Here is a 576,716-nt window from a genome sequence, read left to right as displayed (position 1 = left end):
TATCCACATTGAACTTCATTTGCCATGTCGATACCCATTTCTCGAGCTTGATTATGTCACGTTGCAGATCTTCGCAATCCCCCTGTGTCTTCTCTCTCTGTATAACTTCGTATCGTCCACAAATTTAATCACCTCATTCATCGTACCAATGTCCAGATCATTTATAAAGATGTTGAAGAGCACAGGTCCAAGCACCGAGCCCTGCGGCACCCCGCTGGTGACATTCTTCCAGTTTGAGAATTGTCCATTTACCCCCACTCTCTGTTTCCTAAGCTCCAGCCAGTTTTTAATCCACGTGAGTATTTCACCCTTGATTCCATGACATGCAATTTTCTGAAGTAGTCGTTCATGTGGAACTTTGTTGGACGCCTTCTGAAAATCCAGATATTCAATTTCGACTGGGTCACCCTTGTCTATCCGCCTGTTTACTCCCTCGAAGAAATGCAGCAAGTTCGTCAGGCAAGATCTGCCTTTACTGAAACCATGCTGGCTGGTCCTCATTAGATCATGTCCGTCAAGGTGATCAATGATGCGGTCCTTTATCAGCGCCTCTACCATCTTTCCCGGTACCGAGGTCAGACTCACCGGTCTGTAATTTCCCGGATCTCCCCTCGAACCTTTTTTGAAGATCGGCATAACATTTGCCACCTTCCAGTCTTCCGGAATCTTTCCAGATTTGATCGACAGATTGGCTATTAGCTGAAGCAGTTCAGCTATAGTCCCTTTCAGTTCCTTGATAACCCTCGGATGGATACCATCCGGTCCTGGGGATTTATCATTCTTAAGCCTATCAATCTGCTTGCATATCTCATCTAGACTGACCATCAACCCTGTCAGTTTCCAATATATAGCCTGATGGGTTCTGGTATGCTGTGTATTTTCTCTTCGGTAAATACAGATGCAAAAAATGTGTTCAGTTCATCGGCGATTTCTTTGTCCTCCTTTAGCACTCTCTTTATTCCACGGTCATCCAACGGCCCCACCGCTAGGACTAGAGGTAGAGCGATTAAGCTACTAAGTAGTAGATTTAAAACATACCAGAGAAAATATTTATTATACAACGTGTAATTAAACTCTGGAATTCGTTGCCGTAAAATGTAGTGAAATCAGTTAGCTTAGAGGGGTTTTAAAAAGGTTTGGCTAATTTCCTAAAAGAAAAGTCCACAAACCATTATTGAGATGGCTTGGGGACATTTCCTGCATATTCCTAAAATAAACAGAATAAAGTCTGTTTTACTTCTTGGGGTCTAGCTAGGTACTTGGGATCTGGACTGGCCACTGTTGGAAACAGGATACTGGGCTTGATGGACTGTCCCAGTATGGCAATTTTTATGTTCTTATGTAGTTTATGGAACAAGATAAGGTTGTGTAACAAATTGCATTTGTTGCAAATAGAACGACAATTCAGTAAAGTAGCTGAAACAACAGTTGAGCACTTCTCCCTCTGTATTCGCGGTTTCAGTATTCACGGTTTCGATTATTCACGTTTTTAGCTTGCTGGCTCCTCCCCCAAAATTACATCAGCTTGCATAGAGAAATCACCGATTCCAAGCATTTACAGAGAAAATCGCCGATTCCTAGCACTTTCTTCACCGTGTTTTGCCTCTCCTTCAGGAACAGGCCAGGTTTCCCACCATGTTATTCGCAGTTTCACCATATTCACTATGGTTTTTAATAGAAAACAGCGAATAACATATGAAAAAGTTATTTGCGTTTTTTCTGTATTTGCAGTTCTGTTAATCCCCTATCACTGCGAATACGGAGGGAGAATTGTACAGAGAAAGGAGGGGAAGGGGTCTGAGTAAGGCAATAGTAACTTAAGATGTCTTAGCTGTAGAGCTTGTACAGAGGGATTCGGTGTAGATGACCAGGATGGGTTCAGCGTGACAGATAGTAAAACAGAGAACTAAATATACCATGTAAATCATAGAGATAGTAAAGATTGGCTCAGCATGGCCAAGTATGGAGTGTGCCCTCAGGGAGCGCACTGAGGAGCAAGTATAGCACTTTTATTTGTAAGGTGATGGAACTGCTTTAGAGACTTCCCATGTAAAGGAAGTAGGGAGTCAGCAGAAATACAAATATGCAAAACAGAATCATGGTTTAGATCATTTCCTGTTATGCTATGCAGTGAAATACAGAGGAAATGATGCATTCTTTTGGTATTTTGGCCTCCAAGCCTTCTAAGTAGGCTCTGCCAAATGTCAGCTGTCATTCAACAGAACTCTCAGTGGCAGGATTGCCAATTCTTTTTGGACCAGTTCGTACAGGTTTCATGGCACGATGTAACGAGATTGATGACCAAGCTTGCTGGAACATACATAGCTTGGAGAGCTAAGTTTTCTTTAGTTAAAAAGTATTAGTGCTTGTCAGCTTTTTCATGTGGAAGCAAAGTTCAAGTATTACAGAAGATTACAATATTAAAAAAAAGATATATCAGTCCTATTAGGTAAAGTTTGATTGGATCTGGCATGCTTTTTATGTTTAACAGCCTGTCTATTAACAGGCACTAGTGGTAATGCCAGTATTAAACCTAATTTGAAAGTATCCCCTGGATTCTATATAGGTCGCCCAAAATTGGGCACCCAGATTAATTAAATAACAAGGTGTTATCAATGGCATGCATTTGAATTTATGCATGCATCTGCCTATAGGCTATTCTTTAATGCTGTGTGCTCAAAATGTCTCATATGCAACTCAAAAGGAGGTGTGGCTAAGGGGAGGGACATGGGCAGTGTTATAGAATTCTCAACTGCCATTGGTTGGGTGCCTGCATTTATACCAAGTTTCAGCAGGCATAAGTCATGGCACCCAAAGTGAGTGTGGAAATCTGTGCTAGTCTATAAAGGGTGCTCAGAATAGCGCCAGGTGTAGATTCTTTCTGGTGGCTAACTTTGAGTAAGAAGACAAAGAATAGTATTACCACAAATAAAATCTCTTTGGAATATGTGATCCTTTATTATAATCTGATATGACCTGCTGCATCAGGAGTACAATGATACAGCAAATCCCAGTGTCAAACACGAGGTTATTTGAGCTATAGAACACAATAAAAATCTAAAACTGCTCTTTCAATATCCAAGAAAAATCTAAAAAGGTTGCAGATTATTCAGAATACTACTGTGCGTTTGATTTTTGGACCAAAATGATCCGATCACATGACGCAGTATTATCATAAACTGCACTGATTGCCAATAGAGCCAAGAGTGATTTTTAGGTTCAGCTGTATCTATTTCAAGGCTCTCAGTGGGTTACTACTACTATTACTATTAATTATTTCTATAGTGCTACCAGGCGCATGCAGCGCTGCACAGAGTCACAAAGAGTAAGAAAACAGTCCCTGCTCGAAAGAGCTTACAATCTAAACAGGCAAGACAGACAAACAGGATGCCATGGATACAATTAAGGGGAACCCAATTATCTCATGGAAAACATCTATGTGATCTTCAGCTCTTTGATTTTTCTTCTGTAAAAGGATAAACGCTTCTTTTGTAGGATCTCAGCATATCAGGAAACATTATGGGATAAACAAATTAGTATGTATCTTTCTATTTCTACTTATTTGGCATTTAGAAAATTTATGAAGACTGATCTATTTGGTAAATATTTTAATTACTGTAATTAATTGTGTTTATACCATGCAGTGGCGTACCTAGGGGGGGCGGGGGGGGGCGGGCCGCCCCGGGTACCAGCCCTGAGGGGGTGTTCCCGGCCTTGCCGCTCAGTCCCCCCCCACGCCCGAAGGACCGCTCGCCCCACTGACCTTCCAGCACACCTATGAAGCAGCCCGCAGCAGGATCGCGACGTCAGCAATCCCTCAGCTGCTTGGGCGCTGCTTCCTGCGCCGCGGTCCCGTCCCTCCTCTGACGTCAGAGGAGGGGGCGGGACCGCGGCGCAGGAAGCAGCTCCTAAGCAGCGCAAAGATAGCTGACGTCGCGATCCTGCTGCGGCTGCTTCATAGGTAGTGCGGGGAGGCCAGGGGGGCGAATGGTCCTTCGGGGTGGGTCGGGGCATCAGGCCTTCAGGGTGGGGCGGGCGGGCGGGCAGGCAGACTTTCAAGGGGGAGAGGGGTGACAGGCAGGCAGGCAGGCCTTCAAGGGGGGGTGCAGGTCTTCGGGGGGGGGGGGTGCAGACCTTCAAGGGGGTGCAGGCCTTCAAGGGGGGGACAGGCAGGCAGGCCTTCAAGGGGGGGACAGGCCTACAAGGGGGGGGGACAGGCCTACAAGGGGGTGCAGGCCTACAAGGGGGGGGGACAGGCCTTCAAGGGGGGACAGGCCTTCAAGGGGGGTGCATGCCTTCAGGGGGGGTGCCGACCTTCAAGGGGGTGCAGGCCTTCAAGGGGGGGACAGGCAGGCAGGCCTTCAAGTGGGGGGACAGGCCTTCGGGGGGGTGCAGGCCTTCGGGGGGGGTGCAGACCTTCAAGGGGGTGCAGGCCTTCAAGGGAGGGGACAGGCCTTCAAGGGGAGGACAGGCAGGCAGGCCTTCAAGGGGGGGACAGGCCTACAAGGGGGTGGGACAGGCCTTCAAGGGGGGGACAGGCCTACAAGGGGGTGGGACAGGCAGACCTTTAAGGGGGGACAGGCCTACAAGGGGGTGGGACAGGCAGACCTTTAAGGGGGGATAGGCCTTCAAGGGGGGACAAGCAGGCAGGCCTTCAAGGGGGGAGGACAGGCCTTCGGGGGTGCAGGCCTTCGGGGTGGGTGCAGGCCTTCGGGGTGGGTGCAGGCATTCGGGGTGGGTGCAGGCCTTCGGGATGGGTGCAGGCCTTCAGGGGGGGACAGACCTTCGGGTGGGGGGTACAATCCTTCGGGGAGGGTGCAGGCCTTCAGGGGTGGGGTTTAGGCCTTCAGAGGGGGACAGACCTTCGGGTGGGAGGTAAAGTCCTTCGGGGGGGTGCAGGTCTTCAGGGGTGGGGTGTAGCCCTTCGGAGGGGGGACAGACCTTCGGGGGAGGGGGTCCTGGTGTAAAAGTACACAGAGGGAGAGAGGGAAGGGGGGGTTCAAAGATACGTGCATATGCCAGACTTTGGGGGTTAGAAATAATGGGTCTAAAAACAGAGGAGTGGGAGAGAGATGGTGCATAATGGGATTTAGGGAGGGAAGGAACAGAAAGGGAGAGAACTTGGAAACAGGGGGTGGTGTGGAGGGGGGATAGAGATACTGGATAGGAGGATAGTTGGGAACAGAAAGGGAGAGATGGTGGATCCTGGGGTGGTGGGGAGTTGAGAAAAGGTGAATCTGTGGATGGAGACAAAAAAAAGGAAAGATGCCAGATCTCCGGGAGAGGGAAGGGAAACGGAAGGGGAGAACAGAGATGGCAGACGGATGGTTAGCACGGAGAAAGGAGACCCTGGCAAGCAAGACAACAAGAGCCTGGGACCAACAAGATTTGAATATTGATCAGAGAACAAAAGGTAGAAAAAATAATTTTATTTTCTGTTTTGTGATTACAATATGTTAGATTTGAAAAGTGTACATGAGACAGCTTGAAATGGGAACTTTTCTATTTTTGTGAATGGCAAGGCTGAGTTCAGTTAAAATATATGCTTTATAAGAAAATATAATAATGTGTTTTATAAAGTTTATAAGCATTGCTGGCATACTCGGTGAGGTGTTCCTAGTGTTGGTGGTGGTGGTAGCATGTCAGTGTGTTGAGAGGAAGAGGTAGTCTGGGAAATTCTGCTGAGCAAACTCTGGGCCCATTTCCACCCCCAGTTAGTCCACTCCACTCAACTGGTTCACACACTGAGTGGGTCTTTGGGTGTTATTTCTGGGTAGTTGTTTTAGAATCTCTTCCAGTGGTTTGTCAGTATCTCCTTCTGGTCCAAGGAAGGAAACTTTGTCAACCTTAGCATTGACCTTCAGAATATGTTTGTAACAGCGCTGCTTGTGTGGCATTAGGCTATGTAGTGATCGAAAGAAAAAAACAGACCTTTGCACATTTTTGCACTATATGGTGGGTGTATGAGGAGATTCATTTCCTGCACAGTTAAGTCCATGTGAAGTTACCTTGTGCTGTATTTGACATCTAGCAAGGTCTCTGTTATTCAGTAGAAAAAATATGGTTTGTTCAATCAAATCCTGTGTGGACATTGGACTTCTATGAGTGAATGTTCTGCTTGATTGAACAAACTAAATTTTTTCTACTGAATAATAGTCTAGGTACAATGAAAGTAAATAGCAAAAATGTTTGAGTAGATAATTAAGGAAATCTTTTTCATATTGCTTGCTTATGGACTGGGAAAAAAGACTGTTCAAGCAAATGTCTCCAGAACTGCTTTAATGGAAAAATGTGATTTTTTTTTTTTAAGTACTTTGTGAAATTTATTGTTGTTGTGAAATTTATTGTTATACTTTGTTTAAACTTAAAAAGCGGTGTCATTAACAGTGAATCTAATCGAAAAATCGATTCAACAGGGTGAATCGAATCGAATGAAATATTTTTCTCTGAATCGGGCAGCACTATTGGCTACCATGAGAATGGGCTACTGGGCATGATGGACCATTGGTGTGACCCAGTTAGGCTATTCTTATGTTATGTTCTCATCTGTAGGGGCCTTTGTTTTCACTTCTTATTTTAATGTATTTTTTTCCTGGGAACTTATCAGTGTTTTTTTATAATGGGAACAAAAATGGAAGAGAATTAATGTGTGTGGAATGGGGGGGTAACTAATTTATTCAGCTAAATAATTCAATCCACTTCAAACAGACATAGGAGAACTCACGCACCATTCACACACCCTCCAACCAAAAACGTCAAAGAAAAAAACTGTTCGACAACCTCCTAGCCATTCGAGCTGCAACACTTGACCCCCAACTCTACAACCTATTGACCTCGACCACAAACTACAAAACCTTAAAAAAAGAAATAAAAACCCTTCTATTCAAAAAACACATAAAACCAAACTAACATAATCAGAACTGTCCCAAGCATCACCTGCAACTACTCCATATGTACTTCTGATGTCATGACAATTCAGACATAATTTATGTTATGTTATGTTTGGAATAATGGTTACATAAATGAGGTTCAATAAAAGAAAATTTTCACTGCCTGTTTCTATTCTGACCATTTATTCCATTTCATGGTTATTGCAAAAAAAAAAAAATTTTACATGGGGGGGGGGGGTGTCAAAAAATGATGGGCCCCGGGTGCCACATACGCTAGGTACGCCACTGATACCATGTATACTTATATTTTAATTTTTGTTAAATAGATGTTTAATTTTTGTTATATAGCTGCGGTATATAAGAAATTTTGTTATGCTATGTTATAATATTCCTTGCAGAACATTACAGCATAAGTGAAACTATCAAAAGAAGCTTTGTGTAGTATTGTGAGCTGCCACAAGAGCTTGTGGCAGCCATTTTCTTAGAGAAGGTACAGGGGCAGGAGTGATGTGGCTTCCTTCCTGCCTCCAATGTCCCTGATGGATCACCTGGCAGGGCCTATCTAGCTGTGGGAGGGGGGTGGGATAGGAGTGTGTTCCAGGGGGTGAGGGATTTCTCCATGGCAGCAGGCTGAATATTGGCCAGGATCTACATAAGCCATGGTGTTTAGCATTGGCCAAATTAGCCCCTAATATTCAGTACCAGTGCCTGGACATGGCCTAATACTGAATATCCAGGGCTAATGTATCTGGTGACAGTTAGAGTTTATATACAGAAACCAATATTCACTCCATGACAATCAGTGGTTTTTAAGTCACTGACTGCCACAGGTAGAATTAAGCCCATATAACCTCTGGGTCCAGCGTCCAGATGTGGCCCAGCATTGATTATGTGGGGACCAAGTGATATTCAGTGCTGTCACCTGCATAGTTAAGTGGCAAAAATAGGACTTCCTTTTGTGCGATCTTATGTGCCTGTTTAAATATGCAGACACAGGCTCTGGCACTGAATATAGCTAGTATCTACATATATACTGGCTTCTCCCCGACTCCAACCACATCCTGCCTGGTACTAATCATGCAGTGCACTGACAATGGAGAAGGAATCGAAATCGCACAACACAGAGGGTGAAGAGAAAAACACCAAGGGCCTCAAGGGTTGCAGTAGTAAATTGATATGTATTGCAAGACCTGACACAGGCCGTGTTTTGGCATGTAAGTATGCATCAGGGTCAACCACTATGATACTCTAAAGATGAATACTATTCAGCAAATACAAAACAATCACTGTGAGACAAAGTCTTTGAGCCACAACTTGCTTCCAAACTGTGCCACAGCAATCAGAGCCAATATTCAGTGACACTGCCCAGTTATACTTTCAATAGGACATACGAAGGGCCACTGAAAGGTTCTCAGCCCAACCAACAAAGTTGGGGCAGTCTCCATCGAGGGCAATTTAATTGAATAACGAGCCAACTAATGCCAATAATTGGGCGCTACCAATTATTGATGCTAAATGGCAAAAATTTAATTTAGATTTGCATCTTCCTGTCAGTATTCTATTAACAACGCATGCCTAAATTTTTAAGCGCAGATACAAAAAGGGGGCAAGGCCATAAGAGGGTGTGGGTGGGTCAGGGGCATTATACAGTAGATTACAGCTGATCCATGCCTAATTTAGGTGCAAGGATTTACACCAGGTTTCACTACTACCACTAGCCATTTAGTCGTGTCCGACCCTTGTATACTCTGTAGGCCAGTCCTCGCCATGCTTCCCTGTTCTCCACAGCTTCTTTCAAGGTGCACATAACTGAACATGACCAGTTTATGGATGTAAACTTCCTCTTCAGAAAACATGGCTTTGGAAACGCCTCCTGAAAATATGACTAAAATTACATTCATTGTTAGAGAAAACCCAGACTGAGGGTCAACAGTTTTCAAAAATTAAAATTTATGTAAGCTAAGAAGCATCCTACCTGTGGAAATCAACTTTGAAAATTATCCACCTTTCATGTTCTGAAAATTAATGCAATACTGTTTGGGTGTGGTGCATTTATTAGGTACACACCTTCACTCACTGCAGAGGTTTATAGATTTATCCGGACTTTCTGCATAGAAACCAAATGTGAGAAAATAATAATAAAGAAACAAATTAGGAAAATGTATTGCACAAGCTCTCTCCCACTAAGCTCTATTTCACAAATACTGGTGGACCACAGGTTAATCCTGTTAGCAAACAAAAATCTTTCCAGAACAGCATATGCTTAAGTTTCCCCTTCACTGAAGCCTTTTCAAACTGTCCAACTTCTGCATGTGTCTACAAGTTCCAAATGATGTGTGTTTAAGGCATTTCTTCCCAGAAGATTAACTTCAGAAGCCAAGAAGTCTCTTTCCCTTCAGAAAGATGAATATAGAAAAATAAACTATTTAAAAAAGTGGCTTCTTGTTACCTTTAAACATCAGAGTCCATATGTTTCTATTGATAGGGTCCAGAGTAATCTAAGGAAATACTTTTTCACAGAAAGGGTGGTAGATGCATGGAACAGTCTTCCAGAAGAGGTGGTGGAGATGGAGATTGTGTCTGAATTCAAGAGGTCCTGGGATAGGCATGTGGGATCTCTCAGAGAAAGAAAGAGATAATGGTTACTGCGGATGGGCCGACTAGATGGGCCATTTGGCCTTTATCTGCCATCATGTTTCTGTGTTTCTATGACAGCTCTCTCTCATGTTTGAGCCTGTCTCTTAAGGTTTTCAAAAGCACACCTTAATCTTTCTTCTTCTTTCTCCCTTTTTGCATGGCTGTATTCTTCATATATGGAGAAATTTAATAATAATCCTAGCTGAATAGCTCATTTACAGTAAACCTGTGTGTAAAAATACACTCTGGGATCCCAAAACACATTTTCCATTCCAGGCAAGGCTGGCCCAACCACAAGGCATGACTAGGCAGTTGCCTAGGGGAGAAGCTGACTGTATTTGGGGGTGGGGCAGCAAAGAGCATCTGCAGTCAAAACAAAATAGTAGATTCTGAGAGCCACACAAACTCAAAGAACCATCTATGTGGTTTTACCTGCAGGAAGGGTGAGCAGTTTTCAAATAACCCATTTATTTGGGCAAATGACTTTTGGAAACTGTTCTCATCTCATTATTTGTGTGTGCAATCTATCTATCTATACATACACACACACACACAAAACAAAATTTAATGTTTACAAGCATGAGTCAAATTATTAGCTGCCATTGACTTGTGTTTGAGTCCTAGCAACTTCATGAATTACATATCTAACAAGGAATTGGTTTTCTGCTAGTCCGGTAAGATCCTCCAGCTTCATTCCCATGGTTGCTTTCAACGTGTCCAGCCATCTGGTTGCAGGTCTCCTTCTTCGCCTTGTTTTTTCAATCCTCCCAAACATGATATCTTTCTCCAGTGTTCTTTCTCTTCTGGTAGAGTGACCAAAATAAGACAGTCGTAACTTCATCATTTGGGCTTCAAGTGATATACTGTAGCTGGTTTGATCTCTTCCAGAATTGATGTTAGTTCTTCTATTAGTCCTTGGCAGGCATAAAATCCTTCTCCAGCACTCAAGCTCAAATTAGTCAGGTTTCTTTCTGTAGTGTCCAACTTTTGCATCTGTAATTGACCACTGAGAAAATGAATGCATGGACCAATCAGAATTTAAATGAACCTATCTCAGGGGAATATAGGTCGAAGGCATCATTAAATAGAAAGCATTTTAGATTACTTTTTAATCAGTCAAGTGAATGTTCTTCCCTTAGATAAAGTGGTAGAGAGTTCCAAATCTGGGGTACATGAATGTCTTTGGCAATTATCAGATTGGCTCATGAAATTGAATAGGTGATGCATTTAATAATCATTAGAACTATTATTCTTTTTCTTCCTTTTCATAACAATCTCTTTGACAAAGCAACCCTTCCCTTTATGTACTACCCAACCCCTACTATCTCCTTTCTTCTTCTTTAATATGTAACTTTACCCATCCCATTATTCTACCCTCACATTCCAGTACGTCTGGTAATTGTTTGTTCGTTTGTTTGTTTGTTTTATTATATGTTCACACATTTTTATTTTTCTCAGTTTTCCCTATCTTTTTAATTCATTGTTAACCAGCTAGATATTAATTTGATGGTTGGTATATCAAAATCAATAAAACTTAAAACTTGAAACTTGAATAAACAATAAACAAAGGCAAGTACTAATGATCATGGACAACTCATCCAAAAATAAAGAATATGGACACTGTAACACTGAATACTATAATCACACTTACAATCATGTGATATGGGAGTAATAAAGAACCTCAAAGTGAATATTCTTGATGCAATGCAAATGCTATGTTCAGCATGGAACTCTGTTACTCCACAGACAACTGTAAACTGCTTTAGTAAAGCTGGCTTTCATAAGACTTTGTGTGCCAATCATGATGCGTGCATGCTGAAAATTCGATTGGTGCAGAAGATGTTGACAGATGCAGAAGATGACTTTCCTCTATCATGTTTCTTGTCTGAGAACAGTAAGTTCATGGATTACATCAGTAGTCCCCAACCCTGTCCTGGAAGACCACCAGCCAGTCAGTTTTTCAGGATAGCCTGAAAACCTGGAGCATATTTGCATGCCTGACATCTCCATTATATGCAAATATCGCTCATGCATATTCGTTAGGGCTATCCCCAAAATCTGACTGGTTGGTGGTCCTCCAGGACAGGGTTGGGGACCACTGGATTACATCACTGTGAATGACATGGTCAAGACTTGTGAACATCCAGCTGATGACGACATCATAGCTGACATTGTATCAGCAAAGGACGAATCCTCTATTGCCAAAGAACTTGAATCAGATGATGATATGCCTGAGATTACTGAAAGTGAAGTGGAAGCCGTTCCCACTTTTCTAAATGTTGTATCAGGCCTTGTAACCATTATAGCGCTATCTTTACACTGTCAGGGGCAGCGAAGTGGCTTTGCATTACACGTTTGACATTGACTTATTCCTAAGCACAAGCATTGTCTTAAACATTTCTATTGTACTATACTACTAATTCTGTAAACCTCCAAGACCTGCTTGTTCAGACTGGGTATTCCACATTAAAAATTAATATAAACATTCATTCTACTATATTTCAAGGATATATTTTATTTATTTTTAAAATTTCTATACTGTTTTTATCCAAAACGGTTCACAAGGGGTTACATACATAAAATGTTAAAAATCTATACAAAATAAGAAAATAAAAGACATTCAGTGTAGCATAAGTTTAATGTATTATAAATCAATTGCTCAGAAAAATGAATTAACAAATACTTGAGTTTTCAACATTTTCCTAAAAGAATTCCTCTCCACATTTTCGAATCTGACCAACAAGGCCGTTCCATAACTTAACTCCTGCACATGTAAAAGTCATAGAGTTCGTGTCTACATGTGTAGGATTGGTCTTTGTTTTCAACAATGCAGCACTTGCAGAACTCAGGGATCTTTGTGGTTGATAACGAGACATCATGTTATTAAAAATTTCAGGGATCGTACCATATAAAAATTGATGACATAACATGATTGCCTTATACTGAATTTGAAACGCAACTGGCAACCAATGCAGTTGAAGGTATGGAGTAATAGGCTCATATGTTGATGTTCCAGTTATCAACTGGCTACAGCATTCTGGACAACCTGCAATGCCCTACACCTGGTCTTTGTTATTCCCAGGTACAGGACATTGCAGTAGTCCAGCTGTGACAAGACCATTGTAACAAGCCGTTTTTGAATTACTGTGAGAATGGCAGCTTTTTACATTTTTTCCATTGACATGAATGGGTGAAATCTGATTTTCTGTTTGTAGCTCCGCCCATGTGTGCAGGTGGGCCGCGAGACCCCCACAACATATCACCCCAGGTAGTGAGGGATCTGCATACCAAGTTTCGTTCAAATCGGTCAAGCCGTTTTTGAATTACAGTGAGAATGGCAGCTTTTTACATTTTTTCCATTGACATGAATGGGTGAAATCTGATTTTCTGTTTGTAGCTCCGCCCACATGTGCAGGTGGGCAGCGAGACCCCCAGAACCTATCACCCCAGGTAGTGAGGGATCTGCATACCAAGTTTTGTTCAAATCGGTCAAGCCGTTTTTGAATTACTGTGAGAATGGCAGCTTTTTACATTTTTTTCCATTGACATGAATGGGTGAAATCTGATTTTATGTTTGTAGCTCCGCCCACGTGTGCAGGTGGGCCACGAGACCCCCAGAACATATCATCCCAGGTAGTGAGGGATCTGCATACCAAGTTTCGTTCAAATCGGTCAAGCCATCTGATTTTCTGTTTGTATCTCCGCCCACGTGTGCAGGTGGGCCGCGAGACCCCCAGAACATATCACCCCAGGTAGTGAGGGATCTGCATACCAAGTTTTGTTCAAATCGGTCAAGCCGTTTTTGAATTACAGTGAGAATGGCAGCTTTTTACATTTTTTCCATTGACATGAATGGGTGAAATCTGATTTTCTGTTTATAGCTCCGCCCACATGTGCAGGTGGGCCGCGAGACCCCCAGAACATATCACCCCCAGGTAGTGAGGGATCTGCATACCAAGTTTTGTTCAAATCGGTCAAGCCGTTTTTGAATTACTGTGAGAATGGCAGCTTTTTACATTTTTTCCATTGACATGAATGGGTGAAATCTGATTTTATGTTTGTAGCTCCGCCCACGTGTGCAGGTGGGCCGCGAGACCCCCAGAACATATCACCCCCAGGTAGTGAGGGATCTGCATACCAAGTTTTGTTCAAATCGGTCAAGCCGTTTTTGAATTACTGTGAGAATGGCAGCTTTTTACATTTTTTCCATTGACATGAATGGGTGAAATCTGATTTTATGTTTGTAGCTCCGCCCACGTGTGCAGGTGGGCCGCGAGACCCCCAGAACATATCATCCCAGGTAGTGAGGGATCTGCATACCAAGTTTCGTTCAAATCGGTCAAGCCGTTTTTGCGTGATCGCAGCACATACACACATACATACCTCCGATTTTATATATATAGATTTTGTGATTAGAATACAGTGGAACCTTGGTTTAAGAGCATAATTTGTTCCAGAAGGTGCTCGTAAATCAAATTGCTTGTATATCAAAGCGAGTTTCCCCATAGGAAGTAAGGGAAACTTGCTTGATTCATTCCACCCCCAAGGCCACCGGCGCTGCTCCACTTCACCCCCAACCCCAAGGCCACTGGCGCTGCTCCACCGCCCCCGAGAACCCGCATCGCTCCCTCCGCCTGCGAATACCCCTCCTGAGAACCCGCATCACTCCCCCACCCACGAATGCCCCCCCAAGAACTGGCATCGCCCCCCCTGCTCAAGAATGCCCCCCTACACACATGAACCGGCATCCCCTGCCCAAACAGAAGCCCCTACCCCATCTGGCACCGGCACGCAGCACCAACCCACAGGATGTGCCAGTGCCGGTGAATAAAGATCCTGCTTCTTGCCTGGGCTGGACCTTGAGCATCTACGCATGCTCAAGGTCTTCTGGCTTTCACTCTCAGATGCTCAAGGCCCCTGTGCCAGACCCCCGCCCCTGCACCACCAACCCCCCATCCCCAAACTCCCCATGGGATTGGCAAAGGGTATGCTCACTCCATCCTTCCCATACTTTCTAATGAAGTTTAGCAGAAGGGATGTCCCCTCTCTCCTGCTGGCAGGCCCACCTCTTCAAAATGGCAGGCCTTCCCCTTTCTAGTGCATCCAGAGATGCACTGAGAGCTGCCTAAAACCCTGATTGGCTCAAGCACCTAAGGTCTAGCGTGTGCGGCAATTCAGCGCGTGCTATTCCGCGCATTAATGCCCTATCACAGCTTAGTAAAAGGAGCCCTTAGTGATAGTACTATGAGACTTTAGAGGAGGTGCAGATTGGCACAGCAGTGGAAAGAGACTGCTGCCACTATCTTGCACATTTATGCAGCAACAAATCCCCTGGTAGATACTATGGAGGGTGAAGGGGTGGGGAGGGGTTGGAACTGGGTTTGGGGTTTAAGTTTATTAATGATCATTAAAAAGAAAACCCAGGTTTACCTTGTATCTTTAGTAGTGTGCTGGAACTATATAGTCTAGACCAGGGCTGCCCAAGTCCGGTCCTCGAGATCTACTGGCAGGCCAGGTTTTCTGGATATCCGCAATGAATATGCATGAGAGAGATTTGCCTGTACTGCCTTCTTGGTATGCAAATCTCCCTTGTGCATGTTCATTGCTGATATCCAGAAAACCTGGCCTGCCAGTAGATCTCGAGGACCGGACTTGGGCAGCCCTGGTCTAGACTCAGGAATGAACTACAGTATATCAGACTCGTGTTTGATGAAGTCGTTGTATGAACTGATAATCTACAATGGTAGAGCAGCTTCAAAGACTGCAATCATTCAAAGAAAAAAAAGAAGAAAACCCTCTGCATGATCTTTCATCTGCTTTTTTTCCCCCCCAGCAAATATTATTGCAATGGTTTCCGTTGACTCTTAAATTTGTCCCTGTGTTGTAAAAATGATTGGTGGTATTTAAACTAGTCAAGATTTGAAATAGCATTTGTTCTGAGCATGCATACAAATGGAAATCTGACCACAAAATGTGCTATATTTAGCCCCTCACATGGCAATGGGGGTAGACCTTTGCTTAAAGTTACCAAATGGAAGTAACTAGAGATGAGAAATTATAAAATGACTGGTATCCGTTTGGTAACCAAGATGTGTTTTATGGAGACATAAAACAGAAGCACCAGACAGTTCTTTGGGAATTATTGTTCGTCTTGGACAAACTTTGATGAGCTTTCAGGAGAGGAATTATGTTGGGGGGGTTTTCCCGGCAGACTGTTTGGAGGAGAATTGATCAAAATAAATTCTAGATAGTAGAATGTTTCTTCTTGCATCATCGGACGGGAAAATGAAGCTGCCTGGAATCCCAGATGCAACTTGCTCACGGAGTGATGATTAATGCTTCTTATCATACCAACCCTCTAGTTTGTGTGCCTACATGAGTCTTCTCAACACTCAAGTACTATTCATTAGTTCTCATTATTCTGGGAAAGTTCCTTTTTTTATCTTGTAATTTGTGCAGTAAGTTCTTACGCATGCTGATTTATTTGATGCAAAACCAAGCTGCATAAACAATGTGAGAGAGGAAAGTCTTGCTAATGATACATGTTTTTAGAAAGGGAGGTAGAAAGTTAGAATTGTTCCATTCCTCCAACAGCAATGTTAACAGTCTGTCTATTGGGGAACCAGTGCTTTATGATGACTGACCTTGCTACCTGTCCAAATTTGGAAAAATGTTACAAACCTTTTAAGGGGGAGCTGATCTACTGAGATCTCTGAATGAGGAGTGATGAGAACATGATTTCAAGTTCCAAATCCTTTCCCATTTATTGTGCAGGTCATCTTCACCTTTTTGTGCTGCAGTTTATCCCCTGGGAAACAACAATATTGTCGCGCCTCCCCACCCCCCCCCCTATCTGTTTTGGAAGCTCTTGTGGATCTTGGATGCCAAAACCTGCTGTTAGGCCATCTGTCACAAAGGTTACTGCATTTATGTTTCTGAAGTATCAAACTACAAAGTGTATTAGGTTTCTGATTAGATTAAAAAAACATAGGGCTCCTTTTACGACGGCATGTTAGCGGTTTAACGCACGTAACAGCGCACGCTAAACCGCCAGCCACACTAGCCGCTATCGCCTCCTCTTGATCAGGCGGTAGTTTTTCAGCTAGCGTGGGGGTTAGCGCGTGATTAAAAATCACGCGGCTTCGTAAAAGGAGCCCATAGTCTACCTAAATTCAGATTAAAAGTGATATTCATCGATGCTCCAGATATACATATACCTTCAATATAAAATTAATTCTTATAAGCACTGTATTCTGCAGGTTTGTAAAGGAGGGAAGTTTATGGTTTATGTATTTACTAGTTTTTTAGCCCGTTACATTGACGGGTGCTAGAACAGATGTGTAGACTTAGGCTTTTCTTTTCTTTCTTTCTCTCCTCCCTGTCCAGCAGCATCCATTCCCTGCTCCCCCTGTCCAGCAGTAGCCCTTTGTCCTTGCTTTTACCTCCTCCTGTCCAGTAGTACCCTTTCCCTGCTCCCCCTGTCAAGCAATAGCCCTTCTCCCTTCCTTTTACCTACCTATATTCAGGCTCCCATTTCCCCTTTTTATCTTCCCTATTTCCGTCTTGCGTTAGTGGGATTTGGGCTCCAGAGCAGCTGACTTGTACATCAGGTGCCGACGCACCCTGGCACAGGGCCTCTGCTGGGCCACGGAGAGCTGGTTGAACTGGTTGAGCTTGGTGTCCGGAGTTGTCGGGTAGGTCTTCCGGGCCGTGGGAGAAGTAGGTTGTGTCTGGGAGCCGACAGGATAGCCTTTATCACCATGAGAGAAATTTTTAAAAAACCATATCAAGTATCAGCTTTAATGAAAGCTTGATATGCCACCTATCAATAAGCTGTCTAAGTGATTTACCATAAAATAAATAGGGAGAAAACAGTGACAACATCGAATATATACTGCACAGAAGAAATGCCCGGCAATCTACTTCTGTATTCTGCCAGGAAAACTTGATGATGTTCATCAGGTTGCTAGGACTCGAACACGAGTCGATGGCAGCTAACCCAACAATTGCTCATTAACTAATTTAGGCCTCCTTTGGCAGATGCTCCAATGCTCATTCAACCCCTATGCGCTTCAGAATATTTATCACACTGGAGTGGCTTTGTAAAATAGGCCCTTAGTTGCACATGCAACTCGGAATCATGCCTAAATTTGGGCCTCCAAGTTCAGGCAACCTTTAGAGAATCTGGAGGGTAAGCCCTTAATATGTGGTTAATATACAGAAACAGGTTACCACGTGACTGTATTAAGAGATTTCAGGGTAGGGTTTTCTCCCCTTCATATTAAATCACAAATTACTGCATTTTTCAGATTTGTTTTCCCTCAGAGGCTGTGGATAGAGAATAGGTATGGAAGGGTTAGCCAGCTAGTGCATTGTACTAATTCAGAGTTAACCTGGGACTACTTATTGTCTCCTAATTAGGAGGTGGAAAGTGCTCTTATGTGAACTCTCAGCAATGACAGCACTGACATATGACTTGCAATAAAAATAGTACAAATACCCCCAACAGATGCCATGTAAAAAAAGTTGATACATTTGCTGGGGAATTGGAATAAAGGAGGGGGTTAGGTTTACCGGATATGCGGATTTATAATTATGCATGTCTGCTTCGTCATTTGGGAGATTGGATTAATGAGACAAGTATTTACAGTCCTCTTCGGATGGAATGGGAGTTTTATGCTCCTTGTGATATGTTTGCATTATTACATAGTGCACGGAAGGCATTGCCTTCTCATATTTTTTCAAGTTTATTATTCAACACATTACAGATGGCATGGTGTTGGCTTGAGCGACTCTTAGGTGGGAATCCGATGATTACTGTTCTTTTGCCTTTAATCTGGCCTTTCCTCCGGGACGAGACTTTAGAGAGTATAGGTTATGGGGACTGAGAGGAGTTAAAAATTTGGAACATATTTTAGGGGATGAAGAAAAAATGTTAACCCATGCTGAATTATTAGCTAAGGTGGGGGTGACCTGGGGAGCGCAGTTTGCCTGTTTTCAACTGGAGCATTATGTAAGATCCCTTGATAGAGCACAATTGAGTTTGCATTTGGGGGTTAAAATGCGAGAGTTGTTCACTCGGGAGGAGAGATTATCTCTTTCAGTGTCAAGCATTCATGCTAGCTTACAAACATTACAACCAGATAAGGACTACCAGAATATTTGGGATAAATGGGAGAGAGAATTACAGCTTAATTTGGGACATTGGGATGTTGCCCGTTCTATAAGGGCTACACCTGGGGTGATACAATGTGCATGGTTAAGAGAAACATATTACAGGGTAACATTAAGTGCCTATTATACTCATACACAGTTGTTCTATGGTGGAGTTCTTCCTACTCCATTATGTCATAAATGTGGTGTGGGGGAGCACACTTTGGGACATGCTTTTTGGTTTTGCCCCATTATTCAGCATTTTTGGAAGCAAATAATATCTTATATGTCTGAGTTAATTGGAAGATCTTTGCGCTACTCTCCATCCCATTTTATTTTGGATTTGCCAGAAGCTTTTAGTCATTTGCCTAAGGGGCATAGGGTGCTGTGTAGGAAAATGAGTCTACTGGCCAAAAAATGTATTCTTCAATATTGGACGATCCCTGACCCTCAAAAGTTTTGGCATTGGCAAAACCAGTTGCATCAGTTGGCCAGCTGGGAAGCTAGAGATGCTGGAAGGATGAGGAAGTGAAAGATGTTGTTTATGCAAATATGGGATCCATATTTGCAAGCCTTATTTCCTAATGGTCGTAGTGCGGTTTTAAGATGGGTGTCCTAACTGAGATTGAGGAGGGGTAGAGAGTAGCATTAGAAACATAGAAAGATGACGGCAGAAAAGGGCTATAGCCCATCAAGTCTGCCCACTCTACTGTCCCACCCCATTAAGTCAGAGTGCTACTCGACCTATGTAGAGATCCCATGTGGATGTCCCATTTATTCTTAAAGTCGAGCACGCTAGTGGCCTTGATCACCTGCACCGGTAGTTTGTTCCAGTGATCCACCACCCATTCTGTAAAGAAGTACTTCCTGGTGTCACCACCAAATCTCCCTCCTCTGAGTTTGAGCGGGTGCCCCTTTGTGACTGAAAGTCCCTTAGGAAAGAATATGTCATTTTCCACCTCGACACGACCTGTGACGTACTTAAATGTCTCAATCATGTCACCCCTCTCCCTGCGCTCCTCCAGAGAGTAGAGCTGCAACTTGCCCAGTCTTTCCTCGTATGAGAGACCCTTGAGTCCGGAGACCATCCTAGTGGCCATTCGCTGGACTGACTCAGCTTGAAGTATATCTTTACGGTAATGTGGCCTCCAGAACTGCACACAGTACTCCAGATGAGGTCTCACCATGGTTCTGTACAGTGGCATTATGACTTCAGGTTTACGGCTGACGAAGCTTCTATTGATACATCCCATCAAGCGCCTTGCCTTGGATGAGGCTTTCTCTACTTGTTTGGCAGCCTTCATGTCTGCACTGATGATTACTCCCAAGTCCCGTTCTTCTGAGGTCGTAGCTAGTGTTTCTCCATTCAAGGTGTATGTTCTGCATGGATTTCTGCTGCCGAGATGCATCACCTTACACTTCTTTGCGTTGAAGCCCAGCTGCCATGTTGAGGACCAGTTTTCCAACTTGATCAGATCCTGCGCCATACCATTCGTGAGATCGCTTTCACCTACTATATTACACAGTTTGGCGGCGTCGGCAAACAGCGCTACTTTTCCCTGAAGCCCTCGGGTCAAGTCCCTTATGAATATGTTAAAAAGGGATGGTCCCAGGACTGAGCCCTGCGGCACTCCGCTAGTTACCTCCAATGTCTTAGAGAGGGTGCCATTGACCACCACCCTCTGAAGTCTTCCACTCAGCCAATCATTGACCCATGCCGTTAGTTTCTCACCTAACCCCATCGATTTCATCTTGTTTAATAGTCTACGGTGTGGGACACTGTCAAACGCTTTACTGAAATCCAAGTACACTATGTCCAGAGACTCTCCCGAGTCTAGCTTTCCTGTCACCCAGTCAAAGGTTGGATTGGCATGACCTGCCCCTAGTGAATCCATGTTGACAGGGATCCCTCAGATTCCCTTCATCCAATATCATGTCTAATTTCCTTTTAAGTAGAGTTTCCATGAGTTATCAGAAGACAACCAGAGCCTTGGACCAACAAGATTTGAAAAATAACCAGACAACAAAAGGTAGAAAAACTAATTTTATTTTCTGTTTTGTGATTACAATATGTCAGATTTGAAATGTGTATCCTGCCAGAGCTGGTGTTATTAACTGCCTAATATGTGGGGGCCACTGGAAAGTTCCCAGTCCACCAACAAAGTTGGGGCAGTCTCTGTCAAGGGCTGTACACTTAGTCCAGCAATTTTCCATTTTTTCCTTCTGTCAGAAAAATAGAGCGCGAAAAAGTGGAAAATCACTGAACTAAGCATAGAGCCCTCGCTGGAGACTGCATCAACTTTGTTGGTTGGGCTGAGAAAATTTCAGCGGCCCCTCGTAAGAGGAAAGTTTTGCACTTGCTCCATAGCAAGCTGATATAATCTCATAAAAATGTTCAGAGTTCTAAGTAATGACAGTTTTAAGAAATACTGCTCAGGAGGTATGCACTGCCAAATTTGTTCTAAATTAGGACAGCAAGGCGTTCTGTTGCTGAAAGATGAACTTTGGACTTCTGACAACCTATTTCTGAGATGGTTCAGTAGATCTGTCTTATAAGGAGAAGTTTTTGCCATCTTGGTTTGTAGGATCTCTCTGTACGCATTTCTTTGGGTTAAATCTGGAATTATATGTACAATTTAATATATGTGTACTTCCAGAACATATTTCTGAGACTTCAACATGCAGGTGTAGCTTGTTTAAAGGAGACCTGAACAATTTGGAATTCATTCCAGTTAACTCAGTAAATAGTGAATTGGCTCTCAGATGATTTATCAGTGCATCATAGCAAACTGGATACTAAACCCTATTAATGGTTCTTACTAATTAACCATATCTCTTCCATGTCAGTAAAAGATCTTCTGAGAATGATATGACAAGTTATAGTTGGGGACAGAAGGATGTATGCAAGAGGCAGCCCAGGAAGGAATCTGGTCATATCTAAAGTGACCATTTATTTATTTTTTCATCAAAATGGGACAAGATGAGATGGGTCCCTCCCCCTGGATCCTCTCCCGAACCCTCTTCAGATCTTCCTCCTCCCCACCTCCGGATCCTCCCCGAAACCCGTTAAATGTAGTGCAAAATATAGACAGCAGATATAAACTCTCAAAACTGACACATTTTGATCACTACATTGAAAATAAAATAATTTTTCATACCTTTGGTGTCTGGTGATTTCATGAGTCTCTGGTTGCACTTCCTTCTGATTGTGCATCCTTTCCTTCTTTCATTTCTTTCTTTCTGTCTGTCTTTCTTTCTCTCTCCCTGCCCCCCTTTCTTTCTTTCTCTTTCCCTGTCCCTCCTCAGCCGCCGCCGCTGCTGACCCCCAAGACGCCACCTCCTCCAAGCCACTGCCACAGCTGCACCAACAGGCCAGGTGTGTGCAACAACTACACAAGCCTTCCCCCCTCCCCCCACATCAATTCTGACGTCGGAGAGGAAGTTCCAGGTCAGCCAGGCAGATACATATTTTTATTTACAACTTTAAAGTCATAGAGGACTATTTATGAAAAAGACGACTAACTCCAATTTGGACTTTTCCTGCTAAATGTCCAAGTCAGAAGCACCGAAATGTCCATTTTCGACAGTTGAACCACCAGACTTCAAAAAAAATTTTGGGGGAAAATCACCTACTTGGATGTCTAGGCCGACGCGATATCCAACCCTCAGGATGCTTATTATACCCCATTTTTGACTAAACAAAACGTTCAATGCAAAACATCCAAATCCAGACTATTTGGACTTGGGAGTGGCAATCATTGTGATGGACTGGCCACACAGACATGCCAACAGAGCAGTGGGACACCTTAGAGGGTGAACTTCACATAAAGGATGCCAGAAGTACATCTCGCCATACACCCCTTATAATTTTTAGTGAGCCCTCCAAAACTCCCCCAAAACCTACTAGACCCACCTGTCTACCACCCCAATAGCCTTCATGGCTACAGGTGGCACCTATATGGTAGTAGAGTAGGGTTTTTGTGGGCTCACATTTTCCACCATAAATGTAGTGGTTAGAGTAGCTTATGAGCCTGGGTTCTCCTCTCCATGGGTTACTAGCCCATCTACCAGGTTACTTAAGACACCTGTCTACTAGGCTTTCCCATACCAAGTGCTGCTGTTCTAAAGACAGCTATGTACTCTTGCATTCAGATTTTTGGTGCATGGGAGGGGGTTAATGTGCACTGGGGGAGTGTAGACGGGTCCATGCCTTAATGTATCCACTGGTCATCTGGTCAGTTTGGGTATCTTTGTAGCGCTTAAATGCTTCTAAATCAGGTCTAGCTCTAAATGTTTAAATTCTGTTCAGGATATTTTGGGAAAGGTTCGATTATCACCACAAGACATCCAAGTTAAGCCAGTGCTTATGTCTCTTCTTATTTTCTTCATTGGGATCCTTTTTCAATTCTTTAAAGGATGTTTGCTTGGCTGTAAAAGCCTCTTTCTTTTCACCTTTTAACCACGCCAGCTCTCGTTTTCTTTCCATCTTTTTTAATACATGGAATACATCTGGTCTGGGCTTCCACAATGGTATTTTTAAACATCCATGCCAGGTTTACCCCTCTTGTTGGTTCAGTTGCTCCAAGAAGCATTCGATTTTCTGTTTTGCTTGAAGAACTGCAAATAAAATTGATTAAATTTTGTTTCCATCTCAGCCTCTTGGTCCTACTATGTTGCGTCGAGGCAGGATTACCAATTACTGGGATTGTGGGAGAGAGAATAGGCCTTTTTTCCCATACCTTGTCATACCTCAGGCAAGAAGAACAACAATACCATTTCTTTATATATATATATATATATCTTTATTGAATTTTCAAACTACAATTGTGCAACAAGTAATTCATACACATATAATATTACAAGAAAAGCACAATAAACTTTTCATACATTAATGTACAATTATATTTACCCCCACTCTCCCACCTAATATTCAAATAAAATAAAAACCTTCAAGAAACTATCCATAAATTCCCTTAATCAAATTCCAGTACAACTCCCTTCCCCCTCCCTCCTACCCACCCTGGATGTGTATGTTTACAGGTCAATGAAATAAAAACAGTTATTATTCCTTACAAAATTTAGCCAATGGCTCCCAAACATCCATACAATTCCTATAACGTCCTTGCTGTATGGCCATGAAACGTTCCATTTTAAAAATATAACAAAGGGATGCCCACCAGAATGTGTAATTTAACCTATCCCAGTTCTTCCAAATCTTCAAAATAAGTTGCATGGCACCAAGACGCACCGGGGAGGGGAAGGCCCATTTTAGACAATGCAGGAAGCTGGGAGGAGTGGCTCCACGTCCCTCTGGCTCATCAACTTTCAGGTAAGTGGGAGCGTGCAGTGGAGATGGTAGCGGAGACAGCTGCAATGGTAGTGGTTACTTGCCAGAGGAAGAGTGGGCATCTCTCCTGCTGTGGGAGTCGGGTCAGGTCAGAGATTTTTGTGCAGCGTGAGAGTGTGGACATCTCTCCCGCTGCTGGGGGGCATTTGTTGTTTGACAGTGAACTGTTATGTTTTGTTTTGAGGGACATGTTTCATGTCTAATAATATTTTCAGTAAATCAGAATGGAGAAAGACAAGAACTTTGTGTAGGGAGCTACCCTCGACCACAGACTACAAACCTTCAAAAAAGAAACAAAAACTCTACTCTTCAAAAAATACATTAAACCTCTATAGCAGAACCAGACCCGCCCCAAGCTTCACCCAAAACACTATTTACATAGAAAATCAAAAAATATTCAAATTAGGCATTTATTAGTATCATGACAATTCTCATGTAATCCAACAAATTTATTTCATACCATCATAACAATTCTTATGTAATCCGCCTTGAACCGTAAGGTAACGGTGGAATACAAATCACTAATGTAATGTAATGTAATAGAGAAATTTGGATATTTAGGGTCAAGTATTTGAAATGAGGCTATCTTTTTTTTTTTTTTTTTAAATAAAAAGTTCAGCAAACACTGATCCTGTTTGCAGAGACATTCTGGGGCCCAGGGCAGAAATTAAGGAGAGGGCCCCCAATTCCTCTCCTCCCTCCCCCGATTTCTCCACTCACCAAATGCCCTCCCATCCAGTATTTCTCCATCCCTCCTCCTCTTTCCTTGCCTCCCTCCTGCTGATCTACCTCATTGCCTCCCATCTAGCATCCCTCCATTCATTAAAAAAAAATCAGCTGCTCCAATGTTCTCTTTCTCTACCCCCCCAATCCCCCATTCCGAAGTCTCCCTCACCTTTTAAACTGCAAAGGGGTCACCAGCGCTACTTGCAGCTTCCTCGGAACTGTTCCTCTGCTGTAGTCCACCCTCCTCTGATGCAACTTCCTATTTCTGCTTGGGCAGACCGCAGCAAAGGATAAGCACTGAGAAAGCTGCAAGCAATGCTAGAGAAATGCTGCCATGCCAGTGACTCCTTTGCATTTTAAAAAGTGTGGGGTTTTTTTTGGGAATGGGGTGGGGAGAAGGAGAGAACATCTAGGCCTATGGGGGCCCCATGGAGCTGTGGGGCCCAGGACAGTTGCCCTTTTTGCCCTCCCTCCTCCAATACTGGCCTTACCTGTTTAGAAAGAGAGATGGGTTCCAATGCCATAGAGATAAGCAGATCCTCTCTGCCCCCCACAAGCTCTCTTCCACACCCCCAATCCAAAAGAGAAGATAGTTGGAGTTATACATGACTCAAAGTAGGTTTAAATGTCAATGTGGAAACTTTCCTAGGTATTTTGAATTGCTGTTCTAAAATACATATACTGACTGTATACTTTGAAGGATTGCCAATTCATGCCCACAATCCACCTCCTTTAAATCTCTGCAAGCTGATATATATATATATACATATATATATATACATACATACATACATACACACACAGTAGAGTATCTTTTCTAAAATTGCTGCTTATATGTATAATGCCAATTTGCATATGAAAAAACACTGTGGTGCCTAAAGTTTCTAAACTGAACTCCAGATAGCTGAGAGAAAGATAATAAAACATCTTGTGTATTTTAAAAAACAGCTGTTATAATATTATTGTGCAGCAGAGTGACCATAGACCTTTGTGCCAAAAGATACCAGCTGAGCCACTCCTGGTATTTCCACATTACATGCAAAGACTTGCAGTTCTAGTTTCTCAAGAAAACGGAATGACGGGTCCATACAAGCAATAAGGATAAAATCCATTGTAGGAGACTGGAGAGTCTTTTGCAAAGACTAGTCAGTACATGGAATATTTATTTTGTCGATGGTGGTATGTAAGACAATATGACAGGCTATAGGAAAGATGGATGCTAAAACTTGACCAAAGTCAGGTGATTTATTTATTTTTTGTAAATGTTTACTCATTTTAAAGCCAAAAATAAGTGCAACATATTATACAATCATTTACACTTTAACAGCACTTAAATTCAATCAGAATTATATTCTATGACAAATACATATATCATCCACCTTTCTACTTATCCAAAAATTTGCACTCAAAATTAAAAAAAAATCTACCCACTCACCCTGGACGTGTATTATCAAAAGGGGAATATCAACAATCACTCCTTACAGAATTTTGTCAATGGCTCCCAAATATCCATAAACTTCCTATAATGTCCCTGTTGTATGGCTACCATAAGTTCCATTTTAAAAGTGTGATTTATTTTTACTTGTAGTATTTTCATGTAACTAGGAATTTATTTGTATCATCCACTGTAGAGGAGAATGTGGTTACAATAAATTGATAGTACTTTTGACATACTCAATTAGTTCATGTAAATTTGAATATAATAAACGCCTAGATCACAACTCGATTTCATCATAATGCTTCAATATAAGTGTTATACTGGAACTGCCATTCTTTTCTTTTTATTGGTTCTCTTCAGTAGTTTCTTTTTTTTCTTTTTTAAATTTAGCACATCTCACAGAGCTGGATTTAAGATGTTGACGCCCATATACAGGACTGGAGAGCAGAGGGTAATTATACAACATGGTCCTAAAGGAAGCCGAATTGGGATCCTGTATAGCCTGGATATGTGGAGCCTTCGGAATTTAGTACCCGAAGCATTGGGAACAGCATGGAGCATTTAGCGCGGCTCCCTGCGCTAATAATCGCTATTGCACTTTGGTAAAAGAGGGGAATATTTGCCCGGTGCCGGGCAAAATGGTAGAGACTACTATAAAGAACAAAATGACAGAACATATATGTAAGCATGGAATAATGAGAGAAAGCCAAGGGAAATCTTGCCTCACTAATCTACTGCATTTCTTTGAAGGGGTGAATGAACATGCGGATAAAGGTGAACCAGTTGATATTGTGTATTTGGATTTTCAAAAGGCATTTGACAAAGCACCTCATGAAAGACTTCTGAGGAAATTAGAAAGTCATGGGATAGGAGCAGTGGCGTACCTAGGGTATGTGATGGAGAGAGATGATAAACACTTTCAATATAGATAAACTGTAGTGTCCTAAGGTAAAGTGTAAGGACAGCGTAGGCTACACACCAATTAAAAAATGAAGGAAAAAGCCTCAGAACAGGGAATGTGACACTTGGGGCCCATCATTTTTTGACACCCGCCCTTGGTACACCACTGCTATGATTCTTCTCTTCAATATAAGCTTCTATAAAACACAGCAGAAAATCCGGTGCTAGAAAAAGGCTAAGAAGCTGGGGGGAGCGGCAAAAGCGTTCTTTAAGGAACGCCCTCCAGATCTGACTCTATCCTGACCAATGGCTGAGAACGCTATCCGGTGGCATCACGAAGGGGGCGAGATAGAGCCAGATCGGGAGGGCATTCCTTAAAGGATGCTTTTGCTGCTCCTGCCGGCTTCTTAGCCTTTTTCTTGGCTGCGGGGTGGACCGGAAGCCGCACTGAACTGAAGGTCCTAGGAGGTTTGTGCACCCCTCTAGGGCGTGCAGCCAGGAAAGTCTGCCCCCTCTCACCCTGTCATCCATTTCAAGACTTTTGAAGTAAATAGTGGGGTTCCCCAGGAGTCTGGGACCGCTGCTTTTTAGCATATTTATCAATGATCTAGAGATGGGAATAACTAGTGAGATAATTAAATTTGCTGATGACACAAAGTTGTTCTAAGTTGTTAAATCGCAAGAGGATTGTGAAAAATTGCAAGAGGACTGGGCATCGAAATGGTGGATGATGTTTAATGTGGGGCAAATGCAAAGTGATGCATGTGCTAAAGAGGAACCCAAACAATAGCTCTGTTAGGAGTTACTGCCCAGGAAAAGGATCTAGGTGTCATTGTTGAGGATACATTGAAGCCCTCAGCTCAATGTGCAGCGGCGGCTATGAAAGCAAATAGAATGTTAGGAATTATCAGGAAAGGAATGGAAAGCAAAGATGAAAATGTTATAATGCTCTATGATAAGGCAGCACCTTGAATACTGTGTACAGTTCTGGTCACCATATCTTATAAAAGATATAGCAGAATTAGTAAAGATACAGAGAAGGGCGACAAAAATGATAAAAGGGATGAGATGACTTCCCTATGAGGAAAGGCTAAAGTGGCTAGGGTTCTTCAGCTTGGAGAAGAGACGGCTCAGAGGTGATATGATAGAGGTCTATAACATAATGAGTGGACTGGGAAAGGTAGATGTGAATCACTTGTTCACTCTTTCCAAAAATACTAGAACTAGGGAACCTGCGATGAAGCTACTAAGTAGTACATTTAAAACAAACCAGAAAAAAAAATATTCCTTCACACAACATGTAATTAAACTCTGGAATTCGTTGCAAGCGAATGTGGTGAAATGAGTTATTTTAGCGGGGTTTTAAAAAGGTTTGAATAATTTCTTAAAAGAGAAGTCCATAGGCCAGGGGTGCCCACACTTTTTTGGCTGGCGAGCTACTTTTAAATTGACCAAGTCAAAATGATCTGCCAAGAATAAAATTTTTAAAAACACAAAGCACAATGTACGCAGAGAAAATGTTAATTATCATATATATTTGGGAGTTTTTTCAAAGAGGTCAAGGCAGATGATTTTAAAATAGGCAATGTCACCTTAGTAACAACTACACTTCCCCCTCCCTATTCGCAGTTCCGACGTTCGCGGTTTCGCTTATTCACAATTTTTTTTTTCCCAGCCCCCTCCCCCTGAGAATTGAAAAAACAAAACAAAACAGCCCCGGGACTTGGATTTGGGGCGAGGAGGGAGGCAATCAGAGGCAGAGGGGGGCCTCATCACAATAACAGACTGGTTCATCTTCACGGTGATGTGAGAGAAACGAAGAGCACCGAGGAGCCGGACCCTGGAGAGAGCAGTCAGGGCCTGCACAGACCTAAACACATGCACGCAAGCAGTCTCCAGCCACTCCCTGGCCATTCCCGACACAGACTGCCCTGCCCAGGTCCTATGCACTCAGAGAGGAATGATCTCCGCTCTCAGCATCCTATAACTCCGGCTATCAAACCCCCCCCCCTGCAAGCGCCTCTTACCTGCATCCTCCTGCCGCCGCATCTTCGCTCCCCCAGCCCAACACCGAAGCTGGGAAAGAGGAGACCTAAGCACCTGCACTGGCCTCCCACAAACACGCAACATGCACAGATGGAGGCGATCGGAAGCAGAGACCACCATTGTCACGTCATCCAACACTGCCCATCTGCTGCTGCCCAGATGGGTGGTGCTTAGTTAGTCTGACTTCTCCGCTGAAAACTGTCCACCTTGGGAGACCCTACTGGTAATGAAACTACTGACGGCATAGCTTTTAGCTTCACAGATGCGAGCAAGCCCTAGTGGCAAGACAAGCCCATGTACCATAACTGGAGGCTAGTATTTTATAACATGCAAATTTGCCATTATAGAATACTAGTAGCATTCAGATTTTTGTGACTTTTAGTGCCCTCTATAGATTTATCTTCTATGTGTATTATAACATTCCCCACCTAACCTAATCCCAGGAATATGAGTCAAAGCCTGCCATTGACAAGATACAAGTGTTGGCCTTAAACTTAGGCGTGCAAATGCTGACGTAGGCTAGTATTCTATAATGGAATCTTGGCGCCTTGATGCTGTTATAGAATTGGCGCTCACCATGGGGCATTGGAGCACCTAAAATGAAGCTCCAAGTTATAGAACTGCTCCCATTGTGGATTTATACATATACTATACATATAAGGTCTCCACACATGCAAGACATATAACTACTGTTTGAATATTGACCTTACTCTCTATGGATATAGATATGGCTCGATTGGCTCATGTACTGTAAATATATTTGACAGATATATTTTTTTTATTTGCAAATTATGAAATCTACCAGACTTTACTTGAGCCAAATTTTCCTGTTTGCTTATGCCAGAAAAAAAAAAAAAGATGCAGTGGCAAAGACAGATACGTCAACAACCTTAACAAACTCTGTTCTGGTACAAGATGTTGGCAGGCATCACACTAAGTCTCTCATTTTTACCACTTCAAACACTTTTTCCAAGTCTCAAAAAAGGCCTGAATTGCATTTACATTATGAACAAATATTTGTTTATTTTTCTTATATAGCCAGCATGTTATCTTTTGTGTCCACATAATTACTTCCATGGGGAGAGTTTTTAAAAAGTGACGCAACTAAGATGTCAAAGCAAATGTAGAATGAATCTAGCAAGATGAGTAAAGACTGTTCTTCAGTTGCATTTATGGCATTCTATTTGTTTGATTGTACCCTGTGCTACCCATGACCCTAATTCTTTAACATTTGGAAACAGAAAATTCCAGAAGCTATTTAACAATGTAAATTTCTATTTACCCTGGTAAGAGAGCTATTTAAAAATTATCCACCCTATACGAGACACCTACTTTCTGCAGATGACCTATTCTGAAAGTGCGCTGCGTGTGAAAGTATGGAATATTAATGCAAACCCAGATCAAAGCATCTACATTTCGAGACGTGCATTTAGAACAGTTGTATGGCTCATGTAAATTTGAGTGCCTAAATACAGCCTTTATGTGTATAAATTACAGTATTCTTTTAACTGTGCATTTAAATGTCATCCCTTCTCATGTCTTCTCATGCCCCTCCACCATAAACGCCCGCCTTGCAAATACACGCTAAGCCATTTGCATGAGTACATTAAGGAACAGTGCTTATCACTCTGTTGCTGTTTGTGTGTATCAGTGTACACTTACTTACATGGATGGAAGTTTTCTATAAATGTAAGCACACAAAAGGTCTTACATTAAGCTCAGCTGTTATAGATTTAGAAAGATAATGCTATAGAGCAAAAAGGGTGAGCTGAGGGCATTCTGGAGGCAGGGCCACAAATCTATATAGATTTTACATGTAGATCTGTATACTCATCTCCTTTATGTATAGATTATACTGTATGTATGAGCCAGATATGGGAAAATCAGGTATACTTTGGACCATCTGAGCTAAACATATAACACATACCTGTGATGGGGGATTCTATAATTTATTGCCCACATGTACCATATATACTCAAATATAATCTGAGATTTTGGGGCCCAAAAAATGGCCCAAAAATGGGGGTCTCAGTTTATATTCGGGTCAGTGCTGCCCCCCCTCCCTGGAACCTATTACAAGCCTCTGCTGGGCCTGCCGTTAGACCTGGTGGTCCAGCGGTGGGTTGGGACAGAAGGGATCCCTCCTGTCCCAGCCGACTCTACTAACTTTTTATCTCCCTCCCCCTCCACGGTATAACTTTTAAATCCCTGGTGGTCCAATGGTGGGCTGGGACAGCAGGGATCCCTTTCGTCCCTTATCCCAGTCAATTCTAAGAATTTTTACCTCCCTCCCGCCTTCCCCGCATACCTTTAGAATACCTGGTGGTCCAGCAGTGAACCTTGGCAGGGGTGACCTTCCTTCACTCCTTCCTGTGCAGAGCCGCTAGTTGAATGGCTACCATGAACTCACAACAGCCAATCAGCTTGCGACTCTGCACAAAGTAAAAAAAAAACAACCCAAAAAAACAGTATGGAAAATAAGGTGGAATGAACAGGCCACCTACTTGAGTGCAACCAGTACTAACACTTGTGGAGCTGTCATGCTTTCATTTGCCTCTAAACTAGAGAGGCCTCGTTACTCTTCAGATGTCTGACAGGTGAAGATCCCAACCTTTGGAAATCCATACCTGTCTGAGACAGTAAGCAGGCAAAATTGTCAGGACTGATGTACCTTTTACCAGAAAGAAGTTTATTTATTCATTCAATACCATTCTCTCAGGGAGCTCAGAGCAGTTTACATGAATTTATTCAGGTACCCAAGCATTTTTCCCTATCTGTCCTGGTGGGCTCACAATCTGTCTAATTAATGTATCTGGGGAAATGGGGGGATTAAGAGACGCCCAGGGTCACAAGGAGCAATGTGGATTTGAACTCACAACCTCAGGGTGCTGATACTGTAGCTTTAACCACTGCACCACACTCTCCTCTAAGATTATTGAGGTAAGAACCTAATTTTTCTTTCTGATGCAAAAGGTATATCAGTCTTGAGCAGTGGGACATACCAAAGCAATCCCCTGAGACTAGGGTGGAGCAGATGAGCCTGCTGAGAGCAGAGGACCCAAATGTGGCATCCCTTTGTGCTGCCATGTCCACCCTGTAAAACTTCGTAAAAGTATGGAGGGTGGACAATGTAGTTGCCCTACAAATCTCCTTGGGCAGTACTGTATGAGAGCACCTGCAACTCTTCTCACCGAGGCAACAGCCATGAGAAAAACTGTCTTATCAGTATGATCCATTAGGGACGGATCGAACGGAGCCTTATTGAGGCTCCGCAAACCAGTGTTAAAGTTCCACAACAGAAAGGGCTGCTGAACAGGAGTTATGCAGCCCAAGTACACCCTTCAAAAATCTAGCTACATCAGAATGGGAAGCTAGTGTATATTTCTCCACTCAAGTCCTGAAGCATGAGAGAGCTTCCACCTGCACTTTGAGGGAGCCCACCACTAGACCCTTCTTGACTCCAGCTTGGAGAAACACTAGGACTATCAACAATGGAGCTCTTAAAGGCTCCGCATTCCAAGTTTCCAAGTTTATTAAAAATTTGATATACCACCTTAAAATTGTCAAAGCGGTGTACATTACAATAAAATTAGCTTGCTAGTTCTTAACATTTCATATGAGCGTTTGATGGGTTGATATTCTGATAAGCACTACCTGTTTCGTTGCAAAATAGGATGCATTAATCAAAAGACTCCTCATGCAGGCCATTTGAGCCGAAACATGTACGTGTTGAGTCATTTGAATGAATAAAGCAGAATTTTGAAATATATCAGCACACATATTTCTTTGGACTTTTTCACTGTCTGATTGTTTGCTACTGATTTGTGGAGGTGACTTTCCTGTTTTCTATCTCACTCTCAAGAGCCATGCCACAAGCCCAAAGCATTCCAGCTTCTTCATGGGAAATGGATCCTGTTTCAGAAGAGATGGATGAATTGGCAGTCTGAGATCATTGTTCATCTGCATGTGTACCAGATCCACGTACCACAGCCAATCTGGGGCAACCAGGATTACCAACCGCAGGTGATTTGCTATTCTGCAAATGACTCAGCCTATCATTTGCTACAGGAGAGACACATGCAACAGCTCTCTTTCTGGCCATGGTTGGATTAGTGCATTCAACCCACCACTTCCAAACTTGAATCTTCATCTGAAGAAATGCTCTACTTTCTTGTTGACTGCTGATGCCATCAGTTCAAACGTCAGTCATTTCCATCAACCCATAATGATGGTAAAGGCATTCTAGGACAACAACCATTCCCCTGGGTCCAGTGTCTGCTGGCTAAGATAGTTGGCCTGCACATTGTCCACTCCTGCTAAATGCGCTGCCAAAAGAGCTTGCATGTGGACTTCCATCCAACGGAACAACAGGGCCTCTAGGCGCAATGGTGCACTTTTGGTACTTTCCTGCCTGTTAACATAGGCCACCACAGTGGCATTGTCTGAGAAAACCATGACCGTTTTATCTTTCAGGGAGTTCTCCAACATCTGTAACATTAGCCAAAAGGCTTGCAGCTCCAGTCAGTTAATCAATAATGATCTCACCGCATACCTACATCACCGTGCAGGCATGCAGCAATGTTTGAAGCCTGGCCCAGGCCTCAAGACAAGTCTGGGCCTCTCTTAGCTGCTCTTCCTGACCCCTTCTAATCCGCCAATGACCAGAACAATTGCAAAGTCCGTGAATTCGGCACAATCACCATATCTGGCATTGGACTCACAATTGAACAATTGAGTCAAGAGCTGCTTCCCTGGCTTCCAGGAATTATCACAGCCCTCCCTCCCCCCCCCCCCCCGGTATTTTATTTTTTTCTAACAGTGGGGAAAGAGGCGTGCCTAGTGGAATGCAGCAAGGATTATTCCACAATCTGATCTCCCAGTCCCACCTCTCACACTATATGAACACAATTTCAGTAAATTCTAAAACCACTCATATACTAGGTCTGATGTCCATCCCTGGGTCCTCTAAGATTTACAACAACAAGTCACGGTCCATCAGATCGAAGGCTTCTGTTAGATCGAATTGCAACAGCAGCATCTTCTTACTCTTGCTTAAGAACTTATTCAGGTTGTCCAACAAAGACCTCACCACAATTTCAGTACAAAATAGTGAATGATAGCCCATCTGGGAACGATGTAATATATCATAAGACTCTAAAAAACCTTCAAATCACCATCCCCTCCATTAACTAACAGGTATGTGTCTTGAGGCATGGAGAAATAAGTGTTTGGAAGGGGGGAGGTGTATATGGGGGGGAGAGAGGGTATTGGGTGTACACCATAGAAACATAGAAACATTATGACAGATAAAGGCCAAATGGCCCATCCAGTCTTATCATATAAGCATTTTGCCCCCTGTCCCCATGCATTCTACCCTATCTTCCCATTCATTTCCTAATCTCACGTTCCTTGCTCTCCCCTTCTACATGTTTTCCTTCTATTCCCCTCCTTTCATTCTCCTTCCCTCCCCTGCACTCTTCCTATCCATCTTCTCTCTATCCTCCTTTTGCTCTTTCCGTGTCTTCCATTCCCCTCCCCAACACTGTTTCATTCCCCTTCTACTCTCTCCTCTTCCCTTGTCCCTCACACTTTCTTCCTTTCTCCTCACTCATCTCTATTTCTCTTCTTGCATTCTGTTCCCTTCTCCATTCCCACTGCACCTTTAACTTATTTCTCCTTTCATTTTCTCAATATTTATAATTGATTCTCTAATGCCACACCTTGTTGAAGATGGTGTAATACACCAGCAGCTCTTCCATTCTTCTACTATTGGGGATTCAGGTCCCCACCAGCAGACATCATATTATATGTAAGTGGCTCTTCAGTTTTTCTGCTTGCAGGGATTGGGACCTCTACTAGTGAATAATGCAAAACATTAGCCATGGCAGCAGCTCTTCCATTCTTCTGGTGAGAGGGGTTGGGTCCCCACCAGCAAACACCACGCTTTCTGGTGTATTAGCACAGTGGCTCTTCAACTCTTCTACCAGTGGGGTTTCTGCTTTCTGTTAACAATTCTGATATGGCAGAGGCTCTTCAGTTCTTAAGTTGGTGAAGCTTGGGATCCCTGCTTGTGAGTTCAAAATAGTGCCATCACCTTCTCTTCTCTTTTGCTTTCTGTGGCACTGTGACTGGGCTTCTTCTAGTGGCAGGATCTGACTTCTCCATTGCCTTGTGCAAACAAATCTGTGAGTTCAGAGAAAGCAGGAAGAGTTAGGCCTACCTGTCTATCTGTCCATTTACATCTAAATCCTCCTCAATAGGTACTATTGCTTTACTGAAACATGTCTAAGACGTATATTTTCATGTTTCAAGGGGATGCTTTGCTACGCTGAGCTCTAATAGGTTTTCATTTATGATGCTTCACACTTGCCTAAGGAAATCTTTTTAGTAAAAGTGTTACTAGAACTCTCTGCCCCTATTACAGGTACTAACAAGTAAATCGGTTAGAAAACAAGCACCAGTATGACACTAATCATATCTATGATGGTTTCTTGTTTGTTTGTTTTTTGTGCTACTATTGAATAAAGCAATTGAAAATCCTTTGAACTGTCATTGGCTCTTAGCTGCCAGTGAAGGAAGCATTTTTGAAGTCTAACCAGCAGTTGAAATGAAAATATGAGTAGATAAATGTTGAGGAATGGGAAATTTGGACATTCTTCAAATTATTCTGCATACATTAGATTAGATAGACCTAAATACAGTATAACCTTTGGAAAATCTGTGCCTTCCTGCAAATAGGCCAAGATTGTCACAAGAATTAATAGTACTACTGCTGTGAGTGATGCTGTAACATACGAGGTCTGTTCAAAAATTTCCAGGACAGTTTGAAGTGCACACCAACACGAAGTTCTTTTGGGACGTGCTTGGCTGAGTTGAGTAGTTTGAAACCTCATGAGTAATCTCCTTTTTTCCGTTTGTTGATATCTGTTTTTGTCTCTGAGCTACAGCAGTTTTTGTGAAAGTGTGTTTTCGTGATCAACTATATTTCATCATGTGTGACCTCAATGAGAAGCCTACAGTGTAAAGTCCTGCTTTACATTGGGTAAGACTGCTACAGAATCTTATCAAATGTTGAAAGTGGCTTAAGGGAAACATGTCATGAGTTGTGGAAGGTCTTTTGAATGGTATTCATGCTTCAAAAGTGATTGTGAATCAGTGGAAGATGATTCGCAAACTGGAAGACCATCAACGTCAATTGATGAGGGTTCTTGTGTGCACTAATCAGCGATTAACTGTTAGAGAATTGGCAGAGAAATGCAACATCTCCATTGGTTCATGCCATAACATTCTGACAGAGAAGTTGGGGATGTCTCAAGTTGTGGCAAAGTTTTTTCCATGGATGATGACCGACGACCAGAAGAAAACCTGTGAATTTTGTGCAAAAAAATGTGATGACAGTTCTTCCCCAGCCACCTTACTCTCTTGACTTTGCCCCCATTGACTTCTTCTTGTTTCTTAAACATAAATCCATTTGAAAGGAAAGTGATTTGACACCATTGAAGACCTAAAGCAATATTTGACGCAACAACTTTTGGCGATTCCTGAAGATGCATTTAAGGACTGTTTCCAGAAATGGAAACAACGTTGGGAAAAGTGTTTGCATAGGGAAGGGGTGTGCTTTGAAGGGGATCCAATGGAATAAGTTGTAAGATTGTTTAATAAATGTTTATAAAATCGGTCCTGGAACATTTTGAACAGAACTCGTTTTGCTGTAATAACTTATATCTTATCGATGGCAGCCCTGCACATTGTCAGAACATTACAGCAGTTGGTATGCTGTATGCTCTATTCCATTTGCATTATGGATGTCTTATCATGTTTCTGTAATAATTGCTTGAACAAAATTCTTGTATGTTAAGCCATAGGGTATGGCCTTAGGGATCTGGCCAATCAGAGTCTTAGGCCACTCTCAGTGCATCCCAGAATGCACTGGGAAGGAGGCCTAAGACTACAGTTGGCCCAGGTGCCTAAAGCCCCTCCTATGGGAGGGGCCTTAGACGCCTAGGCCAATCAGAGCCTTAGGCCCCACAGCGATGCATACCAGGATGCATTGGGAAGGGGAAGACCTTTTTGAAGAGGTGGGCCTACCAGCTGGAGGGAGAGTCCAGATGGGCTGGTATGTTCGGGGGGTGCTGGCAGGGGATGTTGGGGGGATACTGGCAGGAGGGATTGGGCATCCCTCCTGCCATGGACAGTGTGTGAGGGGGTCGTGGTGGCAGGAGGGAGTGAGCATCCCTTTTGCCAGCTGACTTGCTGTGAGGTTCGGGAGTTCCCTGCCACTGTCACTCAACTGATCGCAGCAGGGAGATTCCGTTGCCGCAATCAGCACAGTGGCAAAGCGATTCTCTAAATGGCATCTATGACATGGACGCTGGTTAGAGAATTTGGCACTCAGAGAAATTGAAAGGAGACAGGTTTAGAACAAATGCTAGGAAGTACTTTTTCACCCAAAGGGTGGTGGATATGTGGAACGCACTTCCAGAAGCTGTGATAGGCCAGAACAAGTTACATGGCTTCAAAGAAGGTTTGGATAGGTTCCTAGAGAACAAGGGAATTGAGGGGTACAGATAAGAATTAAGGATAGGGATAGGAGTAGAGATAGATTATAAAAATAGTCAAGGACCACTGCTCAGGCAATGGGCCTGATGGGCCGCCGCGGGAGCGGACCGCTGGGCGAGATGGATCTCTGGTCTGACTCAGCGGAGGCAACTGCTTATGTTCTTATGTTCTTATGTTCTTAATTGGGGTGGTTAGGCAGGGTTAGGCGTCTGTCCATTAGGGCAGACACAATTCTATACAGGACCCCGTGTGTGATTTTCAAAAGCCGCTTAGGTGGCTGCTGAGACTAGAAGTCCTATACAGAATCAGGCCCTGTGTGAACAAGGTTTTGGAGCAAAGGCAATAATATCTCTGTATCATCTTAAGAACCAGAAGTTCAGCACTGAAGAAAATTTGTTGGTATGACTTCAAAATTCTGAACCATCGTTAATTGTATCATTTGAATGATATTATTGTACTATGTTTTAGCTCAAATATTTTTAATGTGCAAAAATTGTTAGGTAGCACTAATATGCCAGTAACATCAACATAGCTTAAGATAATTAAATATTATTTAATAGTAATACATAAGTATAATTAAATTAATACATAAAATTTCTCATTGAAATTCAAATTGATTACTGAGAAAACTGCAAAAACTGTAGGGGATAACATTTTTTTTTGCTTCACTTTGTATAAGAAGCCACGACTGTAACAGCCTCATGCTTGTCATGGGGCCAATATGTCACTTTCATAGTGTTCAGGACCAACTGACACTGTCCTGATGTGAAATCTGAACTCAGATCTCTGGCGCTCCAGCACAGATTACTACATCTCATTTAATAGAATTAAACCAATGAAAAAAGTTTAATTGTGAATTAAAATGTAATTTTATATTTAATAGTAATGTTCAGCTCACAAATATGTACAAGGGGCTAATGAAAAGCTGTCAGCCCAACCCAAGAAGAGAATGATTTGGAGCCATGAAACCTACAAGTTATTCCACAGTTTTCTTGACACTTTTTATTACAATGATATGAAATGAAACAAAACGTGTAGAATAACTTGGAAGTTTCATGGCTCCACATCATTCTCTTCTTGCTTGGGCTGACAAATTTTCAGTGGCCCCTTGTACAGCTGTGAAAGTTTAAAGTACGCATCAGATTTAAAAACTGATGGAAAGGTGGTTGAAGAAATGTTTTAAAAGCCTGCAAGTTAGCTTGCTTACTGAACTTTGAAACTGCACCTTTCCACAAAGGCTTTAGTTTCCTGCAACTTACAAAAGAATTCCACATAAAAAAATTGAACGAGTAAAGACTTGCAAGTGGCACATACACATGAAACCTTTGCCCAGTTTTTAAATGTAGAACTTCTGGTGAAGTCTCACAGCACTATTTGGGTTTTTTTGTTGTTGGGCATTTTCTTATTAACCTAGCGATTGCTTCCTGCTTCTTTTGAATTTCAACTTGCACAGCATTAGCATCTAATGAAACTAAGCAATACTACATCAGACTTTAACTCAAAAGTGGTCAGAGAATTTCTGGAACTATGCCCTGTGTCTGGCCACAAGATGTCATTGTTTAGTGATAGAAACATAGAAACATAGAAACATAGAAAAAGCGGCAGAAAAGGGCTATAGCCCACCAAGTCTGCCCATTCCAAGTATCCCCCCCCTGAATTTACTCCCTTAAAGATCCCACGTGAGTATCCCATTTTTTCTTAAAATCCGTTACGCTACTGGCCTTTATCACCTGGGGTGGGAGTCTGTTCCAATGATCCACCACTCTTTCGGTGAAGAAGTACTTCCTGGGATCGCCATGAAACTTCCCTCCCCTGATTTTCAGCGGATGCCCTCTGGTGGTTGAGGGTCCCATGAGCCAGAAGATATCATCTTCTGACTCGATGCGTCCCGTGATGTACTTATACGTTTCAATCATATCTCCCCGTTCTCTTCTTTCCTCAAGTGAGTACAGCTGCAACTTCTTTAGTCTTTCTTCATACGTGAGATCCTTGAGCCCCATGACCATCCTGGTGGCTGTTCGTTGAACCGACTCGATCCTCAGCACGTCCTTTCGGTAGTGTGGGCTCCAAAACTGAACACAGTACTCTAAGTGAGGCCTCACCATGGCTCTGTACAACGGCATCAGAACCTCAGGTCTCCTGCTGACGAAACCTCTACGGATACACCCCATCATTTGTCTTGCCCTGGAGGAAGCCTTCTCCACTTGATTGGCAACCTTCATATCCTCGCTAATGATCACTCCTAGATCGCGTTCCGCCGTAGTTCTAACCAAGGTCTCACCATTTAGTACATAAGTTCTACGGGGGTTTCTCCTGCCCAAGTGCATTATCTTGCATTTTTTAGCATTGAAGCCTAGCTGCCAAGTTTTTGACCATTGTTCCAGCAGCAGTAGGTCGTGTGTCATATTATCAGGTAATACGCATCTGCCTACTATGTTGCAAAGTTTGGCATCGTCAGCGAACAGTGATACCCTTCCTCTAAGTCCTTTCGTCATATCTCTTATGAATAAATTGAATAGGATCGGACCCAGGACCGATCCCTGCGGCACTCCACTGATCACGTCCGATGCTTTGGATGGGGTACCGTTTACCACTACCCTCTGTAGTCTACCGCTCAGCCAATCCCCAACCCATGTAGTTAGAATGTCTCCTAATCCCATCGATTTCAGCTTGTTCAGTAATCTTCGATGAGGGACGCTATCAAATGCTTTACTGAAGTCCAAGTATACCACGTCCAGTGACTCTCCGGCGTCCAGTTGTCTGGTAACCCAGTCAAAAAAGCCAATCAGATTAGATTGGCAGGATCTACCCCGGGTGAACCCGTGTTGGTGTGGATCACGCAGTTTTTCTTCATCTAGGATTGTGTCAATATTCTGTTTGATCAGTGTTTCCATGAGTTTACACACTATAGACGTGAGACTCACTGGTCTGTAGTTTGCTGTCTCTGTCCTGCAGCCCTTTTTGTGGAGTGGGATTACGTTGGCTGTTTTCCAGTCTAATGGGACCCTTCCTGTGCTTAGGGAAAGATTGAAAAGAACAGATAATGGTTCTGCCAGGACTTCCCTTAACTCCCTGAGCAATCTGGGGTGTAGGTTATCTGGTCCCATGGCTTTGTTTACCTTGAGTCTTAAAAGTTCACCGTAGACACTACTGGGCGTAAATTCGAAATCCTGAAACGGGTCTTTCCGGTTATCTCTCGTCTGCAGTTGTGGACCAGCTCCCGGCGCTTCGCGGGTGAACACTGAACAGAAGTATTGGTTTAGTAATTCTGCCTTCACAGAGTCTGATTCTGCAAAGTTACCGTTCGATTGCTTCAGGCGTACTATCCCATCTTTGTTTCTTTTTCTGTCGCTAATATAGCTGAAGAAAGATTTATCCCCTTTCTTAATTTTCCGAGCTAGCTCTTCCTCCATTCGGAGTTTGGCCTCTCTGACTGCTGTTTTGACAGCTTTAGATCTGTCTAGATAGTCCTCTTTTGCCCCCTCTCTGCCTAAATGTTTGTAGGCGATAAAAGCGTCTCTTTTCTGTTTAACTAGGTCTGAAATTTCTTTACTGAACCATTGGGGTCTTTTGTTTCTCCTGCGTTTACTTACAGTCTTTATGTATCGGTCTGTTGCTTCGTGTAGTATGGACTTCAGAGACGACCACATATCCTCCACATTATCAGTTTTTGCTTGTTTATGTAGCTCCTCATGGACGAAATCTCCCATGCGGTTGAAGTCTGTGCCTCTAAAGTTGAGAACCCTTGTTGCTGTGTTTGTTTTCGGGAATCCTTTCTTGAGGTTGAGCCAAACCATATTATGGTCGCTGGAGGCCAGTGTTTCTCCTACTGAGACTTCCGTGACGCTATCTCCGTTGGTGAGAACCAGGTCTAGTAACGCCTTGTCCCTGGTGGGTTCCAATACCAATTGCTTGAGACGTGCGCCCTTTATGGAGTTTAATATTCTTCTGCTGCTACCCGTAGTCGCGGAGAGTGTGTCCCAATCTGCATCTGGCATGTTGAAGTCTCCTAGCATTACAGAGTCCCCGCGCAGTGTGATATTCTCTATGTCCTCGATTAATTCCATGTCTTTGTCCTCCTGTTGCCTGGGAGGTCTATATATCACACCAAGGTATAGGCATCTTTCATTCCCTCTGGCCAGGTTTACCCAGAGGGATTCCCCAGTGTATCTAACATCTGTGATTCTGGTGGTTTTGATGCTTTCCTTAGTGTATAGCGCTACTCCTCCTCCCAATTTACCCACTCGGTCGCAGCGAAGTAGGTTGTACCCTGGTATAACCATATCCCACCCATGCGATTCCGTGAACCAGGTTTCAGATATCGCTATCACGTCAAGATCGGCATTTGTTATTTAAGTCTCTAATTCTAGAATCTTATTGCCTAAGCTGTGCGCATTAACATACATGGCCCTCCATTTCTGTGAAGAGTTTACTTTATGAGTTAGTGTGGCTCCCAAATTATCAGTGATATTTCTCCCTGAATTAATGTGGATGTCATTGGTACTTACCTTAGACTTGGTAGTGTGAGTGCGACTTGCCTCCTCAGGATGGTTTCTTACTGCTCTTGGATATAAGTATGTACCCTCCCCCAACTTACCTAGTTTAAAGCCCTATGGAGTAGGCGGGCCAATCGATGTCCAAATACGTTTCTACCTCTTCTGGTTAGGTGGAGTCCGTCTGGTCCTTGTAGTCCCTGGAGCGTCTCGCCGTGGTTTAGGAATCCAAAGTTCATTTCTCTGCACCATTCTCGGAGCCATTCGTTAGTCCGTTGAATACGCTCTTCTCTAGCTCTGCCTTTGTTTCTTACTGGAAGAATTGATGAAAAGACCACCTGTGCTCCTATCTGCTTCAACTTCTTTCCCAGCGCTCCAAAATCTCTGGGTATGTTCTCTGTGGTATTTCTTGCAGTGTCGTTTGTGCCTACATGGATGAGAAACATGGGAAAATGATCATTAGGTTTTAGAATTTTGTCTAGGTTAGTGGTAATATCCTGGATCTTGGCTCCAGGGAGACAGCAGACCTCTCTTGACTGCAAATTAGGCCTGCATATTGGTCCCTCGGTGCCCCTTAGCATGGAGTCACCAATGACTACCACTCTTCGTTCCTTCCGACGGGGCTGGTCCGCGTGCTCTGGAAATGATGTTGTGAGCTGGGCATCCTCTTGAGCCTCTTCTGTTATTTCCTCGGTGGCTTCTTCCTGTAGGATCTGAAATCTATTTCTCAGAGTTAGCTGTGGTAGTGATGAACTGCTATCCTGTTGAAGAGAAAAAGAAGAAGAGAGTGAGAATGAGGTGGGTTTATTTTGCTTGCCTGTAGAGGAGGTTACTAGCTGCCAGGGGCCTGCTTCTCCAATCATCTCCTGTATTCCAATCGTTGTGTTTAGCGCTGTAGGTTTGGGCGTGTCGAGGATGGACCTGTTGTGGGCTCCCTCTGTGAGGTGCGACAGTTCCAGGATGGCGTCGTCGATGAAGGCCTCGTCATCCCTTATGCTTCTCAGGCGCTTTACCTCCTCCCTGAGGCTCAGTAGTTCCTGTAAGATATCCTCGCCTAAGCTTCCCAGCTCCTCTGTCTGTGTAGAGACTGTAGTGCACTTTGAGAGGGGGGGGAAGGTCTCGGTCTGCACTGAGACCTCCGCCCTCTGATCCATGTCGCTCTCTGCCTTCTGTGTACAGACCTCGACCATCCCCAGGGTCCCTCCGGATGCTGGAGTGTCGATCTTGATTGTAGCTTTGGTACCCCGTGTCCTTCCTGCCATTTCCAAGATTTATTTCTGTAAAGAGAAAGGTTGAGATGTCAGAGAGTATGTGAGGAGAAGGATGAAGATAGAGAGAGAGATTTTTTTTTTATTTTTTTTATTTTTTATTAAATAAAATATATATAGGGTCTGAGAGGTTCAAGGGAGGACTAACTATCAAGCTAAGAGTGCAAAAAGTGTATGGGTGTGAGAAGAAAGTGTATGGGTGTGAAAAGAAGGAAGAGGAAGAGTGTGATTGATTGAGTGGAATGAAGAGTTTAGATTAGGCCCTTCTCAAGGCCCTTCGCGAAGGCGCTCTCGCTAAGGCGAGCGCCTTTACCGCTCGCCTTCGCCGCGCGCCGAACGGCTGTGCGCCGTTGGCACGCCCCCTTTTAAGGGGGAGTCCGGGCTCCGACGCTACTGATGACGCGGTGCGGGTGGGCGGAGCTAACTCTCGCCGCTACCCGCTCCTCACCGCCGCTATCCCCTGCTTCCTCCGACCTCCTCCGGCTTCCTCCCTGCTTAGCCTGCCTCCTCAGCCGCTGCTGCACTTTCTCCTCCACGCGGCTGCTGAGGATTTGGCGCTGCTGAATCGCCCCCTTTTAAGGGGGAGTCCGGGCTCCGACGCTACTGATGACGCGGTGCGGGTGGGCGGAGCTAACTCTCGCCGCTACCCGCTCCTCACTGCCGCTATCCCCTGCTTCCTCTGACCTCCTCCGGCTTCCTCCCTGCTTAGCCTGCCTCCTCAGCCGCTGCTGCACTTTCTCCTCCACGCGGCTGGGACTCCTCAACATCTTCAAACAATTGAACCCTAAGAGAAGATTGTGCAATACACAAAGCTGCCAATGAGCCACTGGGCATGCCCCAGGTGCTTTTTTAAAAATATATATATATTTTTGTTTGTTTGGTTACATACTTTACACTAATTTAAATCAACAAATAGGATGGTAATATATTAGCCAGTAAATGTTAGAAAACGTAGAATCAAATGTTTTCTGGGACCGAAACTCTGAACTAATAAAACAGGCATCCCTCCAGACAGCTTGACATGTTCAAATTTATAGAAATTACTGCCTTCTTAGTGTAATGGGTATCAATATGAAAAATGATACCTATAAATATTGCAATGAATTAAGGCCCCCTTTTATCGATCCACATTAGGGGTTTTTTTTGCCAGCCCCTGCGGTAAAAGCGCCAATGCTCATAGAATTCCTATGAGGTTGAAGCTTTTACCACAGCAGCTGGCAATAAAAAAAACCCTAACGCAGCTCGATAAAAGTGGACCTATATAAGGAAAGCATTGTTTAATCTGAAGTAAGAAAATATAATTTTATTTCATTATATATATTTTCTTAGTTCAGATTAAACAATGCTTTCCTTGTATAATTTCATTACAATATATTATAAGTATCATTTTGCATATTGAGGCAGTAATTTCTGTAAATTTGAATATGTCAAGCTGTCTGGAGGGATGCCTGTTTTATTAGTCCAGAGTATCAGTCCCAGAAAACATTTGATTCCATATTTTCTAACATTTACTGGCTAATTTATTACCATCCTATTTGTTGATTTAAATTAATGTATATACATTATATATAGCTTTTGATTAATCTGTCTGGCTTATGACTGCGTCCAAATTGAAATTAACTTTACAGAGACATTGGCATGAGTCCCAGTTCCTGATTCAATAAAACATATTCTTTAGTTTTGACTGCCTGACATTTCTCTTTGTTTTCTTTCTTTCCTTAGCGATGATCTTTTCAGACTCAAGTCTCTCCCATGTGGAACTCAGTATACTAGCTAAAAGTTATTTAACAGTTTTAGGTGCATAAAAATGATCATATCCTACCTTTATCCAAGAAAATGCTTACATATTTCATGCTGTCTAGTTTTCTTTTCTGATGTAGAAATTTACATATACCTATTATGAATATTAAGGTGCGCCCCCCCCCCCCCCCACACACACACACACCTGGAATACTGCATCCAACACTGGTCGCCAAACATGAAAAAGGGCATAGTACTACTCAAAAAGGTCCAGAGAAGAGCGACAAAAATGCCGTACAGCAAGAGGCTAGAGAAACCGGGCCTCTTCTCCCTTGAAAAGAGGAGACTGAGAGGGGACATGATCGAAGCATTCAAGATAATGAAAGGAACAGACTTATTAGAGAAAGAGAGATTGTTCACCCTCTCCAAGGTGGAGAGAACAAGAAGGCACTCTCTAAAGTTAAAAGGGGATAGATTCCGCACAAACATAAGGAAGTTCTTCTTCACCCAGAGAGTGGTAGAAATCTGAAACGCTCTTCCAGAGGCTGTTATAGGGGAAAGCACCCTCCAGGGATTTAAGACAAGGTTAGATAAGTTCCTGCTGAACCAGAACATATGCAACCTAAGGCTAGACTCAAATAGGGCACTGGTCTTTGACCTAAGGGCTGCCGCATGAGCGGACTGCTGGGCACGATGGACCACTGGTCTGACCCAGCTGTGGCAATTCTTATGTTCTTACTGAACACTGCTTTGGGTGAATCTCTTCATAAAGGTAGTTAATAAATCCAAATAAATAAATAGATATGATTAGAGAATGACACGGTGACAAAATTCATCACCGTTCCCATCCCCGCGGATAACCGCGGGAAACCATCTTCATGTTATTCTTTAAGGAGAGAGGGAAGAATCAGAGTATGAATGGCCACAACCACTGACCCGCAAGCTTTGCTTTGAAGAATGCTGGTGTAGAAGGATTGAAGTTGAGATAGACACTACAGAATGACAGTCTCTGGTATCCAGAGCAGATATTGTGATGTCATAATGCCTCATTCCACCAGTGCCTAAGAGCCAATCACATCAGTGATGTCACAATGGCTTCATTATCCTTGGCTCACATAAGAATAAGAGTATGAATGGCCACAACCACTGACCCGCAAGCTTTGCTTTGAAGAATGCTGGTGTAGAAGGACCGAGGTTGAAACAGATACTAGAAAATGACATGGGATTATTTCCCACGGTTATCTGCGGGGACGGGAACGGTGATGAATTTTGTCACCGTGTCATTCTCTAGATATGATCTTCCCTATAGGAACTGGTATGCAGCCCTAGAGATGGAAGAGGAGAGATCATCCCAAGAATAGGAACCAGCATCTAAAAACTCCAAAGTTGATGGTGCAGTGACCATTAAAAAGTGACGAGTAGTGGTGGTTGGAGACTCCCTCTTGAAGGGCACATGATCAAGCTGACTTATCTGATGCTGCCCATCCATGTTGGCAATATTGATACTGCTAGGTGTCCCTCTGAACACACAAAAGAGTGACTTCATGGCTCTGGGGGAGAGGGTGAAGCAGATGAGTGCACAAGTGGTATTCTTTTTGCTTCTCGTGTTCAAGGGTAAAGGCAAGGGCAGAAAGGCTTCCATCCTGGAGATGAATGCATGACTACGTGGATGGTATCATTTAGTGCAGGGGTGTCCAACCTGCGGCCCAAGGGCCACACGTGGCCCCGTGAAGTATTTTGTGTGGCCCCGGTTGAGGGCGATGCAGTGTTTTCCTCTGTTGCCCCCGGGTGTTTACCGTCTTGCCGGCTCCCTCCTCTGTCTTGCTGCAGCGTTTGCGCATTTGTGCGACCCAGAAACATTTTTTTGGCCAATGCAGCCCAGGGAAGCCAAAAGGTTGGACACCCCTGATTTAGAGCATTTTGGCTTCCTGGACCATGTGAGGATTTTCCAAGGACTGCTGAGCAAAGATGGTACCCACCTATCAAAAAAAGGGGCAAAGTATCTTTCACACCAGACTGGTTAACTTACTAAAAATATATTTTCCAGAGTGGAGGAGTGGCCTAAAAGTGAGTGCAGTGTCCTAAGAACCAGGGGAACTGGGTTTGATCCCTATTTTAGCTCCCTGTGACCCTGGGCAATTCACTTAACCCTCTGTTGCCCTAAGTATTAAAAAGGCATCCCAAAAGCTTAGATTGTGACCCCAATAGGGATAAAAAAAATATCTTTATAAAATATGTAAGTTGTACCACGAAAAGCAGTATATAAAACCCTTCCCCCTTTAAACTAGAATCAGTAGAGATGGGTGAACAAAGCCCTCAGATAATTCAAACATTATGAACTATACCTGTACACAAATGGGAAAATTGTTATATAAAGTACAGGTTCTAGATGCTGGGACAGCAGATTTGAACTTAGGGCTCCTTTTACTAAGCTGCGATAGCGGTTTTAGCGGGCGCTTAACGCACACTGAATTGCCCCATGCGCTAGACCCTAATGGCAGCATTGAGCTGGCGTTAGTTCTAGCTGCGTAGCCGCTAAAATTCAGCATACGCTAAAAACGCTATCGTGGCTTAGTAAAAGGAGCCCTTAATGGTAGTCATGAAGCTATGGGTCACACAGAAGCATGACTGGGATATAGTTACACCAGGGTATAATATATTTAGGAAGGACCGGATAGGAAGAAAGGGAGGAAATATGACACCATATGATAAAGATTATATTAAACAACAGAGTGCAGGACTCCAAGTTTCCAAGTTTATTGTAAATTTGATTGGACGCTTATCAAAATACTATGAGGGGCATAATAAAAAAAAAATGTCTAAGTCCCCTTTTAGCCTAAGGCCTTAAACGTTGAAAGCAGAAGCAGGGAAAATGTCCACTATCAAAAAAAATGTCCAAAAGGAGGTTTTTTAAAAAAAATAATGGCCTGCCTCTACGTTCAGCTGTTTAAATGCCCAGACCACCGCTACGTCTAAACTTATACCCTATAATCAACCTAAAAAAAGCCTAAGCCCCAAACGTCCAAAACTAGAGCTTTTAGGCGAAGAAGGAGCCAGTCCTTCGCCTAAAAGCTGGATTCTGCAACCGGTGTCTGTCATAAACAACACCGGTTACAATTAAATATAGCAAATACAATGAAGATGAGGACTTTTTTCTATTTTATAGATATCTTGATGATAAAAGTGCAAAAGCAGCACTGATAGACTGGTGAAGGGAAGAAATAAGTAAAAGCTGATAATAATAAAAGAGAATTACTTAATAGATACTTCTATTCCAGGAGCAGGACTGCAGAAAACAAGCCTAGGGGCGGATTCTATAAGCAGTACCTAAACTGACCGGCACCTAGAAAAATGGCGCCGGGCGCATGTCATCGCAGACACCATTTACAGAATTGCGGTTAACAGCACCTATGTAAAAGCTTAGGTGCCTGAAACGTAGACCAGGGTTTTAAGGGCCTATATTTCAGGCGCCTAAGTTTTTGGAGAATCGCACTTAGCAGTGCCTAAGTCACACTCTGCCCATAGACATGATCACTTAGGAATTAAGCACCACTAACGGCCTCTTTTACACAGCCACGCTAGGGGCTGTGCTGCGAAGCCCACAGAGATTTAAAGGGCTTCGGGGCTGTTGCCGCGTGGCAGCCACTAGTGCGGCTATGTAAAAGAGGCCGTAAGTGCCATGCAATAGGCGCCTATCGCCCAATTAAATTCTTTTTCCTAATTATAGAGATATTAAGGGGGTTTTTTTGCCAATTAAGTTAGGCACCTAAGGGGCTAAACTGCCTAAAATAAATGACAAAGTACTGACAAGTTTTAACAGCTGCCAAAAAAAAACAACAAAAAAACAATTTCTCCCAATGCATTGAACAGGCTGCTAATTCAACCAAGTACCTATTCAGCACAATAAAAGGCTTACAGCAACTCCCACAATAAAAGCAGCCTGCCCATTCAGAACTGAATTGCAATAATTTTGCTGCCAACAAAGCTAAAGTCTATCAGGATTTATAGGCAGTCTTCCTCAGTCTCCCATCAATTAATCAGGAGTACACAAACTTGCCCTCTCCTTACACAAACATACTGGACTCTGACCAACCTCCTGTTCCCTCCAAAAATAGTGTAGCAGGCAAGTGGTAGCTCCACAGAACATGTTACATGGGCAACTAGCAACAGCATTAAGAGCAGCAGTGCATTCCCTGTCAAAGCAAAACAATGTTGAAAGTTACTGGCCAATATCTAACATCTCGTTTCTAGGAAGATTTATAGAACAGTTGGCGTTCAACTTATCGGTTGGCTAGAAGAGAGAAGTGGGCTAGATCCATGCCAATCTGGATTCAGATCTGGTTAAAGAACAGAGGCAGTCCTCGTATCCATAGCAGAACTTCACAGAAACTGAGACGGAGATTCGCCTCAGTGTTCGTGCTACTAGATTGTTCAGCTGCTTTGGACAATGGATCACAATATCATACCAGTATGATGAGCTGAAACAGGTATCAGTAGCACAGGAAAACAAAGATGAAAATGTTATAATGCCCTTGTATAGCTCTATGACATGGCTACACCTTGAATACTGTGTGCAGTTCTGGTCAACATATCTCAAAAAAGATATAGCGGAATTAGAAAAGGTACAGGGAAGGGTGATAAAAATTATAAAATAGATGGGACAACTTCCCTGTGAGGAAAGGCTAAAGCAGCTAGGGCTCTTCAGCTTGGAGAAGAGATGGCTCAGGGGTGATATGAATGAAACATAGTAACATAGTAGATGACGGCAGATAAAGACCCGAATGGTCCATCCAGTCTGCCCAACCTGATTCAATTTAAATTTTTTATTTTATTTTTTTTTCTTCTTAGCTATTTCTGGGCAAGAATCCAAAGCTTTACCCGGTACTGTGCTTGGGTTCCAACTGCCAAAATCTCTGTTAAGACTTACTCCAGCCCATCTACACCCTCCCAGCCATTGAAGCCCTCCCCTGCCCATCCTCCACCAAACGGCCATGCACAGACACAGACCGTGCAAGTCTGCCCAGTAACTGGCCTAGTTCAATATTTAATATTATTTTCTGATTCTAAATCTTCTGTCTATAAACCGCTTGTTTACTCTTTACAAAAATACTAGGAGTAGGGGGGTTATGTGATGAAGCTATTAAGTAGATTAAAAACAAACTGGAGAAAATATTTCTTCACACAACATGTAATTAAACTTTGGAATTCATTGCCGGGGTTTAAAAAAGGTTTGAATAAATTCCTAAAAGAGTAGGCCATAGGCCATTATTGAGATGGTTTGGGAAAATCCACTGCTTATTCCTAGGATAAGCAACATAAAATCTGTTTTACTACTTGGGATCTAGCTAGGGAACAGGATACTGGGCTTGATGGACCTTTGGTCTATCCCAGTATGGCAATTCTTATGTTCTTATGGGGGGGGGGGGGTAGGTTTATAGTGCCGGTGCCAGTTCGTCAACTAGGGCTGTCATCATGTGTAACATGCACAGCATCTGTGCCTATTAAAAAAAAGGGGCTAAACAGGTAAGCGACGGACTGATCTTAACCGGTCGCATTTTTTGGATCGCTAAAAGCGATCACTTTTTTAATGCATTGGGAAGCCATGTTAGAGCATCAATCGCTCTACTAGTTTACATGGCATTTTTATTTTATTGAGCTTATTTGCATGGTTGGATCGGGGAATGAGAGCGATCATGCGGAAAACCACGCAGTGAGCCATTTTCTGCATTGGGTCAGTAAATGTCAAAACGATGATCACTGGCTTTAACAATGATCGCTGGCTTTAACGATGATCACTGGCTTTAACGATGATCACTGGCTTTAACGATGATCACTGGCTTTAACGATGATCACTGGCTTTAACGATGATCGCTGGCTTTAACGATGATCACTGGCTTTAACGATGATCACTGGCTTTAACGATGATCGCTGGCTTTAGTGCATCTGGGCCCTTGTCTGTTTGAATTCTAATTTTCACATTCCTTAGGTGGGTTGGGAAGTATGTCCAAATGGTTTGGGTCTGTTCCATCAGGTGCTGTTCCTGGGATGAGATTCTGTTCTCTATGTGGTTCTGTGGGAGGGAAGTCAACTTTTTGTCTTTTTAGTGTGTTTGTGGATAGCAATGCATTGTTTCTTTACTTGGATTTCTTGTTGGTACTTATGCAGTTGGCTCCTGTTTGGAATTAGCTCCTGTGTGTTGGTTATGATTTCTTTTCTGTGGGTTTTTATCATTTCCTCCTTCTTGTAGAGCTGATGTATAAATTCTTTCCTCAGTTTTTTGATTAGTGCGTTTGCAGCATTATTCTGCTTAGTCCAAATTATAAGTTGTTACCAAAGGACTTTTGATCTTGAGTCTTTTGGGGATGATGTCATTCTTCTTGCAGATTGTCAGAAAATAAAGGTGACTGTTCAGTTTGGTTTCTTTTTCCATAAATTTCATGCTGCCATGGAAACTTAGATTGATGGAGAGCAACAACTGTGATGTACTTCAGTTTTATCAAAGCCTTTGACAGTTCCCTGCAGTAAACATACCAATAAGCTGAGCGCCTTTGGTATGGGCCCTAAAGTGACTGACTTGCTTAGAAGCTGGTTGAGTGGGAATTAACAAAGTATAGTAGTAAGTGGTGTTCACAAACTTCACTCTGAGAATACGTGTGTTACCAGTGCTGTGTTGCAAAGATAAGAAAGACTGTCGGGTAGTATTTGCTCCTTTCGGAATAGTACCAAAATCTGCAGTAGGTACACACCCTGGAAGGTGTTGATAACATGAGGAGAGACCTAGTGAAACTTGGTCTACAATTTAGCTGTTAACATTTCATACTAAAAGAAAATGCAGGATCATGCATTTTGGTTGCAAATCCTGAAGGAGTGATATAGAGAGTGGATTACAGACAGGGGTACAGATAGAACTTGAGGTAGGTTATAGAAGTGGTCAGAAACCACTTCACAGGTCGCGGACCTGATGGGCCGCCGCGGAAGCGGACCGCTGGGCAGGATGGACCTCTGGTCTGACCCAGTGGAGGCAACTTCTTATGTTCTTATTACTTCTATGCGTGAAAGCAGAACAAAAAATGGAGATAGGTATTGGGGGGGGGGGGGGGGTGAAGAGGGAGGGCTTGGATCCAAAATCTTAAGGTGGCCAAAGATATAGAAATGGTAATTGCAAAATCCAGAAGGAGGCATGGGTGAATAGGGAGAAGAATTGCAAGCAAGAAAATGGAGGTGATAATGCTTCAGTGTCTCTGGTTGGACCTCATTTGGAGCAATTTTGGAGAGTGCACCTTCAAAAGATATAAATAGGATGGAGTCAGTTCAGAGGAGGCTACTATAGTGATCGATGGTTTCATCATAAAGAATGAAAATGAAAGAGGACAGACTTAGGAATGACCTAAGGGAATACTTCTTAAAGGAAAAGGTGGTGCATGATGCATCAAACAGCCTCCCAGTGGAGGTGATAGACAGAGCATCTGAATTCATGAAAGCACAGAAGATCTGTAAGGGAAACTGAGCAAGGAACAGAGTCAGTTGGTGATGACATCTTAATGTGTTCTAACCTGCCTGAGATTTCAAATGAACCGAATTAGCTCCATTCCCTTATAGGAAATACATTGAAAAAGGAATTTGAAGTGTTAGGGATGTTTAAAAAAAAACCAACATAAAATTTGAACTGGGAATCATTAGTCATCTTACTACCTGTGTGGGAAATTTGAATGAAACTGGATGAATAGTTCAAAGGTTATTGAGGAAGGATGGCCAATCATGATCCTTTATCTAAAATTAAAATCTAAAATGAATCTAAAATTTTTTTTAAAAAGTCTGAAGGTTTATGCATATATTGGGATGCAACCGCCTCTACTCAAGACTTTTTTAACATGTCACCTTCTCTGTATCATACTGTATCATCTTCACTACAATATTCATGACCCTTATTGTTTTCCTTTGATATGCAGAATTGCTCTTTTGGCATCACTGACATCTATAATTGGGTAAAAGCAGCACATGCTTTGTTGAAGGAGTCAGTTCAGACTAAGACACTAGCAGACACTGAATTATCACATGGCCTTATTTAAATACAGTCAAAGCATTTAAATACCCAGCTGCCTAACAATTAACAGAGAACAAGGAGAACTGAATAAAATTTAGGAGGTCTACCACATCTGGTATGAAAAAAATAATTTCTGATTTCAATTTCTTTATTGAGTGTTTAAACAAATATACAAAATCTTGACTCAGAGTGAATCTGTCCAAAAGTACAATGTTGCAAACAGAACAGTAAAGCAGAAAAGCAAACAAACGTTGGGAGGAGACCATTAGCCAACTAGATAAATTTTAGAAAATATTAAATATTAATTTGACCACAGAAAACCTTCTAGAGCAGCAGTCTCAAACTCATTTCCCGTGGGCAACATGCAGCCCGCCAGATACTTTTCTGTGGCATGCCGTGGATGCGATGATCAAGTGCTCCCTTGCTGCAGTCGGTTGCTCCGTTCAAAACTGCGGGCCACTCCTCGCACAATCCGTGCCTGCATCGAAAGCCTCTCTGCCATCACAATGTCAGACAGAAGGCTTCCGATGCAGGCGTGGATCGTGCAAGGAACTTCCATCCGTGGCTTTGAACAGAACAACCAACTGCAGCAAGGGAGCCATCCAGAAATGCTACTGCTGCACAGGGAAGGAGGGGGTGGAGAAAGAGAAATTGGGGAGAGAGGGAAGGAGGGAGATGGAAGACAAGGGACAGGAATGAGAGATGTCAAGTTCATGGGAGGGAGGGAAAGAAAGAAGGAAAGGAGATACCATGCCATGGAGGGGTAGGGATAGATGGAAGGGCATGGGGGGAGGGAAGAGACAGATGCCAGACCAGGGGAAAGGAAGGGAGGAGGGAGAGAGATGTTAGACCATGGAAATAGGGAGGGAAGGAGAGAGAGAGAGATAGGAAGGGAAGGTAAGACATGGAAAAGTAGCTTTTGAAAAGAAAGCAGAAAAATTGAATGTTAAGTTAATGCCAAAGATGGATGCAAGTTTGATCCAAAGAGACCGGGGATTTTAAATTACAGTCCACTTGAGGGAGCGATACTTTCAAAATAGAACAAAACACAAAAGACCCCCTCTCATCAATACTGGGCGGTTTCTCAAATAATATGTTCATATAATATTTAAAGGCTTTTAAATATTTAAATGTGCTCATAAGCTCTTCAGCAAGGCGCCACAGCAGCAGTACAATGTCGCTGGAAAGGTGCTTGAATTTTAATCATAACACATTGCATGGAGCAAGGATTCTTATTTCTCGCTTCTATTGGAGTGGCAAATGTTATGGCTTTACAAAAGTTGTTTAACAGTAGACCACTTATCTGAAAAGGTCAGTTCACGGCTCCAACACAGTCTGTGTTTCGCTACGCTACATCAGGAAGCCGAAAAGATGAGCTTTTTATATTGTTTTTATTTGCAATGTGCAGTGCCTGAGTCCTTTGGTCTACCTGTAAGGATATGGATCTTTACCTGCCTCTTGATGTAGAGATAGTATTGAGTTAGGCAAAGCTTTTCAGTAAGTGTGGGATCTACAGTACTCTAGTAAAAGTCATCACTGCATGTCACATTGTGTGATTTCTTTAGGGCAGAGTTTGGTTAGGGATACTCTTCAAGAGGACCTTAGAGAGCCATTTTCGATAGTACGTCTAAGTCCGACTTTGGACATCTCCTGCAAGGCATCCAAAAGTCAGCGCAGGGGAACCACCATTTTCAAAACTGGAAGAGGTCCAACCTTTTTTTTTTTTAAATGACTCATCTAAATGTCCTGGCCTTTAGGATGTCCATCTTTTTGGGCCATTTTAGAAAATCAAAACATCCAAATGCAAAATGTCCAAAACAAGCCCATTTGGATATGAGAGGGGCTGACATTTTAATGGACTGGCCACACAGACATGCCAACAGAGCAGTAGGAACCTTAGGGGGCACTGGTGTGAACTTCACGTATAGAGTGCCAGGTACATATGTCACCATAACCCCCTTATAGTGTATGGTGAGCCCTCCAAAACTCCCCCCAAAACTACTATACTCACCTGTCTACCACTCCAAGGAAAGATTAGGTACTTGCCACGGTAATCTTTTTTCTAGTAAATAGGCATATCATTCCTGAACTCTAGTGTAGTCAATCGCTTCCCATAAGAATTGTACAGAGATCCTCATTAGCATTTTCTTTGCTCCACCTCCCATCTCTCTGGGCTGTCCTGTGATTCCTCAGTTATATCAAAGCAGATGGTCAGCCCTAGAGAGGAACAAAAGAGGGAGGGTTATGAGGATACTCCCCCCAAAATGAGTCTGTTCTGCTCCAATTACATAATATGTAAAACTTAGAACATGAATCATTGAAACATATAAACAGTTAAACCTATAACGAGGTTGAACTAACCACCTACCTGAGTGCAATCTGCAGTAACAGTCTTAAGAGGTCTGAAGGACACTCCTTGAATGCACTGAAATAGCTGTGTCATAATCTAACCTTTTTCTACTGAATAAAGAAATGAAACAAGCAATCCAGACGTCCTGGTTTGTTTGAGGCAGTAAGCAGGCTAATGAACAACTGACAGAGAAGGCATCAGGCATGATATGCCTATTTACTAAAAATTAGATTACCAAGGTAAGTACCTAAGCTTTCCTTCTAGCGCAATAGGCATATCATTCCTGAACTCTAGGGATGTAACAAAGCATCTATGGTGGGACAGATGAGCCTTCTGAAAGGATAGGCAATCCAAATGCGGAGTCCAATGTGGCTGCCATGTCCACTCTTTGCAATTTTGTGAAAGTATGAAGGGAGGACCATGTGATCACTCTACAAATCTCATCAGGGGAAACTGCTGAAGCCTCTGCCCAAGAGGATGCTGCTCCCCTAATGGAAAGCTCCTTTAAGGATATGGGAGGTTGCGTTCTGTTCCTGATATATTTACAGCTGCTGCTGCTGGTTTGAGAAGCATACAGCAGTGGTGGGGAGGTGGGGAGGCAAGATTCTGGATGCCATTGAGGTGGAGGGAGAGAGAAGGGAGCAAGATACTGGTATGAAAGGGTGGTGGAGGGAGAGAAATGGGGCAGATGCTGATGGAATTGGTATGCAGGGAGAGGGAGACAGAGACAGGGGGGAAGGATACTGGATGAAATTGGGTTGAAAAGGGGGAAAATGATGATGGAAGTGGGGTAAAGGGAGAGAGAAGGAGCAGATGCTGATGGAAGAGGGGTGGATGGAGAAACAAAAAGGGCAGACATTGGATGTTAGTGGGGAGGGGAGAGGGGGAGCCTATGCTGTATGGAAATAGGGATGGGAGAAAGAAGGGAGCAGATGCTGGATAGAAGTAGGGAGGAAAGAGAGAGAAAGAGGGGCGCACATGGAGGAAGGAAGTGGGGAGGAGAGAAAGAGGAGAACAGACACTGAATAGAAGTGAAGAGAGGGGGCAGACAGTGATGGAAGTGGACAGAGAGAGGAGAAGATGTTGAATGAAAGGAGTAGAAAAAGAAGCCACCTGAGCATCGGAACTTTTACCACCTAGGCCGACAATAAAAAATGCTAATGCGGCTTCATAAAAAGGGGGGAGGGGCAAATGTTACTAAGATTCCCGTATATCATTTAAAGTAACACAAAGGTATTGTCATTAAAACAATAAGATGAGCTCCAGAATAAAATCCCCAAACAACAAACAGTCCAGAAATTTAAAAGGGGCCACAATAAAATTGTGCTGTGGCTGTGTAGATCCTATTTGTAATTTTGAAAAGCGCATTTATTACATATATTATGTTATATTATATGTAATCTTATATCCCACCAAATCCTAGCCAAACAGAATTGAAGGTGGGTTACAATCGGCATTATCGCTACAGAAAGGTAAATATACAGTGCAAAATCAAAAACAATCTAAATTCCTATCATAGACTTCTAAGATAGCAGGTTATAAACAGCAATTTTGTTACACAAAGATATGTAGTACCAGACACAAAAAGGAACTGAATTAGTTTCAAACTTTTCTAATTCTTAAAGAGAGAATGTTGTGGTAAAAAAATAAAATAAAATAAAACTTGCCAAATAATGATGGCATCTATTTTAATATAGGATATCTATTTATATGCCACACATGCCTTTCTTCCCCTGAAATCCCTCCACTCAATCTCCGCCCTGTGAACAGTTAGTATACTTTTAGCTGCTGGGTGGGCAATTTGCAAAAGGGGATTTTTCATGAGTAAAGTCAAAGTCCAGCGTCCTCTCTTTAAATCCCTTCCACACAGCTACTTCTCATGTTCAGCTTCACCATATTAATCACGTAGAATGGATTTAAAATTTGGATCAGCCCTAAACTTCCATTTTTAATTTACACTTTACTGTAGGTTTCACGGCAGTGCTAATACCGTTTTGAAAGCCATGCTGAAATGCAGCAGCTTCCTGATTAACTCAGGTTTATCGCAGCAGAATTGCCACCCCAAATGACCTTTGGGAAACAAAACTTCAAACGCTTATTCACTCTCAGAACTTATATACAAAGAAATACTTTAATGATTAATTCATGACAAATTAAATTCTAAACTAATTAAACAAACTGTTGATTTCAGGTCACCACATCTGTTATGGTCAATAGTCTTTATTTGCAAGTTGCACTGTATTCACCATTAATAAAAACATCTGGGTTGGCCTACCTTCACAAAATAAATCATTTGACATCATTCTTGATCATCCAAATATAGAATAAACATCAATGGCATCAATAATGTCACTGAAGTACAGGAGGAATAGCATAACTAAGGAGTGGTGAAGGCTTCATCATCTGTTGAAGTATGATAGAAAACAGATCAGTCTCCTGTGCCTTGCATGGCTGCTATGAAATGCTCATTTTATTTCCAGTTGTCTAGCTCCATACAGCCACGTGTTTAATCTGGGTGGGCTGGAAGAATACTCTTTGAGCCCACACACATTTGTAAAGTTACATGTGTTGCACCGATGTTTAAAGCTACGAGGTGGTGCCGAAAAGTTCTCAGCCCAACCATGAAGAGAATGATGTGGTCAATGAGCTGAAACAATGTCAAAACATAGAATTTCATTTCTGCAAACCGGCATTTAATGACATAAGAAAGTACTCTTTTCAGCCACCGTGACAAAATAACGCTTAGAATTTAGGAAGTTAGTTGATAGGGCTGAGAACTTTTCAGCACACCCTCCTAGTTTTGCAAACTAAGCACAGGCTTTTCTTGTTACTAGGATGCTATGGTTCAGTCCTTTGCCAAAATCTAGACTGGTTGTTGTACTGTGCTGATAAATCTTAAGGGAGAATATTGTTGACGTGTTCTGTTTCTATGCAAGGCTTAAGAGCTACAAGAATCATTACACTTGAACAGGAAAATTTGCTTTTAATGTAATCTGCCATGAAAAGGAGACTGTTCTCCTTGATTTGTGGCATAAATGGTTTTTATATAAATAGACAAAGTGGGCACTAATATTTACCCTTTATAGAATTATCCTCTTAATTTTATAACAGGGCTTGAAGATATCCATTTTTAGCCTATTTAATAAAGATCTATAGGTATCTCTCGCACTTATTTTCAAAGCATGTGGATGTTCCAAAATGCCAAAACAGATGTCCATGTGCTTGAAACATCCAAATCCCGATTTTGCAAATGCAGGATTTGGATGTCTGACACAGCTGTAAATCCAAATACAATAGTTTATCTACTTCAGTAGGAAAGAAAAGAGTTTTCAAAAAATTTTTGTTGTATTTTTTAGTATAGTCCCCTGATAGCTCCATACACTTCATTCACTTTTCCTGCAATAACTTTAACCCCTTTGAAAACAATTCTTCTGTTTGACCTTCAAACCAGACCATCACAGCTTCCTTGGTGTCTTCATCGCTTGATTTCTTCAAAACTCGGAACAGGAAATAATCCGAGGGAGCCAGGTCAGGACTGTAGGGTGGATGGTTCAGCTGCTGAAACTCACATTCATTGAAGACAGCCTGTGATTGTTGACAGATGCACCAATTCATTTTCATGAAGAAGCAGCACACCTGCTGTGAGTTTTCCTTGTCTTTTCTCCATAATTGACTCCCACAAAGCGATCATTGTGTTGGCGTAACTCTCACCAGTTATGATTGTCTTCTGTGGCATGAACTCCAGAAGCAAAAGTCCTTCACATCCCAGAAGAAAGTTGTCATGACTTCTACTGCAAATTTTTCTGTCTTGAACTTTTTGGGGATAAGGAATGACTTGTGCTTCCACTGCATTTACTCTGTTTTGGACCCAAACCTTATCTCTAGTCAACAAATGATGAAAAAAATTTCACTTGGTCTTCACTTAGCATCTCAAAGTTCTGACAGTACTGGAGCCTCATGGCCTTCTGACATGGCGTTAGCATTCTTGAAATCCATCTTGCATTAACCTTGGACATGCCCAACTTTTCATGAATTATTTTCCAAACTGTACCTGATGAGATGCCCTTTTCTTCAGCTATTAAATCCTTGACTTTCTTGCACATTTCTGTTGAGGTTGCTTCAACAGGTTGTCCAATGTGAGGGTCATTTTCAATGGACTTTCTACCCCACTTAAATTGCTTGCTCCACAATTTTACTTTGGAGGATGATGGGACAGACCTACCATAATCTACAGTCATGTGCTCATGAATCTCCTTAGGCTTTTTCCCTTCTATTGTAAGAAATGTTATCACTAAACAATGGTCTTAATCTAGCAGTTTCTTAATTGATTCTCATGAAGACTCTTCTGACATGCTGTCTCTTGGAATGTTAGACTCACACTGAGCCGCAATTGTGCATGAGTAATCTTGAGACATGTCACATCATGCAGAGACTTCTTTCAACATGTGTGGTACTTAGGTAGATAAATTATTGAACACCCCTTGTAGCAGGTGAGAGTGTTGTGTGTGTACTTTGGGTGGGAATAGGGAGGGCCCAATATCAGGACATCCAATAGCAATTACCCCTAGGGAAGGAAACATCCATTTAAAAAGAAGCACATCGTGGGTATACAAAAGGTGTTCTGACTGAGGTCCTTCAAGCAGATATTCGTTATAGAGTGATTGCAGTTGTACAGGACTTTTTAGATTTAGTAAACATCAGTTTATAAATGGGACCAAATCAGTTTGAACATCTGCTTTTGGTAATGTTGCTCTCCTTTTACATTTATTATTATATTATGATTTTGACATACATTCATTTTATCCCTCATTTGATGGGTCCTTCTTTTGATAGTTTGACTTACTGTCTTGTATTTTCATGTTAATGATACATAAAATTATTATTTTTATTGGTTAGCATGATACATTATGTTTTTACGTGTTTTTTGTTTTAATGTAATCATTAGGTTTCAGTATTGATTTACATTTTGTATTTCTGATTTTAGACTCCTGATGCAGGCCTTTGGCTGAAACATGACTCGTGTCAAGTCAGTTTGTGACAATGAGCGACAGCACTCAACTTCAAAAAAGGGAATTATGATGGCATGAGGAAAATAGTGAGAAAGAAACTCAACGGCAACACAAGGAAGATGGAGTCCGTAGAAAAAGCCTGGTCCCTACTCAAGAGCATGGTGCACAAGGCACAGAACCTGTACATCCCCAGGTTCAGGAAGGGGTGCAAAAAAAATCGAGCAACAAACCTAGTGTGGATAACAAATGCAGTGAAAAAGGCGATAAGTGACAAGAAAGCATCGTTCAAAAAATGGTAAAAGGACCAAACAAAGGACAACCAAAAGGAGCACAAAGAACACCAAAGGGAGTGTCACCGTGTGGTTAGGAAAGCTAAAAGAGAATATGAGGAGAGACTGGCGGGAGAAGCAACAAATTTCAAATCGTTCTTCAGGTACGTGAAGGGGAAGCAATCGGCAAGGGAGGAAGTGGGGCCATTGGATGATGGAGACAAAAAGGGAGTGATAAAGGAGGAAAAAGAGATAGCTGACAAGTTGAATAAGTTCTTCACGTCAGTCTTACATAAGAACATAAGAACATAAGCGTTGCCTCTGCTAGGTCAGACCAGGGGTCCATCGTGCCCGGCAGTCCGCTCCCGCGGCGGCCCCCCAGGTCCATGACCTGAAAGTGTTCCCTACCTAACCTAAAATATCCATACCCTATTCGCTCAATGTCCTGTAAGGTAAACCTCTATCTGTACCCTGTTATCCCCTTTGCTTCCAGGAAATCATCCAGTCCCTTTTTGAACCCCAGAATTCTACTCTGTCCTATCACGTCTCCGGGGAGCGCGTTCCAGGTGTCCACCACCCTCTGAGTGAAGAAGAACCTCCTTGCATTCGTTATGAATCTGTCTCCTCTCAGTTTTTCTGAATGACCTCTTGTTTTAGTTGGCCCTGCTAGTCTAAAGAATCTGTCCCTCTCCACCTTCTCTATGCCTTTCATGATTTTATAAGTTTCTATCATGTCCCCTCTCAGTCTCCGCTTCTCCAGGGTAAAGAGCCCCAGCCTGTCCAACCGTTCGGCATATGAAAGTTTCTACATACCCTTTATCATCCTCGTTGCCCTCCTCTGGACCCTCTCGAGTGTTGCCATGTCCTTCTTGAGGTATGGCGACCAGTATTGGACGCAGTATTCCAGATGTGGGCGCACCATTGCTCGATACAGTGGCAGGATAACTTCTTTTGTTCTGGTAGTGATACCTTTTTTAATAATGCCCAACATTCTGTTCGCTTTTTTTGAGGCCGCTACACATTGTGCCGCCTGCTTTATTGTGTTATCCACCAATACCCCCAGATCTTTTTCTTGGCTGCTTTCCCCGAGTACCCTCCCTCCCATCGTATAGCTGTACATGGAGTTCCCCTTCCCTATGTGTAAGACCTTACATTTCTCCACATTGAAGCTCATCTGCCATTTTTTTGCCCACTCACTCAGTTTGTTCAGGTCGCTCTGCAGTTCTTTGCATTCCTCAACAGTTCTGGCCCTGCTGGAGAGTTTTGTGTCATCCGCGAACTTGATAACTTCGCACTTTGTCCCCGTTTCTAGATCATTAATAAATATATTGAACAGCAATGGTCCCAGCACTGACCCTTGCGGAACACCACTTGTGACCCCTATCCAGTCAGAGTAGTGCCCCTTTACTCCTACCCTCTGTTTCCTGTCCGCCAGCCAATTTTTGATCCACGAGGGAGGACACATCCAATATTCTGGAACCCGAGGAGATCGTAAATGGGGATCGGGATGAAAAGCTGGTCCAACTAGAGGTAAGCCAAGAGGATGTCCTAAGGCAGATAGACAGACTAAAGACCGACAAATCTCCAGGTCAGGACGGCATTCACCCAAGGGTATTCAAGGAACTAAGGAACGAAATAGCAGAGCCACTTCGCCAAATATGTAACCTATCCTTAAAAACTGGAGAGATCCCGGAGGACTAGAAAATAGCAAATGTCACGCCCATCTTCAAGGAGGGTTCAAGGGGTGACCCGGGAAACTACAGGCCGGTGAGCTTGACCTCAGTCCCGGGAAAGATGATGGAAGCACTGATTAAGGACAGCATCTGAGAACACATAGAAAACAATGGACAGCTAAAGTCGAGTCAGCACGGCTTCTGAAAGGGTAAGTCATGCCTCACAAACTTATTGTACTTCTTTGAGGGGGTAAACAGCCAGGTGGATAAAGAGGAATCCATTGACATCATTTACCTTGACTTCCAAAAAGCCTTCAACAAGGTACCGCATGAACGACTGCTTAAAAAGCTGTGGAAACACGGGGTGCAAGGGGAGGTCCACCGATGGATCAAAAACTGGCTGGCAGGCAGGAAACAGAGGGTTGGAGTAAAGGGCCATTACTCAGACTGGCAATGGGTCACGAGCGGAGTTCTGCAGGGGTCGGTGCTCCTGTTCAATATATTTATTAATGACCTGGAAGCGGGAACAAAATGTGAGGTTATTAAATTTGCGGATGACACCAAACTCTACAGCAGGGTTGAAACCACGGAAGACTGCGAAGATCTGCAATGTGACCTGACGACACTAGAAGAATGGGCCAATAAGTGGCAAATGAGCTTTAATGTAGGGAAATGCAAGGTTATGCATGTAGGGAAAAAGAACCCGATGTTCAGCTACAAAATGGGGGGATCACTGCTAGGGGTAACTAACCTTGAAAGAGACCTGGGAGTGATGGTAGACACAACTTTGAAGGCGTCGGCACAGTGCGCCACAGCCTCAAGAAAAGCAAACAAAATGTTGGGTATCATTAAGAAGGGTATCACAACCAGGACGAAGGAAGTCATCCTGCCACTGTATCGTGCAATGGTGCGCCCGCATCTGGAATACTGTGTCCAGTACTGGTCGCCGTACCTCAAGAAGGACATGGCGGTACTTGAGGGAGTCCAGAGAAGAGCAACTAAACTGATAAAGGGTATGGAAAACCTCTCATATACTGACAGACTGAAAAAGCTGGGGCTGTTCTCCCTGGAAAAGCGGAGACTTAGAGGAGACATGATAGAAACCTTCAAGATCCTGAAGGGTATAGAAAAGGTAGACAGGGACAGATTTTTCAGATTATGGGAACCACAAGTACAAGGGGGCACTCGGAGAAATTAAAAGGGGACAGGTTTAGAACAAACGCCAGGAAGTTCTTTTTCACCCAGAGGGTGGTGGATACATGGAACGCGCTTCCAGAGGCTGTGATAGGCCGTAGCACGTTACAAGGCTTCAAAGAAGGTTTGGATAATTAAGCCCGTACTGAAACCTCTTAGTTAATTTTTCTCCTTTACTCTTCGGAGTGTTTCTTTGATTTCCCCTGAAGTGCCACGTACTTTCCAATAGTGATTTATCCAAGACTTTATTAATTTTATCAGCTATTTTTATATTATATAATTTTTGTTGATATATTGGGGCACCTAAAATGAGGTGCTAGTTTATAGGACTGCTCTCCTTACAACTTCTGAGAACAAACTAAAAGGGGCTGACGTGGATACTGTACATATTTTTTCTTTATTTTTAATACGTCTCTATTCTGAATGGCATTTGTTAAATGTGACAAAATAATTCTATCATGTGCCTGTCTGTACAACTCCTTGCTCAGATATGCTAAGTTTTCTGAATAAACTTTCTTAGTTATTGCTTAACGAACATGAGCCACTCAGAATATCATAAAACAGCTCTATTATTCTAAAATCAACCTTAAGAGATAGTAGCTCAGATGCTAAGAACAGCAAATCCAAGTTAATGATTAAATTGGATGAAGATATAATTTCCTGCAATTGTGTTCTGCTATTACAAGCCTTTGCCAGTCATGTCCCTGGTCAGGAAGCATCATGTCTGCCAGCCCTGTGGTTTCTTCAATTTTCCTTTGAATCACTAGAGATAATATGTGGTTTTGATGAATGGCATGTCTAAGTGAGGCACTCTTGGTCAGCTTAGATTCAGTTTTAAAACTGATTGCTGCGATTACATGTTTCTGAAGATTTATTTATTTGGGAAATGTACTGCCACAACAGTTGAGCAACAATCTTTAGAATCACTGAATATGACTAGAACCTGCCTGATGGCCTAGTGGTGGTATACCTAGGTCTACTTCCTGGATCAATGCCTGGTTTCTGCTCATTTAATCAGCTATGGGGACAGCATTCCCAACATCTGGAGGAGGAGGGGAATGGAATTCCTATTATTACAAATTTAAAAAGTAGACTGTCCACTTTTTAAATTAAATATGCTACCATTAATGGATTTGTTATATATTCTCATTTTAATGTTATTGTTTTATCCTATCGTTACCTCATCTGTGGGTGAGTGTTGCAATGCTATCTATGGCAAGATGGAAAAAAGCAAAGGCTTTTCATCAAGGAGCATATAAAAATATACATGTCTATTCTCAGAAACCAGTAAACTAGAAACATAAGAGGGAGGGGTTTGGGCACTAGGGTGGGGACAGGCTAGGGTAGGCCCGAAAATGGAAGTACAGTAAAACCTTGGATTGCAAGTAACTTGGTTTGCAAGTGTTTTGCAAGACAAGCAAAACATTTTATTAAATTTTAACTTGATATACAAGCAAGGTCTTGCAATTCAAGTACATATAGTATACACACATAACATCATTGCAACTGAGCCGATGGTTCTTCTCTCTCTCTCTGACACTGCAGGAGTGTAGTGGCAGTTATAAACAAGCAAGGTCTTGCAAAACGAGTACATACAGTATTTTGTATTAAAGTTTTTGGATTGTGGAGTTTCCATTATTTCTTATGGGGAAATTCGCTTTAATATACGAGTGTTTTGGATTACAAGCATGCTTTCAGAATGAATTATTCTCACAAACCAAGGTTTTACTATATGACTAAACTGTCCTTTCATACACAGCTGCTGGATTCCCTCAAGTGGCTAAGCAGTTCCATTCTTCATAAATTTTCAGATGAAGGGCTCTTCTACTTTTGGACATGCAGGCTTCAAGTCTTCTCCCTCTCTGAGATTCAGGTACCTTAGACACTGCTTTGATTGCTAATTCCTTTCACATTGTCAGGTTGGAGCTTCAACCCTAGGAATCCCTTATGATACTCGTACAGACAGGTTGGCATTTTCCTGTTTATTCAAAGGCTGATTCCTACATGGGGCTCTTTTCATAGGCATAATATCAGCTTTGTCTTAAATAATTCAGCCTGTCACAGTGGAATTCACAGTACACAAGTCCCATATATTAGAGGGAGTTCTGCTCTATGGATTCTTCTTCTCCCTGAAAAAGGCAATGATTGGGAGATAGAGACTGGTAGATGAGGGAATAGAAAGCGGAGGAAACCTATAGATGTTTATGATTGAAGGCTTAAGGTATTATAGCTCTGGCTGATACAGGTTCTAATTAAGCAACTAAATAATCAGAAAACAAATTATATGTATAATATATACGGTATATGCATACTATAGAACTTGCTAGACTTGAAAAGGGGGCAGTCTGATTGTATAAAGCAGGGGTGTCCAACCTTTTGGCTTCCCTGGGCCGCACTGGCTGAAAAAAATTGTTCTCGGGCTGCATAAATGCGCAAATGCTGCAGCAAGACAGAGGAGGTAGCCGGCAAGATGGTTAACACCTGGGGGCAGCAGAGGAAAACACTGCATCGCCCTCGACCGGGGCTGCACAAAATACTTCATGGGGCCGCATGGGGCCCTCGGGCCGCAGGTTGGACACCCCTGGTATAAAGCCATTTGTCATATTTAAGGTGAATGATTGATAAATTGTTGGTTTAATAAATCTGTGGCCCTGTTTTGTCAAAATGTCTTGTCGGTTGTTTTATTAGCTGGGAGGTGGTATATGAATGCCCTTACTAAGCTAAAAAGCAAGCAGGCCAATATGTTGAGCAATCTGTCTTGTTTAATAAGTCATTCATTTAAAAGGCCATGTAAAAAACAGATTTTTTTCTTTTCTTTTCTATAGATTCTTTTGTTTACTAAGTCATTCACAGACTGATTGCTCAACATATTGTCCTGCCTGTTTCTTAGTTTAAAATGGGCCTTTGCAGAGCACCCACCCTCTTCCACGCCAATAAAGCAACTGCCATGTCATTTTGGCAAAACTGGGCCACAGCTTTATTAAATCAACAGTTTATCATCATGTACCGTAAGTGTAACTAATAACATTGTACAATCAAACACATCACCCCCATAGTATGCATATACCAAATACCACTTGATGAAGCCAGATGGTTTTGTCCTAGTCATTATCCCCTTGATTCTGTATAGGTTGTCCAAAGTCAGGTGCCAGAATTTGCACGCTGACCCATGATCTGCGCATAATGTAACAAGGAAATGGGCATCAATCGGCACCTGATTGAAGTTGCGCACGGATGTCCCCAGTGTTCCATTCCGTATCTTGCCGCCTAACGTTCCCACCCACAATTCAGAAAAGGACATGCCCACCGGGAAAGCCTAGGCAAATCATGGTCATTTTCAAAAGTTAGGCACAAAGTTATAGAATAATGCCAATCCACAACAAACTTTGGGCACTGGACTTATATCTGTTTCTACCAGGTGTCCAAAGTTAGGCATGCTATGCCAGTATTCTACATAGGGCCTCAGTGTGGATCTTTTCAGCACCTAATTTATATAGAATCCCCCCATGAAAACACAACTAGTCAATCTATCTTGCCCTACCAAAGCTCCTATGGTGATGCCAAGCCGTTTAGGGCAAGGCCTTACTGATTTGCATAAAGAGCCTATTCAGCCAGTGACGTAGTATGAAGGGGGGGGGGGTCCTCCCTAGGAGCTATCTTTGTGGGGCCACCAAAATCCATCCTCCTCTCTGTCCCCCCCCCACTACCGCACACACTGTTTCCCTTCCCCGTACCTCATTAACATTCGCAATGCGAGCAGCAACTCCAACTTGCTGCTCACACCAGTGTCAGCTCTTCCTCTGACATCACTTCCTGGACCTGCATCTAGGAAGTGACATCAGAGGAAGCGCCAATGCTGGCACGAGCAACAAGTTGGGGTTGCTGCTCACGCCAGGGTTAGTCTGGTCTCATTTGGATTTTCCTGGCCTCCTCTCTCTTTACCCTTCAGTAGGTCTGGCTCTTTCCCTGTCTGCCATTCACAGCACCCAATGGGCTTACGAAGTTGAGTTTTCCCTTCAATGATTCATCTAGGCTTCTTCCGGCCACCTCAGGGGCCTTCTGTCTTTGCATTCTTCCATGTGGCAACAGGAAGTTGCACCAGAGGGAAGGACCCTTGGGTGACCGGAAGAATCACAAAATCTGATCATCAGATCTTGTGAATGGCTGCCCCACTGAAGGAGAGAGGGGAGAGGAGGCCTGGAAAAATCAGGCGGTACCGGTTAGAAGAGGAACAGAGTTGCCAGAATCACACAGTAGCAGAGTGAGCAATTGAGATCATGGTTGGGGGAAGTAGGGAAAAATATTGGAATTGCAAAGGGGGAAGGAAAGGAGTGCCAGGAAGGAGAGAGATTAGATCATATTGGGAAGAAGAGGAGAGTTATCAGACTCAAGGAGAGAGGACCATAGTGAGAGATGCTGACCCACAGTGGATGGGAGATAAGGATTGCATGAGGAAAGAAATGAGGCTGGATATGGGGAGAGAAATGCTGAAGGAGGAGGGAGCATAGGAACAGGGATATGGGGTAATGTTGGAAAGGGAGAGGAATGTGATACTGGATGGAAGGTAAGAGAAGAGAGAGGGAGGAAGGAAGGAGATTGTACACATGGATAGAGGGGAAGAGAAGAAAGAAAATTTTTTTGCATATGGATGGAGGACAAGGAATTGGAAAAGATCTGGAGATGTGCACATGGATGGAGGTCAAGAGAGAGAAAGAGAGCAGGAAGAGATGGTGCACATGGATGGAGAACAGGGAAGGGAGGAGAGTGGGAAGAAATGGTGCACATGATGGACAAGGGAAGGGAAAGGGAGCAGGAGGAGATGGTGCTCATGGATAGAGGGGAAGGGAAGAGCTGTGGGAGATGGTGCACGTGAATTAAGGGCAGGGGAAAAAAAGAGAGCAAAAAGAGATGGTGCACATGGATTGAGAATAGGGAAGGGAAGAGAGTGGGAAGAAATGGTACATATGATGGACAAGGGAAGGGGAAGGGAGCAGGATGAGATGGTGCACATTGATAGAGGGACTGAGGAAAGGATAAGAGCTGGAGAGCAAGAGGGGATAGTGCACTTGGATGGAGGTCAAGGAAAGGGAAGAGAGCGGGAGGAGAGGAGCACATAGATGGATGGAAGGAGAGGTAAATGAAGAGGATGGGAAGAGGTGGAAAAGTAGATTTTGAAGAGGCTGAAAAATAGAAAAAAAAACTGTGGGCTCCTTTTACTAAGCTGCACTAGTGTTTTTAGTGCGCACTAAAGATTAGCACACACTAACCCCGCCCTACACATAAAATACTAATGCCAGCTCTATGGAGGCGTTAGTGTATAGCGTACGCAGCAATGTAGCATGCGTTAAAACCACTAGCGCATCTTAGTAAAAGGAGCCCTATAAGTGAAAAAACAGTGCCAAAGAGCGACGTAAGCCAGAAAGAAAAAAAATAGCAACAGGAGGTTCTGGAAAAGAATAAAAAGCAAAGACAGAGGGAAGTGCAAACAGAGACTGAGAGCAAGATGATAAGAAAAATAAAATCATCAGACAAAAAAGGTAGGAAAAATTATTTTATTTCCAGCTTAGTCACAATAAATGAAATATGTTAGTTTTAAGTATTTATATCTGTTGTCTGCATTTTGGACTGTACACAAAGAAATATATATTTTCTATTTCTCTGGTGGTGCAGTGCATTGAGTCCGGCATCTTAGGACAAGGCCTTACCTAACTATGTGCAACCCAGAGCCACCCATTTCATCAAACTCATTTGTATTTTATAGTAGGGCTGCATGTTTAGCGTGTTTAAAATATCTTACCGATTAATCGTGAATAAAATTTTCCTGCAGCTCTAATTAATACCCTTTAAGCTTTTAAATGCCTAGATCAAATCTCCTTTATCCTTTCTTTCCTCTAGAGCAGTGTCTCTCAAACTTTCTTGATCCGGGACACACTAAAGGTAGTGGCCACGGCTTGAGGCACCCAGAAATGCGCGGACGTCGCCGTGATGACATCACGTATATGCGTGACATCATCAAGTCGACGTGCATGCATGTACAGAGGTCCTCCAGATGGGCCCTGAGACGCCAGTAGAGGGTGCCAGCAGGGAAGAGGGCCGGAGAGAAGGAAAGGCACTGGCGCCAGCTGATTGCCCTCAGCAGTGTTTTTTGACTACTTCAAGCTATGTATCCCCTAAGTCTAACAAATATCAACTGAGTACCCCAACCACTGACCACCTTAGGCCCACCCAAGCTCTGCCCCAGATCCCATCCCCTTTACTAACTGTAATGCTATTTTTTTTCTATTCATTTTTCCATATGCACACACAATATACATAGCAGATATAAATTCTCAAAACTGACACATTTAAATCACTATATTGAAAATAAAATTATTTTACCTACCGGCGATCCTCTGCAGGCTGCTGTAATTAGCTTTAAAAGGTGAGACCGGGAGGTCAGGGGGAAGCCGGAGGACGCTAGAGAGAAGGGGGAAACATGCAGGCCTTCAGTGAATCGGCCAGCGCTGGCGCTGTACCGCATAGGGAAGTCAGCTGGCAGGCGCCTCTCTTCCTCCTCCGTGTGCCACGGCAGACTTGGAATCTCAGGAGGCACACAGTTTGACATACACTGCTCTAGGGCATACATATTCATGTGTTCAAGCCTCTTCTCATATGTTTCTCGGTGAAATCCAGATATCATTTTTGTTGCCGTCCTCTGAACCGCTTTAAGTCTTCTTACTTCTTTAGCAAAATTTGGCCTTCAGAAATGAACACAGTATTCCAAGTGGGACCTCACCAATGACTTGTACAAGGGCATTAGCACCTCCCTTTTTCTGCTGGTGATTCCTCTTTCTATGCATCCTAGCATCCTTCTGGCTATGGCCACCGCTTTGTCACATTGTTCTACACTATCATGCCAAGGTCCCTTTCCCAGTTCATGCTTTTCAGCTTTTCACCCTGTAGCATATACAGCACAGCTCCTTTGGATTTTTACTCCCCAAATGCATCACTCTGCATTTCTTTGTGTTAAATTTTAACTGTCAAATATCAGATCATTCTTCTAACATTCACATATCTCTTATTATGTTTTCTACTCCCTCTGGTGTGTCCATTCTGTTGCAGAGGACTAAAACTGTGGTCAAAATTCCCATCAATTACATTCCTAGAGAGGTCAAACAAACAACACACTTCTCTGTAGAGTAACAAGTGTGAGGTAGTCGGAAAAAGTCCAACACATGAATTAGCAATTTGAGTCTTTGTCAAAATAGCACCATGTAAAAGCAGACAGAATCAGATTACATATCTAGAGAGGTCAAACACAAGATATACCTCTCTCTAGTACACCAGCTCAATAGCAGTCTGAAATAATCCAGCACATCAATCAGCAAAGAGGTCATATTCCAAATAGCCTTCAAAAAAGCACTTTAAATGAGGCAAAAAATACTCACAGTCCTACAATGGCTCTCCACAACTATCTCCTGCAAATCAGCTTTATCTTCTGACAGCTGAAGTTTGTGTTATAAACTGTATGGTATATGGTATGGTAACAAGGAAGTTTATATGACTGGTGGGGGGTCAGAGATCACTAATACCACAATAAATTTAAAACGGTTGATTTTAGTTATCAAAACCAAAAAGCCACATAGTAAAAGAACCAAAAATAATTCTAACTTCAAATTCTACATAAGTAGATCAAATTAAACACTCCAAAACAACCCATGTTTATTCTCAGTGGAACTATTTTCAGACCGCCTGAAAAATAAAAAAAAAATAAAAGAGAGAGAGAGAGAGACAAGATGACTTCATAGTTAAAGGAAGCTCAGAGTTCTCCTCCTGGCAGGAAAGTTTTTCCTTCGTGCTACAGCTCTTTGAGCGAAATTTGTTATGCCTAAAAGACGAGACAGGATGGCTGCTTCAGCCCGACAGCCAGAACCTGCCTTAACAAGGCAAGGAGTACTCACGAGTTTCTTCACATCCTCGCCTTGGGGGCACTCCTGCTGAGCCAGACACGAAGGAAGCGTCGGCACTAGGAAGCGAGATTTCGCTTAGTCCCGCGGGACCTGTGCCTCCCTTGCAGCCACAAGAGAGGGGAACTTCAGCAGCAATGTCGACAGTGGACTCCCCGCTGCCTCCGGAGCTATCGGTCTCACCGGCTTCACCAGAACTCATGGCTGGAAGATCTTGAGTCATCGGAGCTCCAGCAGAGAGAGGGGAATTACCAACATTATAGCCCCTTGTTAGACCCCCTAAGGTCACTTTGGACACTATATGGACTGTGTTAGATTCTCTTTACAAGGTATGTCTGGGAATGTTTCCTCTTGTTCAGGCTCAATATTTGAGGTTAGAAAAATTTGAAGAGGACTTGAAGTCCCAGGGAGAAAAAGTCAATATTTTAGAACAGTCGATGCAGGGAATAAAATCTACTACTGGAATTGTTCTACAGGATAAACTACTGATGTTGAGAAAAATAGAAAAATCTGAGAATTATACAAAAAAATTGAATTTAAGACTGTTGGAGTTCCCTAAGACACTGACTATGACACCTAAAGTAACTTTTTATAAGTTTCTGAAAGAAGTTCTCAAATATCCCGCTAATGGACTGCCTCCTCTACATAAAATTTATTTTTTTGCCAGCTTCTCAAAAAAAGCCTTCCTCTTCTGACCCTGAGGTTATTCCTCAGACAATGACAGCAGGTCCACTGGATATATCAAATATACTGGAGAATACTCTATAGGAAGTCATTTTGTGTTCAACGCTTCTTGTAACATTTGTATTTCATCAAGATAAAGAAGCACTTTGCCTTTTTTTTAGGCTGATGGAAGTAAAATTTCGATGTTTGCAGATTTATCAAGAATTACACAGACAAGAAGAAAAAGATTCCTGGAAATGAAAGATAATGTGAAAGCATCAGGAGCAAAATTACGATACCCTTGTAAATTTATGATCTATTTGGATCAGAAATCCTATATATTTTACGAGCGCTCCCAATTGCAATTTTTTTTTAGCGGGGAAAGGGGTAACATTCCCAAGAGTGTGCCATAGTATGCAAGTCCATATTATAAATGGGGATGTGTCACTACCTTTCCTAATAGCTTTTTGCTTATAGTACCTGAAGGGGCACATATATTCTTTGTAAGTTTTTCTATTCCTGCTTGTGTAAAAGGAATTGCTGAAACAGTTATCATTTTGCCAAGAAACCACAACATTATAGCATATAGTATTATATGCTATAATGAAAACTTCCCACTATTCTCCCCCCCCCCTTATGTTTGCTACCTCTTTCTAGTTGCTTTTATGTATCCTGTTACCAAATATGGTCTTTCCTACAGTCATATGCTGAGAAAACTGACCCATGTGAAATGCTATAAATATGTGTCAGTGCTCTGAATAAAGAACACATTTCTTTGGCCAAACAACTGCATGTGTGATTTCTTTCTAAAGAGGTGTCCCCGGATGCATCTGTAGTGAGGCTAATACAAATTGGGACCTGGTTGTTTCAGTACCATTCCTTCTGATTGTGAAATTGTCTCTCTCCATAATGATATAGAGTACTGATATAGTGAAAGACTGTTGAATTGTTTATAATTTCTTTTTATTTTAGGGCTCCTTTTACGAAGCCGCGTTAGTGGCTTTAGCGCACGCACATTTTTAGCATGCGCTAACCCCCGCGCTAGCTGAAAAACTACTGCCTGCTCAAGAGGAGGCGGTAGCGGCTAGGGCGGCCGGCAAATTAGCACGCGCTATTACACATGTTAAACTGCTAACGCGGCTTCGTAAAAGGAGCCCTTAATGTGTAAGACTCTTGTATTTGTTCAATATGTATCTTATTGAAATATGAATAAAATGATTAAAAAAGGGTCAAAACTCAGAGGTTCTGACATGTTTAAGATTTTAGAAATAGTTTCCCATACTTTATTCCAATAACCTACTAAGAGCGCACAATCATGGATCATATGCGTTAAGGTGCCCTTCTGCAAATTACAAGCCCAACACATGGGAGAAAGACCAGTTGAGATTTTTGCTACCTTAATAAAAAAATTTTGAACTAAAAAAAAAAGGGTCAAAACTGAAAGATCATGATGTGCCCTCTCAGAATTGCTAAAAATCACTGCAAAAAATATCCAAACATTAAAACTAACTATGCATTCTAGCATTCCACTGTGGGAATAATAGTGACTTCTGACCCCCACCAGCCATATAAACTTCCTGGTTGGGAAGGTAAAGTTGCAGGTGCTTTTTTTTTTTTTACCTCATTTAAAGTGTTGTGTTTTTTTTATGGCTGTTTAGACTACGACCTCTTTGCTGACTGATGTGCTGGATTATTTCAGACTGCTACTGAACTGGTGTACTAGAGAGAAGTATATCTTATGTTTGACCTCTCTAGGTTTGTAATCCAATTCCATCTGCTTTTACATAGAGCTATTTTGACAAAGGCTCATATTGCTAATTCATGTGTTGGACTTTATCAGACTACCTCAGACTTGTTACTCTAGAAAGAAATGTGTTGTTCATTTGACCTCTCTAGCTACATAGCTGATGGGAATTTTGATCATAATTTTAGTTAATGGCTTTTTGTGTTTGTCTTGTTGAAACATGTTTAGCATTTCTTAAATATGTATGCATGTAATTTTGTAAACTGCATAGTTTTTATGCGATATATAAATTTTTAATAATAGTCCCCTTGATCATAGTATAAGTCCCCTGCACTTATTATTGTTTAATTGAGTTTTGTGGGCTCACTTACTGTATTTTCTCATATATACTCCATGGGTAATTAAAGATTTTACATTTTGAGTTGTCATGCCTTGAATGCAGGCAATACAAGCATTTACATGCAGAATGATGATTTTTAACAAATATGGCTCGACACTCACCAGTATTTTTAAAGTTGCTTTATTTCTGCAACAAAATACAATGGAAATCAACAAAATGTACCCAAAGGTGTCCTCAGGGCACAGGTGAACATATTTTTAAATCTTCAAAGTATGAGAAATAAAAATAACACGAATAAAGATTTGTCATTTTGACACTGTTCATCACCTATGGCTGGTGTTAGTTAATCCTCTGTGCCCAGAAATATCAATTCACTATTTATTTACCCCTCCCCCTTTTTTAGCGCAGGCCAGTGCCCTAAATGTTCTGTGCTGCTCATAGAGTTTCTATGAACATCGAGAGCAGCGCAGAGCATTCATTGTGCCAACCTGTGCTAAAAAACGCTTCTACAGTTTTGTAAAAGAGGGAGGTTAGTGCTCAAAAGTTGCTATCAGAATAATGGAAAACCCCCCAAAAACATAAAATACATGACAGCCTAATCCAGTCAGAAGTGAAAAAAGTTACAGGGTCTCAGAGGAAACTGTGGAGTTGTGACAAGAACTATCTGTATCAGACTCATCAGCTCCATCATCAGTGGAGAACTATTCAAATTTCGAGTCATGGCAAGAATCTGTGTGTGTGGTGCAGTGGTTAAAGCTACAGCTTCAGCATCCTGGGGTTGTGGGTTCAAACCCACGCTGCTCCTTGTGACTCTGGGCAAGTTATTTAATTCCTACGTTGCCCCAGGTACATTAGATAGATTGTGAGCCTGCCGGGACAGACAAGGAAAAATGCTTGAGTACCTGAATAAATTAATGTAAACTGTTCCCTTGAGAGAGTGGTATAGAAAATTGAATAAATAAATAAAAGCTGCTGAAGAGCTGTCATCGAGTGAGCATTTATTTTTGAGTGCCTTTTCGAATCCTTTGACAATCGTGGAGGATTTCACCGCTTCTCAGGCCATTTCCACCCATGAACGCATCTTTGCACAAGCGGTGCGGCGTTGTTTCCCAGCTGGATTAAACGAATGCTTACTCATGCAGGCCTTCATGCATCCACATTTACCATTGTTGAAAAGGTATTTGAATGCTTGATTAACAGAAATATCCAAAGGCTGTAGCTTACTGGTAAGTCCTCCAGGTAAAATAGCGATATGTGCCCCCGAACTATTTAACAGCTTCGGCACAGATTCTTTTTTTTCTTTTTTTTTTTAAATCATTTTTATTAGAAAGGGTGCAACAGGGTAACAGGAACAACAGAGATACCAAAAGCTCAAATACAAAGAAGCAGTCTGAGTACAAGATAAGTACAAGAAAAATACACTCCCCATGGATAATTACACGGAGGGTACCGGTATAGAGAGCGACAAAGGGAAACCAGCCCCACCCAGCAAGCTATCTTTTTTATTTGATGCCACTGAATCAAATATGACTAAAGATATAGGTACAAAAAATCTTCCAGGTCTTCCTCGGAAGCATTCATAAATCCACTGTTTCATAACCTCTTCTTTCATCCATCCTTCCTCTCAATGGCTTTTTGGCACATTCTGTCCACTGTCTATTCTATTTTATATATGGCTTTCTTACATATGAATGCTTCTGTATGCATGCAATCATTTGATAAGATTATGATTTGAATTTTATTAGTATTCATTTGAGTTATATATGTTGTTATTGATTTTTCTGAATGTTTGTTTGACTTAGATTTTATGGTTTTACCCACAGTTTTTTTTTTGCCTCTGACAGCCTTCAGGCGATGTTAATGGTATCTTATATACCACTGTATCTCCTACAGGATTCCAAGTGATTTACAAAAGATTACAAAAAAATTACAAAGGGTGATTAAGAACAAAAATACTGAAAATTATAAATAATATTGTTAAACATCATGGCTTGAGTGAAACCCATTCTTCAAAGAGAGAGGTTTTCAGTAATTTCTGAAATAGGCAGTAGGTAAGTACTCATATAGTTCTAATTACCGTTGGAAGATCATTCCAGATTTTAGCACCAGGTATTGAAAGATGCGTTCATGATGTATTTTATATTTGATAGATTTTAATGATGGGTATAATAAGACTTTGCTCTTGTGATGTCTCATGGTGCCTACATTATGAATTAGAAGACAGCTTCCACTTAGGGCTCCTTTTATAAAGGTGTGTTAGGGCCTTAAAGCGCGGAATAGTGCACGCTAAAATGCCGCACATGCTAGCCGCTACCGCCTCCTCTTGAGCAGGTGGTAGTTTTTCAGCTAGCGCATGCTATAGCGCATGCTAATCTGGTGCACCTAAAAACGCTAGTGCACCTTTGTAAAAGGAGCCTTTAATGATGACAATCTTTGAACAGCCAGGGTCTTAAAATAATACAAGCAAATTTGAATTTGATCCTAGATTGTACTGGTAACCAGTTCAGATCACTTAGTGCAGGAGTGATTCTGTCAATTCGTTTTAACCCACTAATTAGTCTGGCTGCCGTACGTTAGGCACATTTTTTAATTAAATTATTTTGCTTCACATATTTGGTTTACATGCATTTGTGCACACTTACAGTACATGTGTAAATATTAGTATGTTACCTAAGCACTATTCTGCTTAATTTACATAGCAAATAATTCCAATGGGGGTGTACAAAGGGTGGAGCATAGTGGGGCTCCCATGGACACAGGTGGGGATCCCATTTATTCATAAATACTGCTACACTGAAGTATGTGCACTTACATTAGCTCTACAGCTCACATAACAGTGAGTGCCTAAATGTTAGGCACATTAATTGGTAGTATTCTATAACAGAACTTAGATTCAGTAGAATCTCAGTTAACTGGCAATCTCACCCCACCGGCAAAAAAATTGCCAGTGAAAAAAAAAGTTCCCTGAAGCACCAACAGTCCTGAGCTGTGAAGTCTCCTCCCTCCCTCAAGCCCTGAAGCAGTAGAAGCAGTGGCAGTCCCGAGCTGCGAACCCCCCTCCTTCCTGCCCTGAAGCACCAGCATGGCAGTGGTCCTGAACCACAACCCCCCTCCCTCCCTGAAGTCCCAAGGCAGCAGAAGCAGGTGGTGGTTCTGAGCTGCGAACCCCCCTTGCTCCCTCCCTTCCTTACCTGAAGTGACAGCCAGTCAGCAGGAGGCAGCGCTCAAAATAGGCTGCTTGAAGTCAGCCTCAACAGGGCCTTTCCTCTGCTGCATCAGAAGTAACGTGTCAGAGGAAAAGCCCTGCCAGGGGTGGCCACGAGCAGCCTGTTTATAATGCTGCCTTCTTCTGATTGGCTACCACTTCGGATAAGGAAGGAAGGGAACAAGGGAGGGAGCAAGGGGGTTCACGGCTCAGGACCACTTCCTGCTTCTGCAAAGCTTAAGGGAAGGGGGTTTGTGGCTCAGGACCACTGCCATGCTGGTGCTTCATGGTGGGAGGGAGGGAATTGAGATCTGGCATTCATTTCTTGTACAGTACTGTATTATACAGTGACTCTCAGGAATCCAGAAAAACAGTTATCTGGCATCCACCAATCCCCATGGTTGCCGGATAACTGAGATTCTACTGTACCTAGGTTCTATTATACAGTAGAATAGGCTCCCATCTTGCATCCTCCACATTAGAGCAGAAAAATGAACTTGCAGATCTACTAGTAATTTGTAATTTATATTTAAAATCCAGCATGGTACCAGAAGACATTTGATTGGATGTAAGTGCTGTTCATTGTATTACGTGTTTGTATAATTTTTTGCACTTTTATTCAAATTGAATATCAATAAAGAATTTTTTTTAAAAAGGTTTCCAGAGGTGATCTAGGAAGTTATAGACCAGTGAGCCTGCTGCCTGTGGTAAGCAAAATGACAGAGCATATATAAAGATAGTAGTGTTAAATGGTCAGTATTCTCAAAGGAAAAGGGTTGATGGTGGCGTTCCCCAAGGGTCTGTGCTAGGACCGTTGCTTTTTAACATATTTATAAATGATCTAGAGATGGGAATAACTAGTGAGGTAATTAAATTTGCTGATGACTCAAAGATGTTAAATTTCAAGAGGATTGTGAAAAGTTGGTCTTCCGAGACTAGGCATCAAAATGGTAGATGACATTTAATATGAGCAACTGCAAAGTGATGTATGTGTGAAAGAGGATCCCAAATTATAGCTATTGTATGTGATGCAAGGTTCCACATTAGGAGTCACAGCCCAGGAAAAGGATCTAGGTGTCATCACTGAATATGTTGAAACCCTCTGCTCAGTGTGCAATGGTAGCTAAGAAAGCAAATAGAATATTAGGAATTATCAGAAAAGGAATGGAACACAAAAATGAGAATGTTATTATGCTTTATATTACTCCATGGTGCAACTGCACCTCAAATAAGAACATGAGAACATAAGATTTGCCGCTGCTGGGTCAGTGGTCCATCGTGCCCAACAGTCCGCTCACACGGCGGCCCTTAGGTCAAAGACCAGTGCCCTATTTGCCTTACTTGCATACGTTCTGTTCCAATAGGAACTTATCCAACCTTGTCTTGAATCCCTGAAGGTGCTTTCCCCTACAACAGCCTCCGGAAGAGCGTTCCAGGTTTCTACCACTCTCTAAAGAAGAACTTCCTTACTTTTATACAGAATCTTTTCCCTTCTAACTTTAGCGAATGCCCTCTTGTTCTCTTCACCTTGGAGAGGGTGAACAATCTCTCTTTCTCTAGTAAATCAATTTCCTTCAATATCTTGAATGTTTTGATCATGTCCCCTCTCAGTCTTCTCTTTTCAAGGGAGAAGAGGCCAAGTTTCTCTAGCCTCTCGTTCGGCAACTCCCCCAGTCCCTTAACCATTTTCGTCGCTCTACTCTGGACCCTTTCGAGTAGTACTATGTCCTTATCATGTACGGCGATCAGTGTTGGATGCAGTATTCTAGGTGGGGGACGTACCATGGCCCGGTGCAATTCTGGTCACCGCATCTCAAAAAAAAGATGTGGAGGACATTTTCAATATGACGTCTAAATCCAAGTGTAAACGTTTTACAGAACATATACAAAAATCCAGTACTGAACAAGGCTATTTTCAAAACTGCTAAATGTCTTTCTTGGGGTTTGTTTTTAAACCACATCTAAAAGAGGGCACTACGTGTGGTTCTATAAACTGCGCCTAACTCCAGAAGCAGTTTATGGAATGGTGCTAAACATCAATTGTATTGGTGACAATTTATAGGCAACATATATAAAATTGTGTGTAATTTTTGCAATTAATACATGGTAAGCACCAAATTTTGCCATACTTTACTAAACAAGCCCCTTGATTTCATTATTATTAATTAATTAATTATTCTTTATTTATTAAATTTTTCAATTTTCAAACAAGTAACTTTACTTGAATACAGATTTAGAAACTCAAAATTCACAAAATGTGAAATATCAAGAAAAATAAAAATTTTTGAAAATTACATTCATTATTTTGTCTACTAATTTTGGAGATCCAAGAATTAGAAAACGAAAAGAAAGAAATTTAAGTATATCTAAAGAACAACATTAGAAAACAACTTTCCAACAGCCGATTTGATTGATTTCCTGTTAACTTGGGTTTAAACAGACCCAAAATGTCTAAAATTCTATAATTGAGGCAGCTCTAATTTATTGACCTCACTGTATCAAAGATAAAATAGCTGCAGAAAATGGCATTATCAGCACAGCTTCATTTGGGACACAATCTGAAGCATTAGAGCTCAGGAAAGCGATAAACAAGAAAAATAGGTCTCATATATCTACTGCCTATATTCTAGTTTTAGGGTTTCATAAATTCTTGTCCTGTGACTATGGCTTGAAGCAAATTCTTGCAGCAGCTTGTGAGATTTCTCCCTCAAGTAGCATCTGAGGACAAACAAGAGAGCATACACTTGGAGGGCTGTGAAGCAGAATGTGTTACAGTTGTTGAACTGAGTTGACAGAAAGAACTGGAAATTCTTCTTGGAGTGGCAAATCAAGTTTTGCTCTTTCCAAAGGCTGCATCACAGTCAGGATCACCTCACACCCTTTTTTTTTTTTTCTTGCCATCCTCTATGCCTTCAGGGAACCTCTATTCATAATTATACTATTACTTTCACAAATACAAATTTGTGTGTTAGTCTGAAATTTTAACTCATTGTTGCCCAGAGTTACCATTTTTACAGTTGAAAAACTTATGAATGCAAAAATGGCAGGTTCAAATTGGTTGTATTATCAAGGGCCACAGCTATGGCTAGTGAATGAGAGGAAGTGACGTCATTGGCGAGATGCCAGCCTGATTCTCGAGCTCCTCACCACCTTGAACAATTCAGTGATTGTACAATTCAGGTACTGCCCCAATAAATTTTGGTGAAAGACGCACCGGAGGCCAATTATACCAGACAAAGATGATGGTTTTTTTGAGGAGCAAAATAATTATAGCATGTTTGAAAGCATTGGGTACAGTTGCAGTAGACAGTGATAGCATAAGGATATGGCAGATAGTGGAGATAACAGTAGGAGAGATGGTGATAAGTAGACAGGTGGGGATGAGATCAGAGTCTTGCATAGGTGAAGGCGGCACCAGGTAAGGCTGAGTTCCCTCACAGACGATTCATTCATCACCATCATGGCCTCCAAAAATGTATATTTAATAAAATATTTTATCTTGTTTATTATTGATTTTGTGTGGTAGCTTTTCTAAATTTATTTATTCTAATATGTATAATAAATATTCCCACTGCTCATTCTGTATATCCATGCTATTTGATCGTTGGTTATTTTGAAGTAAAGTAGCATACCAAGTCAAGAGCATAAGAGTTGCCATACTGGGGCCGACTGAAGGTCCATCAAGCCCAGGATCCTGTTTCCAACAGTGACCAACAAAGATCTCAAACAGTAAAACAGATTTTATGATGCTTATTCTAGGAATAAGCAGTGGATTTCCCCACACTTTTTTAAAACCCTGCTTTCACCACAATGAATTCCAGAGTTTAATTACACATTGAGTGAAGAAATATTTCTCTGATTTGTTTTAAATCTACCACTTCAGCTTCAGTGTACATTAAAGTCTCTCAACACACTCCCAAAAGCCTTAGATATTAGGGATATAAATAGGGAAAAAAAGATTCTTTTTTGCATCATTATTTTCAAATTTTTTCAGCTTGTTTCACACGTTTGAGGCCGGAGACATGATGGGCATGAAAGAATGGGCATCATTCTGCTCATAGAACCCCTTGACCACCAGAGATAGAACAGATAGGACTCGGAGGGCCTAAAGAGAGAGGGAGGGGGAATCGGGATCAGCAGGAGGAAGGGGCACCAGAAACCCTTTAGCTATAACCCAATATTCGGTTCAGTGTCCAGTCAACTTGGCAGCTAAAGTTAGAACAGTCTTTTTGCTGTCCTAAGTTTATCCACTTACTTAACTGGATAGCAGTCTGATTATATCACTTTGAAATCTAAGTCAAATAATAATAATCATAAGAATGATGATGATGATAATAGGAAATGCATACTGATTCAACATAAAACTCTATTTTCTTTCCATATTTGCTAATATATTTTTAAACGTTGAGGTTTACTTTTAGAACATAAGAATTACCGCTGCTGGGTCAGACCAGCAGTCCATCATGCCCAGCAGTCCGCTCACGTGGTGGCCCTCTGGTCAAAGACCAGTACCTTAACTGAGACTAACCCTACCTGCGTACGTTCCGGATCAGCAGGAACTTGTCTAACTTTGTCTTGAATCCCTGGAGTGTGTTTTCCCCTATGACAGACTCCGGAAGAGCGTTCCAGTTTTCTACCACTCTCTGGGTGAAGAAGAACTTCCTTGCGTTCATATGGAATCTATCCCCTTTCAACTTTAGAGAGTGCCCTCTCGTTCTCCCTACCTTGGAGAGGGTGAATAACCTGTCCTTATCTACTAAGTCTATTCCCTTCAGTATTTTTAATGTTTCGATCATGTCCCCTCTCAATCTCCTGTGCTCGAGGGAGAAGAGGCCCAGTTTCTCTAATCTTTCATTGTATGGCAACTCCTCCAGCCCCCTAACCATCTTAGTCGTTCTTCTCTGGACTCTTTTGAGTAGTACCGTGTCCCTCTTCATGTACAGCGACCAGTGCTGGACGCAGTACTTCAGGTGAGGGCACACCATGGCCCGGTACAGTGGCATGATAACCTTCTCTGATCTGTTTGTGATCACCTTCTTTATCATTCCTAGCATTCTGTTCACCCTTTTCGCCACTGCCGCACATTGCATGGACGGCTTCATCAACTTGTCGATCAGAACTCCTAAGTCTCTTTCCTGGGAGGTCTCTCCAAGTACCAACCCGGACATCCTGTATTCGTGAATGAGATTTTTGTTACCGACATGCATCACTTTACACTTATCCACGTTGAATTTCATCTGACATGTCGATGCCCATTCCTCGAGCCTGATTATGTCACGTTGCAGATCTTCACAATCCCCCTGTTTCTTCACTACTCTGAATAATTTTGTATCATCCGCAAATTTAATCACCTCGCTCATTGTACCTATATCCAGATCATTTATAAAGATATTAAAGAGCACGGGTCCAAGCACCGAGCCCCTTGAGACCCACTGGTGATGCTCTTCCAGTCCGAGTATTGTCCATTTACCCCCACTCTCTCTTTCCTATGCTCCAGCCAGTTTTTAATCCACAATAGTATTTCACCCTCAATTCCATGGCTCGCAATTTTCCGAAGTAGTCATTCATGCATATGTGCGTTTTTATTTTCTATTTTGTGAAATGTCACTTATGCAATAATCCTGCTTGCATTAAATTTGTCCAAACAATGGCATTCATATTTCTATACTAGAGAGGATTTACATTTTTGTAATATGACATCCTAAAGCCCATTTTCTTTGTCTTCTTAATAGAATACAGCTTTCCTTTTGCATATGTAAGCAATATTCATGCTTGCGCATGCTGTAGAAACAATACCACACACCATTAAACAACCTTCAGCCAAAGGGCTGGCCTGCATCCTGCATAAGAATTCTAACTGTAATTCATACTAGTGGTTTCCAGAGCAAGATTACTGTAGGAAGTCTTTTTTTTTTTTACAAGTGGCAATAGTTTCTGGCAGTAGTATTCAGGGAAAAAAGGGAACCAAAATATTTAATCTGAATAAGACTCTACACAGGAGGCAAAGAAGAAAATATGAACACAAAGCCAGATATACAACAGGACTTACCTATATAGAGGGTAAGTCTATGTCCAGACACCTAGAGAAGTATCTGATAGAATACTAGCATAACCAGGTATATATAACCATTTCCGTGAGTGTGAGCACTTACAGCAGCCACAGAGATACATACGTGGAATGGCATAATTTTTATTAAAAAGTCTGTCCATTTTGGGCCTAGAATGCTAGTCGCCCAAAGTCGTAAACCGTCCAAAGTCCATTCTCGAAAAATATGTTCAAAATATATATATATATATTTTTTCGAGAATCATCTACTATGTCCAGCAGTTTGATTGTCCAGACCGCTAAGTCATCTGTCTTTATACCCCATTCTCAACCAAAAATTTGTCCAAGTCAAAAACGCCTAGAACAAGACCTTTTGAATGTGGGAGAGGTTAGAAAAATGATGGACTTGCCACCCAGACATGGCAGCAGAGTAGTGGGGCACCTTACAGGGCACTGCTGTGAATGTCACAAAAAGGATGCCACATAAATATCTCACCACAACTCCCTTGCAGGTCATGGTGAGCCCCCCCAAACCTACGATACCCACCTGTCTACGACCCCAATAGCCCTTATGGCTGCAGGTGCCACCTAAATGACAGTACAGTAGGGTTTGGGGTTTTTTTTGTTGGACTCACATTTTCCATCATGAATGCAGTGGTTAGAGTGGCTTATGGGCCTGGGTACTCCTCTCTATGGTTCACTAGCCCACCCCCCAGACTACTTAAGCCACCTCTGTGCAGCTCTACTGGGCTTTCCTATGCCAGGTGCTGATGTTCTGGAGGCAGGTATATGCGTTTTTATTTTGATTTTTATGATGGGGGGAGGGAGGGAGTCAGTGATCACTGGGGAGTGTATGGAGGTCTGTACTTTGTGTCTGCAATAGTTATCTGGTCACTTTGGATACCTTCTGGGCACTTAGACCTGTTCTTAGATCGCCTAAGTCACAACGTATAAGTTCCGTCCAAGCAGCCTCGTAAAATTTTTGGTTATACTTGTAGTATGACTAAGTCTAGTTTGGATCATGTGCCACCCAAATCCCACCCTCACCACTCCTAAAATGCCCCTTTTATCTCTGGGCGTACAACGGTAGTAAAAAGGCCTAAGCTGCCTCTAGATATGTCTAAAACCCATTTCGATCAACATTTGGACAACCTGTCTTTTTGATCGTCCAAGTGCCGATAAGTGGATTTTTAGACATATTTTCATTTTGATTATGAACTTCATAACTATGGGTCACATGCAAAAGTGTGAACCTACAAAAGTTCACCCAGATTCAGCCCATGTGCACATCTACTTGTAAAGTACACAGTATGTAAGATAAGTGCTTATTTACAGAATAATGCTGAGATGGGTGGATGGTTTGTTTGAGTTTTTATTTTTTTTGCATTTATTCACATTATTTAACATAGCTGGGTATTTCAAAACTCCCCCCCCCACACACACACACACCTTTTATCCAACATCTTTCTCTCTCTTCCACCCTCTGACCCAACATCTTTCCTACCCCACCTGTGGACCAGTAAATCTCTCTAAGGTCTCCTCTTCATTCTGCCTGAGAGCTGCCAGCAGCAGTGATTCACATTTGCTACCTGTGCAAACCCTGCAGGTTTCCCTCTGCCATATTCCTACCCTTGCAATGTCACTTCCTGTTTCTTATCGACAGGAAGTATCAGAGGAAAACCTTCATTGCCAGTGCAGACAGCAGGGTCGGTGTTACAGGATGTATGTCTCAGTCCTGTGTTCATTATATTGGTTATGCACTAGGGCAGAGGTTCCCAACACGTGGTACATGTACCGCAAGGGCTAAGTGACTCACTGTCGGGGTACACAGCAGCCCTCCTTCCTTTTCTTTCTTGAACAATATTAGTGGTCCTACAGTTCTCTCCTCTCCCTTAGCAGCAATGATTCCAGTAGGCTGTCTGTGAATGAGCCGGAAACCTCTCTTCCGCATCCCTCCCCTTTCAACGCAACTTCCTATTTGGCCTGGGCAGACTGCAGCAGAAAGAAAGCTTCAGGGTCAGGTGTAAGAAACATGTAGCAATCTCTGCCATTGTTCTGGGAGAGAGGGAGGAAGTTGTAGGACCTTGGGAGTCTCCCTAGCTGAGCCCAGCTTGTTTCCTCCAGACCAGGCATTGGGAGGAAGGAAAGAAAGAAAGGGAGAATTGTTGGACAGGTGAGGGAAAGGGAGGGAGAGATACTGCTTGGGGGTAGGGGAAGAGAGACGGAGAAATAGAGAAGGGGGGTCAGGTAGGAGAAATGCTGCACAGTGAGACAAAGTTGGACATGTTTCCTCCAGACCAGGCATTGGGAGGGAGGAAAGAAAGAAAGGGTGAATTGTTGGACAGGTGAGGGAAAGGGAGGTAGAGATACTGCTTGGGGGTAGGGGAAGAGAGATGGAGAAATAGAGAAGGGGGCGAAATGCTGCACAGTGGGACAAAGTTGGATATGTTTTTGGGAGAAAGAGCTGCTGCATGGGGACACAAGAGGGAGAAAGTTGGACATGGTCACAGAAGGGAGGAAGAGATGCTGCAAGGGGGAGACATGTTAGACATGGCAGTAGAGATGAAAGAAGGAGAGATGCTGTATGAGGAGGGAGAGAAAGAGAAATGTTGGAGCCAGAGTGCAAGAGAGAGAGTTAATGGACAAAGAGAGAGGAGGAAGGAGGAGAAGAGAGGGAGAGATGGACACAGGGGAGGAAAGAATGAGGGAGATGGATCCAGGGGCAGAAGGGATTTAGGAAGAAATGCAATACGATGGGAAGAAGGGAAGAGAGGGAGAAATACTGGACCAGGGTGGAGGGGCAAGGCTGGAGGGAAGAAAGAAGGGACTGAAATATTGCAGGCTATGAGGGTGTGGAGGAGAGAGAGAGCAGATGCTGAGCTAGAAAGATGGGAAGAAGAAGAAGCTGGGAATGATGGAATCATATGGGAGATGATGGGGGGAGGGGGATTTGAATGAGAAAACGATAGTGATTGTATAGGGTAGAAATATGGTAATGGAGAGTAGATTAAATATGAAAGGGAATGGAAGGCTGGGGAAGAACTGAGATGGTGAATGACAGAAGGAAATGTAAATTTGATAGGTAGCTGAAAAGTAAAAAAGAAAGGTTAGAAAAAAGGTGAAATTTGAGTGGACAGAGAGGTAGAAAAGAAAAAAAAAAAAGAGAGGAAAGAGCTAAAGAAAAGAAAAGAAAAGATAAATATGTTAAGATACAGGTGTAGGGAGGGACTGGAACTCAGAGAAGGAGAGGAAGAGGTGCTGCTGGACTGGGGAAGAAAGGAAAAAGAGAGGTGCTGCTGGATTCGGAATGGGAGAGGTGCTGCTAGACTGTGGGGAAGGTAGTTGAGAGAGTGCATTGGGGGAAGAGGTGGGAGAGACATTGGATTCTGGGACTGCAGGGGGAGAGCACAGAAGAGAGAGGGAGAGATATGAGCCACAGGGTGGAGGATGGGAGTGGAAAAAGAAATAGCGAGGAAAAGAGGCACAGAAAAGATATGCTGAGCATGGAAGGAGCAGAGGAACAGAGACACAGAGGGTAGGTGCTGCACAGAGAGGGGATATAGATACAGATGAGGATGATACTGATCATAGGGGGAGAGATAAGGACCCTTAGAGCAGATGCTGAATATAGGGAAAGCAAAGGAGCTTGGACACAGAAGGTACATGCTGGACAGGACAGAGGGATATGTCAAACGGATAGGAAATCCTGGAACAGGAAAAACAGAGAAAGAGCAGAAGAGACTTGGACCAAATCAAATGGAAACATAAAATATTCAGCCTTCAAAAGTAGACAAATATTTTATTTTTAAATTTTTAATTGGACCAAGTCAGCTTTGGGAAATATGCAGCATCTCTGATATCTGTTTCTCTGGTATCATCCCCCCACCCCAATACTCTTACAAAACCGCAGAAGTGTTTTTTAGTGCAGGCCGGCACACTGAATGCTCTGTGCAGCTCCCGAAGCTCATAGGAATTCTATGAGTGTCAGGAGCAGTGCAGAGCATTCAGCTTGTCGGTCTGTGCTAAAAACCGCTTTCACGTTTTTTTAAAATGGGGAGGTACATGCAGAGTCTGACTCCTTGATATTTCCAGTTAAAGTTTTTTGCCTTCATATCTCTATTACTGATCTGAGGTCACACACACAAGACACAGACAGACCTCAACAGATACCCAACAGAATGTTGGGTATCATTAAGAAATGTATCACGACCAGGACGAAGGAAGTCATCCTGCCACTGTATCGTGCAATGGTGCGCCCACACCTGGAGTACTGTGTCCAGTACTGGTCGCCGTACCTCAAGAAGGATATGGCGGTACTTGAGAGAGTCCAGAGAAGAGCAAATAAGCTAATAAAGGGTATGGGGGACCTCTCATATACTGACAGACTGAAAAAGCTGGGGCTTTTCTCACTGGAAAAGCGACGACTTAGAGGAGACATGATAGAAACCTTCAAGATCATGAAGGGCATAGAAAAAGTGGACAGGGACAGATTTTTCAAACTATGGGGAACCACAAGTACAAGGGGGCACTCGGAGAAATTGAGAGGGGAAAGGTTTAGAACAAATGCCAGGAAGTTCTTTTTCACCCAGATACATGGAACGGTGGATTCATGGAACGCGCTACCGGAGGATGTGATAAGCAGAAGCACGCTACAGGGCTTCAAAGAAGGTCTGGACAGGTACCTGGAGTTCAAAGGGATTGAGGGGTACAGATAAGAGTAGAGGTAAGGTTATAGGAATAGGATTAGAGGTAATTTGTAAAATTGGTCAGAGACCACTGTTCAGGCAGTGGGCCTGATGGGCCGCCGCGGGAGCAGACCGCTGGGCGAGATGGACCTCTGGTCTGACTCAGCGGAGGCAACTTCTTATGTTCTTATGTTCTGATAGCATGTAGTTTCTATGTAGAGATCGTGTAGCAGCTCCTTTTGTTCTGTGTTCTCGCTAGGTTTTAAGACCTGGTGTAATATTTATATTGTTATTTTTTTCACAAATGACGTTGTTGCTCTTTGAGTCCTGGGAGTTAGCACTGCTATGGAATATTAAGGACCCAACTCGTCCTTTACAGAAGTTTGTATAGTGGTTTGCAGTGGAGGAATTGAATGTTGGCCTTACTGAGGTGACGTCAGATCGTAATATAGTGTAGTTTATCATTACATCACATAGGGCTTTAGATATTTTACAGTAACTGATGTGTTGAGGTTTCAAGAAGAGCCTTTTGATCTTGTAATTCCAAATCACATGAGACAGCAAAATCAACAAACTCTCTGAGAGAGGGAGGGAGCAGACTGACTGAGGGCAGATGGAATGTGTGTGTATGAGAAAGAAAGAGAAAAATAATTGGAAGTCTGGCTGAAGGCAGATGGGATGTGAGAGAGAATGGGGTGGGGGTGGGTGGGGGGACTGACTGCAAGCCTTTAAGGAGGTGTAGGCATCATCTTTGAATATTTTTTTTCAATACACTTTTATTCAATTGCTGCCTCTGGCCACTCGGATCTTCCCTATGTCATACCGAAACACTGCAAAATGAAGGCCTGGGAAACATTGTGTTGGTTGATGCAGAAAAGGGAATACCCACAGCTAACAAAAATGGCTCCTACAGAATTTCTTCAGTCAGTGTTTTTATGTGAAACCAACTTCCCTCATCTAATACCGGTAGTTCTCAAATGTAAAATGAGAAACCACTTCTGTCTGGAAAGTGACCTGATTGTGGATATCAGTACACTGAAACCAAGATTCAGAATGCTTATTTCAATTAAAAAGACCAGAGGTCCATTTAAAACTGTAAAAACAAACACATGTGCCTATATTTCACCACGTTTTAAGATGGTCCACACTTTCAGTTTAAATGGCTGTGGTTGCATTTCTTGTATGTTCCTTTATATCATTGCTATATGCTATTTATTTAAATTATTTTAATTTGGTATGATCAAAATAAGGTGCTTTGGTTCTCTGGGGCCTTTTTTGTTTGTTTGTTTAATTCTTTCACAAGAGTGGAGAACTTGCCCAGGGTGACCAATTAAATTTCATGTTTCATTTTCCCAGAGAAATGAAATTGGATTGGTTACTATTGGCAACTTTGGTGGAGAACTTTCTTTTCTTCTGTTCCTTGTGACCCTGGGCAAGTCACTTAACCCTCCACTGCCCACTGAGACAGATAGGGAAAATGCATGAAGTACCTGTATGCAGACCACTTTGAATGTGGTTGTAAAACTAAAAAAAGGCAGCATATAAGTCCCAATCCCTTTCCCTTATAAATAAGCCCCATCTAAGTGTCATTGTTCATTTTCACTCAGTTTTTAAGAACACACCACCTGTCAAGGAACCAATTTATATAAGACTGAAATATAACCTCATGCCAACTGTGGAAATCTGTATGGTCTGTATGGCAATTGCAGTGTCCTGTATTTGTTATATATGTTGCCTAGTTAGCATTTAACAACAAAATAACCATTTCAAAATCTCTGCTATTCAGTTGGAGCAGAAGTGTTAACGACCTCAAGTCTCCATGAGCAATAACTAGCAATCAGAGGTTGGGATGTGACCAAAGAGAAATCGGTCACTGGACAATCCCAGACAACGACCCTCTTAGAATCTTGTCAACTCAGCCAGGAAACATGTGACTAGCTAAACCAGCCCAAAAACATGCATCTCCAGACCCTGAAAGAAATCAGTTTTGAGCTATTCCTGAATTGTGGTTGGACTGCTATATATCACCTGACCCCAGTTCCGATAGCCCGTAAAAGGTGAAGATTTACCTAAGCTCCCCCTCTATTTGGACCGTCACCTGTCTCTGACCTGCACTCTCCTTGCTGGATTTCACACCTGAACCCAAGACAAAGACTCTCTCCATGTTCCACTTCCAACACTCTGCAAATATAGAACATCTCTTCCAGCAAGGATTCATTTCAAGCCACCCTCTATAGATACAAGACTTCCCATAATCAGCACCAAGGAGAGAGAACACATCTGGGCCTTAATCAGAGTGAGTTCCTTTTAATCCAGCATAATAAATCATTCAGAGTATAAATATATATATATATATATATGTATATATGTATATATATATATACTAGTCATTAAGCCCGTTACATTAACGGGTGCTAGAATAAATGTGTGTCTGTCTGTGTTTCTTTATCTCTCTCTCCTTGGTCGCTGTCTGTGTCCTTCTGTCTCCCCCCCCCCCCTCCCCGAGCAAAGCTGTCTGCCTCCAGCACACCCCTCCCCCCAAAGCAGCCCCCTTTCCCTCTCCCTAACTGTCTCTCCATGGCCCTCTTCTGCCTTCCCCCCCAGAGCAAAGCTGTTTGCCCTAAGCACACCCCTACTCCCAAAAGCAGCCCCCTTTCCCTCTCCCTAACTATCTCTCCATGGCCCCTTCTGTCTTCCCCCCGTGGAAAACTGTCTGTACCCAGCACACCTCCCCCCCAAAGCATCCCCTTTCCCTATCTCTCCATGGCCTCTTCTGTCTCCCCCAGCACACCCCTCCCCCAAAGCAGCCCCCTTTCACTCTCCCTGTCTCTCCATGGCCCCTTCTGTCTCCCCTCAGCACACCCCTCCCCCCAAAGCAGCCCCCTTTCCCTCTCCCTCTGACCCCTGTATTGATTCCCCTGCTTACCTTCCCTGCATCCTGGCATCTTCTGGCCTTCTCCAGGCCGCGATCGTGGTGGCCGGCCCCAGCGAACCTCACAGGCCGCTCCCCAACCTGGAAGCACGCTCCCTCCCGATGCGATCCCGTGCATCAGAGGGAACGTGTCACCGAGGCCGGAAAGTGGCCCGCGAGGCCCGCCAAATCTGGCCACGATCGCAGGTTGCTCAGAAGACAAGGATCAGCGGCAGCAGCAGCGGTGAGCGAGGGCGGGAAGGAGGTGCTTGCTTCCGGTTGGTGAGGAGCTTGCTTCGGGTTGGTGAGTGAGGAGGGGAGTTGCCAGAGTGATCTCTGGCCGCATTCTAAAATGAAACGCAGCCACGGATCAGAAAACACGGCGCCAGGGATCTCGATTTTTCAAGAGCGCATTCGCGCTCTAGGGTTTTATTATATAGGATACACACAAGGGGCCGCTGAAATGTTCTCAGTCCAAACAACAAAATTGGAGCAGTCTCCATCAAGGGCTATTACACTTACAGGGAAATTCTAAAACCAGCGACTAGGGGCTCCTTTTACTAAGGTGTGATAGCGTGCATTGCTATGCACGCTAACCCCGCGCTACGCATCAAGAACTAACGCCAGCTCAATGCTGGCGTTAGTGTCTAGCACGTGCACTAAAACTGCTAGCGCAGCTTAGTAAAAGGAGCCCTAAACTGGCTGAGGGCAGATGGGATGTGTGTGTGTGTAAAGATCCTTAAATTGAGAGCTAAAATGATTGCATTGCCTGCATAATATTGTACATAAACTTGCTCTGTAAAATAAGATTCTAGCTCTTCCTTAATGTTCTAAGTATATGTCCTGAAATATTATACAGTTTCGGTTTAGACTGCAGGTAGTGCCATTCCCCAAATTAACTTCTATTTATAATATATTTCACATTATAATTCGAAGTTGAAAGTTTTAGACATTAAACAGATTAATTTTGTCAAGATGGGGAACACCTAAAAGAGCTGCTAGCTAGATGGGAACAGCTTAGGGAAGTAGAAAAGTAGTGGGCAAAACTGAAAAAAGCTATTTTAGGGGCAACAAACCTTTTTATTTAAGAAAGTAAGAGGAAAAAAAAAGGCCCTTTTGGCTCTCAAAAGTAATAAGATACTACCTGGAAAAGCTAAAAGTGGCTAGTAATCAGGCAAGCAAAGATTCAAATGGAAGAAATAGCCAGTAAGGTAAAATTTGGGGACAAGATGTTCATTAGGAATATAAGTAATCGGAGGAAGTGGAAAAGTGGCATTGTGAGGCTCAAAGGGGAAAAGGAATGATACACAGAAGCTGATAAGGATAAAGCGGAATTGTTAAATGTTTCTGTTTGGATGAAGGACTGGGAGTAGGACCACAGAAGACAAATGCTAAAAAGAAAGGATATGTGGCAAACCTTGACCAAATTTCAGAAAACTGTGTTCATGAGGAGTTAACTAAAAGTAGGCAAAGCAATGGGGCCAGATGGGATACATCTAAGGGTACTAAAGAAAATTAACAAAGTTATGGCGGCTCAACTGTTTGACCCTTTCAGTGCTTCTCTAGAGTTGGGAGTGGTCCCAGGAGCATGGAAAAGGGAGAATATGGTCTCTACAAAAGTAGAAGCAGGAGGTTGGGAACTACTGGCCAGTTAGTCTTACCTCAGTGGTCAGTAAATTAATGGAAACACTTTTTTTTAAATCTTTATTCATTTTTAAACTTATAATAAGTGTGATAACATATCCATACAAATAACCATAAATATATCACTTAATAATCAACAATGATACATATAATATTCTCTTATCTCCCCCCCTCCCCATCCTTATCTATCATATAATCAATACTTATACAACATGTAACAATAAAAATACCCTCCCTCCCACCCCATAATTGAACTTGTAAATTTAAGGGAAACAAGATTTTTCTAATCATTACAATACTAATGGAAACACTTCTAAAATGGAGGATAGAGAAGTTTCTGCAATCAAATGGATTGCAGGACCAGAGGAAGGTTTTATCAGCAGTGGCGTAGTAAGGGGGGCACCAGCAACCCATCCTCCTCCCCGCTCCTTCCCCATCCCCCACTACCACGCACATGCGCCCCTTCCCTTCCCCTCCCCCGTACCTCCTTAACATTCCCGGCATGAGCAGCAACCCCAACCTGCTGCTCGCACCAGCGTCTGCTCTTCTGACATCACTTCCTGGACCTGGACCTAGGAAATTATATCCGAGAAAGAGCTGACACTGGCACAAGCGGCAGGTTGGGGTTGCTGCTCACACCGGGAATGTTAAAGAGGTACAGGGGAAGGGGTGCCTATGCCAGAAGGGAGCGGAATATAGTGGACCTCGGTGGGTGGTGGCAGCGGCAGGTGGCTGCATCCTGCTACATTGGAATGGATGATGTAACTTCCTGTTCCGGTGTAGCAGGGACTAAAGAGGCTGCAGGAGACTGGAGTTGGTGAGCCTGGCGGCAGTGCTCTGCTTTAATTGTTAGCACTGCTGGTAGGCTATAAAAATTTAGTTAGAGAGAGGTAGGGAGAGGAGTATAGTGGACCCTGGTGAGCAATGTCAGCGGGTGGCAGCAGCTGGCTGGACAGAGCCGAGAAAACAAAGGGGCGTTAACATGCATCGATTTTTTTTTTTTTCTTTCTTTCTTTTTATTTTTTACAAATACTTGTCACAGAAATACAGAGCCATTTCCAAAAGAAAAATACAATCCAGGGGAAAAATAAAATAAAATTAGAAAAACTGATTTGGAATAGGTCTCTTCCTTAAAGTTCGATTACTGGGAGACATTATTCATAATTCAATTCAAAGAAATTAAGCTTAAAAGGCTAAACCTTGGTCTTCAAATTTTTTTTAACTTCACCCTGACCCATTGGTTAACCTTTTAACATCCAAAAATGATCTTAGATGTTCAGGGAGGAAAAACACAGATCTCAGTCCTAAGTACCTAACCACACATTTACAGGGCTACACTAATAAAAAAGTAGCTCCTAATTTTCTCTCATTATAAAAAAAAAACTCTCGGTGTCTCTCCTGAGTTGATTTTGTCACATCGTGAAATATCCATATTCATTGACCACAAAATGGGTTACACCCTTCTTGAAGTAGATTCTCATAACGGAGGCAAGGTCTTGTTCAAACACAAAGTTCACTATCAAAGTGGCTCGTTCCTTAACTTCAACACGATACGATACGAAGTTATTCAGAGTAGTAAAGACACAGGGGGATTGCAAAGATCTGCAATGTGACATAATCAAGCTCGAGAAATGGGCATCGACATGGCAAATGAGGTTCAATGTGGATAAGTGTAAAATGATGCATGTCGGTAACAAAAATCTCATGCACGAATACAGGATGTCCGGGGCGGTACTTGGAGAGACCTCCCAGGAATGAGACTTGGGAGTTCTGATGAAGCCGTCCGCACAATGTGCGGAGGCGGCGAAAGGGGCAAACAGAATGCTAGGAATGATTAAGAAGAGGATCACAAACAGATTGGAGAAGGTTATCATACTGCTGTACCGGGCCATGGTGCGCCCTCACCTGGAGTACTGCGTCCAGCACTGGTCGCTATACATGAAGAAGATAGATAGGACCCTGAAGCCATCGGCACAATGCGCGGCAGCGGCAAAGAAAGCAAACAGAATGTTAGGCATGATAAAGAAAGGAATCACGAGTAGATCGGAGAAAGTCATAATGCCGCTTTATAGAGCAATGGTCAGACCACACTTGGAATACTGTGTCCAACATTGGTCTCCCAACCTAAAGAAGGATATAAAACTGTTGGAGAGGGTGCAGAGACGAGCAACGAAGTTAATAAGAGGTATGGAGAACTTGGAATATGAGGAACGACTCAAGAAACTGGGACTGTTCTCCCTTGAGAAGAGGAGGCTGCGAGGGGACATGATCGAGACGTTCAAAATGCTGAAAGGCATCGATAAAATAGAGCAGGAAAATAAATTATTTACATTGTCCAACGCGACACGGACAAGAGGACATGGTTTGAAGCTAAGGGGGGACAAGTCCAGGACAAATGTCAGGAAGTACTGTTTTACGCAGCGAGTGGTAGACGCCTGGAATGCTCTCCCAAAGGAGGTTATTAAGGAATCCACTGTGCTGGGATTCAAAGGCAAATTAGATACACATCTCCTTATGAGAGGCATAGAGGGATATGGGTGACTAAAACTACATCAGGTGTATACCTGACTGGGCCTCCGCGTGTGCGGATCGCCGGACTCGATGGACCATGGGTCTGATCCGGAGATGGCAGTTCTTATGTTCTTATGTTCTTATGTAAGGACATGGTACTACTCAAAAGGGTCCAGAGAAGAGTGACTAAAATGGTTAAGGAGCTGGAGGAGTTGCCATACAGTGAGAGATTAATAAACTGGGCCTCTTCTCCCTTGAAAAGAGGAGACTGAGAGGGGATATGATCAAAATACTGAAGGGAATAGACTTAACAGATAAAGACAGATTGTTGACCCTCTCTAAGGTAGGGAGAACAAGAGGGCACTCTCTAAAGTTGAAAGGGGATAGATTCCGTACAAACGTAAGGAAGTTTGTCTTCACCCAGAGAGTGGTAGAAAACTGGAACGCTCTTCCGGAGTCTGTTATAGGGGAAAACACCCTTCAGGGATTCAAGACAAAGTTGGACAAGTTCCTGCTAAACTGGAATGCACGCAGGTGAGGCTGGACTCATTTAGAGCACTGGTCTGTGACCTGGGGGCCGCCACGTGAGCGGACTGCTGGGCACGATGGACCACTGGTCTGACACAGCAGTGGTAATTCTTATGTTCTTAATACCCCCCTACCCCCCAAAAAAACCAGACAGCCCTTTTTTCCTGGGACCCTTCCCTCACCAGCTCCATCCTTGTCATGCGATAACCCCCTCCTGGCATGTAGCCCCTTTCTTCGTTTTCTTAACTCTTACGCAGCTTCCCAGTCCTCTTCTTTCAACTCAGCAATTCTGATTATTACATTCTCCCAAAAATATAGGTTAATAAAAAAAAGTACAGAGAAGAATGAACAAAATGATGAGATAGAATGACTTCCCTATGAGGAAAGACTAGGGTTCTTCAGGTAGGAGAAGATATAGATAAGATATAGATCTACAAACTAAGGAGTGGTCTAAAAGGGATAGATATGAACTGTGTGTTTCCTGTTTCTAAAAGTACGAGGTCTAGGGGGCATGCAATAATTTACTAAGGGATCAATATTCAAAAGGCATTAACCAGACAGGAGAGTCACCTGCCCAATTAGATCCAACTAAACTGGCCAGCCGCTGATATTCAATGGTAGTTAACCAGATAATGCCATTGAATATTGTCGCTAACCATTCATTCCATAACTAGCTAGGTTTGGGGCAATCCAGGGACAAAGTTTGGTTATAGTCGCAACTTAACTGGTTAGTGGTAATATTTAGTCCACTATCCGGCTAAATTGTAGATATATGTAAGACACAAGAACAGAAATCCAAACAGTATCCCCCAAGTTAACTGGGCACCAGCCTGCTAATTAGCTTTAAGTGCCATCAACTCATGTTCGAGTTCTAGCGACTTGATGATATCAAGTTTTCATGGCAGAATACAGAAGTAGATTGCTGGGCCTTCTGCACAGTATAAATTCAATATTGTCACTGTTGTCGCATCAAACGCGATCCTCTGCCTCCAACACTGCCCATCTGCTGCTGCCCAGATGAGTGGCACATCATTAGTCTGACATCTCCACTGAAACTTGTCCGCCTTGGGAGCCCCTGCTGGTAGTGAATCTACCAAAGGCTTTCAGCTTCACAGATGTGCACAAGCCCCAGTGGAATGAAAGCCCATGTATCAGCTAGTGCCTGGTTATTTTGGGGTTGATGTACATATCTGGATATTCAATGCCAGAAGCCACATATGCCCTGGTATTGAATATACAAGGTTAATTCAGCTCACGGTTTACATGCCACTAACTGCCAGGGCCCAAAGTTTATATATTTGGATTGGAGAAAATATTTCTTTACTTAATGAACTGCATAATTAAGCTCTGGGGTTTGTTGCCAGAGAATACTGTAAAAGCAGTTAGCATTGCAGAGTTTAAACAAGTTCACGGAAGAATAGTCCATAAACCATTATTAAAGAAGACTTTGGGAAAATCCAATGCTTATTCCTGAGATAAGCAGCATGATATCTGTTATACAAATATAATACAAAATGTACTATGCATTCTTCCTTCCCTGACTTTGGATTATTTTTTGATGACTTCAGCCATGCCTGGTTTCCTGGTGATCAAGGAGCTTGAGGGGTGGGGAAGGACCTGAACTCTTTGAGAGTGCTTTTGACTCCTAACTCCTCTCACCTTGGGTTCTGCATCCTCAACCCTATATGCCATGTTTGTCCAAGTTACATTGTAAGCTCGTCTGAGCAGGGGCTGTCTATAAATGTCAAAATATACAGCATTGTATATGCCTTTCAGCACTATATAAGTGATTAATAGTAGTAGTAGTAGTAGTAGCAAGAACTCATACTCTGCAGGGCTTTGGGACATTTTAAATTGTATTTAAAGCATCTAAAATAAGCTTTTGATAGCTTCTGGTAATCAGTTACTTTGTGGTTAACCCCTGTAGTGACAAAACACTATGATTTTACCTGTGTTGCATCTTAAGAAAAATAAAGTCATAGAAGATTAGTGCTTGTGGTCTTTAGGTCAAGACAGGGGGTAAAGAGATGGAAGGATTCCAACAAGGCACAGTAGTTCTTTCATTCCATGTGGGGAGGATGGGGAGTTGAAACCTGCCCTGCAGACCTACCCACTGTGAAAGAGTTAATTTCTGCAGGCACAGTATAGAGATTTGGGGGTTTTTTTTCAAAGGTTTTAAGGCTTTCATGCACTCTACCATCAGGGCCTTGTAGAGTGGGAAAAAAAAATATATATCTATGGAAAATCTTTTTGTATAGGTCCTTAACTGCTGTTTTATTGAATGTAATAAATTTTAAGAGACACATACTAAACTTTTTTTTGCTGGTAATTGTATTGCAAAGTCATCACTCCTAGCTTACTGCAGTATCTGCAGGCTTTCCTCTCTGTAGATAGCAGAGAGAAAGCTCTTATTTCCAGTTTTGCAGCACTGAAAATCACAACTAACTGTAGAGCTGTGCTGCTTTCTATTTGATGATAATAATAAGAGCAAATCACAGCAGATATCAATCTTCCTGTTTGCTTGCAAATTCACTATTTAACATGGTCCTTGCAGGCACAGCTTTGATGACTTTAGTAATGGGAAGTATGTATTACATACAGTGTTCCCTCTAAGCGGGCGGGTGTTGTGAGCAAACTTTTTTCACCGTGAGCCAAAAATATCGGGCGCCAGCAAGTTATGAGCCAACTCGCCCGATTCTCCTCTCGCCGCCCTGCCATCTGCCGTACGCCTCTTCCGATCGTGCGCTGTGACGAGAAACGTGTGCACTGCGATGTAATATTTTGTGCGCCAGCGCACGCCAGCGCAGCTTAGCGGGAACACTGGTTCAAATGGTTTTATTTATTTCCCCAAATTTATTTTTGTTATACGCATTGAAAATATTTGATATTGCGTTTAAATCAAAATCTCAATAAACTTGAAACGAGTGCCCGTGAGATTGTGGGAGGGTTAAATACTCAAAACTTAGAAGTTTTTGCTACGCCAGCTTTCTGGTATCTTTACATACAGTGGCGTACCTAGCATATGTAACATCCGGGGCCCATCATTTTTTGGCACCCCCCCCCATCTGTAAGAAAAACATGATTTTTAGTAACAAACCACACGTCACACATGAGTACCTAGGAAAAGGCAGCATCTTACATATTGCAGTGAGCAGTACATCAATACACCCATTGTAAAACTAAACAAGCCAGACCAGCACAGATCAATCCTACACCGTCAATCCTAACAGAAAACCATGTCTTTCGAACACACAGAACACAGAAAACACCTTCGCCTAGTAAGGAATATGTAATCACAAACTAACCCCTCCCTCTTTTACAAAACTGTAGTGTGGATTTTAGCTACGGAGGTAACAGCTCTGATGCTCATAAAATTCTGAGCATCAGAGCTGCTACCACCAAGGCTGGTGCTAAAAACGCTTCACAGTTTTGTAAAAGGGGGGATAAAATAAAAATACATAGACAAAGGTTAAATTGAACCAGCAAGAAGCTGGACTCTGCATACAATGCTTCACAGAAACAGTGACACATGTCTCCTAAAGCAATAAATAAATAGAAATTTTTTTCTACCTTTGTCTTCTGTGGTTTCTCCTTTCCTCATCTTCTTGTAACTCTCTTCCTTCCATTCACTGTCTGCCGTCTCTCTTCCCCTATATGGCATCTTCTCTCCTTCTATGCCCCTTCCAGAAACTGTATGCCTCCCCCTTCCATCTCTCCTTTCACCCCATTGGTCTGGCATCTCTCTCCTCGCCTTCCCTCTCCCACACCTCTCCTCATAGTCTGGTATCTCCCCTTCCCTGATTCTCTGGCATCTCTCTCCTTTCCTTTTCTTCCATCTTTCGTTCCCCCTCCATGCTCTCACATCTCCCCCTTCCTTTTCCCTTAGACTGGCATACCTTCCTCCTATGCTCCAAGCCCTGGCATCTCCTTTAATTCCCTCCCTCATCTTCCTTCTCCCTCCAGCTGGGTACCGCAACACTCTTCCCTGCAGCTCTGCACTTCCCCACAATTGCCATGCTTCGGTTCCTCTTCTTCCTTCCTTCCTCCCCCCCCCCCCCGCGGGACCCTGCGGCACCATCAACTCTTACTCCCTCTAATGTCGGCCCTGCAGCTCCAGACTTCCTCGCACCTTCTCCCCTCCCCCTTTGGATCGCTATTATTTTAAATGTTATAGCCGCGGAGCTGTATCCATCAGTGGAGATGTCTAACCTCGGCCTGCCCCGGAACTCTTACTGCAGCAGCCGCCCGTCTAGGCAGGAACAGGAAGTCACTGTTGCAGTAAGAGTTCCGGGGCAGGCCGAGGTTAGACATCTCCACTGATGGATACAGCTCCGCGGCTATAACATTTAAAATAATAGCGATCCAAAGGGGGAGGGGAGAAGGTGCGAGGAAGTCTGGAGCTGCAGGGCCGACATTAGAGGGAGTAAGAGTTGATGGTGCCGCAGGGTCCCGCGGGGGGGGGGGGGGGGGGGGAGGAAGGAAGGAAGAAGAGGAACCGAAGCATGGCAATTGTGGGGAAGTGCAATCCCCCCAATGCGTCCCCTTACCTTACCTCCCCTTACCTTTGCGACGCGTGTGTGCGCTGTGAAGAGAAACTTTGCGCTGCGATGTAATATTTTGTGCGCGCGCGCAGGCCAGCGCACCTTAGCGGGAACACTGATTACATACTATATTAGGGAGAGGACCAATGTTCTTTAGTTCACTAGGATAAACAATTTCCTTTCCCAAAAGGCACAGGTGTCAAAGTCGGTCCTCGAGGGCCGCAATCCAGTCGGGTTTTCAGGATTTCCCCAATGAATATGCATGAGATCTATTAGCATACAATTAAAGCAGTGCATGCAAATAGATCTCATGCATATTCATTGAGGAAATCCTGAAACCCGACTGGATTGCGGTCCTCGAGGAGGAACTTTGACAGCTCTGCCATAAGGAGATAGATACCCTCTTTTCCTTTCTCCTTAACTCTAATCATGTTGGAGAAAAAATTTCTCCTGGCTCTTACAAAATTCAAAGAATGATCACAAAAGAAAAAACAAAAGATAATATTTCAAACATGGTAGTCAAGAGCACTAAAAGTCTATAGATAAAGTCACTATCGCAAAGTCTTTATTCTTGTAAATTCAGCTTTATTGAGATGACCCTTTGTTGATGTGACCCGACAGAATGCCACAAAAAAAATAGGAATATGTGCTAGGGAATCTGACCATCCTTTGGATTTGAACTCATGACCTTTGAAAAGTGGAAGCAGTGCTTTTAACCACTTCTTTTAGGTAGGGATTCCTGCTATATGAGATGACTTGAGCTCATAGGCATCAGAGGTTAAAAATAAGTTTTCCTTTGGACCCTGGAAAGGGCAGAGTGCAAATGTAAATGGCAAAGTCCATAATCCATGCTCTCTTATGAAGCCAAAATGATGTTGTTAATGTATTAGGGGGGGGGGGGGGAGTTGTGTGGATTTGAACCAATGACCTTTAGAAGATAGAAGAAGGGCCTCAAACTACAGAGCCACAGGTGCTTTCAGGTAAGTAAGGACTCCTAAGGTTTTTTTTTTCCTTTTTTTGTGGCATTCTGCCATCTAGGTGCATGTTGATGATGTCACAATGATGTCAAGATTGTGCACCAGACACATCCACCTGCTCTGAAGGATAGCTATTGTGTGAGTAATGTATTTCCTTTTATGTTCTTAACCTTTTGAAAATGAGGTTTAGTATGCAATATATATATATTTTCATGTGTTTTACTTCATTAATGCATTATTAAACATATTTTTCTATTATTATCAAATAGGAGTCCTCTTTAGCACAAACATATAAGTTTAGTATGCAATATATATATTTTGGATCTGCTTTGCTTAAGTAATGCATTATTAAACATATTTTGAGCTTAATATCAACCTGGAGTCCTCTATACCCCAAAAATAAAAGCTCCGCTCATGTATAAACAGACATCTATGGCACGCCTAAGTGATGCCTAAGTCGCATCCGCCTAACTCGCATCTACCTAGCACCCAGCTCACACTCAAAAGTAGACCTGGTGTTGCAATGCCTACATTTTAGGTGTTAGGTAGATGCTCAGCGGCATGCGATTCTGTAAATGGGCGTCCAAATCGAAGCCACTCCCAGACCACGCCTACACCTATTTTTTAAGAAAAGCTTTTTATGATGGGCATCCACGAAATTGTGGATGTCTATTTGTAGAATCACATCCAGCGTTTGAACGTCTAAGTTCCAATTAATGCTTGTTAAAGTCATTAATTGGACTTATCCACTTTATTTGGACTCCTAAGTCAGTAGATGTTAACATTTTAGACGCCTAAAGTTAGACATCCTGTACAGAATCTAGGTCAATATGTCCTGTCCTGCAATATACCACAGGGCTCTATATTGGGCTATATTTGTTTAAATATCTTTTTTGCTTTGCTGACACTTAATTCAATCCCTCAGTTTTACATTTTTTATTTATGCTGATGACAATCTTTTAATCTCAGTCAAACCCTTAGTTACTGACCTGACTCTTCATTTAAATTAGAGAATGACACAGTGGCTGTTACCCGCGGCTAGCTGTGGATAGCCGCGGATAACCCACCAAAACAGTGAGGAAAAAACTGTGTTCAGCGGTGGATGGCCTTGTCCCCGCAGTTAAGGGAGGGAACGCACGCGATCACCTATCGTGCTCCCTCCCTCTTTACTGCCACCGAGTCTAAACATCTCCCTACTCCCTCCCTGCCCCTTACCTTTATGGCTACGATTTCTAAACTGCCTTCTTACAGCAGCTGGAGCATTGAAGCTGCGTGTGGCTGCCGTAAAGATCATCTCTGACGCTTTTGGAAGTTGCATCAGAGACAACCTTTCCAGCAGCCATACGCAACTTCAACGCTCCGGCTGCTGTAAGAAGGCAGTTTAGAAATCGCTGGCCACGAAGGTAAAGGGCAGGGAGGTTTGTGGCACAGTTGTCGGACCAGACCTGTTGTCAGGGGGGGGGGGGGGCTTGTGGTGCATGGCAGAAGCGGCCAAGAGGTGTTCTCGCTGCGGGGAGGGGGGTAAAAGCACCACGAAGGTAAGGGGCAGGGAGGGAGAAAGGGAGGAAAGGTGGGGTGGAGAGGAACAGATGCTGAAGGGAAATGGGGAAGACAGAATGGGGAGAAGATGCTGAAAGGACATGGGGAAGATAGAGTGGGGAGAAGACGCTGAAAGGACATGGGGAAGACAGAATGGGGAGAAGATACTGAAAGGACATGGGGAAGACAAAGTATGGAGAAGACACTGAAGGGACATGGGGAAGAAAGAGTGGGGAGAAGACGCTGAAGGGAAATGGGGAAGAGAGAGTGGGGAGAAAACACTGAAGGGATATGGGGAAGAGAGAGTGGGGACAAGATGCTGGCAGGGAAGAAGACAGAGATGCCAGACTATGGGGGGAGTGGAGGGAAGAAGATGACTTCCAGACCAATTTGGAGAGGGGGGGGGGGGAGAAAGGGAGAGACACAGTAACAGAGCAAATGGAAGACGCAGAGAGAAGAGAGACAGTAAATGGAAGAAATTGAATGAGAAAATGAGGAAAGCAGAAACCAGACAACAAAGATAGAAAAAAAATTATATTCTTTTTCTTTTTTTTGCTTTAGGATAAAGTAGTATATTAGTTGTGTTGATAAAAATGTATAAACAAAGCCCTGCCAGCTGAACATCTCTTTCTCCAGTTCAGCAGCCAGAACTTTGATTTATAAGGAAGGAATAAGCTAAATATTGCAGTACTAAGGCTTGTATGGATGCTGCGGGGACAGCGACAGGGCGGTGAAGGGGATGGCAGTGACGGGGTGGTGAAGGGGCTGGTGGGCCAGGGACGGGGACAGATTTTTTTCCCTGTGTCATTCTCTAATCTAAATTATCTGAAATTGTCCATTGGTTTTCAATCAATGAACTCAAACTGAATTCATCCCAGTCTGTTGCTGTCATATTTCCTTGGCTTGACTCAATATTAAATTCATATTCACTTGTACTGAATGGGATCCCATTTCATGCTTCTCTAAGGTTTTAGTTGTAATCTTAGATATTTGACATTTATCAACATATTTCTATGGAAAAGGGATTATGCATGTCAGCCCCACCCACCGATTGATGACAACAGCAGTCAATGTCAGATATAGCCCAGTTTCAAAGGATTCACCTCATTGTAGAGTATGCCAAAGATCCCTTTCTATGGCCCTTTGTTTGGACTGCATATGGATGATGTGTGAGTCTGCTTCAGTACAGTGAGTAGGATTCTAGAGATGGTATGGTTTATTTCAGGATAAACACAATCCCTGAGAGAAAAAATAAATAAACAAGCGAATGGATTCAAATCTAATCAATTATAACCATCAATTGAACCCACTCTTTAAAATCATAGAATTCTGAGCATCAGATCTGCTACCACCACGGCTGGCGCTAAAAAATGCTCCACAGTTTTGTAAAAGGGGGGATAAAATAGAAATACATAGACAAAGGTTAAATTGAACCAGCAAAAAGCTGGACTCTGCATACAATGCAACACCACAGAAACAGTGACACATGTCTCCTAAAGCAATAAATGAATAGAAAATTTTTGTTCTACCTTTGTCTTCCACTGTCTCTCTTCTCTCAGCATCTTCCATTTGCTCTGTTACTGTGCCTCTCCCTTTCTCCCTCCTTCCAAATTGGTCTGGCACCCATCTTCTTCCCTCCACTCCTCCCATAGTCTGGCATCTCTGTCTTCTTCCCTGCCAGTGTCTTCTCCCAACTCTCTCTTCCCCATTTCCCTTCAGCATCTTCTCCCCACTCTCTCTTCCCCATTTTCCTGCAACATCTTCTCCCCATTCTCTGTTCCTCATTTCCCTTCAGCATCTTCTCCCCACTCTCTGTTCCCCATTTCCATTCAGCATCTTCTCCCCACTCTGCCTTCCCCATGTGCTTTCTCCCCCCCCCCCCCGGCCCGCCCGGTCCGACAAACCTCCCTGCCCTGTGGCCGGCAATGTCTAAATTGCCTTCTTACAGCAGCCGGAGCGTTGTAGTTGCATATGGCTGCCGTAAAAGTCGTCTCTGATGCAACTTCTGGTTGCATCTGAGATGACCTTTATGGCAGAAATACGCAGCTTCAACGCTCTTGCTCATGGGTGCCCACACGTTTTGGGCTTGCGAGCTACTTTTAAAATGACTAAGTCAAAATGATCTATCAACAATAAAATTTAAACAAAAAACACAAAGCACACTGTATGCTGAGAAAATGTTAATTATCATTCATATTCTGGGGTTTTTTCAAAGAGGTCAAGGCAGATGACTCTATGCACTGTCACCTCAGTAACAACCATACAAAAATAGACAAATACCCCCCAGCTAGGCAGCGATTGGCTGGCCCGAACTTCCTCTCCGATGGCAGAATTGATGTCGGGGAGAGGCAGGCTGATCGGCCCGGTAGAATTTTCCGGACCTGGCCGGCTGTGCACCCCCCCCTAAGGCTGCACCCGGGGCGGACTACCTCCCCCGCCCCGCCTTTGGTACGACACTGTTTCACTCACAAATATATTGAACAGAATCGGCCCCAGCACAGATCCTTCAGGCACTCCACTACTCATCTTTCCTTCCTCTGAGCAAATTCCATTTACCACCACCCTCCGACATCTGTCTACCAACCAGTTTCTAATCCAGTTCTCTACTTTGGATCCTAACTTCAGTCAGTCAAGTTTGTTCAACAGCCTCCTGTGAGGACCAGTGTCAAAGGTTTTGCTGAAATCTAAGTAAATTAAATCTAGCACACTTTCTCAATCTAATTCTCTGGTCACACAGTCAAAGAATTCAATAAGATTTGTTTGGCATGATTTACCTTTAATAAAGCCATGTTATCTCGGATCTTGTAACCCATTAGATTCTAGAAATTTCACTATCCTCTCCTTCAGCAACACTTCCATTATTTTTCCAATAACCGAAGTGAGGCTTACTAGCTTGTAGTTTCCCACTTCATCTCTGTGACCACTTTTGTGAAGAGAAACCACATGTGTTCTTCTCTAATCCCACGGAACCACTCTTGTCTCAGGAGCATAATGGATAAGGTTGTTATTACTTGTCCATGAATATGAGCATATGGGCTTCTGTGAGAACAGGTCGTCATTCATCACTCCAAGTACCAATTAGCTGTCAATGTTCAGGACAGATTGATCCAGTCTCAGATTTACCCCACTGTCTATAGCAGAGGCAGGCAGCCATTGTCTTCAAAGACCACACCCAGTTGGGCTTTCAGGATTCCCGCAATGAATATGCATGAGATTGATTTGCATGTTCTGCTTCCATTGCATGCAAATCAATCTCATGCATATTCATTGCGGAATTCTTTGAAACATGACAGGGTTGTGGTCCTCATGGATCATGGCTGCTCAGCCCTGGCCTATAAGAACATAACTGAACTATGGATATTATGGGATCGGATGTCATCCGAGTATACATTTATATATTCATGGATATAACATACACTTAACCAAAATGTTACTTGCATCATTACAGGTTTCAGTACAATTGAAACTGTGAATAACTTTTCCCCATCTCTCCCTCTCCAGTGCACCAATGGCATCAATAGTGAATGTAGAAACATTAAAGCAATCTAATACTCTTATTGAAGGCTAAAATTACATTGCAGACACTAATGCTGATTAATGCAAATGAAATCCATTTGAGTTTGAGTAAGCTGTTGTGGTTACAATGTTTACTTTATGCTCTGTGAGCATCTCCATCTTGTTCATTTAACATGTGGTTTCCTACTTGGCACCAGAAGCTAAAGACCTTGTAGACCACTTCCCAGGACCCAAGCACAAGAGCCTATTACGATCACAAGTGAGTATAGTAGGTTTACATTTCAGTGTGCAGAAAGAAAGATCACAGTGCTCATCAGCTGGGGAAACTCTTAAATAAAAAGATTATGAAATAGAATCTATTTTCTTCATTTGTATGAAAAGAAAACAGTTGCTGGATTTCTCTTCACATTCTGGTATATCAGCTGAGTAATAAGCTGCTTTCCTATTCATGTGAATATAATAACACTATATAACTTTTTATTTTATTTTACGAACCTGGGTAATAAGCTCTTTCTTAATTGCTTATAGAAAATGGCTATCATTCCCCTCAAACTTTGCTTTTGTGACCAGGACATTGATATTTTGATATTCACCTTTATGCAGAACATTCCAGATTGATTCAAATCTGAATAAAACTAAGGGGCCCTTTAACTAAGGCGCAATAGGGTATTACCACGTGGCAAACAATACTGCAGGCATGTGGTAAAACAAGATTTACTGTGCAGCAATTCAGGCGGTAAGGCTTACCTCAGCTGTGGGCAGAGATGGGTGAAGGAAGTGTCACCCATTAAGATGGACTCTGTTTCTGCCACAATGTGACCAGTCTGATTGAGGCAATTGGAATCAACTGTAACTTGGTCAAATAATTTTTCTGTCATTCTCAAATTGTCTTTACACTTCTTCCTCCGCATTCGTGGTTTCTGCACTTGCGGTTTCGCTTATTCGCGATTTCTCATATGCTGACTCCTCCCCAAAAATTACATCATGAGTAAAGTTCCTTTTCTTTATTGTACAAAATAAAAAAGTTAAGCACTTACCAACATTCACTCAGAAAATCACTGCTTCCATGCTTTCACCCACAAAATCACTGCTTCCCAGCTTCCCAGCCTGAAAATCGCTGCTTGACTGCTATCAGAAGAGCAGAGGGAGGGAAGCGTGGGCTACTTGGGTTAAATGACAGTGGGCTCAGGTCTTGCGAGAGGAGCGCCGGTGCCAAGAGCAGCGGAGGGAAGCACGGGCCACTTAGGGTAAGTGACAGCAGCTTCAGGCTCGGTTCAGTTCTCCAATCCTCCAACGGTGACATAGGCTCCCCTGTCCCTTGCGCTGCCTCATGCAGGAAACAGCGGGCTCAGGTCCCGGCTCCCTGCGTTAAATGTCTGAAGCTCAGGTGGAGCCACGCTCGGAGAAGACGAAGGATCCGGGGAGTAGCTGAACCTTGCTTCTTCATTCATTAGCAGGGACCGGGGCACCCGCAGCCAAAATTTGCATTGGGGAGTTGGTGCACTGGAGAGTGAGAGATGGGGAAAAGTTATTCACGGTTTCAATACTAAAAACGCTTGCTGTTACAAAAAAATGCGAATAACAGTTAAAAAGTTATTCGTGGTTTTTCCATATTCGCAGCTATGTTCCACCCGCATCCACCGCGAATATGGAGGGAGAAATGTAGTTTATAATATTTTGTAAACTGCGTAGAACTTATGGTTACACAGTCAAGAAATACGATGTTATGTTATAGGATGTCATTTACAGCTTATACAGGAGCATCAAATTCGTGCTGCTCCAAAACAGGAACAAGTACTCATCTCTTCTCTAGCTCACTCAGTGCACCTCAAAGAGGATTACAATAGCATCAAGACCTTACTAACCGCCTTGAAGTATGATGAGTACAGCTGGAAGGTCTTCGGAGACTTCAAAATGGGCATTTCTAATGGGTCTCCAAGGCAGTTTTACCAAGTTTCTCTGCTATCTCTGCCTTTGGGACTACAGGAACACAAAAGCAGACTACCAAAGGCAGGACTGGCCACAGCGGACTGAGTTCTCTGTGAGGAGAAACAACATCAAATAGGAACCACTAGTGGACCCCTGGAAGGTACTGATGCTACCACTGCACAACAAATTGGGCCTAGCCGACAGCAATGGATGCAGCAGACAGAAGCAGGATGTTGAGCTACCCAGTTCTCTGCACCATTTGCCATATGTATAACTACCTCCCCTCTGGGAGACGGTCTTATGTATGCAATTGATGAGAGGAATTGGAGGGCCTGAAGAAGCAAGTCAGACTCCTGGAGAGCAGAATACTGGAACTAGAAGCACTTCGAGCAGAGGAAGCGGAGGACAGAGAGGCAGAAAACTTCATGACAGAGGAAAACGAAGAGGAAGAAGTCAGGGAGTTAGAGAAGTTCATCGAACTTCAGGGAGGCCGTGGAAAATCACCAACAACAGTGGAGCTATCAAGATACACCCACAGTGAGTGAGGATCAGGATACAGCTACAGTGAGTGAGGATCACGTGGAGGACAACCACAAGGAAGACAAGTCTGGTGCAAGCCAACGCCAGGATGAGGGAAGATGGAAGTGCACAGAGGACACGGACCTATGGCTGGAGAGATGGCCACCAGGGACATGGACCTGCGGCTAGAGAGGCAAGAGAAGATAGAGAGGACAGCAATCATCATGGGGGACTCCATCATCAGACAAGTCAACAGCCACATAGCAGGAGGAAGACAGAATCGGCTGGTGACCTGCCTACTGGGAGCCAAGGTAGAAGATATAGCGAGCCTCAGACAGGATCATCGACAGTGTGGAAGAGGAAGATATGGTGGTGGTGATCCATGTGGGGACAAACAACGTTAGCAACAGGAACTGCAGCAGGGAAGGACTGAAGGACCAGTTCCAGATGCTAGGAGGGAAGCTGAAGACCAGAACGCCGCGGGTAGCGTTCTCAGAGATCCTGCCGGTATCCAGGGCTGACAAGAAGAGGCAGACAAAGCTGCAAGCAGTCAACGTGTGGATGAGGAGCTGGTGTGAGGAAGAAGGATTCCACTTTGTGTGCAATTGGACGATGTTCTGGAGGAAGAGCAAGCTATTCAGGAAGGATGGACTCCACCTCAGCGGCGATGGAACGAGGCTGCTTGCAAGCAACATCAAGAGAGAAATTGAGAAGTTTTTAAACTAGGAAGAAGTGGAAAGCCGACAGTCAACCAAGAGTAGATTGTTCAGGAACCGGTATACCCAGAGGATACCGTGCAGGAAGATAGCGGGGAAGATTCACTGGAGCATAGGCAAGACAAAAATCCTGACAGATCGATAGGGACACAAGAGGGAAGGAAATGCAAGAAAGTAACAGGCCGCAAACTCAAGTGTACGAACATAAGGAGTTTAAGGAATAAGATGGGGGAATTGGAAGCTATGGCACAAAAAGATAACCTCAACATCATCGGCATCATGGAAACATGGTAGAACGAGGAAAATGTCTGGGACACTGTGCTACAGGGATACAAACTATATTGCAGAGACAGAGTGGGTTAAAAAGGTGGGGGGTATTGCCCTATACCTCAAAGAGGGAATTGAGTCTACCGGAGAGAACACACCAGAAGCGAAAAATAAGGTAGAGTTTCTATGGGTCAAAATTCTGGGAACAAATGGAACGGAAATGAAGATCGGCATCTACTACCGACCCCCAGGGCAGTCCGAAGAAATTGATGGAGAAATGACGGATGAAATTAAACACAACTGCAAGGGAGGCAATGCAGTTATCATGGGTGACATCAATTATCGGGGGATAGACTGGAACTTAGGCACCTCCGGCTGAGGTAGGGAGACCAAGTTTCTGGATGCTGTAGGCGATTGCTTCCTGGAACAACTTGTCAAGGAAAATACGAGAGGAAATGCAATTCTGGACTTAATACTAAATGAACTACAAGGACCGATACAAGGTGTAGAAGTAGAAGGGACACTGGGAAGCAGTGATCACAATATGATCCACTTCAACCTGGACACAGGGGCAAAACATCGATCCAGAACAACGGCCATAGCACTGAACTTCCGAAAAGGGAATTACGAAGGGATGAGACTCATGGTGGGGAAGAAGATTAAGAAGAGGGTAAGCACTGTAAAAACGCTAGAGCAAACATGGTCCCTTTTTAAGGACACAGTCACCAAGGCACAAAATCTATATATACTGTGTATCAACAAGAGATTCAAGAGGAAAAAGAACAAGGAAACGCCATGGCTCACTGTAGTGGTGAAGGAAGCAATCAGAAACAAGAAGACTTCGTTTAAGGAATGGAAAAGGTCAAAAATGGACAAAAACTGGAAAAAGCACAAACATCAAAGCAGGTGCCATAAGGCAGTAAGAGGAGCCAAAAGAGACTACGAGGAAAAAATAGTCAAGGAGGCAAAAAACTTCAAGCCATTCATTTGATATATTAAGGGGAAACGACCCGCGAAGGAAACGGTGGGGCCGTTGGATGACCATGGAATAAAGGGAGTGCTAAAGGAGGACAAAGCCATCGCCAACAAACTGAACACATTTTTTGCGTCTGTATTTACCGAAGAGGACATACACAACATACCGGAAACCAATAGGTTATACACAGGAAATGAAGACGGGAAACTGACAGGGTTGACGGTCAGTCTAGAAGAGGTATGCAGGCAGATTGATAGGCTTAAAAATGTTAAATCCCCGGGACCGGATGGCATCCATCTGAGGGTAATCAAGGAACTGAAAGGGGCTATAGATGAACTGCTTCAACTAATAGCCAATTTGTCGATCTAATCGGGAAGGATTCCAGAAGACTGGAAAGTAGCAAATGTTACGCCGATCTTCAAGAAAGGTTTGAGGGAAGATTCAGGAAACTACAGACCGGTGAGTCTGACTTTGGGACTGGGAATGATGGTAGAGGCACTGATAAAGGACCACATCATTGATCATCTTGACGGACACGATCTGATAAGGACCAGCCAGCATGGCTTCAGCAAAGGAAGATCTTGCTTGACAAACTTGCTGCACTTCTTCAAGGGAATAAACAGGCAGATAGACAAAGGTGACCCAGTCGACATTGTATATCTGGATTTTCAGAAGGCGTTTGACAAGGTTCCATATGAACGACTACTTCGAAAAATTGCAAGCCATGGAATTGAGGGTGAAATACTTACGTGGATTAAAAACTAGCTGGCAGATAGGAAACAGAGAGTGGGGGTAAATGGACAATACTCGGACAATACTCGGACTGGAAAAGTGGAGTGCTGCAGGGTTCGGTGCTTGGACCCGTGCTCTTCAACATATTTATAAATGACCTGGAAATTGGTACGACGAGTGAGGTGATTAAATTTGCATACAATATGAAGTTATTCAGAGTAATGAAGACGTAGGAGGATTGCGAAGACCTGCAACGTGACATAAATACTCTCGAGAAATGGGCCGCGACATGGCAAATGAGGTTTAACGTGGATAAGTGTAAGGTGATGCATGTCGATAACAAAAATCTTATACATGAATACAGGATGTCCGGTTCAGTACTTGGAGAGATCCCCCAGGAAAGAGACTTGGGAATACTGGTCAACAAGTCAAGGAAGCTGTCTGCGCAATTTGTGGTGGTGGCGAAAAGAGTGAACAGAATGCTGAGAATGATTAAGAAGGGGATCACGAATAGATCGGAGAAGGTTATCATGCCGCTGTACCGGGCCATGGTACGCCCTCACCTGGAATATTGTGCCCAGCACTGGTCGCCATACATGAAGGACACAGTACTACTCAAAAGGGTCCAGAGAAGAGTGACTAAAATGGTTAAGGGGCTGGAGGAGTTACTGTACAGTGAGAGATTAGAGAAACTGGGCCTCTTCTCCCTTGAAAAGAGGAGACTGAGAGGGGACATGATCGAAACATTCATGATAATGAAGGGAATAGACTTAGTAGATTCACCCTCTCCAAGGTAGAGAGAACGAGAGGGCACGCTCTAAAGTTAAAATGGGATAGATTCCGTACAAACGTAAGGAAGTTCTTCTTCACTCATAGAGTGGTAAAAAACTGGAACGCTCTTCCGGAGGCTGTCATAGGGGAAAACACCCTCTAGGGATTCAAGACAAAGTTAGACAAGTTCCTGCTGAACCAGAACGTACACAGGTAAGGCTAGTCTCAGTTAGGGCACTGGACTTTGACCTAAGGGCCGCCATGTGAGCAGACTGCTGGGCATGATGGGCCACTGGTCTGACCCAGCAGCGGCAATTCTTATGTTCTTAAGGAAAGTACGGAGAGCAAAGAGGAAATAGAGAAAAATGAAAGATCAGGATGATAAAGGATTTAGCATCAGATTGTTGGAGTATAGGGCATTATGTGACAATGAACATAGCAGATATTTTCGAGAAAGGATTAATAATGCTCAGAATAAGTCTCAAGAACTTTTTCAGACGGTTAAATTTCTCTTAAAGGGAAAGAATGATTTTAGTAATGAGGAGCAACCAGATGTTAATAAATATGCAAATTACTGATAGAAGTTAGGGGACGTAGTTCCTAGTAAATATAAGGGAGGGGGATGTTTGGAGAACGATTCTGTTGAGCCAAGTGTGGTATGGCGATCATTTAAGACAGTAAGTAGAGAGGAGATCTGTCAAGTTATTACACATATTTCACCAACACATGCGGTTTTGGATCCATGTAATTCTAGTATACTTCAAAAAGTAAATAAGAGAGAAAACTATTTTTAAAGAAAATTCTCACGTAAAAAATATTTTAGTACTAGAGAATTTCATAGAATAAATATTCACAAGTGTGCTCAGTGATGTGAACAAACTAATAGCCACTGGTGAGTGTACCTTTGGAAAGGGTAAAAATAAATAAATAAATAAATTCACTCTTACCTATTCTATACCACTCGGTATTTTGTAGACCTCTATCATATCCCCCCTCAGCCCTCTCTTTTCCAAGCTGAAGAGCCACAATCTCATGAGAAGAGTTTAGAACATAAGAACATAAGAACATAAGTGTTGCCTCTGCCGGGTCAGACCAGGGGTCCATCGTGCCCGGCAGTCCGCTCCCGCGGCGGCCCCCCAGGTTTAATCTCCTTTATAATTTTGGTTGCTCTTCTTTGAACCTTTTTTAATTTCGCTATAGTTTTTTGAGATACGGCGACTAGAATTGGGTGCAATACTCAAGGTGAGGATGCACTATGGGGCAATAGAGGCATTATAATATCCTCAGTATTACTTACCATCCCTTTCCTAATAATTCCTAGCATCCTGTTTACTTTGTTCTTTCGCTGCAATTGCACAATGAGCAGAATTGAGTCAAACAGAATAGAAATTCAATCTGATTTTTTTTTTTTTTTTTTTTTAAGAAATTCAAGGTATAAAGAGAAAGAGAATACTGATAGGGCTATAATACCATCTGCCTAACTAGAACAAAAAGACAGATGTTGGAATGTTAACAGAAATTAGGGAAGCTGACAAATTTGGCAACACTGTAATAATGGGTGATTTCAATTACCATCAATCAAAAGCAGACTGTAAACTTTCAACTGCCAGTGATCAAATTATATTTATCACAGGTCTAAAATAAACTGCATACCCATATGTCAAACATATTTTGCCTTAACCATGTAATCTTCAAAAAACAAAAGATGGAACAGCTCGTCATCCATGGCAAAATGAAACAGTGTATTATCCAAGCCAAACTAGTTTTTCTGTAGTCTTCCTGTAATCTGTAATTTTCCTGTAATCATCATGAAATAATTAAATCAATATCAGGAAGACTACAGAAAAACTAGTTTGGCTTGGATAATACACTTTCATTATTTTTAAGAGATTGCATTGTTAAGGCGAAACAAATTTGTTTGACATATGAATATGGAGTTTTATTACACTTAAGATAGATATGCAGGAGCATTTTCAATCGGACATTTAAGGGCTCCTTTTACAAAGCGGTTTAATGCGCGTAATAGCGCACGCTAATTTGCCGGCCACGCTAGCTGCTACCGCCTCCTCTTGAGCAGGCGGTAGTTTTTCTGCTAGCGCAGGGGTTATCGCACGCTAAAAATGTGTGTGCGATAAAGCCACTAACGCGGCTTCGTAAAAGGAGCCCTAAGTCTGTAATTGGAAGTTTTCTTAAAGATAAGAAAAATTACCGGTGATAATAAAACACAAAAACTATATTCATGTATCGAAAATGACCAATAGAGATGTCCAGCAAAAGTGGGTCCAAAGTCTGAGCTAGTCCTCCTCGCAAAGGCATCCTTTTATTAAGGCATGCTAATCAATTTAGCGTGTGTTAAATATTAGCATTTAGCGTGCGCTAAATCGGTTAGTGCACCTTAATAAAATTTTCGTGCATCTGTTTTAAGCTGGTTCGGGGACTGACCCCCAAATTACCTTTTATCTCATTTTGTGTTATATAGTCCAACGAGGATATCTAGGAATTCCAATTTATTTAAATATCCAAAAATAATTGGTTGCAGATAGAAGACTTTTTTGGATAGAACACTAGCATTTCATACAAGTAAGCAGCAGATCTGGTGGGGTAATTGCATTGATGGAATAATGTTGCCTTATGGTGCATTTCGAAAAGCAATTAAGTCAATACTGTTTGACAAATTTATTTTCTAACTGAGGATACTACTGTTAACTAGAACACTTATATTGAATATTTTAGGAAATTTGTTGTATTTTAATTAACTGTATTTCGCTGATTGTCCAGCCTTCTTCTGTGTAAACCACCTAGAAATTGTTTGATTATGACAGTATAGAAGAATAAAGTTATGTTATTATGTTATGTTACCTCAAAATGTCCATCCTATAATTGACTATGGAGAACTTTGGCAGTGATGTCAGAATGTTCGAGTGGCAGTGAGATGACATCTCCAAGGCATCCTGTACATAGCTTTAGGAAATGTATAAACAGCTATGTCCAAGATGCATGTTACAGTGAAGGACATGTGACAGAAGGGACTGTTTATTCAAACATGACAAGGTAATGCTGTGAAAAACAGGTTAGCAAGAACAGTGATATGGCACATATGTCATATCAGGGTGATAATTGTCAGGAGATATACAAGTGTGTCAAAGAATACCTATAGATCATTGGTTCCCAAACCTGTCCTGGAGGACCCTCAGGCCAGTCGGGTTTTCAAGATAGCCCTAATGAAAATGCATGGAGCAGATCTGCATTCCTGGCATCTCCATTTTATGCAAATCTCTGTCATGCATATTCATTAGGGCTATCTTGAAAACCCGACTGGCCTGAGGGTCCTCCAGGACAGGTTTGGGAACCACTGCTATAGATGATAATACTGTTCACATCACATGTCACTACTTTCAATAATATAATGTATATATAATAGATAACAGCTTTGTACCATAAAACCATTCATAAATAGATGGTTAAAATTATTATGTACAGGTAAAATCATGTAAAAATCTCTTCATCTTAAAACAATAAATTATGCAATCATTAAAAATCTTTCTTGTATAAAATATTTGGATAAGATGGGAGGCATTGTAGGGCAAGAATACCAGAGCAGCATACACACATGGTGAAAAGGGCAGGTAAGAACCATAGCATATCTGTTGTCCCACCATATCAACCCATTAGGCATGGGCCAGGCAGTGCAGAGGCTGGACTTTACTGTGTATTCAGGAGGCCGGAGTAGAGGAGAATAGAGTGGGCTGCTGTCAGGATGCCCCAGCAACATGGGGAAAGAGTAATACTTTTAAAAAACAAATAAGTGAAATTTTTTTTCGCTCAATGTGCAGTTAAACTGGAACTTGTTGCCGGAGAATGTGATAAAAACATAGAAACATGACGATAGATAAAGATCAAATGGCCCATCTAGTCTGTCCATCCACAGCATCCACTACCTCCTCCTCTCTTTAAGAGATCCCACATGCCTGTCCCACACTTTCTTGAATTTGGACACATTCTTTGTCTCCACTACCTTAGATTACTCCTCAGCCTATCACCTTTTAACCTCAATTTATGCCCTTTCAATTGAAGAGACTTGCCTCATGCAAGTTTGCCACATAGGTATTTAAACATCTCTATCATATCTCTTCTCTCCTGCCTATTCTCCAAAGTAAACATCTTCGAGTCTATCCCCATATGCCATATGATGTAGACCACCAACCATTTTAGTATCCTTCCACTGGACCTCTAAGGATTGGCCGGGTACGTGCAAATGGTTTCTTATGTGAACGCCAAATTCTAAAAAATTGGTTTTCGTATGAGCAAAAGTTCTAAAGACCAACAATTTTCCAGATTTGCAAGCATTTTTGTGAGCGACCACGTCAAATCTGTCAGCAATTGCTCATGTGCTCAGCATAGAGGGAACTTTTAGCTCTGAACATTGCAGGCTCCTAAGATCTTTTGAGAATTGCATATAATGGCACCTAAGGTCATTTCTATCCCTAACCACACCTAATCATGTCAATTACTGTGCCGATTAAAGCCAATTATAACAGTCAAGTTAGGCAATGATAGGGCACCTACCACCACCTAACCTATGGCAGCATTTACAGAATCAGACCCTTTGGCCTTGATTCTGTATAGGACGCCTGGGAGGGGTGTCCTATACAGAATCGGGCCTACACTAACCCCGATTCTGTAACTGGTGTCCATGTTACAGACACCGATTAGAGAATCGGGTTAGAGTAGACGCGGCTGCTATACTTATCGCGGCAAGGGATTTCCCTACCACGATAAGTATAGCGGCCGCCTGTCTGATCGCAGGCAGGAGGGTGCCAAACCCCTCCTGCTGGAACGCCCCCCCCCCCCGAAACTCCCAATCACCGGCAGGAGGGTGCCCAACTAACCTCCCCCCCAACTAACCTCTAAATTGTTGGCCGGCCAACCAGGTCTTGCTGCCGTCCAGCCAGCAGGCCCGCCTCGTTGAAATGAGGCAGGCCCGCCCCTTTCCAGCCCATCCCCGCTAAGTCTAAGGCCTGATTGGCCCAGGCTCTAGGAGCCTGGGCCAATCAGGCCTTAGACTTCGGGGGGATGGGCCGGGAAGGGACGGGCCTGCTCACTGGACGGCAGCAAGACCCTGCCGGCTGGCATTTTGCTGGCCTACATTGTAAGTGTCTCTTCCTCTACTAGGGAGACGCGTAGGGCTGCCTAGGTTCGCCTAAGGCCCTTAGGTGAGCTTAGGCGGTCTTGCGGGCCTCCCTAGGCTCCCGGAGATGTCTTCAATATAGGCGGCCTGCCTGGGGAGCATTTTTAATTAAAATGTGCATCCCGATTGGCTGATTAGACAGCTGTATGACGCCTACAGCTGCCTAAAATTGGGACACACTTTGCAGAATCAGGGCCTTTGTGTCTAGGACCAGGGAAAGCTGCACAGGACTGGAGAAGAGCAGATATAACCCCATTACACAAGAGTCAGGTGGCTAGTTGTTCAGAGAAGAGTTCATTTTAAACAGCATTTTTCCAGATATGTGCTATTTGGAACTTTTGTATGCTATTTTCCCTTGAAATGCTCCTATGGAAATCAATGGGGCTGGATGTGAAGTTAGAGAAAAATGAAACTATGCAGTTTAACTGTACGTATGCTGAACATTGCTCTCAGACTGGTAATAAACAATTGGAAATAGCTGCCCAGGCCCCAAGGCTCTAGGGGGCACTGATGAGCTGGCATATCCTCCCCCTGGAAAGGACCTGCACCTCAGTGCGGCTGCCAGTCCACCCCTTCCAACGTACTTATTCTGGAGCAGAGTTGGCAGCCGCGCTGAAGTGCAGGAAGGCCCCACGATGACTGCATCTGCGGCTCTGCTCCAGAAGGAGTAAGTGACGTCAGAGGGGGTGGACCGGCAGACGCAGTCATCACGGGACTTTGCCGTAACTCCCTGCATCTGCCAGCCCACCCCCTCCGATGTCACTTACTTCTTCCAGAGCAGAGCTGGCAGACGCAGTCATCACGGGACCTTCCCGCAAGGCATTGGTTTAGAGGGAGAGAGAAAGGAGCATAGAAGGGTGGTAGAGGGAGAGAAAGGGGGCAGGGATGTATGGAAGGGTGGTGGAGGGAGAGAAAGGGGGCAGGGTGATATGGAAGGATGGTGGAGGGAGAGAAAGGGGGCAGATGCTGATGGAATTGGTGTGCAGGGAAAGGGGAAAGAGACATAAGGGGGAAAGATGCTGGATGAAATTGGGTTTGAGGGAAAGAAAGGGTTCAGGTGCTGATGGAAGTGGGGGGAAGGGAGAGGAGAGAGTGAAATGCCAGACCATGGGGGTGTGGGAGAGGGAAGGGAAGAAGAGGAGAGGAGAAAGATGCCAGACCATTGGAGGAGGGAAGGGAAGAAAATGGACGCCAGACCAATGGGGGTGAAGGGAGAGATGTAAGGGGGAGGCATTCAGTTTCTGGAAGGGGCATAGAAGGAGTGAAGATGCCATATAGAAGGGGCCGAGAGAGGGGAGACAGTGGATGAAAGGAAGAGAGTGACAAGAAGATGAGGAAAGCAGAAACAAGAGAAGACAAGGCAGGAAAAAGTTTTCTATTTATTTATTTTTTTGCTTTAGGGGAAATGCATCGCTGTTTCAGTGGTGTTGCATTGTATGCAGAGTCCAGCTTCTTGGTGGTTCAATTTAACCTTTGTCTACATATTTCTATTTTATCACCCCTTTTACAAAACTGTAGAGCGTTAGCGCCGGCCGTGGTGATAACAGCTCTGATGCTCAGAATTCTATGAGAGTCTGAGCTGTTACCACCGTGGCTAAAAACCACGCTACAGTTTTGTTAAAGGGGGAGGGGTTAGTTTTTGATTACATACTAGGCGAAGGTGTTTTCTGTGTTCTGTGTGTTCGAAAAGGCATGGTTTTCTGTTCGGATTGACTGTGTAGGATTGATCTGTACTAGTCTGGCTTGTTTAGTTTTACAATGGGTTTATTGATATACTGCTCACTGCAGTATGTAAGATGCTGCCTTTTCCTAGGTACACTCTTGTGTGACATGTGGATTGTTATTAAAAATCATGTTTTTCATACAGATGGGGGGGTATCAAAAAATGATGAACCACGGGTGTCACATACGTTTGAAGAAGTTATTTAAAATTGTTTTATATGTATATGGTAGTAATGTAATGGTGGGTATGGAAATTGGAAGAGGGGCCCCCTCCTTGATTTCTGCCCTGGGCCCCAGCATGTCTAAAACCGGCCCTGCCCAAAGCTAACATATTTCATTTAATACATTGAAAATAAAGTGCTTTTGCCTTCCTTTGTTGTTTGAACATTTTATTTTTCCATTATGTTGGTTCCAGTTTCTTTTTTCTGCTTTCCTGTTTCTCTTCTGCTAATTCTCCTTCTGCTGCTGCTGTCCATTTGTCTTTTCTCTTTTCTTATTCTGTTGATTCACTACACCTACCTTTGACATATTGATCTTTCCTTCTTAGCTCAACCTCAGTTTTTTCTTTACTACCTCTCTGTTTACTCTGCCCTCTTTCTCATCCTTTTCCTTTTTCTCAGTTGACCCACCAGCTCTCCCATTCCCCATCTCACTCATCCAGCCTTCCATTCCCTTTCATCTTTAATCAACTCCCCATTACTATATTTCTATCTCCACCCCCCCCCCCCCCCACCCCGTGATCACTATCCTCCTCTCATTTGTTTCCTTGCTAGCCTCTCCTTTGGCCTCTTCCACATAGTTCCATTTCCAGCATCTTTTTCCCTTCACCCTTCTAGCCCAGCACCTGTTCCCTCTTTCTCCCCTCTCCATCCTTATAGCCTGACATCTCCCTGTCCCTTTCACAACCCCCACCCCAGCATCTTCCTGTCTCTTCATCCTTCTCTTTTGCCCCCATCCCCGTGGTACAGCATTTCTCCCTCTTTCTTCGCTCCCTCCAGTTGTCCAGCATCTCTCATTTACTCTCTTCTGTCCCTGTATCCATAACCCTCTTTTACCTTTCCCCTCTTGTGCAAATCTCTCCCTTCCTCTTCTCCAGCCTCATGTCCAACCTCTTTTTCCTCCTTTCTCTTCCTTGTGCCCCAGTTCCAACATCTCTTTTTCTTCTTTCTCCTCTGCAGCATTTTTCCCTCCCATCTCTCTCTTGTTTCTTTTCCCCCTTGTACAGTATCTCACCCTCCTACCCCAGCTCTAACAATCTTACCTCTCCCCAACTCATATCCAACAATTCTCCCTCTTTCTTCCTCCACACCCCATGCATCTCTCCCTCCCACCTCACTTCACATCCAGAAAATATTTCTATCTTCCCCTACACCCAGAGTAATGTCTCTCCCTCCCATCCCATGTTGAATAAGTCTCCCATTTCCCTACACCACCCCATGCAGCATCTGTCCTTCACACTCTGCCCCAATCCAAGCAATTAACCCTTTCTCTAGCCTCCCCCCACATGCAGCCTCTCTCTCTTTCCCTCCAATGCATTCCCTGCCAGTCTCTTCCCCCCTCCCTTCACATATTTTTCTATAGAAGGGTGGCTGGCACCAGCAGCAATTCTCCAAGGCTGCCCACGACTAATCCAGAAGTCTCCCCCCTGCCGCATATCGCTCAAACAGGAAGTTAAGTCAGTGGGAGCATACATGCAGAGGGGAGACTTCCAGATTAGCTGTGGGCAGCGTTTGTGAATTGCTGCCAATGCCGGCAACCCTTCCAACTTACTTCTCTCATGTCAGTGCTTTCAAGGGTGCAGAAGAGCCTGAACTAAGTGGGCCCAGGCTCCCCAGGCCCACCGGTGACTACGCTCCTGTTATCAAGTGATTCTACCAGATATGTGCATTAAAGTATGAGTTATAAAAGAAGGCATGTGCTTTTCTGTACCCACTTGCAGGCACATTTTGGAGAGGAGTGTGAGCAGAGTGTAAGCAGAGTTGTGAAGTACATATACAGGTTAAAAGCTACCATACGGGCCTACTTCAATTGTGTATATTTTCACCTACTCCTGAGCTGGTGTAATTGTATGTGGTAGTATTTTAGCCATGATGTTAGCAGCCTTTGGGGCCCTTTTACCAAGCTATTTATTTATTTATTTTAAAATTTATATGCCATCTACAACTAGGCAGTTTACAGACTACGAACATAAATCCTAAAAACAACTACTGTGCCACTAAAAACCTTGGACATTTCACAAAAATGCTATAACAAACAAATGCATTTTCAATACATTTTTTAAATCCCACCCACCCTGGATTTGTATGAAAATAGACAAAGGACAAATATAGTGAAGTAATAAAGATGTCAACGGGCTCCAAACCAGTTTAAATAAATTACTATGTCCCAACATGCCAGCATTCATTTTTTCATACCTATAGCTGAAGCATAGATTCGCCCACCAAAAAGGAAAATTGAGACACTCATAATTTTTCCAGTTACGAGTTACCATCTGCATAGCTATCCCAATCATAATTAGGAAAAATCGGCATTTATAATAGTCCATGGAGGGCTTAATATGTAATAATGTTCCACATATGACTACCTCATATGTTAATTGAATTGATGATTCCAGTATGTTATTAATCTTTCCCCATATTGACTTCCAAAAGTTGAGAATCAAAGGACAATAGAACAACAGATGATCCAGTGTCCCAATGTCTAGATGACAGTGCCAGCATATATTAGATTTAGAACTGTCCAACTTTTGTAACCTTTCCGGGGTCCAAAAAGATCTATTTAACAAGAAAAAACATGTTTGTCTTATAGATGCTGACGCTGTACATCTCATCCTCCAAGTCCAAATTCATGGCCATCGAGACGCAAAAATATACTGCTTTATCTGAATGCTCCAAATGTCTCTAAGACTAGAATTTGGTTTTTTTATTCAAGAATTCAGATATTAATTTATACCACCAGGCAGCCTGATGTCCTAGCAAATCTGTCTGGAAGCATAGGACCTGCAAGCTATAATGATTTTTTAGACTCCGCCAATCAGGGAACCCCTTCTGAATGGCCTGCTTCAACTTCAACCACTTATAATTTTGAGTCTTTAAAATACCAAATGATTGTTGCAGTTGTGAAAAATCAAGCATTTTCCTATTTGATAAAACATCATCTAATGTGTGTATACCCGCCTGCATCCAATGCTTCCAAAAGATCCCTTCTCTTGAGAAATTTAAATCCAGTCTCAAATCTTTCCTTTTTAAAGATGCTTATGGCACTTGAATTTTATTCCTTATACTTCTTAATGACAGAGACTCTGGATATACGATTGGGATGCTGAAAAGTTCTCAGCCCAACCAATTAACTTCCTAAATTCTGAAGGAAGAGAAGGTCCAAGTATAGACCCATAAGGGGAACAGTTTGGCTGAAAGGCTGCTGCTAGGAGGGATGCTATAGGGTTAAGAAATGCTGGCATGATAAGAAGTAAACTTTGATCTGTATGTTTTTATTTTAGATTATGGGGTAAATATTTACAATAAATGCTTAATAAATTAGGGGTTTATCCCCATTATTTGCTTTTTATATTATCCTTTAAATATTGAAAACTTTTTCTCAAATTAGTGGGCTAGATGGAATTTCTTTTTTTATGAAAATGAAAAAAAATGATTGTATCTTTGCTTATTTTCCATATCTTTAACTTTTGTGATGTAACATTGTTAAAAATTTTTGAATTAAAAAAAAAAAAAGAAATGCTGGCATGATAAAATCTGTGGGAGAGGTCAGTTATGGCCTGAGAGGAATGTAAATGAAGAGAATGAAAGATACAGCATCTCTGGGAAGAGAGGAACTAAAATGAAACCCAAGGGCAAAGAGACAACAGCTAGAGAAAGGGGAAAGAGTTTATCAGAGTGGGGAGAAAACTGAATTACTGGCAATGCTGTAAACCGTCTTGAGCATTATTTGGAAATGCAAGATAAAATTCCAAAAGTGCTATTATTAAATACACAGAGATTGCTTATACTTGCCCTAAGGGAAAGGTCAGTATCTCAGAGGAAAGGAGTTGTAAATAGATTCTAAGGTTGCCAACTGGCTGGTATTCAGCTGGTCTGGCCAGTATTCATCTGGTCAGGTAAGCTGCCAGCGCAAGTTCAAAACTGGCAATATAAAAACTAGCAATTAGAACTGCATCTGGATAGCTTGGACTGGGCATACAGTGAAAGCACATTTTTTTTGTTTATGTATTTAATTATTGTTATTTATACTCCATCTCAATGGGACCAGTCGAGGCAACTCACATAATTACAACCCCCCCTCCCCCCAGTGAATATACCTATACAATACCTGCCAATGTTCTATCTCCCCTATAGAGAGGGTTCTTGTATAACAGAGGTGGAAGCAAGAATCAAATTTGCCTTTTCCCTTGTTTCTGTGGCATTGCTCAGACAGGATGACCTAGCAGGCGCAAAAGGCCCATGAAAGTGCTTGAGGGCAGGGCATGAACCAAGGGCCTCACATTCACAGGCACTCACAGCCCTCTAAATGCAGACAAGGCATCATCACGTTCTGATGCTAACCATAGTCCAACACTGTAGGAAGAGCACGTGGCTTTTCCCCCTGGCAGTCAGTGGTGTTTTTCCGAAAGTCATGCCGGGTTACTTAATTTATTGTAAATAACTTTAGCACTATAATTGTAATAAGCAGTATATCAAGTTAATAAATCAAAGCAAACCAACCTGAAACCTTTTTGAATCTGCTTGTTTTTTTCTGCATGTAGTTGGAATAGAAGGAAGAAAGTGTCATTGGTTCTTACTGGTGTGGGAGAGCGGGAGGCAGGAGAGGATGCTCCGCAGGAATGTTATAGGGGCTGGGGACAAGATTCTTATTTCCCCCATCCACTGCTACCCTGTTGTCAAAACTTCTGTATTGGGTTGAGCTCTTCCCATGGCCTCCTGCTGATGGGGCCTGCTAGCTTGGGCCATTTTGGAAGGTGGAAATTGGGAAGAAAGTGAGACCAAGCAGCCAGTGCTAGAGTACAGGCAGCATGCAGCTCAAACACGCTGAGGGTCATACAATGCTGGAATGTATCAGTTGTTCTTGTGTAACCCTGGGTTTATATGATTGCCCAGGCAGTTGCCTAGTATATATCCATTCCTGAGTAGTATATGACAGCAGATAAAGACCTGCCTAATCCATCCATTCTACCCAACGGTCACATTCATTATCAAGGCAATGTTGAACCAACAATCCATTATATTATTATATTTTACTTGCTAAATTCCACTATAAGATGCCTTCCCCTCTTTCAGAGACATGCAAGACCTTTACTCAGATGATATGAATGTGGTATAAAATATGCATACGGAATGTAAAATCTATATGCACATGTAAATCAAAAGTATTAATTGTCAGGAACAAGGCCAGGACTGGAAGGATCTTGGAGGCCAAATAAGCAGTTCAGTCTTTCTGTAATCTCCACTCAGTAACTCAGTCGACTCCAAATACTTTGTTATGGTTAAATTTTATTTAATATACTGCCCTTCCTTACAAAATAACAGAGCAGTTAACAATCCAAATAATTTTCTTTTTTTTATTAATCTTTATTCATTTTTAAAACTCACAATAAGTGTAACATATATTACAATCATTTTATACTTTAACATCACTTAGGGCTCCTTTTACGAAGCTGCGTTAGCGGCTTTATCACACGTACCTTTTTAGCGCGCGCTAACCTCCACGCTAGCCGAAAAACTACTGCCTGCTCAAGAGGAGGCAGTAGCGACTAGCGTGGCCGGCAAATTAGTGCACGCTATTACGCGCGTTAAACCATGGCTTTGTAAAAGGAACCCATTAATATATCATCAAATTCTAATTCGCATCAAATATCCCCCCTCCCTTATACCCAACAATAATTCCTAAGCAAAAGAAATCATAAAATATTCCCACCCACCCCCACCCCACCCTGATGTTTATGAATAAAAGGGAAAAAATTAATATTTGTTCTATGCAGTAATTTCAATCTTTACAGTATCTTGTTAATGGCTCCCAAATAACCTGAAATTTCTTAAAATTTCCCTGCTGCATGGCAATTATCCTTTCCATTTTAAATATGTGACACAAAAAGTTACACCAAAAACTATGGGCTCCTTTTATCAAGGCGCCCTACGGGGGTTAGCGCATAAGACATTTCATCACACGCTAACCCCCACGGCAGCCTAAAATCCAAACGCCTCATCAATGGAGGCGTTAGGTACTAGCGCGGCAGGCGGTTTAACGTGCAACCGCTACCGCGCCTTTGTAAAAGGACCCCTATAATTCAGCCTATCCCAATTTTTCCAATTATTCATAATCTGTTGTTTGGCAATCCCTGTCATAATGAGTAGAAGCTTATTATTATTATTATATTATTATTATTATATGAGTAGAAGCTTATTATTATTATTATTTGGCTTTTAGCCCTCATTGACATGCCAAACAATATGGTATCATAGAATAATGCCACCGGATTATCTAATAAACTATTTATTTGACCCCATATTGATTTCCAAAAAGCAAGTATCAATGGACAATAGAATAACAAATGATCTAATGTCCCACCTACAAGATGACAATGCCAAATAAATTTTAAAACTAAGATAAATTATTAAGAAGGAACTCCATTTAGATGAATAGAAAGAGAAAAAAAACCCAGAATGCATCACTGGTACACATTCCATAGAGAAAGCCATTTAAAAAAGACAAGTTCTAAATTTAAGATAGACTGGCTCCAAATGAATTAAATTTTGTAAGGAATTCCAGAGAGATGGTAAAACACAAAAAAGGCCCTACTTCTAGTAAGTTCATAATGAACTAAGTGGAGTGAAGGAATATGAAGCTGTTGATTGTTTACAAGTTATTGGTAAGGCCTTACCTGGAATATTGTGTTCAGTTTTGGAGGCCATATCTTGCTACAGATGTAAGAAGACTTGAAGCTGTCTAGAGGAAGGCGATGAAAATTATATCTGGATTACATCGAAAGACTTATGAAAAGAGGCTTGAATACCTGGATATGTATACCCTAGAGCAGTGGTCTTCATTGCAAGGCCCGCGAACCAGTGGCGGCCCTCCGAGACCTCTGTGGAGGCCCAAGGAGCCTGTGAAAAATATCATTCCCCCTGTTGGGATCTGGTACTTTTTGTTTCCAGCGCTGCAGTCCTTCACTCTTCAGGCCATGAGCAATGTGAATGAAGTAAACACACTGCCTTCAGTGGCTCTGGAAGCTTTCCCTCTGCTACTGCTTCCTGTCCCAAACAGGAAGCTGTAGCAGAGAGAAAGCTTCCAGGGCTGCTAAGACAGTGTGTTTACTTCATTCATGGTACCCATGGCCTGAAGAGTGCAGGACTGTACACTGGAAACAAAAATACCATATTCCAATTGGTAGGGGGGGTGGTTGAAGGGAAAGAGAAAGAAGATGCCAGACCAGATGGGAAGGAAAGGGGATGGCAGAGAGAGGGAGGAGATAGTGCACATGGATGAAGAAGAGGGGAAGAGCAGAGAAGGAGAAGATGTGCATATGGGTGGAGAGGAGGGGAAGGGCAGAGAGAGGAAGGAGATAGTGCACATAGATGAAGAGAGGGCAAAGAATAGAAAAGTGGGCATCTTGAAACGGAAGCAAAAAAAATGGAAGAACGTTGAATGTTAAAGGTTAATGCCAAAGATGGATGTAGGCAGAAAGTGAGGAAGAAGAGAAAAACTGCAAATGGATAAGATTGTCCTGGAAACACAGTTAAGAGCACAGACAGAAGGAAGTGCAGCTAGAGACTGGGAAAAGATGATTAGAAAAACAAAATCACCAGACAAGAAGGATAGGTAAATGATTTTATTTTGAATTCAGTGATTTTCCATGGAAACAGGGGTTAAATCTTGGCGCTTCATTTACCATCAATAACATACATCTAGACTTAGAATCATCGTTAAAGATACTTGGGATTATTATCGATGACAAACTATCGTATCACGAACACATTAGTAATGTTGTCAAATGCTGCTTTTATCGCTTATGTTTGATTCGTTCTATGTCCAAGTTTCCAAGAACCTAAATCGTTAATTATTTTAATACACTCACTTGTCATTGGTAAGCTCGATTATTGCAATTCATTATTATTAAATATCACTCAAAAGGAAAAGAAACATTTACAGATAATTCAAAACATCGCTGTTAAAATCATCCACAACGGGAAAAAATTTGATCACATAACTCCCTTCTTGATTGATTCACTTTGGCTCCCCATTAATCACCGTATAACCTATAAAATCCTGCTTCTAGTATTTAAAACACTGTCCACTAACGAACCACAATTTATAAACGGAATGCTTATTCCATATAATACGTCACACTCTCTTCGTTCCACAGCTCAAAGGCTGTTGGCGGTTCCTTCTTTAAAAGTTATTGGTACTAGTCGTTATGACATATATTCGGTGATGGCCCCTCAGACCTGGAATACTCTGCCACAACATATAAGAGAAGAAAAGGACCTTAAATCGATTTAAAAACAACCTGAAAACCTTTCTTTTTAGAGACGCTTTTAATCTTTAAATGACATATACACAGCGCAGCAAACACCATTTATATAAAAAAATAAAAATAAAAAAATAATTTTTTTACCTTTCCTCATGTTCCTTCCATTCATGGCTCTTTCTTTTCTTTTTTAAAAAAACATTAACTTTGTAACTTTCTCCCTTTTTTCCTTATGTATTTAAGTTTGTCTATATGTTTGTCCATCTAACCCATTTTAAGCAGTACGTTGAATTGTATGTTTATTTTATATTTTATTGTAACTCGCTTAGTAAATTATAGATAAGTGATTTATCAAATCTAAATAAACTTGAAACTTGAACTTGAACTTACATCTGATGTCTATATTTTGCACTGTTCAGGAAAAATTGCATTTCTCTCAGAGTTTGGCATCATGGGTTTTTTCAGTGTGTATATTAGTACTTTTAGTTTGTGGTACTACATTTGCATAGTGTTCATGGTGTGACTAAGGCCAGATATTCTGATAGAAATGAATGTTGAGAAGTGCTATTGGCATCATGACCCCAATTCGGACTTGGCCTAGAGGTCAGAAATGAAGAGACAAGACTTTCTGGGAGGGGGATTGGGGCAGAATAGGGAGTGGCCAGGTCAGAAGAGGGTGTGGCTGGGGGCGGAACAGGGCATGGTCATGCATCCGGGATTTTACAATGCAAAATATAGTAACCCTATGACTGACATACCTATATTTATGCCCATAAGTGCAGTTATAGATAGAACAGGCTCACAAACTGCAATGTGGAGACTTGAATTGTGGCATTCAGTTATAGGATTGCCCTCAGAGGACTACATTTACTAAATGGCGCCCAAATTTGGGCCCCTGCCAAAAAAAGGACACATTGACAGCTATTCTATAAATGGCGCTTTGAGTTGAGTGCAGTTTCTAAATATAGCACAGGGGTGGGGACAGTGGCGTACCAAGGGGGGGGGGGGGGGGGGGGGGGGGGGGGGGAGGTCCGCCCCGGGTACCAAGCCCTGAGGGGGTGCTCCCGGTCCGGTCCAGTTACCCCCCCCTGCGCCGGGTGTCGCGTCTGGAAACAGCCTGCAGCAAGATCGCGATGCCAGAGATCTTTGCCTGCTTCGACTGTTTCCTCCGCCACGGTCCTGCCCCTCCTCTGATGTCAGAGGAGGGGCGGGACCGCGGCGGAGGAAACAGCCGAAGCAGGCAAAAATCTCTGGCATCGCGCGATCTTGTTGCAGGCTGTTTCCCCAGGGCAGTAGCGTACCAAGGGGGGCGAGGGGGAGGTCCATCCCGGGTGCCGCCTTAGGGGGGGGTGCACAGCTGGCCCGGTCCCTATCGCGCTCCTACCCTCCCAGCGAAAGCAGCATCGGCGCCATTATCGAAAAAGGTAATGGCGCCAGGCCTTGGAGCACCAAGGCAGACCGCTTCTCCCCCCTCCCAGCCGAAACCCCGCTGACCATCCTATCTCTCTCCCCCCCCCCCCAAGTGAACCTTTCTGACCCTCCCAGCGAAAGCAGCAAACCTCCCTCCAGTAGCGTCAGCTTTATCCTCCCTCTGCCGCATCACTGATGACGTCATCAGTAACGCGGCAGAGGGAGGAGAAAGCCGCGAAGGAGGTTTGCTGCTCTCGCTGGGAAGGTCGGAAAGGTTCACGGGGGGGGGAGATAGGAGGGTCAGCGGGGGTTCGGCTGGGAGGGGGGAGAAGCGGACTGCCTCGGTGCTCCATTACCTTCTTCGGGCAGCAGCAGCGTTTACAATTCGCTGCTGTTGCCGGCTTCAGGCCTTGTTCTCTGCCGGGTCCTGCCTACTTCCAGTTTTCATGAAGACAGGACCCGACAGAGAGGAAGGCCTGAAGCGGGCAACATCAGTGAATTGTGAATGCTGCTGCTGCCCGATGAAGTTCAGGACATCAGGACATCGGGGAAGGAGCAGGGAGAAATCGGCTGCTGGCTTGGGGGTGAGGGTAGGGAAAGAATCGTGGAAGTGGAGAAATCGGCACGATGGCTTTGTGCAGGCTAGGGGGAGAGAGAAAGAAAGGAAAAAATAAAGAGGGGGGGCCAGGGGGAGAGAGAAAGAAAGGCAGAAAGAAAGAGGGGGACCAAGGGGAGAGAAAGAAAGGCAGAAATAAAGAGGGGGACCAAGGGGAGAGAAAGAAAGGCAGAAATAAAGAGGGGGTCAAGGGGGAGAGAAAGAAAGGCAGAAAGAAAGAGGAGGGCCAGGGGGAGAGAGAAAGAAAGGCAGAAAGAAAGAGGGGGACCAAGGGGAGAGAAAGAAAGGCAGAAATAAAGAGGGGGGTCAAGGGGGAGAGAAAGAAAGGCAGAAAGAAAGAGGGGGGCCAGGAGGAGAGAGAAAGAAAGGCAGAAATAAAGAGGGGAGCCAGGGGGAGAGAGAAAGAAGAAGGATCAGAAGAAGGACCAGAGACTCATGAAATCACCAGACAAAAAAGTAGGAAAAATGATTTTATTTTCAACTTAGTGATCAAAATGTGTCCGTTTTGAAAATTTATATCTGCTGTCTATATTTTGCACTATGGCCCCCTTTTACTAAACCGCAATAGAGTTTTTTAGCGCAGGGAGCCTATGAGCGTCGAGAGCAGCGTGGGGCATTCAGCGCAGCTCCCTACGCTAAAAAACCGCTATCGCAGTTTAGTAAAAAGGGAGGGGGAATATTTGTCTATTTTTGTATAGTTGTTACTGAGGTGACATTGCATAAAGTCATTTGCCTTGACCTCTTTGAAAACCCGCGGAATATAAATGATAATTAACATTTTCTCTGCGTACAGCGTGCTTTGTGTTTTTAAAATTTTATTGTTGGTAGATCATTTTGACTTGGCCACAAAGGTAAGGGGGAGGGAGGGAGGGGAACTGCTGAAAGACATCTAATAATCCTTGCAGGCTTGACTGCAGGGAATTATTTTTGTAAAATCATGTTTTGTTATGTGACTGGCATTATCTAGACTTTAATTTCTATGAATGAATAGAATGAAAATGATATAAAATTACTTGCTTGTTTTTATGTGCGTGCGCTGAAGGAAAGTGGAGAGAGAGTGGGCTGAGGATGCTGAAGGGAAATGGGGAAGAGAGTGGGGAGAAGACGCTGATTTATAAATTGACAATTGTACAGAATATTGTTTCTTTTTATACTTTAATATAAACAATTCAAGGCTTGTGTGGATGGAATCAGGTGGTTTGCAGGGATGGGGACCGAGCTTACGGGGATTAGTCCAATAAAATTGTATTTTTTTATATCTCATTATTTGTTTTATTTTTATTTGTTAATTTATAAAGTGGTGATTGTTATGTATCAGTTTTTTCAAATTTACATCTACTGTCTTTATATTTTGCACTGTTTTAGAGGACATGTGTTACTGTTTTTTGTGGTGTTGCATTGTATCCAGGGTCTGGTTTCTTGGCGGATCAGTTTAACTTTTGTCTACATATTTCTATTTTTAGTTTGTGATTATTCCATTTTGGGCGAGGGTGTATCTCTGTTCTGTGTGTATGAAAAAGACATAGTTTTCAGTTGGCATTGACTACAGGACCAATTGACTGTGCGGGATCTGGCTTGTTTAGTTTTACAATGTATGTGTTGGTGTTCTAGTGCTCACTGCAGTGTTTAAGATGCAGCCTTTTCCTAGGTACACTCTTGTGGTGCGATATGTAGATTGGTACTAAAAATCATATTTTTCATATAGATGGGGGGGTGTCAAAAAATGATGGGCCCTGGGTGCCACATACCCTAAGTACGCCACTGGGTGGGGAACGAGGGTCACAATCCAGTTGGGTTTTCAGGATTTCCTCAATGAATATGGATGAGATCTATGTGCATATAATGGAGGCAGTGCGTGCAGATAGATCTCATATATATTCTTTGGGGAAATCCTGAAAACCTGACTGTTCTCCAACCCTGGCATAGCATTTAGTACCAGGATCGGTGCGCAAAGATTTACAGCAGCTGAAACCTGGTGTAAATTGTTACATATAAGTTAGGAACGGATCTCCCCAATTCTGTAATATATCTTTAGTGAATGCCACTGACCCACCCATGCCTCTTCCATGATCAGCCCCTTTTCCAAATGCAAGCTAAAACATGTGAGCATTTATCTCTACAGAATAGTACTTAGCAAGATGCATGCATAAATCATAATTGGACCCAATTGGCTGCTAGCATCTAATTATTTCTAGTTATCAGCTCGTTACTCAATTAAATTGGGCAAACACCCAAATTTGCCCAGGCAAATATATATATTTTCTGGTGGGCGAGCTTATGTTTAACTTATAAATATGAGAAAATGAATGCTGATGTGCTGGGACATAATAAGATATTCAAATTAGTTTGGGGTCCATTGATGTCTTTTGTAGATTTGCTATAGTTGTCCTTTATCTTTATTTTCCGTTGTTTTTCACCCACACATCCGGGGGGAGGGGGGAGGGGGGAACGGGAGTGGGTAAAATATCTTTTGTTTTGGTATTATTCCTGATGGTAATGATGGATGGGGGAGGGAATTGTTAACTTTTGTATAGATACTGATTGATTATAAGTGCTTGGTTGATTATCATTATTTGTATATAAATTGTATTGCACTTTTTGTTGGCATTAAAAACTAAATAAAGTTCATATATAATATATAAAATCCAAGGGAATATGTCTGTTGAGACTATGTGAGGCTCTACTTATGGGTGGGGGTGTAATTATGAAGGGGTATGTATATACACACAGGTAGGGCATATATGTATTTATGGAGGGGTGAATGTGTGTGTGGATGTGCGTGCACTTGTAGCGATGGAGGGAAAATGAATGGAGTACTTTCTTCCCCCTGTCCTCTTATCCACTCTCTCCTTTCCCCTCCCAGTTTTTCCCTGGCCAATTCTTATCTTTAGGTGCTGAGACCTAGGCCCAGGTTCACCTAACCCTTTTCATCTTCTAGACTACTGCAGCCACCCTCCCACTGGCTTTTTATTTGGATAATTGTGCTTGGCATCTGTGCCACCTCATCCTTTGGCTGTATACATAGGTCCTGCCATTCATCATTTGTTGGCCGCCTCAGTTCTCCTCCCCTCCCCCCTTTTGTTGCCTTCTTCAGCCTTTGGGGTCCAGCCTTTTTCCCACTTTCTGCTTCAGTCACTACTGTGGGTCCTGACATTCTTCCGGTGGTAAGACTTGGACTTCTTGCCACACCAATGGCTACTGGTCTGTACCCTCTTATTTTTTTTTCTCTCTTTAATAGAAATACCCCTCTGCTTCACTTAGGTACCTAAATTTTAGACGACTAAATTTAGCGGATTTTCAGTCCATTTTAGACAAGTTTATAGCAGAACATTTTCCTAACCTTCTAATGATAAACCTGCAATTCATTTGCTACATTCACTGCAGCATTTGGTTCCAGCTTTTCAGGAGCAGGAAAACTGAAGCGGAGGAGTCACTTTTGTGGTACCGGTTTGAATGGGGGCATGGAATTAGAAGCTGACTGAGGCTGAGGGTGGTGAGAATGACTGGGATTTATTTTTAATGTCTGTTTGCTTTATTTTTGTTGGGATTGTTTAATTTTGCTATTTCCTGCTTTTATTTTTAAGATTTTTCTTTGGGGTTCTTTCATATTGAAGTTTTCCCTTCTGTTATGCTTTTTATTAGTATTGAATTTATTGTATTATCTTTTCCCTCTTCCTTCTCTTTATATAGGTAAATGTAAGTAATTATTTCTTTCATAGGTACTATAGTTAGATGGTAAGCCCGTTGGGACAGAGAAGGAAATTCAAAGTACTTGATTAGATTTTTGGTCATTGCTTAAATAAATTTAATTGTTTTATAAAGTGCTTTGAATCCTTTGGGAGATTTAGCAATATATAAGACACCACATTAACCCTACCTCTCTAGCATTTTTAGTGCTGGTCACGGCGGTAACAGTGCCGATGCTCATAGAATTCCTATGAGCATCGGAACTGTTACCGCCGGGCCAGCACTAAAAAACGCACTATGTTTTGTAAAAAGGGGAGAGGGGGTAAATTAAATTATATGTCAATTAAATCACTGTTGCCTATAACAACTTTTCGATCTCTTTTAAAGAACTTTTAATTTAGGTACCTAGTGAAAATATTGTGGTACAATATGTTTTGCAGCATTATATACACGAGCTCTCTTACAGTGTTATGTTATCTAAAACAGTGGTTCCCAACCCTGTCCTGGAGGACCACCAGGCCAGTTGGGTTTTCAGGATAACCCTAATGAATATGCATGAGAGAGATCTGCATATAATGGAGGTGCCAGGCATGCAAATCTGCTCCATGCATATTCATTAGGGCTATCCTGAAAACCTGACTGGCCTGGTGGTCCTCCAGGACAGGGTTGGGAACCACTGTTCTAAAACACAGAAGTCGTAGGAATGAATATAAACACTGGCAGTGCACCTAAGTGTGAGCTATCTTAGATAGGACTTTTTCTTCTCACTCTTGTACTTATGGCAGAAAATATACAGTATAATGTGGACTCCCTACCGCATTCAGGGAGTTCAGAAGATTTTCTCAATAGGAGGATGGGAAACCACTGGAATCCATTGTGTTTTTAATCCGATCAATTTATTGAAAGCCAATTTGATGGTTTCCCCAAAATGTATCGCAAATATCAAAGAAAAAGAAATTAAGAAATTAAATGCCTCCTGCTTTCTCCAGTTCCAGTTCTGCAGTCCCTAATCCTCGTATATAGAGGTGTTTGGCTAGGGAAAATTCAACAATTCTAAAGATGTGGCCACATTAGCATTTTTTTCTCATGATCTCAGTACTCACAAAGGTAAGATTCCATGGATTCCCATCCATCAGCATGACATTTTACTTCCTGCCCTGCGGGAGAGAGAATGGTATCCAGTGGTTAGGGAAAAGAAGTACAAGTCAGAACTCATGATATCTGAATAGAAGTTCCTGCCCGCCTACCATTTTCCTGCCTCTCCTTACACAAGTATCTTTACCTTCCTGCTCTTCAATCTGTCCTGTGATGCCCAAGCAATAATAAAGTTCCTTCTTAGCTCAGATCTGTGGAAGCTGACATACACAAACATGATGCTAGGCGGCCAACCAACACTGAGCTGACCACATAATGAGTTGTTAAGTTCTGTTTTTATAAGGTTCAATGGCCCACTGGAGGCCAGAGGCCAGGCTTCCCCTCAGGTATGATCTTGTGTCACCTCCCTCTCCCCTGCATACTCTGCAGTCTTCTCCCTTTCTTTTTCTTCCTGCCAGCAGACAGAGGACAGCACTTCATGCCAGATCTGTCTCCTTTGCTGGCTAGCTTCCCCTTGTAGCTTGAATGGGGAAGGCCATGTGGGTCTACAGGAGGAAATTAGGTACAGCAAGAAATGCCAATCTCCTCCAGAAAAAGGAGGGAGGGGGTTGTGGAGGAAGAAAGAAGATTTTATTTTATTTCTTATAAACTATGGTGTGTTTTTTTTTGTCCTAATTCCCACACCTAATTCCTATAATTTCTAATACACATACTTAGTATAATTAAAATGAACAGGTATCAGATGGTTTCAACACTCATTCCCTTTTGGCAAAAGCCAGCTGACATCCCAGCTGCAGTTTTGATCACAGAACACAAACTATTTGACCTTTGTATGTTGGTAGCTGGAATAGCAGGCCTTTTGCAGGAGGTGGAGCCCTGAAGAGATAAGGTGGTTCTCTGAATTTGATTTTCTGATCTCCTTTCTGTGCATGTCCACATTTATACTGTTTATCAGTAATGTGTTGTAAGTTGTGATTGCTCCGTCAGCATTGACTGGCTAGCCTTTTTGTTTTGACTAGATCCAACCAAAGACATGTATGCTTATGTTTATTAAGGTACTTATATATCACCCTTTGCAAGGCCATCAAGGCAGTTTTTACATTCAGACACTAGGGGCTCTTTTTACTAAGCTGCATTAGCAGTTTTAGCGCGCTCTACATTGCCCCGTGCGCTACATGGCGTTAGTATTTTCCACGTAGCGCGGAGGTTAGCACGTGTTAATCTTCAGTGCGCGCTAAAAATGCTAGCACAGCTTAGTAAAAGGAGCCCTAAGGGCTAGATTCACTAAGCCCACCGATTGTGTTTGCGATCATGTACCGACCTGCTTTTCCTACGACCCGATTCACTAACCTCTGTGCCGATCTGCACATGCAAATGAGGGGGAACGGCATGCAAAGTAGGAAGGACGCAATTCACAAAACAATTTCAGCAACACTAACTGGGCTGCCTGATCAAAAAAACAAGTGACTGTTGACCAGCCTCTTGTTTAAAAATCCCTGCTTTCTGCCCCAATTCTGCTTCTCCTGCTCTTTGCACCGATTCTGCTTCTCCTGCTCTCTGCACCGATTCTGCTTCTCCTGCTCTCTGCCCTGATCTCCTGCTCTTTGCACCGATTCTGCTTCTCCTGCTCTCTGCCCTGATCTCCTGCTCTCTGCACCGATTCTGCTTCTCCTGCTCTCTGCCCTGATCTCCTGCTCTTTGCACCGATTCTGCTTCTCCTGCTCTCTGCCCTGATCTCCTGCTCTCTGCACCGATTCTGCTTCTCCTGCTCTCTGCCCTGATCTCCTGCTCTCTGCACCGATTCTGCTTCTCCTGCTCTCTGCCCTGATCTCCTGCTCTTTGCACCGATTCTGCTTCTCCTGCTCTCTGCCCTGATCTCCTGCTCTCTGCACCGATTCTGCTTCTCCTGCTCTCTGCCCCGATCTCCTGCTCTTTGCTCCAATTCTCTAATGCTCCGTGGTTTTAACCCGCGGTGCAGCCCCACTTTCAACCCGCAAACATTTCCAGCTCTGTGATAACAACAACAAAAAGTTTCAAACTCTATCTTCGCGGTGAGCATGCTCAGACCATCTATAGGCAAAGGAGATCGCTGGAGAGTAATTTGTGTAGTTGGGGAAGGGGGAGGGTGCTTGCCTACGATTGCCCCCCATTTGCATGAGGACATGTTGAGAATTTGTCAGCCTGCCACGGATCGGACATGATCGGGAAGGTAAGTGAATCTAGCTCTAAGTATTTTCCCTATCTGTCCGGTGGACTCACAATCTACCTACAGTACCTGGGCAATGGAGGGTTAGGCAACTTGGAACAACACAGGTACTGAAGCAGCAGTTCTAACCACTAAGCCACTCCACTCCATTAGACCTGTCCTCCAGATATCCCCCAAAGTACGGTAACCAGCTCAAGTGGTCTGGGTCTGCATAAACAAAGAGTCTTTATGCAAGGTTGTCTACAAGGTATGCAAGGTTGACCGAGTCTTAGATGGGTCACTGGATAGATGGTTTCATCAGGGTCACAGTCATTACCTTATCTGATGCAAGATAGCACAGAACATGCATGTGACATCACAGCCTGCATCATAAGCTTGGTCAGATTAAGGCTCAGATGCACTAAAGTCAAGAACCCTCAAATGATTGTTGCTAAACCGCGGGTTTTCTGCAGGATTGCTCATTCTCCAATCTGGCCATGCAAATAAACTCATTAATATTGAAATGTAATGTAAACTAGCAGAGCAATTGATGCTCTAACATGGCTTCCTGATGCACAAAAAAAAGTGATCGCTTTTAGTGATCCGAAAAAAGCAATTGGTCAAGACCAGTTGCTTAATTGTCTCACCGATACAAAAATATTTATAGCATGCCAAACCTTTTTTTTAAATGGGCACAAATGCTGTGTGTGTATTACACATGCATAATATCTGTCCTATAAAAAAAGCTCCTCCCCACCGATGATGGCCCTCACTGACATCCCACCAATGAATTGGCATGAGGGACTGACCCTTCCTGCCCCCAAGCCAGCTAAAATCAGAAGCAGGGATGCCCACTCCCTCCGGCCATGCCAACTCACCCAGGTAAGAAAAAATTGGTAGAAGGGATGCCCGCTCCCTCCTGCCAATGGAGACCCGTCACCTGTGCCACCCCCCAATACCATCCAGTACCCTCCAACCTTCCCCCCCCCCCCAAAAAAAAAAAAAAAAAGACAGGAGACTTGCCCACTCCCTCCCACCACCGGATGCTCCACAAAACCTCCCCTACCCCCAGTACCTTTGTTTGAAGAGAGCAGGAGGGAAGCTCTGTCCCTCCAGTTCTGAAGCCCACCGATCCAAAATGGTGGGCTTTCCCATCTTCGGTGCATTATGTGATGAACAGTGAGGGGTCTTAGGCATCTGAGCTAATCAGGGCCTTAGGCCCCACACCATGCATCACATGATGCACTGAGGAGGGGAAGACCCACCATTTTGGACCAGCAGGCCTCGGAGTTTCCTCCCTCCTGTTCTCTTCAGACAAAGGTACTGGGAGGGGGGGTCAGGGTGGCAGGAGGTTTGTGGGAAGTTCAGAGGAGAATGCAGTGGCAGGAGGGAGTGGGCATCTCTTCTGCCTTTTTTGGGAGGGAAGAGGAGAGGATAGGGAATGGTTTGGGAGTGGCACCTGGTACAATAGAGCTTCCGTTGGCAGGAGGGAGTGGGCATCCCTCCTACCAATTTCTTCTCGTGCGGTGGAGGGGGGGCAGCATGGTTGGAGGGAGTGGGCATACCTACCGATTTTTGCTGGTGTGGTGGAGGTGGGGAAGTTTGGTCTCTGGGGCCGTCATCAGTGAAAGGGGGCTTTTTTTTAATGGGGCAGATATTGTGCGTATGTAACACACACATTTGTGCCCATTTAAAAAAAATAAAGAAAAAAAGGTTTCCTGCCCTGAATAGCTGAGTGGCAAGAAGCTTTTCCCTTGCCTCTCAGCTGTTTGGGTTTCCTCTGCCAGCTCTGCGCTTGTGTGAGAGTCACTCTCACACCAATCAATCGGATGGGAGAGACAGAGATTTCGATCAATCTCCACGCAAATCATTTGCATGCAAAACTTTTAGTGCATCAATAGCTCTTTTAGAATCGCCCAAAAATCAGATCGGAGTGGACCCACGCAGTCTTACCAATCCTGTTTAGTGCATCTAGGCCCAAGTTCTGTGCTACAGAGGTTAAATTGTGGCAGAGGCCTATACCCCTCTTATAAATAGATAGTGAATAGAAAGTTAGTACAACAATAAATGAATTGGAATTGAATATGTGGATGGATTTAACATCACTAGCATTGACCATTCTGTAAATATCATAGAAGTAATTGATCTGATATATAAATAAGTATACAGTTTAAGGTTTAACTATTTTTATTGATGACTGCACAATAAGTACAAAGCTGCAGATACAGAAGCAAACATTGTGTGTCATCCCGATTTTCAAAATATATACTCCCCCCTCCGGCAAGGCTATGATATATTCAAGTGGTAACAATTGTATTGATGACTACATAAAAATACAAGAAACAGAGTACTGTAAAACAACACAACAGGTGTCCTCCAGTGTGGTGGGATCAGGGGAAACTCCCTTCCCCCACCCACCCAGTAATAAGCATACAGTTTATAACATCTAGTCCATAGAAGTGAAATAATGGGGAAAAAAGCAAAGAAAATACCCATGAAAATGTCCGTGAAAAATAAAAAGTCAATTTTGCAAGGGTTCATCAACCATAGGAACTGAAGGTACCTTTTAGGATAAGGCCCTCCGTCAGTAGTGCAGAGACTTGAGCCAGAGACTGAAGAGATTTAAAAAAGGCTTTTATTAAACAAGCATATATGCTGGACTTCTGGGCAGAACTGGCTGCATAAACAGAAGACCCTGAGGATCTCGGACACCAAAGTTATATAGGATCCTAACCAGTTCAAACCAGTTCTAACCAGCTCTGACCAAAAGGTAACAGCAGAGAGAAAAACAAAACCATAAATCCATCCTATAATCTATACATCAATGGCTAGCTAACAGGCTAACATCCTGTTGCCTCCTTGCCGTGCCTGGCACTTAAGACAGATACATAGAACAGGCCTGTATGTATACGTGATTTCTCAGAGCAATAAAATGGAGTCACAAGTTGTTCTTTGTACTAATTATGACCCACTGATCTAAAATGGAGTTTTCTTCATCTACACCGTGACCCAGCTATGTCAGCTAGCTAGGGATCCTTCATTCCCAACTTTTCTTCTGTAGGCTAGCTGACTAGCTGGGCTACGGGAGGTCATGGCCATCTGTATCAGAGGTGGGGACTGGGTGATAGGAGGAAAGGGCCAGGACTAGAGCGGTGGTACTTTTGTCAATCGTAGTCCTAATAGTATGGTTAAGGGTTTTCAATAAACATGGTAACAGGCAAGGAAGAACACAAAATATGACAGAGAATACCAGGAAAATTATGGTGAGGGCTTTAAAGAGTCCCGGTTTGGAGGCCCAATCAGTCAGTGAGTTAAGTCCAAATATATCAGCAGAAAAACCCTTCCAAGTCTGGACAGGAACGTGAGCTAATCTGGTAATCTTGTCTATGACCTCTTCAACCACAAATCCTTCATCATCCAGTTGTAGACAGCAGTTGGAGAGATTGAATTTGCCACATACCCCTCCTTCAGCGGCCAATAGATAGTCTAAGGCCAGTCGGTTCTGATAGATGACGGTACGCATCATAGTGTTCGCTTTGGCCAGGGCTCCCAGGGCCCTAGCTGTTTCATTGGTGATAACTTCTAAAACCGCCTGCAGTCGTATGAGGCGGTTAAGCATGTAGATTGGGGTCCGGTTCCCAAACATACCATCATCAGCCCAAGTAGCAGGACCGTAGACAGCAATGATGCGCTCCGGGGGCCAAGTGTCTTCCCATTTACCAATTTCCAGGCTTCTTTCAGAACGGGCCCGTTGATCGAATACTGGGACAGCCAGATGTTCTCCTTCGGATAACGGGAGGAGGAAGAAGGCTGGTTTGATAGTGCTCAGAACACAAGTGCCAGTCCAATTTGAGGGTAGAGTGGGGTATGCCGTTCTCCCACAGATCCAGTAGTATCCTTCTGGTGCAGCCCAAGGGGCAGAAGCAGGCAGGTTGAGGTAGACATTTAATGTGGTAGCATTGCCAGTAGTATTCCATCGTCTGGGTATTTTTAACTTAGGATCTCCGGTCCAATACGTCCAACCGGGCTGAGAGGTGCTATTTTTAGTCCATAAGGATTGGCACTGCAGGTGTCCAACACGAGTGGTAAAGGATGGTCCGAGACGCTGTATGCAGTGTTTTGCCAGAATGGAGTTTTTCAGAGGCCAGCTGGGTGCCTCCGCAAACATAACAGTTTGTCAGATTTAAGGTGGCTCCTATGGCTTCAGCGAACTGTATGAAAAGGTTGCAGGTGGTGACAGAGGGCACAAAGTCTTGTTGGTCAAGTTTCATATGTTCATAAAAGTCTGGAAACACAATGCTGTGTTGTTCAGGGATTCGGTGTCTCTCAACGAGTTTGATGTGCAAGACAGTACCAGGGTCCGTGCCCTTACCATATATCTGTAGGCCCACAAGATAGCGAGCTTTCCGGAAGCTATCGTCGAGGTTCCATTTAAATGGCTGTAGAATAGTGAAATTAAGTGGGTTACAGTTCTGGAGGCCACAGTCAGAGGTAGTCACCACTTTGGATAATATGGCTCGGGTGGTGGGCAGTCGGATCATACCCCAAGTAGCCCAGGATACACATTTCCAGTAGTTACAGTAGTAGTGTTCGGAAGACCCTTCACAGTGGGACGGCTTCTGTCCTGCCAGGCACATGTATTTATCGTTGTGCATATATTCCCTCCTCCATGCTAGGGCACCACAACGTCCAAGGAAGGTGGGGTTCTGGTCCATGGCATAGCAAGCATCAAAGAGGACTGAGGCCGGGACATGGGGATTAGTGACCAGGGTTTGTTGAATCAGGGGGCCCTGATCCCAGACTGACCTGACCTCTATCCAAGTATCCCTATCAGTTGCTCTGGGGTCAAAACAGATCTGTGAATCTCCATTATTACATATAGAATATTCAACCTTGTTATATATACATACAGGGGTCACTAGTTGACCCCTACACTCATAATTAGTTTGAAATCTAATAACATTTTCCGTTTTGCCCCCATTGTCCACTAGTGCCACACAAGGGGCACACCCAGGCGTGGGAGGGGTAGGGGACATGGACAATGTTGGCAAGACGTAAATCACAAGCAGTAAATATACAACAGAGTTCATGTTAAATATCTTGTCAGATCTCCGGATCAGACGTGCGTGATTACTCTTCCAGAGTGTGGGGCAGCCGTGTGATTTTCAGTTGAAGGTCAGTAGGCCCTTTTTCACAAATATACTCAGCAGCGGGCTTCACACGGCTGTAGTGAATCCAAGACTCGTGGCGGGACAATTTGACAGCTGTGGGAGAAGCAAGTAAGACAGTGAAAGGCCCTGTCCAAAGGTTTGTAGAGGTGAACAGGGGTTGTAATTGGTAGCGGGGCTCTAGAAATGACCCAGTTCTGTAATTTCATAATGGTCTTTCCTAGCTGCTTTATCTCTGCGTCTGTGATAGCGTTCCCTATCTGTTCAAGAGACTCAGGGTCTGGGCTGACTATCGGCGGGGGTCGGCCATACATGAGCTCAAATGGGGACAACCGATTGCATTTACCTGGGGTACAGCGGATGCGAAATAGAACAGAAGGAATCAGTTTGGGCCATGGCAGGCGGCTTTCCTCTGCCGCTTTTCCGAGGAGGGTTTTAATAGTTCTGTTGATGCGTTCAACTTGGCCAGAGCTCTGGGGTGATAGGCCGCATGTAATTTCCAGGTGATTTGCAGAGCCCGAGAGACTGCTTGTGTGACTTGTGATATGTAGGCGGGGCCATTATCGCTGCCAATCACTAGGGGCAGGCCATAGCGAGGGATGATGTCATGGAGTAAAACCTTTACTATTTCCCTACTTTTCTCTGTGCACACTGGGTAGGCCTCTGGCCACCCAGTGTGGGAATCAATGAAAACCAGGAGGTAACGGAACCCATGGGAGGGGGGCAAGTGGGTAAAATCTGTAGAGAGGACTTGCATGGGATGTGAACCGATAGGCTGGTGGACAGGAACGGGGGATCTGACAGAAGAGGGGTTGTGTCGGAGGCAAATGACACAGCGGAGCAGAACATGGGAGATGAGTTGAGAGAGATTCGGGATATAGAAATTCTGTCGGAGAAGAGTGCGGAGGGCTGGGTTACCGGCATGAGAAAAATCGTGTGCACGGTGGACAACAGTGAGGGCCAGGAGTTGTGGAACATACAGGAGGGGGGTGGATGTGTGGGAGGAGGGTATAGTAATCCATCCGGATGGGAGGGTGCAATGGCCAGGTTGCTGCAGCTAGAAAGGCAATTTAGATAGGAAAAAAAACAAAAATGCAAAAAGGGAGAGAAAAATCTCCAAAAATGGCCAATGGTATAGTTGGTTTCCTTGGGGTACCCCACAAACCAAACAGATAGACAACACAAAGATTAAAGGGCATAAACAAACATAGAAAACAGAAAAGGCATGGAACTTTTCTTCCAGCTGGCAAGGATTCAGAGCTGAACTTAGATCTGCAGAGAAATGCACAGTTATACAAAAACAAACGTCCATCATACCACGAATCATAATTGTGTGCACACAGTGGCAAAGTAAAGTGCGATATAACACATGGCATAATAATCACATAATCATAAAAGGCATCTATTAATGGTTACTGGAACATCCGAAAGAGAAAACGTAAGAATGTGATCACTCTGGCTTGGTGCCCTGCCAATTACATTCATAAGGCAGACAGGGACGCAACTGCTAGGGTGTGCTTCAATCTTGAAAAATAAGCAAAACTTACTAGGTACAGTGTACAATGTTAAATATAGAGGTATTCTGAAGTATGGCAATGTCAATTCAAAGGGGAAAAAAAGAAACATGTTAAATGTTAAGTGCAAGGTCATTTCAAGGTTACTGAAAGCAGAACATTGTCCTCCTTCTCTGGGTAGAAAAAGGCTCATTGTAACAGGTCCAGAACAGCTCTGTATGTATGACTGCGAAGACAAAGAAGAGACATTTTAACGTGACACCACCCCTGAGGTCACTTAGCCATGTTCCCTGCAGGCAGACCTGGAACCCTTGTCTGCCACCTGGGTCCCACTACACTCTGAGGAGTGGGCACTGCTGCAGACTAGATGTAGCTACTTTACTCTGCACTGTCCTTACATAATAACTACCCCCTTCCTCTGGAGTTTGAGCTACCAAGTTTATTTGAAAGGTATTTCTGTTTCCAATTGTATTTAAAATCAGATTGATAATAACACTTTATACAAACATGCATGGGAAGAAAGAATTCATAAAGAACACCAGGATAAAGACACAATACGGGAAAGCAAGGGAGACTGTTAGCACAAAAGAAGTAATCTCAATCCATCCGTTATCAATAAAACTCATTCATAAAGGAAAAAAAAAAAAAAAAAAGTTGACCACATTACACCGCTATTGATTAAGTCCCACTGGCTACCTATTAGCCACCGAATTACTTTTAAGATATTATTCTTGGTTTTTAAAGTTCTAGCTTTCAATGAGCCTCAATTCATGTCTAGAATGATCATTCCTTATTATGCCCCTCGTTCTCTACGATCATCATCACAAGACTTATTAACTGTCCCTTCCTTAAAAATTGTGGGTACAAGAAGAAATGACATGTTTTCTGTTACAGCGCCACAAACGTGGAATGCACTGCTACTGTACATCAGAAAAGAAAAAGATCTTATCTCTTTTATAAAACTCTTAAAAACTTTGTTATTTAACTTTGTACTTGTGTCTTAAAATTGTTTGTCCTCTAAAATGTTTTTTTTTAAATTGTTCAGCGCTTAGAATGTTTGTATAGGCGATTCATCAAATAATAATAAAACTTGAAACTTGAACTTGAATTATCAAGCCCATGTTTAGCAAATATTTCAATTTTCAGAAAAATAAGGATACTTAACCTCTTTCATTGTTAGTCTTGTACTTTAAATCCCCCAACACTGGGATACAAAGGCAGGGATGTGCCCAACACAAACCCCACATGTCTGACAAACGGTTGCTTTTTTTTTTTTTTTTTTTTTTATTACCAGCAGACACACTTTGACAACTGCGAGAACACGTAAACTATCTGGCTCAACTTTCTTTAAATTACTCACTGTCTGTAACAAATCCACTGCACGCAACATATATCTAAAATCACAGTCCTTATTCTCGTTCATCAGTGCGAACTCACATTCTTAATTCTGTCTTGATCCACATGCATTTTACCCTGTTAAGCAACTTACACTATCCTGTCTGCAACTTTCGGCAAAACAATCATGCTGGCTTGCTTTACCAACCTTTCCCAGGTTTCCAACCTAAATGCTATTTCCATCTCCCCGGGTAATTTCTCAACATCACCAATTTCTCATTCTCTGTGTCTTGTCAGGTGTCCCCAGAGCTTTTGTTTTATTAATTTGACAAGTATGACAAAAAGTTGATTAAATTCCAAATACTAAGCCTTTGACAACAATAAAAATAAGGATGAAAAAAACAATAAAAAATCTTAGGGTCGCCATAATCGCCAGAAAAGGCAGTTGTAAAATATTTAAGCATGATCTGAAGGGGGTCGGTGGTGCTCTGACCCATATTATACAATCTATATATGCACCCAACAAAAGTTCCAATTTCCAGAAACCAGAATCCTATATACCTCTCTGTGCTTCACAACGGATTAAGAAGTTACTAGACAGAAGAGATAGAGACAGGATAGAGAAGGAATCAACTTCTCACTTACCAAGACAGGTCCGGTACCGGCACAACAAAACCAGGAGCCAGAAATCTCCACCGATTCGTTCCTTCTCGAGGTGCAATCCGTTGTCTTCGACGAGAAACCGTTCCTGGTTAACCACCAGGTTAATGCCGGCTATTACGGGTCTCGTAGGAGGCAAGGTTTGAAATCCTCCGAGGGAGACGATCGTGCCAAACAGGCTCAAGTCTGTAGATCAAGTCCCTGTTCGGCTGCGCCAAATGAAGGTACCTTTTAGGATAAGGCCCTCCGTCAGTAGTGCAGAGACTTGAGCCAGAGACTGAAGAGATTTAAAAAAGGCTTTTATTAAACAAGCATATATGCTGGACTTCTGGGCAGAACTGGCTGCATAAACAGAAGACCCTGAGGATCTCGGACACCAAAGTTATATAGGATCCTAACCAGTTCAAACCAGTTCTAACCAGCTCTGACCAAAAGGTAACAGCAGAGAGAAAAACAAAACCATAAATCCATCCTATAATCTATACATCAATGGCTAGCTAACAGGCTAACATCCTGTTGCCTCCTTGCCGTGCCTGGCACTTAAGACAGATACATAGAACAGGCCTGTATGTATACGTGATTTCTCAGAGCAATAAAATGGAGTCACAAGTTGTTCTTTGTACTAATTATGACCCACTGATCTAAAATGGAGTTTTCTTCATCTACACCGTGACCCAGCTATGTCAGCTAGCTAGGGATCCTTCAGGAACAAAGTTGCATGATTTCATGGAACGAGACGTCAATTCAGTTGTCCTATTCTATGCAGCCCCGCTTTAAACCCGTGGGTTAAAAACACGGGCTCGCACTGAAGTCGGGGCAGCAGGAGAGTCGGGGTGAATCTCAGACTAGGGCAGTGCTGCTCCAAAAAAGCTTTCACCAGGCTCCAAAGTTTAAAAAAGAAAAAAACAAAAAGAAAAAAAACCCAACTCTGCCTGGCCCGGAGGTCTAGCGCATGCGCAGATCAGCTACAGATGGCTTGCGCAGGCGCTGGAACGTTCCTCCAATTGTCCCCATCTGCATATTCTACTTTGAATAATTCATCGGACCTGCCCGGGCATCTAGCCCCTAGGCGCCTAACTTTAGAGGATGTTAAGTCAACAGTATTCCACGATATTTGAAAAGAAATAAGCCACTGTTGCCCATAGCTTCCTCTTAACTGCAGTGCTTCCCATCCCCCGCACTTAATGTGGTAACTGCATAACAATTGGTGATCAGGTTCACTGTTACATTTAATTAACATAAAGACAGAACTCTCCCTCCTCCCCCCTCCCCCCCAGTGCATTCTATTTTGCAGTGATGAAAGGAAGCCCTAACGCCCAGGATATAATTAACTAACAAATTGGTCTTCTGCCTTAGGTGTAATCCTTAAACAGTAGTCAAACAATAGCCAGGTGGATTTTCATTCTTTAGTTCTTACAAGGGGCTGGATTCACTAAGCTCACCTTACTTTGCCGGTCCGTGTCTGATCCGTGTCCGGGCTCCCTATTCACAACACATCCTTATGCTAATTAGGCTGATCGGCAACACGCCCCCCAATCAACCACGCGGATTGCAGAAGAGCGATCCTGACGCATGCGCAGACCATCTTCTTTGCTTGTAGATGGTCTGCACATGCGTCTAAGACCCCTCTGAGCTGCGACTTTTTAAAAAAAAATCTTTTACTTTTTTTTAGCCCAGCGAGCTTTAGACCTGTGGGTTAAAACCATGGGCTCGCAGTGCAGGGAAGGGCAGGAGAGATTTGGGGACGAGCAGGGTGGTGATTCGGGGCAGAGCAGGGCAGCAATTTGGGGCAGAGCAGGCAGGAGCGATCCGGGGAAGAGCATCGGGGCGGCAGGCAGGAGAGATTTGTGGCAGCAGAGAGCAGGGCTTCAATGGAGCTGGAGAGTCAAAAAGACGTTTGCGACTAGTCCCCATCGGTCGCTTCTTGGGTTGATCGGCCAGCCCAGTCGGTTTCAAAAATTTCTTTGGTGAATCTCGTCCCTGTCTACTTTGCATGCGTTTCCCCTCATTTGCATGCACGGATTGGAAGCGGATCGCAGGAGAGGTTAGCGAATCGGGCCGGAGGGAAATCTGGTTGCAAAAGGGTCGCAAACCGATCGGTACATGATCAGTTTGCTTAGTGAATCTAGCCCAAAGTGAACTTCCCCCCAATTTCTTTTTGTAGCCACAAGTGGCTTATAAGCAGGGCTGCCTTTATATATAGGCAGAAGGGACAGTTCCATGCAGGGAGCCTATTGAATAGTTTCTTGAGACCTCACAGATCTTAACCACACTCTTTTAAAAATCTGCTTACCTCAGTTTTGATAGCTGAGGTTTGTAATTTCAATTTAACTTCTGACAGACCTGTACTTGAGGATTCCACAGACCTCACGGACCTCATGTGGTAATTCCAATTGGTAATTCCAATTGCTGGAATTACCACATGACCTTAAAAAGAAAGCATCTGTGGCATGAGTCTGCAGGGATCCTTGTTTTAACTCCTGCGGACCTCACAGATCCTACTCACCCCATGTTATCTTCATCTTACCCCATTTTCAGGGCACAGAGTAGAAGTGTGCCCTTCTTTTCCGATTGCTAAAACTGTCATCGAAACACTATTCCCTGTCTATCCAAATCTGTCCTACCACAATCAGGGCACAGACCACAGAGGTCTGCCTACCACTTGCTTTGCTTCCCAATTGCTGGAATTACTACTTAAGCATTAGAAAAAGTTAAAAGAAGAGCGACATAAATGACAAAGGGGGAAGGGGTAAAATGCGGACCTGACAGACCTCGTGGATCTAAACCCGCACGGCCTTAAAAATCTGAGGTCCGTGTCCGTGCCACTTGTAATTTCAGTCTCTGACTGACCTCTATGAGATTTTAGCGCTGACGGGTCCGTCTCAGCATAGGGAGGGAAAAGTATTAGGATCCGTCAGCGCTAAAATCTCATAGAGCAGTGATTCCCAACCCTGTCCTGGAGGAACACCAGGCCAATCGGGTTTTCAGGCTAGCCCTAATGAATATGCATGAGAGAGATTTGCATATGATGGAAGTGATAGGCATGCAAATTTGCTTCATGCAAATTCATTAGGGCTAGCCTGAAAACCCAATTGGCCTGGTGTTCCTTCAGGACAGGGTTGGGAACCACTGTCATAGAGGTCTGTCAGAGACAGAAACTACAAGTGGCATGGATGCGGACCTCAGATTTTTAAGGTCGTGCGGGTTTGGATCCGCGAGGTCCGTCACGTCCGTGTTTTACCCCTCCCCTGACAAAGTGGATGGAACTCCTCTTGTATGAGGAAAGACTAAAGAGGTTAGGGATCTTCAGATTGGAAAAAAGATGGCTGAGGGGAGATATGACTGAAGTTTACAAAATCCTAAGTGGAGTAGAATGGGTACAAGTGGATTGATTTTTTACTGCATCAAGATTTACAAAGAGTAGGGGACAGTCGATGAAGTTACAGAGTAATACTTTTAAAAGCAATAGGAGGAAATATTTTTTTCACTCAGAGAATAGTTAAGCTCTGGAATGCATTGCCAGGGGATGTGGTAAGAGCGGTTAATGTAGCTGGTTTTAAGAAAAGGTCTGGACAAATTCCTGGAGGAAAAGTCTATAGTCCTCTGTTGAGACAGACATGGGGGAAGCCACTGTTTGCCCTGGATCGATGGCATGAAATGCTGCTACTATTTGTTTTTTTAGCAGGTACTGTGACTTGGATTGGCCTCCATGAAGAGGGGATAGATGAACTATTGGTCTGACCCAGTAAGGGTAGTCTTAATATGTTCTTGTTATTTCCATATAGGATTCCTTTGTATTTATTCCATGCATTTTTTAAATTCTGCTACCATTTTCATCTTCACTACCATAAGAAATTCAGTTTTCTCTAGGATCAGTATGCTGTCTCTGCAACAAAGACTGGCAGGATCTTGGGAAAAAAAATCCCTATAGATCTAAAAACTAGAATGTGCAGCGCCCTGAATGAACATTTTTTTCAAAGTCAAGCTGCAAAACCGTTCTGCTTAGGTCCTTAGAGAGTAGACTTGTCCATTACTGTAAAATTAATTTAAAACAGTTTTAGAGATCAAACAAAAAACAAAACAAAACAAAAATCACACAGATTTGAATCGGAACAAGCTGCCCACTGGAGATTTTGAGAGTCTGATTTTTAACATATGCTCAAATAATCTCGCATTCCATAAAACCTCGCTTAATCTATTATCTAAACCTGCAGGGCGTGCGAAAAGGAGAAAACATTAATCAAAAAAAGTGTACCCGTATAGGAAACCGACTCTGGAGAGCACTGTGAGAATTTCGCCTTGGTAGAAAAGTGGTGAACTGACTGAACGCAATAGCATGCCATGCAATATTTTGTTTTAAAAAGTAAAGGATTATGAAAAAAAAAAAAATTACTGGTTTTGCGATTATTTTGTTATGGAAGGGGGGAGGGGAGAGTGGCCTCCGTCAGCTGCATTTCCTCGTGGGTGGCTGACAGATATCCGATCCAAACCAAAAGGGCTGCAGACTGGTCAGCAGCTTCCTCTCCCAGTCTCCACACTGGCCAAGCCCTGGGTCCCAGCCAGCTATAGTATTCCCCCCTCCTCCTCCTCCGATCCCTCTTTTCTTTTGTTGGAAGCCCAACCCCTTTGAGGTTGCCTTGTCGATTGCGAGACTGAAGTAAGCACACTTAAAAAAAAAAAAATATGTATACGGTGCAGCCAGGACAGGCAAAAGCGTGCGGTTTATGCGCACTGCAGGTAATAGGAATGCTCGATTACACAGGTTAATACGGTAGCGCGGGGCGTGCCCCGAGCAGTTTCAACAGCAGCTGCGAGCCTGGCGTGTGAAAAACTGGGAAGCAGGCTAAGCGGGAGCCGCTGTTTGGTGATCCAGCAAAGTCCCTTTCGAGTGTTTGGGTGTGGAGTAGGGCAACCTCCAAGTGCCCTGAGCCCCGATTCGTGACCTGGCCGGCCGGCTGGCTCTGCGTCCCGTCCGAGCTGTCAAACTTCTGCAACTCGTGGGTGGTGCGGCAGGAAGACCTGGACCGGATCTGTCATTCATTCACTCCCTATCTCGGAGAGAGGGCTGGAAACCCAACCCCCCGGAGACAGCAAACTGTCTGAAAAGAAGCGCCGACCGGATTACGCCCCCCCCCCCAAAAAAAAAAGAAAGATTCTTTTCCTCCTCCATTCACTACCTTGTCTCCTCCCCTCCCTGGACTCCTTCCATCCAAAGCATGGGCTGTATAACAGCAGCAGCCCCGAGGAAGCAGTGAGGGATCCCTGAGGCTGGACTAAAGGGGGGGGGGGACCAGCAGGAGGAAGAAAAGGAACCGAGCCGAGGACGATTGTGCTTTGGCAGCACCTGTACGTCCCTTAGTATCACGAGTGCTTGGGGGGGGGGGTCTCCATCATCCGTGGCGACTATGGGGGCCGGGGGAGCTGCCCTTCTACTGTTGTTCGCCTTCGGCCAGCTGTGCCTCAACGCTTCCTTGGAGGAAAAGAAAGGTAAGAAGAAGAAATCTTGATTCCTTATCGTCCAAGAGAGCTTCTGTGCTATGAGGCTGTGGCAGGGCTCACAGGTATGCCCGGGAAGGGAGGGGGGGGGGGCTCCTATGTGACCCTGCAAGGATTGACCGGGGGCAGTGATCTGATTTGCCTTCTTTCAGGGAAACGGCACAATCTCTTCCTGATTTCCCTCTGGGAAGGGGGAGGGATCTTCTTAAGGCTTTATTGGCAATTCTTGGCTTAGGCTTTTCTAATCAGGAAGAAAGGTAACCTGTAGCTCGTCCACACACTTGATTCTCGGGCTACGTCAGTCCTCTTTGCTGGTGTGGGAACTTTTTGTAGGCTTTGGGAATATATGGAATTCATTTCCTTTTGGGGGGGGGGGGAGAGAAACTTTAGCTATTGTTGAAGGATTGTTTTACTATTTGAAATCATATGTGGAGCTGTAGGCAAAGGTGTGTACAGGATTTCTTTTATTTTTTTAATGGCAAACTGAAAGAAAATCTGACGTTCCTTTATCATCTCTGTCAATCTGGTTGCACCTTTTTATATATATACTAAATATATATATATATATATATATATATATATATATATATATATATATAAATGGGAGTCTTGCTAGCATTAATTCTGAGCAGATGCAGTAGAGTAGATACTATATTGTCTACTCAGTGTATGAGGTGGGGGGGGGGGAGGGGTGATTTGGTCCTAATATAGCCCTAAGAGATATTTGCAAATATATGTTGTAGTATTTGAACCCCGAAAACAGATTTGTGCTCTTCACTCTGACTGAGAATTTTTTTTTTTTTTTTTTTTTACAAGAAGGAGCAGTTCTTGGAAACATGAACTTTTAAGTATGACATCTCCCAAAACTGGAGCATGAAATGAAATCCTGTGGATTATTGAGGGATCTAAGGAAACAGCTGTGAGGAGCGTATAGTGAAAACATATTTTTGTACCAAATGAAATGCAGTTGCACGGTTGTGGCACCCAAGCCAGCGAATTCCCATGCCAAGCAGACACATTTGGGAGGGCAAAACACGTGGAGCAGACGACTGCTGTCCTAGCTGTCACATTTCCTTTGCTTCTTAGAAGATCCTTGCTTAGGAATCTGTAGCTTTGGTTTTCTGCATCGTCTTGCCCGGTTTTTCCTTTTTTTTTTTTTTTTGCACCGATGCTTTGGTTTTCCAAAGTATAATGATAGATTCTGTAACCGGAGATTGGGATACACTACTTTTCCAGAGCCATAAGAGTCACAGGGATGCCAAATATATGGTTTCAGGATTAGATAGGGTTCCCTTCCTCTGACCTCCAGGTGTCGGGATGTGTGGTAGGTAAGGTTTTAAGAAGGAGCCTGGGAAACTGAAACCTCTGTCCTTGAAAGATAAGCAGTTATATAGCAGCTTTTAAATTTTCAAAGAGTACCGCGAGTGCTAAGCTCAACACAAATCATCCCTTGGTGGGCAAAGTGAAGTGGTTTACGCAGTGCTGCGGGTGCCCAAGCCCTCATTGCACGTGCCTATACCTGCAGGCTGCGAAGTTTACTCGGGATTTTTTTTTTCACTGCACAGAAAACATTTTGTGATTCCACACAATTAAGGGGAAAAAAAAAAAATCTGCTCCTGGAACCAGACACGCCAGATCTAATTGCACGAAGCAAGAGGATTGCGTTCCATCAAGCAAGTTGATACCTGTTGTCAATATGCAGCTTTTTTTTTTTTTTCTTCTTCTTCTTCTGGGGAGTTGACTTTAACTGCTGTGTTTATGCATCTTAACATAAACTGTTTTGAAGCCAGTCCTGAGTGAGAGGCAAGAGCAGGGAAGGCTGAGGGATAAGAGCGACTGCCAGTGTAACCAGTTTGGAACAGGGCACTCCTGTTTGGAGCACGCTCTTTGTGCCTCCAGTGCTGGCTCTGCCTCCTAGCTTGTTTAGGATGCTGATAGACTATGGATGAACAGCCATGATCACTGCACACAGCCTTCCTTTGGTTTCACAAAAAAAATGCATAGAAGAGTGTCGGTGATTTCACCCCCATTTTTATTTTATATTTTAAAAATTCTTTATCCAGTTTAAAACTAACAATAGGTGCAACATAATTAATAAAAACATTTTACACTTTAACAGCACTTAATATTCTATCAAATTATATTATATATCAATTATATATATCCCCCCCCCCCCCCATTATACACCCAACAATTACCCTCAACCATAAATAGATCAAAGTATCCCCCAACCCCACCCACCCTGGACATGTATATTCATAAACTTTTTTGAAAATCAATAAAGTTTATGAATATATATTCCCCCCCCCCTTTTTAAATTAGCAGCAGACCTCACCACCCCGCTGCGGAACCTGAGCTCCCTTCAGTTATTCCGCAAACAACTGAAAACCTGGCTTTTCAGCAAATTGTAGCTCTATCCTTCCCCCCTTTCTCTCGCCCCTTCTACACATAAGTTCATGTAATCCTTTTTCTTCTTCTCTACCCACTATTTTAAGTTCTTGTAAACCGTGTCGAGCTCCATTCTCATGGAGATGATGCGGTATATAAACTTAAGGTTTAGATTAGATTAGATTAGCAGACAAGTCTTGATTAAAAACAAAACAAAACTGAGATTTGCCAACAGGAATAGTAAAAGTTGCTTAAAGCCATCCACCTCTGTCAGCCACCCTTCCAGGGTAAATGGAAAAGGAGGGGCAAACATTTTGACGAGATAAAATGAGGTCATTTGTTGCTGCATCATGCAGCAGAAACATCCTTTAATGATAGCCCTTACCTAGGTCATAATGTTTTGCATTATTACAGATTCAACCAGTGTGTCAGAGAGTTCACAAAGGCATTTGGGAGAAGGCAGCATGGTGTAAGGTACAGTTTTTCCTTTAGAAAGAACACATGGCCTCACTTTTTCATTTATAATTTAGGGCGCCTGATCTATTTTGCAATCAACTAGGTGTCTCGCCCCCTTCCCGTTTGCAGAAACAAGTGTCTTAAAGTACAGTTGTGGTCAGGTGGAGGAATAAAGAAATATTGGCTGTTGCTAAAGCTAGAAGCTAGATCTGTTGTTGGGCTCCACTTTTTTCAGGGTGGTTTGATCCTGTCTTGGAGTTAGACCAGGGGTAGGCAATTCTGGTCCTCGAGAGCCGGAGCCAGGTTAGGTTTTCAGGATATCCACAATAAATATGCATGAAATAGAAATGCATCTCAAGGAGGCAGTGCATGCAAATCCATCTCATACATATTCATTGTAGATATCCTGAAAACCTGACCTGGCTCTGTCTCTCAAGGATCGGAATTGCCTACCCCTAAGTTAGCCAATTGCATGCAGAGGCTTTACTGGGAGGACCTGCTAAATATGCAAATAATTCATTAAACAAACAAACAGAACCAAGGACCCTGTATGTAATGTGTAATTTCAGGACTAGATCAATTAATGGTGCCAGTTTGCATCCAGAGATGAAAGAGGGCTGCTAAGTGACCCAGGTCAAGGAATGAAGATTTATTGCCAGTTGGGTTTGGAACTTACATTGCAATGCAATGTGAGATTTGTAGTCTGTGCTGCTATCATCTGAACTCCAGCCTGGTGGTCATGAGCCCTAAACTACTGGTAAACTAAAACTTAGTTTTATAAATTGGTCATTGACAACTATGGGGCTCGACTTGGTTAACATTAAGATCAAAATAATAATACAGAGGAACAAAACAGAGAAGAAACTGGTTTGGGAGAAGTAGAAATAGTTAATTTCCAAAATGTTTGGCGAATAGAGCAGTCTTAAAGATAAGAAGGGGTCTAAGCTTCTTAATGAGAGCAACAAGTTGTTTCAGAACTCTGTCAGTTTTAAAGAAGGAGTGACTAAAGTTCCTAATAGATTTAATTTTGCCCCTAAAAGAGGAAAAGGAGAGTTTTAATTTTTGAGAACTTCTAGCCAGATGAGATCTATGTGCATTCCATTCCAAAGGGACAAAAATAATAAAGAGGCCAAATAGAATCTTAAGTACAATACAAATGCATTTAAATTGAATTCTCAGATGACCTGGGAGCCAATGAAGTTTTCTGAGCAGTGGGGACACATGGTCAAACTTGCTCCTACCAATAAATCCTCAGAATAAATCCACTTAGAGGTGCTTAAAAACAGGCTCCAATGCCCCCTGGTGGGGGGGAGGGAGGGGTCTGAAGACATGTTGGAGTGCTTTACAAAATGCATGAGCAGAGAAAACTTTTCAAAGAAGCTACTATTCTTTCTACAAAAATCAAGTATATGAGATTCAGAAGTGCAAAATCATGAAAATCCTCTGCAGTGTCATTTAATAAACAATTTGATTCCTTTTCTATGCAAGCCACTTCTCATTTGATGACATTGGTAAAATCAGTTCACCTCTTCTCTGCCCTCTCTGCTTCTAGAAGATGCGGTATATAAACTTAAGGTTTAGTTTAGTTTAGTTTATATGTGCTGTATAGGAAGATAGATAAAGTCAGGCAGTGAGGTGACTTGCCTTCTTTCACGGAAACTGGTCTTTTGAATATTTTTTTCCTGATTTTCCTCTGGGAAAGGGAATAACAATGGCTGAAAAAGCCAATACAATTAAGAGTAGCAACTTACCATCAAGGATAGAACAAACAAACATGTCAAATACCTAATTAATAAGTGAAGAAGCACTGCATGTAATGTGTGACATGATGAAATAAAACAAAATTTTAAAAATGAAGAGATCAAAAAAGAAGAAGAGACTACAAATATTTAAATCCTAATGACAGAATATTGCAGAGTCAGGGCCCCGAATGGGTTTGCCATAGGTACGTCATTGTTCTGCACCCTAGGGGGTAGGGGTCACAAAATTTTATTTGGCTGCAATTATGGTGTCGTGACCACAAAAAGACGAGGAAGCACTGTCTTGAGCTACTCCATTCCTCCTTGGTAGGTGTGCAAACTTTGTTGCATCTGAGAATTAAATTATATAAAATTTAGGCTCCCTTTTATGATGCCACGTTAGCGCTTTTTATCGTTGGCCGTGGTGGTAAAAGTTCCGATGCTCGTAGGAATTCTATGAGCCATGAACAAGAGTCTAATAAACAAGGTGATTTAGCATACTTTAGATATAAATTTTTAAACCGAGTCCAAGTTGGTGCCTTAAAAGAGTCAATTCAAGTCTGCCAAACATGCACAACGAGGTACATTTGAGTTCAAAACCTCAAAATCGGATGGAATAAAGCATGACTGTCGCAAAGTTTTTATTTTCCTCTCAAAATGTGCAGCGATCTCTAGAGATGGCGGAGCCTTAACTTGCGGGGCAAGTGTTAAATCAGTGACATCAGAAATAGATGATACTATTCTAAAAAGTTCTTTGATATTTAGCTTCGATGAACCTATTTTTGTTGAATAGAATAACCTACGTTTTTCCTTTATTTTCTTCTTATATTCCTTTACTCCCTTGCACCAGGCTAATCTATCTTCATCTAGTTTAGGTTTTTTCCATAACAATATTTATTTTTTTAAATTAGTTTTCAAATGTAGATTCAAATATTGTAACAACACATTATAATAATACAAATATTATAACTATTCAATCATTATATATACATTGTAGCAATACCATTTAAATAAATATAACCAACTTGTTCATCCCTTTTCTTACCATCCCTCCTCCCCTCTCCCAGGACTGCTAAAAAATAATAATAATAATCATAATCATAATTAAATTAAAATCTATCAAGCAAAACATGACTTCGTGCTGTAGGAGATAATGTTTTTAAAAAGTCTAGTTTAGTTTTTAACCAAAGTCGCTCATACTGTCTCAGGAGTCGTTTCTGTGTCAAAAGTTCTTGATTAAACCATGGCTGTGATTTTCTTTTATGTTTATTAATAAGATGTTTAGGTGCCGTGATATCCAGAATAAAAGAGCTGGATTTATCCCATTGCGCCCAAATGTTTCCTGGAGAGTGTTGTTGATAATGTTTAACTCAAAATGACTCCAGAATTCTCCTTCGGGTTACCTTATAACTCCAGAAAAAGGAGGACAGATTGAGACATCTGGGTTTCACTTCCATTGCTTTCAATGGAACTAAAACCCAAATATCTCAATCCGTCCTCTTTTTTTTTCTGGAATGATATGGTAACCCTAAGATTCCTTATACACATGTACTGTACAAAGCGGTTGGAAATAATTCCATGATTCATGCTTTGTATGCTTTTCTCTCTTTTATTTTCATTCTTTTCCAAACCAGGAGAATGTTTGGATACTGCTGTATTCAGTCTTTCCATGAGACAATTTTGAATTAGTTCTGTGGCAGCAATTATGCTGGTGAATGCCATTGGTTCGTTTGGATATTTGGCACATATCACAAACAAAGATTTGTCTGGTATCTCTGGAGAATTTAAGCTTCACCCAGAAGTTTCAGAATTATCCAGAATGTAGCTTGAACTGCTGTTTTCTGTAAGTCTAGTATTTTCAAATCTGAAATTTCAAGGTCCAGCCTTGGTGTAAAGATGCTTAAAGCTCCTACAAAAATAGGAATAACCCAACATGGCTTATTCCAGAGTCTTGTAAATACTTAATTTTTTGTCTTATATTCTTGTGTCTCCTGGAACCACATTGTCAATAGAAATCACAGTATTATTTTTAATTACCATGATATTACCATATTCATTCAAATGTCATTCTGTTTGAATTTGAAAGTCCCATACAATTTTGGCTTTTCATTTTATATGGGGGTTTTCTACAGTGTGGATATACCAATATTTGGTGACTCTAAAGTTGTATTTCTTGCACTATTACATTTGGAAAAGGTCCCTCTGTACTGGAAGCAATTTTTGCACTATTTTTTTTTTTTTTTTTAATTGTGACTCAAAGGCATAATCAACCATGCAGCAGATTGATGCACAAACCTGCATTTTGGACTATGCTTTTATAGTTATTGGTGGGTTTCTTGTTTGCTTTGTTAATAATAATAATCATTTAAAAAAGACCACATCTCTTTTGTGGTTTACTAACAACTTTTTATTCAATTACACTTAATTAAATAAAGCTGTCTGTAGAATATCGCATCTGCACCAGTGTAGCCTATCATAACCATGTGTCAATTCCCCTATTCAGCTGCCTGGTGTGCCCTGTTTTGAATTGTCCTAACTGTAACTGGTAGTTAACAAATATGAAACAGAGCTTGCATCAAATTCATAGTTGAAGGGTATTTATTTTCAAGTAATAAATGAATTAAACCGCCACCATGAAAGTTAGAATGTCTTCATAGCAGCGTTTGAAAGTCATCCAATGACCTTTTTGCTCCTCCTATCTGCAGAATTTTTGAAGCAGATCCCCCGCATTCTCTTCACTCTCCTTGGGGCCTGCATTACACAGACTGGCATCTGATTGGTTCAGGTGGGCTGAGTGATGCTGCTTGTAGCATCTGATTGGTTCAAGAGGACCGAGTGATGTTAGTCTGTAAGGGCACTGCTCTGAACAGCACTGCTTCCAGGAGCATGGAGAAATTATGGGATCAGAGCTGAGAGCATTGAAGAGATGAGTTCCAAAACATGTTAAGTACATTTCTTTCAAAAATGAGTTCATACTAGAAAAATAGGGCTCCTTTTACGAAGGTGCGCTAGCGTTTTTAGCGCACGCACCGGATTAGCGCGTGCCGCTAGCTGAAAAACTACCGCCTGCTCAAGAGGAGGCGGTAGCGGCTAGCGCGCGCTAAGGCCCTAACGCACCTTCGTAAAAGGAGCCCATAATGCCTTGTTGGGTAGCCATAGCATGCGTGAAATTTGCTCTGAAAGACATTTATTCATCAGATATATGATAGTCAATTAAATAAATTTTTATGATAGCTAAAATTCTTGGAAATATAAACTTGTGTAAATCCAGAGAACAGTTTTCTGAACTTAACAGGTTTTGGAACCTTTTCAATTTCTACAGGATTGCCAATATTACTTCTGACTTAATATACCTTACGTAGGTACACATTTCTTGTCTCTTAGTGTAGTCCTCTTTCTTCTCACCAGCCTCTCGAGGATAAGGGAAATGTTGTAGAAAAGCTACTAAGAGCCAGCCACCCGTGCTGTAGTGCCTAGAATCATACATGGTACCAAGCGCATGAATTCCTTTAAACACATAAAATCCTGAAGAGCAGCCAGGCCCAGCCTTTTTTTAAATACATATTTTTACTATGCTGTCTCTACAGTTCTCCTATAATATGGAAGAGTACTGTAGGGTTACTTGTATAGCTATGATTGTGGATATTCAAGATATTATATAATGACTTGTTCTGTCAGTGTAGCTGTTATTTATCATTATTTTGAAGAACTAAAGGTAACAACAAGATCTGATACATTGTTTATGGAAGTATTTGCCCCTCCCCCGGTTTCTGTATAGCTCACCCAGAGTTGAGCATGCATTTTGGATTGTGGGTCACAGATCCTCAGGTAAACTAATCGGCTAAATAGGTGTTAAGAATCAATTTTAGGCATGAACAAGTGCTAATTAGCAGTCATTAGTAGTTATGCACAGTGACGTGCAGTCAGGGCCTTCAGGGGATTCGCCCCACCCCTAAAGGCTCTGAGGGCACTACTCTGAATTTGATTGGTTGAGCAGGCAACCAGCCAGTCAAATTCAGATCAATACTGTCAAGGCCTTCATTGGGGTTCAGAGATTCCTCAGCCCAAGAGCCCTGCTTTTTTGTTGTTTGTTTACTTTTCTGTTTGATGCAGTTTGACTAGTTGAGCAGGGCTGCCTACTCATCAGATCAAACTGCATCAAGTAAAAATAAAAAAAAAAAAACCAACAGGGCTGTAGAGATTCACTGATCCCCTGAAAGCTCTCACCGCATGCCACTGCTGTGCACCCAACTTATCTCATGCATAACTCCAAAGGGGAAGTGGCCAATGGATGGGCAGGTGCACGGGTATAGAATACTTGCAATCCTGCGCATAACTGAAAGCATTTGGTTGTGAGTATGTTCACCAGCCTTTGGCAAGCATAAGTGATCACATGCAAAGTTAGGCACGAAATTGCGCACTAAGGGGGACACAGTAAATGGCACCCAGAGGTAGGCATCATTAAGATCCATGCTAAGTGCCAACTCTAGAAAGGTCACATGGAGCTAAAAACCTGTATAGGATAGTGCATAGAGCGAATTCTAGCACCCAACTTTAGGCACAAGGGCTCACAGCTGCTAAAACCTGGTGTAAATCCTTGCTCCCAACTGATAGAAGTTGGGTACAGAAATCCAAGTATTAAAAAGCAAATCTAGGCAGGAAGGGTAGTGCAATAAGAAGGGTCAAGGGTGCTTAGTTGGTGACACGTCATTACTCTTTCATGATTAAGAAAGGAATGATAATAATAATAGCTTTATTTATATCCCGTCATACTTTTTCGGGAAGGGGTAAAACGCATGGAGTTAGTTTATGGCTCTAACAGACCTCGGTGACAATTTAGTGCTGACGGATCCGTCTCAGCATAGGGAGGGAAAAATATTAGGATCCGTCAGCGCTAAAATGTCACCGAGGTCTGTCAGAGCCGATTTACTGGGGCTGCAGGAAACCAGTTTAAATGATTCGTTTTGGAGCCACTCCAGCACTAGCACTAGTCTCTGGCTCTGACAGACCTCGGTGACATTTTAGCGCTGACGGATCCGTCAGCACTAAATTGTCACCGAGGTCTGTCAGAGCCATAAACTAACTACAGGCGGCACGGACCTCAGATTTTTAAGGACGTGCGGGTTCAGATCCGCGAGGTCCGTCAGGTCCGTGAGGTCGGCGTTTTACCCCTTCCCTACCTTTTCAGTTCAAGACGGTGTACAGTATTGAAGCAAATGAGTGATTACAAGGTACAGGTATAGCTATAGGTACCGGGATATGACAGCATAGGGGAAATGATGAAGGGAGTTGGGTAGGTTTGGAAGGATGGGTATTCCATCAAATTTATTGAAAAGGTGGGTTTTCATTGCTTTTCTGAAAGATTGGTATGTCGGAGAGTTCAGGAGGAGGTCGCTTAGGGTGTTGTTCCTGATTCCTGCTTGGAAGGTTAATGTCCTTTCAAGGAATCTTTTGAATTGGGACTGCGAATAGTAATGGTTTGCGAGAGAGGCGGGGTTTGTCCTGTAGGACAAAGTGTTTTAGGAGATAGATGAGTGAAGTGCCGAAAAGTGTCTTGTAGGCACCCGAATTTGAATATAATTCTCGCCTCGATCGGTAGCCAATGGAGTTTTTTGAAACTTGGGGGTGATGTGGTATAGGTGTAGGATAATGATGTTGCTGATGTGCAATGAATAGTGCAGGAACTAGAATTATTGTGTGAAAAAAATGGTGTTAATGTTTATGTTCTTTTGATATGCTGGAAGCTGAAATTCAGTAAAGGTCGCAGGGATGATGCACTAATCATGAGTTCTGTTCGGCCTGGAACTGTCTTCACAGAATAATAGCTTACTTCCCAGTTTTATAAGGGTGCTCAAAGTTAGGCTCAGATCCCAGATGTGTGCAGAAACTAGCCAGTCAATTAGTTGCCAACAATCAATTATTTGAGTTAATTGGCATTTAATTGGTACTAATTGTGAGTTATGCACACTTCTGCCCTATACCATGTTCTATAACAGGAGTAGGGAACTCCGGTTCTCGAGAGCCGTATCCCAGTCGGGTTTTCAGGATTTCCCCAATGAATATGCATTGAAAGCAGTGCATGCAAATAGATCTCATGCATATTCATTGAGGAAATCAGGAAAACCCGACTGGAATACGGCTCTCGAGGACCGGAGTTCTCTATCCCTGTATAACATGGGTGCCTAAATTTCCTAGCAAACAATGCAAAGGGGGGGGGGGTGGCCATGAAAAGGATAAGGGCGGGTCAGGGGTGTTTCCAGAAATTAACCCCTTCTTTTACAAAGGTGCGCTAAGCGTTGTAGCGTGGATTTAGCACATTCTAAATCAACGCGTGTGCTAATCGCTAATGCGTCCATAGGATAACACACACGCATTAGCATTTAGCATGCGCTAAAAAGCTTAGCTCACCTTTGTAAAAGAGGAGGTACGTGTCATCTCATGTTATAGAATGATGTGTTCCACTGATTGATTTTAGTACTGTAACAGAAGGTTTTACATGCTTATAAACATACTGTATGCCTTTATACTCACTTTACCTAAAGTACAGCCATTCAGAGCTACAACGCTCAAACTATTTACCTAGTACAAATCACCATGACATAAGTGCTGGGAAAATATAGAAAGGAGACAAGCAGACCTCTGATTGATAGGAATAAAAGAATGGTACACCCTGATCCTTCATAATTAATTGCACAGCAGTGATAAGAGTAGATGTACAATAGCATTAGTACAGTTGGGAAGGAGTGTTATGGTACTGAAAGCTGTGAGCATGGCCCCTCCAGCAGTATTTTGTCAAGTCCTCCAATGCTATATTGTCAAATTGGTATTCTTTTTTTTTTTTTAGTTCAATCATTTTTATTGACATTTAGGGCTCCTATTACTGAGCCGCGTTAGGGAATTAACGCGTGGAATAGCGCGCACTAGACGCCGGCCTTGAGTTGGCGTTAGTTCTAGCCACGTAGCACGGGTTTAGCGTGCGCTAAAATGCTGCGTGCGCTAAAAACGCTAACGCAGCTTAGTAAAAGGAGCCCTTAAAGAAATCATACATATGTGAATCTCGACACAATATAAATGACGAGTCATAGGTATGAATAAAAAGGTAGTAAAGAAAAAAACAACAGAATATAAAACAAAACAATACCAATTAACAATTACTCATTAAGGCTGTCATAGATACTTCAAAACGGGCAGTGTGGATGTACATGGTTTAGCAGGCGCATGACTATAGGATTCTAATGGCTCCCATATTTTATTAAATTTATTTAAGGCATTAATCTTTCTGCAGAAACACGCTCAAATTTAGCAGTTAAACAAACCGTATTCCACCAAGTTATGCATTCTGTCATTGATACGTCCCTCCAGTGTTTCAAGATAACTTGGAGTGTGTGGCGCAGTGGTTGAAGCTACAGCCTCAACACCCTGGGGTTGTGGGTTCAAACCCCTCACTACTCCTCGTGACCCTGGGCAAGCCACTTAGTCCTCCATAGCCCCAGGTACGTTAGATAGATTGTGAGCCCACCGGGACAGATAGGGGAATTGCTTGAGTACCTGATTGTAAAACCGCTTAGATAATCTTGATAGGCGGTATATAAAATCCTAATAAATTTGAAAACTTGAAACTTTAATGGCCAAATATAGCAAAATTCTCAATAATTCTGATTGATTATCAGACAATGACTGCTAAAGTCAAAAATGGCCCAATACAATGACATTTAGGCCCTCTTTTACTAAGGTGCGCTAACTGATTAGTGCGTGCTAATCGAGTTAGCGCGCGCTAAACGCTAACACGTGCATGCTAGTCTATGGACGCGTTAGCGTTTAGCGCACGCTAATTGGTTAGTGCACCTCAGTAAAAGAGGGGCGGTAAATGTTAGCGATTCCTTGATTCTCAACAGGGTGCAAATAATATTCCATACTTGTAGCCAATAATCGCGTATATGCTCACAATAGTATAATGAATGGCTGAAAGTGCCGACCAACAATGATTTGATTTATCACATTTTTTTTTTTTTTTTACAAATTTGGTCTTGGAGGATGAGATGTATCTATGTATCTATGCATCTATGAGACAAACCTGTTTTTTTCCGTTACATAGAGCATTTTGGACCCTGGTTCGTTTACAGAAGTTAGATAGCTCTAAATCTAATAGATGCTGGCACTGTCATCTCGAAACTGGGACATTAGATCATTTGTTATTCTATTGTCCATTGATTCTTGCTTTTTGGAAATCAATATGGGGGTCAAATAAATTGTATGTTGGAAAATCCAGTGGCATTATCCTATGATACTGTGCTGTTTGGCATGTCAATGAGGGCTAAGAGCCAAATATCATCTAAGAATAACAGGCTTCTACTTATTACCATACAACAGATTACGAGTAATTGGAAAAACTGGAAGAGACTTAATTACAGTTTCTGGTGGAACTCTTTATGTCGCATTTATAAAATAGAAAGGACAATAGCCACACAGCAGGGGAATTTTAGAAAATTTCAGGAGATTTGGGAACCATTAACAAACTATTGTAATGATTGAATATTATTTTCGCCCTTAAAAATGCACATCGGGGAGGGGGGAAGGGTTTTTTGATTTGAATATTAAATGAGGTATATAGGAATGGGATTTATGGTAGGTTTTCTTGAATTTAAAGAATGTTATTGATTAGGAGGCAGGGGGGAGAGAGAATCCAAGATGGCGACGGAGTAAGTCGTGTCGGCGAGAGGCTCCTGCACGACCGGCAAAATATTTACTTACTTGCCTTTTTTTTCCTGCCTTTACAATGCCGAAGCGCAGGGGAAGACAGAGGGGCGTTCTTCCTACTTTCTCTGCCTCTTCGCCGTCGACGCAGACGGCGATTACCAGCTTTGCCGTCCCAGTTGGAGCAGGCGTGTCCGCTGATCGAGGGGGGCAGACCTCGATCTTGGAGGGCGAGACTTCGCTCAGCCCGATGGGACCTGGAGTTCCTCCTCGTCCCGGGACGGTGTTGGGAGCGATGTTTGCAGCACAGGAAACTCCGGAGTTGATTCCTCCGGTGGTGCTGCCGATTTCCCCTCTGACCCCGGATGAGTTGCACAGCTTGCCGGCCCCTGTGCAGCCGACAATGGAGAATGGAGGAACAGAAACCTGTAATGCTACAGAGAAGGAGAAGGTGGAATCCAGTGGAGTGATTCCCGGTACAACTTTGCTTCCTCCTTTGATAAGACCTGATGTTATAGACATGGAGGCTATTTGGAGTGGCTTGGAATCATTGTATAAGGTATGCTCTCAATTCGTCACTTCAGCCCAGAGTACCAACATACAGTTTAAGACTTTTGATGAGAAACTTCTAAAGCAATCCGATAGAATAGACAAATTGGAAAAATCTATGACTGAAGCGAAAGCTTCAATTAATTTACAACTGAAGGATAAAAATTTACTTGTTAGAAAATTGGAAAATTTGGAAAATGCTAACAGGAGTTTGAATCTTAGACTTTTAAATTTTCCTATTTCCAAATTCCAACCGGCAAGAGAACTGCTTCATTCCTTCTTGAGACTAGTACTTAAATTTCCTGAAAATAATTTACCACCAGTACATAAACTTTATTATTTAAATATTCCTAAAGAGGATAAAGGAAAAGGAACCGTAGCAGGAGATTTAGATCTCACAGCTATCCTGGAAACATCTCAACAAGAAGAAATTATGGGAAGAGCAACTTTATTGGTAACCTTTGTTTTTCAACAAGATAAGGAAGCAGTTCTTCGTCTATTCTATAAAACTGATAATTCAGAATTTCATGGTTCAAAAGTCTCAATTTTTCCTGATGTATCAAAATGGACAAGATAGACGAAATAAATTTTTAATTTATCGTCGACCAATTTTGAGTATAGGAGCAACTTTTCAGTTACGTTTTCCCTGTAAATGCTGTATTACCTATCAGAATAATAGATATATATTTTATGAACCTGATCAGTTGAAATTTTTTCTTGAGGGTAAAGCAGCTGGTTAAGCTCCAATCCCCTCCATGCCTTTTCTATTAACCAGGATGATAATTTTATTTAATCCAACTGTTTGATCTCCTAATTTAATTTGAATGAACATTTCTTGAAAAGCCAACTTCCCTTGGAGGTGTAGGATTCTCTCTCCCTAGTTTGTGGACTATGAACTTAGTTAAATTTGTGAAATTTTTGATTTATAATTTATGTTATGTTTCTTCTTAAATGTTTATTTCTATTGCATTGTTGTTTAACAATCTGTAAAATTATAAACAAATAAATTAAAAAAAAAAAAAAAAGGAGGCAGGGCGGATAAATTCTGATATGGATTTTAACAGAATATTAAAGGGTCCTTTTATCAAGCCGCGCTAGCGGGGTTAGCGTGTCGGACATTTCATCAAGCGCTAACCCCCGTGGCTGGCTAAAAAACGAACGCCTGCTCAATAGCGCGGCAGGCGGTTTAACGTGCGGTATTACGCGCGTTAAACCCCTACCACAGCTTGATAAAAAGACCCCTAAGTGTTGTATTTGAGTTTAAAATGTTATAAATGCTGTTACACCTATTGTAAATTTTTTTTAAAAAATGAATAAAGAATTGATTTATCACTTTTTAATTTTGGACAATTTATATGGCGGCCAAATGGCTCTCTGACAATTTCATCTGATTGCTTGACATAGTTTTCAAGTGACCAATGGCTGCTGTGAGTTTCCAAGTTTTAGTATGGTTTGATAACAGTGGCGTAGCGAGGGTGAGTGGCACCCGGGGCAGTGGTTCCTGGGGTGGTGATGCCACCCTCCCCTGCCCTCTTCTCCACCCCCTGCTCCTTCCCGGCTTCTCCCGTACCTCTAATTTTGCAGGCACGAGCAGCATCACAAACTTGCCGCCCGCATCGGCTCTCTCTGACATCACTTCCTATGCATGGTTCCTGGAAGTGACATCAGAGAGAGCCGACGCGGGCAGCAAGTTTGTGATAACTACTCGTGCTGGGAACATGAAAGAGGTACGAGGGAAGGGGCGCATGCACATGATGGGGGAGGGGTTGGAAAGGAGTGGGAGAGGCAGAGATGAGGACGGTTGCTGGCACCCCACCAAGATGGTGCCCGGGGTGGACCTCCCCCCTCCCCCGCCCCCTTTACTAGGCCACTGGTTTGATATACCCACATTTCAAGGGTAAAATCAATGCAGTGTACAATAATTACAATATGAGTAAAGGAGGGAGAGGAAAGTAGAGAGGAAAAGAAAGGGGGAAAAAAGAGATCTTAGAGGAGGGAGCTACAGTGTATGATAGCAAAGGAGAGGGAAGATAATGAAGGAAAAAAATATAGTCCATATCTATATCTTGCATTTAAGGTCCCCCAATCATTAAAGAGCAGCGGAGAGGGTAGTGAGATTAGGAGTCGTATGCATCATGGAATAGGAAGGTTTTAAGGAAGGATTTTAATTTCTCCAGGGAAGTTTCTAGAGAGGGACCAGTGACTGAGAAGATGCTGTAGCGTGTGAGGTCATAGGCTATCGCATGTCTGTTTATAGTATTATGAGTAGATTTTGTTATAGTGAGCGGAGGGTATGTGAAGGAATGTATGGTGTCAGAAGTTGATTGAGATGGGGGGGAGGGTGGAACATCCATGTTTTAAATACAAGCAGTAAGATCTTTGAATGCGATTTGCCCTCCCCCCTCCCCTTTTTACAAAACTGCAATAGCGATTTTTAGTGCAGGCTGGTGTGCTGAATGTTCTGCGCTGCTCCTGACACTCATAGAGTTCTTATGAGCGTCGGGAGCAGCTCAGAGCATTCAGCATGCCGGCTTGTGCTAAAAAACACTATCATGGTTTTGTAAAACTGTGTATGTGTGGGGAGGGGAGTGTAAGATATGGAGCCAGTGAGCAGATTTGACTAAAGGAGTAATGTGACTGAATTTTCTTGCTCCGGCTTTCATTACAATTGGGGTATTTTGAATTATTTCCCCTCAAATTAACTATTATCAAGGTCCCCTTCTTTTCTCATAAGCAGGTTATAATTATGAGCCAGTGAATTAAAGATGAGCTCAGCCATTGATTTGCTATGGCTAGCTGGGGTGAGGTTCTAATCTAAACTAATATACAATTATATTAATCATCCAATAAGAAATAAGTTCAAGGCAATTTACAATACAGAAAATAAAAACCTAATAAAACAAATAAACCAGTCCATAATAAAACAAATAAACCAGTCCATAAAGTTCAAAAATCTAACAAAAAAAGAAAAGAAACCAAATATAATGAAATAAAAATGTCTTCAGGTTTTTGTTTTTTTTTAAACGAAACCTAAAAAGCTAGTTTCAGATCTTATTTGCCAAGGCAAATCATTCCAAATGCAAATAGCAGCATAGGTGAACATAGAATTAAAGACGGATAGTACATTTGAGCGACCTGCTTAATCTGGTCGAGGAGGAATGTAGCTGAGCGAAACAAAACAAAACAAAACAAAAATCAGATGGCTCTGCCTTCAGAATGTGATAAACCAAACAGGCTGGGACAAGCATATTTTCCTTTGCCGAGATGTTACTTAAACTGTACCAAATTGCAGGTTTGTGCTAGATCAAATTTATTTTTTAAAAGTGACCTGTTGAAAAGCTGACTGAAAGTGGGACCTTTTTTTTTTTTTGAACTTTTCAGCCATGGGCATACGGTGTCGTGTAGTGTTCTCTTTCAGTGGTGTTGCTAGTGCAAGAAATGTTGGAGATTAATTCAAGGACAACACAAAGCGGAGATGGCAAAGAACAGAGGCGCGATGACAAGTTGAAATAGCAAGATCGGTATTAGCTATTTCAACTTGTCGTCACGCCTCTGTTCCTTGCCATCTCCGCTTTGTGCCGTCCTTGTGGATGTCTCTGGAGATCTTTCCTTCTCTGTTTTGCTGCTGGCGATTAATTCAAGCCTTGTGCGAGGTTTGATAGGCCGTTTGATGGTACCTGGCTGAGCAAGTGCATTGTTTCAGTCCCTCTAAGATGTGCAAGCATAGGGCAGGGGTTTGCAATATGACACGCTGGCCGCACCTTTCCACACGTATAGTTCAAGAAGTCCTTGGGGCTGTGTTTGGTAAACAGATAATTCCATCTTCCATGCCCCATATGTATGCAGTTCATGGCAGTGTGGTCCAATATTTCTGTGAAACTGTAACCCAGAAACTCAGTGGTTAAAGCGATGACCAAATTTGTTGTTGGGAATTCTGCCATCAGATGTATTTATTTATTTATTGTTTTAAAATCTTATATTCTGAAGATCCACCCATTAGATTATTCAGAGCAGGGGTAGGGAACTCCGGTCCTCGAGAGCCGTATTACAGTCGGGTTTTCAGGATTTCCCCAGTGAAAATGCATTGAAAGCATGCAAATAGATCTCATGCATATTCATTGGGTAAATCCTGAAAACCCGACTGGAATACGACTCTCAAGGACCGGAGTTCCCTACCCCTGATTCAGAGTGTTTTTTTTAATTTGGATTTTCTTGTTTTAAGTCTAGCTTAGACCTTCTCAGTTCTGGTTCAAGGTGACTTATATTCATGTGCAGTAGCGATCTCCCTGTCGCCAAAGGGCTTGTAAACTAATACACCCACCCCCTTTTACACAAAATCACAATAGAAGTTTTTAGCGCAGGCCGGTATGCTGAACGCTCTGCAGTGCTCCCGACACTCACAGAGTTCCTATGAGCGTTGGGAGCAGTGCAGAGCATTCAGCGCGCCAGCCTGCGCTAAAAACTGCTATTGCAGTTTTGTAAAATGTGGGAGGTTAAATGGATGCCTTATAATTCCAATCATAATGCATAAACAGCCAAACAATAATCCCCCCCCTCCCAAAACAAAAACATAGTTTGGGAAAAACAGCAAAGCTTAAGATTTTCAATTTCAATACAATTTTGAAAAGCCTGCTGGTGTACTACGGCTTTTATGAATCCTACAAGTGCATTACAATTTGGAACTACAGCAACCTACCAAAAATGAATGTGTGGTATCTGTAAAGTTAATGCAGCACCTATTAGGAGACATTCAGTCTCTCTCTCTTTCTCTGTCTCTCTTTTGTCTCTCTCTCTTTGTCTCTGTCTCTGTCTCTTTGTCTCTCTCTCTCTCTTTGTCTTTGTCTCTCTTTTTGTCTCTCTCTCTCTCTCTTTTTGTCTCTGTCTCTCTCTCTCTCTCTGTCTCTCTTTTTGTCTCTGTCTGTCTCTCTTTGTCTCTGTCTCTCTCCGTCTCTCTCTTTGTCTCTGTCTCTTTGTCTCTCTCTCTCTTTGTCTCTGTCTCTCTTTTTGTCTCTCTCTCTCTCTTTGTCTCTGTCTCTCTCTCTCTCTCTGTCTCTTTCTCTCTCTTTGTCTCTGTCTCTCTCTCTTTGCCTCTGTCTCTTTGTCTCTCTCTCTCTCTTTGTCTCTGTCTCTCTGTCTTTCTTTTTGTCTCTCTCTCTCTTTGTCTCTGTCTCTGTCTTTCTTTTTGTCTCTCTCTCTCTCTCTCTCTCTCTGTCTCTGTCTCTCTCTTTGTCTCTCTGTCTCTCTCTCTTTGTCTGTCTCTGTCTGTCTCTCTCTCTCTCTTTGTCTCTGTCTCTCTCTCTTTGTCTGTCTCTGTCTCTCTCTCTTTGTCTCCGTCTGTCTGTCTCTCTCTCTATCTTTGTCTCTGTCTTTCTCTCTCTTTGTCTCTGTCTCTGTCTTTCTCTCTCTTTGTCTCTGTCTCTCTCTCTCTCTCTCTCTCTATATATATATATATATAAGATTGTGCATTAAAATGTCCATTACTATGCAGGTCTGTGGTTCTAAATCTTGCAGATTCACAAAGGGGCCCTTTTACTATAGCTGCAGCAAAAGTGGCCTTAGCGTGCCCTGTACACGAATCTTTCCTACGCGCTAAGGCCACCTGTACCGAGGCCAGAAAATGGCACATTTTCCCATATTTCAAATTAATGACCACATGGACATTATAAAAACTAACAGCGCGAGCCCCACCGCCACCTATTTTACAAGGGATAAGGTCTCCGCGCTACCCCTGTGATAATTAATTAGCTTGCGGCAATGCCTCACATGCTAACTGATTATTATCGTCACACCCACTCTCCTCCCCCTAACCTGTCCTCTTCAAGGAGAAAAAAAATTATTTAATGCGTGGCGTATGTGCGCAGAAAGGCAAATTTACTGTGGGACTCCAGCACCTGCCCCATGTTAAGCTTTGTTAATGCGTGCTGTGTGTGCTAATGCTTAATGTAATTTAATAAAATGACCTCATAATGCCTATTTAGGAGGTGCTAAATTTATTTATTTATTTTTAGTATTTAAATACCACTTAAAGCCTGACCCCCTCTTTTACTAAGGTGCGCTAGCCGTTTTAGCGCACACTAAATATTAGCGTGGCTAAACACGTCCATAGACTATAATGGATATGTTAGCGTTTAGCGCGTGCTATTTTTACAAAGGTGCACTAGGGCCTTAACGCACGGAACAGTGCGCGCTAAAATGCCGTGTGTGCTAGCCGCTACCGCCTCCTTTTGAGCAGGCGGTAGATTTTTGGCTAGCGCGCACTATTCTGATGCGTGCGGTAAAACCCGTAGCACACCTTTGTAAAAGGAGCCCTTAGTAAAAGGACCCCTAAGTGGTTTACATTCAGGTACTCGTGTATTTAAGGGAAGAGAAGAATCTTGAGAAATTCAAAAGTAATTTAAAAACATTTCTCTTCAAAGACGCTTTTGATAATTGATGAAACTTACTGCAGTCTAGAATATTTTATTGTATTATATTACACTATTTTTTTTGTTATTCATTTTGTATTCTCCCATTTTTTGTTCTACTTTCCTATAATGATTTGTATTTCATCTCCCTTCCTTCCTTGTGTTTTTAAGTTTGTTTTCGTAATTTTTTTTATTTTTTTATTAATATTGTAAGTTAATATGTATTGTTCTGTTTGTATTATTCCCCAGAAATTTTAATTTTAATTTGTTCATCGCTTTGAAATTCGACAAAGCGATTAATCAAAACAATTATTAAACTTGAAACTTGAACTTGATCTGTCCTGGTGGGCTCACACTCTATCTAGAGATCAGCGTCCTTTGGAGAATCATGCCCTAAGTGCCTAATGCACTTTAGTAAACATGCTCCTTTAAGCGTTCTAGCTCCTAAACTTTAGAATAAATTACCCTTAGATTTAAGACAATAGAATACTGTGTTGCAATTGAGGAAAGCTTTTAAAACTCATTTATAGGTTCTTGATTCTTATGTTGCAACTGATGGCTTATTAGGTTAGTTTCTATTCAAGCAACTTCAGACCTGTCTCTGAATCTCCTGTGTGAGGTTTTTTTTTAAATTGTATTTCACGGCTTTGTGAACCATTTTGAGTGATGATTGTTTTCAATAACATGGTATATAAAATTCCTAAATGAATAAATAAATAAAATCAATTTCCTTTTGATCTCTAGATAGCCTTTAGTTGAACCAAATCCTATAAAGAATGGGTAGCAATCAAAAAGGCAGTCATCTATGTCAGTGAAAGATGAGCCTGGGTAAAATGAATCATAATTAGCAATCAGGATCAACTTTTGCATTATTAGTCACTGAGAAAAAAAAAGTGTGTGGGAAACCTTCTGCCCCCACACCTGGTAACTCTAGGATTTAGGTGCAGGTGTTTTCCTATAGATTGCACACAGTTGTATCATCTGTTTGAACTTAAGATGAAATTTAGCTTTATTCTTCATAACTTCTTCCCTGCAAAATTCCTAAGTTGCATAACTAGATAAATATTTGGAGATATTTGACCGGTGACTTATTTTAAGATACTGTAAAAAAACAAAAATATTGCCTAAAGTGTGGGCGGTTGGGGCACAGGGTAGGGGTGATGGTGGTGGTTTGGAAGATAATTGATTGTATCTATTATATTTGATATACCGCTTGTACGTGAGTATTAAGCGGTTTACAAAGTTAAATACATTAGGCACTTTGGACTTCACTCTCTCTCCCGAACGAGCTCACAATCTAAACTAAAGTGCCTAAGAGAAAAAGATCATTATTCATATATTCAAAGATAAAAATAGAAGATGAGAAGGAAGAAGGAGCCCCAGAGAGATGTAGAAAACCAGGGAAAGTGAAGCAGAGTGGTTATATTGTAGAGAAAAAGATTTTAGAGACTGTGATGTTTTCTTTGATTCTGCAGATCTTTCTTCTTCTTGGCTTGAATAGAAACATAGAAGATGACGGCAGAAAAGGGCTACAGCCCATCAAGTCTGCCCACTCTGCTTACCCACCCCCTGTCTATGCCCTAATGACCCAATTTCCTTATCTTGACCCTCGTAGGGATCCCACATGGGTATCCCATTTATTCTTAAAGTCTGGCACGCTGTCTTTAAGAATAAATGGGATACCCATGTGGGATCCCTACGAGGGTCAAGATAAGGAAATTGGGTTATTAGGGCATAGACAGGGGGTGGGTAAGCAGAGTGGGCAGACTTGATGGGCTGTAGCCCTTTTCTGCCGTCATCTTCTATGTTTCACAGTGGATGAAAAAATGGTCTAACCAGCTGACTGGGATTACCTCTTTGATCATCCATGTTTGAGATAACGTTTTCGATACAAAGACCATGTCAAGAGGGTTACCCAGCATATGCGTTGGGGCTGAGACAAGCTGGCTATAACCTAAATCAAGAAACAGGGTTTGAAAATTGTTTAGGCCTGTAATGCTAGTGTGGTTGAAGTCACCAAGAACTACCAGATTTGAGAACTTAGCAGCAGATAGAAGAATCAGCTCCATGAGCAGATTAACAGTGGGGTGTATATTAGGAGAAATGTTATGTGGAGAATAACTGAAGATATTAGTAAGTGTTCAGAAGGATGGATATTCATAGATTGTCATTTATAGAACTTGAAGCAGCTCTTGAAGATAAAAAGTAGACCCCCCCCCCACCTCATTTCACATCTCTGGTTTGTGAGATGTAGCCAGTGGCGTACCAAAGGGAGGAGCGTATGGCCCGGGTACATGCCCTAGGGCGGTACACAGCTGGCCAGGTCCAGGTCCAGAACATCCTGCCCTACTGTACAACAGGACCTGCACCTCAGCGAGGCTGCCGGAGCACCCCCTCTGACGTACTTGCTCTGGAGCAGAATCGGCAGCCGCGCTGAGGTGCAGAAAGGTCCCGTGAAGACTACGTCTGCCATCTCTGCTCTGGAAGAAGTAAGTTACGTCAGAGGGGGGTGGACCCAGCAGATGCAGTCATCACGGGACCTTGCCGCAACTCCCTGCATCTGCCGGGTCCACCCCCTCCAACATAACTTACTTCTTCCGGAGCAGAGCCTGCAGACACAGCCATAACAGGACCTTCCTGCACCTTAGTGCAGCTGCTGACTCTGCTCCAGAGCAAGTATGTCGGAGTGGGATGGACCAGCAGCCGGCAGCTACAGTTATCGCGGGACCTTGCTACATGAAGGGAGAGAAGGGAGCAGGACTGCTGGTATGGAAGAGTGGTGGAGGGAGAGAAAGGGGGCATGGTGATATGGCAGGATGGTGCTGATGGAATTGGTGTCATCCCTATTCCCTTCAGCGTCTTCTCCCCACTCTCTCTTCCCCATTTCCCTTCAGCATCTTCTTCCCACTCTCTCTTCCCCATTTCGCTTCAGTATCTTCTCCCCACTCTGTCTTCCCCATTTCCCTTCAGCATCTTTTCCCCACTCTGTCTTCCCCATTTCACTTCAGCGTCTTCTCCCCACTCTGTCTTCCCCATTTCACTTCAGCGTCTTCTCCCCACTCTGTCTTCCCCATTTCCCTTCAGCGTCTTCTCCCCACTCTGTCTTCCCCATTTCCCTTCAGCGTCTTCTCCCCACTCTGTCTTCCCCATTTCCCTTCAGCGTCTTCTCCCCACTCTGTCTTTCCCATTTCCCTTCAGCGTCGGTTCCTTTTCTCCACTACCCTTCCCTCTCGCCATCTCACCGCCCTTCGGCACCCTTCGCGCGGCCCCCCTCCCTAATTCCTACCTACCCGAATCTATCTATCTCCCTCCGTCCTCTTTACCTTCGTGTGTGTTTTGAGCAACTTCTTCAAAGCCGTCGGAGCCTGCAAACAGTAGTGTGCGTGTGTGGGCAGAAGCTTCTCTTCTGACGCAACCAGGAGACTATTCAGCACCCCTGTCCTAAACACAGAACCTGCTGCAGTCTAGGGGCATAGAGGCAATGAATTATACTTGCTTTTAGACACCCCCATCCTAGTATTAAGCTGTGACCCTATTCTGTATTAAGCCTATAACTCCTTCAGCTGCTTCCAGAACAGCCAGGGCGTCATTCGCTGTATTTGAGTGTCCATGTGAAATAGTCGCTCACTGTCCAAAGACAGTAACTCATAGTGTATGGCACTGCTGTCCTGTTGCTGATTAAAATTGTTGATTTGTTCATTGATAATTCATAATTGGCCCAAGGGATTCCAACAACCTCTTGTTATCAGATCATGAGATGATACTAGATCAGTGGTCTCAAACTCGCGGTCCGGGGAACACATGCGGCTCGCAAGGTACTATTTTGAGGCCTTCGGTATGTTTATCATAATCACAAAAGCAAAATAAAACAGTTACTTGATCATATGTCTTTTAGCTATAAATTACAATATTATTAGCTAAAAGGAAAGATTTATAAACTATAAAGAGTTTTACCTCATGCAAAATTGTCACTTCTTTAATAAGACATCAACTATTTTTTCTGAGGCCCTCCAAGTACCTACAAATCCAAAATGTGGCCCTGCAAAGTTTAGATCAAATGAACCTCACCCCTTAAATGCTGCATATAGCATTGATAGGTCTGTCTTTATTTTATCAATGCCGTTGTTGGCATCCTGATGTAGTTGAGGTGTGGAAGGGCAGCGGAAGAGGGCACAGTCTGAGAATAATTGGTCTGGTAGGATGAGGATTGTGAGGAAAAAGAATGGAGACCTAGGAGCTGAAGAGGTTTATGACCACTTCATCGTGGTATTTGGGACAGTATAAATACATGAGATCTGTCTCCTTACCTGAGGAGAAAAGGTGTGCTTTTTGGCACTTTTAATTGAATCCCTGATGCAGGCATTTTGCCGTAATATGACCGTAATATGCCGTAATAAAGATCTTTCAAATGGATCTGTACTGTAGTTATGCCTCCATTTTGGGCTTTCTCTACTTTGTCTTTTTTTCAACATAAAGATGCCATGAGGGGTTAGCCTTCATCTGTAAGTACTGTCCTATCTTGTTTCATGATCCGTAGGTAAAAAGAAAAAAGTATGACTCATATGGTTCACCCTCTCTTAAGCCTGTACCTGCTATCAGCTTCTACCATTGCCTTGACTTTAGCCTGATTTCCTCTTCCTGAAAGGTTCACCACTAGGGGGGGAAATCCCCAACAGTGAGGCAATAGCACCCTGGTTAATTGCAGCTGCCCAGGCACTTTGGCTCACAGAGTTTCTAGAAAGAAGCAGCATTTACTGTATGATAAAGAGATAGGAGGATGGAAGGAGGTAGACCATGAGTGATCAATCATTTTTTAACAGTATGGAAAAGAAGCGGTTTTTGTTTTAAAAATGTTCAGGAGCAAGTCCTTTCTCACAAATGTTAACAAAGAGTTCCATGCACAACTAACAGAATTTACTTTGTTATGTACGCCTTCATATGCTCAATAGCTCCACATTAGTAAACCGCCAGGATTACCCTGAACTCACTGGCACGTCTTGAAAATCTGGTGCAAACTGAATAAAACCTTAAGGGTGAGGGAGAGGAGAGAATCTCATAAGCCTTTCTTTCATTAAGCAGACCAGGAAGAATAGGTTCCAATGATAAGGGAGGCACGAAATATGAGAAAAGAAAAGATGGCAGAGGTCCAAAGTTTACACTGAGATCATAAGAGAAGGAACAAGTGTGAGATCATTAAGGTGAACAGTGAAAGTGAAACTGAGAACAGAAAGTAGACACTTTGTCCTTCGAAGGGGCCTAAAGAACTGAGATGCCACTCGAGGAGAGTGTGCACTAGGACAGGCACATTTATTTTACAGTATTACTTATGTACTGTATTTGGATTCAGCTAACACCATTTTAATGGTAACTCAGGGTCAGTTGCATTAGCTAAGCCCTTTCTGATTACAATCACAGGACTCCACCTTACTCCTGTGAGTTAAATCAGTAGTTCTCAAACCTGGCCTGGGTGGAGGGGGAGGGGACATCCCTAATTAATATGCATGGGGCAGATTTGCATATAAAGGATGTCGGATGTTAAAGTATTCATTAGGACTATCTTGAAAATTTGGCTGGCTGGTGGGTAGCCCAGGAGAGGTCTGAGAACTACTGAGTTAAATAATGCAAGTGCCGTTGTTCTCACTGGGGCCTATATACTATCTGAACACTTAACTTTAATTTATGCAGATGAAATCAAGAAGCTCAAGTTTGCCCGAGAAGCAACGGAAAGTTAAATAACATGCCCAAAGTCACGAGGTTGATTCCAGAATACATACAGATATGAAACTACATTCAGCTGGATCTTCAGAATACCAGCTCCAGCTGCATGGACTCGTCATTGATCCTTATGCTGCACTGAGTCAATTTTTCAAGTTTCAAACATTCAACTTCTTCTTTTTTTAAATATTTTTTGATAACTCTTATGTGCAATATATCAAAATAGATTCTAAATAAATTAATAATTCAAAATGTGTTACTTAACTTTGCAATGGCACCTCTTCCGGACGAGATGTCCTTTTCAATCGCTTTCAGCAGGGTTGAGGCAAGTCAAAAATTAACGCACATCTAGCGCTGGCCTTTTTATCCATTGGCTGCAAAGTCACAAGGAACATGAGTGGGATTTAAACCCTGGCTTCCCTGGGGCTTAGTATGCTGTGCCACTCTGATTGCTAGCTCTGAAAGTGGGAAAGATAGTAAAAGTTTAGATACGATTGCACTGCCCAGACCAAGCCCAAGGACAGAATTGAAGTTTCTTATTAACTGTAGAACTCAGAATGTACAACTCTCATTTTATTCATAGTTGTTAAGCTGAGAAATGCTTATCTATCTTTGGTCATTCCACGCTGTTTTAAGTGCAGCTTCACAGTTTCCTAGTCTTGACTCCTGAAACCCTTTAGCATTAGTTTATCAGTGGCCTATTGATATCTGACTCTGGGTAAGGCTTTTGTGAAATGTGTTTTATGTGTTTGATGTTCCTTTGATATATGTGGGAGTTGTGTGCCCTAATGTTTTTCAGTAAATAGTTACTGCCAGTTTTTGGGAACGTACTGTACATAGAGGTTTTCTTTTTTTTTTTTTGCTGATTTGACTGATGCTTTTTTGTTTCAGCTCACAGGTATTGTTGAGAACGGTCAAGTCCAGATTTAAGATTTTGGCACTTAGGCAAGGTCATCAGACAACAAATCCCAAAGAATGAGGCGGCCTGGGGGGGGGTATAGAACATCCCAAAGACAGGAGAACCAGAAGAGGAGCAGAGGAAGATCACAGTGTCAAAGTGTCACACCCTTTTGAAGCAGCCCATGCATGTGGTTCTAAATATGTGGCTAAAAATTTATCCAAATACCTATAACATGTGGAGGCTCATTTTCAAAACACATAAACTTACAAAGTTACATATGCTACAGTGGACCATGGAATTTTGTAAGTCTCTGTGCTTTGAAAATGAGCACTTAGATGTGATTGATCAGATGAAATAGAGTGATAGGAAATGTGAGAGACCATAAGTTTAGCACACAGGCTCTGTAACACGTCAAACAACACTATTAGGGGTATTGTCAAAACTTTAAGATGTTCCAAAAATGGCATAAATTGGCACTTGGATGTCCTAATCACCAGGACATCCAAATGCTGACTTTCAAAACTGTATTTCTGGACATCTTGAGAGCCATTCTACCTGCTGTGCATCCAAGAGTAAAAAGGGGGTGGGTGAACATGATGGAGGTGTGCCCTGGGTGGGCTTGGACTTTGACATCTTGCAGCATAAGAACATAAGCAGTGACTCTGCTGGATCAGACCATAGGTCCATCGTGCCCAGCAGTCCGCTCACGCGGCGGCCCATCAGGTCCAGGACCTGTATAGTGATCCTCTATCTATACCCCTCTATCCCCTTTTCCTTCAGGAAGTTATCTAATCCCTTCTTGAACCCCAATACCGTACTCTGTCCTATGACACCCTCCGGAAGCGCATTCCAGGTGTCCACCACCCTTTGGGTAAAGAAGAACTTCCTAGCATTGGTTCTGAATCTGTCCCCTGTTAATTTTTCCGAATGCCCTCTCGTACTTGTATTTATCGAAAGTTTGAAGAATCTGTCCCTCTCCACTTTCTCTATGCCCTTCACGATCTTGTAAGTCTCTATCATGTCCCCTCTAAGTCTCCGCTTCTCTAGGGAAAAGAGCCCCAGTTTCTCTAATCTTTCAGCATATGAAAGGTTTTCCATACCTTTTATCAACCGTGTCGCTCTTTTCTGAACCCTCTCGAGTATCGCCATATCCTTCTTTAGGTACGGCGACCAATATTGGATACAGTACTCCAGATGGGGGCGCACCATCGCCCGATACAACTGCAGGATAAGTTCTTTCATTCTGGTTGTAATACCTTTCTTGATAGTATCTAGCAGCGATAATCAAACTTTTCCAAAGACGTCCTTGCTGAACTTAGGGCTCCTTTTACTAAGCTGCGCTAGCGGTTTTAGCGTGCGCGAAGCACACAGTACAATGCCGTGCATGCTAGATGCTAACGCCTCCATAGAGCTGGCATTAGTTTTTCCATGTAGCGTGGGGGTTAGCACGTGCTAATCTTCAGCGCATGCTAAAAACATTACCTCAGCTTAGTAAAAGGAGCCCATGAGCCAAACCTTTTTTTAAAGAGTGTTTTAAGTGCCAAAAGTGTTTGCAAACTAACCAGATGACCACACACTCTCCCAGTGGTCACTAACCTCCTCTCCCTCCTGAAGATCTGAATGAAGCAGTACATACCTGTCTCTAGAACAGCAGCACCTGGTATAGGAAAGCCTAGTAGAACATCACACAGGTGTCTTAAGAAGTAAAGAATGACATGGGGACAGATTTTTCTCCGTCCCCGCGGGAACTCATTTTCCTGTCCCGGTGAGTTCTTTTCCTGTCCCTGCCCGATTCCTGCAAGCTCTGTCTTCATCTACACCAGCCTCAAACACTTTAAAATCATAAGTGTTTGAGGCTTGTGCAGTTAAGGTAGAGCTTATAGGAACGGGACAGGGACAACGACAAAACTCACGGGGATGGGATAGGGAAATTGAGTTCCTGCGGGGACAAGGACAAATTTGACCCCCATGACATCCTTTTTTAAGAAGCCTGGTGAGTGGGCTAGTGAGCTTAAGAGAGGAGGAGCCAGGCCTATAAACCACTCAAACCACTACATTTATTGTAGAAAGTTTGACCCTGCCAAAACCCTACTATACTGCTGTATACTGTAGGTGCTACATGCAGTCATAAGGGCTATTGGGGTGGTAGACAGATGGGTATAGTAGGTTTTGGGGGAGTTTTGGAGGGCTCACCATAAATTATAAGGGGTTATGGTGAGATGTACATTGGCATCCTTTATACAAAGTTCATAGCAGTGTCCTCTAAGGTGCCTCACCGCTCTTTTGGTGTGTCAATGTGGTCAGTCTATTGCAATACTGGCCCCTCCCACATCCAAATGGTCTGCATTAGGTCATTTTGAATTTGGATGATTTTGTGGTGAAAAATGGTGAAAAAAGTTGGACGTCTTAAAGGTTGGACGTCCTGGCGGCCAAGATGTCTAAGTAGACAATTAAAAAAATAAAAATAAAAATTATACATCTTACGATGTTACCAGTTTTGAAAATGGCTGTTTCTCCGCCTCAGACTATACGTCTTGCAGGAAACATTCAGATTCATACTTGGACGTTCTATTGAAAGTGGCCCTCCATATGTGCTGTTGCACCATAGGGTCTACAACAGGGGTCTCAAAGTCCCTCCTTGAGGGCCGCAATCCAGTCGGGTTTTCAGGATTTCCCCCATGAATATGCAAGAGATCTATGTGCATGCATTGCTTTCAATGCATATTCATGGGGGAAATCCTGAAAACCCGACTGGATTGCGGCCCTCAAGGAGGGACTTTGAGATCCCTGGTCTACAATAACGTGTTCCTACAGGTGTCTCAACCAGCTTGTAACATCATCGGTCTGCTGCCATCCCATAATCATGTGACTAATTAAGCAAAGTCCACAAAAGTATCCCAAAAATATACACCCATGTCCCAAATTAACATAAATACTGAAAATCTGCACAATGATCACTGGACACTTAAAAAGAGCATGTTTACAGAATACTAAGATGTAATAGATTGTGGGTTTGATGTGGGAAGAAAATGCCATTTGACGTGAATCGGCTTTGCTTGTCACTGAAATAGTGTGTACATTTTGATAGTGGATCCATGTGGAAATACTGAGGTTTGATTTCTCAGAAGCAGTCTACAGGGAGCTAAACGTCCACCCAAGCTATCTGTGAGCTTGCTTGTGTGACTTTTGCCTGTACGTCAGTCTTATCGCATGCCCTTATCTTTGCCCAAGAAACCGGGCAACTTTTGTTCATAATCCCCATATTACATGGCAAAAAACCCAAAATCCCCAATTAAAAAAATCAACACATTCTGTAAAAATTAAATTCTTCAGTATAAAGTATAATAGCATCATTGTTTATTATTCTTTCATCCCCTCGGGAAGCGTTGGAGCTGTCCAGACGCCAGGAGTTTGTTTCTAGGCAATTGACCCCAGAAGTGGCTTTGCATGTTTTTCTCTGAATTATTACATTGTACAGCACATTAGGATCCTGTTTTCACCAAAAGGAAACACTTTGACCTGGCCAACTCACTTGAAATGTTCCCTGTATAAACTTAATGCTTTGCACCCTCAGGAGGAAAGTCCAACCTTATAGGTTTTTAAAAAAAATATTATTCTGTTTATTCATCCGGCAATTTCCTGCTACTCAGTACTGGACTTCTGGCTCCACAAGCAAGACGTTTTCACCTTTGCTTTATCCCCAGATGCCTCAAGGGCCTAAATTCCAGGCTTTGGAATTGAATCCAAAATCGTGGCACAATGACAAAAGAATAAAGGATCAGGGATTTGATATACCATTTTTCTGTGTTATGACCAAAGTGGTTTACATATATTATAGGCAAGTATTTTCTCTGTTCCTAGTGGGCTCACAGTCAGATTTTGTACTTGGCGCATGTGGCAGCGTGGCTGACAGATGGCAAGGAACTCTCATAGACATAGGCAGCGGAACACTTTTTTGTTTTGGGGGGGGGGAAGCTCTGCCCTAGTCCCCACCCAAGCTCCACCCCTGCCCCAATAATAATAATAATAATAGTACTAATTGTGATACTATTTTTTTCCATTCAGTTTTCATATATACACAATATATAATCTTATTAACAACATATGCCGTATATACTAGAATATAAACCAAGATTTTGGGGCCAAAAAAATGGGGGTCTCGGTTTATATTTGAGTCTATACTTGAGTACTTCTCTAAATAAAAAAAAAAATAAAAATAAAAAAATCAAAATTTAAACCTACCAGAGGTCTGGCTGTGGAGAACGGAGTCGCGAGTTCAGGAGCAGGCCCAAAATGCGAGGCAGGCAGCTGATTCCTCCTGGCGGCAGTCCATGCTGGTTGCCAGCTACCGGGAGGCAGGGGGAGTGAGGAGTCAGCGGTGCATCTGGATTGCGATGAGCCCTGCCTTCAGTCCCAGTCGTGCTTAAAATGCTGGCTGATGCCGGCCTTCCCTTTTGCCAAGTCACTATAAGCTCTGTCGGTCTCGATCCCGCCCTCCTCTGGTCACTTCCTGATTTTGAGGGGTAGGATCAAGACCGGCAGAGCCTACAGTGACTTGGCAATAGGGATTACATTCATATCACCCTGTCATCAATTTCCTTTTTTACTGTCTACCTACAGCTTGCCACCTCTTTCCCTCACCCCCTCCAGTATTTCACTAACTCAATCTTTTTCCCCTACCATGTGCCCTCCTTTTATTTATCCCCTCCTTCCATCATGTACCCTCTTTCTCTACCCCTTCCATCTAGTACCGTCTCTTCTCTCTGACCATTTCCATCCAGCGTCTGCTCCCCTCTTACCTCAGAACACCTGAGCCTGCCAATCGTTCACTGCAGATATGTTAATACCCATTTGTGACTCTATGGTTTCATTTCTTAGACTCTGCAATGCGTGTGTTTCCTAATCTCATTCTCTTATTGTTGTAAGTTATTGATTCTATAACTTTGTGTCTTGATCCTGTAGCATGTTATTGACTCTGTAGCATACATATCTCTGTTCCTGAAACTCTGTGTATGTATCCTTGTAACCCGTTCTGGGCTCCTAGGGAGGACGGGCTATAAAGCCTATTCTAAGGTGTTGAGTGTCAATATTGTCACCAATTAAGCCTATTTATCAATTAATTTAGGTGCTGATATCTGCCCCTCACTTTAGGCAGACTTTATAGAATCGGGGCCTTAGTGCGCGGCCATTAAAAATATTGCCATGTGAGCCCTTACCACCACCCTTTTTGTAGATTGTAAGGGCTCCTAGACTAATCCCGCACTAATCAGTTAGCATGTGGCAATGCTGATTAGCATTGCCATATGCTAACTGATTTGCACTGCCAAGCCCACTCTGCTATCCTCTTCTCAGAAAATATATATTTTTTAGCTCTCAGATTGAGCACACAAACTGCCAAATTCACCATAGCGTATCCTGCGATAACTCTATTTAAGCTATGGAAAGCACATGCTAGAGCTTGCTGCAACTTAGGGCTCCTTTTACTAAGGTGCACTAACGTTTTTAGCGCACGCTAAAGATTACTGTGCGCTAACCACGGGCGCTAAAGATTAGTGCGCGCTAACCATGCGCTAAATGAAAAATACTAACTCAAGCTCTATGGAGGCGTTAGCGTTTAGCGCGCGTGGCATTGTAGCGCACGCTAAGCGCGTGCATTAAAACCGCTAGCGCACCTTAGTAAAAGGAGCCCTTAGTGAAAAAACTCAAAGTTAGGAGTGTAAATCGTTTGAAGATCAAGCCCATTTTTATGTATATTGGAAACTAAGCAGGAGATAAAATAAGGGTTTCTCTATTGTAAGATAAGTAATGATACAGTGAAGGAAACAATCTACATTAAACAGGGATCTGAGTGAAAAAAAAAATGGATAAACTATCTGTAGTTTGACCAGCGTCAACTCAATTAAAGAAAATCTCATTTCCGATAACCTCACAATCGGGTTAATGTATCACCAAATGAGCTCATCTGTTAAATCTTCCAGGTAGGCTGTGAGTCAAGTACATCCCAAGGGAAGACCTTTTGGATTCCTTATTAGAGGGCTGGATGGAATCCTCTGTGTACAAACAGGAAAAAATAACCACTTGGGTACTGCCAGGCAGCATGTATAATGACTAAAAGAGCTTGCTGGGATTAGGTGCATTATTATTTGCTCATGCTGTTATGTTTGATATGTGCCAGGCAAAGTATTTTTTATTGTGAGTCTTTCAGCCCCAGCTCCAGCTCCAAACCCAGTCCCCTTCTCCCATCTTTTCCCTTTTAGCCCCCTTTTCTCACCAGCAGCATTTCCCTCCCCACCCCACTTCCCTGTACAGTAGCAGCATACCCTCCCCTTCTATTACCCTGTTCAGCAGCATTTCCCTCCCCCACCCCACTTCCCTGTGCAGCAGCACCTCTTCCGTGCTCCCCTGTCCCTCTTCCCTGCTCCCACAGTCCAGCAGCACCTCTTCCGTGCTTCCCCTGTCCCTAGAAGACAAACTCACCGAGCACGTCCGCCGTCTGGTGCCGGGCCATGAAGCAGGCGTCGTCCCTGTAGCACATGCCGTCCGCGGAAGAGGAGCAGAGCGCGGGGAAGAGGGAGGGTGAGCCTTTTAGAACCGGTTCCTGCGCATCTGCTGTGAGGTGAGCCAACCCACCGCCATCTTCCACTTTCGACGTCGTGTTCCGGACGCAGTAGCTGGGGAGCCAGGCTCCCTACGCCCATGCTCCGTTAATATTCAGATGCAATCATCTCTCTGTCTCGCAGCGGGCTTGCCAGCTCCGGCCAGACAAAGTTCATTTTTTAGTTCAAAGCCAAATCTGCGTCTCCTCTCTCGATCCCCGCCAGAGTCGGAAGTCTTCTCCGACTCTGGTGAGGTTCGATAGAGGAGCCGCGGCAGGGGCTTTGTACAAAAAAATGAACTTTGTGTGGCCGGAACCGGCAAGCCCGCTGCGAGACAGAGAGATGTATGGTAAGCGCGCATGCGCACTCTGCCGGCCACGGAACTACAGATCAGGCAACACGGCATTAAGAGTGCACATACGCGCTTAGCGTTTTATTATTATAGATAACTACAGTATAAATAATTGTAATACAATAAGTAGAAAATAAATAATAAAATGTAAAGAAAATAAAATTGCAGGCTTCATGTAATACTAGGTCCTCTTTTACTAAGGTGCGCTAATCAATAAGTGCACGCTAAACGCTAATGCATGCATGTTAGTCTATGGACGCATTAGCGTTTAGCACGCTAATTCGATTAGCGTGCGCTAATTGGTTAGCGCACCTTGGTAAAAGAGGGGGCTAGTCTACCCTCCCCCCTTTTTTACAAAACTAGTAGTGTGGCCTCAGCGGTAACAGCTCCGACTCTTATAGGAATTCTATGAGCATTGGAGCTGTTACTGCCACGACTGGCACTAAAAACTGCTCTATGGTATTATAAAAGGGGGGGGGTTAAATATTGCAGATCATCAGTGCTCCCTCAGTGTCCTCACAGCAAAACATTCTGGAATCTCTGCTCCTAGTCTGACCTGTCATTTTTGTCAAGTCATGGTGGCCGGGCCAGCCTTCCAGTCGTGGGCAGGAGACATAACTGTCATTGATTTTGGAGGAAAGAATAAATAGCCCTGCAGTCGGGGGCTGGGTGGCTTCTTGTTGTGCTCTATGTAGTATGGCTTTTTCTGATGCACGCAGGTAAATTGAACAGGTGGGCTTCTCCTGTGAATGCTCAGTGTTGTGAAAACTGAACATCTGCACCGGGGTGGAGCTTTGCATAGCTAACTGCCAAGCTTTGGCTACTCCAGCTTGGGGCCCCCCCACCAGCTCAGGTATATTGGGTAATGGGGAGGGGGCAGGCATTGTCACACTGGTTTTGTGCAGTTGAATATAACAGCAGATAGCCCTGAGCAAGCAATTTAAGCAGCCAGGAGCTGTTTCTGGCAGGTTATATCTTTTTGAATATTGGCCTTCTCTCCCCCCCCCCCCTTATTCCTGTACACATATACAGGAACATTTTGGATCTATACAGTAGCAGAAAGGAATTTTTTTTTCTTTCCGTTAGATTCTTTTACACATCCAGGGAGGGTGGAATATTTATTTGGAGGAGTAAAATTAATTCTTTTTTATTATATTGATAGTATAATATATAATTTTATTGTTTATAATTAGGATAAGAAGGGGATAAAAATTGTTTAATGTAATAATTGTGATGATTACAATGTATTTTCATACAGTTTCTTTCTGATTCTTCAATTGTATACATTATAAAGTTTGAAATGTCAATAAAGATTTTTTTTAAAAAAAGGGATTTTTATTTTTGAAGACCTTGTAGATACGGTGGTGAGAGGGAGCCCTGGGAACCATTTAGTTACAATACTCAAGGGGAGGAGGTGAATAATTTCAGGAAATATTAGAGCTCTGGTGCTCCCTGAGCTGGATGCTGGGGGAGAAATGCTGTCCAGGTATTTTTTTTAGGTAAGTTTAGATGTTGCTGTACTATGTACAGTAAATTAACATCAAGAAGCGTGCCCTGATAAATTAAACTATGGTATGGACTCTTTGGGTTTCGTTCTCAAATGGTTTCTTCCCTTCTGTTGAGGACAAATAGAAATAACCATAAGAATCTCTGAGACTGCCTTCAGTTAAGGTTTGGACGTGCTACAACGCTGGCACGAGCTGACTGTAAACTTGTTATGGAATGTTTTGGCAAGGTTGCCACAGTCTATTGCAGCTTAACATAAAGACTAGTCTGTTTTCTGTGAGCTTGTTCTGCTAAATTGGCATGAGGTTCCAGAAGAGTACCAGGAAGCACTCTTCTCAACAGGAATGCATCCTATGGTTAGTATCGAGACTGAGACACTGCATTCTTAAAGCGAGTTGAATATTCACGCACTCTCAGATTTAGTGCTGTGGAGTACTGCTAATGCGACATATGTTATTGACGCTTGGCCCCTAAAGTGGCATACTGCCACCACAGCTTTGTCCTTTATTTTGAAAGCGGAGCAATGGGTGTGCGGTGAGGATTACGGGAACACAGGGGCACTCGCAGCATTTCTGTAGAAGAATTCTGCTCCTCCTACTGACTGTAGCTCAGGGTGGAGGCTGGTTTCCCAAACCACAAGGAAACAGCCAAATGCGATGGAGTCGGTTGTGTGGTGTAGACGTAGACTGTCTTAGCAGAGTGACATTTGTAGTTGCAAAACTTGGTGGACCAATCCAGCTTGAATCAGTAGCAGGATGTAGATTTGGCTTGCCAGTTGTGGTAAAGAATGTGCATTTTATTGGCTTTGTATTCATAGAGGGTTCCTTTTACTAAGGCGAGTTAACCAATTTAGTTCATGCTAAATGCTAATAGAATATAATGGGTACGTTAGCATTTAGCACGCGTTAAATTGGCTAGCGCGCCTTAGTAAAAGACCCCCCGAATCTCTGAATAAATGCGTGTAAAGCCGTAACGTTATCCCTGAAATCTACCATACATGAAGTGACAAGCCTCTACATTAAATCAGTACACAAACGGCGGAGAAACAACAAACCCCAATGGTACTCCGCAGAAATCTCGCACCTCGTCAAGGAGAAGAAAAAAGCATTTATTTCCTACAAACGAACGGAGACTAGGGAAGCTAAACTAGAACATAGGGTGAGGTCTACAGCGGTCAAAACGGCAGTCAGGGAGGCCAAACTTCGAGTGGAAGAGACTCTGGCAAAGAACATGAAGAAAGGGGACAAATCCTTCTTCAGGTATGTTAGTGATAGGAAAAAGAATACAGACGGGATATTACGCCTTAGAAAACCAGATGGGAACTGCGCAGAATCAGATTCCGATAAAGCAGAACTACTGAATGAATACTTCTGCTCGGTCTTCACCTGCGAGGCACCGGGGCACGGTCCGCAAGTTGCAGGCAAGGCCCAGCGTGGAAGACCCGTTTCGGAATTTTGAGTTCACACCTAGCGATGTCTACTACGAACTGGCAAGACTCAAGGTGAACAAAGCCATGGGACCGGACAATCTACACCCCAGGGTGCTCAGTGAGCTGCGTGATGTCCTGGCAGAACCACTATCAAGACTCTTCAATCTCTCCCTAAGTTCGGGGAGAGTCCCCATAGACTGGAAAACAGCTAACATCGTTCCACTGCACAAAAAGGGTTGCAGGGCAGAGGCTGCAAACTGCAGACCGGTGAGTCTCACATCAATAGTATGCAAACTCATGGAAACACTAATCAAGCGTAAATTAGACGCAATCTTGGATGAGGAGAATCTACGGGATCCCAGTCAACACGGATTCACCAAGGGTAGGTCCTGCCAATCCAATCTCATCAGCTTCTTTGACTGGGTAACAAAACAGCTAGACTTAGGAGAATCTGTAGACGTCGTATACCTAGACTTCAGCAAAGCTTTCGATAGTGTCCCGCATCGCAGGCTGTTGAGCAAGATGAAATCAATGGGGCTGGGAGAAACACTAACTACATGGGTCAATGACTAGCTGAGTGGCAGACTTCAGAGGGTGGTAGTTAACGGTACCCTCTCTAAAACATCGGAGGTGACCAGTGGAGTACCGTAGGGCTCAGTCTTGGGCCCGCTCCTTTTCAACATATCCATAGGGGACCTAACACAGGGGCTTCAAGGTAAGATAACGTTATTCACTGACGACGCCAAACTATGCAATATAATGAGAGATGGCAATTCACCTGATAGTATGACATAGGACCTACATTTGTTGGAGCTTTGGTCCTCGACCTGGCAGCTGGGCTTCAACGCTAAGAAATGCAAGATCATGCACCTCGGCAGTAGAAATCCGTGCAGAACTTACACCTTGAATGGTGAGACCTTAGCTAGAACTTCAACAGAATGAGACTTGGGAGTGATCATCAGCGCAGACATGAAAACTGCTGATCATGTGGAGAAGGCTTTATCTAAGGCAAGATAGTTGTTAGGTTGCATCCGCAGGAGTTTCATCAGCCGGAAGCCTGAAGTCATAATGCCATTATACAGAACCATGGTGAGACCTCATTTGGAATACTGTGTGCAATTCTGGAGGCCACACTACCGAAAAGATGTGCTGAGAGTAGAGGCGGTGCAACGAATGGCCACCAGAATGGTCTCGGGGCTCAAGGATCTATCGTACGAGGAAAGGCTGAAAAATTTGCGGCTGTACTCACTCGAGGAACGTAGGGAGAGAGGAGACATGATTGAGACATTTAAGTATATTACCGGCCGTATCGAGATGGAAAAAGAGATTCTCTTTCTCAAAGGACCCTCAGCCACAAGAGGGCATCCGCTCAAACTCAGGGGCGGGAAATTTCATGGCGACACCAGGAAATATTTCTTCACCGAGAGAGTGGTTGATCCTTGGAACGAGCTCCCGGTGCAGGTGATCGAGGTAAACAGCGTGCAAGAATTTGAGGGCAAATGGGATGCCCATGTGGGATCCCTTAGAGGGTTAAGCCAAGGGAACCTGTCACCAGGAGTGGGATCCCTAGGATAGTAGACTTGGGGGTGGGTCAGTAGAGTGGGCAGACCTGATGGGCTATGGCCCTTATCTGCCGTCATCTTCTATGTTTCTATGTTTCAAATTTTACATGTTTAAAACAAAATTTGCAGGGTTTTTTTCCATCAAAAATAAGACAAAGTTAGAAACTTGGCAATTATCCAGAATTGATCCAAAACCAATATTTTTTTTCAATGTGTACCTCTAGTCTAAAACTGTATTTTTTACAGTTGTTTGGTAGTCTCCATGACCTAAAAACCATCACCATGGTCTGGAACGAACCATCGTTTCTTTTTAGAAGTCTGGGCAGAAGGAATGGAGACTGATGGACCTCTCATCCTGAGGGTAATCCATTCAGAGCTGGATGGAGGTACTGTAGCAGGTCACTGAGGAACAGCTTACACTATGACTGTCATGGATCTAACATAAGAACATATGAACATAAGAATTGCCGTTGCTGGGTCAGACCAGTGGTCCATTGTGCCCAGCAATCCGCTCCCGTGGCGGCCCTTAGGCCAAAGACCAGTGCCCTAACTGAGACCAGCCCTACCTGGGAACATTCTGGTTCAGCAGGAACTTGTCCAACTTTGTTTTGAATCCCTGGAGGGTGTTTTCCCCTATAACAGCATCTGGAAGAGCGTTCCAGTTTTCCACTGCTCTCTGGGTGAAGAACTTCCTTACGTTTGTACAGAATCTATCCCCTTTTAACTTTAGAGAGTGCCCTCTCGTTCTCTCTACCTTGGAGAGGGCTAGATGGAGGAGTTTGGATCACAGTGTGGCATTTTCCATGCATCCTAAATCATAATGCCACAAAAGGAAAGCATAGCACTGGATCAAATCAGTTTACTAAGCAACAAAGGGCCAAATAGTGGTCTCTCTTTCTGCTAGTTAGAATGGGTGCTTTTTACATTGTAATGACAGGTGGTGGTTCTAAAATCTGATATGAAATCTCTAGATTCTGCACGATCACTCCCATTATATTGAAATTTGTTTAAGGAGGGGTAAACGCTTTAGAGCAGGGATTCTTAATCTGGGGTCCATGGATGAGCTTCAGGGGTTCCATGAAGGTCGGATAAAAATTAACATTTATATTCACTATAGAGCCCGGTGCTGCTGATTTTTCTCACAGATAACGAGAGAGTAGATGTAATAGTGGTAGCAGAAAACGTAGTAGTTCTGTTTTAATTTGCACAAGAGGATTGTATTTCATAATTATAATGAGTGGCCATTACTTTTTGCATAAAAAAAGGAGTGGTGTTTAAAGTTTAGTAATACTTAGAGCTCCTTTTATCAAGCCACGCTAGCGGGGTTAATGCGTGCGACGTTTCATCACGCACTGACCTCCACGTTAAACCGCTAGTGTGACTTGATAAAAGGAGCCCTTTGTCTATGTCATATATGTATGAGACAATCAATCTCGATAAATAAAGTACATTATATTCGTTGCATGGAAAGTTGTGTGTATGTGAATATTTCTGGGGAAGGGGGTCCATAGCTTTCATCATTCTTAAAAGGGTCCGTGACTCAAAAAAGGTTAAGAATCCCTGCTTTAGGGTCTTTGCCTGGATAGTAGCAGCCATAAGTAGATTTGTGTCACTTGTTGTAATGTATCATTAAGGCCTCCTTTTACGAAACTGCGATAGCCGCGCTGAATGGCCCGCGCTGCTCCCGAAGCTCATGGAGTTCCTATGGGTGTCGGGAGCAGCGCGGGCCATTCAGCGCGGCCCCCCGCGCTAGAAACTGCTATCGCAGTTTCGTAAAAGAGGGGGTAAGTATCGACCAAAGCTCTTTAAATGCGGCAAGGATTCTTTATTTCAGCAATTGTTCAAGCTTGCTTCTGAGCTGGAAGAAACAAACTTGCCACAGTGGGAATTCTTGTGGGTCTTAACTGCTGTGGAGCAATGTAGATCTCCTGTTAATGCTCTACGTAGACTGCCTCATTTGTACAAGCAGAAGATTACAGAGTATGCCGAGAAAGAAACACATTCCTGAAAATCCTAACAGATTCCTGAGAGCCTACAAGCCCATTTTAGGTTTTTACATTTACTCAAAAATATTTTCAGCATTTAACAGTAAGAGAATCTCTATATTGTATGATTTTTTTTTTTTTCTTTTGTTTAACTTTTGAGTGTCTAATGCTGCGCCATTGTTAAACATCTGGATTCTTTGAGGGAGCGAACCTTTGAATAGATCTCTGCTTTTCCTTCATCCCTCTGAATTCCCACCCCCTCCTCTGCCCCTTCCTGACCTCCCCCCCGGCCACACACGCACCCCCTTCCCTTCCTCCATACCTTTTTAATTTTCCAAGCAAGAGCAACAGCTCAAACTTGCTGCCCGCGTCACGTCGGCTATCTCTCTAACATCACTTCATAGGGCGCGGGGCCCGGAAGTGACGTCGCAGAGAGGAGACACCGACGTGAGCAGCAAGTTCATAATGATGCATGTGCTGGAAAAATTAAAGAGGTACAAGGGAAGGGAAGCACGTATGTGGCAGGGGGGGTTCGGGGAGGAGGGGGATGGAGAGGAGGACATTCCTTATGTGCGGGCGAGCATTGGTGTGAAGAATGAGCGGCCCAGCCAAGAGCAACTGAGGTCGGATTTTGTGCATTTTTCTGCGTATTTTTTTTGCAAAAAAAATCATGATAATACACTGTGGTGAACTTCTTCCACATGGAACTTTGTCTGTGATTATGATGCCTTCATGATCATAAGCAAAAATCATCATTTGTTTGACTTTTGATTAAGCTCGTTGAAATTTTTTTGGTTGTGGGGAAGATGTAGCTCTCCACTCGTCATTGAAAAACTATGCGAATATGGCTGGGAGGTGTTACCTCATGCTCCCTATAGTCTAGATATGAGTCCACCAGACCTCGACCTTTTTCCAAAGTTAAAACAACCTATGCGTGGACATTGTTTTGCATCTCTGGAAGAGCTTTCTTCTGCTGGTACCCGAACCATTCGGCAACTGAACAAAAACGGTGTCTTGGATGGAATAATGAAGCTTCTCAGATGTTGGGACTCAGTCATTGCAAAGCAGGGAGACTAAGAAATACTTGAAAAAAAATGAAACATTTTAAATTAAAAAAAATTAGTGTGCATTATTTATGAAATGACCCTTGTATGTATTCAATTTTCTATACTGTTCTCTCAAGGGAGCTCAGAATGGTTTACATGAATTTATTCAGGTACTAAAGCATTTTTTTCTGACTGTCTCGGTGGGCTCACAATATATCTTATGTACCTGGGTCAATGGGGGGATTAAGTGACTTGCCCAGGGTCGCAAGGAGCAGTGTGGGATTTGAACCCACAACCTCAGGGTGCTGAGGCTGTAGCTTTAACCACTGCGCCACACTCTCCCTCCCAGATAAGGACAGAGCTTGCAGGGATTGGACAGGGACAGAACTCGTAGGGACAGGACAGGGATAGAGAGATCCTGCAGGGATGGTGGAAATTTGTCCCCGTGTCATTCTCTAGATACTCATATATCTTAACATAGTAAATGACGGCAGATTAAAAACCTGTGTGGTCCATCCAGTCTGTCCAAGAGTCACATTCATTGCAGAGACAATGTTAAATCTTCAATCCAGTAATTGTTCATTTTTCTTGCTAAGTTCCACTATAAGATGTTTCCTCCTCTCCCCTGAGATAGGCAAGACCTGTAACCTTGACTATATGAATGTGGTAGAAATGTGCATTCTTACTTCTGCTCCGTATTGCTCCACACAGGACACAGGCTGTAGAAGTCCACCTGGCATTGGCCCCACTGCCGGAGTCGCCGTACAAGCTTAGCTCCAGCCTAACTCGATCCATCTTGCCTAGGGTTACCAGATTTTATTTTTGTAAAATCCGGACCCACGACCCTGCCCCCAAGCCCTCCCAGTTCCACCCAAGTCTCACCCCGTTCTGCTCCAGCTTTGCCCCCCCCCCCCAACCTGCTCTCGTGCTCGGAACCGCATCAGGAGGGCATCTGCGCATGCGTAGGTGTGCCACAATGATATCGCACGCATGAGCATGACATCACCGCGTTGTATCTGCGCATGCCTGGATGCCGTCCCAACGCGGTCCCCGAGCTGAAAGCTCTTCAGAATCTGGCAGAGTACCGGATTTTGTAAAGCCGTCTGGACGCCCAGGCCCGTCCTCTAAAAAGAGAACTTGTCCAGGTAAATCAAGACATGTGGTAACCCTAATCTTGCCACATACTGGACCCATACTGTAGAAGTCCATCTGGCATCAGCTGCACTGCTGGGGCTGCCATTTAAGCACCACTCTATGCATGGAAATAGTGTTTTCTGTGCATTTATAACTTGCCCCTTTATAGAATTGCTTTTTAAATGCATGACCTAGTCTGAGACTACCTGCGCTAGGAAAAGAGTTATGGATTTTCACAGGTTTTGAACCTAAAAAGTTGTGTGTACATTCAGGCTTCTCTCTCCTCAGCAGCCAAGAAGGGTCGGAGTTGCAAAACAAGGTGTGAGCTTGCAAAGCTCTGCACATTACTCCTCCAGCATATGTGGACCTAGCAGATCAAAGGCAAAACACCTTTGGCACTCAAATTTTATCTGATTAGTATCTTAGATGTATGCATATTCCATTTTAAGATTCTTTAAAATGTCGCTTAGGGAAGGCCAAAACTGGTGTTTGTAGAAAGGCTTCCATTTCCTCTTATAGAAACAAATTTTAAGTGTGTTTAGTTTCTGTTTGATGCCAAGTGGATACCGAGTATGTTTACCTTGGAATTATTTAAGGAAGAAGTAAATGTTTCTTAAATATTAGTGTGTCCTTGTATATAACAGGGTATGAAACCTCTGTTTTAATAAAATGAATTCACTTTCATATGACGCCTGTCGTAAGCCATGCTCTCAAGCCTGGCCTACTGCAGTCACACATGACATGAACAAAGCTGGATTTAAGACTATGGTGCTGATAGGCCAAGGACTGGAGAGCAGGGTCCCCTGGAGATCAGATAGCAAGGAATCCAGGGCCTGCTTTTCTCTATTTGGCGCCCTAGACACAGGCCTAAATTTGGCCCTGAAACTCCAGCTACAACATAAAAGAAAAACAATCAAAGAAACTACTGCTCTGTATTACATGTTGAAAAGTTGCTCTCAGAGTGAGAAAATGACAGGGAAGGAGTCTGAACCAAAGGCGCCAAGTTCCTCGGTGCTGTGCAAATCTCAAGCATGCTTCTCTGCCAATTCAATATGTATCTAGTAAGGTCAGAGTTGCTTGCATAACCTCAGAGGCTAATTCTTTTTTTTTTTTTTTGGTTTGTTTTTTTTTTGTTTACCTTGTTAGCTCATGTAAAAATAAGTGAATATTAAACAGATTTCAACTTTATACCCTGCAGTCAGAACACACAGTCGCCTAGTATAAAGAGGCTCATATCCACCGGTTTAATGAAATCAGCACAACTGTGAGAGACTGATTTTACAGCATTACCAATAATGGCAAAAAGAAATAAACTGCATGTAATGAAGTTATAAGTAAAGACAAACAAAATTATTATTTCCTTCTTCACTTTCTCCCCCACCCCTATGCTTTTTATCATCTTCTTGTACTTAATACTCAGAGCAGGGTTGTGACTTCTCTTGTCCTGCAAAGGTTAAATAAGTGAGAAAAATAATGTAAGCAGCCCGCCCCATTCTGTCCAAGTCCCGCCCTTTTCTACCCCAGCCTCACCTCTAGCCCCTCTCCCCTCAACCTGTTCTTTTGCACGGATTCGCGTCGGCAGGGCGTCTGCACGCGCGCGGATGCAATGCGATGACATCACATGCTCACGACGTCGCTGCATTGTATGCAAAGATGCCCTCCCGACGCGGTCTCAACCTGGAAGCTTTTCAAAACCAGGACAAAAAGCCGTCCGCACGCCCAGACATGTCCTTTAGAAAGAGGACACGTCTGGGGAACCCTCCCCTTTACTAAAGCTGATTGTATGCTAGCAGACAATTAGTGCGCTGTAAGTGTGTAGATATAAAACAGAACATGCAGCATTTAGGCCCGGATTCTCTAAATGGCACCATGGTCGGCGGCTGCCAATCGAGTGTCAATCGGGCAACGGCGCCATTTAGAGAATCGTGCCTCTGGCAAAGGGAGATGCCAGAAATGTAGGCCATGATTTTCAAAGCTTATATTTTCAGCGCCTACCTTTGACGTGAATCGCGCCTACTTAGGGCGCTTTATGGCATCTAACACCACTTCCAGTGTTAGCCATGCCTGAGTGGCATCAGGTGCTGTAAAGCTCCTACCCAGGCACAATTCCAGCTCCATTTTTTCTAGACGCTGGTAGGCACCTTGAAAATCATTTTAAAAACATCTTTTAAACACTGTTTTTTTTACTTAACTTAGACAAGGCAATGTTTATAGAATATGGACCTTAGTGCGCACTAATCTCCATTATTGCATGCTAAGCTTTAGTTAAAGTGCATTTTATGACTGCCTCACAGGAGATGTTTGACACCCACAAAACAGCATTAGCAACCAAAATCATGTTAAGCGAGTGTATTTTTAAATAGAATGAAAATGCACATTTATTTAAAATAAAGGAAAAAGTAGTGTGAAAACATACGGAAATGTGACAGGATTTAAAAAGAAATGACACAAGACCCAGAGATGAGATTATGAGGGTGAAGTAAGAGAGCCAGGAGTCACGCGGGCTGCTCTTTAACCAACCCTGCAGCTTTACAAGGCAGGGTCAATAAACACAAGCATTCTAATAAGGCCACAGCTTGCTTCATACCTATCAGGTTTTTTACCTCCTGCCAAAATCAATAGGGCCCTTGGTTGCATTCACGTGGTGTGCGCATTTAGTACCATCTGAAATACGATATCTGCAGCTTGCCATTCACTTCTACCTGTGCAAGAAGTGCTTACCAAGCCTGCACTCTGCATTGACTCATTTTGTGTTTCAGAAGCACAATGCAGGGAAATAACATTTTGAACTATTTTATGTGGGGTCAGTGAAACTTTGGCTGGAGGATACAAACCAGCAGGTGATATTTAATTTGGAGAGGGAAAGGGGAAGGAGAGAAAATGCAAGAAGGGGCAGAGGGAAGTGGATATGTGGGATGGAGGGGGTGGGAAGACTGTGTACCCGTTCCTCCTCTTCCAAGATATACCTCTGCCCAGACATATGCTTAGGGCTCTTTTTTTAACTAAGGTGCATTAATGGATTTAGCATATGCTAAATGCTAAGAAACCCAAAATTATCAAATGGGATTCTTAGCATTTAATACATGCTAAATACATTAGCATACCTTAGTACAGGTCTGCCCAAGTCCGGTCCTCGAGATTTACTGGCAGGCCAGGTTTTCAGGATAGCCACAATGAATATGCATGAGAGAGATTTGCCTGCACTGCCTTCTTGGTATGCAAATCTCTCTCCTGCGTGTTCATTGTGGATATCCTGAAAACCTGGCCTGCCAGTAGATCTCGAGGACCGGACTTGGGCAGCCCTGCCTTAGTAAAAGGACCTGAGAATGACACGGGGACAAATTTGTCCCCATCCCTGCGGAATCTATCTCCATCCCTGTTCTGTCCTTGCCCTTTCTCCATTCCTGCAAGCTCTGTCCTCATCTGCACAAGCCTTGAACGGGGATGGAGAGAGATCCCGCGGGGACAAGGACAAATTTGTCCCTGTGTCATTCTGTAACTTATAGAATCACGCATAGCACCTATCCATGCAACTAAGTTTTAAGTACAGGCATTTAAGCAAGTGAAAACCAGGCCTAAACGCCTGCACCTAAGTTGTGTGTGTGGGTTGGGTATATTCTATAATAATGCGCCTAAATTTTAGAAGTGACCATGCTCCTCCCCTAGCAATGCCCCTTTCTGAGACCTGCGTACTAGAATTTACATGCATCGCTGTATAGAACACACTTACATTCTAATTAGTTCCAATAATTGCTTGTTAATAATTCGCAGTTATTGGCACTGATTTGGTTTGTTAACCAATTAAGGGCTCCTTTTACTAAGCTGCGCTAGCGGTTTTAACGTGCGCTACAATGCCCCACGCGTTTGACGCTAACGCCTCCATAGAGCTGGCGTTAGTTTTCCGTGTAGCGCGGGGATTAGCACGTGCTAATCTTCAGCACGCACTAAAAACACTACCGCAGCTTAGTAAACGGAGCCCTAAGTTGTGCGTACAAATCTGAAATGCGCACAGATTTGTACGCACAACTTTAGACACAGTATACTGCATAGAATCAGGTGGAACAAGTTTTCACTTTCCAATTTGTGTTTAGTAATATTTGTTTTGTAGATTCAGCATCAGCAGACTTTACCATACAGGATCCTTTTTTGTGGCCCATCTTTTTTTTTTTTTAAATGGTAGCAACTTGGCCATAGCTTTATTGACATAATTATGAACTGGTAATTAAAAACCAAGACTTATAGCAGCAATACTATTACTACTTACTATTTTTTTTTTAAATTCTTTATTGATTTTTCAAACTATAAATGCGCAATGAAACGATTCACATATTTGCACATTACCTAATAAGCACAACAAAACTTACTAATACTACTGCATACTAAAATTTCCCCCACCCTCCCAGCTAATAAACAATTATAATAAAACCTTCATGAATCTATTCATTAAAACCTTGAATCAATTCCAATTCTATTCCCTTTCCTTACCCCCCAGTATTTAGCCAATGGCTCCCAAACATCCATAAAATTCTTAAAGAGTCCCTGTTGTATGGCCATGCAATGTTCCATTTTATAAGTATAACACAGGAATTCCCACCAGAATGTGTAGTTCAACCTATCCCAGTTTATCCAATTTCTCAAAATAAGCTGCATGGCAACCCCTGTCATTACAAAAAGTAGCTTATTTCTCATAGATAATTGACTTTTAGTTCTCATAAGTGTACCAAATAAAATTGTATCATAAGATAAAACCACTAGATTCTCTAATAACTTATTTACTTGGTCCCAAATAGATCTCCAAAACTGCAGTATCAAGGGACAATAGTAAGTGCCTTCCGATTTGCCCTTGCTAGTGTTTCTGCAAGGACAGTGCTCTTGCCGTATACTGTATACAGTACTTGAAATAATTCCTCCTGTAGGCTCCAAGCACACAGTTCACCACAAGCTAGATGAAGCTGCTCACATCTGCTACTTATTCGCTGGATCACTGCTATTCTTGCCACTGTGAATCTGATTCATCAGGCACTTTCTCCCAATCTCTGCCTAGCCCAAACCCCTGAAGAAACAGTTCCTTGGGTTGCTGCTTAATGGCTTTATTATTGTTGGACTCCATGAGTGGAATAAACTTCCATCTCAGATTTGTTTAGTCAGATTCGGGAGTTTTCAAAAAGAAACTAGAGAAGCACTTTTTGGGTGAAAGCATTAGGCTTGGTTTCACCTTCGTGAAGTACCTCTGTGGTTGTGTAATCCAGCATCATGGGTGAGGCAATTCAGGTTCGGCTGACCAGGTCACTACGAATCAGGTATGGATTTTTAGAAACGGTGATTTTATATATTTGTTTTTTGTTGATGTTATGTGTAACTTTCTTTTTCTTTTTTTTAAGTTCAATATATATATATATATATTTTATTGATAAGGTGAATAAAATACATATTCTTCATAACAGATTCATGTCCAGAAATGAGTGAACATATCGTATAAAGCATTCATGACATATTTTTTAATTAATCCGCTTTGATTTAAAGTGAACTTTGAATGAATAAAGTAAACTAAATAACGTACTGAAGTACGGTAATAACAAAAAGAATTAACACTGTGCTTTTTGTTATGTCTTTGCAAAACTTGAGTATAACCTGTTGAAGCAACAGCTCTTGGTATGGAACTGATAAGTGAAAGCAGTTTCCGAATAGCGTTGTAAATATGTTGTAATAATTTCCCTGTCTGGCATATATCCTGTGCCTCTGACTGGGTGGGTGGGGGGACATAAGCAGATTGTGATAAAGCAAATCCAGTTTCATAATTCCTTTCTTCTTGGAGGAAGGAACAGAAAAGGAGATAGTTAGCCAAAACCAATTACTTGAATACAGAATATTACCCATTATGTTTATCCACTTATGTCGAATTAAGAAACATCAGCAACAGAATAGTGGGCGATGACCGTCATGCAACAAACCACCAGAGGCAAGCCAGAGCAGCAATTTCCAATGCACATCTGATTGTGCTGTCAGACATTTTTACAGGAGCTTTCTTCTGTTAAGAGATTTTAAATACACAACCGCGATGCTTCGCAACTGATCTTTAAGAGTTTCTGATATTCAGCAAGGCTTTAAATTGCATTGCCTGATGGCATGATTATATTGTATGAACCCTGATGCAGGCTAGGTTGGATGAAATATGAGTCCCTGTTGGTTTGCAGTTGTGCTGTCTTGACAAGAAGTTGGAAATTGTTTCTCTTGTTTGCCTCTGCTGATTTGTTACAAGACCATTGGCTTCTCCTACTATTCTAAAGGGACCTGGGGGTACTGATAGACAGGACCCTGAAGCCGTTGGCTCAATGCGCAGCAGTGGCAAAGAAAGCGAACAGGATGTTGGGCATAATAAAGAAGGGAATCACGAGTAGATCGGCGGATGTCATAATGCCGCTTTACAGAGCAATGGTCAGACCACACTTGGAATACTGTATCCAACACTGGTCTCCCTATCTAAAGAAGGATATAATCCTGCTGGAGAGGGTGCAGAGGAGAGCCACGAAGCTAGTAAAAGGTATGGAGAATCTGAGCTACAAGGAACGGCTCGGAAAACTGGGATTGTTCACCCTCGAAAAGAGAAGACTGCGAGGGGATATGATAGAGACTTTTAAAATACTAAAAGTATTCGACAAAATAGAGCAAGAAACATCGTTATTCACATTGTCAAATGTGACTCAGACAAGAGGTCATGGACTGAAACTGAGGGGCAACAGGCCCAGGACAAATATCAGGAAGTTCTGTTTCACATAGCGAGTGGTGGACGCTTAGAATGATCTCCCGGAGGAGGTTGTGACGGAGACCACCATTCGGGGATTCAAGGGCAAGTTGGATGCATACCTTCTTGCGAATCACATTGAGGGATATGGGTTAACAAGGTCTTCATCAAGGAACACCTAGCTTAGCCTCCGCGTGTGCAGGTCGCCAGACAAGATGGACCTAGGGTCTGATTCGGTGAAGGCATTTCTTATGTAATTATGTTCTGTTGCTAACTTAATTGTTTTAATTGGTTCAATCAACACAGTAATTGGGTGTTGCAATTATAAGCCAATTCAAAAATATGGCGCTGGTGTCCCGACTAAGGAGGCGCCTTGTGGTGCCCATGGCCACTGTAGGCATGGTTAACTCCAGAAGTGGACTTAGGCGCTATTAGGCACCTTTGTAGTTGCGATTCCCATGAAAGGTAGGCACTGGAAATATAGGCCTTTAAAACCCTGGCCTACATTTCTGGCACCTACCTTTTACATAGCCACAATTCTCCAAATGGCGCCGTTGCATGACTAGTACTAAACAATGTAAGGGTACCCAACTGCTTTCACGACTCTTGCAAGTGTTCTGAACTTTTTGTAAGGTAGAAGAACCACAAACTGGGGACAAGCCCCTAAATGCGGACTCCTTGACATGCAGTTTGCGCCGTTTTTGAAAGCGGCCGTCTATGTAGGTGACATTTGGAGAATCTGGACCTTGGTGCATGAAGCATTGTCACACATTAATTGATTAGCACGGGGAGCCCTTGCCGCCTACAAAATAGGTTGGCAGGAAGGGCGCACATGATAAGTTTATTTTTTAAATGGTCACTTGTTAATGACAAAATTAGCGCATGGCCATTAATTTGGAAATTCAACCATTTTCCAGCTATGGCAAAAGTGGCCTTAGCGCATGGGAAAGACCCGTATAAGCGCAAAGCTAAGGCCATTTTGCCACAGCTTTAGTAAAAGGGCCCCAGAGTTTGGAGCATAAATCCATTGAATATTGAACCATACATTTTTGGAGTATGGTAAGTGAAACCTGCGAGATGCCGAGATTATATCTTTCTCTTGCTTGTCATTTTTATTGCATTGCTGTTCTGTTAGTTGATGAGAGAATTCTATGAAATCAGTTCTTAGCTAGAGTTGTAAATAGGTCTGTTTTTCAGAATAAGCAATGAATATTTATCAGATATCTTTGCATGCATATCATCTAAGATCAAACTTAATTTGTATACCTGAAAATTGGACATGTTTGATGTCCTTTAAGATTGGAAGTGCCAGGAAGTGTTCAGTATATCTAGTAAGATTTTCCATCTATTTAGGCTTCCTGATTGCAGATTTTAACCAATAAATACTAATAAAACACTTCTGATGGGAAAAAAATTACATGGTATTTATTGGATAAACAGCAATAAAACACCTCTATGCCTGGTGCTCTCACCCTTCCCCTAGCAGGTTTAGATTAGATTAGATTAGATTATGTCTTCCATTCAGGTTTTTGTGCTTTTTTTTTTCACTGATGATGCCTAACACAAACATATACACTGGATTTTATCAGAATTTTATCAGAAAACGTACCAAGTTATAGACTATAAACATGTGGTAAAATTGAGATGTTTCCAAGCGGGATATTTTAATCAAAATAAAACAAACAATGTAATCCAGTAAAAGGCAGGCAAAGACTTGATGCTGCAAGTGTTTCGGTACACAAGTGTGCACTTTCCTCAGGAGTCAAGAGTGTTCCCCCGGTCATTCGCGGTCGGCGGTTCGCGGTCCCTGTCATTCTCGGTATTTTCTAACCGCGAACTGCCGACCAGGCATGGACAGCTGGAGAGGCAGGAGAGAGCAGCCAGAGCGTCGGCGAGTGAAGGAAATCACTCGCTGTATGCTTCGACCAACTCTTCCTGCACTAAAGTCGGGCATTACCAATCAGGAGCTGCTTTGACACCATGCTTTAATATCTTCAAGTTTCCATAAGAATCCCCTCTAGAAAAGGAGTGATATCGTAAACTGTGTAATGACCCACTTGCCCAGCAGAGAAAATCCTAAAACTGGGCACACTATGAAGCAGCACTGCACATACTCATACAGAGTCATACATGCTAATAGAAGCCAGACAAGCTGGAGCCACAACTTGGGAGTTATCCTCAATTAGTGCTGATTCTCGCTCCGGCTATTAATGATGCCACAGTGAGAAGTTCACCTGTTTACAACTATTTTCACCACCTCACAAATTCTTAGACCATTGTCATCCAGGCCTTAGTTTTTAGGATACCCACAATGAATATACAAGAGCTAGATTTGCATACAACAGGCAGTGCTTGCAAATCTGTCTCATGCATATGCGCTAGGGATATCCTTAAAACCTGACTGGTTTGGTATAGCTCTTAGATCATCAGGATTTGAACTGCAGTTATTATTTTAAGCATTTAGGCCCTGATTCTATAAACAACGCCTAAAACATAGGCGCCGAGGAATACGGCACGTAGCGCACATCCTTCATTAGTTAGGTACCTTTTATAGAATCATGCCTAGCAGTGCCTAAATTGGACTTAGAACCCAACACCCCCTATTTATGCCTGAGTTTTCTTGGCCTAAATACCAGTGCCCTGAGTTAGGTGCCTACACACAAAACACGCCCACAATTTGCCCTTAACCATGCCCACTTTCTGATAGGCACTTTGGGCTACCCTACCGAGTTAAGCGCCCAGCACCCAATTAATTTTAATATAAGCCCGTTATTGAGCCAAATAAGCCTGTTGTCAGTGCCGATTAAGGTAATTAAATAATTAAAGCCCCCTTTTATCAAGCTGCATTAGGGTTTTTTATTGCAAGTAACTGTGGTAAAAGCTCTGATGAAGCTATAGTGCTTCTGAAGAATATCAACACAATTTTACCAGCGCTTTTTTTCTATCAATAATGCACTCCGTTAAACCGGCACTTATCTTTGTTGTCAGCCCTGTCCCAATGGGTCCCATTTCGCCGATCTAAACAGCTTCGTCTGGGGTCATAATCAAGAAGCTGTTCCAAATTTGTATGAAGAACTGGGCCAGCTTACACAGCAGTGATTGCTCACAAATGGCGCCTGAAGCTCAGGTGTCATTTGCTTGGGAGCATCGGGAGCATGGCCAACAGGAATAAAAGAAGTGATCGTGCCCTTGTGTAAGTCTCTGATGAGGCCTCATTTAGAATACTGAGTGCAATTCTGAAGACCACGCCTTCAAGAAGATAAAAACAGGATGGAGTAGGCCCAGAGGATGGCTTCAAAACTGCTCATCGGTCTCTGTCATAAAGTATATGGGGACAGACATGCACACCTCAATATATGTACCCTGGAAGGTGGGAGAAAGGGGATATGATTAAAATATTTAAATATCTCCATGGCATTAATGTACAGGAGGTGAACATTTTTCAAATGAAGGAAAACTCCAGAATGGGAGAGCATAGAATGAAGTTAAGATGTCATAGACTCGGGAGTAATCTAAAGAAATACTTTTTGAAATAAAAATATAAAGCGATGTGGCTCAGGCGCCATTTGTGATCAATCACCGCTGTGTAAGCTGGTCCAGTTCATTTAACAAATTTGGAACAGCTTCTTTTTTTTTAATAATTCTTTATTCATTTTCACAAATTACATTAAGTGTTAATATTTTCATTCACAGTAACATTAAATACATCACTTATAAACTATCATTGGTATGTTACATATATTCTTATCCCTATCCCTCCCTATCCCTCTCCCATCCCCCCCACCCATATACTCCATTATTGTATGATATATGTAATAATAAAATCCCCCCCCTCCCTACCTCACATACTAATAAATTGATTATGACCTGAGAAGAAGCCATTTAGAACGGCGAAACGGGGGCTGCAAACAAAGATAAGGGCCAGCGTAACAGAGTGCACTATTGATACAAAAAAAACGCTGGTAAAATTGCGTTGATTTTCTTCAGAAGCACTATAGCTTCATCATTTCTCTAGCACATCCACTGTTTCGCATGAAGTGCTGGTAGGATTGTAATTATCACTAGTATTATTGAGTGATAGCACTGATATTAGACTTTGACACCAGTGTAGTTTTTTCATTATTGTTTAGTATTTGATGTTATGAAAAGCTACCACTACATCCACATTTGAATGTTATGTACATGAGGTTTAGTGGTATGTGTGTACTTTAAGGGTATGTGCAATATTATACAAGTGTGAGTTATTGGAGAGAGTTTTTTTGGGATCAGTGATTGAAACCTAGAACTGATAAGTCATAGACTATTTCAGTTCCATATTAAACTGAGCAGGTTTCTGAGGTCCTTTTTCCTCTCTTATAATATTAGCACTTGGGAGAGTTTAGAGACTTGCTATTTTGAGCAGGTTGTGCGTTTTTTGGCTTCTTTATCCATCTGTTATTTAGTAGGGTTGTAAAATCTCTGATGCTCATAGAATTCCTACGAGCGTCGGAACTTTTACCGCAGCGACTCATGATAAAAACTCTAATCCAGCTTGATAAAAGGGGGCCTAAGTTAGGCACCTAGATTGGCTAGGCGTGCCAATCTAGGCACCTGACTTTAGCCATCTTTTATAGGACCTGGGCCCTAGTATCTTGTTTGAAAAATAGAATCCCTGGGGAAATCTGTAGAATGCCCTATTTTACTGAAGTGAAACACTGAACTGCCAGCATGAAGGAAGTTTTAGGCCTTCTTTTAGCTAAATCAACGTGTGCTAACGCGTCCATAGAATAATATGCACACGTTAGCATTTAGCGTGTGTTTAGCGCATGCTAATATTTAGCGCGTGCTAGAAAGCTTAGCGCACCTTTACAAAAGAGGGGGGGGGGGGTTAGTGTTCAGTTTTGCTGCTGCTCTGATTGGCCTTGATGTTGTATAGTGACTGTGGACCTACAGCGACTGGCTGTTGTATTTCTGGTAATTATAATTCTCGATCATCTATTGAAAGCCAACACCATTAACACTGTGATTTATGATTATTATTATGGCCCCCTTTTACGAAGCTGTTTTTTTTATTGCTGGTCACAGCGGTATTAGCTCTGATGCTAATAGGATTCCTATGAGCGTCGGAGCTGATACCACCGCAGCTGGCAATAAAAAAAGTCTAACATGGCTTCGTAGAAGGGGGGTATATTTTGATTTCTGTACAGTTTTATTTGTTCTTATTTTATTTTGTATATGGATCTGTACGCCGCCAAGTACTTTTGGACTGAGTGGGTAATAAATATGCTAAATAAATAAATATTGTGATGATAAGGTAGAAATGAACACTGGCAGAAGTTCCGTTCAAGGACTGAAGTCATATAACTTTATAGATATTGGTGAGCTATAAATTAACTAGTTGTGCAAGCAAAAACTTGTGTTAAAAAAAAAAACCACCCAGAGGGTCTTTTGCTGGAAAATTCTCATTTAACAAGCAGGCAAAAAAGTCTCACGGCACGTCTTGCACAAATTTTTGCTTCTATGACAAGTTCTTGTGGAGATTTTTTTCCCCTTGCAGAAAGTGTAGGAATGTAAATCCTTGAACAAAAGATGTGGTGTTTCAAAACTGTCAAAACCAAACCGAGCTGGCAGTCTTTTTTTGCACTGCTTTTGTCCAAAAATAAAATCTGGATCTGTACATTTTCAGTTCCACTGCTCTTCTAATGTCACACCGCTGCTGCTGAAGTATGAGAAATAGTTGTAAATACAGAGTTTCCTTTTCTATTCAAACCAATAAGGCCAGACTGCTTTTCTATTCACTCTTTCATTCTCATTTGCTATGTAATAATTATCACACTGAACCTGAATCATGGAGTTTTGAGAAATGGCACAATTTCACAAGCCAACAATAATAATTTAAAAGTTATCTATAGATAGAAATTATACTGTCTATTTATGGATTAAAATAACACATGCATAAAGTTAAATTGTAAAGCCTTTATTCTTCAAATTGCACAGGGTAAAGATGTCAGTGGTATATGATGATGTGGTAACATACCGGACTAGAGGAAGTTCTAATGGAGCAGTTCTAAGCTGGTCACTGTATTTTAGGTCAGCGAGGGATTCTTCTTCATTGCTACAGATGCTTGGCGTCTCTCCTCCCTCTCCTGGATTGTCATACACTGAAGACTCTAGGCCAGGGCTCCTCAAAGTCCACAACCTGGTTCTGGCTTTCAGGATTTCCACAATGAATATGTATGAGAACTGTTTGCATGCAGTGGAAGCAGTGAATTCAAATAGATCTCATACACATTCATAAAGAAATCCTGAATACCAGGCTGGATTGTGGACTGCAAGGTCTGGATTTGAGGATCTCTGCTCTAGGCAATTAATAATAATAATAATAATAACAGTTTATATACCGCAATACCGTTAAGTTCTATGCGGTTTACAGAAGATTAGTGGAGTACAAGTTGAGTTGACGTACAAGTTGAGTTAACTTAAGGGATGTGGGAACAATGGGGAGAAAGGGCAAGAGAGGGGAAGGAAGGAAGTGGGTCAGCTGTCTAGGTATTTCAGGAATAGGTGAGTTTTGAGACGTTTCCTGAATACCTCATAAGTGGTGGGCAATAGGAGTTGTTCTAGGTCTTTACCCCATAGAGCAGCCTGATATGAGAGAAGATGCTCATGGTGTTTTTTTAGTTTGCATCCTCTAACCGGGGGAGAAACGAAGTGCGAGTGGGAGCTTCTCTTGTGTTAGAAGAAGGTTATGCTTGATGTAATGCTTGATAGACCTCTGGACTGCTTTTCTCCTCAGTGTAGGTAAAGACACATTTGCATGGTAATGAGAACGGCCCTTCCCCTCACCTAATTCTATAAATATGTGCAAATAACCGGCCTTTATCCACAAACTTCTTATCCCACATGAACCTACAAGAGTCCTAAGATCCTCTTCCCAGCATCTTCTTCATACACCATTTTTGAAAATCATTAGCACACGTCGGGCCACCTCATTCGCAATTACGGTACCTACGATTTGGAATTCCTTACCTCTTTATATCCAGGCAGAAAAAAATTTAGATAAATTTAAGGGAACTCTAAAGAGTTACCTTTTCCAAGATGCATTTGATTGCTAAACAGACTTGGTTACAGCCAGAGTGGTACAATAACTCTTATTCCCTATTTTCCCTATTGCGGTTTACCATTTATGTACTCGTTACTCATAATTTGTAGTTCTCCCAATTTTCCTATTGTTTTATGTTGGTCAAGTACAATTCCATGGGTAGTTATTTGTTTTTTTGTCTCCCCCTTTTTAATACAAATTGTAAAACGCTTAGAAGCCTTGATTAGCGTTTTATGAAAATTTTAATAAACTTGAAACTATAATTGGTTTATTTGGCATTAATTAACAATTATGCATGCAAGTGCCCTTAGATGAAATTCTGCATACTGGATGTGCAAAATCCATAGCACACAACTGCAAGGGGTGGGGGGGGGGGTCATGGGGAATCGGGATTTTATATACTGCCTTTCTGTGGTACAGACAAAGCACTTTACATTTATTGTATGCAGATACTTTCTCTGTCTTTAGTGGGCTTTTTTTTTGTATCTGGGCAAAGGAGGGTTAAGTGACTTGCCCAAACCCAGTTCTCCAGATTCTCAGCCCTCTGCACTAACCATTTGACTAAAATGTGGACCTGGGGGCAGGGCTATGGGCGGGCCAGGGACGTGCCTAGCGTTATAGAATACTATCAGTGATGCCTCTCGCTAAAGTGAAGAGAAAGCATTTTCACCAGCTTTTGAACTAGTTTAAGTTAGGTTCATAACTTAGGACTTTTGCTTGTATCCCTTAACAGCAATTAGACGCCTACTTGCCAATATAGATTTCATGCTTAGCATGCATCAACCCAGTTAGAGTTACCATATGTCTGGGAAAATCTGTACCTGTCCTCTTTTTAGAGAACTGTCCGGGTGCCCAGAGAGATTTCCAAAACCCGGTAGTTTGTCTGGGTTTTGGAAGTCCTGAGCTCGGGGGCCACATCTAGAAGACTTTGCGCATGTGAGGCCATCACCGTGATGACATCATATGCACGTGTGCATGCGTGTGATCTTATTACGTTAATGTTCACTCATGCATGAAGGCTTCCTAATGTGGCCTTTGAGCTCAGGGAGGTTTGTGTGGAGGCGGGGCTGGGAGAGGAATGGGGCGGAGCCAGAGGTAGAATGGGGCGGGACTGGGAGCAGAACTGGGAGGGCCAGGTATCCTCTTTTTTTCAAAGAGGAAATCTGGCAACCCTAATCCCAGTGCCTAACTTTAGGTGAATTTTAGGTGCTTAGCTATATTCACGAGCCCAGCTCAGCTATAGATTTGCAGGCAATGCATTGGACAGTTTTGCTAGTTAACATATAAGAAAAATCTGTAGATTGAGATAAGCAATTTCCCCCCCCCCCCCCAACATATACCATGATTCTAGAATATGCTATATCTTTGTTAAATCTGGTCCTGCAGCCAGTCTAGGAGGATAAAAAGAACTTTGGAGTGCTCTTCACTGCTTCAGTGTCTATTTTGCAATTGCCTTTGCATGTGTCATCTTTTCTGTGCCAGACAGTATATTATTCCATATCCTCTCCATTCTTCAATATCAGTGGAGTACTCCTTCCCCCAGCACCATTATCTTGGAGAAGGGTGGACATCCAGGACTATCCGCTATAATAATTCCCTTAGCATACATGCACACTTCAAAATGTGTGGGTCTGTGCGTCCGTGGCGCCATGCCACGCATGCACAGTAGCAACTGCCTGTTTCCATGGATTACCCCCCTCCCGGTCTCAAACTCACAATCCGCAGCCCGAATGCAGCCCCCCCAAGTACTATTCAACAGCCCATGTCCCACGCATCTGACCGCTGTTGTGATCTGTGCCAGAGAGGGGAGGGAGGAAGATGGCCTACACGAAAAAAAGCGCTGCCCATGGAGACAAACAGGAAGTAAAGGACCGCCGCACGCAGTCGCACGCTCAATTCTACCTCATTATCCCGCCCTCCTCCTCTTCACCCTGGTGTACCGGACTCCCTTTTCTCCCACACCCACCCCCGTCCGTTGTGAGTAGGGGGGGGGATTCAGGCACCCTGGAGCAGGAGGACAGGGAGAGAGTGTGAGCGTTGGAGAGAGCTCCACATAACGCAGCGCTGCAGGCACCCCAGCAGCAGGAAGAGGAGGAGAGGGACCGATGATCCAGATGATAGGGAGAGACCGCTGGAATTTGGAACAAATGGTGCTGCTGAACAGGGAAAAGGTAAAAGGAAGGGAGAATGGCTACTGTTGGACAGGGGGAGCAGGAAAGAGGTGCTGCTGGACAGGGGGGGAGGTAAAATGAATGGAGAAGGGCTACTGCTAAACAGGGGGAACAGTGAAGGGGTGCTGCTAGACAGGGGGGAGGTAAAAGTAATCGTGGCCAGGTCAAACCATAGGTGCCAGAAATGTAGGCCAGGGTTTTGAAGGCCTACATTTGTGGCACCTATGTTTGATGTGAATCATGTCTATAGGGGCACCCTACCATGCCTAAGGTCATTTCTGGCATTAACCATACATCCGTTGACCTTAGGCGCTGGTAGGCGCTTCTGTAGATGAGATTCCAGTACCGGAAATATAGACGCTGGCAGGCACCTATCTTTTTTTTTAATGCAATTTTAATTACTTTTCAATGATGTGGTCAATTACTGCATCACTTAAAGGCAATTAAACTAATTAAGGGGTCTGTTTATTAAGGCGCGCTAAATGCTAAGTCGCCCATGGAATATAATGGATGCCTTAGCATTCAGCACGCGCTAAATCGGTTAGCATGCCTTAATAAAAGGACCCCTAAGTTAGGTAGTGGTAGGATGCCTACCGCCACCTGTCTTCTGGCACTGCTTCCAGAATCAGGGCCTTAGTAACCTTAGATGATTTTTCAGTATGGCTTTGTTTCATTCTGTTCTATGCCCTTAATTTATTTACTTCGTCATTTTTTAGACTTATTTCTATGCAATTTTATGATTTTCTTTTCAGGATAAAGATATCCACTCCTAGTTTTTTTCCCCACGGCCTGCTTGGACTTGCAGCTTAGGTATTTCTAGGGAAAAGTAGCACTGTGAGACCACACATGTAGTGGAGTAAAACTGAGTCTGGATCCAGAAGTGATTCCTAATATATTTTAAGCAGTAATGCGTGAGGGTGTGTGTGCATGTGTTCTTTCCACAACATAGACACGTGATAGTGTGTGTTCACCTTTTGCCATAAAGCTTTCTAGCTGTAGCATTATCTTACCACACCCTGAAGAAGTGTATTGTTATTCTAAAATTGTTACCAACTAACCTAGCTTTTTTTATTTTTAATCATCTAAATAAAATAGTGACTCTCATGAAAAACAACAAATAGCTGAGGTCATATGTACAGGATTCTATGACTTACCGTGTTATATTTCCACAAAAGCTTGGAAGGGGAGGGCAATAGGGTAGGCTTTATACAAATGTACGGTGCAAAATTTAACTGACCACTGCTTCTGCTGTGTAATCAAGACTCTGTAAGAGCTGACATTTATTTCTTACCTAGTGTTATATATAGTTCACCTTGTTTCATTTATGATGTAATCAAGCATTGTTGAAACTGACTTGTAATTGGCAATACTGTCATCAGAGATGACAAAAAGGCTGATGACATACAACAGAGTCTCGGTTTACTCCCAGTCCTTGAGGACAGCCAGGAGCAGCCTAATGTTAAGTGTACTGGACGCTTTGTGATCCTCAGCAAGTCACTTTTAAACCCACCATTGCTCCAAGTACAAAATCTTGTGAGTCCACTAAGGATAGCGAAAGTAATAAATGTAAACTTCTTGGGTTGTACCAGAGAAAGACGGTATATCAATTCCATGACCCTTTACCCTTTATATCGCCAATGAATATGCATGAAAGAGACTGGGATGCCTACTATCTCCTGGGGCCACATGGCAGCTCTCGAGAACTGGGAGTGAGGACTAAGGCAATAGAGAATATTCTGGGTTTATATGAGAATGGTTCTATGAATTCTGCTAAACACTACCAAAACATAAACAATGATTTTCCCCTGGAAAGAAGGGATCTCATTATGTGCCCCAATTTCTCTAAACAATATCCCACTAGATTGTGTCTCATCAATAAAAATCCTAGGGGTCATTTTCGACCAAAAATTGTCATTCCATGAACACATAGGTAACGTGGTTAAGTCCTGTTTCTTCAAACTCTGGATGATTTGTTCAATCTCAAAATTTATAGAACCCAAGTCTTTGAACATTCTAGTCCACTCTCTGGTCATCTCAAAAATAGATTACTGCAATAGTTTACTTATTGGAATCCCACAGAAGGAAATCAGGCGCTTACAAATAATTCAAAACGCCGCCATCAAGCTCATTACGAATTCTAATAAATTCAATCACGTGACTCCTCTGTTATAAAAAGCACATTGGCTACCATTAAAACATAGGATCTTTTACAAAATTTCTTTATTAACCTTCAAAACACTTCAAACTAAAACTCCTCAATTTATCAAAAAATATCTCATTCCTTACGAGATCTCCCGTATTCTTAGATCTACAGACCGCGGACTATTAACCATTCCCTCATTGAGAATAATCAGTACCAAACGCCAGGACATTTTCTTAGTAGTTGCTCCATAATTCTGGAACACACTACCCATTTTTTTGAGAGAAGAAAAAATCCTAGACCGCCTTAAAGGTCTTCTCAAGAGTCATTTAGGGCTCCTTTTACTAAGCCGCGTTAGGGCTTTAACGCGCAGAATAGCGTGCGCTATGTTGCCGCGCACGCTAGACCGTAACGCCAGCATTGAGCTGGCGTTAGTTCTAGAAGCGTAGCGCACGGTAATTTCCTGTGTGCGCTAAAAATGCTAGCGCACCGTAGTAAAAGGAGCCCTTAATTAAAGAAGCATTCAAAATTTGAATCTGGTAATTTTTTTCCATCTCTCTTTTAAACTTCCATAAGAAACTATTTTCGGCAACCCCCATACCTTTTGTATTTTCCTTTATTGTTCTCCTTTACTATATCAATTGTATTTCCTCCCACTTACCTTTTGTTTCATGCTAGTTTAGTTTTATTCATCTCACGTTAATTAAGCCATTTGTTTTCAATACTGTTTTAAAATGGTTATGTTGCAATCATTGGTATTTTATCCATGTTTATCTTATCCTCTCTTTTCTTACTTGTAACTCGCTTAGAAGTCCTGCTAAGCAACTGAATCAAATTTTAAATAAAACCTGAAACTATTTTCAGGCAGCCAGGCATTTTTAAGAAGGATACATTTCAGAAGTATGATTAGACAGATGTATATTTACTGAGGGGACAGGATAGGGCTCCATCCTAGTGGTGGGAGGAACAGGCTGTTTTTCAGAGGGCAGACAGAAAATGACTACAAACCATGATTTTGCTGAAGCTCTGCTTATAACTTGTCATTGCATGGCCACAAAATTGAATGAGAATTGCCAACAGGAATATTGTACAAATGGCATAATGGAAAAACAGTTGAGATAAAATAAAATATACACCTTTGCTGTCAGACCTTTGCATGCCTGGCCACGTCTGTGCAATCTTTTTCTTCCCATTTGTTTCTTTCCTCTCTCTTGATTAAATGCTATCCATTTTTTTTTTCCATTTTGTTATTTGCCTCAGGTACTAAACAGCCTTTATTTTTCTGTTACGTCGTGTGTAAGAGCTCCATAAAGCTTATGAGGCTCAAATATGAAGACACAAAATACTGTACAGTCATTCAGAACTGAAATTTACAAACTCTTTCTCCATTCTTGGGAAATAAATATGCTTTCTTCAGATATCAGTTAAAAACCCAAAACTGAGTTTGGCTTAAAATTATGGTTATAAAAATTGAGGATTATTATATGGTGCATCTCAAAGGCCAGCCAAAGGAAATGGATTCGATTTAGTTTGTTCCACCCAGGCTCAGGAAATGCCAGGTACCAAAACTCAAGCAGTGAAAATTTCAAAATGAGTGGCTGTATGGAGACCAGGTCAGGATAGTCTTTGTGTTGGGAGGAGGCATTGTCATCACATACTCCTCTAAATTAAGTCCATGCTTTGCTACTAGTAGAGCTCGTAGTAAAGATTAATTTTAAAAATAACATCTTTTTAGTCTTTTTTAACACCTCCCCCCCCCTTTTCCTGGGTTTTAACTTTTGAAGGGAATAGTGTGATTCATTTTGAGGTCCTCGAGTTTGGACATAGAAACAGTGGGTGTCAACTAGTCAAAATGCTGGGTTCCCAGCTTCTTGCTTTGTGGCGTACTTATGAAATGTAATGTGACAGAGCAAGATATAACAGAACATACGCTTTTATGTGGTATTGGCACACCTTATGACATCAGCCAGTCAAGAAATTACAATATCCCAAGACAATAGCATCAATTGAAGGGCAGTTCTGTAGCAAGGCACTTACATTTACAAGCCACTTCGTGTGCTTAATTGTACAGGATACTGACATTATGGCCCAGATTCTATACAAGATGCCTACATTTTGTTGCCTAGATCTGCGCACCTAGCCAATCTAGAAACCCCTCTTGCATCCCATTCCATCCATCCCACTGTTCCCTCTCCACCACCACATCCAACATTTCTCGTCTTTCCCTTCCCCATGCATCTATACCTCAGGCCTCTCCCACCACCACGTCAAATATTTCTCTCTCCCTCCCTATGCCCAACAATTCTCCTTTTTCTTCATTTCCCCTTGTGCACCATCTTTCTTTCCTTATCTTCACCATATAAATCACTCTGGATTCTTTTTTTTTAATTTTACTTTTTTAACATACTTATGGACTTCATCAGTGTCACTCCAGGCTCAAAATATGTCACAGTCCTAAGTTTTATACACCCCCCCTCATCATTAGTCCAATATATATTTTAAATTTCATGTGATCTCACTTTCCTTAAAAGTATAAACACTTTAATTCAATTCACTTATCTTTTTTATGTTGTTAGTTTTACGGCTTACAAGCCACTTCCAATAGCCAGGAGAATTTATATGCGTCCAACATGCACGTTTCACCGTTACCGGCTGTCTCAAGGATGACGCCCTGGAACATTACAGAAAGGATCTACTTTAAAACAATTCACATTTATACAATTTTTAATCTTATATTTCACTCATCGTAATTCTTACCCTACTGCCCGACCCATCTCTCTTTTCCTAACACTCAGGCACCCATGCCCAACAATTCTCCCTTTCAATTCCCTTCCCCACCTCAGCATCTCTTTCCCTCACTCCCTCCATTCTTCCATCTTATGTCCCATCCCTCCCTCTATTCTGTGTCCCAAGTTCATGCCCCCTCCATCCTTCCTTCCTTCTTTCCATTCTTTGTCTAAAGTTTGTGCTCCCTTCCTTCTTTCCTTCTGTGTCCCAATGCGCCTTCTCTCTCTCATGTCCCAACACGCTCTTCTTCATCCTTTCCTCCCTCTATTCTGTGTCCCAAGTTCATGCCCCCTCCATCCTTCCTTTCTTCTTTCCATTCTTTGTCCGAAGTTTGTGCTCCCTTCCTTCTTTCCTTCTTTGTCCCAATGCGCCTTCTCTCTCTCATGTCCCAACACGCTCTTCTTCATCCTTTCCTCCCTCTATTCTGTGTCCCAAGTTCATGCCCCCTCCATCCTTCCTTTCTTCTTTCCATTCTTTGTCCGAAGTTTGTGCTCCCTTCCTTCTTTCCTTCTGTGTCCCAATGCGCCTTCTCTCTCTCATGTCCTAACACGCTCTTCTTCATCCTTTCCTCCCTCTATTCTGTGTTCCAAGTTCCGCCTCCCCCCCACCCCCACCCCCACCCCATGGGTGTTTACCTGTTCTGGTCAGCTCCCTCCTCCTAGCCACACTTTTATTTACAAAGCCGCGACTGCGGTTCCTACATGCGACCTGCGGCTGACCCAGAAGCCTAGAGGGAAAGCTTCCGGGTCAGCATGTAGGAGCCGCTGCTTGCAGCTTTGTAACGAGAAGTGCGGTTGGGAGGAGGAAGCCGGTCAGAACCCAGGGACTGCCTGTAATGTAAATAAAATAAAAATTTCTGTGCAGCCTGGTGGTTGGGGGACCCCTGGATTATGCAATCAAAGCAGTTTATGAGGGACAATCAAGTGTTAAGTGACTTGCCCAGAGTAACAAGGTGCTACAATGGGAATTGAACCCACAACCTCAGGGTGCTGAGGCAGCTGCTCTAACCACTGAGCCACTCCTCCACTCCATCTAAATGTGCACCCATATTGAGTGTCCAGATGTTCACTAGCATTCAGTAGCATTCACTTGGATGTCTCAGATGTCCATACAGAATAGGCTTGCTCACCTTATGCTACTGGAGCGCCTGAATGGAGGTGTCCTGTTCTAGAACTACCCTGACAATGCCCTATTGTAACTTTAAAGAATCACAGACCGAGGGAATTAGTAGCACATTATAGATATGGCTTAAAAAAATGGGGCTGGCAGCAAGTCAACACACAGATTAGCAGGGCTTCTGGATACCAATAGTTTTTCTTGTTATTGATTCAGGTTGGAATCAGATTGGAGCTCAGTTCTGCTCTCTTCAACATTTCATTATGAGAAGCCTGTAAGGAGAGGATAAGCCTTTTTATATACCATGTGTTGATTTGATTGACTTGGTTTTGAATTTCCTTTGTAATAAAGCCATAAATGTTAAACGAAACAAAAAAATTATCTATCTATCTATCTATCTATCTATCTATCTATCTATCTATCTATCTATCTATCTATCTATCTATCTATCTATCTATCTATCTATCTATCTATCTATCTATCTATCTTTTCAATCTTTGTTCCTGGCTGCAGAGCGACATGGTATAGATTCTTCTTAACTGCTTATAAAAATAGTCTGTGGCTCACTGTCACTTTTGTGTTTTCCTGGAAATCAGCTTTGTAATAAGCCTGTATATTGTTTAGGTGTAGCAGTGCTACACAAAGGGTCAGCCAATGTATGCCGAATGGGAAATATGATCCTTAGCTAGTAAAAGACAGTGGAGGAGGAGCCTAATGATTAGTGCAGTGGCCTGAGAACCATTGGAACAGGGTACAAATCCTACTGCACCTCCTTGTGACTCTGGCCAAGTCATTTAACCCTCTAGTGCCCCAGATAGAAAAATATGTACCTGTATATAACATGTAACCTGATCTGATTGTAACCACAGACTGTTGGTATATCAAATCCCATTTTATTTCCCTTAGCACTTACTAAACAGATACACAGAAACATGATGGCGGATAAAGGCCAAATGGCCTATCCAATCTGCCTATCCACAGCATCCACTATCTCCTCCTCTTCCTGTCCCACGCTTTCTTAAATTCAGACAGTCTTTATCTCCATCACCTCTACCGGGAAACTATTCCATGCATCTACCATCCTTTCTGTAAAAAATAAAATAACATTTTTTTTTTATTACTCCTGAGCCTATCACCTCTTAACTTCATCCTATACCCTCTCCCTCTGGAGTTTCCTTTCATTGAAACAGACTTGCCTAATGTGTATTTATGCCACATAGGTATTTAAATGTCTGTATCATATCTCCCCTCTCCTGTCTTTCTTCCAAAGTAGGCATATTGAGATCTTTAAGTCTGTCCCTGCTAGATGTAGACCACCGATCATTTTTAGTTGACTTCTTCCTTTTTATGCTTACATGGTGTCATGGGAAATAAAAGCAAACTGAGCTGGGCCAGGATGCTGCTGGAATCAGTACCTAAACCAAACTAAAACTTAAGCTTATATACCGCATCTTCTCTTTAAGGATAGAGCTCGACACGGTTTACAAGAGTTTAAGAAAGGAAAATATAATAAGAATTAGTGGTTATATAGAGAGCAGTGGAAATTACATTTTTGAAAATAGCCACGTTTTCCGATGTTTTCAAAATAATTGGAAAGAGCCCAAATTACACAGCTGGACAGGAAAGTTATTCCAAAGCTCAATAATTTTAAAGTACAGAGATTTCCCTAATTTTCCAATATAGATAACTCCTTTTAACGAGGGGAAAGATAATTTAAGTTTTTGGATAGATCTGGTAATATCAGGTCTCGCAGAGTTCCAGGATAGAGGAATTAAAGGGGGAAGAGTGGCATGCAAGATCTTAAACGTTAGGCAGGCACATTTAAAGTAAACCCTAGAGATTACTGGGAGTCAGTGAAGTTTTAACAAAAGCGGGGAAATATGATCATATTTGCCTTTTGCATAGATCAACCTAGCTGCAGTAATCTGGATCTGTTGAAGTCTTTGAAGACTTTTCTTGGTTAGACTTAGACCGAATTATAATAATCCAACCTCGAAAGAATGATTGATTGTACGAGGACAGCAAAATGTTGTTGGTGGAAGCAGGATCTCACTTTCCTCAGCATATGGAGACTAAAGAAGCAGTTTTTTAACCAGAGAATTAAGATGGTCATTGAATGAAAATGTTGAGTCTATAATGACACGCAGAACTTTATTTGAGAATTCAATCTGCAGTGAAGATCCAGATGGCAATGAAATGGACGAAGGTAGTTGATCTAGTTTAGGGCCAAGCCACACTAGTTTGGTTTTGGACTCATTCAGCTTCATTTGCACAGTAAGGGTCCAAGATTGAAGTTTCATTATACATGCTATTATATTTTCAGCGAGGTTTGTGAGATTCAAATCTATCTCAAGAAGGACCAAGATGTCATCTGCATATGTGTATAATGTTTCAAAGGGAGATAGATGGAAAAGTTTTAAAGTAGACATATAGATGTTGAAGAGGATAGGGGATAGAGGTGATCCCTGTGTACTCCGTATAGAGGCTTCCAGAAGATGACATGGTACCATTCATATTAACAGTATATGGCCGAGATCATAGGAATTTCAAGAACCAGTCTAAGACTGTAGAATCAATGCCTATCTCAGAAAGTTGGTAGATCAAGATATCATGGTGAAAGACATCAAAGGCTGCAGATAGATCAAATTGTAATAGGATTGTGAACTTGTTATGTGAATGTAGTTGCTGAACCTTTGAAATTAGTGAGACCAGTAAAGATTCGGTACTGAAGTTGGATCTGAAACCATATTGGCAAGGTGGAAAAATGGAGAATCAATCTAAATATGATGACAGCTGAGCAGATATGATATACTCTAACATTTTGGTGAGGAGAGGAATATTCGCTATGGGTCGATAACTGGACGGTGAGGATGGGTCTAGATCAGTTTTTTTTCAGTAGTGGGGTCAGAGCAATGTGGCCCATCTCTGCAGTAAATAGACCTGATAGTAAGGCAGAATTTATAAGTCTGGAAGAGATGAAATAGCCTGAGTGGGAATTTTCTCATATAGGTATAAAGGAAATGGATACAAGGCACATTTACAGGATCTTAGTTTGTGGCACAGTTTTGAAACCTGAGCCTCAGATACATAATCAAAGACTGTCCAGGTTCTGTCTACTGGGATAAGATTAGTGTCGCTGGTCACCAGAGAATTGTAAGAGACTAATGAAGGAAAAAAGTTTCTTATAGCAGTGACCTTTTCATTAAAATTTTTTTACTAGATTGTCTGGAGAGGAAGGATGTATAGATGAATCATTATTAAAAGTTAAAGTGTTCCAGAAGTTGAACAGAGTACTGCTTTGATTATTGGATCTGATAATTTTATCACCGTAAAAATTTTTCCTAGCTTTTTTTTAATGCTGTATTATAGAACCTAATACTGACCCTCCAAGACTGTCTATCCACAGGAGATTTATATTTTTTTTCCATTTGCACTCCAGTACTTGGCATTTCTGCTTCAGTTCTGTATGATAAGGAAGGTACCAGGGGGCCTTGGAGTAGGAAACAGTCTTAGTAGATCGAGGAGCAAGAGAGCAATAGATAGGTTTACCCAATTTTGCAAGTTGACTTCTGAGGCATCGGGCTTGGGACAGAATGTGAGCTGATTAAGAAATTGGGTCCAGAACTGTTCACTTGCAATTTTCTTGCGGAAGGTAATAGATTTTGAGGCACAGGATTGCACCCCAAGGTGAGACATGAAGATAGTGAGAGAGATGACAGGAGCCTATGGGAGACTTTTACAGGTTGTGAGACGTATTCCTACATTTTGCTGAAGTTGTTAGTCACGGGCTTGTGCAAACTGGTTTCAGTTTAGATGCTGAGATGCTAATGTGTGGCATGTGAGTGTGTAGATTTCTTGCTGTTAAGAGTTTCTCAAGGACACTAACCAGTGCTGGAAAAGACAATGAGCAGTGCTGAAAGGAAAATGCAAGTCAGCAAAAACACTTCATCCGGGGAAGAATGGAGGCGTGGACTAGGAGAGGGAGTTAGATAGGCATTTGGTTTATCCAGTAGGGTGGTACATTAATAGCCAGGGGAAGGTCTTACTAGAAAGAGATACTTTTTGTATAAAACCCCCATGCTCTGGCAGTCTCTTTAGAGAAACTACGCCATGCTTACATAAAGATGCCGGCACTGTTGGTATGAGGTCTTTTCTCTCCATTGTATATGTCCAAACTGATTTATTTCTGATTTGACAAATGCTTCTATAATACTAATTACTAGAATAAAAAGTTATATGTTTTGGAATATACAATGTAATCTTTTTTGGAGTTTATTCACATTTTTTTTTTTTTTTTTTTTGGGGGGGGGGGGTTATTATCACATCAGGCCTGAGGTAAAGTAGCAGCCTTTCACTTCAATAGAAAGACAGAAGTGGTCGGACCAGGGGACTTGTTCCCAACGAACATCTTCGACTAAGGTATTGTAGTCAGTAAGGTCGATAAAGCTAATGATATCAAGAGAGTGCCCCTTTTCATGGGTTGGAGAGGTCTTAAGAGAGGGGAAACCCAGAGAGGTGAGAAAACTACTGAATTCAGTCACGTCCTTGCTAGTGTTGTCATCTAGATGGAGATTGATATCACCAATAATCAGTAATCTTTGAAATTTTAGGAAAGCGCTTTTTATGATCTCAAAAACAAGTTCAGAGGATTTGTTCCAGGGAATTGGAGAACGGTATAACAACAAAATACCCAATGGGTGACGATGGAGCTCATCGCTGACAGTAGCTAGCATATATTCTAATGGTGTATCACTACTCTTTTCGAGAAGCTGAACATCGAAGAATGATTTAAAGAGGAGTGCCAGGCTGCCTCCTTTCCGGCAGTTTTTGGAAAAGAAAAGACCTTGATAACCATGGGAGCAGAGCTTGTTTTGTGTAAGTAAATCATCTTTTGTAATCCAGGATTCATTAATGCAGAGGAATCCGGGATCATTTAATACTTGAGTCTCGTTGCATGCCGATCTAACATTGCAATAAATGACTGGAATGAGAGAGTCAGAGGCAAGACTGAGCAGGTTGGTAGTAGGTACAGGCCTTAGAGATGGATAATTAACAACCCGAGGGTTTTTATTTAGAAGAATAGTTTCTGCTGTGCACCAGGATTCTAAGACCAGGGCAGGTCTCACAAACACTAGTAAAGCCAGATGCATTGGGGGAAAGAGATTTCATACAATGAGAAGTATTAATAAATGAGCAGAGTAAGAGAAAAAGGGACTTAAAATGGGGGCTTCATGATGAAAATTAACGGAAGCCACAGGGACTAGTCTGGAACTGCTAGATAACAAATTATAGAATAGTTGAGTTAGACAGAGGCACAATAAAACATCATTAAAAGTAAAAACCTTTTTTAAAGGGCTGAAGAACAGCTGAGCAGTCCTTGGGGGTGGAGCTAAAGGCCCTGAAGTTGATTCTGGCGGTCGGGCCAGTAGGGCAGGGAGGGAAGATGGCGGTTCCCTTCCTCTTTGCTCTGCCGGCTGAACAAAGGGCTGTAGCTCCCTCGATGGCCCATTTTAAAGGGCTGAAGAACAGCTGAGCAGTCCTTGGGGGCGGAGCCAAAGGCCCCGAAGTTGTTTCCGGCGGTCAGGTCGGGAAGATGGCGGTTCCCTTCCTCTTTGCCTTTTACTAAACTGTTATGCAGTTAATGTGGACATTAGCGTGCACTGTTATCACATGCCTGAGTTAGCAGCATGTGCTAACAGTACACAGCAGCAGGGCTCAGTTCACACTAAGGAGAGCGTGATGTACTGTTTAGAGCTACAGCCTCAGCACCCTGAGTTTGTGGATTCAAACCCCGCTCTGCTCCTTGTGACCTTGAGGAAGTCACTTAATCCTCCACTGCCCCAGGTACATTAAATAGACGGTGAGCCAGCTGGGACATCTATGAAAAACATTTGAAGTACCTGTATGTAAACCACTTTGAGTGTGTTTGTAAAGCTACAAAAAGGCGATATACAAGTCCCTATTCCCTAATTCTCATATTCACTGACAACGCTGAATGGGATGAGGACTGGGCATTGACTTTCACTTACTGTGCGGTGTGGCATCATGTTTTAACTGTTACGACAGCAAATAATGCAGAGCAGTGAATGCCACCTCATAGGGACCCTTTCATTAAAATTTACTGCGCTTTAGGGGAGGGGGTGGGGATACTTTTATTTTTTTTTATGCTTAAGAACAATTGTTGGGTATAAGGGGAGGAGGGATATTTGATGTGAATTAGACTTTGAGGGAATATTTAGTGATGTTAAAGTATAAAGTGATTGTATCTTATGTTGCACTTATTGAAAGTTTTAAAAATGAATAAAGAATTTATTTAAAAAAAAAAAATTTACTCTGCTTTAAATGCTAAGAACCACATTTAATACCTAATGGTTTCTTAGTATTAAGCACTTGCTAATTCCGTTGGCATGTGCTAAACTATAGTAAAAAGTGTCTCTAGGTAACTTAAGTCCACCTGTATTTTCTGCAGTGTAGTTAATGTGCTCTAGGTGTATATTCTCTCTCCTAACTGCATGGGCAGATTCTGGGAATGCCCCTAACAGTTAACAGAGAGACACTGCAGTTACCATGCAGTAAATTTGGCAATTACCGTGCAGTAACTTCAGAACTGTACTACATTTTAACTGAAGACCCATAAAGGCAATGTGAGGTATAACTGAGTAGGTGGCAAGAGTTAAAAACGGGATACCATTAACACAGCTGGGTCCCTTGGAAAGGAGTATAGAGAAAGTCGTGGTCACTTGTGTAGTATATGCCTTGTAGTCTCTTACAAGCTATTATCTAGTTAAAAACAGATTAATGGAGCAACTGGACCAGTATTATGCATGAGACTCAGTTTTGATTCCTGAGTCTACTTCTTGCCCCTAGGGGACACTCGATGAAACTGCAGGGAAATACTTTTAAAACCAATAGGAGGAAATATTTTTTTCACTCAGAGAATAGTTAAGTCCTGGAACGCATTGCCAGAGGTTGTGGTAAAAGTGGATAGCGTAACTGGTTTTAAGAACGGTTTGGACAAATTCCTGGAGGAAAAGTCCATAGTCTATTATTAAGACATGGAGGAAGTCTCTGCTTGCCCTGGATCGGTCGCATGGAATGTTGCTACTCCTTGGGTTTTGGTCAGGTACTAGGGACCTGGATTGGCCACTGTGATTGATTGAAAATTAATTCTGTGGAGGTAGCATTCACAGTCCTAACACAGCTGGGTCCCTTGGAAAGGAGTATAGAGAAAGTCGTGGTCACTTGTGTAGTATATGCCTTGTAGTCTCTTACAAGCTATTATCTAGTTAAAAACAGATTAATGGAGCAACTGGACCAGTATTATGCATGAGACTCAGTTTTGATTCCTGAGTCTACTTCTTGCCCCTAGGGGACACTCGATGAAACTGCAGGGAAATACTTTTAAAACCAATAGGAGGAAATATTTTTTTCACTCAGAGAATAGTTAAGTCCTGGAACGCATTGCCAGAGGTTGTGGTAAAAGTGGATAGCGTAACTGGTTTTAAGAACGGTTTGGACAAATTCCTGGAGGAAAAGTCCATAGTCTATTATTAAGACATGGAGGAAGTCTCTGCTTGCCCTGGATCGGTCGCATGGAATGTTGCTACTCCTTGGGTTTTGGTCAGGTACTAGGGACCTGGATTGGCCACTGTGATTGATTGAAAATTAATTCTGTGGAGGTAGCATTCACAGTCCTAGAGAAGAAAGGAGTCTCCAGCCATCAAGTAACAGTGACACCTGCTGTCTGATTAGGAGTGCACTTATTCAAATGAAAGCTATGACTTATGTTGGTCAAGCTGCAGGGACTGGGTACACAAGCCATACAGGCAGCCAGTGGCATATTAAGGGGGGGGGGGAGAACTGCCCCGGGCGCCGACTTGGTGGGGGTGCCGGCACTTCTCTGCCCCCCTCCCCCACGCCATGCTCGCAACCTCCCTTCCCCACCCCCAGTACCTGTTTAAAATCTTCGCCAGCGTGAGCAACTACTTCTAGCCCGGCTCCCTCTGAAATAACTTCTGGAGCACATGGCCAGGAAATGACATCAGCGGGAAAGCCAGTGCGAGCAGCAGACTGGAGAAGCTGCTCGCGCTCATGAAGATTTTTAGAGTTACGGGGGGGTGGGTGGGAAGGGAGGGCAAGAGTGTGGTGCGGAAGGACTGGAGGGGATGGTGGAGGAGTTGGCGCAGAAGGTGCGGGGGGGGGGGGTTAGAGAGAAAGGTGCACCCCAGGTTTCTCCTACTCTTACTATGCCACTGCAGGCAGCACTGGTACCAACTGCACTAGAAGCCCAAAGAAGCAGGAAGAAGTTCCCAGTACAGAATTTTTTTTTTTTTAAATGTTGTTAAAGCTCATGAGTTTACCCATGCGATTCTTTTCAGGGTTAAAAAAAAAAAAAAGTGAATGTGTATTTTACCATTTCTCCACAGCGTTTTAATTTTATTTTTTTTTTCTTATTATTCTGAAAAACAATTCGGCAATCCTTGGGGATTTAATACTCCATGACTGTATAGTGCAAACATTAGCTGTGCAGGGTGGAAATTAGGAAGGCAGTAGACTTTAGTAACCCAAGCTGATGGCACTCATCCAGCCTGGCGAGTTTGTAGAGGCAGGTAGCGTGCCTTCGCATGGGTGTTTCCTCTGAAATCTTTTGCATTGCAACATTGTTATATAAAGTAACATGCAAAATGCACATGGTTTTCAAATCAAAACATTGATCTAAGTTTTTCTTTATGCTATTGGAACGGCAGGATCTAAAATGATGCGTTATTTCATAAGAACATAAAGGACATAAGAATTGACGCTGCTGAGTCAGACCAGTGGTCCATCGTGCCCAGCAGTCCGCTCACGTGGCGGCCCCCAGGTCAAAGACCAATGCCCTAACTGAGACTAAACCTACCTGCGTACGTTCAGGTACAGCAGGAACTTGTCTAACTTTGTCTTGAATCCCTGGAGGGTATTTTCCCCTATGACAGACTCCCAGCATCAGTGTGTGTTGCAGTGGTGTTTATTGATTTTTGAACTGTATTCTGCCATCAGTACCATGACTGGGTCTTTCTTTTAATAATAGCTTAAATCATCATTGTCTGGCATTGTTTTGTAGCTTGTGGTTAGAAGACATGGCAATGAAACTCAAATCCTTCTTCACCTGCTTCTCCACTGTGTTAGCTCGAGAAATGCATGCAGGCTTTTTGGAACCTGTCCCTCTCCCTCACTATCTGAAGAGGTCGTTGTGATGTCATGGAAGGAAGAGACTCCAGATTCTATTTTGTTCCCTTTCCTATTTAGGGCTTTTGAAGATTAGCAAGCAACTGTATTAAACCTACTTCTGTGACTTTTTAACGGGGCACTGTCAACTCCCCTAATAGAACATAATCTGTGAAGACTTTTTTCCTCTGCTCTATGGGTAGTTGTATTTACACATGGAAAAGCCTCTTATAAAAGTACCCCAGCTGTTACTGTATATAAAATAGATGCTAAAAATATTTGTCTCTACTTATATGCAGTTAGAGTAGAGGCATTCTTGGAGAAAGAGTTGGGTGAAATGTGAGCATACTGGCAATATACAGGATATTTAATAAAATATGCATTTATGTGCATGCTTGGTAAAATCCACAACAACTCTGGATTAGATGCAAATTTAGTGCATGACTGCTTCTACCTGCTATTTTTGTAAAGATACATAGGTGGCCAGGCTGTCTTTTTGAGATAAAGCCCAAATAGGCACCTCCTTGGCCTTCATATATAGATGAGAAATTATAATACTCCCCTCTCTATGTCTGTGGGGAAGCCAAAGGCACTTCTGACTGCCTATATTCTACCACATTATGTATGTACAGTATTATAAAATGACAAATTTTGGGGCTCATACCAATTTTTCTTTATCGGAACCCATCTCCTGGTTTGTGATCTCTATTCTCAGTTATAAAGTGGAGAAAAAAAAAATTCCGATTTTGTACAGATGGCATGCGGTTACCTGCAGGCTATCAGGCTTAGAAGCGAAACAGTGCCTTGACATGTTTTCGGCTTGCATCATATTCTTGCTTCAGTGCAACATAACATAAAAATACCTTAGGAGTTCTATGCGGTTTACAAAAGAAAATTGAAACAGTGACAATAAAAACAAATGACCTAAAAATTACAAAAATTTCTTCAAATAAGTATGTTTTCAATAATGTCCTGAACTGCTGGTAAGAGACAGAGCTAACTAGCAGATTTACAAACTCTTTATCAAAAGAAGCTGTCTGAAAAGATAGGTATCGTTGAAAATAGCTCTTGTATAAACGAGCCTTTACTGACAGAAAAGCAAACAAATTACAGATCTGAAGCAGTGATATTGGCGCCAACTATGGCCTAGTAGGTCGTTCCAACATGTAAAGCTAACATGTGCGAATGCGTTCATAGGATATAATGGACTCATTAGCGTGTGTTGGCGTTTAGCGTGTGATAATTTTTAGCATGGGTTAAAACGGGTAGCGCGCCTTAGTAAAAGGACCTCGCAATGTTTATTTTCAGGAAGGCTTCTGAGGGGGGTGGGGGTGAAATTATCAATGTGGGCTAACTTGGGTTATTAGTAACTGGATCTGATTGCATAAAATAGGACCTGTGTTAAAATTGCTCAAGTTAGTGGTAAAATAACCTGCCTTGACAGTAGCCCATATTGATAACTTCCTCCTAAATGTGGTTATGGTGAAAATCATTAACCCCCTCCCCCCCACACACTTTTTACAAAAGCACGGAGGAGGTTTTTTGCACTGGTCAGCAAGCTGAATGCTCTGCGCTGTTCTGATGCCGGAGCAGCGCAGAGTATTCAGCACACTGGCCAGTGCTAAAAACCTCTTCTGTGCTTTTGTGGAGGGGGGGGGGGTTAATTAAAAAACAAAACAAAACAACCTCTTGGTGTTGCAAGTAACAACTGGTACTACTAGATGACTGTATAAGCTGTGAAAGATTTATAACAACAACAAAAACCTTTTGTGTGATCATATCAGATACAGAAGTGTCTCACTTCTAATTATAAAAAAACAAAAGGAATTGACCCCAAAATATCCACAAAGAAAAAAATCCAGAGAAAACAAAAAAAAAACAAACCCCTGTGGAGTGACAATGTTCCCAAATGGACTCTACTTGAAAGTGTACACTGAAATCATCCACACAAAATAATTCCATCCACATAAAAATAAATCATCCACACAAGAGCCTCAAAGGACCCAGTCCGCCAGGGATACAGGACCCAACACGGTCCGCGTTTCGACAAAAAGTCTTCTTCAGGGGTCCAATTGTGTGGTGCGCCGGAAGTGATTGATATATACTGTATATACCCATCACCGTACTCCAAGATTAAAGGTACCAGTGATAGATAGTGTGCTTATATAAATAGCTTTATCAAGAATAAAGACTCCTGATGCAGGCCATAGGGCTGAAAAACATTCACGTTGAGTCCTTTGTTTGAAGAATAAAGCAGTGCCGTTTCTAAGAAACTGATGTATTTTTTTATGAATTGCATATCTGCTGAATGTCCAGCTTATTTGCTGTGAACCGCCTAGAACCATCTGTGGTCTGGCTGTATATAAGAATAAAGTTGTTATTATTATTATTAATAGAAGAAATTAGTATCTTTTAGCATCATTTGGTCATCTTCATTCTTTTTTCATCACTTCTAATCGTCACACATGTTTTGCAATAAGCCAGCATTGCCTTTATCTCAATCCAAAGAATAAACATCTTCAATTAGGATACAAAACAAGGGGCTTTTTTAACGCACGCACCAGATTAGCATGCGCTATAGTGTGCGCTACCTGAAAAAATTACCGCCTGCTCAAGAGGAGGCAGTAGTGGGTAGCGCGCGCGGCATTTTAGTGCACGCTATTCCGTGCGTTAAGGCCCTAGTTGCACCTTCGTAAAAGGAGCCGAAAGATATAAACGACTTTGTTCAGCAGCAAAGAATGGTGAGGGTCATTCCACGTCAAGTGGTTCAGTGGTCCCCAGTCGACCATGTAAGATTCTATGAAATTTTATTTATGAGTGGCCTAAGGTCTTAAACTAAGCTATCAAAATATTAGACTCAGATATGCATTTGTTACTGAACTAGAGCATCCGATGTGAAGGGTACGCTTGTCAGTCTCCACGCAAGTGAAACCAAAGTGGCTGCTTTCAGTATCTACAGTATATAAGCCACAACTGGTAGAAAGCTCAAATTTGGCTTACCTATACACATTTTTGATGCTGAATTCAGATATACTGATGGAATTACCCAAGTTTCTTCATTATTGCTCAGCAAAATGGACCAAAAAAAAAAATTAATTGCCCAAAACAAGGCTCATAGTTTGGTCATCAATAACTTTGCAAATATTTTATCAAATGCCTCATAACTTTACAGGTATGTTAACAATGCTGGTTTCTGTGCATATATAAATTATGACCTGTCCAGCAGAAGTCCCTGCAAAAATATGGCAAGGCAAAAATGCCCTGGTAAAAGCGTGGTTTAATTTTGCCTTGTTTTCAGAGCAAAATATCTCCATGTGGGCCGTCTTAATTATTTTTTTTTTCCATTTTTATACCACAAGAAAAAGCAACTTTTCTTCTACAAAGGACAATAGTCGGCATCTTGCCTAGCATCGAACGTGACCCCTAGGTGATAGGGTTACCAGTTCATTGAACTGGCAGTGGTAAAGCCACCATAAACCAATGTAAGACCAACACAAGGATGATGAGAACCTGTATTAATAATCTAACATATAGGCCTCCTTTTATGAAACTGTAATAGCGGTTTCTAGCTACCATAGACCAATGTAAGACCAACACAAGGATGATGAGAACCTGTATTAATAATCTAACATATAGGCCTCCTTTTATGAAACTGCAATAGCGGTTTCTAGCTACCATAGACCAATGTAAGACCAACACAAGTATGATGAGAACCTGTATTAATAATCTAACATATAGGCCTCCTTTTATGAAACTGTAATAGCGGTTTCTAGCTACCATAGACCAATGTAAGACCAACACAAGGATGATGAGAACCTGTATTAATAATCTAACATATAGGCCTCCTTTTATGAAACTGCAATAGCGGTTTCTAGCGCGGGGAGCTGCAACTGAATGGCCTGCGCTACTCCCGACGCTCATTGAGTTCCTATGAGCGTTGGAAGCAACGCAGGCCATTCAGCTTAGCTCCCTATGCTAGAAACTACTATCACAGTTTCGTAAAAGAGGGGGACAGTATTTTTACAACGTTCAGTGCATCACGGAACATGCTTGTGTTTCAAGCCATTTTAAAGGCCATAGAAGGTCTGGGAGCAATTTTCCAGCACACTTTCACCAGCTCACAGCTGTGTTTGTAAATATATTTGTTTTTTATTCATTCAGACTGAGGATTCATATGGAGCGGTGGTTCCCAACCCTGTCCTGGAGGACCTCCAGGCCAATCAGGTTTTCAGGCTAGCCCCAATGAATATACATGGAGCAGATTTGCATGCCTGTCACTTCCATTATATGCAAATCTCTCTCATGCATATTCATTAGGGCTAGCCTGAAAACCCGATTGGCTTGATGGTCCTCCAGAACAAGGTTGGGAACTACTGATATAGAGAATCTTACATACAATGGACTTACACTTTATTTTCTAATTTTGGGCTTGCCATTACCCTATGGACTACTATATATAGTTAAATGATTTTACAATGAAAGTAAACTCATATAAATCACATTTATTGCAAGCATCCTTGCAAAGGAAGCATTTTGAATGAGGCAGATGAAATTTAATGTGCTACCTGTGATAAAACAGAGAAATTGCCTTCGAGAAAAGCACCAGGTGCTTGCTCACAGTTCCTCAGATTGTTCGATGAAGCATCAGTCTTGTTCTCTGCAGAATGCTCTATAGCAGTGGTCTCAAACACGCGGCCCGGGGGCCACATGCGGCCCGCCAGATACTATTTTGAGGCCCTCGGCATGTTTATCATAGTCACAAAAGTAAAATAAAAAACGGTTTCTTGATTATATGTCTCTTTAGCTATAAATGACAATATTATTAGTAAGACTTAGCCAAAAGGAAAGATTTATAAACTATAAAGAGTTTTACCTCATGTAAATCGTCATTTCTTTAATAAGACATGAACTATTTTTTTCTGAGGCCCTCCAAATACCTACAAATCCAAAATGTGGCCCTGCAAAGGGTTTGAGTTTGAGACCACTGCTCTATAGAAATAGTGATACCACCAAGGTGTTAAATCATGTTAAGAGAAGATATACGCGCGCAAAACAAATCCACAGAAAGCAGAATAATAAAAAAAAATACTAAAAACAAGTGGAATTTCCGATTATTTTACAGCAAGCATCTAGACGACGGCGGTTCGATATATACAGCATTTTAGAGTGGTCCACACTCGTGGTTATTAATACCCAAAGATCCTCAAGACTCCTGATGCAGGCCGTAGGGCCGAAACATGTACATGTCAGGTCGAGTATTTTTGGAAGAATAAAGGATAACCTGATTGTCCAGATGAGTTGAGAGACATCTTTATTTGTTGCACCTTGTCTTATTGGACAATTCCACTTGTTTTTATTATATAAGAGAAGATATACAACTAGATAAATTTAAAAGCACCTTTAAAAGTTTCCTTTTTAACGATGCTTTTCAGAGTTAAATTCAGGAATAATCTTAGATGCAATCACAGCTATAAATTAGCTTTATTATAGCTACAAACTAGCTTTTATAAGGCTGTCACCCAACCATCCTTAACGTTTTTACCTTTAATGTCTTACTTTCCTGTTACAATTGTAGTTCCGCCCTCCTTCCCTTTATGTCTAGTAAATGAGTTTATGTCTTCGTACTGTCTTTATGTTTTTACTTTAACTTTTAATGTAATTTGCTTAGAAATATTTTAAAAGCTGCGTTTTATCAAATTTTTAATAAAACTTGGAAACTTGGTCATTATACATCTCCAACCAGCTTAAATTGCTCCTTCATGCCAGAAAATGCTGTCTGCAAATTTGATCTCACTCAGGTTAATGAGAGCCTTGCACAATGCGTGCTTGCACTAAGGGAGTGGCTTTGTGTACAAGTTGAAGAGTACTACATCAATTGTAAAGCGATCATCTTTCCGAACGTAAAACATATGTCATGGTGCCGAGCTAAACAACATGACAAGATGCCTGTCAGATGCACATGGACTCACGTGTGCTTCTAAAATTCCAAGAACTTTCCAAATGGTTTTGCATATTGCTGCACAAATATTGACAAGGGATTTTTTTTACTTGTTTTTCCTGTTCTGCTATGCGTCCCTTGTGATTTATTTTTTCAGTCTTATTGTGACCTTCCCTGTTTTCCTTGCCTTCTGTCTTTTGTGCTGTGTAGAACAGCTAGTGCATTCCCATCCTGTGTGCAGTTCCTCAAGAAACATTTTCTTTTCTTTTTGTTTTATTGGCATGCACTAACTGCTTTTATGAAAAAGATTCACCCAAGATGGCATTATCAGTGGCATAGCAAGGGTAGGAGGTGTCCCTCTCCCCGCTCCTTCCCCGCCCCCCACCTACACCCAAACACGTGCCCTCCTTTCCCCTATACCTCTTTAAATCATCACTAGCATGAGCAACTTCTCTGGCCTGCTGATCCTGTAGATGTTGGCTTTCCCTCTGACATAACTTCCTGACCTCACAACCTGGAAGTGATTTCAGAAGGGAGCTAGGACAGTGCAAGCAGCAGGCTGTAGAAGTATCTCACGCTGGTGAAGATTTAAAAAGGAGAGAGATAAGAGGGTGTGCGCATTACATAGGGAGGGGGGGGCAGAGAGGTGCCAGCATCCCCACGAAGACAGTGCCCAGGGCGGTCCCCTCCCCCCCTTGCTACGCCACTGGGGGTTATTCTGTGTGTTCCCGTTAGATATCACCATAAGAACAGTACTGAGTTCAGCTTTTCTTCCAAGGGTGCAGCCTGGAGCAGGGGACTAGGTCTGACGGGAATCTCTGCTAGAAGATGTGGAGGGAAAATTTCCAAACAGGAATTTCTTGGAAGCTATTTGTGAGAGGCAGAAAGTGAACATAAGGATAAATTTTGAAAGGCTCCATTGGGTCAATATGGGTAAAATGAAGCATATGGGGTAAAATGATTAGATGCAAAGTGGGTTTCTACTTCCTAAATTTGTAAGTGTACTTTCACAGGGCACGTGTTTTCTAGTCATATTAAAAGTGTGTGTATAGGAGGGGAGGGGGGGAAAAGGATGTGTTCTAAGTGGAAGTCATTTGGTTGTGGTAGAAACTGTGGCCCTGATGCTATAAAAGGCACCTAACTTATAGGTACCATCGAGCACAATTGCCAATCATCTGCTAGGTGCTGTTTACAGAACCACACCTAGTTGGCGCCTAAGTGGTTTGAGGTATTGAAGCCCATTTATACAAGGGTTTTCTTGGCCTAAACGAGTGCGCCTAAGTTAGGCTCCTACCGGCCTAAATCAAACCACACCCAAAATCCATCCACAATTCACCCCTAACCACGCCAAATTTTCTGGTTGTCGTAGAACTCGGTAGGCATCTACTGCAAGGGGCCTACCAGATAATTATTATTTTTTTTTAATTGTTTTTTAATTTACTTTGTAACTACATTTTTCAATAATCAGCGCCGACTAAGCTTAATTTAAAAATTAAGTTTGGCATCTAGAATAGCTAGGCACCTAACTTCAGGCACCATTTATAGAACCTGCATACATTTAATTTTCATATCTCCTCAAGATCTGTAAATGGCACCCAAAGTAAGGCAAGCAATACCCCCTCCCCCCCTTTTTACAAAACCGTAGCGCAGTTTTTAGCACTGGCCATGACGGTAACAGCTCCAATGCTCATAGAATTAATTGCTCAAAGTTCAAGCCACTATATCTAGTAGAGGTGGCTTAATGGAAGATAACTATTACAACGAAGAATTACCTTAAAGCTAAGTGATGGTTATTTTGAGAACGAGTCTATTTAATGATAAGAAGAAGGATTTGAAAAATACAAAAAATATATATACATATAAGAATTCAATAAAAGTTGGACCGAAGGAGATAGAAACAACCAGAAAGTCTATAGAAAAATCTAAAAAAATTAAAAAATTAGCTGCCGGGTGGTATATATCTCACAATCTTATGAGAGTGGGTTCAGGATTGGGATTTTATACATAGAATTAATTGAGCATCAGAGCTGTTACCGCCGCGGCAGGTGCTAAAAACCGCGCTACAGTTTTGTAAAAGGAGGGGTGGGGTGGAAATGATAAATTTACAATATTTGGCATTAGCAAGAACTAATTGGCACTGATTTGCAGTTGTGCATGAAACAGACGTGCGCCCCTTCTCTATAAAAAGCATGCCTAACTTCTCTCACATGGAAATGCAAAATGGTGGTTAACGTGGGAGGGGCCATGGGCATGTCAGGGTGGGCTGATTACTCCTGCAAGTACTTTGTAAAATAGCTACATTTACATGTCCAGCTCCCCATTTAAGTTCTGATAGAGACACAGGGGTCCTTTTACTAAGGCGCGCTAACTGATTTAGTGTGTGTTAATCAATTTAGCGTGCGCTAAAGATTAGCATGCGCTAAATGCTAAGGCGCCCATTATGTTCTATGGGCGCCTTAGCATTTAACATGCGCTAATCTTTAGCACGTGCTAAATCAGTTAGCACGCGCTAAATCGGTTAACGCGACTTAGTTAAAGGACCTCACAGTTTCTACCACAACCAAAGGACTTTCACTTGGAACACCCCCCCCCTCACTTGTTAATATGTCGTGCCTCAAGTTTGGCTCAGAACTGCAGACTTAGACAAGAATTCCATAATTGATTTGGTGCATAGCTCTGACATTATAGAATTTGAGCATAGCGCCCACTTTTATTTTAGTGCCTAATATTTATCCCCACTTTTACAAGACCGCGATAGCGGTTTTTAGTGCAGGCCGGCGCGCTGAATGTGCTGCGCTGCTCCCCACACTTATAGAGTTGCTCTTCGTTTGTATTTTTAACTTTTATCCACAGCTTTGTGTTGTTAGAAAAGTGATTAATAAGGACAATAAAATGAAATCACAAACTTCAAATTGATGATTGAGGCTGGCATAGAGGCACTGAGGGGGAATAACTGAGACTGGAGGATGTAACATAACATAGTAACATAGTAGATGACGGCAGATAAAGACCCGAATGGTCCATCCAGTCTGCCCAACCTGATTCAATTTAAATTTATTTATTTTTTAAAAAATTTTTTTCTTCTTAGCTATTTCTGGGCAAGAATCCAAAGCTTTACCCGGTACTGTGCTTGGGTTCCAACTTCCGAAATCTCTGTTAAGACTTACTCCAGCCCATCTACACCCTCCCAGCCTTTGAAGCCCTCCCCTGCCCATCTTCCACCAAACGGCCATACACAGACACCTAGAGGTGTGGGAGGAATGAGTCTGAGAAAACTTTATTGGGGCACTGAGAAGGACCCATGGAATTCCTAAGGACTCTCACCATCTCAAGGGTTTCTTAACCCAGAAAAGGTGGAAAGACACTTCTCTAAGCAGTTTTTCAGCCAGAACAGATTTCCGAGATGAGCTTGGGTGGGCGCAGAGCAGTTGAGATGTTAACACCACCTCCAGTTCTCCTTTCTTTGCCTATGCTGCTGCTGCTGACTGTGTGGGGCCGAGTCCAAAGGGGAGGGGCCTTGGCCACGCTTTCATCGCCTCTCACGTGGACCACTGCAACTTGCTTCTTTACAGGTCTTTCATTAAGCCATCTCTCTCCTCTTCAATCTTTTCAGAATTCTGCTCCACCCCTTGCATTCCGCCAGTGTCATTATGCTCACATTACCCCTTTCCTCAAATCACTTCCCTGGCTCCCTGTTCGTTTCTGCATACAGTTCAAACTTTTACTGACTTACAAGTGTATTCATTCTGCAACTCCTCAGTATTTCTCCTCTCTTGTCTCTCCCTATATACTGGCCCAGCAACTCCGTCAGGTGAGTCTCTCTTGTCGGTACCCTTCTCGTCTACTGCCAACTCCTGACTTTGTCCCTTCTGCCTGAATGCATAGAACAACTGCCTGACTCAGTGTATCGAGCCCCATCTCTGCTTGTCTTCAAGTCGAGGCTGAAAGCTCACTTTTTTGAAGCCGTATTTAAGTCCTACCCTGCCAACTTGTAAAGCACCCAAATCTGTTATTCCCTCTTACTACCCTACCCCCTCCACCTCGTAAATCCCTTGTAATTCCCACCTAAGTATCATGTATAAATTCATCTTTGTCCTCTAAATCTGTGATAATTAGATTGTAAACTCTTTTGAGCAGAGACAGTTTTAACCAATGTTTGTTATAATTTATCCCCTTCTTGATTTTATTGTATAACCACCTTGAAAATTTTGTTAAGGCGGTATAACAAATTTTTTATAAACTTGGAAATTTGCATGCATCTGGTAGCACTTTAGAAATAATAAAAAGTAGTAGTAAATGAGTGACAAGACAGGTAAAATGTCAGTGTTAAAGCTAATATTTGGACCAAAGTAAAGGAAGATTACCAGAGAGGATTTATAGGCAGCAGAGAAAATAAGAAAAAAAAACCCCGAAAAATTCCTCAGCATCTTAATATCAAGACAGCAAAAGCAAAGCTTGTTTTTAAAGTTAGGGTCCTGCAGTACAGATGTGCAATCATTAACATAGTTTCAGTTCAATGTACTTTAGGAATTTTAATAAGTAGAAAATCAATTTATCAGCCATTAACCTCCAAATACATTTGTACATCTTATGGAGTTCTAATAAACATTCCAAACCATTATTAAAATGAATGTGACAAGAAAAAAAAAAAGCATGAAAATTGGAAAAGGCCAATGAAACTAAAATTGACTACAGACTTTAGGTTTGTGCATGGCCCTATCCAGAAGGGATTCATTAAAGCATCTCAGACAAGGACAATGTAGGTAAAAAGTCTAAAGATTATTCTGAACAGCTGACTTCTCTGCAACCAAAAGCATCTTTAAAAGACTGTTTTGTCCTAAAAAAAATTAGAAAGCAAAATTAAAACTGAAAGAAGGTCAGTAGATTTTGATCTCATTTAGAATAATAAACTTTACTGCAGTTAACCAGATTGCTGTCACTGACATATAAATGCCAGTAAAAATCATTCGTTAGGAACAAAATGCAAATTGGATTATATCACTCCAATTCTTTCCAGTATAAGATGCTAATAATGAGGTGCCATCCTGGATTTGACCATAATGAAATTGAATGTGTGCTTTTACTTTCAAAATGTTTCCAGTTGGGTACAGTCCAGCGCATCACTATATGAAATAAAGCATTTTATGTTACACTGTAGATTTTCATTTCTGTGTTAAGAAATTAGTTGGTGTTGATACACCTTGCGAATATGTCCAGATATGTGTGCTAAGAGGGAAAGAGAGACCAGTTGGGAGAGATGGCATTCAGAAATGGGCAATCTGTTGGAGACATGAATCAACACATTGACTCAGCATGTCATGTGGAGAACTCCCAACTTGATCCTTGAGTCAGAGCTTCTGTTTCCCAGGTCAGCTGGTACTGGGGATGCTGGGAAGGCAGAATTCATTTACTCCATGGTGGAGAGAGTCATGGCCATTGCTCAGAGATACTTAATAGCCATAATTGCAAGGTTCTGGAGGTGATTGAACTAGAAGCCCAAAAGTGCAAGAGGAAATTGACAGCTCTATAAACAAACAAACAAAAAACACCCATCTGGAAATATGATTGAGACAAATGTGAAAGCTATCTGGCACATCAAACATGAGGATAAATCAAAAAGTAAAGGCAAAATACATTTAACAGCTTTAATAGAAGTAGCTGTAAGCAGTTGAACATATCACTTTTCTGCATAGTCCCCAAGCAAGATGACACATTTGTTGTATCATACAACTACTGTATCGTCTGCATTCCCTCAGAGAAGACATTTTTGGGCTGCTCCTGAAGCCAGATGAGCACCACTTCCTTTACTTCATCATGCTTTGTCTTTTGCTCTCTGGGTTGCAGTGATGCACCCGTGCCTTGTCGCCGGTGACAATTCTCTCCAGACTACTTGGAATCTTCACACCATCTCAGGAGCTGGGTTGCAGCCTCTGCATGCTGTTACTTGTGCATATCAGTAAGCTATTTGGGAACCCATCATGCACAATTTATTTATTAAATTTTCTATACCATTCTCTTGGGGAGCTCAGAATGGTTTATATGAATTTATTCAGGCACTCAAGCATTTTTCCCTGTTTGTCCTGGTGAGCTCACAGTCTATCTAATGGGGCAATGGGGGATTAAGTGACTTGCCCAGGGTCACAAAGAGCAGCGTGGGTTTGAACCCACAACCTCAGGGTGCTGAGGCTGAGGATTTAACCACTGTGCTACACTCTCTCCCCCCCCCCCCCCCCCATTATTGCAAATGCAGATCCATAGCTAATATCCAAATTTGCAGCCAATTGAGACGCCATTATCTGTTGGTCTTCTCTAATCAAGGCATCCACCCTGTCGATGTGATCTTGTGTGCGCAATGTTGTTGGGTGACCAGAACAACCTTTGTCGATCTTCCCGCTTTAAACCTTTTTTACCCACTCATAAACCTTTCATTGATTAATGGGGGCTATGACCATACTGATACCTGGTTTCACGTTTTCTTTCACTGATCTGGAAAACTCCCTTACTTATCATATCACACATAAAAACTCTTATTATAGCACATATTCAGATATTATAAATATACACGCTCATAACTCATGAACCAATTTTTATTCTCAAAAATGTAGTGCCCTGTTTGGGAGCACAGCGTGATTGCAATCGTAGCAATGTGTCACTCACAAGCGATTGATTTAACAATTTTTGCTGAGTGGACTGATCTAAGCTTTAAAGTTGACCAGGTTATATGAGCTAAGTGCATGACCCCTTTTTTCTTTTTGCTGCATTTTTGAGAATAAGAATTAGTTCATGACTTATTTGAACATGTGCTATAATAAGAATTTGTATGTGTGATATGGTTTGTTTGTTTGTTTTTTTAAATTTGATCAATGAACGAAAACACAAACCAGGTATCACATAGAAACATAGAAATAGATGGCAGATAAGGGCCACGGCCCATCCAGTCTGCCCACCCTAATGTCCCACCCCTAACTTTGCCCTGTGAATAGATCCCATGTGTTGATCCCATTTGGCCTTAAAATCAGGCACGCTGCTGGCCTCAATTACCTGCAGTGGAAGACTATTCCAGCGATCAACCGACCTTTCAGTGAAAAAGAATTTCCTGGTGTCACCTCGTAGTTTCCCGCCCCTGATTTTCCACGGATGCTCTCTTGTTGTCATAGGGCCCCTGAAAAAGAAGATATCTTCCTCCGCCTCGATGCGGCCCGTAAGATACTTGAACGTCTCGATCATGTCCCCCCTCTCCCTGCGCTCCTTGAGCGAGTAAAGCTGCAATTTGTCAAGCCTTTCTTCGTATGGGAGATCCTTGAGTCCCGAGACCATCCGGGTGGCCATTCTCTGCACCGATTCCAGCCTCAGTACATCCTTTCGATAATGCGGCCTCCAGAATTGCACACAGTATTCCAGGTGGGGTCTCACCATGGATCTATACAATGGCATAATGACTTCCGCCTTACGGCTGACAAAACCCCTTCGTATGCAACCCATGATTTGTCTTGCCTTGGATGAAGCTTGCTCCACTTGATTGGCAGACTTCATGTCCCCACTGACGATTACCCCCAAGTCCCGTTCTGCTACCGTTTTTGCTAGGATCTACCCATTAAGGGTATAGGACTTGCATGGATTTTGGCTGCCCAGGTGCATAACTTTGCATTTTTTGGCATTGAAGTTGAGTTGCCAGGTCCTAGACCAGCGCTCCAGTAGGAGTAGGTCGTGCATCATGTTGTCGAGCATTGAATCTTCGTCCATTGTGCATTTGCCCACTACATTACTTAGTTTGGCGTCATCGGCGAATAATGTTATCTTACCTCGAAGCCCTTCTGCCAGGTCCCTTATAAAGATGTTGAATAGGATCGGGCCCAAGACTGAGCCCTGTGGCACTCCACTGATCACCTCTGTCATTTCGGAGGGGGTGCCGTTTACCACTACCCTTTGAAGCCTACCTCCAAGCCAGTTCCCAACCCATTTTGTCAAAGTGTCACCTAATCCTATAGAACTCATCTTGCTCAGCAACCTGCGGTGTGGTACGCTATCGAATGCTTTGCTAAAGTCCAGGTACACGATGTCCAGGGACTCCCCAATATCCAGCTTCCCCGTCACCCAGTCAAAGAAGCTGATCAGGTTGGATTGGCATGATCTCCCCTTAGTAAATCCATGTTGACGGGGATCCCGTAGATTCTCCTCATCCAGGATCTTATCCAATTGGCGTTTGATTAGGGTTTCCATTAGTTTGCTCACTATAGATGTTAGACTCACTGGTCTGTAGTTTGCTGTCTCCAGCTTTGAGCCTTTCTTGTGGAGTGGAATGACGTTAGCCGTCCTCCAGTCTAACGGGACGGTGCCTGTACTAAGGGAGAGGTTGAAGAGCTCGGACAGTGGCTCTGCCAAGACATCACTCAGCTCCCTAAGCACCCTGGGGTGTAGGTTGTCAGGCCCCATTGCTTTGTTAACCTTAAGCCTTGATAGCTCATCATAGACACTGCTGGACGTAAACTCAAAGTTTCTAAATGGGTCAACTGAACCAACCCTTGTTTGTAGCTGAGGGTCAAGTCCCGGCGTTTCTCGGGTGAATACTGAGCAGAAATATTCATTTAATAGTTGGGCTTTTTCCGAATCCTTTTCCACATAGTCTCCTAGTGGATTCCTTAGACGTACTAGCCCGCCTGAGTTTTTATTTCTGTCACTGATATACCTGAAGAAGGATTTATCTCCCTTCTGGATGTTCTTTGCTAGAGACTCCTCCATGTGGAATTTAGCCTCCCTGACTGCTGTTTTGACTGCTTTTGACTTGGTCAGGTAGTCTGCTCTAGAGTCCTGTTTCCCCGATTGTTTGTAAGAGATGAATGCTTTTTTCTTCTCCCTGATGAGGTCCGAGATCTCCTCAGTAAACCACTGTGGCTTGTTGATCCTTCGCCTTTTAATTACTGATTTAACATAGCGGTTTGTTGCTTCCTGTATGGTGGCTTTCAGAGACGACCACATTCCTTCCACGCTATTGGTTTCTGCTTGGCTTTGTAGCGCTTGGTGAACAAAGAAACCCATGTCTTGGAAGTTTGTGTCCTTGAATTTGAGGACCTTAGTCAGTGTGGTAGATTTAGTAAAACCTTTCCTAAGATTGAACCATACCATGTTGTGGTCACTGGAGGCCAATGTCTCGCCCACCGAGACCTCTGTGACACTCTCTCCATTGGTAAGTAGTAGGTCCAGTATTGCCTGATCCCTTGTTGGGACTAATACCAGTTGCTTGAGACCAGCTCCTTTCATAGAGTTTAAGAGCCTCCTGCTGCTGCCGGAAGCAGAGGTGAGTGTATCCCAATCTACATCAGGTATGTTGAAGTCTCCTAGCAATACTGTGTCCCCACGCAAGGTGATATTTTCTATATCTCCAATTATTTCCATATCCAGGTCATCCTGTTGTCTTGGGGGTCTATAGATTACACCAAGATACAAGCATTTGTCCTTCCCTCTGGCCAAATTAACCCAAAGGGATTACCCAGTGTACTGGACATCTGAGATTCTTGTGACCTTAATGTCATCTTTAGTATATAATGCTACACCTCCTCCCATTCTGCCCTCCTTGTCCCGACGAAGCAAGTTGTAACCCGGTATGACCATGTCCCACCCGTGGGAGTCTGTGAGCCAGGTCTCAGTTATCGCGACCACATCCAGGTCGGCATTCCTTATTTCTGTTTCCAATTCCAGGATTTTGTTTCCTAAACTGTGTGCGTTGACGTACATAGCTCTCCATGTTGTATTTTTGTTACGTCTCAATGGGGATATTCCTGCTTGAGCTACTTGAACACCTTTAGCATTATTTGTGTTATTTGTGCTCTCCTTAGACCCAGAACTACAATGTGCACTCCCCATATACCCAGAATTACAATGTGCACTCCCCATATACCCAGAATTACAATGTGTACTTCCCCTAGACTCGGAATTACAATGTGGCCCATAAATATGATGTGAACTACCCCCCGACTCGAAAGTGTGTGTACTCGCCCCTGACCCAGAATTTCGGTGACTACCTACCTTAGCCTCAAAAAAGTTTTGGCAATTTAGTTCGCCAGGTATGTTGCATGTACCCTCCCCCGACTTACCTAGTTTAAAGCTCTGTGGAGTAGGCGGGCTAGACGGTGTCCAAGAACATTCTTCCCTCTTCTGGTCAGATGTAGCCCATCGTGTCCCTGTAGCCCTTGCAAAGCTTCTCCATGGTGCATGAACCCAAAGTTCATCTCCTTGCACCATCCTCGCAGCCAGTCGTTTGCTCTCTGTATTCGATCCTCTCTGGCTCTGCCCTTGCCCCTCACTGGGAGAATCGAGGAGAAGACCACCTGCGCATCCATCCTCCTCAGCTTCTCCCCCAGGGCCTTGAAGTCTTCAGGTATGCTGTCCGGGGTGCTTCTGGCGGTGTCGTTGGTTCCGACGTGGATTAGAACTATGGGGTAGTGGTCTCGGGGCTTGATGAGTCTGTCAAGGCAAGCGGTTACATCCCGGATCCTGGCCCCAGGCAAACAGCAGACCTCTCTTGATTGTAGGTCTGCTCTGCAGATTGGTCCCTTGGTGCCCCTCAGCAGCGAATCTCCGATGACCACCACTCTGCGCTTCTTAGGGGTGGGCCGTACTGCTGGTTCTGGAGCTGGAACCTTCTGCTGAACAACTTCCTCCTCGTTCTCGGGACCTTCCTGTAGCAGCTGATATCTGTTCCTCAGGGTGATTTGTGGTGTCAGTGTAGAGCTGTCCTGTATGAGAGAAAAAGAGACAGAGTTAGGTCACAAGCACAGAAATTATTTGGATGCAGTGTCATGGTTTCTGAGATCCTTTTTCTCCTTTTTTGTGAAGAGTAAGTGTGAGCTCTCGGTGTACCTTCTAAAGGGCACTTTTTGTTCTATTTGTATTTTGACCTTTAGCATCATTTTCTTGTCAGTGTAATATACCTCCCGCGCAAGAATCATTCTAACTAAGAGCTTCAAAATATCCAAAGACTTTTTCAGTTTGTTTATTCCCAGCAGCAGTGAGATTTGAACCCTGGCATCCTTCATTCTCAGCACTCTGCTTTGACCATTAGGCTCCTCCTCTTCAGATGGAAAGCTTCCTTAAGGGAGTAATCTCACCATTTCTAAAATATTTTGTTTCCTATAATTTAATACCAAAAAAAGTCCTGTCTTTTCTTGAGTCACGCCCTTGGGTTTGAAGAAGTCTCTTTTTTTTTTTTTTTTTGCCTGAGTTGATTTTATAGCTGCTCTTGTTGTTTTCATATCTTACAGGTATCTGTAATATAATTAGTGAATGGCACCTGGTGGATACAGCAGCACCCTAAATTAATTATAGTGGTCATGGTTACTTGGTAAAGCAATTTGAACTTTTCTATCACAGTGGTAACTAGGTCATATTGTACTAAACCCATGTGGGAATGACTGGGGGAGGCATGAACTTTCAATCAAATATAAACACAGCTCCCCAGTATAATAATAATAATAACTTTATTCTTATATACCTCCAACAATCTTGCGACTTCTAGGCGGTTTACAATAAAGAGAAGTGGTTTACAATATAGAGAAACTGTAGTTACAATAAAGAGAGACTGTACATACAGTGGATTAAAGGGTATAGCATTGTACATCTAGTAATTCCAACATTAATAATATTAGCAGTTTGTGTAAGAATATAAAGTAGACAACTAAAAGGAGATTATATTGTTTGTGTTTATTTCAATGTTTTACTCATTGTTTGCCCAGAAATCTATTCATATGGGAATCTGTGGACTGGGAAACACTCCTTCCACCCCTCCTCCCTCACATCCACCCTCTCCTACCAAAACCCGAAAATGAATTAAACCGCCAAAAACCTTTTTCCTCAAGATTCCAATCTCTACCCCTGTTAACCAATCGCTATGCTTCATTCCACTATCTCCCTTTCCTAACAACTATTTCCACCAATCCCACACTTCGCCTATCTTTCCTATTAGTTCACCCTCCCCCCCCCCTAACCATACCCTTTCCTTCTCTTCCTCAGTTCAGCTAATGTTATGACCCTGCCAGCTAAATCTGGCAGGGTACTCTTAAAATCAATAGTAAGCTCTCATGGATGTGACATAAGTTTAATGCGTATATAAAGTCATGTTAGCACACAGTGGATTAAACCAGTGCATTTAGAGCCCATTGCTTTAGCTCATATTCAGAACAACAAAAAGTTAAGGGCAGCTCTGGAAGTGTAGTTAAGTTTTCAACACTAATATGAGGGAACTACCGTAATTTCCTGTTTGATTTAATGAGGCCATTGGTATAAATTTAATTCCACAGAGAAGATAATGAAGAAAGGGGTGCCTCAGGGTCCTGCGCTTTATGCAAAGATTGTGTGTCTTTTAAGAAAATGTTAAAAACACAATTATTTGTGGACGCCTTTCTTGAACTCTGTGGTTATTATTTGTTATAGATTTTAAAGAATTCTGTATTGAGGAAATATGTGGTAAAGACTTATTTGTTTACTGCATTTTATAATGTTCGTTTGTGCTTGAAATTGTGGATGTAAATGTTTTGTACATCGCTTAGATTTAAGCGATTAAATTTTTAAAAAATATATAAATGTAATGTTAGCCACATTCACACTTGTGATGAATGTGTTTGAGGCTGTTGCACATGAGTGTTAGGAGACATGCAAGTTAAACATGTTAATGCACTTGTCATGACCAACCATGGAATTTAAGGGCTGTTTTCTATGGTATAGTAAATTTTTATATTTACTGTACTCTAATCCCCTTATTCTATAACCTTGTGTGCATATTTTTGCTCTTAGCATGGAAAATAATGCCAGTTCCACCATGGGCTCCTTTTACGAAGGCGCGTTAGGGCCTTAACGCGTGGAATAGCACGCGTTAGCCGCTACGCCTCCTCTTGAGCAGGCGGTAGTTTTTCAGCTAGCACGCGCTAATCTGGTGCGTGCGCTAAAAAACGTTAGCGCGCCTTCGTAAAAGGAGCCCTATGTTTGGGATAATTGATAAATTATTTGTTAATAGCGCTAACTAATAATCACTTATGATTAGAGTTAATTGGCTTTAACTTGTACCACTTAGGGCCAGATTCTATAAATGAATGCCCAGTTCTCTGAGCAAAGTTCATAAATTGTAGGGATTGATTATTTGAAGTCACCTAACAACATAATGGATCCCCAAGCACTCTGATTTGTTATTCCAACGTTGCAACACGCTGAGAGGAGGAAAATACATTTGTAATTGTAGTTATTTGCTTTTGCAGTTTGTGACCACAGCTTTCCAGAAATTGTTGGCTCCTTATTTGAAAAAGCCCAGCAGGGCTCAAAGATGAGCCAAGAGCACAGTACTCTGAACAAACTTGTGCTCAAATTAGTAAAGGAAATATCTTTTTAATGAAAGGTTGGTTTTCCTTCCTGTGCGTCTAGAGTGTGAAGTATATCCACAAGGTCAGCTTCTTCATAGATGTCGTTGAAATGGTGCTTGATAGAAATGTTATGTGTGCTGTGAAGAATAAATTGAATGATTCCCCAGTGCTTTCAGCTGGTGATTTGGGAGATTAGGGGCTCCTTTTACGAAGGTGCACTAGGGCCTTAACATGTGGAATAGCGTGCGCTATCCGCTACCGCCTCCTTTTGAGCAGGCAGTAGATTTTTGGCTAGCGCGCGCTAAAAACGCTAGCGCACCTTTGTAAAAGGAGCCCTAGATGATGTCTCTGTGGGGCAGAAAGAAATCAGTGCTTTCTGTTACTACTGCTTCTAGAAGGGTCTCTAACATTAATTTCTGTAAAGGAGGATACACCTTTTATTTTCCAGCAACAAGAGAGAGAGAGAGAGAGAGCCCCCAAAGAACCTCAATGTTCCACAAAAACAGGAGAAACAAACAAAACAAAAACAACCAGGCTAAATGGTAGTCTTCCTCAGGAGTCCAGTGCTGAATCAGAAAAACCGCCAATGCTTCACCATTCTCACATCCAAATTTGAACATCACTTACAGAATCTGGGCCTTAACATGTGGCTTGCTTATGCCAACCAGCTATTTCAGAAACACATTAAAACATTTTGCAGTGTTTTGCCCGTTGGCATGCGGAAACCCATGCATAGTTGATTTTTTATTTTAGAAATTTAGTGGGGGGTATGTCTTGGGTGGAGGGTGTTTGTTTATTTATATTCCGGCTTTATCAAGGTGGAGCACAAAAATAACATGCGCAATAAAATTACATACAAACATCTAAAAATAATATAAAAAATATTACAATACATAAAACCAAATCCTTCACATCCACGAAACTGGATAATTACATATTCTTTTCCACACTATACATCAGTACACCAGCCACAGCATGATTAAAAAAAAAAATCCAAAATCAACTTGTATACTTTATGAGACAAAACAGGTAGGTGTTCCGCTTATTCAGCTAGTGAGTTGATTAACATGTACTAACTGGATTACACAATTGTCACTGGAGCACCTCCTCAAGAGGAAACAGGAACAGATGGATTCTATAAATGGCACCTAGCACTCAGAGCAGTTGTCATTCAACTGCACGGCACTGTTTATTGAATGACGCCTAGCGGTGCCTAAGTTGAGGTAGGCGCCAGTATATTTGGTCACATTTTACCAGGCCTAATTTACCAGCACCTATCTCTGATACATAGCCACATCTTAGTAAATCATGCATTTCTTTGAAGGGGTGAATGAACATGTGGATAAAGGTGAGCCATTTGAAATTGTGTATTTGGATTTTCAAAAGGCATTTGACAAAGTACCTCACAAAAGACTTTTGAAGAAATTAGAAAGTCATGGAATAGGAGGTAATGTCCTATTATGGATTAAGAACTGGTTGAAAGACAGAAAACAGAGAGTAGGTTTAAATGACTAATATTCTCAATGGAGAAGGGTAACTAGTGAGGGTCTGACAACTGCTTTTTTAACATATTTATCAATGATCTAGAGATGGGAATAACTAGTGAGATAATTAAATTTGCTGATGACATCAAGTTGTTAACCCAGAAGAGGATTGTGAAAAATTGCAAGAGGACCTTGTGAGACTGGGCATCAAAATGGCAGATGGCGTTTAATGTGAGCAAGTGGAAAGTGATGCATGTGGGAAAGAGGACCCCCAAACTATAGCTATATGATGCAGGGCTCCATGTTATGAGTCACTGCCCAGGAAAACGATCTACGGGTCAATGTTGAGGATTCATTGAAACCCTCCACTCAATGCGCAGCGGCGGCTAAGAATGCAAATAGAATGTTAGGATTTATCAGGAAAGGAATGGAAAACAAAGACAAAAATGTTATAATGCCCTTGTATCGCTCTATGGCAGTTGTTCCCAAACCTGTCCTGGGGGACCCCCAGCCAGTCAGGTTTTCAAGATATCCCTAATGAATATGCATGAGAGAGATTTGCATATAATGGAAGTGACAGATATGCAAATCTCTCTCATGCATATTCATTAGGGATATCTTGAAAACCTGACTGGCTGGGGGTCCCCCAGGATAGGTTTGGGAACCACTGCTCTATGGTATGGCCTTACCTCGAATACAAATCTGGTTGCTATAGTTCAGAATTAGAAAAGGTACAGAGAAGAGCGACAAAAATGATAAAAAGGATGGGACAACTTCCCTATGAAGAAAAGCTAAGGTGGCTAGGGCTCTTCAGTTTAGAGAAGAGATGGCTCAGAAGTGATATAATAGAGATCTATAAAATACTGAGTGGAGTGGAATGAGTAGATGTGAATCACTTGTTTACTCCTTTCAAAAATACTAGGACTGGGGGCATATGTGATGAAGTTAATAAGTAGTAGTTTTAAAACAAACCAGAGAAAATATTTTTTTTCGCTCAACATGCAATTAAACTCTGGAATGTGTTGCCAGAAAATGTGGTGAAATCAGTTAGCTTAGCAGAGTTTAAAAAAAGGTTTGGATAATTTCCTAAACGAGAAGTCCATAGACCATTATTGAGATGTCTTGGTGAAATCCACTGCTTATTCCTAGGATAAGCAGCATAAAATGTGTTTTACAATTTGGGATCGAGCTAGGTACTTGGGACCTGGCTTAGCCACTGTTGGAAACAGGATACTGGACTTGTTGGGCCTTTGGTCTGTCCCAATATGGCAATTCTTATGTTCTCATGCTTTTTCTCTGCCCATAACCATGCCTACTTTTCAGGAAGGCATTGTTAGGCGTCAGAGGACGTCTCCACTTAGGCATCGCTAAGAGTTCCACGTGGAGCTCTTAATTAGTCATTTTTAGTATTATTATTATTATTATTTTTGATTGGCTGAAAAGTTCCATGGTCAATTACCATGGCAATTAAACCAATTAAAGAAAGGTTGTGCACCAATTCCAAAGTTAGGCATTGCTGAGCACCACCGATTAGGAGGTACTGTTTATAGAATCCAGCCCAAGTGTTCCCATGGTAATTTTCTAAATGTATTGCATATTAATGGGAACGTTAGCGCAATACCTGTAAAAAAAGAAAAACACCTCTGATTTTGATAATGAATGATATGGAATTATGAACTGTATATAGACTGCCAGCCAAATATAAAGGAATCATTTTTTTAATCACTAATGTATTTAATCTTGGTGGTCATTTTATCTTGATTGAGAATTAAAACCAGGGCTCTGACATGGAGCATTTGTAGAAGCATTGCACAAAGCTTGGTATCCTCGGAGAAACTGGAGTACCATAACATCATCTGGTTAAATATCATTAAAAAATTATAAGTGTATCACAATAATGGCTTCTACATCTGTTTTCTTTGTTTAATCACCTTTAATCTAAATGTAACTTGGAGTGGATAAAGGAAAATTGGTCCTGAAGCAATGGCAGGTCATCAAAAAAACATGTAAACAAAATGGTAAAGCCAATTATCTTGTATTTCCCCTAGAAAGAGGAGCCATTTTCTACTGCACTTGATTTAAAGCATTCATCTCTACTTTCGTATCAGTCTTCTAAAACGATTTATTAAAACATAGTCGGCACATGAGTTAACGGTGCTGTTTGAGCAAGTCACTATGCAAACTCCAGAGGCATTAGTGTGATCAGACCTTACTGAGTTTTAAACAGTGCTATGCAAACAGTAAAGCTGAGTGTAAACAACTTAAGTGGGGTCTAATAAAGTATAGTCACATTTAACAACAGGCCTGCCAGAGTTCCCACGGCTCTATTGATCTATAAGGTTTTATATTTGAGAGCTTACTTTTCTCTCTTTGCTGGCCTAAGCACTAAAGATTAGTGTCTATGCTTAGAACATAAAGGGGATAATTCTAGAACTTAAGAGCCTGTTCTGTGAAGGAACATGGATGCCTACTTTTCTTTACAGAATATGAGCATAACTGCTTAAATATTTATTTATTTAAAAATTGTTATAGCCTGCTTACACCTAAGTGATTCACAAAAATGCATAAATAACTATCAGATGACAATAGAACATAAAACATATCTACATTTATAAAAGCCCTTCAAAAAAATCATTTAAAAAAGTCTCTACAAATAAAGTCATCTTCAAGACCTTCTTAAATTTCTGTAAATCAGATAACAACCAAAGCGGTCCTGTCAAATTGTTCCATAACAGTACTCCTTCCACTGAGATAATGGAAGTCCTAATTTTCTCATAATGTACAGTCATCAGCTCTTCACTAACTAACTAACTATAACATCCCTTCTGACTGCAGAGATCTTAATGTGTCAAGTACCATGGGATCTCAAAATGAACTACCTTAATTATCAACACAAGATCATTATAAGTGACTCAATATTTTACTGGTAGCCAATGGAGCTGTTTCAGTAAAGGTATTGCATGTTCAAATCTGCTGCTTCCACATATTAACCATGCAGCTACATTTTGGATGACGTGCAAGGCTCTACATCTGGAAGACGCTATCCCCAGATCTAATGCATTGCAGTAATCCAATTTCTGGAGAATCACTGAACTACTATGTGAAAGTCATAATGTGATTGCATAGTTTTTAATCTGCTAAGCACCCACATTTGGAAGAATACATGCTTAAAAGGTGATATGCGCCAGGGTGTTGTGCACCTTAGACAGTCAAGGTCTGTAGGAACTTCAATTAACCATAATTCAGCCCTTCCTACTGTGCTTATCTCCTGGAGCATGCTCCATGGACACCAGTTAGTCTTCATGCAACCAGGAATCTCTACAGGAGAAACAAGAAACAAAAGAAAGAGAGGGAGAACAGGGAACTCCCTGCCAAACAATCGAATTCTGCTCATGTTAACAAATTCAAAACAGCAGTAATGCAAATTGTAAAACAGTTTAGGTAACATTAAAACCTAAATCATAAAACAGGATTATAGGAAGACACAGCCTGTACAGTCAGAAGGGGGCAACCACCCAGGGACCCCTCTGACCTCACCTCATAGTTAAACAGATGGCATTCTCAGCAAGGCTGTTCTGAGACTGAAATCCAGCATACCAGTAATTGGTCAGGTGATCTGTGAATCAGACAACAATAGGGCGGGTGTCCTCTCTCTTACTAACCGGTACCTTCCCTGAAGAATTAGGCCAGATTCTGATCACCCCTTTCGTCAAAAATCCTAAAGAATCTACCAAACTGACCTCTAATTACAGACCAATCGTGAGCACTCCCTTCTTCGTCAAACTGATGGAAGGCTTGGTCAACCAGGAACTAGTAATGTATTTGGACAAATTTAGCGTACTGCAAGACAATCAGTCAGGTTTTCGTTCTGGGTTCAGCACTGAAACTGTCATTGCATCACTGCTGGATTTCCTTCATACCTTATTCAGTCAGGATACCAGTGCCTTAATTCTGCAATTAGACCTGAGTAGTGCCTTCGATCTGGTCGACCATGTCATTCTGATTGACTGTCTGGAATCAATTGGTCTTTCAGATAACGTGTTAAAATGGTTTCAGGGTTTTTTGAGCAAACGGTCATATCAAGTCTATAGTGACAAAAAAAAAATCCTGTATTTGGGTAAATTCTTGCGGAGTCCCGCAGAGCTCTCCTCTATCCCCTACATTGTTCAACATATACCTTGCCTCACTGGGGAACCTACTACAAAGCTTAAAAATTAAATTTTATATCTATGCTGATGATATCACCATAGTTATTCCACTTACTACTCTGACCTCCGAGACAAAGATTCATATATCATTCATTCTAGAACAAATTGAACTATGGATGACCGACTTCAAATTGAAGCTAAGCACAAACAAAACTAAATTTTTTCTAGCAAGCCCTAACGACAAAATCAAAGACTCATCGATCTTGAACGGTCAGGTCTTCCCTATTGATCATTCCATTAAAATTCTGGGAGTGACTCTGGACCGCCACTTTACTCTAAATGCTCACACAGATTTACTGGTTAAAAAATGCTTCTCGTTACTTTGGAAACTCAGAACCATCAGAAAATACTTTGATGCAGCATCTTTCCTCAATCTTCCATCTTAAGCATGCTCGATTATTGCAACATCATTTACTTAGGATCCTTCAAAAAAACATTCTAAGACTCAAGAGTCATTCAAAATTCAGCAGTTTGACTGATCATTGGGCTGAAGAAATGGGATCACATAAGCCCCTATTATCAAAAACTCCATTGGCTGCCCCTGGAGGCGCAAATTCTTTTTAAGTTCTCTTGTTTATGTTATAAATCAATACTTGGCTGGCCCCCACTTACCTAGTTTCCCAATTTAATCTGGCAAGTTCTATTAGGCCCACACAAAGAATACATCTGTTCACCTCCCCAACAATAAATGCCTGCCACTATAAAAGATTCCTGCCCAGAACCCTCGCCTTCCAGGCAGGCAAATGGAACGATTGGCTGAGTAACGTTATCACGCACTCCTCAACCTACCTCAATTTTCAAAAATTGATAAAAACGAGTTTGTTCAATCGATTTGTAAACTAAGAATTTTGTAGCACTGCAAATTCAATCATTAACCTTAAGAACTATATAGCTTCCTACTTCTTCCAATATATAAGATTGTATAGATGTCTTTGAATTGTTGACCTCTTTGCTGATTGTCCAGCGCTTCTTGTTGTAAACCGCCTCAAACTTTTCATGGCTTTGACGGTACATAAAAATAAAATTATTATTATTATTAAAGAGAGGATTTACAAAAAAAAAGATTAGCAGAGGTAAGAACCTAATCTTTCATTCATTTTCTTCCCTCAGCCCTGCCCTCTCTAACTCATAGAAAAAAATAGCCACACGTGCTTCTCCAATCTCCATCCTACTCTACACAAAGTAGATAGTGCTGTCCAATATGTTCATTATTTCACAAATATTACCCCTCCTGCTTCCAACTGTTAAAGGTACGGGAGGGGTAGTGGGAGGTGTCCGCTGGCAGGAGGGAGTGGGCATCCCTCCTGCCATATTTTTAAGCGCGGGTTGGGTGTTCGGCAGGCGGGCAGGGGGTGTTCAGCCAGCCACGGGTGGGCGGGGAGGAGAGACCCAATGGCAGGAGGGACCTGGCATCTTTCCTGCCATAGGATGGTTGACAGGAGCCCTGACAGCAGTGACAGGAGGCTGCTTCTCCTGTCACTACTGTTGGGTCTCTGCCCCGATTCAATTGCTCACTGAGCAATTGAGTTGGGGAGTTTGCATGCAAATGATTTGCACCTCTGTGCAAATGCATGCAAAAAAGATAGTGAATCAATCGCTGTTTTTAAATCGGCCAACTGCGATTGAATCGCTATCTTTAGTGAATCTGGACCTAAGTCAGCTCTAAATTTTGAAGATTAAGAATAGCTGAATTACTTATCTATTATGCCAGGGGTGCCCAACGCGTCGATCGCGATCGACCGGTAGCTTAGGAAGGCAACATGAGTCGATCGCAGAGCCCATCCCGGGCTCTGTGATAGACTCGTGTTGCCGTCCCGATCTACCGGGCCTATCAGCCTTCCTCTCCCCGACGTCAAAGACGCCAACGCCGGGCATTAGCCTGTTTTTGTCATTTCGGGGGGGGGGGGGCGTGGGGGCGTGGCGGCGGCAGCAGCCTGAAAAAGAAATCATCCTGGCCCGGGTCGGTGTCATACTCCGGAACTTCTACCTCTTGCAGCAGCCCTCTCCCTTCTACCTGCTTCTGGCCACACCCCCTGCTCCACGGCTCTCTTCGGCAACTCAGCAGCAGCGATCGACACAAGCTTCTGACGTCGGGGCCTACCCTCTGCGAGTCCCGCTTGTTTCAACTTCCTTTTTCCACAAAGGCGGGACTTGTAGAGGGAAGGCCTCGATGTCGGCAGCTTGTCTTGATCACAGCTGCTGACGAGTTGCTTAAGAGAGCCGCGGAGCAGGGGGGTTTTGCCAGGTGCAGGTAGAAGGGAGAGGGCCAGATGCAGGACTCGTGGGTGAGGGAGCAGAAGAGAGAGAGAAAGAGAGAGGGGAGGGAAACAAAAGGAAATATTTCATACTGGGCTGGGTCGGAGTGGAGGGAGGGTGGAAAGATTCTGGCTACAGGGTGCAGTAACAAAAGGAAAAGGGGGGAAAGCTGAAAATGGAGATAGTGACACAAAGAAGAGAAAGGGTAAGCAGGACCTACTGAATAAGGATAGAGATACAGAGGGGACATGAAGAGGAGGTGAAATAGAGACATAGAAGTAATGCTGAAAAAGTGGGGGGGGGGGAGATAAAGACATTGAAAGGGCAAATGGTGAACATGGGGTAAAGACAAGGACAGAGACAAATGAAGATTCTGAAAAAGTGGTGAGACAGGGATATAGGTGAGATGGACACAAAGAAGGGTGATGCTGGAAAATAGGTGGAATGGTAATTCTGACAGACACAGAAGGGAAATGCTGGATCAAGGAGAGATGGGGCTCAGGCTGGATGGAATGAGGAGAAATGCCTTTTTGGCCCGGAACTTCCTCTCCTACGTCAGAATTGACGTCAGGGAGCGGAATGCTGGTCAGCGGGACGCTTCTGCAGGGAAAGCTTGGGACGGCGGTGGCTTGGGGGCTGTTCCCCGATGGCGGTGGCAGCAAACCGAGTGGCTTGGGGGAGGGCACGGAGAAAGAAAGAAAGGGGGCAGGCAGGGAGACAGAAAGAAGGGGGAATAGGGAGACAGAAAGAAAAAGTTGGGGGAGAGAATGAGGTCTGGAGGAGAGGAAACATACAAAAGGCTGAAAGAAAGGAAGAAAGATTGGATGCACAGTCAGAAGAACAAAGTGCAACCAGAGACTCATGAAATCACCAAACAGCAAAGGTAGGAAAAATGATTTTATTTTCAGTTTAGTGATCAAAATGTGTCAGTTTTGAGAATTTATATCTGCTGTCTATATTTTGCACTATGGCTCCCTTTTACTAAACCGCAATAGCGTTTTTTAGCGCAGGGAGCCTATGAGCATTGAGAGCAGCACGAGGCATTCAGCGTAACTCCCTGTGCTAAAACCTACTATTGTGGTTTAGTAAAAAGGGAGGGGGTGTATTTGTCTATTTTTGTATTTTGTTACTGAGGTGACATTGCATAGAGTCATCTGCCGTGACCTCTTTGAAAAAACCCGGAATATGAATAATTAGCATTTTCTCTGCCTTTCAGTGTGCATTGTGTTTTTTTTTAATTTTATTGTTGGTAGATCATTTTGACTTAGTCATTATAAAAGTAGCTCGCAAGCACATAAAGTGTGGGCACCCCTGTATTATGCAATCAAATTACAGTATAGAAGTGAGACTTTTTAGTGCATGATTGTTTGGTCAATGTTTCTGTTGACTGGGCCACCATTTTTGGTTTTGTCTTGATTTCTTTTATTGTAGCCATTTTTTAAGAAAAAAAAAAAATGAAATTGTCATTTTGAATGCCTACTTTCTGCTTTGTAGGCAAACCTCCTTCTTTGATTTTTCCTGTCAGGTATTTGTGCTGTGTTTGTTTCAGATATTGCTTTTGTGGGCCTTTGATTGGAGCCAGGCTCAGCACAGAAGCTCTTTGGTTTCTAAAGGTGGGAGTGACTACATGCTTTCAGAAACTTTGAATGACAGTATCCCCTTAGGGCTGCAGTGCAAACCAGAACAGAAAAAGTTTCTGGATTTGACGAACGGCCAAATGAATGATTAAAAAAATCTCTTTGCTAGTCCTCCAGCTTTTTAGCTGCACACAGTTCTTTAAAAAGCAGCTTTGCTTTAACCACAGCGGGAAAGTATCACTTTCCCCTGATTCCTGTTCAAACTTTACTTTTAGATCAACTGTAGTAATTTACTGTGAGGTGGATGTTAATACTCCAACAGCAGCAACACACTAGAATCTAAAATAACTCTGGTTCTTATTAAAAAGAAGCCACTCCCTTGTCTGGAATCATTTGCTCTATTGTAAGCCTGATCAGATGATGATCCGAGAGTTCCTGAAGGAAAACATCTATCTCATGAAGCAATATGGGTAAAAGGTTCTTTCCCTATGCTGTTCTCAGTGGAATTCTATGTACCAGAGTCAAATGTGGATGTTATTTGCAATCTCTTGAAGGTGCAGGGAAATGTGGGTCAATTCTGAGATTACATTAGGTCCTCAGAAGAACCCCTATCCCCTGTACCTTTCATGCATTGTCAGGAGGGAACCCTGGTTCCTTTCTCTCTGAATCAAATAAGCATCAAGTGATGCCTGTGACTGGCCAAACACGAGAGCTTCCTTTTCATGCATGGAAAATATTCTGCTCTTGGTAGGTTCACATCTGCTCTAGATGAATAACTGATGACTAAACATGCTTCAGTAGAGTTCGTAGTTTCATATTAATACCGTGTACACTAGGAGAGTTTTGCCTGCTTATAATGAAAAAGGAAGATTAAAACTGGAATAAATAGCAAAAAACTCCCCATTATGTATCAGGTTATCATTCTTCACAAAATTTTGCTGATTTTAGGTGCTCCTTTTTATCCTGTGGCCAAGAAAGAAACTTCATCTACCCTGCATCACTGTATCTTATTTCTTCATGAATTGTTTTGAAATAGGTTGGGGGCAAGCCAGAACATGGGGCTGGGCCTCATAGAGCTGCTGTCCTTTGAAAAGTGAATTTGTGTCTGGGTGAACAAACATTGGGTAATTTACTACAAGAAGGACTACACGCCTCTTGTGCAAGCTATTTCTGAATGTGCCACAGTTTTTGTGACAGTGCTGTGACTACTCACTACAGGGCCATGAGTTTCTATTATTTTTGATGGTGAGGATTTCCACAGAACCTGATATGATGTGATACCCCATTGATGGATCATGAAATTGCCCGTTCAGGCAGACTATTGTGTGCAGTAAACCAGTGTCTATCGTCATCTAAGGACTCAATAGTTTCTCTAAACCAAGAATACTACCCACCCTGTGTTAATTTTGGTTTGCTCTTTCACAACTGTTACTTTGGGCACATTAAGTCTTTTTCTGCAGTCTTCCTAAGCTTGTGGGGAGCAACCAAGCATGCTACTAGTGTCATGGATTACTTGCCACAAAATGGCATCCTATTGGCTAATACTCTGTGTTTCATGTCATTTGTAACATCATAGTCAATATGATCTCTCATGTCTAAAGAGTGTGGGGCAATCTCCAATTTCTCACCATGACTGCCTTCAAGGGTGCAATGGAACTTCCAGTCCCCTAAATAAAAATGTTAAAATAAATTATTGTCCCTTTGAAACTCTGACGTTGTGAATGATATCCCAATGCATTCAGTTCTTGAAAGTACCGTATTTTCACGCATATAACGCGCGCGTTATACGCGTTTTTACCTACCGCGCATACCCCTCGCGCGTTATATGCGTGAGCGCGGTATACAAAAGTTTTAAAACATAGTTCCCACCCCGCCCGACGCCCGATTCACCCCCCCCAGCAGGACCGCTCGCACCCCCACCCCGAACGACCGCTCGCACGCGCTCCCACCCGCATCCACGATCGGAGCAAGAGGGAACCCAAGCCCTCTTGCCCGGCCGACTCCCCGACGTCCGATACATCCCCCCCCCCGGCAGGACCACTCGCACCCCCACCCCGAACGACCGCTCGCACGCGCTCCCACCCGCACCCGCATCCACGATCGGAGCAAGAGGGAGCCCAAGCCCTCTTGCCCGGCCGACTCCCCGACGTCCGATACATCCCCCCCCCCGGCAGGACCACTCGCACCCCCACCCCGAAGGACCGCCGACTTCCTGACAATATCGGGCCAGAAGGGAGCCCAAACCCTCCTGGCCACGGCGACCCCCTAACCCCACCCCGCACTACATTACGGGCAGGAGGGATCCCAGGCCCTCCTGCCCTCGACGCAAACCCCCCTCCCCCCCAACGACCGCCCCCCCCCAAGAACCTCCGACCGCCCCCCAGCCGACCCGCGATCCCCCTGGCGACCCCCACGACCCCCCCACCCCCCTTCCCCGTACCTTTGGTAGTTGGCCGGACAGACGGGAGCCAAACCCGCCTGTCCGGCAGGCAGCCAACGAAGGAATGAGGCCGGATTGGCCCATCCATCCTAAAGCTCCGCCTACTGGTGGGGCCTAAGGCGCGTGGGCCAATCAGAATAGGCCCTGGAGCCTTAGGTCCCACCTGGGGGCGCGGCCTGAGGCACATGGGCCCAACCCGACCATGTGCCTCAGGCCGCGCCCCCAGGTGGGACCTAAGGCTCCAGGGCCTATTCTGATTGGCCCACGCGCCTTAGGCCCCACCAGTAGGCGGAGCTTTAGGATGGATGGGCCAATCCGGCCTCATTCCTTCGTTGGCTGCCTGCCGGACAGGCGGGTTTGGCTCCCGTCTGTCCGGCCAACTACCAAAGGTACGGGGAAGGGGGGTGGTGGGTCGTGGGGGTCGCCAGGGGGGTCGCGGGTCGGCTGGGGGGGCGGTCGGAGGTTCTTGGGGGGGGCGGTCGTTGGGGGGGAGGGGGGTTTGCGTCGAGGGCAGGAGGGCCTGGGATCCCTCCTGCCCGTAATGTAGTGTGGGGTGGGGTTAGGGGGTCGCCGTGGCCAGGAGGGTTTGGGCTCCCTTCTGGCCCAACTACCAAAGGTACGGGGAAGGGGGGTGGGGGGGTCGTGGGGGTCGCCAGGGGGGGTCGCGGGTCGGCTGGGGGGGCGGTCGGAGGTTCTTGGGGGGGGCAGTCGTTGGGGGGAGGGGGGTTTGCGTCGAGGGCAGGAGGGCCTGGGATCCCTCCTGCCCGTAATGTAGTGCGGGGTGGGGTTAGGGGGTCGCCGTGGCCAGGAGGATTTGGGCTCCCTCCTGGCCCGATATTGTTGGGGAGTCGGCGGTCCTTCGGGGGGAGGGATGTATCGGACGTCGGGGGGGGGGGCATCAGGCTTTCAGGATGGGGACAGACCTTCAAGGGGGGACAGTGCACGGAAGTCAGGGGGGGTGAACGGAGAGTCGGAAAGTCAGGGCGGGCGAAAGGAGCGTCGGGCAGCATGCGCGGTATACCCGTGAGCGCGGTATACCAAAGTTTTTGTACATATCATCATGATTTCTGCGCGCTATACCTGTGTGCGCGTTTTATACGGGTGCGCGTTATTTGCGTGAAAATACGGTAGTTGTTTCCACTGCTGATTTTTTTTTACACATGTATATTTACGAAATGAATGGTGCTGCCACATAGAGGTACATTGCCTGCAGCTATTATAGAACAGCTCATCAGCAGATTCTTTCTGAAATGGCAGATGAAATTTAACGTGGACAAATGCAAAGTGATGCACATTGGGAAGAATAATCCAAATCAGAATCAGCTCCGATCCCCATAGGGAGGAGCGATGGCAAATCGGCCGAAAGCCGTTGCCAATAGTAGCCAGGGGGGGAGGGGGGCGGAGAAAGGGGGGGTAGATAAGAGAGGAGTGGGAGAGAGGCCGCCCCCTTTTCAGCGAGGCAAGAGCTTGGAGAAGGGGGCAGCATCCCTCTTACAGCTCCACCGCTACTCTCCTCCTTTCTTAGGGGTATTGGCCTTCGGTGTTCATCACCACCCTCCTGCTTCATTTTCAATCGTTCCCAAAAAAGTAAGTTTACCTACCAGTCGCGGGTGAGGGGTAACTGCACCCGCCATGCGGCGGCCGCGTCCTTCGCCAACGCCGGCCGCGCGGTGCCCCCCCCCCCCTTTACACCTCCGCCGATAGTGCCCCATCCGACGTTAGGCCTCGGTCGGCCGCGGGCTCCGATTCGGCCGCCGTCTTCCTCCTCCCTATATTGACTGACGTACACGCGGTCAAGGGGCGCGCCGCCCCGGAGCGCCGGTCGGATACCGTAGGTGCCGCAAGCCGCTAGCCCCAACGCGGCCTAGGAGGAAGGAAGTCGCTGGCCTTGAACGCCTACACGCGGTCAGGAGCGCGCCGCCCCGGAGCGCCGGTCAGATAGCGTCGGTGCCGCGAGCCGCTAGCCCCAAGGCGGCCCGCGGCCTAGGAGGAGGGAAGTCGCTGGCCTTGCACGCCGGTCGCGTGTTGTCTGTGAGACAGACGCGGCTTCCCTTCCTCTCATCCTCGACTGCCTTTGGCCACGCCACAAAAAAAAAAAAAAACTAAAGCACGTGGCCCTTAGCCCTTCAATTTGTCCGGCAGCTGCCTTCTGCCGTCGAGGGCAGGGAATCAGGACTTCAAGCCGCGAGGGGGGGGGGGCCGCCCACCCCCCACTCGCGTTTTGCTCCGCAAGCCTGGGCGCATCGCGCCTGCCCTTCCGCTCTGCTTCCGGCCTTTCTGCCCACATGCAGCTGAACGGCTGGGGGCACTACAAGAAAACGAAAGTGGAAGGGTTCTGGCGGGAGCCTCGCGATCGGCTAGCGGCCGTTGCTGGATCGAGGAGGTCGGCTGCTCGCTCGCATGGGTCGCGGCACCCCCCCCCCCCCCCCCTCCCTTGCCCAGCGGGACTGTGGCCGATTTGAGGCGTTGATAAGCACAGTTTTTCTGCCTGTCGACGCCTGCTGAGAGCTTACACAGCTCTAGGGAGAGAGGGTAAACCACCCACGTGGCCCCTATCGGAAGGGTCAAGGCCTTGCTCGGTGGCCATGTGAGGGCTCTAACAGGCCCAGTGCTGGATATGGCTTCCACAGCTCGACAAGCCCGAGGGAGTGTGGACCACCCACGTGGCCCCGTCTAAGGTATGCTCTCTATGTACATGAAATCTTGCTATTATGGCCATTACTTGCTATTAAGGCGGCTACATGCGATGCTATTTCATATTATGCTATTTATTATATGCTATAGAATATAATGCTATTTAGAGGCTTTTATATGCTAATTCGATGCCATTATATGCTTTATATGCTATACCTTTAACTTTGCATCAGGGCGATCTCTCCAGCAGGAGTTTTATCAGGGCGATCTCTCTAGCAGGAGTTTTTAGTTGACATGCTTTGCCATTAAGGCGGTTATTGACTCATTACGGCGAGTATATGCGATTTACCGCTATTAGGCTCTGTAAGATTATTATTTGCTATTACATGCCATTATATGCTATTTGGAGGTCATTATAGGTTCTTAGAGGCCACCATATGCTTTTACTATTACTTGCTGTAATGCGCTGTTCTCCAACTGGAGTTTCTCATGGCCTTAGTCTTATATCGCTTCTTACGCTCGATCCTGAAAGAGGGCTTTATTTATACTAGGGCCGATTTCGGGTTTCTTCCCTCGTACACCGTTACTGACTGCCTTTATTATTGTAGTATTTATTATACGCTCAAACCCAGCAATGCAGAAGAAGCCCGCGGCTACCAGTCAACGGAAGACGAAGACAACACGTGCCACTACAACAGCTGCGGCTCTCACAGCCCCGGCTTCTACGGCCTCACCATCAGCGGTGGCTTCTACGGCCTCACCAACGGCAATGGCTTCTACGGCTCAGCCCCAGCAAGATTTGACCGACGCTCTCTATCTACCGAAATATCTTGCTATTATGGCCATTACATGCTTTCTATGCTTAAGGCGGCTATATGCGATGCTATTTCATATTATATGATATTTATATGCAATTTATTATATGCTATGAATGCTATTGAGATGCTTTATATGCTATTTCAATGCCTTATACGCGATTATATGCTTTATATGCTATACCTTTAACTTTGCATCACAGCGATCTCTCCAGCAGGAGTTTTATGCTTTATATGCTATACCTTTAACTTGGCATCACAGTGATCTCTCCAGCAGGAGTTTTATGCTTTATGCACCACAGCGATCTCTCCGGCAGGAGTGTCATGCTTTATATGCTATACCTTTAACTTGGCATCACAGCGATCTCTCCAGCAGGAGTTTTATGCTTTATATGCTATACCTTTAACTTGGCATCACAGCGATCTCTCCAGCAGGAGTTTTATGCTTTATGCACCACAGCGATCTCTCCAGCAGGAGTGTCATGCTTTATATGCTATACCTTTAACTTGGCATCACAGCGATCTCTCCAGCAGGAGTTTTATGCTTTATATGCTATACCTTTAACTTTGCAGTGCTGCGATCTCTCCAGCAGGATTATGCTTTATATGCCATACCTTTAACTTGGCAGCACAGCGATCTCTCCAGCAGGAGTTTTATGCTTTATATGCTATACCTTTAACTTGGCAGCACAGCGATCTCTCCAGCAGGAGTTTTATGCTTTATATGCTATACCTTTAACTTTGCATCACAGCGATCTCTCCAGCAGGAGTTTTATGCTTTATATGCCATACCTTTAACTTTGCATCACAGCGATCTCTCCAGCAGGAGTTTTATGCTTTATATGCCATACCTTTAACTTTGCATCACAGCGATCTCTCCAGCAGGAGTTTTTTATGCTTTATATGCTATACCTTTAACTTTGCATCACAGCGATCTCTCCAGCAGGAGTTTTATGCTTTATATGCTATACCTTTAACTTTGCATCACAGCGATCTCTCCAGCAGGAGTTTTATGCTTTATATGCTATACCTTTAACTTTGCATCACAGCGATCTCTCCAGCAGGAGTTTTATGCTTTATATGCTATACCTTTAACTTTGCATCACAGCGATCTCTCCAGCAGGAGTTTTATGCTTTATATGCTATACCTTTAACTTTGCATCACAGCGATCTCTCCAGCAGGAGTTTTATGCTTTATATGCCATACCTTAACTTTGCATCACAGCGATCTCTCCAGCAGGAGTTCTTTATCAGGGCGATCTCTCCAGCAGGAATTTTCTGACATGCTTTGCCATTAAGGCTGTTATTGACGCATTACGGCGATTATATTCTATTTCCTACTATTATGCTTTGTACGCCTATTATTTGCTATTACATGCCATTATATGCTATTTGAAAGTCATCAGATGCTCTTCGATGCCACCATACGCTATTACTATTACTGTGCTGCAATGCGTAGTTCTCCAGCTGGAGTTTCTTATAGCCAGGGGCCTTATTTATACTAGGGCCAGTTTCGGGTTCCTACCCTCGTCTGCCGTTACTGACTGCTTTTATTCTTTTAGTATTTAATATAGCCATGTAAGCCACGCTCAAAACCAACAGGGCAGAAGAAGCCCGTGGCTACCAGTCAACGTAAGACGAGGACAACACGCGCCACAACAACAACCGTGGCTCTACAGCAGCGGGGGCTGCTACGGCCTCATCAGCGGCAATGGCTTCTACGGCTCAGCCCCAGCAGGATTTGCCGACTTAATGGCGGAGTTCCAGAGGTAAATAGACCAACACGGGATTCAAACAGGCAGTCGACCTTTGCCTGGAGGAGCCACCACAACCATATCCACCGCCAGCACAGGCGATCCTACCAGCACAGTCGATGTTGGTCCCAGGTGAGCCAACACAAGCTGCACGTACTCCGCTACACCACTGGGCGCTCTCCCGGAGACACTGTTGCTCTTTGAACAGTCTAGGGCTCCACCTTCTTCTGACCCAATGGTTAGCAGAAGCGGGGATGACATCACCTGTAGGGTAACCACGCTAGCTTCAGGTGTCCCTAAAGCAATAAAAGAGAAATTATGGAAGAGAGACTATGTAGATATGTTTTCCTGATGCACAAAGTCTGCAGGACTGTCAATGCCATCATTCCATAGACTCGCCAGCCACTTTGGCATTCCATTAGCCCAGGAGAAAACAGTATGCCCGGCGAGCGTCCTCACATTCCTAGGTATTGAGCTGGACGTGATTAACCAAGTTTCACGCCTACCGGCAGACAAAATCCATAAACTTCATACGACCATACAAGACATGTGTACCCAAAAAAAAAAAAACCCTACGTTACGCCAATTCGAAGAACTGTGGGGCTTACTAGGGTTTGCTACCAGGGTGATTCCCATAGGCAGAGTTTTCGCCAGATGACTAGCTAGAGCTACAGCGGGAATAGAACAGCCCCATCACCACATTAGAATCACCGGAACTATATATGGGACTCATGTCAATGGACGCGTTTTCAATGGACGTGTTTTCGGATTCCTGACCCATGTCAATGGACGCGTTTTCGGGCAATCGTCCACTGAAACTGCCTACGCCCTACAGCTCTATACCGATGCGGCAGGCAGCGAGGGATTCGGTAGGTACTTTCAAGGGGCATGGTCCGCAGCGAAGTGGCCTAATCTCTGGGTTACTTCAGGCATCACCAAGAACATTACTTTCTTGAGTGGTTTCCTATCACGGTCTCCCTACACCTATGGGGCAGATTTCTAACACATAAGTCCATAGCTTCGGTCGGACAACTCGGCGGTAGTCGAATCCATTAATAGGCTAACCGCCAAATCCCTACCCATTATTAACTTGCTAAGACACATTGTGCTGCTCTGCTTACGCTACTTGCTAAGACACATTGTGCTGCTCTGCTTACGCTACAACATCTCAGTCAAGTCTCAGCATATACCCGGCTCCCAAAATGCCTTTGCTGATGCATTTATCTCGTTTTAAGATGACAACGTTCCGTTCTTTGGCCCCGGTAGCGGAACAACACCCGACGTCGATTCCAGAGGAAGTATGGCGCTTTGGACCATCTACTCGGTGCAGATAGTGCGAGCAGGCCTCCCTCCCTGACCGCCGCCGCCCTAATTCCCTCGACTACTTAGTCCTGATCCTACAGATATTACCGAAAGTATGCCTATGAAATGTCGTTGTTCCGTTGTGCCTATTCTCTGGCTTGTCACGGCGCCCTGCGAGTGAGTGAACTGGTCCCAGACTCCAAGCATCCGGGAGCATTAGGAGGCATCTTGCTAGACAACATGCAGTTCATAGAGAACTTAAAACGACCAATTTGCCAGAGGAGTCTGGCTATCATTACACTCATCTACAGAGCTACGCGCTTGTCCGATACGCAATTTTCTACAGTATATGTCCCGGTCATCTCTTGCTACAACGGGTCTCCGCTGACCCGTTTTCAATTTGCCAGAATTTTGCAACTCTCCGACAATCAAATTAAAGTCCTGGGCAGATGGAAGTCTACAGCATTCCGCAAATACTTAAGACTACCCCTGGCTCAGTAATTGATATGCTACTAACGCGTGATAGGATCACCTCACGCCATCCATTCAATGGGCGCTACGGTCCCACTGCCGTCCCCACACAATCATACTACACCTAACGTGCTAATCATTAGAATGCAACATGACTGTTTGTCTGTGGCCGCAATGCTGCCAACTACCACCTTAATGTGGTCACACGTCATACCATGCTTGTACCGACAGGACGGGGTGCACCTCGCCGACATCGGTTTAGAAATATTCATCACTACCATGCAGGATGGCAGAGAAGCGCAGTTGATATGCTCGGGGCCGCAGCCATAACACTTTGGGGGGAACCCGCGCTAAGCGAGGTTTCGCTAGTCACGGGTAGTGGAAGGTAAGCACAGCATATGTCTAAAAGGCATACATCTGGGCAGTGTTAAGAAATGGGCCACGTCACCTTGCTTGGACGGCAGGGAGGCCAGGCCATGAGCTTCACTGCAACGTAACGCTGATGAGAGGACACCTCCTTGAACGGGAAGGGTCCGGCGAGCCGGGGAAGCTTGTACGGCCCCCTACATCGTGCGGGGAGAGAGGCATAGGCTGTGCGGCTGTTGTTATGTTATTATGCTATGTTCACATCACGCATAATTGTTATTCTGTTCAGTTGCTGATAAGTTAATGTTATCTTGCGGTTATGGCTGCGGCCTAATAAATTCCACTCTGAGTTGAAAATGTCTGAGTGTCATTTTATCAGGTCAGACCTGCGGGGGAGAGCAACAAGTGCTGAGTGCACGATTTGATAGTTTTGTTATGCTTAGGAGTTAGTACCCAAGAAAAAGATCTGGGTGTCATTGTAGACACTATGCTGAAATCTTCTGCCCAGTATGTGGCTATGCTAGGAATTATTAGGAAAGGATTGTTAAATAAGACAGAGAATATAATGCATCTGTATCACTCCATGGTGCATCCTCACTTTGAGTACTGCGCACAGTTCTGGTTGCTGAAACTAAAAAAAAATAAAATAAAATATAGCAGAATTAGAAAAGGTTCAAAGAAGAGCGACCAAAATGATAAAGGGGGTGGATCTCTCATATGAGGAAAGACTAAATAGGTTAGGGCTCTTCAGCTTGGAAAAAAGACAGTTGAGGGGGATATGATTGAGGTCTACAAAATCCTGAGTGGTATAGTATGGGTAAAAATGAATCGATTTTAATTCTTTCAAAAAGTACAAAATCCAGGGGACAAAATGAAATTACATGGAAATTTTTAATACAAACTGAAACTCTTAAACATATATTATTTGAATGCACATGTATCACTAATTTTTGGCAACAGGTATGGACCACAATTTCTACTATTTTTCATTTACATACTCCTATATGTTTCAAATTTTTAATCTTGAAATCTCTGTGCTTTCAAGACCCACTTTCAAAAAATGATTATTTGTTTGGTACTTTAATACTTTAATAACTATAGGAGTAAGGGCTATTTTATGCTCTTGGAAAAAAATTATATTTAGTTACTTATATAAAGTGATGGAATATTTTATGCTCCACGTATAGATCAGAATTATATTTAGCAAAGAAAAAAAGGTTGGCTTCATTGTATGTTGCAAATATCTTCATATTTGACAAAGTTTATGCCAAAATTTTCTCTTAAAGGTTTATTTTATTTGCTGTGTGAGGAAAAAAAAAAGAGGGGGGGAGTTATTATTGTTCCTTAATGTTTTTCTGTATACATAAATACTAATAAAATTTTCTTGACTTTAAAAACAAATATGATTTTTTTAAAAAAAATTTTACTCAAAAACTCTAAAACTTGTTGCCAAAAGATGTGATTACAGCAGTTAACATAGCTGGGTTTAAGAAAGGTTTGGACAAGTTCCTGGAAGAAAAGTCCATAGTCTGCAACTGCTTGCCCTGGATCATGTGGCCCTAGATCATGTGACTTGCCACGGTTTAAATGTAAAAGTAATCTTGTGGAAAAGGGGATTAAATCTCACCGGTAGGGTTCCCTGGTTCGCAGACAGTTGGGCTAACTATCCTAATACAGGTCCTTCTAGTCCCAGTCCCTGGCAGGATAGATTTGTCCTTTCTAAAGGAAAAGCTAATAAAAACCAGTAGAAAAAACCCTTTCAATCTTCTCTTAGGAAACATCCAAATTTACCTAGGGGCAATCTGCAGCTTTGCCAAAGGGGGAGCCAGAGGGAGCTTTTGCCCATGCTGATTCCACACAGGTTTGGGCTGGACTCCCACCAATATAAGGCAGAGCTTCAAACAGAAGAGGGAGGTGAATGGAAGCAGGCAAGGCAAAAAGGAGATACTGGAGCAGGTACTACCCTATAGTAGAACCCAGCCCACATTGAAGCCTGATGTGGAGATGTTAGAGCTGGAAGAACCTGATCAGCTAACTCTACCACCAGAACTGCCAGTCCATGAGGAATACATGGAGGTTTCTGATGAGCTACCTTTTGAAGGAACAGACTTGTTTTGAATTGCCTAAAGTCTTTGCTTTAACATAAGGAAACTTTCTTTTGAGAATAAGACTTTGCACATGACAGAGGGAAATGTCCTTAGTTGCTGACACCTGAAAACTGGAGGGTTTTGTTTTGGGGGTTTTTTTTTTCCTTTTTGTGTTTCTTTTTGGCTCTAGAGCTGTTTGGAATATTTTGCACAGAATTGTTTATTAAATTTGCTGGCACAAGAGAGACTATATAAGGCTGTGTGTGCAAGGAAGGACTATTTAAATTGGGAGTTTTTGTTATTCTTTTTTTTCTTTTCCTTTTTCAAGCCAATGTTTTACCTTTTGTTGGTTAACTGGCTGGAGGACTGCAAAGCTTTCCTGTTGGTGAATGGGACATTCTGAAAGAACTGTTTCAGACTGTTACTGGCTGAATCTTGCTCATTGCAATATTTTGTTTTGTTTCTTTTGGAGATAAACCTATGGCTAAACATTACTACACTGAAGAGCAGGGTGTGGCACAGCTGCAGGACAGAAGCTACAGAGGCCATCTTAAAACCTATTGCTGCTGCTGCTGTGTTTCTTTGCCACTTGAGAGTGTGTGTTTCCTAGAAATAGCATATTTTTCATTTTACTTTATTGCCAGTTTGTAATTCTGCATGTTTTACTTTGTGGTGCTGTTTTTGTGCCTAACGGCTTGTATGATTTTAAAAAAAAAATGTTTTTAAAACCAAGCCATCTGCCTCTGACCCTTGCGTGTAGTGTCTGGGGTGATCCTAAAGCAGTGTGGCTTCCATACTGGGCCAGTAGCTTCCACCATGTTGAAAGTGTGCCTATATTTAGTTGTGCCACCTAGTGGAGGGCTACTGTATTGCTTTTAGCGGGCCCTGGAGGTGGCAATCAGAAGTATGGAATGTTGCTACCTGGATTGGCCGCTGTTGGAAAAGGATAATGGGCTAAATGGACCATTGGTCTGACCCAGTATGGCTGTTCTTATTAAATACTAACAGAACTGTACATGTCCCAACCTGGATATATCAATTCTGATCTCTGTGTTCTCTCTAAAATGGGGTTTAAAATGGGCAGTACAACATATATCAGACATAAGGTATAACGTAATGAAAATATAGAATGATACTGTATATAGTGTGATAAAAAAGGGGTCATTGTTTGGTGTCTGTAGACATTTTCTCATCAGAATGTTCTTTTGCAATCTGATACTACCATGTCGTATGCTTTTAAAAAAAACAAAACACATTAATTAGCTGTAATGCATTGAAGTTATGATTAAGAAATGAGTGATTTTATATTTTTTATCACTTCAATTTTTAAGCCCAGTGCTGATGAGAAAGGCAGCTGATTGACTGGAGGTTGATGGTCTCTTAAAAGACTAACCTTCCAAGTTTGTCCAGTTTGGTTCATGGTGAACTAACAACAAAAGTATTCTTTGTGTTGCTGTGGACAGTATGTGAGAAATTCAGGGAGGGGAAGGTCGGAATCATGTTGGAGCCAGTGTTTTCTTTCTTGTGGGTTACTGAAATTAGCTGGAAGATGTTTGTGTGAGCAGACAGTGGAGGCTTTCATGAAACACGGGAAAGGTTCCAACCATAATCTCATACATTGCTTTATGACAGGCATTGTCTTCAAATAAATGTATGTGCACAAAAAAAAAAACACAACAACCATATAGCTTTGAATGATTTGGTGAAAGATTGGCATTACCAGGTACTTTGCTTTCTATTTGGTCAATACCTTGCTTGCTGACACCAAAATTACAGTCTGAAATATGCTGAAGTTTCAGGCTTGAGAAGAAAATCCAAAGCTGGTAATTTTACTGACAAATTAAATAATAGGGCTTTGATCTGCAAATCATCCCTTCATATTTGTTGGAAGTTTCCATACTTAATGCCTGCTTTTTTTTTTTTTTTTTTTTGTAATGGTCACATTTTACTGCACTCTCCCTGTAGTAAACCCATGCATATTTCTGTATTTGTTCTCAGGTGCTGGAAGTCTCCAGTCATATTGAGGAATTTAAATTAAGCTGGATAGGCAAATATGAAATAATTTTGCCTAAGACTCAGAGAAGGAAAGTGAGGAAATCACTCAGGAAACACCTTAGGTTTGGGTTTCATCCTTGTGCTATGGGCCATTTCTGAAATCACTTCCTCTGACTCTTTTCTTGCAGAAAGTATGTCTGCAGCACCATCACCTGGAACCACTGATGAGAATTATCAGAGCAGAAAGTCAGACCCACCCTGGCAAGTGGTCAAACTCTGGGTACTGCTTTTTCCACCACTGCTCACAGATTCTTAAGTTGCAGTTTGCTGATTGAATTTTAGGAGGTCAGGACCTTGGCCGTGTGATTGGTTGAGGGCTATAGCAGACAAAACTTCATTTCAGGATAGTCACTCTGAGTTGTAGATTGATGTCCTGCTTTAGATCAACCATTTTAAATGTCCCCCTCGGTGACTTCACCCATCAGGTAGATTTTGTTGATCGTTGGTGGAGAAGAAAGCTAAAATAACTATCGCTTACAACAGTGCAATCTTGGGCTTTTGTGAAACTCACGTCAAGTTTATTAGGTTTTTATATACCGCCTATCAAGGTTATCTAAGCGGTTTTACAATCAGGTACTCAAGCATTTTCCCTCTCTGTCCCGGTGGGCTCACAATCTATCTAACGTACCTGGGGCTATGGAGGATTAAGTGACTTGCCCAGGGTCACAAGGAGCAGCGCTGGATTTGAACCCACAACCCCAGGGTGCTGAGGCTGTAGCTCCATCCACTGCGCCACACACTTATCTATCAGGGGTGCGAATTCTGGTGTCCATAGGTAGAAATTACCCAACGTTTGGAGCTTTGCTTTTGTTGCCAAATCATTTGCAGATAAGACCCTTGAAACTGCTATTCTGCCTCTGTCAAAATCAGCGCAGGTATCCCTAAATAAAGATGTGGTAGGAGATAATACACCTTAGCGTGCATTGTTAGTGAATAAACTCCATTAAAAATCATGACAACATATTTTATCCATGACTATACCTTGCTGAACAAATCACAAGTTTTTAGCATTTATTGATCTTTGAAGCCTACCATTGTATTGCACAATGGCCCTGTGTCTCCTTTCTCTAACAGACAAGAATACAATTTTAAACAAAAGAATACATATTTCACCTCACAAGATAGATAGAACAATGAATTAGACAACTACATATAAAGTTTCAGACACAGGGTGAAATAACAATTCAATCTTAACTTATTTCCACTAGAAAAGCTGCCATTAAAAAAAAAAAAAAAAAAAAAAAGACGACGACAAAATAGCCAAAACAGCAACAAGCCTGCAGACAAAGAAGGCTCGAAAGTAACATAGTAGATGACGGCAGATAAAGAAAGACCTGTATGGTCCATCCAGTCTGCCCAACAGTCACATTCATTCTCAAGGCAACAAACTAGTAATTATTCATTTTACATCCTAAGTTTCAGTATAAGATGTCTTCTCCTGCCCCCTTCCTAAGATAGGTATGACCTGTACTCAGATGACTTGAATATGGTATGAAATACATATCGTATCTCCTCTATCCCTTCTTTCCTCCAAGGTATGCATATTCAGGTATTCAAGCCTTTTCTCATACGTCTCTTGCTGCAATCCCAATATCATTTTTGTCGCCTTCCTCTGGACTGTTTCAAGTCTTCTTACATCTTTACCAAGGTACGGCCTCCAGGAGTGAACACAATATTCCAAGTGGGGCCTCAACAATGACTTGTAAATGGGCATCAACACTTCTTTTTTTTCTGCTGGCGATTCCTTTCTATTTAGCCCAGCATCCTTCTGTGATTATGGACACACAAAAGTACATAGAAGAAGGGCACAAACAGTTCTCTTAAACAATACATACTACAGGAAACTAAATGAGGAACCCCCACAAGTATATAGAAAATTGTTGAAAAATCTTAAGACATTTTCTTTTTTAAATAATATTTTATTAATTTTCCAAAAAACTTAACAGTGCAATACACATATTAACAATCGGAGAATAAAGCACAAAACACACATTCACCTTATAAATATATATATACAGTATCTTTATCCCACCCACCCTTCTATTAAGTAATTAATAATCAATAATGAATACATATTTATACTTTCAAAAACTTAATCTTATATACTACTAAAGTATTCCCTCCCTCCTCCCACCCACCCTGGATGTGAATAGAAGTAAACCAAATTAAAGAAACAATCCAGTTAAGTTGCATTCATAAAAGATGTCATTGATTCCCAAACCAATTTAAATATATGACCATGTCCTAATAAATCTGCATTCATTTTCTAATTCTGATATGTAGAGCATAAATTTGCCCTCCAAAAAGAGAAATTAAGAAGATCATGATTTTTCCAGTTATGTGTTATCATCAAAGCAAATATAAAGCCACATTTAAAAAAAATATATACTCATACCAAACCATCTTTTTGTGGGCACATTCTACATGCTACCTAAAATCCATCAACTTGGAAACCCTAGCAGACCAATCATATCTGTTGTTGGCACCTTTCACAAAAGGAAATCACTGGACTTATGGAGAGGATTCCTAAACTCTTAGGGCTTGATTCCATCAACAGTGTCTAACTCCTAGATGCTGTTCGGCATGGTTTAGAGAATTGCACGGGAAAAATGTGTCCCCATCCTCGCAGGAACTCAATTTTCCAAGCCTGTCCCCGTGAGTTTTGTCGCTGTCCCTGCTCCATTCCTATAAGCTCTGCCTTAACCACACATGCCTTGAACACTTATAATTTCAAAGTGTTTGAGGCTTGTGCAGATGAGGCAGAGCTTTCAGGAATGGGACAGGAAATAAACTCGCCGGGACGGGAAAATGAGTTCCTGAGGGGAGAGGGAAAAATTTGTCCCTGTGTCATTCTCTAGCGCGGTTGTCAATCGGCCACTATGTGCCATTTATAGAACTGCACCTAGCAGTGCTGGTAGCTGTTAAATCCTTAGCTGCATTGCCATTAAGGTCAAGGTTTTTTTCTTAGTCTAAATGAGTGTGCCTAAGGTAGGTGCCTAGCTCAATCCACACCCAAATTCCTCCCCGGAATCTGCCACAAATCTGTCCCAAACCATGCCTACTAGCCGGTATTCGCCTGAATATAGATGCCTATATCAAAATGATAGGTGCCTACTGGCCAATTAATTTTTTTAATTGATTTTAAAATTGATTTTTAATGGTGCTTTTGATTACACTGGCCAACACTCATTTTGGTGTCTCAAATGTTAGACCTGTTTCTGGGTATATTTGACCTGCTGATTCCAAAAATGGTACCAGTTTTCTCCTATCAGCTCTAGTTTTTGAGATACAGAACATGTGCCATATACCACTCTTCACTCTGCTCTTCCATTAAAAAATCATGATATTTTAATGTAGTATTTAAATTAATATATTTTAAGCCTGAAGTAAACACATTAAAAATTAAAAGAAAGTGTACAACATGAAAATCTACGTATTTCATACCAAAAGCACAAGCTTATGATAAAACTTTCAAGTCATTTGATGCACAAGAAGCTCCTTTTGTAGGACTTCCGAGAGTGGGATCTGCCAGGACAATCTCACATAGGATTCCAACAATAGTCTGCCATCATGTGCCTTACTTGGTGTCTGGCTTCCATTGTTTTTATGTCTTGGTGAAATCTGTCACCTTGCTCTTTGCTTAATTCATCAAGGTTCTCTGGAAAGCAATCTAAATGACTGTGCAGATAATGGACTTTAGCATTCATGTTACAGCCAAGCCTGTTGAAATGAAAGAGCATATCCTCTACTAATTGGGTGTAGTTGTCTGCCTTCTTGTTGCCAAGCAAGGTTATCACAACAAGAATAAATGAAGACCAGGCATATGATTCAATTTTATTCATTGATGCTATGAAATGTGGGTCATTTATAAGTTGTCTGATCTGTGGACCACTGAAAATTCCTGCCTTCAGTTTTTCCATGGTAAGTCTAGGTAACACACGCATTATGTATTCAATGCACAAACTATCTTTATTCAAAGCCTTTCCAAATTGTTTCATCAGGCCTAGCTTTATATGTAGTGGTGGCTGTATGAGTGTCTCGTGCTAGGTGACAGGTCAAAAGCGCGCACCGACAGGCACGCTGAGACAACTGAGCACAAGGCGGAAGCCCGCGCCAAAGAAAAACAGTGTTTTAAGGGGCTCTGAAGGGGGGTGTTGGTGGGGAACCCCCCCCCCCCATTTTACTGAATACAGATAGCGCCGGCGTTGTGGCGGGTTTGGGTCCTAGTAACCCCCACACTTTACTGAAAACTTCACTTTTCCCTAAAAAACAGGGAAAAAGTTAAGTTTCCAGTATAATGTGGGGGGTTACAACCCCCCAAACCCCCCACAATGCCTGCGCGATCTGTATTCAGTAAAGTGGGGGGGTTCCCCACCAACACCCCCCGTCAGAGCCCCTTAAAAACACTGTTTTTCTTCGGCGCAGGCTTCCGCCTTGCGTTCAGTTGTCTCGGTGTGCCTTTGTCGGCGCGCGCTTTTGACCTGTCACCGATGTGGTCTATCCACTGCAATTTTCAAAATCAGCGCCCCAGGAACAGGTAAAAAAAAAATCCAAGGCACCGTGAATGATTTTTTTTGTTGTTGTTGGCCTGTGTTATCAGTGCCAATTTAAGTCAATTTAAAAAAATTTTAAGTTAGGCACCTAAATTGGTTAGATGCGCTGATCTAGATGTCTAACTTTAAGGATCTTTTATAGAGTCAGGGCCGTGGTGCACAAGACAAAGAGTTTCACAGAAGACACCACAGACTTTGTGAATAAATAATAATAACAAGCAGCTACCATCTGGTGCTCTTCTGGTCACAATGGATGTAGAATCAGTATACAGAAATATTTACCCTAGGCCAGAAACTATTACTAAAGCAATCAAATTCAGCCTAATCCACAACTATTTCTGCTTAAACAATGATATCTATCTGCAAATAATGGGCACCACCAGGATGACATAACAAGATGCAAACCTCTTCATAGCAGAACTGGAAGAGACATTTTTGAATACATACCAGACTAAATATTGATGGTATAAACACTAAGGCCCTGATTCTATCAAAGATAACTAAAGTTAGGCGATTAGATTGGCATGCCTAGCCAATCTAGCTGCCTAACTTAGGGCTCCTTTTACAAAGCCGTGGTAGAGGTTTCCACCATGGCCCAGCGAGGTAAATGCTCCGACGTTCCTAGGAAGTCTACGAGTGTCGGAGCATTTACCTCACTGGCCTGCTCTAAAAGCCAGCGTTGGCCTAATCAGTGCTGATTAACTGAAAGTGCCATTAAAAATTAATTTAAAAACAATTAAAAAAAATTTGCCAGTAGGCACCTAACTCAGTAGGTGTTTAGATTGAGGTGCCTATGGACAAGTAAGCATGGTTAGGGGCAGATTAAGGACAAGCTTTGGGCATGGATTGACTTAGGTGACTCTCATATAGGCCAAGAAAACCCTGGTCTAAAAGTGCATCTAAGGATTTTATGGCCAACCAGCACTTAAGAATACTTAGGCACCACTAGGCATGATTCTATAAACAGCACCTAGTGGATTATTGTTAATTCTGCCTACTGGCATCTATGACTTATGTGCTATTTATAGAATCAGGACCTAAAAGCCCATAGGTATAAAATGGGCTTTAGAATTTAGCGTGTGCTAATTCCCTTAACAAATGTTAAAGGTGTAAGCCCTAATGCTGCTTGATGACTTCCCCCTCACCCTAGTTACTAACAATCCAGGTTAACAGTAAAATAGCCCGTCTCAACAGTAGCCCACATTGATAACTTTCTTCCTAAGTTTAAGGTGCCAGGGGCATTTGTAGTCAGCCCTGCTTTTTAAATGCCCACACCTTGATAATCTTGGTTTTGCCGTCTCGTTTTGCAAACACACCCACCCGCCCCACCTTTTACTATGAGCGTTGAAGCATTTAGCACTCCGAGAAGCAGTAGAAATCTCTACCGCTGCTTGGTAAAAGAGAGGGACAGATTGTAGGACCATATATAACAGAATACTTAGCGTTAGGAGCTATAAAAACTCAAAACTTTTTTTGCTAACTTAAGCATTAATTTTGAAGCTTGACTCGTTTCATAAGTGTGCAGCTTCTTTGTTCAAATGTCCCAGAGAGATTAAAGACATGCCAGATAAAAAATAAAATAAACCTTTGTTTCGAGTGGTTATTTTTTTAAGGTTTAGAAGTTTAACTAGTTTATCAACTATGACAAATACGCCTTCTCGAGGGCATTCTTTCCTTGTTGCAAGGGAACGAAGATGGAGGTGTGCCTTGGGCAGAATTCTGTATGCATAGCATCTAAAGACGCCAAACTTGGTAGAACACCAAGGCCCTCTTTTACTAAGGTGCGCTAACTGATTAGCGGGCGCTAATCAATTTAGCACACGCTAAATGCTAATGCATGCATGTAAGTGTATGGATGCGTTAGCATGCGCTAGTCGGTTAGTGCACCTTCGTAAAAGAGAGGGGTAAGTGTACTTCCTCAATCCAAGCACAAATACACTGTATATTTTTTTATTACGGCACGGTTCACGACACATTGTAGGAGGTACTCTTTGCTGCTATCTCTGGTTTAGAAAGGGCAACATATACTCTGTAATTTAAAAGTTGGCAATGTTTGCTATAAGTCTTGTGCACAAGGGTTCAGGGCAGCCACAGTAGATGGTAACATAGTTTGAATGTGCTTTTCCTGGTATGGCTGTCTGAAGGTCTTTAGCAGGGGTGCCCAACGCGTCGATCGCGATCGACCAGTAGCTCAGGAAGGCAACTCGAGTCGATCGCACTCGTGTTGCCGTCCTGATCTACGGGCCGATCAGCCTTCCTCTCCAGTGTTCTCCCTATGGCCTTTTAGCTGGGCGGTCCGCCCAGCTGTCATCTGCCGCTGCTGAACATTTAAAAAAAAAACCAATAAACCGGCTTGGAGATTTCAGCCCCTAGCGAACTTATGCTCCGGGCTCTAACGTGTGCGTGCCGGCTTCTCTTCTCTTCCCTCCGAAACCGGAAGTTATGTCCGGGGGGGGGGAGAAGGGAAGCCGGCACGCACATGTTGAGAGCCCTGAAGCAAGCGTTCGCTACGGGCTAATGCGGGAGACAGGTTAGTGAAGCATTTGTTCTTGTTCCTGCCGGGTCCTGCCTACTTTCTGTTTCCGCGAAGGCAGGACCCGGCAGCATTTCCCCCAATAGGTTGATCACGATCTTGGGCTGATCAGCCTTCCTCTTCCCGACGGCAGAATTGACGTCGGGGAGAGGAATGCTGGTTGGCCGAAGCAGGGAGAGCTTGGGGCCTGTTATTGGTGGCGTTTGGGTCCTGGTCCCCGATGGTAAAGGCAGTGGCAGTGGCTTGGGGGAGGGCAGGGAGAAAGAAAGAAAAAGGGCAGGCAGGGAGACAGAAGGAAAGAAGAGAAACAGAAAAAAATGAAAGGGAGGCAGAGAGAAAGAAAGGGCAGGGAAGAGGAAGGAAAAGCTGGGGGGAAGGAATGAGGTCTGGAGGAGAAGAAGCATACAGGCTAAAAGAAGGGAAGAAAGATTGTATGCACAGTCAGAAGAAGAAAGTGCAACCAGAGACTCATGAAATCACCAGACAAGGTAGGGAAAATGATTTTATTTTAAATTTAGTGATCAAAATGTGTCTGAATTTATATCTGCTGTCTATATTTTACACTAAGGTCCCCTTTTACTAAACCGCAATAGAGGTTTTTAGCGCAGGGAGCCTATGAGTGTCGAGAGCAGCGCTGGGCATTCAGCGCAGCTCCCTGCGCTAAAAACTGCTATCGTGGTTTAGTAAAAAGGGAGGGAGTATATTTGTCTATTTTTGTATGGTTGTTACTGAGGTGATAGTGCTTAGAGTCATCTGCTTTGACCTCTTTGAAAAACCCTAGAATAGGAATGATGATTAACATTTTCTATGCATACAGTGTGCTTTGTGTTTTTTTTTAATTTTATTGTTGGTAGATCATTTTGACTTGGTCATTTAAAAAGTAGCTCGCAAGCCCAAAAAGTGTGGGCACCCCTGGTCTTTAGGTTACAGTCCTAGTTACACAAATTTGGAATTTGGCATAGTGGTTAAAGCTACAGCCTCAGCATACTCAGGTTATGGGTTCAAACTCATGCTGCTCCTTGTGACCCTGGTCAATCCACTTAATCTCCTCATTGCCCCAGGATAGATTGTGAGCCCGCTGGGACAGAGGGGAAAAGATGCTTGAGTACCTGAATAAATTCATGTAAACAATTCTGAGCTCTGTTGGGAGAACGGTATAGAAAATTGAATTTAAAAATAAATGAAAACTAGGAAGCCATGTGGATCCACCTTAAAAGACTTTTCCCATAATAAGCCAGCACTGGAACACAGCAGTGATAATCTTCGGTAATGCACACAGCAGTGCAAAGTATCAGCAATAAATAGAGTCTGTTAATCCTTAGTAATAAGTACAAAATTAATCATTTTTATATCAGGGAATAAAGGCTTAATCTCCTCAAGCTAAAGAATAAAATACAGTAGTAATAATTCTCTGGAAGGTGTTTAACAGCAAAAGTCTTCTACAAAGAATTCAGTAAGGATAATTCTCTAAGCAAAGTTCAGCAAAATACAGTAATCCTCTATATAGAACTCAGCAAAATATTCCTCTGCAAAAGAGTCCAGCAAAATTAATCTTCATCAAGGACTACAGTACAATTAGCCTTCTCTAAAAGAGTAAGGAAGGGTTAAAGCTCATGGTCCTGCCCCCCAGCCTGACAAACGTTTTCATGAAGCTCTGTCATGCTGCATTTATCCAGAACCCTTTTAAGTGAACATAAGGTTTTCTCTTCTGAAAACAGCCACCAAGCCCTGGTTATTGCTTTGTCAGGAGTAGTGAGACCCCCCCCTTTCTTTTCATCCAACACAACATGTGCCCTTAAAGTGGATTGTCTTACCCACAGAGGTATCACGAGAGCATTTGTCAGTGCCCCTATTATTCAACCAAGAAACAATTGACTTAAGTCCATGTCTTCCAACCCATTTGTATCTGGTTCTTTCTCCTAGAGCTGCAAAGAGACAGAGTCCCTTGTGCTCCTGGTAATTCTTCTCTTCTCCTCCTGCTTAGTAGGCAACTCAGATGATCTTCTTAGTCCCTCCCTTTCTGGATTTCAGTGATCTTTTGGGTAGGGCTTAACTGGTGACCGCACATGTATTTGGGTATCTAGACTATCCACAGAGAATTGGTAAGAAATCAATCTGCATATAGTGGGTAGGCAGTGACAGGAATGGCTGTGGGGTTCACAAAGCCCTGACTTAGGATCTATCTAATTTAGGGGCCCCCAAAGTCCCTCCTTGAGGGCCGAATCCAGTCGAGTTTTCAGGATTTCCCCAATGAATATGCATGAGATCTATGTGCATGCACTGCTTTCAATGCATATTTATTGGGGAAATCCTGAAAACCCGACTGGATTCAGCCCTCAAGGAGGGACTTTGGGGATCCCTGATCTAATTGGTCCAAAATGGCATACAATTTGTGGTGGTGGTAACAAAAGGCCTGAGTGGCTGCTCAGAAGATTGTGCAAAATGGCTCCAGGTGAATTTCATTTTATGGGGGATATCCTGAAAGTCTGACTGGCTATGGGGTCTCCAGGCAGGTCAGGAAAGCCTTGCCTTAGGAAATCAGATCCTAAGTGTTGCACTGTCCCCAGGAGTTCTGTCTTGGATATCTCATGGCAGATTAAACGTGTAGTACCTTTAAAGGAGTCTTACTGTTCTTCAAAGAAAACAAGGAGGGCTCCTTTTACTAAGCTGCGTTAGGGCTTTAACATGCGGAATATAATGCCGCGCGCGCTAGACACTAATGCCAGCATTGAGCTGGCGTTAGTTCTAGCCACGTAGTGCAGGGTTAGTGCACGCTAAAAATGCTAGCGCACCTTAGTGGCAGCTAACACCTCCTTTGCCTCCATAGGCTGGCATAGGGAAGGGTGCAATCACAGCATTGTGGCAATTGTCCTAAGGCTCCATGCCACAGGGACAGCCCCCTCCCCCCCCCCACCTCCTCCCTTGCAGACACAGCTTTTTGGTAGACTTTGAGGCCCTCTTCCTAAACTTCTGTGCTGAGCCCCCTAGTGTGTCAAACATCAGGCCTGCCATTGGATCCTCTTTCCTTTTCTAGAGGTTTTTTGTCCTTTAGAGGTTCCCATGAAATGGGATGTGCTGCTGGAATGCAGCAGGGTTCATAGACAGTAACGCGGAAGACAAAGGCGCACGCCGACAACTGAGCACAAGACGGAGGCGCGTGCCAAAGAAAAAGACTGTTTTTAGGGGCTGCGATGGGGGGTTTTGTTGGGGAGCCCCCCCCACTTTACTTAATACATATTGCGGCGGCGTTGTGGGGGGTTTGGGGGGTTGTAACCCCCCACATTTTAGTGAAAATGTAACTTTTTCTCTAAAAACAGGGAAAAAGTTAAGTTTTCAGTAAAATGTGGGGGTTTACAACCCCCCCAAACGCCCCCACAACGTGGCGCGATCTGTATTAAGTAAAGTGGGGGGGTTCCCCCACACACCCCCGTCGTAGCCCCTAAAAACAGTCTTTTTCTTCAGCGCGCACCTCCGCGCTGCGCTCAGTTGTCTGCTCACGCCTTTGTCCCGGCGCGCTTTTGACCTGACACCATGCAGCAGCTAGCTTTGTTCCTGTACGGCCTGGAAATAGTGCAGCTTTACATTCCATGCTGTGGAGTTTCTTTTGGCATATGGTTACATAGTGTATTTTGTCAGGACTGGCTCGACCACAAGAAACTCTAAGTGGTTATCTGGGGCAGCAGCTACTATGGGGTGATGATGAGCAGCTGGAAAATAATAGGTACTAGTGGTACACAGACTCAAAGAACCATCAGCAAATATTTCTCCTGTAGGGAGGATAGGCAGTTTGGTAACTGCTTATTTTCCAAGCTCATTTGTATACTGCAGGATTGTATTTTCACAGGCACATTATGGGAGAGGCAGTGCCCCTTGGGTCAATCGGGGATGCTCAGCTTAATTATCAAATTCTCAGGGGAGTGAGGAGAAGCACCAGGGGTCTGAAATGTACTTGGAAGATAAAAAAACCAGAGCTATGCCTGTATTTTGTGGTAACAATTTGTTTTTGATAACTCGCAATCCCACAAGATAACCCACTACTACCAGACCACCTTGTGGTCAAAGATGGGGAGTAGGGTGCATTCAAACTTTTGGAAGCAGAAACAGTTTGATTGTGGGTTATCTCGTGGTTCTGTGATTTTATCACCCACAAATTGTTCCTGCCTCCGAATGTTTGACTACACCCGCACTTATCTTTTGCAGTACATAGTGATGTTGCTAAATTTTGGGTAATGTGTAAATTTGGAAGAATGAATTTTTAACTTTTTGGCTCACCTGATAAAGACTTCCTTGATTGCTTGCCTGCTTGCTTTCTTTCTCCTGTCCCTCCCTTTTCTTCCCTATAATAACCATGACTTAAGTAGCTAGGTTTAGCTACGTGGAATGAAAGAATGGAATGTAAATTTCTTCCATAGAAGGCTTGTTTTCCGTTTTTGTTGGCTGCACTTCACAGATAAGGAGGCATAAACAGCGAGCAAGCCCTGTACCATACTACATGTGAAGCTGAGTTGCACAAGACTGCATTGTCTTATCTTTCCCTTCTGTTACGAAAGAAATCCAAAAGAGCTGCATTGTTCTTCTACCACACAAATATATGTAGAAGGTGACATGTGCAACTTCAAACAAAAAAGTACACCTTGAAGCACCTGGTTGCTAATCTTAGAGGCCCTTTTACTAAAATGAGTTGAGCATTAATGCAATTAACATAGGAAATATAACTCGACACAGGATGTGTTAAAGCGTTTTGCATTAGTTTTGCCATATGAGTGTGTGGAGCAGTGATTAAAGCTACAGCCTCAGCACTCTTGTATTTTCCCTTAATGTCCTCTCTTTACTTTAAAGAATTGTATTTCATTCCTCCTCACCTAATGTTATGAATATGTTAAATTGAGTGTACGGTAATTTTGTCCTTTTTTAAGTATTTTTATTTATTGTATTGTCACCTAACAAATGTAAATTTTAAAATGTACATTGCTTAGAAGTTTGATTAAGCGATTAATCAAGAAACCTAATAAACTTGAAACTTGAAACTCTAGGGTTATGGGCTCAACACTGCTCCTTGTGACCCTGGGAAAGTCACTTAATCCCCCCTCCCCCACTGCCTCAGGTTTATTAGATTGTGAACATGCCGCAAGAGATAGGGAAAGATGCTTGAGTATCTGAATAAATTCATGTAAACCATTCTGAGCTCCTTTGGGATAAAATTATCAAAAATTGAATGAATAAATAAATAAATTTGTGAAGGGTTAAGGCTGTGAGGTGTTTTTAAAAAAATATGTTTTGGGGACAGGCGTGTCAGGGGTGAAGCATGGGCGTGGAAGTGCTATTCAGCCAGTGCACTGAATAACACTGATAATGTGAGAGCTCTTAATGCCGCCTAATGCTCCTGTGCTTTTTCAATGGCTGTGTGCTAACATTAGTGCAGAGCTGACAATGAGTCATCTTTTGTGACCCATGCGGCCCATCATACCTTTGACCCATGGTGCATTTTCCCAACTCCAGATGTAGTGTCAGCAGATAAGGTTCTAATTGTCAAATATAGGCCTTTCGCTAACTGGCATTGCATTGTTAACTGCCAAACTTGCAATGGTGCAAGTTCTCTTCTTGTTTTATTTTTTATTATTATTTAGTTGTTATGACTACTATATGCAATTTCCATTTTCTCATAAATGGCAGAAAGACATGCATTGCGATTGTAATGGTCACAGTACTACTACGTGCGAGTCATGTGTCGAGCAACAGCGACCGCAGTAACAAAGACTATTACATGTACTGTCTACCTGAGCCAGTCACTGTTCCAAAATCACTTGATCGGCTTATTTTTGTACCTCTCAAGCACGATCGGAATAGCCTCAACAGTTTCAGGATACATGCTGCTGCGTTGTGATGTAATTATGTGTAGAGTATTGAATGCACTGAAGTGTCTCTCACATTCTGCTAAAGACGTTGAAATTACATAGAGTTGTCTAGCGATGTCTGATATCAATGGAAACGTCTTGCAACCGCACCACTTTAGTGGGTCAAAGTAAGTTTGAGGTGGTTTCACTTCTCTGTCATTGTCGACTCTCTGCGCCTGGATACTTGGCTCATGTTACTGGCACTATGCACTCATACAATAAACACAAGATGTTTAAGTATAACAATGTTTTTCAAACACTTAGAAAAAAATCTATTGGATGTGCATTTATATGTTCATTTATCTGCTATTTTTTCTCCAAGTCAAAACAAAACTGACTGAAAATGATCATGATAATCTGAACTTCTGCACCATGAAAATGGATCAACCTTCGGCTTCTTGCGTAAAGGTTCTGGTGGTGTGCTCAAGTTGATATCTATAACATATTCTGTAGAAGCCGAGGCTGCGTTGGGAGTTGAGTCAGTTGATTCAATGGCTAGCATATGAAGTGAGGCCTTCACTTGTTCGAAGAATCCTTGGCAATCCTTTAGGTTTTTCAGAAAACGAAATCCTTGCCAACTTGGATCATGGTCAGACTGCTCCAGTATTTGTTGGTTAATGCTGCTAAAAATTATTTTTTCATCAGACTAATTGGGTCACTCTCAGAACACTGTGGTTGCCAAGCTGTGTGAAGAGTATAAGCCGGCAATGCATTTTGCAAAGTGGAAATATTGGCATATTCAAGAATATCTAATAATGGAGAAAAAATGTCCATGAAGGATACCACGTCCTTTAAAGATCAACATCAATTCAGGAAATCAAGTGTTCCTTTTTTCCGTCCATCCTTTTTTTCTGTCCATCCTTTTTTTCTGTCCAGCATCCATAATTGATGAAAACAGGTTGCACAAGCCATATCCATTGGGGGGGAGGGGGAGCAAGTTGGACTGTATGCCTGATGCCTGGTTTGCATATTTGACCATTTCATGGAAATAGTTATTTAGTTGATTTTCGATCCCAGAACGGGTTACAATTTTACATACATAGTGAAAGGATAGCAACAAAGTTACAAATTCGCACATAGCAGATATGCCAGGGATCTCAAAGTCCCTCCTTGAGGGATGCAATCCAGTCGGGTTTTCAGGATTTCCCCAATGAATATGCATGAGATCTATGTGCATGCACTGCTTTCAATGCAAATTCATTAGGGAAATCCTGAAAACCCAACTGGATTGTGGCCCTCAAGGAGGGACTTTGAGATCCCTGAGATATGCAGAACAACCTATTGAAAGGATGAACAGTAACAGTGAGAATTCCTATGTATGTGTAGGACTGAATACATGTTAAGGGAGATGAGCATAGTAGCAAAGCGAATGATAAGGCAATATAAGTATACGAATAGTAGCTAGAGATACAATACATTCATTGCATAGGGCAAATACATTTCGTGCAAAGGAGAATTTTAAGGTACTCTTGGAGAAGGTACACGTAGTGGGAAGACAAGATCTTGTGTAGTTTGGAATACTGTAAGGTAGTATGATTTTGCTGGGGTAGAATTAGAGGTTAGGGAGTCTTTGAGACAGTCAGGTAAAGAGGTGAGTCTTTACTGCCTTCCTGAAGTTTAGTAGACCAGTTAGTGATCTGCTGGTTGGTGGGATTGTGTTCTATAATTTGGGTAGGAAGTGCAAGTAGGAGTGTTTGCGGGCTTTCTCCAGCTAGCGTACGTCGGGATTCATGGACATGACTTTCTGCCAGGCTCTGAAGTATTTAGCTGGTGACACAAGCAATCTATACGAGTTTTCGCAGTAGTTACAGTCACATTTGATCCTTTATTGGTCATGCATGGTGTATCATTAAAATTCAGTCCAAGTTCTGTGAAAGTAGTATCAATGAAATTTTCCATGTTCTTTGCTATGTATTTATTTGGAAAATATTCACATTTATACATTGCAGCATGCAGGACTCAATTATTCACCCAAAACAGAATGAAATCACTGAAATAATTCTTGTTGACATTATCAGTCCTCAACACAGCTTTATGGACAGACCTAGTTGTAATTTGTTTCTTAATCTCCTCGCGGCATTGCTTCATTTTTTCGATGACCGCTTCCCTTATTGTTAGACGTCCATACAATATATCATCAATACTTATGTTTCCATAATTGCTGCTGATTAAAATAATTTGCTGGGCATGTGATTTCAAACCTGAGCGCTCAACAACAGAGACTAATAGTCCAGCCTAAACAACTAGATGCAGTTCAGCACTCTTCACAGCAGCTCTATCCCCTGGTGAAATATTTGTACTAGGAACCTTTCTCAGAAACTGATCAATCAGTGCTTGCCTGCCTAGTCTGGCGACAGCACATGACTTCATATAATTTGTCATATTTTTTGTCCCATACTGTTTAATCGATCCTTTGTCCGACCTTGACTTGAAGAGTAGACAATTCGAACTATCCACGTAGGCTGCCCAGATAAAAATTTGCTCACCATTTGTGATTTCAACCAATTTGGAACAGCAAACAGGAGAACCAAGTCCACAAAGAACAAAGAAAACAGATACAGGGTGGAAATGTCCAATGAATACCTGGTGAACTCAATCTTCTCCTGTAGCAGGCCATTTGGGCTGAAACATGTACATGTCGGGTCATTTACTTTTTGGATGAATAAAGGACTTTTTTAAGAAGATTGAGTTCACCAGGTTTTCATTGGACATTTCCACCCTGTGTCTGTTTTCAACCAATTTGAATATTTTCCAACATTCAGCTTTGCCATCTGCATTATCTTTCAGAAATGCAGAACCATTTTGAATCGTATTATATAAACTGTCTGATGTCCACAATTGAGATGGTTTACAGTCATTCTTAGACATCTTGACTGATATTTCATGATCCGGACTGCCCAGACCCAGCCAATCTCAGTTCAGGCTGCCAATTGGATTCCTACCTGCAGTCAGCCCAGTCCTGCATAGCCACATTCAGCCACCCTTGGCCTCAGCCACCAGTGCACAGAACCTGCATTTTGTTTTTACTGGGGAGTGGGGAGTCTATATCAAGGTTGGGCTGTGCCTGCTCAGCCGTGTCATTGCGGTTTTCTTTCTCCCCACGGCGTGGCTAAGTTGTGCAGGCATTTTCTGGGGCAGCTTCGCAGATCTGTGTTCTCCCCATAGCCTCAGGCAGCTACATTCTGCCTGAGGCTGCGGGGCCTCCAGCAGCAGCACTCCCCCCACCGCGACTCAATAGACTTTGTAAGAGGGCCAACCCACAAGCACACACTGCAGCAATCATCAGGACCACTAACCTCCAGAGAGCAAGGCAAGTTAAAGGAAGCAGATAAATACATAAATAAATATAATTTTTAACATGGGTCAGAGGGACACAGACACTGACTGACCTGTGACCCTCATGACCCATTCAATATTTTTCATCCATTTGACTCACGACCCGCTCGGCATTAGTGCACATTCAGAAAAAGAAATAATTGAAAATTCATACAAGGGAGGAAGTATACTTCTACTGAGCTCTTCAAAAGAAGTCAAAGTCTGACTTTGGACATTTCCTACAAACTGTCCAAAGTTGGAGGCGGACAAACGGCCATTTTTTTGAAACTGGCAACACCGCAAGATGTCCGTTTTTTTTTTTTGTTTGTTTTTTTAAATCACCTAGTTAAATGTCTTGGCTGCCACGATGTCCAACCCTTAGGATATCCAACATTATTAGCCATTTTTGACCACAAAACCATCCAAGTTCAAAACATCCAAATCCAGAATATTTGGATGTGGGAGGGGGCCAGCATTGTAATGGATTGGCCATATTGACATATATCAATAGTGCAGTGGGACACCTTAGAGGGCACTGTTGTGAACTTCACAAAAAGGGTGCCAGAAGTACATCTCACCATAACTCCCATATAATGTATGGTGAGCCCTCTAAAACTCCCCCAAAACCTACTATACCCACCTATCTATCAATTGCCCTTATGGCTGCTAATGGCACAAATATGGCAGTATAGTACAATTTTGGTGGGCTCACACTTTCTACTATAAATGTAGTGGTTAGAGCGTCCTCCTCTGTATAGCTCACTAGCCCACTCACTAGAAGTGGGCTAAGGTAATGCTCTACATGCGTGATGCTCTACTAGGCGTTCCCATAACAAATGCTGCTGTTCTTTAGACACAGGTATACCTTTTCATTCAGATTTTTGGGGAGTGGGAGTGTCTCAGTGACCACTGGGTAAGTGTGGGGGAAGTCACATCTTAATCCTCCAGCGGTCATCTGGTCAGTTTGGGTACCGTTTTGGCATTTAGATGCTTTTAAAACAGGTCTACCTGAGAACGTCTAATTCTGTCCAGGACGTCTTAGGAAAGGTTCAGTTATTACCGCAAGACATCCAAGTCTAAACCCATCCATAGCCAGTCCAGAACACACCTCCAATATGCCCCCTGTAGTTTTGGATGCACAGCGGCTTCCTACAGCTCAGACTTATTTTTTTTCCAGTTAAATGAATTACCTTGTTGATTAATTGTTGTTAAGAGATGTATCTACTTTGTTATACTGTGATTGCTACATACTTTTTGTGATATTTGAGTATTATGACCTCCTTTGAAATTGGATTACACGGATACAAACCCATAACATAAACATAACAGTTAAACTGGATAAATTAAAACAAAACAAACAAACCCTTAACAGTAATATTTAGAGCTCTATGGACTTATAAGACAGTCTCCAGAAGGGCAAAGTGTGGTAACATCAAGTGACAAAGATGTGGTGTCTCCCTCATCTGCCAGTCTGTTTTTTGTGTTATAGTGTCAGCTGCTGTTTTCTGGTTTGTGTAAACCCAGAGCTATTGCATTTCTCTTGAAGTAAGAATGTGCAACTGATTAACAAATGCAGGATACCTAGATAGCAAACATGTATAAATATGATTTCAAGCATGCAGTTTCTGCAGTTGCTTTCCCTGCACTGCGTGCATTAATACGGGAGGAACAGGGTGGTCAGCAAAAATCCACAGAACTGACACATCTCCAGAGAATCCACTCGGTCATGAGACTGGCAAAGTTTTCCTGTATTCCATGGCAACGTGGGTACACAGATTAAGCAGGATGTTGGAATAACTCCGGGCAGGTAAGAATTGTGCCAGAAAATAAGAAAAGAGTGAGTGAAAAGCTGGAGCACTTTGTGAGTCTTTCTGAATGCTGGCGAGAAGCATAAGCATGAGAGGCAAGAGCCAGCTTGCATTTGGCAGGGACCATGGGTTCCTACTTGCTGGGTATCACAGGGAGAGCTGAAAATATACATTACATTTTCAAGATTGATGGCGTGTTCAAGATTCAGGGGCAGGGGTAGGGGTGGCGGCATAAGGGGAAGCAAATGAACTGCTTTGGGAACATGGTCATGTTGATGTTTCTTTTCTCTAATTAACATACGAGCTTGTAAGTGTCAGGTCCAGTAGCAATTGTAATAGAAAGCTTGATGGAAAAGTCCAAAGAGTGACCTATTTTTTAAACTTATTTCAGTAAGGCAACATAGACTCTTCGGTGTTCCTTTTTATAAAAGAGGTTCTCAGGGCCAGGCATAATATCATGCAAATGCTGATGAATAATTTAAATCTGCTCTGAAAAAAGGTTTAAATTTGTTCATTTCATTTACGGGACTCTAGAAAAGGTGGGCAATAATTCCCATCCAAATCTATTCATACAGACAGGCTTATTATAAAATAGGAGTATATATATCACAACTCCTCCAAAGTGTGCCCGGGAAACACCTATCACAGATCATATTTAAAAAAAAAAATATATATATATATATATTGGAACCTCAGTATGCGAGTAACCTGGTTTGCGAGTGTTTTGCAAGACGAGCAAAAAAACACTCAGCAAACTTTTGCCTCGCAAACCGAGCATGTTCCGATATGCGAGTACCTCCCCCCCCCCCCCCGCTCTAACCGGCATCGCATCCCCCGAACCGGCATCGCAAACACCCCCCCCCCCCGCGAACGCCCCCCCCCCCCTGTGAGAACTGCATCTCACCCCCGTGCTGAAAGCGGCATCCGCCCGCCCTTCCTCTCAAACACGTTCCTTACCCCTTCTGCTGGTTGTGAGAGTGAAAGCAAGCTCCCGCCTCTTGCCTGGGCCGGGCCTTGAGCATCTGCACATGCTCAAGGCCTTCTGGCTCTCGAGAGAACGAGAGCCAAAAGGCCTTGAGCATGCGCAGATGCACAAGGCCTGGCCCAGGCAAGAGGCAGGAGCTTGCTTTCACTCTCACAACCAGCAGAAGGGGTAAGGAGCGTGTTTGAAAGGAAGGGCGGGTGGATGCCGCTTTCAGCACGGTGCGATGCCGGTTAGAGCAGGGGGACGGGGTGATGGAGCAGCCTCGGGTGGGGAAGGGGGGTTTTGGTGGAACGAATCAAAGCGAGTTTCCATTCATTCCTATGAGGAAACTCGCTTTGATATACGAGTAACTTGATTTACGAGCATGCTTCTGGAACGAATTATGCTGGTAAACCAAGGTTCCACTGTATATATATATATATATATATATATATATATATATATATATATATATATATATATATATATATATATATATATATATATATATATAAAGGGAGAGGGGACATTTTATTCTATAAATGGGATTTGGGTGTGATTGTATATAATGATCTTAAGGTGGCCAAACTGGTTGAAAAGGTAAAGCTAGAAGGATGCATGGGTGCAGAGAGAGAGGTATGGTCAGTAGAAAAAAGGAGGTATTGGTGCCCCCGTATAAGGCTCTGATGAGACCTTATTTTGAATATTGTGTACAATTCTGGAGACCACATCTTCAAAAAGATATAAAAAGAATGGAGTCAGTTCAGGGGAAGGCTACTAAAATGGTGCGTGGTCTTCATCATAGGACGTATAGGGACAGACTTAAAGATCTCAATCTGTATACTTTGGAGGAAAGACAGGAGAGGGGAGATATGATACAGACATTTAAATACCTATGTGATGCAAATGTGTACGAGTCAAGTCTCTTTCATTTGAAAGGAAGCTCTGGAATGAGAGAGCATAGGATGAAGTTAAGGGGTGATAGGCTCCGGAGTAATCTAAGAAAATACTTTTTTACAGAAAGGGTGGTAAATGCGTGGAACAGTCTCCCGGAAGAGGCAATAGAGACAGAGACTGTCTGAATGCAAGAAAGCATGGGATAGGCACATGGGATCTCTTGGCGAAAGGAAGAGATAATAGTTTCTGCGGATGGGCAGACTAGATGGGCCATTTGACCTTTATCAGCTATCATGTTTCTATGTATTTAATAAAAAATATATTTTAATTAACCATAATAAGGATGGATTTTTTTTGTTACAGCAGCAGTCTTTGTGACAATTGTCAGCTTTCCTTTTCTTGACTTCATGGTTTCTACCTTTTCTCTTTAATGTATGCATTTTTTGTTTGTTATTGTTCTACACAAAAAAAAGGAGAAATCATGAAGTTGAGAAAAGGAGCTGATGACTGCCATAAAGGCTGCTGCTTTAAAAAAGGATGCCAGTGTTACACTACATTAAAATCACTGCCGGGATGCTTATTAAATGAGTGTGAATAAAACCTCCACCTTTCACATGAGTACATTACTGCCAGGTTTTTCAGCCTTTTTCCTTTGTCTCTGATCCAATATGTGAAGCCTAGACTTTTTGCAGCAGATGAGCCATTTCTGAATGAGTCGTCAAATGCTGATATCAACGCCCTCCTTTAAAATGAGAGAAAACAGTAATGCTTCCTATGTAATTAGCTAGCATGTCAGATTCAAGGAAACTATTGTTCCAATATTTCAGCTATGAAATTACTGCTAATTGTTAAGATCATTTGTTTTCAGCACATTTTTTTCTATGCACTGCTTCGTACTATAAGAAGGAAATTGTTTGTGTCATATATTTATTCATTATTGTCCTTGGAGATATCAAACCATGGTGGTTTACAATGAAATATGTAATAATAATAATTTATTAATTTATATACCTACTTTGTCATTTCAAACACTAGGGAAAAGCTATCTGCATGATACCATAGTAACAATGCATATCCAGAGACACAATCAAAACCTAACCACACATAATTAGGACTAAAAACTCTGGTATCCACCCACTTTCTAAATTGGGTATAAGTACAAAGACTAGGGACATGCCATGAAGCTACCAAGTAGCACATTCAACATAAATCAGAGAAAATATGTTCTGCACTCAATGCGCAATAAAACTTTGGAATTCATTGTGAAAAGATGCAGTAAAAGCAATTGGCATAGCTGAGTTTTAAAAAAAGGTTTGGACAGGTTTCTGGAAGAAAAGTCCACTCCATTATTAACAAGATAAATTGGGGAAAGCCACAGCTTGTCCCTGGGGTTAAGCAGCATTGGAATCAACCTACCTTTTACAGTCCTAGCTCGTACTTGTGACCTGGATTGGCCTTTGGAAACAGAATACTGGGTTTGATAAGCCTTTGGTTTTGGCCCAGTATAGCAATTCTTCTAATCATCTCCCTAGGAAGCTGATTCCATAAACAATTAAAAGACAAATATGTCAGTTAAAATACAATATCTGTAAGGGGTGAGGAGAGTCCTATAGAAGCAAACAGCAATCCAACAAAAGTGGGGAAGGAACCAGGAACCAGGTCTTTAAATAAAAGTGAATTTATTCAAATTTTGACATATGTTGTACCAACTCAACACTGTCAGTGTTTTGACACAACCAAGTGTCTTCTTCAGGAGTCAAATGCACTTGAAATGCCACTTTCGGTCAATAATATGTCATATAGACTCAAAAACTTCAGAGAATCACTTGCAGAAAATCGAGTATACCCCTCGCTAAGATCCAAGTACACCAATGGGAGGGGTATACTCTAATTTTTGCAAGTGATTCTCTGAGGGTTTTGAGTCTTTATGACATATTATTGACTGAAAGTAGCATTTTGGGTGCATAAGACTCCAGAAGAAGATATTTGGTTGTGCACTGACAGTGTCGCGTCAGGTCAACATAGAATATGTCAAAATTTTAATAAATCCCCTCTTATTTAAAGACCTGGTTCCTGTGTGGAAGTCACAACAAGTAAAAAACCTCAATACTCCACTGTAAGGAGAAGGAATCACAAAACAAAACACCGGCAAACCAAAACCGGCAGAGTGGAGTAGATGAACTTAAAATTCCCATGTTTATTAATAACAGAAAATAAAAACATTAGACATTGAAAAGCAGTAAAAAGCAATAAAATCAAATTCAGCTGGCAATGCTGGCAAATAGTCCCAGGTTTGTACCAGTTTCTGAAAGGGTAATCACTGTATGCAGATGGTTCTACCTTATTATATGCAATTGAAGCAGACAATGAATTCTCAAACACAGTATGGCAAATCAGCTGACAAAATGGTGTAGCAAATCGATAGGAACAAAACAAGGAAAGGCAAGAAAGATGTCTTTTACAACCAAAATATGAATAGGACCTTACAGAGACCATGTTTCGGCATGTAGAAGTGCCGTCTTCAGTGGTCCCACATTCAAAAACACCAAGTTGATACAAAGAAAATACAAATTCTTAAACACAAGTGGTTAGAAAGTCTCTAAACGCCAAAACTGAGCACAAAAACTGAGCAGTATGTGGAAGTCATCTTTTATTGGATCACACATTAGTTTGCAGTGTTTTTTTTTGGTTCTACATTTGAACAGCAACCTCTTGCACAGTTTGTTGAGAGACTTCAGTCATATACCCCTGAGGAAGACTGTTCCAGCTGAAACACGGTACATGTTGGGGTCCAGGACTAAAATGATTAATGGACTCTCCATTAGGCTTGATATATATATATATATATATATTTTTTTTTTTTTTAAATGCATGTTGCATATGGTGTACTTTAATAAATTGATTGTTCTCGCTGTTGGTTGACTGTGTCCCTTCCCCACTTCTATGATAGCCCATTTATCCTGATTATTCTGGGGCAAGAGGTGATAGACTGATTGTGATTGTTGGCGGGGGGGGGGGGGGGGGGGGGAGGGAAGGCGACAAGGGGCTTAAAAATTAATTGGGACGGTGCAAAGCTAAAAGTGTGCCTAGGAGACCTAATAGCCTCCACTGACTCTGCATGCCAAATTAACTCATAAATTAATTATATTTAATGATTTTGCACAATACTAAAAGGCAAAGGAGCTCAACAAAGGATATTCAGTCTAACTAGAACCTTTCCTTGAGGAAGAGTGCATGATGGTCTAGCAGTCTTAGGGCTTCCTCTTGAACTCATTTCCATTCTAATCTAACTCATGGACTGGGCCTGTCATTGACTTAAGTCTCATTTCTCTGACCCTGATTACATGTATTTTTTGTGAAAGGTGTTGAACTTAATAGCACTTGAAGTGAAGTCCTGCATTTTTCCGTAAGAGAGATAAATCACACATGCAACAGCTGCTCCTTGGCTTAGGGGAACCAACTCGGTATTGAAAATGTATTTTTGTCTTCATACATATTTGTTCCATGCTCCTTATTTTCTGACGCTCACGTTGTCATTGGACTACTAACCTGAACTACTGGACTACTAGCCTGTACAATCCTACTCCACAATAACTGATCTGTTAATAACTAGCTTCTAACCTTGTTAATTCTAATTAATTTGTAACATCTTTTAACCATTGTAAACCGCATAGAACTTCACGGTCCTGCAGTATATAAACTGTTATTATTATTAATTAGTCTCATAAAGATCACAAGATCGCAGATATAAACAAAACCCCCTTCTCAAACACTGCAAACAATATGGATATTAGGATATCCATGCTAAATATTCCTCAGATATATTTTCTTCTACTTCTTGTGAGAACCTGATTAATTTATACATTTAGGGGGAATGTTATTAAGGTGTCCCATGACCACGATGTATGTAATTTGCCCCTTAACATGGACTGAATGGCAATAACATGGTTTAAATGATCATAAAACGTTACTATAAGTTATTGCAGAATACATAGTAATAAGGTGGAAAGCAAGCAAATATATGCAAAACACCTCATTACTATGTAAATTGAATAATGGCATTCAGTGAATGTTACAAGGTACATTTTTCCTGGAAAAATAATACGAAGTAAAAGCCATCACATCTGCCCTCCAAAGAGCCTCTCTCTGTGCCACAAAGACCTCCTTAACTTTCCAAAGGCTCCCCAGGTCTACCTAGGAAATTCCTGGCACTCTAATGGGTTCAGGGCCAGTGTGATCCCCCGTTGCTCCAGCCTCTACTAGTTCTGGGTTCAAACTGGTGCTGGTGACTAGAGAATGGCACGGTGACAAAATTCATCACTGTTTCCGTCCCAGTGGGTAACCACAAAAAAACATCTCCATGTCATTCTTTAAGGAGAGAGGGAAGAATCAGAGTATGAATGGGCACAGCCCCTGACCCTCAAGCCTTGCACTAAAGAATGCTGGTGTAGAAGGACTGAGGTTGAGATAGACACTAAAGGATGACATGGAGATGGTTTCCCATGGTTATCCGTGGGGATGGGAACAGTCAAGTTCATTTTATTTATTTAAATTTTGTTATCCCACCTTTTCAAAGTGGCTAACATTCATAATACATTTTGAGTAGGGTAACGACAATTAAGATAAAAAAAAAATAAAATGACATCAGATATTAAAATAACATCAAAGTTAAAAAAACAACAACAGCAACAATGATAACAACAAAAAAAAACCCCTTAACTTTAAAACAGATGAATATACTGGCACAAAAAGGAAGGGGAAGAACTACAATATTTTTGAAAGGAAAGAACAAAAATGGAAAAAAACAAAAGGTAGGGTGGGCACTGTAGTTTTTTCTGGAGCATAAAGACTAGTCAGAAGAAAATTGTACTATTTGGTTAAAAGAGAATATCCTTAAAAGGACTGTTGCACTTCAAAAGCATCTTCAAAAAGCATAGTTTTTAGGCTGGATTTAAATTTGTCTAATGAATTAATTTCTCGAATATAAGCTGGTGCTGAGTTCCATAGTGTGGGGGCGGTGATGGAGAAAATGCAGTTTCTCATAGTATTAATAACTCTTAATGATGGGATTATGAGTAAATTTTGGTAAGTTGAATGGAGTGTACGTTGGGTGGAGTGGGGTATAAGGAGTCTATTGGAGACCTCTACTATCACTAGGGATCAAGAAGCTGACTGGTAGCTCCATGAGACTAAAACCTGTTGTAAATGCCTATGCGTAACTTAGACGTGGGTCGGACATCATAAACTTAGTTATCCTATTCAATCTACTATGAAGGTATTGGGTGTAACATTGGACCAGAGCCTAACCATGAAAGACCAGGTGGACTCCTTAGTCAGAAAGGGTTTTTTTTACTCTCTGGAAGCTTCGGTCCATTACAGCATATTTTGATGTTTCATCATTTAGAATTCTGGTACAATCCCTGATACCGAGTCAACTTGATTACTGTAATATCGCCTATTTGGCAATTTCCCAGAAGAATATGCGGCGATTACAACTGGTGCAAAATGCAGCGGTCAAACTAATTTTGGGGTTGAAGAAGTTCGATCATGTAACACAGCGGTCTCAAACACGCGGCCCATGGGCCGCATGCGGCTCTCCAGGTGCTATTTTGTGGCCCGCGGTCTGGACGTGATCAAAACAGCATTTCTCTTCCCCCTTCCCTTCCTTTTGGAGCAGCAGCATGTCTGGCCTGCTCAGTCGATCGTTCCATTCAAAGCCGCGTGTTGGCGGCTCCTCGCGCTATCCACTCCTGAATCAGAAGCCTCTCTGACGTCACAACATCAGAGAGGCTTCAGTTGCAGGCGCGGATCTCGCGAGGAGCCGCCACCCGCGACTTTGAACGGAACGATCAACTGAGCCGGCCAGACACGCTGCTGCTCCACAAGAAAGAGAACGGAAGGGGAGGGGAAAGAGAAATGCTTCTGCTGCATAGGAAAAGGGGACCCTAGGGAAATGCTGCTGCTGTGCAGGGAAAAGGAGAGGGAGGGAAAATGGAAGAGAAATGCTTCTGCTGCACAGGAAAGGGGGAAGGGAAATGCTGCTTCTGTTGCTGCTGCACCCAATTGGGGAAAGAGAGGGAAGGAAGGAGAAGGAAGACAAGGGAGAGGAGAGGAACAAGAGAAGCCAAGTTCATGGGAGGGAGGGAAGGAAAGGAGATATCAGACCATGGAGGGGGAGGGAGAGATGCTAGGGCATGGGGGAAGGGAAGGAGAGAAAGGAAGAAAAGAGATGCCAGACCATGGAAATAGGACGGAAAAAGAGAGAGATAGGAAGGGAAGGTAAGACATGGAAACGTAGATTTTTATTATATTAGATTCTATAACAGTGCATGTAACTTATAGGAACCCACATGACACACCCACATCCCTCCCCTGGTCATGCTCCTTTTGAGAAACGCACAGTCGAATGTATATGCTTAGCAAGTTCTGCATGTAAATTCTAATTGGTGCCAATTAGTGCTGATAATTGCTTAAGTGGCAATTATCAATGCTGATTGGCTTGTTAACCAATTAAGTTACGTTCACAAATTGGCAATGCACACAGATTTGCACATGAAACAGGTGCCATATATAGAATCCAGGGGAGAATATTTAATTTTAATGCAGCCCATAGTTAAGCGGTGGAATTTGTTGCTGGAGGATGTTGTCATAGCAACTAACAGTGAGCTCAAAAAGAGGTTTGGAAAAGTCCTTCAAAAAAAAAAAATAAATAAATTAACCAGGTGGAAAAGCCATTGCTTATCCCTGAAGCCTAACTACTTTTCAGAATCTGCCAGGCACTTGAGTCCTAAAGAGGCCACTGGCACAGATGGGATACTGGGCTTGATGGGCCACGGTCTGGCTTCTCTTATGTTAGTATACTTGAAATAGTAGTCCCTTATAACAGGGGAGGAAGTGAAAACCAAGCTTATGCATGGATTTTCTAGCACTTTCCAGCTGTGGCCCTATTGACAGTGCCCTCATCTATGGGGCTAACACCTATCCTCATTTTCAGTCAGATAGGTGTTAGCCCCATCTCTTCTTTCTGCATAAGAGTCTGAACAGTAGATTTTTGTGGAAGTTATGAAGCTTCCAAATAGAAAAGAGATTGATTGAACCAGCTCCTAAGAATCTTTTCTATTTTTATATGAGTGGAAAAGTATTACTGTCATACAGTAAACTCTGGACCACATTCACCAAATAGCACTGGCCACGGCGGTAACAGCTCAGATGCTCATAGAATTTTTATAAGCATCGGAGCTGTTACCATAGCGACCGGTGCTAAAAAACCGCACTACTCTTTTGTAAAAGGGAGGGGGGGGATATTCACATAGCAACATATATTTATTTGGAATTTACAATACAGCATCACCTTTCGTACCCAACAGCAAAGCGTTTAACAAAATAAATAAGAGTAACAGTATCACTGAATAAAATGATTGTATCTTATGTTAGACTTGTTGAAAGTTTTAAAAATGAATAAAGGTTAAAAAAAAAAAAATACAATAGAAAATAACTAGAAGGCAAAAACTTAACAGTGCCAAACAGTGCAGCAGCATCCCTCTGCTCCATTCAGCCCAGTCCACAGAATACTAGTTCTTTAGAGTGCATTTTCAATCCCAATCTAAAACTTTTTGTAGAATGTTTCCATCCTTAAAGAGATAGACAGTGGGTTCCATAACAAAGGAGCTAACAAAAAAATGCCATCCATCAAGAGATATCAAGTCAAGCATAGGCTACTCTTATAAATAATCCATAATGGTGGGTTCCAACTTGTGTCTTATGCTTTAGAAATGGAAAGAATGTGTAAGATTTTCTGATGCGAGCCTAGCAATAACCAATATAAGAAGCACAATTGTCAGTAACACAAAAGAAAGCAAATGACAGAGGCCTTTTACTGGGTCTTCTGGCACTCACATCAACAGAGACATAATTTACGATACTATCATATTGATTGGTGTCCTCTGAGAAGAAAGGGAATGGAGATAACAAACCTTATTAGTGCCAAGGCTATAGAAAGACACAACACAATAAAGTAAAGAACGCCGGTAGTCACGTTTCTCTGTGTGATCAATTGACTTGAATCAGCCATTGATGTCCTTTGCTGCATTCAGTTCTTTTAGTTGAATTTTCTGCATTTCAGTAACAAGGCTGTAGATCGTAGGAGCAGGATAAACATAAAGGGCAGAAGGTTGCAACTGCATTCATGATCATGTGGTGAAGGATGTGAGCTGGTTAATAAAGCCATAGATTTGGATGATTGGTTCCTGTCTAGATTCTGGCCGGGAATGAACTAGCAGACAGAACCATGGCCGATGTAACTTGAGAACCTGGATGAATGTGGAATCTCACCTTTAAGTTCCAGGCATATTAAGCAGAGACATCCATCAACAAAGAGATTCAAGCTGAACTGGTTCCAATTAGTCCCTGGCTCATGAGACTAACAGAATATGCAGTGGTCTCTACTCACTTCTGTCTCTGTTTGGTTTTTCTCTGTCCCTGTTCTCTTTCTTTAAAATCATTTTTCAAATTGTAGAAATCAGCAAGCTAGAAACACTTGGATTTAAGAAATGTGTGTGGAGTTTTTTTTGTTTTGTTTTTTTCTTGAGGCCATCTTTGGCAGAGCTTCTACTGTTTTAGTGCTTTTTAACAATCTGAAATTCCCGGTATTAGATCATTGCTTACGGAGAAAGAATAAAATGAATCTACAAATCTTTCTGATAATTTTTTGGGGGGACAGAAAATTCTATACAGGCCTATTGTTTGTTTTTCGGACGCTGATTCTCCCAAAATGAATGTTTTAAAGGCATTAAATACCTGAGCAAAGAGGAGACAGTTTCCACTTGCTTTAGGGCTGTACTAGTGCGACTGCATTGGCACCTTGATTGCAAGCATGTTTAAATAATGACAGCTGGTATTTACACATGGACATCCACACTACACATAGATTCCAGTGGAACATGGAGTAGGTATGGCTTGGGTGGAGCAAACATTTCTACACACATTTCCCTTCTCACAAAGGGAATACACTCCTAGAGGAATAACTCTCCCCACTGGGTTTTATGCCAATTAAGAGCTACACATGAATTGTAAAAGGGCTTGTTCTGGTCAGGGCTTTACACAAGAGATTAAGGGAGTCATTCTGCTTTAATTCCTTATTTCCAGCACCTCTAAAATGAAACCAGATTACAATTGAAGTCTCGCTACTTAATTGGTGGAACTTATACGTGCAGGTTTGTAAAATAGCAGCACCGTTTACACGAAGAAGTTGTGAAATTGCCACCTGCTAAGTTTCTGGCCTTCAGTTTATCCATATATCTAAAGTGGCCACTCACGCTGTACATGCGCGCTTTAATCCTACAGATGTTGTAGAAAAGACTTAGGGCTAGATTCACTAAGCAAACCGATCGTGTACCAATCGGTTTGCAACCTCTTTGTGACCCGATTTTCCTCCGACCTGATTCACTAACCTCTGTGCCGATCCGATTCTGATCTGTGCATGCAAATGAGGGGAAATAGCATGCAAAGTAGGCAGGGGGACAATTCATTAAACAAATCTGGGACACCGACTGGGCTGGCTGATCAACAGAAGAAGCGACTGCTGGGGACAAGTTGCACACGTCCTGCCGACTCTCCTGCTCCATTGCCGCCCTGCACTCTGCCCCGATCTTCCTGCCCTGCTCAGTTCCAAAATGCCGTTGCCAGAACACATCGCAGTGCAGCCACGCTTTGAACCCTCGGGCTCGCACTGCAGGAAAGGCGGCAGAGAGCAGGAAAGTCGGTGCCTAGTCGGGGCAGGTTAAGGCCTAGTAGGATTCATGTGTTCTGGATGATTGACCCCCCCCCTTCCTGCCTGCCTCCCCCCTGCCAGCAAAAGTGTCTTCCTATTCTATGGACACATTAGCATTTAGCGCGCACTAAATCAGTTAGCACACCTTAGTAAAAGATCCCCTCTGTTTCTTTTTGAATTTTTGGGGATAACCAGATTTAGATAGCGACACTGAATAGAATAAAATGAAATTTCACCTCGGGGATTGACACGGAATTGCACAGGCTTCCACTTTTGGGTTACTGGTTCAAATGTGTCTCAGCTTGGTAGCAACTAAAACTCAAGAGCATCTATATAATATGTGGTGGCCAAGATGAACTGAGATGGGAATATCAGTTCAGTTCATACTGGAGGGATGTCCGCATTGCTAAAAGCCCCATTTCAGTCTAGCACTACTTAGTACTTTTTGTTGGCATTCTCAGCAGAAGTCCAAAATGCTAGAGACCCAGAAGCTGATTTACCCTGGCGCTGATGGAGGTGGTCCGTTCAGAGCTAAGCTGAGGCACTGTGGCAATGCCCGCACTGCTCCTACCCTCGTGACAGCTGTTCTGTGAATAGATAGTAGATATCATTATCCAGTGCTGTCAGCCTGGCATCTATTGTAACCACTAAAATCACTTGAAAAAAGAGCAAAGACATGCAAATGAACCATTACTGGAAATATTAAACATTTGACCAAACTGAATCTTGCTGTTATGATTATTTATTTATAACGTACCAACCCACAGCGGTTCTGACAGTACTTGGCACTAATGTGCTGTGGAGATTAATGAGGAAGGGTTGGCAGTGCAAATGAAGGGTGTTGAGTTATTATTTCCAGTCATGTTGAGATACTGCCAGGCAGTCCTTTCAAGTAAGGGTCTTCTACTATTTTAAGCAAGCACCAGTAATCTGTATATCGGGCTATTATGCTGATGGCAAATACATGTTATGTTCTTACAGGGTGTACCGGTTGCCTTTGTGAGATAAGTTGATTTTGTCATCTATCTTTAAAGCTTTAAATCTATTTTGCACCACACAGAGCCAGTTTGGAAATTTCAAGGGTGGCTTTTTTATGCCAATGAGGTTTAGCCTGAATACCTTAATCACATCTGCAGATGGTGGGAGGGTTTGTTGTCTGAGGCTTTTTCCTTCCCTGGTATATTAGTTCTGACCTGTCTTTTTACCTTCCACTATCTTTGTGAAAGAGTGACTGATGTTCTTACAGGGTGAACATTGACCTATTGTATAATATTGTGAATTATGATACAGAGATGGAAAAATCTTAGGACCTGATTGCCCCGGTGTCTAAAATTGGATGACAGGTTCCTTCCAGTGGGCAATGACTAAAAACTGAAGTCGCAGTCTACCTCAGTCCCTGTTGATCCATGGAAGAGCATGAAGATGCAGACCTGGCTTAAAGGAGACAGAGAAGCGGAGACACCAGTGTGACTTGACGGTCCTTGTGAGGCCATGAAGGTCAGGGAGATCTCCACTGCCACTATATCAATGCCCATCTTACAGAAGGGGGTCAATAATAAAAACTGCCCAGGTTGGTGCAAACTCCATAGGAAAGCAAAATAATTTGGTGCATTTTTTATTTGGGCTGCTGGTCATTTTTCCGTCTGAAACGGTATACTTGTACATAGTTTTGATTCTAGAGAGCTATACTCATCCACCCTCTTCTTGCACTGGGAAGTCCTCCGAGCAATGTCATCAAAATTAGCTGTGTTGTAGCCTTACGCGGCTTCGTAAAGGGGGGAGGGGGGAGTAAGATCACTTTAGTACTTAAAGTGTAGCTGTAACATGAACAAAGAGCAACTTTAGTGCAAGGGTGTTTTAAAGTATCAGTGGAGAAGGGCTCAAAAAATAGTATTAAATGAAAAGGAAGGAGACCTGCAAGAAGGGTTCAGCAGAAGAAAAGCAGCTGTGCGTTTTAATGGGAAAATCGGTGCTTTTACGTGTCTCTTGCCACTAGGAAGGAATAGAGTTTGGAAGCTTCAGTTTTGTGTCTGTTGGGAACATGTGTTTTGTAATTCAGGCCTTGAATCATTTAGCTTTTGATAAATCAGGTTCTTGGCTTCCTTTTCTTTGCTTTTTTTTAAAAATTTTATCATCTAGTGTAGCGAGACCTTTATGGTAACAGCTTAGCAAGACTGACTCAAGAACAAGAAAAATCACAGCACCATATAAACTAGGACTTTTATTTTACATATTTTCCTAGTGACCTTTATCTAAACAAAAAAGACAGTGCAATTTAGCAATATTCTAGATTAATTTTCCATCAAATGAAAGCTTTAATTCCAGGAAGCTTAAATATTGCAGCTCACATGAAGTACAATTTTTTAAAAAAAATATTTAATCTTCAGTAGATATTTTTCCTGGCTCCTCCTTTTCATTCTGCATTTCTTCTAGGCAGGCTGACTTGCTGTGACTCTACCCTTAACTACTAGCCTGTTACTATGACCAACCAAGTCAAAACAAGTGCTTTTCTCAAGGCTTCCAGAAAATAAGATTTTTAAAATGAAGGATTGTACTTTTAACCAAGTTATCCAGCAACAGCTGCTGATGTTGCTTTCAAACAATACCATCAATGACAAGAGACACATGTCCCCAACTACAGTATATTCCTTTACTGTGATCACACAAATATGGACTTTAACCAGGTTAAGGAACAACTGTGAAAGTGGTAAGCATATTAAGATTAAATGTAGGCCGTAACTTTGTTCCAGCCCCATCAAATGGAATAAGGAGTCAGTGTTTACAAAACAATTCTATCACTGAGGTCATTTGTTCTCAAAGCTGGCCTGGGAGACCAACAGCCACTCGGGTTTTCAGAGTACCCAAAAAGAATGTTGGGATCTAGGGAAATTTCTACTGTGCACAGTAGAAATTATTTTATCAAAAAAGCCCATATTGTAAGGCCTCCAAAACAACAGATGAAAGATAGAAAAAAGAAAAACTTAGCTCTGGCGCCAGAACTTTAGCTGTTACAAAAGGGGCAGGTTTAGAACAAACGCTAGGAAGTTCTTTTTTACCCAGAGGGTGGTGGACACATGGAACACGCTTCCGGAGGCCATGATAGGCCAAAGCATGTTACAGGGCTTCAAAGAAGGTTTGGATAGGTTCCTAGAGGATAAGGGGATTGAGGGGTACAGATAGGAGTTAAGCTAGGTTATAGGAATCGTCAGGGACCACTACACAGGTGATAGGCCTGAGGGGCCGCCACGGGAGCGGACCGCTGGGCGGAATGGACCTCTGGTCTGACCCAGCGGAGGCAAATTCTTAAGTTCTTATGTTCTTACAAAACCTCCTTTTTAGCAGCATTCAAAGTTGCAGCATAATCAGCAGCATATAAAAATATTAATTTCTACTGTGCACAGTGGGGGGGTTCTATATTTCCCTAGATCCCAACATTCTTTTTGGGTGTGAGTTTTTTGCCGATGACAAACACAGTGTTAGCTTAAAAATCGTCAATGATTGCTGCGTGACGTATTACTTGAGGCTTTTTCTCCACCTGTTTGATTGAATGTTTGATCTGAGGAATTGAGTCCACTGCTGGTGAGTGACATTTTTCAGAAACTGTTGATTTTACTGTCACTACGATTTATTGATTGAGAGACGTTTAAATGCCTACGAAATATAAATGTGCATGAGTCGAGTCACTTTCATTTGAAAGGAAACTCTGCAATGAGAGGGCATAGGATGAAGTTAAGAGGTGATAGGCTCCGGAGTAATCTGAGGAAATGCTTTTTTACGGAAAGGGTGATAGATGCTTGGATTCTTGCCCAGAAATAGCTAAGAAGAAAAAAATTAAAAAATTAAATTGAATCAGGTTGGGCAGACTGGATGGACCATTTGGGTCTTTATCTACCATCATCTACTATGTTACTATGATAGGTTGCACCATGGAGTAATGCAGAGACATTGTAGTGTTTTATGTCTTGTTTTCTACCCCTTTCCCAAAAGGTTCAGTGATTAAAGCTATAGCCTCAGCCCCCTTAGAAACATAGAAACATAGAATATGACGGCAGAAAAGGGCCTTTGGCCCAACAAGTCTGCCCACTCAAAGAACCCTCCCCCCTAGGTTCTTCTTTGAAGTGAACCTACATATTGATCCCATTTGTTCTTAAAGTCAATCACGTTATTGGCCTCAACTACCTGAAGTGGAAGATCATTCCAACGGTCAACCACCCTTTCGGTGAAGAAGTACTTCCTAGTGTCACCATGAAATCTCCCGCCCCTGATTTTTAGCGGATGCCCTCTTGTCGCCGTAGGTCAGGTTGTGGGTTCAAATCCACGCTGTTCCTTGTGACTCTGGGCAAGTCACTTAGGGCTAGATTCACTAAGGACACCAATCGTGTCGTGACCACTTTGCGACCCTGACCCGATTCACTAACCTTCTAGCCAATCCTGTCTGCACCCAATCCGATCCACGCATGCAAATGAGGGAAATGACATGCAAACACTCTCCAGGGTTTCAAGACTGAGCAAAAGATTTCGCATATTGTTCAGGATGACACTTAAATCTCTTTCTTGGCTGGTGACTCCTAATGTAGAGTCTAGAACAGGGGTGTGAAAGTCCCTCCTCGAGGGCCGCAATCCAGTTGGGTTTTCAGGATTCCCCCAATGAATTTGCATGCACTGCTTTCATTGTATGCTAATAGATCTCATGCATATTCATTGGGGAAATCCTGAAAACTTGACTGGATTGCGGCCCTCAAGGAGGGACTTTGACACCCCTGGCCTAGAATCAAGTAGCATTGATTTTGGATTATTCTTCCTAATGTGCAGCACTTTACACTTGTCCAGATTGCAGTTTCTGACATACCAAGTTCCTCTTGTTTGGCGAACTCATTACACTGGACAACAAATTTTTCCAAACGTTTTGCTTCCTTAAAACAAACTGGAAATTATGATAGACCCCTTCAAAATAAACACAAATATAATTTCCCACTGACTACATCACAATGGTATCTTTAATTGACTACAACTTGTTTTAATGCACAAAGTTTCCGATACGCTATGATAGTTCACCGTGGTTGAAAGTGTTTTCTTGCTGATTTGTGTTTGTACTCAGTGTCCGGTGCATCTCGTTGCAGTGTCCAACAATAGGCAGCCAGTATTGATGGATTCCAGTTGCCCTGATATCTTTTTTCCATAGTGGCAATGTCCTGGTGAAACCTTTCGCCATGTTCGTAGCTGACTGCATCAAGATTTACAGGAAAGAAGTCCAAGTGTAAATGTAAGAAGTTTGTCAACCAGTTGACTATAGTTTGGTGCTCTTGTTACTGCCAAGAAAATTCTCAACAACATCCTTGAATGCTTTCCAGGCGATGTTCTCTGGCCTGACTAACAAATCTTTCGTCATTAATGATGTGTCTGATCTGTGGACCAACAAAAATGCCTTCCTTAATCTTGGCATTAGCCTGAAAGTATAACGAGAAATTATAAAAATGTACTTTTTTTTGTTAAAACGGTACATGATACATAATTTTAAACATGATTTTCGTGATCAGCAGCCAAAAATCTGTAAAATGATAATAATAATTTTATTCTTATATACCGCCATACTGAAAAAGTTCTAGGCGGTTCACAACAAGGTGAGCTAATACATGGGATACCGATAAAACATAAGAACATAAGCAATGCCTCCGCTGGGTCAGACCTGAGGTCCATCGTGCCCAGCAGTCCGCTCACGCGGCGGCCCATCAGGTCCAGGACCTGTATAGTAATCCTCTTATCTATACCCTTCTATACCCTTTTCCAGCAGGAAATTGTCCAATCCTTTCTTGAACCCCAGTACCGTACTCTGCCCTATCACGCCCTCTGGAAGCGCATTCCAGGTGTCCACCACACGTTGGGTAAAGAAGAACTTCCTAGCATAAAATACAATTTAGAATAATGGACTTAAAAACAGATAAAGACAGAAAGCATTTACAGTATAATGCAGAAAATACCGGCATGGCAGGGAAAGAAGTAATGCATAGAACAGATAAAATACATCAAGTTGAATATAACGAACTTGATTGAAAAAATACCAGCCTATCAAAGAGTTGAGTCTTTAACAATTTTCTAAAATCAAGATAGGAAGAGACCTCTAACATAATTTTTCCAAGTCATACATTCAATTTAGCGGCTTGAAATGTTGAAGAAGCAAAAACTTTGTTGTCCAGTGCTATTGCAATTGCCTGCACAGAAAGCAGTACATTGGATAGAAGTCGGGCATGTGCTGTGTCATGAAAGCACTTTCTGAGTTTGTTATTTCTCTTTTGACTTAACACTGTATTCCTGGCATTCAGACTGGAAAGTAGTGCGCACCGTACAGCGGGTAGTGCTTGCCTTTCTGTTGCAAGCGTTGATGGACTGTGGGAAAACAGATGGAACAAAGCTTAACAAAATGCATTTTGCAAAGCGTAAAGGCATGTAGGAACAGGCAACACGAGCAGTTATTCATACTTTCCACACCATTGGTGTGTCTGTGTGATATGACACAGTGAAACAGGGGGGGAAAAAAATCGCCAGCTTATTTATTTAAATATCCAATAAAACATCTTAGATTCCGCAGTGCTTGTGTTTTTAGAAAGGGGATCTTTTACCGTCACATTCTTTCTTTGCAAAAATATGTCCTTCGCTCACATGTGAGAAATGAGACCCTGGGCCTGCTGTGATTACATTTCGCAGTGCTTGTACGGTATGCATAATCAGAAATATATACAGTGGTGCCTCGCATAACGAACGCCTCGCACAGCGAACGCTGCGCAGAACGAACTTTATGTCTTGCTCCCTACAACGAACTTCGTTTCACACAACGAAGTCGCCCGAGCTGCATCCTTCCGCGCAGGCACTGCGCTTAACTGCCCTCTCTCCGCCTGGCTCCCTCTTGCCCCCCCGACTCCCCGACACGATCGGGGCAAAAAGGAGCCCAAGCCCTCTTGCCCCGCCGATTCCCCAACTCCCCGACAATATCGGGCCAGGAGGGAGCCCAAGTCCTCCTGGCCACGGCGACCCCCTAACCCCACCCTGCACTACATTACGGGCAGGAGGGATCCCAGGCCCTCCTGCCCTCGCCGCAAACCCCCCCCCCCCCCAACGACCACCCCCCCCCCCAAGAACCTCCGACCGCCCCCCCAGCCGACCCGCGACCCCCCTGGCCGACCCCCACGACACCCCCAACCCCCTTCCCCGTACCTTTCTGTAGTTGGCCGGACAGACGGGAGCCAAACCCGCCTGTCCGGCAGGCAGCCAACGACGGAATGAGGCCAGATTGGCCCATCCGTCCCAAAGCTCCGCCTACTGGTGGGGCCTAAGGCGCCTGGGCCAATCAGAATAGGCCCGGGAGCCTTAGGTCCCTCCTGGGGGCAGGGCCTGAGGCACATGGTCGGGTTGGGCCCATGTGCCTCAGGCCCTGCCCCCAGGAGGGACCTAAGGCTCCCGGGCCTATTCTGATTGGCCCAGGCGCCTTAGGCCCCACCAGTAGGCGGAGCTTTGGGACGGATGGGCCAATCCGGCCTCATTCCGTCGTTGGCTGCCTGCCGGACAGGCGGGTTTGGCTCCCGTCTGTCCGGCCAACTACAGAAAGGTACGGGGAAGGGGGTTGGGGGTGTCGTGGGGGTCGGCCAGGGGGGTCGCGGGTCGGCTGGGGGGGCGGTCGGAGGTTCTTGGGGGGGGCGGTCGTTGGGGGGAGGGGGGGTTTGCGTCGAGGGCAGGAGGGCCTGGGATCCCTCCTGCCCGTAATGTAGTGCAGGGTGGGGTTAGGGGGTCGCCGTGGCCAGGAGGACTTGGGCTCCCTCCTGGCCCGATATTGTCGGGGAGTTGGGGAATCGGCGGGGCAAGAGGGCTTGGGCTCCCTTTTGCCCCGATCGTGTCGGGGAGTCGGGGGGGCAAGAGGGCTTGAGCTCCCTCTTGCCCCGATCGTGTCGGGGGTGCCAGGGACCACACGGAGTCACCCACCGTACCACCCGATTCGGGTAAGCGCAGGTATCGGTGGGTGGCTTATTTGCGGGGGGGGTGCCTTATTTTACATTTTTTTCTAAAAAGGGGGGGCTGTCTTATTTGATGGCCCTGCCTTATCATCGGGGAAACACGGTAGAAAAAAAAAAAAAATGAACAGTTAAGTCCCAGTTTTTGCCGCTGAGACTCTGCCCTCTCTCACTGTAAAATTAGACTCTACTTAGTCTGTCTTTAAATTTAAAAAATGTGTGTTGTTTTAAAAAACAATTATGTTTTTAGATGTATCTAAATAAAAATAGTAACCAAAAATGTATCTTTTTTTATGTCACCTTAGCATATTTTATGCTACAGAACGAATTATTTTTTTTAACATGTATTGTTATGGGAAAACGCGTTTCACATAACGAACTTTTCGCATAACAAACTTGCTCCTGGAACGAATTAAGTTCGTTGTGTGAGGCACCATTGTATTTTAAGCAAGTTGTAATCACACCAGGAGACTGTAATTACTGTAGAAGATAATTGGCTGCTAATGTCATGTCACCATGCTGTGTACTAACAGCATGTGAGGGAGTAGATAGGGTTGCCGGAGGTCTGGATTTATCCGGACATGTCCTCTTTTTTAGAAGACGGTCTAGGCATCCAGAAGGCTTTACAAAACTCAGCACTTTGCCCGGGTTTGGAACAGCTGTTGAGATCCGGGGCCCGAGTCTGGAGCACATCTGCGCATGCGTGGATGCAACACGGTGATATCGCCCACATTACGTTGCATGGGCACCTGCAGATGCACTCCAGACTCGGTACGAAGAAATGAGGTTGGGGGAGGGGCTGGGGGGGCAGAACAGGTCAGGGTCGTGCTTCCTCTTTTTCCAGATGCAAAATCTGATAACCCTAGGAGTAGAGGATCTAGGGCTAGAGGCTTAGGCCAAGAAATAGTAAAGGCTATTTTGTAAGTGAGCTTGTGCAGTTAAGCGCGCAGAAAAGCAGAAAGCTATTTTGTAAGTGAGCTTGTGCAGTTAAGCGCGCAGAAAAGCAGAAAGCTATTTTGTAAGTGAGCTTGTGCAGTTAAGCGCGCAGAAAAGCAGAAAGCTATTTTGTAAGTGAGCTTGTGCAGTTAAGCGCGCAGAAAAGCAGAAAGCTATTTTGTAAGTGAGCTTGTGCAGTTAAGCGCGCAGAAAAGCAGAAAGCTATTTTGTAAGTGAGCTTGTGCAGTTAAGCGCGCAGAAAAGCAGAACCTATTCATGTAAGTGTGCCACATGCTCTTGCACATTAAACTATGGCATGTAACTGTAATTGGGCATACAAGTTGGGGAGAATGAGCATGTGTCTAATGTAGATACACCAAATGAAACAAAAATATATGGAATCCTATCACACATAAGACCTCTGTACAAATAAGGAGGAAAAACCCCGGACGTCCAACTGTGTTCAACTGCCAAAATCAGTCAAATTGCTGACACTTCTTTGGACTATTTTCTTTCATGGGCAAAAACCTCCAAAATTTTATGAACACAGTTTAGTGGTGTGGCACAGGCGTAATGTGGTAACAGGCTAAGCGCATTCAAAAACTAGACATGGAAAAACGAGAAAGCAGGCACTTTAACTTCCTTCATCCCAAAGGCATATGAAGATAAGGCGATGAAGGCACAGCACTGTTAAAGTCCCCAGACTAAGATATCTGTGAAACGGGTCCCACCAGTGTGCCTTTATAAAATTATCTGACTGAAAAATAGATGGATACACAGGTGAAACATCAATTTATTTGTTTTAGTATTTATATACCACTTATCTAAGTGGTTTACATTCAGGTATTTTTCCCTATTTGTCCCAGTGGGCTCACATTCTATCTAATGTACCTGGAGCAAAGGGGGATTAAGTGACTTGCCCAAGGTCACAAGGAGCAGCATGGGATTTGAACCCACAACCTCAGGGTGCTGAGGCTGTAGCTCTAACCACTGTGCCACCCACTCCCACAATTTAGGCAGGATGTGCAAATCGGAGTTGAAATGTTCAGGTCAGAATTAGTATTTTACAATAGGTTTTGCCAATGTAGAGAGCCTGTTTTAAAATATACAGAAATGCATGTTTCGTTTATCGTTTTTTAAACCTGAATATCAACAGGTCAATATGGACACATAAACATTTTATGTGCCAGCACATAAATGTGTATGTCCTGAGATAGCAACATACAGGGAGGGCTTCTTTTACTAAGCTGCGATAGCGGTTTAGCTCGCACTTAAGCGCGCGCTGAATTGCCACACGCGCTAGACCCTAATGCCAGCATTGAGCTGGTGTTAGTTGTAGCCGCATAGCACGGGTTTAGCACGCTAAAATTCAGCATGCGCTAAAAACACTATTGCAGCTTAGTAAAAGGAGCCCACAGTAAATGCTTGTGTGGCAGAACCCAAACCATTTTGGCAACATACATTTGGTTTTTCCTAAGTATCATAAAGTCCAAATGCCAGTTTTGCCTGGGCTTTCCTCTTCCAGGAACAGTGTCTTTCACTGTATCGGCCCTGGGGAGGGCAACAACTTTCCAGGATATATTCGCCAACAGCAAAATTGACAGAACTTTAGGAAAATGCTGAAAAGACACCTGAAATATAGGGTCTGAGTTTGGCGGAGGCAGAAGGAATGGTGACTTTTAAGTGCTGAGTGCTGTTAACGGAGGTTTTCGATAGTCCAGTTTGTTCTATTTGGCATAATGATGTTTGTTATTGAGGCATCCTGTGTACTTCATGCAATTTTACATTTTGATGTATTTTAGGGTTTGGCCAGTTTTTTGGCCTTAAATGATGTTCGTCGTTGATGCGACATGTATGTCACATGCAATTTGATTTTTATATATAAGTGTGTAATTTGTTTTATAGTGTGTTTTTCATGTGATTTGTACGATAAACGTTGTCTTATTTTGTATGTTAATATGTACTTCGCCATGAATAAGGGTGGGGGATAAACAAACAAACATCGACTTCTGGGGGAATATGGGGGCTTCCTCTTCTTATCTCCGCCAAGCTCCTTACCTTACCTTGTTTAGAAGCAGACGGAAAACCCATAGAGATTTAAAGGGCTTCGGGGCTGTTGCCGCGCAGCAACCACTAGCGTGGCTTTGTAAAAGCGGGGGATGGGTTGTTTTTTGTTTTGTTTTGTTTTTTTTGTGACCTGCTGCTGTTTGTTGCTAACAGTACATTAGCATGCTCCAGTATTATATGAAGATGAATCTCATTTCTGATAGTGTGAAAACCAGACTGGCTTGCAGCACTTATGGCTACCCCAACCTTATTTCCTTCATCACTACTGTATCCCTGTATTCTCTACAAGAAGCAACCTGAAAGTTGTCAAGTTAACGAGACAGAATTCCCTACTAGGAGAAGCAGTCGGTAATATTCATTTAGAGAAACACAATGCCCCACCAAGGACATATAAGCAAAAAGTGAGGGGGGAGAAAGTTGCAAACAGAAGTGATGAAAAGAAATCTGAAAGACAAGAGACTCGTCTCAAAGAACGTCATGGTCATTTCCTGCTGCCAAGAAGAAAGCAGAGGAACACAGCTCCCCAGGGCACTCTTTTCTCAATGAAATAAACATGTGGATGGGTTCATCAGGCAAAATAACAGTGAGCTCACTAAACTTAAGCCTAAGCCCTCCACTTCATTCTTATTTAAAATGTTTGGATTTATTAACTGTCTTTTCATGAAGAGATTCACCCAAAGCAGTTTACAAAACATTGAATAGTAATCAGGTCCTCTTAAGTATTTTCCCTATCTATCCCAGCAGGCTCAGAATCTAACAGTGATAACTGGGGCAACAGAGGGTTAAGTGATTTGCCCAGAGTCACAGGGAGAAGGCTGAGATCAAACTCACAACCTCGGGGTGCTGAGGTAGCAATTCTATCCACTAGGCTAACTCCTCCACTTCTTATAACTACAATGCTTAAATATAAGTTAAAAAAAACTCTACAAGTTTGCAGGTGGCCTCATAAAAAAGGCCTGAATAATTCAATGTGTAACCCTCTGTAGTAAATGTCTCCAGTAAAAGGAGGAACAAAGAAAAACAAAAGAGACGACCTATGGTGCTCAGTCCTTTTATTCACTCAAGACCCGACACGTCGTGTTTCGGCCATAAGGCCTGCCTCAGGGGTCTTATCCTCAATACAGAGCACAATTAAGAACCACTGTGTGCAATAATTAAGAACCACTGTCTTCCTAAGCTGTATGTTATATGATAATTTAAAAAGAGATTCTGTACTACTTTGGTTCAAGTAATCCTAAACGCTAAAGGAATCTTTAATTTGCACAGCAGTTAAATATTTCTGGGCGATGTGCAGGAGTTGTCCACAAAGCACAATGTATGGGTTTTTGAGGGGTTTTTTTTTGGCTTTTTTGAGATGAAATATTAGGTTCTGAAAACTACACTGAGGCTATTTAACATGCAGGTGAAGTAACTGCTAAGTCCTGTGGCCATAGTCTATATCGTTGTATCGCAAACTGTGTGCCACGACACAGTAGTGTGTTGCAGTAAGATTCTGGGTGTGCCGCGAGAGGCACATCGTGTAGATCAGTCAGCTGGCGCCAGCATCTCTCCTCCTCGCCGGCACCTCACCTGCTCTCCGCACCTCCCCACCGGTGTAGTTATTTCAGGGTTAACAAACTCGGGGCCTCCGCGCATGCGAGATATCAATTTGATGATGTTACACATCTGATCTAATCTAATCTTTGACTTTATATACCGATTCATCCCAACAGGAGGGCTCGACTCGGTTAAGATATTAATAAATTGTACAAGAGATTAGAACAGAAACTGTATCTTTAAGGCCATAATTTTTTTTTTATCTTTTATGGTTGATTATTTGAAAAAGAAGAATCATTAGTAAATTTCTGAAATAAATGTGTCTTCAATGCTTTACGAAAAGTTTGTAGATGAGAGAAAGCCAAGTTTATATTTCTGAGAGCTCCTAGAATTAGAGATTTCATGCGGAGACCCTCCAGCCGCGACCCCGAGTTTAGTGTGCCATGGCTTGGAAAAGTTTGTGTGACACTGGTCTAAATGCTACACTGGATCCTCACATTAAGGAGTCAGTAGTCAATACAAGTTAACCATCTAGAAACAGCCCCTGTCTGGTTAAACCACTTGTTTGTGGCTAACCAGTCATTTTAAGCAATACTTAATTGGTTAGTGCTGCTGAAAATATCATTGTGTTTGATATTCCCCTTTGGGTTTTTGAAATTTTGTGAAAATATTTGGTTAGCACTGAACTAAAAACCAGCTATTTGGGGGCATTCCATGGGGTGGAGTCTGAACTTGGTGGGTTCAGTGCCAATATTCAGCACTTAACTAGTTAAGGTAATCACATAAATAGGACCACATAAAAGTCCTATTTTTATGTGATTCAGCATAGCCGGTTAAGTGCTGAATATCTCACTGTAGCCTACTCTGGAAGCCCAGAAATCCAGTGCCAAAGCCTGAACATGGCCATCACAGTGGCATAGTAAGGGGAGCAGGGAGGGCGGACTGCCCCAGGCGCTATCTTCACAGAGTGGCGCTGGGACCTCTCCTCCTCTCTGCCTCCACATAATTCCTTAAATGTTTGCTGGCGCGAGCACCTTCCACTTAGAGCTTGCGCCAACCTCAGCTTCCTTCTGATGTCACTTCCTGGTCTTCTTGGCACCAGGATATGATGTCAGAAGGGAGCCGAGGCCGGCGTGAGCAGCAGGTGGAAGATGATGCTTGCTCTGGTGAACATGACTAATATTTTCATTGTTTTAATATGTTATGGCTCAAAAGACTCTTGAAAAAGGTATTGATTCCGAAACACTGTCGGTGTCGAGTCTTTGCAGTTTCTACTATCAATAAAGTATACTTTGAACTGTATAGCCGTGACTGAATTATCCTCATGACTCTTCTGTTGTGCTGTGCTTCTGTCATCATTGAGGCATTTCCAGTGTGAACATGGGCATTCTTTTTGGGCATTCTTTCCAGTGTGAACATGTCAAGAGATCATGGGAGGAGAGGGCGGGTGCTCAATCAGTCCGGCAATGCCAGGCGCCACAGCCCTGGCCACCAACCTCCCTCGCTAAGCCACTGGGCCCAGCATTCAATGACTTTAGCAGTTAGCTGAGCACTGCTGAATACTGACTCCTAAAGTTTCAAGTTTATTTAAAATTTCTTATACCGCCTAATCAAACTTCTAAGTGGCGTACAATAATAAAAATTTATACAGCAAACATCAATTGTAAAATAAAGTTAAAACTTAAAAATAAATGACATCATTGGGGACTGTTAGTACAACAAAAGACTTAAACCATAGACAAATGAAAACAGAAGGAAAAAGATAAGGACTAGAATATTCTGAAAAAAGGGACAAACAATATGTGGGGTAGTACTTCTAATGACAACGATGTAAAGTTTTGTGCGAATGCACATGCAAATGCAGGAATGTCTTGTTTAGATTGGGCTTTAGTGGGCATACTGGAAATAATATATTATGCTTTTCTCCGTGTACAATTTAATGTACACTCTCTAAGACCTAAATTTTAAGATCTGCCTCACATGAGATGTTTACTAATTCAAGGGCTCATCTAGCTGCATGGATTGTGGATCCCGAGATGCTGGAAATGTGGCTGCTGGAGAAGAAAGTGGTGATGGAAGAGAAGGAGAGAGAGAAATAGCAAGTCAGAAGGGAGAGAAGTAGAGGATACATATAGGGCTACATTCTATATGTGGAACTGAAAAATGCAATTCTATAATCTGCGCTTATACCCCCTCTTTTACTAAGGTGCGCTAGCCGATGTAATGTGCGCTAATTGAATTAGCGTGTGCTAAATGTTAACGTGCCCATTATATTCTATGGACATGTTAGCATTTAGCGTGCGCTAAATCAGTTAGTGCACCTTAGTAAAAGGGCCCCAAAGTTAGGTGTGATTTATAGAGTAGCGCATACCTCGTATATCCAGGAACTGTGCCTAACCCCCCCTCTTCTATGAAACTGCGCTAGCGGTTTTTAGCACAGAGAGCCATGCTGAATGGCCTGCGCTGCTCCCGACGCTCATTGAGTTCCTATGAGCTTCGGGAGCAGCGCGGACCATTCAGCGTGGCTCCCCGCACTAGAAACAGCTAGCGCAGTTTCATAGAAGAGGGGGTAAATTTAGGCATGGATGCCCTTATTCTGTAATTATGCTTATAATCCAAAGTAATGCCTCCGATCTGCCCATGACCCGCCCATTTCCATATCCTCTTTTCTGATTCATGCATAAAATTTAGGCCCGTAACATGTAATTGATTCTAATTAGCACCAATAACTGCTTGTTAAAATGCCAGTTACTGATGTGAATTACCTTGTTCTTCAATTAGTTTCCATGCACAATTTGGGTATGCAATTAAAACCGTGCATGCAATTTTTAGCGCATTGTATAGAATTAGGGGTATAGAGGGGGCAGGAAGTGAGGAAGAAAAGAAAGTGGAAGAGTGGGGAAAAGAGAGAACTGGAGCCAGAGCAGCAGGCCAGTGAGGCCTTAGAGCCAAAGGAGGACAAGAACAGCAGAAGAGGGCCAGGAGGGATCTTTGTGATATATTTTCTGACACGTCCCTATTAATGTGCTGAAGTCAATGCTACATGTGTGTTTTATTGTCCTGGGAGTGATTTTGAGGTTCCTGACAGCTGGTGCTATTATTTTCCACATGTGCTCCTTTGCTGTCAGAGATTTTTGTATGGAGTGTGCCAGATAACATACTGTAGTTTTCCAATATTAGCTCCAGAGCGGTTGCTTTTTTTTTTTTTTTTTTTACTGAAGCAAAACATCCAATGATGTGGTTAAGTGTCTGCTTTTGTGGTGTTTGGTGTCCAATGGGCCTAATATGAGTAATATAGGCTCTTTCCTGTACCTCCTCTGGCCTAACCTATATATCTGTGCCCCTGTCCCCTCGTACGATCTATCCACATGTAGGGTTACCACATGGCTCCAGTAAAAGGAGCGATATTCACAGTATAAACTGACAAGCTTTTAAAAGAGAATTTTTTAAGCAAGGTATTTCAAAATCCGATATCTACAAATAGTCCTCACTTCTATATTCCGTATTTCAAAACAAAATTATTAGCAAGTAGTCAAGAGTTTGTAGTTTCAATACGATCAAATACTTTCAAAAGAATCAAATAGCATTCATTTTTAATCATCTAAGATAAGAAGGAGTAGACCTCAGTGGCTACATCTCTACCAAATTAAGTCTTGTATGGTACAGACTTCTATGTAGTTAGCCTCGTCATCGGTCAGGCTCCAACCACCTCCAGTTATCGAGTGTGTGGCGCAGTGGTTGGATCTACAACCTCAGCACCCTGGGGTTGTGGGTTCAAACCCCGCGCTGCTCCTTGTGACCCTGGGCAAGTCACTTAATCCTCCATAGCCCCAGGTACATTAGATAGATTGTGAGCCCACCGGGACAGAGAGGGAAAATACTTGAGTACCTGATTGTAAAAAAAAAAAAAAAAAAAAACCGCTTAGATAACCTTGATAGGCGGTATATAAAATCCTAATAAAACTTGAAACTTGAAAACTTGATTAGATTTTTATCTTCTTTTAATTTATAATTTACTTTAATTTATAATTAGTTATTAATGAAATGAAAGTAAATTATAAAAGGAAATATATTTAAAAGAAGAAAAAGGAGGACAGATTGAGACATTCGGGTTTTACTTCCATTGAAACTCAGATGTCTCATTCTGTCCTCCTTCCATTGCTTTCAATGGAAGTAAAACCCACATGTCTCAACCTGTCCTCCTTTTTCTGGAGCTTGGGCACCTTTCAATACAATATAACATCATTTCTTACATTCTGCAAGTACCACATAACACTTTTATGACCTCATTCTACTACATTTGCATGACAGTATCGGAGACTGCTAGGAAACTCGGAAAAGACCATGGTAAGCCATTTTGATGATCTGCTGCTAAAATACATGCATGCTAAACCAGATTAGGGAGCATGATAAAGGCACATTTTAGTTTTGAGCATCTTCCCCTGAGTGTCATTCTTTAAGCCCATGCCTTTCCCCACAGCCATATCCCTTTTGGGTGGCATACATGAGAATGTGGGTGCGGATTCTATAGAATCACGTGCAGCCAGATCCAATCGCAAATCCAAATTAAAGCCAGTGATTGTCAATAACTGAATAATGGCTCATTAACAAATTTTCTGGAATGTGGATCTCGGGATCATGTGCGAGTTTGTGAACCCATATTCGGGCGCCGATTATATAATCTTGAAGTTATTGGTCAAGTGGATAAAGAATTCAGACCACCTACTTTATTTCAGGGTAGTCTGTATGGTGACACCACACACACACTATTAAGGCTAATTTGTAGTGCATGAACTGAAAAAATGTAGTGCACCATCCTTTAGGTGATATTTTAACTGGCATATTACACTCTCAAGGGGATAATTTTCTAACAGGATATCTACTGTATATGTGAGAAGGCTAAAAAGTGTCCATTTTAAACCTTTTCCTTTTATAAAGGTGATATGGAAGGGCATTTTCGATATGATGTCCAAATCTGAGTTTAGAAATTTTGTGCAAGATGCACAAACATCCAGTACAAAGCGTGCCCATTTTCAAAACTGCAAAATATTGGATGTACTGTATCTTGTTTTTTTTATGGCTGATTCAGTGTTTCCTTCTGTCAAACACAACTGTTTCGGTGCTGGACCAGGGATTTTGTTTTCTTCTCATTTAGAATGCAAAGTTTGTACTGGCAGTGACAAAAGCTATAATTGTCCACTCAGTTTGTCAACTTCAATTTGAAACAGAAAACAAACAAACCACAAAGGATACTCTTGCAACTGTGATTCACCAGTTATATATAGTCCTTATCTATGTCTCTGTGCAATACAGTGGACATCAAGGTTGATGTCTACATTACACACACTTTAACACAGGCATTAGGAAATACCCCCAGATGAAGTACTGTAATATACACTACCTAATTGCAGGCTTGTTAGCATCCCTGCTACTTCCCTGAGGCTATTTCTTTTTTTTTTTTTTTTTTTTTTAAATCTTTATTCATTTTTAAACAAATAACCATAAATATATCACTTAATAATCAACAATGATACATATAATATTCTCTTATCTTCCCCCCCACCCTTATCTATCATATAATCAATACTTATACAACATGTAACAATAAAAATACCCTCCCTCCCACCCCATAATTGAACTTGTAAATTTAAGGGAAACAAGATTTTTCTAATCATTACAATACTTTATTAATGGCTCCCAAATATCTTGAAATTTCCTGAAACAACCCTGTTGTATTGCAATAAGTCTCTCCATTTTATAAATATGACATAAGGAGTTCCACCAAAAATTATAATTTAATCTATTCCAATTTTTCCAATTATATGTAATTTGTTGAATGGCAACCCCAGTCATTATAAGTAATAATTTGTTATTATTTGTAGATATCTGACTTTTTGCTCTCATTGCCATACCAAACAGCACAGTATCATATGATAATGCCACAGGGTTATCTAATAAACAGTTAATTTGGTCCCAAATTGATTTCCAGAAATTCATAATAAATGGACAATAGAATAATAAATGATCTAAAGTCCCTGCTTCGAGATGACAGTGCCAACATTCATTAGACTTAGAGCTATCCAATTTTTGTAAACGAACAGGGGTCCATAAAGCTCTATGTAACAGAAAAAAACAAGTTTGTCTCACTGTACATCTCATCCTCCAAGACCAAATTCGTGGCCATTGAGATGCATTAATTTGATGCTTAATCTCAATGCTCCAAATGTCTCTCAGACCTGTATTTGGTTTTTTCTTAATAAGTCCAGTTAATAATTTATACCACTGAGTGGCCTGAGGCTATTTCTAATGCACATGCAAATCTGAAAATTATTGTAATGGGCTCAGGGCAGTAATAAGTTCAACTAACTTCTTTCTTGCTACATGCTTTCATTTTTATGCTGTTTTCTCATGGAAAATCATGAAATGCATCCCCCCCCCCCTTTTTTACTTTAGCTGTATCAAATGATACTAGAATGGAATGAAAGAGAATCTCGGGAAAGATTGGATTAAAATCCAGCTTTGGAGCCTTTACAAGGGTGTAACTACCAATGAATGAGCCCAGCAAAATGCCCAGGGCTACTCAATAGTCTAATGATGCACTCCCTCCCCACCTGACCAGAACCTCTAACCCCAATTAAAAGAGAGAGAAATGCCTAGAGTCTAATGCCACCCCTCAACCCTACCCCAATCCCCCAGACCCTGTACCTCGAAAGAGACTGGAGTAATGCCCATTTGTTCCTGCCTCTGGCACCACCATCTTCAAAATGGCAGCACTCTGTCCCGCCCAGTGCATCCTGGGATGCATAAAGATCTAGATCTTATGCAATGGGACTTATTTACTAACTAGTGTTTAAGCCCATTACATTAATGGGTGCTAGTAAAGCCTCCTTCCCTCACATAGCCCTATTTTCAGCCCCAGCTCCAAACCCATTTTTACCCCCCCCCCCCCACGGTTCAACAGCACCTCTTCCCTGTTCCCCCGGTCAGCAGCACCTCTTCCCTGCTCCCCCGGTTCTTCTTCCCTGCTTCCCAGGTCAGCAGCACCTCTTCCCTGCTCCCCGGGTTCCTCTTCCCTGCTTCCCCGGTCAGCAGCACCTCTTCCTTGCTCCCCCCATTCCTCTTCCCTTCTCCCCCCGTCAGCAGCACCTCTTCCCTGCTCCCACGGTCCCTCTTCCCTGCTCCCCCGGTCAGCATCACCCCTTACCTGCTTCCCCGGGCCAGCATGTAGCCTTGTGAGCATCGCGGCCGGCTTTTGCGAACATCGCAGGCCGCTCTGCACTTCGGTAGCACGTTCCCTCTGACGCGATCACTTACGTCAGAGGAAACGTTCTACTGAGGTGCTGTGCGGCCTGCGAAGTTTAGTACAGCCGGCCGCGATCCTTAAAGAAACAGCGCCTGACCCTCTGCTGCGCTTTGGGGAGAGTCTTCAACGGCTCGAAGCTCTCCTCCCAGCAGCCGCCGCCAGCGCCACTCCGCACCGCATCAAGCCGCCGAATAGGGCAATCAGGGCGGCCAAGACACAGGCAGGGTGAGTTGGTGAGTGAGGGCGGGAGGAGGGGAGTGGCCAGAGTGTTCCCTGCCACCGCGTTCTAAAATAGAATCTGGCCAGGGATCAGAAAACACGGCAGCAGGGAACACGAAACCCTAAGTGTACATGCACGCTTAGGGTTTTATTATATAAGATAACATACATAGAAAGCAGGTGAAAGCCTAGTTCTTCTCCTAAGGCTTTAGAGCATGTGGTGAATGCCTTCTCTCACTCTGACCTGTGGACTAGTTTACTACATAGATAATAAGTAAGACCAATTCACATACTGCACTCTAAATTTAATCATAATTTATCCAGCCACTTAAGCATCTCACTGCCTTTTCCCCTGCCCATTTTATCCATCTACATGTCTCAACTTCACTTTCCTCCCTGCTATTAAGATATTTCATTCATCATAATGTACTGATACTCTGAGTTCTTACTAAGGCGTTTGTTAGCATTGTGCTGATATTCTAACTGTGTTATATAAATATTCTTCCATGCTGCCTGTTATGGTGTATCATTTGTATTCTAATTTGTATTCTGTTGACATCTATTATATTTGGCTATATGATTGGTTATATATACTGTTTTAATGTATGTTGTAAACATCTTGGGTGAATCTCTCCATAAAGGCACGTAATAAATCCAAATTAATCAATTAATTAATTAAAGACATTAGTGTGAACTAACACGGCAGCTGTAGTAAATCTAGCCCTAAGAGTTCTGCTGACGGAAATAGCAAAGTATCGGAAGCTGGTTTTGTTTTTGTACATTTTACGGGCGTCTTTTTTTTTTTTAATACTATTGTCTGATTTCTATCCCCCACACAAAAAAAATCTATCAGCACAGGCAGTATGCTGCCTGCTGTAATTGGGTGTCCTCTCCGAGAATGCGCTAGCCACATTGTTAACAAGTTTACCTTTAGATTTCGTGAATGTGGCATCAAACACGGAAATCAAGTATGATCGGCAATGTCACGGACATTCTAAGAGCTCCTTTTACAAAGGTGCGCTAGTGTTTTTAATGCACGCACGCTAGCCCAAAAATTACCGCCTGCTTAAAAGGAGGCGGTAGCGGCTAGCGCGCACTGCAATTTAGCGTGCGCTTTTCCACGCATTAAGGCCCTAACGCATCTTTGAAAAGGAGCCCTAAGTCTTGTGATCTTAGTCTTGTACTAATATCCTTCTATTAACGTCGCTTCACCGGGCAAGTAAAAGTGTGATTTTTATAACCATAATTTTCCTCCAAGCTTCCCCATTGGTGTGAAACTAGAAGGCACTTTACTTAGTAATGTGAAACCTGCAGGTAAGATTGCCTGTCATATAAGAGCACCTGACTGCTGAGACTTCAGGGGTACACGCACGCAGAATGGTGTGTTCAAATTTTTTTGCTGATGCTATTAATAAGGCCCCCTTGCTCCAGTATCCGAGAGCTTTCTGTGAGCACTGGGAAGGATGAGCATTCCTCGCAGGCTCTGGCAGTGAGCTCCAGTGATGGAATGTATTGCATTCCGGCAGGGGGAACGCCAAAGCAGCTGGTGTGCTGAACTGGAATGATGTGTGAAATATGGAAACGTCCTGTCCCGCAATAGGAACTACGGTTTCCTTCCCCCCTCCCCCCCCCCATCTGAGCTACACAGACTGTCTTCAGAAAATAAAAGGCTGGATTGCATCCATGCTGTCTTTCCCTTCTGATAGAAGTAAGAGTTGGGTTTTTTTTTGTTTTCCTAGGCCATTCAGGAAATCCTAGAGGGTAATAATGACCCTGTTATCTAAGGATCAAAGTTTATGTGAATTTGCACAGTTTCCGCTGCCTACATGGAACATTTAAAAAAAAACAACAAAAAACCCCAAGCTGTTCCCTGAATGGGTGGGGGTGGGGGGTGGTTAGGGTGGATTAGATGGGTTGTGTCCCATTTTCAGGGACAGCGTCCCGAAGCTGTGCGTGGGGACAACGGACCGGTGATTGCTTCCCCTCCCTCCCTGCCGCGCTGAAGCCTGCCTCCCTCCTTCCCTCCATCCGATCAAACTCCAGTCCACCGCAGCCAGGGCCAGATTAAAGAGTAGGCACAGGCATGGGGGCCGCCAGGTCCGGAATCACCCTCCCTATTCTCAGGGCCGGCATTAGGGGATGGCAAGGGGGCCCCACGATCCAGGCAGCTCACTTAGCTGCCATCAGCCCTGCCTTCGGCTGCGCCGGTAATGCTAAACTGGACGGTAAAAATGAAGACAGAAGCCACGTGACTTTTCCACTTGCCTGCATCGCTCTAAGTTCTGCAGCTCTCGATCCTACCCCCCAAAGATGTGAATGGAACAGTGCACACCTATTTGTGTGATAGCTTCAGATGTTATGGCCAGTCCTAGTAGAGCAGCAAGTAGGTTCCTGGAGTAGCCTAGTAGGGTATGTAGAAACCATAGATATGGGTACTTCAGCCCATATCCCACTCTACTACATTTGTGGCGGAGCATGTGAGCCCACCAAAACCCACCAATACCTACTGGACCATGATAATGGTGACACCTGCAGTCATAAGGGCTATTGGTGTGGTGTACAGTTGGGTCCAGTAGGTTTTGGAGGGCTCACCATACAATATAAGGTGTGTACCTGGGTCTTTTTATATGCAGTTCACTGTAGTGCCCCCACCCTCCCCCAAGGTGCCCACTGTTCTTTTGGGATGTCTGTGAGGCCAGTTTGCTAAACATGCTGGCTCTTCCTACGTCCCAATGGCTTGTTTTGTGTGTTTTTAGTTTGGATTTTTTTTAAGGGTTCAAAAAGATAGATGCACTGAGGACAAACACATCCAGGACATTATCCAGGCCATTTTTTAAACAAAAGGCCATTTTTCTGTTATTGAACATAGTCATGTTCGCTATTAGATTTTTGTGGATGTTCTGCAAAACATCAAAACTCAGATTTGAACGTCATATCAAAAATGTTCTTCCACATCATCTTCTCTGGACATTGGTGTGATATTTTATGTTCCTATATTGTGTGCCCCTTAACATAACACTCATTATATTTATTTATACTATTTCAAGTTTATTTAAAATGTGATACACATGTTTATCAAATATTTTTAAGCGAATTACAATTCTAAAATGGGGGGACGGACGGACAATAACATACATGGAAAAGTTCAAACAGACGTACAATACTAGACTGGTACAAGATGGTAAGGGGAAAGAACTGCAATGGTAATAGTGCAAGAGAAGCATAAAGGGTTAGAACAACAAGGAGGGGTAAGAGTAAAAATAAAGTGTGGATATAGACTGTCAGAAAATTAAATGATAAAAAATATAAATGATACGATTATGTCATAATCCTTAAGCCTGGGTTTCGAAGGCATCCCTATAAAGGAAACTTTTGAAGGAACCTTTGAATCCACCTAGTGATGTTTCTTTTCTCAGGTAGACTGGTAGGGTGTTCCAAAGTTGGGGGAGCTGTAACTGAGAAGATGGCAGTATGCCTTGTACTAATGATTTTCAAGGAAGGAATGTTCATTTGAACTTAGGGCTTCTTTTTTTGAATGCGCATTAGGGCCTTAATGTTAGGAATAGCGTGCGTTAAAATGCTCCACGCGCTAGCCGCTATGCCTCCTCTTGTGCAGGTGGTAGTTTTTCGCTATAGCACACGCTAATCTAGTGCGTGTGCTAAAAACATTAGCGCACTTTCGTACAAGGAGTCCTTAGTGTCCTGGACAGTGTGTAGGATACTCAAGCACTTTTCCCTATGTCCTTGTAGGCTCACATTCTGTCTAATATACCTGGGGCAATGGGGAATTGAGTGACTTGCCCAGGGTCAAAAGGAGCAGCATAGGATTTGAACCCACAACCTGTGAATCTAACCCATGTGCCACACACTCCCCATACATACGGTGTAACTTTCAGTTAGCCATCCAGGCCTACTGTACTATAGCGCTTCACTTCTTGCAGGTTCTGCCAATAAACATGATATAGAAACAAGAAGAAACATTATTGGGGAAAGGAATTGCCTTCCAGCCTTTTCTTGAGGTGACAGGGATGGAGGATTTGCAGGGCTGTCTGTGGTCCTGGCAATTTCCTCCTTTCTTTTCATATTGGATCTATGACAAAGGAGTCCTTTCCTCTTCTTCCCACTGCTGCTAATCCTCAGGAAAAGAATGAGAGGTTCCCTCCGTCCCCCCCCTCCCCCCACTCATGAAGAGGAAAGCATTTTGATGCCAAGAAGTTCATGTGAAGCCATATTGTAGAAAGAGAATTCAAATCAGAACTGGGACATCCAGGTCAGGAGATCTCAAGTTTCATTAGTATTTTAGAATAGGATCTGCTGATGTATATCCTGTTTCAAAATATATTGGGAAATGGATTTTTAATTACTGGTTACATGTGGTAGGAGCGTCCAATCTAGAAAAAATAATGTATAAATATCAGCGGATCAATGTGGCATATAAACGTTTATGTTGTGGAATGGTAACATTAAACATTTATGTACTTGAACATAAAGCTTTATCTTAGTCATTTTATAAGCATAAATATTTATTTTTCCTTAAGGTGTCATAGATCCCTGTATATTTCACAACAGAAAAGAAAAAAAACAACCCCACGATGTCAGAGATTGGTAGATGGCTACAAGAAGCGTTTCACTGTGGTTATCTCAGCCAAAGGGGGTGAAACTAACTATTAGGGTGTAGGGTGTCCTAATTTATTCTTCAGTTAGGATACACATTTTTGTGGATATCTTTTGTTTCATGAGTAAATCAAGGAAACGTTTTGTAGTTTACCTGCAATTACATCGCTTTCTTTTCCAGAGATTAAAAAAAGAAAAAGATTTGACATCAATACGTGAACATTTCTTAAGAAAGAACTGAATATTTCATGGGGTATCCTAATTTTTTCACATGACTGTTTAACAGAACCCAACACAAAAAGAAATGGGGGAAGAGACGGTGCACATCAGCCTTCGGAACAAATGTAAATTTAGGGCTCCTTTTATCAAGCCGCGCTAGCGGGGTGAATGCGCGCGACTTTTCATCATGCGTTAACCCCCGCGCTGGCCAAAAACTACCACCTGTTCAAGAGGAGGCGGTAGCGGCTAGCGCGTCCCGTGGTTTAGCGTGCGCTATTACGTGCGTTAAACCGCTAGCGCGGCTTGAGAAAAGGAGCCCTTAGTAAAAGTATTTAAATCATTAAAACATATACATAAAATAATTCAAGCCTGTATACCTTTCCATGCCAGTTTGGCTTGGGAGGGCAGGGGAGAGTTCAAGAACTTGGGGGCTAAGAGGTTGACTTTATTTTGAAGATTTTTTTTTAAAGACATTTTTAATCCGCCTTTATCTAAGGCAGCTCACATACACATTTCAGGGTTTCACCATCTTAAAAATCACATACATCAACAAAAATTATAAGATTTTACCGTCTCGGCCTAAAAATTACTTCACTGAAGCAGCACAAATCTGATCACCTGCAAAAAAAAGATGATATTCAGAAGATAAAGTATTAACTTAAGAAGCAGGATATTAGCTTTAAAAATCATGAACGAACAGATGGGTCTTAAGCAACTTTCTAAATTGCAATAGATTTCTACAAAACCTCTAGTAGATAGGAGCACATTTCTGAACTTAGTCATCATAGGTAGCTGATGTAAATCCTGATGTTCCTCTGTTAGGACACAGTTGTTCATTCTCCTTCTGAAATGGGGAATAAACGCTCATTTTTAGGCCGCCCTTGTCCCACCCCAAACTCACCTAAGCCACACCCCCTTTCCATTTGCACATTCTTCAGATCTAGTTCTGTGTATCCTAGCTGTGTAAAATCTGAATTTAGACATTTAAGCAAGTTCTCTGTTTATAAACGCCTAAATCTCAAATGGTCCTTGTAAAATAAGCACTATCCTGTATTAAATACTGAACTACAGTTGGCTACACTTTAACTGTCATTAAGGAAAGACATCTGAGCACTTTGCAAAGTATGACAGACTGGCAGTGAGCACTCAAATCTTTTCAGCCAACAGTTTCTACTTCCTTTGGCCTTTGCCTTAGATTGGGTTTATATATTCAGAGAAGACAGTGTAAATAACAACTAATGTTTACTTTAATTCAGCTGATAATTGGGCCAGAGTACAAATTGCAGACTGTGAACTTTGTAAACACAAATAGAACTTTTTTCTAAGCAGGTTGCTGGTCTTCTGCATAATATAAATCAAGCTTTTTTTAACAGTACTTTGTTGAGAAGTAGAGGCGTTTTTTTTTTGTTAATTTTCATTTGCAAATTTTGACTGAAAAACATGCAAAAACCTTCCTTTGGGCCCCTTTTGCAAAGCCATTGTATTGATGCTGTTGCAGTAAATGCAAGGAAGCCCATAATAATCGCTTCTCCCCTTCATAAAACTACGCAAAAGATTTTTAACCCTGGCCGGCGTGCTGAATGCTTTGCACTGCTCTGACACTCATCAGAACTCTATGGTCGTCAGAGCAGCGCAGAGCATGCAGAGTGCCGGCACTAAAAAGCTCTTGCGTGGTTTTGTAAAAGGGGGGGATGAATGGGCTTCCGTGCATTTATTGGGAGGGAACCACTATTGCGGCTTTGTAAAAGGGGCCCTATATTCAGAAGGTTGCAGGTATTTGACTTCAAAATACTCAGTTTTTTTTTCTTTTATTCATATTTCTTTAAAAGATGGGATCTTATTGTCATTTTAATGAGAAGAGAGTCTTGAAAATGATGTGCATGACATTTTTGGTTTCTAGAACATAAACTGTTAGTAAACCCCAAGGTAAACAGAAATAGAAATCAAGATGTAATTTAATTGAAGTCTTGGTATTAATAAGCAAGTTCGACTCATGGAGGGTTATTTTTATAAACTTGTTTTGTACATGCTAAAAGCTTCTTATAAAATTAGTCCAATTTTGATGTAAACTTTCACTCTCAATTAAACTCGGGTTCAAAAGTCTATATAGCCCTCTAATTCCAAGTGCCAAATAACTTAAAGTAACTTTATATTATTAATACATATTTAACCCGGACCTCAGTAACACCACTCACCGCTCAAAAATCTGTCATAGCGGTTAGCTTTACTGGTCCAACTATTGTATTGCTTAGTGCACTATAAGCCTTCTTTTGTACATTAAAGTGCTGTCTTCAAAATTTCAAACTTTTTAAAATCTTTTTTTATATATTAAAGCAGAATATTATATTACTTAGCTTTAAATCTTTAGATTGAGGGCTCCGTTTACAAAAGTGCACTAGCGCTTTTAGCGCACGCACCGGATTTGTGCGCGCTATGGTGCACGCTACCCGAAAAACTACCTCCTGCTCAAGAGGAGGAAGTAGCGGCTAGCGCGCGTGGCATTTTAGCCCTAACACACCTTTATATAAGGAGCCCTTAATGATAGGGGAATCTCAAATCTGACATGTTTTGCTCCTAGATCCCAGGCTTCAAACCTAGATAAAGCGCAACAAGTGAAAAATGTCGGGTCTGAGATTCCCCGATCATTAAATCTAAAAATTTAAAGATAAGTAATATAGTATACTGCTTTACTGACAGCCCCGACAGATTACAAAACCTTCCGAAGAGAAATAAAGACCCTGCTATTCAGGAAATTTGTCAAGACAATTTAATGCCTAACCTAATTTTCATGATCCTGAATGTCACAATCTTATAATTAGAGCCTAGTTCTGTAACTCTCCTGGAAATGTCCAGCATACCTCTTTTGTAATCTGCCTAGAACTGCAAGGCTAAGGTGGAATAAAAGTCACTAATATAATGTAATGAAACATTACAAATTAGACAAATGAGCATCAATTAATGTGCCATTTTTGCCAATGAATTCTACAAGGATGACAAATTTACATCCTGCAGGTTATGGCTGCTGAGAAGCATAACACCTGAACATTTCATTACCATCCGTTCCTTTTAAGAATTAGTTCAGACCCACCTTTCCATAATTGTTTGGGGGAAGATGGTGATGCTTGCCTAAAGAGGATGTATTGTCTGCAAAGTATACAGTAGATATACCGAGGGAAGTGGTGGAGAGGAAAACAATGATAGAATTCAAAAAAGCGTGAGATAAAGATAGAGGATCTCTAATTAGAAAACTAAGGATGTAAATGAAAGAACTAAGGCCGGTAGTGGACAGACCTGCAGGGTCTATGTCCCATATATGGTGATTCGGTGTAGGATGGGCTGGGGTGGTCATCAATGGGAACTCCACTAATATGGAACATGAGGATGTCACTGGCCAGACTTTATGGTAGATATCCTGCAAACAATGGGATGGTTGGATAGGCTGGAGTGAGCTTGGACGGCAACTTCAGCATTTGGAACCTAGGACAATACTAGACTTTACAGTCTACGGCACAGAAATATCAAAGAAGAGAAAAGTTAATCTAATCATGTATTTTTTGAAATGGGTATAACTTATGGGAATACTGGATGGACCGTTCAGGTCTTTATCTGCCGTCATTTACTATGTTACTATGAACCTATGGCACTATAGACTGCCACTGAGATGTACATGTCCAATGATGAGCTGCTGGAGATGTGTTTAGTCTGCTGCAGGATGATGATGAGGAAGCAGGACAGGAAGTTCTGTAATACAGTTTTCAGTTTTAAGCTACCGGTCTTCATTATGGTCCCTGGGCAGTAATGGTGACAGATCTTGACTGCTGTAGCAGTTACTAAAACAAGAACTGATTGGAAATTTCCATTTTCAGTATCAACTTTTCCTTAGTAGTACACGCAGATTGCCTGTGATTAATGATATAAATGAAAATAGTCTTAAATAAAACTAGGCAACGTGAAATGTAAATGACTACAGCAGAACCGGAAACTTGTTTTGAAATGACTTTACAAGAGATTCACTATGCGGAGGAGAAGGGTATGAGAGATCAGTTTAACAGCTGGCGATCTATGGCTTGTTAATGCCATGTCATTTCATGTAATCCAAGCAAATGTGCATTCATGGACTGACTGTTTTGGGTAAAGTTATGCTCCTATTATCACTCATAAAATTAAATAGATTGGCATGACCTCCAGTAGTAAAGTTCAAGTTTATTAAAATTTTGTTATCCCGCAATTTCAAATATCAAAGCGGCTTACAATAAAAATACACTTATATAGAGGGAAAATGAGCTTTAAGCCAGACGTATAACCAATTGACATCAAAAATGATTTGCAAAAGCTGAAATTTTAGGACAGACGTATAGACTGGCACACAATGAAGGGGAAGAACTACAATTTTTGAAAGGAAAGGACAGTGAAGGAAAACAAAAGGTTAGGTGAAACGACACAAAAATCCATACGAAAAAGGAGATTATTGCTGAAAAATAGCTGGAAAGCGATGACCACAAATGCTCGCAGTCTAAGCAACAAAGTTCATGATCTGCAAGCCCTGATGTTAGAGGCAGATCTAGATATTGTTGCTATCACAGAGACATGGTTCAGTGAATCACATGGATGGGATGCAAACATACCGGGATATAATCTTTTTAGGAAGGACAGAGATGGTCATAAAGGTGGAGGAGTAGCTCTCTATGTAAAGATCAATATCCAAGCGACCGAAATGCAAGGGACCTGGGGAGAGGAAGAAGCGATATGGATTGCTCTGAAAAGAGAAGATGGAACTTCTATCTACGTGGGTATAGTCTATAGACCTCCGACTCAATCGCAGCAAATTGATAAGGATCTGATTGTGGATATCCAAAAGTTTGGAAGGAAAGAGGAGGTTCTGCTGTTGGGAGATTTCAACCTGCCGGATGCGGACTGGAATGTTCCGTCTGCGGAATCGGAAAGAAGTAGGGAGATTGTGGATGCCTTTCAAGAGGCTCTGCTCAGACAAATGGTGACGGAACCCACAAGGGAAAAAGCGATATTGGATCTGGTCCTCACAAATGGAGAGAGTATCTCTAATGTTCGAGTGGGTGCTCACCTGGGTAGTAGCGATCATCAAATGGTTTGGTTTGATATAACGGCTAAAGTGGAGAGCGGCCGCACGATACTTAAAGTCCTAGATTTCAAACGTACGGACTTTAATGCAATGGGAAAGTACCTGAAGAAAGAGCTGTTAGGATGGGAGGACATAAGAGAAGTGGAAAGACAGTGGTCTAAGCTGAAAGGAGCGATAAAAATGGCTACGGACCTTTATGTGAAGAAAATCAATAAAAACAAGAGAAAAAGGAAGACGATAAGGTTCTCCAACCTAGTGGCTGAGAAAATAAAGGCGAAAGAGTTGGCATTCATGAAATATAAAAAAACCCAAGAAGAGGAGAGCAGAAAGGACTACAGGGTGAAACTGAAAGAAGCCAAGAGAGAGATACGTTTGGCGAAGGCACAGGCGGAAGAACAAATGGCTAAAAATGTAAAAAAGGAAGATAAAAATTTTTTCAGATATATTAGTGAAAGGAGGAAGATAAAAAATGGAATTGCTAGGCTAAAAGATGCTGGGAACAAATATGTGGAGAGTGATGAGGAGAAAGCAAATGTGCTAAACAAATACTTCTGTTCTGTGTTCACAGAAGAAAATCCTGGAGAAGGACCGAGATTGTCTGGCAAAGTTACACGAGAAAATGGAGTAGATTCTGCGCCGTTCACAGAGGAGGATGTTTATGAGCAACTTGAAAAACTGAAGGTGGACAAAGCGATGGGACCAGACGGGATCCATCCCAGGATACTAAGGGAGCTCAGAGAGGTTCTGGCGAGTCCTATTAAAGACTTGTTCAACAAATCTCTGGAGACGGGAGTGATTCCTGGGGATTGGAGGAGAGCGGATGTGGTCCCTATTCATAAAAGTGGTCACAGGGATGAAGCAGGAAACTACAGGCCGGTGAGCCTCACTTCAGTTATTGGAAAAATAATGGAAGTGTTGCTGAAAGAAAGGATAGTGTACTTCCTTGAATCTAATGGGTTACAGGATCTGAGGCAACATGGCTTTACAAAAGGTAAATCGTGCCAAACGAACCTGATTGAATTTTTTGATTGGGTGACCAGAGAGCTGGATCGAGGACATATGCTAAATGTAATTTACTTGGATTTCAGCAAAGCCTTTGATACAGTTCCTCATAGGAGGCTGTTGAACAAACTTGAAGGGCTGAAGTTAGGACCCAAAGTGGTGAACTGGGTGAGAAACTGGCTGTTGGACAGACGCCAGAGGGTGGTGGTTAATGGAAGTCGCTCGAAGGAAGGAAAGGTGACTAGTGGAGTCTCTCAGGGTTCGGTGCTGGGGCCAATCCTGTTCAATATGTATGTGAGTGACATTGCTGAAGGGTTAGAAGGAAAAGTGTGCCTTTTTGCAGATGATACCAAGATTTATAACAGAGTAGACACCGAAGAGGGAGTGGAAAATATGAAAAAGGATCTGCAAAAGTTAGAGGAATGTTCTAATGCCTGGCAACTAAAATTCAATGCAAAGAAATGCAGAGTAATGCATTTGGGGATTAATAATAGGAAGGAACCGTATATGCTGGGAGGAGAGAAGCTGATATGCACGGACGGGGAGAGGGACCTTGGGGTGATAGTGTCCGAAGATCTAAAGGCGAAAAAACAGTGTGACAAGGCAGTGGCTGCTGCCAGAAGGATGCTGGGCTGTATAAAAAGAGGCGTGGTCAGTAGAAGGAAGAAGGTGTTGATGCCCCTGTACAGGTCATTGGTGAGGCCCCACTTGGAGTATTGTGTTCAGTTTTGGAGACCGTATCTGGCGAAAGACGTAAGAAGACTTGAGGCGGTCCAGAGGAGGGCGACGAAAATGATAGGAGGCTTGCGCCAGAAGACGTATGAGGAGAGACTGGAAGCCCTGAATATGTATACCCTAAAGGAAAGGAGAGACAGGGGAGATACAATTCAGACGTTCAAATACTTGAAGGGTATTAACGTAGAACAAAATCTTTTCCAGAGAAAGGAAAATGGTAAAATCAGAGGACATAATTTGAGGTTGAGGGGTGGTAGATTCAGGGGCAATGTTAGGAAATTCTACTTTACTGAGAGGGTAGTGGATGCCTGGAATGCACTCCCGAGAGAGGTGGTGGAGAGTAAAACTGTGACTGAGTTCAAAGAAGCGTGGGATGAACACAGAAGATTTAGAATCAGAAAATAATATTAAATATTGAACTAGGCCAGTTACTGGGCAGACTTGCACGGTCTGTGTCTGTGTATGGCCGTTTGGTGGAGGATGGGCAGGGGAGGGCTTCAATGGCTGGGAGGGTGTAGATGGGCTGGAGTAAGTCTTAACAGAGATTTTGGCAGTTGGAACCCAAGTACCGGGTAAAGCTTTGGATTCTTGCCCAGAAATAGCTAAGAAGAAAAATTAAAAAAAATAAAATAAAATAAAAAATTTAAATTGAATCAGGTTGGGCAGACTGGATGGACCATTCGGGTCTTTATCTGCCGTCATCTACTATGTTACTATGTTATGTTTAGGTGGACGCTGGAGTTTTCCTAAGCAGTTAGCCTGGTCAGAGAAAAAAATTATACTGTTAAATTAAAAAATCATCCTTAAAAGGATAGTTGCTCTGTAAAAGCATCTTCAAAAAGCATGGTTTAAGGCTAGTTTTGAATTTGTCTAATGAATTAATCTCTCGTAAATACTCTGATGCGGAATTCCATAGTGTGGGAGCAGTGACAGAGAAAATACTATTTCTCATGATATTAATAAACCTTAATGGAGGAATTCCAAGTAAGTTCTGGTAAGAGGGAGGGAATGGGGTATAAGGAGTCTATTGATGAATTCTGGCTGTCCGGTTTGTCTAGTTTTGAATGTTAACAACATTGTTGTATAAGTAATATGATGCGTGATTGGGAACCAATGAGATTTAACCAGTAAAGGGGTTACATGATCAAATTTTTTTGCATTATAAATAATTTTAATGACTGTATTCTGGACTATCTGTAGGCATCTGATTTCTTTTTTTGTGATTCCGTTGTATAGGGCGTTACTGTAGTCCAGACAAGAAATAACTAGAGAATGAATGAGGGTGTTGAGAGATGCTTGATCAAGAAACTGAGCAAGTGAGTGTATCATTCAGAGAGGAAAAAACATTTTTGTACCACAGAACTGATATGATCATGAAATGTGAGTGCATCGTCTAAGATGATTCCCAAAAGTTTAATAATTCTTACAGACTGGATGGGAATGGATCTAAGTTCTATTGGAGAGATCAGTGATTGACCCTTTTTTAAGTGGAAAGACCATTAATTTTGTTTTATTTATATTAAGTGATAGCATGTTGGAATTAAGCCATCTACTTATTTTTTCTAACTTTTGATTGATGGTAAAGATGTCATCGGGGTTAGTCAGGTCGATTGGATGAGTTAGCTGTATATTGTCAGCAAAAGCGAAGACAGTAAAACCAATAGATTTCCCAAGAGTAATAAGAGGGGACAGAAAAATGTTAAAGAGTAGTGGAGATAGGATAGAACCTTGAGGAATACCAAAAGCATTGTAAAACCTATCAGAAGAAGAGCCATTGAATGAAACTGTTGATGTGTGATGTCTTTGAAGTCACATACTGATCACACCTATCCCTAAAGATCAGAAAAACTCAATAGCCCTGACATCCAATTACAGACCATAGCAAGCATTCCCCTATTCACTAAGCTTCAGGAAGGATTGGTCAACCTGGAACTAGTGAACTACCTAGACAAATTCAGCATCCTTAGTGAACATCAGTTAGGATTCAGAAAAGGATACAGCACGGAAACAGTTATAGCTTCCATCCTAAACCACCTATATGATCTTTTCAGCAAAGGTAAAAGTGCCCTGATTTTGCAACTTGACCTTAGCAGTGCGTTCGATCTAGTAGACCACAAAATTATGCTACTATGCCAAGATGCAATGGGTCTCTCGGGAAAGGTAAAGAAATGATTCCAGGAATACCGAGTAGTCAGCGAAGGGAAGTACTCTAAACCATGGAAAAACCCCTAAGGGGTTCCCCAAGGCTCCCCACTATCACCCACACTATTCAATATCTACATCTCATCCTTAGGCCATCTATTAAAAAAGTTAAGCTTAAACCACTATATATATATGCAGATGACATATCCATCCTGATCCCCTTAAATGACATAACAAACGAAACAACAACCAACCTTTCTCACATAATGACCGAAATCGAAAAATGGACAACCAACTTCAAAATGAAGCTAAACACAGAAAAAACTAAAATCTTCTTGGCAATCCTCAAGGACAACATTACCAGAACATCATTAAAATTAAACGGCCACGACTACAAAATCTCCAAAACCATATTGGGTATCGCACTGGACACACACCTAACCATGGTAGACCACACAAACTTAGTGATGAAGAAATCCTTTTGTACACTCTGGAAACTAAAGGCCATCAAAAAATACTTCAACACCACGTCCTTTAGGCTACTGGTGCAGTCTTTGATCCTATCAATGCTAGACTACTGAAACATTGTTTTACCTAGGTATCCCCAAAAAAACAGTACAAAAATTAAAAATAGTGCAAAACACAGCAGTTCGTCTTATCTTCGGATTGAGAAAAAATGACCACATAAGCCCTTACTACAAAAAGTTGCACTGGCTGCCAATAAAGGCGTGCATTCTGTTCAAATTTCCCTGCATTTGTTTCAAGCAGGACTGGGGTCTAGCGCCTTCCTACCTACTACTATGGATGCGTTAGCATTTAGTGCATGCTAAATCAGCTAGCGCGCCTTAGTAAAAGACCCCCATATTTATTTATATATATATCGAGTGCACCTCTTCTGTCCTCCAGACCTCGCTCCATTCCCCAACCAACATCTCTCTCTGTCCTTCCAGCTTTTCTTTCTCTCTCCTCCACCCCTATTGGCAACATGTCTCCCTCCTCTGTTCTGATCTTGCAACTCTTTGTTCTTCCTCAGGGTTTCTCCCCTTCTGTCTCTTCTGTCCCATAGTCCAACATCTGCCCTCTCTCTTCTGCCTCCCCTTTGTTTCAGGTTTCTCCCTCTCTATCTTCCTTCTGCTAACATTTTGAGTCCTCCCACCTTTGGTCCAGGTCTTTGTGTCTCTCACTCTCTTTGTCTTCCCCCTCCCCAGGGCCTGGCATCTCTCTCTCTCCTCGGTTCAGAGTGTTTCAACCTCTCTAAGCCCTCTAGTAGTCCAGGATCTGCCTTATCTGCCTTGTCTTTCCACTCCCTTTTTGTTCAAGGCTGCTTTCCTGCCACTCCTCAAGGTCCTTTTGTCTCTTCTCTCTCCCTCCCCCCTCCCCAATCCAGCATCTCTAAGGCAATCTCCCTCCTGCCGGGGCCCTCGCAACGGGCCCAATTTTACCCCGATGTGTGGGACCTTATCTCCGCTGCTTCCCTCAGACTGGATCATCGAGCTGCTTCCCTTAGACTGGATCTCTCACCTCCGTTCTTCCCTCTGGGCCTACCACAGTTGAAAGTTCATTACGGCAGCCTGCAGAGCGAACTGCCATCAGCTTCTGTAGCACGTTCCCTCTGCCGTGGTCCCGCACCTCCTCTAACGATGGGGCGGGACAGCGGCAGAGGGAACGTGCTACAGAGGCTGACGGCAATCTGCTACGTTCGCTCTGCAGGCTGCCATAATTCCACTACTTTAAAGGTGAGACAGTGACCGGGGGAATGCTAGGGAGAACATTGGCTCTGCGAGTTACCGGCGTTGCCTTTGCGATCGACCGGTAGATCGCGATCGACGTTTTGGGCACCCCTGCTCTAAATGATATATTCTCCCTCTCTTTTCCTTAATGTAATTTTGCTGTTTTTTGCTGTTCTTTTACCTATTTCTCATGTAACCCTCTCTTTTTAAACCCTGTATTTCGCTGATTGTCCAGCCTTCTTAGAATGTGAACCGCCTAGAAGTCTTTCGACTATGGCGGTATAGAAGAATAAAGTTTATTATTATTAGTTAAACCAATCCAGCACTTGTTCTGTCATACCTATTTCTTGAAGATGGTTGATAAGTAATTGGTAGTCTATGGTGTCAAAGGCTGATGACTAGTCCAATGAAATTAGAACAACTGAATTATGGTGTTCTAGGTGATATATGATATTTGTAACCAGGCCGATAAGTGACTGTAGGAATGATGTTTTCGAAAACCAGTTTGATTTGGATGAAGTTCATTAGTACTTTCCACAAAATTGGAAATTTGAGAAAACACAATCTTTTCGGTGACTTTGGCTAGAAACAGAATGTTTGAAATGGGATGGTAATTAGATAGCAGTAATACAAATACAAAAAAAAATGGTGTCTAAATAAAACAGTCTCAGCCAAAATACACCGTAAGATTAGCACCAGCTAATAATACATTAGATAGATAGAAGGGAGCCTCAGAGACTTTGAAATCAGGCAAAAAATTACCAAGATTCCATATCAGACAAAATCTCAATCATTAGCTCTACCTTCTAGGTATAGAGAATAGCTGTAAATTTGTCAATATTTTTTTAATTTTTTTTTTTTTTTTTTTTTTTGTAAAATTCTGCAGATCTGTGGTGGGTGCAATGGGGTTTATATGTGCTATAGGTTGATGTGTAGCTCTAATTTTCTTAAATTTAACAGTAAAATAATCGGCCAAAAAGTGTGCAGAAGGTAAATGAAGTGTATCATGTTGTTTTTGATGGTTAGTTGTCAATGATCAAATGATTCTATAGTATACTTAGTTTTTGAAATTTGTTTAGTGTAGTACAGGGGTAGGCAATTCCGATCCTTGAGAGCTGGAGCCAGATCAGGTTTTCAGGATATCCACAATGAATATGTATGAGATGGATTTGCATGCACTGCCTCCTTGAGATGCAAATCTATCTCATGCATATTTATTGTGGATATCCTCAAAACCTGACCTGGCTCCGACTCTCGAGGACCGGATTTGCCTACCCCTGTTTTGCTTGAACTATTTTCGATTTGTAATAGGCCACATGTTCTGTTTAGCATTGTAAATTATGTAGAGATTTACTGCGCCTCCACTTACTCTCCAGGGAGCGTAACTGTTTTTGATCAGACTAAGTTCAGTTGAATACCATGGATTTTTCAGTTGTCGGTTAGAGAGAGTTTAAGTTTGGAGTGGTGCGAATTCATCTAAGAGAATAGATAAGGAGTTCCATTCCATTGTAAGTTTGTCAAGTGTTGCTTCAGAAGCAGAATCTCACTTATAATTAAATGAAGAGGTAATGGAGGAGGAGTCTAATTTTGAATAATCACGGAAACTAATTTGATTTAGGCCTGAGAGGAAGGTTGTTGGTGACCAATTGTGAGATAGAATAAGTAAAGAATGATCCGACCAGGGTACAGCAATAATTGAAATCACTGAAAAGGAGGTAGCTGCAGTTTTGGAAACCATGACCATATCAAGTGTATGTCCTGCTTTAAGAGTGGGAAAGGATATTAAAGGAAAAAGATCATTGAATGGTAACCACAACTCTGAGGAGTATGTATTAATGGAGTCTTCAAAGTACACATTGAAATCTCCATGGTGGTTTCTCAATACATATTCTGTGTTTTTTTTCATGTTGTCTATAATGGATAGTTCTTTGTTTTTATTTACTCAGAGCAGTTGAGAAAAAAAGGGAGGCTTAGTTAGCATTTGATATTTAGAACACGGTTTTGTTTGACTTTATGTTGCAGAACTCAGAAAAAAATAATTAAGGTAAAACGCTGAGTAATATAGCAAAGTGCAGTCACATGAGCTGTTAAGGCTTTATTTATGTTTCTGTTATTGAGAAAAACATGGGGGAAGCTACTGCTTGTCTTGGATCGGTAGCATTGCATGTTGCTACTCCTTGGGTTTTGGCCAGGTACTAGTGACCTGGATTGGCCACCGAGAGAATGGGCTACTGGGCTTGATGGACCATTGGTCTGACCCATTAAGGCTATTCTTATGTTCTTAATGATAAGTGGTACTGATTGTTATCGAGGCACTAGTTGGGTGCTATGAAGACTCAGAAAATAACTGGACAGTCTAAAATTGGAACAAATTACAACAGCCATGATTTCCAAGGTTGTGATCTTGTCCACTTCTGCCTTTCATTGCCTCTCTGAGGGAGGGGATCTTTTTTTTAATATATTTTGTAAACCACATAGGAGGAACATCATCAAGCAGCATTAGGATTTAATGCACCTTAAAGCGTGTTAAGGGAATTAGAATGCATTAAACAGGGCCTGATTCTGTATTGGATGCCAGGTCTCAGCAGTTTTCAGAATCGCACATGGGCGTCTTATTCACAATCACGTCTAACCCCACCTAACCACCCCGATTCCCTAACTGGTATCCATGTCACAGGCACCATTTAGAGAATCATGTTGCTGCTGAGCGGATCGCAGCAAGGGAATCGCCCTGCCCCAATCAGCGGAGCAGCAGTGGTACCCCTGAACCCACCCCTGCAAGTTGACCTGGAGAAGGGATGCCCACTCCCTCCTGCTAGAACCCCCAAGCCCCCCCATGACTGTCTGCAGCAGGAGGAGTGCCCAATTCCCTCCTTCCGCCATCCTTCCAAAACATAATCTCCCCCCCCCCCCAAAGCATCCCTCGGCAGGCAGAGTGTCCAATTCCTCCTGCCGCCACCCCCAAAGCATCCCCTGGCAATCCAGTAACCATCCCCTTCCAGGGCCCCCCCCACCCACCCACCTGGAGACTCCACACGGCATCCCCTCTAACAGGAAGACCAACCCCCACTCCCCCTGTACCTTTTAAATGAAGGTCCAGCTGGAAGGAGGCATAAACCCTCTGGCCATTAGGCCTACCACTGAAAAATGGCAAGCGTTCCCATTGCTTTCTGGGATGCACCAGGAAGGAGCCTAAGGCCCTAAATGGCTCAGATGCTAAGGTTTCTCCCATGTGAGGGGCTTTAGGTATCAATCGGAGCTGTTACCGCCACAGCCGGCACTAAAAAACACACTATGATTTTGTGAAAGGGGGGTGAGTTAGATGCCTAAATTGGCTTGCCACGCCGATTTAGGCACCTAACTTTAGGTGCCTTTTATAGAATCTAGTCCTTAAAGCCCATAGGTATAAAATGGGCTTTAGAATTTATAGTGCATTAATTCCCTTAGCGCCCATTAAAGGTTAGTTAAGTACTAATGCTGCTTGATGAATTCCCTCCCTGAGTATGCTAAATAGGTGGTATATCAAATAATTTGAAAGTTTAAACTTTACTCTTCTTCTGACTGCTGCTAATCCTCAGGAAAATAATGAGAATTTATTTTCACTTATGAAGAAGAGAACCTTCTGATGCCAACAGAAATACTCCTGATTGGATAAGGCCCGACTTAGTGCAGGAAGAGGCGATCGGAGCATACCGTGAGTGATTTCCTGCATCGCAGCACTCTGGCTGCTCTCCTGCTGCCCTCTTCAGGCTCCCCCATGAAAAAACGTATTCGCAGTTTTTCGAGATTTGCGGGGGTTCCTGGAATGGAACCCCCGCGAATATCAGAGGAGTACTGTATAGTTGATTTAATCTAAAGAAGCACGCTGAGGTCCTTATTGTAGAAACATCCCTGTGTCTAAATGGCAGCATTTAAACATCTGGAGAGGCCATTTCAGAACAGGGGGCCATTCAGATGTGGGGAAGCTGAGTATGTCTAGGGGGTGGGGAGAGGGAGTGGTCTGGGTAGGACTATAATGCAAATGAAAAGAAGACAAGAGAGATGTCCTTAAAACGAAATTATATCAGTTTATTCTTCAACAAAGTAACGTCCTAACAAGGATCCAAGTGTCGGCACTAAAAGTGCCTTCATCAGGGGACACTGAGTTTGACCTAATCCAAACGTGAGCTAGTTGGTAGAGTGTGGCTGGAGCTGTTCAGTGGAGGGCTATATAAAGCCTGGCCTCAGAATGGAAATCTCAATTGAAGAACAATGTGGGCGTGTATAGCTGACAGTGTTATCTATAATGCATCAACTATTTTAGATCAAGCATCCACATTTTCATTGGGAAACCTGGATATAGGAATTTAATTCTGCTCTGGGGCATATAACAGCAAACTCTATGGGCAGCTATAAAGTCCAAGGTCTTTGCAATGCCATCCCCCGTCTCTCATCATTTCTCCACCCCAATACCAGCTTTCTCAACCCTCCCAACATGACATCTGACCCCCCTGAAATTTCACCTGAGACTCCACAGCATTCCCAACCCCTTCCCGACATGGCGCCTGCGTCCATGACATCACACAAACTCCTTGCCCCAAGAATTCACCATATGTGTGAATGAGCCCAACACATGGAATCCTCCCCCAGGCCTACCCTATTCCACTTGCTTACCTCAAGTGTTAATTTCAAAGTATTACTGCTAATAATCAGGCTTCCATATCTAGACATTTTGTTCATATATGGAAGCCCCATCCCTAGTGACAATAAAGGTTTCAAGGCTTACCAGTGGTCCCTGGTGGCCACATGGCAGGAGTGATTTAGCATTTCTTCTGCCCATCTAGTTACCAGAGACCCCTGGCAAGCCCAGGGACTGAGACAGGGGAGTGGAAGAGCTTGAAGCCCAAGAGCCATTGTTGAGGGCCTTGGGCTGCTGTGGGAATGAGTGGGAGAGGCTGCCAATTTTGAGCTCATGCCTGTATGTGAGGGTCTTAGGTAGGGGGGGGGTCTGCTAGCAGTGGAGGAGTCATTTGATGTCAGAGTTGGGTCAGATGTGATGGGTGGTCAGTTATGTTGAGGAGTCCCAAGTGTCATGTCAGGGGAGTTGGAGAAGCTGGTATTTATTTATTTATTTGTTTATTTATTTAAAACACTTGTAGCCCGCATATCAACCATTTATACGAATAACAACGATACATACATAATTAAAACAGAACATGGCAGATTATTCAAATAACAGCATACAATAAACAACTTATACATATGCCTTAAAATAAAAAGCCAAGCAATTGCAAGATTACAAAGCAACCAAATTTGAAAAGGCAAGTCGAGAAAAATAGGTTTTCAACTTTTCCGAAATGCCAAAAAATTAGAGGTCATTGAGATAAGAATATGATCCGGGGTGCCATCAATGCTGGAATCATGGGCCCATGGTTTAGAAAGTTGCTACCACATCTGTTGGGGCTGGAAGTATGTTATTTTCCCCCACATCCTGCTTCTCCCTCTGGATGTGCAGCCCTGCACCTATTTTACAAGAGGGTTTCTGTCTGACAAGAGCCTGTTGTACAAGGATTCCACAGGTCCTGACTTGAACAGTTGAATTCCTCTCTTTCTACATGTTTTTGCTAAAATCTGCCTCCACTTGTCAAGACCTGCACTTTGTCAACTGTCAGTAGGAAAGACATCTGAGGAGATTACAAAATATGGGAGCAAGCAATCAATCCTTTGAGCAACAATTTCTACAGTATATCTGCCTTTTAGCGGGTTTATATTTACAGAGAAGACAGTGTAAAGAACAACCAATATTTACTCAAACCCAGCTGATAACTAGGCCTGGAGTACAAATTGTAAACAAAAACAGAACTTTCTTCTAAACAGATTGCTGGTCTTCAGCAAAATACAACTTAAGTTTTATTAACAGTATTTTTTTGAGAGGTAGAGGCAGAATTTTTGTTAATTTCCATATGCAAATATTTGACTAACAAACAACATGCTAAAAACCCTTCCTATATTCAGAAGGTGAAGGTATTTGACTTCAAAATACTCATGTTTTCTACTACTCATATTTCTTTGAAAGATGAGATCTTATTATCATTTTAATGACTGGAGTCTTTTGAAATTGGTGCCCATGGAATTTTTGACTACTGGAGCGTAAACTATTAGTGGACCTCTAGGTAAAAGAAAGGAAACAGAAATCAAGATTTATAGATAATTTAATTGAAATGGTATTGAAATACAAGTTGTACTCATGGAAGGTCATTTTATAAACATTAGCTAGAGACATTTAAATACCTACGTAATGTAAATACACATGAGTCGAGTCTCTTTCATTTGAAATGAAACTCTGCAATGAGAGAGCATAGGGTGAAGTTAAGAGGTGATAGGCTCCGGAATAATCTAAGGAAATACTTTTTTACAGAAAGGGTGGTAGATGCATGGAACAATCTCCCGGAAGAGATGGTGGAGACAGAGACTGTGTCTGAATTCAAAAGGGCCTGGGATAGGCACGTGGGATCTCTTAGAGAGAGGAAGAGAAAATGGTTACTGCGTATTGGCAGACTAGATGGGCCATTTGGCTTTTATCTGCCATCATGTTTCTATAAGACTTTCTCTATAATGAGGGCATGCTTAAGGTTGCACATGGTAGAAGCCAACATGTAAAGTTGGCATGCTCTGGGGAGCAGTTTCAGTGGTATCTTGATTTCCAGGTATGTTTTATGTGCGTAATGTATGTAGATATACACCAACCAATATTCAGTGCTATTTAACCAGCCAGAAATGGTGCTGAGCGGTTAAATAGCACTTATCTGGTTAAATGCAAATATTCAGTACAAGCTAACTGGTTATCCTGTAACCTGTTATGACAGTGGTCTCAAACTCAAACCCTTTGTGGGGCCACATTTTGGATTTGTAGGTACTTGGAGGGCCGCAGAAAAAATAGTTAATGTCTTATTAAAGAAATGGCAATTTTGCATGAAGTCAAACTCTTTATAGTTTATAAAACTTTCCTTTAACAATTATATATAAACTATAAAGAGTTTTACCTTAAGCAAAATTGTCATTAACTATTTTTTCTGCAGCCCTCACATTTAAAGTTTAATATCTTTTCTTTCTCATAACTGACACATATTGAAAATAAAATCATTTTCCCTACCTTTGTTGGCTGGTAACTTTATTTTTCTGTGCTTTTAACTGTTTCCAGGGCTTTCTTGTCCTTTAACTGTTTTTCTCTCCGTCTTCACTTTCTGCCTTGCATCCATCTTTGGCATTAACTTAATATTCAATTTTTCTGCTTTCTTTTCAAAATCTACGTTTCCATGTCTTCCCTTCCCTTCCTATCTCTCTCTTCTTCCGTCCTATTTCCATGATCTGGCATCTCTTTCCTTCCTTCCTTTCTCTCCCTCCCTCCTTCCTTCCTTTCCCCTGGTCTGGCATCTGTCTCCTTCCCTTTCCCCATGCCATGGCATCTCTCCCTCCCCCTCCATGGTCTGATATCTCCTTTCCTTCCCTCCCTCCCATGAACTTGGCTTCTCTTGTTCCTCTTCTCTCCCTTGTCTTCCTTCTCCTTCCTTCCCTCTCTTTCCCCAATTGGGTGCAGCGGCAACAGAAGCAGCATTTCCCTTCCCCCTTTCCTGTGCAGCAGAAGCATTTCTCTTCCCCTTTCCCTCCCTCTCCCTTTCCCTGTACAGCAGCAGCATTTCCCTAGGGTCCCCCTTTCCTATGCAGCAGAAGCATTTCTCTTTCCCCTCCCCTTCCGTTCTCTTCCTTGTGGAGCAGCAGCGTGTCTGGCCGGCTCAGTTGATCGTTCCATTCAAAGTCGCGGGTGGCGGCTCCTCGCGAGATCCGCGCCTGCATATGAAGCCTCTCTGATGTTGTGATGTCAGAGAGGCTTCCGATGCAGGAGCGGATAGCGCGAGGAGCCACCAACCCGCGGCTTTGAACGGAACGATCGACTGTGCAGGCCAGACAAGCTGCTGCTCCAAAAGGAAGGGAAGGGGAAGAGAAATGCTGTTTTGATCGCGTCCAGACCGCAGGCCCCAAAATAGCACCTGGAGAGCCGCATGCGGCCCATGGGCCGCGTGTTTGAGACTGCTGTGTTATGAGCTCTTTGGGGAGAATGGGATTAAAAATGAATTCAATAAAGAAATAAAGAAATCTCCACAGCTAAATGTTAACTTGCTATATCGTGCAATAACCATCACTGCTAAGCAATGTACAAGTTAATTAAAAGAGAGGAAAGAAATTTCAGGCTATAATTGAGAGAGTGCCCTCAGCTGAAGAGCTAGCTTTGTACTTTCAGATTAAAGTTGCTGCCCTACAAAGTTTCCTTCACATTACCTGTCCCAAGCAACTTAAAATTTAACTGGTTTTCTGAGGCAGTGGGAAATAAGGTAGCTTTCCCACACTCACAAAGGACCGTCAGTGACAGAAGCAGAATTGAAACCCTGGCTTCCCTGGTTCTCAGTCCTTTACCCGCAGATATTTCCTCGCTACAAGAGGTTCCTTGAGAAAACGTTCTCTTTTCAGGCCGCTAAAATGAATACATGGCTCGGAAAAATGATGTTAGAAGCTTCTTCTTATTTAGATTTTAGGAAATTACTAAAGACTCAATTATTTAATAGGCTGACATCGTAGTTTTACCTTTTCTCCTATTTTAACCATGTTTGCATTCTATTTTTTGTTTCTTATCTGCATGGTTTATTGAAATGTTTTGTACCTTTTATTCTGATCAATTTTATTGAAATGTATGTACTGCCTTTTATTGTATTTTATCGCGATCCTTATTGAAAAATGTATATATGTATTGTTTTTCTCATGCTGTGAGCCACTTAGAACCTCTCCGGTGTGACGACATAGAAATAAATTATTATTATTAAATCCTCCTGCCAGCTTACAGAGTAACAAGGTAGCAATGGAGAAAGGGGGAACTGGAGATTCAAGGGAATTAGCACAAAATTTTAGAGGCTTTCATTTCTAGGTGATCAGATTCAGACCAGGCAGCGGGGTCAATATCAATGACCATCTCAAATGTGCTCCATGAGAGATAAAAAATGAGTTGGTGGTTGGATGATGTTGACACTCATCAGAGAAGCCAAAGATAGAACCAGGATGGGCAGCAAATTACCCCTCCAGGTAATTGCTGTAGGGCAGAGCTCAGGCACACTGTCCAAAATAGCGAAGCCTACCTTCTACCTGTGTTGTATCTGATCTGTGGATAAATGCCACAAAGACTAACATTCACCAAATGTTAATTCAAACAATGAAAAGCATCATTGAATCATTTCTTTCATTTGGAGGGTGCATACTCATGTAAGGACTTGGTACGGCAGAACATCGTGTGATGGGCAATTCAGTATGTAATGGTATATGGTGTGGTAGGATGACGAACATCAGCGTTTGAGACTTGAGACAGTGGAGGTTTGGGAAATTTGGGTTGATGCACTCTCATAGACTGCCAGGGGAACAGGTGAGTTTTTCCTGAAATTCAGAAGACCTTCTAATGATCTTATGTGGGTAGGTAGATTGTTCCAGAGGTGCAGTAGGTAGTGTAAGATTCTCAAGGTGGGAGACGTGTCCTGAGGGCATGTGTAATCGCTTATCTTTTGCGAGTGAAGCAGTCAATTTGGGGTGTAGGGCAGAATTTTGGAGGCCATATAGGCCGGTACCATGTCATGGAAGAGTTTGTAGGCCTTTGAATATACATCATTTGTTGATCTGTAGCCAGTGGGCAGCACATAATGCTGGGGTGATTGGGTCTCATATGTGAAGATTCTTTAGGAGTCAGATGGCGGCATTTTGTACTTGTAGTCGATGGAGGTTTTTTGTAGTAAGCCCATTTAGGAGTGCATTGCAATAGTCCATACGGGAGAGGACGAAGGAGTAGAGTGAGAGAAGTATCGTCTGATTTTCTGTAGTTGCCAGAGGTCGTAGAATGAGGTGGATACTACTTGGGAGATGTGGTCAGAGAGTGAAAAGTTGCTGTCAAGGATCACCCCTAGGCTGCGTACTTTGTCTTTGGCTGTTAGAGTAGGGAATTCCCAAAAGATTGATGGGTAGATGGCTTTGGGGTTACCTCTCCATATTCCGAGGAGCTCAGTTTTTGCCGCATTGAGTTGCAGCTTGTTTTAGGTCATCCAGCTTTTTATTTCTGAGAGGCAGTTGTGTTTTTTGGAGATATGAGCGTCTCAGTTTGAGCCTAGCGGTAGGTACAGTTGTATGTCGTTGGCAAACAAGTGGATCTTTATTTGGTATTTTGAGGCAATATCTATCACCAGTCTGATATAGAGGTTGAAAAGTATAGGGAACAGGAGGGCGCCCTGTGGAATGCCATATTGTATCAGTTTAGGTTGCAATAGAATAGATCTTAGAGGTATATACTGTATAAGAGACAAAAAACAGTTACCTGTTCAGAGGCTGCTCTATAAAGGAATGCTAGAGTTAAAGCAAAAATACATATGTTTATGCTTCAGTACTGGAGATATGTTCTATGTTACATATATAAATCTGAATCTTGCCCATACTCTGCTAAGACTCCACCCCTGTGTATGCCTACCTCCAAATTTTCCCTTTGTAAGATCTGCCTAAATTCTGTAAATACATGCATAATTTTGACATTTACTTATATATGTGAACACACACACATATATAAATGTTTATATTTATTTAGATCTTGATATATCACCATTTCTGAGTCACAGATCACAGTGGTTTGCATTGTATTAAAATTGAAAGGAACACCATTAAAAGGCACTGACCGTGCCTTTTATAAAATACAGTTTGAATGTACAGTAGTTTTAAACAGGCTGCCTTAGACATCCATCAGGAAACCTAGGAGACCTACAGAAAGTTATCCTCCCTATGACCTTGAGCACATCTGTTGTGCCTTTATGACTGCCCATGCATTCTGAGAGTCATTACTTTCCACAGCACCGGCTTTGCTTCAGCTGGAAAAATGGAACTGGGATGTCATGACATCTTTATTTTGGCGTACGGACTCAGGGTAACAGCGGATCTATTCACACAACTGATATGGAGTTTAATTAAGGTTGATTTTTTTTTAAATATATATAGAGAGAGGGGATTATTCTTTTCATTTGCTTTCCTAGCAAGTACTGCAATTTTCACCTTTAATCACTGTTTATTCCATGACTCTGTTTAGCGCTGTGTTTATGCTCAACAGCTGTATTGCTCGATTGCACTGGAGATTTCAGAGTGATCCAAAATCTGGCCACATTATAGTCACTTGGGGATAAAGCCTGGAACACTTCACCTGAATTTTTGAAGGGGGAGGAGGGCAAGGAAGCACAAGGAAGAACAGCTGTAGAACTTTGTCAGTGGCAGTTTCTGGCATTTCAGCAGAAATGAAGTGAGCTGTTTCAAGCATATGAAAACAAGGAATGTACACAAAGGTGTTATAATTAAGGCCCCCTTTTATCAAGCCATGTTAGGGTTTTTATTTTTTATCGCCGGTGGTATGAGCTCTAATAGGAAATCTATGAGCGTTGGAGCTTATACCCTAACGCAGCTTGATAAAAGGGTGCCTAAAAAACCCCAAAGAATGCAAGTGAAAAACAAATTCTAAAGGAAATTCTGCTTAACTCATATCAGCATGATTATAGTCAGTATCCTGATACAGGCAATCCCTGAGGTATGTCAGGTTGAAGCAGAATCTTGTATTAGAACTGATAGCTTGGATTAACATCCTTTTAGCCTTTCTTTGTTTATATACAGTATTAATAAAGATGATTTATTTATTTTCTTGAGAATTTCTATCAGTACAGCACATCAAAATACAAGCAATAATGCAGTCCACATTACAGGAAAAGAGTTATAACTAACTAAGAAATCAATCAAACACTGCAACTAGGTTGATGTTTTCAAAAAAGCATATTCGATCGTTTCCCCACTTCTGTCAAAACTTCACTGGCTTCCGGTGATTTCTAGGATTCACTTTAAATGTACCTGCCTAATTTTCAAGATCCTACATGGCATTCTTCCTCCCCTAATCCCACTATCCTGGAATTCTTCGAGACCTGACACTATCAGATCCGCCCACATACTCAAACTATCTTTCCCCTTGTTAAAAGGCGTCATGTATGCAGGTAAATTAGGGAAATCCCTTTCCTTCAAATTCACTGAGCTTTGGAATAACCTCCCTGCCCCACTGCAGAACCTAGGCTCATTAAAATTATTCCGAAAGCATCTGAAAAATCTTGCTTTTCTCCAAAACGTAAAGCTATCTATTTAAAATGTAAAGCTAGCTATCCTCTTCATAACCTCTAATTTCTTATTATGTCCTTCCCTCATTTATTGAATTACCTGTAAACTGTGTCGAGCTCAATCTTTATGGAGATGATGCGTTATACAGCTACATGATGGGAGGGCTGTCATTGAGTGAGAGTACCCAAGAAAAGGATTTGGGGGTAATAGTGGACAAGACAATGAAGCCGTCGGCACAGTGCGCAGCGGCCGCTAAGAAAGCGAATAGAATACTAGGTATAATCAAGAAGGGTATTACAACCAGAATGAAAGAAGTTATCCTGCCGTTGTATCGGGCGATGGTGCACCCGCATCTGGAGTACTGCGTCCAATATTGGTCGCCGTACCTATAGAAGGATATGGCGATACTCGAGAGGGTTCAGAAGAGAGCGACACGCTTGATAAAGGGTATGGAAAACGTATCATATGCTGAAAGATTGGAGAAAATGGGGCTCTTTTCCCTGGAGAAGCGGAGACTTAGAGGGAATATGATAGAGACTTACAAGATCATGAAGGGCATAGAGAAAGTGGAGAGGGACAGATTCGTCAAACTTTTGAAGACTACAAGAACGAGAGGCCATTTGGAAAAATTAAAAGGGGACAGATTCAAAATCAATGCTAGGAAGTTCTTCTTCACCCAGAGGGTGGTGGACACCTGGAATGCGCTTCCAGAGGACGTGATAGGACAGAGTACGGTTTTGGGGTTCAAGAAGGGATTGGATGATTTCCTGAAGGAAAAGGAGATAGAAGGGTATAGATAGAGGATTACTATACAGGTCCTGGACCTGATGGGCTGCCGCGTGAGCAGACTGCTGGGCACAATGGACCTCTGGTCTGACCCAGCAGAGGCACTGCTTATGTTCTTAAGGTTTAGTTTAGTTTAGTCATTCTACCTGGATTCAAACAAAGTCGATGACATATCATTCCTTCCTGAAGATATGTCTACTTAACTTTCTTCTTCAATATTAGCTTTTCTAACTGGTCTGGTTCAAAGAAAACAATTCACTTGTAAAAATTAACTAAACACCTAGGGCTCCTTTTACTAAGGTGCGCTTGCGGTTTTAGCGCGCACTGCCGATTAGCGTGCACTAACCCCTGCGCTCTGCGGAAAAACTAACTCCAGCTCAATGGTGGCGTTAGTGTCTAGCATGCATGGCAATTTAGCGCACGTTAAGCACGCGCTAAAACCGCTAGCGCACCCTAGCAAAAGCAGCCCTAAGTGTTTAGTTAATTTTTACAAGTGGATTGTTTTCTTTGAACCAGACCACGCTTAGCGCGTGCTAAATTGCCACACATGCTAGATGCCAATGCCACCATTGAGCTGGCGTTAGTTTTGACGCAAAGCGTGGGGGGTTAGCGCGCATTAATAGGCGGCACATGTTAAAAACGCTAGCGCACCTTAGTAAAAGGAGCCCTTAGAGGGGATCTTTTTTTTTTAAGTAGCCCAAAGGGCTATCACTCTAAGCTTAAACAATAAAAACTTCTCTGCCCAGCTTGTGGAGCCCTTGAAACGTCAGGAAAAATCTGAAGTTTCCCTGCACAAAACAGGAAATATTTTCTTAATTTTTCAATGCAAGAATTATTTCTCCTTCAGAAGAAAAAGTTACCAGGAGAGTTTCCCTGGTGAGTGTATCATCCTGTGTAGATTCCAAGAAAAGGTGGTTTATTTTTACATGGAACTATCCAGGATTTCTATGATGTCTGTCCGTTGGGCTGATTTGCCCATATGTTCTGGTTTTCTCTGGCCCTGTGGAGTAGTGTTAGCCAACATTTGTTCAAGGAGTGGATGGAGAACTTGATTTCCTTCTGTTACCAGAAGAGACTAGTGGCATTGAAATGTCTCAGGCTTGGAAGAATGCATCCATCTCTAGCATTTCTTCACCTCAGCCTGTGGTACATACACCATAGACCCTATATAACATAGCTCGATATAACACGAGACCACTTACAATATGACCAAGGGGTGGGCCCTTTTTTTTCTTTTTGGTATAATTTATTATTCTTTGAACCTCTATATAATGCAGATTCACTTATAGGGCTCCTTTTACGAAGGCGCGTTAGGGCCTTAACGCGTGGAATAGCGCGCGCTAGCCACTACCGCCTCCTCTTGAACAGGCGATAGTTTTTCGGCTAGCACATGCTAATCCGGTGCATGCGCTAAAACCGTTAGCGCACCTTTGTAAAAGGAGCCCATAATGTGGTTAAATATCTTGGACCCCCAACATCAACGTTATATGGGTTTATGGTATATTTCAGACCCTCTCCTGACTTTAGAGTTATTGTGAATTCAGTTCATTAACACAACTTTAAACGTTTAAGGGCCCTTTACTAAAGAGCATTAAGTTTTGGGCTTAACACATTATAACAGTGGTCTCAAACTCACGGCCTGGGGGGCCTCATGCAGCCCACCAGGTACAATTTTGAGGCCCTTGGTATGTTTAGCATAATCACAAAAGTAAAATAAAACAGTTTCTTGATCATATGTCTCTTTAGCTATAAATGACAATATTATTATTAAGATTTAGCCAAAAGGAATGATTTATAAACTATAAAGAGTTTTACCTCATGCAAAGTTGTCATTTCTTTAATAAGACATTAACTATTTTTTTTGAGGCCCTCCAAGTACCTACAAATCCAAAATGTGTCCCTGCAAAGGGTTTGAGTTTGAGACCACTGCATTATAACATGGAAACAAGATCTGAAAATTACTGATCAAACTGTAGACTGGGAATACTTTTGGTATAAAGTCAACAGACCAACACAATCGGCCTATCTCAATCTCTATATTTTTTAGCCCACAGAACAATATTGACTCCGGTTGAAAAGGGGAGAGCGAACATTGCCAGTACCAAATTTTGCTGGCATTGTAATCAAAAAGGTGGCACTTTAGCACATATGATCTTCAAATCCCCATGTATAAATTAATTTCTGGCAAAAGATATGATCAACTCTTCCAAAATTCTGAAAATCAATAATTCAATTTCACTGTCCATCATCATCTTATGCTCAGCACATCTTTCTTTACAATATTAGATGATGCACAATATTCTTTATTTGACATATTAGTAGCACTTGCAATCCAAATGATTCATGGCTGTTGGAAGACTGTCACAAATCTAAATGATATCTTTTGGTGGCATACAATTTGTCTTATCTATAGATATGAACTTAAGGCTGCAGAAAAAAAACAATAGATACCATAAAAATTTGTAAGATTTGGAAACCTCTTGAAACTTCTCATCAATGGGTATTATGATTGTGTTTCTGTTAATTATAACTGATAATAATTGTAGTATTTCTTCCCTTCAGACAATGATGTTATCACCATGTTTACTTTGTATATTATATTTTATATAGTTCTCAGTTTTATTTTGCCTATTATAAAAATTTAATAAAATGTTTGAACTACAAAACACATTATAACATAGAATTTTAACATGTGGGTAAGCCCAAAACTAACGCTGCCTCAAAAAGAGGAGTTCCCACTATTTCTATTGCTCCTTCTGTGTTAATGTGTGAAGAGTTCACACAGGATCAGTCACCACTTACTATTGCAGGGTCATGAAATGGTTAACTGTTGTTTGAAATACTGCTCTGGCCTACATAGCTGGAAACAGTGTATAATCTACTGACATCATCTGCTTGAAATGTATGTCCCTGCCTTACCACACTGTAAGCTAAATAGATAAGAGTTTGAGCCATGATGTACCCTGCCCTCCTGAACATGTAACAGTTAGAACTGCAAGGCTTAGATAAGCAGGTAAATGAACTAGCTTCCTATAGGATTATAAATTGTACCCCTGAACCTATCACAAGTACTGGCTTAGGACCAATAATAATTGTAGAAAAGTTATAGAAGTAACAAATGAGAAATTGTAGATTTTGCATATATTAGTTTGTGAAAAGGGCATAAAAGTCCGTGCATTTCCTGTTTCTGGCACTCTTATAAGCAGGCTGCTCACTGCCCAAGAGTCCGGCATGCTGTAAATAAACCTCTTGTACTTTCTTCACGCCTCTGACTTTGTATGTTCAAGTGACCTTTCACTATTTAGGGGTGGTAAGCACTCCTGTGTTAACTCTGCGTTAACCATTTATAGGGTTGACATATGGCTCCAGAAAAAGGAGGACGGGTTGAGACATCCGGGTTTTATTTCCTTTGAAATATGGGACTTGATTTATAGTTTTTTGAAATAAGTACAGTGCCTCATCCAAATCCCCTGCTGCTTAGCCTGATCTCGAACAAGTCACTTAACTCCCTGTTGTCTCTGCTGCAGGGGACCAGAGAAAGGAAATAACACCTAACTTAGTAGAATATACGAGGGGGCCGCTGAAAAGTTTGTTGGTTGGGCTGAGAACTTTTCAGCGGCCCCTTATAACTCACTTTGAGCTACTACTAAAAAAAAAGTTGTGAGAAAAATCCAAATAAAAAAGGTTAAATTACATTTGGCCTTTTTCCCCCTCAACAGAGAGAATCACACTGGGGTGTTGCACAAGAAGAAAAGCCCAGTTGTAGCTTTATCATGAAGATTAGAACAGTTTGCCTTTTTCTACGTTATCAGGTCACTCTGACCAAATGTATCCAATTACAATTGTTTCCATTTTGTCGGGGGCAAAGTGCCTGCAGCCTGTCCTGCAGAGGTGTTGAGAGTTGTAGCAGGGGTTTCATTTAGAGAGCTAGTTTAACCTGCAGTGCCTTGTTTTATCTGGCAGCGAGCCATGTGTAATTCTACTGTATGTGAGTGAATGGGCATGTATGAGAGGGACGCACAGACTCACATGCCCACATCTGTAAAAGCCTTCAGTCCTACGAACAATGCTTCACTGTTCTCTGAACCGATCGGATCACCATACAGCTGCTGTGCCGTTTACTGGTGCTGATTGCAGTACTAGGAGACATTGAGTGGAAGTGAAGGGTTGGATTTTTGTGTGTGTTTTAACAGAATTTTTGACAACAAAGGCTGCATGGTATTAAACAATATTGCCACTTGGGCCCAAATTCTGTAACCGGCGCCTAATGTGACAGAAACAACCATTCTGGGTTTCAAGGGCAAGTTGGATGCACACCTTCTTGCAAATCACATTGATGGATACAGATAAACAGGTCTTCATCGGGGAACACCTGGCTTGGCCTCCGCGTGTGCGGGTCACTGGACTGGATGGACCAATGGTCTGATTCGGTGAAGGCGTTTCTTATGTTCTTATTTTGGAAGCGCCTATCTAAATGGAATAACAAGCTCAATTAAGCTTTTTTAATCAGCACTAATTGAAACTTAGGCGCCTATTAAGAAAGAGCGATTCTGTAACAAGGCGCCTCTAAAAATTTAGGCGGCCTTCAAAACAATAGGCACTCTGTATGTTAGGCGTGGGCGTGGCTACGTGTTGGGCGCCTTATTGCAGAATCGCCGCTCTTAAGCGTGCGTAAGTGCTCATAGTGGCGCCTAACTTTTAGTTGTACCTAGAGCTGGCCTATTTATTGGCCGCCTCCAAATAAGGTGCCGCTCAGCGTGACTCACTAAACAGCAGCTAATTCTACTTGAATTGCGCTATACGGGTGCCTATATCGAATTTGCCCATTAATATCTGAACAAAAGTGCCAATGTTTTTTGGCTGTATCTTTTCCACAGATGCATATCTTGTGCTATTCGTATTATAACAAAACATTTCAAGAACTGATCTTGCTGTCCTTTCCATTTTCCATGGATTTTAAGGAATGCTCAGAACAGCTTTGTCAGTGTCTCCTGGAACGCTAGGAATAGATAAGAACATCAGCGACAGTCAGATTGCATAAGAGGATTGTTGTAATGGGCACGGCAGAAAATGTTTTGCACTTACTGCACCATGTAAAACTTGTGTCACAATCTGTTATGCTTTTACATCTGCTATTTAATTTATCTCGATTTCTTGAGGGAGGGAGGAGGTTCCCTCAGGCATGACTGGCAAACTCTGATTCTTGACTGGCTTTTCCAAAATCCACATCTCTGAGATATTTGCATACATTTGATCCAAGAGTAGATGTAGGGAAATTTTGTTAACATTTTTCATTAAATAAATGCGCCTACTGGCGTTTATAAAAACAGCGCCGTTTAGACAATCCAGGCCATAGAGTCCAACCCTAAAGGGGGCATTCCTGGGGCATTGGTGGGTCAAGGGCATTCCAGAAATTTGCGTGCAGTGTTAGAGAATACCAAGGATGCAAGCTCAATCTTGACACCAGAAATTATACCTGGTTTTCAGCAAGCACAGGTCCAGGCACCCAAATTTGGGCAAGGGATTTGATGCTACAGTACTGTATGTGCTATTCTACAAAGAAAATAATCACACTGTTATATAAAATTCATAAATTGTATGAAAATACAAAACTCCAAATTTCGTATATCAAAAATTCATACCATTCAAAGTACAAAATAGTGCTTGTCAATAAATATTTTTATCTTCTAAACCTCAGGGTCTTCAGTATGTCAGCTGAGTCATAAGATCCAAACTGACTGAACTCTTCATTAATCCTGTTGGTTAATTTGATTTTTTTGTACTTTGATCTTATTATATTTATTTGCTTATTATCTTTTACTTTTGTTTTCTACTTCATTCTTATCAACAACTCATTATTTGATAGAAAAGACTTAGGGCTCCTTTTACGAAGCTGCGTTAGCGGCTTTAGCGCGCGAGACTTTTAATCACGAGCTACCCTGCGCTAGCCGAAAAACTACCGCCTTCTCAAGAGGAGGCGGTAGCGGCTAGCGTGTCTGGCAGTTTAGCGCACGCTATTACACACGTTAAACCGCTAATGCGGCTTCGTAAAAGGAGCCCTTAGCTTGCTAAGCAGCAACACCTCTCCAACAGAGTACCCACTTCAACCCTTTCTTCAGGGAGCAGGTGAGCTCTTAAAGCAAGAAGCGTATGAACGCTGCCTAAAATATCTCATTCAAGTTTGCCACCTGGAGCACCTTTTATAGAATAGCACTGGGTGACATCTACTGAATCTGGTCTTTATGGAGTATTTATCAGCACTGTTTCAGAAGTACACTTAAGAGGTGGTTTTTTTGTTGTTTTTTTTTTGGGGGGGGGGGTTTAGTCCATCATCATGGCAAATGCTTATATGGTAAGTGGAAGTTTGCAAAATGTGATAGCAATGTAAAACATAGGAAACGCAGAAAAACAGCCATAAAAAACCTGGTTTCTTCATTGTCAGTTTCTGTAGCTGGCAGATAAAGTTGCTCTCACAGCAAACACGTTGAAAAAAGTTTGGGCTTCAGGATCTGTAATGTGCATTAAGGTTTTTTTGTGGAGGAGAAATTAGTAATACATTTCTAGCCTATGGATAAAGAGAACACCAGGCTGTCTCAGAAGTTTTCACAAAGACAAGCAGGAAATCAGTGTCTGTGTGGATAACTAGTGTTAATCCTTCCTATGGAGCTTGTGAGTTTTTTTGGCCAAACAGTTTCCTCTTCTGTATGCTTTTTCGGCTTCCCCTTGGCCAGGAGTCTCAAAATCCCTCCTTGAGGGCCGCAATCCAGTCGGGTTTTCAGGATTTCCCCAATGAATATGCATGAGATCTATGTGCATGCACTGCTTTCAGTGCATATTCATTGGGGAAATCCTGAAAACCCGACTGGATTGCGGCCCTCAAGGAGGGACTTTGAGATCCCTGCCCTTGACTTTCCTCAATGGGTCTATGGCCCCACAAGCTTACATGTTTGCTCTCTTCCCATTTTACACCTTCCTCCTCCATCTAGTTCAGTGTCTCGCAAACTTTACCAAGCTGCGGTACACTAAACTCGGGACCGTGGCTGGAAGGTCTCCGCACGTGCGCAGCGGTAGACGTGATGATCTCGCATGCATGTGTGACATCACATCGAAGTCCATGCAGGCATGGATGCCCTCCAGATGGGGCCCTGAGCTTGTAAACCCTAAAATGACTACGACAGTGGGGAGGTGGAGAGAGGCGCCAGCAAGGAGGGCAGGTGCCAGCTGACTTGCCTACATGACATGCCTCGTGGCACATTCAGAATCTCATAATTGCTAGGAGTTCAAATCTTAACTGCTGGTGTGTTCATATAACTCTTTTTTCTTACAATAACCAGCTTATTTTCTCCTTATATATCAAAAAATATATTCACATTCTAACTTCATAAGTGCTCAGTCGTGTATTTCCTACATGAAAACCGTAGCAAGAAGATTCCAGGACCATCATTGCGCTTATAGGTCCTAGAATTCAAACATTTTGTAACGGTTGACTCGGGACTTGAGCGAAGAAGGAACATGATTTTCAATCCGAGGTGTAAATATTGATCAGTTTTAATTCCTCCTGATGAAGCCAGATGGGCGAAACTCAGGACTGGGTTGAGGAGTATACGAATAGCACTTTCGCACAACAGCACTATTTGCACATATGTATTGTTACTAACATCGAACTGGCTAAGAAGAAGAAATCAGTATGAAGCCATAGCACTAATCACTTTACTAACCAAGTCGATTGAGATAAGTTAAAAAAAAAAAAATTATATTTGAGATTCATATTTAGTATTTATTGTTTTACTTTACAAGTTTGTAAAGAAAGAGGAATATAAAGACAGCAAGAGTGATTATTTTTGTTTGAATTCTAGGACCTATAAGTGCAATGATGGTCCTGGAATATTCTTGCTATGGTTTTCATGTAGGAAATACACGACTGAGCACTTATGAAGTTAGAATGTGAATATATTTTTTGATATATATAATTATAAGGAGAAAATAAGCTGGTTATTGTAAGAAAAAAAGAGACATTCAGAATCTCACCATGGCACACTATTGTGCCACAGAACACAGTTTGTGATAAACTGATCTAGTGACAGTCCTCAGCTAGAGGCCAGAGATTGCAATTCCCTCCAGATCCTCTGAAATGATGCTTAGCTAGGCGTATACAGAGCGCAGTTAGGAGAACCATGGGTGGAATTCACAAGTATGGGTGTAGATGACAAATGAGAATAAGGAACCAGGAGAACCAAATCCACAAAACTCAAAGATGCTAGTTAAGAAGGGAAAATGTCCTATAAAGAGCGGCGTATATCGCAGGCAGCAACTGTGGTATCATATCAACAACTAGGAAGTCCTTTCGTTTGAGGGGTAAATCAATTCATTTTCAAGACTCTCAAGACTCCTGAAGCAAGCCGACTGGGCTGAAACATGTACATTTTGAGTCATTGAGTTTTTTGGATGAATAAAGGACCTTTATGAAAAAATTGAATTCACCAGTCTTTATAGGACATTTCTACTTCTTATCTTGTGTGTAGATGATAAATTTTTCTAATTTATGCATATTTATGCATATTCTTGTAAATAAATTAGTGTAGGTGTGATTACTGCTGCTTACATTAGTATTGTATAAAGATACAGCGGCACCTGTGTGCCCTCTTGAACTAGGTGTCCACTTATAAAATTGCTCTGCATTTGTCCAATTCATGGTCTTCTTACATTCATAAAGACAGATACAAACACTCAAAAAAGATTTGTCTGAAAAGTTATCTTTCTCTATTTCTATACTTTGGGTGTGTTGTTTCTCTATGTATTAAGAAGGACAATGAAAATGATAAAAGGGATGGGACAACTTCCCTATGAGGAAAGGCTAATGTGGCTACGGCTCTTCAGCCTGGAGAAGAGACGGCTTGATAGAGGTCTACAAAATACTGAGTGAAGTGGAACAAGTAGATGTGAATTGCTTGTTTACTGTTTCCAAGAATACTAGGGGGCATGAAATGAAGCTACTAAGTAGTAGATTTAAAACAAACTGGAGAAAATATTTTTTCATTCAATGATCTGAGGGAGAAGGGGTTACATTTGAAAGCTAATCATAAATTACATTGTTAGTCCAACAAAAAAGGCATTATTTTTTCCTTTATGTTTTTGTTTCATTTCTACATATTACCTTTATTCCGTGTGTAATTAAACGCTGGAATACATTGCCAGAGAATGTGGTGAAAGCAGTAAGCTTAACGGGGTTTTAAAAAGTTTTGGATAACTTCCTAAAAGAAAAGCCCATAAGTCATTATTAAGATGGACTGCTACTGCTTATTCCTAGGATAAGCAGCCTAAAATCTGTTTTACTTGTTGGGAGCTTGCCAGGTACAGTGGTGCCTCACACAACGAACTTAATTGGTTCCAGGAGCAAGTTTGTTATGCGAAAAGTTCGTTATGTGAAACGCGTTTTCCCATAACAATACATGTTAAAAAAAATTATTCGTTCTGCAGCATAAAATATGCTAAGATGACATAAAAAAAGATAAATTTGTCAAAATGGTGAAAATGGCGGTCTTGCTGAGGCCAAACTCTTTGACGAGGTCACACTGTTTTACCCCACATTCACTCCTAATTATTTCCCGTTTCATTTCAACAGAAATCACCTTCCTGCTTTTTTTAGAAGCCATGATATATAAAAAATATTGAGTTTATCTTAAAAGGACGACTGCCGTGATACGTGCGTGCGTGCGTGATTTAATTCGTAATGAAGAACGATTGCCGCGATACGTGCTTAAGTTAAGCGCAGTGACTAACGACTGCCTGCAGTGCCTGCGCGGAAGGATGCAATACATCGGCAGCGATCGTGGAAGCTCGGGCGACTTCGTTGTGTGAAACGAAGTTCGTTGTATGAATCATGACATGAAGTTCGTTGTGTGCAGCTTTCGCTGTGCGAGGCGTTCTTTATGCGAGGCACCACTGTATTTGTGACCTGGGTTGACCACTTTTGGAAATAGGATACTGTGCTTTTTAGAGCTTTGGCCTATGCAATTCTTATGAACATATATGTTCATATATGTTCTTATGTGAAATAAACATTCACAGAAGAGAGTAGTTATTGATGAGCATTAAACAGTCAAATTGATATCAATGTAGGAAGCTGATACTCGGATTGCCTCTTTCTCTGGAATGTAATGGTTGCTGCTCTTTAGGCGGAATTTCTTTCAAACTCCAGGAGAAAAAGGCAAATGCTGCATTCTACAGGAGAAAGTTAAGCCATCACTGAGAGATGAGAACAGGAAATACTTTGTCTCCTCCATTTAACACGGGCACTAAATTATGTGCTCCTTTTCCAGATCTATGTCCAAGCGCATGTTGGTCTCTGGAGGGAGTTTTTGGCAAGGAAAGTGATGGATACCAGTACCTAATACTCAGAAAGAACTCTGCAAGGTGTTTCATAGAGGCGAAAAAAAAAAAGAAACCTGAAGGGATCTTGAATATTTGCTTAGCTTCAGTCATGCACTGTGTATTCAGCTATATCCCTCTACTTATGGTGAAACTTATAAAATGTATAGATGCCCTCCCTATGTTTTTACGGGAGGAGAAGGAGTTTGCGAAATTTAAAAATGAGTTAAAAACTTTTCTTTTTAAAGATGCATTCGCAAATTAATCTTTTATCTTATTGCTTTGGTTTATTTTATTCCCCTCATATGTCTTATTACCCTTTTGTATTTTCCCTTGATGTCTCTCCTTTTCTTTACGAATTGTATTTCATCCCTCCTTACCTATTGTTTAGCATTGTTAATTTTTAGTATATTAATCTTATTTATTAATTGTATGGACTGTTTTGTTCCCTAACATATGTAAATTTTAAGTGTACACCGCTTAGAAACTTGGATTAAGCGGTTAATCAAGTCATCTAATAAACTTGAAACTTGATGCCCAGATTCTATAAACGGCGTCCTGATTGTAGGCAGCGGTAGGCATCCTGCCGCCATCTAACAAGCCAATCAGGACGCATGTTTTTTTTTTTTATACAAAGCTCCCGAGGCAGGTTGCCTACATTGGAGGCACCTCTAGGAGCATAGAGAGGCGTGCAAGCCCGCCTAAGCTCATCTAAGGTTAGGCACGGTGTGGTTTGCCCCAGAAGTGGCCTTAGGTGGACCTAGGCGGTCGTATGCATCTCCCTAGGCCAGGGGTAGGTAATTCCGGTCCTCGAGAGCCGGAGCCAAGTCAGGTTTTCAGGATATCCACAATGAATATGTATGAGATGGATTTGCATGCACTGCCTCCTTGAGATGCATATTTATAGTGGCTCTGACTCTCGAGGACCAGAATTGCAAAATGCTGGCCTACATTGCAGTATCATAACCTCCAAAAAGGTTCTCCACCTTGGTTTTTGTCATTGATCCTTCATTCAGCCTTCCGTCAGACTAGTATGAAGACTAGACTTTGTATTATTTTAGTGGGAGGTTTTTTTTTAATTTTGTTGAGTCACATTCTAATTTCTTGCCTTCCTGTTGCATTTCCTTCATTTCTATTGTATTTTTTGTTGGATATGTACATATTTATTATTTTTTCATCTTCTTTATTTCCTTAGGCACTTTAGTTTAGAATGTGAGCCCGCTTGGGACGGAGAGGGAAGTTTTTCAACATGCCTTAAGACAGTGCAATTTTACTTAACATGTAATCCGCTTAGGTTTAAGCGGAATAGAAATGTTAAAAATAAATAAATAGACAAGATGGAAGTGTGACACGGGGACATTGGTGGCATTAAGGGATTATGTCCTGCCACCATAACAGATAGCAAAAATGATTTGTTTGGCTGTCCCAAAACACACCCAGAGTTAGACCTGCTTTAAAAGCGAATAAGATGAGGAACAAATTGTCTTTTGACCACTAGCGATTTACTTGAGGTGAAGATTGGAGAACAAGAATCAAGCATTTGTCTGAACTAGTGGAGAGTTGCTGAGTGCTGTATTGCCTGTCTGTCTATATCCCTGTTTGAACCCTCACTTACCTAACTTGCTCTACTGCCTTCCAGCTCCTTCACCTCACACCCATATCTGCCAGACCCCCAGCCACTCCCTTCCCCCACCCCTTCTTGTCTCTCACCCACAATTCTACTCCTTCTCCACTCCCAGTGCTGGCTCTGTGGGTCTGCACTGTGTGCCAGGATCTGGAGAGTGAGTTCTGGTTGTGTCACCTGTGTGTGTTTGGAATATGTGTGGGGGTGGGGCAACTGAGTAAATACTGTGCCAGGGGTGGGAGAGTGAGTGCCTGGGTGTCATCTGCATTGAATTTCTGGGCTAAGTTCAATCACTTTTGACGTAGACAGCTAAGCCAATATTCATCAGCTGGCTGACTTAGGGCTCCTTTTACTAAGCTGCGCTAGCGTTTTTAGCGCGCGCTAAACCCCGAGCTCCATAGAAAATACTAACGCCAGCTCTATGGAGGCGTTAGCGTGTGGCACGCGTGCCAAGCGCGCGGTAAAGCTGCTAGTGCAGCTTAGTAAAAGGAGCCCTAAGTTATAGCAGCCAGCTAGGTAGACCAGCTTTTTAGTCATGCGGCATAGCCTGTGACTGGCCTATCCTGCTATCTCCGGCTAAATGTTGGCGGTTAGCCAGTTAGCCTTCAGTGTGATTCTTGTAGCTTTCTACTCTAAACGATTGTTGTCTTCTTCCTTAGCCAGCTGGAAGGTGTTTTGCTTCAATTAGCAATAGTTATGCATTATTCCCTTAACACATGTTAGTAATCACCCTTCTAACATCTTAAACACAGATATCTTCCTATAAATAAAATTAACAAAAATTGGACAGAAGATGGCCCATAATCTTTCTGTTTAAACTCACTGAAAGCTGCATTTTTTTACATTCAGTTTTGACCTGCTACTGAGGCTTGAGAAAGAATAGAGAATTCCTGCTAACAGTTTCTGGTTTGTAGTGGCTGTTTCCCCGCCTAGCATCCCAGATTGTGTTGACATGAAGTTGATTTTCTTGGGTTCAAGTACAGATTGCAGATGATTTGAGTAAAACATTTGCATGTGTTTTTACAGACACACCACTTAGAATCGTGTTTGAAAAAATTTCATAAACAATTTAGGGTGCTGTTTGAACAGGAAACATGTCAGAAAGCAGAGGCATCTTTTGCTTTAATCCTACAGGCCAAGGGACGGGGGATCAGTAGCCACTGCTCTGTTGCCATGTCTGGGGGTCCAGTCCATTACAGGACTGGCCCCTTCCATGTCCAAATGGTCTTGTTCTGAGCGTCTAAATGGTCTTATTTGGGAATTGGAAAAAAATTTTGTTTGAAAATGTGGCATAAAGATAGACGTCCTAACACTCTGGGCATCCCAATGGCCTGGACATCCAGATTTTCATAGCTGCAGTGACCATTTCAGCCACTCCAAACTGAATATGTAGAGGAACATTTTCACAACATACGTCTAAGTCCGATTTGGACGTATGGCGCTGGACGTCCAAAGTCGGCAGTAAGAAAATGCCCACTTTTGAAAGGCAAACCACCATAGGTCTAGAAATATATATATATATCTATTTTTGAAAGTCCTCTAACTGGATGTCCAGGCCTATGGTGGTTTGCCTTTCAAAAGTGGGTATTTTCTTACTGCCAACTTTGGACGTCCAGCGCCATACGTCCAAATCAGACTTAGACATATGTTGTGAAAATGTTCCTCTACATATTCAGTTTGGAGCGGCTGAAATGGTCACTGCAACTATGTAGGTTCAAGAGCATGTTCAAAAAAAGGCTGAGGAATGTCTGATTTAGGATCTGAGTTCTTTTTCCTGTAGAAGCCGTATAATATAATGAATTTTTGATATGATATCATGAAAGTTTTCACATGTGTAAAGGTATAAAAGAATCCTAGTAATAAAGTCAGCTACGTTTCTTGTCCATCTTGGGGAATTGTTTTTCTTGCCTCTCCTATAATATTCCAAAAAAAGCTGTGAATATTTTAAGTCTCTGACTTTCTGAAGGCAAGGGTGAAATCAAGACAAGTTGAGCACCTTTCAGACGTGTTTGTGTTCTCTTTCCTTAATGCATGTTTCTAATGGCATTGCCTGTCATTCATTCAATAATTTCTCCCTGGGGGAAAATTACTACCTTAAAACCATTTCTTAAGGACAGATGTTCCTAAAGTGCCACGAGTTGTCAAATATATTTCATATTTTCTTTAGAAAACTTGATGCTAATCTGAAGCAAACTTTGTGGTTTCAGATGGTTGGTGCAAACAGAGTTTAATTAGAAGCCACATAAAAGAAGTCACCATATTACAGTGCTTGGTCGTATTTCAATGTGTTATTTCATTAGAAGACATGCTGATCAGTGCCTGGAAGAGTGTACATTGTAAACAATTCAGCACTGGAAGCTAGTTTGCTGGCTTCCAAGCTCCTGCTCCTTCAGTTCCCTGTGACCAGCCTTATTTTATCTGATTAGACAGTGCCCTGATTTTCAAGTTCCTCTTCATGTCTTCTACACCCTCTATTTGGAGATTTTGATATCGTATGCAAAAAGGTAAGCCTTTTCTGATAGCCTTTCCACAATACAGTGGTACCTTGGAATCCAAACTTAATCCGTTCCAGAACCCTGTTCGAGTTCTAAAACGTTCGAGTTCCAAGACAATTTTTCCCATTGAAAATAATAGAAACTGGATTAATCCGTTCCTTGGTCCCACAAACTCAGACAGCAAAACTGGCACAGACAACAAGATCAGGACCCCCACCGGCACAGACAGCAAGATCGGGATGCCCACCGGCACAGACCCCAAGATCGGGACCCCCACTGGCACAGGCAGCAAGATCGGGACCCCCACTGGGCACAGACAGCAAGATCGGGATGCCCACCGGCACAGACCGCAAGATCGGGACCCCCACTGACACAGGCAACAAGATCGGGACCCCCACCGGGCACAGACAGCAAGATCGGGACCCCTACTGGCACAGACTGCAAGATCGGGATACCCACCGGCACAGACTGCAAGATCAGGACCCCCACCAGCACAGACAGCAAGATCGGGACCCCTACTGGCACAGACTGCAAGATCGGGATGCCCACCGGCACAGACTGCAAGATCAGGACCCCCACCAGCACAGACAGCAAGATCAGGACCCCCACCGGCACAGGCAGCAAGATCAGGATCTCCACCGGCACAGGCAGCAAGATCGGGACCCCCACCGGGCACAGATGGCAAGATCGGGACCCCTACCGGCACAGACAGCAAGATCGGGATGCCCACCGGCACAGACTGCAAGATCGGGACCCCCACAGGCACAGGCAGCAAGATCGGGACCCCCACCGGGCACAGACAGCAAGATCGGGACCCCCACTGACACAGGCAACAAGATCGGGACCCCCACCGGGCACAGACAGCAAGATCGGGACCCCCACCAGCACAGACAGCAAGATCAGGACCTCCACCGGCACACCGCAAGATCAGGATCCCTATCAGCACAGGCAGCAAGATCGGTAATGGCAACTGCAAGTGGTGATCAGCCCAAAGCTTCCCTCCTAAGCAGAAACAGGAAGCTGTGTCAGAGGGGAAGCTTTGGGCTGAGCATCACTTGCAGTTCGGATTCCAAAGCAGCATTCGGATTCTGGGGCAAAAATTAAGAAAAAAAACAGTTTGGATTTCAAGGCATTCGAGTTCTGAGGCGTTTGGATTCCAAGGCACCACTGTATTGCTTATGAAAATGTTTAAAAGAACTGAGCCATGGACTGATCCTTGTAGCATACCACTCAGGAGGTTATTTTAAAGTCTAATTTATGATTTCCATGTGAAAATACCATGTAAAAAATGATTGCTAAAAGCCACTGTTTACATGTGAAGATCCACACTACATAGAGATATCAAAGGTGTGTGATCTAGGTGAGGAGCAAGGGGAATACATGCATATGGGAAAAACTTTCACATCAGTTTTTACACCTATTACATAGCACATATAGGCTTAAAAAGAAAGCCTGGCCAGGGTTTTACATGAGAAATTAATTGAGTCATTCTACTTAATCCCATGTAGTTTATGTCCACCTCCTAAATAAAGTAATCAAAAATAGAGAAAATCTCCCCATTTCCAAAATAGAGACAATCTAAATACCAATCAGTGGTGAGAAAAAACCCCACACATACTTATTAAACAGGAGGAAAAATGCCTCAGAAATCCCTGTACATAGCTTACTTTGTCTCATGCACAATTTAGGGACTGGATTTCATTCATTGGTAAAAAAAAAAAAAAAAACTCCTGGCAAATTTTAAACAGTGTACATACATATTCACCTTGCAGGCTGAGTGAAAGCATATGAATGAATGAAACACATTAAATCTGTGGCCTCTTTACTTAATTGGTGGACCCTTACACGTGTAGGTTTGCATAACAGGGCAGCTACGTGTGGAAGTGTCAGTGCTTACATGTATAAAACAGCTGCCCCTGATGTATGTACCGTCAAATACCCATACATTTCTCCAGGTATTTTATTAAAAGCCCTGTGTCAGAGATTGGTCACTATGATCTATGTAAAACAGGGCTTTACATCTAATGACATTTTTGATCCAACTCTAGTCAGTCAGTGAAATAAATTGGCCAGAGTTGTTTGACAAGGCCTTCCTCCAATAAATTCATGTTGTCTTGGAAAACTCTAATCCAGTACTTTCCAGCAACTGTACTTTGTTTTAGAAGTGATTCCACTGATTTACTTATCACCAAGGTTAGACTAACCTGGCCATTGTTTGCAGCCTACTTACTTTCACTTTTGTGAGGAGGAATCGTATCTGCCTGTCTCCAGTCTTCCAGAACCACTCCTGGCTCTAAAGAAGTTTTGGAACGATCAGACAGCAGAGCTGCCAGAGTTTCTCTTAGTTCCATAAATACCTTCAGATATATTCTGTCCGGCCTCAGCCTTCTGAAACTCGTTTGAGGTCTACCTCATGTCTATTTCTATTTTTGACAGTTTTCTGTGGTTCTACTCCAGGTCCTTCCTCAATGAACACTGAATAGATATATTTGTTAAGCAATTTATTTTTATTTTGCTGAGGCTTGACATATTTCTCCTTTTTACCTTTGAATCTCACAATGCCCTCTTGTCAGTAACATTTAAAAATAAAAAAATCTTGCCCTCCTGTTATTCTGTATTTTACCTATTTTTGCTTCCTTTTACATCTTTACCGTCCTTCATACTTTTCTGGCTTCTCTTGTGGATTTTAGATATTATGCCTAAAGAATGTTTGTACTCAATGACTTTATCTTCTTATCTATGCAAGTGCTCCTAACTTATGGGGAACGTTTTCAATGTGGGCTACCACTAAGGCAAGTTATCTTTCCACTAATATGTGCTGTTTTAACACAGGTACATTATTGAGGACTTGAGAAGATGCCAGTTTCCTAATATAAAGGCAAAAACAGGGGAAAAAACAAAACCACAAATTCAAATGTACCAAAGGCTGAGTGGAATTGTCCAGATCAGAATGATGTGCACTAATGAAAGTGTCCTCCAATGCATCTGATAATATAGGAATCTTTATTCATCCAATGACATAAAAATACATCCAACGACTCAATGACTCGACATGCACATGTTTCGGCCAACAGGCCTTCCTCAGGGGTCTTGAGCACCACCAATGTGAATATCTAGAATATGTTCCTACTCTGATAGGTCTTTCCCAGTGGTCTCAAACACGCGGCCCAGGCGGCCACATGCGGCCCGCCAGGTACTATTTTGAGGCCCTTGGCATGTTTATCATAATCACAAAAGTAAAATAAAAAACAGTTTCTTGATCATATGTCTCTTTAGCTATAAATGACAATATTATTATTAAGACTTAGCCAGAAGGAAAGATTTATAAACTATAAAGAGTTTTACCTCATGCAAATCGTCATTTCTTTAATAAGACATGAACTATTTTTTCTGAGGCCCTCCAAATACCTACAAATCCAAAATGTGGCCCTGCAAAGGTTTTGAGTTTGAGACCACTGGTCTTACCAGACTTCGAACAAAAAAGAAAGTCAACTAAAACTTCTCAAAAAAACGAATATAACATCAGGTAACAAGTGTCATTCTGATCTGGGCAATTCCACTCAGCCTTTGGTAGTTTCCTAATATAGACATGTCATATTTCTTGTGTTTAAGTTTTATTTTCTCTTAAGTGGATGCTTGATTGTATAATTTGAAATTTCAGTAACTAAAAAAATGTTTAAAACCTCAGGTCCTATTTTATGCAGTGAGATCTAGCTACTAATTACCCAGGTTAACAGTCAAATAATCTGTTTTAATAGTAGCCTATGGGGCTCATTTTCAAAGCATTTAGACACACAAAGTATGATAGGTGACTATGGTACTTTGTGTGTTTAAGTGTTTTGAAAATGAGCCTCGATGTTGATAACTTCCCAATTTAGACTAATGTGAAGGGGCATTTTCAATATGCCGTCTAAATCCAGGTTCAGCCATTTGGCAGAAAACATCCAAAAATCCAGTAGCAAACATTTTAAAAATGGGGAAACATCTATCTTTTTGTTTTGAAAATGCTCATTTCCTAGATATTTGTCCTTGGTACATTTATCTTTCTGAAACATTTTTGAGAAAAAAAAACTTCCAAATGAAAAATGCACAAAACCAGCCATTGGGACATAGGCGGGGCCAGCATTCTTAGCAGACTGGCCACACAGACATCCCAATAGAGCAGTGGGACACCCTAAGGGACACTACAGGTACACATTTCACCATAACCCCTCCAAAACACACCCAAAATGTACTGTACCCAACTGTATACCAACCTAATAGCCTTTATGCCTGCAGGTGGCACCTATATGTTGGTACAATAGATTTTTGGTGGGTTTTGGAGGGTTCACAGTTTCCATCACAAGTGTACTAGTTAGAGTGAGATATGGGCCTTGGGTCCTCTTCTCTGCAGTCTACTGTACCAATCACTAGGATACTCCAGAGACCTGCTTGCTACTTTAATAGGACTGACGATAACATCTGCAGCTGTCATACAAGCTGGTATGCATTGTTTCATTAAAATCTTTGGGGGTGGGAGAGGATCAGTGACCACTTTGGGAGTAAAGGAGCCATGCCTTCATGCCTCCAGTGGTCATCCGGTCAGTTTGGGCATCTTTTTTGGCACTTATTTATCTAGCCTCAAACATCCAAGTTTTGCAGCGGACATTTCCTGCAATGTTCCATTAGTGCAGAAAAATGCCCAAATCAAGTGCAGTATCTAATCTAGTCCCGCCTAAAACACCCTCCCAGACAGACATCATAGAAAACCATTATAAATGTGTTTCAAAAATGGTAATGTGGACATTTTAGCAAAGAAAACTTTTTAAAATGAGCTCCATAACAACATTCCCTGTTGTGTCTCATCTTTGCAATCTAGGAGAAAGTACATATGCTTTAAGGCCACCCACCATGGATGGCTTCAAGCACAGCTTGTTTCTAGGAGGCTATTCATTTAGAGCATGAGAGAATTTCTGTATGGATGAGAAAAAAAAAAATCCCACTTATTTATCATTTGAAGTAGGTGGGTGAAAAGAGAAGTCAGTTGGTTCCCGCAGGAGTAAAATGGAACTACAAAGGGATAACATGGTGACAGCAGGTCCCCTTTGTTGTTCTGTTTTCAAGCTGGGTGGTGGGAGGACATCCCAAGGGCTCTTTCTGGGCTCTGTGATAGGAGATTAAAAAAAGAAAATCCATGTTTTCTGCAAAGCATCTCAGGGACATAAATTCTCATTAACTGCCAGAACTACTGATTTGAGAAATGATGTTCCTGAAATGAACTAGATCAGGGGTTTACAACCTTTCTACAGCAAAGAGCCAGCTTATCCAAAATGTTTGGCCCAAGATTTACAAAAAGCCGCAAGATGTAGCTTTTCTCCCCTCCAACCCCTTGCAGGTTTCTTCCCCTCTCATCCCTCCCCTGCCCCTCTCTAGGCCGAACCCTTTAATCTCCCTGCCAACTCCACGATCCCCGCCCCCCCCACCCCCCGGCCTACCAAGGTACCTGGTGATCCAGTGGGAGTCTTCGTGGCAGGAGCGTGACTGCCTTCTAAAATGGCTGCTGCGATCTCTCATGGCAGCTTGTGGTGCTACAGGAAATGCCACGAGCAGCTGCGAGAGGTTGCAGCAGCTATATTAGAAAGCAGCCGCGAGGAGACATGAGCAAGAGCCCCGTGCTCCTGCCACAAAGACTCCCACTGGACCACCAGGTACCGCAGTAGGCTCGGGGGTGGGGAGGGGGGGAATCATGAGGTTGGGAGGAAAATTAAAATTTTGGGGCCTGGAGAGCCGCAGTCACAGGCAAGAAGTGCTGCATGTGGCTCGCAAGCCACAGGTTCCTGTCCCCTGAACTAGATGATCAAAGCTTGCACAAGAAAAGTCAATTACCTCTGCAAGGATGTTTCCTACTCAAGGTATTGCCGTTATTCTCATCCCGCTTTTATTTCCACATGTGTTCTAAAATTTGTAGCTAGTCAATACAGTTTCTTGAATTCTGTGGGGATTACATTATAGCTATTTCACCTCAAGTTCGGCTCATTGTTAGAAAATGGGAAAACTTTCATTTCAGTTTGGGATGGGATTATTTAAATACTCAAAAATTCCTGGTAGATTACAAGTCATCTTTTGGTCATCTACTGGTCATGGGTTTGTGACCAAAATTGTAAGATAAGATTTGGACGAGCCCTGTTAAGCTAACTGATTTCACCACATTCTCCAGCAACAAATTCCAGAGTTCAATTACACCTTTTATGAAGAGATATTTTCTCCAGTTTGTTTTAAATCTACTATTTAGTAGCTTCTTTGCATGCCCCCTAGTCCTAGTATTTTTGGAAAGAGTGAACAAGTGTTTTACATCTACCCTTTCCACTCCACTTTATAGACCTCTATCATATCTCCCCTGGGCTTTCTCTTCTCCGAGCTGAAGAGTCCTAGCCACTTTAGCCTTTCCTCATAGGGAAGTCGTCCCATCCCTTGTATCATTTTTATTGCCTTTCTCTGTACTTTTTCTAATTCCGTTATATCTTTTTTGACCAGAACTGCACACAGTATTCGAGGTGCGACCATACCATAGAGCAATATAAGGGCATTCTGGCATTTTCATTTGTAGGCATAAATGTCCACTTATGTACATAGATGGTCTCTTATAAAATACTAACAATGTTAAAGCATGCACATAAGTTTCATGGTGCACACTTTCACTCTGGATGTGCCAAGGGTGATGTTTGGGCAGAGTCTGGGAGGAGTGTGCATATATACATGAACAGTAGATTATAAAATTCCTTAAGCCACACACATACATGCAGAAAGTATACACAAGCATGAACATGCATTCTTTCATGCCTGTTTGCATTTTATAAAAGTCAGTAGGTGTATGGGCAATGTCGGCTCAAGAGACTGTGGTACCATGAGCCAACTGTTGCACTGGCGCCCACCAGTCTGATACCTCTCCTTTCATTACCCCCTCCCATCTGTGATCCAGTATCTCCCTTCTCTCTTGAGTCCTCCTTCCCCCTTTTAGACCAGCTGAGGACACTGATAATAAAGGTTGCTATAATCCCAGCCCAGCTTCTATATCTTTAAGAATTTGGAGGTAAACCAGAGAGGGATTTTGACACTCTTGATCACTGGCACTCTGAGCCAGTGCCTCGCCTGGTCCACATGGGGGCCCTGTGTATGGGGGGGGGGGAATTCTATAAAGAGTGCTTAAAATTGGGTTGCAGAAAAATCAGCCCTAAGTGTTATTCTATATCATGCCCTTTATAGAAAACCACTTGGAATGGATTCCTGTACCCAGCTCTAGGTGCTGGACTTATGCCACCTGAATCCTGGTATAATTCCTTGCGGTCAACTTATGCACAGACCCCCCATACTCTATAATACTGTGTCCACCTTTTTGGAATGCCCCTGACCCACCAATTCCTCTCCCATGGCCATGCCCCCTTTTGGATTGCGTGCTATGGGATTTGGGCACCCAGCATTATCAAATAGCATGCAGCCAGATATACTATAAGTGCAAATCTTAATTGGTGCCAATTAATGTCAGTAATTGGTTGTTATCCTCCAATTATTGCTTGTTAATGGCTAATTATCCAATTGTATGCTTCTTGGATCATTGCCCATATTTGGATGCCATATATAGAATCTAGGGGATACTGACTTTATTTTTTAAAAAGACGTAATAGACTGTTAAATTAGGTATTATTGAAGGATATAGAATCACATGTTTTGCTGCTTTTCCGGGGGGTGGGTGATTGGGGGGGGCAGGGTGTGACGAGCTCTATGGGCTCCTTTTACGAAGGTGCGCTAGCGATTTTATCGTACGCACCGGATTAGCGCGCGCTAGCCGAAAATCTACCACCTGCTCAAAAGGAGGCGGTAGCGGCTAGCGCGTGTGGCAATTTAGTGTGCGCTATTCCACGCGTTAAGCCCCTAAAGCACCTTCGTAAAAGGAACCCTATGTGTACGTGTACCACATATTGTAGATGCTTTGATTTTGAGTAATGAAATTAATAAAAAGGATTGGAAATTTTAAAAAAGACGTAAAGTAGGTACATGAAAATGCATATTAAATAGGTACAACTTTATAAACTTATACTTGTATGTGGTGAAAACAGTTAGTAAGCATTTCTCAAAATGGTTTTTGTTGAGCTACGAGTAATTTACATTTTGTAGAAGTGGCCACGTATTTTCTTCAAAGAGTGAAAAAAAACTTGAAAGATAACTTTCTGGAGGAAGAATAAATAAAGAAAAAGGGATAAAACTAGCTCTGATCATTATTGACATACTGATTTTGAAGGAGTACCTGCTATTCTTTTAACCTCTCCCAGCTGCGAGGTCCTAGAAGTCCTGGTGTCAGATTCTTTAGCTTAAAATATGAAGCTGCTCTGCTTTGTTTGATGCTTCTTTTCCTTTCCAGTTCATGCCGAGGCCAGCTAGTGACTCACAACGAACTCCGAGAGAGCTGGACATGGATACCCTGTTATTTCAGGTGCTTGTCTGTTGCTTATTTTATTAGCCCTGCTGACAAATTTAATCAGAAGGAAAAAGGAAGCTGGGCAACAGCGGAAGTGGAAGGTGAAGAATTTCAGATTTATGAAGCCATGTTTGAGTCTAGACCCCTTTGTATAGATTACCGTCTGATATAGTTGTATAACTAACCAGTTGTTGGTGTAGGCCAGGGGTAGGCAATTCCGGTCCTCGAGAGCTGGAGCCAGGTCAGGTTTTCAGGCTATCCACAATGAATACGTGTGAGATGGATTTGCATGCACTGCCTCCTTGAGAAGCAAATCTATCTCATGCATATTTATTGTAGATATCCTGAAAACCTGACCTGGCTCTGGCTCTCAAGGACCGGAATTGCCTACCCCTGGTGTAGGAGTTGCTTTAAAACAGATCATCAATGTGTGAAGACCAAGTAGATGCCTGTTTCCAGCCTGGTTTTTTTTTAAAGACACATAGAACCTTATTTTACATAGAAAGTAGAGATCGGATTTCAGACGTCCATGTTGGAAAGAGCTCAGTTCCAGTGATATTTTTAGAAAAGGATCTGCTGACGCATAACCTTTTTAAAATGCTTGCAGGAGTGAATGTGTAATTGCCAGCAAGTGCAGCGGGAGAAGCTAGTATACAAACAGACACGTTGGAAAAAATGAATGGCACAGGCTCGACTGCTTCCATGTGAAGGTGTCCACATTTTCATAAAACTGGCCCAATTACAACTCTACAACATATAAGTGCTATCAATTAAGTAAGAAGGTTGCAATTTTATGCTGATTTCATTTTGGAGATGGGCATAAGGATTAATTTCAATAAATGGTGCCCAAATTTGAGCGCTGAAAAAAAAAATGTGCGCTGAGCACTATGCTAGAAACATAGCTCCGAGTTGAGCGCCATTTTTAGAATACTGCAATGCACTGAAATCCACACCCATTTTTGGGGCACAAAAATTTACACCAACTGAAACTGATTCTATAAACGGCACCTAAATCGGGAAACAGTGCCACCTACATATGAATCCAAATTTAGGCAACAGTTATAGAACTGTGCCTACTGGTGCCTAAATCAAGTTAGGCACTGGGTTTCCCTGGCCTAAAATATCGGTACTTAACGTAGGCATCTACCAGCGCCTAATGCCTTCTGAGCCCAAACTATGCCCCTAACTACTCTTACTTTTCATGTAGGTACCGCACCAGTTCCGTGTGGAACCTAAATTAATTGGTTTTAATTGTTATTTAAATTGACTTTTTATGGTATTTTCAATTATCACACCAGTTAAGCCAATTAAAAATGCTGTTCCATGATTTAGGCTCCATTTATAGAATCGGGCCCCTTATGCATACATTTGGCGCGGATCCCCCACATTTTGTAATGCGCATCTTTAGTGAAAGTCCCATGGCCATGTCCCCTTTTCAGTTACACACTAAAACAGTGATCTCAAACTTGCGGCCCGCCAGGTACTATTTTAAGGCCCTCGGTATGTTACCATTGTTCTGGAACGTTGCCTCCCTCACTGCTGTAACCTCACGCCAGTGCTTTCCTGCGTCTGTACGCGATGGTGAGGCAGAGTGTTTTGTCTTTATCTTTTCAGCTTCTTGTTTGGAGAACCATGCTGGTTTTCCTTTTTCAGCTTGAACCACTGCTGTCTTTCCACGTCTCTGATGTCCTCCCATCCCATCAGCTCTTTTATCAAATACTCCCGCATTTTACTATCATCAGCCCCCCCCCCCCATTTTTTACTAAACTGCGATAACAGTTATTAGCGCAGGGAACCGTGCTGAATGTTCCGCGCTGCTCCGGACGCTCATAGGACCTTTATGAGCGTCGGGAGCTGCGCAAAGCATTCAGCACAGCTCCCTGCACTAATAACCGCTATCGCAGTTTAGTAAAAGGGGGCATGTTTGAAACCGCCTAGATTTTAACCCTGGTTTTATATTTGCAGTATATCAAGTAAATTTAATTTGATATATTCCCAGGATATGCAGCATAAAATCTGTTTTACGACTTGAGATCTAGCTTGGGACCTGGGTTGGCCATTGTTGGAAGTAGGATACTGGGCTTGATGGACTTTCGGTCTGTCCCAGTATTGGCAATTCTTATGTTCTTATGATAGGTTTTGCACGATTATGTCTTTCTTTTCTCGAATAAACATTTTGGCCTCCCATCCTCTACTTCCTCGGCTTATTCTTACAGTGTTTATACTGATTGCCACATCAAATATCGAACTTCCTCAAAATCAAAACAGCTGGCTTAACAATGACACATTGACTCTGGCCATCAAAATGGGGCTTCTTATGGCACAGATAAATAATGCCACGGAGCATTTTAAACTGTGATAAACTATGTCTTGGGAAAAGAAGCCTGCATGTGATATACTGTGCAATTTGCTCACAGAGGCACCATGGGTTTGTATGTATCATAAGACTGTTCTGCAAAAGAGAGGTAGGAGGGATTCCATCAGCTCAAATGCAAATATGAAACCCACAGCATACCCTTTCTTAGAAGTATCCATAAGGAGCAAGATGTGACTGTTATAAACTGCACTCTGGTAGCAATGCTTTAAGTGTGATTTATGTAACCACAGATCTGGATATTCCGGGGATAAGTTTACAGGGTTCAGATGCTGAGATGTTTATTCCTTTTGTTAGCAAGCTGCTCTTGGGGATTATCCCTTCCTGCCTTCTACTCACCACGGCATGCTCCAGCAGTCATGCAGAAGGGGAGTCGTGGCTGTGAAGTGGCTGTGGATGGACTTGCAGGGCAGACTGTTTGCAGACTAAGAAAAATATTTAGAGGCCAAGTAAATAAATGAAACCTAAATGCATAAAGCTGTGGTAAATAGATAGTAACTCTTAGACAAATCCACCACAAACCAAATGATGCATCTGTCTGTATTGTACACATTTCAGGCACTGATCATATTTTAAAGTGTGTTTCATATGTTCTGAACAAAGGTATACAAGCTGAAAAGTTTCCATTTGCCCTAGAGGAAGCGGGTGATGATATATACAGCTGGCAGGAGTGAGGCTCGAGGGAAATATGAAGGGAAAACATTCTCCAATAGGGTAGCTGGCAACATAAGAACATAATAGCCTTACTAGATCAGACCAATGGTCCATCAAGCCCTGTAGCCCATTCTCACGGTGACAATCCAGATCCCTAGTGCCTGGCCAAAACCCAAAGTGTAGCAACATTCCAGCTACTGATCCAGGGCAAGCAGTGGCTTCCCCCATGTTCCTCCCTCTCTCTCTCTTTCCCTGCCCGCTCTCACCCATTTTCTGTATCCTCCCTCCCCTTTAGAAATGATCACAAGTCCTTTTTTTTTTAGTTCAGTAAAATTTTATTGATTTTAGCAGAAACAAATAACACAAAATAAAATATAAATGCAGAACATAATGTTGGCATCATATTAATGTATCTGAAATAATAGTAACTAAGTGACGAATAAGTAACTGAAAAGAAATGATAACAGCGAATACAAGATCATATTGAAATAAAAGTAAAAATAATAGTGAATACTTAATCGTATATAATACCAAAACATGTGTGAAACCTGGATTTCAATCAAGGAGAGCAGAAGCAAGGTAATATAGGTAAGTATACAGTATATGTGCCTGATATAGACAATTCAGGTAATAGAAACATTTTATATTGGAAGGCTGCAGCACTATATACATAGATTAACATAGCTAATAAATACAACATACTGTAATTTGAACTGTTTGCTAACAAATGCAATGTTTACAACCTGAACACTATAGCTATGTAACCATAGGGTAAGCCCAAACCTACTTTCCTTTACAGAATAGGCCTCCAAAGAGGCTCCCATTTATAGAATTACCCTCTAGGTATCACTAGTGAGTGATGGCTAAGATGCTTCCTCTACTTCCAATCCTGGCTAATGTGAAGAATAGAAGATTTGAACCAGGAACCGGTCCCAAATCCTTCACATTAATGCAAAACACTTTTCACTGGGCTGCAAGAAAGTTCTTTTTTTAAAAAAAAAGACAGAGAGAGAGAGAGAAACAGGGTGAGTACATTTACCAAGGACAACAGACTTGAGATAAAAGCACAGCTTGTTTCCTCTGATGAAAAGTTCATGGCAGAGAGGGTTCCTGTTGTGGCTGGAGCCACATGTGTGCTTCTTTGGGGACTTGGGATTGCCAAATCCTGAAATTTCTCACTTGGAAAAGACATCTGTGAGCAGGAAGTTGAAAACCTAGGAAACATAAACCAGCTCCTGTAGTTTTTGGATCTAGGAGTTACTCTTCAAATCCCATGTCCTAAAAATTACTTGGATTGCATAATGTGTTTAACATGCTTGGTTGTACTATGGGCTAGATCAGGGGTGGGCAACTCTGGTCCTCGAGAGCCGGAATCCAGTCGGGTTTTCAGGCTTGTCCCAATGAATATGCATAAGATCTATTTGCATGCACTGCTTTCAATGCATATACATTGGGGAAATCCTGAAAACCCGACTGGATTCTAGCCCTCAAGGACCGGAGTTGCCCACCCCTGGGCTAGATTCACTAAGCTCACCAATCATGTCCCGACCTGATTCACTAACCTCCTGGCTGATCAACCTCCCACCTGATCCGATCTGCCCATGCAAATGAAGGGAAATGGCATGCAAAGTAGGAAGGCAGCTATTCACTAAACAGAAGAAGGAACTGGCTGGGCATCCCCCCTGGCCTAGGGCCGCCTACGCTCACCTAAGGCCATTTCCAGGCGAAACCACAGTTGGCCCTATGTGCCTCCCTAGGCTCGTGAAAATGCCTACAATATAGGTGATCCTCCTAAGGGCTTTTTTTCTTCTTCAAAAACGTGCGTCCCAATTGACTGGCTGGACAGCGATAAGACACCTATTGCCACCTACAATCAGGACGCTGTTTATAGAATTTGCCCCCAAATGTGTGTCTTTAGCAAATAGCCTTACAAGTCTCCACAATTGTGTCTAAAATGCAGCCACATGCACTCGCACCTGCATGGAAACAAGTGTAAATTTATGTACTTGAAATATTCATAGGGACATTTATAAACTACATACTATATATACTTCGCACCTCCCAAAGTACGCTTTGGAACACAGACATGAGTCACATAAAACTCCATGCCTTTTTATTGCCACAATTTCACTTGTATATACCATTAAATACTTTTACAAAAGCCCTTTTCCACAGGAAAAACAGTATGTACCCGTGGATAAAGTTTTATAAAATAACTCCTACTATGTCCTTGAAGATGAGTTTGCTTGTTGGTCTGTCTGTGTTGTCATTCACTATGTTTTTACATTAGAGTAGAAAATGCTTACTAAGAATAAGGGAAGGATATTAAAATGTAAGGTAAACTATTAAACTTTAAAGTCAGCAAATGGTTTCTTTCCTTAGAAATTCAGAATAACTGAAGACTAAGGTTTATATATTTTGCTTGGATCCAAAGATTTTCTTTCAGAAATGTGCTTATTTCTTGAATAGTAACTTGGAACCTACATTTCAGGAGAAATAAAAAGAAAAAATGTTATGTTAACTGAATTACTTTACATGAATTGTGTGCAACGGATAACCTTGGCGTAGGAGTACCACATAGTTTGGTCTCGTTTGTGGTTACCCCCCTGAACCAATATCTCCAGCTGTGCTTGAAAAAATTTTAACTTTGCACTTTTTTGTCTTTTCCTGTCAAGATTTTGTTTCCTTTGAGGCCACAGATTTTTTTTTTTTTTAAAGTAGGATACCTTTCAGCAGAGTGGGTTTTTTGGGTTTTGTTTTGTTTTTTTTTAAGTACATAATCAGGAAATCGATTAAGTCTCTATCAGTGATATTAGGGTTACCAGATGTCTGGATTTACCCAGACATGTCCTCTTTTTAGAGGACATGTCCTGGCGTCCGGACAGTTTTTCAAAACCCGGCACAGTACTAACTTTCCTCCTGCTCCCGAAGATCGGTGTAGGAACAGGAGGGACCAGGCACCCCTCCTTCTCCCAACTATTTTAAAGGTACCATGGTGGGTGGGCTGGGCCCAACTGCCTGGGCGGACCAGGAGTGGGCCGGGGGGTGAGAGGCCTAGGAGCAGGAGGGACTGAACATGTGCTGGGAGGGGGGCGAGGGCCGTGCCATGCCGAGGGAGGGCGAGGGAGAGATCGGGGCAGAGCAGGGCAGGCAGGAGTGATTGGGGCTTGGGGGGGATGTTGTCCAGGGGTGGTGTGTCGGGCCGGTGGGTGGGGCTAGTATAGGCTCTCCTGCCTGCCCTGCTCTGCCTCGATCTCTCTTCCCTGCTCAACGGACTCTCCTGCTCTCTGCCGCCATTCCCCGCAGTGCAGGCCCACTTTAAAACCACGGGCTTGCACTGCAGGGAACGGCGACAGAGAGCAGGAGAGTCTGGGAGCAGGCAAGAGAGATCTGGGCAGAGCAGGGCAGGCAGGAGAGCCCTGACAGCAGTGACAGGCGGCTGATTCTCCTGTCACTACTGTCAGGTGTGCGCATGAGCGGGGATCGCTCTCTACTGATCCTGGCCGTGGGTAGGGGGGCATGTTAACGATCGTCCCCATTTGCATACAGGCCTTTAGTGAATTTGTCGGCCGGCATGCAAACGGAAATGGATCGCACACAGTTTGGAGGGTTAGTGAATTTGGGTCTTGATGCCTATCTCAAAGTAGCAGGCAGCTACCAAGTTGAGCGCCTAACTTCCAATCAACTGCAATTTATATCAATTACAAGCACTAATTAAGTCTATTAAACAATTAAGTTAAGCACATATATTTGCTTGGCATGCCAATGTAGACACCTAACTATAGACGGACTTTATAGAATTTGCCCATTAATGCTGACGATCATCTCTATTTGATTTCATGGCTGAGATTAGGAGAGGATGCACAGTGTCGTAGCGAGGGTGTTAGATGCCCGGGGAAGTGGTGCACCTCCCCCACCCTTGTCTCGCTCCCCGCTCCTTTTTTGATCCTGCCTGCCACGTGCCCCCCTTCCCCGTACCTCTAGTTGAAGTTGTTGCTCGCGGCAGTCAACAAATTTCTCCTCGCGACCCCCGTGGGCACTCCCTCTGACGTCTCTTCCTACCCACGGCACCTTGCCAATGGGATCGCGAATAGCACGTTGTTGATTGCCGCAAACAACAACTTCAACTAGAGGTATGGGGGAAGGGAAGGGGGTCACATGCATGAAGGGGAGGAATGAATGGAAGAGATGGGGGGTGGAGAGGAGGAGGAGTGCCAGCACTCTCACAAACATGGCGCCCAGGGAAGACCACCCCCTCCCCTTACTATGCCACTAAGTATGCACAAGGTGTATGGGAATGATACCACCGGAGATACGCAACTCTTTGGGCCCTGACTAAATACAGAAAACAAATCTTCCTAGTAGAAAAAAAGCCAGCAGCTGCTCATGGTGAAGCTTCAAAAGGGAAGCCGTGACTGTGTGTTGGTGAATGTGATGGATGTCTCCATGCTGACCTACCTAAACTGCCTCTTCCTCATTCGCATCACGAATTTCTGTTGGTTCACTCAGTAACTATGATATTGGTTCTTGCCATTTTCTGGAGTCCTAAAATGCTGTTTCAACATCTAATTTTTATCTTCCTTGGTGTAAGCACACTTTGGTTTATAATACTGTTATTTCTGGCAAGGGCATGTAAATATTTATTCCTTGCTGTACTGCCAGCAGCCTTGAAGGTCTCTGAAAATTGAACTGTATATTTTTTTATTATCTCCCTAGAGCCACTGGTCTTGCACATGCTCCCTAGAGACACTCCTTGCACATGCTCAGGAGCATGTCACCACTTTCCTCACTGCTGAGGCAGTACTGGGGGGAGATTTCAGGCAACAGATTTCAGGCTGATGGGACTTGGACATCCTCAACTGGTAATAGTACATATAGATATGAGGGAGCCTCAGAGATCTTGAAATCAGGTAATAAAATACCAAGATTCCAGATCAATCAAAAATCTCAATCATTGGCTCTATCTTCTAAATACAGAGAAATTTTTGAAACTTTTTGTAAACTTTTTATATTTCAAAGTGTGATATAGAAAAGAGATAGTGCAAAAACTTTCAAAAGGCACTTATCTTATTATGAATCAACAATACTGCCTGATTTCAAGATCTCTGAGGCTCCCTCATATCTATATGTACTATTACCAGTTGAGGTGCTAATCTTATGGTGTATTTTGGTTCAGACAGTTTTTTTATATATACACCTATTTGTGTACTTGCATCATTGGTATTACCATTATTGATACAAACTTGGATATCCTCACCAGCCATTCAAGAATGCAATTATGGAGAGGACCTCAGCCTAAATGAGGGGGGCCAAGCCCCTAAATCCCCCTCCAATGGCTATGCCACTGTTTTACAGTAGAGGATCTTTTTACCCAGGAGGTCAGGATTGAACCCATGCTGGAAAATGGATATTTATAGATAATGGGTTTTATCCCCTGTCAGAATAATGAACGAGAGAAACAGGTTTTTCAGGGGAAAAAAAGTGTTTGATTTAAAAAAATAATGGTGCCCTAAAAGATGAAGGCTACATGTGTGTTATTCCTAAAAGTGTATTTGTTGCATAATCCTTAGTCTTATATTTGAGGACTTTCACCTGCCTGACCTTTGATCAGAGCAGAGGGATATTCAGACAGTTATGGGGGTTGTTAGCCTTTTTTTGGTAACCTAACTTTATCTGCATAGGATAGTGGGTAAATATTGCTGACTATCCGTAGAGTCAGATGGAACACTCACTCTCCACCCTCACTCTGCCTGGCGTTATACGGATAATACTGAGGCAGTCGGTAAGAATGTTCAGCGCATCTCTATCTAGTTCCTCTGAATATTGGTATTAAGGGCACTTAGCCACATACTATAACAGCTGGCACTATATAAATAAGTGCTTTTGAATAGCCAGCCCTAAGTTGTGCATGAGACAATAGAACATTTGCCCACTCATTCCATAATCATGTGTGTACATTTTTGTGCTTAGTGTGCATAATTGAGCACACAGGTTATAGAATAGTGCCACTTACATACATAAGTTTATTGGCAACTTAGGTGCTAATGGCACAAAAAACAATAATCACTGATAATTGGAGTTAATTGGTGTTGACACTAATTTTCAGGTATGCATGTAACTGCAGTTAATTACTATTCAAGAAACTTAGTGCAGAATAGTAATAGGTGTAATTGCAAGGGGGCATGCATGTAGGAATGGCATGGGTGAGTCAGGAGTAAACACCACGGGGGGGGGGGGGGGGTCGTCAATATTCAGCTGGTGATGATTAGTATTTTGCTGACTGCTGCTGGAGCTAAATCTGGAAATTCAATGCTGTGCTAAGTCTGGGCACCAGCACAGAATTGTGGAGCCAGTTAACACAAAGGTGGTTAAGTGTGAAATTAAGCACTTACATAGAAACATGATGGCAGATAAAGGCCAAATGGCCCATCTAGTCTGCCCATCCGCAGTAACCATTTTCTCTTCCTCTCTCTAAGAGATCCCACGTGCCTATCCCAGGCTTTCTTGAATTCAGACACAGTCTCTGTCTCCACTACCTCTTCCGGGAGACTGTTCCACGCATCTACCACCCTTTCTGTAAAAAAGGATTTCCTTAGATTACTCCCGAGCCTATCACCTCTTAACTTCATCCTATGCCCTCTCATTTCAGAGATTCCTTTCAAATGAAAGAGACTTGACTCATGGATATTTACACCACATAGATATTTAAACATCTCTCCCCTCTCCCTCCAAAGTATACATATTGAGATCTTTAAGTCTGTCCCCATACGCCTTATGATGAAGACCATGCACCATTTTAGTAGCCTTCCTCTGGACCGACTCCATCCTTTTTATATCTTTTGAAAGTGCGGCCTCAAGAATTGTACACCAGAGTCTTATAAAGGGGCACCAGTACTTCCTTTTTCCTTTTTCCTACATAAAGGGCCCCTTTAACAAAACCATTTTAGCAATGCTTCCATGGTAAATGCACAAAAGCCCTTAGGAATAGATTGGGCTTCGGTGCATTTTGCAAAAGGGGCCCAAAGATAGGATTGATTTTATGCACTCCTGTTTATGCAGTTACCTTGGCCAGTTAAGGTCTGAATGTCAGCCCCTAATTGGCCAAGTGCTGACATCACCTCCTGAACATCCAGAATAAAAGTGGATTTTCAGTTCAGCACTGGAATTAACCAGTTGAATACCTCTGAAAATGACTGGTTAGCCCCAAAGGAGGCATTGTTCTCATATGAGGAAAGACTAAAAAGGTTTTGGGCTCTTCAGCTTGGAAAAGAGACAGCTGAGGGGAGATATTGCTGAAGTCTACAAAATCTTGAGTGGAGCAGAATGGGTACAAGTGGATTGATTTTTCACTCCATCGAAAATTACAAAGACTAGGGGACACTTGATGAAATTACAGGGAAATACTTTTAAAACCAATAGGAGGAAATATTTTTTCCCCAGAGAATAGTTAAGCTCTGGAATGCATTACTGGAGGTTGTGGTAAGAGCAGATATTAACCATTGATCTGACCCCATAAGGCTATTCTTATGTTCTTATGAATATCAGCCCCCTAAGATTCTAGAACAGGGGTGCCCAAATGGTCGATCACAAAGGTAACTTGAGTCAATCGCGTTGCCTTTGCAATCTTGTTCTTCCTGCCTCCCCATGCCAGGCCAGGCGTGTACATGCACCGGACCCACAAGTCTGGCTGGCCTGGAACTTCCTCTCCGACGTCAGAGTTAACATCGGGATGGGGGGGGGGGAAGGCTTCTGGGCCCTGGGCTTGTACATGCCAGGCCTGGCTCACGGAAGCAAGGAGAAATCAGTGTGGTGGCTTGGGGGGGGGCAGGGAGAGAAAAAGAATTGGGGAAGTGGAGAAATTGGCGCAATGGCTTGGATGGCATGGAAGGGGGCAAGGGGAGAGAGAAAGAAAGACAGGCAGGCAGAGGGAGAGAGAAAGAAAGACAGAAAGAAAGAGGGGGGCATGGGGAGAGAGAAAGAAAGACAGGCAGGTAGGGGGAGACAGGAAGACAGAAATAAAGAGGCAGGGGGAGAGAGAAAGAAAGAGAAACAGAAAGAAAAGGGGAGGGGCAGAAAGAAAGAAAGGCAGAAAGAAAGAAATATTGGATTTACAGAGGAAGGAAGTGCAATCAGAGACTCATGAAATCACCAGACAAAAAGGTAGGAAAAATGATTTTATTTTCAATTTAGTGATCAAACTGTGTCTGTTTTGAGAATTTATATCTGCTGTCTATATTTTGCACTATGGCCCCCTTTTACTAAACCGCGATAGTGGTTTGTAGCGCAGGGAGCCTATGAGCGTCGAGAGCTGAGAGGGGCATTCAGCGCAGCTCCCTGCGCTAAAAAATGCTATTGTGGTTTAGTAAAAGGGGAGGGGGTATATTTTTCTATTTTTGTATAGTTTTTACTGAGGTGACATTGCATATTTTAAAGCCATCTGCCTTGACCTCTGAAAAAAAAACCCCGAATACAAATGATAATTAACATTTTCTCTGCGTACAGTGTGCTTTGTGTTTTTTAAAATTTTATTGTTGGTAGATCATTTTGACTTGGTCATTTTAAAATTAGTTTGCAAGCCCAAAAAGCGTGGGCACCCTGTTCTAGAATATTAGCAGTTACACATGCCATAGCATATTTGGCTGCATTTAAATGTTGGCATGTAAATAACCACTTAGGCTAGTATTCTGGGAATGGGAATTATACATGTAATTGCTGAAATAAGATTTGTACTTGGTGTGCAACATCCTATTGCTTAAATTTAAGCAACCTTTTGAGAATTACCCCCTTGGTGAATTGTCTGGTGTTACAAGGAACAGCAATGAGATATGAACTCTACCTGCGCTCTGAGTCTGAGTCCACCATGATAATTACTAGGCTGTTTCTCTTTATCCTGCTTATCATATGTGTCTGTGAAGTAATGTGTACCACTGGAAAAGCACTATATTAACAATAATAATAGTAATAATAAATGATATTTAAATCAAAGGGTCTCACCCAATGTTGGCAAGATGGGATTATGCAAACTTGAGGCTTCTGCTTCCACTCCAGTACAGGAAAAGATAAGCAGAAAGTGGAATTAAGATTCTTGAGTAAGTAGTAGCAATTAGAAAAATTAGAGGCATGGAAGAGCATTTTCAAAACATACGTCTAAGTCCGATTTGGATGTTTGGTGCTGTACATCCAAAGTCGGCAGTAAGAAAATGCCTATTTTCAAAAGGCAAACCACCATATGTCTAGAAATAATCTTTTTTTTTTAGAAAATCCTCTATCTGGACGTCCAAACCATTGGAATGCCCAGACCGCCAGGATGTCTATCTTTATACCACATTTTCGACCAAAATTTTGTTCAAGACCCAAACGCCCAGAACAATACCATTTGGAGGTGGGGGGGGGGGGGTGAGTCCTGTAATGGACTTGCCATCCAGGCATGGCAACAGAGCAGTGGGGCACCTTAGAGGGCACTGCTGTGAACTTCACAAAAGGGGTGCCAGATAAACATCTCACCAGAACTCCCTTATGGGTTATGGTGAATCCCCCAAAACACACTATACCCACCTATCTACAACCCCAATAGCCTTTATGGCTGCAGGTGGCACCTATATGGCAGTAGAATAGGGTTGGGAGGGCTTTAGTGGGCTCACAATTTCCACCATGAATGTAGTGGTTAGAGTGGATTATGGAGCAACAAAACAAAAAGAAGAGTTCCAACCTAAACTGCAGTAAAAAAATTGCCTACGTCTTGTACAGATCTGCAGTTTTGTCTTGTTTGCTTTTAGAGTGGATTATGGGACTTGCTAGTCCTCTCTTTGGTTCACTAGCCTACCCAAGACACCTCTACTAGGCTTTCCTATACCAGGTGCTGATGTTCTAGAGACAGGTATGTACGTTTGTATTCTGATCTTTGTAGGTGTGGGGGGGGGGGGGTCAGTGAGCACTGGGGGAGTAGGAGGGTGTCTTACCTTGATGGATGCAGTGGTCATCTGGTCAGTTTTGGCACCTTTGTGGCACTTAGATCCTTCTAAAACAGGTCTAGTTCCAAACATATAAGTTCTGTCCAGGATGTCTTGCAAAATGTTTGATTATCGCAGCAAGATGTCCATGTCTAACCTGCCTTTGAGATTGCCCAAAGCCCACCCATAACACGCCACCCATCTCATGCTCTGAACGTACAGAGGCTGGAACACCTTGCTAGATGTACAGAAAGATGGGTTTAATTATCGGCACTCGGACGTCCTGGCAATTAGGATTAGAGAATGACATGGTGACAGAATTCATCGCCATTCCCGTCCCCGCGGATAACCACGGGAAACCAAACCCATGCAATTCTTTAAGGAGAGAGGGAGGAATCAGAGTATGAATGGACACAACCATCGACCCCCAAGCCTTGCATTGAAGAATGCTGGTGTAGAAGGACCGAGGTTGAGATACACACTAAAGAATGACACAGGACGGTTGCCCACAGTTATCTGCGGGGACAGGAACAGTGATGAATTATATCACCATGTCATTCCCTAATTAGGATGTCCAAGTGCTGATTTAGGATGCTTTTTGGGCATCTATGTCTTTTTATTATGGGTCCCATAGTTATTAATGTGGATTATCATTACAACAGGTTATTTTACCATAACTTGTGCTATTTCAGCACAGGTTTTATTTTATGCAATGAAACCTATTTAACAATGACCATGTAAAATAACAATTCTTAGTAGTAGCACATGTTGATAACTTCCCCCCTTACTTTCAGAATAGTCTATATTCTTACAACCTTTCATAATATCTCTGTTGTAGAAGGATCTGGGCTTTGGTCCCAGTGCTACATTCTCATATCTTTTATCATGGTACAGATTTCAGGGTGCGTCAGGAGAAGTTGGTCTAACTGTGAGGATCGTACAGTAAGTACGAGGTCTTCCTGATAATATCTCTTTCAGCATTCTGGCAGGGCTTTGCATGCCGTCACTGCTCTTCCAGAGAACCCAGTCCTGGTCCTATACCTTTACAGACTGAATCCCTGTGTGCACAGGCAGGAGATCAGGATCAGGAGTATGAGGTCTCTTGGCTGACTGTTTCCAGTCGTTCTGCTTTCTTCACAGAAACTCTGCCAAGTTTTAATTCTGATCCTGTTGTAACAGTTACTTATACTCACTCCGACAAGTTAAAGAGAACAATGCAAAGCCCAAACTGGCAAGAGAACATGTTTTGACTAAAAACTGAGAGAATGTAATCTGAAGATTAGCAGAGATGTGGGAAAAAATCAAGACCTTTTCACAGAGTAGCATTTTTTCACTTAGAAGATGGCTTAATTCATCAAAGCTCCAGCTAGTTAATGAAAATAACTTGTCTTGCTGTCCTTCTGCCCTGGCCCCTTCCAATATTTCAGTACAGACAGTGTGCATTCCTACAATCCAACACTGATTTTAAAAGTGAAACCAGTGGTTATCCTAAAAACACAAGAGGCGGTAGTGGCTAGCGCGTCCAGCGGTTTAGCCCACGCTATTACGCGCGTTAAACCACTAGCGTGCCTTTGTAAAAGGAGCCCTTAGTATATCCCCATCCAAAGACACAGCCTCACAGTCAGTGCCCCCCTCCCCACCCCAAACACACACTAACTCTTAACATAATTTAAAAAAAAAATAATAATAATTTCATAATTTTCCTTAATTTTCTCAATGAGAATTCTAATTCTTACAGCACAACTATAGTGAGCCCTGGTTGTTTGCATTGATAGGAAATTTATATACACATTGTGCCAGATTCTGTAAATGGTGCCAAACCTTCAGTGCCAATAAAATTTGGTGCTCAATGCTAGGGTTACCAGATTTTCCTTTGAGAAAATCCGTACCCGTTGCCCCGCCACCCAGGACCACCGTCTTTCCCGCCCTGTTCTGCCCCCCAGCCCCACCCCGGATGGCAAACTGCGCATGCGCGGACACGATGCAATGACATCACGCAAATGTGCTGTCGCCGCATGCACGGATTCCCCTTCCCGATGCAATTATGTCAGAAGCTTTTCAAAACCCGGACAAAGTGCCGGGTTTTGAAAAGTCGTCCGGACCCCCAGACATGTCCTCAAAAGGAGGATGTGTCCGGGGAAATCCAGACGTCTGATAACCTTACTCAAAACTTTTCTTAAAAGGTGCTTTGGGACGAGCACCAAATTTGGCGCTTAACTTTGGTTGCCAAATCCAGAGCAAAACTTTGGGGGCTAAATTGACACTCAATTTGGGCATGAGGATTACACCAGCTGAAACCTGGTGTAAATCCAGGCATGCACGTTGAGTGTAAGTCCCTGCTATTTTGCAACATTGCCCACCTTTTTTTGTGAATGCCTTTGACCCACTTGAGCCCCTTTTGAGTTGCATGCACAATCCAGTTATGTTGCCCATTGTTACAGATTGACCCCCAAATCAAAAATAATGTGCATGTTAGCTTCAATAATTATATCATTGGAGCACAAATTTGGGTGGCCTTTATGGAATCCAGGGAGTAAGGATGATAACCACTAGGATGCTTTGAGTTAGTGCATATTCGTTATGATTATTAATAGGTGCGTAATCTGGAGCCACCCATAGAAGTCTGTCACTTGTTAGGAATGCAGGAAAACTAGGCTGTTTGAAATTCTGCCTGTTTAGATCTTTATCTTTATCTTTATTCAAAGTATTTGATTAAACGCTTATCCAGCAGTACAAAGCATTGAACAAAATTTAAAAATTACAGAAAGACAGACGTATCTGCAATATAAAACATATATGTATTAAATTATTGGACAAACGAGGACTAAACAGACAAACTCTAATCTTTGAAACAATAGGAAAAGGGAATAAGAATTGAAAAAAAAATGATTAAGAAATTAGTGGTTTAGGAATAAAAAAACATTTGAATTTGTTAAGGTAGGTAGATAACTCATTAGCAATTATATGCATCCTTCAAGAGAAAACTCTTAAATTTCTGCAAATTACATTCTGCTCTTAAATATAAAGGAAGAGAGTTTGTTTTGGGGACCTGAGCTTTATCCTCTTTATTTGCGATATTCTACTGCCTCCCAAACTCCTCACCAGTTGCTCACAAATTGCTCCAGACTGTCTACAGTCTTGGCCTCCACATATTCCAACATCCTAATCTGGGGTTGACAGCGTACTTAATGTGGTGGTTTTCTCAAGGTAATCGAATGTAAAGTCCTCCAGTCATTGTGATGTGCCCCCAAACATGGCAGCTGAAACAGCCACATTTCCTACAATATTATTTGCTTTTCCAAAAGGCAAAGCTGACTTTCAGTGGTGAGAAATGCCCCATTCTTTGACATGCAAAGCCACAACAAAATCAAGTGGCACTAACCCCCTCTTTCACTTAGCTGCGCTAGCGTTTTTTAGCGCACGCAAACCCCCGCGCTACGCGGGAAAACTAATGCCAGCTCAATGCTGGCATTAGCGTCTAGCGCATGCGGCAATTCTGTGCGTGCTAAGCGCGTGCTAAAACCGCTATCGCAGCTTGGTAAAAGGAGCCCAAGCTATTGTACTTATGAAAAGTGCTGATGTATTTTAGCTGCATTTTCACAGCTTTTCTTGATGTGAACCGCTCTGAACTGCAAGGTACTGCGGGATACAAAAATAAGGTTGTTATTATTATTATTATTTCCATCCATTTTCTGCAAATCTCAGGTTTTCAAATGCTTTAATGAAGACATCCTAATCATGTGGCCCTTGTTAGTTTTAAATCAGAGCTTTAAACTTCGTGAGGATCTGATATGAATATCAAAATTCCGGGAAGTCCAGCTGTGGGAAAAAAAAGATGTTTGTACTTCTATTTAACCAATTACAAATTATTACAGAAAGAAACAACATTAAACCTTCAGGTTCTCCTCTTCTGTGCCAATATTTGCATCCAGCTTACCATGTGTGTTTCCTTAGCAAACATTTAGCTCATTTGCTGAACAACCATTAGGTCAACTTGGGTTAATTTTTAACTGAGCAAAATGGGAGTTACTCAATACAAGTGCAAGGTTGCAAACAGAAAACTGAGGGAAAAGAGCAGCCCTTCATCTGTTTGCAAAACTTGCACAAGAGCAATTTAGCTGGAAGTGCTTGTACTGCCTGTGAATATGCATAACTGCCAGGATTTATAATGTTTGCATTTGTAAATTTGTTCGGTCATTTTGAAACGTCAGCTTCCCATTATTCTCAAGTAGGGAGTGCGCAGGTAATGGGATCAGCAGGAAATGAAATGTTGTCCAAGGATCCTAGCTTTTGACTAAGAAGGAAATGAATCATAGTCAAGGGTTGTGAAGTGAATCAGTCTTCGTTTGACCTCTTCTAAGCAGCTATCTGTCTCTTGTGATGCCTAAGGCAAACGCTGTACTTATTATCAAAGGTGACGCAGTTTTCTGTGCCTTGAGCTCCGTTAGGTTTGACAGGTTTTATCAAGCAAGAAGTCAGAAGGAACTGTTGCAGAACCAGTGATCATCAGATTATAATCTGGAAGCATCTAGATGAGATGTTCTCAACCCAGACCTTGAGATTCACCCAAGGCAGTGAATGAATATCGGGTGGATGGTTGTCATCTCTTTTTCAGATGGGATAATCATAGTAGGCTGCTATGGAAGTATTATTGGGACCACTATTCACACCAGACCACAAATGTGACAAGTCAATTATAAAGACAAAGTGGAGAAAAACAGACCTCAGTATCTTGGCTCCCAGACTCACAAAGCGTCAAATGGAGCCTGTATCATCATAGGTCTGTTAAAAAAAAACTCTGCATAATATAAAAATAAACTCTCAATCGTTGTCTTCTTATGTTCCAACATGCATTTTCAATAGTAGTCCACAACAATAAACTTCTTAAATTGTGATGGCTATTCAAGTGGATGGCTTGAAACTATCACAGCAGCTATATTGCCAGTAATATCTCATGGGGAATGTTCCAATCCAATCCAATCTTTCGGTTTATATACCGGATCATCCTCCAGTCAACAGAGGCTCGACTCGGTCTACATAATAAGAGGTTGTAATAGTTTCTTCAAATAAAATTACTTTTGCCTGTCACTTCCATTATATGCAAATCTCTCTCATGCATATATATTGGACTAGCCTGAAAACCCAATAGGCCTGGGGGGGGGGGTCCTCCAGGACAGGGTTGGGAACCACTGCGTTACATAAATATTTAGCTGATACTGGGAATAACGTCACAAAAGAAATCTACTGTAGGGGCGTTTCATTTTTGAAAGGGTGACTATGATAAAATGAGAAAAATGGTTTAAAAGAAGCTAAAAGGATCAGTTAGGACTGTAAACCAGGCATGGATGCCTAGACCAGATGTATTCCACGTATCAGCAAATGTGGAAAGAAGAGGAAACGAGAGCCGGCATGGTTAAAAGGTGACGTGAAAGAGACTATTTGAGAAAAAAAAAACATCCTTAAAAGAATGGAAAAAGGATCTGAATGAAGAAAATAAGAAGAAACACAAGCACTGGCAAATTATATGCAAAGTAGAAAATGACACGGTGGCGGTTACCTGTAGCTAGCCACGTTTAGCCGCAGGTAACCCGCCGAAATGGGGAAAGAAAAATAGCAGTCGCTGCGGGGACGGGGACAAGGCCATTCACTGCCCCGTGGAGCGGTGAATGGTCTTGTCTCCGCAGTGAGGCATCGAGGATCGCGCAGTCCCCGCAGCCCCCACCCACCTGCCCAATCGATCCTAGTGTTTAGCCAGCTCTCTCCCTTCTCCTCACCTTAGTTTGTAGGCTTTCTTTTCCGGCGACCTGCACACTATCAAAGAGCTGCGCACCCGCAGCTGCTCAGTGTTCAATCTTCTGCTCTGACGCAACCGGAAACAGGAAGTTGCAGCAGAGCAGAAGATTAAAAACTAAGCAGCCGTGCAAGTGCGGCTCTTTGGGAAAGTGTGCAGGTCGCTGAAAACGAAAGCCTGCAAACTAAGGTGAGGAGAAGGGAGAGAGCTGGCTAAACGCTAGGATCGATTGGGCAGGCGGGTGGGGGCTGTGGGGACCGTGCGTGTTCCCGGCTCAAACTGGAAGGAGGGAGTGAAAGGGAAAAGGGTTCGGGGCCAAGGGGATGAAGACGGAAAGAAAAACCCACAGCAGGAAAGAAAGGGAAGGACAGGCAGGTGTGCCAGATGCTAGAAGCGGGGGTGGGGGGGGGAGAAAGAGGGAAAAAAGTTAGATGGGGTTGAAAAGAAGAGACACACTGGTATGGAAGAGGAAGATAAGGGAAATCTGGACACAGGAAGGTAACAGAAAGAGGGGAAATTATGTGCATGGGGCATAGGGACAGAGACATAAAGGGGACATGCCATGGGGATGGTATATGGACACGGGGGGGGGGGGCAATGGCAGATACATAGGGGAGATATTAGAAATGGGAAAAATAGGAGCACAGAAGCGAGATGGTTTGTGGGGATGGGACAGGGACCGAGCTCGCAGGCTCCAGTGGCTTGCACAAATTACATTGTAACGTGCCACGAAAATAAGAGGGAGGAAGGTAGATAGATAGGCCACGCGAGAGGAGCTGAAGGGTGGTAGAAAAGAACATATGATAAAGGAGGAAGGAAAGGATGGTGGTGGAAAGGAATAGAACAGACATTGAAGGAGGGTGGAGAGGAACAGACCCTGAAGGGAAATGTGGAAGACAGAATGGGGAGAAGACAGATGCCAGACTATGGGGGAGCGGAGGGAAGAAGATGGGTGCTAGACCAATTCGGGGGGGGGGAGTAAAGGGAGAGGCACAGTAACAGCAAATGGAAGACACACAGTGGATGGAAGGAATTCAATGAGAAGATGTGGAAAGCAGAAACCAGACAACAAAGGTAGAAAAAAAAATTCTATTTATTTACTTATTTTTTGCTTTAGGATAAAGTAGTATATTAGTTGTGTCGATAAAAATTTATAAACAAAGCCCTGCCAGCTGAACATCTCTTTCTCTAGTTCAGCAGCAGGAACTTTGATTTATAAGAAAGGAATAAGCTAAATATTACAGTACTAAGGCTTATATGGATGCAGCGGGGACATGACGGGGCGGTGAATGGGATGGCAGTGGCGGTGACGGGGCGGTGAAAGGGATGGCGGTGACGGTGACAGGGCGGTGAAGGGAACGGCGGTGACGGGGCGATGCAGAGGATGGTGAGCCGGGGACGGGACGGGGCGGGGCGGAGACGGGGACAGATTTTTTCCCCGTGTCATTCTCTAATGCAAAGCATTGATAAAGACAGCTAAGAAAGTATATGAAGAGAAACTTGCAAAAGAGGCAAAAACTCATAGCAATTTTTTTAGGTACATCAGAAGCAGAGAACTTCAGTTCAGTTGTGGATTAGGAATTGGTTATCGGATAGAAAACAGAGGGTAGGGTTAAATGGTAATTGTTCTCAATGGAGGAGAGTAAACAGTGGCGTGCCGTAGGGGTCTGTACTAGGACCAGTGCTATTTAACGTATTTATAAATGATCTGGAAATTGGAATGACAAGTGAGATGATTAAATTTGCAGATGACACTAAACTGTTCAAACTGTTTGAACTGTTCAAAGTTGTTAAAACGCATGTGGATTGTGAAAAATTGCAGGCGGACCTTAGGAAATTGGAAGACTGGGTGTCCAAATGGCAGATGAAATGTAATGTGGACAAATGCAAGGTGATGCACATTTGGAAGAATAACCTGAATCACAGTTAACAGATGCTAGGGTCCACCTTGGGGATTAGCACCCAAGAAAAGGATTTGGGTGTCATCGTAAACAATACGATGAAATTTTCCACCCAATGTGTGGTGGCAGCCAAAAAAGCAAATAGGATGCTAGGAATTATTAAAAAAGGGATGATTAACAAGACTAAGAATGTTATAATGCCCCTGTATCACTCCATGTTGCGACCTCATCTGGAGCATTGCGATCAATTCTGGTCTCCTTATTTCAAGAAAGATATAGTGGTACTAGAAAAGGTTCAAAGAAGAGCGCCCAAGATGGTAAAGGGGATGGAACTCCTCTCGTATGAGGAAAGGCTAAAATGGTTAGGGCTCTTCAGCTTGGAAAAGAGACGGCTGAGGGGAGATATGATTGAAGTCTGCAAAATCCTGAGTAGAGTAGAATGGGTACAACCAGATCAATTTTTCACTCTGTCAAAAATTACAAAGACTAGGGGACATTCAATGAAGTTACAGGGAAATACTTTTAAAACCAATAGGAAGAATTTTTTTTTCACTCAGAGAATAGTTAAGCTCTGAAACGCATTGCCAGAGGATGTGGTAAGAGCGGATAACGTAGTTGGTTTTAAGAAAGATTTGGACAAGTTCCTGGAGGAAAAGTCCACTGTCTGTTATTGAGAAAGACATGGGGAAAGCCACTGCTTGCCTTGTATTATCAGCATGGAATATTGCTACACCTTGGATTTTGGCCAGGTACTAGTGACCTGGATTGGCTACCATGTGAATGGGCTACTGGGCTTGGTGGACTATTGGTCTGACCCAGTAAGGCTATTTTTATGTTCATGTTTCATAACAAATTCTAAATAATCCCTGGTGGCTTATATATTTAAACACATTGTAGCAAGTTTGTTAGTGCTCAGAAAAGATTTTGAAAGACCAGACTTAGAGCAGTAGTAGTGTATTTCTCCTTTTTCAATCACTGCACTTTCAAACAAATTTTCAAACTTGAATGAAAATTTTCTGTTGAAACAAATTATCCCTTGAATGTACTTTGCTGAAAAAAATCAAAATGACTTATCTGTGCTGGAGCCAGGCCAGGCTCGGCGGGTTTTGATGCATTTCTCATCCAGCTTCTTCAGACAACCCGACAAAAATTTGTTAGCAGCCCGATGCTCTTGGGCAGGAAAAATAATGACAAGATTTGAGCTAGTGCTATTTTCCCAGGAATAATGCAGCTTCTGGTGTGTAACACAAGCTACGTTATTACACACCCCATGTGATTCAGTGAAACAGCACATTCGATATGGTAAAATAGCACATTACTATGCTTTTTAATATGTGTTAAAGGGTAAAAATTGGATGGACTATGAGGGTCTTTTTTGCTGTCATTTATTGTGTTATTGTGTTAAAATTGTACATTATTTTTTTAAAGCATGTTAGTAACTACCCTTCTTAGTTGTATACCAAATTGTTGCCAAAATCTGTGTTTGTAATGCATGGGGGGACATGCAAACAAAGATTTAACATTGTGTATAAGCATAATTGTCATTTTAACATGTTTCATTCAGGCAGGATGAGAGTGCTTTTTCTTGTGTTATGGGACTCAAGCCAGAAACAAGTTCAAGATCATTTCTGGCACGGAATAAAAGCCATTTCTACAAACTGTATTACATCTTCCATAGGAAATTAGTAAAGAGACCCTGTTGTTTTCACTTTGGCTTTACAGCTGGTTAGACTGAGGTTTAGGAAAATAAATGACTTGTTTAATGTAGTAAAGGGAACCAGGTTTGCCCATCCTGACTTCTTGTTATTACCACCAAGGATTGGACCTTTAACCTGGAGCTACATGCTTCTCTCCAAGGTGGATCCACACAGCAGTGCAAACATGTCAGCTGGAGGTTCTTTATTGCTTAGTTAAGCAAAGAAAGGCGAAGAATGTCATGACTTCATCCTAGGCTGGCTTATGGGAAAATAAAGTGCTAAGAAACGATTGTCCTCAAGTGCTGTGTTCAACTACTCTGTGGTTTTGGTACCTGTAACTGGGAACCCCTGAGGGCGGTAGCTTGCCATTCTCCTACTCCAGTGCAGATAGCATTTCACAGAACAAGTGGGATTTGGAAACATCTCACACTTCAGTCTGAAATACAATCAGTCTCAAGAAGATCTGACCCCAGTGGCAGTTTTTCAAACACTTGGGCCCAGAGTCTATAAAAGACGCCATAAGTTAGGCGTCTAACTTAATTGCATTAATCAGTAGCGTTTATCGGCACATAAGGTGTGGTTAGGGGCAGAGATGATCTTAGGCGCCGCAATGCATGACTCTGCGTAAAACTTAGATGCCAGAAATATAGGCCTTTAAAATCTTGGCCTATATTACCAGCGCTTAAGTTTTTTCTTAGGCGCTTGTAGCCGTGATTCTGTTAACTGTGCCTAAGCATGATTGGCACGCTGTTTTTGTAGGTGCCGACCGCTTTTGTAGGCGCTGTTTTACAGAATCCAGGCCTTGGAGTGTAGTGGATGAAATATAACTCTATAAATATATAAACATATGTGTGGTGTCCCCGGGTATTTCGTCATTTCCGTTGTTTAAAGAATAGTCTTTTCACCTGTTGAGAGTGTTAGCATAAGCGCTTGTATTTATATCCGGGAGTTTCAGCAACTTCAGCCAGTTCCTCTTCCGGTGTCAGTCCCCGATTTAGCTCACCTGAGAAGGTATGTTGAGTAACTTTACATTGTTAAGAGAGAAGTTAAACATTTGATTTAAGATAGGTAAGATTCAGTTATAATACTGAGTAATATTTGTTTTATCTTTAGTCATGTTTTTAATACTAGTGTGCTCTTTACTCAGACCCCTCCTGACGAAGAACACGAAACCTGGGTCGGGGGGCCAGGCATTGAAGTAAAATGCACATGGCACCTTAAATTGCACTTTAACAGCACCTCAGCACTTTCAAAAATGTTTTTGCACTATTTTGCACTAATTGCACAATTCATTAAAGCTGCTATAGACTTTTATTGATGTTTTGCCATTTATGCTGTAAATGGTCGGAAATTGTAGAAGATAATGTGTTTTTCCATCTAAACACGTGACTTGTTGCAGCGTTTTTTGAAACTGAATCTACTTTTGATAGTAGATAAGTGTCTGCTTTTTAGATGTAAACCTGCAAAAAACTTAAATACAATAATAGAGCTGTGATTTAATAAAGAATAATACTGAAACAAATAAAACCTTTAGGAACTGAAGGGGTCCGATTATGTTCAATAGAAAAACAATCTATCTAGTAAAGGTATTAAAAGAACCAAGACTTTTGGTCAATCATTGTCCTTTAAGTTCACCCAACTTTGGAACTATCTTCCACTTATTTTTGTGAAGCTCCAGTTCCCTTCCTTTCGTAAGTCCTTGAAAACCATTCTGTTTACTAAACATTTTGGTAATTAACTCCTCTTCTACTTCTGTTATATTATTATTAGTTTAATCTATTTACTGTTTTATATTTTTATTATTCTAGCCCAATTACTGTAAACCGAGTCAAGCTTTCCTGGATTGAAGACTTGATATACAAAAATAAGCATTAGATTAGATTAGAATAGTAAAATCAAAGGCTCAATTGTTTCTCCGAGAAGAGTGCAAGACCAGCTCAGAGGCGTAGCCTAAGTTTTAGAAAAGTGTTCATTTTGACCAGGGCTTTACACAAGGGATTAAGGAAATCATTCTCATTAATCCAATTTAGTTTAATTGGAAGTTGCTTCACTTGTACATGGAATTTGCAAAATTGCCACTTCCGTGTGTCTGTGCCGACTCCTCCATGGGGAAGTTGCCAGATTTGTGCTGTTCGTTATTTTAACTTGTATATTCACAAAATGGCTGCTGCCCCTACACATGACGGCAAATACATGTGCACTCCTGCAGGCATTTTAGAAAAGGCTCTGTATCAGCAGACCCTTTTCTAAAACACCACGAGAACTGAGCACGTGTCAAGCTGGACATCTCGTGTTCAGTCTCTTCTGTGTTCTGTGTATGTAAAATGGGGCCTTAGTCTCCCAAATGTTGGCAAATGAAGAAGGAGGTAATATTCAAAGCTACCTTCACTAGTAAAGCAGTGCTTTAACTGTGCCATCAACTTCTGCCAGCTGTATAAATGCTTTTGACTGTCAGACTGAATAACTATATGCTAATATGCTATTATTAAATTTCCTAGTGTAACCGGAGTCTTGCCAAATAAATGTTAGGCAAAGCATACACAGTTCATAAAGTTTTCAGAAAATTTCCTGTGTAGAGCTGTGGAATGTTGGAACCTGCAATGTTTTTGCACAGTGAGATGAGGAAGGCATTAATGCTTGTGAGGGTGAAGCTTGTACGCATATACAAAGATGTGTTACTTGCATTCTCTGACATTCTAGAGCAGACATGTCAAACTCTGGCCCGCGGTGTAATAAAATTTGGCCTGTCAGACAATTTCAAATTTGCACTTAAGCTGGTCCGCCGGTACAAGCGCTGCATCAGCTATTGGTTCACGCAGCTGTAAGTTCACGCGGCTATAGGTTCACGCGGCTTCCCAGTCTCACATTAAAGCAGCCTGCAGAGGATCGCTGGTCAGCTGTAGCAATCCTAGCAGGCTGCTGAAGCCTCAGAAGCACGCTCCCTCTACCATGGTCCCATAAGTCAGAGGAGGGGCGGGACTGCGGCAGAGGGAACGTACTGCGGAGGCTGACGGCAGCCTGCTAGGATCGCTATCGCCGACCAGCGATCCTCTGCAGGCTGCTTTAATGGGCCCCTCCAGCATCGATCTGCAAAGCGGGCCCCCCCAATCGACAACGCAGCCCCCCCCCCCCATCGACGGAAAGTAAGACAAGCAAGCAACATGGATAAGAAAGGCAACAGGAACTGTAATTGTGCAAGCGGTGCTGCTAGCCCAAAGCTTCCCTCTGACATAGCTTCCTGTTTCCGCCTGGGCGCATAGTGGAGTGGTTGTGGGGCAGGGCAGGGGGCCCAGTGTACTTGTGTGCCTAGGGGCCCTCGACAAATTAATCCTGCCCTGCAGAGAGGGAAAATGCTTGAGTACCTGATTGTAAAATTGCTTAGAAAAACCTTGATAGGCGGTACATAAATACCTAATAAACTTGAAACTTGAAGAACCCACTGCTATTAGAAGGAACAATTTGAGAAGGAGGAGCAGGTCCTACTTCAATATTTGTAGATGTTGTAGGTTGGAGGGGAAGTTGGATGGGGGAGACTGTTGTTAATTTGGGAATGTTATTTTCAGTTTTTTTGAAACTTGGAAAAACAAAAAGCACAGTTTAAAGAATAGCACATTCTCACAATCTCTATGCATTAGATTTTATTGCAAATTGTAGTACTTTGCATGAGACAGTATACACATTTGAGACTGTGTTTTGGTCTTTTTACAGTCTTGATTCCTAGAGCAACCCTAGGCCACTGCTTCTCAACTCTTCCCTGGAAAAATACCTATCCAGCCAGATTATCAGAAGAGCAAACTGTATACAGCGAGCCTCCCATAAGTGAAGCTTTATCTCATGTGTAGTCATTGTGTTGGTCGGCTAAATGTGCGTCTTAGAAAGTCCTGAGAATTTCTGCCCAAGGCCGACATGATAACCTCATGGATATCATCACCTGTAGCTAGCTCTTGTGTCAGGATGGTGAAAGCCTGCAAAGAATACAAATCCAGATTTCTCAGGGATGAAAACAGCTTGTGGGAACTGCACATGCTCTCTACTAGGATGTCACAGCGAAAAAAGAATTTCCATATCATCTAATTATGCTGTTCACTTTCTCCCACATGCAAAGTAGCAAAAAGAGAGCGAGCAGCTGACTGAAAGAAGCAAAGAAACTGCTGGCATGAAGAGATTTATTTGTGTTCATTGGGGTTTCATAGCACACTTTCTTTTATTTAGATTCCACCCCTACTTAGCACATCAGCTTATTATCTTGTACCAGGCCCTTCAGCTGGATGTGGTATGTGGAACACGTTTTCTATGACTGTCCATTCCTTTATGGGGATCTAGATTTAGCTCATACCTTTTCAGCACCATTGAGGTATTTTCCTTTCCCTGGAGGGCTTAAATTCTAATGATTTGCCCAACATCAAAAGCAGCATCCGTAGGAACTATGCCTGCCTTTTCTTGGTGTTGATCCCTCTGCTCTAACCATTAGGCTGCTATCCCCCACCTATCTTTCCTCTCCCAGATGAAAATCAGCGCTATAGCAATAATTTTTTTTTGTTTTATGTTTATTTATTTATTTAATTATTTATATACCACTCATATCTTAAGTGCAGTGGCGTACCTAAGGGGGGGGGGGGGGGGCGGGCCGCCCCGGGTACCAGCCCTGAGGGGGTGTTCCCGGCCTTGCCGCTCAGTCCCCCCCCCACGCCCGAAGGACCGCTCGCCCCACTGACCTTCCAGCACACCTATGAAGCAGCCCGCAGCAGGATCGCGACGTCAGCAATCCCTCAGCTGCTTGGGCGCTGCTTCCTGCGCCGCGGTCCCGTCCCTCCTCTGACGTCAGAGGAGGGGGCGGGACCGCGGCGCAGGAAGCAGCGCCCAAGCAGCTGAGGGATTGCTGACGTCGCGATCCTGCTGCGGGCTGCTTCATAGGTGTGCTGGAAGGTCAGTGGGGCGAGCGGTCCTTCGGGCGTGGGGGGGGCAGTAGCTTAAGGTAGCCCGGCGCAGGAAGCAGCTCCTAAGCAGCGCAAAGATAGCTGACGTCGCGATCCTGCTGCGGCTGCTTCATAGGTAGTGCGGGGAGGCCAGGGGGGCGAATGGTCCTTCGGGGTGGGTCGGGGCATCAGGCCTTCAGGGTGGGGCGGGCGGGCGGGCAGGCAGACTTTCAAGGGGGAGGGGGGTGACAGGCAGGCAGGCAGGCCTTCAAGGGGGGTGCAGGTCTTCGGGGGGGGGTGCAGACCTTCAAGGGGGTGCAGGCCTTCAAGGGGGGGACAGGCAGGCAGGCCTTCAAGGGGGGGACAGGCCTACAAGGGGGGGGGACAGGCCTACAAGGGGGTGCAGGCCTACAAGGGGGGGGGACAGGCCTTCAAGGGGGGACAGGCCTTCAGGGGGGGTGCCGACCTTCAAGGGGGTGCAGGCCTTCAAGGGGGGGACAGGCAGGCAGGCCTTCAAGTGGGGGGACAGGCCTTCGGGGGGGTGCAGGCCTTCGGGGGGGGGTGCAGACCTTCAAGGGGGTGCAGGCCTTCAAGGGGGGGACAGACAGGCAGGCCTTCAAGGGGGGGACAGGCCTACAAGGGGGTGGGACAGGCCTTCAAGGGGGTGCAGGCCTTTGGGGGGGTGCCAACCTTCAAGGGGGGGTGCAGGCCTTCAAGGGGGGGGACAGGCCTTCAAGGGGGGACAAGCAGGCAGGCCTTCAAGGGGGGGACAGGCCTACAAGGGGGTGGGACAGGCCTTCAAGGGGGTGCAGGCCTTTGGGGGGGTGCCAACCTTCAAGGGGGGGGACAGGCCTTCAAGGGGGGACAAGCAGGCAGGCCTTCAAGGGGGGGTCAGGCCTTCAAGGGGGGGACAGGCCTACAAGGGGGTGGGACAGGCAGACCTTTAAGGGGGGACAGGCCTACAAGGGGGTGGGACAGGCAGACCTTTAAGGGGGGATAGGCCTTCAAGGGGGGACAAGCAGGCAGGCCTTCAAGGGGGGGTCAGGCCTTCAAGGGGGGGGACAGGCCTTCGGGGGTGCAGGCCTTCGGGGTGGGTGCAGGCCTTCGGGGTGGGTGCAGGCATTCAGGGTGGGTGCAGGCCTTCGGGATGGGTGCAGGCCTTCAGGGGGGGACAGACCTTCGGGTGGGGGGTACAATCCTTCGGGGAGGGTGCAGGCCTTCAGGGGTGGGGTTTAGGCCTTCAGAGGGGGACAGACCTTCGGGTGGGAGGTAAAGTCCTTCGGGGGGTGCAGGTCTTCAGGGGTGGGGTGTAGCCCTTCTGAGGGGGGACAGACCTTCGGGGGAGGGGGGTCCTGGTGTAAAAGTACACAGAGGGAGAGAGGGAAGGGGGGGTTCAAAGATACGTGCATATGCCAGACTTTGGGGGTTAGAAATAATGGGTCTAAAAACAGAGGAGTGGGAGAGAGATGGTGCATAATGGGATTTAGGGAGGGAAGGAACAGAAAGGGAGAGAACTTGGAAACAGGGGATGGTGTGGAGGGGGGATAGAGATACTGGATAGGAGGATAGTTGGGAACAGAAAGGGAGAGATGGTGGATCCTGGGGTGGTGGGGAGTGGAGAAAAGGTGAATCTGTGGATGGAGAAAAAAAAAAGGAAAGATGCCAGATCTCCGGGAGAGGGAAGGGAAACGGAAGGGGAGAACAGAGATGGCAGACGGATGGTTAGCACGGAGAAAGGAGACCCTGGCAAGCAAGACAACAAGAGCCTGGGACCAACAAGATTTGAATATTGATCAGAGAACAAAAGGTAGAAAAAATAATTTTATTTTCTGTTTTGTGATTACAATATGTTAGATTTGAAAAGTGTACATGAGACAGCTTGAAATGGGAACTTTTCTATTTTTGTGAATGGCAAGGCTGAGTTCAGTTAAAATATATGCTTTATAAGAAAATATAATAATGTGTTTTATAAAGTTTATAAGCATTGCTGGCATACTCGGTGAGGTGTTCCTAGTGTTGGTGGTGGTGGTAGCATGTCAGTGTGTTGAGAGGAAGAGGTAGTCTGGGAAATTCTGCTGAGCAAACTCTGGGCCCATTTCCACCCCCAGTTAGTCCACTCCACTCAACTGGTTCACACACTGAGTGGGTCTTTGGGTGTTATTTCTGGGTAGTTGTTTTAGAATCTCTTCCAGTGGTTTGTCAGTATCTCCTTCTGGTCCAAGGAAGGAAACTTTGTCAACCTTAGCATTGACCTTCAGAATATGTTTGTAACAGCGCTGCTTGTGTGGCATTAGGCTATGTAGTGATCGAAAGAAAAAAACAGACCTTTGCACATTTTTGCACTATATGGTGGGTGTATGAGGAGATTCATTTCCTGCACAGTTAAGTCCATGTGAAGTTACCTTGTGCTGTATTTGACATCTAGCAAGGTCTCTGTTTGGAAGGAAAGATCTAAGCTTAAAAATGAAGTGGCCAGAAGTTATGTTAAAAGTAGATAGCGTAGCTGGTTTTAAGAAAGGTTTGGACAAATTCCTGGAGGAAAAGTCCATTGTCTGTTATTAAGACATGGGGGAAGCGTCTGCTTGCCCTGGATTGGTGCACTCAGCAGCAACAAATACTAGTTTTGGCTGGCTCTTTCCCCGCATTTCTCCTCTCTTCCCCATGATTTAATATCCAGTTCAGGCAGTAAGTAAATGCATCGGCAGGGGGGGTCTGGTAAGTCTTGGGGGCTGGGGATGGAAGGTGAGAATCAGTTCTGTAGGCTATCAGAAATTTGCTTAATTATCTACTCACACAGAAAAGCAGTAAAGTCAATAGGTTCTCTGAGTGGGAACAACCTGTTTGATCTTGCACTCTTGTGATTGACCAATTGTTTATCACTGTTTAATTTATCACATTGATTAATTTGAGCACACCTGAGGTGTCCTATGATGGTGTGCACTGCAGGCAGAGGAGCCTTATTGTGTAAAGCACTGGAGAATTCTCTCCTCTCGCTTACCTCTCACGCTGAGGACACCCTGCTTCAGTATAATCATTTATATGATTTATCTTATAAACATTATTACGTGGTCTTTTCCTCAAGTGCTGAGACATCAGGTTGTTCCCACTTGGAGAACCTATTGACTTTTACTGCTTTTCTGTGTGGCTTTAACATTTTTGCTATTCAGTATACCTAAACTATTATTCAGTAGAAAAAATATGGTTTGTTCAATCAAATCCTGTGTGGACATTGGACTTCTATGAGTGAATGTTCTGCTTGATTGAACAAACTAAATTTTTTCTACTGAATAATAGTCTAGGTACAATGAAAGTAAATAGCAAAAATGTTTGAGTAGATAATTAAGGAAATCTTTTTCATATTGCTTGCTTATGGACTGGGAAAAAAGACTGTTCAAGCAAATGTCTCCAGAACTGCTTTAATGGAAAAATGTGATTTTTTTTTTTAAGTACTTTGTGAAATTTATTGTTGTTGTGAAATTTATTGTTATACTTTGTTTAAACTTAAAAAGCGGTGTCATTAACAGTGAATCTAATCGAAAAATCGATTCAACAGGGTGAATCGAATCGAATGAAATATTTTTCTCTGAATCGGGCAGCACTATTGGCTACCATGAGAATGGGCTACTGGGCATGATGGACCATTGGTGTGACCCAGTTAGGCTATTCTTATGTTATGTTCTCATCTGTAGGGGCCTTTGTTTTCACTTCTTATTTTAATGTATTTTTTTCCTGGGAACTTATCAGTGTTTTTTTATAATGGGAACAAAAATGGAAGAGAATTAATGTGTGTGGAATGGGGGGGTAACTAATTTCTTCAGCTAAATAATTCAATCCACTTCAAACAGACATAGGAGAACTCACGCACCATTCACACACCCTCCAACCAAAAACGTCAAAAGAAAAAAACTGTTCGACAACCTCCTAGCCATTCGAGCTGCAACACTTGACCCCCAACTCTACAACCTATTGACCTCGACCACAAACTACAAAACCTTAAAAAAAGAAATAAAAACCCTTCTATTCAAAAAACACATAAAACCAAACTAACATAATCAGAACTGTCCCAAGCATCACCTGCAACTACTCCATATGTACTTCTGATGTCATGACAATTCAGACATAATTTATGTTATGTTATGTTTGGAATAATGGTTACATAAATGAGGTTCAATAAAAGAAAATTTTCACTGCCTGTTTCTATTCTGACCATTTATTCCATTTCATGGTTATTGCAAAAAAAAAAAAAAAAATTTTTCCATGGGGGGGGGGGTGTCAAAAAATGATGGGCCCCGGGTGCCACATACCCTAGGTACGCCACTGCTTAAGTGTTTTACATTCAGGTACTTTATCATATTTCTCTATCTGTCCCGGTAGACTCAAACTCATGTTGTTGTTCTACATGTACTTAGTTCTGCCAATTTCTCTCCCTGCCTCTCTCCTGTGGCTCAGTGATTTCAGCCAGCAGCTGAGTCTCAGTAGTGCTTCCCTCATTGTTCTTCCCTGTTGAGCTTACCCCACTGCTCGGATCAGGGTCAGTGCTGGGGTGGGGGCAGCAAACAGGGCAGCTGTCCTGGGTCCCACAGTTTCAGGGGGCCCTGTGGTTTAACATCTCTGTCGCCCTCACCTTACCGGTCTACCTTTAATGCATTCCCCTTCACACTGGTCTGCAGACAAGGCAGCAAGTCTGATGTGCTGCCTGCAGTTGCCCTGTAACTTTTCTTCTGCTGTGTTCTGGCTGGGTGGAAACAGGAAGTTGCGCCAGACCTGGGTACGGGAGGAAGGGAAGACAGGGAGAAATGTTAAACCTGGGAGAGGAAACAAGGGAGAAAGAGATGCTGAGCAAATGGAGGAACAAGCAGGAGGAAAAAAGTGAGATCATTGGGGGGGAGGGGAGAAGAGAAAAGATGATGAACCATGGGAAGGGAAGGAGAGGCTGCAGTAGGGAAGAGAGTTGGGACAGAAAGATGCCAGAGGGGTAGAGACAAAGGGACACCCATAAGGGTGGACTGGGAAGAGGTGGAGAAGATGCTGGGCTATAAGAATGGAGGGAGAGAGGGGACAGAGAAAGATCGGAAATGGTGGGACCAGGTGAGAGAGGACAGGGGCAGGGGAGTGGCAAGGATTTGAGAGGAAGATAGTGAGTACAAAGATAAAATGTAGTAATGAAAGATGGAGGGTAATAATAATAGCTTTATTTATATCCCGTCATACATTTTTAGTTCAAAATGATGCCCAACAAGAGGTGCTGTAAGGACAGCAAGGTAACATCAATTAGAATTTGGGAGGGGTAGAAAGACAGTTATGTGATGAGGTGGCATAGGGTAGAAGGAAGAGGTGTGTAAGATGAGGTAGGTGTCGCGCAGATTTGGAGGATCAGGTAAATTTGTCAAATAAGAGGGTTTTTAGCGATTTTCTGAAAGAGTGCTATGTTAGAGAGTTCAGGATTAGATCACTTAAGGTATTGTTCCAGATCCCTGCTTGAAAGGAGAGTATTCTGTTGAGGAATCTTTTGAATTTGTAACCTTTGGGAGAAGGGAATGTGAACAGCAGTGTTCTGTGTGAGAAGCGGAGTTTGTCCTGCAGGGTGAGGTGTTTCAGGAGGTAAGTGGGTGCGCTGCCTAAAAGAGTCTTGAAGCAGAGGAAGCCAAATTTGAAAATTATTCTTGCCTCTATAAGTAGCCAGTGGAGTTTCTTGTAGTATGGGGTGATGTGGTCAGATTTTTTCAAGCCAAAGAATAGGCGGACGGCTGTGCTCTGGATAAGTCTCAATTTCTTGATGTTTTTTTTGTGAGATTCTAGGTAGATTATGTTGCAATAGTCCAGTGTGCTTAGGACCAGAGATTGGATCAACAGTCTGAATGAGGTGAAATAGAAGAATAGTTTTAGCGTTCGGAGGTTCCACAGTAAGTGGAAGCATTTTTTGATTAGGATGTTGGTATGGACTTCGAGTGTCAGTTGCTCGTCTAGGGTAACGCCTAGGATTGTGATGGTTGAGTTGATTGGGAAATTTCTTCCATTTAGGTTGATAGTAGATTCAGTTGGTTTTCCAGGTTTAATTTTAGTTTGGAGTTTGTTGAACATTGTTCTACTTGATTGATGATAGATACGACGAAGTGACTGGTTTCAGTTGACAGTGCAGCGATGGGGACAATGGTTGTTTATGCAGTAGTTATTCAGACTAGTTCCTCTAACTATTTTAATATCTATCTAATCCTAACTCTCTCTTTTCGATCTATTAAATGTTATCTTACTTTTTAATTAATTGTACACTGAATCGAGTTCCTTTGGGAAATGATTTGGTATATAAATTGAAGACTAGATTAGATTAGATGTCATCCACATAGATGTGAGATTGGAGGTTCAGTTTGGATAGTTCCTGTCCTAAAGAGGCCATGTACAGATTAAAAAGGGTGGGAGATAAGGGGGAGCCTTGAAGGACACCACAGGGGTTGGTCCAAGCCTGGGAGTAGGTTTGCTCACTGATGACTTGGTAGGACCAGTTCTTTTAGGAAGCCTTTAAACCAGTTAAGTACGTGGCCCGAGATACCTATGACGTTTAGACAGCTGAGTAGGTTGTCGTGGTCGACCAGGTCAAAGGCGCTGCTATGGTCGAATTGGAGTATCAGTGCGTGTTTCCCAGAGCTGAGTAGTTCTGTGATGTGATCTATGATGGAGGCTTAGGCTGTTTTGGTGCTGTGGAATGAGTGGAATCCTGATTGGTACTCCTAAAGTATAGAGAATTTATCTAAGTATTTTGCAAGGGCATGGTGATCAGACCTTCCATCAGTTTGGATGTTGGCTACTGGTCTGTAGTTGAATGTTGTTGATATGGGATCTTTGTGGTTCTTTACAATAGGTGAGATGAGGATGTGGCCAAGATATGTTGGGAATTTGCCGCTAGAAGGCTGGGGAAGGAGTGAGGAAATAGTAGAGCTAGGGCATGAGACAAGGAGATGGAAACTTGATACGTAAAAAAGATAATTTGGTAAGTGTGGTGAAAAGTAAAAAGGAGGGTGAGATTTGAATGGAGAGAGGCAGAAAATTCATGAAAGAGAAAGATCAATATGTCAGAGACAGATGTAATGAGAGAATGGAACAAGACAAGAGAGAGGAGAAAAGATAAATCGACAATAGAAACTGGAAAGAAAATTAACAGGTCAACAGAAAACAGAAACTGGGACCAACCAACAAATGTAGAAAAAAAATTAAAGAATATTAGCCACGCAAGATCAAAGAAACAACAGGAGAGAGTGGGCAGTTTCAAAGAGCCCATTTACTTAGATTTTTTTCAGTGAAGGGTGGTGTTGGAGTCATAGGAGCCAACTTTTTAAAATTATTGGGGGCGCTAAACACAAGAGAAAATACCTTTCCTTGGACAAAATCAATGGGTTTGTTCAATATTGGAGATGCAGAAGCACCCACAGAGCTGGCTCCTATGGCTGGAGTGACCATGATTATTTGGGGAGGCCAAGGGGGCCTAAAGATTCATTGAGAGGGGGGTTCAAGACTGAAGGTTTTTTTTTTAGCATACCTAATATCCTCGCATTGTCCTGCTCTTAACAAGGAAAGTTAGGGTGCCAGCTCATTTACATGCTATTGTTACTTTCTGGAGAGAGAGGAGGTAGCAAGAATTAAGAGCAGTTAACATAGCTGGTTTTAAGAAAGGTTTGGATAAGTTCCTGGAGGAAAGTCCATAGTTTGTTATTGAGACAGACATGGGAGAAGCCACTGTTTGTCCTGGATCAGTAGCATGGAATGTTACTACTATTTGGGTTTTTGCCAGGTACTTATGACTTGGATTGGCCTCCGTGAAGACAGGCTACAGAGCTAGATGGACCATTGGACTGACCCAGTAAGGCTATTCTTATGTTCTTAAATAAAAGTGGCTTGCAGAACCTATATCTGAAAGCTGTAACTCTGCTTCCCCTTAATGTCGGGTGTGGTCAGGCGATGTGCTGCTACTACCTCTCTCCCGCCCCATCCTTTATTTCCAGTGTCACCTTACAGGAAAAACCTGCAGTCTGTCTGCAGTCATTTCCAAATGCAAGAGGATGGCTTAACCAAACTGTGCCAAATACAGAGGAGGAAGATTTTGCCCAGACTTACATTTTAGATGGTGCCAGAGTTGCATGAAAGACTTTTTCCCAACCACAGTGAGTCCAGCAGCCTCTGAGACATAGCTGAGAGACTCAGCAGGGATGCTCTTACAGTTCCCACAACATTTCAATACTGACACATGGATTCAGTTACATGTTATGCTTTGAAAGGGGGGGGGGGGATCTCAATTTGGAAGTGTTCTCATATTTTTGAATGTCAAAATAAAACTGTCCTACAGTATGTTTCAGAAGAAAAAGAAACACATTTTTAGAATGACACATTTAATTTTAACCCTCTGCTTTTCTGGAAGTCTGTTATAAAATGGAGTATTTTGACAGTAAAATGCTTTTAAATGTTTACCTTGCAGCAGTAAAATGGAGATGGCTCTGGCTTGAGAACGCACGCATGCAGTTAGCTTGTAGTGAAAGAGATATGCTTTCAGGGTCATTCATTTATGTTTTTGTAAAATTATTCAGTTGCAGATTTTCCTGGAAAGCCAGTTCTGATTAATCCCTGACTATTGAGATGTAGCACCCACTTATTCTTCAAAGGCACAAAATGAAAAAAAGAGACTCTTTCATACCCCTGCCCCTAAATTTTGGTTATATTTCTCTGATGCGGAAACAGAAAATTCATCTTCGCCTTAAATTCCACCACATTTAGCAGGTGTAAGCTCTCAAGCCCAAAGTTGGGCACAGAAAGCCACTCTAAGCATTATTCTGTAAAAAGACATTCCGCCTAGAGTGCCCTTTATTGAGTAACAATTACACACACAGGCCCCTTTTACAAAAGTGCGGAAGAGTTTTTTAGCGCCAGCTGGCACGCTGAATGCTCTGCGCTGCTCCGATAGTCATAGAGTTCCTATGAATGTCTGGGCAGTGCAGAACATTCAGCACGCCAGCCGGCACTAAAAACATCTTCCACGCTTTTATAAAAAGGGGGGAGGGGAGAGTGGATTTCTCACGGTGCCTAAATTGGAGTGCCTAATATTGAATCTGTCTCATAGAGAGAATTCTATAACTGGCACCTCCAATTAGGCTCCTGGAGGGCATGTAGTAGGAACCTTTTTTATGTTTATGTTTATAAGAAGGATTTGATATACTTCTTTTACTAGCTGGCAGGTCAAAGAAGTTCCAATATTAACAAAAATGGGATGATTTATCTATCTTTCTGACATTCATTACATGACAATAAATAAATATATAATGCCCTCTTATTAAATTTAAATCAATTATTTATTAAACACTATTTATTTAAAATTTCACATAACATCATTACATTCATAAAGTGCAAGCTTAAGTGCTAATTAAAGTCTCAGACCTGCCATCAATTTCATTAGATTTCTCCTCAATCTGTTGAAGAGAGTCTTGTTTCTGTAAGACTAGCAGAAAAAGGTGGGGTTTTTTTTAGTCCTTAAATTACTCACAACAGTTCAGTTTGCACAGTCCATTGTAGTCTTACGACTCAGAAATTTCTTTTGTCTGGATTATTTTTCTTGTTAAGTGCAGCCAAGATTGAGGAAAAATCAAATGAAATTGATGGCAGGTCTGAAATAGCAGCCTGTGGGAGCCGTTGGGTCTGTGTTCTGTCTGGTGCCAGTGAGAGGGTGGGGCCGGAGCAAGAGAGGAGGAGAGGGACTGCCGATTATAGCACTCATCCGATATTCACGGTTTTTCAATATTCGCGGTCACTCTGAGAACGTAGCCCCCGCGAATGTCAGGGGAGAACTGTACAATCAAGCCTGACATGGCTTTTTCTTTGAGGCCCTTTTACAAAGCTATGCTAAAAAGTGGCCTGCACTATGATTAGCGCGTGGGTTTCCCACACACTGAGGCCACTTTTAGTGTGACTGTAATAATCATTCTCTTTCTTTCACTTATTTTCATATGATTTCAGTTCACATGGTTATCACATTATAATATCACTTCATATTTTCTTCCTTGTAATTTTGTTTATATTCACATTCTCTTTTTATTTGATTCAATTACACCATCACTTCAACACCATTGGTACATATGTTGTTAAATCATATATTTAATACTATTGTCTCATTATTTATGTTTATTAGGACCCCTGAGGTAGGTGTTGTCCGAAACACGGACCGTGTTGGGTCCCCTGGTTGGTAATAAGGTGGTATATTCACCATACTGCATTAATATTGTAATAAACAGTGCCTACATCTTGCACATGGTCTGCAGTTTTGGTTTTGGTTTTTGCTTGCTGTTTGTTTACTGCAGATTCCGTTGGATTTTCTTTTTGTGCACTGTAAAATGGCCACCATTTCCATTTGTGCAATGATGGCCACACACTAATCTTCCCATTAGTGCAGGGCCATTAGCAAGTGAGCCCTTAACTATACCTGTACCCTTAACTATAACTATACCAGAAACCGTAACATATTTACATACCCAAAGATCACAGGCTGCAAATGCAAATCTTTTTTGGACAGGTCCTTCATGTTCCAAGCAAGCAAACAGCAGGCCTGGCTGGGTAATTATATCAACGGAACCAGGCTGACCTACAGCGCCTGCCGGAGAGCAATTAAAACTGTACTGTTTGACAAATTCATCCCCTAAACAGAAGTTATATTTTCCCTCTGTCAATTTCTGTGTAATATGTTGTTCCCTCACTTTCTGCATTTTGCAATTCGCTAATTGTCCAGCATTATTCCTTGGGTTGCATATATGAGACCTAAATTACATACTTAAGATTCATATTTTCCTTTTAACTATTTCTTGTTAATAAGTTGAACCCTCACTACTTGCATTCTGTAATTCGCTGACTGTCCAGTTTTAGTCTGTAATTCGCTTTATCCAGTATTTCGCTTTATTCTGTAACTTGCTTTATCTTGTAATTCGCTTCATTCTGCAATTCGCCTTATTGTCCAGCTCTATTCTAAAATTCGCAGATTGTCCAGCTTTATTCTTTGGGTTGCATACAAGAGATCTATACTACATAACCTGCAGTAAGCATGAGTTTGTGCTTACCACAGCTTTGCAAATGGATCTCTTTGTAGAATATTAGGTAGTCGGGTATTGATACGCTTAGCATTTAGACATTCACATTTATGCTGGTGCTTGTGTGTCTATGGGCCTCGTCTATCAAACTGCACTAGCAGTTTTTAGCATAGAGAGCTGCGCTGAATGGCCCGCGGTGCTCCCGACGCTCATAAGCACTCTATGAGTGTCGGAAGCAGCGCGAGCCATTCAGCGCAGCTCACCACACTACAAATTGCTAGCGCAGTTTGATAGAAGAGGCCCTAAGAGTTTGTAGGACTTACGTAATTTACAGGGTTCTATAAGTTACTGTATAAGCATAAGTGGGAGCCCTGCCCCGGTCTCACCCGTGCTCTGCCTCTTTGCATGCTCCCTCCCTTCTTTGTGGCTGTAGGTGGGATTAACTGTGAAAGGGACAACTTTAAATAAGCAAAGTTGAAAGAAAAGAGACCCCTTAGGATTCTATAAGAAAACAGCTAATTTTATTTATTTTTGTATATATACACTACTTATAACCTAAGTGGTTTACATTCAAGTAGTCAAGTATTTCTCCCTATCTGTCCTGGTGGGCTCACAATCTGACTAACATACCTGGGGCATTGGAGTGATAAGTGATTTTCCCAGGGACACAAGGAGCAGTGCTGGGTTTGAACCTGCAACCTCAGGGTACAGCCCTAACCACTAGGCCACTCCTCCACTCCTATGGGGTGAGAATCTGAAAAATAGAAAAGGTGAAGCGGTGGGGGGGGGGATTCACTTGAGCATAAGGACTATTGAGGAGAAAGGAAATCAAATTAATCTATAGCACATCTACCTCTATGGACACAATAAACCTGATTGTGCATTTGATTACTGCTTCATAGAGCTCTTAACAGGACAGACTCATGAAAGACATGCATTAACAGTAAGGTGATATTGTGACAATTCTACGTAACATCTTGTGGTTGTGTAATATTATATATGTGAGAAACAAAAGGGGTAACTGCAGTTGAGGTTAGAGGAATGCCTTCAGCAGAGCTCTCTGCCTGTCGAGACTTATAAATCATAACATAAAGCTACTAAGAGTAGAAATGTGAACAAAGTCGGGCAACTTTGTAAAAAGAATATATTAAAGTTACTAGTTACTGCAAGAATAAAGTAATATATTACAGTTACTTGTTTAATGGATGAATTTCCAATTGCTAAAATTAATATTAGGTAATGTCAAAACAACTGTTTATAGCCAAGAATTAAAAAAATAACTACAAATAACATATTACTTTCATTAAACAAACTTTGAGTTTGTTTAATGAAAGTAATATGTTATTTGTAGTTATTTTTTTTCAATGCTTGACTATAAACAGTTGTTTTGACATTACATAATATTAATTTTAACAACTGGAAATTCATCCATTAAAGAAAACTTCTAAACAAGAAATGCTTAAGAACATAAGAACATCGTCTCTCCAGATAGTGGGCTTTAAAAGGATTGTTTGTTTAAGTATTGTATTACATAAGTATTCATTTTGTGAAACCTTTTTCTTTGATATCATCTGATATTATTAAATGTATTAAATTTATAAATAAAAAAAAAAGAACATAAGAACATAAGAAGTTGCCTCCACTGGGTAAGACCAGAGGTCCATCGCGCCCAGCGGTCCGCACCCGCGGCGGCCCATCAGGTCTATGACCTGTGAATTGGTTGCTGACCATGTCTATAATCTACCTCTGCATCTATCTGTACCCCTCAATCCCCTTATCTTTTAGGAACCTATCTAAACTTTCCTTGAACCCCTGTACTGTGTTCTGGCCTATCACTACCTCCTCAAAAATAGGGATCCAGTACAATTAGAGAGATTTAAATCAAAATATGGAAAAGAAATTCATGAACAGTGCAGAAATCAAATATTATCTATATTTATCAGTCCTTGGTGTGGCACCATCAGGCAGAGCCTTCTTCTGGTGTCAATGCCAGCAAAGAAACAAACATTTGTTCAATCAAAATGGTTGATCATAGGGTTCCAGATTTGAAGTGTCAGTTAGAAAGAGGGCCATTGACAGTTTCCTTGGATCAAGGTGCTGTTATTGAAGTGTAACACCTGTTAATGCTTTAAGCACTTCTCATTACAGTGAAGAAGCAACTGCATTTCAACATGTTTGTCTGCCATTGCGAGTCATAATATGTCCACCCATGCTGAAAAGAACTTAAAATCAAATCCATTATACTTCAAAAATCAGTGCCTTGGTATGGGGGAACAGTGATACATTACTTCATGAGATTTGTCATTTAGAAATAGGTCCAATTCAGCAGCAACATCACTTTTGTCACTGCCATCAACATTCTGAAAACAGAAGAAATCTCCATCACCACAGTTACTACTGGATGAAGCTGATGACAGCTTTGAAAAGAAGTTAACTGTATTTCGTCTTCATTTCATTGCCTTCAACCCAATGAAGATGAAACTGTGGCAGCGCAACTGCAGCCAGATTCAAATCTTTACAGTCATGCAGATGGGTGCTATGTGAGGTTCTGTAAACTGCACCTAACTCTGGAGGCGATTTATAGAATCACACTGTGCTGACCTTTTTGGTCCCAATTTTTTAAGCAACATATATAGAATATTCCCCTGTATGCATGCAAGAATGGTTTATGCAAGGATAAAAAACTGGACTGCAAATGCACTACCAAGCACTAGTGATGGTGTGCCCCTGCCAAGAACAACAACACAATGCACAGCCAGTGAATTCTAAAGCCAAGTGTGATGTGGTAGAATAGCATGACTGCAGCTCTGCAATGACTGACAAGGGAATATAAGTTAAGTATGCAAGCAAGCTTTTCCCAAATACTCCTCCATAAACCCCAGAACAGTTCTACCTGTGCAGTTGGCTGGCGGACTGCCATCTCAGCTGTGTGAAGACTCCTCCTCAGTTGGCCAGTGAGTGTCCAGGGTCTGCAAAGTGAAGGGACAGTGTGTTACAAACAGCTTTCATGCACACATCATTGCATGGTGCTCATAATAGCTCCAAGATCTGAAAAGAAAAGGGTTTAATTTTAGGTTTTATGCAAATTATCCTTTCTGTGCTTTTCAGATTCAAGAATTTCCAGCAGAAGAATATTGTTTTAATATAATTTAGTTAATTTGGTGAAATGCATCTCTAAAAAAAAAAATATCAGGATAAACTACAATGCAAATTTAATTGTAATATCAATAACTGGGCATGGACAGTAGCATAAAGTCATACAAGAATAGCTGTAACATGATCTTAGGATGTGGATTGGAAGTTATGTGGAGGTCTTTTACCTACCAAAACAATTACAAGAAAATTTAAACATTCAGTGTCTGTTCAAGGTCACAAGAAGGGAAGGCTTCATTAATGTTAATATCCAGTTCATTTCTCAAATGATCTTGAGTAACAGGAGCTCAGCCCCAGATTTGGAAACAGTTAAGCAGGAAGGATTTTCAGCTGAGAGACTACATTTTGATTTGCTACTTAAGAGGATACAATGGTGACCTGGCTTCTTTTTGAGAGAGCCAGGAGGCAGGGCAGTCTTAGGGCAAACTAGACGTTTTAGGCAGAGGGCATGTAGGGACATAAGAAAGAAGTGTTTCCAAGGGTTGGCAATTTCTTGCTCCCCCCTCCCAAATAGACTAGAAAGGATGATTGGAAGGTAGAGTATGGTTAAGATGAGATGCACCTATAACACAACTGAGAACTGTCAGTTGTAACCTAGCAAAACTTGCTATAAATTGGGTTTGGAAGCAACTAGTATCTTGCCCAGCACAGCAAATACATTTGCAATCTATTTGCAGATCTAGCAGACCTTATGCCAGATTGCTGAAGGCACAAAGCACTGCTGCTTTCACTCTTCCAAGCACCACCATCTGCAGCTGCCCAAATTCAAATCAGATCCTTCTGTGAAAATGGACCCACATGCCTCTTAAATGGCAGGATTTGCTTTCATTAGTGCTTCCTTGCTAGTTTTAATTCTGCAAAACAAGCAGCTCTATTTTTTTACAGTGGCTTTGGAAAGACGTCGGTGCCATGCTAACAGGCATCTTGACCAGTATTGTGCCATTGTTTCATTGTATGCGGTGGTCTTAAAATTCACTATGTTTCCTTTACATCAGTTGTAAAGTTCAGATAATGTGTTTATATGGTGACTTAATTTAGATAAAATGAAATTTTTCTTTGCTGCACCATGTTTGAAGAACATTGAAATAAATTTAAATATAAACAGAGTAATATATCCGGTTAACTCTACTATTTAAAATTCTAGGGGTATATTTGGACCAAAATTGGACAATGAAAGCTTAAATTGACGCTCCTGTCCGGAAAAGTTTCTTTATGTTGTAGAAATTGCAAACAATTAAATCATAATTTGATACTCCTTCTTATAGACTATTGGTGTAATATTTAGTCCTGAGTATTTTGGACTATTGTTACATAGGGCTCCTTTTACAAAGGCGCGCTAGTGGTGTAACGCGTGAAATAGCGCACGCTAAACCGCCGGACGCGCTAGCCGCGACCGCCTCCTCTTGAGCAGGCGGTAGTTTTTTGGCCAGCGCGGGGGTTAGCGCGTGATGAAAAGTCGCGTGCGTTAACCCCCCGCTAGCGCGCCTTTGTAAAAGGAGCCCACAGTTCATTTTGCAGGCAATCAAAAAAAAAAAATAAAAAAACAACTCTTTGCAGGTTACACGTTATTCAGAACACTGCTATTCAATTGATTTTCAGTCTTAAAAAGACAGACCACATTATACCCCACTTCTTTAAATTAAGCTTCCTGTTGAGGCGAGAGCCATATTTCAATTTGGTTGTATATATTATAAAGTGTTGCATAGTCTAGCACTTAGTTATTTGTGGACCATTTTATATTTGCCAATTCAAGACGTTTACAGTGCAGAATTGCTTTGTTTGTTTTTCCATCTGCCACAGGTTGCTCACATAAAAGATATCTCCCACGGCCATTGTCATTTCAGGCTGCAGCCTGGGATAGTTTTTTCTTCTTCTTATCAGCATTTCCGAAACTTGTTGAAGACTTAGGGCTCCTTTTACGAAGGTGCACTGGAGTTTTTAGCGCATGCACTGGATTAGTGCGCGCTATAGCGCACGCTAGCCGAAAAACTACCATCTGCACAAGAGGCGGTAGTGGCTAGCGCGGGGCATTTTAGCGCATGCTATTCTGCGCATTAAGGCCCTAATATGCCTTCGTAAAAGGAACCCTTGCTTATTTGTTAAATTCTTAGAAGTTTAATGCTCTGTATTTCACTGAGATTGTTCGGTTTTTCTTGTCCCGTTAACTGCAGAGAACTTCATGTTTTTTGCAGTATATAAATCCATTTTTAATGTTTTTTTATTCCCTAGGATATAGTAGGTGAAGGAGTAGTTTAGTGGAGAGAGCAGCAAGCAGGGAAATCTAGTTCATAACATAACAAAAAAACTTATATACTGCAGCTACATCTCGGTTCAGAGCGGTTAACAAAATATAAAATTACTGAACATTTACACTTGATCACAATCAGTTATTCAAAATATTTGCCAAACAGATATGCTTTCAGGAGGGCCTGGGATCTCTCCTGCTGGTATTCGCGGGGGGTGGACGGTTCCAGGGATGCGCCTTGGCAGAAGGGCTTGGGATCCCTCCTACCGGTATTCGAGAGGGGGCGGTTTCAGGGGTGCACCTCAGCAAGAGGGCTTGGGATCCCTCCTGCTGGTTCAGGGTTTTGTCGGGGAGAGGGAGGGGGGAATCGTGATCTGGGCCAGTTATAGGATTCTGTAATCGGTGTTGTTTTTTGACAGATGCTGGTTACAGAATCCTGCTTTTAGGCGAAGGACTGGCCCCTCCTTCACCTAAAAGGTCTGGGTTTGGGCGTTTAGTACTTGGGCAATTTTTTAGTCAGGAATGTGGTGTAGGGATAGACATAGTGGCAGTCTGGGCCAGTAGATTGCTGAACGTGCAGGTAGGTCATTCTCGAAAAAATCTCAATTTGGACTTTTTTTTTTTTTTTTTAGAATGGCCATTTCCCTACTGCTAACTTCAGCGTCTACTGACTTGGGCCAAAAGGGGACTTAGACTTTTGTTTTTTTTTATTATACCCCTCCACGCCTCTAAGGACAGGGTCATACCTAGTATCCCTGAATGTAACTCATTTTGAACTGCTAGTGAAAAAAGTATGTTACATCCAAATACATAATTTTATGAAGAAGTGCCTGTTCTATAAAGGAATTTAAACTCCTATGATCTTTGGAAAAACTTTCCATCTTATCTCAGGTCTGAATTGTCATTTCCTAAATTTAAGGCTCTCTTAAAAACTCACTAGTATGTCTGTGGTGTCTGAGGGTCGGAATATCAAGTGTTGCCTATTTTTGGTATCTCTGCTTGAGTGGTCTTAGCCTTTCCTATATCTAACTGGCATTCTTTGCCAAATTTAATAATTATTATTTATATGTTTTTTGTAAGCCACTTTGATCTGTGTTTAGGAATGGAGTGAGCACTTATAAATCAAACGTAAGATTAGTCATACTGGGTGAGACCAATGGTCCATCTAGCCAGGTATCCTGTTTCCACAGTGGCCAATCCAGGTCACAAGTATCTGGCAAAAACCCAAATAGTAGCAACATTCCATGCTAGCAATCCCAGGCCAAGTAGTTTCAATAGTAGACTATGGACTTTTTTTCCAGGAACTTGTCCAAACCTTTTCTAAACCTAGCTGTAATAATTGGTGTTAGCACATTCTCTGGCAATGAGTTCCAGTGCTTAACTTCTGTTGAGTGAAAAAATTTCTCTTCCTATTTGTTTGAAAGGTATTGCCATATAACTTCATTGAGTGTCCCCTGGTCTTTATATTTTTTGAAAAAGTTAAAAATCGATATGTACCAGGCATAGAGCTGGTGTAAATGAGTGTCATGGTTATGGTATTCGATAATTTAGGCACACAATTGTGTGCCCTGTCCATGCTTCAAGCAGACTCCACCCATGTGTACACCTACAGTATATGCTGTATTATAGAAAACCACGTACAATTCTAGATGCCTAAGGGCTCCTTTTACAAAGCTGCGCCAGGGCCTTAACGTGCGGAATAGCGCGTGCTAAATTGCCACGCGCGCTAGCCGCTACCGCCTCCTTTGAACAGGTGGTAGATTTTCGGCTAGCGTGCGCTAATCCGGTACGAGCGCTAAAACCGCTAGCGTGGCTTTGTAAAAGGAGCCCCAAATGTTGGATCCCAATTTATAGAATTGTCCTCAGACTGTCTTCATTTCTGTTGGATTATTTGTTGCTATGACCCAAGATTAAATAGGTTGTAAATAAGTACATCTTCAGATGTTCCAACAGACATGGCGAGCTCTGGTGGTTGATTTGCTTTTAGAATAGGTTTCACAGTGTCGGACAAAATTCAATCTGTTTACTGCTGGGGAAGGGTGAATTTTTGAATGGTATCAATTTTATTGTGGGCAAAATATTTCTCTGTTTATTTTAGGAGATAATTACAGCTTGCTAGAAATGAGTCCCATTCAGCCCCCACCCCGAACTGCAGCAATCCTGAATAATATTGTAGACATTCAAGAGTCAGCAGTTTGTAGGAATGTATTTCAGCAGACTGCCATCCAGATTTTCATTGCCGTTTGGGTTTCCTGTGGGGTACCAGACTTTAGGGCTCCTTTTACAAAGCCGCGTTAGCACGCGTGACTTTTTATCATGCGCTAACCCCCGCGCTGGCCAAAAACTACCATCTGCTCGATGAGGCAGTAGTGGCTAGCGTGTCTGGCGGCTGAGCGCGCGCTATTACGCGCGTTAATCCACTAGCACGCCTTTGTAAAATGAGCCCTTAGATGGCAACTTTTTTTATATATAACTCACTAGCTATTTAACCATGACCTATACATTTTCACAAAGAGTTATGATTCTGTTTTAATTAGTGCCAAAGTCTGTCAGTGACTAATGGGAACCTAGATGGTGGCATATAACTAAGCTGCTCTGGCAATTATGCCATCACGTCAGTGCAAGGTTTCTTCTGCTGGTAGAGCCTGCCCTTTGCTGTAGATGTTCTGTTCCTCTGTTCTTGTGCACATATCAAACATGCAAGCTGTAGGAAATTGAATATTGAGGTGTGTGCATTTCAAAGTCCTATTTTAGCACAGGCTTGGCGAAGATGGAGTCTTTTCTAAAATATGCATAGTGTCACCAGAAGTGTATGGGGGCAATCCTATAAGAGAGTGCCTCCATTTAGGTGCTCCATGTGGTGTGGGGAGTGCCTATTCTAGAACGGCACCTGTGCACACCAATTCTGTTATAGAATGCTAGTCATTGATGCACCTAAATATGGGCAGAACCATTTATGCCAAGTCTGTGCACATGACTTATAGGGGCCCTATTTTTCAAAGCAGTGCTAAAAAGTGGTGTTTGCACACATTTAGCCAATAATTTTTCTCTCTGCCCAGTTGATGAATTATTCATGGTTCTCATTATATAAGCTATGGTATTAGTTTGTAGATATGATTTATGTGTCTGTTTTATCATGTTTTTACAAAATTATGTATGTAAATTATGTAAACCGTTTAGTTTTAAACGGTATAGAAATTTTTAAAATAAATAAATAAAATTTATGCAAGTCTTTCCTGTGTGCTAAGGTCATTTTTAGTGCAGCCGTAAAATGGCCGATTTTTTGATTTCTGTATTAATGGCCATGCGCTAAAATTATCATTAGCACATAGGCAATAATAAATGTGTCAGTCCTTTTCTACACCTATTTCTGGTAACCAGAGCTGATATTGTGATGTCATAATGTCTCATTCCACCAATTTCTAAGAGCCAACCTCATCAGTGATGGCTTGATTGTCCTATACTTGGCTAACTTTTATTACATACAGAAGTGATTTCCGTTTCTAGAGACATTTCTTTCTTCTTTAATTAAGGTGGGAAATTATCAGTGTAGGCTACTGGTAAAATATGTCAATTTACTTTAACCTCAGTTATAAGTAACTAGGTCTCATCACACAAAATGGAACCTGTGCTAAAATAGCATGTGTTAGTGGTAAAATACCATGCCTTTACGGTAGTCCATGTTGATAACTAAACCCCTTAGAGAAATGATATGTATCTCAACTACTATTTTTGCAGTGTTTAGATAAAAAAGGTTAAAAAAAAAGAAGAAAGATATTCATGTAAGTGTAATAGTGTTTTAAAAAACATTTGTTGAAGTGAGATCCTGGCACACTTGTAACACCATTTCATGGTGAAATTGTTTGTAAAGAAAAAATGCTGCCAAAAACAAGTACATATGGTTAGATAGGTCTGCTTGCTTTCTGAATCTCTTGTTCAAAAATTCCTTTTCTGTATCCTTCTCTGTATTAAGTCATTATTGGATTCATTAATTAGCATTCTTAACACCTTGCAAATGTAAATTCCGATCTCCAGATAAATACATTGCCTTTAATAATACTTTGACTCTCTGTTGTTAATAAAAATATTATAAATAGCCTTATCATGTGGTACTTGAAAAAAAACCCCACATTTAGCAAAGCAAATCAAAAGCAATCCTCTGGAGACAGAAGGTTAATCCTGCTTGTTTTGTCTCCATTGTACATTAAAACAGCTTCCGAAGTTTATATATATATATATATATATATATATAAATAGGTGCCGAGTATCGGTATTAAAGAAGCCTTTACTTTAATCTCAAATATGAGTTGGGCCTGGAGCTTTATTGCTGCAATGACAGTTGGCTCAGCTGCAGTATATGGCATGTAGTGAGTAATTCTATAACAGTGTACCTACTGCAAGACAGTCACTAGGGGTCACCGTAGCTATTATGAGACTAGGCCCACAGTGGGAAGGAGTGAGTGAGCATCGCGTCTGCCCATATGATCCTCTAGACCAGCGGTTCCCAAACCTATCCTGGAGGACCACCAGCTAGTCGGGTTTTTGGGCTAGCCCTTTTGAATATGCATGAGAGAGATTTGCATATAGTGGAGATGACAGGCATGCAAATCTGCTCCATGCATATTCATTAAGGCTATCCTGAAAACCTGACAGGCTGGTGGACCTCCAGGACAGGGTTGGGAACCACTGCTCTAGCTACCAAGGGCCTACAAGGATGGAGGAAGTAATACAGGTTCAGACTAGGGATATTTTTGCCTTCAGGGTAGGAGGGAAGGGATATCAAAACTGGAGGCAGAGAGGGGGAACTGAAGCACCTGATTCTACATATGTGGGTCCTGACTGATATTCATTTGGGGCCTGCATACTGTAACCGTCTTATATGAGACCCAACTGAATGTCAGCCGAGATCTGTTTCAACTCCAGTGGCAAGCACTTTTGGAATTAGTGCCAGATATTTAATGCCAGTGCCCGAAAATAACATAGTAACATAGTAAATGATGGGAGATAAAGACCTGAACGGTCCATCCAGTATGCCCATAAGTTATTCTCATTAGAAATACATGATTAAGTTAACCATGTATTCTTTGATATTTCTTCTTCTTTGATATTTCTGGGCCATAGACTAAAGTCCACCTGGTAATGTCCTAGGTTCCAACTGCTGAAGTTGCCGTCCAAGCTCACTCTAACCTATCCAACCATCCCGTAGTTTGCAGGATATCTACCATAAAGTCTTGCCATTAATGTCCTCATTTTCTAAGTTAGTGAAGCGCCCATTGATGCCCCCCCACAAGCCCATCATACCCGAATCACCACATATGGGACAGAAACCGTACAAGTTTGTCCAATACTGGCCTTAGTTCTTTAATTTATATCATTTTTTTTGTTTTCTAATTAGAGATCCTTTGTGTTTATCCCATGCTTTTTAGAATTCCATCACTATTTTTTTCTCCACCACCTCCCTCGGGAGGGCATTCCAACCAAACGCCACCCTCTCCGTAAAAAAGAATTTCCTAACATTACTCCTAAGTTTTCCTCCCTTCAATCTCAAGTTATGCCCTTTAGTTTTACCATTTTCCCTTCTCTGGAAAAGATTTGGTTCTATATTAATACCTTTCAAGCATTTAAATGTCTTTATCATATCTCCTCTATCCCTCCTCTCCTCTAGGGCTAATTCTGCCCATAGCAATCAGCATTTAGATATTGACCAGCTTGTTTATATGATTGCAGATTTTTTGAACTGTTTATATAATTGCAGTATTTTGAACTGTAGAGACAAACAGAAGCAGATGGGGGTATCTTCTTTCCATGCACAAAACTCCTACTTTTGTTTTGATGTGTCTAATATGCCCGTGATAATTTGGATATTCCTTTTGATTTCACAGAAGGTCACAGCTTTTGACAGGAAAGCATTCATATTTTTCTGTTCCTTGTTCATTCTATTAACTGCATGAAATATTTAGACAGAGGTATTCAGTATTTATAGAGCTGATACTATATGGAAAATGGCTGTGTAAATAGGACAGAAGTTAAGTATTTGACACATATATATGGCCACATCGATAACTAACTAGAGTGTTTAAGCATTAAAATTCTGTGTTAAACAACTATTAGCTGGCATTCAAACCTTATTCTGGACTAGAAGTGCATTTTTTTTTTCAAACCTTAATTAAGCTTTTCTTTGGTAGCTTTTGTAGCAGTATATTTCCAAGAATAACATTGCATGCAATGTTCACCAGAAGCCACATTATTCAATTTACATAATAATGAGCTGTTTTACATGCATTTGCATGCTTTGCATCTCAATACTATATAAACCATGGTACCTCATATTAGCCTGCATTTCAGTAATACTGCATTCATTGTTGCCTTTTAACATGGGCTGGAGGGCAAATAATGCATGTGAGGGGCCTAATGTACCTTAAAAAGCTACTATTTAAGGGGGTAATTCTCAATAAATCACTTAAAATTAGGTGCCAGGATGGTGTGCCCTAAGCACAAATTCTGTAACAGCAGCTCAGTAGCTGGTGTAAATGCTCACGCCTATCTACAGTCAGTTAGGACATAAATGATAGTACTCTATAATCCACGCATAAATGATAGTACTCTATAACCCACCCACACCTGTCATGCCTCTGAACCAATCACAAAATAACAACACCCTCAAAAGCACAGGACTATCAATCACATCACATCCAAAAAGGAGAAAAGACCTCAGTGTCCAATAGGGGCTCTATAAGCTACCCACATAGACAAGCTAGTTTCAAACAGAATTTGATACTAGCAGACACATCCTTGGTCAAAAACTCCAAAACTGTGAAATTCTATTCTTTCTTTCTTTTTTTCTTTTTACTTCTAGTTTCAAAAACAGTCTCTTTCACTTATCAGTATAATTTATAATATTTTCAATGATTTTCAATAGAAGTCACTTATCTGAATATTGTTAGAATGTAGTCCTGGGGTTTAGAAAGCAGGAAAAACTGCTCCGTGGAGAAAAAGCTGAAAGTCATGCAAGCTAAACATTCTTCCACATAATCCAACAGGGCTCCCTGTTTCGCTAATATGCTTCTTCAGGGATTTGCTGTAAAAAACAAGAAAACAGATTGTAGAAAACTTCAAAAACAATGAAAATAAATCAAAAAAACGACAGCTTTACCCACAGCAATCATTCACCCGCTTCAACTCCTGTCATAAAATGGCCCCTCGGCGTTCTTGCTGATAAGCAACTCAACACGGCATCATGCAGACGTGATGACGTCATATTCATTCAAATCCACTAGTCCCATAGCAAAAAAAGACCAGAAAAGTACAGCAACCAAAAGAAATTCACCAAAACATTCAAAACCAAGGTTTCCAGTCCACACCACTATTCAAACCCATGGGAGCAAAGTTTGTAGAGAAAAAATCCAATGCTGTTCCCTTTTCAATAAAAGTTGCTTGAAGTCACCATCTCGTGCAGAAGGGGACACCCTCTCTAGGACCCAGCAGCGCAAGTCCTCAAAAATATGGTTAAAGTCAATGCAATGTTGCACCAAAGGAGCTTCAACTCGTTCTCGTGCAAGACAAGAGCGATGCTCAATGAGGCGTATCTTCAACGCTCTCGATGTCTGACCCACATATAGTTTCCGACAAGGACATCTGATAATATACACAATTCCACTGCTGGCACAATCTGTATGATGATGTAAGTTATACAGTTTCTGATCAGTAGGATTCACAAAGGATGAACACACCTCCATAACACTACAAACAGAGCAATGTCCACACTTATCATGTCCACTTACAACGTTCCCACTCATTCGCTCATTCGCAACTTCAATTGCCACTTTACTCGTAGGGCATAACTCATCTTGGATAGATTTATTTCGTGAAAAAGAAAACATCATAGTGCAATCACGAAAACAGGGGTAAAGTGGCAATTGAAGTTGCGAATGAGCGAATGAGTGGGAATGTTGTAAGTGGACATGATAAATGTGGACATTGCTCTGTTTGTAGTGTAGTTTTTCCTGCTTTCTAAACCCCAGGACTACATTCTAACAACAATATTCAGATAAGTGACTTCTATTGAAAATCATTGAAAATATTATAAATTATACTGATGGATTATGTGGAAGAATGTTTAGCTTGTATGACTTTCAGCTTTTTCTCCACGGAGCAGTTTTTCCTGCTTTCTAAACCCCAGGACTAGATTCTAACAACAATATTCAGATAAGTGACTTCTATTGAAAATCATTGAAAATATTATAAATTATACTGATAAGTGAAAGAGACTGTTTTTGAAACTAGAAGTAAAAAGAAAAAAAGAAAGAAAGAATAGAATTTCACAGTTTTGGAGTTTTTGACCAAGGATGTGTCTGCTAGTATCAAATTCTGTTTGAAACTAGCTTGTCTATGTGGGTAGCTTATAGAGCCCCTATTGGATACTGAGGTCTTTTCTCCTTTTTGGATGTGATGTGATTGATAGTCCTGTGCTTTTGAGGGTGTTGTTATTTTGTGATTGGTTTGGACATCCTTTTCTTGAGTTTTTGGATTTTTATGCCTCTGAATCACCCATGTCCCTCCCAGGTCAACACCTCCCTTGGAATTATACGTTCTGGAATTTAAGTGCACAATTTATAGAATACCAATTAAGGGCAGTTATGTGCTTAACTGCCAATTAGCATCAATTATAGACAGTAATCGGTTAAGGTCAATTAGCAGCTAATTAATTCATTAAGTTACACACAAAGCTGACCATTCTATCAGTTACACACGCAAATTTGCATGCTAATTGGAAATTTGGGCATTCAAGGTTCTAGAATGAGAGGGCATATGTGTATTCACGATCTTTTAGAAAGTAATACCTGTGTTGTATTTACAGTGCATTCCTGTTTGGGGATTTGAATGTTGTTCTCTGTTGTCTGAGAGAGCCCATGTGGGGAGTGGGATAGAACTCGCAAACCTTGGAATAAACAATCTTTTATTTCTTATAAATTCAAAATAGATACATGAATAAAAGCACGCGCAGTAAATAAAAGTCCTATGAGCGTGATGTCTTTATAATGGAATGATCCAGCTGATGACCCGACACGGTCCGTGTTTCGGTCCCCAGACTTGCCTCGGGGGGTGGGGTGGGGAGGGGAGAGGTCGGGGAGAAGGGAAGGTCCACTAGGTGTCACTCCAATGCTGGGAATACAAACTTGTAAAAAAATCTTTAAAAAGAAAGAGTAAACACAAGGCTCTACATGGTAGACATCACATTCATAGGACTTTTATTTATGTGCTTTTATTCATGTGTCTATTTTGAATTTATAAGAAATAAAAGATTGTTTATTCCAAGGTTGACGAGTTCTATCCCACTCCCCACTTGTTCTCTCTCTTTGTTGGATTTTGCGTGGGGTTTCTGTTTCTTTTGTTTTGTTCTACGTCTGAAAGAGCCCAGCAGGATGATATTGATGATGGGGAATTTAAGTTTTTATCACACCGCATATCTTTAACTTAATTGACGTTGGGGTTTTGTTTTGTTTTTTTTAGTTTGCCAGGGTACGGGCAACAAGCTAACACAGATGGCAACTACCGAAGATCATTTCAACAGCCTGCAGAAAATGTACAATAACTGTGAGATAGTACTCGGAAATCTGGAGATCACAAATGTCCCACGCCAATATGATGTCTCCTTCTTAAAGGTAAATGTCTTTCTCGGACAGCTGAAAAAGAGCCAGGTGCTCAGTTTTCAGCGACTTTCAATCGATATCTGTTTAATATTATGTTGATTCTTAGAAACATGATGCATGTAAGTGGTGGTGCTGAAAATCCATGCAAACAGGCAACCCAGCCATTGAAAGATAATCCTGCTATAGTGTATATATGTGTTTATAGATAAACTTGGGCCTCCTTTTATGAAACTGCGATAGCAGTCTCTAGCGTGGGGAGCCGCGCTGCTCACCACTCTCATAGAGTTCCTATGAGCATCGGGAGCAGTGCGGGCCATTCAACGCGGCTCTCTGCACTAGAAACTGGTATTGCAGTTTCGTAAAAGAGGGGGTTAATTTTGCCTCAATGCTTTACTAGGCCCAGTCCATCCATGCCCCATTTTCAAATGGATAACTTAGTCTGTTTTATTTGCCTTAATTTGTTGTAAAATTTGTCTTAATTTGCTTTAAAATTTTATGTATGTAACAGCTCTGTAAACCATTTTGGTTTAAAACGGTATAGAAATTTTTTAAATAAATAAATAAAATTTAGGGGAAACTAAACCATTTTAGCACAGGTCCCAAAACACAGGATACAGCAACTGCCCTTCTACAGAATGCCCCCCCCCCCCTTACAACTGCCCTCATTTCCATTCTTTCCATCAGCCCATCCCCTCCGCCTTTTTTGCCCACTTCCGTTACCCTTTACTTCCCACATTACATACTAGGATCTAGCAATCTTTAACGAATGGCAACAAGAACAAAACAGACAATAGTGTGGAAATTAACAGACCACAACTTCATTTATTGCCAAAGAACTTCAGAGTGAACATAACACACCAACACTCAAGCTACATTACAGAAATCAGTTTGCACGTAGCAGAACTTGAAACCTATCAAATCTGTGCTACCCACCATGTTAGCTAAGTAGCTTTGCCAAGCCACCATTTGACCACTGTTCATCGCTTCGCCATTCCCACATGAGCAAGGACCCCCTTGCCACGATGCCAGGTCAGATGACCCACGATTACACCTTAATTTTCACTGCATGATGAAAATGAAGGAACACCGTTTGCTAGCCCATAAATAGCCCAGATTAGCTCAGATGACTGCTAGGGGACCAGTGGAAATTCACGGCCCCCCCCCCCCCACACACACACACACACAGCTCACATATACACACACACAACAAACAAAGGCATGGACCTTTGATCCAGAGACTGATAAACAAGTTCAGTGGTCTCCTGAACATCATTCAAGAACCGGTCCATGCCAACATCTGATAAATGTACCCTTTCACAGCCGTAAAAGCTACATCAGTCCAATCATGTCTCATTGGAAACCCATCCCTGAATAATAACCATAACTAATCTCCTCCAGTGTTTATCCCACTGATAATGAGGACAAGGGACAAAGTACGACCATACTATCTTAGCAGTTGGGAACCACTTCATGATACTTCATATTGCCTTCACTTTGTTAATCAAAAGCTTGCAAGTCCAGAACTGGAGATCATTGCCTCCTAAGCGAATTGGCAAAACCTCTGGCCATTTTGATTGACATTGGAATCAGTAATGAAATGGCAACAACTCATTCCAGAGCATGGCCCACACCACACACCAAGAAATACGGACCCCAGTGTGCCAGACCAAGATACTTATGATCATCAAAAGCATTCCAAGGTTATATCAGGAGGTCACTGAAGTAGTTATTAAAAAACAAAACAGCAAAGGAGGGGAGGATCAGTACTCCTTGTGCATTGGTGCTAATATGGGGTAGGGGCAGTGACTAATCCCAAGCTTTTCAGTTTGTCCTTTTGCCTTCTGGCCTCCTGCCTTGCATTTTTTTGCCTTCAGTGCTTGTTTGGATCTTTTGCATATTGCAATGGCTGCAGTTGTACAATGGATTTAAGTCTCCCAAATTTGGGCCTTAAAAAAAAACCTTTAAAAAAAAAAAAAAAACAATAATGATTTTAGGGAATAAGAATTGCCATACTGGGACAGACCGAAGGTCCATCAAGCCTAGTATCCTGTTTCCAACAGTAGCTAACCCAAGTATCTAGCTAGATCCCAAGTAGTAAAACAGATTTTATGCTGCTTATCCTAGGAATAAGCAGTGGATTTCCCCAAGCCATCTCAATAATGGCCTATAGAAGAGTTCTCTTTTAGGAAATTATCCAAACTTTTTTAAAACCCCATTAAGCTAACTGATTTCACCACGTTCTCCAGCATCCTTAGCAAGGCTTATTATCTTTGGGGAAATATTAAATCCGCTGTATTCTGGATTATAAACTCACTCCTGCTCCGATTGTTATAGGTAGAAATTCTATGAAGTGACGATGCCTAAATTAAGGAGCCATGTAGGGTGCACTTCGTGCCAATTCTAAAACAATGTTACTCATAGAACTATAGCGTAGATTCAATTTAGCTCAATGAAAGGAGGACTGCGAAGAATTACAAAGGGACCTGAACAAGCTAGGAGAATGGGCGACGAGATGGCAGATGAAGTTCAATGTAGAGAAATGTAAAGTATTGCATGTAGGAAGCAGAAACCCGAGGTACAGCTATACGATGGGAGGTATGTTATTGACTGAGAGTACCCAAGTACGGAACTTGGGGGTAATAGTGGACAAGACAATGAAGCCGTCAGCACAGTGCGCAGCGGGCGCTAAGAGAGTGAATAGAATGCTGGGTATAATCAAGAAGGGTATTACAACCAGAACGATGGTGCGTCCACATCTGGAGTACTGCGTCCAATACTGGTTGCCGTACCTTAAGAAGGATATGGCGATACTCAAGAGGGTTCAGAGGAGAGCGACACGTTTGATAAAGGGTATGGAAATCTTTCATACACTGAGAGACTGGAGAAACTGGGACTCTTTTCCCTGGAGAAGAGGAGTATTAGAGGGGATATGATAGAGACTTACAAGATCATGAAGGGCATATAGAAAGTGGAGAGGGACAGATTCTTCAAACTTTCGAAAACTACCAGAACGAGAGGGCATTCGGAAAAGCTGAAAGGGGACAGATTCAAAACCAATACTAGGAAGTTTTCCTTCATCCAGCGGTTGGTGGACACCTGGAATGAGCTTCCAGAGGGCGTGATAGGACAGAGTACGGTATTAGGGTTTAAGAAGGAATTGGTTAATTTTATGAAGGAAAAGGGGTTAGAGGGATATAGATAGAGGATTATTACACATGTCCTGGACCTGTTGGGCCGCCGTGCGAGCAGACTGCTGGGCACGATGGACCTTTGGTCTGACCCAGCAGAGGCACTTCCTATGTTCTTATGAAAGTTATGCACATTACAAAAAAAATATTAGCCATACAGAAAGGACATTTTAATAAATTTAAAGATGTTTGGGGGACCATTAATGGATTATTGTAATGAGTAAATAACTCTTTTCCCTTATTTACATAATTTTAATTGAGAGGGTGGGGGTGGGGGGTTTCTGATTTTACATTAATTGCTTGGATTAGTAGAAAAGAATCTATTATATGATATACATGATTACATTTGATATGGTAAGGGTGGGAGGGGGAAAAATTCATTAATTTAAGATGATTGTAATAGAAATTCAAGTGATGTTTGTAGGTTTAAATGTTATTTCTGATTACACTTGTTATAAGATGTAAAAATGAATAAAGAATTAAAAAAAAAAAAAAAAAGAAAGTTATGCACATTTAAGTTTGTGTGGACCAAGTGGATCTAACCACTTAAATGCGACAGTGGTATTGATTGAAGCATGTGCACCAACTCACAATGGCCATTGATGATGTGATTGTGCATAACTTTCATTGAGCTAAATTGAATTTGCGCTAGTTTTCTTTAATGAGTAACTCTTGAAGAATAAATGGAATAAACGGAGAACTATAAATAGACATACAGTATTACAAATTGCAAATGTATGCATATTTACTAAACTGTAATAACATATTAATGTGCAGGAATTTGAGTTAAAGGGGACGGGACTTGATATTCCACTTTTTATGTGTGGTTACAATCAAAGTGGTTTACATATTTTAGACAGGTACTTATTTTGTACCTGGGGCAATGAAGTGTTACGCGACATGCCCAGAGTCACAAGGAGCTGCATTGCGAACTGAACTCACAACTTCAGGGTGCTGAGGCAGCTGCTCTAACCACTAGGCCACTTCTCCACGGAGAATAGCAGGGCTTGTGTAATTTAGCATGCATTAATGCAAGTTGACGTGCTACATTGCTGATGATATTCTGGGCATTATCCAACGGAGGTCAGGAAAGGCATGTAAACAGAAAGAAAAAAAAAGCCCTTTCTTGTTCCTAGTGCACAGCTTGCTTGTCCTCATTCCTTTATCTCAGGGATCTCAAAGTCCCTCCTTGGGTTTTTCAGGATTTCCCCCAATGAATATGCATTGAAAGCAGTGCATGCACATAGATCTCATGCATATTCATTGAGGAAATCCTGAAAACCCGACTGGATTGCGGCCCTCAAGGAGGGATTTTGAGACCCCTGCTTTATCAGGAGCACTGCGCATCTGAAGGGATTGCTGGCATTGTAATCTGGAAGCGGGGACACTTGATCATTTAATTTACCATTGTCCCTGTATAAGATTATTTTGGAATTCAATTTTGACTCAAGTAAATTGTCTATTAGAAAACCATGTTGCATTATCCTATGATACTATTCTGTTTGGCATGGCTATGAGGAAAAAAAAGTCAAATATCAGCACCATAATAACAAACTATTATTAATCTTGACTGGGGTTGCTATTCAGCATATCACCAATAACTGGAAAAATTATACTAATCTTAATTATACATTTTGATGGAATTCGGTATGCCATATTTTTAAGATGGAAAGAACAATTGAAATACAGAAAGGGAACTATAATAATTTTATAAAGATCTGGGGGCCATTGGAACGATATTGTAAGGAGTAAACATCATTTTCCTTGGATGAATATATGTACACATTGGGGGGTGGGAGGGAGTTTTTCTGGAAATTTCACTTTATTATGTGTTTATATTATATTTATGATATAATGGATTATAATATTTGAAAGAAGGTGGGTGGGACAGGATATAATTTTTATGTTTGTAGAATTATATGAGAATTACAAGTGTTATTGTTGTTACTAATGATATATTCCTGTACGCTTGCTGTAAGTTTTCAAAATGAATAAAGAATATTAAAAAAAAAAGAGCACTGCACATCAAGGAACAGCATATCCTTCACAAACAAATCAGGTCTAGCATGAACAGTCCTGTTTTGAAGTTGAAATGGATAGAATCAGGAGTAACAGTGAAAAGTGTTTTCTTCTCAGAAAGGTTGGCGATAGCATGGAACAGTCATCGGTGGACGTGATGAGGACCAAATCAGTAACAGGATTCTAGCAAAAATTGGGATAAACAAAAGAAATCCTTAGCTGCAAGGAAGTGATAGTAACCGTGGAGATCAAACATGAAGCAAATTAAGCAGAATAGATGTGCTTTATGAGCTTTAGTGAATGCGGCTGTCTGATAAATTGCAGACTGGGTATAGCTGGGGTAGTTACTAAGGCATGCTAAGGTAGACGCACGTTATTTTCCCTATAAGATGCATTAAATAGCAACAAAGGGGGGTTACATTAGCATAAATCAAAAGAGAGGGCCAAAATACTTCCATAAAACAATCACAAATGAAATCCAGACAAGTATGGGAGTGACCAATATAATGATCCAGAAATTGTAGGATCACAGTTTTATTAAAAGTCCGACTTAAATGAAACAGTTTGATATTGGATTCCAAGAAAGGATCCATAGTCCAACTCGAATGTGAAATTTGATGCTGGGTGCCAAAGCGAGGAACCGACTCGGTCCGTGTTTAGGCCTGTAAGCCTTCATCAGGTGTCCTAAACTAAACTAAACTAAACCCAACCCTAGGTTTGTATACCGCGCCATCTCCACAAGCGTAGAGCTCGGCACAGTTTACAGAGTTAGGAAGAAAGGAACTCCAATGAAGGGTTATAGGAAAGGAACAAGAAGAAAGAGAGGGACAAGGGTCCTAGAGAGCAGGAGGTGTTAGATTTTTGAAAAGAGCCAATGCGTCCTATACGTCCAGATGATAAAACCAAATTTGAGATTTGCAAACAAATTAGGAAGCACAAATACAAAAAATAACCCAGAGTCAGGCTTTAATTTATAGGATAATAATCTGGAAAGCAGTTGTCTCTTGTCTTCAGAGGCGGAGCAACAGAGGTGTTCTGTTCTAGCCCCTTGCTTCCAGGCAGCCCTTAGGAAGGAACAGCAGGGTTACCAACTGCCCAGTTGTAAACCGGACAATTCAGATTATCTGGTCAGAAGCAGTAACTGCTCACAATAATGGTCACCGTGGCAGTTGGATCCTTCCTTACTGCTATCAGAGGGGGCGTGATCGTGTGTGCAGAAAAATGGTCCCGCGTGCCTTAACTATGTTTTTACAGCTGATACTGCTGCTGCTCTGCCGTCAAACTTGAAATGCTGTAAGAAGATGATTGGGAGATGGGGGAGGAAAAGAGAGACTAGCTGTAGGAGAGGTAGGCACCATTTCTAATTGAAAATCTGTTTTGGGGAGCGATTACTCCCCTTGCATCTGCCCTAGCTATGCCTCTGGCTTCCACTAAACGCGCTCCCCCATAGAGACCCCTCCCAATAGCAATCCCTCTCCCCTGAAAACACCCACCCTCCTGTGAACCCACATCTCCCAATTTCTTGTAGTCTAGGAGGTTCCATGGCAGGAATGATCCCCAGTAGCTCCTGCCTCTGCCAATGCCGGCTTCCAGCAGTCTGGCGATACTATTGCTAGAGGTCAAATTGGCACCTAAAAAATCTGCACTGAAAAAAGTGCTATTCTATAAACTGTACTTAAAGTTAGGCGTAGTTTATAGAATAGTGCTCAGGCCCAGGATCTGCACCTAACTTTATATATATCCTTTTGCACCGACAAAAGCATGGTGGAAATGCCCACGCCTAAAGTTAAGATTGGATACCCTTATTCAGTAATCTTGCATGTAACTTAAAGGATTACCCCTACCCCCCTCCCCCCCGGATCCATCCTTGATCCACCAATTTCCATGCCACCTTTCTTGACTCATAAGTAAAATTTAGGAACAGAATTTACATGCATTGCTTGTAATTGGATTCTAATTAGTGCCAATTAGTGTTTGTAAAAATGCCAATTGACACTAATTAGCTTTTTCTTTTCAATTAAATTGCATGCATTTATCGGATAAGCACTCAAATTTGCACATGCAATTTTCAGCACTTTTTATAGAATTAGGGGGTTAATGTATTTTCCAAAATTCCCATGATTTTGGGTGCAAGAATTGTCACAATATTCCTGTGACATATGGTAACCATTTAAAAAGAAATAGATATCATGAAAATGTGAACATTTAATTTGAAATGATTAGATAAAACTGAAAGACAATATGAGATTATTAGGGAAGTAGGTTTGATAATAATTGGGGGATGGTAAATTTTGGACCTCAAGATTAGCACACAGATTTAAGTTTTGGGATATGAAAATAGATATTCATGAGATTTTTTTTTATTAATTGAGTATAATAATTTATTATGCATACAGTATTCTAAAGCAATATGAGTCCACATCAAGGAAAAGAGAGAAAGCATTCTTAAGCATAATTAACCACAAAAAAAAAATAAAACATGCCTGTAAATAACATATTTTAAGTTTTAGTTTGAACATCTGTCTCTTTATCTAACAGGAATCTTTCCAACTGATCAAGTTAAAAAAAGCATATGAGATATTTAAATAGGTAACCATACATTTGGCAGGAAATGATAATACTCAAGATTTGTACGGAAGAAATAGTTTCCACCTATATTGGGTAGCCCTACAAACTTCTAGATAAACATTTGTAATTTCTGCCCACAAAACAAGAATTCTTTTTTCAAGAAATAATTTTTTTAAACAATACTTTTACAATTCTCCGAGGCGAAGGTAACCAAGAGGGTGGCTCGTTCAGAAATTTCATCCTGAGTTGTTTCACGAAATAAAGTTAAATTTTCCAGTGGATCTTTCTTCTGATTAGATCCATCAGACATACCTCCCTCTTGGTTAACTAAGGGGTCCTTTTATCAAGCTGCGGTAGGGGTTTAACGCACGGAACACCGCTTGTTAAATCGCCTGCTGTACTAGCTGCTAACGCCTGCATTGAACAGGCGTTAATTTTTTAGCCTGCTGCGGGGGTTAGCGCGTGGCGAAATGTCAGACGTGCTAATCCCACTAGCGCGGCTTGATAAAAGGAGCGCCAAGCCTCTCACTGGGAGATAGAAACATCTATTCAACACAATAGTTTCAGCATTGCTCAATTCTAGAACTCTTTAAAATATTTTCTAAGTAATATCTCAGGCGAGAGCAGTAAACATTTTGGAAACTTGAATATTCTTAGATTAGAAGCTCTCATATGATTTTCCATAATTTCACATTGCCTTTGCAACCAAAGACTATCTTCAATTGCTGAAGTGCTACTTTATTGTAGCAATCCCATCTGAGAGTCTGATTTTTTTTTTACTTGCATCCTCTAATGGATTAATTTTTTCATCCATACTTTCCATTTTGGACACTACTTGATCTGAAAAAGCACAAAGTTTTTGTACTGGGCCCTGTAGTAAAGCTTCAGACCTCTTAACCACAGTTCGTACATCTCTTAAAGTTATATTCTGGGGTATTTCCTCATTAGATAAATTTCCACTAGGAAACTCAACTAGTTGAATTTTATTATGCACTAATGGGGATTCCAACTGTGGTTGTTGTAACAGTAGGTCTGAAGCTAAGTTATTTCCTTTAGGAAGACTACCATTAGGACAAGTCTCCTCTGGAGAGAAACAAGAGATGGGTGGACCTGGGAAAATTATTTCCCCAGAACTTAATGAGGCACCCGATACATTTCCTGTGATAGGAGACAGAGGAATAGGTTTAGAAGCCAATACTAGATGTCTTTCAATAAGGCCTGGATGAGTTGGGGTACTAGATGGTAACAATTTAGGCTTTACCTTACACTTCCCCATATTCACAACAAATTATATAAAAATCAAAAAGTCTCAAACTGTATTCTCTATTCCACCGGGGCTCCACCGAGACTCCAAAGGGGCTCACACCCTTTGGCCATGTCCTGCAGCAATGCTGCAGGAAGCGGCAAGGATTTATCTCCGGTCCTGCCCCTCCCACTGACATCAGCATGGGGCCATGGGAACAGCTTGTAATTAAAATAGTGAAGCAAAGCTGATGGGTATCTCATGTGCTCCAGGCAGAAATGCTTCCTCTCTCTTCTGATATTCATGAGATTTATTTACATATTTTGGCAATTTAAATATGTAATTATACCTGACAGAAATGCCAATAAACCTTGCATGAATCATATAGATAATTTCACTAAGGAGAGAATTTATCAAGGTGCAATAAAAGATAAGTTTATACTGCACTTTGATTTACCACGGGAGTCACCAAGTTTTTCGTATAACAATCCCACCATTGTGGTAAATCATTAAAGTTGCTTGTGAGCCACTTCACAAGCAGTATTAATCCAGCAGCCAGGGAGCATTGGGTCTCAAAGCTGTGGCCTCATTCTTCTGGGCTGGAGCCTAAAAGAACTGTTGCTATTTCCCCTTTCCACAATGGCATCCCTCAAAGGGCCCAACCATCTTCTTGGGTCTACTAGCCCAGTATCTGGTGGTCCAGTGGTCTTTGAGCAGGAAAAATGCCCAGTTGCTCCTGCTCTGCTGGCACCATGTCCAAAATTGTACCCCTCGTGGTAGTGTTGCGTTACTACCAATAGGGATTATGTTTCTGCAAGTGGCATTCTGGTTTTAACTATATACAGTACTCTCCCGAAATTCACAGGGGTTCCATTCCAGGAGCCCTTACGAATTTTGAAAAACTGTGAATAAAGTTTCTCGCCTGTCAAAAGGCAGGAGAGGGCAGCTGGAGTACCGGCGGGTGCAGAAAATCACTCGGGGTATGCTCCGGCCGCCTCTTCCTGTTACTAAAGTCAGGCTACACCAATCAGGAGCTGCTTTGACATGCCAGATAGTGTGTCAAAGCAGCTCCTGATTGGTGTAACCATGACTTTAGTACAAGGAAGTTGCGGTTGGAAAAAAACACAAATTACTGAGTCCGCAATTCGCGAACCGCATATTTTCAGGGGTTTACTGTTATAGTAATGAGATGTTATATTTGCATTTGCATGTTTTTCATCTCATTACTATGTATCCTAGATATCACCACAGTAAGGCAAGACAGACTGTGTTAGAGCCCTTTAAGTTGTGTTATAGGGCAAATAATGTACATGTAGTCCCCAGGTTAAGAATGAGTTTTTGTTTTTAAAACCATTCTTAATTTGAATTTGCATGTAACTTGCATCCTATACAGAACACAGTCTATAAAAACATTAAGTATTAAAGAGACAGTCCTCAAAATAAAGTACTGTAGTTCAAATAGAAAGAAAAGATAGGAGATTTACACTTACGCGCTTGTTTCTTTTCATAAAGCCGCGGGCAGCATTTCCCATGGCTGACCTAAAAGCCTTCCCTTTGAGCATAGAGTAGTGGAAAACTTTCTTTTTCCCTTCCAAAGTCTGATCCTAGTATTCCTCCCACTTTCTCTACCTCCTTGAGGCCCCACTTGCTTCCCTTTCCATCCGTCCCACTGTTCCCTCTCCACCATGACATCCAAAATTTCTCCCTCATCTTTCTTTTTCCCATGCATCTTTACCTCACTCCTCTCCCACCACCATGTCCAATATTTCTCTCTCTCTCCCTATTCCTAATTCTCCTCTTTCTTCATTTCCCCATGTGCACCATCTCTCTTACCCTCTCACTCAGACCATGATGCCCAACAGTTCTCCTTTTCTATTCCCTTCCCCAACTCAGCATCTCTTTTTCTCATTCCTTCCATTTTATGTCCCAAGTTCATGCTTCCCTCCCTCCTTCCTTCCATCCTTTGTCTAAAGTTTGTGTTCCCTCTCTTCCTTCTGTATCCCAACCTGCCCTTCTTCCTCCCTTCATGTCCCAATGCACCTCTTTCCCTCCCTCCCTCCATTGTGTCCCAAGTTGGTGCCTCCTACTGGGTGGGTGCCAAGTGGGTGTTTACCTGTTCTGGCCAGCTCCCTCCTCCTCGTTCCTTCCAGCTACACTTGTTTTTCTTCACAAAGGCATGGGCTGTGTAGAAGCCGCTGCCCACAGCTTTGTGAAGAGAAAGAAGTGCACTGGGAAGGAATGAGAAGGAGGGAGCCGGCCAGAACAGGTAAACATCTGTAGGAGGAAGGCATGAACTTGGGACACAGAATGGAGGGAGGGAGGGAGAGGGGCACGTTGGGCCATGGAAGAGAGGAAGAGGGGCGCGTTGGGACACAGAAGGGAAAATCAGAACCCCCGTTCGTAACTATGAGTCCGATGTAAATCGGGCATTCGTAATCCGGGGGCTACCTGTAACTTAAGGCCCTAAAGCAGCTTTGATAACTTTACTCTTAAGGTAGCTACAAAGAAAAAAATGGTTATCCTTTGAGATGAATAGATAACAGATGTCACAATCCTTATCATAGGATTGTTTATATTCAGAAACTGGAAATTTGCCAATGGAAATAGTTATAGCTAAACTTGACAAGTTTCTTCAGAAAAAAAGATATTGATAATCATGGTAGCCTGTTTACATACTAGTGAAAAGAGCTAAACCAGCAGAAATAGAAATATTTTTATTACTGCTGAACCGACTACAAATGCACCATATATTTGTACCTCCTGGATTAGCATATATGGAGGAGATTGGATCCAATACACTCTACTTATATTTTGTGTCTGTTTTTCTTAGAGTATAAGGGAGGTTACGGGCTATGTGCTAATAGCCATTAATTCAGTGCAAACAATATCACTGGAAAATCTCAGAATCATCCGAGGAACCACACTATATGAAGAGCAATTGGCACTGGCGGTTTTTAGCAATGAGGATCGTGAAACAGGATTGGGCTTAGAAGAGCTGAACCTGAGGAGTTTAACAGGTGAGGCGACATAAAGATATTATATTGAATAAATAATGGGTTGATATTTAGACAATTTAACACCTAATGTAACCCAGAGGGAAAAATAAAGAAAGGAGTTGGAGGAAGGGAGAGAGAGAAGCACTAAAAGAGTACAGAGGATGGAAAGGGAGACCAAGGAATGGGTGGAGTGTGGGTGGAGTATAGGCGGGGTCATGTGTCCTCTTTTTGTCTTTACAAATATGCTAACTCTAGGCTGAGTGCATAAGAACATAAGAATAGCCTTACTGGGTCAGACCAATGTCCATCAAGCCCAGTAGCCCGTTCTCACAGTGGCCAATCCAGGGGAGGTGGGATGTGTGAGAGAAAAAAGGGCATATTGGCTGTGGGCAAGTAGGATTTGTGTGTGTCTGTGACAGAGAGAAAGGGGCAGGTGGGATGTGTGTGAGAGAACTTGCCCATAGTGACCAATCAGATTTCATGTATCATTTTCCCAGGGAAAAGATGAAACTGCATTGGTCACTAATGGCAAATTTTGTGGAGGTTTCTAAGTGTCACTGTTCATTTTCATTCAGTTTGTAAGAATGACACACTACCTGTCAAGGGGCCAATTTATATGAGCCTGAAATATAACAGATCATGCCAAGTATGTCTTGGTCTGTATTCCAGTTGCAGTGACCTGTATTTGTTATGTATGTTGCCTAGTTAGTTACTGTTTAAAAATAAAATGTCCATTTCAAAACTGCTGCTGCTGCTCAGAGCTTGGAGGTACTTGGTTTGAAGAAGTTGGGAAACACTGGCCTAGACCATTCACTCCTGAATTAGAGAATGACACGGTGACAAAATTCATCACCGTTCCCGTCACCGCGGATAACCGCGGGAAATAATCCCATGTCATTTTTTAGTGTCTTTTTCAGTCTTGGTCCTTCTACACCAGCATTCTTCAAAGCAAAGCTTGAGGGTCAGTGGTTGTGGCCATTCATACTCTGATTCTTCCCTCTTTCCTTAAAGAATGTCATGAAGTTGTTTTCCCCCGGTTATCCGCGGGGACGGGAACGGTGATGAATTTGGTCACCGTGTCATTCTCTATTCTGAATGAACCCTCTCCACGCCTGTCTTAATATTGGACCACGCTGTCCAGTGATCACAGATGATCAGTCAATGTAATATCAGGAACACTCTCCTCATTCAAAGTATGGTCCCACTCCCCATGGGTTCCATTACAAATTGCCGGAACAGTTCACCCTGTAGATAATCTAGGATCTCCCCCACTTCTAGACAACTCCACAAAATGGATACCTCAGTTAACATTTGACATATTACAATCACCTATTAGTAGCACTTCTTTTTTCATCGCTATATTGTGAATATCTTCAATGACATCTCTATCTGCTTGTTCTGCTTGTAAACATACAATTTGAGTGAGGGTGAATGAACGTTTGCATATAACTGTATATATTTCACTCAAAGAAGGTCATACACCACTCTAATTAATAGCTTTAAGACTACTGTAGTAAAGATCACATATATATGCCGTAGTCCAATTATACAAGAGTAAACTGTAGTCAATGCCATATCTCCAAAAATTTGACCTGGTTGGTTGTTGTCGTGTGGTGCTCACTGGGAGCTCTTTCTCTTCGGTGACGGGACTAAATCGCGCGAGACAACAGCGCGCCGACAACTGAGCACAAGGTTGACGGCGCGCTGAAGAAAAGCACTATTTTAAAGGGCTCCGACGGGGGGGGGAACCCCCCACTTTACTTAACAGACATTGCGCTGGCGTTGGGGGGGGTTTGGGGGGTTTTAACCCCCCCACATTATACTTAAAACTGAACTTTTTCCCTAAAAAACAGGCAAAAAGTTCAGTTTCAAGTATAATGAGGGGGGTTACAACCCCCCAAACCCCCCCCAACGCCAGCGCGATGTCTGTTAAGTAAAATAGGGGGGTTCCCCACCAACACCCCCCGTCGGAACCCTTTAAAATAGTGCTTTTCTTCGGCGCGCCGTCAACCTTGCGCTCAGTTGTCTGCGCGCCGTTGTCTCGCGCGATTTTGTCTATGAACCCTTTTTTCTGTACCAACAGATACAAGTCTCTGCCAACATTTTACGCTGGTTTTGTGCTACGAGTTTGACATGTTTCAACTAGTTGTACCATGTTCAGGATACTGTTATTTATACAGATGTTGAGGTTTTTAATAGTTTGCCAGTGACATGTCCTATTACCATTTCTATATTTTATGTTTCTGTTATGTTTGTACTTTTTCCTTTTTGATGAAAACCAATACAGTACTCCTCGCGAATGTTGAAAAACTGCGAATACGGTTTTTAGCAGGGGAGACAGGAGAGGGCAGCCAGAGCGCCGGGAGTGAAGGAAATCACTCGCGGTATGCTCCGACCGCCTCTCCTTGTACTAAAGTCGGGCCTCACCAATCAGGAGCTGCGTGTCAAAGCAGCTCCTGACTTTAGTACAGGAAGAGGCGGTCGGAGCATACCGCGAGTGATTTCCTTCACTCGCCGGCGCTCCGGCTGCCCTCTCCTGCCTCGCCGGCTGCCCTCTCCTACCCGGTCATTCGCAGTTGGAAAATACCGCAAATGACCGGGACCGCGAATCGCAGACCGCAAATTCGCGGGGGAGCACTGTAAACTGTTTGAAGAAAAAAACAAAACAAAACAAAACAACCTTTAAGACTAAGGTGGGCTTTAACAAAGCTGCACTGCTGAGCAGCACACACCAAACGCCGAGCTGCCAATAGGAACAGAATGGGTGGCTCAGCAATTAGCATGTGCTGTTCATCAGTGCAACTGTGGAAAAGGACCCCTGAGATAGCTCATAAGCTTACTACAGTTTGAATAGTTTGGCCTTTTGTGCTAACTTTTTGAAAGGAAATGTTTACTAATAGCTCATATTATTTCTTTTTTTTTTTTAAATTCAATCTTTTTTTTTTATTGCATTTTGCATAATAGACAAAGTAGATAACCAATAAACAGGAAACATTGAACATTACCTTGCAGTGACCATTCATATATTAGTGGAATACATTTATGCTACATGCTGTCATCATATATAGAACATAGTTGTATTTAGACAATAATCCAATCATGATATAGGTAATAAAGCAATGAGGGACATACCCATTGCAAGTCATGTTATTTAAAAATAGCGGAGAAAAGATTACATCTTCACCCCTTTTGTGCTGTGTTGCAGAGATTCTTGCCGGTGGTGTTAGTATTCGCTGGAACCCTCAACTTTGTTACTTGAACACTATCCAGTGGGAGGATATTGTAAACACGCAAAGCAAAATAAATGAAACCATAGAGATTGCTTTAAGCCCCAAGAATTGTAAGTATTCTTGAATTTTAATGGCAGTTAAAGTATAAAATATATAAATTGCTAAGAATGTAATGTATGTTAATGCTAAAAGGGAGTTCCTATAGGAAGTGTCATTTGATTTTATGAAGAGATACATTATACTACTATAAGTACTATATCCTACACTTGTCTATCTGTACTATCTTGAGGTAGGTTTTGCAATTTCCATAGCTAGTGATCCCTCCTGATTTTTTTATTTTTGGAAGAGGAGCGGGGGAGGGGAGGGGTCGGTTCAGAAGGGCCTTGTGAGGGGGTCAGTGCAGGGAGGGTCATGGCAGCAGGAGGGAGGGAGCATCCCTCCTGCTGATTTTGGCTGGTGCAGGGGGGGAGGTTGCAATGGCAGGAGGGAGTGGGCATCCCTCCTGCCTTCATTCTTGTTCCATGGTAGGTCGTCAGGGGGTTCATTGGGGAAGGCCATCATCAGCGGGGAGGGGGCAGCACGTCATTTTTTTTTTTTAATGGGGCAGATATTGTGTGTGTGTAACACACACACGACATCTGTGCTATTTAAAAAAAGAAAACAGCTCCAACAGCAGAGTGGCAGGAGGTTGATTTGGGACTTCCCCTGCCGCTCAGCTGTTCGGGCTCTGCGCATGTGTCAAAGTCACTGTCAGAGCGACTGTTTGGATGGATTTATGGCAAACCTCCGTGCAAGTCATTTGCATGGAAACTTGTTGGAACATTGATCGCTGTTCCACAATTGCGTGCTTTGCAGATGGCATAGAATGCTGCCGCCCGCCTGCTTGCTCACGTTTCAAAATTCGATCATATCACTCCGATATTACGCGCGCTTCATTGGCTACCCGTTGGGATGCGGGTCAAATTGTGCTTGATGTTTAAGGTGCTTCAAAGTTATTGTCCTTCAGTTCATTTGCTTTTTTGATGGCATTCTCCTTCCCGTGAGTTATGGTCTGTTGACAGCCTGAGACTGGAAATTCCATCTTTAGTAACTGTGAAACTTACTGGCAATCGTAAATCTATGCTATCCGTCCAGGGCCCAGTATTGTGGAATGCGCTGTCGGTTTCAGTGCGTCAACTGACCATGCTTTGTCAATTTAGAAAAGTAAAAATGGTGTTATTTGAACGCGCTTTTGGTACCAGCTGTATGTGTGTATATGAGATTCTGCTTTTTTGACTTAGGGCTCCTTTTACTAAGCTGGGGTAGCGTTTCTAGCGTGCGCTGCCTCCCCTCCCCCCGTTACACGCCAAGAACTAATGCCAGCTCAATGGTGGCATTAGCATCTAGTGCGCGCGCTAAAACCGCTAGCGCAGCTTAGTAAAAGGAGCCCTTAGTCTGTGGGCAGTATTTGTACTGAACCATCTATTGATATATTTTGTGATTGTTAATAGAAGCTTAGATGTTTTTATTATGGTTTTATTTTTGAAGTGTTTGGTCATTGTATTCTGTTGTTTGTCATTTGCTGATTTTGTATGTTTCTATTGTTCCTCACCTAGATTTGTAGGTAGGCGGGTTACAAATAATTTTAAATAAATAAATAAAATATAATCCGAGTATTTTTTTTTTATGGGGACATTTTCTATAAACACTTTATTCCAGAGCCCTGCTATACTGTGACAATATGGCAAAGCTCAACAAAGTAGAGATTATAGGGGTCACATAGAAATGGTTGTTATCTGCAAACTTTATAGTGTTCCTATAGTACTTATTATCCAATCCAATCCAATCCTTGGTCTTATATACTGATTCATCCCTAGAATGCTACGTAACTATCTATCCTTCTGTTATAGACAGAGATAGAGATTATGAAATTCATTTCTCAATAGCGTTTTTTTGTTGTTGGTTTTTTACCACAGTTGCATACTGGCATTTATGTGTTTCTTAGAAACTAAAACTAAGGAGCTCCTTATAAGATTGTCCCTTAATGTAGATATTTACCACCTCTTTTACTAAGGCGCACTATGCTTTTTAGCATGCGCTAAATATGTGTCTTTACAAAATAGGCTAAAAATGAGTGCATTCTTGTTTTCCCATCCTAGGTGAACTGTTATAAAATTGCCCTCCATTTGTCTGGATCCAGAATTTTCATATTTCAGAATACATGAGTATTAGCCTTAGGAGCTCATATGCTAACAGCTTGAGTGGCTTTAGCCTGATTCTAAATGCTCAGGTTTCATTCTTATTCAGCATCAGAAGTGATCATGATAATGAAATGCCAACCTGGGCTGCCTACACTTTGGCTTCCGATCAAGCTAACTCCAAGTTAGACAACTTCTAGTCTTCCACATCAGTTCCTTGCTTACTCATCTACAGCAGTGGTTTAAGATAGGACAGCTTGTTTTTTTCCTGCCTAACTTGAACTGCATATCTGTATGGTTGGTGAGCAAATATTGGTGTTTTGGGACCAGATGGAAGAAATTTTCAGTGGCACTGTCTGGGTACAAGGTAATTTTTTTAAAGCACTTTTGCACATAAATCCTCTGCATAAAATATATGTGATAACCAGACCACATGTACAGTACTTTTGTGTGACCTATGTGTACACATGTGGGGTGGGCAGGTTTTAGGTTGATCATGGGTAAAATCATAATTTACATGCACATTCTAAAATATATGTGTTTGAACATACCCTTTGTGTGAGCATGTATGCCTGCCTCCAAGCAGACACACACATACTACTTGGGATCTAACTAGGTAATTGGGACCTGGCGTCTGTTGAAAACAGGATACAGGCCTTGATGGACCTTCGGTCTGTCCCAGTATGGCAATTCATAAGAACATAAGAATAGCTCAGTAGCCCATTCTCACAGTGGCCAATCCAGGTCACTTGTACCTGGCCAAAACCCAAAGAGTAGCAACATTCCATGCTACCGATCTAGGGCAAGCAGAGGCTTTCCCCATGCCTTAATAACAGACTATGGACTTTTCCTCCAGGAATTTGTCCAAACCTTTCTTAAAACCAGCTAAGCTATCCGCTTTTACCACAACCTCTGGCAAAGCGTTCCAGAGCTTAACTATTCTCTGAGTGAAAAAATATTTCCTCCTATTGGTTTTAAAAGTACTTCCCTGCAGTTTTATAGAGTGTTCTTAAGTACATTCTCCTAAAATGGTTTGATTTTTAATGCTTTGTCCTTGTTTTCTGTTCTATTTATACTCAGTTTAGTATTTATATGTCTTAATTTTATATTTGAATCCTAGGTCCAAAGTGTGCAGACTCATGTAATTCATCTTGCTGGGGTCCAGGCCCAGAAAACTGCCAAATATGTAAGTGTACAAAATGTATCAGCTGAAAGCATCTATTGAGTCAGAGAGCATTCTGTTCTAAACATGCCCATCCTATGCTGAATCTGTGGTGAAATTCTTGTCCAAAAGGACCTCTATGCAAAAAAACTAAAAGTATTATACTTGGTAAAAGATTCAATAATCAGTTTTCTTTTTTGGGTATACATTCAGGTTTAGTTATAAATTATTATTTATTTATTTTAAAATTTTCTATTCCGCCTATCAAGAACATAAGAATAGCCTTACTGGGTCAAACCAATGCTTCATCAAGCCCAGTAGCCCATTCTCATGGTGGCCAATCCAGGTCACTAGTACCTGGCTAAAACTCAAGGAGTAGCAACATTCCATGCTAGCAATACAGGGCAAGCAGTGGCTTCCTCCCATGTCTTTCTCAATAACAGACTATGGACTTTTCCGAGAGGAACTTGTCCAAACCTTTCTTAAAACCAGCTATGATAAACGCTCTTACCACATCCTCTGGCAACGCATTCCAGAGCTTAACTATTCTCTGTGAAAAAAAATTCCTCCTATTTCCCTGTAACTTCATCGAGCGTCTCCTAGTCTTTGTAATTTTTGACGGAGTGAAAAATCGATCCACTTGTACCCGTTCTACTCCACTCAGGATTTTGTAGACTTCAATCATATCTCCCCTCAACTAGGCAGATTACAAATGAACCTACACAAAATTAGACCTACAGAGAATATCCCAGGTTGCACTCATCTACTGCCACCCATTTTAAAGTATGTTATTAATTTGCATCCCCAAGAATAATCTATCACCTTCTCTACAGATTCATTCATTCAGTTTTCTATACCGTTCTTCCAAGGGAGCTCAGAATGGTTTACATGAATTTATTCAGATACCCAAGCATTTTTCTCTGTCCCAGCAGGCTCACAGTCTGTCTAATATGCCTGGGGAAATGGGGAGATTAAGTGACTTGCCCAGGGACACAAGGAGCAGCATGGGTTTGAACCCACAACCTCAGGGTGCTGAGGCTATAGCTTTAACCACTGCGCCAAGATCACAGAGACCCAAACAGTGAAGGATTTCTTAAGTCTATACAATGGGCAGTAGTAATGGCAAGAGAAGAAAGTGACTTGAGATCAAATAGGGTCTGGGGGTGGTAAAGAAGTTGCATCATAGTAAGTTAGTAAATGACGGCAGATAAAGACCTGGCAAACTGTTTTGACCTGATTTTGCTGTCTATAGGATAATTGTCCAAGGTAAAATCTTGGTATAATTGATTTGGCCTTTTGTCCTCCTGAGGTTGATAAATGAGAATCAGAAATCCCTTATAACAGTTGTAGTCTATGCATGTTAAATGCTATAGACGAAGGCAGAATAAAAGAACACCAAACGCATGTTGGAGATCTGTTGCAAAAGGCCCTTTCTCATCCTGGTTTATGCATTCTGAAAGCTACTGATAACTAGTCAGTCAGGGTGGGAATGTATTTCTACTTTAAATAAGAGTGGGTTATTGGAAGGATAATTGCATTTAAATTATTGATTAAGTAAAGGGGATGGGGGAAAAAGATTACTTTCGAACATTTGTAAGTTCAAAGTGCTTTTCTTGATTTGTTATACGTTCAGATTCATAGTATTGCACTGTTACTACTTGAAAATCAATAAAGATTTATTAAAAAAAAAAAAAGTAAATATATGTAAAACAGAAAATGCTGTGTTTCTATTATATCTCTGCAGATTTTGCATTTTTAAGGGTTATCCATTCAATACCGTACACAAAATTGATTTAAAGCATGTTAACTTACTAATTAATGCTTTTTAAGCCATAGATCCACATTACTACTACTACTACTATTAATTATTTCTATAGCGCTACCAGACGCACACAGCACTTCACAGAGTCACAAAGAGTAAGAAAACAGTCCCTGCTCGAAAGAGCTTACAATCTAAACAGGCAAGACAGACGAACAGGATATCATGAATACAGTCAAGGGGAATGGCCAATCAGCAGGCTGTGTTGGAGGGCAAAGAAGTAGGGTTAAGGATTGAAAGATATATTAAATTTGAATGTCCATTTAAAATGTACAAAAATTGGTGGAATGCCCCTAAATGACCTGAATACAAACCAGATATGTTTTCAGTGCACATCATTTTCTGGTAAAGCTCTGGATTTTCCAGTATCCTTTAGTGCAAGATCACAGAGGTTTCTATTCAATTTGCCACTCCCTCCAAAGCAACAACAGGGTAAGAGACACCTGTAAGAACCTTACCATAGTGGAAGAGATCACCATATAGATGAATAATATGTTTTCCCACCAAGGCAAGAAATCTGGCACATTCCATTGTAACATATCTTAATCATGCACTACAATACTTGTCCAGTTATTGAACCATTCTGGGCTTCTTCACTGGATAATTTATTTTTAACTTACTGAAGGCCACATGAAGGTTTCCATAGACATGAAAATCCAGTGATACGCTCATAGACATAGAGGCCCAGATTGTATAAATGGTGCCTGAAACTTTGGTGCTGAGTATTGTGGCTTTTAGGTGCGATTCTATAAAAGTTAGACACACTTTGTAAAATTGTGCCTAGTGGTGCCTAAAGTGGTCTTAGACACCTTAGGATCATCTATTTATGTCAGACTTTCCTTAGCCTAAATAAAGGCACCTAAGTTAGGCGGCTAACAGTAACTAAATCCAAAACAGGTGCCTACATGTAAAACACGCCCACGATCTGCCCCCTAACTGTGCCTACTTTCTGGTAGGCACCTTGGACTAGGCATCTGTCTGAAAGTGATAGGCATCTACCAAGTTAGGCGCCTATCATCCAATTAAGTGCAATTAATGTCAATTACAAGTTGTTACTTGCCAATTATCAGCGCCAGTTAAGCTTTTTAAATAATTAATTTGGGCGCCTAGATCGTCTAAGTACACCGTCTAAGCACCGATCTAAGGTGTCATTTACAGAATCAGGGCCAGAATGAAGGTAAAAGTCTGAGTATATTTGGCCCATATTCATTATGGGTTTTATTTGGAAACTCAATATACAGTATATCCCTGCAAATATGTGGTCTGCAATTTGCAGACTCAGTAATTCGCAGGTTTTTCCGTGCCAGCTTTACCAAAGATATCAAGTCACTCGCGTTAGGCTGCCCTCACTCGAGCACAACGATTCGGGGACCGCTCTCCCCCTCCCTGAGGTCCACCATCACTTCCTGGTCTCCTTCCCGGAGCTTTCCCATCAATAATCCCACAGCACTCCTTCTCACGGTGTCCATCCCCTCTGACACAACACCTGTCCCACCTTGCCAGAAACAGGAAGCAATCTCGGAAGAGGGCGGTACCCCAGAGAAGGGAATGATGTAGAGGCAAGTTTACAGTATTCGTGGTTTTTCTAAATTCATGGGGGCTATAGGAACATAACCCCCATGAATTTTGTGGGAATACTGTAGTAGTTTTCCCTCATTTTCTCTACTTGCATTTGTGATGTGAAGATTAGTATCACCGAGTAGGAGAGTATGGAGGTCATATCACAAACATCTTCATGTGGAATTAGTGACATTTACTCATATAGATTGGTTGTACAAGTTGCACAAGGAAATGTGCAAAATCCCTGATAAAAAGCCCCAGGTAATGGCACAATGGCTCCTCCTGTACAATCCACTGCTCTTGGAGATAAAGAGAAATTCAATAAAAGGCACGTAAAGATAGGCACCTAACTTAATTAGTATATTGGCTTCAACTATGAGCTTTAATAAGCTTAATTGAAAAAAATTAAAATGATTTGGGTGATAGGCTCCTAACTTCTTAGACATGATTCTACATAAGATAGGTACCTCTCTTATGGCACCTAAGGGCGCCTACTCCAAAGCAGGCATGTTTAAGTACGGAGAAGGACTTAGGCACCATTAGGCTCGATTCTCTAAAGTACTTATGCGTCTATAATGTAGGCTTTTAAAACCCTGACCTTCATTGTAGGTGCCTAAGTTTTAGTTAGCCACGAATCTATAATAGGCGCGTAAGTGTGTTTGACATGAAATAGGAGCCTAACTTTAGGCACCTATCTTTTTAGGCCGCCAGTTACAGAATCCGTACTCTCAAGTATTCCTCTTCCTAATGAAGCAGAGGAGCTACAAGGAGAGAGGCTCTTTGATGCTCATAATTGTCTGCAGGTCTTCTCTTGACAGAGTAAAAACTAGTTAATCAGAATGATAATTGGCTACTGATGCTAGAAATTCCTCCTTGCTCAATTTTCACTTGAGAAATCCTTTAATGACTCATGAATTTACCTGGTGTTGTGTATCTGAGGGATACAAATAAATAAGTAACTGCTAGCATTTACTGTTGGTTTTTTTTCAGTGACCAAGATCATCTGTGCCCAGCAGTGCTCTGGCAGATGCAAGGGGAGGGTACCCAATGACTGCTGTCACAAAGAGTGTGCTTCTGGCTGCACAGGACCTCGAGACAGCGAGTGTCTGGTAAACTCATGCAAAACGTCAAGAGCTGAGATGGGTTAAATGCTCAGAAGTAAAGTTAAACCAAGCAAACTGTAGCAGTTGTTTGAGTTCATCAATTAGACTTTTTTTCCCCCAGATCCACTGTCCATGACAAACCTGGGAAAAATCCAAGAAGCACATTTGCAGAACTTTGACTTATATTCAGCTTTTTGCCTACATCTACATTAAATTTGAAAACTGCGGATTTCTATGACTCAACAAATTCTCTGGAAATCTGAACTGAGATTTGCTGACTCATAGAAATCTGCACTAGAGTTTTACAAATATTTACCTAAACCACTAAAAGCGCCTTACAGTTTTGGGGCCAGTGCAGTGTCAGTGTCATATAAAGCCACGTGCAGTACCTGAGTTTGAGTCAGATCAGATTTTCCATTCCCAGGGTGGTTTTGGCTGCAAATAATGCAGAGACAGTCCCCATAGCCCCTAATGGAACAGTCGTAGTCCTCATGCAAAGGTTATAATTCACATCTGGACTTGGGACCCATTACTGCATGGTTCTAAAACAAGCCATATGCATGACCCCTGCCTGGGGGGTGCAACAACAATGACTAGGCTGGGTGAGGTGGGGGGGGATATAAACAATAGGGGAAAAATCTCTGGGGAGCTGTAAATGGAGGGTCCTCATACCCTATCCCAGCGCTGGTTCCAAGTAGGGTGGAAGCCTAAGGGAACCATGCTGGGATCCAGGGGAGATATTTAGAAAAAGGCTTCAAGGCCTGTCAGCAGGCTGTACCTCTTTCAGCTATAAAGAGTCTTGAGGCCACCTGTTGCATGGAGGCTCAGGACAGTTATCCTGTTTGTATCCCTCCCCCCTCCCACAGAGGCATAGCTAAGGAGGTTGGCACCTGGGACGCTAACGCCTAGCATCACCACGCCTTATGCCCCCCTACTCTTCCCTGCTGCTTGAGAGCACCTGCCCACCTCTTGATATGTTCCACAGTGTGAGCTGCATCTTTCACCTGCTGCTCGCGTCGGTCTCAGCTCCCTTATGATGTCATGTCCTGGTCCTGCAATCAGGAAGTGACGTCAGAAGGGAGCCGAAGTCAGCTTAAGCAACAAGTGGAAGATGCTGCTTGTGTTGGCAAACAGTTAAAGAGGTATAAGGGGGGGGGGCGAGAGGAGGAGAGCCCCCCCCTTAATATGCCATTGCCCTCCCTACCCTTTACAACAGCCCTGAAAGGAACATGAGGAAATTGCAGGGCCCAAAAAAGAAATGCTTATAGATTTGTCATCTTAATTCCCAAGCTTGTAATTTGAATTTTTACTTATTTGAAATTATAACCCAAAGATCTATATACACTGTGAACTGAAAAAAACCCGTCAAAATGTTTTTTTGTCGTATCTTCCACAGAACTTGCTGATTCTTATGAAATTTAGTACATCATGACCGGAGTGCTAAATATTCTGACACTCATAGAATTCCTATGAGCATCAGAGTAGCTTCGGAACATTTATTGCTCCAGACAACGGTAGAAACCTCTACTGCGGCTTAGTAAAAAGGGGGATGGAGAGAGAAGGAATGAGAAGGAGTAAGAGACAAGAAAATAGATGAGACAGGGAGGGTAGAACTACAGTTCTGATAGTAAAGGGGAGAAGGAACAAAAGAATAATCTTTGTCAAGCAGGCAACCAGTGAGCATCACATTGGCAAACTCAATTGAAAGCATCAGTATACAGTTAAGTTTTCAGGTCCCTCCTATACTGAAGTAGGGATGATGCGAATCTAAGAGGTTGAGGTAGCACATCCCATAGTTCGGAGCCTAAAACAGAAACAATTGAGCATTTGATGGAGTCAAAAACTATTTTGCGGTAGGTGGAAACAATTAAACAATTTTGTTGGAAGGAACACAATGGTCGGGTTGGGAGATAGGGGGTCAGAAATAGCACTTCGCTGGAACTGTCTATCTTCTTAATGAGAAGTAGAATTTTTATAAGTTGTACAATGCAAGATTGGCAGCCACTGGGCTGCTTTTAGAAGTGGAGTTATGCAATCATATTTTTTATGGCCTGAGATCAGTTTATTAGCAGTGTTTACCATCATAAGCCTTGATGCCTTTATACAGTGCATTACAGTAATCACATTAGCTAATAATTGAGTGAAAAAGCTGGGTGCAATAAGGAACACACAGATAAAATCATATGGAGCTTGAAAAAGGATCATCATTTTACAACTGAAGAAATCAGAGCAGTGAATTTTAGAGAGCTGTCAATAATAACTCCCAAAATTCTCGTGGTGATAACCAATGGGAATGGGAGGAAATGTTGGTAAAAAGGAGAGTCCTTGATTTTTTGGAGTTTTGGACAAGTCTATTAATCTTTAACCGGTCTGTTATCCATGACTGGTTTTTATTTATACCTAGGTTTTGAATGGGAGAATCTGTATGTTATCTGTATAGACGAATGCTATATAATCTACACATTTCAAAAGGCTTTACATTCCAGTGACATTAAGAACATAAGAACAGCCGCTGCTGGGTCAGACCAGTGGTCCATCGCGCCCAGCAGTCCACTCACGCGGCAGCCCCCAGGTCAAAGACCAGTGTCCTAACTGAGACCAGCCCTACCTCCGTTCGTTCTGGTTCATCAGGAACTTGTCCAACCTTGTCTTGAATCCCTGGAGGGTGTTTTCCCCTACAACAGACTCTGGAAGAGCATTCCAGTTCTCTACATTGTTGCATTTCCCTTCCAATTAAAACTTGAAAACAAATATCTGTTGCATCTTGTTTCATTGTATTCTTCTGTCCCATAACAGGCCTGTAAAAAGTTTCAAGACGATGGGACCTGTAAGGATACCTGCCCACCACTGCTCACCTACAATCCCACCACCTATCAGATGGAAGAAAATTCTGAGGGGAAATATAGCTTTGGAGCCACTTGTGTGAAGAAATGTCCACGTGAGTTGCATGAATAAAACCTTCATCTATTCACATTTTCTTTTTCTTTTTTCAGTTCTTACTGTACGAGTGTTGGCATGCAAGATAAAATTTATCTTTTCCCTATTTCTTGGATAAATTATTTGTGACTAACTCTGGAGAAAGTGACTAAAGTCTCCAGAAACAAACAAACAAACAAAAACTAGGTTTTAAAGAATTCTCTTTGAGCAAACAATTTGGAATGCAATAGTTCAAACACCATCCTTTTATGCAGAAAAGAAAAGGTTAAAGAAGTTCAATCACTTAACTTCTGCAGACTGCTTATGGACCCATGACATGGAAAAACTGGTCAGTCTCAACATTTTGGATCTGCTACTTTAGTCACCTATTACCAGAAATGGTCGTATTTTTTTCTTTTTCATTTTTCTAGCATTTTCCTTAGCATTTTTTTTGTTTGTTTTCTGTATGTAACAAGGGGGAAATAAAGAGGTCAGTTTTCAGATGGCACCTAGATGTTTGGAATTGTACTAGATATCTAAGGGCCGCTTGAGTTTCATTTTCAGCAGTTACAACAAACCTACACTTCTCCCTCCAAATCCGCGGATTCGGTTATTCACAATTTTTTTACAAACATCCTATTTTCATTTTTTGGCTATTTTTAAGCCATCCAAGCCTCCCCGGAACCTTACCTGTTGGTCTAGCGGTGAAGCGGGGCAGGACCGATGTTCCTATGCTCCTTCCCCATGCAGAGCCATCATCAGCATTCTGACGATGGCTCTGCATGGAGAAGGAGCATAGGAACATCGGTCCTGCCCCGCTTCACCGCTAGACCAACAGGTAAGGTTCCGAGGACGCAGGAGGGAGGGGGGTGGGTGGGTCAGATCCGGCCGAGAAGTTATTCGCAATTTTTCACACTTCGCAGTCCAGCTCTGCACCTAACCCCTACGAATACTGAGGGAGAAGTGGATATAGAATTCACCAAACAGCACAATAGTTCAAGTTAAATTTTCTGTGAGAGTATAGCCCAAACTTCAGATTGAAAGGGTGTATATTCTCTTACCCCTCCTAACTCTCTTCACGGTAAATAGTATTAACTATTCAGTGGTTGGTTGCAGCGGCGTTAAGCTTTAGAAAGGGATATGGTGCCTTGATAAAACCCCTTCGGGTGAAACATGTTGGCGGTATAAATCCCTGAAAGCATGACCACATGTTTTAAGCTAAGTATTTAAACTATTTACACACTAAAGTAGAAAAAAGTATTTATAAATTTAATAGCAAAGTATGGAAGATCCGGTGAGGAAGTAGTACATAAAGCCTGACACAGTGAATTTGTATGAGTGCTAGGTAGTACGTTGTACTATTTTCTGTGAAGAGAGTTAGGAGGAGGAAGAGAATATGCACTCTTCCAAAATGAAAACAAACCTATAAAGAAACATAAACCCATGATTCTTAAACCTGTCCTGGGTGACCCTCAGCCAGTTGGACTTTCAAGTTATCCCTTATGAATATGCATGAGTGAGATTTGCCTATAAAGTAGATAGTATGCATGCAAATTTCTCTCATGCAAATTCGTGAGGGATATCTAGAAAACCCAACTGGCTGGGGGTCCCCCAGGGCTGGTTTAAGAACCACTGTAGACATCGTATACTCTTTAGTTCTATGATCTTGCAAGCAATTTTTACTCTTATTTATTTTAAATATTTATATACCACTTATAGCCTAAGTGATTTACATTCAGGTACTCAAGCATTTTCCCCCATCTGTCCTGGTGGGCTCACATTCTACCTAATGTATCGGGGGCAATGGAGGACTTGCCCAAGGTCACAAGGAGCAGCATGGGATTTGAACCCACAGCCTCAGGGAGCTAAGACTGTAGCTCTAGCCACTGCACCATACACTCCCTGCACACAGCATACAAAATTGTGCATTTTGGTTATAGAATACAGTAAATTACAAGTATAACTTAATTATTAAATTAGGTGCTAATTGACATTAACAATCAATAATTCACTATAATTGGAGTTAATTGATGCTAATTTGCAGTTCCAACATAACTACACTGAGTCAGTATTCTATAACCTTAACATGTAATTCCTTTAGCACACACAACTGCTAGGGGCATGGACATAGGAGGGGCATAAGCAGGTAATGGGTGTGGCAGAGGCAGGGCCAGATTAAAGGGTAGGCCCAAGAGGCACATGCCTACGGCCCAAAATTGTCAGTGGGGCCCCAGGGCTGGTGTTAGGGGGGAGCAAACAGAGCAGCTGCCCTGATCCCAACAGATCCAGGGGGCCCCGCGGTCCAAATTTCTTTGTTAAACTCCTAAATTGTCCTTTTCAAAGGAGCCCCGACATGGCAGCTGTTCTCAAAAGCTGCCGGTGACTGCCCCGAAGCTTTCCCTCTGCTGCGATCTGCCCTGTCCGAAACGGGAAGTTGCAGCAGAGTGAAAACTTCGGGCCAGCCACCAGCAGCTTGTGAGAACAGCTGCCGTGTCGGGGCCCTTCTGAAAAGGACAATTTTGGCTGCGAGGGAGAAGCCATCTCTTGCCTTGCCTCCTCCCCCATACTCTTCAGCTTTCCCTCCCCTGCTGGCCGGAACTCCTCTGTATTGGCAGGCAGGACTGGCATTAGAGGGAGCAAGGAGAGCAGCTACTCTGGGCCCTTGCCTTCTGTTTTGGGCAGCAATGGTCGTCTGCTTTCTCCCTGCTTCCCAAATGCGGTGGGCCCACAAGCATTCCTCCTCCCCCCCGACATCAATTCTGACATCGGAGAGGAAGTTTCGGGCCAACCAGGCAGCGATTGGCTGGCCCAGAACTTCCTCTCCGACAGCAGAATTGAAGTCAGGTGGGAAGGCTTGTGGGCCCATCCCATCGGGGAAGCATGGAAAAATCAACAGCGGTGGCTTGGCGAAATCAGCAGCAGTGGCCATGGCCGCGGGATGCGGGGCGGAGAGAGAGAAAGAAAGAAAGGAAAGGGAGCAGGAAGAAAGAAAGAAAGCCTGAAAGAAAGAAAGGGGAGGGGCAGGGAGAGAGGAAGAAAAAGTTGGACTCATGGAGGGACAGATAGAGAGATGTTGGTTGGGATGAGGTCTGGAGGAGAGGAAGCTTCAGGAGGAAGAAAGAAAGGATTCACAGTGTCAGAAGGAAGTGCAACCAGAGACTCGTGAAATCAGACAACAAAGGTAGGAAAAATGATTTTATTTTCAATAGTGATCAAAATGTGTCAGTTTCTTCAAATTTACATCTGCTATATTTATATTTTGCAGAGTATTAGGGGGTTATGTGTCATTGTTTCTGTGGTGTTTCACTGTATGCAGTTTGACAGGAAAAGAACTTGCAGGGATGGGACATAAAAATGAGTTCCTGCGAGGATGGGGAAAAATTTGTCCCCTTGTCATTCTCTAGTAGGCACCCCATTGCAGCATGGGGAGCACCTATTCTCTATTAGCATCTGGACACCCATATTCCACTAGAGAATACTTGTAGTAACCCACATCGGCATGCCTGAATGCAAGCATTCCACAGCCCAGGTCTATGGCAGGCAGAAGGGCGGCAAACAGAGTACATAACTTACAGTATTCTCTAATTCATGCATATAAGTAAGAGAATGCCCATATCCTGCCCATATTCTGTCCCTGTGTGCGCTATGCCACTTATGCTGACCCTTATAGAATAACATTTTATTTTATTTTTTTGCTGCATTTATGAAAGCAGGGCACATCTTTATAAAGGCCAATTCTATAAATACATGCCTGCATTTAAGTGTCACTTGCAAGTCTACATGTAGTAAAAAATGCCACTTCTGTGCGTAAGCGCCCTGAGCACTATTCTATCAGGGTGTAAGTTTCAGAGCATGTAACTGCACTTGGGTGGGGCGGGGGCAGGATACGTGCCTATTTCCCCACTTCCACACCTAACTTATAGGATGTTAGGAGCTACGTGCACCCGTGCTACATTTACACCCCCCGAGTTAAGCCAGCTCCTCGGCTGCTGAAACTGCAGACGTGGAAATTGCAGGTGTGCCAAGGCCAACTTATGCTGCCATTTTATCATGGCATTATTTCAAGAGTTCTTCCCATGCTGTTATCAACTTGCCTAAAAAGAGGTGTCCATTTGTAGAATCCACGCATAGACCCCAGCCGTCGAAGCGGACATCACTAGACGTCACCCTTGAAAATTAACCCAAAAGTTGTCCCTCGGTTATTTTTGTTCCTATACAGCCTACATATTAAATTAATTCCACTTTTTCTCCATACACAAATACAGACCTGTTCAGAAAACTGGAGGCAATTTTCAAGCTTTACAATACAAATAGTTTAATAAATAAATATACAGGCATACATACATAGCAAAATGCTCACATGCTGTAGCATTAACATGTATATTTATACATAAAACATTCAAGGAAAAATTTTAGTTGTGTAATTCTCTACAGGCCCAGTATTCAAAGTGATTTAACTGGGCAGCAGAACCTCCTGCCTGATTAACCCCTTCCCCCCCTTTTATGGAGCCGCATTAGACTTTTTTTTATCACTGGCTGCAGAGGTATTAGCTCCAACGCTCTTAGAATTCCTATGAGTGTCGAAGCTAATACCGCCATGGCTGGCGATAAAAAAGCCAAACGCGGCTTTGTAAAAGGGGGTAAATTTCTTATGCCTGTACTTGCGAGTATCACAAAGCTGCCACCAGAGGTTGTGGTGGGCATTTTGAGGCCAGCCACGTGATATGAGCGAATGAGCATCTCTGTTGTACTTAGGACTCGTAGACCATCATGGATATCAAAGGTAGGCTGGGGAAGCCTACAGAGGGGGGAAGCTTGGTTAGGGGGCTTTGCTTAAGGAGGAAGGGACAGAAGATTGGTATCAAAAAGAGGGAGAGGGGACTCAAAGGGAATGAGAGCACGTGTTTCCCCTTATGTAGGTTCTGGCTGCTATTCAGCTGGCACCCACATAAGATCCAGCATCCAGCACATACCAGCATGGCCTTGAATATTCAAGGTTGGAGCCCAGATATGACCCAGCATTGAATATTGGGACCTAATTCTGCCCGCATTTAAAAAAAACACAGACCACCACCGGCTGATAAATTGACCAGTGTGTGGCCAAAAGTTATCCTTCCAAAGAGGAAAGAGATTTGGGATGGGCTGGGGCAGAACAGAATTTATACAGACAGCAGTGATATTCTGCCACTATCTAGATAACTTATGCAGTCAAGTCTGAACACAGAAATAACAGAGCTAACTTTATGTGAATAAGATATGTATATGCAGATAAAGGTGTACTGGTTTTCAGCATTCTGGCTCAAATGTATAACATAGTAACATAGTAGATGACGGCAGATAAAGACCCAAATGGTCCATCCAGTCTGCCCAACCAAAAGCCACATTAAACTATGAAGATAACTTATCCATATATCTATATACTAGTGTTTAAGCCCGTTAGATTAACGGGTGCTAGATGACCGCCTCTCCTGCTTTTGAACCTGGGCAGGGGCAGAGGCAGAGCCGGGGCGGGAGGGAGTGACGGTGGGAGAGCAATTTCAAAGCCTCGGAAGCAGCGGCTCCTTGACCAATCCATGCTTAAAACGTCCCCACACTCGCGGTCTGGCTGGCTCCCCCACCAAAGCCCTTCGCAGTGGCAGCCCCTCCCGCATCCGTCCCCGCGTCCCAAGCCTCTCCGAAGGCCGGCTCCCACGAAATGGTACCCCTCTGTCCAAAGCCGCAGCGGCAGCCTCCCTCAAAACACATTTCAAATCTGACATATTGTAATCACAAAACAGAAAATAAAATTATTTTTCTTACCTTTTGTTGTCTGGTCATTCTTCATATCATGTAGGGGTCCCAGGCTATGGTTGGCTTTTGATAACTCGCTTGCCAGGGCCCCTTCTTTCTTCTTCCCTCCCTCCATCCCTGCAGCTGAAGACAGGCACCTCCCCCCAGTGGTCTGAGACAGGAGGGAGCAGTTAGGAGAGGGTATGAGGGCAAAGAGGGGCTCAACAACGCCCAACCACCTTTCCTTCCCTCCCTCCATCAGGTGCAGTGAATCCACCAATGTTAAAAGGAGCCGCATCGAAATCGGAGGCCTGCCACTGCCGTAGCACGTTCCTCTCTGCCTTGGTCCCGCTCCTTCTCTGACATATGGGACCACGGCAGAGGGAATGTGTTATGGTGGTGGCAGGGCTCCAATTTCAAAGCAGCTGCTTTTAACATAGACGGAGCTGAACTGACCTGATGGAGGAAGGGAAGGAACGGTGGGGCAAATTTCGGCAACGGCAGGAATTGTTTGGCGGGCCAAGCACCGGTTTCTTTAGGCAGCCCCGGTTGTTTACTTGGATTAAATGTGATCCGGGTGAGGAAGGCCGCCGCAGCCTCGCGGCTAGGTAGGTGGGACAACAATGGCGCTTATGCTCAAGCCCCCGCCGCAGCTCCTCTCTCGATCCTGGTGCGGTTCGAGAGAGGAGTCGTGGCGGCGGCTTGAGCATAAGCGCGATTGTTGTCCCCCTACCTAGCCGCGAGGCTGCGGCGGCCTTCCTCACCCGGCTCACATTTAATCCAAGTAAACAACCGGGGCTGCCTAAAGAAACATGGTAATCATATTCTGTTCTGAAAGCCCCCGCCGCAGCTCCTAGGCGGTTGAGGGGGGAAGGTTGTGGTCGGAGTTGCTAGGCTGCAGCGGATGTGTGAGTTGCGAGTGTGGGGCCTGTAGCGGCGCGAGGTGGAGAGCAGGCTGTGGTGACGTAGTAGGCGCGCATGCGCACTCGTGTTTCCGCGACGGGATCAGGGAACACGATTTTTTTAGTGCGCATGCGTTTCCTACCATTTTATTATATTAGATGTTTCCTAGACTACTAAATACTGATCTTTATAATTCTAACATCTGGTTTTCTTTCATTCCAGATAACTATGTTGTGTCAGATCATGGATCTTGCATTCGCTCCTGTCTGCCAGATTCCCATGAAGTGGATGAAAATGGTGTCAGAAAATGTAAAAAATGTGATGGACTGTGTGAAAAAGGTATAGCATCTTTTGACAAAATGAAATTACACAGTTTTGACAGAACGGTTTAGCATTCATGTTTGGGGTGTTTTAACCTAGGAGAATTTATGTTTATGAATATATGACTGATTTCTTCAGTCATTAAGAGGACTGCCCTGTTGACTTCTAAATGAAGATGTAATGAGACTTGATATATCAACTTTCTGTGGTAAAATCAAAGCAAGTTTATATATTATATAAAGGTACATATTTTGTTCCTGGGGTCACAAGAAGCTGCAGTGGTAATCAAACCCAGCTCCTCTGGCTCTCAGGCCACTGCACTAACCAGGCTCTCAGGCCACTCCTCCACATGTTAAATATCCACCATTTTCCATCTGTATAAACAGCATTCATATTTCTGCTCCACATTTCCACATACCCAACAGAGCAATCCCATCAATTCTCCCTCTGATAAAAGTATTGTTTCTTTCACTTTATTTTGCCCACTCTCAAGTGGTGAATTTCTATTATCTAACCTCAGTCTCTAAAGAGTCTAAAGCAAAAATTTTTCTCAACAATTATTTACTGTGCTTTTCCCCAAATCTGACTGTCCTGCTTCCCTGTGTTCTTGCCGTCTTGAACACCCCCTTTTTCTCTACTCTCTTTCCTTGATGTCATATAAGATCATGGTAAATAATGGAATAGAGAGCATGGCAGATCCACTGTACCAGTAAAGTGGTTTGGGTTGTAACTGCTGCTCCATGCAGGTAGCCCCACCCCCCACCCTTTTCCCTCCCAATTTTTTTTAGTGTTACACTGCTGCTCTATGCACATTACCCATCTATGTGGAAACTGTTTTTGTTTGGCGTAGATCGGAAATGTTCTCTTCCTTTTTGAATTCCGTCATCATTTTGGTCCCACCATTGTCAGTGGCAGAGCATTTCAGACACATTCCACCTTTTAGTGAAAAAGTATTTCCTGGTGTTGCTTTTTTTTAGGGAAAGGTAAATAGTTTTAGAACCACACTCAAAGTGGTTTACATACAGGGACTTCAGGCATTTCCCCATCTGTCCTGGTGGGCTCACAATCTATATAATATACCTGGGGCAGTGGAGGATTAGGTGACTTGCCCAGGGTTACAATGAACAGTGTGGGATTTGAACCCAAAACCTCTGGGTGTTGAGGCTGTAGCTCTAACTGCTGCTCCACGCTTTCCTCCTTTTTAAAAATGCATCCTTGCAGTTTCATTTCATATCTTCTAGCTCTATAATTTCACTGCCTTTTGGGGAGGTTTTTGTTGTTCATTAATACCAATCAAGTATTTAGACATCATCTGTATACGTGGCATAGTTAAGCCTGAGTAGACACCAGGTGGAAAAATTAAGGTGGACCATTATAACACATCTCTCCAAGTTGTGGGGATAGGGGTAACCCCTTCAGAGCGCCAATATGAGGGGCATTCAATAATTTATCTACCTGAGTATGAAAGAAAGTAGCAGACATGTTGAAACAAGTATGTGCATGTTGTGATATGTCTCAAGGTTACTCATGCACAGTTGTGGTTCAGTGCGAGTCCAACATTCCAAGAGACAGGATGTCAGGAGAGTCCTCATGCGAATCAAGTAAGAAACTGCTAGATTTGGAGCACAGTTCAGTTCCTATAAAGTAAAATTTTGGAGCAAGCAATTTAAGTGGGGTAGAGAGTCTATTGAAGATGACCCTCACACTGGATGGCCTGTAGAAGCAACTTTCACAGAAATATGCAAGAAAGTTGAGGATTTAATTTTGTCAAACATTTTAATTAAGGTTTCCCTAATTGCTGAAGAAATGGGCATCTCAGCAGGTACTGTTTGGAAAATAATTTATGAAAAGTTGAGCATCTCCAAGGTTAGTGCAAGATGGGTTCAAAGAATGCCGACTCCATGTAAGAAGGCCACGAGGCTTCAGTGCTGTCAGGAGAACTTGGAGATGCTCCGTGAAGGCCAAGTGAATCCTGAGTCCACAATGGAATCAATGCAGAGGAAGCACAAGTCATCCCCCACCCCAAAATAGTTCAAGACATAAAAATCTGCAGGCAAAGTCATGGAAACTCTCTTCTGGGATGATGAAGGACTTTTGTTTTGGAGTTCATGCCACACAAGACAACCATAACTGGTGAAAGTTATGTCAACACAATGATCACTTTGCAGGAGTCAATCAAGGTGAAAAGACAAGGAAAACTCACAGCAGATGTGCTGCTTCTTCACGACAATGCACCAGTGCAGTTTTCAAGTGACGAAGACATCAAGAAAGCTGTGATGTCCTGGGAAAATAGCCTTGCCACGATCAGCTGAGCTGGTGTGGCAGAGTTTCCCTGACACTCCCCCTCCCAAAAAAAAAATCATCAGGAAGGATGCTGCTGACCCTTCCCCCCTCCAAAGCCCCGACACCCTTCTATCGTGCTTCAGCAGGAGGGATGCCCACTCCTTCCTGCCGCTGACCCCCCTGAAGTGCCAACACCCACATTGTACATCAGCAGGAGGAATGCCCACTCCCTCCTGGCGCCGACACCCCCTGAAGCACTGACACCCCTTCAAGCGAAGAGTGGCAGGAAAGATGCCCACTTCCTCCTGCTGCCAGCCCTCCCAAACCCCCAACATCCCCCAAGTGAAGAGTGGCAGGAAGTATGCCCGCACCTTGCTGCTGCCAGCCTTCCGAACCCACGACACCTCCCAAGTGAAGAGTGGCAGGAGGGATGCCCATTTCTTCCTGTTGCCAGCCCTCCTTGGATGCACTGGGGAGGGGCCTAAGGCTTTGACTGGTCAGATACCTAAGGCCCCTCCCATGAGGCCCCTTAGGTATCTGGCCAATTGAAGTCTTAGGCCACTCCCAGTGCATCACAGGATGCACCAAGAAGGAGGCATAAGGCCCTGATTAGCCCAGGTGCCAGCATCCGTGGGTTACATTTAAATATTTCAAAGTGTTTAAAGCCAGCATTTCAATCTGATACGTAGGACCATGGTCAGAACTGCTATATTTGAATGAATATCTACTGTATAACGTTGGTGTGTTGACCTTATCTACATTTGTCTCTCTGTTCCATTTCATCTTCCCTGTCCTGTTCAAGGATACATATATCTACCTGAAACTGGGCTGTGTTCATCTGTATCTGCTGTTAATAGATAGAAAACAAAGACAAACTGTATGATTTTGTACTTCTATTATCCTTGTATCGTCTTCAAATGTTCTACAGTTCAAGTTTCCTTGTTTACAGAAGAAGATTAACATTCCTTACTGTACACTTCCCCCAAAAGCATGAAGCTGATGTTAATTGGAGCCATAATGTTTTCTCATAACTAGCCCCAGCTTGAAGGGTCACTGACACTTCTTTAAAATTTCTTTTCTCTACAGCTTGCAATGGAATTGGAACAGGCAGTCTTAAAAATGTTATTGCTGTTAACGATTCAAATATTGACACCTTCAGGAACTGCACCAAGATCAACGGGGATGTGCACATTCTGGCTGTAACCATTATAGGGTAAGTTATTACCTATTTGCTGCTTTTCTGTTGCAGTTCCTTTCATGATTCAAATTTTGTTTAATTGCTTTTTAGTGACCGCTTCACCAAAACTGCACCTTTGGACCCGAATAAACTGAACATCTTTAAAACAGTTAAAGAGATAACAGGTAAGGAAATAATAATAACTTTATTCTTGTATACCGCCATACCACACAGTTCTAGGCGGTTCACAAAAAAGAGAAATGAACAGTCAGTGAATAGTCACGAAACAAGAAAAAAACTGCAGATAATATGTACAAAATGCAGGCTGTGTTTATTATATCAAATATTAAATGTGGTCAATAATACCAACTTTTTTCGAACCAAGGGACTTGACACGGTCCGTGTTTCAGTAAACACGCCTTCCTTAGGGGTCCTAATAAATATAAATAAGAGAACCTAAGAATATACAATTGGTATATCATAATTGGACAAATGGTGTGCATAGGTGACAAAATGATGGTCCATATGAAGTGGTAAAGAAATAATTTGAGGGGATAATTCATGAATAGTAAAATGTCTCTACTGAAATTGGGCAAATGGGCATTTCTGGAACACTAGAGGAAACTTTGTTGTACGGCTGAACTAGAGGAAACTGGAAATAACATTGAGTGAAACCCATCAGAGTAGGCACACTTACCCACTCTTTTACTAAGGTGCACTAACCGATTAGCGTGTGCCTTACCAATTTGCTTGACTTCTTTGAAGGTCTGAATAAACATATGGATAAAGGTGAACCAGTTGATGTAGTGTACCTAGATTTTCAGAAAGCTTTTGACAGAATTCTTCATGAGAGACTCCTGTTAGCTAGACAGGTGCTAGCATTTAATATTGATTGGTACCTAAATAACTGTCAGTTCCTCCCTCAATCTGGCCCCATAGCACCCTTGTGTAGCCTGGCTCAAAATGGCTGTTTTGTGCAATTATCAGGGGTACCACCTGATTAAGTATGGCTGAATATCAGCAGTTAGGCAGCTTCAATTAATTTACCTTTACAAAAGTGTAGAATTCCTATGAGTATAGGAGTTGTTACCGCCACAGTTGGCATTAAAAACCGTGCTATGCTTTTGTAAAGGGTGGGGTGGGGTTTAAGCAGGCAGTAGCTTTTCCTGTTTGCATATATCATTTTCAGAATAGAGTCTTAGTTAATTAAATCTGGTGGATATCAGTTTTTATATTGCTTTTATAAAGGTAAGTATTTGTTTAATTTGCCAACTTTGCATTTTTTAAATTTATATCTCTTTATTGATTTTTAATATGTCAGAACATAAAATTACAAGAAAAACACAAACATTGGGTGTATGATACTAACTTCATATTGCAATTGCCTTCTTAATACTACAGTGGTAGTGATTATAATGTGACTATACACCACATAAGAAAAATCTTACAATTGTTTTGTGAAAAAATTTATGGAGATTAAAAATCTTAGTCAAAAAGAAACTGCTAAATGCAAACTGGTGATCAGCTCACAATAATCATCAGTTTAAAAAAACTCCATAGTGCAAACATTCAAAAACTCGTGTCACACGTGTCCTCAAACATTCCCTCTCTTTTACTAACGCGTAGCGTGGGTTTTAACGCCGGCATCGGCGGTAACTGCTCCAACGCATTAAAACCCACGCTACGCATTAGTAAAGGAGGGGGTTTGTATATTAGTCCATAAAAATCAAGAGCAAATAAAAATCATATAGAAGTCAATTAATTATCAATACTGCAACCAATTATATCTGCTCAAAAATATATCCCATCTTGCTTGAAGTCTTCAAGCAAGATGGGATATGCATTTGGGTAGAATGTACGATAACTGTAGTCGCCCTTGATTTTCTCCAAATTAATTACAAGCATCAGACTCAGAGAGCACAACACAGCCTTCCTGGTGGCCCAAAAGTAAACTGTTTACAAATGATTGTTAAATATAGCCCCTGTCTACAAATGATTGTTAAATATAGCCCCTGTCTCCTAAAAGGAAAAAAAGGGGTCTGTTTATGAAATGAACTTTCCAAGTCAAAAGTTATGTAAAAATATGAGAAGGAAAAAGATCTTTTCTCTTAGCAACAGCCCAGTGTATCTTGTTTTTAAACCTGATTTATTATCTTATTCCTGTATCATACATTTTAGGAAACTTGATGATTCAGGCATGGCCTACCAACATAACTGATCTCAGTCCTTTTGAAAATGTGGAAATTATCCGTGGCAGAACAAAAGCACAGTAAGTAAATCACTTTTTGGAAGAGGTGCCAGTGGCAGACTGGTTAAAGTGGGGATATTGCTACCAGGTTGTATTTTTAAGTCACTGATTTTGAGTTGACTTGGCTATGAAATGGCCTAGGTGACTTGAGTTCATGTTCTTATCACTGTAAGAAAAGAACTTGCTGCTTTTTAACACAATTTGTTGGTCATCTCAGTAGAAGTGTCAAAGACCCAAAGGTGATTCCTCCAGAGCGAGGTGAATGTACCAGGGTGGTATGAGGAGACTTATGCTGAACTGCTCACTAGGGGAGGCCTTCAGTTTCCAGAGCTCTCAATCCAGCTTCTCTCACTAGACACTGGATTTTTATAGAAACATTACTATTAATATTAAAAAATGAAAAACTGGAATATACAAAAGTGGCACTTCTGCTTATCAAATAGGCTTGAATTTTAGGATAAATCACACTGGATATCCACTAGGTATATGGGGGAAATTCTATAACTTGGTTCCTCAGTTTAGGTGCTACGATGAGGCAAGCTTAGAGCCAGTCTTATAATAGCGCTTAGTATCACAGAATACTAGCCAACTCCTTACATCATGTGAAAGGTCATGCTTAAGTGCACCAAGTGACATGTGTAACTGATAAGAACATATGAATAGATTTACTGGTCAGGCCAATGGTCCATCTAGCTCAGTATCCCATCTTCACCATGGCCAATCCAGGTCACAAGTACCTGGTAAAAATCCACATAGTAGCAACATTCCATGCTACCAATTCAGGGCAAGCAGTGGCTTCTCCATATCTGTCTCAATAGCAAACTATGGACTATGGTTATGTATATCACTTGGTGCCATTTCTGTGATCTGTTGATGCTCCTCCCATATTTTATATTTTATTTAATGCAGTGTTTATATCCCGCTAAATCACCACACTGGCTTCAAAGCGGTTTACAAAAACAAATAAAATTTGATTTATCTAAACTAATCTAATCTTTGGTTTATATACCGAGTCATCTCCCAGTGGAGCTCGACTCGGTTCACATATAATTTATACACACCAGGAGTAAAGAAAGGGAAGAATGAGAAAAGAACAATACAGTAATTCAATAAAAAAAACCTCTACAGAGTCAAAGTTAATGGTGTGACCTGTTGTTGATCCTTTGCTTGACACTAATGGTTGTTTGTCTCTAGGCCACTAACTTTGTCCTATGGAGCTGGTAGAACTGGGGTAACTGCATGAATAAGGTAACACCAAAGTCTGATGAACCAAAATAATTTATTTACCCCCTCTTCTACGAAACTGCACTAGCAGTTTTTAGCGCAGAGAGCAGCACTGAATGACCCGCACTGCTCCCGACGCTCATAGGAACTCAATGAGTGTCGGGAGTAGTGCGGGCCATTCAGCATGGCTCTCTGCGCTAAAAAAACACTAGCGCTGTATCGTAGAAGAGGGGGTTAGTGCTGGCCATCTCTTTTGCACACACCAAAACAGTTCCTCAAAATATCAATATAAGCCAAACAAAACTCAGGCATTTTTCCTCTTAAGTAAGTTGGCCTAATATTGCCTTAATTCAGCTCAAAGAGTTCATTTATTCAAAATTCAAAGTAAAACATCATCAAAACATTCTTCTTCTACCAGACATTTCATTTAACTGCCTTCATACAGGCATTGGTCTAATTTAAGCCAGACTGCTTCAGATCAGTCCTCTTCTATCCAGCCCAATGGCTCAGGAAAAAAAAAAAACTTTTAATCTTCAAGCCTTATTTTAGCCATCACAGTTCCTAACATGTGACACTGAAGCACTTCACTGGTTTTAACCACTGTGTAAAACCAGTGTATAGGATCTATCCGCCCTTATTGATCTGCTTAAAAAATCCCTTCCAAAAGATATAAATTACCCATTTTGTTCTTTATATTTTAGATGTGCTTCACACAATTATGTTCTATTGTAGCAAGCTTGGAAAATTTTCTCATGAACAGTTTCTTTCCTCTCAGAAGCACTAGCTTGCTTCAGACCGCATTATTTCTTAATTGTCTCACTCTTCACTGTGAGTCTGAGACAGGCTTTGCTTTTCATTAGGAAACCAAGCAATAATTCCTCTTCAAACTTCTTTGGGTTCCTGTCTTCCTTAAACATAAAGCTCTCATATAACATTTATCTTGCCTTCACTTTGTTAGAGCAGTGCCTTAGCTAGTTAATCAGTGTCCATTTCTACTTCCTCAGTAGCAGCTAAATCTTCATTATCATTTCCATACATGCTCAGGCTTTCATACACTTCCATGGCTTCCTCAAAGTCAGAACCCTCAGACAGTTCCTCCCATTGTATCTCCCTATCAAAAGCGTCTACCTGGGCTTCAGGTTCAACAAGGTTCTGCTGTTTTCTTGGAACTGTGGGTAGCTCTCCTGCTCCCTCAAGGCTTGGCCAGAGGCTGTTTCTGATGCTGCTCTCCTTTGCTGCTATAGGAACCTTCATTTTCTTTCCCTGCAATGTGATAATCAAGGCCAACTCCAGGTATGACTCTCCCCTTGATTGGCTGTGTGCTTCTCAATGCTCTAAATTAGTCTGAACCAGAATTCTGGCTACCATTCAGGGTAACTGCTTTAGCTTTGGGATTTAACCCTTTCTGACCTGTTTATTTTTTTTATTCATTTTTCTAACGAAAGGATGCTAGGTTGCATAGGGATAGGTATGGCCAGTAGGAAAAAGGAGGTATTGATGCCTCTGTATAAGACTCTGGTGAGACCTCATTTAGAATATTGTGTACAATTATGGAGGCTGTACCTTCAAAAAGATATAAAAAGGATGGAGTCGGTCCAGAGGAAGGCTACTAAAATGGTGTGTGGTCTTCGTGATAAGGAGTATGGGGATAGACTTAAAGATCTCAATCTGTATACTTTGGAGGAAAGGCAAGAGAGGGGAGATATGATAGAGATGTTTAAATACCTACTTAATATAAATGTGCACAAGTTGAGTCTCTTTCATTTGAAAGGAAACTCTGCAATGAGCGGGCATAGAATGGTGATAGCTCCGGAGTAATCTGAGAAAATACTTTTTTATAGAAAGGGTGGTAGATGCGTAATACAGACTCCCAGAAGAGGTGGTGGAAACCGAGACTGTGTCTGAATTCAATAGGCACGTGGTATCTCTCGGAGAGAGAAAGCGATAATGGTTACTGCGGATGGGCAGACTAGATGGGCCATTTGGTCTTTATCTGCTGTCATGTTTCTATGGTTGCTATACCATTCTCCCAGGAGAGCTCAGAATTGTTTACATGAATTTATTCAGGTACTCAAGCATTTTTCCCTGTCTGTTCCGGTGGGCTCACACTCTATCTAATGTACCTGGGGCAATGGGGGGATTAAGTGACCTGCCCAGGGTCACAAGGAGTAGCGTGGGTTTAAAACCACAACATCAGGGTGCTGAAGCTGTAGCTCTAACCACTGCAACCACACTCTCCCTAGAGTATTCACCCCTGAGGTAATGGGTTTAGGTTTGGATTTAGTTCTAGGAAATGATAAACAGGTAGATGGTTGCTTAATACCACACTGCGCAGTACTCTTAGGCACATTGCTCTCCCTGAGTTGTAGCATGAGTGGTGCACTAGATCTAGGCTGTGCAAGGATGTGAGCCCACCCGCTGGGTTTTATGTCTTTCACTGGTTTCTGCAGGATTTCCTCACTGCTCACAGAATCTTCCCTGTGACAATGGGCAGATAGATATTTAACAAACAAGTAAGTTTTAAAACATTTTCTGAAGATGAGGTTCCGTCCTTAAAAGTGCTGGAAGGTCATGTTTATGCCTACCTTGGCATTGCACACTATAGCACTTAGGCGTTGTTGTTTTTTTTAAAATATAGAACAGCACCTAGTACATTTATGCACAAAACCACCAATTAAAGGCATCTTTGACCTTTAAGTGATCCATAGCTTTAGGTGCGAGTTTATAGAATTGCCCCATATATGCATGTACTGGATCTAATGTTACTCTGGAAACCACATCAGTTTTGGGGGCCATAAGAACTGAATCTTAGAACAATGAGAAGATCATTTTATAAATGCTTTTGATGTATAAAATACTCTTTTACGCACATAAAGGGGTAAATTATATATATGGCATCTAAAAAAAATTGACACTGACAAAAGCGCTATTATATAAACTGTTCTTAAAGTTAGGCATGGTTTATAGAACAGCACTTATGCCCACAATGTGCACCTAATTTTAGACATGGTCATTTACATCAACAAAAGTGTGGTTTAAATGTCTGCACTTAAATTTAGATGCAGATGGCCCTTATTCTATAACTATACATGTAACTTAAAAGAACACCCCTGATATGCCCATGGCCTGTCCATTTATGCACTCCCTCCCCCCCTTTTTTTTTTTTCTTTTTTGACTCTCATGTAAAATTTAGGTACAGAGCCTAAATTTATGCATGTAACTTGTAACTGATTCTAAAGCCAATAATTATTTGTTAAAATGCCAGTTGTTGGCACTAATTAACTTGTTATTCAATTAAATTGCATGTGCAAGTTGGGTATCCATCCAAATCCACATGCACAATTTTCACAATGGAATATGAGCCAATCAGGGCCTTAGGCCTCTCCCACTACATCCCAAGATACAGTGGGAGGGGGAAGGCCCATCATTCTGAAGCAGTGGTCCTATCAGTAGGAGGGAGGGAGCTTCATTTGCTCAATTTTCACAGTGGGGGGTGATTCTGGGTGATGTTGGGGGAGGAGTGTAGGGCTCTAAAGGACAGCAACTCTCGGGGGGAGGGGATTGGTGGGTGTGAGGGAGGGAGCGAGGGAGAGAGAGAGGAATCGCAGTTCTCCCTGCTGGTTCAGCTGATCCTGGCAGGGGAATCTCTGAACAGCTGGGCTGGCAGGATTCAACGAAACCAGCTCAGATGATCAGAGAATTCCCCACCACGATCAGCTGATGGGAAGCCTTTCAGTCTGAAAAGCTGGCTTTTGTGCATTTTTCATGTGGGCAAAAGAGATAGATGTACTAGGGACAAAAAAGTCTAACTAGTTCATTCTCAAAGGAAAAAGATAGACATCCTGCTGTTTTGAGAATTGGCCTTTTCTGGACGTCTTTCTCAAGACGTCCAAACTCAGACTTATCCTACTGAAAATGCCCCTCATGTATATACTTTAAGCACCACAATTACACCTGCGGCTGCAGTTTGTGTCAGTTTACCTATAGATTGTATAAAGCACATAAACGCTTGTGTATTTATAAAAGAAGTGCCTTTTCCTACTTCTAAACGTAGACCACCTGTTATAAAATTACTATCCGAACAGATGAAAGGAAAAGGGGACTTTGGCTTATAATAGAGTATATATGTAAAAATTAGCCTCGAAAGGAGCAGTTTCTCAAACAATTGCTCCTTCACCATTCATCTGAAAAGCAACAACTCATTGCCTTAGTCCCTTGGTATTCGCTCCATGTCCTCAAGGACTGCCACTGGGTCAGATTTTAAGGCTACCCCTAATGAATATTCATGAGAGAGATTAGCATGCATCCTGCTTCCATTGCATGCAAACTATTTTCATGCATATTCATTTATGGATCTCCTGAAAACCTGACCAATTGACAGCCTTCAAGGACTGGGAGTGAATACCACTGCACTAGTCATCTATCAAATGACATGATTTTATGAGAACAAAATTCATAACAATTAAACGCCATTTCACAAATGCTCTTCCGCACTCATATTTTTTCTCTTCTTTGCAGTGGTCAGTTTAGTTTTGTGGTTGCAAACATCAACATAACTACTATGGGAATGCGGTCTTTGAAAGAAGTGAGTGATGGGGATATACTCTTGAAGAGCAACCCAAACCTCTGTTACATTGAGTCTTTGAACTGGACTCATCTTCTGAAACTACCCAGTCAGCAGGTGAAATTTAAAGAGAACAAGCCCACAATTAACTGCAGTAAGTATTTTTCCTGGATAAGGATAACTATGGAAAATTATAACCTCATCCACTGTTTCACCTCTCCTTGCCTCCCCTATGTTATCTAAGTCTGTCCACGAGGCTGTCCCATCGTACAACTCTGTTCTAGACACCCTTCTCCCCCTGTTCCTCGCTCTGTCAGGCGTACCAAACCTCATCCTTGGCTCACTCCCAGTGTCCGTTTCTTACGTTCCTGCACCCACTGTGCTGAGCGCCTTTTGCTCAAATCTCGCACATGTACTGACTTTCTTCACTTTAAATTTATGTTGACCTCCTTTAATTCAGCACTTACATGGGTCAAGCAAGACTACTACATCCAACTAACTAACTCCCTTTCTTCCAACCCTTGTTGTCTCTTTGCCACGCTTAACTCCCTCCTCAAAGCGCGCCCACTTCCAACCCCTCCTTCTCTCTCTTCCCAGATTATGGCTGATTACTTCCATGACAAGGTCCGCAAAATCACCCTTGAGTTCACTACAACATCACATCCTTCTCCTTTACCCACCATCCACTCTCCTGAACAAACGTTCGTGAAAATGCAGAGATTGGCAGATGCAGGGGGGTTTAGATTACAGCATTTACAGTATAGGTGTAACATATAGATTAAAATTATAGACATGGTGGACATAGGACACAGCGTTTACTGTATAGACGTAACATACAGACTTAGATACAGACGTGGTTTGAATTGCAGCATTTTCTATAGATAGGCATAACAGAGGTAGGTATGTTGCTCATGGGCACATAAAAGAAAAAGAGAATATGTTCCTAAAAATTAAAAAATCTGGGAGGACATATATGAAGAAATCCAAAAGGAGGACATGTTTTCTTAAAGAGAACATGTGGTAACCTGAACAAAACTGCAGACAGACACTAGTATTTTATAATAGTTCCATGGAGAAGTACTGTTATAGAATTCACACTTAGTAGGCATCATCCTAGTAATTACCTCCCGTTCTCTAGCATCCGGTCCCTCTCTATCTTCTTAGTCCCTCTCCTTTATCCCTTCATTGTAGTTCCTTTCCTCTTAACTTCTGTAAACCGTGCCGAGCTCTGCGCTTGCGGAGATGGCGCGGTATACAAACCTAAGATTTAGTTTAGTTTAGTTTAGTTTAATTAAATTATGGTGATCTTTTTCAAATCTACCCCATTAAGTCTATGTTCTATAGTGGCCAAGAGAGCTCTCTCTAACTTCATGTTTTGCTAGACTACTGTATTAGAATAATTCTTAGGTAAAATGCTATATATACAGTACAGTATATTGAATTTGAGCAAGAGCCATATCCAGAAGATTTATTTGTGTTGGTTAGTAATACCTAGATAGCATACTTTGTACAGATTTGAAAAAGGTTAAATTAGGTATCATATTGAATTGAAAATGAGGTGGGCCTATGTGTTTTATATAATCCTATGTGGTAATGTCTATGGAATGGAACAGCTACACTAAAAAAAATGATAATGGAGAAAGATTTTGTTTTGCAGCATAAATAAAAAATCATAGTAACATAGTAAATGACAGAAGATAAAGACCCAAATGGTCCATCCAGTCTGCCCAACCGTACATTCTCTATAAATTAATAATTTAATTTAAATTGTCCTTTTTCTTAGATATTTCTGGGCCAGAAACCCAGAGTTCTGCCCGGTACTGTGTTTTGGTTCCATCTACTGGAGTCTCTGTCAAAGCTCATACCAGCCCATCTTCAACTGAATGGCCATATATTATTATTAGGTTTCAAGTTTATTAGATTTTTTTTATATACCACCTATCAAGGTTATCTAAGCGGTTTTAACAATCAGGTACTCAAGCATTTTCCCTCTCTATCCCAATGGGCTCACAATCTATCTAAAGTACCTGGAGCTGTGGAGGACGGAGTGACTTGCCCAGTACCTTCCCAGTACTAGCTTTAGTTTTTCAATATATACCCATTATTTTCTGAATAGAAATCCTCTGTGTTCATCCCATGCTTTTAAAAACAAACAAACAAAAAAACCTCTTGTCACCGTTTTCCTCTCTACCACCTCCCTCGGGAATGCATTCCAGGCATCAACCAGTCCCTCCATAAAGAAAAATTTCCTAACATTACTCTTGAGTCTTCCACCCCTCAACCTCAAATTATACCCTCTGGTTTTTACCATTTTCCTTTCTCTGGAAAAGATTGTTTTCTATGTTAATACCTTTCCTTTCTCTGGAAAAGATTGTTTTCTATGTTAATACCTTTCAAGTATGAACGTGTGAATCATATCTCCCCTGTCCCTCCTTTCCTCTAAGGTGTACATATTCAGGGCTTCCAGTCTCTCCTCATATATATTTTGGTGCAAACCTCCTACCATTTTTGTCACCTTTCTCTGGACCACTTCAAGTCTTCTTATGTCTTTTGCTAGATATGGTCTCCAATACTAAACACAATACTCCAAGTAGGGCCTAACCAATGACCTGTACAGGGGCATCAACACCTTCTTTCTTCTACTAGTTATGCCTCTCTCTATACAGCCAAGCATCCTTCTGGCAAAAGCCTCTGCCTTGTCACACTATTTCTTTGCCTTTAGATCTTCAGATACTATCAACCCAAGATCCCTCTCCCTATCTGTGCATATCAACCTCTCACCTCCCAGCACATACGGCTCCTTCTAATTTCTAATCCCCAAATGCATTACTCTGTAATTCCTTACATTGAATTTTAGTTGCCAGATATTAAACCATTCCTCTAATTTTTGTAGATCCTTTTTCATATTTTCCACTCCCTCTTCGGTGTCTACTCTGTTACAAATCTTGGCATCATCTGCAAAAAGGCACACTTTTCCTTCTAACCCTTCACAAACATATTGAACAGGATCGGACCCAGCACCGAACCCTGAGGGACTCCACTACTCACCTTTCCTTCCCCCGAGTGACTTCCATTAACCACCACCCTCAGGCCTAGTGGCGCCTAAGTCTTTCTCGACTCCTAAACACACCTACTTTAGTGTTAAGGCGCCTATCTTTGTAGAATCCTGCCTAATAGGTGCCTATCTTTCAATTAGATAGGAGGAAAACCAAAACTGACTTGGACAATCACACTTAAAAATAATCTATCTAATTGAAGTACTACCTAGATGGAAGCCATTTTGACTAATTGAGACAGATGGAGAAAGCTTGATGCCTGATGTGCATAGATGCATGAAATGAACTATAAGAGAGAGAGAGAGAGAATACACAAAGACTGATCGCAGATAAAGACCATCAATACCATCTACCGTATTTTCACGCATATAACGCGCGCGTTATACGCGTTTTTACCTACCGCGCATACCCCTCGCGCGTTATATGCGTGAGCGCGGTATACAAAAGTTTTAAAACATAGTTCCCACCCCGCCCGACGCCCGATTCACCCCCCCAGCAGGACCACTCGCACCCCCACCCCGAACGACCACTCGCACGCGCTCCCACCCGCACCCGCATCCACGATCGGAGCAAGAGGGAGCCCAAGCCCTCTTGCCCGGCCGACTCCCCGACGTCCGATACATCCCCCCCCCCCGGCAGGACCACTCGCACCCCCACCCCGAACGACCGCTCGCACGCGCTCCCACCCGCACCCGCATCCACGATCGGAGCAAGAGGGAGCCCAAGCCCTCTTGCCCGGCCGACTCCCTGACGTCCGATACATCCCCCCCCCCGGCAGGACCACTCGCACCCCCACCCCGAAGGACCGCCGACTTCCCGACAATATCGGGCCAGAAGGGAGCCGAAACCCTCCTGGCCACGGCGACCCCCTAACCCCACCCCGCACTACATTACGGGCAGGAGGGATCCCAGGCCCTCCTGCCCTCGACGCAAACCCCCCTCCCCCCCAACGACCGCCCCCCCAAGAACCTCCGACCGCCCCCCCAGCCGACCCGCGACCCCCCTGGCGACCCCCACGACCCCCCCACCCCCCTTCCCCGTACCTTTGGTAGTTGGCCGGACAGACGGGAGCCAAACCCGCCTGTCCGGCAGGCAGCCAATGAAGGAATGAGGCCGGATTGGCCCATCCATCCTAAAGCTCCGCCTACTGGTGGGGCCTAAGGCGCGTGGGCCAATCAGAATAGGCCCTGGAGCCTTAGGTCCCACCTGGGGGCGCGGCCTGAGGCACATGGGCCCAACCCGACCATGTGCCTCAGGCCGCGCCCCCAGGTGGGACCTAAGGCTCCAGGGCCTATTCTGATTGGCCCACGCGCCTTAGGCCCCACCAGTAGGCGGAGCTTTAGGATGGATGGGCCAATCCGGCCTCATTCCTTCGTTGGCTGCCTGCCGGACAGGCGGGTTTGGCTCCCGTCTGTCCGGCCAACTACCAAAGGTACGGGGAAGGGGGGGGGGGGGGTCGTGGGGGTCGCCAGGGGGGTCTCGGGTCGGCTGGGGGGGCGGTCGGAGGTTCTTGGGGGGGGCGGTCGTTGGGGGGGAGGGGGGTTTGCGTCGAGGGCAGGAGGGCCTGGGATCCCTCCTGCCCGTAATGTAGTGCGGGGTGGGGTTAGGGGGTCGCCGTGGCCAGGAGGGTTTGGGCTCCCTTCTGGCCCAACTACCAAAGGTACGGGGAAGGGGGGTGGGGGGGTCGTGGGGGTCGCCAGGGGGGTCGCGGGTCGGCTGGGGGGGCGGTCGGAGGTTCTTGGGGGGGGGTGGTCGTTGGGGGGAGGGGGGTTTGCGTCGAGGGCAGGAGGGCCTGGGATCCCTCCTGCCCGTAATGTAGTGCGGGGTGGGGTTAGGGGGTCGCCGTGGCCAGGAGGATTTGGGCTCCCTCCTGGCCCGATATTGTTGGGGAATCGGCGGTCCTTCGGGGGGAGGGATGTATCGGACGTCGGGGGGGGGGCATCAGGCTTTCAGGATGGGGACAGACCTTCAAGGGGGGACAGTGCACGGAAGTCAGGGGGGGTGAACGGAGAGTCGGGACAGCGCACGGAAAGTCAGGGCGGGCGAAAGGAGCGTCGGGCAGCATGCGCGGTATACCCGTGAGCGCGGTATACCAAAGTTTTTGTACATATCATCGTGATTTCTGCGCGCTATACCCGTGTGCGCGTTTTATACGGGTGCGCGTTATTTGCGTGAAAATACGGTACTATCTCTTCCTCTTTCTAAGAAATACCATACTTTTTTGAATTGAGTTATAGTCTTTGGCGCCGATAGTCAGATTGCAGGAGTTAGCCAGGCTGACTCCTGCAGCTGGTAGCAAACCCAGAAATTCAATGTTGGGCCTTATCCAGTGACCTGCATTGAATTTCCTGTCTATTTTTAGCCTCTTTTAACATAGCCAATTAAGCCAATATTCATGAGCTGGCCAGCTAAGTTATATTGGCCAGAGATAGACTTGCTCTTTATGTAGGTCTATCTGGCTGCTCAGCTTAGCCAGTCAGCAATGATATTGGTGCTAAAGGGGAAATTCTATAAGTGGTGCTTAAAGTTAGGAGCCTAACTCAATTAGTGAATTGACCTACGTGAAGAAATAAAATTTAATTGCGAGATAGGCACCTATTAGGCACAATTCTACAAAAGGTGCCTTAACACTAAAGTAGGCGTGTTTAGGAGTGGAGAAAGACTTAGGCGCCCCTAGGCGTGATTCTCTAAATGACTTAGGCGCCTATAATGTAGGTCTTTAAAACCCTGGCCTACATTACAGGCTCCTAAGTTTTAAGTTAGGCACTGCTAAGTGTTTATTATTTGTATTGTGTACTTTTATCACATTTATTATCTATAATTGTAACATTTTGCTGTGTGCCATATAAAATGAATCAATTACAACATGCATTTGCATGCATACTTTCAACACTCCTTGATTGCTTGCTTTATTTAAACACGATCATCTTCTGCATTTCTCACCTTTATTTTTAACTTAATTTCCATACATAGCCAGAACTTGTCTTTGTTTATGCCATGCCAAAGGCTTTTCTACAAGTGATGGATCCAGAAACCATACCTTGGAAAGATTTCAGTACATTACACAAGAGATTGCTCTTATCATATTCTTCCTTCTCTAGAGACAGGCTAATTGAAACATGTGTAGATGCTCTTGAGGTACAGAAGGTGGTAAGGTTGCTTTTTCACCCACTAGCTCTACCATTTTCTGCTGGTTTTTGGTGTGCCCCCATTCGATTATAGATGCTGCTAATTACACAGATCTGTGCAAATGCAAAAAAACTAGCATGGGCAAGCCCACCCATGGTGGAAGGGGGTGCCAGATTTGAGATGACTCCCTCAAGCTCATCATTTGTGGGCCCCTGGCACAGCTCTTTGACTTTTGGTCTGTTTTTCTTGCATGGTTGCCATTAAAATGACTTTTCAAGCTTGACGGTCTGGTTTTCTCTGCTCCTTTTTAGTGTACAGTTTACTGCTTCCCTTTCCTTGGTTGGACAGGCATATGTATAAACATTTGAGGGATTCTGTCTGGCTTATTAGGCCAGGACCAACTCCTGGGATGGAAATTTGCCTCTCATACTTACCAGCTGACATATTTCTCCTGAATTATTCTGCTGGCTCCATCACATTGAACTTATCTATAACATAGGAAAAGCTTCTTTTTTTTTTCTTTCTACTTTATTTTTATTGAAAAAATATGACAGATCAGAACACTTGCAAATGTGATTCTCATTGGTTTCACAATTACATAAGAGAAAATAGTACGAGTGAATTCCAAGGGTAATTCTATGAGGAGCCGCCTAGGTTTAGGCACATAAATGATGAGATTCTAGTCATTTTCATGCATATATGAACACATCAGCATGTAAATGACCATTTTCTAGCCACACACTATGGGGCTCATTTTCAGACAAGATAGACATCCAAAAGATGGCATAAAATGGCATTTGGCCATCTTACTATTCAAATCATCCACGTAGACATTGGACTGACCCAATAAGGCTATTCTTATGTTTTTAGATTTGGCTTGCAAGGTGATGGACTCTCCGTCATTATAAAACTTTATAAACAGGTTAAATTAATACTTGTTGGATAACAAGTACAAGACACCTTGCCTGAAAGCAGAAGAATAGTTGATGACTTTTGGGGGGTCTCCTCCAGGTAGCTCATGTAGCAAGAATTAATGTGCATGTGTATTAGCTCAAAGGAAATGAAGAAGGAAAAATCCTTATGTGGTCTCCCAGAGAGTAAAGAAGTGAGGAAGAAAACAAAAAGTGCAGGAAACAAAAACTGTCAACCTTGTTGGCTTAAAAACATTTAATACAGTACTAAGCCCAATAAAGGATATTGCAAAATGCAAATAAGCTGTGAAATGGAATGGCACACAAGGTCTGATTCCACACGGCCATGTTTCAGCGGTGTTGGATGCGTCAGAGGTTGTACAGTCTAGAGCAAAAACATTCAGACACTACACACATAAATGAATAATAATGAATACTTGAATAAACAATCCAAATATGTCGAAGAAAGATCTCAAGGTTGACAGATTTTTGTTTTATGCACTTTTGATTTAGTCTTCACTTGTTTGCCTTCTCATATATATTAGCTGCAAGTGGTTTGTTTCTCCTGTGATTCACTGGGTTTTGAGGTTTTTTTTGTCTGGATCTCTCATAGCAAGTGAAGAAAAGTTTTGCCATCCCTTATGCTCAGACCAAGGCTGTTGGGGTTCTGGGCCCTTCCAGTGCTTTACCTGTCGTTATGCAAGTCGCTCAGGTGAATGTGTGGAGGCATGCAATGTGGAACGAGGGTAAGGCTTAATCTTACAACTTAATTTTTCAGGGAAAATGTTTCACTTGCTCTTTTTGCTTCAATATATCACTACACTTGCAAAGAATGACAGCGAAGTATATTCCTGCCATTAAAATGTTTTTCAGTTGTGCTTCACATCAAGTTTTTGTTTATTTCTGTTCAAATATTAGCTATACCACATACCATACAGGCCATAGTGATTTACCAAAAAAAAACCCAACCATATTAGAAATAGACAGGAACACCATTAAATAGAACAAACTTACAGTAAAGTTAAAAACGTTACAAGGGAGTTTCTGAGGTACTCTACATGCATTACAGTAAAGTTAAAAACTTACAGCAAAGTTAAAAAAAATAAACCCAGATAAGATATTCAATCATTTTTTGCAGCATGTAGTCAAATTGACCACACAATTCAAAATATCTATAAGCCAAAAACTTGAATAAAATCATATGTCTTCAACAGTCTTAAACTTTGCTAAGTACTCCTCAGCCGATATCTCAACAGGGAAATTACTCCACAGACATGGAGCCTGCAAAAAATAGCCCCCCCCCCCTCATGAGTAATCTTCCAAGAAGCCATACTAACGTGAGGCATCACCATTCTGAAATCCATCATAGAGCATAACAGTCTTTTAATTACATAAGGGATTGCTATAGCTGCCAAACAGGATGGCATATGCTCATAAAAAGTCATATGGACCAGCACCAACAACTTTAAATCTATCTGGCAATGGACCAGCAGCCATTGATAGTGAATAAATAAAGGTATAACCCTGTCATATTTTGGGGTGTTACTCAGGAGCTGGATAGCAGTATTTTGTAGTTACAGCAACTTTTTTTAAATTCGATGCAGACACACTGACATAAACATTTGCATAATCAGGGCGTGATAACAACAAAATATGTATCATGGTATGAGTAGGCATAACACATAAAAGCCCTTTTATATCATCGAAGATACTGTATCTGGTTTATAAATGAAAGTCAGCCATCAATGAGTATTACCAAATATTTAAGGGCCTCTTTTACAAGCACCGAAGCCCATTCAATTCCTATGGTTGCATTTATGACAGCAGCATTGGTACTGTAGCTTCGGAAAAGGAGATCCAAATGTATCCATAGTTGATTATGATTCCCCAGTAGCACTGAATTTAGAGTTTGTCACTCATTAGGGCCCAACATCCAAAAAGCAGGTCTTCTCAATTTTAAGTGCAAGACCATAACCCACGTAGAAATTGCATCTACACAATTTTGCAAGGCAGAAAAATCTAAAGTGGCTGGAGAAAGCTTGGCCAATAGCAAATATTGCCTGCATAACAGTAAACACTGATTCCCAAAGTTTGAATGAGAGCTGTCAAAGGTCTCAAAAATTTTTTAAACAAAATAGGTGATAAAGCAGAGCCCTGGGGCACTCTATATATCATACAAAAAGTTTAGATACAGCCACTTGCATGGACAATGTAAAAAAAATGTTCAGAAAGAAAGAAAACAAACCATTTTAATGGTTCATAGTCTTAAGCGCACGAGACAAATGCGTGCCGACAAACGAGCCCCGACAATTCAGCGCAAAACTTCAGCGCGCCGCAGGAAAACCTTCTTTTAAAGGGCTCCGATGGGGAGTGTGGGTGGGGAACCCCCCACTTTACTTAATAGGGATCGCGCTGGCGTTGGGGGGGGTTTGAGGGGTTGTAACCCCACATTATACTGGAAACTTAACTTTTTCCCTATTTTTTAGGGAAAAAGTTAAGTTTTCAGTATAATGTGGGGGGGTTACAACCCCCAACACGGCAGCGCGAGGCAGCGCGATCCCTATTAAGTAGAGTGGGGGGTTCCCCCCACGCTTCTTTCAGAGCCCTTTTAAAGAAGGTTTTCCTGCGGCGCACTGAAGGCTTGCGCCGAATTGTCAGCGCTCGTTTGTCGGCGCGCGTTTGTCTCACGCGCTTTTGTCCAGTCACCATTTTAACAGCTTGTCCATAATGCCAATAGACTTTAATTAATTACACAAATCATTCAGGACAAACTAAATCAAAAACTGCAGCTAAATCTAAAGATAAAAACCATGTTCTGGCTCCAGCATTGATTATCTGGGTCTTCGGTGGACCTGAAAGGGTATATGGGTGCCAGCCACCCACATACCTAAGTGGGCAAAGAGAGGACTGAATATCATCAGTGCCCCCACATATTCTAGTTCCACTCCAACTCTTCCCTTGGGCTGCTTCGGCACTAGCTGGACAGTGCCACACCGGATTTTCGGTGGCACTCTGTGCTTAGGTACCACCAAAATACAAGGTATTGCCTACCCAGCATATTTAAGCAGGCAAAAGCCTCTGCTTCCAACTTAAACCATGCTTAATATCAACTCCTTAGCATTTCTGATTCTTTATATGTGCACGCTATGCAGTAGTTTGGGCACTGGTCTAGTAGTTTTGTTTCCTTGAAATATTTAGGAAGGAAACACCTTTTAGGACAATTTCCCTACATCAGGGCTTTTGTAAATTATCTCTAAGGTGGTGCCACTGTGTAACCCTAAGTAGTATGTAGATTTGAAACCCATGTTATCTGAGTGTCCGCCACATGGCCAGATGCAGAGAAAGTAATTTGAGAATAAGCCTTCTAACTTATGCAGCAAGTCCTACTACTATTACTACTAATCACTTATATAGCGCTAAAAGGCGTGAGCAGCACTCTTCATTTTGACATTTATAGATGGTCCCTGCTCGGAAGAGCTTACAATCTAACTTGGACATTCTCCAAACAACAGAATATATCAACAGTTTAATTCCTCAGAAAGGCACTAAGGTGCCGAAACACTGGCCGAGTTGAGTCTGATGTTTGTTTTAGTGCAATAAAGTTCCAGTTAAAGCATCTCTTTCATCTCTACTTTTGTGGATTGAGTGTGATATTTCATAGAGGTGTTTCTCTGGGGGGGGTTCTGTTTTCTTTTCAGGGAGCCAAGGGAGTTTCTGAGGTACTCTACATGCCTTGCATGTCATCTCGAGTGCTTAGTAAAGAACAACACACAGACCTGCACAGGAGAGGTAAAAAGCTGATAAAATATATGTAGAAATCCATTAAAATCACTCTTTAATCTGGGATAGAAAAACGCCACTGAGAGTGCTTATGCTGAACTGACGCACGACCACTGTTCCCTCAACTGCACAACTGAAGCGTTTCTCCTACTGAATTATGGTGTTTGCTTCATGCTTCCCTCATGCAGTATCTGTAAACTACAAGAATAGGGGTATGGAAGTAATTTCCAATTACTCCCGAAAAAAATGCATAATATGCTACAACAAAAGGAGAATGAATGTGTAGATTTAGTTTTTGCTGCTCAACAATTCTCATTTGTCCTTTGACATGCGGACAATTTTGCTAGTATAAGTTGTATGAATGAAACGTTTTCCTTTCCTGATAAGTTTCATTATCTCCTACTGATCTGCAGATACCGAAATAAGAATGAACTATATTAAACGAAAGTTGTCAGTGGCAAAACCCTAGGACTATGGCAGGAGATATAGGGATCATTGTTTCTAATGACCTCAGACTATCCAGTTAGGGCCGGTTTGTAGAAATGGTGCCCCAGTTAGGCAGTGCTAGGTGCCCTAATTGCAGATAACTAGTGACACCTAACTAAAATCTGTGCGCAACCCAAATTGTTTCAGTTAGCTTAAATGGCATGGTAACAGGCTATTGAAGTTAATTGATAAATTTAAAAAAAACAAAACAGTCAAGAGTTCCATGCACAACTCAGAGCAGCGCCTAGCAACTCCTAAGTCAAGGCACCCTTCGACACCTACCTTAAAAAGTAAGCCTGGTTAGGGGTGGAGAATAGGCATGGTTGACTTAGACATCACTAGACATCCAAGTTAGGTGCCGGTAAATTAAGCCTGGTAAAGCCTGGCCTAATGTACTGATGCCTAACTCGACAGCACTAGGCATGATTCTATAAGGATCTAGCAGTTGATTGACAACTGTGCCAAGCAGTGCTGTTACAGAATCAGGTCCTTAGTGCTATTAGCAGCTGGGAATGCTAAGAGAAGCATAATTAATAGAAAGATGGAAGTATAGTAGAACACCAATTATCCAAATGCTGATTATCCGGATGCCCCACCCCCACCCCGAACCGGGAAACTTACCCCCACCATCAGCACGTCCCCAACAAGAAAAGAGAGCATTCCCGCTCCCTCCCCAGACAGACACCATCAACCCCCCTCCTGGATCTAGAGGAAGGACTCCAGGCCTACCTTGTTTCCCTGGTGGTCTAGCAGCATGCTGGGACGGGAGCAACCCTACGTACCCCTGCCCGTGCTCTTTCAGCGATGAAAATAGCTGCTGAGGCTTCCAGTGGCAGTCTTGTGAGGCTACTCATAGCCGCTAGACCACCAGGTAGGCTTGGAGTCTTTCCTCTGGGTCTGGGAGGGGGTTGGTAGCACCTGTTCAGGTAGGGAGTGGGAATGCTGCCTTTTCTTGTTTGGGGGGGGTGCTGATAGTATTTTTTTTTAACAATTATTGATAACAAAAGAAAAAATAATGTCCAATCATCAGGATTTTTTATTATCTGGACTGCTCTCTGTCGAGGATAGTCCGGAAAATCAACGTTCCATTGTAATATTACTTTTCTAGAGGTCTCTACATTCTGGAAGCCACATCTATGAAAGGGCACCTGACTCTATAGGCACCATGTTGGCGTCTACATCGAGGTGCCTACCAGCGCCCGAAAAGTAGGCATGGTTAGAAGAACAGTTTGGGTATGGATCGTGTTAGGCCAAAACAACCCTGGCCTGCTTGAGTTTTTGACGTCTACCAGCACCTAATTCGAGTTAGGCACCGGTAGGCACAATTCTATAAACAACATATAATGCTGTTTCGCTAGGTGCCTACCGATTTAGGCACTGTTTATAGCAGTGTTTCACAAACTCTCCAGAGCCATGGCACACTAAACTCGGGGCCTCAGCTGGAGGGCTTCAGGAAATGCGCAGACGTCGATGCGATGATGTCACACGCATGTGTGATGTTATCAAGGTGACATCCGTGCATGTGCGGAAGCCCTCCAGATGAGGTCCTGAGCCGCCAGGGGGGGGGGGGCTTGCTGGAAGAGGAGAGACTCAGAGAGGCACAAGCTGACTGCCTACAGGACATGCCTCTTGCTGCGAAAGGCATGTTCTGTAGACAGTCATCCGGTGCCTCTCCTCCTCACCGGTGTCTTGAGGCACACTGGGAATCTCGCATCGGCACACAGTTTGCAATTCATTAGTATATAGAATCAGGCCCATAGAGTGCACTCTCAAAGAAATGTGTGCCCTCTTTACACACATAGGAAGCAATTCTATAACAGGGCACCCATATTTACATATAGGAAACTAAGCTACATGCACCCTTGCCATATTTCAGCACCCACAGTTACATTAAGTCTAGATTTTAGGTGCCCTGACACCAGGTTATACTAGTATTCTATACAAAAGACTGACCTTGGTGAGCACATGCGCATACCTGTGCGCCTATTGTCAATATTACCCCTAAGCACGACTCATCCCATGCACATTTATCGACCCTCCACGACTCTCCTTGAACCTCATTTGCATGTGAGGTTTCTAGAGAATGACTCATCTTTTTCAAATTGTTGCACTTACGGCTGCGACCCATCGGATTTTAGCGTGAGTGTTAGAGAATCTGCTTCTCTGTCACTTGTAGGATTTAACTTACAGTTCAGAAGATAACAGCTGCCAGACTTAGGAACTCTAAGCTCAAATACTGGTTCTTAGCTTGAGACCCAAGTAGTTGTGCTGAAGATGTGACAGAGGGTATTATCCTTCAGCTTTGATATGTTCCTGAACCATAAAGTACATGGCCATGGCATTTCACTGGAATACAAATTATAGCCCAGTCTCTCCTTCTCCTATGTGAAAATAGAGAGAGAGGTCCCCAAAACCTCTAGCATCCAACAGGTCTGTAACTTAAGCAGTTCTGTTCCTCTCAATATATTAACTTAGATGACCATAACATTTAGACTCCTGTTTCAGAGACACACTGTTAAGGCTTTATCCTAATAACTAGGATCAGTGGCTGTGAAAGTTATTAAAAGCCCACAATAAGGTTTCAATATTTGCAGTGGTCTTCACTAATTTTTAAGTCAGGACTACTTTGTATCTAATGAGCTGAAAGAGAGCCGCCAAATATCTTTCCATGTGAGATCATGACATTGCTAATGAATGTGTGTTAATGTCATCCACCCTACCAGCCCATCTTCAAACTGTTTATTGGCCATATCTTCAAGTAGGTGGACATTTTCAAATACATTATCTTTACCTATTGAGAAATGCCTTGTCAACTATCTGTAACATCATAGGGCTATATGGCACGATAGAGAGAAAGCTCCTGCACAATTACTGATTACATACTTCACAAGCGTTTCCTCTCTAAAATATGCTGGCGCTGTGTATTACGGGATAAGCATCCAGATTTGACTATTCCAGCCTAGAAATGGCATGAACAGGCTCGCAGCTCAGTGTGCAATGTGGAAAAGAATGGCCTGTACCATGTGCACAGTGAATCCATTACAGCAAACTCAGACTCAGGAGACTCAGTGTCATAGGATGAGTCCTGTACCAACAAGATTTCTCAGCAGCAAAACCTTGATGAATCAGCTCCACTAATGAAAACAGACTTAAATGACTGGGTGTTGGATATTAAAAGTGAGTTCCAAATGGTGCAGGGGAAAATTAAAGAGGTAGTACAAGAGAAATTACAGAGTTAGTGGGGACATGTGGAGGAGGCTGAGAAAAGGATTGGGGACCAGGAAGAGTTAGTCATAAATATGCAATCCATTATGACTACCTGGCAACAAGATCAAAAGGACCTGAGGATCAGAGTAGAGGTCCTAGAAAACAGATCACGGTGACAAAATATAAGGATCAGGAGAATTCCTGACACTGATGCATACAAGGACTCTGCAGATGTTGTCAACAGACACTCCAGATAATGGAGAAAGTTCTAGTCAGGTGAAGGTGGATAGGGCCCACAGGGCACTGAACCTGAAGAAGGAAGACTTTCCACTTTTTAATAATGATGTGTTTTCATCATTGTACAGATGAGAAGAAGCTTTTGAGAAAAGCTAAATAAAATGGTTCTATTGTTTGCAGAATCACAAAGTGGAAGTATTCCAGTACCTGTCTGCCATCACCCTGCAATGGAGGTGGAAATTCCAAGAAGTGCTCACCTATTTAAGACAGAATTCTATCAGATATAAATGGTTATTTCCCTTTGGCTTGTTGGTGAATGTGTTTGGATCCCATAGAAAAGTATCTTCAGTGGTGGAGGCATGGGCAATGCTAAGGAAGGAGGGCTTTGAAGTGCCAAGAACTTCGTCAACATTGACCACAGAGAGGTGCTTCAAGATCAACAGCATTGGCAGTTGATCATGTAGACCAGGGCAATGATGATACCCGAGAGAGATGGCTGTGAGACAGGAATCATCTTTCTGCTATGGAACTTTTAACAGCTAGCTAGCATTTTCAAATAGAGACGATTCTCTTTTGTACATGGTACATTGTGCATGGATGTGTGACTGATTGGGGGAGTGTGCATAGGGATGAAATATGTGCATGAGATTTGGGGGTGGTGTGTTATTTGAGGGGGGATGTGGGGATAATTGATAGAGAGGGTGGGAATGTGTCAGGATGGGGAATGAAGGGAGTATGGGGGGTAGTTGAGTTGGAGGGTTGGGATGAGTGTTAATTTTGGGGCTCCAATCTGGATCTGTGGAATTTGGGGGGGGAGTTGGGTAGATTTTCAGGAATGGGGCTAAATGATCTCAATGTAAGATGTTGTAGTCCTAATGTGAAAGGTTTAAATATACCCTGAAAGAGACAGTTACTACTAAAAGAACTTAAACAATTGAATGGGGGATGTTTTTCGTAAGAGACTCATTTGTTGAAAACATCAGAGAAATTAATTGGATATAAAGAATATCTCCTGTGAGTTTGGGCTTCTAATAAAATTGAAAAGAAGAAAGCGGGAGTAGGGATATTATTTGATAAATTTCTTAAAATCAATACTGATGGGAAGTGGAGGGATGAAGGGGTAGATGGCTTATCTGGAAAAGTTTTTTTTTAATGGGACAAAGGTGACCCTAGTGAGCATATATGTACCAAACATTCAACAGGGAGATTTTTTTGAAAATCTATCAAATATGATCTTGATTGTGAAGGAAAGCCTTCTACTGGTTTTGGGAGATTTCAATGACTATGGATACTAGAAGAAATTCATCAGGAGGGAAATGGAACGTTTAAAATTAGATAGAAAAAAATTGCATAAATTTTCAATTTAGTGGATGGCTGGAGGGCACAGCATTTGGAGGATAGGGATTACACCTACTATTCTTTGGTGCATGACTCATACTCTAGGACAGACTTTGTTTAGATTATGATTGGGGGGGGGAGAAGATCCAGAAGGCAGAAACAGAGACAGTAACCTGATCCAATCATGCCCCAATCATGCTGGAACTGATGGGGTTCACAAAGGGCAGGCATTCACTGTCGGAGGCTTAATGATACTTTACTCCGAGAACCAGCATTAGTTAAAAAAATAGAAGAGATTATATGGGATTTTTTGTTCCTTAATAATCCCAGTGATAATTCTGCTCAAACTGTTTGGGAGAGCCTAAAAGCAGTTTTACGGGGAGAATTGTCCTGTCTCGATTATACTGTGGATGTACTTTGTAACCCATTCTGGGCTCCTTTGGGAGGACTGGCTAAATAATTGAGCAAATAAATAAATAAATAAATAAATTAATAGCAATAATGACACATCATAAAAAACGTTGGGTGCAGAAAGAGAGAGAACTATGGCAGGAGCTAGAGGAAAAGATGGATCAGCATAAGAGAGGATAGGAGGAAGAAGCTATTAGATAGCGGATTCTGGACATTCAATTTGCCTTGGGTACCATCTGGGATGACGAGATTAAATTGAAATTGGATTGTTTTAAAAATAAATTTTTCAAGTTGGGAAATAGGGTGAGCAAATTATGGGCTTTACAGATTGAAGATTCATCAAACTAAATCTAATATTGTGGCAATGAAAGATAAATCAAGCATAGTCTTAACTGAGGATGGGGATATACAACGTTGTTTCAGAGAATTTTATGAGGATCTATATACTCCAGAGCATCAAGCATCTGATGTCGAGATCCAGCAATTCTTAAATAGGATTCAGTTGCCTACATTGCAGTCTGATGTTATAGAGGAATTAGATAAAGATATCACAGAAGACAAGGTTTTTGCAGCTATAAAGGCTATGAAACCTAGAAAATCTCCAGGTCTTGATATGTATATAGTCCTTTTTTTATTAAAAAAAAAAATTATTCACTGATTACTCCACTATTGGTCATGAAACTGGCAGGTATTACTATACTGCCAAAGCCTGGAAAAGATATATGGTGTGGAGGGTTTCGACCTATATCACTTTTAGGGCTGGATACTAAGATCATAGCAAGGATATTAACTGATTGCCTAGCTGGTCTCATACCTAAGTTGGTGCATCAGGACCAAGTAGGATTTATAGGGGTCAGAAAGCTTCAGACAGAATTAGAAGGGTGTTGAATATGATGATGGCTGCTAAACTAAACTAAACCTTAAGTTTATATTCCGCATCCTCTCCATAAAGATAGAGCTTGGCATGGTTTACAGGAACTTTAATATAAGGAAGGAAAAACATAATAAGAATTACCGTATTTTCACACATATAACGCGCATACGTGTATAACACGCATACGCGTATAGCGCGCGGGTCCAAATCATTTGTGTAAAAAACTTTTATATAGCACGCACACGTGTATACCGCGCATGCCGCTATAACCTCCTCCCGCCACTCCCGCTTACTCCCTCTTCTGGCCTGCGAACCGGTACTTGGAGAGACCTCCCAGGAAAGGGACTTGGGAGTTCTGATCGACAAGTTGATGAAGCCGTCCACACAATGTGCGGCGGCAGCAAAAAGGGCATACAGAATGCTAGGAATGATAAAGAAGGGGATCATGAACAGATCAGAGAAGGTTATCATGCCGCTGTACCGAGCCATGGTACGCCCTCACCTGGAGTACTGCGTCCAGCACTGGTCGCCGTACCTGAAGAAGGACACGGTACTACTCGAAAGGGTCCAGAGAAGAGCGACTAAGATGGTTAAGGGGCTGGAGGAGCTGCAGTACAGCGAAAGATTAAAGAAACTGGGCCTCTTCTCTCTCGAACAGAGGAGATTGAGAGGGGACATGATCGAAACATTCAAGGTACTGAAGGGGATAGACTTAGCAGATAAGGACAGGTTGTTCACCCTCTCCAAGGTAGGGAGAACTTAAGAGCACTCTCTAAAGTTGAAAGGGGATAGATTCTGTACAAACATAAGGAAGTTCTTCTTCACCCAGAGAGTGGTAGAAAGCTGGAACGCCCTTCCAGAGGCTGTTATAGGGGGAAACACTCTCCAAGGATTCAAGACAAAGTTAGACAAGTTTCTGTTGAACAAGAACGTGCGCTGATAGGGCTAGTCTCAGTTAGGGTGCTGGTCTTAGACCAGAGGGCCGCCGCGTGAGCGAACTGCTGGGCATGATGGACCACTGGTCTGACTCAGCAATGGCAATTCTTATGTTCTTATGTTATGATTTCTATTATCAAAGAATCAGAGAGGTAGGGCAAACTTCCCCCATATCTCTAGTTGAAGTTGTTGCTTGCGGTGGTCAACAACATGCTCTTTTTGACCCTGTCAGCTTTCCCTCTGGCATCACTTCCTATGCGTGGCACCCAGAAATGATGTCAGCAGGAGAGCTGACAGGGTCGTGAAGAGCACATTGTTGACCGCCGCAAACAACAACCAACTAGAGGCATGGGGGAAGGAGAGGGGGAGTGTGCTTGGAGGGAAGGAATGGGAGAGGAGGAGGGGTGCCTGGGGCGGACTGCTCCCCTCGCCCCCCCCCCCTCCCTCCACTAATATGCCACTGCTGGATTTTGCAGCTGCCTGTATGGTATTTACACATTGAGGACAGCAAGTGCCTGATGTAAAAGCCATGCGGGGCCTCAGCTTTGTGAAAGATATTGTTTCATGACTCTGCATACTAAATCTTGCCTTCATTACCAGTATATGTAGAGCCAAGTTTTGGAGTTTGAAACTATAGTTGGTACATCTTGGAACAATAAAATCTTATTTTACCAGAAATTAATATTTTGCCAATGTGTTGAAAAGGGTTTTGGACTGTGATTATTGTTCAATGAATATTGTTAATTGGTTATTTGTGTTTTGTAAGATAAGGGTCCAGGTTGGGAGGGGAGGGAAAGTAGATTGAGTAGTTGGGGTTTTGGTTAAAATCCTAGGATGGGGAGGTGGTATGAGTGAACATCTACTGTTTTATTATGGTGTATTATGTGGGGAGCGGGCATTGACGAACTCACTACGCCTTGTAAGATGTTTCTTAAAATAAAAAGTTACAAAAAAAAGAAAGGAGAAAAATGCCTTGAACATGGATAGAGAGGCAGAGAGTAGCAGAAAAAAATCCAGAATAATGATGAGGGCCGCAAGGGTCACCATTGGCCCCCCAGGTCTTCCAGTGAAGAACACTGCAATATTGAGTTATTATTTTGTAGTCGGGGGGAGAGGAGGAACTGCTGCCACCAGTTCCTTCCATTGATTATAATTGACATTCCTATATTCTCCTAGTTTCTCAGGGCTTCTGTCCCTTTCTAGAAAATGTTGTATATTCCTGCTTCTGGCTGTGTGTTGCTGGAGGATGTTTGATGGATTATGCCACTGAGTCATGGCAATACGCACAATGAGAAATCCACCCTGTGATGTGAGTACAGGAGTGGTTTGCCATTACCTTCTCCCATGCAGTGAGTGGCTCTACTATGTCACTTTTGCCCAACATAGGGCCCCTCAGCCTAAAGCACCTGGTATTCCCAGGTAGTCTCCTATCCAGGTACTAGCCAGACCCTGCTTAGCTTCTAATAGTAAGAGTGGGCGGCTAATCCGTAGGCACTGTATGTATTTATGAGTATCTAAAACCCAGTGCTTCTAAAATAAGCAACATAGTGAATATCCTGAAAAACAGATGGGTTAGGGCAGCAGTGGACAACCTCGGTCTTTGAGGGCCACAAACTAGTTGGGTTTTCAGGATTTCCCTAATGAATATGCATGAAATCTATTTGCTTGTACTGCCTCCATTGCATGTAAATATATCTCATGCATATTCTTTGGGGAAATCCTGAAAACCTGACTGGGTTAAAGCCTCCTGAGGACTCAGATTGCCCACCCCTGGGTTAGAGGATACTCTATTTCTGGCTTGAGAAACAACCTATACCTACATATACAAACAATAAACAGATGATTAGACACTCCAGCTCATTTTAAGTGGATTTACTTTTTCTTTGTAGGTGGTTAAAACAAAGATCTCTTTTGTTGTGAAATTACAAAGGCACAGCATGTTTTCTCATCCTGTAGAAACATTAATCTAGCTTACATAAGGGATATACAGCTTTGTTGTTTAGAAATTTAACCCTGCACAATGTTTTTATTTTACAGAATAGAAATTTAAGTTCACAGTCTCAAGGCAGGCAAATCTCTTTGAAGGGACTGCAGAAACTGGCCCTTCTGAGAGTATGGGGTTTCCTCTAATCTGGATTCTAAAGATTGTCACATAAGTTAAAAGAAATCAATGTTAGCAATAATGCAATTTACACATTTTAATGTATTGTTGATGTGTTATCAGTAACTCATTAAAATGTGTTGCTTTTTCTAATTAGAAATACTTTGGGATGACATGTGGGTTTTGCTTTGGTTTGGGATGAAAGTACTTTCTAGCCTTACCTTGTGAACATTACATTATAAAAATTCATGTATTCTGCAAACATCCAATAATAGGTTGTATATGGATCTCAATATAAATAGATGTGGACACTACCAAGATAACACAATATAGACAATAACTATTCTAAATTAGAAATACGATGTAGAGGGGCATTCAATTGGAGATGTTTTGCTAAAAACATCTAAAATTCTTATCCTGAACATACCAATTTTTGAACAGGAAAAATGTCTATTTTGTTTGTTTGTTTGTTTGTTTCAAAAATCACTATTTTCCAGATGTTTTTGTGGTGAGAATGTATTTCTTTAGGTACCATTAAAAAAAATTTCCCAGAGAAACACACACACAAAAAGAAGCCATAGAGATGGCTGTGTGGCACCATTTCTATTAAACTGGTCATACAAACATCCTAGTAGCGAAGAGGGGCAACCAAGTGGTCAGCGCAGTGGATTTCAGATAAATAGACAGATACAAATCTCACCTTAACACTCTTATTTTGTATTGTGAGCCCTCCAAGAACACCTAAAAACCTACTGTACCTAACTGTACACCACTACAAAAGCCATCAGGTCTGCGGGTGTCTCCTATCTATAGATATAGTTGGTATTTTGTGGGTTTGGGTAGGCTCACAATTTGCACCACAAGTGTGCTACTGAGAGTGGGTTATGGCCCTAGGTCACCTTATCTACAGTCCACTGCATTGTCCACTAGCCCACTGCTAGGCCAGCTTGCTGCACTAATAGGTATGGCCATAATATCTGAAGCTGTCACAGAACCTGTATGTATTGTCACTGTCACATCTGTGGGAGGTAAGAGGCGACAGTAACCACTGGGGAATTAAGGGGGGTCATGTTTTAATCCATCCAATGGTCAGCTGGTCAGTTAGGGCACCTTTTTGTGACATGGGCCTCTTCTATGAAACTGCGCTAGCAGTTTTTAGCACAGAGAGACGCGCTGCTCCCGACGCTCATAGAGTTCCTATGAGCGTCGGGAGCCATTCAGCGCGGCTCTCTGCGCTAAAAACTGCTAACACAGTCTCATAAAAAAGGCCGTTAGTCGTGACTAAAACAGGATCAGATAAAAAGGTCCCAATTTTTGCCCTACACGTTTTTATCTTGTTCCCTTATCCCAGAAACAAGTCCAAGTTCTGGACCCACCCAACTCCTGCCCAAAACACCCCTCAAATACGTCCCCTTGCAATTTAGACAAACTGCAGAGTAAAATATTCCATTTCTGATTTTTGAAAAAATTGTGATTTAGACGTTTTGGTGAGAAAAACATCCATCTGCCTCTTTGTGCTGCTTTTGAAACAAATTTCTCTCTTTTTTTTTTTTTTTTAATGAATGTCCTATGTCTAAAATTAGTTATATTTTTGAAATAAAAAAAGGTTTCACCTCCTTTCTGAATGACCTATAACTATGAGGATAATTGTGGGGTTGACTTCAATGCATTAATGTTATTTATTTAAAATTTTCTATTCTGCCAAAAGCCTAAGCGGAGTACAAATCAACTCCCCACCCCCACCCCCGTCTTTTACTAAGCCACTGTAGAGGTTTCAACCACGTCCCGGAGTGCTAAATGTTTTGACACTGGTCCAAAGTTCATAGAATTTCTGTGAGCCTTGGAGCAGCATTGGAGCACTTAGCAACCTGGGCCACAATGGAAACCTCTACCGCAGCTTAGTAAAAGGGGGAGGAGTGATGATTTGTACTCCACTTAGGCTTTTGGCGGAACAGCTTTACTATCCCGCTTCGGAACAGCTTTACTATCCCGCTTCGGAGTCTGACCTTCCTCCAACTCTTCCGAAAACATTTAAAAACATGGCTTTTCTCTAAAATGTAACGACCTCTCCCTCTTCGATATACTAAAGTCTCTCTAAACTTCTCTGTACCAAGTTCTTCTATTTTTCTTTGGAGTTCCTTTCTATATCAATTCCTGTAAACCATGCCGAGCTCTACTTCTGTGGAGATGATGCAGTATACAAACTTAAGGTTTAGTTTAGATTAGTTTAACCCTTTCAGGACCAAGGGACATATTTGTCCCATAACTTTAAAATCCTATCAATTTTGATTGGAATAGTCTACAGTTCTAAATTTGATATGTACGGATTCCATATGATACTGCCTTTATGTAAACAAACTGGTTCCGACATTCATTCATTAGCGTCGTTGCCAGATTGACGAGAAGATTCACTTGCCACACTGTCCATAAGCCAGAAGTGTGATTTTTTTAAATAAAAATAATGATATTTCACAAAAAAAATCAATTTTTTGGCATCTGCAAGCCCTTTTTACCATAAAAATGTCGTCAAAACCACAAAAATTGGCCTATGATCCTTATGGTCCTGAAAGGGTTAATAGACATTTTTAAATAAATAAAATAAATGCATTGAAGTCATCTCCACAATTATCCTCATAGTTACAGCTCATTCAGAAAGGAGGTAAAAACTGATGTGGCTTAGTTAAAAAAGGGGAGGGGTGGCAAATAACATACACAAAAACATATATACCTGTATATAACAGTGCTAAAGTAGATACCTATAGAATTACCCTGGGATGTACATATATACAGGTAGGTGCTCAGAAAACAAAGCACAAACTTTCATGCAATGTATGGATACGCATTCCGAGGGATAGGGAGTGGGTGGAGAGGGAATTGAATCAGTATTTATGCATAGATAGATAGAAATGCACTGATTCATACTGACACATGCCTCATAACAGGTATGTAGCTTTGTGCAAGAGCTTCTGCGCATGCTCTTTTGCATAGTGTGGGAGATTTCTGGCTGGGTTTTCCAGGAATCCTGCACATTCACACAAACACCCAGGCAGATATAGTTGGAAAGTACAAGAAAAGCTTTATTTCTCACAGTTCCTGAGTCTGTTTCTTCACAGACTTAGGGGTTTCCACATAATTCTCCCTTCATATGTTATCAGTTTGTTCCAGAAGACTAGTTCTCTTCTATTCATATACTTATTAACTCCAGTCTATGGATGTTGGTCAATCTTTGCCACACCCCCAACAGTTTATTCATCACAGAATACTGGCTTACCTTAGCCCAGCTCTCAGTTGTCTCACCTGGACAATCCCACTTACAATTCCATGACTTCCCAGGGTTCTGTAGCAACCCAAGGCTAGAGAAGTATTTTACTTCTGAGCTTTCTCTGTACAGGGACGTCTCTTCCTCAGGGACCTCTGTGAATGATTCTTCTTTGGGGCAGATAAACACTTCTTTGCTGAGTCTCGCCTCCTGACTCAGCAGGGTTGCCTTGTTAAGGTGGCTCAGCACTGAGCTGTAGAGTCTCATGCGTTCTGGGACATGTAGTCTGCTCACTCTTGGACTCACAATGATAGCATTAGTGAAAGAAAATCCCTTACTTCTTCACAATAATCACGTAGGCACTTATCTTGTTTGTATAAAATAGTTCAATATATGCACCTCTGTCTCTTCCTCGGCTAGGTACCATCTTTAAATCTCTCCTTCCGGGGCAATTCTGTCAACTAAGTGGCAACATTTACACTAGCATCACTTGTGTAAATGTTTAGAATACTAACATATATGTGCAAATGAGTGCACTACCGCACATGTGTTCTTCTGCATATACCTGCTTTAACTTCCATATTACATACTGTATTTGCAAGAGCAGGGCATGGGCAGGACATAGGTGCTCACACATATCAGCTCTTGCTGGTGTAAGTGTAAGTGCCTAAATGTTAGGTGCATAGGTGTCAGAACGGGGGAGGCCACAAAGGCCATGGCCTCCCCGAAAATTGCCAGTAGTAATAGGGCCGACAGGGATCCTACGGGCAGAGAAACACCAACTGAGGCGGCGGCCTCAGCACTCTCAAGGAAGCAGCATCTTGCTGCCGGCTAGCGTACCTGCTGTGCGCTATTCTATAAGGCAGGGCACCTAACTCTCATAGGGTGCATCTCTAAAGGAGGCATGGGTGTGTAAGGGTGTTCCGAATAGTTGCATGCATAGTTATAGAATACTAGGTCAGTACGCCCAACTTGGATGCTAGCATTTATACCAGGATTCAGCAGGCATAAGTCTGGCACATGGCAATCGACACAGCGCGATTCTATATAGAGCGCTCGTCCTTTATAGAATTACAGTTGGCGTCTATCATTTTCAGTGCCCATTTATGAGTTCCATTAATAAGAATTCCCCCATTTATGTATTAATCTGTATGTATTTATCCAGGGTCCAGATGACTGTGTGCAATGTGCCCATTATCAAGATGGTCCCCACTGTGTTAAATCCTGCCCAGCAGGCATTATGGGAGAAAATGATACTCAGATATGGAAATATGCAGATACAAATAACATCTGCCAACTGTGCCATCCCAATTGCACCACTGGGTAAGTACAAAAGCTCATTCCTTTAAGAATAAAGGTTTTATGAAGAAAGATACATTTCCTGTTTTTAAGAATTCCTTGATTTATCATTATTGGCTTGGTACGATCCAACTCTAGAGTGGGCCTAAGGTGAGAAACTGGTTTAATAAATGTACAAATCATTATAAACCAAGTTACCAAAAAAAAAGTAACTGAATACAGTACTTGAAAATATGGGAGTAAATAGACTGTAGGCACTGACTGAACCCAATAATGTGTTGCTAGCATCCCTTGTAGCTAAACTCATTTTTTTCTGAAGATAACAACATGTCCCAAGGGACAAAGAGAACAAATATAATTCCAGTGTACAAAGGCAGGAACAGGAGGAAGGTTGATAACTAGAAAGCAGATCATCTAACATCACTAGTTGGCAGGAGTCTTGAAATGCTACTATATAAAAACAAATTAAAGATGGGACACCAAACAAAAGGTTTCACAAAGTTTAAATACCACCTAAAAGCCTACCATTTAATCAGTTGCATCTCAGAATACTAGTCTACCAGAGAGTCCCCCACCTCCAAGTAAGTCCTGGGAGGTTAGGGATGGGTAGAAGGACATTAGCAAGGTTACTTTTGCTAGGAAGCTGCTCTTGGGGTTCTTTGAAGGGAGCTCAGAATAGGGGATCTGCTCTTTGGGGGGCTTTAAGAGGGGGATCAGAATGGGAGGTTATGCAAAGAGGATCTTATTGAGGAGGATCCTTGATTGGGAGGGGGATGCTGTTTAGTAGATTCAGGCTGTGTCATTATGGTGATTTTTCTTTTTAAACTGTGGGCTGGTACTATGTTAATGGATTGACCATAGCATGAGTACTTCCCTGTTTATGTTTTTATTTTTTTCTGTTATTTTCTATTGTAAGCTACTATGAACAGGTCTGGAGGTTGGAATAGTGTGACATATATTAATGTCCAATTAAATTAATCAAGTGATTTATGTGTTTTTTTATTATTATTATTTCAGATGCACAGCACATGGACTTGAAGGCTGTACTACTCGAGGGTAACTAAAGAAACGTGTATAAATGAATATACAGTAGGGTTGTCTAGGAAAACCTAAAGTTGGTTAAACTGTTGCTAGGTTTTACTAAACAGTGTTAGAGGTTTATAGTGTAGGCTAGCAAGGTAAATGCTACGACGCTCATAGGAATTCCATGAGCATTGGAGCATTTACCTCATCAACCCTTGCTAAAAAAAAAAACCCTCTAGTGTCGTTTAGTAAAAGGAGCCCTGTGCAAACTGAAGTTTTTCCCATGCATTTGAATGCGCTTGATCAGAAAATAATTTTTTAAAGCCCATCCTGAGGTCTTTCAAAGACATTGATTACATAAAGCTCAGTTTTTCTTAAAATTTGATATTATTTTTACTTAACGGAGCAAATTTCTTGGTGTTATAGCTATAACTTTTATATTTTCACACTCAGCAAAGATACATTGATAAAGAGACATTTTGGGCAAATTCTATAAATGGCATCCTGATTGTAAGCAGTGGTAGGCGTCCTACCGCTGTCTAACCAGCCAATTGGGATGCACTTAAAAAAAAAAAAAAAAACATCCCGAGGCAGGCTGCTTACATTGTAGGCATCTTCAGAAGCTAAGTGAGGTGCATAGGGCTGCTTAAACTTGGCCAAGCCTAGGCGTATGGGCATGGTTTCGCTCAGAAGTGGCCTTAGGCAAGCTTAGGTGGCCCTAGGTATCTCCCTAGGGCCACGATAGGCACCTGAAATGTAGGCCAGCAAAATGCTGGCCTACATTTCAAATAGATGTAGAAGCTGAACTGATCACGGCAAGGGAATCTCCCTGCCACAATCAGTTTAGAAGCCATGGCAGGGCCCGTCCCCCCCCCCCCAGCAAAGACTACCAGCAGGAGCCTAGTCCCTCCAGCCGGAACCCTGAAAATGCCCTCCCACCGCCAAATGTCTGCAGCAGGCAGTTTGCCCAGTTCCTACTGCCACCAACCCCCAAGACAACCACAATAGGAGGGATGCCCAGGCCTTCCTGCCGGAACCCCTTCCCCAAGAACATTGGCAGGAGGAATACCAAGTCCCTCATGAAGGAACCCCTTCCCTTTCAAAGAACATCAGCAGGAGGGATGCCCAGTCCCTCCTGCCCGAACTCCCCTCCCCCCCCCCCCCCCCCCGCAAAGAACATCGGCAGGAAAGATGCCCAGTCCCTCCTGCCAGAACCCCCCCAAACACACCCAGACCCCAAAGTATCTTGTTTTAAGTTGGCCTGACAGACGGATGCTTCCTCCGGCCGTCCAACAGGCTCACCTTTACTGAATGGTGGGCCTGACCCTTCCCGGTGCATCATGGAATGCACTGGGGAGGGGTCTAAGGCCCTGAATGGTCCAGGTGCTTAAGGCCCCTCCAATAGGAGAGGTGTCAGGCACCTGGGCCAACCAGAATCTTAGGCCTTTCTCCCAGTGCATTCCGGGATGCATTGGGAGTGGCCTAAGATTCTGATTAACCAGATCCCATAGGCCACCCCCCATGATTGGCATTAAAAGGGATGCTATTTGTGGAGTTTAAATGGTTTGAATGTCCATAACTGTAGTTTGAAGAGGCTGTTGAGGGATACATGGGTACAATTGTGGTTGTTGTTTTTTTTTTTTGGGGGGGGGGGTTATTGATTGAATGCTGCTAAACAGTTTAAAACTAGTTATTTGCTGTCTTCGGTTTCTGCCTTACAGGTCTTCAGTTCCAGCCATTGCTGCAGGAATAGTCGGAGGTATTCTCGCATTACTCGTGGTGTGCATGACCGCTTGCTTCTTTTGGCGCAGAAGATACATCCAGAGGAAACGTACAATGCGCAGGATACTTCGGGAAAGAGAGGTGTGTGTTTATAAGGAATTGTCTGTCTATGGGTATTTCCTCTCCATGTATATTTTTAGCAGAGAACCAAGGATCAGAGTGCTTCTTTAAGCGTGCATTATCAAGTGTCTGTGTTTTCCCCCCTTTTCTCATTTTAAGCTACTCATCTTCATTTACCAAGAGAGAAGGGACTCCATGATGCAGGGGATGGTCTTTTCTTCTGCATGCCTCCAGATTTTGGATGGCTGCTAAATTATTATTGACGTTTTTATCAGTGTTTTGCACCAATGTTCCTGCTTTCAAAAATAATGCAGTCTTTGGTGCAAACTGTGGCGTACCTTTAATAAAAGTTCTTATCATATTATAGCAAAGACTGTATTTATAATACAATGTACTCACCAGTGAATTTAGACACGTTGGGAGAGGGGATTTTATTAAGTGGCTGCCAGCATTTAAGAGCAAAATAATGTGAGTAAATGACCAGAATATATTCTGACTAAGAATATAAGAATTGCCACTGCTGGGTCAGACCAGTGGTTCATCGCACCCAGCAGTCCACTCACGCAGCGGTCCCAAAGTCAAAGACCAGCGCCCTAACCAAGACCAGCCCTACCTGCGTATGTTCCAGTTCTGCAGGAACTCGTCTAACTTTGTCTTGAATCCCTGGAGGGTGTTTTCCCTTATAACAGCCTCCAGAAGAGCATTCCAGTTCTCTACTACTCTCTGGGTGAAAAAGAACTTCCTTAAGTTTGTACGGAATCTATCCCCTTTTAACTTTAGAGAGTGCCCTCTCGTTCTCTCTACCTCTACTAGCATATATTCATGTATTTTTTCCCAGCTGATCCACTTGGCTTCCACCCTCTGCTACTGCCTACTAGGTACTGGGGACATTTTGCAGCCTATTGCATATTCCTCCTAGCTTCCTCCGGGGTAAATCCCAGGTCCACATTGATCATTCCTGTTACACAGCACTCCTACCAGCCATCTACCAGATAGCATGTGCCTAATGGCACATATCACATTCTGACTTCATAAATTTGAAATTTTCCTTCTTCTGTTTCCTAATATTAAACATTGAACTAGGCCAGTACTGAGCAGACTTGCACGGTCTGTGTCTGTATATGGCCGTTTGGTGGAGGATGGGCTGGGGAGGGCTTCAATGGCTGGGAGGGTGTAGATGGGCTGGAGTAAGTCTTAACAGAGATTTTGGCAGTTGGAACCCAAGCACAGTACAGGGTAAAGCTTTGGATTCTTGCCCAGAAATAGCTAAGAAGAAAATTTTTTTTTTAAATTGAATCAGGTTGGGCAGACTGGATGGACCATTCGGGTCTTTATCTGCCGTCATCTACTATGTTACTATGTTACTATGGCTGCTCTACACTTTCTCTTCCTGATACTATTCACAATCTCAAAACACTACCTACCTCAAGACCACAGTGTCCATTTTCTGCTTTCATCACCTCACTAGCCATTTTGTCTTCTATCTTCTCAACTCTCAAGCTTTAAGATTTTCTTCCTTTCATTCCACCATCTCTATTCTGTTGAGTTCATTGCATCTTCTTCACTGTTTTCATGACTCCCCTAATCTTTGCCCACAGTATTTTGCTCTCTGCTGGGGGATCTCAATCCCAATTTTAGCCCTCCAACTAAATTTTCGTCCTGCAGGTCAAACCACAACCTCTCCAATCTCATTTCTATTCTTCTCTTTCCACCTTTTCTCATGTGCCCTGTAGAATTTCCACTCTGTCTCTAACTAACTTGTCTGTATTCACAGCCTTCTTACCTCTGCATATGTGATCAAATTTTCCAAGTGAGTAGATCAGTCTGAGGGCTGTGTTCTGTACAGTCTGTAGTTGTTTTATTAAATATGTGGGGCATGGTAGGTAGAGGATATTGCAGTAGTCCACTAGACTCAGGACTAGGGCTTGGACTATGAGTCTGTATTTATTTTTGTCGAAAAACTTTCTTATTTTTCGTAGGTTGCGCATGGTAAAGAATGCTTTTTGTGTTGTTTTATTGATTTGGACCTGCAAGGTGCAGCATCTGTCGTAGTTACACTGTTCATCTGATCTCATTTCTACCTTTTACCTGTCATATCCTCAGTTTTTCTTTTTCCATTGCAATTGTTCCTTATGCTTTCAAAACTGCTGTGGTTATACCACTCCTCAATTTTTTTTATTTTTTTTACTAGACTACTTACCTTTCCAACTATCACCCCATCTCCCTCCTTTCAGTCACTTTAGACAATACTAGTAGATTAGAAATAAGCCTATAATTAGATGGATCACCAACCAGTAAATCATCCTTCCCTTAAGCTTTGGTGTTATTGAAGTTTACCTTAGAATCACAGTCACTTTCCCATAACTACAGATAAAAAACTATATATTGACTTATAAGGCGAAGAGTAATGAAATTTTAAAGAAATCTGAATTTGAAAAAGGGTTAGGAGAACCAGTAGTAAAAGGGGGTGTGTCTCCTGGTTATATAAAATTATAAATGAAGATAAAGTAACCAAAACATCATATATGAAAACATGGGAAAAAGATTTGGGGAAGGATTGGTCCATAGAGGAGTGTTGGGTAATTGAATCACATCTTTTTTAGACAACTAGGGCTGCCACTTTGGTGGAAAATGCTATTAAACTCCTAGTACACTGGTACACTACCCCGGTTTTAATTAGTAAATGTACCAAGCAGAGTGATAACTACTGGTTGGAAAGGATGTGGTGAAAGAGGTACATTCTATCATATGTGATGGGAATGTCAAAAGGTCCAGAAGTTTTGGGAGCAAGTATTTGAGTATGTAAGCAGATTAATTCAGACTCCACTTAAGATGAATGCTGAAAAGGCATTGTTGGAAGTAAGAATAGAAGGCTTAACATTATCTCAATCTAAATTTTTGGACTTGGCATTCATAGCTGCTAGATTGACACTAGCTCAGCAATGGTGTATGCTAAATGTACCTACTTTAAGAGATGTGAGGGAATAGTGTGTGAAAAATATAGACTTTCAGCCCTTTTAACTAATCAATGTGCAAAATTTAATGATATATGGGAGAGTTATGTTGAATTGGAAAAAGAAGCTCTATGAAAGAATTATCCTACCTTTATGGTTTTGGAACCAGGTCTCCTGGGAAGGGGGGTGAGATAGGGATTGAGATTGTTTTAACTGTAGTATTGATAAGATGCATTATTCTTACTAGTTTATTAAGCTTATAAATTATATTTACATTACATTACTGACGTCTATTCCGCCTGTACCTTGCAGTTCTAAGCGGATTACATCAAAAGATAACTGGACATTTCCAGGAAGAAGATTACAATTAATGGGGCTGGTTACATAATTCAATTTTGAGGAGAGGTTACAAGATAAGTGGAAAAATGAGGAGAACATCAGAAGGAGCTGGAAATTTACGAGAAAGTTGCAGAGTGGATGCTGGTTACATTGTTGAGTCTTAGGGGGATATTACAGGTAGGGAGAAGGAGAGGGGAGAATAGCAAGGGGGAATGGAAAGGGGGTTAGGATATCTGGATGAATTTTTTGAATAGTAGGGTTTTGATTTCTTTTTGGAAAGTTTTGAGGTCAGTTGTTGCTGTCAGCAGGTTGGAGATGGAGGGGTCCAATTTTGCTGCCTGTGTTGCTAGTAGGTGGTCATACATCTTTTTGTGCTTAGTTCCTTTGAAAGGGGGGTAGGAGAATGGGGACTGGGTTCTCCTTTGTCTGGATGAGAAGTTCCGGTTTAGGCGGTTGTTTAGGTGGGTGGGTGCCGTTCCGTTTAATGCTTTGAATAATAGGCAGTATAGTTTGAATTGAATGCGGGCTTGCTAATTGTGTGCTGTATTGAGATTATTGAATTAAAATTATTAAATAAAGAATTTTTTTTTAAAAAGAATCCCAAGCACAACCCCCCCCCCCCCTTTTTACAGAGAGACATCAGCTATTTTCAAGGAAAAAAATACAATACTCAGGCAGATCTTTGGACAGCCAGGCAGGTATGGATCCATCATTCCATTCCCTTTCACAAATCAACTCAACAGTCTCCTAATCTGAACATCATCAGGCAAATAAAATTCAAGAAGGATTTGAGTCTCCAGACTTCACCCCCTTACCGCATTCTCAATCTACATGCTCTAAACTAGTTCTATCATCATTGCCTCTGTAGAAGATACAAACAGACGGGTTTTATATGTTTTTTTAAACCAACTAATTCATCTGAATCTGGCTTGCCCAAACCTTGCAAGGTGCAGAGATAATCACTTTTCTAAAATAAATAAATAAAATCACAGATTGCTCTAATAGAGACATCGAGGGGCATTTTCAATATGACAACTAAATCTGATTTTGGATGTTTTGAGAAAAATAACCAAAAATCCAGGAGAGAAAATGACCATTTTCAAACCAGAAAACATCTTTTTTTTTTTAAATTGCTATTTCCTAGATGTGTTTGTCCTCAGTATATCTATCTTCTTGAACCATTCAAAAAAAAAAAAAGTCCAAATGAAAAATACACAAAGACCAACCATTGGGATGTAAGAGGGACCAGTATTCTTAACATACTGGCCACACAGACATCCCAGCAGAGCAGTGGGGTACCCTAGAGAGCACTGCTTTGAACTTCACATAAGATTTCCCAGGTACACATCTTACCAAAACACCCTTCCATTATATGGTAAGCCCTCTAAAACCTACAGTACCCAACTGTATACCTCCCAAATATCCCTTATGCTTACAGATGTCACTTATATGTCAGTACGGTAGGTTTTTGTTGGTTTCACATTTTCCATCACAAGTGTACTAGTTAGAGTGGAATATGGGCCTGGGTCCTCTTCTCTGTAGTCCACTGCACTAATCTCCATGTTCCTCCAGAGACCCACTTGTTATATAACATGGAGGGATGGGACTTGATATACTGCTTTTTCTTTGTGGTTTACACAATCAAAGTGGTTCACATGTGACAATGAAGTATTAAATGACTTGCCCAGAGTCACAAGGAACTACAGTGGGACTCAAACTCACAACCGCAGGGTGCTGAGGCACCTACTCTAACCACTAAGCCACTCCTCTTCTTCATTTGAAGCTGTCATACAGGCTGGTATGTACTGTTTCGTTCAAATCTTTTGGGGGTGGGAGGGGCTCAATCACTACCGTGGAAGTAAGGGGGAGCCATGCCTTCATGCCTCCAGTGGTCACCTGGTCAGTTTCGCCATCTTTTGGCACTTATTCATTGCTGAAACAGGTCTAGCCTCAAACATCCAAGTTTTGTCTTGGATGTTTTCTGCAATGTTCTATTATTGCAGAAAAATGTCCAAGTCATAAGTCCACTCCAATCCTGCCCAAAACATGCCCCGTGAGATTTAGGTGCACTTCAGACAAACTGCAGAGAAAACCATCTAAAACAATTGTGTTTCGAAAACAGTATTTGGATTTTAGCAAATAAAACATCCAAATGCCACGGTATGACATTGTTTGGGACATTTTTCTCTTTTGGAAATGAGCCTCAATCTCTGTTTTCAACCTGCCCAGCACTGATTCTACTGGAAATCCTCAAAGATAATTATCTAAAAATGTTTTGAGTTCAGAAGAGATCTGAAGGGCTTATACAATTAATAAAGTCATGTCAAATGTCAACTCTCACATGCCCTTCTGCCCACAGATCTCTGTATAATTTTTCTGTTATAGTTTATTCATTTATAGCTCACCTTTAACAAAGTGGGTCACAAGAGTACACACATCATATAAGTAATAAACATAAGAACATAAGAAGTCGCCTCCGCTGAGTCAGACCAGAGGTCCATCCTGCCCAGCGGTCCGCTCCCGTGGCGGCCCATCAGGCCTAATTGCCTGAACAGTGTCCATGACTAATTTTGTAACTGGCTCTAATCCTCTAATCCTATCCCTATTACCTACCTCTACTCCTATCTGTACCCCTCAATCCCTTTGTCCTCCAGGTACCTGTCAAGACCCTCTTTGAAGCCCCTTAGTGTGCTTCTGCTTATCACATCCTCCGGTAGCGCGTTCCATGTATCCACCACTCTCTGAGTGAAAAAGAACTTCCTGGCGTTTGTTCTAAACCTTTCCCCTTTCAATTTCTCCGAGTGCCCCCTTGTGCTTGTGGTTCCCTGTAATTTGAAAAATCTGTCCCTGTCCACTCTTTCTATGCCCTTCATGATCTTGAAGGTTTCTTATCATGTCTCCTCTAAGTCTCCGCTTTTCCAGGGAGAAAAGCCCCAACTTCTTCAGTCTGTCAGTATATGAGAGGTCTTCCATACCCTTTATTAGCTTAGTTGCTCTTCTCTGGACTCTCTCAAGTACTGCCATGTCCTTCTTGAGGTACGGCGACCAGTACTGGACACAGTACTCCAGGTACGGGCGCACCATTGCACGATACAATGGCAGGATTACTTCCTTCGTCCTGGTCGTGATACCCTTCCTAATGATGCCCAACATTCTGTTTGCCTTCCTTGAGGCTGTGGTGCACTACGCTGACGCCTTCAATGATGTGTCTACCATCACTCCCAGGTCTCTTTCAAGGTTACTCACCCCTAGCCACAGCGTCCAGCGTTATGCTGCAAAATATAAGTATTCAACAACCATATTTCATGTTACAAAATAAATATTGTTTTAATAATCTTTTAAAAGTATTCAAATCTCTCTGCTGTCTTATATATAATGGAATATTATTCCAGTTATGAGGACCTATACATTGAAAAGCACCTACTCTAGTTGCTTGCAATTTCATTGGTTCTCTGGTTGGTATGTATAGAACTCAATAGTCGGCCGAGCGTAAATTTTGAGGCGGCATATACGGCAAAACACTGTCAACCAAATCTTTTGGCACCAGCTGATGTACACACAAATATGTTAATAACAGCAATTTGTACGGTATTCTATATTCTATTTTTAACCAGTACACGTGATCATATTTTGTAAGTCCAAAAAAGGCTCGAATAACTGAATTTTGAGTTACGTAAGCATGTATCGCATTTACAGGAACTCCCAACAGAACGAGATTGCAGTAATCCAAACTAGACAGAACTGTCTGAACAACATTATACTGTACTTAGGGCTAGATTCACTAAGCCCACCAATTAACTTCCAACTACTTAGCGACCCCTTTGCAACCTGATTTCCCTCCAACCCGATTCACTAACCTTTGTCCCGATCATCCTCCGATCCGTGCATGCAAATGAGGGGGAATGGCATTCAAATGCAGGCAGGCAGCGATTCACTAAAAAAATGAGGGACATCGACTGAGCTGACCGATCAAAAATAAGCGACTGCTGAGGACTAGTCGCTCAGGTCCTTTCCGACTGCCCTACCTTCTGCCACCCTGCTTCTCTGCCCCGATCTCCTGCTCTCTGCCCCGAATCTTTCCTGCTCTTGCCCCAAATCTGTCCTGCTCTTGCCCCAAATCTCTCCAGCTCTCATCCTGAATCGCTCCTGCCCCCCCCCCCCCCCCCGACTCTCCTGCCCTTCCCCGCAGTGCAAGCCCATGGTTTTAACCTACGGGTTTAAAGTGGGATAAAACCACGGGCTTGCAAAGGAAAAAAAAGTAGGTTTCCTGCTCTGCCAGGTACGGAGGGCCAGCGCATGTGCAGACCATCTACAGATGGTCTGCACATGCGTCAGGATCGCTATAGAGCAAATCGAGCGCTCGGTTGGGGGTGTGATTCTGATCGCCCTAATTTTCTTGAGGGCAGTTTGTGAATCAGCCCCCCAGACACGGATCAGATCCAATCCATGCTCTTAGTGAATCTAGGCCTTAAAGTTAACTCCAGACAGATATGATCTAAGATTACTCAATTTATTTAATTATTTATTTACCACTTATATCCTAAGTGGTTTACATTCAGTGCATATTTCCCTATCTGTCCTGGTGGGCTCAAACTCTTATCTAGTGTACTTGGGACAATGAGGGGATTAAGTGACTTGCCCAGGGTCACAAGGAGCAGCAAGGGATTTGAACCACAGTCTCAGGGTGCTGAGGCTGTAGCTCTATCCCATGCACCACACACTCCCACAGTATTTGCAATTTAATATAAATCCCCTTTACCATTGTATATGTTATATAAAGATACTCAGTCCATGGCATTTTTTTTTTCTGATATTCTATAAAAGATTTCAGTCTGACTCAAGGGATATCAGGCTCTGCACTTCAAATCATGTGATTATGTGCAGCAGACCTTCACAAGATAGAAGCAGATTTATTCTCTTTCCAGGCGGATTAATTAGCTTTCAGTGGTATGAAATGGGTGAGTGCTGGTCAGTTCCTGCTTCAAAGCATCCTAAGAATGTCTTTGTATGAGAAAAAGAGGAGAAGGAGCAAAGATTGAGAAACCAGGACTGACTCAGCTGTTCGTCATAATCTGGAGCCAATACTCCACAAGAAGTCACTGGCCAATCAGTGCATGACATAAGCTAAAATGAGTGTGCAGGTAGACCACAAATGACTTTTCAGCACTGACTCAGCCAGGTCTGTTTTTGTATAATACTTCTCATGGGTGCAAACACATATGACCTAACAGTTCTCATATAAATCAGGCTAAAAATTCCAGGCAGCAATCTATTAAAAAGAGAGAGGGAGCAGGGAGGGAGGGATGATAGCTAGTCTCATTCAGTTCCGGATAACTCATAGTTATCCCAGGTAAGATTTCCTGGTAGAATTCTGTCCTGACACCATAAATTCATTCAGGCATTTGGAGATGCAGATCTCCCATAAGAGCCATAGAAACGCGTGCTGCTTCTGAGCAACAATGCCAAATAAAGGGTTAACTTACATATGTAAGTTTGGGTCCTGTCCATGCTTTGCCCCTATGTATGCTCCTCTTGCTACTTTGGGCTATGCAAGTTAGGTGCATTGTTTCAGAATAACACTTTTATGGCATGCAACCATATACGGTATACTAATTTTCTAAGCATTTATGTGTTGGAGCACAGTTTATAGAATTGCTTTGTAGATGTGGCATGCTTTATATGCATCATTTTACACTGGAAAAAGGGAGAACAAAATCTCTGTACCAAATATCAAAGAAAAAAATAAAAGAAACAGAGAAGACCAAATAGTCAAGCTGGTAAATAAATTTTAATAAAAGTCCAACGCGTATGGAACAAGGACTCATGTCTAAAAAGCCTGCATCATGGGTCCATAGACATCTATAAAAACAAATATATAACATTGCAAGTAATTAATTGATAAAGAAACAAACAAACAACATACATAGACAATGTTAAAATAAACAATATTAAAATAACAATCAACAATGATAAATAGCTGGACTTAAGACCAGTAAAACATACCTCAATATATTCCACAAAACTGACAGATCAAAAGTTGTATGGCATAACAGTCCTATATGAGGAGAAATATCCATAATGCATTACTTATCATCCCCCGTTTTCTCTTTTGCAGCTGGTTGAACCTCTCACACCCAGTGGAGAAGCACCAAACCAGGCTCTTTTGAGAATCTTAAAGGAGACTGAGTTTAGAAAACTTAAAGTCCTTGGCTCTGGAGCTTTTGGTACCGTGTACAAGGTAAAACTATCATGCTTCACTATAAAACTGTATAAAGGAATAAAGTGTTGTATGTTTTAGGGACAAAACATACTTTATTTATCACATATACCTTACAGTTTTGCTTTTGAAATCTTCCTCAGAGTAAACAGGCCCTGAGCAGTATACGCTGCGTCAGAAGAGAGATCTTTGTAAAGATGAGTGTAGGACCCATCTGTACTACAACCAGGTTATTAAGTCATTCCCAAGGTACCATTTTGGGCAATGAAGAAAGGATAGAACACAGAGTATGAGGTGCTGTGCAGTGTTTTAGTTTTTCTTCTATTTCTAGGAAACTGTGGTGTTACGTCACCCATCATTTCTATGAATATTCAGGACGATTTAAGTGGGCCAGAGAGGCTCTGAGCCAAGCAGTGCTGCTTAATATAAGCTCTGACCGGCCCAGGGCAGTGCTGAGGAGGAGGTGGGGCTTATGCAGGCCCCTCCTACAATGTCCCCTTCCCCAGCCCCCTTTACACTGTATTCCTCCCCCCCCCGCCAGCCCCCTCCCCTTCTATGCCTTGGTAAGCCCCCTCCAAAATGGCTGCTGCTAACTCTTGCAGTATCTCATGATGCTTTGTGTAGTACCATGAGCTTCTGCAAGTGGTCATGGCAGCTCTTTTGGAGGTGCTGGGAGAAGGAGCAGGAGCAAGGGGGTTGCGCTTCTGCCCCCAATAACCCCACATTGGCCTACCAGTTATTTGGATAGACCTGGTGGGGGCTTACCTAGATATCGAAGGGGGTGGAGGAAGATAGAAACATGATGGCATATAAAAGCCAAATGGCCCATCTAGTCTGCCCGTTTGCTGGGAGGGCACGAGTGTGGCTTGGGGGAGCGGAGAGATGCCGGCACCCCCACCAAGATGGTGCCTGGGGCGATCCGCCCCCCCTTCCTATACCACTGATGTTGTGCCTTTTTCTTCCTAATTTTGAACAACTTAAACTCTCTCCACAATGGACAGCCAATGCAGGATCCTAGGAGTGGGCTTAGCCAATGTCTGCCATGACTGTCTCAGCAACACCCTTTTTGCCACATGCTGTAGTATCTGCAGCCAGTGCAGCACAGCCACTGCTAGACCCATACATAGTCTACTGCAGTGGTCTGAAACAAATATTAGTATTGCGTGCACCACCTCCTTAAAAGTCTACACTTCCTAAAGATTGCGCAACTGGCCGCAAAAATTATAACATAACATAAAAACACACTTTCATATCGCAAAACCGTTAAGTTCTATGCGGTTCACAAAAGATAAAGAATCTACAAAATGAATGCAATAAACAGAATATATCTAACTTCCAAAAGATTTCATTAAGAGAGAGGTTTTAAAGCACATCTAAATTGGTGAGAGGTATCGGGGGACACAATTAGATGATTCAGATCCTTGTCCCAAGATGCTGCTTGAAAGGACAAAAGACACTGATGAAATCTCTTAGATTTGCAACCCTTGGCGGACGGAAACGTAAATAGCGCATGAGATTTCCTAGAATGTTTTGAAGTGGTAAATACAAATGAATTCAACAGATATTTAGGCATTAAACCAGCATATGCCTTAATGCAGAGTGTTATGTAATATTTATTTTGTGATGCTTTTCTGCGTTCACTGAAGGTGAGGAATGGCCTAGTGCAGTGGTCTCAAACTCGCAGCCCGGGAGCCACATGCGGCCCGCCAGGTACTATTTTGAGGCCCTCGGTATGTTTATCATAATTGCAAAAGTAAAATAAAACTGTTTCTTGATCATATGTTTCTTTAGCTATAAATTACAATATTATTATTAAGACTTAGCCAAAAGGAAAGATTTATAAACTATAAAGAGTTTTACCTCATGCAAAACTGTAATTTCTTTAATAAGACATTAACTATTTTTTCTGAGGCCCTCCAAGTACCTACAAATCCCAAATGTGGCCCTCCAAAGGGTTTGAGTTTGAGACCACTGGCCTAGTGGTAGAGTTGCGGTTTCTGCACCCAGAAGTTGTGGGATCAAATCCCATCACTGCTCCTTGTGACTATGGGAAAGTCACTTAACCTGCCATTGCCTCAGGTACAAAATAAGTACCTATATATATAGGTAAACCACTTTGAATATGTAACCACAAAAAGGCAGTATACAATTCCCTTTTATAGCAGTTTTCCTGATTTTTACTGTTGTAGGGATTGTGGACTCCAGAAGGGGAAAACATAAAAATTCCTGTTGCCATTAAGGAATTGAGAGAGGCCACATCCGCCAAGGCCAACAGAGAAATTCTTGATGTGAGTTTATCTGTCCTTTTTGTTGCTGTGACCAATAATCCCTCCAAGCTATGTGGTAGTCTTCCACCTACATTCCTGCCACTGGGGGGTGCTGTTTCAATAGCACATATTCTATACCAAGGAATAGACAAGTTCTGCAGGACTCCAGAGGACCTGCCTATCTCTAGTGATTGAAAACATGATAATGATACACCATTCCTCATTGGCAGGACGACTCCCATACAACATAAGGGAAAATTGGCTGTGATCATAGCAGTACCAGCCTGGAGGGAAAAGGGGGAGGAGTTTTGTCAGTTATTTAATTGGGATGTACATTCATTAGCATACATTCCATTCATTAATGCAACTTAAATTTTTAGAGTGTGCTAAACTGTTTTAACAAATGTTAACATAAGAATGTGTGTCAAGTTAATTAACATTTATGGAAAAGTTTTAACGCACATTAAACAATTATTAAAGTGACCTTTTCAAAGAAACTGAAAAAAAAGTCCAAAAATAAGGAAAAAGGTCTACACAAACTGAAAAAAAAAACTTGCCCGATAAACATCTCTAGTTTTGATCAGTCTGGTTGGCCAAACACACCTCTGCTGTTCTAGGGAATAGTTAACCTAGATCTGTAATATGCTTAAGCGGGATATCAAATGTTAATAAAATATAAACGTAAAATACATGTATACAAATGGTAATCCTTTGTAAACTAATATGAGAAAATTAAAATCACCTCTCCATAATGAGATAATGGTACCCATAAGCACTGTTTTCCTTGTCTTCCTGTGATGTCACTCCAACCAAAACCTGGCTCCAAATCTCATGAAGAAATAGAGAAAGATGTCAACAATGCAAACAATAGGAAGCATAAGTTAATGTGTATTTCTGTCAGCTCTTCAGTGTTATTCTAAATTATGACCTTATAATGAGGTGGAATAGTTGAAGTAAGAGCTCACCTATCCATGAGCAGTGTTTCCTTGTAGACTTAGGACATATAACGTTAAGCATCTCGTTTCTGGCTCTGTTTACATTTCAGTTGAGTTTGCTATAGCGTGGAATTCTTCACACAGTTTGTAAAAATAAATAACTGAAATACTTATTAAAAAAAAAAAAAAGAAATGAAAAGAAAATCATTCCAAATAACTTTCAGGTCATGCAGAGGCTATGGGAGGGAAAAAAGCCCCAGTTAATTAATGTCTTATCTCCTCTCACAAATTGTTCAGCTATTCAGCAAATATAACCTATGAGGCTGTTTCTACACTTTGCTCTAACTGCACAATTCCCAGGGCAGTGCTTGTTCAAGAGACTGATGCAGAATACCAAGCATATTTGTAACAGGTCATATCGTACCTCGGCAATTTCCTAAATAAACAACTTAAGGGAAAAAGAGGGGGAAGCCTAGTAATTTTTATAAAACGGTTCTCATAGTCTGCAAAGAAGTATATACAGAGGCCACTCACATCATTAGAGCTATCTGAGTGTGTAGCTTATCGAAGTGGCAGACCTCCTGGAAGTGTGCCACAAAATGTCTGGCCTGCACACCACTCTCCCCCACCCCCACCCACATACATAAGTCAGATGTTTTATAGGTTCTGTACTAAATGAGAAACTCAAGAGTTCTTCCCTGGACATGAATATGTCCTAAGCATGTGAAATTTGGGTTGTGGAGTGGGATTTCAAATGATCTGATTACAGAACATGTGAATTCTGCTAACATTCATAACCATCCTAGCAAGTCATTTTAACCTTGCATTGCCCCAGGTACAAAATAAGTACCTGTATATAATATGTAAGCTGCTTTGATTGTAACCACAGAAATGCGGTATATCAAATCCAATCCCCTTTCCCTTTTTCAATAAATGTTAGGCTTCCAACCCAATCTGCAGTAACCAAGTGTATCAATGGGGTTAATATTCAGCTCATGGTGATAAATGACTTATATATGTTCCCTGCAGCAAGTTGACCTAGCCCCTGATATTCAATGTCAGGCATGCATGGATTCCCACATTGAAAATACGAGTATGTACGTTGACCCAGAATTTAATCAGACATAGCCAATATTCATATGGGTGCCAGCTTAATTCAGCATATACTGTATAGAACAGCCTGTATGCTAGCTAACCAGAAGGTTTTAACCAGGAAGGAACCTCTCCTGCCTGGAAAAACCCTTTTGAATAATCATAAAAATACACTGATGAAGCTGCAAATGAATTCTAGAGAATCTGTAGTTTGTTGTCAAGCTGTGCAGATAAGCAGGAAAGGTTTTAGCAGGTGACTGACAGTTGCAGGGTTAAAGAACATAAGAATAGCCTTACTGAGTCAGACCACTGGTCCATCAAGCCCAGTAGCCTGTTCTCACGGTGACCAATCCAGGTCACTAGTACCTGGCCAAAACCCAAGGTGTAGCAATATTCCATGCTACTAATACAGGGCAAGCAGTGACTTCCCCCATGTCTTTCTCAATAACAGACTATGGACTTATCCTCCAGGAACTTGTCCAAACCTTTCTTAAAACCAGCTACGCTATCCACTCTTACCACATCCTCTGGCAATGCGTTCCAGAGCTTAACTATTCTTTGAGTGGAAAAAAAATTTCCTCCTATTGGTTTTAAAAGTATTTCCCTGTAACTTCATCGAGTGTCCCCTAGGCTTTGTAATTTGTGACGGAGTGATACATCGATCCACTTGTACCCATTCTACTCTACTCATGATTATGTAGACTTCAATCATATCTCCCCTCAGCTGTCTCTTTTCTAAGCTGAAGAGCCCTAATCATTTTAGTCTTTCCTCATATGAGAGGAGTTCCATCCCCTTTACCATCTTGGTCGCTCTTCCTTGAACCTTTTCTAGCACCACTAAATCTTTCTTGAGATAAAGACACCAGAATTGAACGCAGTACTCCAGATGAGGTTGCACCATTGAGTGATACAGGGGCATTATGACATTCTTAGTCTTGTTACCCATCCATTTTTTAAATAATTCCTAGCATCCTGTTTGCTTTTTTGGCCGCCGCCACACATTGACCGGAAGGTTTCATTGTATTGTCTACAATGATACCCAGATTCTTTTCTTGGGCGCTAATCCCCAAGGTGGATCCTAGCATCCGCTAACTGTGATTCAGGTTATTCTTCCCAATGTGCATCACTTTGCATTTGTCCACATTAAATTTCATCTGCCATTTGGACACCCAGTCTTTCAATTTCCTAAGGTCCGCCTGCAATTTTTTACAATCCTCATGCGTTTTAACAACTTTGAACAGTTTAGTGTCATCTGCAAATTTAATCACCTCACTTGTCGTTCCAATTTCCAGATCATTTATAAATAAGTTAAATAGCACTGGTCCTAGTACAGACTCCTACGGCACTCCACTGTTTACTCTCCTCCATTGAGAACAATTACCATTTAACCCTACCCTCTGTTTTCTATCCGATAAACAATTCCTAATCCACAACTTAACTTTGCCACCTATCCCATGATACTTTAATTTTCTCAGGAGCCTCGCGTGAAGAACTTTATCAAAAGCTTTCTGAAAATCTAGAAATACTATATGAACCGGCTCACCTTTATCCGCGTGTTTATTCACACCTTCAAAGAAGTCAAGCAAATTTGTGAGGCAAGATTTCCCTCGGCTGAACCCATGCTGACTCTGTCTCATTAAATCATGTTTGTCTACGTGTTCCCTTTTACAAAGTGCCAGCCGACGCGCTGAATGCTCTGTGCTGCTCCAACAGTCATAGAGTTCCTATGAGCATCGGAGCAGTACAGAGCATTCAGTGTGCCATTTTATAAAGGGGAGGGGGTGTTAATTGGTTAATTGGCTTTAATAATGAGCTTAAATAAGCTCATAATTGGAAAAAAAAAAAGAATTAATTGGGAGATAGGCACTTATCTTCTTAGGCATGATTCTACAAAAGATAGGCACCTATCAGTGCCTAACACTAAATTAGGTGTGTCTAGGGGTGGAGAAAGGCTTAAGTGCCACTAGGCACAATTCTCTAAAGGACATAGATGCTTATGATGTAGGCCTTTAAAACCCTGTCTTACATTACAGGTCCCTAAGTTTTAAGTTAGGCGCTGCTCAGCGAGATTCTGTAATGGGCGCCAGGTACTAGTATTAGCCACCTTGAGGACGGGCAACTGGGCTAGATGGACCATTGGTATGACCCAGTAAGGCTATTCTTATGTTCTTATGTTCTAAGTGCGATAGACATGAATTGGGGGCCTAACTTTAGGCGCTCATCTAGTTTAGGCACCCATTACATAATCTGGCCCTGAGTGCCTGTCCCTACACAGTGGCACTTGAGATCCTGAGAGTCAAGGCCCTTTTACAGTTTTACACAGAGGCATCACAAATGAGGCTGGAGACCTGGTGGACCACAACTCCTTCTCTGTTTTTCTAGCTCATCAGCCTTAGCTGTTTTGTCTTCTGAAAATGTGCAGATGTGTGAAAGCCTGGCACCACTTACACCCTGGCATTTCCTCCTTTGGAAACTGAGATGGCTTCAAGAAATCTGAAAAGCAAAATTGTGATGCCTCTGCTCCTCTGGTTACTAATACTAGGAAAAGGCTGTTGCAATTATTTTAGCTTGTTGGGGGAGGGGAGGTGACTTCAATTTGGTGATGGATGCTATAGTTTTTCTGGATAAAACTACCCACTGTATTAGATGGGCAGTGTTGGAAGGAAGCATTCAGCCTGATGGTACACACATTTAATTTCCTTATGTTAAAGATTTTATTCCTTTTGCTCAGATAAGCTCTGGAGTACAGAATGAACTTCTGGAGAGTGTTTTGGTCTGATCTCTGGGGTCTTCCTGTAATTGGCTTTAAAAGCCATCTACACCTCTCCCTCCTTCCCTTGCCACATTAACAGTGCTGTACCTCTTTCATGGGTATTACAAGCTGTAAAACTGTGCTCCATCTGGACAGGAAGCATATGTGATGGCCAGTGTGGAGAACCCTCATGTGTGCCGCTTGCTGGGGATCTGTCTGACATCCACCGTGCAGCTCATCAGCCAGCTCATGCCCTACGGCTGCCTTCTGGACTACATCAGAGAGCATAAGGACAACATTGGTTCCCAGCATCTTCTCAACTGGTGTGTACAGATCGCAAAGGTAATAGACCAAAATCTACTCCCTAACCATGAAAAAGGCAGTGGGATGGTTTGGAATTTTTGTTTTAGCAGGCAAGAGATAGGAAATTAGCCTGACAAATGTTCCTTTCAAATGATTTTTGCTATTCTAAAGTACAGAACCTATTACAAAAATGGTATAAGCTAATAACTCATAATTTCATAGTTGGGAATTGGAGTACTTAATGATAGGCTAAGCTTATATAGTAATTATTACTATTGTTTAGAAATTTAAGGAGATACTGTTAGGATGGGTTATTTTACCGTTAACCCTAGTGATTAGAAATGTGGCCTCACTGCATCAAACGGGATGTGTGCAAGAATAGCACATGTTAATAGTACAATAGCGATAGCCCACGATCCTAAGTGTGCATTCATCCAAACTAAATTGTCAAGCACATTTGGGTTCTATGCTTCAGAGAGAGAGGAATGAACATGGAGCCCAGGAAGTTAAAAGGGGCTAGACTTAAACATAATTAAGGAAATACTTCCTTATAGAAAGGGCGGTGGATGTGTAGAACAGCCTTCCAGTGGAGGTGGTGGAGATGAGGACTGTATCTGAATTCAAGAAAATGTGAGACTAGCACATGGGATCTCTTAGGAGGAGGAAGAGATAGTGGACGGTATGCATGGGCAGACTGGCTAGGCCAGTTGGCCTTTATCTCTGTTTCTGTCTCTAAGGTGAGTGGTCTGCAACCATATTACTGCTATTGACACTGAATGAAAGCCTCTTTCTTTAAACTGCTGGCCACAAGCTGCCTGTGATCTCTATTGACTGCTGAAGAATTTCAAGATTCAAGTTAAGAGCAGAAATCTCTCATTCAAGATTCAAGTTAAAAGCAGAATTGCCTCATCGGGGCAATTCTGTAACCTAGGTGCTCATATTTCGAATCTGAAACAACTGCCTCACTCTGCGTAATGATAGAACCATCCATGGTTGTAGGTGCTCGGGGGAAATTCAGTAACTGGGTGCTCCTTTTAGGTTTGCCATTGCTTGTGCTAAGCAGTTCTATAGCAGCATTTGCCATTAGAGAATAGTAGTGTAAAGCTAGCATTGGTATGCCTAAAGTTAGGTGCAATTATCTACACTGGATGAATGGCAGACATAAATAGGCACCCCTAAATGTTCCCTGCTATATAGATATGAATAGCCCAATGTTATTAGAGAGGGGTGTTAACTAGAAATGCTACCCCCAAAAAAAACAACCCAGCTGCTCCCGACTCTCTACTTTGCACCCAGAACCTTAAATACCAAATTAACACTTACAGGACACTTGTCCGTTGGTAACAAATGATGATCCTGCAGTGAGCTTTAGGGTGCACATGTACTGTGGACATACCCTGGTGAACCCCTTAAATTATAGATAGGAGGTTCCCACAGACTGATAACCTCCCATTTGAAACTAACGGACAAGTGTCCTGTAAGTGTTAATTTGGTATTTAAGGTTCTAGGTGCAAAGCAGAGAGTCGGGAACAGGTCTTTTTGTATTTTTGTAGCCATGCTATATATAAACATGAAGGCAGTTAAAAGCCAAATGGCCCATTTAGACGGTCCATCCTTAGCATCCACTAACTCCTGCTTTCCCTAAGATATCCCATGTGCTTGTCCCATGCTTTCTTGAATTCAGACACAGTCTTTGTCTCCACCACCTCTACCGGGAGACTACTCCACGCATCTACCACCCTTTCTGTAAAAAAGTATTTGTTTAGATTACTCCTGAGCCTATCATCTTTTAACTTCATCATATGACCTCTCATTCTGGAGCTTCCTTTCAAATGAGATTCATCTCATGCGCATTTATGCCACATAGGTGTTTAAACATCCCTATCATATCTCCCTTCTCCCGCCTTTCCTCCAAAGTATACATATTGAGATCTTTAAGTCTGTCCCCATACGCCTTAAGCCGAAGACCACGCACCATTTTAGTAGCCTTCCTCTGGACCGACACCTTACTGTTTATATCTTCTTAAAGGTGCGGTCTCAGAAATGTACATAATATTCTAAATGAGGTCTCATGAGGTCTTACTAGAGTCTGATACAAGAGCATCAATACTTCCTTTTTCCTACTGGCCATACTTCTCCCTATGCACCCTAGCATCCTTCTAGCTTTCTCTGTCGTCTTTTCAACCTGTTTGGCCACCTTAAGATTATTACATACTATCAATCTCAAGTCCTGCTCTTCTTTGTGCACAAAAGTTCTTCACCCCTAAACTGTACCATTCCCTGGGTTTTTTTTGCTGATAGTATTCTATAAGATATGCATGTAAATTAGAGATATGCCCATGCCCCTTCCATGGGTAAACCCCTCTTGCAGTTACATGCTACCTTATAGAATAGCATATATTGCCCTTCTGTTCATAAGTGCCGCTATTCTGTGTACTTATGTACCCAGTTATAGAAATGCCCTTATATGCTTATTGGATTCCCAAACCCATTGCCTGTTAGGTTTTCAGGATATTCACAGTAAATATTCATGAGATCAATTTGCATGCATTGCCTCCAAGCATACAAATCTATCTCATGCATATTCATTGTGGATATCCTGAAAATCTGTGGTACCCCTACGACAGGTTTGAGAACCCCTGGATTAAACACATCTATGATTTTCTCTCAGGAGCAAGTCATAAATATATTAATTAGTCCAATAAAAATATATATTATTTTTTTGTTAACTTTTATTTTTATAAGCGTTAGCAATCAGAATCTTGCTTTGCGAGTGTGGTGCGATAAATCTGTAATAAAACTGTTATTAGGTGCACCAAATGTCAGGGGGCCCCCGGGACTCTTTTGCATTCCTTCTTAGAATGTCCTGAACTGTCCATCTGGAATTCCTCCTTTGCGTAGCTTCGATTAGGCTTGCAGCACGACGTTGAGTGGGACATTGATTGCTTCTCGGCGATCAGGTCCTGCTGGAGGAATAGGGCCTCACGGTGCCTCAGCGGCGATTCATTTATTTGACTTTACTGACGGTCAAAAGAACAATCTTGCAATATTGGACTCAGGAGGGCTCTATCCCTTTGACATGCTGGATTAACCAGATGATCAAACTGGCCCACTTTGAACTTTGCTACCACACCCACTCAGCTAACCCTGAGGTGCTGGCCTACCTGGCCTTATGGAAGGTGTTCCTGTGGTTGCCTCTGGTCTCCTGGATTGGGGGGGGGGGTAGGGAGGGACGTGTGTGAATGTGATGAGTAACTGGAGTGTGCATGTATGTTTGTATAGGTTGTGTTGTATGGTGAGCCTGTTTTCCCTCCTGTCGCTGTGGGGGGGGGGGCATGCCATGTTGTAAAAACAAAAAAAGTGTGGAACCAATGTGAGAGAAAGGCTGTTTTTGTTTTTTGGACAGTCCTGTAGTTTCTTGCTGTATTCTGTTTTCTTGGTGATAACTGCTGTTTTCTTCCTCTGGCTTCCGTTGTTTGCCTATTTTTACACTGTATTATGCTTGTTTCTCTTGTTGACTCCTTAATAAAAATGATTTTTTTTTTTTTTAACTATTATTAGATGCTTAAAACCTCTACTTACAAATGGTCCTGAGAAACTGAATAACATCTAACAAGATCCACTAGTCAGTTATGGACTCCTCAGTCCGCTTTATCCAATGCAGATTTACTGGCTTTAAATAATTCAGCAAATCGGCCAAGTTGAATCAAAGGAAGAAAGGGATACCACAATGGAATATAAGTCTCTTTTGTTCTGGAGAAGCGTTACATATAGCTGTGCTATTGAAATCTAAACCATTTTCCACTTGGTTTCCAAAAAAGGCATGTAGCAAAAAATAGGGCCTTTTTTTATGAAGCCCGATAGCACAAGCTGGTGCAGTAAATGCTCTGACGCCCATAGGGATTGAATGAGTATTGGAGCATTTGCCGTGGCCATTTTGTAAAAGCGGGGCCAAAGCCTTTCATCCAGCCTGGTCCAATGACTTTATTTTAGAGCTGAGCCTTGCTGAACCAATAAAAGAACCAAACCATGGCAAGAAATGAGACCTGGAGCGAACAACATTAAGAGGGCAATTTTAAAACAAGTCACCTAAAAGTCAAAACAGGTACCTTGTTTGGGGCTATTTTATAAAGACACATAAGGACTCATTTTCAAAAGAGAAAAACGTCCAAAACAAAAGGTATAAAGTGGCATTTATTAGCAGTTATTTAATTTGTCTGTTGTAAACCGATTTGGATCCAGTTTTAGGGGATAATAGTGGTATATAAAAATCATATTAGATTAGATTAGAAAGGTCCAAATTGCCATTTGTGAAACATACTTTAGATGGTTTTCTATGCTTTGTCTGAAGTGTGTCTAAATCTCAATGGGGTGTTTTTTGGGGGCAGGATTAGGGCGGGTTTATGATTTGGAAGTTTTTCTGCAAAAATGGAACACTGCAGAAATTGTCCAGGGCAAAACTTGGACATTTGAAGCAAGACCTGAGTCAGTAACTAACAAGTACCAAAAAGGTGGCCGGACACCCAGATAGCCAGTGGAGGAATGAAGGCATGCTCCCCTCCCCCCCCCTAAAGATGTGAATGGAACCTAAAGATGTGAGGGGACCTATAATAATAATAATAACAGCTTATATACTGCAATACCGTGAAGTTCTATGCGGTTTACAAAGATTAAGCAAAGGTACAAATTGATTGACTAAGAGGGGAGGAAGAAAGAGGGTTAATAGGACAGGAAATCCATTTTTGAGGAGAGAGTGATCAATAGAACAAGTTAATCGTTATAGAGGGGAGAGAGAAGAGAGGATCAGTTGTCTAGATACTTTAGGAACAGTGCCCATATCTCACTCTTAACTAATACATTTGTGGAAGAAAGTATGAGCTTACAAAAAAAACCTACTGTACCAACACTATTGAAAATGTGATCTGAAACAGCACCCCTAACTGGCAGAAACATAGGTAGATGGAGGACTCTTGCACAGCTTAGAGGGAACATTGCTGATGGAGATTGGCAAACAGAAGCAGTAATGCATGTAGATTTATCTTACATATTCAGTGTGAGTGTCCTGGAAAACCTGACTGGCTGGGAGTGTCCCAAGGACTGAGGTGGGAATCCCTACATTAAATACTTTTTATGGGTTTTCAATTATTGATGTTCATATAGATGTTTTTATTTTTTATATATAGACTCTTGAAGAAGGCACTGTGTTGAGATTTGGTTTTTTTTTAACGCAATAAAGCCCCAGTTGAAGCATCTCTTTTAATCTCTACTTTTGTGGACTGAGTGTGATATTTTATAGAGGTTTGAGGTTTGTTGAGGGTTTTTTGTTTATTTGTTTAACAAGATGTGGTTTCCAAGTCAGTCCTGGAGTACCCCCTTGCCAATCAGATTTTCAGGATATCCACAATAAATATGCATGAGATTGATTTACATACACTATCTCCATAACAGGACAGTGTACAAATTTAAAACAAAAAAATGCCAGTCTTTCAAAAAGAGCAGGGTTAAAAACAACAAAATTCATACAGAAGGGAGTGTGTTCAGTTTTCCCAAGATGTATAGGGACTCTGCCTCCAGTGGCGTAGTGAGGGAGGTTGGCGCCTGGGGAAGTGGCACCAAGCCATGCACCCCCTCCCCCACACTCTTTCCCACTGCTTGAGCGACCCTGCCCCCTGCATTTTCTACCCACTGCTCGCGTCAGCCTCAGCTCACTTCTGACATCATATCATGATCCCACAACTAGGAAGTGATGTCAGAAGAGGGCCAAGGCCAGCGGAAACAGCAAGTAGAAGATGCTACTCATGCTGGTAAATATTTAATGAGGTACTCGGGGAGGGGGGAACAGAGAGGCACCAGTATCCAGGGTGGTCTGCCCTCTCCCCCAGCCCACCTGCCCTTACTATGCCACTGTCTGCCTCCAAGATTTTTATTATTCTTATTTCCCAAAATTAATTTCTTCAATAAATTGTTTTTAATCTGACTTTGGAAAATCAAGTCCTTTCTGAGTATCACTATTTTGGTGTTTTCATCTGCAGGCAAATATCTTTACCTGCTTTTTGAACTGGCTGTAGCTTCATGAAAGAAAAGAGACTTATAAGCCTGAGAACCTATGTCTCTTGGCTCTATACACAGAATCCACACAACCTCTGTGGTCAGAGATGCAGATGGCATATTCAGGGCAGCAAAAAAAAAAGGAATTCTCAAGCCCTTTTCCTTTCATAAAAGACAAAAAAAAGAATCAGCTCCGATCCCCATAGGGAGGAGCGATGGCAAATCGGCCGAAGCCGTTGCCACTAGCAGGGGGGGGGGGGCGGGGGAAAGGGGGGGGGGCGGGGGAAGGGGGGTAGATAAAAGAGGAGTGGGAAGGGGGACGCACCCTTTTCGGCGACCCCAGAGCTAGGAGAAGGAGGCAGCGCGCTAAGCGAGGTTTCGCTAGCACGGGTAGTGGAAGGTAAGCACAGCATATGTCTAAAAGCATACATATGGGCAGTGTTAAGAAATAGGGCACGTCACCTTGCTTGGACGGCAGGGAGGCCAGGCCATGAGCTTCACTGCAACCTAACGCTGAGGAGAGGACACCTCCTTGGCACGGGAAGGGTCCGGCGAGCCGGGGAAGCTTGTACGGCCCCTACATCGTGCAGGGAGATAGGCATATGCTGTGCGGCTGTTGTTATGTTATGTTGTTACGTTATGTTGTTATGTTATGTTCATCTGTTGCAGATAAGTAATGTTATATTGCGCTGCTGGCTGCGGCCTAATAAATTCCACTCTGAGTTGAAATTGTCTGAGTGTCGTCTGTACCAGGTCCTACATGCCAGGGGGGCAACAAGTGCTGAGTGCACGATTTGACAACCTCCTTTAACTGTTCTTCTGATTCAATGAATTTTGCAGTTAGTCTGAAAGATGAGGTCTCACATTTCCCTAAAGGGCAATATTTGAAAGAGCACGTGCATGTCTTATATTTCCAGAGTCACAGGGGTTACTTAGATCAGTTTGCCCCAGCAACTTTTCAAAAGGGGCGTTCAAACACAGATGTGTCAGATCGGAGCCTCCCTTTGTTGTTGTTTTTGTAATAAATGACTTTCTCAGGAATATGTAGTGCCTTAGGTCAGTGGCATCCTAGTATATTTTCAATAAACTATGGGCTTAATATATTTTTTTTTAAAACTAAGTTCCTTAATTTGTGCCCTATTTTCAGCCAAAATTTCAGGTCAAAATTCATTTTAATTTAGGAGCTTAAAAGTAATACTTATAAATTCAGGCCTGATTTTCATTTTCCAAGATTTATGAGCTTTCTCCTGAAAATCCTCTTAAGCCCCTACATTTTTTCCCTGCCATAAATCTACTACCTACTTCTTAGGCTCCTAAATTTTGAGTGAGATTTTGAGTAGATATTTATTTATGTATTTGAATCCTTCCAATAACTCAACCCTAATAAATTTTCAATGAGACCAATTTAGAACTATAAATCTGAAAAGTTTGGATCACAAATCCTTTGAATATCGGGCCCTAAGTTTCCAGTGAACTGTTATGCCAGACCCTTTGGGGTCCAATTTATGACTAGGTTTTTGTGTTTCACAGAAGAAGCTGGGAGGAAGCTAGCTTTGCTGCTCATTTTCACTAGTACTGTGCTTTTAATGGGATTTCAGAGTAACAAAATCAAACTCCTTTGGGAAACATTAAGGTATTGTGAGCAAGCAGACATTCATCAAACAACATGTTTGTAATCTTATATGCTAGTGAACAAATTCTCTACACCTTTCAGCAGATCATAGAGAGGTAACAGGTCTGTTCTGGGGTTTGGGGGGGGGGGTTGTTTTTATTCAGAACCAAACAGTATAATACAAGATAATATATACATACCAACATTGTTCCTATTCAGATCCATTTGTGAGACTGGTCACAGGCCATAATTACCTGTCTTATTTTTCACAGTTCTTTTTCAAATAATTTTCTTCATTGAACAAAACCATTTAGCTAACACACAGTAAAACATAATATAAATAGAAACTTAAACTGAGGTCATACAGAGTACATGTTTTCTCACATTTCCCCCATGTTCAGCATTGTCCCTTTAGAAACTGTTGAGCTATTGTCCTGCAGAACAAAGAAACTAAAACCAACACTGTCTGGTTTCACATTTTCGCAATTGGGTTCCCTTCCCCTTCTCCATTAATAGATATCCATATCAACCCTATCATTTCTATAGCAGCGCTGCACATGAAACATGTAAGAGACATCCCTGCTCAATAGAGCTTACAATCTAATTAAAACATGCAAATAGGGATTAGGGAATTTCTCACAGAGGAGATGATAAAACAGACATGACTACTTTACAAGTGAGTGGGATTTAGGAATTCATGCCAGATTTGCTCTGGATGGTATGTGTCACAGAACATGGGGCAGGGGGCAGGAGCCTTGGGCTTAGTCCCCTCTGAGATCTCTAGGGCCGGGGAGCCACCAGGGGTCACAGCTGCATGGAAAATATCCCTCTCTGAACCCCGAGGCTGCAACTTGGTGAAATACAGGGGCGCAGATGTCAAGGAGCACAAGAGAAGGAAGATGGAATCCCTTAACGGGGTCGTACGACTGACTCGTCTTATGTGGAAAGCTTATCTTAGCTGCCAAGATTCTCCTAAACTGCCTAGAGACAACCCAGAGGCCGCACAGGGGTTTTTTTCCCTGCTGAGCTCACTCACCCTGGAAAAGGGTACTGTTCAAGACGCAGAGGACCGGTCTTAAAGAGACTTGGAAGATGGAGAGTCTGGGTCTATGCCTTTACTTACTCAGACTAAGGCTTCCATCTTGGGAAACTCGGGGTCCCACCTATTCAAGTCCACTGCGCTGCTGGAGATTATTACAGAATCCTTAAAGGAACTAAATCTAGAATCTTCATCCACAGTGTTCATGCATGAGTAGTCCGCTTCTAGGATGAAATACACCTCAAAAGGCCCCGTGGTCGGGCCCTTCATCTGCAAACCACCAAATGATGTTCCTACTCCCACTTTATACCAAGCCAATGGAATCAACTGCCCCCACAGATCAGATCCCTTGAAGGGCTCCTCAACTTTAGGAAAGCAATAAAAGCATACTTCTTTGGCTAACTCTTATGCCCTCGACCAATGGCTGGAGCATAGGAAATAGAGAGTGGGGATAAATGGACAATATTCGGACTGGAAGAACATGGGGTGCCGCAAGGCTCGGTGCTTGGACTCGTGCTCTTCAACATCTTTATAAATGATCTGGACATAGGTAAGACGAGCGAGGTGATTAAATTTGAGGACGATATGAAGCTATTCATAGTGAAGACGCAGGGGGATTGCGAAGATCTGCAAAGTAACATAATCAGTTCTCGAGGAATGGGCATCGACATGGCAGATAAGATTCAACATGGATAAATGTAAAGTGATGCATGTCGGTAACAAAAATCTCATGCACGAATACAGGATGTCCGGGGCAGTACTTGAAGAGCCCTCCCAGGAAAAGGACTTGGGAGTTCTGATCGACAAGTCGATGAAGCTGTCCACATAATGTGCAGCGGCGGCGAAAAGGGCGAACAGAATGCTAGGAATGATAAAGAAGGGGATCACGAACAGATCGGAGAAGGTTATCATGCCGCTGTACCGGGCCAAGGTGCTCCCTCACCTGGAGTACTGCGTCCAGCACTGGTCGCCATACATGAAGAAAGACACAGTAGTACTCGAAAGGATCCAGAGAAGAGCGACTAAGATGGTTAAGGGGTTAGATGAAATGCCGTACAGCAAAAGATTAGAGAAACTGGGCCTCTTCTCCCTTGAACAGAGGAGATTGAGAGGGGACATGATCGAAACATTCAAGGTACTGAAGGGGATAGACTCAGTAGATAAGGACAGGTTGTTCACCCTCTCCAAGGTAGGGAGAACAAGAGGCACTCTCTAAAGTTGAAAGGGGATAGATTCTGTACAAACGCAAGGAAGTTCTTCTTCACCCAGAGAGTGGTAGAAAACTGGAATGCGCTTCCGGAGTCTGTCATAGGGGAAAACACTCTCCAGGGATTCAAGACAAAGTAAGACAAGTTCCTGGTGAACAACAGCGCACGCAGGTAGGGCTAGTCTCAGTTAGAGCGCTGGTCTGTGACCAGTGGGACGCCGCGTGAGCGGACTGCTGGGCATGTTGGACCACTTGTCTGACCTAGCAGCGGCAATTCTAATGTTTTTATGTTCAAAGAAATATGCAGTGATACCTCAGAATCCAAACACCCCAGAACTCAAATATCTTGGAATCCGAACTATTGTTGTTATTTGTCCCGGAATCCGAACACTGCTTTGGAATTCGAATGTACGGGAACTGCAAGCGTTGCTCAGCCCAAAGTTTCCCCTCTGACGCAGGTTCCTGTTTCTGCCTGGGCAGTTCGCGTCAGAGGGAACCTTTGGGCTGAGCATTGCTTGCAGTTGCCGTTGCCGATCTTGCTGCCTATGCTGGTGGGGGCCCGATCTTGCTGTCTATGCCGGTTGGGGGGCCCGATCATGCTGTCTATTTCAGGGGGCCCCGATCTTGCTGAGTTTGTGGGACCAAGGAACAGATTAATCCAGTTTCTATTATTTTCAATGGGAAAAATTGTCTTGGAACTCAAACGTTTTGGAACTCGAACAGGGTTCTGGAACGGATTAAGTTTGGATTCCGAGAACATAAGAACATAAAAAGATAAGAACATAAGCTTTGCCACTCCTGGGTCAGACCAGTGGTCCATCGTGCCCAGCAGTCTGCTCACGCAGCGGCCCTTAGGTCAAAGACCAGTGCCCTATTTGAGTCTAGCCTTACCTGCGTATGTTCTGTTCAGTAGGAACTTATCCTGCATACCCCCTCCAAAGAAGCCGACGGGGATCCCATGCCCTCCTTCCGGCATTCCCCCCTCCGCTGAAGCTGACCTGGAAGGCTTCCCTCTGATGTCAAAGCTGATGTTGGAGGGAAGCCTTCAGGGTCAGCAGGGGATCCCAGTTACCTCCTTCAGGGCCGTCCAGCTGAGCTGCACCCCTCTGCCCCCAGCCGCACAGGGACGCGGGAAGCGGCTCTTGACATCAGAGCTGACGTCAGAGGGAAGGCTTGTGGGTCTGCCATGTGTAAGAGCATGTTAGAGCCGCTGCCCGCGTCCCCATACGCCGAAGGCAGGAAGGACCAGCCCAGCTGGACGTCTTTAAAGGGAACGAGTGCGGCCCTGGAGCAAGTAAGGGAGAGAGAGGACATGATAGTGGGACAAAGGGAAGGGGGGGAGGAAAGAATGTGATGGGACATGGGAGGGGCACAGATTTGGGACAAAGGCTGGAAGGGAAGGAACATGAACTCAGGATATAGGAGGGAGGGAATAGAAAGGGAGAATTGTTGGGCATCAGTGTGTGAGAAGGAAAGAGATGGTGCACATGGGGAAAGGAAGGAAGAGGGGGGAGAGAGAGAGATATGCATGGGGAATAGAAGGATGAGAGGGAAAATGTTGGCTACGGTGGTGGAGAGGGAAAAGAGGGACAGATTGAAGGGGCTACAAGGGGGAGGAATGTTGGACATAGTGATGGAGGGAAAGATGTGGCATGGTGCTGGAGAGGGGTGATAGAAGGAGAAATGGGCATGGGGCGGGTGTGCAGTGGTGAAAAATGCTGCACATGATCCGGGGGATGAGAGGGGGAGAAATTGTTGGATGTGGCAGTAGAGGGGGTTGGAGAGATGCACTCTGGATATATCTCTCTCTTTCCCCACTCCCTTTGCAGCAAGGGAGGGAATGAGAGAAAGACAGATGGACAGTGAGAGAGAGAGGGAGACATGTTACCAATAGGGGTGGAGGAGAGAGGAAGAAAAGTTGGATTTGCGGAGGGAGAGAGAGAGATGTTGGGGAAGGGAATGAGGTCTGGAGGAGAGGAAGCGTACAGGAGGCAGAAAGAATGAAATATTGGATGCACTATATATTGGTATTAGATCCCTAGTATGTGTCCAGTTAGGATAAAAACTTGTATTGAAAAAAACCTTTTGGTGTAAATATGGCAAATTGTAACCTATTAATTGTATATTATGTATGTTAACCTGTAACCCATTCTGAGCTCTTTGGGGAGAAAATGAAATAAATAAATAAGGAATATTGAACTAAGGTCTCCCACATGACAGCAGTCCTGGCTGGGTAATTACATCAATGGAGCCAGGCTGACCTTCGGCACCTTCCGGAAAGCAATTAAAACCGTACTGTTTGACAAATTCATCTCCTAAACAGAAGCCTCACTACTTACAAAGTTATATTTTCCCTCTGTCAATTTCTGTGCAATATGTTGTTCCCTCACTTTCTGCATTTTGCAATTCGCTAATTGTCCAGCATTATTCCTTGGGTTGCATATATGAGACCTAAATTACAAACTTAAGATTCATATTTTCCTTTTAACTATTTCTTGTTAATAAGTTGTACCCTCATTACTCGCATTCTGTAATTCGCTGACTGTCCAGTTTTAGTCTGTAATCCGCTTTATCAAGTATTTCGCTTTATTCTGTAATCCGCTTTATTCTGTAACTCGTTTTATTCTGTAATTCGCTTCATTCTGCAATTCGCCTTATTGTTCAGCTCTATTCTATAATTTGCAGATTGTCCAGCTTTATTCCTTGGGTTGCATATAAGAGATCTATACTACATACTTAAGATTCATATTTTCCTTTTAACTATTTTTTGTTAATAAGTTGTACCCTCACTTCTTGCATTCTGTAATTTGCTGATTGTCCAGCCTTCTTCGACGTGAACCGCCTAGAAGTCATTCCACTGTGGTGGTCTAGAAGAATAAAGTTATTATTATTATGAAAGAAATGCTACGGGATCAGATCCAAAATTATTTTTATCATAAAGTTAAATTCAGGGTTTTTTTTTTTTTTTTAATAAAATGGAAGAATAGTTGATAAAAACTAACAGGCGTTTGAGCCATGCAAGGCTATTTGGCCAAGAGGTTTGTTCCTATTGCTCTCTAGAGTAAAATGATCTCCTGTATCACCTTTCCCTTTCTCCAGGTCTACTCTCTCTAGCATGTGTTGATGTATTGTCTCCATTTGTTATGAAACTTTGTTATATCTACAGTATGTTGTTCATTCGTTCCCAGCTCTTTGGCACCTTAGTAAATGCATTAATTCTTCTTTCATTGAGCTTCCCTCCTCTACCCCGTAAAATTTTGACACAGATGCCATTTGCATGAAAAATTACTCTGTGTTCCACATCCCTTACAGGGAATGAACTACTTGGAGGACCGCCGCTTGGTGCACCGCGACCTGGCTGCCCGGAATGTCCTGGTGAAAACGCCACAGCATGTGAAGATAACGGATTTTGGATTGGCCAAACTGCTGGGTGCTGAGGAGAAAGAATACCATGCAGAGGGAGGCAAGGTGAGAAGCATCCCAGACAAATCTGCTGCAACATGATTTTTTTTTCAGTCCAAGGTGCTAAGCTGCAAGTTAAAATGTAAAAATATTAAGAGAACAGGAAAAGGACAGGATGCATTAGAGCAGTTTGCTTAGGCAGGTGCTAGAACCTCCACCTAGGCCTGTCTTTCTATGATTCTAATTAACTAAATGTGTCTAGTTCATTTGTAAATTTTTCATGCTCCTGCTCCAGAACAGCTACCCAGGATGAGGACTTAAACTGACTCAATCTCTTGTATATCTGAGCTTTATCTCCTTGCTATGAAATCCTTGTAAAATTAAAAATACTTCTGAATTTTCCCCCGTTTGATTTGTGCTGCCTGATGCTGGCTCTCTTTTCCCCATCACACCTTCCAGTCATTTATGTCAGAAAAACGACCATAGTTTCTACTTCTAAGATGTTATATTCTAATGTGTTACACAAGGAAATGTGATAAGTATCCAACATGTCATGTGGAGAGGCATTTTCAAAAAAAGCTTAAGTCCAATTTGGACATTTCCTGCAAACCATCCAAAGTCGAACATACAAAAATGTCCATTTTCGAAACCCGAACAGTTAGATGTCCAAAATATATTTTTTTTTCAAAAATCATCTACTTGGACATCTAGACCGATACATCATCCAACTTTATACCTCATTTTCAACCACAGAATCATCCAACTTAGAAACATCCAAATGCAGACCATTTGGACATGGGAGTGGCCAGCATTCTAATGGACTGACCACATAGATATACCAACAGAGCAGTGGAGCACCTTAGAAGACACTGCTCTGAACTTCATCTAAAGGGTGCCAGATGTACATCTCACCAGAACCCCCTATAAGTTATGGTGAGCCCCCCCCAACCAAACCTACTATACCCACCTGTCTCCTACCCCAATAGCCCTTACGGCTGCAGGTGGCACCTATATGGCAGTGTAGTAGGATTATGGTGGGTTTGTATGGACTCATACTTTCTACCATAAATATTGTGGGCCTGGCTCCTTTTCTCTATGCTTCAGTGGCCCACCTATCTGGCTACTTAAGACACCTATGTAGAGTTCTACTAGTCTTTCCCATAACAAATGCTGCTATTCTAGAGACATGTATGTACGCTTTCATTCAGATCTATTTTTGGGGGGGAGGGAGGAGTAGAGGATCAGTGACCACTGAAGGAGTGTGAAGTCATTACATAATCCCTCCAGTGGTCATCTAGTCAATTTGGACACCTTTTGGACACTTAGACACTTCTAAAACAGATCTAGCTTGAAACATCTAAGTTCCATCTAGGATATCTTTGGAAAGGTTCAATTATAGCCACATAACGTCCAAGTTTAAGCCCGCCAAAATCCTGCCATAGTCTGCCTCTAACACACCCCTTTACTAGTTAGAATTTTTGGAGAAAAAATGTTCCACAAAACATATAAGTTTCTTGTTTTGAAAATCAGCACTTGGAGGTTTTAGTGAGAAAAACATCCAAGTACCGACATTCATTTTTTTGGACATTTTAAAGTTTTGAAAAAGCCCCTGATAATAATATGTAATAGGATATGTCTTTAGATGGTATCATATTTAGGTGGCTTATCATTTCAGAATTCTTATCACCATCCAGAAGTGATATAAATCAAGAATCATTTGTGGAGGATATTTAAGATTGTGCAACTCTTTTAGTTATGTTTATGTTTGAGTCAAATAAAGTATCTGCTTTTTGATTTTATTCCCATCAAAATCTAGTTATGTTTCTGGGTCAACATATGTGGATTATTCCTATGTCTGTAAACAGATTTGGGATAAGGCAGGAAGTTGGGACCTTTAAGGGTCAGTTTTGCCTTCATTTTCTTGCAAATGTTTGGTTAAATATTTGAATAATAGCTACACTTTCTTTCATCCAAAACTGCCTTGGGTGAATCTCTTCGTAAATAAATAAATGTTTAGATTGTTTCTGTATTGTAAGCATCTGAATTGTAACCTCATTATGAGTGATTGGTTTATGGTGTTCAGAATGTATACACCTGTTCATCTGATGTTACCTTAAATTTCTATCTTTCATTCTTTTCTTATAATGTTGAATTATTATACATTTTCCCGTTTTCTGGAATCTCCCCTCCCTCTTTGGGGGCTTTATGTTAGGGCCACAGCATTTCTTTTTAATTTCTTGTACTGTAAGTGGAGGTGGATTTTCCAAACATCAATGACTAAAATATTAATGGGGTAGCCATGGCAACATAAATATGTATGGGTCAGAGTCTAATTTCAGTGGAGATATTATTGTAAAACTTGGTAATGGGACATGGAAGGGGCTTACATGTTGGATGAAGTAGGTCTGTAAGAGTCAAAGTTAAAAATGAGAAAGTCTGAAACAGAAGAGATTGGACATTAGTAGATTTTGGGCATGCTTGGCAGAGATAAAGAAAATGACAGTGAGAAAAGGGTTTGTCTTGATTGTTTAGATAGTAAGCTCATTCGAGCAGGGTCTGTCTCCTTTATGACTCTTTACATCACTGCGTATAACTGGTAGCACTCTAGAAATAATAGTAGTAGTAGTTTGTTGGTATTTCAGAACGTCAGCCATTTTAGAAACATACAAATCTATGTTTCATGAATGTGCCACAGTACCAAAAAAAACATTTGCCAGTATCACCTTTTTTTTTTTTTTTTTTTTGGGGGGGGGTTTATGGTTAGCACAATGAGCTAAGAACCTGGGGAACTGGATTTAATTCTCTCTGTGGCTCCTTGTGACTCCTTGTAATCCTTCATTGCCACAAGTACAATATTGTAAGCCCACTAGGGGCTGAGAAAGTACTTACATATAACGAAGCTACTATGGTACTGCTTTATGGGCTATCTATCTAATGGTTTGATTCTTTCCCCCAGGTTCCTATTAAATGGATGGCTCTGGAATCAATTCTGCACAGAATTTACACCCACCAAAGTGACGTGTGGAGTTATGGTGAGTCTAGAAAGAAGATTTTGAGTTGGCACCGATAAAAGCCTTATATTATTTGACTGGTGTTTCTTCCATTGCAAAGTTTGCCTTTTCTTTTCTTTGGTAATGGCTTCTAAGATTTAATGCTAAAAAAAAATGCAGGGTCATGCACCTAGGTGCAAAAATCCAGGAGAACGGTATAATATAGGAGGTGAAGAACTGTGCGCAGAAGAGCGGGACTTGGGGGTGATTGTGTCTGATGATCTCAGGATGACAAAAAAGGTAGAAAAGGCAACGGTCAAAACCAGGAAGATGCTTGAGTGCATAAGGAGAGGAATGGCCAGTAGGAAAAGGTAGATGATAATGCCATTGTATAAGTCTCTGGTGAGGTTCCATTTTGGACAGCGTGTGCAATTTTGGAGACCGCACATTTAAAAAGATATAAATAGGATAGAGTCAGTCCAGAGAGCTGCTATAAAATTGATTAGTGGTCTTTGTCATAAATTGTATGGGGACAGACTTAGAGAATTTAATATGTATACTATGGAAGAAAGACTGGAGAGAGGGGATATGAGAGAGACATTTAAATATCTCTGTGGCGTTAATGTACATGAGGTGAGTCTTTTTCAAATGATAGAAAACTGTGGAAGGAGAGGGCATAGGATGAAGTTAAGAAGTGAAAGGCATAGGAATAATGTAAGAAAATACTTCTTTACAGAAAGGGTGGTAGATGTATGGAATAGTCTCCCAATGGAGGTGGTGGAGATGAAGGCTGTATCTGAATTCCAGATTGCATGGGACAGGCACATGGGTTCTCTTAGGGAGAAGAGGAGATAGTGGATGCTATAGAAGGGCAGATTGGATGGGCCATTTGGCCTTTATCTGCTGTCAAGTTTCTATGTTTGTATAACAAAATGATGATAAATATAATTGAAAAGTTCCTAAATTTTTCAAGCAGGCTTATTTGTTTTAAAAGTATTTCCAAGTAACTTAATTGAGTGTCCCCTAATCTTTGTAATTTTTGAAAGATTTTCTCCAGCAATTTGTCCAGACCTTTTTTAAACCCAGCTATATTAAATGCTTTCACCACTTCCTCCAACGATGAGTTCCAGAGCTTAATTTTCTCTATATGTTTCAAAAGTATTATTATGTAACTTCGTGGTACAGTGGTGCCTCACACAACGAACTTAATTCGTTCCAGGAGCAAGTTTGTTATGCGAAAAGTTCGTTATGTGAAACGCGTTTTCCCATAACAATACATGTTAAAAAAAATAATTCGTTCTGTAGCATAAAATATGCTAAGATGACATAAAAAAAGATAAATTTTTGGTTATTATTTTTATTTAGATACATCTAAAAACATAATTGTTTTTTAAAACAACACACATTTTTTAAATTTAAAGACAGACTAAGTAGAGTCTAATTTTACAGTGAGAGAGGGCAGAGTCTCAGCGGCAAAAACTGGGACTTAACTGTTCATTTTTTTTTTTTTTTCTACCGTGTTTCCCCGATGATAAGGCAGGGCCATCAAATAAGACAGCCCCCCCTTTTTAGAAAAAAATGTAAAATAAGGCACCCCCCCGCAAATAAGCCACCCACCGATACCTGCGCTTACCCGAATCGGGTGGTACGGTGGGTGACTCCGTGTGGTCCCTGGCACCCCCGACACGATCGGGGCAAGAGGGAGCTCAAGCCCTCTTGCCCCCCCGACTCCCCGACACGATCGGGGCAAGAGGGAGCTCAAGCCCTCTTGCCCCCCCGACTCCCTGACACGATCGGGGCAAAAGGGAGCCCAAGCCCTCTTGCCCCGCCGATTCCCCAACTCCCCGACAATATCGGGCCAGGAGGGAGCCCAAGTCCTCCTGGCCACGGCGACCCCCTAACCCCACCCTGCACTACATTACGGGCAGGAGGGATCCCAGGCCCTCCTGCCCTCGACGCAAACCCCCCCTCCCCCCAACGACCGCCCCCCCCCAAGAACCTCCGACCGCCCCCCCAGCCGACCCGCGACCCCCCTGGCCGACCCCCACGACACCCCCAACCCCCTTCCCCGTACCTTTCTGTAGTTGGCCGGACAGACGGGAGCCAAACCCGCCTGTCCGGCAGGCAGCCATCGACGGAATGAGGCCGGATTGGCCCATCCGTCCCAAAGCTCCGCCTACTGGTGGGGCCTAAGGCGCCTGGGCCAATCAGAATAGGCCCGGGAGCCTTAGGTCCCTCCTGGGGGCAGGGCCTGAGGCACATGGTCGGGTTGGGCCCATGTGCCTCAGGCCCCGCCCCCAGGAGGGACCTAAGGCTCCCGGGCCTATTCTGATTGGCCCAGGCGCCTTAGGCCCCACCAGTAGGCGGAGCTTTGGGACAGATGGGCCAATCCGGCCTCATTCCGTCGTTGGCTGCCTGCCGGACAGGCGGGTTTGGCTCCCGTCTGTCCGGCCAACTACAGAAAGGTACGGGGAAGGGGGTTGGGGGTGTCGTGGGGGTCGGCCAGGGGGGTCACGGGTCGGCTGGGGGGGCGGTCGGAGGTTCTTGGGGGGGGGCCGTCGTTGGGGGGAGGGGGGGGTTTGCGTCGAGGGCAGGAGGGCCTGGGATCCCTCCTGCCCGTAATGTAGTGCAGGGTGGGGTTAGGGGGTCGCCGTGGCCAGGAGGACTTGGGCTCCCTCCTGGCCCGATATTGTGTGGGGAGTTGGGGAATCGGCGGGGCAAGAGGGCTTGGGCTCCTTTTTGCCCCGATCGTGTCGGGGAGTCGGGGGGGCAAGAGGGAACCAGGTGGAGAGAGGGCAGTTAAGCGCAGTGCCTGCGCGGAAGGATGCAGCTCGGGCGACTTCGTTGTGTGAAACGAAGTTCGTTGTACGGATCAAGACATAAAGTTCGTTGTGCGCAGCGTTCGCTGTGCGAGGCGTCCGTTATGCGAGGCACCACTGTATATTCCCTACTCTTTATACATTTTGAAAGAATGAACAATCAATTCACATTTATATTTTCAGCAATTTCAGTAAAATTTAAAAAATCAGGATGGATAGATAGATAATAAAACAGGATCAAAAACCATAAGTGTTTCTCTTGTAAAGAATATATATGCACACGGAACAAAATTCTATATATGGCACTGAAAGAAAGAGTGCCAAGCGCTATTCTATAAATGGTACTCCAAGTTGGATGCTGTTTATAGAATAGGGCATAGCGCTGGGATTCATGCCTAACTTGTAAGCATGAGACTTTACACCAAATGAAACCTGGTGTTAATCCCCATGCCTAACCCCCTTTTTACTTTAGGCTTTTTTTTATCACTGGCCGCAGCGGTATTAACTCTTAGAATTCCTATGAGTGTCGGAGCTAATACCGCCGTGGCTGGCAATAAATAAAAGCCTAATGCAGCTTCGTAAAAGGGGGGAGGGGATTAAATTAGGCATAGATCGGAAATATTTGGTAACAATACACCCAGATTCTTGGAATGGCCGTGACCCGCCCATGCCCCTCCCATGATGCACACTAGAATTTACGCACGCATCTTTATACCACATGCCTAGCAAGATGCATGCATAAATTTTAATTGTTGCCAATTACTGCTGATAATTGATTATCATAAGAACATAAGAATTGCTGCCACTGGGTCAGACCAGTGGTCCATTGTGCCCAGCAGTCCGCTCACGCGGCGGCCCCTAGGTCAAAGACCAGTGCTAATTGGTTTGTTGTTCGCGCAACCAAATTTCCTTGAGCTATTTTGAGCACCGTATAGATAATCCAACAGACACTGAATAAATTGCCTACAATCACATAGAGAGGTAATATTTACACTGTCTCCCTCACTCTATAATAGTTCACCAATCGCATACACATAGAATGGAGTGAAAGCAGATCATAGCACTGTCCCTTCCCTACCCTCATTCTAATGTTGTCCCAAACATGCTTGAATTCTGTGAGAAAACAGTACTGGTCTCTTTTACCTCTGCTGGTAGATTCTCCCTATAAAAAAAAAGTCTTTAATCATTTTGCCTCTGAATTTTCCTGTCATATCATGCTAATAAGTAGTAATAAAACAAAACAAAGTAAAAAGGTATCTTCTTTGCTTTATTTCTGTTTATTATTGTCATAAACGGATTAACATAGCTATCACATCACTTTATCCTACCATATCATGAACCTTGCCCTTAAAATTCCTTCTATGGAAAACTTTCACCTCCCTGTGTAATTTGTTGGAGTCTTTCAGATATCTGAGAATTCACCATCTCTGCTTTCTTTAAACCTTTCCACTTAATAGAATGAGAACTTGATCAACGACAGTCGCCCATCCCAACAGCGTGAAAACTTCCCAAAGCCATTACCAACCATATTTTCCTTGACCTCTTCATAGGTGTCACAGTGTGGGAATTAATGACATTTGGGTCTAAACCATATGATGGAATTCCAGCCAGTGACATTTCATCTATCTTGGAGAAAGGTGAACGTCTGCCCCAGCCTCCCATCTGCACCATTGATGTCTACATGATCATGGTAAAATGTAAGTCCCGTTATTTTCTTCTTTGTTTCGCTATCTTTGTAGTCTTGGATCCATAGATGAGGACTTGAGCATAAATAGTTTAATCTTTTTATCTTTGAATTATAATTTCAATGTATTATTGCTTTCTCTACAAATGTAATACTTGGATTTTTAAATTGAAAATCAATAAAGATTTAATTTAAAAAAAAAAAAAAAATGTAAGTCCCATAGAAGAGAACCAAGTACATGATGAGAATGTATCTTGGAAAAATGGAAACTCTGAACCTATGCCGCACTGCATATGCTGTCAGAGTTCTATAGGCCTGGCATAGTCATGATGTTCATGAAATCGCCCCTTAATTATCATTGCCCATTTTTCTTTCCTCATTGTTTAGAGCTAGTTTTATATTTAAATGTTGATAAAATGTGTTTTTTATCATCCTTTCAAACAATGATGTGGGTTGCCTTCCACAGTGTTACCAGGCTAATGCCATATTGTCATCATTAGATATTAGCCCAGTGGTATTTAAACAATGCACACATGTTCTGTCCTGTTCTCCAAACACCACCAACCACTGCTATGCATAGATTGAAGCAATGATATTTCGCCACTATACTTAGAGCTAAGTGATTTAACTTATGACAGCAAATTTTCTGTCCTATCTTAAGCTTCACAACTATACAAATACAGGATAATTCTCTGCAGGTTGCCTAAAATGAGGTACGGGATGCTGCTTGCTATGAACATATTCTGAATCTGCAATTAGTCACGTTAATTGCCATTACAGAATACTAACCTGTCTGCAGTTACATACCTAACTTTAGGTACAAGTACTAATATCAGCTGAAACATTGATGTAAATTCTCACACCTAACTGTTATTAGTTAGGTATACAGTACTCCCCCAAAATTTGAGGGGGTTCCGTTCCAGGAACCCCCGTGAATTTTGAAAATCCACAAATGCGGTTTTTCGCCTGTCAAAAGGCAGGGGAAGCAGGAGAAGGCAGCTGGTTAAAACCACGGGCTCACTGGTCTATAAAAGTGAAAACAAAAAAAAGTTGCGGCCTCGAACACGCCTGCTTGCCTGCCCTGACTCTCCCACCCTTCCCCGCATTGCATGGGCTCCTTAAAAAAGAAAAAAAAAAATCTGTCAGGCCCGGAGGTCCAGCACACGCGCAGACCATCTACAAATGCTGCAGCCGGCGATAAAAGAAGCCTAATTAATGTGGCTTGATTAATTAGGGGAAAGGAGGGGTTAAAATCTCCTTCGAGTCCAAAAATAACTAAAATATGCTAGCTTTTTTGAAACATTGGTCTCACTGTGCTATATTTTCATTGTTTCCCTCTCAGGTTGGATGATTGATGCTGATAGCCGCCCTAAGTTTCGTGAGCTGATGGCGGAATTCACCAAAATGGCTCGTGACCCACAGCGCTATTTGGTGATACAGGTACCTCACTGCTTATACTCTGACATTTTTTTGTGGTCACACATTCCCTGGGCTTGATTCCCAAACCCAGTTTTTGCTTCCCCCCCTCCTGGTTTCTGCTCCTAAAGAGGAGGCAATAGACGTACCAGTGCATTTATCGCATCCACAGGTTGGAAAAAAAAGTCAGTCCTCCTGAGCATTGTCCTTTCAAATTTACTGCTCTCCACCCTCCGATCAGCATCTTTCCAATTGCCTCCCCCCTCCAGCATTATATAGAAAGTGTTTCCCTGGTGGGTTAGTGATGGATTAAGATCTATCCCCAGACATTCGTGCTTTGCTGCCAGCCTGGGTTCAAAATGGCCTCTAGCCCTATAGCTTTGCTGCAAAACTTTACTTCACTCTAGAAAACAGGCTTTTAGTTATTATTTATTTATCTGTGATATAAGATTATTCTTGTGTGCTTAATTTTTCTGCTAAGTTTATATTAAGTTTTATTTTGTTCAGGTAAACAAGAATATTTGCTAATAATAAATCAAATTATTTTTTAAAATGTTGTTGATTCACATTAAAAAAAAAAAAAAATGTTGCCTAGCATCAAGTTATGGTGACTCCAAGATCTTGTTTGGTTCCTTTCTATTAATTAGTTATAGTCCTATCCACTAATGTGGGTACTGCTGTAGATAACTTTCCCATGACAAGTCTAAAAAAAAATGTGAGAGATGCCATAACTGGCTAGTTCGTGAAAATTCACTTTTAAATACATTAGTTTTAGCTTTGCTAGCTCTGGTATTTTTAATTGTTAAGAAAACAAAGATGTGAAATTCAAGTTACGTTCTAGTCCCACTTAGGATAGACATTATCACACAACTAGGCAATCAATCATGCATGCAGACTGTGAGCTATCCTAGCTGGAAAACAGCCCAATGCTGCTGGGAGAATCCGTTTTTTGAATTGCAGGGAGCTGGGCGGTTAGGGATAAGATGGCATCACTGACTGCTCAGCTGGAAAGTAAATGTTCTCAGTGTCAGAGACTCTTGTACAAGCTATGCTACAAGCAGGGGGGGGGGGGGGGTGCTGACAAGTTTTCAGCCCAACTAAGAAGGGAATGACATGGAGCCATGAAACTTACAACCCACATGGCACATTGTGTCTGAAGTTTCTGTAACCCTTCCAAAAAATACTGCTGCAATCACCTCTGAATCACTCGAAAACTGTCACCCTTTCAAACTCTTTTAAAGGTTTGCAAACAGAAAATAGTCAGATGGAGCAAGATCAGGTGAGTAGGGTGGATGGTCTATGCACTGAAACCCCAACTACGTCAAAACATCCATCGTTTTGACAGCCTTGTGAGCAGGTTCATTGTCTTGCAAAAAAAAACAAAACACAACCTTCTTTCCCCAGCTTCCCTCTCCTTTTTAATTCCAATGCCTCCTTTAAATTGGCACAGCAAGTTACAGTCATTACAACACCTTCCTGATCCCAATGACCTTTCCTGCTGACTTTTGGGTCTTAAATTTCCTTGGCCTTAGAGAACCTGAGTGCTGCCATTGAACAGACTGTTGTTTTGTCTCAGGATCAAAGTGAACTGCTTGCTTGAGCAGAAACATAGCTGATTATTTTAGATCTATTCCTGTTTTGGATGTCTGAAAACTGGCATTTACCGTATTTTCACGCATATAACGCGCGCGTTATACGCGTTTTTACCTACCGCACATACCCCTTGCGCGTTATATGCGTGAGCGCGGTATACAACTTTTTTTTTCAATCCGATCGGCATCCCTCCTACGAACCGGTATCCTCCCCCCCCCGCTCACCCCTCCCCGCGATCCTACATCCCCCCCCAGCACCGCCAAACATGCCTTACCCGATTGGGCACCGGCACCAGCACCAATGCACAGGATGTGCCAGTGCCAGTGCCCGAAGATCCTCCCTCGTTGGTTTGGGTTGGTTTGGGCTGGGCTGAGCTGGGCGGTGCGGTGCAGGAGAGATCCTCCTTCTTCCTGCGCCGGGCTGGACTAGGCTTTGAGCATTTGCGCATGCTCAAAGCCTTCTGGTCTCGCTCTCTCCGAGATTTCGAGAGAGCGAGACCAGAAAGCTTTGAGCATGCGCAAATGCTCAAAGCCTAGTCCAGCCCGGCACAGGAAGAAGGAGGATCTCTCCTGCACCGCACCGCCCAGCTCAGCCCAGCCCAAACCAACCCAAACCAACGAGGGAGGATCTTCGGGCACTGGCACTGGCACATCCTGTGCATTGATGCTGGTGCCGGTGCCCAATCGGGTAAGACATGTTTTGCGGTGCTGGGGGGGGATGTAGGATCGCGGGGGAGGGGTGTGTGACGTGAGCGGGGAGGGAGGATGCCGGTTTGTAGGGGGATGCCGGATCGGATTGAAAAAAAAAAGTTGTAAAACGCGGGTAAGCTAGCGGGGGGGAGGATGTCGGTTCGGAGTAGGCGGGAGAGGTTTTAGCATGCGCGGTATACGCGTGTGCGCGCTATATTAAATTTTTTTTACATAGATTTGTGTTCCCCGCGCGCTATACCCGTGTGCGCGTTTTACACGGGTGCGCGTTATATCCGCGAAAATACGGTAGATGTCCATATTGCATAGATGTCCAAATCCTGATTTTATAAAGCCACATTATGGATGTCTAAAACTGTAGTACTTCCATATGGCAAGGGGGTATGGTCTGGGTATTTTTGGGTGGGGCTAGAGAGGAGCCAAAACATGAATGTTCAACTCCAATTGCAGAAGGGCAGGGATGTCCATGTCCATACTTGTTATGTCTAGGTTACAGAAAGGTGCTCCAATTGAGCTGTTCTCCATTGGAGAAAGTAAGGGAAGTCAAGGTAGGTATTTTTCTGTCCATGAAGAGCTCAAAATTTCAAATAAGAAAAAAAATTAAAATTGCAAACAGCTACAGTAGATTTGAACCAGTAACCTTTGGTTTTGTGCTCTGGTTCCCAGCCAGGGCCGTAGCTGGCTGAGTGCAGCTGCACAGGGTACAAGGGTAGACAGGGTGCTAAATTTGCACCCTGTCCATTGACTTTCTTTGCTGATATCACGCCACAGGGCAGGGTGGGAGCACTACATGAGCAGTTGGGGGCATGTTGCTTATGATGCTTTTCATCTGATTTCTCTAACCCGGTGATTCCCAAAACTGATCCTGGAGGCACCCCAGCCAGTCAAGTTTGTAGGATATTCATTGTGGATATCCTATAAACCTGACTGGCTGGAGTACCTCCAGGACCAGGTCCGGGAACCACTTCTCTAACCATTAGGCTAATCTTCTACATGGACATCTGTGTGGCTATTCGAAATAAACTCATAATGATGATAATTCTTGTAAATGGGGGTTTTTTTCCAACTTTTTTTTTTGTGTGGCGGGACCATCATCTAAGGGGCAATAAATGCAGCAACTTCACTTAGGCCCCCTTGTATGAAGCCACATTAGGCTTTCTTATTGCCAGCCGTGGCGGTATTAGCTCCGATGCTGATAGGAAGTCGGTGAACGTTGGAGCTTTTACCCCTTGAAGGCCTGTCGGTGGTAAAAAGGCCTAACGTGGCTTCATTAAAGGGGGATTAGTGATGAATACAGGACATTTATTTATTGCTTTAATCTTGTTATAATCATAAGCCCCCATTTTTCTGTAAATACATATTTAAAACAGTTTTTGATCATTTATCCTCCTGCAGTCTTATGTGCAAAAAATCTTTAACAAAACAAAAAGCTATACATAAATCGGACTTATCTGGCAATCACTGTTCCTTGAAAATAGGGTACAGCACATATATTTCCACAGACAAACTGATATGATCACATTTCGAGCCCAAAACTGACATACAGCCTGTTCTAGAACACTTGAGATATGGACAGCCAAGTGCTGGCTAACATCCAGCATGAACATCCATTTTACAAACCAACAGGCCAAAACAAAGGACCTGAGTGTCTTATTGGAAGAGTTATGCTGCCTTGGAATAATCAGGGAGAACTTTTTAAAAGAAATTCTTGTGATGATTTGAAACAGAAACATAACCCAAATTCCCTATCTCATGTAGTTTCAAAGAGGCTATATGTCGGCAGATCCTGTTCTAAAATATATGAGAAATGGTCATCCATATTCTGAAATTCTTTGTAAAAATCCCCTCTTGTTGTCCAGCCGGAATGGTACTTAGGCAGCCAGCTATGTTCACTTTTTATATAGTGTCACTTTCTCTTATGATTTCCCTAATCAAAAGTCCAATCATAGATACATACATAGAGTATGACGGCAGAAAAGGGCCGACGGCCCAACAAGTCTGCCCACTCAAAGAACCCTCCCCCTAAAAGAACCCTCCCCTAAGCAATAGATACATACATAGAGTATGACGGCAGAAAAGGGGCCCGGAGCCAGAGTACAACCAGGATTGGGTCAGTGTATGCTGCAAATCTGGTAGGGATCTGCATTTGTTAGCATGCAGACGATTCATCTCCGTGCCTTAAAATTTAAAGGAAATCTGACAAGAAGAGGCACTGGAGATGTCAAATCCAGCTGAGTGGTCAGAATTCCTTTATTAGCAGTTTGTATCAAAAGTTTAAAACCAAGCAAAATACCAAAAGTCAAAGTCACTACTAGGATCCGAATTTTGCCGATACCATCGCCTTCCTCAGGGGACAATTGTGAACGTGTTGGCGTCTCTTCATCCAAAAGAAGCACCATCTTTTGGATGAAGAGATGCAGACACATTCACAACAAATTCCCTGTCACTTTCCAAAGCAAGAGTCACAAGCATGGCAGTTCTATCGGTAACTACTTCTAAAGAAGTTTCAAAAAATGAAGATAAATTCATATCCGCCTATCTATCTACAGGCAGTTCAGCTGGAGTAGATTCCAGTTGAGGATTCCTAATATTGAAGTAATAAGCTCTCACAACAGGGGGCAAATTTTCCAACGGTATGGCCAAAGTCTCTTGAAAATATTTCCTAACCATCTCCACTGGTGAGATGATAGGACATTTAGGAAAGTTTAAAAGTCTTAAATTATTCTTTCTCAATTGATTTTCACAATTTTCCATTTTTCATGAGATATATGATCTTTCTTTAACCATTTCTACTTCAACCGCTTTCATTTCATTAATCTTAACATCTTACGTCTCCACTTTTTCCTTTAAAGTAGATAGCAATACCCCCTGTTGCTCCACCTTAGAATGGACAGTCCCATAATCAGTTTTAATAGCTGAAAGAGTCAATTTTAGATTGGAATCCATAATCGACATGGCTTGCCAGAGCGCTTCTAAAACAACCTTCTCTGGCTTTTTCAATTCCCCAAAATTGATGGCATTCTCACCTGAAGCGGTTCCTAGATCTTCTTTAGCTGTGCTAGGAGAATACAGATGAAAATGACCTTCTCCTTCCTCCAATGAGTCCGGTGAAGGCGTCCCTCTCATGCTGGAATCCTCACTTCCCTCTTGGGGTACCCGGACACCAGCTACTCCTTGCACTGCAACGCTTCCGGGTTAGGGAGGAACCAGTCTCTGCTCCGGGCTTAGTGATGCCTGGCTCGGAGACGTGCTGAGGTTCGCAGTTAAACCTGGATGAACCTCCGAATAAGGTCTTTGATCTTCGCCCGAACGGGCTAACACACTGAGTATGGTCGGCTGTGTCATTCGCTGGGAGATTCCAGCCGTCGGAGGGTTAGGGCGAGTAATCCCTTTCCTCTTTCCCATATTAAACGGGAGAAAGTCACACCACACACTGAACTCAGCCGATATTCAGCGCTGTCTGCTCAGGCATCCGCTCCTGATGCCATCTTGATCTCCATGTGTTCCATATATATGTTTATAATCATTAGTGTGTTTTGTACTTTGTGCTAGAATTTTATAAGATTCTTTATTCTTCTAATAAATATGATTCATTCATATTCTTGCATCATTTATTTCCAATAAGGCAGCAGTAGGAGAACTACAGGGAATTGAAAAGGTGCTGTTTTTCCTAGTTACGAGTTCTAAAATAATTTCTGTACTGAGATTGTGTGTGTAAAATGTATTGTACCTTATCCTAGAAGGCCACACCTTTACATCTCCAGTGGTCATCTGGCCACCTTTGTGGTACTATTGAAACAAGTCTAACTTCAAATGTCCAAGATTTGCCCTGGACATTTTCTGCACTGTTCCATTATAGTATCATAAGTCTGCCCTAATCTCACCCAGAACGTGGCCCATTAAGATTTATATGGGCTGCAGGCAAACGGCATAGAAAACTGTCTAAAAAAAAGTGCTTTGAAAATGGCAGTTTGGATATTTTAGCAAACATCATGTCCAAATGCCACTTTATGCCATCTTTTGGACGTTTTTCTCTTTTGAAAATGAGTCCCACAATCTCCCACTTATTCATTACGCTGCCACATTTAAGGGCTCACACTTACACCAGCTCTATAGATAGCATAAGTGTGGATGCCTAGATGTTGGATGGACCAATATTGAGTCATATTTGCATTCCATAATAGAACCTAGGCACCTAGGTTCAGTTATAGTACAAGGCAGTGGCGTACCAAGGGGGGGGCGGTCCGCCCTGGGTGCCAGCCCTGAGGGGGTGTTCCCAGCCTTGCTGTTCAGTCCCCCCCCCACCCCCGAAGGACCGCTCGCCCCACTGACCTTCCTGCACCACCTGTGAAGCAGCCTGCAGCAGGATCGCGACGTCAGCGATCCCTGAGCTGCTTGGGCGCTGCTTCCTGCGCCGCAGTCCCACCCCTCCTCTGACGTCAGAGGAGGGGCGGGACCGCGGCGCAGGAAGCAGCGCCTAAGCAGCGCAGGGATCGCTGACGTCGCGATCCTGCTGCGGCTGCTTCATAGGTGGTGCGGGGAGGCCAGGAGGGCGAGCGGTCCTTCGGGGTGGGTCGGGCATCAGGCCTTCAGGGTGGGGCGGGTGGGCAGGCAGGCTTTCAAGGGGGAGGGGGTGACAGGCAGGCCTTCAAGGGGAGACAGGCAGGCCTTCAAGGGGGGGACAGGCCTTTGGGGGGGTGTGCAGACCTTCAAGGGGTGCAGGCCTTCAAGGGGGAGGGATAGGCCTTCAAGGGGGGGGCAGGCAGGCCTTCAAGGGGGGGACAGGCCTACAAGGGGGTGGGACAGGCTTTCAAGGGGGGTGCAGGCCTTCGGGGGGGGTGCAGGCATTCGGGGGGGTTGTGCAGACCTTCAAGGGGTGCAGGCCTTCAGGGGGGGCAGGCAGGCCTTCAAGGGGGGGGGACAGGCCTACAAGGAGGTGGGACAGGCCTACAAGGGGGTGGGACAGGCCTTCAAGGGGGGACAGACCTTCGGGGGGTGCAGGCCTTCAGGGGGGTGCAGGCCTTCAAGGGGGGGATAGGCCTTCAAGGGGGGGACAGGCCTTCGGGGAGGGTGCAAGCCTTGGGGGGGGGTGCAGGCCTTCAAGGTGGGGACAGGCAGGCAGGCCTTCAAGGGGGGACAGGCATTCAAGGGGGGGGAACAGGCCTTCAAGGGGGGGACAGGCCTACAAGGGGGTGGGACAGGCCTTCAAGGGGGGTGCAGGCCTTCAAGGGGGGACAGGCCTTTAGGGGGGGACCCTGGTTTAGAAGTACATGGAGGGAAGGGGGTGTTCAAAGAGATGTGCATATGCCAAATTTTTTGGGGGGAAGAAATAATGGGTCTGAAAATAGAGGAGAGGGAGAGAGATGATGGACCATGGGATTTAGGGAGGGAAGGAACAGAAAGGGAGAGAAATTGGACACAAGGGATGGTGTGGAGTAGGGATAGAGATACTGGATAGGAGGGTAATTGGGAAAAGAAAGGGAGAGATGGTGAACTCTGGGATGGTGGGGAAGGAGGGAGAGATGCCGGATGAAAGGGTAGTTAAGAAAAGGTGGATCTGTGGAGGGAGATGAAAAAAAGGAAAGATACCAGACTTCCTGGGGAGGGAAGGGAAATGGAAAGGGAGGACAGAGTTGGCAGATGGATGGTTAGCATGCAGAAAGAAGAAAGAAGGAGACCCTGGCAAGCATGTTATCAGAAGAAAACCAGAGCCTTGGACCAACAAGATTTGAAATATAACCAGACAACAAAAGGTAGAAAAATTAATTTTATTTTCTGTTTTGTGATTATAATATGTCAGATTTGAAATGTGTATCCTGCCAGAGCTGGTGTTGGACTGCAAACGTGAGCTAGGATTTAACAGAGAGAGGAAAAGTCCTTTTTGTTTCTTTATTTTATTTACACCACAGCGCCAGTGTGGTTAGGAGAAGCCAAAGGGGGTGAAAAAGCTATAAAATCCACCAGGAGTTTTGAAAAAAATCACCCAACTGGGCAGGAAAATCGAATTGAAAAACCAATTCAATAGGCTGAATCGAATCGAAATTTTTTTTCCTGAATCTGGCAGCATTAGTTTGCGCTACTGTCTTAGACTTTAGGACCTGGGATTGGGGAGAGATGGCATCCTCAGTACTTTATAATGCAAGTGAAACAAGGATTTGGTCAGACTTTTGAAGGGTCTGCAGAAAAAAAATATTGTATAGGCCGGGGACATGAGACAGCTGAAATGGGAACTTTTCTTCCTTCTATTTTTGTGAATGGAAAGGCTGAGGATGTCAGAGAGTTCAGTTAAAATATGTGCTTTATAAGAAAATATAATAATGTGTTTTATAAAGTTTATAGCATAACTGGCCTACCCAGTGAGGTGTTCCTAGTGGTTGTGGTGGCAGCGTGTCAATGTGTTGAGAGGAAGAGGTGGTCTGGGAAATTCTGCTGAGCAAACTCCGGGCCCATTTCCACCCCCCAGTGCCCTGGATCAGTAGCATGGAATGTTGCTACTCTTTGGGTTTTGACCAGGTATTAGTGTACTGGATTGGCTACCATGAGAATGGGCTACTGGGCATGATGGACCATTGGTCTGACCCAATTAGGCTATTCTTATGTTATGTTCTCATCTGTAGGGGCCTTTGTTTTCACTTCTTATTTTAATGTATTTTTTTTCTGGGAACTTATCAGTGTTTTTTATAATGGGAACAAAAATGGAAGAGAATTAATGTGTGTGGGATGAGGGGGTAACTAATTTCTTCAGCTAAATAATTCAATCCACTTCAAACAGACATAGGAGAACTCACGCACCATTCACACACCCTCCAACCAAAAACGTCAAAAGAAAAAACTGTTCGACAACTTCCTAGCCATTCAAGCTGCAACACTCGACCCCCAACTCTACAACCAATTGATATCGACCACAGACTGCAAAACCTTCAAAAAGAAATAAAAACCCTTCTATTCAAAAAACACATAAAACCGAACTAACACAATCAGAACTGTCCCAAGCATCACCTGCAACTACTCCATATGTACTTCTGATGTCATGACAATTAAGACATAATTTATGTTATGTTATGTTTGGAATATAAGAAAATTTTCACTGCCTGTTTCTATTCTGACCATTTATTCTGTTTCATGGTCATTACAAAAAATATTTTTTTACATGGGGGGGTGTCAAAAAATGATGGGCCCCGGGTGCCACATACCCTAGGTACGCCACTGGTACAAGGTCCTAACGTGTGGTGTTGGGGTGCCTCTATAGAGGCGTTCAGTTATTGAATTACCCCCCTCAGTGGCCCAAAATTGAAAATACACTATGGGCTCCTTTTACTAAGGTGCGTTAGCGTTTTTAGCGCACGCTAACCACGCGCTAAACGAAAAATACACATTGGCGAATGTGACCCAGACTCGGACCAGAGGTCATGGCCTGAAGCTGAGAGGGAACACGGCCAGGACAAATGTCAGAAAGTTCTGCTTCACACAGCGAGTGGTGAACGCCTGGAACTCTCTCCCGAAAGAGATGGCGGAGGAAACCACCATTCTAGGATTTAAGGAAAAATTGGACGCACATCTTCTTGCAGGACACATTGAGGGATACGAGTGACTAATGTATGCACCAGGGTACGCCTGGCTGAGCCTCCGCGTGTGCGGATCACCGGACTGGATGGACCCCAGGTCTGATCCGGTGCAGGCATGTCTTATGTTCTTATGTTAGCGTTTAGCGCTTGCGGTATTGTAGCGTATGCTAAGCGCGCGCTAAAACCACTAGCGCACCTTAGTAAAAGGAGCCCTATGTTAAGTCAATTTACATACATTAAAAAGTCTGTTCAAAAGAGTCCACAAATTGGGGGGGAAAAGGCCAAATGAACCGAAAATGATCTGAAAAATGTCCTTCCTGTGCATATACCTAAACTGTGAAGACACTTGGCGACCCTAGGTGATGCAGAATAAACCACTTTCAGTGCTGTAATAGATGGTTGATTGTTGTAAAAGTCTTTATGCCCAATATTCAAGCAACGGGAGACAGGCTGGCTAACTCCCGTGGTCAGCGCTGACTGCAGATATTAAATGCTGGGCCGGCATTGAATATTCAGTTTATTTTTTTTCAGGGTAAACTTAACTTGGCTAAGTCAATGTCGGCAGCGCTGGTCGGTTAAGTTTATAGCAGTTTGGCTGGTCAGCACTGAAAATTGCAGATTATTGTGCAGTATAGCCTGTTAACTTTTAGCAGCTAACCAGAAATATTCAGCAAAGATAACCAGCTATTTTGAGCTGAATATATATTGGATTTAGCTAGCCAAGTATTGTTTAACTAACCAGCACCATTTCTGTCCGGTTAAACTGGCCTGTTTGTAACCTGCTACTTTCAATAATAAATTGTTTCATTGGTGCATTCTCTCATTATCAGGGCGATGAAAGAATGAACTTACCCAGTCCCTCTGACTCCAAGTTCTATCGCACTGTGATGGGTGAGGAGGAAATGGGGGAAATTGTGGATGCCGAGGAATATCTTATGCCCAACCAGGGCTTCTTCAGCAGCCCTTCCACGTCACGCACGCCTCTTCTGAATTCAATGGTAAGATTTCTTTGACTCCTTAAAAAGGCTGCTTAAATAACTAAATATCGCTTGGAGGAGCGTGTGGTGCTGGGGTTGTGGGTTCAAACCCCGCACTGCTCCTTGTGACCCTGGGCAAGTCACTCAGTCCTCCATAACTACGTTAGATAGATTGTTAGATAGCTACGTTAGATAGATTGTCAGCCCACCGGCACAGGGAAAATGCTCGAGTACCTGATTGTAAAACCACTTAGATAACCTTGATAGGTGGTATATAAACACCTAATAAACTTGAAACAGCTGACATTGAATTTCTCTTTCATTTATTCCTAAGAGCGAAACTGTCAACACGACAGACATTGACTGCATCACCAGGAACGGGGTAAGGAGCAACTTTAATAGCAAGTGCCATGAAATGGGAGTTTCTCTCTTTGTAGTCTGATGCAGAGTTGTAGTTTTCAGATCTGAATAGCTGGTCAAAAACATAAGGGAAAGCAGCACTATGTTACTGTAAAGGCCCTCAAACCCATCAAAACCAGAATGGTAAACATTGGTAAGGGACGGATATTCACCAGCTCCATAAATTTAAAATAACAGTTTGTTTCCTAGTCCAGGAACAACAGGAGTCCAACCAATAACATTTGATTTCTGAAAGGAATGCAAAAGAAAAGGTCTTGCTTTAACAGTGTTTGACAGAAAATAACAATTAAAAGGGGGACTTAAAAACAGTTTCTTGTTAGTCAGTTCCTGGAAGGCTTATAAACTTCACAAAATATGTTTATTAGATGATCAGCAATAAGATCTCTAATTTGAAATGGAGCCAAATTTGAGAAAATGATCTATAAACATGTATTGTTAATTTGCTGATCTTGGGCAAAATGTAGGTCACTGATAACTGATTATTCTTAGGCCTATTTTCAATGTATTTAGATGCCTATATCAGGCCCTTTTGCCTAAATTTCAGTGGGCAAGGTAAGGGCGGATAGGGTCAGGTCTGGGGAAAGAAGTTAAACATAAACTCGGCAGCCACCGCTTAGGCATTGCTTCAGCAGCTCTAAACCCAGCCATTAGATGCCTCTTCCTCCAGCTGCATTACAGTATAGCCAGAGCCAACAGCATCCCTTTTTCATATAATCAGCAACATTGCCAACATGGTATGCATAACAGACTCTAGCAGCTAAAGATAACTACGGCAGTCTCCAACTGGATAGATAGCACTGGTCCTTTATATGCATCTTTTGCATGGAAAACTTTGGATGGATGGATCGTGCCACTGAGTCAGCCATCAACTCATGGCAATTTGCACAGTGAGGAATCCACCCTGTGATGTTTCATGGCATAGTACAGGAGTGGTTTGTCATTGCCTTCTCCTGCATGGTGTGTGGCTCCACTATGTTGCTGCTGCCCAACATAGGGCCCTTCAGCCCATAGGCAGCGGAACACTTTTTTGATTGGGGGGGCCCAAAATTTCCGCCCAGACTCCACCCAAGTCCCACTCCTCATCCAACCCAAGCTCCACCCCTGACCCAACCCTCATAATAATGATAGTATTAATTGTAATACCATCTTTTTCCATTCATTTTTTCATATATACACACAATATAATCTTGTTAACAATACATAATGGTTAAACATAAAATTAAACTACAAAAAGCACAATGTATGCTTCTCGACATTCATTCCTATCAGAATACCTGGCCTCGGTCACACATGCAGAACACAGATAATAACCCCTATGCAAATACAGGACCACAAACTAAAAGCACTAATATACACAGACAAAACCCTAAGATGCCAGACTCTATATGCAATATAACACCTGAGAAATAGAAAGAAATTAATTTCTTCCTAAACAGTGCAAAATATAGACAGCAGATATAAATTCTCAAAACTGACACATTTCAATCAGTAAATTGAAAATAAAATCATTTTCCCTACCTTTGTTGTCTGGTGATCTAATCATATTTTCCCAATCTCTGGTTGCACTTTTTTCTGTCTGTGTTCTTGTGTTTCCATGGCCTTTTTATCCATTTGCTGGTTTTCTCTCCTTCTTCACTTTCTGCCCTACATTCATCTTTCACAAAAACACCAGAAACTGATTTCTTGTTAGAAATATTGCCTACAGAGAGTGATCAAAAATATTATAAGTGCTCAGAGATATGGAACTCCACAGGATAAACTGATAAGAGTTACCCTATACAAGGAGTTCACCTTCCAGTCATTGCAACTTCTTGTAAAACTGAACACTCTCTGAGACTAGATGTTAAAGACATGTTGATCCATTTAGAACTAGAAAAAACTTCTCTCCTAATGTGAGTATACGAGATGCAAAAAGTCACTGAATAATCAATTTTGATGAACACTTATCTTTAAGAAAATTATTTGGGGGTCCCAACGTGGCCCCGTTTCGAGTTCTGCTTCAGGAGACCTGATGCTGAGTATTGACAACGTTTAATATGGTAAGATTCGATTGATTCCGTGACATGCACTCACGTCGCTGCTGAACTTCTATACTGTCATTAGGAGAGAAGTTTTTTCTAGTTCTAAATGGATCAACATGTCTTTAACATCTAGTCTCAGAGAGTGTTCAGTTTTACAAGAAGTTGCAATGACTGGAAGGTGAACTCCTTGTGCAGGGTAACTCTTATCAGTTTATCCTGTGAAGTTCCATATCTCTGAGCACTTATAATATTTTTGATCATTCTCTGTAGGCAGTATTTCTAACAAGAAGTCAGTTTCTGGTGTTTTTGTGATATACGTTTTTCTGACCTTCTTTGATATATTATCCCTGACTTTACCAAAGGAAACAAATTTTTACATTCATCTTTGGCATTAACTTTTAACATTCAACTTTCTTTCATTTTTCTGCTTTCTTCTCAAAATCTACTTTTCTGTGTCTTCTCTTCCCATCTATCCATGTGTATCATCTTCTCTCCTATTGCCATCTATCCCATAAGAAGCATTTCTTCTATCTCTCCTCCCTGTCACACCCATTGCTGTGCACCATCTCCTCCCTCCCTCTTCCCCTTTCTCCTCCATCCCTGTGCACCATCTTCTCCCTCTCTTGCCAGTGATCTGACATCAGTCTTCCCCCTTATATCCTCATATGGTCTGTCATCTTTCTCCTCTCCCATGGTCTGGCATCTCTCTTTCCCTCCCTCTTCCTATGGTCTAACATCTCTCTCCTCTCCTTCCCACAGTCTGGTATCTTTTTCTTCTCTCCTTCCTTTCTCTGGTCGGGCATCTCTCTTTTCCTTTCCAGTGGTCTGACAACTCTCCTTCCATCACCCTTCTCCAGAATCTGATTTCTCTCACTTCTTTGAGTCATCTGTCCTCCCTCCCAGCATAATATTTTTCTTTCCATCCTCACCACTACTATCATGTCTAACAATTCTTCCTCTTCTTCCTTTCCCCATATATACTATCTCTCTTTCCCTCCCACTCCATGCACCTATGTACAACAATTTTCTTTTTCTCTTCCCTCCCCCACTGGTATCTCTCACACTTTCCCTCACTTACCAGCACCCCATCCATCTGTCTTTCTAAACCTTCTCTCAGCCCATGCAACATCTATCCTTCCCTGTCTCCCCCAGCCTATGCAGAATCTGTCCTTCCCAACCCACTCCCAGCCTGAGCAACATATGTTCTTCCCTACTTTCCCAACTGCTCTCCCATGCCATACCTCTCCCTTTCCAACTGTCCTATCTTCTTATTCTATATATCTCTGTCTACACCACCCCCAGGTCCACCATTTCTGCCTTTCTCTTTCCTTCTTACCTTCAGGTATCTCATTCTCCTTTCCTTCACAGCACCCCACATCCAACTACTCTCTTTTTCTATCCCTCCAGACCATCACTAGTTCCCCCATGTTTCTGGCCCTATAAGTCCTTCCCCTTCACTCCCCACCTGGGATCCCCCATTCTACTTTTAAAAAACACCACAGTCCTGGGGGCTTCCTGGCCCAGCATGTCACTCACGTTTTTGTTACAGGGGAAGGTCAGCTGCGGCAGAGACTCTGAATCGCAGCCTGTGGGCTTCCTCACCATGTTCCTTGTGCCACAGTCCAGGGAACATGGCACAAGGAACGCGGGGAAGGAGGCCGCAGGCTGTTTTTCAGAGTCAGTACTCACCACAACTGCCCCCCACCCCAGGTCACTATTATTTTAAATGTTATAACAGCCACGGCGCTATATCCACCAGATGAAACTTCTAACCTCGGCCTGCCCCAGAGCTCTTCATGCAGCAGTGACTTCCTGTTCCTGCCTAAGCGGGCGGCTACTACATGAAGAATTCCAGGGCAGGCCAAGGTTAGAAGTTTCATCTGGTGGATACAGCGCCGTGGCTGCCATAACATTTAAAATAATTGTGATCCGGTGGGGCAGGTGGCAAGCAGGTAGGTGTGGGGAAGTCCAGAGCTGATGGTGCCGCAGGGTCATGCTGAGAGAGGGAAGAAGGAAGGAAAAGGAGGAACCGAAGCATCTGCAATTTGGGGGGAGACCATGGCCCCTGTGCCCCCCTCCCATTCCAACGTCTATGCTTCAGCCTACAACACATGGCATTCCCAGGCAGTCTCCCATCCACTTAGCTCAAAAGCTGGCCTTCATACTCCAAACGAGTGGTATATAAATAGAAATAAACATAAACAATTATGCTGATTTTAATTCCAAAGTTTTCCAGACTGCTCTCAAAGGGCACAGAATAATACGTTTTTTTTTCAAGTATATGGGAAGGGATTTCACTGTAGCATGCAATAAAAAAAATACACCATTAGAGTGTCAAAAATGCCCGTTCATAAAGTAGTGGGGTATAATTACTAATTTTGAAAATCCAATCTTTTAAAGTGTCACAATAAGCAAGCTTTATTATGAACTCCTTTATCCAGAAGCCCCAATCCCCACCCCCCTTGAGAAAAGACATGTTGCTAATGAGATATTTATTAGCACAACTGCAGGTGGAATGGAGACCATTAGCGGAGTTCCTTATAGCTTGTAGTACACATTCCAAATACATGTTTTAATGTAATGTGTGTGTGTTAAGAGAATGGAACTATGCCATGAGAACTCAGATCCTGTTCCCACACAGGCTGTCGTTTCTTCTTGTGCCTCGATTTAGTGACTGTTATTGATAATAATCACAACACTTTTCTCTTGAGAAATTATACACAAAGATCAGACATCAATATTGATAGGCTGACCTCCCATCTTAGACATGTTTGAATGCATGTGTATGAAGGTTAACATTGAAAAACTAAAAATCCCTAATACTGACATACTCCAACCTGCATTAAATATAATAAACAAGAGTCTTCAGACAGGATAATTTCCATCTCACTGCTTATAAAGAATTGATCCTTCAGAGCCAAGTCATTACCAGACAGTTTCAAATCTGACGTTTCTCTCAAAAGTTCTTGAAAAGACAGTGTTCCAACAATTATCAGATTTCATCCCAAAAAACTCTATCTCTTCATCCTAGACCAGGGGTCTCAAAGTCCGTCCCCGAGAGCCGGAATCCAGTCGGGTTTTCAGGATTTCCCCAATGAATATGCATCATATCTAGTTGCATGCACTGCTTTCATTGTAAGCTAATAGATCTCATGCATATTCATTGGGGAAATCCTGAAAACCAGACTGGATTCCAGCCCTCGAGAAAGGACTTTGAGACCCCTGTCCTAGACAATCTGGCTATCGAGCTTACCACAGCACTGAAACAGTTCTAGCTAGTGTGTTGAGCAAGATTCAGTCACTTTTAGATAAAGATCTCTGTGCACTTGCTGTCTCTCTAGACCCCCCCCCCCTGCAACTGAGAGATGTCACTGTATCCTGACAGCAGAGGACAATTTTCAGGATTTTTATATTTGTTAAAAAAGAAATAGTAAGGGGAAAAAAAACCCAAAATATCAGGGGAGGGGGGGTTGCATCATCAAAAGACACATGCTATCAAAAAATATTATAGGCTATTGATCACAGGACAATAGAGAATGTAAAACATTGGACACCAAAACTACAGAATGACATGGGAACGGGTACCCCAGTGACACCCAGTTTAGGCTCTCTTCTACACTCATGTCTGAAGACAATCCAATTACTCTCCCAGATGATGTAAAAACATAGGTAACTGAATCTTTGGGAAAGTTGTACCAAAACCAGACTGGAATGGAAGTAGATGCTGTGGTATGTAAGGGTTATTACAGGCTATGGAAACTGTGTACCATTAAACCCTTTTTTGAGTTTTCTGCTTTTAAACTTCTGGTACAATCTTTATTACTGAGTCTTTTGGGTTATTGTAATATTGTATATCTAACAATTCCCAAGAAAGACATGGTTAGACTCATACTGATTCAGAATACAGCAGTTAGAATGATCTACGGTCTTAAAAAAATGTGATCATGTGACTTCATTCTATTGTGAGTTGCATTAGCTGCCAGTGGAGGCTCGTGTTTTGTTTAAGTTGGGTTGCTTTTGCTATAAGGTTATGTATGGTACCGCTCCATTTTATATGGTTAATAGATTCTCTCTAGCATTGTATAAAAATAGTAAAAAATCTCATGCCCTGTTTACCTTTCCGTCAGTACAGGGCTGTTAAAGCAAGAAATTTCTGGACCATACTTTAGCATTCCAAGCTTCACATTTCAGAACTCAACTGAAAACTTATCTCTTTTCAAAATACTTGGTCAAATGATTTCTTTCTGTCATTCTTAAATTGTCTGTAGTTTATAATCTTTTCTAAACCGCGTAGAACTTATGGTTACGCGGTTAAGAAATAATGATGTTATGTTATGTTATATAGGGTTACCAGATGTCTGGATTTAGCTGCACATGTCCTCTTTTAAAAGGACTGTTCAGGCTTCCGGATGGGTATTCAAAACCCAGCATTTTGTTCGGGTTTTGAAAACCATTGAGCTCGGGGCCGCATCTGGAGGGCAAATGCGCATACGTAGATGCGACACGCTGTCACATGCATGCACATGTGTATGATATGATCATGTCGCATCCGCGCATGTACAGATGCCCTCCAGATGTGGCCCCCGAAGAGGCAGGATTTGTGTGGGGCCAGGGTTGGGAGGCATAACAGGCCGGGTCTGTGGGCAGAATGGGCCACGCATCCTCTTTTTTTGAGGACAAAATCTGATAACCCTAAATGGAAGGCTCTATTTGAGATTTATAAACAGTTGTACAGAATACTTTAATAAAAAGATTTAAATATAAAATCTTAAGTGTTCGAGGCTTGTGCAAATAAGGACAGAGTCCACGGGGATGGGGACAGAGCCTGTGGGGACAAGATGGGGACAAAATTTGTCCCCGTGTCATTATCTAACAAAAAGCAGATATACTACTACTACCATTAATTATTTCTATAGCGCTAAAAGATGCACGCAGCGCTGTACAGAGTCACAAAGAGTAAGAAAACAGTCCCTGCTCGAAAGAGCTTACAATCTAAACAGATAAACAAGATGTCAGGGATACCAGTTAGGAGTAGATTGCAGTAATCTAAGTGTGAGGTTACGAGAGCTTGGACAAAGGTCCAAGTAGTGTGCTCAGAGAGGAAGGGGTGAATTTTGGTGATTTTGAAGAGATAGAAGCAACAGGTCTTAGCAGCATGTTGGATATACGTAGATAATGAGAGGTCAGAATCGAAGATGACTCCTAGGTTGCGAGGTTACAGAAATGGAGAAAGGAGGAGGAAGAGCAGAGGGTTTAGGAAGAAAGGAGCAGCTCAGTCTTGGACATATTTAGTTTCAGATGACGGCAGGACATCCAGGCAGCAATGTCAGCCAAACAAGCAGATACTTTTTCTTGGACTTTAGGTGAAATTTCAGGTGTAAAGAGGTAGATCTGGGAGTCATCATCATAAAGATGATACTGGAAGCCATGGGAGGAGATCAGGGCACCGAGGGAAGAGGTGTAGAGAGAGAAGAGAAGAGGTCCTAAGACAGAGCCCTGGGGTACACCAACCGCTAGCAGGGTAGCATCAGAAGAGGCCTCACCAACACATATACTAAAGGTGCATTGGGATAGGTAGGAGGCACAGTAATGAAATGGAAAAAGTCTCCTGTGCACACCCCTAACTGCTACCTTACAGCATCTTGTACCCTGTCAAGAAGCCAAGATCAGAATCAAACCCAGGTCTGCCTGTTTTGTTATTAAGGATGTGGTTGCTGACTGCTGCTGTCTGTTATATGTAGTTTTGCCTTCTTGTTAAGGATTACTTTACATGATGATTATGTTGCTGACTTTGATAGATAAACCATGTTCTCTGGTACATGCATGTTCTCTATAACCTTGGTAATTTTTCTGCATTCCTACAAGCAGCAAGGCTATCCCATGAGAGAAGACAGCTTTGCTTTAAGGTACAGCTCAGATCCAACTAACCATTCTAATGACGAAATGGACAACTGTTTTCTACCTGCTCCAGGTTGGTGCATCCATTGGTGTGGTACTCCATTATCCAACCTATTATAAAACTAGATGGATGTAGAAAGGCTGATTGTTTTTTTTTCAGTAGCTTATAGGGGGGGGGAGTTCTTGTTTGGATTGGTTGGATTTTAAAAAAAATCACCATTTAAATTTTTCTCAGTGCTCTTGCATATAACAGACCAAAAGAAAATTGTGTAGGGGTCCTTTTGCTAAAAGGTTCTAAGGGTGGTGGGGAAGGAGAGAGATGTTGGACCTAGGAATGGAATGAAGGGAGGGGGGTAGGTAGGTAGGGAGAAAATAGACAGGGATTGATGGATGGATGCAGTGGCATAGTAAGGGGAGGGGGCAGGGGAGGACCATCACGGGCACCATCTCCTTGTGGGGCACTGGCACCTCTCCTCCTTTCCACCCCACCGTGTACCTCCTTAAACTTCCACTTGCTGCTCACACTGGCCTTGGCTCCCTTCTGACGTCACTTCCTGGTCATAGAGTAGAAGATGGATGGGACTAGGGGAAAGAAGAAGAAGAGAGCAGATGACTAGGAGAGGGGTAGAAGAATGGAGCAGATGATGACTGGGTCTTAGTGATTAAGTGGAAGAGTGGTGGGGAACAGGGCAGGGAATTTTGAATGGGAGAGATGAAGTGAGAAGTTTGCATAGATAGTGGGGAGATAGTAGCAATTGTTGGGTATGAGTGGAGATATATGTTGAAGGGCTGGATGCTGGAGGGTATGAAATGGGCTGGATGAGTGAGGGTATGAAATGGGAGCTAAGAGAGAAGGGATGAAGTGTGGGAAACGGTTGAGTCATTGTCTGAATGGCCTGGAGGAAATGGAGATAGAAAGAGAGACAATGAAAAAGGGTACTGGGGTGGCATATAAAAGGAAGAGGAGAATAAGAAAACAATGGGGAATGCTGGACATTGGAGAGGGATGGGGACAGAGAGAGGGTAGGCTGGACATGGAAGGAGCAAGGATATAGGAGAGGAAGTGAAGAAGACAGGATGAGAAAGAAGAAATGGCTGATTGACTGGAGATCTTGTAAAGAAAAGAGAGGAAAGCAGAAACTGGAGACTGGGACAAACATGATTTGTAAAAAAATAGCAACCAGCCAAGAAAGGTATAAATAATTTTATTCTTATTTTATTGAATGTAAAATGCCAATGTTATAGTAAATTTACAATGCTTTTATATTTTGCAGAATGCAGGATGCTGTTTCTATTTCTCTAGCGTTGTACTGCCTGCAACGTGTAGCTTCTTAGGATTTAAATTTAATTGTTTCTAGGATATATACCTCAGATCCAAGCAAACTATTGTCCATTTGTCATTTGATATTTAAACACTGGAACAGTGCCATGGGCCAAAGATAACATTGAGCCTTGACCCGAACTCCCACCTTTGCAGCCACAGACCTTGAGTTCACCTAAACACCTAAACATCTTTGGATGTGGCCTAATTCTAAAAAGGTGCCCGAACTTAGGTGGCAGTAGGCACCCTACCACCACCTAACTTAATTAGGTATAATTGGCTTAATCAGTGCACTAATTGGCTGCACCAATTAAAACTTGATTTAAAAAAACAAAGGCGCCTAAGGGAGCCTCCATTATCCTGCCTATGATGGTGCCTTATGACGGCCTAACACCACTGTAGGTGTGATTCTCATGAAAGATAAGTGCCATAAATGTAGGCCTTTAAAACCCTGGCCTATATTTCTGGTGCCTCCCTTTCATGTAGTCGCGATTCTGTAAATGGCACTCTTGTGTGATTGATACTCGATCAGCAGCCGTTTAAGGCAGCCTCCAATAATGGCACTGTTTACAGAATCCAGGCCAGAGTGAATAATGGTAGGACTAGATTTAAGACAGTCTATCTAGAATTTTTCAGGAATATTACTCTCTACCACAGTGTGCCGCAAACTGTGTGCCGTGGCGAGATGCCGGAGAGGAGAGGCCCACTGACTGCCTATAGGACTTGTCTCTCACGGCAAGAGGCACGTCATGTAGGCAGTCAGCCAGCACCCATGCCTCTCCTGCTGCAGCACCCCCCACTGGCGGCAGCCTGGAGTTTACTGTGCCGCCGAGTAAAAATGTTTGTGGGACGCTGCTCTACCAGACTTACCAGAGGTTTCCCTAGATACTCTTTAGCTATCTGTAAATGTGTTTTTATGTTTAGTGAAATAACTCTTTTTGGAAACTTATGCACTTGACATCTTATTTGGCTACTAGAGGATCTCCAGGTCGCCTTTCCAGATTAGTGGGTTACATTAATGGGGAAATTTTTAAAGTACTCTCTCCACATAATGAATCTTTTCTTAGTTAATTAACATCATTTTTCCTTTATCATCTTCTGCTATGAGAATTGGAACTCCTAACAGTAGAGAACTTAAACTGAATAATCTTTGGCTATTTTCATAATACTAGCGGCCTCTTTTACAAATCCGCACTAGCGGCTGCTGCATGGCAACAGCCCCGAAGCCCTTTAAATCTCTATGGGCTTTGGGGCCATTAGCGCAGCGCAGCCGCTAGCGCGGCTTTGTAAAAGAGGCCGTAGGTTTCCTATGATAGCATTGTGCTTATTTGAATCAGTTTTGATTGATTTGTTTTTAGCTGAAATTTCTTAAATGCAAATAATAATAATAATAAAAAAAACCATCTTAACAAGAGAGGGCGAAGCTAGGGAGAGGGTGTAGCAAGGTGGGGCAGGGAGTCCCACTAAACTGGTCTGCACAAGGCCCCGCAATTACTAAGACTGGCCCTGGTGTCATGGGCAAAGAGTGGGCATTCCCATGTTATTCAGCTAGCATGTCAGGATTAGCATCTGCTAACTGGCTAACACAGAGTTAACAGGGATTAGGAGATGGTAAGTGTTCCCACATTAAGGGCTCCTTTTACGAAGGCACATTAGGGCCTTAACGCGCGGAATAGCGTGCACTAAAATGCCACCCGTGCTAGCCGCTACCACCTCCTCTTGAGCAGGCGGTAGTTTTCTGGCTAGCACGCCTTATAGCGCACGCTATTAAGATGCGTGCGTTAAAAACACTAGCGCGCCTTTGTAAAAGGAGCCCTAAATTTTTTAAGGTACCGCACACTAATGGGAACATCAGTGCATGACATGCAAAAGAAAGAAAGAGAGAGAGAAGTACAAAAATGCTGCATTAAATCTAGGTTTAGCATGTAGGGAAGTCCCACATTAGAATGTTCTGATCCCAGATTTTATTGACCCATAGTAAAATGGCCTCTTAGTTTGTATAACTAATGTAGAAATTAAATTTCAGTCATATTAATGTCAAATGTATCTATATATTTTTAACTTTCAGAATATGTAAATGAGACCCACCCGGAGAAATACTCCACCTCTACAGTACAGAACCCAGTCTACCACAACTTTCTTCTACCTGTGGATCAAAAGGCTCCTGCTGAGTCTGCGTACCAGAACCTCAACCCTGCAGGGAACAATTCAGAATATCTAAACGTAAGCCAGAGCCCCACTCCAAAAGCTGCATTCCAGAGCCCAAATTACTGGGATCACAAAGTCAATCATCAAACAAACCTGGACAATCCTGACTACCAGCAGGACTTTTTCCCCAAGGAAGCCAAGGCAAATGGTCTTTATAAAGTTCGCGCAGCAGAGAACCCTGAATACTTAAGGATAACTGCACCTAGAAGTGACTACTTACAGGCTTCTACATGATGCCCTCTCCAAGGCAAATCCACAACCCACGACGTATTATTGCAATAAAAAAGCACGTGGTCCAATTTGAATGACTTTATGTTATGAATTTCCCCTGGCGGACAGGGCAGCCTTATATGGAACAATGTTTAACACTTACAAGGTGTAGCAAATGGGACTGAGTTCGCCAAAGTTGTTCTTTGGTGTCATTTTGGAGGAGTTTGTTTTTTTTTCTTCCACCTGTGTATATAATTCATAAAACATAATTTGGAACAACCAATATAAGAACATCTGCTTTTGAATTTTGAACTTACCAATCTATTTTGGATCTTTTTTTGTAAGACTTTATGGGATAGTAGCAGGAAAAAAAAAATCACTAATGTGATATATGTTTTTATTGAATGTTTATCATCTTTACAAGAAGAAAATCATTGACAGTGCTTCCTGGGTTTATGTATAGCAAGCTCATTCGTAAAGATGTCTAAATTGCAACTCTGCAGAAAGATTTGAGCACAAACTATGAAAATCTATTTTTCTTTGAGATAAGTTTTAATAAAACTTGAAATGGATCCCTTCTCAAACAACCAATTCATAATGGAAGATTTTTTGTGACATTCCCCAAACAGAAATATACTTAACACAAAAACTGGTGATGTCACGGTCACAAAATACCTGTTAGGATCTGCCTAATCTCTATGTTTCACCAAACTATCACAGCAGTAGCATAGTAAGGGGATGCGAGGGGAAGGTCCGCCCCGTGCACGGTCTTTCCAATGGCGCGGTAGCACTCCTCCTCCTCTCCACCCCATTCCCACCCCCGCGCCACTCGCTCACGCGCTCCCCACTCCTCTTTCCTCTCCTCTCTGGGACTCACGCCTAGGAAGTGATGTCAAAGGGTGAGCCAACACAGACGTGGGCAGCATGCTGCTTATGCCAGAGAAGCTACAAAGATGTAGGGAAGGGGTGTGCCCACATACATGGCAGGGGAGCGGAGGAGGGGGTGCTACTTTCCCGGGCGCCGCTCACCCTTACTACGCCACTGCATCAAAACACCCATAACATTTGCTAGTAAGGCATTTAGAAGGACAACAACAAAAAAACCACTGGGGAATTAAGGAGGTGACCACCCCTAATCCCTACAGTGGAGCACTGCACCTAGTAAACAACTTTGTAATTTAGGCATCCCTGGGAGCAGCTGTAAATCCCAACATTTACATCAGCAGACATAAATGTGCATTGCCCATCTAAACTAGGGACTGCACATATCTCTTTTCACCTAGACCATACCCTCTTGCCATTTGCCCATATTTGTTGTTTGGAAATGTATAATTTCAGCTTTCTTTAATTAGCATTTAGACATGTATGAACTATATTCACCTAAATGCTGGTTTATGCATATTCAAAATATGACTAAGACTTGGTTATATGAGGGTTCTTCAAAAAGTTTCTATACTTTCATATTTTCGCACGTAACCAAAAACATTCTTTTTTTGATGGCATTAAGAAGTGAGTAGGATGCTGGGAAAAATGTATCGCAATGCAGGGTGATTATGTGGAAAAGTGATGTAATTTGCTTTTGAGATATTTAATAAATAGTGTTTAAAAAAAAAAAAAAAAGTGCGGAAACGTTTTGAAGATCCCTCATAGCAGGGACATTTAAGGGTCTGTTTTACAAAGCCACGCTAGCAGCTACTGCGCGGTAACGGCCCCGAAGCCCATAGAGATTTAAAGGCAGCCGCTAGCACGGCTTTGTAAAACAGGCTGTAAGTATTGGCCGATGTAAATATAACAGCAAACAGCATAGGTCAGAGAATATGTATTATCTTTGGTAATTATGTTTTTGTATGAATACATGTGGTTGTAAGGTTTGCAGACCTGAAATCTGTGATATTTAGCCTAGGCTTCTCTGTAGGTCTTCATGAGGCCAGAGATGCATGCGTTGGTCTCATACCTCAAAGATCTGGCTTTACTTAAATGACCAAATATCTATATTCAACCAACATCACTTCATTTTTTTATGCCGCAAAAAAAAAACCCCTCTCAGGTATTCAAGAGATTTGCGCTTATACACCCCTCAGTTTCACAGAATAAGGAAACAAATGTTTAGTCATTGCTCCTGTGGGCAGTCCTGTGAAGATTGGTGGCAGTGATCACAATTTCCTGCTACATCTGAGAGGATCCCAGTATAAGTATAGAATATACACCAGGGTCCACTCTTAGTCCAGTGCTGAAAAAGTGCCTATTTACTAAGCTGTGCTAGCTGTTTAAAGCAAGAATTAGAATGCCCTAACACCAGTGTGCCACATTAACAATTAATAGCAAAAAAAGGAGGAATGGAGGGAAAGTGATCACCACAACAGCACAAAATGTCATTCCAATAGAAACGCACCACATACGCCACAGAACCTAGTAAAGTACTTGAGCGAAAGAAAAGCCTCAGACTAACGGAGAGGTGTATCCACACTCTTCCACCCAGCTATCATAGGCAAAAAACTTTCACAAAAGTTAAATACTAGCAGGTGGGAGCAACAAAATAACCATGAATAATTTCTGGAGTAAAAAAAACCACTGATCACAAAAATAGGCCAGGCCGACGATCGTTTCGTGGCCAGTAACCATTGCTTCAGGGCCTTAACGCCAGCACTCCAGGCTATCGATAAGCAGATCCAAACTGCCCCCGAGGAACTCTCTATAGACTGCGGCCAAATCAACTGTTATTTGTAAATATAGACCATCCTTCTATTAACAATGCCCATACAATAGCCAAATTGTCACGTTTGTCATGTCTAGGCTAAACTAGTTCAACTCCTATGGAACTAGTTCTAACTCCTATGGTGTTAGATTGTACTATTAGATAGATTTCTCATATTGCACACCTTGATTGCAAAGTCATAACCCCACACACTGCCAAATGATAACTGTATGTAATGTTTATTGTAATACTGTGAATGTTAAAACTGTAACCCGTTCTGAGCTCTCTGGGGAGGACGGGATATAAAACAGAATAAAAAAAATAAATTGATATAATCTGGTCTGATAAATAATGTTGGGAAGGTATATCCTAGCATCTTTTTACTTATGTTATTTTCTGTGTTAGCGGAGTCAACATCTCCGTTGCTTGGGGTCTGTTTGGTATTTCTTTTAAATTGATTTTTATTTTCCTTCGTAAAACTCCTTTACAAAGCCGCGCTAGCATTTTTTGGCATCGGTCACCACGGTAACAGCTCTGACGCACAAAGAATTTCTATGAGCGTCCAAACTGTTATTGCAGTGGCTGGTGCTAAAAACACTAGCATGGCTTTGTAAAGGAGGGAGTAAATAAATAAATAAATGTATGTAATCTGGGCCAGAATGTGTAGAATGAGGTGAGACCGACACTTGTATCGAATAAAATATGCTTTTACACACTGATTTATAGCAACAGATGCAGACCCAAAGGAGGGAATTCTATAAACGGCACTCAAAATTTGGCACTGTAGAAATATTGGTGGTAAGCACTGATTCCTGTGCATGAATCTAGATGCCACAATTTGCATCTGATACCTAGTGTTAAATCTTGGTGCGCAACTTAGCCTATATTCTGTAATTGCATATGCAACTTTTTGGAACGCCTCTGATACACTCATGGTCACACCCCTTTTGAGGTATGCGCTATGGGAGTTAGGCACCATGCCTAATAGACTAGTGCACAACCACGGGCGCAATTTCAATAAATGCTAGCTCCCGCTTTACAGGATTACACCCTAAGGGGCCTGTGTTTTAAACCAGGGGTAGGGAACTCCCGTCCATGAGAGCCATATTCCAGTCGGATTTTCAGGATTTCCCCAATGAATATGCAGGAGATCTATTTGCATGCACTTCTTTCAATGCATATTCATTGGGGAAATCCTGAAAACCCGACTGGAATACGGCTCGCGAGGACCGGAGTTCCCTACCCCTGTTCTAAATTGTGCGGTTACCACTAATAAGCAGTAATTGTAAAGTGCAGGGTTTATCAGAGAAGGGAAGATGACAGTAGGACCATTTGGCCCATGCCCCACGCAGAAGAGAGACCTCCATTTGCAAAAAAATTGGTTTCACAGACCTCCATTTGCAAAAAAAAAAAAAAAACACAATTTAAACCGAACCTGAAATTTATTGGCATTTTGAATGTTTTTCTTAATTATAAACAAGGTTGTACACTTCTGCTGCTAAAAAATTGCCTCAGCTGCTTCCCATTCAGTTGCTGCAGAGTAATGACACTTTCTCTGCATTATCACAAAACCGATTTCTTTTTTAGATCCGCAATTCATCAACTCAAGCACGAGTCGATGGCACCTAACAACAACAAAGTGCATTGCCAGTAACGAGATGCAGTTAGCTTCACCTCCTGAGATGGCATGAACTAACATGCAAATGGTTTGCATGCAAACTTGATAGCGCTTCGATCGCTGCTGGCATATTGACTAACAGCGATCCAGTCGGTATCTTTAGTGCATCTCGCCCTAAGTCATGTTCATTAGGTAATATGTGGTAACTACCTCCCTGTTAACTGTAAGGTGCAGTATTTATTTTAAAATTTTATATTCCGCATATCCTGCAATTCTATGCGGAGTAGAATGAAACATCCAAATAAAAAATCACAAATTACAGCCTTCTCATGCAACACATATTTCAATAAAACAACAAAACAACATAATAGAATAGACATATTACAATACAACAAACAAACCTATAACTATGCAACCAATAAAGAGAAAATCACAAAACAAATGACCATCATCTCCATTGCTGTTAATTTGGAAATTACTATGTGTTAATTAAGATGTCATGTTAAATCTTCACGCATGCATTAACTGTCATGTTAACAGCTCATGTAGCTTATTAAACAGGACCCAAGACAAAATATCACAAGCTCTGAACAAATCCCTCTTATTAACGGCAGGCATTAATACCATAAATATTGCTGCATAATTTTGAATTTGTTTTAGGTTTATTTATTTTTTTGTCATTTGTTGCATTGCATCCCTACTTTTACTTCAGGAGGATGAGAATGTCTTCTTTAGGGAAATAAATAACTGGCACTTCAAAACATCTTCATGTGACAGTTTTTACAGAAAAGACAATTATAGCTCAGAGAGTTTTTTGAGGGGCTGCCTGGGGAGCATACTTTCATATGCAATTTTGCTATCCAGCTATCTGCATGGGTAGCAAAGTTTCTCGGGAGCAAGACCACTAACTCAAGGGAGATCCCTCAGGTTAGCACATTGGCCCTTGTATCTCATTTATGAGAAATGTAATGCAAGCAAGAGCAAAAGTGGAAATGTCCAATCAGAATGGTGCACAAAAAGTGTCTTTCAACTCATCTGATAAATCCAAATGTCTTTATTCATCCAAAATAGCTCATTCATCCAAAGTAACTCAATGACTCGACATGATCATGTTTCGGCCACCCGGCCTGCATCAGGAGTCTTAGGAGTCTTTGGGTATCAATTGGTTTGTAGCGTCACAAGATTCGGAGCAACGGTTTGATCGTTGTGTTTTAGAGCATATTTATCCAATTGATACCCAAAGACTCCTAAGACTCCTGATGCAGGCCGGGTGGCCGAAACATGATCATGTCGAGTCATTGAGTTACTTTGGATGAATAAAGACATTTGGATTTATCAGATGAGTTGAAAGACACTTTTTGTGCACCATTCTGATTGGACATTTCCACTTTTGCTCTTGCTTGTTTGATTTTTGTGGATTTGTTTCCCCTGTTTTAGTGTGAGAAATGTAATGCACCATCATAGTTATCTCTGCTTCATTTCAGAGAAACAAAGCATCGAGGGCTCCGTTTACTAAGCTGCGTTAGCGTATTTTAGTGCACGCAGCATTTTAGCACGTGCTAAACCCGCGCTACGTAGCTAGAACTAACGCCAGCTCAATGCTGGCATTAAGGTCTAGCAAAGGAGCCCAGAAAGTGATAAGTCGAAGGTGTTTGTTTTTCTTTGATGAAGCATGGTGATAGCAGACTGAGGCTCATCTGGCCTGCTCAAGTTTATTCCTAGTGCAATGCCCTAGTTAATTTCTGACTTTTCTCTCACATCTTCACAATTGAGTGTCCTGGTTTCTTAGATATTATTACTGTTTTTGCCTTCTCTTTCTCCTTCTCCTTCTCCACCGAGACACTGTTCCAAGCATCCACCATCCATTTATAAAATATTTTCTGATGTTTCTCAGCCTACTCCTTGAAGACTCATACTCCATAAACTATGTTGAGAACGGGAGGCAGTATCTCAAATGCACCGAAGCTGACCGATTCAGCATTTTAAAAGAAGAGTGCAGTAATAAGTGAATTTTAAGTTTGGCACTGAAAAAAAAGAGATGCAAGAAAACAACTGACCATAGTGCAGTCAGCTAGACCTTTCACTATCAACTTACCATGTTATCTGTGTTCCTATAAATGTTAACAAAATTTGTGGATTATTCTATAAGCGTTTTTCTGGAGATGACATCGGCTACATGTATCTCCCCACTCCTATTACCCCAACTCCCTTCCTTAGATACAAAAAAAAATATTTTAGACTGCTTTGTAAAGAGGTCATTGTTTGGACTAAGGAAAGTGATTTTTTAAAATACGAAGCGTCTGTCCTTTTTATGTTTTATACTATTAATTAGTAAGCAATGTCAACTGTAAATTAAGTCTAAGCAAGATGTACAGGATATTATTCTGTTTAATTGTTCTTAAATTTTGAGAACCTTTGTTGTAACTGTATTTACATTGAAGTGGGAACATTCCTGTGATGTGGCTGTGGTGATAGGAATATTCTTTGCCACTGATGAGGATTTATCCAGATTTTGTGAACTGAAACAGAGCGTCAGTTTTCTTCTTTCCAGCGTACCGTACTGCTGACCCCTTTTGCTTCTAGGAGGCCTATTTATTAAGGAGTCCTTTTACTACTATTATCATTTCTAAAGTGCTGAAAGGCATACATGGCGCTGTACATGTGCATTTAACGTGTAATAGTCCCTGCTTAGAAGAGCTTACAATCTAATCTAGACAGACAAACAGACATAAGTATCGCTAGGCATCCTAGACAGAGGTGCCTCTCCATTAGGCCAGCTTTTCACTCACCTACCCCCCCATTTTTACAAAACCATAGCAAGGTTTTTTGTGCCAGCTGTGACAGTATTAGCTCTGATGCTCATAAAATTCCTATGAGTGTCGGAGCTGTTACCACTGCAGTTCGTGCTAAAAACTGCACTACGGTTTTGTAAAAAGGGGGGCTAATGACACCTAAGTCAACCATGCCTATTCTCCACCCATAACCATGCCTACTTTTAAACATAGTTAATCCCACCAATGGTATGAAAAATTTTTTCTTCTTAGAGCAATCAATAAAAGTATTATACTATTCAACTCTAAGATCTATCACTTCATATTGTCTTATTTCTCATATCATGACTTAAAACATTCATCAGTCTCATGTATCATGCTTACAAAACCTCAGATACGCCTCTCCACCGCCCACTTGATATCTCTTTCAGCGGGGAGTCTTTGGTGTTAATTCCTCATAGGTTTAAGCATTGAAAAATTTTTAGTTTGTTGATTTAGTTAATCTTAGTTTTTAAAATTCAACTTATCTGAATGACTGCAGAATATAAATCTTTCAAGTGGGCGGAGGAGAGGTGTATCTGAGGTTTTGTAAGCATGATACATGAGACTGATGAATGTTTTAAGTCATGATATGAAGAATATGACAGTATGAAGTGATAGATCTTAGAGTTTGAACACTATAATACTTTTAAACATAGGCATGCTCACAGTTTGGCGCCAAACTCTTAAATTGATTAATTATTGTTTTGGGGAGTTTTTTTGGATTGGTTGCAAACCAGCATGGTCAATTACCACGCCAGTTAAGTCAATTAAAAAAATTAAAATTGGGAACAGAACTTACCAATGTTCCTACTATTGCATATATTCCACCTAAATGTCAAAAACACTATGCTTCTTTGAATCTAGGACTTATAAATATAAGATCTCTTAAAACCAAATACCACATCATTAAAGAAGCTATTTCTGCTCAAAACATACATATTCTTTGTCTTACAGAAACGTGGTTAACAGAGGGAGATGAAGCCTACCTTTCCTACTGCTGTCATTCGGGCTACTCTTATCTATATAATCACCGATATAACCGTAAGGGAGGGGGCTTAGCCATAATTTACCAAGATAATTTAGTTAATAACATTGATCATTCTACCGGCACTGTACCCATCGAATTTATTCAAGTCAGATTTAATACTAAACCAGTATTTGATGTTCTACTTTTGTACATTCCCCCACCTATTGGGCAAAACAACATATCACTATTACAAAACTTAATCTTCGATTTTTGCACCTCCTCTATTAATCCATTAATCCTAGGTGATTTCAATATTCACTTTGACGATCTATCAAACTCCTTTACTAACAAAATATTATTGCACTTCAATACCTTAAATCTCCAAACAATAATTCATAGTCCAACCCATTCAGCTGGTCATACACTTGATATGATTTTATTACCTAAAGTTAAACAGCCAAATCATTCCAATCCTCACATCCTACCTGTCCCCTGGTCTGATCACTATTTTATTACTTTCAATATCTATCTCAAACAACAAACTACTCATTCGCTATCTAAACAAATTTCATATCGAGATTACACTAAACTTGAGCTATCAAATTTCTCCACATATATGGATTATGAAATTCTAAATTCAAGTAATAATTCATTAGAGGAAAAACTTAATTCTTGGAAAACGACAATACAATCCATATTAGATAAAAATGCACCATTGATCACTAAAACTATTTCTCTCCGCAAAAAAAAATAATCCTTGGTTCTCTTATGAACTCTCACTACTCAAAAAACAATTACGTTCCCTTGAAAGAAAATGGTACAAAAACAAATCTTCTTTTAACCTAAAAAAATTTAAGGATCATGCAAATTATTATAAATCCAAAATCAACTTTGCTAAATGTAAGTATTATTCCTCAAAAATCTCAAAAACAAAAAATACTTCAATTCTTTATTCCATCTTAAAATCTATCTCACCAATTTCACAAAAGCAAAATAATACAATTGTAAATAATTTATCAGCTCAAGAACTTGCAGACTTTTTTTTGTAACAAAATCAATAATATTCGAAACAAACTAAATTGTACACCAATGAAAGATATTTCCAACCCTTCTATTGAAGGAATACTTCCTACTGCCAAATGTTCTACTTTCAAACTTCCCTCACTTAATGAGATAGAACTTCTCTTTCAGAGAGTTAACTTAAAGGGGTCTCGTTCAGATTTCATTCCTCCTCTTATCCTAAAAAATTTTTTTTCATGCTTTGGTTCTTTCATACATTCCTTCATCACAAATAGCCTCAAATTCAGTTCGGTGCCTTCTTCATGGAAAACTGCTATTATTCTGCCAATAATAAAAGATCATACATCCAATTTGGACGATCCATCAAACTATCGCCCTATAGCTACTCTGCCATTTTTTGCTAAATTAACGGAACGAATAGTATTTGACCAACTATCAGATTTTATAGAAGCAACTAATGTTCTTCATCCAAACCAAACAGGGTTTAGGAAAAACCATTCAACAGAATATTCATTAATCGGACTAACTAATAACATACATTACTATCTTGACCATCACAGATCCATTATTCTTTTCTCTTTAGATTTGTCCGCTGCATTTGATACTATTGATCACGAATTACTTCTCAATAGATTGAAATCCATCGGAATCTGTGATCAAATATTTGACTGGTTCAAATCATTCTTATCCAACCGTTCTTCGTCAGTGACCTTTAATAACTCCAATTCCAAACCATACTCTCTTAATTATGGGATCCCACAAGGATCCATCTTATCGCCATTACTGTTCAATATTTTCTTATCTCCCTTACTAACATTATGCCAATCTATAGGCTTTACTACTTTTAGTTATGCTGACGACATACAAATTATTCATCCTATAGATCCTGAAAACAAAGAAGAAATACAACAAATTAATTCAAAACTAGAAAAAATCCAACAATGGCTTACAACACACATGTTAGCCCTTAATGTGCAAAAAACCAAGGCTATATTGTTCACTTGGAAACAAGGAATCAATCTGCATGCACCCTTTACTCTTAACAATATGTCTATTGAGATTGTATCATCTTTAAAAATACTTGGTATCACTATCGACAATAACCTCTCCTACCATGATCATCTAAATAATACTATTAAATCATGCTTTTATAGACTACGCTTAATCCGGTCAATCTCAAAATTTTTAGAACCAAAATCGTTAAATATCTTACTACATTCTTTGGTTATCTCTAAACTTGATTATTGTAATTCTCTACTGTTAAATATTACACTAAAAGAAAAGAAACGTTTACAAATTATACAAAACACTGCCGTTAAGCTTATTCATAAAGGAAAAAAATACGATCATGTTACTCCCTTTTTGATTAAATCACACTGGCTCCCCATTAATCATCGGATTACTTATAAAATCCTATTATTAACATTTAAAATTCTCGACACTAATGAACCTCAATTCATAAATAAACTACTTATTCCATACAATACCTTACGTCCTTTACGTTCAAATAACCATAAACTTTTAACTATTCCCTCTTTAAAAATGATTGGAACCCGCCGTCAGGATATGTTCTCAGTATCAGCGCCTCAACTTTGGAACTCTTTACCTTTACATTTAAGAGAAATAAATAACTTAAACGATTTTAAAAAGAATTTAAAATGCTTTTTATTCAAGGATGCTTTTAACGTTTAGCTTTAGAATTAATTATGAGCTCCTCTTACATGTAACTATTTTTTTACATCATTTATAAACTTTTAGCCTATTATATAATAATTAAGAAAAATTTTCAATTGAACTTTTACTTTATAACTTTTATCCCTTTTTTTTAATATATACTATTACTTAATGTATAAATTGTTAATTTTTATAATATTTTATGTTATTTACTATGTTAGTAAATTTTAGTATAAATTTGTTAATTTTATAATATTTCATGTTACCTACTACTTTAGTATTATGTTTATTCATACACTGTACTTCGCTTAGATATAATTTTAATTAAGTGATTAATCAAATATAAATAACACTTGAAACTTGAAACTTAGGCATTGCTAGGCGGCTGCAATTAGGGTGCCTAACGATGGTTAGTGATGTCTCACTCCACTTAGGTGCCGCTAGGCGTGATTCTATAAAAGACGCTTAGCAGATGATTTGACAACTGCGCAGAGTGGCACCCATGAGTTAGGCACCATTTATAGAATCATGCCCTTAGTGCCACCTCAAACAATATAGCTAATTGCATTGTGCATTATTGTCCATTCGGTAAGTGCAAGGTAGAGCCATTTTCACTTCTTAACCATGGCCTTTCCAGAAATCCTAGGATATACTCAAGAGATAGTGCAAAGGTGTTGCAGTTGTGTGCATTCATTTTGGCGTGTACCGTGCCACAACTACAAAAACCTAACTTACTTTAGTAAATAGGTGCTTTAGGGTTTTCTATGTTTTGGGAATTCCTGAACATCAGTGTGTAGAAAGAATTAGTGCAGGATACTCATTGAACCTTGATTTATCCAAATATTATTTATCCCTAGGTACAGGACATCAAGAAACTTTGGATAAATCAGATGCTTGTGATAAAAATGTTAGACTATTAGAATTGTTGTAATTATATGATTTTATTTTCAATAAATATGGACAGTTGTACCAATCATGACCAAGATTTATTGTTTGACTTAAGAGTGAGGAGTCTTCATTTAAGTTAGTCTGTTAGGTTGTTCCAGATTTCAGAGGTGTGTCCAAGTTTATTTTGAGATGTAAGTAAAACTTTTGGCTTTCCACAAAAGAATAAATAAGGGACCCTTTTTCTAAAGTGAACTAAAGTAAATGCCCAAATTGCCATATAGTCCTTGCAAAGCAAGTGTGCAGTTGGTGGCATTCCCAGCATGTTCTCATAACGGTAGCACAATACAGAAAAACTTGTGTTCAGAAATCTAACTCATCAGTGACATAGGCCCTCTTTTACTGAGGTGCACTAACTGATTAGCGCGCTAATCGATTTAGCGCACGCTGAACGCTAACACGTTCATCTTAGTCTATGGACACGTTAGCGTTTAACATGCTGATCGGTTATTGCACCTCAGTAAAAGAGGGGGTTAGAGCACAGTACATATTATGAAGCAATAAGCCTCAGACAGAGCATAAACATTTGGGACTTATGCAAAATATCAATCATGGGCAAAAACCCTTCACAATGTGTTCCCTCACATCAAAAGTTCACTTCACTTCAAACTCATAACTCAGCTAATAGAAATGGCACTTTGGGCTCCTTTTACTAAGCGTTTATAGCGCACGCAGGAAATTACCTCGCGCTACACTTCTAGAACTAACGCCAGCTCAATGCTGGCATTAAGGTCTAGCGCGCGTGGCAATGTAGTGCACGCTATTCCGCCCGTTAAAGCCCTAACGCGGCTTAGTAAAAGGAGCCCTTTGGTTTCTCAGGCTCAGACGGTCGCAAAGTTAGTTCTCACGACACTTGCTACCATTTCACAGTACTGCTGCTCCAGGGCATAATATAAACCTTGCTCTAATTGTGCACCCTGCCTCAACCCTTTCACTATGCATATTTTGAAGGGTCTTTTTTTGTGTATATGGGGGGGGGGGGGTTCCACATGATTAATATTTTGCATGACTTAAGTGAAGCCTCAGATCCCACAAACTGAACTGTTCTACTATAAGTTTCAAAACACTTTGAAGATAAATTCAATTGAGTTTCTTAATTCCATTGAATGTATTATACAGACTATTTCATTGAAATAATAAACATTATAAGGATTGGATATTTTAACAGAAAGTTTTTAAATGAACGATGGATAGACACCTGAACACTGAAGAGTGCAGTTTGAGGAGTCAGGCTTTTCCTTCTTTTATCTATTTATCAAGCTTTCTGTAATACATAGTTTCTGGAGTAATATTTTTGTACTGAGTGCATATGTGTGCACAAACATGTGAATATGTTGGTATTATGGTCATTTAAGTGCATTGTTACATAGAAACATGATGGCAGATAAAAGCCAAATGCCCCATCTAGTCTGCCCATCCGTAGTAACCATTACGGTATCTCTTTCTCTCTCGGAGAGATCCCACGTGCCTATCCCAGGCTTCAGACACAGTCTCTGTCTCCACCACTTCTTCTGGGAGATTGTTCCATGCAGCTACCACCCTTTCTGTAAAAAAGTATTTCCTTAGATTACTCCGGAGCCTATCACCTCTTAACTTCATCCTATGCCCTCTCATTGCAGAGTTTCCTTTCAAATGAAAGAGACTTGACTCGTGTGTATTTATATTACATAGGTATTTAAACATCTCTATCATATCTCCCCTATCCCGCCTTTCCTCCAAAGTATACCACACCTTTCTTTTCCGATACCTGTGCTGAGAACCAAAGTTGAGTCCATGATCACACCAAGATATTTAAATTTATCTACAAGGAGCACATCCCTCCCTTCAAAATGCAATGACATATTTAGAACTGATAGATGACCTGTCTGCCAGAATTAAAGCTTTTATTAAAGTTTATCACTAGTTTGTTCTTTTTTAACCATTTTTGAACTTGTTCAAGACATCTATGAACTACATGTAATGATAAGGAAATAGGATTTATTTTTGCTAGCAGTAGTAAATCATCTGCCTAGCAATAGACCGTAATTCCACATTCTTCAACCAATAACAATAATGGTGCCAAATAGATATTACATAAAATAAGTGATAGCACTGAGCCTGGTGGGACACCACATTGTAAATCTAATTTATCTGAGTGCCCTGTAGCAGTGACAACTGAATACGACCTATTCTTCAGAAACAACTCAAACCAATTAAACACAGTAGACCTGAGACCTAATGCAGCTAATCTATTAAGCAATAACTGATGATCAAAGGCTGATGTAAGATCTAATGAGAATGCAAATGCAAGAAAACCACTGTCCAATGTTTCATGAACATCACTTATAAATCTACATGCAATTGTTTCCATGCTTTGTCCTGGTCGAAAATCGGCTTGTTTGGGATATAATATACAGTATTGGCTTTCATCACGAAATCTGTAAGTTAACCACGTACAATTTGTTCAGTTATCTTTGTAAAAAGACAGAGATTCGAGATAGGACAATAACTCTCCACTGCAGTCGCAGATGCCCTCCTGATATGGCTCCGAGCATGAGAACAGGTTGAGGGGTGGGGCTGGGATGGAATGGGGCGGGCCTGGGGGTGGGGCCATGGGGGGTCCAGATTTTACAATAGTAAAATCTGGTAACCCTAGGCATAGTATTAAAAGTATGTGCCCACTTATGACAGGCAAATGGTTGGCTTAAAAGCAGCAAGCTAGTGTGCATCTTACAATATGTTTATGTTTATTTGTATTTATATACTGCTCTTTCCCCCTCTTTTACTAAGGTGCACTAGCCGATTTAGCGAGCACTAATCAATTAGTGCATGCTAAATGCTAACGCACCCGTTATAGTCTATGAACACATTAGCATTTAGCGCGCGCTAATCATTAGCGTGTGCTAAATCAGTTAATGCGCCTTAGTAAAAGGACCCCTTTGTTACATCAGTGTGGTGTACGTCACTTAAAAAGGAAAGGAACACCAATAATTATAATACAACTATAAAGAAAGAAAAAAAAAAGAAACATTTAGTTACTGTATAATCCAATGCCTAACTAAGAATTAAAACCATATCATAAAAGAAACCTAAAACGTAAATGCCAAGCCATATAAATACGTTTTTAAAGAAGCTCTAAATTTAATATAGGTAGGCTCACAGTGAAGTTCATTAGGAAGAGAGTTCCATAAATAAGGTACCGATGCAAAAAAGGCAGAGTTATGAGTAGATTTTAAGCTAACCAAATGGTATTGTTAATCTATTTAAAGTTAACGACCGCAGTGATCGAGAAGGTTTATATGAAACGAATAATTTTGCGAGATAATCAGGTTGTCCATTAGTCATCACTTTGAAAGCCAAAGTTAATGCTTTATACATCAGTCAAAATTTTATCGGAAGCCAATGATATTCTTTAAACAATGGAGTAACATGATCATACTTATGAGCATTCGTAATAACTCTAATGGAAGTGTTTTGAACTGTCTGCAATTTCTTAAGTGAAATCTGAGGAAGTCCCATATAGATGTTATTACAGAAGTCCAATTTTGACGTGACCAATGCATAAATGAGAGAGTCGCAACAGGATGTGTCTATATATGATTGAATAGAATGTATCATGCGCAGAAAATAGAAACAAGATCTAACTACCGAGACCATCTGAGGACAAAACATCAAAGTTGTATCTAAATTGACTCCTAGATACTTTACAAATTTTGAAGTTCTACAATAGTGTCCTGCAAACTTTCCGGCCGGTGGCACACTAAATGCAGTGCCCTGGCTGGAAGGCACCCAGAAATCGATGCGATGATGTCATGCATGTGTGACATCATTGCATCAACGTCCACGCATGCGCGGGGGCCTATCTTGCCACGACCCTGCCATTACAGGGATCTGGGAGGTGCAGGGAGAAGAGGAGAGATACCGGCCAGGAGGAGAGTCGTCCACGCCAGCTGATTTCCTACAGGACGTGCCTCTCGCCGCGAGAGGCATGTCCTTTAGGCAGGCAGCTGGCGTGGATGACTCTTCTCCTCGCCAGTGTGTCGTGCCGCAGCACACAGTTTGCGATGCACTGTTCTACAGGATGAGATCGCAGGAGTGGAGACTCCACCAGAGACTGTAAAGAACCAGTAATCCATAAACCAGTAGTTTTATGAAGATTTAGTATTAGTTTATTTTGTGAAATCCATTCATTGATCATGTCTAAACATGTTTGTAAAGAACTTAACAACAAAAATGTGGGGTGAAATAACTATTAGCAAAGATCATAAATAATTCATTAATTAGAACTGAAAAGAGTGGTAAGGCTGAGCTTTCATTCAAAATCTAAAACTCATTTGTGGTGAGACCTCAGAAATTCATTCCCCAACTCACTATAGGCCAGCCTAAGTTGATCCATTTGGGGGATTAATTTATCAATCAACGGTCAATCACCACCTCCAACCTTAATGCAAAATCTTATCGTGTTAAAACAATAAATATTGTAAATATTATAAATATTCTGTAAACATAAGTGTGGAACTTAGCTTTAAACAGCAATGAAACTTCAAAATCGTGATCTCAACAGGGCCCGTTTTGCCCGTGGCTTCATCAGGAGATCAAGAAAAATGACTATAACCGAACATGTTCCAACCACATTTAACATCCAGTGACCAATTGGCAGAAAGCTTGATTTGACCCGTGTCACTATGCAATCATCCTCACTAGGACTTGTGCTCCATGAAGACCACAAGAACTTCTGCTCTGTAATGGCATCAGCCTGAAAAAAAATGCCATGGCACTTTAGAGCAACTCTAGCCCCAAATAAGTAAGGACACTGAAAAAGAACTCCTTTATGAACCTTTGAAAAAGCCCTTTTGGGTGAAACGGGTCCCGTCAGGGCATGCTAGAGATACTGCATTAAAAGGATAAGTAAAAATGAAATATATGCTGTTGTTTTGGGTTTTATATTCTTTTGAACAGTAATAAAAACAGCAGAAGACAAATAAGCTACATTTAAAAGGAGGCAATTAGAAGAACCAAAGCTGGAGATCTAAATTTAATATAAATGGCTTTGAAGGCCCTCTTGCTATCCTGTGATTGAACCCCAAAAAGTGAGGTGTATTGTTGCTGTGGTTGTTTCCAGTTTGCCTCACTTTATCATCTTTTACATTCTTTTAGTGATTAATAGTTATTTCACCCCACATTTTTGTTGTTTATCATTTTTGATTTTTCAGTGGGGATTTTTTGTCTTTCTTGATTTTGTTTAAAGAACTTAAAACAGGGTTTTGGGATTTTGTGTAGATACCAACAAAATATCATCAGCATAGATATAGCATTTGATCTGATGCTCCTGAATTCTCAGAACGAGAGGACTTAAGAAGATATTAAATAGCAAGGGTGATAATATAGACCCTTGTGGGACACCACAGGAAAAGTGACAAGTTGATGAACAGAAGGCACCAAACGAGACTTTAAAAGTTCTGTCCTTTAAGAATGACTTCAAGGTGAGCTAACAAAAGAGAATGACTAACTAAATCAAAAGCAGCAGAGAGATACAATGAGATTAATAATAATGCTTTTCCTTGATCTATTGCAGTATAATAATCATTAAGAAGCAAAACTAAAATTATCTCAGTAGAGTGAAACTTCCTGATTGGAAAGGATGAAGCATATGTGACAACTCAGAATGGTGAGAGAGCTGCTGAAAGACAATATTTCCAAAATTTTCGATACAAATGGAATATTAGAAATAGGATGAAAATTAGATACTTCTGACATGTCTGAAGAATGATTTTTAAGAACTGGATAGACTATAGCAGTCTTCAAGTCCAAAGGAACCTCACCTAAGGATAAACTATTGATGATCATGTTAAGAAGTAAAGGTGATAGTCCATGTCTATTATCAGAGATACAGCTTGAAGGTATTGGATCTAATGGGCAAGTAGTGTTTTTCATAGAATTTATAGTTTTCTCTAATATAACTAGAGAAGGTAAATTGAAAACTGATCATGATGAAATAACATTAGACAAACCTCCATCCACTAATAAGCTGGCTTTGCAAGGAGAAACTTGAGTAGGTGAAGTTGGGAATGTATTTCTCAATGAAGAAATTTTATTCACGAAAAAAAAATCAGCTAAATTGTCAGCGTTTAAATTTGAAGTTTGAGAGGGTAGTGGTTTAATAGAACTTCTAGAAGAAAGTTTATGCAATCTGGTAAATAATTGCTTAGACTTATTTGGAGCTTGTTTAATTTGACTTATATAACAGGAATGGCATGCAAATTTTTATATAAATATGATATTCCTTATAAAGTGCTCGATAATTTGAAAGGTCTACAGCACAACGAGATTTATGCCATCTGCATTCAAGAGCCCTTAAGGGCTTCTTGAAAGAACGACCATCTTTCGAAAACCATGGTCTTTTTCGAGTGCTAGAGTGAACCTTTTTTTATAATAACTTTAGTACTAACTGTATCTTCAAGAGATGAATTCCACAACTGAGATTGCTTTGAAAATGGAAATGAAATAAAGTCAGGAAGAAAGTGAGAAAATAGAGGTGATAACGTAGAAATATCACAAGCATTGTCAGTAAGAGACACGCCCATGACCTATCCATGCTCCTCCCAGATGCATGAAATGTCACTTATGCACACTCATAGATTAATACTTAAGGCAAGTGTACACAATATTGAACAAACTCCTTCTGAAATGTTGGCTCCCAATATGAAAGTGCTATTCAAGCACTCAAGTGACACCTAACCATTGGTGAACAGTTATAAAATTATCCTATATGTATGTGTGCATTCAGACATGGATGTTGTACTTCCTTTATTCTAGTTTATGAATGTCGCAAAAATAATTCTGTTGAATTCTATCTGCTGCTTCAGCAGCTGGAAATATACAAGCTACCAGTTCCTGAACAGTATACATCTTGCACCTGGAACTAATTAGACATTATCTCTGAAAGACAAACTTTCAGCAGGGTTTGTGTAATCTCTATATATAATGCAGGTGTTTGTCCATAGATTAGAGTAGCTGCTATGAAGAAAAAAAAATGGAAAAAAAGTTAAATAAGCCATCAAAGGACCCCAGAAATACATTCACTGCCCATGTAAAAAAAAAAAAAGAAAAACACAAAAAAACATGGAACAAATGTGAGTACAAAAGGTACTTAATACTCCATACAAAAGAGACAAAAGAAAGTGAACAAAAGGAAAGAGGCAATAAAGACTAATGGTTGCATAAACCACAGGAAAAGAATGCATGTCAAGAAGGCAGCCTGACAGAAGAGTGGGAGGGGAACAAAAGGAGTGAGACCAGAAATTACCAGCTACGTGAAACCAAAACAGCAACCCTACAAAGGAAGGCAAATACGCAAGAAGAAATGTTTTTAGAAAGATTTGTTCTTTAGTGGTGCAAATAAACTACACTGGTGTATAGATCCTTTGGTAAAGAGAATTATTTTATTTATTTATTTGGTTTGTTTTTACTGTATATCCCGTCCTCCCAAGAGAGGTCAGAACGGGTTGAAAATTTGCATACATATTAAAGTATATTTATATGAGATGATGGCAAACATGGTGTGGCAGGGCATTGTCTGACAGAGATAGCAAAACATAGGGCCTCTTCTACTAAACCGAGCTAGCGGTTTTAGCACCGGGAGCCACGCTGAATGACCGGCACTGCTCATAAGAAGTCCCCGCGCTAAAACCGCTAGTGCGGTTTAGTAGAAGAGGGGGCTAATTAACAAAGCATGGTAAAACATAACATAACTAACATGGTAGGGTGAGACATAGCATGACGAGCATTGTGTATGAAAAAAGGCAAACATTTCATGGCAAACATAGTATTATAAGTGTGGCTAATATAGCATGGCAACCATAGTATTATATATACAGCATTGTTTGACAAACATAGTAAACATATACTCACTTATATTAAACTGCACTAGCAGTTTTTAGCGTGGGGAGCCATGCTGAATGCCCCACGCTGCTCTCGACACTCATAGAGTTCCTATGAGTGTCGGAAGCAGCGCGGGGCATTCAGCGCGGCTCCTGGCGCTACAAACAGCTAGCGCAGTTTAATAAACGGAGGTCTTAGAATTATAATAATAACAGTTTATATACCGCAGAACCGTGAAGTTCTATGCGGTTTACAGTGATTAGAAAGATGCTACAAATAGAGTAGAACTTACATAGTTGATGAATAGTGGCAAGCATAGTATTAATGCATGTTCTATGCAATACAGAGAGATTAAGAAGTCTGGATAAATCCTTACACTACTGATTTCCAAATACCGTAATAGGATTTTTTTTTTTTTAAATGTGTTCTTTTTTCATTAGTTACAGTGTAAATGACTATTAAATACAGCACCTTGATATGTTTCTTTTATTTCAGCCCTCCACAACACTTCCTGCATGCTAAAACCACACGATATGATTTGGGCTCTTAGGTAGGAAGTTAAAATTCAGAACTTCCAGAGTAGCATTTTCAGAAGTTCTCCCTGTTCCACACGCAGGACCCAAGAGACAGGCAGAGCTCCGGAGTCTCAATGCATGGATGAGGCAATGGTGCAGGGAGGAGGGTTTTAGATTTGTTAAGA

At 42.3% G+C, this 576,716-nt stretch overlaps 1 protein-coding gene across 2 annotated transcripts; it reads left to right on the top strand.

Moving 5' to 3' along the window:
* Positions 1 to 150,216: 150,216 nt before the first annotated feature.
* On the top strand, positions 150,217 to 556,860 carry EGFR (epidermal growth factor receptor). Of its 2 annotated transcripts, none has more exons than XM_033930303.1 (28): positions 150,217 to 150,988; positions 421,930 to 422,081; positions 433,918 to 434,104; positions 437,289 to 437,423; positions 440,611 to 440,676; positions 445,022 to 445,140; positions 447,931 to 448,072; positions 454,945 to 455,061; positions 458,413 to 458,539; positions 458,615 to 458,688; positions 460,682 to 460,772; positions 466,494 to 466,693; positions 474,249 to 474,381; positions 477,334 to 477,424; positions 491,430 to 491,587; positions 492,581 to 492,619; positions 494,308 to 494,449; positions 503,837 to 503,959; positions 506,128 to 506,226; positions 511,141 to 511,326; positions 524,506 to 524,661; positions 527,552 to 527,627; positions 531,955 to 532,101; positions 533,431 to 533,528; positions 544,200 to 544,367; positions 544,681 to 544,728; positions 552,656 to 552,758; positions 556,075 to 556,860. In XM_033930303.1, exons 1-28 carry the CDS (start codon positions 150,907 to 150,909, stop codon positions 556,446 to 556,448), a joined length of 3,633 nt encoding a protein of 1,210 aa, XP_033786194.1. In that variant the 5' UTR covers positions 150,217 to 150,906; the 3' UTR covers positions 556,449 to 556,860. The 2 variants fall into 2 exon arrangements, with proteins under 2 accessions (XP_033786194.1, XP_033786195.1); XM_033930304.1 differs by lacking the exon at positions 150,217 to 150,988 and adding an exon at positions 198,735 to 198,753.
* The last annotated feature ends 19,856 nt before the right edge of the window (positions 556,861 to 576,716 follow it).

Source organism: Geotrypetes seraphini, chromosome 2 (assembly GCF_902459505.1).
Source record: "Geotrypetes seraphini chromosome 2, aGeoSer1.1, whole genome shotgun sequence".
In the NCBI taxonomy this organism is placed as follows: Eukaryota; Metazoa; Chordata; class Amphibia; order Gymnophiona; family Dermophiidae; genus Geotrypetes; species Geotrypetes seraphini.
This window is presented reverse-complemented; position numbering and strand designations above follow the sequence as displayed.

Bases quoted from the DNA above. Each gene is read 5' to 3' on its own strand.
- EGFR (XM_033930303.1), top strand. From the start codon at position 150,907: ATGGGGGCCGGGGGAGCTGCCCTTCTACTGTTGTTCGCCTTCGGCCAG. The intron at 440,677-445,021 runs GTAAGTGTACAA...GTTTTTTTTCAG, and splicing joins CCCAGAAAACTGCCAAATAT to TGACCAAGATCATCTGTGCC. The intron at 445,141-447,930 runs GTAAACTCATGC...GTCCCATAACAG, and splicing joins CTCGAGACAGCGAGTGTCTG to GCCTGTAAAAAGTTTCAAGA.